Here is a 576,716-nt window from a genome sequence, read left to right as displayed (position 1 = left end):
AACCTGGGGACAGTCACAACTATAAGCAAGGTATTCACTATTGGTAGGACCCAAAGGAAAAGTAGCTGGAGGGAAGAGAGAGAAAATGTGACGACTGGAGGTGGTTCAAGGGAAGGACAGAGAGCTAGGGCAAGGTTGGATTGGAAGTATAGAAATGGGCTTGGTAATTGACAAAAGAAACATGACTCAAAAATACAGGTAAATAGGGAAGAGGGTTGCTTGATATGAAAAGAGAGGTGCATTGAAATAATGTCATTTCTCCTGCACCCCTCTTTCTTTTTTAAGTTTAAATGATAGCCTTGAACACAGATGTTTCAGGCACTAAAGTGAAATGAGGGTTAAGAGACCAGGGTGCTGTGCCTTGGAGTTTCAGCTTGCTTTATTTCCTGCTGTACATTTAGGTTTTTAGGTTTGTTACTTTTAACTGTTTCATATTGCTGATGTGTATTTTTAACTTTTGTTGCTTCTATCAATCCTTGTCATCTCTGAAGAGCTTCTCCATTTCCAGAGACTTTATTGTGTTTTTTTTTTAAAAAAGAGCAACTAACAAGCACCTAGTAGTACATTGGGCCCTGTGGGCACTCAATAAACACTTGTTTCCAAACTGCCTGCCTTAAGTGGTCTTCAGGAACACAGGCCATAATCTCAACAGCCTTAAAAATAACAGATAGTGGTATCTGGAAGGTATTCCCCCTGAAGATTTGTTAAATACATAACTGATATCAGGAGACATCAGCATCTTGTGACCTACTTAACACAAGTATACTTCAGTATTTGGTATGCGCATGTGTGGTAGAGTGAACTTAAGTCATATTGATGCCTCTGCACCAAACACCTGTATGAAGCTTAGAAAAAGGCAGCAGGAGGAGAAGTAGTTGATGGTTGCAATCTGGGTTGCAAAACAGATAGAAAGCCAGGGTTGAGATGCTGAGATAATAATGAATTTGAATAGAGTTTGAATTGACAATTTAATCACAGAAGTTGTTAGGAATGTATGAGAAGTAAGGGAAATTGGAAGAATGAGAACAGGTACATATAAAAAATAACAACCATTTTCCCATTAGTGTCCTTTCTTGAGCATAAGTTTGATCATGCTAATTCTTTGCTTAACATTCTACAATTAATAAGAAAAAAAAAACTCTAACATGAAATTTAACTTTGGGATGAATAAGGTTTTCTAAACAATAGAAGACATAAAGAAAGAACAATAGATTTAACTACACAAATCTTTAAATGTTTTACATAAAAAGTAAAGGTCAGCTAAAATTGAGAAATGTATTTTCACATACTCACTGTGAATTAGTTAATACATAAAGTATCTCCAGAAATAATAAGAAAACCACTCAACAAAAAGGTTCAAGAATATTTTAATCAAGGAATATAAACTAAAACATTTTACCTGCCAAATTATCAAAAACATTTTTTATAATATGAGCATGGGGTTTAGTCATACTTCATAACAGGAAAAAAAAGATGAGCTGGTTTGTCTATAATCAGAATAATAATGTCATAAAAACCCAGCTTCCTCTTTTGCCTCTTAGCATGTCACACAAACCCCTCCAGATTGGCTTCTGACCACAGCTCCTTTCCAAGCTATTGTCTCCCCAAGATGACATTTTCAGTTCTCCAAAGAGGCCATGATTTTCCCCAGGCCTGTGTTTTAGAGAACCCAAACTAGAATGTTGTGTTCCAGGTTTGTTCACCTGGCAAATTCTTAACGACTTACCCCCAATGTCTCAGTGTCCCTCCTCTTCTACATCTTCTGCAAGCGTCCCATTACCTACTTCCTCCCACCATCTCAGCAAGGAAACTCTCTCACTCTTTTACATCTTAACCATGTTTCATGATTTCCATATTTTATGCCACATTTCAATAATTCATTTATGTGTCTGTCTTCTGAATTAAATTATAGGTTGCTTGAGAACAGGGATAGTGTTTTAGTTACATCTGTATTCCAAGTTTCTACCGCAGAGCTTCATAAGAGAAATTGTTCACTGATGTGAGTTAAAACTATTAGGGCTCTGCTAATGGCTTCTGTGCAATATCCATGTATAGGAAGCAAAACCACAACCTTAAAATGAGATCATTACATGCATGCGCACACGTGCACACACACATAGCGTTTCCTCTATAGGTGTCTAGTGTACAATATTTGTTAAATGTTTCATATATAAGCAATTCCACCAAAATATTTGAAAATGTAAAAATTATAATGATTATTCACAAAAGTAAACCCTCAAACTCAAGAAACCTAAGGGCTCAATTTCTTTCACTCTGGAGCTAGCATTAGGGAAACATTATAAACAGACTCAATGGCTCACTGAATAGTGCTGCAACAAAACCAAATCCTTAATGCCCTCATTTGCTTCACTGGGCTTCATGACTTGCTCAAATACCAAACACTTAAATTTGGTTACTTTCACCCACACTTTCTTTTCACCAGAAAACATTATTTTTCTTCCATGAAAACAAATTTCTGATCAGATTTCATTTTATACCAAGGGATTTGCATCCTTGGTCCTCACACAGTTAGATTCTCAGATTGATTATCTCTTTATATTCTAGATGATATGCATCTTAAGATGTGCTTTAAAGATATGGTAAAAGAGTGTTTTGGGCTGGGGATGTGGCTTAAGCGGTAGCGTGCTCGCCTGGCATGTGTGCAGCCCAGGTTCCATCCTCAGCACCACATACAAACAAAGATGTTGTGTCCGCCGAGAACTGAAAAATAAATACTAAAAAATTCTCTCTCTCTCTTTCTCTCTCTCTCTCTCTCTCTCTCTCTCTCTCTCTCTCCCCCCTCCCTCTCCTCTCTCTTTAAAAAAAAAAGAGTGTCTTACATATCAATGATTCTTGGTGAATGTGTTCATATAAATTCGTATTCCACTAGAGAAACATCATCCTGCAACTATCATGGCTTTTAACATTTTAAGCAGTGTAGAAGAAAAACATACTGCACAAAATATAGTTGATGATTTTTGTACTCATACAGAGGAAGTCAATTAGTTGAAATATTCTGATTGATTCAGGGCCACCCATATGAACATATATTATTTTGTGCCCTAATTCTTTTAAGTCAGTTATTATGCATACAAACATATCCCCAAGTATTTTGAAATCTGCCTCTACACTAGGGAATACCAAATTATTGTTTTTACATTCTTTAACTTCCTTTGTTTCTAGCTGACATGCATTTTTACTGTTACTGGCTGAGTATTCCATATCTAAAATACTTGGGACTGAAGGGTTTTAGATTTGAGGATGTGTGCAATATTTTTATTTGTGGTGTTGTGTCAAAGTTTAAAAAGCTTAGGAGCACCTGAGATTTGGGAATTTCAGATTTAGGGATGCTCAGCCTGTACTAAATCAGCCTTTAGCTGCGACCATTACAAACGTAATTGTAAAGGTGTTTTTTCCATATTTCTAACTCAATCAACTTTGGAATGCCTGGAGATTGCTTAATTCACACCCCTCTGTACACATGTGTCCCTTTATTTAACCTGTGGGGGAGGGTTTCCCAGACTGGCAGGCCAGGTTGATATCTGATCAAATGAGTCCTTCAGGTTACCAACAGAAATGGAGTTAGGAGGGTAAAATGTTTATTGTACAATACCTCCTGGGGGTGTAAAGGTTGGACAAGGAGGGTCCAGACTGCCATACAGATCTGACAGGTTCTTGGCCCAGTCAACAAGGACCTCTGAATCTTATGCTGGTCAGAAATGGCTGGGCCTAGCGTCTGGCCAATTAGGCTATGGATTCTCTGGGAAGAATGTAGCCTTCACTAAGTGCTAAGATGGATATTGAAGACAGGGAAAGCTGGAGGTTATCTGACTGTATTCTTACAGTAGAAAGACAAGTTCTTTCTTAGAGAGATCCAAACAGATGTACCTTCAGCCGCACCAGCACATGCACCATCTGGAAATACAACTGACACTTATTTAGAACCTTCTGTTGTTTAAGACAATGCTCAATAAACAATCTTTTACATAAATCATTTTTGTGAATGCAGCTATATATTTTGGATAATTTCTCATAAATCAACAGAAGGTTTAATATTCTTGTGGTCTTCTTAGGTTAGGTATCAAATTGATCTCTACAAAGCTTGGTCCATTTTATAATTTTATCAGCACTGTGAGTTGCTATTTCCTTACAATCTTGCCAACAAGAGTGTTTAGAGAAAACATCTTTAGGATTTTACCAAATGAAAGAATCCAAGAAGTTTCAATTTTAGTTTGCTATCATTAATAATCTTGAGCAACTCTTTTATTCAGTAGCTTTTATCATCCTTTCTTTCTGATGGATAGCATATTCGTTTTCTTAGTGCATTTTTGGCGGGGAAATATTATTTTTTTCTTAAATTAACATATAAGGGATCTTTATGTACTGGAATTATTAGCTTCTCTTCTTTTGGAGTGAGAAATTTCCAATTTGTTATTTATCTTTAGTCATGGGCTTTTGGCCATATCGATTATTTCAATTTTCATGTAGTAAAACTTGCCAATCTATTCTTTTATGGCACCTGGACTTAAAATCTTAATTTAATTGACCTTCTCTATAACTATATTAGGTTACAATACAATTTTCTCAGGTTTTTCTTTTGCATTTTTATTATTTCTCTTTCTTTTTTTGCATTTAAATCTTTAATATTCATTTATACAAATATGCATTGTTTTTTCCTTGATTCTATTTATTCAATCATGGTTTAGCCCACTGATTTAAAATGTAGCCTTTGTAATATCTGAATTTTCATATGTATATGTCTATTTCCAGATTTCTGATTCTGTTCCATTGATGTGGCCTTCTCTTCAAGGTTTCCTTTATTTGTCTTGTTTTTTTTTTCCTTTGTGTATTTTAAATTTAGAACCATCTTGTCTATTCAGGAAAGTTGGTATTTTTATTGTGATTACACTAAATATGTTCACTTAGGAAGAACTAACAACTTTAATTTTGAATCTTAAACAGGAACATATGTATTTCTTTTGTTTAACATAACCCTATGTGCTTCAAGAATGTTTTAGGTACTTTTTCACATATAATTTTACATGTTTCTCATCAAGTTAATTACTAGGTTTTTTACATTTTCATTCGTATGTGATTTTCTGCTTGATTTTATCTTCTACTTAGTAGCTTTATATATGAAAGTTATTTATGTGTGAATATTAGTTTTAATATCTCCTACTTTATAGGATCCACTTATTTTAATTGATTTTTATTTATCTTATATTTCCAGTTTTACAGCAATTGATATATATATACTATACACTGTATATATTGCATATATTATATATTCCACAAATGATATTTTACATTGTGCTATATTATAGCTACAATTTTAACTCATTTCCAATTTTTATATTTCTAACAGTGTTTTTCTGATCTGGTTACCTTGGATTACAACTGGTATAGTATCAAATAATACCAGTGATAGTTAATAGCCTGTGTTTCCTAACTTTAACAGTAATTTATCTTTTAAATCTGATGCTGACTTTGGAACTGATTATACACAGAGTCACACACACCCACACACACACACACACACACACACACACACACAAACACAACTCCTAAAATTATCCTCCAACTCCTATTTAACAATAATTTCAATTTACCAAAAATGGATTACATTTTGTCAAATATCTTTATCTGCAATAAAATCATGTTCTTTTACATAACATATTAAATATAAGATTTCTTAATATTAAAACATCCTTGTTTCTCTAGAATAAAATCCTTTTATTCAACTTCTATTGCTCTTTTTATGTGCTGCTAGATTTTATTTTGAATTTTTAATTAATATGCATAAAAAAGTCTGCAGTTTTCATGATGGACTTTTCTCAGATTTTCTGCAAACTACTTGCACTTCTTTTTAAAAAGTTTTGGAAAGTTTTTCTACATTTTCCACAACTAAGAAAAGATTCAGTGACTTTGGAATTAATTACTCATCAAAAGTTGGTAAAATTCCCTAAAGCAACTGGACAAGAAATTTTGGAAGATTAACTCATTGACAACTGGATATATTTGTGGAAACATATTTATTCTTTCTTTTCTGAATAAGTTTGAAAATATTTCTTAGAAATTTTCCCTTTCATCCAAATTAATAAGATATGTTCAGAGATGTTTTAAAAAATTTCTTATAAGCTTTTATTTCTTTAATTTATGAGGTTTTATTTCCTGTTATGTCTGTTCTATATATTTGTCAACTGTCAGTTTGTAATTAGACTAGCTTGTTACTACTTGTTAGTGAATTAACTTATCTATGTTGTTATATCATTTAATTTTTTTTTCTAATTTATTCAAATTTGTTTCATATTCACTAATGTTTTCTGGGTTTTATTCTTTCTTTTATTTTCATTTTTCTAAATTTTAGAGTCAAGTAACTAAGTTATATTTCGACACTTTTATTGTTAAATGATAACAGAAAAGGCTGTAAGTTTCCTTTTGTACATGGCTTTCATCATATTCTATAATTTCTCTTCTTCTTTGTATTTCCCTTTGAATCAAAATTTGTTAAAATAGGCATTTTACATTTTCTGATTTATTACTAATTTCTTGTTTTATTCCATAATGTTCAAATAATTTTACTTATAACATTATATTGTTTGATTAATTGAACTTTCACTTTTTTGAAGTTGAAAATTACTATGGACCCATGAAAACAAACGTTCATCATCTTCATCTTTCTATTATTGCATTTAAGTTTTCTGAATTCTTTCTTTTTCTCAGTAGCCAGTCCCACTTTGTACAGCACATGACCATAAAAATGACTACATCTGTACAAATGAAATTATACAAAGAATTTTAAAGAGTCAACTGGAAAAACTGCATGGTTCACTGACTTTAAAAATACTTTATCAAAACATTAAAAACTCTCTTATTATGTTACACATGTATATGGAAGTGCAAAATTATAAAACAGTTTTAGTGTAGTATAATTAAAGCCTTCAAAACATTGAGAATTGTTGCCCACGTCCCGCACGGGGCGAGGGATTCAGGGTCACTCCGCATGAATTGGGCTGTCAACTAAAGGACCACACAAACACCTTTTTTCAGGGGTTGGGAGGGCTCTGTGGCCTCTGGGGTCAGCTCTCGCACTGGAAGGCAGGGGGAGCGAGGAAGGCAAGAGGCAAGAGAGCAAGCGCACCCCGAACCCCAGCTTTTATTAGAAGGAAGACATTCAATAGAAAATTTCATCCCAATAAGGCAAGGCATTGTGTCACAACAAACAGCGGGGTGACGCCCAATCCCAGAGCTGCACTTCCTTGCCCCGCAAAGGTGAGGCCCGCTTGCCTCCCACTGCCCTGATGCCAGTTCCCCACCAGCAATCACTCAAGGGGCACGCTCAGCTCCTGTTCAGGGCAGCCCCTGGCAGCAAATTAAGATGTTTTACTTAGTAAAAAACTTATCAAGAGAAATGTGAACAGTGCTTTACCTATTTTCACTGTGCAGATTAATTACAGCACAAGCATTTATTTCTGAGACTTGTCGTGGTCGAAGTTTGAATCAGCCTCCAATTTTCAATTCTTTCACTCCCAGTGCTGTAAAGATGCCTCTGAGATCTCTTTTAATGTGAAGATTTTCGTTGATATCACTTCCTCTGGGACTTCTTTATCCTCACCACAACCTTACTTCTATGCCGATGTCTGATTTCACAAAGTTCTTCTGGCTGCACATTCTAGAATCCCTCAAACTGCAAATATCAGCATTTCCGAGGTCAGCTCTTTTTCTTCCATAACTTCCATTTACATCAATTCACATTTCTCTTTAGAATCTTTATCACTTTTCATTTCTGCACTTTCATCTTTGTTGGTTCATTTCCCTCTTTTGATTATCTATTTTTGTAACCATCATGGAGGCTTTATCCCTGAGAGAAAAGAAGACAACTATAAAATTTGCTATCTGTAAATGAACGAAATCAGAGATGCTTAGTGACCAATGACCAACAAACCTTGAAAGAAGCAACATAATTAATCGATGATCAATATGTGTATTTGTAATGTCTTGTGGATCCATGAAAACACATTTCATGTATGCATGAAAGAAAGGGCTAGTAGCAAAATTTGTATCTATCTCATGCAAATGTTCACAGTTATTGTAACAGAAATTCCAAAGCATGTAGCTAGAGAACTGGTGCTCTGCATAATAGCTACTAAAATGTGTGAACATGAGAACCATCCAAAGCAATGGTCTTCCATTGATTTATCCACTTTCAATGTTTTGGACTAAGAGAAGTGGATTAAAATCTCATTATAATTTGTGTGTTTTCCATTGTTCTAATATATTCTGAAATTTTTGCCCTACAAAATGTTTTGCTAAGCTATCAAATGTGAAATGATCAATATCAACATTGTTATTTTAGCAGTTAGGTTGTTTGCCCTTAAGTCTATCATCATTGCTGTCTTTCTGTTTGCGTTTATTAGCTATACCTCTATCATTTCACTTAAAATTTATGAATCCTTTGTTTTCATTTTGTAAAGTATAGAAACCAATTTTGCTTTGGTTCTGAATCAAAATATTTTACAGGCAAATTAATTCCATTTATGTGCCTGCAAGTGATATGTCTAATTTGAGTTGGTTATTAACTGGAAGCAATATTTTCTTCTGTTGTACCATTTATGTACTTGCAGCTCCTCCTCTGATAAGGGTTTATATTTTATTATTGTGACAGTTTCTCAGGTCAAGAATAATAACAGTTCTTATCAAAATCAAATATCTTAATGCTATGATCAAAGCTATGTAAAACAGTGGATGTGTAACCGATGTGATGCTGCAATCTGTATACGGGGTGAAAATGGGAGTTCATAACCCACTTGAATCAAAGTGTGAAATATGATATGTCAAGAACTATGTAATGTTTTGAACAACCAACAATAAAAATTAAAAAAAAGAATAATAACAGTTCTTATCAAAATCAAATATCTTAATGCTATGATCAAAGCTATGATTTTGATTAATATGTAAATTAAGATATATAATTGAACATTTTAGTTACGAATCTTAAGGATATTCTGAAATTGATAATTCATAATTAAATCTTACCTTTGATTCCAGCAATATTGATAGGTTTTATATTTGTTTACTATTTCAAGAGAGATGAGTAATTGCCATTGTAAGAACCTCAGTTTTAGTGATATACAGACTTCAGATTCTCAGCTTACATTTTAGGTAGTTGCGATAAAAATGTGTATTATGTGTTACTATAGAAGCTATTTTGTAGTCAGAAAGTACATAAATTTTGGGAAAAATAAGTTGATTTTTTTCACTATCTTCTAATAACTTTTTTCTTTGTTCTTCTCTCCCCTTCTAGAAACACCTCTCTCTTCTTCTGACTGCACTCTTCTGAGTCTTCATGATGCTCTGAACGATCTACAGTTCCCTGCTACGATGATACATTTTGAACTTTCTCAAAATTACTGATCTATCAATTTAGTCCCTGGTCTTCCATTTTAGTAATTCTGGGTGTTTGGCAATCAACATCTTATTTCTAACAAATAATTCATTCCGTATTTATAATAAACTATATAGGAATAAATTTTAGCCTAAAGAGCTCACCACTTGGGAATGAATTTTTTAGTGGTAATTCACTTTTTAATATAATCTATGCACCTTGTACAACATTCAGAAAGTATTCAACACTGTAAAAGAAAAGCAGCTAAAATATAATAGAAATTCCAGGTAGGCATGTAGGGGAAAATGTATAAGTAAATAGGATTTTTTTTCATCCTAAAGTCACATTATTTTAATTAAATAGAATCTAGATTTAGTCAAAATTATATCAATATATTCACTTATCTGACCATCTAAAAATATTTATTGAGCCTCCACCTGATGCCAGATTATGATAAATACAGACAATACCATGGTATATGACCCAATCTCTGCCCAGGTATAAAGACAGCTGTTTGTTGTGTGGGTTGGCAAGTTTTAAGAAGGAAGGTGGTACAGGGTACTATTTAAAAACTGTATGGTAGGGTCACTACAACCAGCAAAAAGCAAATACAGAGTTTCAGAACTGCAAAGCAGAAACATACAAAAGGCACAGCCATAATGTGGAATGAAAATGGAATTTTTAAGAGAAATGAGGCTGAAAAGTGAAGAAGGTCTAAATTTTATGTCCTTCTAAGTAATTTAGTTTTTGTCCTTAAGGCACTGGAAGGCTGTGGATGGATTGTAAGCAGGTCAGTGACATGCTTTTCTATAAAGACAGCAAAGCAAAGAAGTGGTATTGAAGAATGACATTCACCTGCCTGGTTCAACTTCAAATTTGTTATTGCATAAACCTTAAGACTTCTTTTCACTAATGAATGGTTAAATTGTCTTCTGATGATTGGTTCAAAAAGTAGTAGCATTTTAAGTACATCAGACTTTTCACAGGTAGCTCCTTTAACCTTGTCCTTAGAAGAGCTTAAAACTCCAGCCCAGAGACTTTCTTTGTCAGAAATCTTTTACTTTCATTCTACCTGAAACTTTCCCCCACCTCCTGTCTTTCAAAACTTCTTTACAATTATCTTAAGAACTAGATTCCAGCAGAAGTCTTTTTTACTGCCTCTATAACACTTGTCTTTTATTGCCATGTATGGTACCTTGTAGTCTGTAAGAGTTGTCTGCAGCTATTAAAAGTATGTGTAATATCAAGAGTAACTCTTGATCCTTTAAACTCAGTTTTCATGCATTTTTTTTCAAAGACTAAAACTTAATAAATGCACCAGTGTCGTTTTCTTTCTAACTCTGTGGCTGTCAAATTCCTTCACCTCTCTCTATATTAGTTTCCTCCATAAACAAAACTGAGAAGTTGATATGAATCAGTTCAAACCCTGTGACTTGGAGCTTTAGGATTCTTCCCAGGGATGCTTCAGGAGTCTTTAAGAAGATGGCAGACCAGAGAAGCAGGTCTCCTTTTTCATCTTTTACTTCAAATAGCTTCAGCTATTTTCCTACCTGTCTTATTTGTTTGGATTTCATATAAGATTTTTTTTTTTTTGAAGAACACATTAATCGAGTAAAAAGAATTGGAAATAAGCCAGACTCAGAAAATCAAGAATCAGATGTTTTTTTCTTATATGTGGACTCTAAAGCAAAATAAGGGAAAGAAGGTGGTGGGGGAGGGGATCAGATATCAAAGATGTAGGGAAGATCAGTGGAGTAGAAGTAGGAAAAAGAGAAAGAGAAGGAGGGAAGAAGAAGGAAGGGAAAGGGAAAGAAATATGGAATGAATTTAATAGAATCATGCTATATACATATATAAATATACCCAAGGGAATATCTCCTTTATGTGTATATAGAAAGTACCAATCAAAAATAAATAGATGAAGGAGAGTTTAAAGGAAGATCAATAGGGTAGAGGAGAAAGAAGAGGGTGATAAGGGGAGAAGAGGGCAGAAAAGGGGAGGGGGAATGGGGATTGAAATCAAATTTCTGGTATGTATAAATATGTCAAAAGAAACCCATTTAGTAAAGCATTATATAAGCATAAATATAATGCTTTACTAAAAAAATTGAAAATGATTGAGCCACAGGACTCCCTAAGGTCCATTTCAGCTCCCACATGTTACCTTCTGTATTTCTTCTGGCTTTTTTCCCCCTGATATACTTACATTGCTTATGTGTTTGCCCTGTGTATCAGAATGTTGTGTCACAGATAGAGAAAAGGACTCAGTAAATGCCTTTAGAGGAAAGAGTGAAAGGATGAATTAATTGGCTTGCTGATTTCACCCCTATTATTTATCAACAACCACTAAGTTCTGGGAACTTTCTAAGACAGTGGAGACTATTGAAAACTCAGACACTTACCTTCCTGGAATGACCAGCCAGCTGCACCTGTGCATTAGGCAACAGCGGTTAATTAACTAATGTGTTGCAGGTATTTTAAGTCTTAGGACCTTTAGAACTCTATCCTTGTCCTCTAAGATTTTACAGTCTGCAAGAGAGTAACATGTCAATAATTATTGAAACAAAAATTGCTGTGACTGGCTTATCTAACTTAGCACAATGTCCTCAAGTTTCTGCCACATTGTCACATATTACAGAATTTCCTTTTTTAGGGCTATCATTCCACTGTGTGTATACCATATTTCTTCCTCCATCCACCTCTTAATCGACCTTTACTTTTGTTACACCTAGCTATTATGAATAGAGCCCAGTGAATATTTTGTTGCTAAAACCTCTTCAAGGCCCTGCTTTCAACTCTTACAGATAAATACCAGGTAGTGAGATTCATGGACCATATGGTAGTTATATTTTTTAAAAAAAAAAATTGAGGAGCCATCATGCTATATAAATGCTACATGATTCCACTTAATAGGGTATCTAAAATAGCCACATTTATAGAATCAAAGGGTAGAATAATAGTTACCAGATACTTGTGGGAAGGGAAGTGGGAATTACCAACAATAAGCATAAAGTTTCAGTCAAGCAAGATAAGGAGACTCTAGACTTGTGTGGTATAACATTGTTCCTATAGTCAACAATAATAAATCACACCTTTAAGATTACTTAGAGGATGCTAAGTGCACATTAGCTTTTCTTACCAAAGTAAAACGTAAGTAAGTACCATCATAGAATAATGAAGAAAGTGCTATGGTGTTCAGAAATGGAGTTAACCAAAAAATAAGTAACCAGAAAGGATTCATAAGCATATCTACCAAATGAATTTTTTTTTAGTTTTGAAGATTTTTAAAAATTTGTTCTTTTTAGATATACATGACAGTAGAGTGTATTTTGACATATTACCAATTGAGTTCTAAAAAATGAATTGGAGTGTGCTGTGTACAGTGAATCTTTAACAATGTGGACTGTAGGAAAATAGGTAGAAGGCACAGAGAAAAGAAAACACAGGGAGAGCCAAGAAAGAGTGAGGACTTTGTTGAGGTCCTGCCACTGGATACTGTGGTGATTCGAGTTAAGAATGACAGCTGCAAAGTTCAAAAGTTCATATTTGCTTCGAACTATAAAGATCCTTTTATGCTATTTTAAAGCTTTTGAGTTTAGGGAGTGGAGAATCAACAGATTTGTGAGGGAATATTAATGGCAGGATAGATTTGTTTCCAAAAATTAATCACGTGAGTGTTGAATATGAAAGACGGAGGGGAGAGCATGGAGGCTGGGGAAGAGGAGAGCAATGAGGAGGTGGTTTCAATAATGAGAAAAGTGGAAAGGGCCTATGGGAAGCGATAGATATCAGGTTAGGCTTTTTAAAATTGATTTAAAAGGATCTTTGGGGCTGGGAATATAGCCCAGTGTTAGAGTTCTTACCTAGCACTTGTGGAGGCCTGGGTTTAATCCCCAGCAAAGCAAAGGCGGGGGGTGGGTGGAGAAACTAAGTCCTGGTGACTGGAAATACTATGACACTCTAGCATAGGAAAACACAAAACACAAGAGATGATGTTCTATTTCATTAAAGAAAAAAAAAGCACTTTTTAAAAACTCTACTTCTCACAGAACATGAATGGCAACTGTTATCTCTCTCAGGTAAATAGTCCATTTGTGGAAGCTAATGGATGACTTAATTAAGGCCTGACGAGATTCTCTAGGCTGAAAGATAAAGGGTAATTCCCACTGAGCAGTCCCCCTAAGAAAGGCTGATACAGGCCTTATTAAAAATTTCTGCAGGCATTTCCCATCCTAATGAAGAATTGATGCAGGAGTTCACTTTAGTGCTCAGAACATCTTGCCAGATAGTACAATCTGGAGTCTCTGTTTTTGTTCGGTCAAAAGGCTCAAGAGCTAGCCCTGGCAGGTGACTAATCTTTATGTTGACTTCAAGTACAATTTCAGAGTTGCGACTTGGCTGGGAGGTTTGTCAGGATGGATTGTTTTCTGAAATAGCAGATGGTTTGGAAATCATCTGCCATGACAGACTGCACGGACTAGAATTTCAGGGCTCTGTTCCTGAAGTGGCGATGAGAAAGGCACACATGGGAAATTAAGTCTCTGGGCTTAACCGAAAATGACGATGCACTGCTGGTCAGAGCACAAACCAGGAACAAGGGTGAGCGCTAAATGAACGGCAAGTAGGAAGTTCCTAATTAACTCCAATCTCCTTCAAGTGAATTGCCCTAACTCAACATCATTGCACATAGGAGGAAAGTCGATTTATGTGTTTCAAGGCTTGATTCTATAATTTTGCTCTTGAAGAATGGGATAATCAAACAACAGAAGGAGTATATTAACTGGGGATTTGGATTATTATGGTTCAAAGCAAAGGTATCAGGTAATTGAATCTAGTCAGTTTATTCAGAGCAGGATGCAAATAAGTAATTTGGACGTTTTGAATAAGCTCAGCCAAGTTAAAAAGCCTCATGAAAATTTGGTAAATATTCCATGCGCTTTAATGCAATCTGAGAATAGAGGGTTGTTTACAGTGATTTCAGATTTCTATTCGGCCATTATTATTATTATAGTTTTAAAATGTTTCCCCTGACATCTTTCCTGTGTAAGTGAATATGTCCCAAGGACACTGCAGCAAATGAGATAGACTAATGTAAAATATTAAATAATGCATGTCCTTGAGAGCCACTGAGACTTTGCTCATGTTTTTAGAGAAAGCAAAGCCCATGTTGTGATGGAGAGAAATAAGACATTTGCATAGGAAAATATTTCAAGTATTTTTTTAAGTTAAATGGGTGTTCAAAAAGTAAAAGAGGGGGAAAAGGGGAGCATCTTAAAGAATATAGCAAGCACCATTTTAAAATAATAGGATGTTGTTTTGATTTGGGGTGTTGAGGGGAAAGGAAGCAGGAGTTCATTTTACTGCCTTTCCATCATTTGAAATAAACTGGAGTGAGAGTAACAGATGGGGTGGGGGATGTGGACAGGAGGCTAGGGCAGAGGAGGAGGCAGTATTGTGAAGTAGGAGGCAGTGAAAACTACATTAGGGCCTGGGATATTTGTGTTCTACCCACATCAAGGTCTGACTTGGGCTTTTCCTATAACCTCTCAGAGCCACCATTTTCCTGCCTATCGAATGCAATTGCAACATGAGCCTCACAGCGCTGTTATGAAAATTAAATGAGATCATATGTATAAACAGATGAAAGTGTCTGGTACAGAGAAGGCACATGGAATTTAGAACTTACCACTCTGTTCAGAAAAGGACCACATACTGCCAAGTTTGCTGGAAAGGGAATTTCCAGACACTCCTGCTCAGCCACCTGCAATAAGAGGAAGGCAGAATACTGCTGGGATTGTGAGTTAAGTTTGAAAACAAAGTTTTCAGTTTTAAACTCCAAGTCTGCCACTTACCAGTGATGTGACAGTTCTTCCTTAGACTTCAATGAGCCTCAGTTTCCTCATCTCTGGAATCAGGACAATGGTAATACTTATAGCATTAGAGAATTACAAGGATTAAATGGAGTAACCTACTTTAAGAATTTAGTATAATTCCAAGCGCATGGCAAAGACTCTAAATGTCACCTTTAATTATCTGATGATTGGTCCTACAGAACTGTTGAGTATTTCATCTGTGAAAATGCACAAACATAGGGAATGACTTCCCTCTGAGGCATAACATCAACTCTATAAAAGGTGACTAAACTATATAGAGTTTTCCATGCTTAAACATGATTTTGTTCAAAGGGAATTCTTCCCCTTTAAGCAAATAAGTCTAAACAAATTCAGTTACCATTTCAGAAACAATCTTAAAAGTTACTAATGGTTCTGCTTTCATTATATGAAGGCATTGGAAAGTGATCAAAAAATGATCAAGAAAGAGAAAAGTGATCAAGAGAGAGAAAATCAATTATTAAAATAAGGAGGTTGTATGAGGTACATTTGTGTTGGTATGGCTTTTCTCTGGTCTTCATGGGTTTGAGGACAGAATTTGGAACTGCCAACATAGCTAGAAAGTAAATGGAGAAATGAAGAAAAGTTTCTAATACTGTAAATTCTGCCCAGGTCCTTGGCTTTACCTTGAATTATATATGCATGAAGGAGAAATGGTGGAGCTTGGTTAAAGGCTATGGCTAGAGGGTAAAGAAATGAGCCAAAATTTCAACCTACCTATGGCAGGAATTGCAAAATTCAGAATTTGGTTGCAAAATTGATTGCTTGCTAATTAAAAAGTCTTCATTCTTTAGAAGCAGCTATCAGAATATAAAGTAACTATAAATATATTATACAATATTCAACATATAATAAAAAGTTGCTTGACATGCAATAAAACAGAAAATGTGGTCCATAATCAAGAAAAAAATACTCAATAAAACTTCCCTAACATATTGGAATAAGTAGACAAGGACTTTAAAGAGTTATTAAATGTCCAAGTACTGACTTAGGGAAAAATGATCACAATGAATAAACAGAAAATCATACTAAATGAATGAGAATGATTTTAAAATATATCAAATGGAAATTTGAGAAGTTAAAATTATATTGTTTAAAATGAAAATGTCAATAAATTTGAATCTTTATAAAAAAGAATCAATCTAATTAAATGAGATTATTAAGATCAAAAGATCAAAAATTAAGAATAAACCCAGATGAGGTGGTGCACACCTGTAATCCCAGCAGCTCAGGAGGCTGAGGCAAGAGGATTGCACGTTCAAAGCCAACCTCAGCAACTTGGCAAGGCCCTAAGCAACTCAGTGAACCCTGACTCTAATAAAATACAAAAGGGGGCTGGAGATGTAACTCAGTGGTTAAATGCCCCTGGATTCAATTCCTGCCCCCCCCTCCACACACAAAAAAGAATAAAGCCTCAGTGTCTAGAGACAAAAAGAAGCTTCTAATGATATATGTATAATGGTGAAAATAGAACAGAGGACAGTAGAGGACAATCAGGGGACCAAGGGGAAGATACAAAGGAGGGAAAAGGAAGACCTAGGGAACAAAATGGGCCAAATTGTGTTATGCATATATGAGTACACCACAATGAATTTCACTCTATATATACTTATGATGCACAAATGAAGAAATGTGTATATATGTAAATAAATAGAAGGAAGACCAGAAGAGTAGAAGAAGGGAAATAGGGAGGAAGGAAGAGAAAGGGTAATACTGGGGAATGAATTGGAGGGAATTATGTGAATCTATGAATATGTCACATTTGTGTGTAATTATAATGCACTAATAAAAACATTTACAATAAATAGAATGTAGGGCTTTGCATGGCAGTGTGTGTCTGCATAATTGAAGTTATATAAGGAAGAGAAGAGAGATAACAGAGCAGAAAAATATTTGAAGAATTCATCATCAAAATTATCCCAAATCGGATGATAAACAATTTCAGATCCAAAAATTTCAATAAATGCCAAGCAAGTTAAAAACAAAGAAAATAACAGTGACACATCACAAACTGCTGAAAGCTGAAGATAAGAATCATAGAATCATATTTAAGATATGTAATATTGAAAGCAGCCAGAAAAATGATTTATTCTATAAAAGAGGAAAAATATAAAAATGATGGCTGAGTTATCAGAAAGAATAAAGAACATTTTTAAAGTGTGATAGGAAAGGAAAAATAGCAGCCAAATCTGAATTCCATATTTGGCAAAAATACCCTTTGAACATAACACCAATATAAAGATTTTTTTTCTGAGATAATTTATTGCTAAGTAAATTACCTTGGGATGAAGAAAAATGACACAGTATAAAAGCATGGATCTACCGGAGGTACAGAAGAGCAACAGACAAAGGAAACCTGCAAGCAAATGTGCTTTTTTCATAATATCTTTTAAAATATATTTAAGAAAACATAAAATATTTTACTGCAGATTTTATAGCATATATAGATGTAATATATAAAAAAAGCACAAAAATGGGATCATAAGTGAAACTATATAGTGACATAATTCTTATAATTTATATTGTTCAATACTAGCTCTTAATACAATGCAGTGGTTAGGATTCATATTGTAATTCTTCCAGCAATAACTTAAAAATGCTAAGATGTGCAGATTGAAAGATAATAGAGAAACTGAAATGGAATATTTAGGAAAAAATTTTTGAATAACTAAAAAAAGGAATGAATATAAGCTATTTTTTCATGTTGAATAGCAATGTTTTTCAGAGTGGATGAGAACAAAATGTTATTATATATTACCTAGAAGAGATATAACTTAAACATAAAGATAAAGTTTTTCTTGGAAAGAAATGGATGAGAAGATACATACCATTTGAATTGTAAGCAGAAGAAATAAGGAGTGTCTGTAACAAAACAAAACAGATATCAAGGAGTATTACCAAAGATAATGTGGGACTTTTTTGTGGCTGTGTACTAGGAATTGAAATCAGGGGCACTTGACCACTGAGCCACATCCCCAGCGCTATTTTGTATGTTATTTAGAGACAGGTCTCACTGAGTTACTTAGCGCCTCGATTTTTTGCTGAGGCTGGCTTTGAACTCGCAATCCTCCTGCCTCAGCTTCCCCAGCTACTGGGATTACAGTCATGTGTCACTTCACCTGACAAAGTGGGACATTTTACAATGATAGAAGAATCAAAACACCATAGACATGTCTGAGCCTGAATTTTAAATTTAAATTTTAAATGAAATGAAATTTAAATTTAAATGAAACTGAGGGATCTAGTTAGAAATGCAAACAAATATTAATCATGGTTATAAACTTTAATACCCTTCTCTAGGTAACTGGTAGAACAGTGATCGATGAAATACTTATTGATAAAACAACTAAATGAAAAGTCAGTAAGGATATCTGAAGAAAATTGAAACACCGTTGACCCCTTCCACCCAATTAATATGTATAAAAACACGTACAACAAACGTATAAGTCACAGGATACAGTCATAATGATGATATGCATCATAAAGTCTCAATAAATCCTGACAATGGAAATATTACTGAACATTTGCTTTAGAGAAAATAAATTAGAAATCAATACCCATAATGCATCTAAAAGACCTCCAATGATGGGGGCGGGGCAGGGGGGCACTGTTCTATATAACTAATGGGCCAGAAGATACTACAAGAGAATTTAGAGTATTCTGAAATTTAGTGTATTATAAGACATGTGATGTAGCTTATGATGGTTCATTTTGTGTCACATTGACTGTGCTAAGGGATGCACTGTTAGCTGGAAAAATATTATTCTGGGCATCCTTGTAAGTTTACCATTTGAGCCAGTAACTGGGTAAATAAGTTTCACCCTCACCAATGCAGCAGGCATGCTCCAGTCTTCACAGGTCTGAATGGAACCAAAGAGGAGAGAAGTGAATTCACTCATCAATTTGAACTGTGACATTCTTCTTCCAGCCTCAGACAGAATGTGTTCCTCATTCTTAGATTCAAACTAGAACTTCCACTGTGGACCCTGCCATTTGCCACCACCAGGTTCTCAGGCCTTCATGCTTGGGCCAGGACTTACATCTTTGGCTCTGCTGATTCTTGGACTTTTTGACTTCAGACTTCTGGGCCTGCATAACTATGTAAACCAATTTCCGTAGTAATAATAAGAAACCAGTAGTTAGAGAAGGAAGGAGTGTTTAAGTAGCCTTTGTAGATAACTGTGAAAGTTCTCTGATGTTATAACAAAGCCTGCTGAGAAAATGAGGCACAATCTTATTACCCTGATGAGGGCCACAACAAGGGAAATGCATTGTTCTGTAAATGCACACAAACACAACCATGAATGGGGACTTGGAAATAAGAGAAGATTTCCTGCAAGAAATGGTGGCTAAGCTGAATGAAACCTGAGAGTTAAGAAGGGTTAAGGAAAGAGTGTTTTAGAAAGGGAAAATATTCAAGAAAAGACATAGTAAATTGCACATGTCAACTTCCTTGGTCTTAGAGATTTTTCACACTGCTGGACTCTAATGTTCTTTTAGGCATCCTTTATTTTTTTTTTTAACCATTTCTAAAATCAATGCTCAAGTCTTTTTAATTCAGTGCTCATTTGTCTGTTTATATCATAAAATACTTTTATAATTTTATCTCTTACTACAGTTATGGAGCCATCTATTTCTTGCTTTTAGTTCTATCAGGTTTATTTGTATATTATGAGGCTTTGTTATTTGGTGCTTATAAATTTCAAATTATTGTATCTTCATGGTAAATGGAAACTTTGACTCTTATGAAGTAAACTTCTTTATCAGTAGGAATGTTCTTTGGGTTTATGTTTAGCTTCACTGATTCTTTTCTAATGTTTTTGTGATTCATCTGTATTTTTAATTCAACCGTTTTGAATGTTTCTATTTTAGAATTGTCTCTTGTAGACCATACATTGTTGTTTTATTTTTTTTTAAATACTGTCTGACAATAATAGTCTTTTAATTGAGCATTCTGTTTATAACTAATGACATGTTCATTGGATTCATTCTGCCATTCTATTTTATATCTTCTATTTCATATCTTATTATTTCATCTATTCAGTATTTATTTAATTTTCCTTTGTTGACTTTTTCAGTTTAAATATATTTTATCATGCAATTTAAAAAAAAAGACATAGTAAATTCAAAGAGTCAAAATTGACTTAGTCACTGTCTCGGTTTAGTGGTTAAATTAAAGGTTGAGAGGAGATGGGAGCTTCTGAGGAGGAGAATGGCAAAAAACATGAAACTGAAGAAATAATAAAAAGCTTGAATATGAAGGCTGTCTCTAATTCAGGCTGGTGACTTTGAAATTTTCTCTAAAGGCAGTGAGATTTTATGGAAGGATTTAAGCCAAACAATGAAAGTTCACAAAAGTCAAGAGTTTCATTTGTGACCTATAAGACTCTATAAGTCTATTGTGTGAGGTATTGAGGAAATATCTAATAATATAAAATCTTAGATACTAATGTTGGTTTTGTCAGTAACAGTATTTGTGTCTTAAATGGGGCGGGGGGAATAGTAAATGTGACCATGCTGCAGTGACCTGAGGGGTGAAAGGGAAGTTGAGATGGTGAAGATGGACCTAACTTTCAAAATGCTGGTCTGGAGGCAAAGAGCTAGAAATAGAGCAATAAGTCCAGGCCTACAGCAAGTGGAAGGGGCAGGAGAAGAAGCTGGTAGCTCAAGGAACATCAAAGCTAGGGGTCTGGAACAAGACAGATGATGAGTCTGCCATATGGAGGTAGTCCAGATCATTTCTAATACAAGTAAATGCTGATTGCAATTCATGCATAATTATTTTTGAAATTTTTTCCTCACCATTGTTTAACAGTGCTCAAATAAGTTGTCATATTTTCCTCATAATGGTTAGTTAACTTCTGTCTCTTAGAACATGAGAAAGTATCTCATGGCTAAAATTTTAAATGAATATTTTAAAAAGTCCAAATCAATGATATTGGATTACTGAGTTTTATGTCAAAATTAGGGAGCATTGCTTGACTGTTCATTACTTTGAAAAATGAACAATGTAACTAAATTCACAGTCAAACCTACTAGGAAATCCATGCCAGTTCTCCTTCCCTTGGGCATGACATGTTTATCCTATTTGTTTACTTATTGTACTGGAGAGACTTGGGCTTTTGGATCTATGGATTTGTCTCAGTTGGTTACAAGTTCCAGAATCATGAGTTTTAATAAAATTTAAATGGATAAAATCACTTGGAAACAAGTTTATCAAATGGAATCAAAAGATCTTTAGTACCTGATGTGAAATTTTGTCCATAATCTGTCTCTCCACAGTTTAAGACTACAGTGAAGACATATAAATCCTTCTGCCGCAGCAGTTAGGTGAGGAATACAAGCAACCTAGGTGAATGGTGCTTGATAATGGTGTGTGACTAATGAGAGCCACTTAAGTTTATCAACTGGCAATCAGAGGCAGGAGGATAACTAGAATCAACAGCAGTCATTTTTCTCCTACAATTCTTTGCTATGAACCAATTAATGTTTTCAAAGAACTTGAGGCTGTCATTATAAAAGGCATTGCCATAGAAACAAAGCAAGGTCATTGGTAAATCAGCGGTAAGGAAAACACTCAAAAAAGTTACCCAGTTTTCATAAAATACTACATGTTTTGATCCACACATATGGCTATAAATGTGTGAATATATGTTGATATACTGGAAAACAACTGAATTATACTTGTGTTATAAAATAGAAGATTAACGAGATACATGCATGATTTTATTTGCAAATGTGAATGGCAGCACAAGCATGGTATCAATGTGTAGCAAACCAAGGCAGCATTGACTTAACCATGTGTCATACTGGAGTCATTCATTTTTAGCAAAAAATTGTGCAAACTGATATGGATACACCTCTGTAAATGAAGATGTGAATGCACACAAATAAGCAGAAACCACATGGCTTGAATGTATTTTCAAGATTTGATGAAATGTGTTTTGATGCACATGGATCAGTGGCTTTAACACATTGTATTTGTTAGGTATTTAATTGGGGTGCCATTTACATCTGTAACTATGTGTTTTAGACAATCTTTAAAAGCTCGATACCCATTTGAACTCATCATTGGATACCATGAGATCATTCCCCACTTACCCAAGACCAGAAAAGAAATAAAGATTATTATTACTATAATAACTACAGAGTTCTACACATCAGTTCTGTATCCAAAAAGTTCTCAAATTACAAGGATAGAAATACCTGCTTGTGTGCTTATTTCCTGAGTCTCCTCATTCTAGGACACTACTGCTATATTCTAACTGCTATTTTTTGCATAATGTGATTCTTGCTCAAAACTACAAAAGGCTTTCAGTCTTTTTAATTGATGTATATATTCTTTGTTCAATCCTGGAAAACTTGAATTCAGTAGATAATCGTTGCCTCCCCACTAACATGCATTCTGTTTCCAAGGAAACAATATGATTTTAATAATGACAATTAAGCAGTGTTATAACCCAAAGATGACCAAGCCCTAATGCATAATCTCATAGATATCATGGAGTATAATAGTATCGCTATGCAGTCTCCAAAAGGAAATATTTGCCAAAAACATTAGTAAGAAATAGAAATTTTACTTTCAGTTGAGAAAGGGAAATGGAGACTTTACCTCTGATATTAGATAGCAAAAACCTTCAAAATCAAAATTATTTGTCTTTCTCTTTTATTTGCTCACATTATGTACTATGATTTCCACTTTTTACTTTTCTTGCTTTTTGCCTTACCCTAACTTCTATCTCCCTCCATTGTTTAAAACTGCATTTTTCAATAATAACCACCAGCCAACCACGGTTACTTAAGTTAATTAAATACAATTAAAATTTCAGTTTATCAGGCACTCTGCCACATATCAAGTGCTTAATAGCCACAATGGACAGTGGATACCATATTGGACAGTACAAATAAAGAACATTTCCATTACTGCAGGAAATTTTGACAGACAGTTTGATTTAAAGCAATTAAACTTTGCCTCTAAGTATAATATCTCAGTTCTACACGCTCCACCTCCCTCCCCACCCCACCCCCCCAAAAAGTCAAAAACAGAAGGAAGGAAAGAAAGAGGAAGTGGATGAGGGAAGAGAAGCGAGAGATCTCATGTTGCTAGCTTCCCCGGCTCTTGATAGAAAGAAGTTCAAGGATTCCTAAGCTATTATTATGCAATAATAACTACTAACTACAGCCAAAGCTACTCTCTTCTCTTTTAAAAGAAAAAGGACAGGGAGAGGAGAGCCTATAAGTTCTATATTCAGTGAAAGTAGGAGACAGAAAATTTCAAAACTACAAATTGTACTTGTGGGCAAAAAGCAAGTAAAACCAGCAAAATCTGCATGGAAGGTGATAGCAGTGTAGTAGAGAAAAACATGGAGAACAAAGGTAATCCAGAGGGGTGGATCTCAGTAATAAGCAGCAAATATGAACCCCTTCAAGGCAAAGGTCCCTCCAGTAGGAATGACTGGTAAGGCTGAGTTCTAATGGGCATGATTGCTGTTGCCTGCCAGGATACTGGCAGTGGAAGATCTGAGAAAGCACCATCTTTCAAAAGCCAAAAGGAGGAGACTGAATTCTGGGTAGCAGTGTGAAGAAACTATGGGCTCACGTTAGGTCTGACAAGCAAAGGAGCCATGGCCACACAGAGGGTTGTATTGTAATGAAGAAGTTCATCTCCACAAACTCCCAGCAAACTCTCCTGGTTCCACATTTCCACCCTCCCCAAAGTCTCCTGCTGATGTCTTATTTGGTAAATTCAGTTCATTAAAATATGAGTAGCAAAAACACCCAATAACATCTTGTTAGGGGTTCGATTATCTCTCCCCAAAATGTATGGTGAAGTCTTAACCCTCAGTACCTCAAAAGGTAACCTTATTTGAGAATAGCAACATTGCAGATGCAAATAGTTACCATGAGGTCAGACTGGAGTAGCGTGCACTTTTAATCCAATATTACTGGTAATTGTAAAAGAGACGTGGAGACAGGAGAAGATGATGCCATGTGACAGTGGAGCAGAGACTGAAGCGATATCTGCAAGTGAATGCGTGCTCAGGATTGCTAGAAACTACCAGCAACTACAAACGGGCAAGGGAGCATACTCCTGATGGGTTTCAGAGCGAGCATTCTCTCCCTGACATTTTGACGTTTTATTCACATCCTCGAGAACCGGGAACCAATACATTTCTGCTGTTTTAAGTCATCCACTTTGTGTAATTTTTTTTTTAATGGCAACACTAGGAAACCAATATGATCCTTTTGATGATATTATAAAAACAGGGAGTCATAGCAAAAAAAAATATTTGCAAAGGAAATTCACCAGAAAAATATTACCACAAAAAGATAAAAATTGCAACACAACCTTTTAGCATGAATATAGACGCAATTACAATTCTGAAGTAAGTACAAGGACTCGGGATGTTATGATTGCACAAGAGAAGCTAAAATGTAGACATGAGGACGTAGAGTGGAAACCAGTAGAATTTGTAGGGGATGGGGACAGGTATGGAAGAAAAGAGGAATATTTCAGAAACAAAGACTTAACTACAGGATTAGAAGAGATACTAATATCATAGAAAACAAAATAAAAATACAGATACAAATTGTGAAACAAAACCAGAAAAAGTGAAAGACAGGAAAAGAATTAGAGGTGATATGATACTTAAAAGATAGGGAAAAATATCTAAATTGTATATAATAGGAAAGTCACATAAAACTGAACAGTGAAAATAATTAATATTTAAAAATACATTTCAAGGGTCTGGGGTTTGGGCTCAGCCAAATGCACTCACCTAGCATGTGCAAGGTGCTGGGTTCAATCCTCAGCACTATATAAAAATAAATAAATAACATAAGATTATCATGTCCAACTACAACTAAAAAAATTTAAAACAAAAATACATTTCAAGAGACATATAAAATAAGACATCTACCATGAAGAGGAAACCATAAATCAGGAAAGGGTTACACTGTCACATTAATGGTCAATATTGAGACAAAACCCATAAATATATTTAATTTTAAAGATAAAACATCTCTAGAGAGCAGGAAAAATTAGTTAAGATGGTTTGGGTGAAGGAAAATTAAGCTATTTTCAGACTTCCCACACCATCTTTTTCCAAAAGATACAGAAAAGGCACTTGTAAGAAAAGAAAGGGAGACACTTAAGAAAGGTCATTGTGAGCTGAACTTTCTATAGCTGGTCAGACTGCCCTGCACATGTAAAAACTATAGACAAATATTAAGTTTTTCTGGTTCATCCACAAGAATCAAGGATCATTATTCACATAAACTTCTCTTAGGGACATGATTAAGAGAGAAAACCCAACTAACTAAATTAAGGTAGAAAATGGCAGGAAAAGAACAGGTGACAAGACTTCAGTATAGATCTACAGTAATAGTAAACTGTCCTGGCTCTCCGCTCTCCTGGTGACAAAAGTCTCCTGCTAATACTCCATTGGGGAAATTCAATTCATTCAAATCTACGATAACAAAAATACCTTACAACATCTTGCTAGAGGTTCACTTAGGATAAAATGAAAGGAAAGCGTAATCTGGAAATGTATAAACACTATAAAAACTGGGGTTGGAAGTGAGAGAAAATGTGGTAAGTAGTGTAAGCTTTATTGAAAGAGCTAAAAATTAAATGACATCATTTTAAAATGGGAAATCACATAAATCTGAAGCATTGGACTCTGATAGTCTGTCCTATTGAAATCTACAATGAAACTCATTGATTTTGTGGAATGAAGGAATGATGTGCAGATTATTAGGCAAGAATACTTGTGGATGAGTAATGACCACAACAAAGCAAGCAAAAAAATGGGGACAATTGACATATCAGAAATAATATAGGATGTCATTTATTTTATCCAATTTCAACTTTGTTGATCCAGAAATAAGTGATTCCTAACACCTATTTTTTACCTATATTCATTCTTTCACTTGCTCTACATCTCTCTCTCTTACATACACACAAACACACACACACACAAACATACACACACACACACACATGCACACACATGCATAAACACATTCTCTTTTCTGTACCAAAATAACTAATGACAAGTAATACATTATTGAGCTCAGAATATTTTGAGTAAAATTGCACTTTCGGCTGCATAAATGGTAGTTGAAGAAAACAATTCTTTAAATGATCATAGCAGAAATTGGCAAACAGAAAGGAATTATATTGGAACAGCTCAAGTAAAGAACAGACTGTGAAGGATGAAGCAGCTGTAGAGAGTCTAGGTAGCAGAGACTGATGAACAAGCTTTTTCCATGTGCCACCATGGAGGGGGATGAGCTCTAACTTTTTAAAGTATTTTTGATACTTACAAAATCAAAAATAAAATCCCAGGAAACTGCATGGATCACAGGCTATACATCATCCAGCTATATTTAATAGATAAATTAGGATACGCTCAAAAGAAAGAATATTGACTGGGAAAAGATGGAGTCAATTCTGAGTTCCCAAACAGTAAATGGTAACTAAAAATATCTTGATCTTTGTGCCTACACCAGTGTATTTAAAGAAAGGAACCAGAACAATTTACTCCAGTCTCAGAGGTGAGAAGCTGGAGTAGAAAGAGTTGGAGAGGGTACAAGAATGAGAGGCAGTCTGCGGGGAGCTCTTCCTGCTTATCTCCACCTTCTGTTCATTGTCTTTCTGCTCGAACATCTTCACCCATGTAGTTACTGTGTTCACACTCACTCCTGCTTATTCACACTTTCAACCTCCTGGCATGTCAGGACTCATGCTCAGGGACATAAAATTTTTCCAGTTGTCTCCACCTTTCTAGAATTCTGAGACAGCCCCTTTAAGAGAATGCACCTGAACACGCCTATCTTTCTCCTGCATTAATCAGTAGTCCGTTAATTAGCAGTAGATAGCAAAATCACCTCTGTTATCCCTCTGTGGTACCTTGAGACTTCCAGCTCAATGCAGTATTCTAAGCTTATGAAAATATATTCAGTCTCCCTAAGTTAGGAGAACCGAAAGCTCCCCCAAACCACTGTTGATTAGGAAAGTACTTCAACCTGAAGCAACTTGTCAAAGGCCCATTAAGTTGACAATAGTATTCTCATAAGTTTCACAATACTGCAGTTTTGTTTTCTGATTCATAGTGGTAAAGTTTTCATATACTTCCACTTTGGGGAAGTTTGAAAAGTAGTAGAGAAAATTTAGGGGTAACCTAATCTTTCCTGGGTGAATTTTATTTTTGTGATGGTGCCATCTGGAATTTAAAAAACAAAAGCGAAAACAAGCAAAAAAAAAAAAAAAGCATGAATGTGGCTACATAAGCCATCTGCTACTGAAGGCCTTTGGCTATTCTTTTTCATACCTGCTGCCAAGGGAGGCCCACAAGACATTACATTTCCCAGATTAGCTTCACCAACAGCAAAACAGTAGCAGTGGAAACCCAACAACAAATATTTGTCATATTTGTATGCTTGAATATTTTTATATTTGTAATAAGTTAACTTTGAGATAAACAGATGAAGATGAAAGAGCAGAGTGGAATTTTAATCATTCTTAAGCAGGAAAGAGATAACTATTTTTTGGCATGGAAACTTTCCACTTTTAGTACAAGAAGATTGAGAGACGGCAGAGTACACTGTCAGTTCCACCAGGTTCAACAAATTGTTGCAGCCAAACAAAAATAGCCTTTCATGGTTCCCATTGTTCTGCAGCTGTTGGCTTCATAAAGCTTGTTGTCTCCTTCCTTGTGACTCATCATTATGGTCGCCCAGTTTCCTTTCTTGATTTCCTCCCCAAAGTGGTGATGTGTCATAGGAAGAGAGGACAGCCCTCCCAGTATCCCTTTCCAAGCCTTTTAAAGCACATCCATCCTGGAGCACTCATCTTTTTCTTCAAATAACTGAATTTCTTGTCCCATCTGGGCTCTGAGACTGCTTGAGAACATGGATGATTCAGTCATTTGATAAGGGAGTCCGAATAGCTTCCTGCTTTAGAGGTCAAACAGTTGTGAATCTCAAAGGGAACGTGTGTGTAAGTCTTAGGCCTCATGTATTTTTTTCTTTATGAAAATCTCATTTTGTTTCCAGTTACTTTGTCAAAGAAGAGTTCTAGATTGTTTAAGTATAATCTTCTTCCTGAGTTTAGCAATTATTGGAAAGGTTATGTCACATGTACATAAAACCCCATTCAGTTGAATATCAAAATTCTAACAATTTGACTCTTCAGTACTTAGAAGTGAACTCTTAAGTAAAAGGAAAAGATCACTAACATATGAAAAACTTCATGCACTCAGATGGAAGCACTTTCCATACAGAAATGTCTTAAAGCATACTGTCATTGCCTGGTATGTAATAAACATTGGATAAGTGTTTCTGATATTATTAGAACTTATTAGATCTTTTTAGACATAAATATAGCAAGCTGGGTTTTTATGTTTTTCAGGACAAAAGAAAAAGTGTACCAACAACATTTTGGAAATGGCAAAGGATAATAAAAGGAGGATGTTGTGATAATCTACAACAGACATCTAGCTATAAAAATGAAAAAAGAAGGAAACCACATACGCAGTAGTTGGCCCATTTAACCCACTCAAAGATCTAGAGCACATCAGTCCATCCTTTAGCAGCACTTCATAGTGATCATAGCGGCCACTATTATTTTAATTTTAAAAAGTCCAATGGAAAAAAAAAAGTTCAATGAAATTTCCTCTATGCTAAGATTGCAATGGAAGCAATACAAATAAGGTCACAATTCAAAAAGAATTTTCCAAGGCATAAAATAGAATTTTTGTCCACTATTTTGGAAAATCTTAGGGCAACACATTCAAAGATTTTTCGGTTCTCAATAAAGCCATGCAGAAGCCATGGGTGCCATCAGACTTAAAGATTCCCCCTCCTGCTCTCCTTGGGAACAGTTTAAAGAGGAGAATTACATCATCCACTCCTCCTCCCCTCCTCATGCTGACAGCGTGTGACTCCCTTAGGAAAACCCTGTCTGATTGCCTGAAGCTTCCATCTGCCTTCCAGGAATGTGGGCCTCTCTGCTCTGGAGGCCGAGTCATGCATTGGTCCCCCTTGGTCTGCTAAGGTGGCAGGGCTTGAAGTTATGACCCAGTCTCCCTTAGTTCTATCTCCTGCCCATTTGAGCTTGCTGTCATATCTCTCCAAGTCACCACACAGTTCCTCCTCTGTGATCCTCAGAACTACACACTGCCACACTGCACCTCACACTCCTGCCCCAGGTGTATTATACACAGCCAGTTCCTTTTCGTCCAAGCTTGAGTTCCAATGCTATGTCTCCCTGACAGGCTCTTTCCTTCTCCATACAGAATATGTGGTCCTCAGCGTCTCATATTTCATTCTCTCTTCTAGTGCCCCTCAACAATGATGGCATCTTTGATGATAATCTTTGGATGGTGATAACAGTGCAGTTAGGGTTAACAGAAAGGTCATCTTTAACTGCTAATAATCTGCTGAGTTGGAATTAATGCCTAGTAGAGTTCCTGAAGTCAGACTGCCTGGGTTCAAATATGGGATTTGCCACCTGTGTGACCTTGAGTGTGTTAAACTCCCTGTGCCTCAGTGTTCTGTCTGAGAAATGGGGATACACAGAATAAAAAAAAACTTACAGATTTTATGTTTGTAGAATGTAAAGGACAGTGATTGCACCTAGTAAGAGCTGTACAAGTGGTTGCTAAACAGGCATGGAAGGAAGGCCTAGGGTCAAACTCTTGCTTGTCACGAATGCATTACACCAGGTAAATTACATCTCATTATAAAATATTATCCTGCTTTATTGCATTCCTGAGGAGAAATGGATGGATCTATGTTTGTTTGTTTTTTTTTTTTTTAAAAGGAGTATTCAGGCCAAACAACTATGTATCTTGGTCAGACCAAAATAACTTTCCAAAATTCATCAGGTGTTTCTGCAAACAGTTGATAGAGTATCTTAAATCTTGATGTATGTGCACACACACACACATACACACACACCAAATACAAAAAAAAAAAAAAAACACTGATCATCACTGGTTGCCACTATTGCTACATTGTAATTTTTCTACTTCAAACAGTGGCATTTTAATCATTCTGCCCATAGCAACTAAAGTCCTTTATATTAACATTAAAAATTCATTCTTTTGGTTTATCCTTCCTGAATCAAGCTAATTAACCATCAGCCAAGAGCCCTTTAAATTATAACCTGAATATGTTACATTTTCTAATTTATAATGGCTCATCTAGGCAAATTGAAAACCCAAAAAGCAGTGAATTAATTAATGTTAATTAAAGAGTACAGCATGGAACAGATGCCAGGTCAATCTTTGGAGTGTGCCTGGAAAGCCATTGTTGGGATGAAGTCTCCCTTTTGCATAATATAGCTTTGGACAAAGGGCTTTGCTGTGGTGACCTTGTAAGGAATGAGAAAGAGAAACCAGAGATGAGACTAGAAGCAGCACTGAAGACTGACATTATGTAATTGCATATTACATATATTACCTATTTTATATTACATATTATCTGTAATAGGAAACAAATAACCAAATTAGTTCCTAATTTTTTTAATTTTAAAAGTTTCCCTTTTATGTTTTTAATCAGTGAATATTTTCTGGATGCCTCCTACATAGAAGGTTTTATGTAGATAGTGAGGGAGAAAAGGGGATCATCACCCAAAGAGCTTCTAATATGAAGTGGTGCTCTGCTACAGAACTTTTGGCCATGATAAATATGTTCTATAGCTATACCATTCAACACAGTTATCATATGTGGACATTTAACACTTGAAATGTGGCTCATTTGATTAAGAAACTGAATTTTTCAATTTACTTAATTTAAATGTAATTACCATGTGACTTTTGGTTATTGTATCAGATATCTCAGTCCTGAAATGTCAGAGAAACATGCTATTTATATTTATTACTTTAAAACTTTTCAGACTTTGTTGGTGTTTCTCTTGTGCCATACCATGTGTCTCTGTTTTGTCTCTCTATCTCTGCCATTGTATCTATTTCTGTCTCTCTCACATATATATGCACACCTTTTGTTTTCTATTCAGTGTAATATTTATCAACTTAAATTGATTTTCCGCAGAGCTGTGATGATTAACTTGGAGAAGTAGAGCATATTAGAGTTTATGGAATGAATAAGAGAAAAATGATGCATAATCAACATTATAATTTATTAGTGTAATTAGAAATATTTATATACAAATTATAGAAAAACAAATTGGAGGCATGATTCAGGGGACACACATAGTTCCCCAAAAAAACTATGCTTGTCCTACCAGGGAAAGTATTCACATTTAGAAAGGGGTAGAAGAGAGAGCCCACAAGATTTTGATGTTGAACCAATTGGGAATGGGTTTATAAACTCCATGAAGCCTTGATTTAGCTTAAAAAGAGTTAAAACACATTGCACTCGAGGGTTGATTCAACCTTTTATCTCATGAGCTATCATATATAATCATTATCTCAACAAACATCAAAAATATTTGAGTGGTCTCGTGACTGAACCTCAATAGATCCAGGAATGGGCCCTAAAGCCTCCAAAGTGTTGCTGACACAATTGCTAGTTATGCAGATTAGACAAAACAATTTGGATTTTACACTAATATTCTTCATTGCCAACAAAGGTGTAAAGTTAGTTTTATTCACATTTTTAAAAACCACTGCATACAAACAAAATACTTTCAAAATACAATAAAATTATAACTCATTTTTCAAGATGTATAATTAAGAGGTTTATTTTCTTTTTTCCAAACCCATCTGTAATTCGATGGGGGTATTTTGAAAGGAAGGCATAAATTACATAAAGTTTGTTAAGTTGTCCCTTTTCTCAAATGATTTTCTGGTCACCAAACACAGATTTCAAAGCCAATCATTTTCTTCACTGAGCCTTCAATTTACAAGGCTTTCATCACCCCATGTTCTTGTACTTGACTTGAACAATACCAATGTCGCCACCTATAGGTCAAAAGGATATTGGGGTTGTTTGGGGGACCAAAATAAAGAGTATTTAAAAACCATTGGCGAATTGATCATTCTGGAACATTGAGTTTGATAGCTTCTTAGAATCCATGCTTTTATGCACTTTGTTGTGCTGTTGTTGGGTTTTTTTTTAAATTTTTATTTTGGTAGAAAGATTTTTCAAAGATACTAACCCAGTTTCCTCACTTCTCAGCTCCTACAGTGAGAAATCATTAACACTTTTTGATGACTCAGAATGATCATCATCAATATGAATTACTATGCTAGTTCAGGGATATTTTTCAAGTGATAATTGAATCCTTAGCAGGATCACCTCACAAAGCTATTCCCCTTGAGTATTTCACTCAGTAGATGACTCAGTTACCACTCTGGATTCTTCAGTTCCACTGCTCATGGTACATATTCCCCCTTGGCAATTCTCATTCTCTAATATGGAGATCCTAGTCTTCTGGGGCTAGAAACGAGTAAGAGGAATTTGGATTTCTCTTGAAATAAGAGAGATTTGGAACTGAGTACATACCGAAATAATTTACAAATCTCATACTGGGAATTTTGTGACTCGGATTTTGTCTCCTTGCATGAAATTCTTGTAACTTGCAACAGATACACCATGCTTTCCATTTTTAAGTGCTCTATAGTTATGCATAATAATGGGCTTCATTTTGACATATTTAGAAGTTCCTGTAACACCATTTTCTCTCTTTCAATCCCCAGTATTCCCCCTTCCTCCTCCTCTTTCCTCTCCCAATCCCATTCCTCTACTCTACTGGTCTTCCTTCTATTTACTTATTTATTTTTTAATTGGTGCATTCAAATTGCACATAAAATTGGAATGGTGATATACAAGCACATAGCATAATTTAGTCGATTTTATTCCTCTGTTCTTCCCCATTGCCTCCGCTCCTTCTTCACCCTTGGCTCTGTGCTTCTGTGCCACTGCTCTCTCATCTATTTTCATGAGATCCCCCCCTTTTTTTTTAAACAAAATTCATTTTTCTGTCTAGTTTCCACAAATGAGAGAACACATTGAACTACTGACTTTCTGAGCCTAGATTATTCCCATTAGCTTGATGTTTTCCAGTTTCATCCATGTATTAACAAACAGCATACTTTCATTCTTCTTATTTTTTTTTAAGTTGGACACAATACCCCTATTTATTTATTTTTATGTGGTGCTAGGGATCGAACCCAGGGCCTCACATGTGCTAGGCGAGCACTCTACCACTGAGCCACAACCCCAGCCCTTCATTCTTCTTTATGGCTGAATAGAACTCTATTGTGTATATATACACTATCTTTATCATCTATAGATAGGCACTAAACCTAATTCCATAACTTGGTCATTATGGATTGATTATGCTGCTATAAACATTGGTATGCATTTATCACTCTAGTATGCTGATTTTAGTTCTTAAGAATTGGGATAGCTGGGTCATGTGGCAGTTCCATTCCTAATGTTTTTGAGGAATTGCCATACATTTTCCAAAGCATTTGTACTAATATGCAATCTCACCAATAATGTATAAGAAAACCTTTCTCCCCACATCCCTGTGGGCATAAGAATGCCATTTCTTATTTGGATGAGATGAAATCTCAGTGTAGTTTTGATTTGCATCTCCTTGACAAATCATATTTAAATTTTTTCGTATATTCGGCCATTTGTATTTCTTCTTTTGAAAACTGTCCCTTTAGGTCTTTTTGCCCATTTATGGAGTGAGTTATTAGTTTTTTGATATTAGGTTTTTTATTTTTTCATATATTCTGGTATTAATCTCCTGTTAAAAGAGTAGCTAGCAAAGATTTTCTCCCTTTCTGTAAGCTATCTTTTCATGCTCTGAATTGTTTCCTTTGCTATGAAGAAGCTTTTTAATTCGATGCTCTCCTGCTTATTAATTCTTGATTTTATTTTTTGGGCTTTAGAAATCTTGTTAAGGAAGTTGGTACTCACATAAATGTGTTGAAAGGTCGTCCCTATGTTTTCTTCTTGCACTTTCTCTGTTTCTGGTTTAATTCCTAGGTCTTGGATCCACTTTGAGTTTGATTACTGCTCAAAGTAAGAGTTAGGGATCTAGTTTCATTCTTCAAAATATGGCTATCCAGTTTTCCCTGTATCATTTGTTAAAGAGATTATCTTTTTGCCAACTCATGTTTGTGGCAGTTTTGTCAAGGATCAGATGACTGTATTCATGTGGACTTTTCTCTGTGCCTTCTTGTCTATCCCATTATCTGTTTTTATGTGAATACCATCATATTTGTGTTACTATACCTCTGTTGTATGAATTGAGATCAAGTATTATGATGCCCCCAACCTCTCTCTTGCTGCCCAGGATTGCTTTGGCTATTTTGGGTAATTTATTTTTTCATGTAAATTTTAGAACTATTTTTTCCCTAGTTCTGTGATAAATGGCAATGGTATTTTGAAGGAGATTGCAGTAAATCTGTACATTGCTTTTGTTTTGATGATTCTGACAATATTTAGTATACTTGTTCATGAACATGGTAGATCTTTCCATATTCTAAAGTCTTTTTTCAATTTCTTCAGTATTATATAATTTTCATCATAGACGTTTTCACCCTCTTAGTTAGATTTCTTCCCAACTACTTTTTAAGCAATAATGAATGAAATAGTTTTCTTGATATCTTACTTAGCAATCACACTATTAAAGTATAGGAGAACTAATGATTTTTGAGGGTTGATCCTGTATCCATCAACTTCACTGAATTTATTTATTAGTTCTGAAATTCTTCTAGAGTTTTTCTTGGGTCTTGTGAATATAGAATTATGTGATCAACATAGTTTAACTTCTTTTCCTATTTGTATTCTTTAATTTCCTTGTGTCTAATTGTTCTGGCTAAAGTTTCAAGAAATATATTGAGTAGGAGTGGTGAAAATGTACATCTTTGTCTTGAACCAGGTTTTAGAGGGAATAACTTCATTTTTTCTCCATTCAGTATGATGTTGACTGAGGGGTTGTAATGTACAGCCCTTATGGTATTCAGGTATGTTCCTTTTATACATAGAAGTTATTGTACTTCCTTTCTCACATTAAAAAGTAGGCCAGATTGGAAAGTACTGATGATGATAACTGATGTTCTGTCTGGACAGACTAGGCTGTTGCACTCCCACAGCAGGGCTGATAGTGAATTCAAAATGTGAAGTTCTGACCATTCTTTGGAATTTTGTTGGGTGGTATTTACTCCTGAGATATTAAATCCACTTCCTCTGTTACTGGGCAGATACTGATCTCAGCTGGAATTCTGGGTCTCAGAGACATCCTGAAAATTTCACTTGTAGGATGGGGAAACTAAGCCTCTGCTGATCTCACATCCTCTGTGAATGTAGACCACCCAGGATCAGAGCCCAAGTACAAATGCACCTGCTGACCAATTTCTGGCCACTCCCCAGGTGGTCACATGAGACACGAACACAGAGAAAGCAAGACTCTCTTCCCTTGGTATCCCCATCCTGGATACCTCTGGGCCCAATCCTCTCTCTGCCTGCTTCAGTCACACTCAGTCAGACATACTCTGGACCCCATGTTAGGCATTTGCTGAGACAGCCTGGCAGCACTTTTTATGAATCCCCAGGCTCCAGCCCTAAAACCTGCCCTGAAACTGCTTCAAAATGGCTCCTGCCTCAACCCAGTTGCCACACACATACATAGAGCACTTTCAATCATCATCTTGCTTCAGTGTCTCTGAGTCAGTGAAAATCATCTTCCCTCTTGGTTCCACAGGTTCTTCCATGCCAGACTTATTTGCAGTGCTTTTCTCTCTTTCTGCCTGTGGTATCAGTGTCCTCTGTAGTAAACTGGTAGCCCTGTCACCTTCAGCAAAACTGGCACGTTGCCAACATATTAAATTTATTTTTATAGTCAAACTTCCTGAATTTCTATGCGACTATGATTATTGGACTTTCCAGGGTTGAATTTCAGTGAATTTCTTCCATTACCCACCTCACTGAGAAGCAATATTTGGCTGCTTGTATCTCAAGACATGCCGAAACTGGAAAGTGCACCCTTCCTCTAATCCACCACCTTTCAAGTCACTGGTTTTGACTCACAGCTGAGTTCTTAACAGAGAAGAGTACTGAATGACAGTTCAGGATAAATGCTTCATTGATGACTTCTAGTTCTAATACTTTTAATTACAATGACTTTCCAAACATCACTTCTCATTATTTGCATTACTTCTTGTTATTTGAATGTCTTCTTATTTTTTTTTAAGAAAAACAACTTCTCTTATCCTTTAACCTTGTTTTGACTCTCACATGTGATGATTCTTCATGCTCTAAATAAAACATCCATTTTTAATAAAAACTTTTTACGATATTAAAAATATTTTAAAATCTGTTATTCATAAATCTTTCAACTTCATTTTCAATATGCCATACAACCATTACTAAAAACATTATCTTTTCTCCAAATCAGACAATTGAATTATTCTGTGTAAGAGAATCTCCTCCAAACCTTTAACTTAGAAACATATTCAAGTAGTTTGGGCAAAGCCTTGGACAGAAATTCAGAGCTTCAAAGAAATTTGTAAAAGACCAAACTGTGTACCATCTACTGTAGACATTAAAATTATCAATAAAATTAATAACTTTTCTAAGGAAAAAGAGCTCCATTTAGACATCCATGATCCTTATTTAGAAAAGTTGCTTTTTATTATCTCCCTATATCAAATATCTTATTATTTAAAAATGAATAACAGATAAGCAATTCATAATGACTAAAATATTAGATATATTGTGAAATGATTCAGAAAGTAAACCATCCAATCCATCTTGGAAACAGCACTGAGAAAGCAATGATTTTCCAGATGCTCTGTGGAGGCAAACAAAAAACAAAACAAAACAAAAAATTCCAGAATTGAAATAATTCATTTTACAGTATTAAATGCTAACAATTTCACAATGAGGAAATGAAAAACACTTTTTTTTAACCCAAACTTTCCAAATTTATTTGACCATAGAATCCATTTCCTCTTGCAGTGCCTTTTAATGTCCAACTGAAGCACCTATTGCATATTCTGTAGCCACTGGACTACTCACAGATATTTCCTCCTCATCTCTTTTCAAATCCACAAAACATTTGCACTTCTTTCCATCTTTCACACTAAGGCACCACTAAGTTCTGTATATTTGTTTAGATAATGAAGCAGTTGTAACCTGCATCACTTCTTTGCATAAATTTGAATTGTCACTGTGTGATTTGCCACCTTCTCCTTTTATGCCTTGGGGAAATAAAACTGTGTCAAGGTGGTACTTGGGACATCCTGGAGCAGTGACTGATTATTTTGAACACTGTCACAGGAAGTGAAGAGGAATCAAGAAATTAGTTTAGTGGGATTAAAACTCCAAGATCCAGGGATGATTTGTTAAAGCAACATAACTAATTCTGAATGATACACTGGACTATGCAGAAAACAAAAAAAAATTGAGAAAAGGCAAATCATCTACAAAGTTTTCAAACTAAATCACAGTATCAGAAGTGAATTCATGGAGATTTCTCAGGCTTTTTAATAAAGAAAATCTGTATATATTAAGAATGCTCACTCAATGAAATTACAATCAATCCACAGGGATTCTGCTCATGACTGGGCAGGCATACAGGCATACAATTACAATAGTGATTATACACACTGGCTCACTTCCACTGACATAATTTTTTCTACACACTATTCCTACCAGACCAAATCCATATTGCTCCTACTATTCTATTGTTATTAAAAGTTAATATTGTTATTAAAAGTTCAACTTGACATAGAGGTCAATTTAATTTTATTGTTTTTCTTGAATAAAACTAACTCTCCCCATTCAATTTCTGCACATTGATGAAAAGAATAGATTATTTATTTAATGTGCGTGTGTGTGTGTGTGTGTGTGTGTGTGTGTGTGTGTGTACATGAATGTGCATGGGTGCATGTTCCAGTGCCAAATGGGAATTTGTTTGACAGAGTTAGAAGAATTCAAAGACTATGAAGTAGAAGATGGCCAGGAAAACGCAGAAGGTTGTTCTAGGTACAGATGTGAATATGTGCTAAGGTTCAGGTACTTGACATCATGTGTGGTTAGGAACAGGGAGGAAAACATATGGCTAGTATTAAGCGTGGAAAGAAGGGATGGTATGAGATGAAGCTACAAACTTTATCAGGAACCTTAACTTGAAGGAGTTTGTGTGCCTTGTTAACATTTGTTAACACTATTCTCAAGGAAAGCCACAAATATATTTTAAGCAGAGGTGTAGCATAGTCATATACTTTTAAAAACTATAATTTAATGTCTGCTAATGAAAATTAGTAAACTGAAGCAAACTTCTGCTTCAATTCCATGGGAGGACTACATAAAATTAAATAAAATATATGAGTATAAAAATGATTTATATAATCTATAGATAAAAAATGAAAAAAGTAAAAAAAAAAATGGAGAACATGGTAGAAATCATTGGTCAATAGAGCTTTATACTGAAAGGGCACCAGATCAGATGAGGCCAGATTTACTGCTTGAAGCCAAGACTAGCAAGAAAAATCACACCATTTCTGAAACATGAATAGATATGAAATATGGTTAATATCATGCAGGAAATAAACAGCTAGATAAAATGGAGCAATATCTTTGAATTTCTGAAGAAAAATAAATATCAACCTTATAAACCCAGTTATAAAGTCATTTAAATCAAGGCAATTTAACTCTTAGTGGTTGATGACTTAGCTTTTGGGTCAATGGATTGGTTAAAATTAATGTGAATTACTGTACACACTGATTATTAACAATTTGAAAGTCTGTGGAGTCTTGAGTTTCTTGGAGTTATATGTGTTTTTAGAAAAAGCAATTAGAAACAACGTTATATTTGTAAAGAGAATTGCCCCCCACCAAATGTTTTTATTCCTATCAATTAAACTTTGACTTCGAACAAGAAAAAAAAATAGTTGAGGAAAATAAAGACAATTTTAGATATTAAAATAAATGAAAAGACTTTACCACCCATGGTCCCTGGTTAAAAATTAATTAAGCAAATAAATAAATAAATAAGTTAAATCCAAAGGGAATTCAGAAGATACAAAAGGCATACACAGAAATTTTAAAATAGGGTAGTAAGTATAATTCACTAATAACTATTAAAAATTATAAGAAAATATAAAAACTTTTTTTTAGTTATGAAAAGAATGTCCAACATTTTGTTTTAAAAATTGCATTAAAGACTTCAAGTTTTCAGTCTGGCAAATAAAAATTTCCAAACTCACTACTCTCTTCTCACCAGTAAAACCTGAACAAACTAAAAAATTAACACTTATTATGTCTGGCAGAAAAATTGAGGCCACAGTACAAATTTCTGCCTCCAAAACTGGTAGATTCACTGAGTTATAACTTACCCAAGCAGAAATCTACAAGCAGAAACTTCTGTGGAAAGCAGTGACAGGGTAAGGCAGCCAGTTGTGATGGAAAATTGCTGAAGACTCATTGTAGATAAGTCTGAGAGAGAAAAACTCCAGGGAGTTCCATTCCTTGGGGGCCCTCATATTTTGTGACTTTTAACTTGCAGGAGCTACACCAGGTTCTCATAGTGAAGATTGGGGTGAGGGTGAAATCACATGCTTCTGAATAAAGAGGGAAAGGGAACTCATTTTAAAATATGGCAAAACAACCTGTTATTCCTAACAGGATTTATCCTCTGGAGAAACTGTTTAACTACAGCCTCAACAATGCCATCAATAAACTGGTTTTACAGAACATTTATAGATTAACTCATCCAACACATTTATCTCACATTGCAACATTTACCAATATAGACTGTATTTTAGGCTGTATTTTAACACATTTTGCAAATTAAAAAAAAATAAAAATTATATAAACTTTGCTCTTAGATTATAATATAATAAACAAGAAATAAATAAGAAAGACCTGTAAAATCTCGAAATATTTGGATTAAATGATGCACAAATATATAGGAGAGAAAAGAAATCTCAAAGGAAATTAAGAAATATTTTAAACTATATAAAATTGAAATACAACTTCTCAAGAATTGTGGAATGCAGTAAAAGGAATGCTTAGAGGAAAATTTATAGCATTGAATGAATAATTAGAAAAGAAAAGATCTAAAATCAACCATACAAATATCCACCCTTGGAAACTAGAAAAAGAGATTAAATCAAATAAAATATAAGCAGAAGTTAACTAATCACAAAAATTGGAACAGAAATTAATAACATAGGAAACAAGAAATAAACAGAGAAAAAAGTCAATAAAACATAAATCTGATGCCTTAAAAACATAAGTAAAATGAATAAACTTTTATCCAGCTAAGAAACAAGAAAGACAACACACATTATTAATATCAGAAATGAAACACATCACTATAGATTTCAGGCACATTGAAAGGATAAAAAAGAAACACTGTAACCAACTCTATGCCCCCAAATTTGGTAACAGATGACATGAGACAATTCCTTGAAAAATTCAATCTGTTAAAACATACATGGGAGGGCTGGGGATGTGGCTCAAGCGGTAGCGCGCTCACCTGGCATGTGTGAGGCCCAGGTTCGATCCTCAGCACCACATACAAACAAAGATGTTGTGTCTGCCAATAACTAAAAAAAAATAAATAAATAAATCTCTCTCTCTCTCTCTAAATATATGGGAGAAAACAGACAATCACAATAGTCCAATCTAATAAATAATTTGAGTCAATAATTAACCTTTTAAAGCACAAAGAATAAGGCCTAGATGATGAGTTCATCAGTGAATTACATCATACATGAAAATAAATTATTCTAATATTCTGTCATCATAGAAGACAGAAACAAAATTAATACTTCTTAATTTATTCCAGGAGGTCAGCATTATTCTAACATGAAAACTAAACATATTATAATTAAGAAAACTACAAAATCTCATATGAGATATACAAACCATGTCTGTCATGTACATAGATGCAAAAATCCTCAAGAAAATATTAGAAAATCAAGTTAAATAAGGTACAAAAAATTATGCAACATAACAAAATGGGATTTATTAAAGGTAGTCAAGGATAGTTTAGCATCAAAATACAATGTCATCAGGCACAACAATGGGTTAAAGAAGCAAAATCACATGATCATATCAACAGATGCAGAAAAAAATGTTTAACAAAATAATACACTCTGTTCATAATAAAATCTCAGTACATTGGAATGGAGGGAAACTTCTTCAACTTGATAAAGACTATCTAGAAAACTAAAGATAGTATTGTATTCAATGGGGAGAGGAAACAACAACAAAAATATTTCCTACAAAGATCAGGAATAAAGCACAGAAAATCCCTCTTATTGCTGCTTTTCAACATTTTACTTGAAATCTGAGATAACACAATATGACAAGAAAACAGATGAAAAAGATGTAACCCATTTTTATCCATGAGGGATAAACCCCAAGACCCCCAGTGGATGCCTAAAACTGTGGTTAGTACCAAAGTCTCTATATACTATTTTTTCCTATGCATACATACCTACTATAAAGTTTAATTTGTAAATTAGCACAGTAAAAGATAAATAATAATAACTACTAACTAAATAGAAGAATTAAAAATTATTCTATAATAAAAATCATATCAATGTGAGTCCCTGTATTTTAAAACATCTTATTATATTTTTTCCTTTTCACTTAGGGGAAATACTTTCTAGCTTCTTTTGGCATCTCTGAATTTATACCATTACCTTTCTTATGCTTTAGGAATATTACTAAGTAAAATAAGAAATACTTGAAAACAAATTCTATGATACCATAATAGCCCATCTAATAACTGAGATGACTACCAAATAATGAACAGATAAGTAGAGTATACAACACTGATATGTCGAACAGGTATATGCACATCCTGGGTCGATAAAGCAAAATGGCATGAAATCTCATTATGTTATTGAGATTATTGAGATTCAAAATTTATGAATTGTTTACTTTTGGAACTTTCCATTTAATGTTTTCAGATCATGGTTGACAATTGGTAATTGAAACCACAGAAAGCAAAATTACAAACGGTGTGGAACTATTGTATTAAATTGGAAAAGAAAAAATAAAACTGTTTCATTTATTTATTATTATTTTTTTACAGGTGGCATTTCTATTTATACAAGTAAATCCAAAGAATCAACAATCACCAAAAACCTTCCTGGAACTAAAAAATAATTATAGTAAGTTTTTAAGATAGAGGTTTATTATACAAAAGTCAACCACTTTCCAGTGTACTAGCAATGAATACATAGAATATGGAATTAAAGACAGTAAATTTTACATTGGACAGTAAATTTTACATTTACCCTCCAAAACAAATCACTTATGTATAAATCAAACAACATATAGAAGACTTTCATGAGGAAAACTACAAAACTCTGATAAAAAAATCAAACCAGCTAAATTAATGGAGAGATATTCCTTGTCCATGTGTAAATAAATATTTTGTATTCATGAAAAACTAATTATTATCAAGATGTCAGTTCTTTTCAACTTCATCTATAGATTCAATGCAATCCCAACCAAAATTTCAGGAAATTCTAAGTTTTATTGGGAGGCAAAACAAACAGAACACACAACACAATAATATTAAAAAAGAATAATATTGAAAAAGGTGGAGGACTGACATTCAATATTCATTCTAAAGCTATAATATGGAAGTACTGGTTAAAGAACACACAATGAGATTAATGGAACAGAATGGAGAGTACAGAAATAGAACCATATAATTGTATTTGACTGATCTTTGACAACAGATTATAAGTAATACATGAGAAAAATTAGAGGGATTTCAAAAAATGGTGCTAGAACTGAACGTCTCCATACAAGAAAATAAATCTTGGCATAGATCTTACACCCTTCACAAAAATTAACTGCATCACAAGGCTAATGAAAAATTTCAAGCTATTAAATCCAGAATACAAAAAGGAAAAAAAATCTTGATAATTTGGGGTTTAGAGATGATTTTTTGGATACAAAACCAAAGGCACAGTCCCTGAAAAAAATTAATAAGCTGATTTTTTTTTCTCTTTGAAGGACTGTGAAAAGAATGAAAAGACAGTACACAGTCTGGGGAAAATATTTGCAAAAGATATAGAAGATACAGGATAGAACAGAATATAATAAGAAACAAATTATAAATCAATTGCATACATGAATATAGAGGCAAAAATAATAAAATATTGCCTTAGCAAATTAAAAAAAAACACACACAAAAAAGATATATTTCTGTTTTAGTCGGCTTTTATTGCCATGACTTAAGCACCCAGCCAGAACAACTGTAGAGGAGGAAAGGTTTATTTAGGGGCTCATGGATTCAGAAAGCTTAGTCCATAGAGGGCCTGCTCCATTCCTCAGGGCTCAAGGTGAGGCTGAACATCACGGTGGAAGAGTGTGGCAGAGGGAAGCAGGACACATGATGATAGGAAAAAGAGAGAGACTCTCCATTTGCCAGATACAACTATATCCCCCCAAGCCACACTCCAATTCCCACCTCCTGCAGCCACACTCTACCACTTCAATTAGGATCAGTCATTCCCTACCAAAGAATTAAATCACTGATTAAGACTCTTATAACTCAATGATTTATTCTCTGAACCTTCTTGCATTGTCTCACATGTGGGCTTTTGTGGGACACCTCACATCCAAACCGTAACAATTACTTTCAATTAATGTTCCTAGAATGTGTAGAAGACTCAATATCAGAAAAATCCATTCATGTATGAAAGCACATCAACAAATTAAATGTGATAAACCATATGAAGTTTTCAAGAATTCTGGACAAGCTTTCTGCCACATCCACTTATGTTTTAAACAATGCAATAATTATACAATACAATAATTACACCAAAAAGGAAAAGGGGTTTTCCTAACCTGATGATATCTGTTAAAAACCTATAGTAATTTTTTTCAGGATGTTTTAGGAATACTCTAAATGTAAAGAAATATAAGAATACTTTCATCAATTGGATTTTATATATCATATTGATCCTAATCTATGCAACAAGAAAAATGTCTTTAAAATGTAAAACTTCTTTTGAATGTAGAATATTTGACTATCTATGAAGAAATCACCAGTGAATCTACAAAAATAATGTTAGAACCCAGTGAGAATTCATAGAGTTTGCTAGGAAAATGAATAATGTACAAAAACCAGTTATGTTGCTATATGAAATTATAAAATTTTACAAAATGTAATAGAATGATATAAAAGGCCTAACTCACAATAAGAACTTATGTAAACACACATATAGACACATAAATAACAAGTAAATACATATATATATATATATATATATATATATATATATATATACATTACACAATTGTGTATGTGAGTCTAAAAAGAAATCTGTCACACAAATTCAGTTTATCTTATATTTTTATATCGTCAGACACTGTATACACTCACCATTAGTGACAATAGCACTGCATTAATAGTGGCATAGCCAGACATCAGTTGCCTTTCAATATCTCAGGTACACTTCCATGTGTTTCCATCCCACAGAAAGCGCTCAATTGTAAGAGAGGATGTTGAAGTGGGGGCAGACCACTTCAATTCAGAGATGCTCTCTCCACTGTTCCTTACATATTTCTACATTATGCTTTATCCTTAGCCTCTGGGTAAGCATGGAAAATTTTATTCCTCCCCACACATCTAAGAATTTCACCCTACTTTGACATTTTAGCTATATTTCTACCAACAGAATTTTGGATTAATACTTTCTCATCACATTTGGTTTCTGTTCTCATATCTATTTTGATAGATGCATTTCCAAAATTTCTAACAAACAAAGAGACAAATTAGTGTAGTAATAGATAAGACATGTAACATCTACTGCATGTTGGCTTGGACTCAATTAAACAGGTAAATTATTCCTTCACTTTCTGAAATATTCAGTATGTTTTTATATAATTTGTTAGCCAATTTTCACCCAATTGGTTGCAAATGTACATACTTATAACCCAGTACTGTTTGTAAGTACATATTCTTAAGAAACTCTTGCATATGTGTACAGGGAGTTATGAACACAATGCCTATTAGGAGATTCTCTATAATAGTGACTGTCTTTATTTAAAGGTGATTTAAATGCCCATGATTAGTATGATGGACAAATATATAGCAGTATATTCACAAAAAGTTATTGAAGGGAAGTCTGTATGCCCAATGTGCAGAGTAAATGTTAAGTCATAAAGAATAAGGAAAACTGTCTCTTGCCACCTGAAACTGAGATAGCAAATAATAAGTCTGTGAAAACTTCAAACTTGCTGATTATACCTGCACTTTTGATATTTGAAGAATGATCTTCCAAGGGCACTGTCCACCTATCACAAATTATAAGCAAATGTCAAGTCGGGGCTTCTGCATCTCTGCTATGAATGCTCTAGCTTAAGTCATGATTGTTTATTAAAGAGTTTAATTTTTTCACTACCTTCTTTAAACTTTTACTTCACTATTTTTTAGAGTTCCAATTCATTATGTCCCTTATGCCACCAAATGTCCTCTTTCTTAGGCCAACCAAACATTGACAATACATCTCCAGTTCACGGAAATATTGCCCTGTAAAATGTATGAAATATGATATGTCAAGAACTATGTAATGTTTTGAACAACTAATAATAAAAAAAGAAAAAAAGACTCTGTTGACCCCATCATTGAGGCTAATATTGGAAAAAGGAAATGCACTCATCAAGAAATAAAAAAAAAAGACTTTTTCTTCTACTTATAGCCATTTATTTGCCTGGGAAAGAACTTACATCATACAACTGACTTGCATTCATTTCTAAATTTAGACATAGATAACTCTTGATCCTCTGTGACTAAAAGAAAATGGCTTGTTTTCTTTCCATTGTGAATAAATCATCTTTACAATATACCAATAAAAGATAACTAGAAATTTCTATATGGCATTTCATGGTTTTCCTCTCCCTACCCTAGTACTCTTGGTCTTTCAGATGCAGGCAAAGTCTAGATGTGGCACCTGTAATATTATAAGAATCTCAGAAAATAACTTGCTTCATCCAGTTGGGTAGGGGTTTTCCATTTCTTCCTTAAAAATTCTGTGTTCATCTCAACTAATATATGAACTTCTGGCCTCATATTATTTACAAGGGTAATTCCATGTATACCAAATAAAAAGTCATTGCTGACCCTGGCTCCTGGCCTCAGACCCATGGTTTATCTCTCCATGTGTAATACATTACTACTTCACCATTTGTCCCTGAGAGTGTTATCACTGGACATAATACCTCAAGGTATAAAGTATTTGTCCATTAATATCCTTGCACTGTTATTCTGCCTTTGAGTATCCGGTGTCAACTGAGTCATCAAGCTGGATCTGTGAGAACAATGAGCCATAGAACCAAGATACAGAGAGGAAAGTGGGTTGAGAGACCCACATAAGATCATACTGTTGCTTTGAATGCACTGGGAGATGTTGGATCAGTTATTTTAAGCTTTGTCACTTTAATAATTCTGTCCACAGATAAGTCATTCAGAGAAGAAATAAGGCCCAATTCCTGGGAAACGGGTTAATGGGGGGTGGTAGTGAAGAAAGCAGTTTCTCTTGTTAATTCTTGGGTTTTAAACCTTTAAATAGCAATTGTATCCAAGACCCAAGCAGAAAGTGACCCAAACAGAAAGTGATTGATTTATCTGAGGAACTGCACAGTCCTGTTGCATCAATCAAGCACCTGATATGTTATCTGTATTCATTAGGGCAAATTAACATTGGCTGCTCTAATGAGTAACCTCAACCGCAGTGGCCTCACACATGAAAAAGAAAGGAAGGAAGGAAAGAAAGAAAAGCAGGAGGGAGGGAAATGTTTATTTCTTGTTCTTGACACAATTCCATATAAGTCAGGCCCTCTCCTGAGAAGCTCTCCTTGAGAGAATAACTGAAGAAGCCAGCTTCCTTGCACTGTGTCCTTTATTCATTTTAGATTTCTACTTTTTCAGTCATCTAAAAAGAGGAGAGGGGCGGGGCTTAAGCCGAGACAGGTGGAGTCATTTGAGAGACCAGGCCTGTGACCAGGCCGCCACCTCACCTCACTCTCCTCAGTAGCCCCAACATCACTGCAGTGCAGGCTGAGCTGTGCGGCTTCTCTGCTTGTCTAAGAGGACGCAGGATCTTTAGGTTCTAGCAGGCCTCACACTGTCTTCTGGGAGACTAATAAGAATTTTTCTAAGCCTCTAATCATGCCATAAAGCTTCTAGTGAACTGGCCAGCAGCTTTCTCATTGTTTCTAGTCAATAAAAAAACAGGTGGCTCGGATGAGACAAATCAAAGGCTAACAGGATCTAGCGGTTGCTTGAAGTCTCTGCACACAAGTTCTGAAGCCAACTCTGTTTCCTCTGAAGTTAATTTTGGAAATCTAGGTCATTAAGTAATTTATCAGCAAGAAGTCAAGCTTTCTTCTACTATTGCTGTGATCTGGTGCCCCAGTTAAAAATGGTGGGCCCCAGAGACAGGCTGCCTGGTTTGCACTCTGGATTGCTACCTATGTGACTTTGAACAAGTTCTCTCATTTTCCCTTTCTTGTAAAATTGGAAAAATGATCATACTTAAAACTCACTGGGACCATGTAAGGCATAAATTTGAAACAGTTAAAAGTACTTAGCACGGTGATTAAATTCTGATACATTATCGCCATCATTATCATTATCATCATCATGAGCAGCAGCAGTAACATCATTATCAGCATCAATATTTGCCACTGTTGGATTACACAATAATTGGGCACTTGTCCTATTTCCCCAGAGCCTGAATAGCTGTCAATATTGATCTTTGAGTATGTTTTGGAAAAGGCAAATTTCTAGTTTAGGTGAGTAATAGGTAGGGAAAGATGGTCTGGAGAATAAGGCCAGGAGAGACATTAGAATTGAATAGAGAGCCCTTTTTGAGCTGCTTAAGCCAAAACCAGTGAACAATAATGGGTCAAGTAAAAATAGTCCAGAGCAAAATCTGGAATTCTTGTTTAGACTCCAATATCCACAGAACCACTGCTGAGCCTAGGTGGGTCAGGATTGGACAGAATCCAGAGAAAGACAGCCTTTGACAAGTTTAAGTCAGACGTCTGAAGATGTATGGACTCCATGACCTGCTTTAGTACTGTGAACAGGTGGAACAAGAAAGAGAGATGGGGGAGGGGGGAAGAAAAGAAAAGGAAGGGAAGGAGAAAGGGAGGAAAGAGAAAGTTGAAAGGAAGGGGGAAGGGAGGAAAGGGAAGGAAAAGACAATTAACAGGAAAGACAAGAGACAGAAAGTCTCACACAGAGACAATTTTGCTGAGGTTGACTATTTATCTTCAATGTGCTATACTCTCACTTCTAAAAATCTCTACTTTAGTCTGTCATTCGATTTACCTACAAATTAGGTCCTGTCTTGCTCTCATCAGTAATCATGCCTCTCTACCCTCAGCCTCTGAGATGATTTCCTTCTAAATCTGCCACATGTCTCTGGGGCCCATTGTTACCCTCAAATGTGAGTTGTTGACGTTTTGAACCTGCCACCTCTTGGTTCCAAGCATCCACTGGTTTGCCTATTTATGTGCCATGATTTCTTTCCAACACCTGTGTTCGACCTTCAAAAATGCCATTGGTGGGCTGAGGTTGTGGCTCAGCAGTAGAGCACTCACTCGTCTTGCATGTTTGAGGACCCAGGTTTGATCCTTAGCACCACATAAAAATGAATAGATAAAATAAAGGTATTGTGTCCAACCACAACTAAAAAATAACTACTGTAAAAAAATGCCATTCGTTTGTCAGACCCTAGACGTTAAGAATCTGACTAGTCCTACTACCATTCAAGTGCTGTTTCTCTCTCTCTCTCTCTCTTTCTCTCTCTCTCTCTCTCTGCTCATGTTTAGCAAACCCTCTCTTTAAGGAAGACACATCCTACAAAATTAAAGAGAAATTGCAAATGCAATCAATAGGGCAACTTTTCCTTTATTGAAGCTTGCAAGATTATTTTTTAAAACTTGGATTGAAGCGTCTTTTAAATGCTCTGGCAGCTCTAGAAATAAATATTGGCATATATTTATTGAATAATTCCTCACACTAAACACTTGTTTTCACATTTTGTATGAATAGTTTCACACCAGTTCCGGGTTCACTGCGTTAAGTATATCTCATGCCTATAGCTTGTATCCAAAGCAGAAACTAGTTCTCTTCAGGCGTCCTGGTGATATGCCATTAAAAAGAAAACATTGCGTTACGAAGCATTAGGAGCAACTGCTTGGTTTCACACATTTCCCACATTACTCAGAGACAGAATAGTATATTTGCTTCTTATTTCCAGGCTGAAAACAAGGTTGATTTCCTCTTGGGAGGTGGGTACCAGGAAGGGATTATGCTCAACAGGTTTCTTCTCTGAGTAATTATTGTTTTTGTCTTTTTAAATAGTATTTTAATTTTTGAATTGACATACAAAAATTGTACCTACTTAGGGGTTGCCATGTGATGTTTTGATACATACATAAGTTGTGTGGTATTCAAATAAGTTGATCTATATCCTCAAACATTTGTCATTTCTTTTTGGTGAAATCAAAGTCCTTTCTTCCAACTTTTATGAAAAATACATTATATTGTCATTCTCTATACATACCTTACTCTGAAATAGAACACCAGGATTTATTTCTTCTATCTGCCTATAATGTAATACATATTGATCAACCTTTCCTAATCCATCCCTAGCCTCTGCTGGCTGTAGCCTCTGATAACCACTATTTTACTCTCAGCTTCTATGGGATCAACTTTTTAGATTCTACATGAGTGAAAGTTCACAGTATTTGTATTTCTGTTCCTGACTTCTTTCTATTAACATAAAGACCTTCAATTCCATTCATGGTGCAGCAACTGACTAGATTTCATTCTTTTTTATGGCTGAATAGTATTCTATTTTGTGTATGAACTACAATTTCTTTATGTGTTGATGGACACTTAGTCGTTTCCATTTCTTGGCTACTGTGAATAGTGCTGCAATAATCATGGCAGTGTAGATGTCTCTTTGATTTATTGATTTGATTTGTTTTGGATATATTTCCAGTAGTAAGATTGCTAGATCATATGCTAGTTCAATTTTTAATTTACCAGGAAACCTCCATGCTGATTTCCATGATAGCAGAACCAATTTACATTTCCTCCATCAGTGTGCAAGGGTCTCTTTTCTCCACATCCTCACCATCATTTATGATCTTTTAATTTTTTGACAAAAGTCATTTTAATTTCATTTTTTAAAATTTTCTCTGATAAAGTACTGAGTTATGTCTCTGTGTTTTTTGAAATTTGTAAAGTTTCCTTAGAAGAGCTGTTTTCACTTCTACACAATGGTGTACAGCCCCCGATTACTATACTGTCAATTTCTGGCATCTTATTTTGTCTGTTAGGCAATATCAATAGTTCCCTGAAAGTTCTTGATGTTTGTTGTAATGTAATAACCTCTATGTACTGAAGGACAAGGTGTTTATTCTAGTCTTTGAAATCTGGCATTATTAATGCCTACTTTTTCAACAAATTCCAAGCAGGCTGTTCATTTTCTCTAAGGCTCTGTTCACTTCTCTATTTCAGCACTAGATGATACCCTAAGTCCAAGTTTGCTCTGAGTTAGCTGGTGTGTTGTCACTGTTTCAGCACTAGAGGGTGCCCCAGGCACACATTTGTCTCAAATCTTCTGTTGATTATTGGTCAGAATGCAATGGGGGCTGTGCCTATAAAGGGTAGTCCATCCCTACAAGCCCTGGAGCAGACCCAGACATCTTGTCCATAGTCACCAACTTATGATCAGGTGCCACAGAACTCTGACTGCCAGTGAAGACTGAGACTTACTGTAGGGTGTTGTTCCTAGGCTCCTATGCAACAGTTTGGTACTTTCATCCCTCTTCTTCCTACAAGGGGACAATAACTTTCTCCATGTAGTGCTTCTCAACATTAAGGGAGAGATGGGGTGAGCACTCCTGTAGCTATTGATACCACAATACAATACTGCAGGCCCCCCAGTCCTTCAATCCTACCAACACTAGTGCAGCATAGTAGTTTTGTGCTGTTATGGTGTCTCATGGCCTAAGATTTCTAAAGCCAGCTGTGGGTGATGCTGGCTGGAATATAAGTCTATCTGAAATTGAATTCCAGTATTTGTTGTGTATCTATATGTTCCAGGCATTGTACTATGATGCACTAGAGAAGACTGAAATTCATAAATCAATTGAAAAAAAATTACTCTTTGGTAGTTAGCATTGCAGTGGAAGTCAAAGACAATAAATAATTGATGATGGGTAGTTCTGGTTTTCCTCTTTATTAAGGATAAATAGTAAGGACATTGTCTGGGTGCTATGGAATTGCTATATTTAAAATAAAAATAAATTTTTGATAATAAATGGAAAAAATATACATAACAGTCTGCAAAACATATACACACCACAAAGTCATTTGCTTACCTCAAATATCTGAAAGAAACCAAGAAAGTTGATAACATTGATAATTCTCCCTCTATGATAGTGGGTAAACAAAGACAGGAGAGAAATTTTCATTTTGTGCTTTCTGAATTGTGTACCATTTAAATATATATATTTTAAAGGAAAGAGTTGATACAAATATAGGCTTAAATTTTCTCTAATGACATTGACCTCCAATGCTCTAGTGTCAGAACATCGTCCAGGGATGGATGTGTGGGACCCACAGTTGGACTATGAGGCTCTGCTGGAGTGGGGGCCCTGCAGGCAGGAATGAAGAGGAATGGCAGGCAGGCTGGAGCATCTGATGCCCTCTTGCCTGGCTGTTGGGCCTGCTCAGGCAGCTGAGTGTCAGTGGGCAAGGGGCAGGTGTGAAGGGCAGGCTCGCCGGCACTCCTCTCTGGGAGGACAGGGCCATAGGAGAGATCCTCAAGGCATGGGCGAGGCATGACCCTGGGAGGCACAGGCTTCCCCTGGGACGTGCACCCTACCCCTGGCCTTTCTGATGCTGGATGGTTGGGGAGGTTGCCCCATCAAACTTTCACCCAGGTTTTGTATGGATCAAAGCCCATGTTGGACAGGATGATCATGATTGCAGGGTCTGGGTGTTTGTGTTTTGGGAGTGCCTCGCTACAGGGACAGGGCACTTACGGCTCACCCTGCCTCTGCGATGGGTGCTGTAAGATTTGCTGGTTCGTGGGTCGCTTCTTTGGGTTTACAGTCAGTATCTTTTTTAAAAAATTGTTGATAGATCTTTATTTTATTTATTTATTTATAGGTGGTGTTGAGAATCGAACCCAGTGCCTCACACATGCCAGGCAAGTGTGCTACCGCTGAGCCCCAACCCCAGCCCCCACAGTCAGCACAAAGCCTTTGTGCTTTGATGGGAACAGAGTAAGGGATGAAATACCTCGCAAGAATTATGCTTATTGGCACCCCGTCAGCGGTAGTCCCCATAAACAGGCAGCTCTCTGTCAACATAAAATACAGCATGACACCCAGGCTCCCGATGTCTGCTGGAGGACCCTCATACTCTTGCTGCAGGATGATTTCGGATGCAAAGTATGTGAGAGTCCCTCAGGAATTGTTGACCTTGTGCTCAGCTATGAACCTGGCGCTGAGGCCAAAGTCAGTGAGTTTAATGTGGCCTCTGGCATCCACCATGATATTGTCTGGCTTCAGTTCTTCGCGCATGATGCCCTTGTCATGGCAGTAGCCCATGGCACACACAATTTGCCTGAAAATTCTCTGGGTCTTGTCCTCCTGCATGCCACTGCCTGTGATGTGCTAAAGTAGCTGTTCCCCACGTGCGCCCTCCAACACCATGAAGATATTGTTGTGGGTCCTGATAACCTGAAAGAGCTGGATCACATTGGGGTGCCCCAGCATACTTAACATGTTTGGTTTGGAGAGGGCTGGGATGTTCTGCATGGCTTCAGGACTTTCACCACCAGGACTTTCACATGACCCACCATTGCCCCAATGAGGCAATGGTGGGTCGTCAGGTCAGGTGTACCTGGATAAATATGCCATGCCCAATGGCCCACACGACCTCATAGTGGTCTGTGAAGGCTGACTTATTGCAGGATTCAGGCCCCTGCAACTCGACACTACTCTTACTACTCTGGCTATCCATCCTAAGCAGCAATACCCTCTAAGGATGTTACCTTAAAAAAAAAAAAAAAAAAAGACCAAAACAACAAATCAAAATCAAAAAACAAAACAAGGAAAAAAAATCAACACCAATATCCACAGACCACAACTACCAAATGCTCTAACTATCTGGGAGTCCAACAGATCACCACCAAGAACTTCCTGTACTAGTATACAAAAACCCAGCCCCAGCCACCTACTTATTAGGTACCTTTTGCCCTTTGAAATGTGTTCACAATGGCTCCTTGTGAAGTCAAAGCAAGAAATGGCCCGGTCATGCGTGGACATAACACCCAGTGGTCATCTCCCTTTGGGGCCTCCTGAACTTTTTCCAGAGGAAAACTCGTGAAGGAAGGGAGGAAGTAGGTGAAGTAGGAGATGACATGCAAGGGTACGATTTCAGGCAGAGTCTCAACCTCACGCTATTTTTGCAGGGGAATTTTGGCATCTAAATTACACCTCAGGGTTTGTCCCATCTTGGAACAGAATTCTGGAATTTCATAACTCACCTAACTGTTGTTGCCAAGGGAAGTCCTTGAGGGCTTGTAGGCCCCCCCCCCCCCCCCCCGGACCCTGGCTGTCTGTACTTGCAGACACCAGGAAACCAGTTGCCCAAGGGCAGTTCTCCAAGAGTGACAGGTGCCAGTCAAGCACACTGAAGCCACAGGAGGGACACACAGAAGCGAGGAAACTGATGTAGTACTAGAAGTACCTACTGCGAATATTGTGGATTTCTGCCCTGAATAGAAGGGACAAAAATATGATCAGTTGCTAAATCTGTCATCAAAAGCCAGTTCAAGTCTCCATACCACCATTTCTTTTTTGGTAGAATGTTCACATATATTTCTAAAATACTCAAAAAGTCTACATATACATCCTAGAGGTAAATATGTTTATTTTAAAACTGTTTGTATTACTAAACTATCAGTTTCATTTACTGTTTCTGTCAGTTTTGCGTCACAGTGACCAGAATACCAGACAAACCTGGAAGAAGAAAAGTTTATTTGGGGATCATGGTTTCAGAGATCTCATGGTTGGCCACATCCATGGCTCTATACCCAAGTTGAGATAGAACACAAGGCCAAAGGGGAAGGGTGAAATCTATGAAAGCTGCTCACCTCCTGGCAGCCAGGAAGCAGACAAAGAAAGAGGGGAAGTGGTTTCAGGAAGAAAAACCCTTCCAGGTCACACCTCTAGTCACCCCCCTCCTTACCCATACCCCACCTGCCTATAGTTACCCTGGGTTAATTTATTCAAACTAGAAGGGACTCACTAGGTTATAGCTCTCACAATCCAATCATTTCACCTCTGAACATTCCTGCATTAACATAGGAGCTTTTGAGGGACATTTCATATCCAATCCGTGATATTTACTGTCATAATATTTCGTGCTTTCAAAATTTTCCCCTAGGCATTCATCTCTGTCTTTAAACCTCATTAACTCATTCAAGGTGCTGATGATTTTACTAGAACACAGTGTAACTCTGATTTTATATGTACAGAGAAGATTCCAGTTTTTCCTTATTTGGGCAAGGAGTAATCATGGCTTATTTGCATCCAGTTTTGGGCATAGAGTTAAACTGCCTAGTTTTCTCAAAAATAAAATAAATTTTAAAAATTGGGGGGGGGGACAGAATTAGATCAAGATTTTACACATTGGAAGATCAAAGAATTGGATTCATCCTCACTTCTTACTATATTCCCATATTTTTCTCTTTTAATTTTTCCCTACATTGTAATTCAAGGTTATCAATAATGAGAAGAGACTAAGTTTCAGAGGATCAGATCACTCATGGTACAGTTAGAGCACTGATTTCTGATTTAAGATTTCACACCTTTAGTATATATAAGTAAATATAAAAAGTAAAAGGTCATGTGAACATCGAACACTTACTTAGGTCATGGATATACAGATTAACTGAAAGGGCAAGTTTATTTTATCTAAAAATTGCATGAACCCAATATAACAATACTCTTCTGGGCTGATCAGAAGTTCTGTTGACAGTTTTATCTATTTGATTAATAGATAACAATATGGAAACAAGTAGTTGCTAATAAATTAAATTTCTTTTGTTAGACGAATTATCTCAAAATTTAAGACCTATGAATAAAACATAATAGAGAGGCCTCTTCTTTGGTGAAAAAGATAGAGAACACTTTCACCTGTCTCCCACGCACTTCTAGGGGGTTGAGAATATAGGGCTGATTATTAAGTGATCACTGATATTGGTCCCCATATGTTAGATGTAAGCAAGCCTCCTATCGATTTATTCTAGTGCTGCTAGGCTTTAATATCTTAATATTCAGATTTCCCAGATACCACTGCAATCTGTGCCTTACACAACAGTGCCAGGCTTTAGGAGGGAGAGGGGGCTAAAATTCACCCATGCCAGGAGTCTCACTGTGGCCTGCGGGGCCCTACCTATACAGATGGTGCCCTTCTCAATTAACAAGTGACACCACAGAGGGTAATGGCAGCTCTGTTCATCTTATTAAAATAACATATCTGACCAGACATTCTTTTCTTTGGATCTGCAAAGTTAGCTTGCAGTCTAGGAAGAAAATTCTCAATAACCTAGATATCCAATTATGAATCATTAATTATGTAATTTTCAAAATAGTTCAAACTTGGTTTCAAGATGCCAAGGGAAAATTGTATAGATTGACACACATATACACAGACACACATATTTATGTATAAGTGAAAATATACTTAGCTAGGGGATTTATTCTGATACAGGAAAATATATGTTCTTTTTATGTGGATCAGATAATTGATCTTAACAGCCATGCTCCAGAATGCTCAAAGGGTCAGAGAAAAAGATGGCCTTTTTAGATTCTATGATTTCCTTAAATGATTTCAATGAACCAATAGGATCCAATGCTTGGATTTTATGACCAAAACAAAATTATCCCTTCGGTTCCAAAATTAGCCCAACTCTTTCACCAGGTATTTACGACTAGTATTTTGTATTCATTAAATCCAAATGTCCTCATATATTTTTAATAAATTGATATAAATAAATCTAATCCTAAAAATATCCACACTATCCTTCTGTGTCTTCAGAGAACTTAAAGAACTTCTCTGGTTATAAAATGTGGGTAAGACGAGACTGTCAAGTAGATACCTTTTCATTTTCACTTTCACCTGTCTTTCCACTGTTCCATTTTATTAGATTTCACTACGAACCTTAAAAGTGCCATACTTGGGAAAAATACCATTTTGTAAGCTACAAAGAGTGTTTTTTCTTTTTTGATAGAAAATGATAATGGTAGATTCTCCCAATTTAACTCTTATTTCTGACCCATATACCTGCCTTTAATCCAAGTTACAATGACATAATCTTTAAATTTTCCTTTTCCCCCACTCCCTGCGCAAACACAAAGACAGACAGACACACTACACACACACACACACACACACACACACACAAGTAAGTACAGAAGAAATCTATTCTTCTATTGAATACAGTTATCCTTCCATTGCTCTTTAAAAGGCAGGACTCAAGTAAATAGAAGCTTCAATCATTATAGACAGATATAGCAGAAAATAAAATTATATTTTTTTACAAATGATTTTTAGCCATGTGGGAATTCTGAAAAAAAAAATGGAAGAAAATAATTAGTAAGTAAGTAGCCTGACTTACTGTGTGCCTTGTGCTGGGCTACTTCCCATAACAGTTATAAAAGTAATGTAGAACACATACCTAAGTAAAGTGTACCTAGCTACTGCTTAGGGAAATAATATAATTATTGTTACATGATATTAGAAGATATGTCTGTGCTACTAAGAGTTCCAACACAGTTCAGAGATTCAATGGATTTCAGTGGTCAGGAAAATTTTTATGAACATGAGGGGCCTTGAACTGAGTCTTCAAATGAGCGAAATTTAGATGAGTTCAGGACTGGAGGGAGCCAATCCTGGCAAAGGACACAGCAGAAGCGAGGTCCCTGGGAGAGGAGATGAAGAAAATATAGAGTAGGAGAAGGAGGTGAGGGAGGAGAATGGCCAACAGAGACAGAATTTATGAGTTTTCACCCTTCAGATAAGAGGAAGCAATGCACCACGACAGCCTGCTAATTCATCTTGACATTGGAGTCAGAGGATCCTCATTTATAACCACAGATTTAAATAGTTTTCCAATTGTTTTTTGATTGAATGTTTTACCTCCACAACAGTCTACTATTGACAATTGCTCACAAAGTAGAGAAAAACATCTAAATAATTCTGTCCCCATTTCAAAAATGAATTTTTTAAAAATGCAGAAATTATTTAAAAATACAAACAGCAGAGTCATTTTGCTGTCTTGTCACTTGAAGGACAATAAACATCCTATAAAAGAATAGGAGCAAGTGTGTCTAGCATCCCAACTGAGGAGGTCACAAAGACTACTGGTTCCCCAGAGATACAGAAGGCCCAACACTGAGCTCAATTATGACTGTAGAGCAGAAGTCAAATCTTGAGATTCATGTATAGTAAGCTGGATACCTTTCATCCCTGGGGGAAATCAGGTACACTTGATTGCATATTTCTAAAGGCCAATTTCAATGTGTCTATTCAAAGTGGAAACCTATCCTTTGCCCTCTGAGAGTACAAATTTAATATCTGTCTCTGCAGCTCAGTCCTTTCGTCCCTCCTAAAGCACACAGCAAAGAAGTCATTCCCTCTGTGTATACCTTTTTAGAGCTGATCCAGGGAAAAGGTGATATTTGTTCTGCATTAGTCTTTATGTTATTGACAAGGACTTCTCTATCTTCTGTGACTTGAATAAAGCTACTGCACATGAGAGATGGATGCTAATGATAACTATGGAGACACCTGGCATTTGCTCTCTAGTCCTCTGACATTTATGTTTCCACTTTGATTTTTCTGGCTCATGCTCAAAGCTAGATTTTGTGTGTGTGTGTGTGTGTGTGTGGCATCCTGCTTGGCAGGAAAGTCTCATCTGACCTGGTAATAGTGACACTGTGTTCTGGAGAAACCTTTGCAAGGAGTTGAATCAAAGGATGAGATAAATGCAATTCTCTGCAAAACCTGCCTCTGTGGGAGCCTGGACTTTGGCCTGCAGGGACCTTTGAGTAGAAGGAATCCCAGGCGGATGGGTGCTGTGCTGCATGGTGTTTATTCGTGCCACCTACTGGTGTGAACAAAATGCATGACCCAAGATTTGGAACTTAGTCACAGTTTCAGATCACACACAAAACTTGACAAAGTCACAATCTAATCAGAATAAATGGCACTCACCTTTGCTGTTTTTGCAACTAATTAAAGTTCAAAGTTGTCTTTCATTTCTCCTACCTAGAAGAGGCAAGTTTTTAAAGGTATCCGTTTATAGAGGCTGTTAGAAATGATGCCTTAATTATACACAATGTGGAATTAAAGAGGCATAAAAAAAATACTGTTTCGTGAACTAGACTATAAAGGGGAAAGGACTAAGAATTTTTCATCCATGAGTTAGGTAACAAAAGGGGATAAATGTAGTAATGGTAGAAAAGAAGAAATAAAAAGACATGCAGTTGAATTGTTGCATTATCATTTATTATTCCTATTGATGTGTGTTCTGAGTAATACAAGGTCAACAGCCAAAGAACATCAGAGAAAACATTTCTTAGGAATTAATTTGAATTGCAAGTGAGGGGAAAGAATTAAGAATACAAACTTGCTTTATATCAGAATTTGAGCAGATTAGTTTGTTCCCTCTTCTCTTCTCCACGACAGTTGTCTTTCTCCATATTTCTTCTCCTGAACTTGTCCTGGCTGGCTGAACTCTGGAGTCATTGTCACCCTATCTTCTTGCTTCTGGTTGGGTTTGGCGATGATTGGGTACTGAAAGGGTGCAGAAGAGAGAGGCCAGGATATTTCTTCCCTTACTCCTTCTTGTTTTGAAGCGGAACCTTGAGGCAATAGTTGAGTCCAATATCTTCCTCTTAAAAACAGAAGAACCCAGATTCTGAGAAGTAAAGCCACCCTGGATCTCACAATTAGCAGCTATGATGTAAACTGGACCTTACCTTCAGGTCTCTTGACACTTGGTTTTGCTCCCAGTTCCTTCTACAGCATCCTACCCATTGCAGTGTTATTGGCTTATAAAAGGGAGAGTAAATTAAAATAATTAAATCACATCATAATGCAAATTTTTTTTGTGTTTATGTGGTACTGGGGACTCTACCATGGAGCTTCATCTCCAGCCCTTTTTATTTCTATTTTTCATTTTTAGACAAGGCCTTGCTAAATTACCCAGGCAATGAATAGATGCTCCATAAGTGAATGATTGTTTGAAAGCCATTTATATCAAATTATTTGTTGAGATTTAGATTTTCACCATGACAATTTATAGATCTTCTATTGAAATTGTTGTTCACTACCTTAATTACATCTGTATAAAAACCTTATATTTAAAAATGCAATGGCTCTGTAGTACTACAAGTCAATTTTTTAAAATATTGAAGGCAATACCTTGCATTCATTGGTACAACAATTAAGAATAATTTAATAATTTGTTGTTCTGAAAATGCCCAGCCAAGACACACAGTGGTCATTTTCTTTCCTTCTTCTGTTCCCTAGAAATGTTCAGTATTTTGTACATGCATCAGTCAGGTTAGGCTGTGGTGCAATAACTTCAAAATCTCAGTCTCCTAAAGCAATTAAAGTTTATTTCTTGCTTATGATCTATATTCCTTACTAGTCTCTTAGGAGGTCTTCTTCTTGTAATTAATTGTGGGCCCAGACTGATAAAGCAGGTAGCATCTCATACATTTTTCATTGCTGGCCCAGAGAGACAGTTCTAGAGGGCCTCATATCATAACAGCAATTAGTTGTTCCTGCCCAGAAGTGTCATGCATCTCTTCAGCTCTCACCTGAGCTGGTCACATGGACAAACACAAGTGGCCCAGGAAGTGCAATCTTACTATCCCCAGCATGCAGAGGCAAAAACCCTGGGCAAGCCTCATTAAGACTGCAGTAGGAGAGACAGAAACTATGATTTCTTTAGACAATCTCTTCCTAACTCATTCAACACTGAGCAATCTTCCTCCCAACCAAGAAAAATTTTCCCTCTGTTTGTTTATTCAGAGGGAAAAAAGCAAGAGATTAGGGTGGAAGATGGAGAAATAGGAAGGAGAAGAGAGAAGATAGATAAAAACAAGAAAAGTCAGGAAGAAAGCAGGAAGGTAGAAGAGAGGCAAATCAAAGAAAATATAATTATTCCAGAATATTCATCATCAAATGAAAAAGTCCAGCTGCCTTCAGTATATTTAGAGACTCCAATTTCTCTTGGAAATTTCCAGAATCACTACAGCTCCCAGAAGAGTTTTTTCTGTTTACTTCTTCCTAATCAAACAACAGCAACAGAAATTAATATTTGAGCCTTTAACTTATTCAGAGTGAGTTCACTGACATCGTCCTACAGAATCATTATTATCAAACACCAAACATAAGGCCCGAGATGTTGAATGTGAATGTGCCATGGGTGGTGGGGCCTGATGTGGAGGAAAGCAGATGGTAGAAGCAGAGGAGATACACTGAAAAGAAATGCAGGGAAGAGATGATGTTCCTGGGGAAAAGGTCCCGAAATGAAAAGGTCCTGGCCCTGAGCTTGGTGTTACAAACTGCCAGAGGGGTTTGAGTTTGGGGTTTGCTCTGGCTGATTTGGTCATGGCCTCTTGCACTTTGGATGATATTCGAGATTATTTTAAAGGCATAATAATAAGCACAAATGCTCAGAAATGGTGAGGTAAGAATCAAGTTTTTCCAGGACTCATTTGGAATACAGGGTATAGAAAAGCAAGTTGTGGCCAAGCCACCTGTGCCAGTCCTGGGAGCCAAGGTGCTGCTGAGGGACTTCAGCTCATGGCCTTGGTCACTGCCAGGAGTAGCAGATGGCACGTGCTGGACAGAGCTTCCTGTTATCCCAGGGCTCCTCCTCATAAAGATCAGCCTGGAAGTGTTCACTGTGACTTCCTGGAGTCAGCTGCTATGGGAAGCCCCCAAAAGCTCCCAACTCAGGAAGACACTCTATTAGGTCCCAGAGTTCCCCCAGTATATAGAAGGTAGGCAGTTCCCAGCTCTATGCTTTCTGAATCTGTATTTTATTTTTATATCTCTATTTTTCCTAAAAAGGAGTAAACCATAATTTTGCAGGGTAACATGAACATCTTTAAGTCTTTGGGCAAACTATTACTTTGAAGGTAAGATTTTAGTTTTTTTCCAGGGAAGAAGAAAACTTTTCCTGGGAAGAAGTCATTGGCCCCTATTCCCTTGACAAACATCCAAAAAGTCAATTATTGCATGTAATTTTAAAAGTTGAAAAACTAATGATGATTTTATGGGGCCATTAACCTCAGAGCATTTTTGATGTGTTCTCAGAGAACTCTGGAAGGGGGCGGCAAGGGTGGAAAAAAGTATTCCCATGAGTCTCCCACAGGGAAAAATCGCTGTGAACAGTCCTCCTTAAATTGTGTTAATAATTCAGTTGTGGGCAGAGCCCTGCAATGTTGACACCACACAGGGAAGGGGGGTCCCTGCTCCAGCGTGCCTCCAGACCCCATCTCCACCCTGCAGCTCCTGCTGAGGCCTTGCCTCAAGTTGGCAAAGCCCGTGGGTGGCTGTCAGAGAATCACACTTTCCCCACCCACCTGGAGCACCACCCGCAGGGCTGCCATATGCTGCAGTCCACAAAGTGTTCTCTGCCTACAAGTGTGGGTTGCAAATTCTCTGAAGATTGCAGGGTCGAATTTTCATGGAGTGTCTCAACCTGGGGGTGAAGCTTTTGAAATTTCCTGTTCACCTCTTAGCAGAGTATGCTTGAAAAATAGCAGATGGGTGAGCATCCAAAAGGTCATTGTTTTATTCTGGATGGTTTCTTCATAATCACGAAACATTAACAAGCAGAAGAGAGTGTTCTCTCCGACACAATACTGTGCAATACATTTTTACAGGCCTGAAATTTAAAGTTCAAACATATATACATAAATCGATGCCATCTATCAACCTTTGAATCTATATGTGTGTGTGTGTTTGTGTGTGTGTGTATGCACTTGCATAATCTTTTTTTTTAAGACACTAGATGCACTTGGACATTGCTACTCAAAGGTGTCTTGGAACCAGGAGCGAGGGCATAGCTTGGGAGCTCCTTGAAATGCAGAAACTGTAGCCCTAGTTCAGATTTATTGAATGAGAATCTATAGAACAACATTCCCGTGTGGTGTATATACATGTAAAAGCTTGAGAAGCCACACCCTGAGACATATTGTACCCTTTGGGATATATAGATCAACTGAAAGGACACAGGATTTGAAATGAAAGGGTGGACTCAAGGTCATGTTGAGGGTGCCCCTATAAAATGCTGTCACAGATATGGGTTTGAGGGGCTGGGGTTTTAGCTCAGTGGTAGAGTGTTCGCGTAGCACGTGCAAGGCCCTGAGTTCGATCCTTGGCACCACATTAAAAAAATAAATAAAATAAAGGTATTGTGTCCAACTACAACTAAAAAGTATTTTTTATGCAACCAGAGATATGAAAAATTGTCCTCTGTATTTGTAATAAGAATTGTAATGCAATGTCATTCATATATATATATATATATATATATATATATATATATATATATATAAAATGTTATATTAAAAAAAGAACATGGGTTTGGTATGCTCACTGAAGATTGTTTTGGCTATTCTGGGCCTCTTGTTTTTCCAAATGAATTTCATAACTGCTTTCACAATACCAGACCTTAAATTATACTACAGAGCTATAATAACAAAAATGGCATAATATTGGCACCAAAACAGACATGAACACCAATGGTACAGAATAGAAGACACAGAGTCAAACCCATGTAAATATAGTTACCTCATAGGAGACAAATGTACCAAAAACATACATTGAAGAAAAGACAGCCTCTTTAACAAATGGTGCAGGGAAAACTGGAAATTCATATGTAGCAAAATGAAATTAAACCCCTATCTCTCACCATGCACAAAACTCAAAGTGGATCAAGAACCTATGTATTAGACCAGAGGCCCTGTCCCTATTAGAAGAAAAAGTAGGCCCACATTTCCATCATGTTGGCTTAGGAACCGATGTTCTCAAAAAGACTCTCTAAGAGCAAAAAGTAAAATCAAGAATCAATAAATGGGATGGTATCAAACTAAAAATTTCACAGCAAAGGAAACTATCAAGAACATAAAGAGCGAGCTTACAAAATGGGAGAAAATCTTTGCCACCTACACTTCAGATAGGGTATTAATTTCCAGGATATATAAAGAACTCAAAAAATCTTAACACCAAAAAAAAAAAAAAAAACCCAAATCAATAAATGGGCTAAGGAACTGAACAGACATTTCACAGAAGAAGAAATTTGGTCAACAAATGTATGAAAAAATGTCCAATATCTCTACCAATTAGAGAAATGCAAATCAAAATTACACTAAGATTCCATCTTACTCCAGTCAGAATGGCAATTATCAAGAATACAATTAACAATAAATATTGGCCAGGATTCGGGGAACTTTATACATTATATTAGGGGGACTTGATACAAGTTGCCAATTTGAAGCCTCAGTGAAAAATTTTGCGCCACTCATACATTTCTGGTGGGAGTGAAAATTGGTACAGCCACTCTGGAAAGCAGTATGGAGATTCCTCAGAAAACAAGGAATGGAACCACCATTCAATCTAGCTATCCCACTCCTCAGTTTATACCCAAAGGACTTAAAATCAGCATACTATAGTGATGTGGCCACATCAAAGTTCAATTCACAATAGCTTAACCATGGAACCAACCTGGATGCCCTTCAACAGATGAATGAATGAAGAAAATGTGGTATATATACATAATGGAATATTTCTCAGCCTTAAAGAAGGATGAAAGTAAGGCATTTTCAAATAAATGGATGGAACTGGAGAATAGCATTCTAAATGAAATAAGCCAATCCCCCAAAAAACAATGACCAAATGTTCTCTCTGATTTGCGGATGGTAACACACATGGGGCAGGGAGAGGGCAAAATAGAAGTACTTTGGATTAGACAAAGGGGAGTGAGGGTAAAGGAGGGGGGATGCATTAGGATAGACAATAATGAATCGCACATTACTTTCCTATCTTCATATATGAATACATGACCAGTGTAATCTCATATACAACCACAAGAATGGGAAGTTATACTCCATGTATATATGATATGTCAAAATACACTCTACTATAGTGTATAATTAAAAAGTACAAATATTTTTTTTTTAAAAAAGAGTATGGGGTCAAACAATGTGCTGGAGTGACTGATTTTCCCACCCACTTGCTGTGACTTCATAGGTTTGCTTGAAAATTAAACAAGAAATGTTTATATTACATTAAGCACGTTCCCTATCCCCTAATAGGGGCTCAGGAAGTGATTCTTTTATGGCTGTGTAACTTTGCCTAGATTTGCAATGTTGTACTCTACGCTTTCTAGCCACTTATGCACACAAGTCCTTAACAAAAGAATTATCAGTCATTGGTTTCACTGACAGGACAATTCAACAAGGAGAAGCCTCAGTGAACAATGTTGTGCCACATAATGTGGGTTTTGAATATCTACAGAGAGATCACAGTAAGCCAATTTGGCCGCTGCCTAGGAATGTTCAAGTATCGCTGGCTTTATTTATTGAGTCATGGTCAATATTTATTATGCAGCGCCGTGGTCATACCTGCTCGCTACTGTCTGATGGAGAAGGGAAGATTCCTGGCTCCTCTTATCTTAGACTTAACATCCTTGACAATATGAATTATTTTTTTCCCCAAACATCTGCAAATCAGAATTTATATGCCAATTACTAGAGGTGGATGTCTATGAATGTTTGAAACAAGGTGAGGTTTCATTCAAAAAGGCCAGTAGGAACAGCTTCAAAGGAGGCAGCAAATGTCTGTGCGGGGCTTCCCAACAAAGGAGTCCAGCGCTCTCAGCAGGTCTCCAGCCTGTGCTAGGTTTGTCTGCCACCTCCTGTGCTCCTCTGATCCTGCCCCTCTGTCCTGCTTCAGGTGCCACATGCCTCCCAGGTTTGCTCTCCCTCAGGATCTCTGTCCTGGCTGTCATTCTTCCTGGGATATTTTTGCCCCAAGTCGACATGGGCAGCTCCTTCTAGTCAGATCTCAGGCCGAGGGTCTGCTCATTTCTCTCTCCTTCTCTGCTAGTTGGCTTTCTCCGCTCCTTCCTAGTTTCCACTCATAATGATAATATCCAATTTGCAGCTGGACCTGATTTGAGATGGTTTTCACGTCTTGACACCTTCCTCTTCCAACTACAAATCGACAAACAGTCTCCATGTTTCTTGGCTAGAATTCTCAAAATAGTCCTGTCTGACATCAGACTAGGTGAACTTTCCTGGCTCAGGTGTTCATAGCTGAGAGATGGAGAATATGGTCAAATAAGTTCTAAAGAAGCCTAGGTGGAGAAGAGGGGATAAAATATTCTTGTCTACTGTAATATTTTTCTGACATCATTGCTAAATTATTTTATTAAGTCTAGCACTTCCAAAGTTTGCTCCTTTTGGGTTTCTAAATATTAAAATGCAACATCTGATAATAATAATATTTTGTTTTCTCTATGCCATTTTTCTTAAACAAAAGTGTGGAAGATAAGTTACAATTTTGTGATCCTAGAATTTATTGTGGGGCTTAAATGAGTTAATTCATGTAATGTACTTAAGACATCACTTAGAACAGAGCAAACAAATATTTGCTATTGTTTTTTTCGTTATTATTCATTTTACAACATATCATTTTGTAAGACCTTGAAAATTCAGAATAGAATTTGGGAGTTGGTGGAATAGATATATGAGGTAGGAAATAATCTGATGTAAAATTATAAGAAATGAGTAAATTTTTAATTGTTAAATTATAGGCAGGTTACTTTGTTAGATATGCTGAAAAAATTATTGAATTTAAAAGCTGGCTTCCTATGTTCCCACTGAGCAATATTTCTCAGTAAAATGTCAGCTTTCTTCCCTATGTTCTTTTTTTTTTTTTTCTGGTACCAGGGATTAAACTCAGGGGCACCGAGGATGAACCACATCCCCAGCCCTGTTTTTCTTGTGTTTTTATTTAGAGACAGGGTCTCACTCAGTTCCTTAGTACCTCACTTTTGCTGAGGCTGGCTTTGAACTCAAGATCCTCCTGCCTCAGCCTCCCAAGCTGCTGGGATTACAGGTGTGCACCACCACGCCCAGTGCCCTATGTTCTTTCGACCATTGCAGTCAACATTCTCTAAGCACCTACTATACCCAGGCCTTTATCTAAGTGATACCCATCTTAAATTGGTCTCTCCCAAGATGAGAAAATGAGTTCAAATAGTTTGAGTTTATTGTAGTAGTCCCAAGAAGCAACAGTAGGGAAGCAGGAAATTGAGGTAGGGGAAAAAAGAAGCTAATAATAAGGGGGACATCATACAGGCTATTGCTATGACCCTTGGAGTTCAGTCTCACTAAGGAGCCAGTGTAGATTTCTCAGAGTCACATCAACGGAGCACAAGGGTGCTACTCCTGAGAAGTGTTCCCTCCTTGGCGCTTGCAGCCTACCCAGCACCTCAATGGGCAGATTCCAGTCAGAAGGGAGAGCCATTGGACCAAGAATGAACTGTTCTGGCTGTTGGAAGTCCGCAAGGAGGTCCCACAGAGGACAGTTACAGCATCTGCAACAATAAGGATTTCAAGATGGTAGATAAGAAAAATTTCCACAAGATATCTCATTGCATGTGACATATAATTCTGCAGAGTACTTAATAAAGCGCCTAGACACTTCTACAGACTTTTAATACAAAAGTGAGCCATGACAAATAGCTACTTGAATACATATGTTCTGTGTGCCATGATTAGGTAAGGATGGTTAAAACTTATAATACTGTGGATTCTTAACTTTTGTAGTGTTAACTATCTATAAATATCACTTTAATGGTTAAGTTGAAAAAAAACAAAGAAGATATAAAATACATAAAACAGTTCCTAATACTTATAAGCATTTAGTATGTGATTGTAAAGTTTTTACTGTATTCATAGTCTAGGTGGAAAAAAAGTAAAAATTAAACAATGTGGGGCTGGGGATGTGGCTCAAGCGGTAGTGCGCTCACCTGGCATGCGTGTGGCCCAGGTCTGATCCTCAGCACCACATACAAACAAAGATGTTGTGTCTGCCGAAAAAAAAAAAAAATTAAAAAATTCTCTCTCTCTCTCTCTCTCTCTCTCTCTCTCTCTCTCTCTCTCTCTCTCTCTCTCAAAAATAAATAAATAAATAAATAAATAAAACAATGTATGTTATATATAGTAGATTGTATCATTATTCAAAAATATTTTCTGACTCTTTAATAAAAGGATTATACTTCAACTTTGGCTATGTTATTGGATTGGTCAATAAAATGTGAGTGAGAACTGAAAAAAATACTTTTAAAAAAGCTTGAAGGAGCATTTTTGATCAGCTATTGCTTTTTTCTCTCAACTTCAAGAAGAGCAAGTCCTAGATTGGTAATACTTTTCTATCCTAGGCCTCAGAATGAAGACAAAATGGGACAAAATGCTGGCCCATGATGGTCAGAATATAAGCAAGAAATAAACCTGTTATTGAAAGCACTGACTTAAGGGCCATTTGTTACTGCTGCATAATTCAACTGTGAATGACTGATAGACCATAATGAAAATACCACACTCATAACAATTAGTACTTGTTTTAAGTTTCTTGAATAGAAAGTGAAGTTAAGGATCTTCTAGCCAAATTATTAGGTGAAATGTCACTGAAAAGGAAACAAAAAGTATTTAAGTAGTTATAGGCATAAGCTTTAAGCAACGGTTCTCAAAACTATCACAATGCTCTATTTTTTAGAAATTTTAATTATTTCATACAGTGAAGTGAAATTCATACATGTTATGATCCAATGCTTAACTTTCTAAAAAAATTATGACTTGGATATGAGGTATTCCCTCAAAGCTCCTGTTGTTATCATGAGAATATTCAGAGGTAAAATGATTACACTATTAGAGCTATTCTCTAATTAGTCCGTTCTAGTTTAAATGGACTAACTGGGTGGTAAATATAGGCACAAGGGACATGGCTGGAGAAGGGTCACTGCACCCCTTTCCCTCTCTTCCTGGCTGCTGTGAACAGAGCAGCACTAAACCATCGCTCTGCTCTGCCATGATGTTCTGCTCCACCCTGGGCCCAAAGCAATGGAGTCGACTGTCCATGGACTGAACCCCTGAAACCATAAGCCAAAGTAAACTTTTCCTTCTCTAATTTGCTCTTGTCAGGTGTTTTGGTCACAGTGACAAAAAAAAAAAAAAGCTGACTAATAGAAAATTTAATTATTTAATATTTGAAATAAAATTCATACATGCTGTGCTCCAACAACATGCATAACATTCTAAAAATTCAAAACAATATTCTAACCATTACAAAAAGAAGAATTGAAAGGAAAACAAGTTATAAGGTGATATATAATTTGATATCATAATAGAATAAAATGTATTTCAATATGTAAATAAATATAGAGCCATGCCTATACTTGAAGACACCAGTATAATTCCAAAGTACAAGAAAATGAAAGTGCTGAGGTCCAAGATACTTCTTGAATCAAAATCAGTGGTAGGACACTTAATAACAGATCATACTTGTTAATATGATAAAGAGAAAAATACCCTTAATTGAAGTAGCAATAACAATATAATTATATATTTTGCCATAAAAGAAAATGCAAAAGTATATTTTTCACAAATGACTTATTACCTACAACTCTTATGCCAAAATAATTCACCTTTTTTATAATATATGAATATCAAAAATATATCACATAAAACATACTTCTTCTTTTAAATTTCTAACTTATGACAAATGTGTAAATAAATTTTATATACATGAAAAGACCTGGGGCATACCATGGGATATTACTCAGTGACAAAAAGAAACAAACTATTTTGATACTTTGCAACACTGTAACTGAATTTCAAAGGCATTATCCTGAGTAAAACTCGGTATCAAAAGATTATATACTAAATGATCCAATTTATATGACATACCTTAAAAATAAAAAATCTATTAAGCTTGACAGAGAACAGACACTCATTGCTGGTGGGATAAAGGAATGGTCAGAGTAAAAGGTATGACTCCTTTGAGGGAAAACTTGAGGAAGAATTTTGCAGCAGAACTATTCTGGATCCTGATTGTGGTGGTGGTCACTTGAAATTTACACACGTCCTCAATTCCTATAGCTACACGTGAAAGGGAGGGAGGAAGGAAGGAACAAACAAATGAACAAAGAAACAAAGAAAGAGAACTCTACTATAGCTTAATTAATGACATTGGAAGAGTCAGAGACATAACCAATAGGATTTATAAAGAAACTTATTATAAGGAGTTGGCTCTTGGGGTGATGGAACCTAGAAGATCCCACTTTGCTGTGTGAAGGCCAGCAGACTGGATCCCTGGGAGAGCTGATGAAGTTCTAATACAGCCTTCAACTGTTTGGAAGAGAGCAATCCATTTTACCCAGCATTCACAAATGTAAATGTTGACCTCATCTCTAAGCACCCCCCTAGATCACACACACACACACACACACACACACACACACACACACACACACACACAAAACTAGCCATCGTAACTGTGACCACATATCCTTCTGTAGGCAAATTAATGATGAACAGGGGGAAGTAGTAATAAGAAAAGTCAAGTCACATCAAGAAATACCCCAAACATAAATAAATATTGCACTATGACTTTCACAATTATATCAGTGTTAAATGTCAACATATTAAAAGCATGTGATGGGGAAAACAAATAATTTCTAACATGCTTTGTTAATGAATGACATTTCATGTAATGCCTTAATTTTTTTTCTGTCTGTTCTTTGAATGACACTTAGTTTTAAGTCAGTCTCTTAAAGGAATCTCAGATTTTCAAGACCTTTCATTATAGGAAGTCCTCAGTTGATGAGGTACCTTGTAACTGAAAGAGTGTACATTGGATATCCATAAAGCAAGGGCACAGCTTCTTTGCTGTACCCAGGTTTTGTGTCATAGTGTCATAAAAACAAGAACCACCTATGCATGTTACTCAGTTACAAATGCAAACTCAAACAGGTATATAGATGAGCAGCTCTAGTACCACAATAGCACTCTTGACAACAATGTGAGTTTCTACAATTCTAAACAAAAGTTCTAAATAAAAGAAAGAACAATCTCTTCTTAGTTCTCATGCAGTTTTTATCCCTGGAAAATTCAACATGTATTAAGGTATAGAAAAATTCTTTAAGATTATATGTATATACTTCAATTCCTATCTGCTAAATGTCAGTAGAATCCCCTATTATTGTGATACACAAAAATCCCCCCCACAAATTTGAAAAATGCTTCTACAGAAGGATGCCCTCCAGGGAAATCACTATTTTAGCTCTAAAAATTTATCATGAAGGCTATCACTGAAAGTTCTGTTGCAACTGAATTTCAGGAGACCTATTTTTCTTACCAAAATACACAAAGTAATTCTGTTCAACTTTAGGGAGACTTGGCATATAGATTTCAGGTTAAACTGTTATAAGATCTTGGTCCATTAGCAGTTCATGCAGGAAGAAGGTCTTCTTTCATTTCTTACATATAGAAGATGCTCAATAAATTTGAAATCTAGGGTAGGTTCAGATTTTAAAAGCAAATCATTATTGGCATTATTGTATTATAATTCCTAAACTGAGTTTAGTAAAAGGGAGAATCAATCAAAAACTATATTTTTCTTTAGTTCCTTTGTTACTTTCGGTTATCTCATTGCTACTTTACATCAAAACCAGCAACACTACAAACTGTATTTCCAAGGTAATAGAAGAAGTAGAATCTTCAAGAGAAGCTATTGCTTTTCATATAAACCAAAGCAAGGACTGATGGAAGGTGAAAATCTTGACCTTGGAACCATGCATTAGATGTAAATGCATTGTGTAATTCACCTCATGAGCAATAGATATGTTGTTCTTTTGTTTTGTTTACTTGTAAACTAAATCACCATAACATGTTACTAAGACAGTATGTATAGCTTTTATCTATATAAATATTTTGGTATCCTATTAAAATGACAATTTACTGCTTCAGTTATGCTTCTAGTAACATCATTTGTTTTGAATCATTGAACTAACTGAGACAGTAGGGGCCTTGATTATAACATGTACTGTCACTATTTCTGGAATAAAATACAATAAAATGAAGGGATGTGCTTCTCAATGATTGTTTATTACTTGATAATCACAGAGCCCTTGTAGCTATTCTCTATATTTCAAGAACTCCTATTTTTTTCTCTGGATCCAGCAGTTCTTTGTTTTAATTTATTTTCCTCTTAAATACCTCCTGCTATTTAGGCAATAATTCCTTCTAAATCAATTGTTAGCAGCAGTTAATGACTGGTTGGTTAATTAATAGCTCAAAGCAAAGCTGAGGGTGTTCTCTGTTCTAACAAACCACCAGACTCTAACTGGGGTATTATTGTTACTGTACCCTGTAATCAGTGACTTCTCACAGCCTCGCTGCCATGAAGTATTTTAACAGAAAGAATGAGTTGAACGGGAAATAGGAGACGGCATCATAAAATCAATCATAAGTAATATAGACATTTTAAAATTATTTGCTTGTCCAAATGATCCTTATTTCCATAGGATGTGCCAGCAGATGGGGTAAAATATCAGCTCGTGCTGGTAAGTAAGTTCATTTAACTGTAGCAGATTCCTCTCTTTAATCTCTAAGCCTCTAAGCCTAGAGTAGCTGCAGAAACCTCATGGCATTCTGAACGTTTTCTTTTTCAAAATTGTAGTCTTGAGGTCTGCACTCACTGACAGCAGAAAGGGAGAAAACACACTGCACATTTTTTGCCTGAAAAACATGGTATACTTTGTGACACCAGATATGCCTTCTGTATAGCTAATAGGGAGACTGTGTGCTTAATCATTAGTGTGAGCTGCTAAACACCAAGAATCTTCCGTTCTATTCCTAATACCTTCTGCTTTACTCTATGTGCTCAGAGCAAAGGAGTTTAGCAAAGGTGTGCTTTGTATGACAACAACCCTATCAACCAACCAAAACTAGAGAGGACAGATATTCTGTAAGTCCCCCAACAAAAACCTTAGAAGTGCTTAAATGACCTAAAGTTCTACCTCTTCTAGAAAAGTATTTTATGAACAGGTTAAACTGAAATGAATGTCAGGAAGATATTTTGTAGTTTACTAAAATGATGCTTTCATTTTTCTAGACCCTCTTTTCAACCATCAATCCCCTGAGATGGTATTGGCAAGACGGCTTTGGTGACATCATGACCCCCCCTTTATATTTACAAGATATTGATATATACCAGGGTTAAATGATACCATGGGGAGTTGAGATATAAATGTTAGCCACCATCTTCCTTCTACATTTCAGTGTAAGAAGTGATTTTGGGGTGAAACATGAGATTATTGTGAAGGAGTAAATCTTCAATCTCCATTTCTGACCTTTGCTGACAACAGAGCTTTCAGAACCGATAAAAGAGGAGAAACATTGATGGAGCTGAAACTAGGAGAGGAAATTATGGGTAGGGAAGACTGAAGGGGAAAAGAGATGGAATATATATAAACCCTGGAGTAAAAACAAAAACCACAAATAGACAATATTACCAAATGTACCGACAGTGAGGGTCGTGTTTGGATGGTACATTCTGGTGAAAAACCACAAATAATGCTTTTGAATGAGTCAGAAAGGAAATAAAATGCAGAGCTCATGTCCCCTGTTTTCTGACAGGATTTCAAGCTTGGATAGTAGGCTGTTGCTCAGATTTTTTTTTAGTAAAGTTTACTGCTTAGAGCTCCAGTACATGTATATTTTATTATTTTTGTGATTTCTAAAATCTCATAGTTCACTGAAACTGCCCTGGAATGACAGAATAAACATGCCCATTAAGATAATAAATTGCCAACAAGCTTCCTATCTGCAGAGATGATTAACAACTTAAAAGATTAAAACATCCACAGAAATGACTTTTTGACTAAACTTGGTTCTCAAGTGGATTACCATCCCATGAGACTACTGGTAATGGTATAAGCTTCAGAATATAATGTTTCCACCAGCGATATTACAGATATTCTTTACTTTATATCCATTTTAACAGTATTCTCAAAATAGGGAGAGTAGATTTATTTACATTTTGATAGGGGTTTATTTTCTTAATGTTAATATTAATGGAAAAATAATTATCTTTGCTTGCTGCATATCTAGTTTATTCCCAGGGCCAGATTTTATTTCATTTAATGTTAGCAATAAGTCTTTCTGGTTAGTGTTATAATGTATATTTTATGGTGCCGAGTGAAGACACCAAGGTGAGGATGTGTTTAGTGACTTGGCCAAGGGCAGCTAGCTGGCAGTTAGCAAAGCCAAAATTTAAGCACAGGTCTGCCTGATTCCAACAATTTAATCCAAGTAAGGAGCAGTGACCTTGGACTCACATCCATCTCTAAATCAAAGTGTGTATTTCTAATAGTGTCAGTTATTTTTTTCATCTCTCAAGTCCTATCCTTGTACCATGTTTGTTTTATGTTTTCCTAAGTTTTATGTGCAACCATCAAATTATCTGGAGAAATAGAAATAGGGAATGCAAAGCGCTTCTTGCCTTCTGAGGTCTCTAGGTTAAGAATTACATGGCTGATCCTGAAATAGAATTCCCTGTCTCAAAGCTCTTCCTCCTGGCTGAACCAAAGGTCATTCTTAGGACATGAATCCAAGTACCATGGGAATACTGAGGTTTATTTTACTATATTCAGTGACTTTACTGAGAATCAACAGTAGGTGAAAATGTCTCAATGCAGCTGCAGAAGTTATAGGTCTAATAATTCTGCTGAAGAAAGACTGGAATTGTTCACCTAAGCATTTACATATGAGAATAATGCAACATGAGAATCAACAGCCAACTTTGGTACTTCTAAATGATCCTCACAATAATTATATCTGTGAGTCTTGAATTAACAACATTACTTCTACATTTCTCAAAGCAAAGGGAGCAAAAATGTTTTGCATGTCTTATTTGTATCATGCAGGGCATCCTTATTAAATTAGCTTGTATTTCATGTCCATCACCTAGACTTCTCTGCTCTAAGGCAGGTTGGCATCTAAAACTGCCACAACTATTAATTAGTTACGAATTCTAAAGCTAAGCATATTCTATGATTCTATAGCCCAGGAGTACCTTGTGGCAGATCACTGACTAATATTTTTATCAATTGGGGCATGTTTATGTAAAAATGTAAGAAGAAATAAGCCATGCACAATAAATTTGGTTTTTCTGCATACAACTGAGTCAACATATTTGGCTTTTAAACCACACTAATTATTCACACAGTTGTAAATATTCAACATACTGCAGCAGTGGAAACTAATGCAATAAAAATAATTTTCACACATTTTCATATTCTGTGGAAATTGTTCTTCCAATTCCCTAAGTTCCCATATTCTGATTTATTAGAAAATGTTTATTCTCCACCAAATTGTATTCAAAGTAATATATTTTCTATGCCTTCATATTACATCATCAGTAAATCATAATCTAAAAAGCTGTTGAAAAGTATAGGAAGTAACTTGGGCTCAGCATCTGATTTTGCAAGTTTCCAATTTGCAAAGAGAAATTTCAGGCTATGATCCAATTTTAGGAAAAAGAACTGAGAAGTCAGTCTCCCCCTGGGGAAAAATCATGCTAAAAGGAGCTGCTAATTGGAGTGGGGGACTTTTAGTCTTGGGGACAGCTTAAAGAGCACATATAGATAAGACATCAATGGAGAGAAACATGTTCTTTATTAGAACCTTTGTTTACATTTGACTAGAGAAGAAAATGGAAGAGGAGAAGCTCTGGGTAAATCATGCCCCAAATGCCAGTAGAAGCATTTGGTTCCATCTCCTCAATTAGGTGAGAAAAATAAGAACCACCTCTTCATTTTTATACATAAGCAGAGAAAGGAACCAGTCACTCTACCCTATTTTTAATATGAAGAGCAAGAATAGAAATTCTAATGTGTCTTCAAATAAACAAGAACAACAACAACAAAAAACATGACAAAACTCAAGGAAATCTTCATAATTTACAATACTGTCTTAAATTGTTTCTTCTAAGATGTACCTTTCCCAAAGAGGGTGTTCCAAAGTTAGGCAGTTGTAGCCAACAGAATAGACTCTGCAGAATTGAAAGAATAGCATTCAGGAGTTCCACTGTAGTTTAACTATGTGCAGGGTAAAAAGGTTTGTGTTTGATTATTCCTCAGTCTTTTCCAGTCACTTTTGATTCATTCGATGGTGGGGAGAGGAAGGTGGTTTCTTGGAATGACATGGATGGATCACTACCCTCCTTTCTCTTTTCATCTTGAGGGTGCTCATAATAAGAACCTCAGTACAGACCTTCCTGCCTTTTGTGACTTAGGACAAGAACACAGAGGCCAAACTATCTGGAACACATACATCAAGTTGAAAAAAATCTTATGAAAAAATATATATTTTAGTGTTCTACCCAGGTAAATACCTTTCAAAACCACCTGAAGAATCAGATTGAAATTCTGAATTCACAGATGTTTCAGTTGCATCACAAGAAGGTGACAGGATGAGGATCTGTGTCCTGAGCTATGAAGCTTATGGATAGATATTTTCCAAGTCTGTGAGAATTTTCCAACATGACTCCAAGAATGTGCAAATCCAAACTGAACAGAATATGCTCTGCTTTGGAAAGAAAGGAGGTATATGCATACTTTGGAAAAATATCCATCCAAGATAGTTTTTACACTTAAAATAGTAACTTATATCTGTCTGAAAAAACATTTGTTAAGAGTCAGCTCAGGCCTGAAAGGAATCAGGTGAATGTGAGTTAACTGGGCTCAACAAGGGTTGGGCTAACAGTCAGCATAACAGATGAGTCCTTGGATCATATCATTGCCATATGCCAAGAATTAGTTAGATTTTATGATATGCATGGTCACAGTTTAAGGATTTTATTTTCTAAGTTATTTTCAGTATGGACATTCAAAACCCAACTTTTTGTTAGTTTGATTTTTTAAATATTTTCTATTGTTTTCATTCATTCATTTATTTTTTAACTCACTTGCATCATCTATTATTTACTGGCTACTTTTTCAGGTATGAGAGCTACACAGATGAACAAAAATAAGCTTTTTGCCCTCAAGGGACTTCTGATATGATTTGACCTACCCTGTGTTAAATAATCATTTGATAATATTATTGGAGTAATTTGAAAATTGCATGTGTTTTTCCCCCCCAGAAAAGCCTAAAATAGAATAGTTTTCAGAAACTCTGAAAGTTAGACACAATTTGAAGAATTCAACTAAATTTTTGTTTTTTTACTGGAAATCAAGCAGGCCAGCAGTTCCACTTGGGCATCTAGTGCCATTATGAATTATGAAGCCCATCATATTCCTTCCTGTGTAACTAACTCATACTGAGAGCTCACTATAAGTAATTCACATTGCCAAGTTCATTATTTTATTTCCTCATAAAATCTCAAGATCTACACAAGATTGGAAGTTTCCTGCCCTCCTCACAGGAGAGTATCATGTGAAACTAGCAGCTCTGCAGGAATCTCACAGCTCTTTAAATATTACTTCCTGGCTAGAAAAGAGTCTAATTCTATGTTCTTCATAGTAACTCCATGTTGGTGCACCATAAATGCTAAATACCTATAATAACTGTGGTGGTAATCAGAATTTCTTCTCATATAAACTAGTTTGTCTCAACCTTGTTTTTACCCTGTGTCTCCTAGTAATTGTCTGGCGTTTTTCCCTGCTGTTCTTGTCTTTTGTAATTACATCCTACTGACATGTCTCTTAAAGCATCTTAAAGTAAATGGAAGAAAGACTTAATTCCTTCTGCACAAAAGGAGCAGCAGGATGCAGGTGCCTAGCAGCCAGAATAATAATCTCAAAAGGAATAAGCAGGGTCTTTCTTTCCTTGCTCATAAATGCAAAAGAGGAAGAAGGGAAGGCAGGAAAGAGGAATTTGCTAGCATAAGTTGCTGAGGAGGGAAAACACAGCTTGTCTGTTTTCTTAGCTTCATTTCATTTCAGCTACGGCAAAAGTTTATTGCTTAGCATTGGGGAAGGTACAAAGACGTGCATATAAATGTCATTTATTGGCATATATTGAGTATATGTTTCACAGAAAACATACACTTGTGACCCGGTGGCAAGCACAAAGTTGACCTCTTTTCTGCCTTACAGTTCATCATGCTGATTGAAAATCAGGCATTTTCTAAAACTATGGCCTTCACAGCACCCTGAATTTCATAATCAGGTGGATCTAAGAATACTGAGGTGATGTTAACTGTCGAAGCACCACTAAGGTTGTCATAACCTAGTGGGCAGATACATTAGCTTAGGTCCAGGGTAGTCTATCTATTACCTTGGGTACAACATAGTTACTTAAGCATGAAAATAAGGAACAAACATTGACTGTATGCACATTGGCTTATGATGCTTCATCTGATTATGCTCCCAACTGTATAAGAAAGTATACCAATCTTTGTTTTCCAAATGCAATCATTTAAGAGAGGAGAAGTGTTAGGCCAAGCCAAGATTTTTTTTTTTTTTTTTTTTGGAGGTGGGGGCTACCGGAGATTGAACTCAGGGGCACTCCATGACTGAGTTACATCCTCAGCCCTATTTTGTATTTTATTTAGAGACAAGGTCTCACTGAGTTGCTTAGTGCCTCGCTTTTGCTGAGGCTGGCTTTGAACTCATGATCCTCCTACTGGGATTACAGGTGTGCATCACCACACCCGGCCCAGGTCAAGATTTCTGCTTGGGTCTGGCTCTGCTTTCAGTGTCCTCCTGTTGACAAGTGCTAATGATTGATTTGAGAAGAAACAAAGAAAAATGAAAGCTTGAGTCCATATTGTTCCAGGCTTCATTAAAATGAGACACACAAAGTGTGCTCCCATGTGATGGAGAAGGTGACAGCTCTTGCTAGGGAGGAGGAACTTATGTTCAGTGACTAGAGATGTCATCCTTTCCTTAGCCAACCATATTACGTTTTCTGTAGAGTATAATGAAGGGAGTGATGTCTGCAAGAATAGACAAAGTACAAACCTATCAACACTAATCAGTCTAATGATCTCAAACACAGGACTGATCATCAGTGGATGAAAAGCAGTCTCTATAGGACAGCACTTCCTTGGAGAGTGGGTGAGCTCCTTACCCTTAGCTGAATGGGGAATGCCTGCTTTTTCTTTGTTTTTGCCAATTGCTTAGCAGACAGAACCATCTCTATCCACTCAAAAATACAAATATTCTTTGTATTTTTATTGCCTGAAACACCTTTCTTTAACACTTCCAGGAGAAATTCTGATTGTCCTTCATGTTGAGCCTTGTGTGCTCTTCAGACTGTGAAGAGAAGTAGTCATTCCATCGTCAGTTCTCTAATTTACTCTCCATTAGAAACACATTGTTTATTACATAATCCTATACAGAAGTTATTAAAGTCATTTCCCCAAATCATCTTTGTATTCCCAGCTTTTGGCACCTTGTCTACCTAATACATAGTTGATATTTGATGTATAAATGAAAAAAGTGAATAAAATTCCAATTTTAGTTAACTCTGGGGTTAGTAGACATAAAGGCCCATTCATGGAAAAAGGTCATACGTTGGTCCATCTGAAATGAATAAGTCTTTCTTTTTCCTTTCTTTTCCTCCCCGTTTTTGGGTTGAATACTTGAGAATAGATGTTTATATTTAAAAATGATGTCACCCCAAAAGATCAAGCACTGGGCACAGATTCTTTAGAATATTCCATATCATGCAGAGAAACCCCTGAAAAACTTTTGCTTAATATCCACACATGCAAGAATGGGATCCTAATTAGAATAGAATAGGATACACTCCATGTATGTAATGTGTTGAAATACACTCTATTGTTATGTCTATCTAAAAAGAATAACAAAAAACACTTTGTATAATTTTCCAAAATCAGTATGTAATGTTAAACCCATTTATATATTTTTATACCAATATTTATGGAGCATCTGTGTTATAAGCAAGGAACTTATCAATGAAAATCATAGTCTTTACTTTCGAGATTATAGTCCAGTGAAAGGCATTTTAAAACATAAAAAAAATCATTTAATTACAATGATACATAAATACAATTGTGAAAATGATATACAGAAAAATATGGATAGTAAGGTAAGCATACAATAGGAGAAACTCATGTTTACTGAAGGGGTGACCTTAAAAAATAACATGAGGTAAAAGCAGGGTGTTAGGTAGTCCAGAAAGTAGATTGTGCTAGCTTGGGCTACAGTTCTGACTGAGCAGTAGATTCATTTGACACATATTTCAAATTTTTAATCAGTAAGACTTTGTGACTGGATAGAGAAGAGTGCTGGCAGAGAAGAATGATAGAGATGACTCTCTGTAAATATTGATGCCATTGACTAAGATAAGGAAAAATGATGAGGAACAATGGGTCCAGGAAGAGTGGGTAAATATGAGGAGTTCAATCCTGAACAAGTTTACACAGTGTTTGTATGAGTTATACAATGGAAACAAAACTAGATAAATAAGAATTTCATCAGCCTTCAAATTAACATTTAAAACAGTATTCTCCACTATTCCTGGGAAGGCCAAGTATAGTACTGGTTTCCCAAATCTTAAATCTCTCTATACATTTTTTTTTACTTGTGATTTTTTAAAAAAATTTTATTGATTTTTTTAAAAAAATAAATGACAGCAGAATGCATTACAATTCTTATTACACATATACAGCACAATTTTTCATATCTTTGGTTGTTTATAAAGTATGTTCATTTTGATAAGTCCATATATTTTGAATCGTAGCTCCTTAAATTAAAACTTTAGGAAAAAAAATACTAATTTCCAGTCTTCTTTATAGGTACAGTCATGTCCCCTAAATTCCATCAATCAGATGTACCTGCTGAGACGCTGATTTGGAAGTGATCCAACAAAAGCAGAAAGCTGGGCACCCATTTTCTGGTGTGCTGGCATTATTTTGAAGTTGACAATGAAAACAACAACCCTAATAGTCCAGTTCAGAAGTAAAGTTCTGTTATTGTTCCTGAATGCTTAGAGCCAGTTTCTCCAACTCCCCCAATGATTCTGAGTAGCGTAATATTCCCTAGTAATTTCCATTCTGCTTAAAGTGGAAAGAGTTATTGTCTTCAATTAAAACAATTCAGTCTGATTAATACATAGAGGGCTAATTAGTAAAGTAATACATATAATATTAATCATAATAATATATATAATATATTACTATATATACAACATATCATATATTATATAATTATTTTATACATTATAAAACATAGTGCATATTATAATATATAGCATATAAAATATCATATATTTGACATATAATATATATTATAAAATTTTTTACACCCAATATATTTTATATGTATAAATATACATTACATACAAAAAAAAATGTCATATATACCTCAAAGAATGGAAAATATCCCACAGAGATGCTTTGAAGAAAATAACCTAATAATTTTTAATTTAATAATTAACTTCATAAAATTAAAAAATGCCACATAAAAGGGAAATAAACTTTCAAAACTGCAGGAAATAAATATAGAAGCTAATCCTAATAAGTCTATTTATAAATGGTGTCTAGGAGACAGGAAAGAAAAATGGAATGGAAATCTATGTATATAATTCTAAGTTTAACAGATGGAAAATTATTGCATAACACTCACACTCACACTAGGCTTTCAAATTTTCAATTTACATTCATTCCAGGAAATAGCTGCCATACAAAGCCCATTAATGGAAATGTCTGAAAGGGAATTTGATAGGCTGCAGTTTATATGCATAAGTTCATACATTTTCCAATAGGTATACTTACCTAAAACCAGGAAATCAGTCTTGCTCAAACTATAATTAAAAATCAAGAAAATTCAAGAATTTTAAAACTTTAAATGTAGTCCTTCCATGTAATTTCTCCTAGCTGAACACAATGCTCAGTCAACCACCTGAAGTCTACTCAAAGATGATATGCCAGTTTAGCAAAATTTGAGGAATTCTTACCAAACCACCAAAATTAGGCTGTAAATAATATATTGCTGTCTTACATACAGGTGCAGATTGTCTTAAGGAGAACTAATTTTTATTTCATGCAAACTATATGCCCAGCCCCACGTTGAGTACCTTTTTTTTTTCTTTTACAATAACAGAGAGAAAGATGTTTATGGAGAAAATTAGTAGCACATAATTTGTAAGGCGACAAATCTGAGATTCAGAAAAACTAATTGTCCAGCTCCAAAGCCCCACTTTCCCCATCATAGCATATCATTTCCATCAAGATGTAGAAGCCTCAAGTGCCAGCTTCCTCCCCCTACCAGTTAACATTTGTCTTACCAGGTCTGGCCTACACAGGAATGCCCTCTTCCTCTAAAAATTAGATAGGCTAGAAAACCTTAGCTCCATGATTCATTTTTTCCTGGCTATAGTTTTCCCCTCAAGCTTTAATCTTGCAGAGGCTGAGCCTATTTTCAGTCTGTGAGGATTGTTTTCAAATGATCTATTGAATTAATCTGAGTTCTCCACTGAACACTCCACTTTCATCCTTCTGCATTTTCAGCCTGTTTCCTATCTAGTCCATTCAACCTAGATCCTACTTAAGCACAGTCATAGACCTGAAGTTAGATTTTTCACTCCTTTTTAAATCTATTTAAAATAATAAAGAGCAAGGGAGTGAATTCTCAACTTGACCTTGATTTTTTTAAAATTTATCTCCAACAATTTTAAAGTTCTATTAAGTTCAGTACTTTGACTAAGTACTTCCAGAATGCCCAAACAATGGTGTCATAACTCTCTTTAACTAGAAGCCATTATTTAAGAATTTTGTGTGTATGTGTGTGTGTGTGTGTGTGTGTGTGTATATATATATATATATATATATATATATATATATATATATGTAAGTATATACACATTAAACAAAAGATCCCCAACTAAACTTTAGCATTATCAATAAGTGACATTTATCTCACTTTACTATTACAAAACACTTTCACTTTCACATTTATTGTCTATTATTCATTGTAAGGTAGTGAATACATGGATGAGCCATAATTAAAGAAGAGTATGGGCTGGAGATCTGGCTCAAGCAGTAGCGTGCTTGCCTGGCATGCGTGCGGCCCAGGTTCGATCCTCAGCACCACATACAAACAAAGATGCTGTACCCGCCGATAACTAAATAATAAATATTAAAATTCTCTCTCTCTCTTTACCTCTCTCTCTCTTTAAAAAAAAATAAAATAAAGAAGAGTAAAGTTTCACTTAATGATACAGACTTAACTAATGGGCCTCAAACTTTAGCTTTTTGATCCCAAACTTCATTTCTCTGGAAAGTAATCAGCACTTATGACATATATAATAAACTATCCACCCAAATTCACTCAAATACATTAGTGAAACATTAAGTTTCTGATAATAAGTTTAAAACTTACATAAAAATATTTTACCATAAGTAAAAAAATATTAATTCTTCATTGAAGTTTAAATCAACAATATCAGTACTTTTGTAAAGCTCTAAATGTAACTAAACAGGTTTGGGATTGGTTTTTCCCAATTGGCAATTACATGTGATTGAAGCTGAATTACTGACAGACATGAGACTAGAAATATTTATATGAATGCATGTAGGTCTAACACATTCTATCTCGTTGACATGTAATAATTTACTCACTTTCTTCAATAATGGGCCTATACTACTAAATTAATCCCTGAAGAAATTCATAGTAAAAAATATAACATATAAGCTTGTAACAGAATTGAATGTGTGCTTATGAAAATAGCTGTTAGTGGAGTTCAGAGAAAGGAGGAGATTGCTGTGATAGGGAGCAGGAATCAGCAATCCATGGGTCAAGGCTGGCCATGTGGCCACCACATGCTTTTGTGGATGAATTTTATTTGAAACAGTCACAGCCATACAGAAGCAGTATTTTCTATGGTTGCTTTTGTGTGAGGACAGACCTGAGTCTGTCAGTCCAACAGAGACTTAAGTCCCCAAAGTCTAATATTTACAATCTGATCCTTTCCGGATTAAGTTTGCTTGCCACTAGTATAATTGCAGATTTTATGGCAGTAGAAGAGCCATATCTGGGTCATACTGGGAAGAAAGTAGAAAGGGTTGAAATCAGGTGATTCAGGTAACAAACACAGAAAAAACAGAGGTGTAAGTAGGCTGTGACTGGGAACCATCAAGGGATAGTGAAAGTCTGACATGACTCCAAGAGAGAGTGATATTTGATATTTAGGTCATATAAATTTGAAAAGGGAAATTGATACAATTTGATCACCTTTTATACCAGGGCCATTAATTGACTTTTTTCTGAATATCTTCATGGAAAAACCACTAAAGTTGTGATCCAATTAAATCCCAGTGTCCTTATAGCCCAGTTTTGGATATTTTAAAAGAAGATATTATAGAAAAAAAATTTTGAACCTAAAATTACAAGGAATTGTATTCTTCATTTTTTTCTATCAGTATTAAAAATGATCCCATTTGCAATAAAACCAAGATTTCTAAAAATCCTTCCACTCCTATTTTATTAATTCCTATCTTTCCCCCTGTCCCTAACCTTTCACCTTCTATTTTCCATCTCAACTTACTCAATATTTGGTACTATCCCTCCCTCCACACCTCTGCTTTCCTTCCTCCATCAATTTTCCTCCCTCCCATTTTCTGTTCTTCCTCTTCCAACTATCAATCAATTCTCCTTTATACAATCTCAGGACACTAGAAAAGAGTATTGCCCTTATGGCAGGGGCTTGGAGCTTTTTTTTTTGTCATTTAAGACTGGCATCTTGTGAGACCTATGAACTCTACTTCAGAACAATGTTTCCAAATGCCTAAAATAAACTTCAGAAGACCATAAAGGAAACAAGATATATTGAAACATAGCTATCAAAATATTGAGAGGAAAACTGTGTTATAGGAATAGATGTTTTATTAACACATTTAATAACAGGATCTGGTGATAGTAGTAACTGCTGCAATTACAAAGTCATACATAGTATAAATGATATTTTGAAATATCTGAAAAACCAAAATATTGTCTATAAATACATGATTTCTATCTGTGAAAAGTCCCAGAATTATTAATATGATTGTAATTCATTGCTACTTATGTTCAAAATGTTTAGTTTTAATTAGAGTTCCACAAAAAAGAATGATGGAGGTTTCTATCTTTGTGTTTTACTTATTTATTTATCTATCTATTTATTTATTTATTTTGCCAGCCCAGCCAGTTAGATCTAAGTTAAAAACTACTTTTTAGTTATTTAGGGAATAAAGAAGGAGAAAAGCTAAACAAAAAAAAAATAATAAAGGCAAAAATATTTTTCACAGGTAGAAACCTTGAGAGAAGGCTAAGAGTCTTGTTAAGAAATGAAAATTTTTAACCATCAAAATTTTTGAGTGAAAGTTAAATTAAATGTGGGATTTTTGTTAAGGATTCATCTGATAGCTGCATACAAAAATAATTTGGGGGAAAGGAGATATTATTAAATCAGTGGAAAGGCTTTTATAATAATCATACATGAAGTAAACTACATTGGTTGGTTGCATGCAATTTGGAAATAGAACAACAGGTATTACTTGACTTAGAAAGTATTTTATTTAACTAACTGAAATCTTTAAATGAGAAGTAGATAACAATTAAGCAAATGTTTTCAAAGAATATTGATTATTTTGTTCCACAAAAGAGTTGTATCCCCTAAATTCTGCAAGACACACATGCACAGTCAAAATCATATACAACTAGTGAAACTAGTAAAATGGTTAGAAATCTGTGTTGAAATTGTTCAACAAGGGAATTGCTTGAAAATTCTCTCAATACACAAGGATTTTGGAGAATGGTTTATCTGTATGTCATTGAATAAGTATTAGAATTGGAGTATAAATTCCCACTGTCATTGCTAACTCTTAGGCAAATTTCTTTAAGTTTCAGTGCTTTGTCATTCTTAAAATGAGAACAATACTAATGATAGCTACTCCACAGGGATATTGAGAGAATAATTACTCTGTATAAGCAAAGCACCAGTCATGGTATTGGATACACTGTAGGTACTTTATGTGTGTTGATTGTATTTCACAAATAAGAATGCACTAGATCCACAAATTAAGATGTTATCATTTAAAATCATCTTTAAATGAAAGGTCTCCTATGTTCCCTTTTCTTCTTGAATAAATCATGTGTTTGTTGTCCTAGAAAGAAAGCTATAATTTTCTTTCCCATAAAATCTCCTTGATCCTCAAACAATACTGAGGGTATAGTACTTAAGTATTCAGACTATTAGAAAGTTGAGTAGTTAAATTGGGTACTTTGAAAGAATTTTGATTGCATTGTATACTCCCATTTATTGCCTCGGTACAAAATAATTATACTCTTTTGAACTCATGGTTTCCTGCACTAAGCCAGCATTCCTGAAGCCATTCGGTCTCTGTGAAGGTAGAGCTTAATGCTATATAGTGTGGTTTTACCGTGTTCTCTGGATAATGAAAGCAACTGTTAAAATAAGAAATTTGAGTTCCTTGCAGTAGCTGGTAATGCAGCACAGGAGACTAGGGAGGGCTTAAATGCTGGCTTCAATGCTACAAAATTCATTTAAAGATGAGCTGAGTTTAATCTGGAAAAAAAGAAAAAGAAAAATAGCTTTTACACTTTTTTTTTTTTTTTTTTTGGAAAGGAAAATAAGTACTCAGGAGACACAGTCAGCAGTAAAGACTCTTTCCAAAGAAAATATATTTTAATGAATTAAACCTTTTCAAAACAACGGCTGCCTCTTGCCTCAGAGATAAAATGCCGGTCATGTTCCCATGACACATTTTTTGAGTTAAACTTATATTCATGTTGGATTTTTCTGTGCCTTCCTCAATCTGACTGTGACTTTTTACCTTCCAGATTCAAGAAGTCCACAGCAACTTCCTGTTGCCCATCACTTCAACTGAGCAAAACAGGATCATACAATTGGAAGTTTAAGCCAAGATGAAAAACAAGCATGATTTTTCCCGGCCCTTTCCTGGACAATAATTAGTCTGTTTTTATGATACTTTACTGAGTTTGCCTGAGATGTCAACAAGCCACCTCTAGTCACTAATATGACACTTTTCCTGATAAAATCACATTAAATTCTCTTCTCAGATTTTACCTCTTTGCATGCCTCTCTGTATACTGGAGTAGGTTTTCTTTGAAGACTGCTCTCGACTCAAAGCTCATAACCAACGATTTATCACTTTTCTGCTTGCATTTCGAGAGACTTCTCGTGTTCCTCTGTAGCCCACACACTGACATAGAAACAACACTATTTTTTTCTGCTCCCAAAAGTTTGCATAATTGCAAGAGCTGTGTGTGGGAGCTGTGTAACCATGCTGCCACAGGAAGAAAGGCAAAAGCAATTTTTGTAATTCTGCTACAATTTAGGAAAAAGTATTGTAGAATTGCAGAAACAGGACCTAGGAGAATATGGAAAACAGAGGTCACAAATTCAAATGCATTTTGAGTCCAGGTGGGTAAAATTATGTAATGTGGTTATATGTAAGACAGCAGAGGACTTCGACCTCAGGTGAATTGGATACAGTAATTGACATTAATTAAACACTGTGGTGTCCAAACAAAACCAGCAAATGAGCCAGTTCCACCCACAGTTTTTTCCAGTTCTGTGACCCGTAACCGGTCAAACTGCTCTCCTCCTACTCCTTTAACCCTCACTCAGGAATATATTCTCCCTCTTGCAGCTCAGATAAGAAAATCCTAATATTACACTAATGTTAAGAAATCTGATTTTCTCACCAATATCCAATCCAAGGAAAGGTCTTGCTGTTTGCTTCTGAAATATATCTCATTTCAGTGTTCAAGACAAGATTGCTATGAAGATTGTCATCACCTTGGGTTTTGGCCTACAACAACAACAACAACAACAAAAAAAAAACCTTCTAGCTGATATCTAAATGTTCAAAATTATGCTTCACACAACCACAGAAACCATTGTCCTTAAATATGTGATAAAATTGTGATAATACACTTTTCTCACCTAAAAACCTGCAGGGAACTTCAATCAAATCATTCCTTGTGCTCATTCTAAATTCTTAGTAAGGATAAGGCCCTTTATAAGCACATTCATTTTCAATGAAACTTCCTTATCTCTTACCCCCCTTTGAGCTCATCTCTTGTTTTAAGCAAGCTTGCTTATTACCCTGGACACCAACCCCAGTTTCTGAATTTCAGCTCATCTTTTCCTCACTTACTTTTGCCAGAATTATCTTTCCAATTTCCTTTTCATAGGTCTAGCCCCTGGCTTCTTTCAAACACTTCAAACTCAAGAGCTCACAGAAGAAATCACAGAGAAACCTCATAGATTTGGGGTGCATCAGTTATGTAATTACCATCTCAGCATTTCTGGACATACTGAGTTTTAAATCTCATATAGTTACCCAGCACATAATTACAAGAATTATGCAACTAGAAGTATGGAATAGTAGCTAAAGTACAAATGAGAGTTGGACTGGGTTCATATCTTCACTTCTACTAGCTGTAGGCCCTTAGCTTATCTAATCTTTTAATTTTATTATTTGTAAAGTAAGAGTGGTATAATGATATTCATGAGTAATTCATTCAACAAATATTTATCGAGCATCTATTCCATGGTCCAAAATGTTACCAGTGCCTAATGATACAATAGTGAAAATCAAAGATAAAAATATCTAACTATGTGGAGCTTGAGGTTTAGTGACTTGTAGGAAGAATAAATGAGATAATCAATAGATTAGCACTCTATTTCTCATAGGTTAAGTAGCATGTGAGTGTCAGCTATGAACAACATTCTTCAGCTAAAATGATATAGTAACTTGAGTGAATTAACAAATATTTCATGGAGAAAATGTACTATGGCTACAGGGCTATCTCTGCACAAATTTAGAGGGAATTGAAATAGATATTGCATTGAAAGATCAGCATATGTTTGGACAATGATTAACACTTAGTAAATGATTTTTGTTGGTATAGCTGCTGCTCTGGTTGTTATAAATAAACACCTTCAAAGTATTCCGGTCCCTAGCATGATACAAGCAAGAATTATTTTCCTCTTCCCTAATTTTGTTCTTGCAAGAATCTAATGCTCTCTTGGGAAAAAAGAATTTGTATGCCACCAGAAATACCAAATCACAGTCTCCTCTCTGCAATCATCTTTTTTGCAGTTTCTATCTATCCCTGTAGCTACCTTTTTAATTTTCTCATTTAATGAGGAAATTATGAGCATTTTCTTTAAAATTTCAGTAGTTATGCATATTTGTCAAAATGTAGTTTTCCTATCCCAAATGTGGCAGAATCTGTTGAGCCAGGTGCTATATCCCTAGAAACAGCAGGAGTAGGATCAAGAAAATGTGTTCTAGAGATTCTAGAAACACTATTGGCAAGTCTGTCTAGGTCTGAGTGATTTAAATATTATTAAAAAAGAGAACCTTGAGATCCAGTAATTACTTCCTTTTAGATCAAGGTCACTAAGAGAAAAAAAAATGTTAACCATATTGAGACTTAAAAGTAAAGGTAGAGAAGAACAAATCACTGATGATAAAAGAGAGCTTGTGACAGGCCTTCTGTAAGGCCTTTGTGCCAAATGTTCCTGGGCATTATCAGGCAGGAGAGGAGCTCTACTTCTTGGGAAGCAAACTGCTTAAATATACCCCTGAAGTTAAACACCAAGGTTGTCAAAAAGCCTCTTTTGAACTATTTTAAAAAGACCTTGGGTACCTCTCAACTCATTCCCTCTTATTTGATTCAGCTGTCACTGATATCATTTAGAAAGACCTTAATATATCCTCTCATTTATTCCTCACAAAAGGCCCATTTTCCCAACAAAGAAAATGAGGGTATTCTTGTAACTATGTGGCTGGCAAATTGGCAAAACCATGGCACAAACCCTTGTCTGTTGAGCTCCAGAACCAAGGTTTCATTTTTGTTGGTCCTCACAAATACATGAAGTACTGCAGTTTGGAAATTGGTTCATAAGCATAAGTGTTGGGGAATTCACATCACCTCGCTGGGTTTTCATTGTGCTTCTTTGCTTGGGTTTCAGAGTATCATAGGAAGTTGCCCTTAAGGGTATCTGTATGGCTGAGTCATATGGGTATGGAGCAAAGACTCGGGATTCTAAGCACCCTGACCTCTGTGCAGCCTCTAGGATAGGACAATGGATGGTATTTGCTCAGATAACATCTGAACAGTCTTCAGAGGATAATTCAGCTCATACACAACTCCAAGGTGATTGTTCCTGCCCATGTGACCTCTTCAAACCCTGTGACTCTTTGCCATTGCTGTTCTAAGTTGGCAGCTTTGTCACCACCTAGAAGCCAGATAAAAATGCAGAATCTTGGGCTCCATCCCAGACCTCCTGGATCAGCATTTGCATTTAATGAGATCCACAAGTGAACAATAAGTTAAGAGTTTAAGAAGTTCCCAGATGTATTATTTCTACAACAAGCCTGAGACAGAGGAAATCTTTGTAAGACTTTCTACAATCTGCCTAGGCTTTTGGACAAGCTTTCAATCCAGATGCCTCTCTAGGAATCTACCTAGTAACAGATCCCAGAGTCTTCTTGTTAAGAATTATCAAGCCTCCTATTCTCATGACCTATCTCCCATCCCATCTTCTCTTTACAACCCACAGGATTGTTGTTGGGTTTTTCTTTTTCTTTTTTTTTTTTTTTTTTTTGCTTTCCTAGTCTGGGTGGACTTTAGGTCCTGTGTACTCTTGGTCCTGTACATTTCATCTGTCCTTATTTAGGTCCACTAAGAACCTACTAAGAGCTTAATCCAAAGAGATTAGGAAACTACCTCCAATTTCTACTTTGCCTCAACCTTTAACTGAAGAAATTAAATAGAAGGACTTCTATATTTGAATTAGGAAAAAAGAAAGAAGCAAATGGCAGGTGGGGTGGGAAGGAGAAAACATTGATGAATTACCAAAAAAAAAAAAAAAATTCCACAGCTCTTCTGTATAATGCAAATGTTTGAAGAGCATTTTCAGTAGCATGTTTCTGTTCATGTCACGTAGTGTGTAGATTACAAGAAACGAGGGCCTCAATTTGCTTTATCTTGTTCCCACATAGATGTTAGAAATACTTGTGGATAATTGTAATGGACTTAAAGCATCTCTGGCTTTGAGAGTCATCAACAAGAAAATAAGCTCATTCTTGTCCTCTAAGTAGAGGGGGCGGCAGTCCAGCCTAGCAGAGAGGGCTGACATGAAACTCTAGCACTTATCGACTGGGTGGCTCTGGAAAAGATCCTTAATTTCTCAACTCTTCTTCTTGTGAGTGAACATAATATCGATTAAATGAGAAGATGAATGTAAATGTGAATTCAGTATAGGACATAGGATATACTGAATAAAGATGAGCTTCTGTTATTATTTCTGCATTACACTCACCTAGGCAACTGAAAAACTATGAGAGATTTTGATCTAGACATCTAGGATAGTAAATTTTATAAAAACTTAATTGGAACCATGAGTAATATTAATAATTTTTTCAGTAATTTTTGAGCATGAATTATGTGCTACTTTCTCATACATTATCATCCATATTCCTCATCACTTTTGTGGCTGTTTTTGTCTGTCTCTTTTACCTAATCACCAAGCCTGTTTTCTCTTTTCCCAAGAACACAGAGAGAGACCAGATGGGTAGCCACCCTTGCACATGGGTGGGACCACAGAACAGAGTGGAGTGGAATGTGTGAGTAACATGGCCTCCTCCATGGGCACCTGAGGACAGTATCTTAGAGATGCAGGAGCTCAAAGATGGAAAGAGCTGAGGATCTTCATCTCCTCCCCCAGGAAAGTCTCAAAGCAGACTAGGAATGACAATTTTCAGTCTGATATTGGTAGGAAATAAAACTCTCTTATGTTCAGTTTCTGGCTTGTATTTGCTACAGTCACTAATCTGATCATGATTAATTTACGTAAGAGGTTAAACAGTTTACCTAAGGACACACAGTCTATGACTGGGGACCAGGTATTCTAGGTTCCCACAGCCTGTGTTCTCATTCATTAAACACTACTGGAATCAAGATTCACTATAAGAAAACCAGAGAATGTCTTGGTGTTAGCCACCTAAAAAAAATTTATGCAGAACAATAAAAGGTAGCAGGGGATGAGTCTCAAACCTAGAAATACCTAAACTGGATTGTATTAGGAAGCAAGTGCATGATCAGACCAGTCACCAGCCCTGGGTGTTCCCCACAGCTGTCGTCAGCTGCTCTTGGGAAGTGGTAATTTATTAGCAAAACAATTTTGCCTCCAGAACTTGTCATTGATTTTTTTTTTTTTTTTGAAATCTGTTGTCAGTTTTACTTCTCTCTTCATGGGGTATTGAACCAGTGAATTGTGTGTTTGGAGCCTCTAATGAGGTTGGAAATGGTCCTGTGAAGTCACCATGGAGCTCTCACACCTCTAATTTGAGAATCAAGTTTGAGACGGGCAGAGATCAGGAAACGTTCTCAAAGTGCATGCTCACACTGGCAGCTGTTTGCTCAAAAGGCTCACAGGGCCTTTTCCTGACCAGAACCTTCAAGAATTAGGGCACATCTGTCTCCACTTGATTGAACAGATACTCTATACTCAAGTAAAATACAATACCTATGGTAACAATGAACACTTGCATGCTACATTTCAGATAACAAAGTACTTTCCAATGTATACTTTTAGTGTCCCTGGAATGAAGGCATTTTATTAGTGTGATTCCTAAGAATCAGTGAAGTGATTTGGCAAGAGCAGAATAAAACAATGTATGAGCATTGGCCTGTGCACTCCAAAGCCATCAAACTATTGCAGCTCTCTGGGCCCAAATTCTCAAAGATCCTTGTCATCTCACAGCAATACAAATCAATGGGGCTGACTGTCACATTTTCAAATGATGGAAGCTGACCTATAAACAGAAAAATTACAGCCTCTGAGTGAAGGGGCTTTTTTTCACCATCATCTCTGCTCTCCTTCCAGTCCACTCAGGAGCAGTGTGCCAGGCTTGGCCCCTTCAAACCTGCCAGGTGCCACTGCTTTGTCTTCATAATTCTTTGGTTTAGGTAGTGGTGGACATGGCTTGTGTAATAGATTTTTTTTTTTTTTCAGCTTCCAAGTCAAGAAGCAGAGTTCTGCAGGCTCTGAGCTTCTCCTTCTGCTCAAATCTCAGCCTGGCAAAAGCCAAGTGAAATAACCCGAGCAGAGGGCAAGATGGTTTGCTCTGCTTTGCAACCCTCTCCCAGGCACTTCTCAAGAATATTTACACATGCAAAGGGGAGCATTCAGTTTATTATTTTCAAAAGACTCATTACTGCCAGTTCCATCTCCTCAGAGCTGAACTGTGAATGTGTCTTCCCACCTTACCACAGTATATGGTTAAAAAAAAAAGATCCAAAAATGGGCTAAAAATATCTGAGCCAACTTTAGTGCTTCTGTGAGCACACCGGTGACATCCATGGTGAAGGCAGTGCCAACATTAAACCCCAACATCATGCCTTGATGAGTTAATTGCCCTAATTGAACATTAAGTGCAATGGAGGAAAAGGGTATGTTAATGCACGAGGCTTTATTTGTTCACACATAAAATAAAATGGCAAATGGAGATTTAACATCTCATGAAAATTTGTGCAAAGATAACGTTTAAAGAGAAATAAGAAGTGCTCAGATTTGCAGATGGGGATGTCTCAAAAATATTCATGTTTCATCAGTTTTAAAAGAAAAAAAAAAGAGGTAGGAAATAGAACTCTTAGCACAGTTCCATGTCTTTCCCACTCAGCCTGAGTTAGTGGAAAGAGTAGGAGCCCTAGAATCAGGAAGACCTGAATTTTAAATTCCTCTGCCCCTCTTATTGGTTATATGGTGATGGCCAAGACTTAATTTCTGTTTCAATTTCCATATAATGTAGTGTTGAGAATAATGCCTGTTTCTCTTGGGATGTTTCAAAAATTAAATAAAAATCACACACATACACACACACACATAGGGCCTGGAGTCATTCTTAGTAAACAACAGGTATTTAATAAATGTCACTTTCTCCCTTCACAGTGCACTGCATTGGAATACAATATTCCAATATTCTGCTTATTAGTAGAATCAAAAGTGGATAGAATTAAGAGGAAAGAAAATAGACAGTAGGTGGACTGGGGATATAGCTCAGTTGGTAGAGTTTGCATTGTATGCACAAGGCCCTAGGTTCAATCCCCAAAACCATAAATAAAAGAAAATAGACACTAGAATTTGATGGAAAGGTATTGTAAAAACTGGCCAAAGGTCAGTGTGCAGGTTAACCTAAAAGTAACAGGACAGAAATAGTGGGTTTCAGAGCCAGCCCCCAAGCACAGGAAAATCCCCTGACACCTGCATTGTCCCCACCACAAATGGATGCTAATGAAATGAGAGGCTATAGAGATTAGACCTTTGTTATTGCTGGGGAAAGATAATAAAACAGTGGCAACCTACCCAACTCAAGTTGGGCACAGCTGCTGCTTCTATAAATTTCAGTTTAGGTCTCAGAGAAGTTGACTACCAGACTTTCCACTACTCAGCAGCATAACACCAAGGGCATCCAGAAAGCACCCATATACCACTCACCTAGACACCTACAACTCCACCTCCTCCTGGGAACAGAGGGAGGATTGCCCTTGTTCAAGATTCATATGAGGCTGACCTCATTCTTTACATAAAAAGCATAGAATATTAACACAGCCCTGGACATATACTGGCAGAGGCGAGCAAAGTGTGCTGGCTCTACGGCCACCTCTATAAAGAAGGAGCCCGAATGAGGGACCTTGTGTCATTCCTTATTTCTACACACTTCACCCAAATTTCTTTAACTAAAATGAAACTTTTACAGAAACTATTTTACTGTCAAAATTCGATGTAAGATCTTCAACAGTGGATGCAACAGAGCAATGTAAGTTTCCAGAACACGAAGGGGAACTTTTCATTACGACAGTCATTGCGACTGCTCTTCACTTACCCTGTGACCTCAGCAACTCTCAGCCCTCACTTCCACTTCCCATAATGCCTTTTGCCTCCAGTGATTTACAGTGTTTGTATACAAAGGAGTATTTTTGGTTTATAGAGAGAGTTTTTAAACCAATACCTCATGCTGTTTTATTTATCTAGCCTTTCAGTGACATTTCAGTATTTCTTTTCATGAGCTCCTAAAATATGCAGAATGCTAGATCTCTCCCCACTCCAATATTTCCACCCACTGGTGGACACACCTTGTCTAATAATCCCCTTGCCTTGATGTGGGAAAAACCTATGATGTGATGGAATAGTCACTCCTTGGTTCTGTTACATTGTACCCATACTCACTTATAGCAGGGGAGAAAAATTCTCCTATGGGTTTTGAAGAAAAATAAAAATATTTAGGTTAAGCAATGCAAGCCCCTGTATTTAATTTTTAATGCATTTACTTTACAGTTTGGATGCAATAGATCCTCGAAAGTTTCATGTGTTGGCAGCTTGCTGCCCAGAATGGTGATGTGGTAGCTGATGGAAACTTTTAAGATGTGGGCCCCAGTGGGACATCATTGGGTGCTACCTTCACTAGGGAATGCTGGTTTCCTGGACTGAGTTCTCTCAAGAGCAACTTGTTACAATAGCCTGAACTAAACCCCTGAGTCACTCTCTGCTCTCTTCCTGGTGATATGAGCTCATCTGCCCACAAACACTCCCATTGTTCTGATCCGCCACCAGGCCTTCATGACAGCCCAGCTGATACCAGCACCATGCCCTGGGTCTCCAGAACTATGAGCTAAATCAAGCTTTTTCCTAAAGTTAGCTTGCCTTGGTGCCTCATTATCATGATGAAAAGTTGACAACTACATTTTCCTAGAATATTTCACAACAGAGAACCTAGAGTTTGTTTTCCCATTTACAGAGGCAAGCAGACATGCTGTGTTGGATGTTTAGTACAGCAAATGTCAAAGTATGTGTCTCAAGTGGGTCATCAGTGTTGGAAGCAAGTTTTGTAGAACATTTCAACAATTTATTGAATATCTCTGAGTTTCCATTTCACACTTTAAAAACTGAGATAATAATAATGATGGTGACAATGATGTTGATGCCTAGATGACATATTTGTTTTCAGAATTAAATGCAGTAATGCCTATTGATTGCCACATAGCCCTGTACCTCGAGGACAGGTAGTCCAGTAAGCCAGCTAAACTTGTTCCAGATGTTTTTCTTTTTCATGGGAGAGAAGACCCATGCCAGACAAACTGGTGCAATGCAATGCAATTCTGGAAATTGTAGTTCAAAGTTATGGAAGGACTCTTTGACATGGAGTGGTAGAGAAGGATGCTTTATTAAGACCTGCTACATGGCAGGGACAATACTTGATTTTTCTTGTATAGGTTGGGAAATTTGAATATTATTATTCCTATTCTACAGATGAGGAAACCAAACCTGAAAGACATTAATGTCTTATAGCTAATGAATGGAAGTTCTAGTGTTTATATCCACATCTATCTTATTTTATGTAGAATTCTGTTTACACAAAGAGGGCTTACATACAACTTGTAATTCGCTATAAATTGGGCTATAACCTAATTAATCATCCTATTACTTACTAATAAATACCTATGCCAACCATATTTATAAGTGCATATGATATTTAAAATTGAGTTAATTCTATTTTTTGCTAGATTCCCCCAGCCATAGCAACTTCCTTTTCTATTATGAGTTGAATTGTATTCTGTCAAAAAGATAAGTTGAAATCCTAACCCACAGTACTTTAGAACATATCCTTACTTGGAGAGAGGGTTTTTACATAGGAAATCAAGTTAAAATTAGGTCATTAGGGTGGACCCCAATCCAACATGACTGATAACCTTATAAGAGAGGGAAATTTGGACACAGACGCATATAAAGAGAAGATAATGTGAAAAGACACAGAAAGATGACCATCTACCAGCCAAGGAAAAAGAACAGGAACAGATTTTTTTCCCTCACGGCTCTCAGAAGAAACCAAAATCACCTAGATATCAGACATCTACTCTCTAAAACTGAGGGAGAATAAACGCCTATTGTGTAAGTCATTTAGTTCGTGGGACTCTGTTAAGGCAGCTCAAACAAACCAAGCATCCTCTGTTAGCCAGCTTTCCATCACTATAAAGAAATATCTGAGATAATTGACTAGTAGAGAGAAAAGGGTGTTTTTGTGGTTCATTGGAGGTTTCCAGTCCATGGTCAGCTGGCCTTGTTCCTGTGGGCCTGTGGTGAGGCAGCACATCATGGTGGGAGCATGTGGTCAAGAAAAGTGGCTCACATCTCATCACTAGGAAGCAAAAGTGAGGAATGGGCTGAGGTCTCACAACCTCCTCCAAGATCATGGTTCGAATGACCTCAAAACCTTTTATGATATCCCCTCTTTTAATGATTTTATCACCTCCCAGTAAGCACCAACCTGGGAACCAAGATTTTAACAAATGGCCTTTGGGGAAAATTTAATACCCAAATTATACCAACCCCCAACTTTTTTTTTTTAATTTTTTTATTGATTATTTAAAGCATTACATAGCTCATGATATATCATCTTTCATACATTAGACTCAAATTGTGTTTTGAACTTCCATTTTCACCCCAAATATAGATTGCAGAATCACATCTGTTACATATTCACATTTTTACATAATGCCATATTAGTGGAAAAGACTACAGTAAACAAAGACGAATGGGGGGAGAGAAACGGAGAGAGAAGGGAAAGCATATGGAAATGGTAGGAGACCTTCAAGGATACATAAAATTATAAGAGGCTATGAGGGGCAAGGGGGAGGGAAAAAAAAGGGAGAGAATTGAACAACAGCAGGGGAGGTAGAGAGGGAAGATGGGAGGGGACGGGAGGGGAGGGGGGATAGTAGGGGATAGGAAAGGTAGCAGAATACAACAGACACCAACCCCCAACTTTTGCTCTGCATATTCTTTTTACAAGTCATTGGATTCATTCATCGGGCTCTGTATCCACATTTTTCCTAAGTGATTATAGCTTTAGCCTTCTCTGTATGGGAAATTTTATTCTTTCTCTCTTTATGCATTTTCAAGCTTATTTATCCTCTGTGTTATCATTCAATGGCTCTATCACTAAAACACTTGCAGAAACAAGACTTGAACATCATCTTGAAATATATTTTATGAAGACAAGAAAAAACAATAAGTAAAGATGCATGTTTTCATGTGTTAGACAAATTGAGTATTGGTGAGAAACCTAGTCTGAATTGATTAGAGTTCATCCCCCAAAGAAATAAGCTACAAAAAAAATCTATGTGAACATATTTTAAGAGAACTTTAGGAAAATCTGAATTTTATCCTGCAGTCATGAGAAGTAATCAAAAAGATTTCCAAGTTGTTGTTCTCTTTTGTTTAACAGGAGTATTATAATGGATGCAGTCTTTCGGAAAAATGCACTTGGTCATAGTATAAAAAGATCGATTAGAAAAAAGTACCACCATCATGGAGATCAGATGGGAGGTTATAAATAATCACGGGCTGAAATATTAAGGCCTGGGATGATAATGATGCAATAGAAATGGGAAGAAAAAACATGTATATGAAAATCTTATTTACAAATAATCAATAACTCTTACTAGAATATAAGATGACCTTGAGTTCTCTGGGTAGAAGATGCAAACTTAATTTGCCTGCTAGTGAAAAGGAAAAAACAACAAATAACAATTAGCTTTGTCTGCATAACATATGCTATTTTCACAGGCCTGCTTGGCGAATAAAAAATATATTAATAATTATTAATAAAACATTTCTGTTTTCTAGATATAGGTTAGAAATCTTTTCTCAAATATAGCATGAGTCCAACACCATGTGGAGTGTTTAAGTGTTGAATTGCACTTGCTTTTTAAAAGTCACATGCAAAGTATTTAACCTCTATTTTGAGGCAAGAGATTTAGTCTTTTCTTCAGAAAGTGAAGGGAAATGTCATTTTTATTTATTAAGAGAAAAACCTGATTATGTTTACCTTGTGTTCACTGAACAAGTGTTCCTCTAGGCAAGTCAACATGTGAGTGTGTTCTGGTGCATACACACACACACCCACCCACACACACACACACACACACACACCCATTTACACCCAATCATACAAGATATACTAGAACTATATTATAAAAAGACTCACTTCTTCAGCACTTTTCAGGTACCATGAAGCTTAGCACGTGCCAAATGATCATGTAAAGAAGAGCCAATCTCTTCTGTTATTTCTAAAGAATCTATTTTAATATTAGTTGGAGTACCTTACTCTGGATCTGCATGAGCAACGGGGACAGGATAACAGTGGGAAGACTAAAAACATCTTATGTTTAAATCAATAATCTTAATTAAGTATATGTAATTCCTCAATCACTTTCTCCCTATCACTTTCTTCCCTTGAATTCAAAGAAGAGAAGTTGACAACTAAAGAAAGCAAGAAAATGCTGCAGAAATGCCAAGGGCAATTCGGGATTTTGAAAAGGGGGAGCAGATTTTATGGATGGCAAATATTTGCTCATGGGAATGTCAATTTTAAGACTCTGGACATATTTAAAGTGCTGTCACTATCTGAAAAGTGACAAAACAATGTAAAACCCCCAAAGCCTTAAAGTCATCATTTGTTATTATATAACATCCCTAAATCTCAGATCATTGGATGTTACCTTTCCTGGACAAAAGTTCCAAGGTTTTGGCAAACTTTTTTGCGAACTATTTGCTTAACTTCCTGTTTCAGCCTAGGCCAGGCAAGTACAGAACTTCCTCTAGTCTAGAAATGAAATTCTTTTCATTTCAGGGAAAAAGTATGAAAAGAAACAACCTTTGAAAAATGCTGATGAAATGTAACTTTTTCCCATAATAATCTTCTGGCATTTATGACAAAGATCTTCCGTTACTTACAACTTGCAGTGAATTTCATTCTTGGCGTAGTTGCAACCAAAGAATTGACAGCGGAGGGATATTAATATATCTCTGAGCAGTGAGGGAGCTGTTTTTCAAGTGAGACAGAAGCAATGAGTGTTTGGAACACCTCATACTTCAGTGAAATCCAATTTTCTCTTACAGGTTTCACTCAGTAGCAAGAAGGCCTGAATATTGCAATGCTTAGATTCTAACAGTGCATGAAACAGAAAAGACACTCTTCAGGGATGTTTTGTTTTTGTGTTACTTGTGAATGTAGTTTTATCTTGTCCAGTTCCAGTGAATTCTAGCCACCAAGGTGAGACCTCGGATTTCTAATGATTTGTAGAGAATTATGTTTCCAGTAGTTTTACATATCCATCTTGTCTCAACCATCTTGGTTTTGTAGACGCACACTTTCATGGATTTTCCGGTAGACTGGGTAATACTTTAAAGAAAATTCTTAGATGTTAGAAAAGGGGGGGGGGGGGTTCAAAAAGATGATATGGCATATAAGAAAGGGACTATGTACATTTTCTGGTAGAAAGACATTAAAAGGTTCAAAAAGCTTCAAGGATGGAATAAACACTTAATGGAATTAACACTTGTGTGTTAGCCCTGCAAATAGGTCCCTGCCTAGTCATGGGATCACCATAGGCTCACTGGGGCAATGTAACTTGGAAAGCCTGTATCCTCTATGTTAAATTTTTGATACTAGGGGGAAAAATCAAACATAAAGAAGGTTGTTATGGCCAGTGAGGTATCTCAGTGGTCCTTTGTAAAATCTGCCATTATCAGCTAGACTCATAATCAAGGATTCAAATCTGAGAGGTAGCTCACAAAAGCATTTTTTGTCTCTTATGTGTGAGTCGTTGTTGTTTTAGCAATTGATAGAAAGTCACATTGTAAGTATGGCAAGAATTTGGGAGAACTTGAATCTCCCAAATGAATCTCTGTTCAGAAAGAATAATGTCTGTTAGTTGTAAGGAGATTAGGGGACCCTATTTTAAACTCCAGGTTTAAGATATATGTGAAGATAAGTCTTAGAAGGAAATGATCCACTTTCACGAGTATCCACAAATATGTGCTATATTTATTATGGTTCTAATGGCTGAAAATTAAAATCTGAACCAGCCCAAATTGGGTTCTCAAATATTTTCTGTATTGCATCAAGAGCCCCCTAACTTTGAGGGGTGAACATCATCAGTAAATTCTTCAATTACTAGATGGGGTTCATATTAGTGATAGTATTATTTTATTGATAAAGAAATTAAAGCACCCATGTCAATTATTATAGCAGCTCAATTCACAATAGCTAATTATGGAACCAACCTAGGTGTCCTTCAATGAATGAAATGATAAAGAAAATGTGGTATATATATATATATATATATTCAATGGAATTTTACTCAGCTTTAAAGAAGAATGAAATTATGGCATTTGCCAGTAAATGGATAGAGTTGGTGAATACCATGTTAAGTAAAATAAGCCAATTCCTAAAAACCAAAGGCCAAATGTTTTCTCTAATATGCAGATGCTAATTCACAATAAGGGGGGTGGGCACTAGAGAAGAATAGAGTTACCTTAGATTAGTTAGAGGGAAGTGAAGAGAGGGGAGGGGATAGGAAGGATAATAGAATGAAACAGATATTATTACTTTATGTATATATGTGACTGCATGACCGATATGATTCTACATCATATAAACTCAGAAAAATGGGAAATTATATCCCATCTATGTATGATATACCAAATGCATTCTACTGTCATGTATAACTAATTAATTTGAATTTAAAAAAATAAAAATAAAAAAAGCCTTGGCCAGATAGCTAGTTCATGATAAGGTGGGATTTGAACCTGGCAATGATGTATTAATAGCTGATTTTCCTCCTCTTGATATCAGATACCTTGCTACTCTATAACTAGTTGATTTGTTATTGGACACATCATCTTTGTTTAAAAAGGAAATTCTATAAAGATAGTGACATAAGATTTTCAGTGGCACCCTGTACTGGAAAATAAAATCCATTCAATCAAGGTGAGTCTAAAAATTTTCCTAAAATTTGTGAATAATATCATAGCAGTAGTCCAATCAACAGTTCACTAGGGCTAGGGATATAGCACAGTATTAAAGCACTTGCCTAGCATGTGCAAGAACCCTGGATTTGATCCCCAACATCACAAGAACAAAAGAGAAAAAATAAGAGTCAAACAAAATACACCATCTTTCAATACATGGACCTTGTTGCATGTACAGGATGGAAGAACCATTTTTCATCCTGAGTACATCAGAAACAATAATGAGTAGCAGCAGAAATATTTTGGGGTATAATTATGCTCCGAGAAATATTAATTGTTAATTTTGCAAAAAGACAGATATTGTTTGAGATAATGAACCATTTGCTATTCTGTTCGTTGTGTTGGCTGTTGAGTCTTGATTTGATCAAGAGAAGACATGTTGATGATGGCACTTAAAATGAGCAGAAGTCTGAAGTTTAATTAATGGTAGGATGTGTGTATTTTTTTGTTTTAATTTTGCTATTCTGACCTATCAGCATTTCTGTGAGGAGAAATTAAACAGGCTTTTCCTCTCCCAGTAATATATTCTAGTCTCTTCCCCTTCCTCCTTCTTCTACCTCATCCCACCGCATCACTGAAGAGGATATCTGGTCCACTGGATCTAAATATACTGAGCTCCAACCACATTGCTTCCAAAATTTCTAGTAAAACTGATCTGTAGCCATTAGAAACATCCAGAAATTTTGCTCTCAAGGAAATCATGTTTTCTTTGTTAAATCCCAAGATGCCTGTAGGAGAACAAAAGTAAACCTGGTGATACAGAAACCTAAATGACCTACCTAGCAGATATGATAATATATGCTTTTTCTTTATTTTTTCTTTTTCCTCCAGAGTATGAACAATCCTTGTGAGTTTTCCTCCTACAGAATAGAATGATGTAGGTTTCAGGCTGCTTACCATCCGTTCCTTGAGTTGTTTGGGAATGTTCTATCTCCACTAAAGTGTGCATTATATAAAACAGAATTGATTGGCCTGACTGTGGTGGTGAGAGGAGTCTGTATCTTTGATTAATCAGTATGCATGTTGAGTTGAAGATTAGCCACTTTTCTATATTCTTTCTAGGGAATGTAGAAAAATCAATGCTCACAAAGATGCTCTGATCCTAAACCCCACTTCCATTTCCTCCTCTACCTTCACTCATTCACAACACCCTTTAAAGATATCAGACAACTGTGGAATTGGTGCTCTGAAGTCAAGCCCTCTCTGTATCTTTCTGTCTTCTACATACACCACACACACACACACACACACACACACACACACACAAATAGACATGTTTTCTGCAGAAGTAACCTAATCTGGACACCAATAAGAGCTTTCATAGTCAACCACTGAAAAGAATCTCCAGAGAATAAGAGGTAGTGGGAAAGTATAAATTGTCCTGAAGTTTCTGATCCCTCTCTAAGAGAGGAGTTATGCTCAGCCAATGGACAGCTCCATGTTCTTCATCCCAGGATTCACTTTCCAAACCCTATGTTCTTTCTTCTTGACCACAGTAATATCAGTTATCATTACACACTCAGTCTGGGTGATATGGGAGACTTCCTTTGGCCAAACACTGCAGCCGTAAGTTTTCACCAAAACCAGCCTGCTCATTTGTCCTTCCCTTTCACAGATACACAGAAAACTAGAGTCTATCCAAGGAACTTGGAATGAGAAAAGAGATCAATTAATGTTGCAGAGACTTTGATGAGAATCTTGTAGTTTTTATGGCTTTGCATGATCTCATAGATGCCTGGAAACCCTGATGAGAACTTCAAACGCAGAGATTTCTCCATCAAAGATCAAGTTTTGGCAACCATCCATTTTCCAACTCCGCTGTACTTAGGTGGACCTCTTGTATTTTAATTATACCAACTTTTACTTATTTAATAGTTTTTCAAGCTCATTTGTTATAAACAAATATTTGCATTTCAAATACATAAAAGTAATACAGAGATTCTTAGATCATTCTAAATGAAATTTCTAGGTTTTTGTGATGCAAATTTATATGGTGGTCAAGCTTGCTATTTTGGAAATGTCAATGTTTAATATGATCCTAACTTTTTTTTTTTTTTGTAGAGAAAAGCTCATCTTTTTCTACCCTCTCTGGACTTGCTGCTAGCCTTCCTTTCCCAAGGTTGAATTACAATCAGTTAAACATGAGGAAATTTTAAGTTGGGAATAGCCTGCCAATGAAACTCATATGGAATTTCAAATTCTGGTTTTAATCATTAGTTTTGACTTTTTCACTAAGTAAATCTTTATACCAGAATGCTCATGAGACAATCCTGAAGTATCATTAGCATAACTGTTGAGCCCTAGGGATTAGGAATAGCACAGGTCTGGGCTGACGTCCATCTGTGCCACTAACTAGCTGTGTGACCTCGAGCCAGTTTTTGTATTTACATGAAGCTCAGGTTGGAGCTCTCTATTTAGCTTTTGTGAGGATTAAATATACTAAGGCATGAAGAATGCATTATTTAATGCCTGGAACATGACCAGTACCCAATAAATATTACCTAATATTATTATATTATTAGTTATTCTTCTTCCCTCAAACTTTAAAGAAACTGAACATACATCACTGAACGAAAAATAGACTGGCACCAGAATTTTCATCAGAAAGATGAGGCTTGCAGAAAGCAGGGCAATACTTTTCAAGTTTGAAGACAGTGAGATATTTTTAATCTAGAATTCTATATCCAGCCAGATTACAAATATGCCAGTGTCCACCAAAGACCACCAGGAACATACTTGTAGTTGAACAAGATTGGGTTAATAGATCCTTACTGTAGTAAGGAAGACTTCAACTCATGGAGATCCCTGGGAAAATCTATATGAGAGTCTTAGGAGAGTTCTTGTTATAGGATTTAGGCTTGTTTTCAGAGATTTTGCACTGAGTTCAAGGAAACAGGAGCTTTGGTGCTGCCATCATGTAAGAATGATTGTACGATTAGTTACCTTAACAATTTTTATCTCAGCATCAGATGAAATGAAACAGAGAGGTCTAAAACTTAATTGGTATGGAAGTAACAATCATCCATGTTAACTAAGAGAAGGAACATTGGATGTTTTTATGATTTTCTCGATGTTCTTCTGTTATCTGTTCTTAGACATGCTTTTACAGTGATTCTACATTAATTTGCTTTATTATGATCAGACAGTGGATTGACTTTTGTAAGAAACTACATTCCCTGGGCACTCATCAGACCTCATTAACCTGTAGATCAACAAATTCAGAGATTTTGCACTGGACACTATAATGCCGGAATGAGGCTTCATGTACAGTCCAAGGCTTATTGAGGGAAAGCACTGTCCATCCTATCCCTGCCCTCCCAGGGTCTAAGGAGGTCTATGCTCAGAATGGACACTAGCCACTGTGCCTTTCTTTTCCCCTGAAGTTCTTTAGCAACCTACTCAACAATGGTGTTCAGGTTCTTCAAACCTGTCACTAATAAGGACATACAACGCAAAAAGGAAACAAAGGAGATGACATCACCTACTTTAGGGGAATCTGAAAATGAGGGTGAGAGATAACATTTTCCAAATAATTAATGTTTTAAAATTATTGATTTAAACTTTTATATCATAAAAGGATCAGAAAAAAAGTGAAACAAAATAGAAGGCAAAAACTTTGAGAGGAAGGAGGGTGTGGAAAAAAAGAGAACACTTCTACACTGTCAGGGGGAATGTAGATTGGTGCAGTCACTAGGAAAAACAGTATAGTAGTTTTTCCAAAAATAATCACCATATTACCCAGCAATCTCTTCGCTTGGTATGTAAACAAAGCAAGTGAAATCAGTATGTGGAAGACGCATCTGCACTGCCATCCATATTCATTGCAGTGTGAGTTACAAGAGTTAATTAACGGAAGCCACCTAAGTATTGCTCGAGGAATATACAAAGAGAATGTGAGGATATTACATCGAGTACAAATATATGTACATATATATATATATATATATATATGTATATGTATATGTATATCTATATATATATATATATATAAACATGTGTATAGGCAGGATATTCATATACACAGACACACACACATACGTATACATATGTGCCTTAAAAGGAGGTTATAATACCATTGTGACAACACGGATGTATACAGAGGATATTATACTAAGTGAAATAAGCCAGGAACTGAAATAAAAATACTATGTGATCTCAGTTAAATGTATAATATTGAAAAGAAAAAAGTCAAACACAAAGAAACAGAGGATTGAATGGTGGTTTTAAAGGCAGGGGAGGGAGGAAAAGGGGAGAGTCAGAAATAAGTTACAAACCAGAAGTTATGTAACATGAATAGGTTTACAGATCTAATGCACAACATAAAGACTAAAGTTACCAATATCATATTTCATACTGAAAATTTGCTAATAGAAGGTTTTAGGTGCTCTGTCCCATCATGAACACAAAACGTGGTGAACTACGGAAGGTGATGAATAGGTTGATTGACTTAACTGTATGAATCATTTCATTATGTATATGCATATCAAAACAGCATGTTGTGTCTCTCATACATATATAATAATAATTTTAAGAACCATAAATCAGAATAATTATGTTATAATATATCAAAAATATTTAATATTCTATTTTGAAATAATATAGCCAACTAAAATCAACTGTCATCTCAAATAAAACACAGACCTAATATAGAGTACAAAAATAAAGCCAGGCATGATGGTACACACCTATACTCTCAGTGACTCAGGAGGTGGGGGCAGGAGGATTGCAAATTTGAGGCCAAGTTCAAACCAGCCTCAGAAACTTAGGGAAGCCCTGTCTCAAAAAATTGATGGCTAGGGTTTTAGTTCAGGGTTCTAGCTCTAGTACTGAGAAAAAATTTGAGTACAAAGATAAACATACTATCACTTTTATCATATTCTAAATATGAGAAATAGCTTCAGGATTTATGAATAAAGATTTGTGTCAACTTATTTAATTGCTGTGTTTGGGGAAAAGAAACCCACAAGATGAATTCTGAATCTGGGGAATAGGAGACGTCCCAAAAAATAACATTTGAAGACTGCATTTAACTGATTTGGATTGGCTTGAGACTTGGCTGTCAAGCTACAAAATGAATAGCAACAAACAGTGATGTGATGTTTTGAGCGCCTGATGAGATGTCCCAGAAGAATTCATTCAATCTCGCTGAATGCACAGTTGAACAGCACCCTTTCTGAGGTCGAAACAATACAAATCTTCATAGAAACATTTTCAAAGTCCCTAGAGGATTTGGATTTTGAATTGAATGGGCTTTGGCACAACTTTCCTCTGTTTAGGGATTTTTTTTTTACTTAAAAAAAAAAACAGGGGTGTAGGCAGCCCTCCGGTAAAATTAGTCAAATTTAACAAATGAAATTTCGTTCCTTTGCTTGTCTATTTCTATTTACAGATGAAATATAGGTATAAGAGAGAGAGAAAGCAAAGAAACTCTTCTATCAACTATGAAAGACATCCCAGAAGAGAGACATATGGGAGGCTCTGCCCAGGTGGCAGAGAGGCGAGTGAGGTGGACGCTCAAACGTGAGTCCTGCCAGCTTCCCATTCTCTGCTGCAAGTCTTTAGGGAACTGAAAATTCACTTCTTCTGGCGAATTCTGTAGCCAATTAAATGTGAAAATTCTTCACACCTGTTCCTGTTCCTAAGGCAAAGGGATTCAACATAGGAGAGGACTACAACCATGTGAATTGCAAGTTGCATTCAGAAATTGATTTTATTCTGGTAAAATCATGCCATTAATCATGCAGTGCTTCAACTGCCCCATCTGTAAACATCAAAAATATTTGCCTACACATTCCTCACAGGATGGTATTAAGTCCAGAAAGTATTTTTCCATGGAGAAAGGAATTGCATGAACCCAGGATTTTTCCCAACCTAATGAAATACTGACTTTCCTTCAAATCTACGTGGGGATATTATGATCTTCCAACATACCACCTACATTCCAAATATCACCATCAATATTGAAGTTCCTTGTATGACAGGGGTCTGAAAATTCTTCTTGATAATTCAGTCCCATATAATTATGTACCTGATCTAATATTCATTATTAAAAATTAAAGGGTAGAAATCAGTAGGCAATTGAAGCATAATATGCACTCAACTAATTGTCTAGAGGTATAATTAACTAGTTTATATTACTGAGGTGAGGGGCATAAATATAAAAGAATGAATAAAATAATCTCATTCCCAAATGAACAGTGTTACCCTAAAGACCATATTTGCTTTGTTTTTATGATGTGTACTCAGTTTTTATTTGAACATAATGGTATTTTTCTGTGTGAACAAAAGATCTTTCTACTCGAGCCAGTCTCTCTCTTCCTGATTTGTGTACAACAAGGATTTACCCTCCATGGTCCTGAACACTACGGTGACCATGCACATGCCTTCCCTGTCCCCACCACCCCTATTCAGCACACACCAGAACCAGCATTTTTGCTGCTTTAAGTAAAGGACCCAACCAGAACAACGTTAGGAAGAAAAGTTTATTTGGGGACTCACGGTTTCAGCGGTCTCAACTGGTAGACAGCAGCCTCCATTCTCAGGGCTCAAGTTGAGGCTGAACATTATGGCAAAAGAGTGTGGCAGAGGGAACCAGCTCACATGATGATCAGAAAGCAGAGAGACACTGTACTTCAGATATAAAATACATACCCCATAGCCACGCCTTCAATGAACCACTTCCTCCACCTGCGTCAAGTTACCACTCAGTTAATCCCAGGTGGGATTAATTCACTGATTAAGGTTAAGGCTATGACCAATCATTTCTCCTCCAAACCTTCTTGCATTGTCTCACATGTGAGCTTTTGGGGGACATCTCCCATCCAAACCATAACAACTTGCAAGAGCAACCCAGGAAGCTAATGAGACCTTATGGTCAAGGTCAGAAGACCAGTTTCTGCTTAAACTCCCCTCCTGTTCTCTGGCTTTTATTCATTTCAGTGTGCACTAAAACTTCCTAATCTTTTGAAGTCCTTCTTACATCAGCCCACTAATGTCACTAGTAATTGTTTACTAAAAGAAGACTCTAGTGCCTGATCTAACTTCCTGCCTCATCCTCATCTAGGCTGCCCTGCTCCCTACCTTGGGTGTATACATCAGTGTGAAACCCTTTCCTAGATTGCATGGCCAACCAATGCCTCCGCCAGACATCTAAGACCCCACCTAAAAGGCCCTAGGTAGATTGTTCCTATTACTTTACATTGATCCCCTGGATTCTTAGTTTTTAATAAAGTCAATTTCTTTTCATCCCTCAGAATTAACAAAGTAGATCTTTTGTTTCTCCTAATGAGAGTCCTCTCCTTCAATAGAACTACTTTAAAAATCCTACCAATCTTTAAAATCTGGTCCAAATTTACTCATTTTGTTTTCTTGTTTGTTTGTTGTTGTGTTTTTCATAGAAAACGTTGTGATATCTACTAGTAGAAATACCCTGCATTTCCTTTTGAGTATCTCCCTATCATGGTTGTCATTGTCACCATCATCTCCATCTTTGGACTACCTTAAAAGTTCTAAATTCAGGCTGGTACCACAAGTAGTATGTTTATTTCCAACGCCCAACATCTATTAGATATCTATTAGATGCTAACTCCTTGGAGGCCAGAGCACAACTAGGAGTTGTGCATCATCAATATTGAGCCAGTCAATGACTGACACTCTCCTTCACTATTTTCTCATTCAGTCTGTAAATGACAAAATGAGAAGGAATGATGAGGGAGTACAGATGAAAAAAATCAGGGCATGCCAAAAATCAAAGCTCTACTGTCCTATTTTTCCCCTCATTTGCAAACTGATTCTATGCCATTATAGCATGTTGTTTCATAGGAAAGAAAAGAATAAACTTGGGCAGGGCACTTTATGAAGAAAAATGAGGTGAACTGTGTAAGATTGCAAGAAAAGGGAAAGCTACTATTTTTTCTTGTTTTCTAGTTTCATGATTCATTTTCATCTCCATTTTCTACAGAAGACACTAGAAGAAGACAAAAGTATCTAAGTTTTAACAGATTAAGGGGGCGTCAAGTGTGGCTCAGAATTCTTACCTAGCACACACACAGCCGGGGCTGGGCTCAGTCCCCATTACTGCATATACATATATGGCAGATTTAATCCTGTCCTCTATCCCCGATGAGTTAGTAGGAGATCAGTCAACCAGGAAGCAGGAATGGAGGGAAGTCCTGCTCCATCCTGCTAATATTTGTCTCTTTCCCTGAACTCACAACTGGTCAGGTGGGACCATGGTCCTTCTGGGATCTACTGGAACATACAATACCTTGCCATCAGGAAGACCCTCATGGATTCAAAAGAGAATCAAACAGATGACCACTGTTTTCCCAGAACTTTCACTCTTTAACATACACACAGTCTTCACATTAAATAATTAAATAGCTGGAAATGTACAAAATGTTATTTGCATATCACCCACAGGTGTCACAATCAATCTTTTCCATTTACGGGGGAAGAATCAACAGCATTGAGCACATATGTATTAAGCACTTACTAGTGGCATTACATGAAAGACCTTAGTATAATGCTTGGCACATATTAAATGTTGAATAAATGACAAAGAATGTATAAAATAGCCCCTTGTTAGGAAATTGGGTATTTCTCCTTCAAAGTCTACTTCTCATTTCACTCCAAATAGATTAAGGAACGTTGCAAAAGTCATTCCATCTTTACTGTGTTGATATACCATTCTTTTTTTTTTTAGAGAGAGAGAAGAGAGAGAGAGAATTTTTTAATATTTATTTTTCAGATTTCGGTGGACACAACATCTTTATTTTATTTTATGTGGTGCTGAGGATTGAACCCAGCGCCCCATGCATGCCAGGCGAGCGCGTTGCTGCTTGAGCCACATCCCCAGTCCCTGTTGATATACCATTCTTAAAAGCTTGATGTACAGACTGGGCCTGGTGATTTATGCCTACAATCCAAGTGACTCAGGAGTCAGAGGTAGGAGGATTTCAAGTTTGAGTCCAGCCTCAGATAGTTAGTGAGGCTGTAAGCAACTTAGCAGGATCCTGTTTCTAAATAAGAAATAAAAAGGGTTGAGAATGTAGCTCAGTGGTAACACATCTCTGGGTTCAATTCCTTGTATGCAAATACGCACACACAAATAAAATAACCTTGATGTTGTACAAAGTGTCAAGGGTCCTAAGTGATGATGGGAATCTCTTAAAGTTCCCTAGATTTGCAATTAAACTATACCAGTGATTGCACCACCTATATCTAAATCATCTGTGAAACAGAAATCATGGTACTAAGTGTATATAACTTCTGTGAGCCTGAGGTGGGAGTGCAGACAGAGATATAGTCAGTTACTGGCAGGGAGAACTAAGGTATGTAAGTTGCTGCCTAGAAAAATACAAGACTCAATCCTTTATTTAGAGGCCTTAGATGCCCAAAAAAGTCATGAACTGATAGCACCTTCTTAAGCACTGATTCAAACCAGTGATTAACATTCTTCCAGGAAGCGGGTCATAGAAGAGGACAGGAGCTGCCTGCTTTCCACCTCTTAAATGCCCCAGTGGAGCTGCCCTTCCCACTTAGAGCTCAACTCAGATACAAAGGCACTCCAAGAGTGGACCTACTGTCACTGTTTCAACGACAGCCAAATGGCAGACCGCTGCTGCCTTTCTTTCAGTCTCATTCCAAACCCTCAACTTTATTACACCCTGCAGTCTCTAAATTGCTATGCAGGATTTTCTGAGGACTCGTCTGTGAGAACATCGTGGGCTGTTGGATGTGTGCACGCACTTACACAAATAAGTAATGGAGAGCTGGTTCAGGCAGGAGGACTTATATTTTTTTTCTCAAATGACATATTTGAACATTAAAAGCAATGTATTCTGTTCTCCTGCTAGCAAGAATAATGAAACCTGAGCATTGCCTTCCCAGCAGCTCTTGCCTTTGAATCGTGCAAACCAGAAATGATCCTCTGTTTGTAGGCAGTAACAGCCCCCAGAAGCTGCAGGAACATTGCCAAGATCCCTTAAAAAACCTCCACAGCTAATTGGGAACTGGCTTATTAGTGACACTTTTGAGAGTCGGGTTGTCATTGAAGAGAAACGAAGGGGAACACGGTGGGCGCTGTAGCCTGGAATTAGGCAGTGGGAGGAGGGCTGGTTCCTGCTCTTCACAGGAACATTGCTCTGTAATTTTCTCAAATGCTGTGCTCAGCTGCCTTGCAAAAGCATTAGATCTAGGGAGGCTGCAGGCAACACCTTAGCCTCCACTCTCCCTTGAACGGTGCATCCCAGGATCTGCAGTAGGAAAGCTATGTGGCCATTTCAAAGGGTGCCCTGAGTTACTTACCACAACTGACAAAACTAATCTAACCCTCTCAGTTGCCTTTGGACCATGTGCCTACATTCTTCGTGCAGTTAAGTGAAAGTATTTTATTTCATAATCATTAGACAATTTCGGTAGCAAATAATCCTTAAGGCTTTATGTACATAATAAAATCACAGTAAAAGGAGGAATGAGTTGAAGAACTTTAAAAAAAAGTTTTAATTAAGTCAAAATACCTGTCAGGTGAATAAATTAGGAAGCATTACAAGAAATGCATATGACTAGTGGTTTTAATTAAAACCCTTGGTTTATTTAATAAATAAATAAATAAAGGACACAGTGTCGGTTTCAGTCAAGCAGGTGCTGAACATATCTAAGTGTTGCCTCAAAGCTACTAGTGAGATGTTGCTCTGTTAACAAAGTGGGTCTTCACTCTTGCCCATTTACATCATGGTGCCTCATCTGGAAAACACTTCCTGATTTCTGTGCTAATAGGCTATCCCTCACCCAAAAACATTTTTAAAGAATTGAACATAACTCTATGACCTTCAGCATTAGCAAAAGAGCTTGTGTGGTAAGAACACACACCGCTTCTGTTTGTTGTACTCCCTACTGGGTGAAATGATGGGATATTGCTTCTGCCCTGTGAGAAAGAACAAAGCCTAGATGCTGGAATTAACTCCTGGAGATCCACACTGGGGTGGTGAACAACCCTGAGGAACTTTTTCTGATAGTACTCAAAGTCTACCTGAGCACAGAAAAATTAGAACATGAAAAGCATAGTTTGTAGCTACCTATTTTTTGTCTTACTCCATTAATCATCTATCTGATCACTTTCTGCAAATTCATTCTTTTCATAACCCACTCTAGCTTGTGCACATTCCATAATTCAGCTCAACTTGTGTGTTACATAATAGATTCTCTCAATCTTAAGGTACTTTATTTCTCTCTCCAGCTCTTGCTCTGACCACCACATACACACACGTGCATGCAGGTACACACATACGTGCACACAATGCATTTTAGTAGAAGACCATATGGGGTTTGTTGACCATTTTCTTCTCTTTCTTCTCTGCTAGCAAAGCTTGCCTCCCACAAGAGAAGCTAAAATATCAGTTATCAACATTCATAGCTTTCAGAAATAATGATGTGTCACAGATTTAGGGTGGCCGTGTGACAGTCATGACAGTTTGATACCGTTGTTGGATGAGGTGTGTCAGAATCCTGAAGCAGCAATGTGAAGATGTGACACAATTCTAGAGCGACCATGTGATAAAGTTTATAGGTGACAAGTGACACAATTTGGGTTGGCTGTGTGAGACTGTTTGGGGTTAGCCATATAGCAAAGTACTTGGGTGGCAGTATGACACAGATCTCTGGTGGCCATGGAACACAGACCTGGGATGGCAAAATGATGCAGTTGTGGGGTGGGTAGGTGCAAAATTCTTGGGATGGCCATGTGATACAATTCTGGAATTTGTGTGACATGAGATTGTGTGAAATGTCTCCAGTCACTGAAGTCTAAAGAATACTTGCTGGAGAACTTCTAGGAAAGACTCTAAAGCATGAGATGGAAAAAGACTTCACTGGGGCTGGCCCTCCCACTTCTCACCTTTGAACAGACTGACAGAAGCACAGGATGATGGACAGCTGCAGAAGTCTTCAAGCTGCAACCATGGCTGACCTTCATTCACTGGGGATGTAGACAATTGAAAGCTTCTGGAACCTGGATGGCATCCTGTGCAAGTGCAGCATCCACTGGCCTGCATGTCCTTAGATTTCCTCTTGAGATAATAAACTCCTGGTATTCCTGTTATTACACATGTGTGCACTGTTTAGTTATATCGCTTATATACCATTTCACTAAAATAGGAAATTATAAGCATTTGCCTACAGAAATTAAATGTATTTTTTTCTGGCAAAGACACATGCTACTTTTTGATGAAAGTTCAGGACAAAATACCACTTTGAAACTTCATAGAGGATAATGTGAGTAATCTCCTTTAGTTATAAATAGGATGTAGGCAGAATCCCAGACCTAGAGTAAAGACACCAAGACTTTTTGCTTGAACAAGTAATGTGCTGAAGACTCTGTGGTAAGTAGGGCTACTCAGTGAGCAACCAACTGGCACAGGAGGCCCAACGGCTTCTGGGAGATTAGAAGTCTCCCAATTCTTGCTCTCCACAGTTCAAAAACAGTGAAAACAATCAATTTTCCCCAGGGTATCTATACCTACAACAAAATTACCAACCAAAGAGGGGGTAGTCTCCCTAGGATTCAGTATAGATTAAGCTGAAAGCACTTTCCAATATCTATAATTTGTTAGTTTGCACAATAGTTGAGCATAAAGTCTAAATGCCTTAGTACTAACAGAAAAGGTTGTGAACAAGCAAGTGTATGAAAGAGCCAGTGGCCAAATTGTATCATCTGTGCAGGACATGGACATGAATAATGTCAACATTGGGATTACCAGATCGTTACTCCCTAGTTGGTTTTTGTAAATGTAAGTAGGCTGAATCCCTTATCCCAACTCACTTGGTACTATGAGCAAGTGGATGGTCTCCTGGACAAATTGGGACTGAGGAAATCTGAAGACAGAGTTAATGAAACTCTCACTAAAAGACTGGTAGAGGTCAAATCATTAACTATATAAATGAAAAAAAAATGAAAGAATATCTCGGTTTTCTCACAGTATTGAATATAATAAATATATAAATATTTGCCTTGTCACATATGTGTCTACTTAAATATCCATACAGAGAACTAAATGACAACTTTAAATTGCTCCAAAATAAAATAATCAATTGAGCACTTATTCTTTTCTAATATAAACTTTCTGATCTCTGCCAACTTGTCTTATTTCAGAGAGGATTCTTTAACATTTAAATAACTATTCTTCAAGAAACTTTCTAAGGTCAAATACATGTACAAAATATTCCTTACATTTATACTGGTTGTTTGAAGCAAGCCTTCTGTAGCCTTAAAAATTCAGTATGAATATTCAAGATGATAAATAAATAGATATGACTCCTCTAATGTTATGTAAATACTGAGGCTTTCTTCAAAAACTAGTTTGTTACAGAACATGATTTGAGAAACACAGATTTAGTCTTAAATACAATGCAAATATAATAAATGTTTAATTTTTGTGTATATTTTTAAATTAAGGATTTAATTATTCTAAAGTTATTCTAATTATTTGGAATTTAACCTGTATCAACTGGATTATTACTCCTCAGAAGTCCCTTTTTGACATCACCACTTTGGAATTTTTAATCTCAATGCATGATCTTGATGATTGGGGTAGTTTCTTCATATAACTTTTCAAAATTTGTTCATGGATAATACATTTCCTAATTCTACCCAAATATATGGCAATATTTTGCCTTTTATTTTATTGCATTATATTCATCTTCGCTGCATACAAAATCATTGGGTCCTCAGTCTTACTCTCATAATGCAACTTAAAATCTCTTATGTACTACTGTGTACAAGTTAGGAAAAAGTCTGGTTTTGTTCTTCTGTACATAACTATTGTTCAGGGAAAAGAGTGGGATTACACCTATATTATATCCACAGCCTGTTTGTTTTGGTTTATATAATTTAGTTTTTTGCTAGGATGTGTTCAATGTGGGTATCCAAAATAATTTCAAATTAAATTCGCAACATATTTTAAATCCATATGGTTCATTTACTGGAAGTCTTAGTTTGTTAAGGTATAGACATGAAAAGCATCTTTTTAATCCAATAATTGATACCTTCCCTTCACAGCAGTACTGGCCTTCCCTACTGTGTTTAGTTTCCTAATTGGCATCTAGGTTTGACTCAATAAAATATTATATGTTCTAGAAAATCTCATTTTGGTTATTAAAAGATAAAATGCTTATTTTAATTTTGAATTTAGAAAATTCAAAGTTTACCCCCACTCACCCTATTTCTTCAGCTAGATTTGTGATTTTAGAGTTTGAGATGCAAGGGGTTGGAGAAAGTAGCCCTGTGAGCAACTCTTCTTCAGTAGAGATTTCCTTTAAAATTGAGGCAATGGAAAAAAGGTAAGAGGGAAAAAATTCTTACTATTGCTAACACTTGATTGGTAACTGTTTCCTTGCATGCTTCCAAAACTTGTCCATATTATATCATATATATATATACACACAAAAAATATTGTATTTGTGAAGAACACAGGGGGAAATCATGGGGAGGCAAAATTGGGGCCTCCATACAGCTCAGAAATAATAACTTTTTTTTCAGTACTAGGAGTTGAACCCAGATGTGTTTAGCCACTGAGTCACGTTCTCAATCCTTTTTATTTTTTTATTTTGAGACAGGGTCTCACTAAGTTGCTTAAGGCTTTGCTTAGTTGCTGAGGCCGGCTTTGAACTTGTGATCATCCTGCCTCAGCCTCCTGAAGTCAATGGAGTTACAGGCTTGTGCCACCACTCCTGGCTTAGAAAAATACTTTTATTGTAAGACAACAAAATATTAGTACCATTGTTTCAAGGTATCCATGAGGGACTGATGCTAGCATTTCCTGTTGATGCCAAAACCTTTAGACAGTCTAGTTCCATATCCAAAATGGAGGAATATTTGCATATACATTATGTATATCCTCTCCTATGCTTTAAATCAACTCTAGATTATTTGTAAAATCTAATATTCTATAAATTCTATATAAATAGTTGTTATACTATAATGTTCAGAGAATAATGCCCCTCTCAAAAATCCCATCCATGTTTAGTAAAGACATAATTTTTTCTGAATATTTTCTTTCTGTGGTTGAGTGAATTCATAGATACAGAACTCCCCCCATGGAGATGACTTTATTGGATATATGTTAAATATTGAGTCTATTTATCCTTCCTCAATAAAACATTAATCATATTTTTAATCAACTACTTGATTTTATCTAAAGAAAATGTTAGTACACCTTTAAAATTCTTCCCTCTCATACTTTTCCCCTTCCATTTCTATGCAAATACCTATGTATTTTCTGTCACTTTGCTTTGCTAGCCTTTTCTGAAATTTTATTAAAGTGTAGTCATATAATGTATGTTCTTTTTTGTCCAACCTCTTTCATCTACTCAGCTTTATCATTTTGAGATTTAGCCATGCTGTTGCATGTATCAATATTTAATTTTATTTACAAGAGTTATTATGTATAAATTAGCTTTACATTGATGTGACCAAAGTTCCTGTTATGAACAACTTAGAGGAGTAAATATTTCTTTTGACTCACAGTTTCATAAGTTCTGTCCATGGTTGGCCAACTCCATGGCTTTGTCCATTGCTCTAATCCTAAAATGAGGCAGAATATCATGGCAGAGGGGCATAGCAGAGAAAAACAGCTCAGCTCATAATAAACAGGAAAGAGAGAGAGAGAGAGAGAGAGAGAGAGAGAGAGAAGAAGAAGAAGAAGGAGGAGGAGGAGGAGGAGGAGGAGGAGGAGGAGGAGGAGGAAGAGGAGGAGGAGGAGGGACAAGATATAGTTCAAGGACCTGCCCAGTGATCTACTTCCTCCAGCCATGCCCAGTAATTGATTAAAATCATGAATCCCTAAAATGAATTAATCCACTAACGAGGTTACTGCTCTCACAATGTAATCATTTCACCTCTGAACATTCCTGTATTGCTTAACACATGAACTTTTGGGAGGACATTAAAGTTCCAAAATACAACATATTCTATTGTAGATTCACTGCTATTTGTTTGTGGATTCATCTATTAATGGTAAATTGGGGGTTTTCACTTTGGAGTTCCGTCTCTCTTTCTTCCCACCCACTGTTTTTCTCTTTGTTATGGTTTAGATATGAGGTATCTCCCAAAAGTAACACAATGTAGGAAAGTTTAGACGTGAAAAGATTGGGTTAGGAGAGCTTTAACAGAATCTGAAAATTAATCCAGTGAATGGATTAACAGGGTAGTAACTGTAAGCAGGTGGGGAGTGACTGGGAGAGATGGGTCAGAAGGGACATACCTTTGGGATTTACATTCTATTGCAGATGAATGGAGTACTTTCTGCTTCCAAATTGCCATCTTCTGAGCTGCTTTCCTCCTTCACAGTTTTCCACCATGATGGGCTGCCTTACTTTGGATCCAGAGCAATGGAGTCAGCTGTCTATAGATTAAGATCTCTGAAACCATGATTGTCAAATAAACTTTTCCTCCTCTAAAGTTTTCTTATCAGATGCTTTGGTCACAAAGGTGAAAAGACTGACTAAAACACTCTTCTTTTAGCTCTTCTTTTTCCCTTTTCTCTTCATGTTTTATAGATTTTAAAATTAATTCTATAAATTTTATTGGCTAATTTTTCATCCTATATTACTATTACTCTTTCTTCTCTTCATTTGGTCGAGTCATGGTGATCATGCTTAATGCTTCTATCACATGCTCCTATATGGTTTGTTTTCAAGTTGTCATTGTTACTGGTGGTTATTCTTTCTGATTAAACAGTGCCAGGAATTGAAAATAGCACTTTAAACATGTTGATTGGGTACTTTGATGCCAAGATATACCCCCAGTTGGGACACATAATAAAGTAGAAATAATTCTTTGAAAATATCCTCACAAGACTGTTTAAGAGATATCCATCCCAACAGATATATAAATTCCAATGTATAAGTACTGAAAAACTGAGAAAATAAGGTGATAAGACACCCCCAAAATTCTTAACCCCCCAGTAATTGAATACATATTTCTGAACTTGAAGACAAGCTATACAAAGAACTCAAAAAGTTTATTTAAAACATGAATAATGAGAAATGAGCTAAGGAAGACGAAACAGATTATTTTTAAAAATGTCAATAAAGACACATAAATTCTAAAAAAGAACTAAAGAGAAATCTTGGAAATGAAAATGCAGGTAGTCAAATAAAAATTTAATGTACAGTTTTTACTAGTAGATTAGATTAAATGGAAGAATGCATATCAGGGTTTGAGATAAAGCAAATGAACCAGAACTTTCAGATAGTAATTTAAAAAATAAGAAACTATGAAGAGACTATGCAAGAGCTCTGAGGCAAGAAAGACAAAAAATTAAACACTTACATCATGAGAAAGGAGGGGAGATACAAGATAATAAAATAGAAAAATTATTCAGTGAAAGAATAGCAGAAATTTTGCCTAATCTTGTAAGTGAGATGGATATGTAGGTACTGGAGGCATTTAAAACTCTAAATTGACATGACAAGAAAAGAGCTTCTCCATAACACATTTTCATTAGAAGGTCAAAAATTTAGGACAAAAAAAGAATCTAAAAAAAAACTGTAAGAGAAGGCTGGAAACGTGGTTCAGTGGTCAAGCACTTGCCTAGCACATGCAAGGCTCAGGGTTTGATCCTCAGCCCTAAAATACAAGAAAAAAACTGCAAGAGAAAAATTCAAGTCATTTATACAGGCAAACATATCAGGGGGAAAAAAAGCATATTTCTCTTAAAAAACTCCACAGGTCAGGAGTGCATGGAATGAATTTCAGGTCCTGAAAGAAAATAATTGCCAACCTATATTATTATATATGGCAAAGTTATCCTTCAGAATAAAAGAAGAACAAAAAAACCTTTCAAAGGTTTTGCAATAAAAGCAAAGACTAGTGGAATTCATGATCACTAAGCCAGCACTGCAGAGGATACTTAAAGGAATCCTACACACAGAAGAAGATGAAAATAACCAAAAGATCAAGAAAAAGAATAAGTCTCATTAAAGGGGTAGATAAGCAATGAAATTAGGAGTGACTCAAACATGAATAAAACAAAATGTCCAAAAGTAATACATACCTCTCTATAAAACACTGAATGGTTTTAATTCTCTAATTAAAAGACAAGAAGATTGAATTAAAATTAGACCCAAGTGCATGTTTTCTGCAAAAAACAACCACCTTACCAGTGAATATATTCAAATGAAAATTATATTCCATGCAAATGAAATTCAAAATCAAGCAGGAGTAACTATTCTTGGATCTGACAAAGCAGACTTCAAGATAAAACTAGAAGACACAAAGGTCACAACACATTGGTAAAGACAGCAATCCATAAAGAAATTATAACAATTGTAAATATTTTCACCCCAAATGTTGATTCATCCAATTTTATAAGATAAACATCACCCAATATACAGGAATAAATAAGTACCAATACCATATTGGCAGTGAACTCAATACACCACTCTCACTAACAGATGGGTCATCCAAATTGAAAAAAATCAACAAAGATAATGTAGAGTTAAACTGTAACTTAGATCAAATGGACTTAAAATACATCAACAGTATATTTCATCCAATGAAGAGAAAGTGAATACACTTTCTTTTCAGCTTCTCATAAAACTTTATCCAAAATATATCATAGATAAGTTCACAAGGCAAGTCTTAGTAAATTTTTTAAAAAATTGAAATAATTCCCTACATTTTATTAGATAATGGAATGAAATTAGAAAATAATTGTGTAAAAAAAAGATATGAAGATTGAACAACACACTTTTGAATGATGAGTGATTCATCAAAAGAATTGAGAGAATTTTTAAAATTCTTAGAATTAAGTGAAAATACTTAATTGAAATTAAGTGAAAGTACAGCATACTACAATCTGTTAGATATAACAAAGGAATTATAAGAGCAATGTTTGAGAGTGCTTACATTAAAAGCATTAAAAAAAATCTCAAGTAAATAACCTAATAATTTATCTCAAGGTCTGAGAGAAACCTGTAGATAGAAATAATGAATATCAGAACTGAAATTAACGAAAGAGGACAGAAGAACAATACAAAGAATCAAGGAATTTGTTCTTTGAAAAGAAAAACAAGATTGATAAACCGTTGACCAAACTAGCCAAAAGAGAGAAAGAGCTCAAATTTACAAAATTAATTTGAGAAGAAGCCAGGCACAGTGGCACATGCCTGTAATCTCAGTGGCTTGGGAGACTGAGGCAGGAAGATCATGAGTTCAAAGCCAGCCTCAGCAATTTAGCGAGGCCCTAAGCAACTGAGAGACACCTGCTTCTAAATAAAATATTTTTTAAAAAGGGCTGGGGATGTGGCTCAGTGGTTAAGTTTCCCTAGGTTCAATCCCTGTTACAAAAAACTCAAAAAAAATTATGGAAGAAAAGAAACCATTACAACAGACACCACTGAAATCCAGAAAATCTTTAGGCACTATTTTGAAAACTTACATTTCAATAAATTGGAATTTGAGAAGAAATGGATAAATTTCTAGAAATAAGATTGAACCAAGAGAATACAAAAACCCAAATAGCCAATAACAAGCAATGAGATTGTCAATAAAGTGGAAGATGGACTGAACAGACATTTCTCAAAAAGACGTAGAAATAGCCAAAAATTATATGAAAAAAGTTCAACATGTTTAGCTATAAGGGAAACACACAAAACTACATTGAGATTCCATCTCATAACATTTAAAATAGCAATCTTCAAGTGCAAATAGCAATGAATACTGTTGAGAATGCAGAGAAAAAGAAGTCTTACACACTGCTGGTGGGACTGTAAGTTGGTAGAGCATGGAAGTTCCTCACAACACTAGAAATAGAATTTCTATATGATCCTTAGTATTTATCTATACCTCTCCTTGGTGTTTATCCAAGAGAAATAAAGTCAACATACTTTAGAAATACATGCACACCTATGTTTATCACAGCACAATTCACAATAGCCATGTTGTGGAACTAGCCTAGGCATTCTTCAATAGATGAATGGATAAAGAAAATGTGGTGTATATATTGAAGGGCATCTAGGTTGGTTCCACAGTTTAGCTATTATGAATTGTGCTACTGTAAACATGGATGTGGCTGTGTCCCTGTAGTATGCTGTTTTTAAGTCCTTTGGGTATAGACCGAGGAGAGGGATAGCTGGGTCATTTTCCAAGAAATTTCCATACTTCTTTCCATATTGGCTGCAACAATTTGCAGTCCCACCAGCAGTATATGAGTATACCTTTTTCCCCACATCCTGGCCATCACTTATTGTTGTTTGTCTTCATAATATCTGCCATTCTGACTGGAGTGAGATGAAATCTTAGAGTGGTTTTGATTTGCATTATAGTTGTACATAATAGTGGGGTTCATTTTGACATATTCATAAATGCGAATACCATAGTTTTCTCCATTTCAATCACCTCTACACCACCTTCCTCCTCTCCCAGTTCTCCTTCTTCTACTCTATTGGTGTTCCATGTATTTATTCTTTAATTGATGCATTATAGTTATATATAAAATTTCAATACATTGTGATATATTCACACATGCACCCAGTATAATTTTTTCAACTGAATTTCTCACTTCTTTCCCTTTCCCTCCCCTCCTTTCCTGACCCACTTGGTCCTATGCTTCTATTCTACTGCTCTCCCTTCTGCTTTCAGGAGATCATTTTTTTTTAATTCTTTTTTTCTCTTCATCTTTTGTGCATGACAGAAAACATCAGACTCTTTCTGATCTGGTTTATTTCATTTAGCATGATATTTTTCAGTTCCATCCATTCATTTACCAGCAAATGACAATCCATTTCTTATTGTATAGGTATTTAAAATTTTATCATGTTGTGTATTAAAATTTAAATATATGCAATATTACTTTTATTTTTTCTGATGATGATAATTTGTGTGTTCTCTGTTTTTATCTTGGTTCGAGGGCTATCTATTTACATATAGACATGTAAATATATTATATATATTCATATATAAATATGCACAAATGAAATAGATCTAGATCTAGATATAGGTATAGATGATATAGATATAAACACAGATATAGATATAGATATGTAGGCAGTCCTAGGGAATTGAGTCCAGGGTTCAACATATGCTAGGCAAGTGCTCTACCACTGAGCTACATTTCAAGTTCTAACAATTTTGTTAATTTTCTTATAGAAATGCTTTTGAGGAGTTGGGCATGGTGACTCACACCTGTAATCCCAGCTACTTCAGAGGCTGAGACTGGAGGACGGCAAGTTTGAGCCCAAGTGGGCATGACAGTGAGACTCCATCTCAAAGAAAAAATTAATGCTTTTGGCTGTTTTGGTTTTCTTTATGTTTTTCTACTTTCTATTTAGTTGTTTTCTGATATGATGCTATTTTCTTTCTTTTATCTAATTTGAGTTTCACTTGCCCCCCCCCCTTTTTTTTGTAGTTTGAGTGGAAATCAAAGTCATTTATTTAAAATCTTTTTTTTTCTTTCCAGTAAGCATTTTGAAGAATATACTTTTCCTTCTCAATACTTTAATCACATCCTACAAATTTTAATGTTGTATAATCATGTTAATTTATTTCTAAATATTTTAATTTCTATTGTGACTTCTTCTATAACTTGTAGGATTTTAAATTTATATTATTAAGTTTTCATGAGGTTGGGATTACAGCTCAGCAGTAGAGTGCTCGCCTAGTATGTGTGAGGCCCCAGGTTTGATCCTCAGCACCACATAAAAATAAATAAATTAAATAAATATATTGTTAAAAAAAAGTTTTCAGACATTTGGATATTCCCTAGGTATCTTTCTAGTATTGATTATAAATTTAATTCCAATGTGGTCAGCAAACATAATTATTAATTATTAATAAAATTATTAATACAATCTATGTTGATAAGTATAACACAATCATGTACACTCGAAAAGATTTTTTATTTGATGGGTTTTGACAGAATCCTCTATAAATGTTATTTAGTTCAGTTATTTGTTGAAGTCATTTATATCATTACTGTTTTTCTGCCTACTGACTTCTATAAATTTATAAAACTATTAAATTGTCTAACTACAATTATGGATAGGTCTATTTTTTCCTTGCAATCAATCCTATCAGTACTTTTCCACATGTATTTTGAAGCTCTACTATTGGAAGCATGTATGTTTAGAATTGTTATTTTCTTTTGATGAATTGATTCCTTTGTTATAAGAAATAATCTTTTAAAAATCTTTGATAATATTCTATACTCTGAAATCTGTTTCATGAGACATTAGTATAAATATGCCAGTTTTCTTTTAATATTATCATAGTATACATTTCCTATCCTTTTACTTCTCCTTTATTTGTAGCTTTATACTTTGAGTGATTTTCTAAAGGTATGAGATAGAATTAAATTGCATTGAGATATAACTTTATACAATGTGTATGCTTCAAATGGCTATGTGCAGTCTTGACTGAAACATGTCTTTTTGATCTTGTTAACACTCTCTTGCCTGCTCCTCCCTCCCCATGGCATCCACTCTCTTCCTGGTTCTGAATTGTCCCTCTTCTACTTCCAGGTCATCTTTTCTTTGTCTAAGATCCACATGAGACACTTGTCCTTGTGTGTATGATTGATTTTGCTCAACTTCATGTCTTCCAATCCCATCCATTTTTCTGCATACAGGCTTTCTGGTACATGGTATAGCACATAATGTCAGGGTTTATTTTGATGTAATTATACAGGCACGGAATATAATTTTCTCTAAATTAGCTCCTAGAAATTTCCTCCTTCTATCCCCTGTTTCCTTTCTTCTGCTTTACTGGTCTTCCTTCTATTTATTTATAGTTTTTTAATTAGTACTTTATGGATATACATAAAGGTAAAATTCACTGTGGTATGTTCACTTATGCACATATAGTTTGGTCAGTTTTATTCCACCATTCCTCCCATTTCCTCTTTCTCTTCCTTCTCCCTCAATATTTTTTTCTCCACTAATCTGTCTTCTATTTTCATGGGATTCCCCCAACTTTTCCCCCACTTATTTTGGTCCAGCTTTCACATATGAGAGAAAACATTGACTTTCTGAGTTTGGTGAGTCTGAATTAATTTCATTTATCATTATGTGTTCCATTTCCATCCATTTATCATCAAGTGCCATAATTTCAATCTTCTTAATGGCTGAACAAAACTTTATTGTCTGTGGGTGTGTGTGTTTTCTTCATTCGTCTGTTGGGTTTTGTGAACTGGGCTGCCATAAACATTGATTTGACTGTAGCATTGTAGCATGCTGATTTTAGATTTTTTTGACACATACCAAGGAGTGGGATAGCGGGGTCATATAGTGGTTTTATTCCTAATTTTTGTGAGGACTCTGTACATTGATTTCCAGAGTGTTTGTATTAGTTTGCAGACCAACAAATAATGTATCAGTGTATATTTTCTCCCATCCTTGCCAGAATTTATTATTATTTGTGTTCTTGATAATTGTCATTCTGATTGCAGTAAGATGAAATTTTGCACAGTTCTGATTTGCATTTCCCTGATTTCTAGAAATATTAACATTTTTCCTATATCTGTTGGCCATTCATGTTTATTCTTTTGAGAAATGTCTGTTTAGTTCTTGTTCTTTTGCCCATTTACTAGTTTTTTTGGTGTTAAGTCATTTGAGTCGTTTATATATCCTGGTTGTTAATCCCTTATCTAAGAAGAGGTGGCAAAGATTTTCTTCCATTCTACAGGATCTCTCTTCACATTATTAATCATTTCTTTTGCTTTGCAGAAGCTTTTTAGTTTGATGCCATCCCCTATTGATTCTTGGTTTAATTTCTTGCACTTTGAGACTCTTATTAATAAAGTTGATGCCTGTACCAAAATGTTGGAGTGTTTTCCCAGCAGTTACACAGTTTCTGATCTAATTCCTAAGTCTTTGATCACTTTCAGTTGACTCTGATGCAGCATGAGAGTTAAAGATCTAGTTTTATTCTTCTATATACAGATATATATTTTTCCCAAAGTTACTTGATGAAGGCTATCTTTTCTCCAACATGTTTTTGGCACCTTTTTCAAGTATCAGATGACTGTTCCTATGTGGATTTGTTTCTGTTTATTCTACTCTATTCCATTGATCTTCATGTCTGTTTGGGTTCCAATACCATGATGTTTGTGTTACTACAGCTCTGTAGTATAGTTTGAGGTTTAGTATTGTAATGTGTCTAGAATCACGTTTTTTTTTTTTTGTTTTTTTTTTTTTTTTTTTTTTGCTCAGGATTGTTTTTTCCATTCTGGGACTCATATTATTCTAAATAAATTCTTTAAAGAATATCGTTAATATTTTGATGAGGGTTTCATGGAATTTGTATAACAATTTTGGTAGTGTGGTCATTTTGATAATATTAATTCTGCCCATCCAAGAATATGTGAGGTCTTTCCATCTTCTAAGCTCTTCTTAAATGTCTTTCTTCAGTGTTCTACTTAATTGTAGAAATCTTTAACCTCCTTGATTAGATTTAATCCCACATATATTTGGAGGATTATTTTGAATGCAATAGTTTACCTGATTTCTTTCTCAGTAGATTCATTATTGGAGTATAGGAAAGTCATTAATCTTAGGTTTGTTGATATTCTATCTTGCTACTTTGCTAAATCTGTTTATCAGCTCTAAAAGTCTTCTGGTAAAGTTTTTCAGGTCTTCTAAACACAGAGATGAATGTCCTTAGCAAATAGATAATTTGACTTCTTTTCTATTTATATCCCTTTAATTTACTTCTCTTGCCTGATTGCTTTTGCTAGAATTTCAGGATTTTATTGAATAGGAGAGGTGAGAATGGAAATCTTTGGCTTCTTCCTGATTTTAGGGGAAATGCTTTGAGGGTGTTTTTTGTTTGTTTATTTGTTTTTGTTTTTGTTGTTCTTGTTGTTATTTTTCTGTTTAGTATGATATTGGCCTTGGTTTTGTCATATATAGCCTTTACAATATTGATGTACATTATTTCTATTTCTAGTTTCTTTAGTGTTTTAAATATGAATGGGTTATGGACTTTGCCTAATGCTTTTTCTGCATCCATTGAGGTAATCATGGTATTCTTGTCTTTAATTTTATTTATGCAGTGTATTACCTTTATTTGTTTGCATATGTTGAACCAACCTTGCATTCCTAGGATGAAACCCACTTGATCATGAGGTACTATTGTCTTAATGTGTTTTTGAATGTGGTTTGCCTTTAGTAAGGATTTTTACATCTGTGTTCGTTAGGGATATTGATCTGTACTTTTCCTTCTTTCCTCTGTCTTTGGTATCAGGATGGTACTCATTTTGTAGATTGAATTTAGCAATGTTCTCTTCTTTTCCATTTCATGGAATAGTTTGAGGAGGATTAATATTAGTTCTTCTTTAAAGGTCTGATAGAACTAAGCTGAAAATCCATCAAGTCCTGGGCTTTTCTTTTTTGAAATGTTTTTAATTACTTTTTCAATTTCATTAATGGTTTGTTTACATTTTTTATATATTTATGATTCAATTTAGGTAGGTTATGTATGTCTAGAAAGTTGCTAATATCATCTAGATTGTCTAGTTTATTGAAGTATAAATTTTCATAATAGTTTTAACAATCCTCTGGATTTCAGAAGTGTCTGTGGTGATAGCTTCTTTTTTCTCTAATTTTGTTGATGGGTCTTATTTTTCTTTAGTTTGGGTCAGAATTTATCTATCTTGCTTTGCTTTTCAAAGAACAAATTCTTTATTTTTTGATTGATATTTAATAAAAATCTTTTTTCAGATTTTATCAACAAATTTATCTTTCACCACTAGACAATAAAAGATTGATATCATTCTATTTTTAAAAGTTTAAATACTATTTATAGAGCTTAACAGTCTTTATTGTCAAATGCAACATGGAATTTTCTTGTGATTGATGAATGGTTTTGTTTGTTTATTTATTTAGGTACAGTGGATATCACCAGGGAAAACATCTCCAGACTTTTTTATTCTTCATTTTGAGACAGGATTTCACTAAGTTGTTAGGGCCTAAGTAGCTGAGGCTGGCCTTGAATTTGTAATCCTTCAGCTTCAACCTCCTGAGTTGCTGAGATTACAGACATGTGCCACCATGCCCAGCTGATGAATTGTTTTTTAAAAACTTTTCTATATTAATCATCTCAAACTTGTATAAGAGCTTAAACTGTTCTGAGTAGATAGCTTATACCTAGTTTGAATACAACTGAAAGGCACATCTGTCTCAAATGAAAAAAAATCCAATATGTATGAAAGCAAAAATTCAGGGTGCTACCATTCTTGGGTTATACATCATCTTACTAGTATGTCTGAAACATTTACATATCTAGGAATTCCACTGTCTTCTTGGCCATAGTAGGTGGGGCCATTCCTTACACCTGGTTACTGAAGAAAATGTCCAGGTCTCCCTGGTAAAACCCAACACACAGTAGGTTGAGCATCAGTTGCTGGCATCAAGTTATCTTGCTTGCTGATCTGAGCCCTAAGACCCTATTACACTTAAACCATCTTCCCAAAATTTCTTTAACTAAAAACACATATGGCTATAAGTGACTATACCATGTGCAATAATTACTCCAGGTTTTCTATTGTCCCACTTTTTACTAATACCCATGTATTAAATATCCCTATACCTAGTTTCAAGGTGAAGAAAATACAGTTCAGCTTGACCTCTTAGGATGTACTCTTATAATGACACAATGTGTCACTTCACCCATTCTTATTGCTAAATTTTCCTTACCTGGAAGTGAGATACTTTTTCCTGAGAATTTCTAGATTATTGTCTATCTGCTTTTCAGATTGCTCTACCAAAGTGTGGAAATGCAGACTACCCTACTCCCCTGAACTGATTCTTCAACTTTGCCATTTTTTACTAACCTCTTTATCAAAGTTTCAGCAATATAGCACAATTTTGTAACTTGGCTCTTACAGACAAGTGGCAGGGCAGGGAAAAATTTAGGCACTTTCAAATTTTTATTGAGTAGACATTGAACATATAAAATGAACCCCTCATTAAGCCTTGTTGGTTAGTGACTAGCCTCTGAAGCTGATATTGTTCTTGATGGCTCTTGTTCTTAGCTGAAGTTTTCAAAAAACCATTTCAGACAACAAGAAAAATGCCATTCAACATTTCATATTATCTTGTTATACCAGCATGCACTGATTTTCTCCTTTATCACAGGAAATTTTGTCTTTGTCTATTGATTCTATTTTAATTTTTTTTCTCTCTTAAGGAATATAACCAACTTCCATAAGCCAGAGGTTTAACCTTTCTAGTTCATTCATTCAAATGTCCACTCCATAATGATTTATAAGTAGTTCCATGAATCATTCCAGGCATAAAAAAATAAAAACAAACAAAAATAGACACTGAGCTAAGAAAAATATTCATGATCACTTTTCTCACCATTTTAAGAAGCAAAAATGATAGGTAATTAAAGACAATTCCGATTAAGTGTGATACAATAAAATATTTAGAGAGAGGATACACATAGGTTGCATCTATACCCTTTCCTAGTACAGGGCTTGTGATCACCCCAGTGTTTCACTGCATATTCCACTGAAATTCAGTTTCCAAAGTTTTTAACCAGGTTTTCATAATATGAGCATGATTAATTAAAGAACTGTCCATATGGTCTAACTCAGCTCTCCATTCTCTCCATCAAGTTGGGCAATCAGCTGATACAAGTAAATCAAAGCTCTAACCCTCTAATCCTGTTGTTGGTCTTTCTGGCATAGTCTATACCTGTCCTGAGTCACCTCATTAGCATAAACTATCAGGACTCACTATAAATATCACAGAGTTCTATCACTTAGGACATTCCAAGGATTTAGAGTATCCTCTCAAGAACCAAAGATAAAGATCAGATCAATTCTGTCATACCACTTTTCTCCAGGTGGAGATAGTTAAATATCTTATCTCTATCTAGGGATACAGACAATGTGTTCCACTATTAATATATGGTTTTAGACAGCATTCATTTAATGTATTTTTTATATTAAGCATCTTTTTGTCCCCACTCCCTAATCCTATGATGAAAAATTCAATTACATTGAAATCAAATCCTCAGCATACACTCCAAGATTTTCTTCCAAGACTCTTTAAAGATAACAAAGCCTATATGAATAAAATGACAAGATGGAGGAATAGAACTCTTTCATGAAAAGGCAGACATCTTGAATTTACACATCTGATATTCTTGTTTCTAGGCAGACATATATCCTTAGGCACTGAAATCAAGGTGAGCAATTAATATTCTACCCTTAACTGAGTAGAATAATTTATTTAAGGGTTTTCTCCATCCTGATGAATTGGCTTTATTTTTCTTTTTTTAATATTTATTTTTTTAGTTGTAGTTGGACACAATACCTTTATTTCCTTTATTTATTTTTATGTGGTGCTGAGGATCAAACCCAGGCCCCTGCACGTACGAGGCGAGCACTCTGCCGCTGAGCTACAACCCCAGCCCCAAATTGGCTCTATTTTTCATAGAAGATTTCCCTGAGGTTTTTGACAGTTGTCTTAATTGACAGAAACACTGCAGATTTTTTAATTTGAGTAAGAAGTAGGGGAAAACTGAGCAAGATGTGAACTAAACATCATTTCAAACTATGAACCCAAGAATATTTGTTTAAATTGCTTCTTTAAAAAGTATTATAACACCTACTCATATCTCATTTTACTTTTTCAATCTATTAATTAAAAGTAGGGTCTGAGTTGTTATTCACTAGTAAAGTATACAGGGCAAAGTGGACTGATACAACTTTTTCACAAGAACATTCTTCTGCACCACATTGCTCTTGAATTCAGAAAAATCAAATCTGTACACAAGTACAGGCTCCCACTTTGTAAAACATTGTGGCTGATAATCTTAGACAAAAGACCTCTCATGCAATATATTTTAAAATTTACCTTCTGTTTTTGTTTGTTTTATTAGAAATCTCAATTCAATGCTTATTTATAAATCTAGATCTGATCTCATGTAAAAAATATAGTCACATACCAACCCTGCATCAACCTAATACTCTCCTTCCAGAATCTTATTAGCCATGTAACTTTCCCTGAAATTAGCCAACAACTGGCATCATATTCTTTTCAGATTAACTCTCTGTAAGGTCACCAATTTTATGTCCCAGGAGGATGAATTTGTAGCTGTGCACTAAACAATTCATCAGGGTATGTGAAGCATGAACTGTCGAGTTTAAAGGTGAAAGATAATTTCGGTTATCACCATGAACTATCTGTATCTTATTTTTAGGAAACCAACAGGGGGAAATATAATGCATAAAAATAATTTAAGCAACATCTGTTTTTGTCACTGTTAAAATTCTCTCTGAATCAACTGAAAGGACGATCATTTCTGTCATGTGTGTATACAGTGTTCTGTTCTAAATGGATTAAGTACCTGCTGTAGAAGAACACACAGGAAAGGCAGAATGGAAAAATAAGAATAGAAGATGGTTCAACTGTGAGTCTTACAGTCTAATTTAACACACACACACACACACACACACACACACACACACACACAAATTAATCCACAGAGAAACTTTCTCTGACAGGTTTTGATTAGGTCAACTAAGCATGCTAAGCATGAGTCTTTCAGTCGGTTCCCTAGGTAGCCAGTCACTGAAGTCTTTCTGCTTTACTTTTCTCAATTCATAATAATACTCATTCCAAGAATGTGGACTCTATAAAGGTAGGTACTTTATGTTCTTATTTCACACCAATTTAAGCACAATAACTGCACAAACTTGACCCCTAATTAATAATCATTAAATCATTCATTCATCCATTTAATAAACATATAAACTGTTACAGGCAGCATGGTGAGAGAAGTGTGACCTATGCACCATCAGGGATATCACCTCTTTAATGAGAATGAGCACTAAAAAGAAGGAAACATGAGGTAAATATGTAGTACAACCTCTTCTAATGGACATACATCCCAAAGGCCACAGGAGAAAGGAAAGAACCATTAAGTTGCCTAAAATATTTTCAAAATATACCCAAAGAAGACCACATGAACTTGATCCTAGTGGACATCTGAAATATAACAAGTAGAGAAGAATGATAAAGATATAACAAATGGAGGAAATAACATGCTCAATAATCTTAAGTGAGAAAAGAGTTTCTCATGCTCCTGGGTCACTCAAAGTTTATTTGACAGCACAGAGAAATGCGGGGAGAATAACAGGAGAACACTCAGGTTTGGGAACTGAAAGCCGAATTGTAAAGGGATTTATATCTCACACCAAAGAAGTCTGGATGTCTCTTAGTTAAGAGCCATAGAAAGCTTTTAACAAGATCAAAATTATGGTATTGAACAAGGTTTAGTTTTGAATGTAGCTAAAGAAGAGGACTAAACAGAAAATTCTCACATCAATTCAGTCAAGAAATGATGGGAATATGTACCTAAGGCAAAAGTAGAAATGGAAAATAAATACAATTTAAGATATATAAAGGGAAAAAGATTTAGTATTTGATGATTGAAAGATTATTTTTCAACTGTGTCCTGGACATGATTCTAAGCTCTGAGGATAAAACAAAGAACAAAGTTAACCAAGGAAGGCCCTCATTCCTGTGGAGCTCCCAATCCAATGGAAGAGAGATAAGGGGGGGGGGTTCTGTGGTGATATGTTAGAGACATGGGTAGAAGGCCCATTAAACTGATCTCTGGCACTTGAGAGGTATCAGAGACATTCCCTGTAAGGACATGAACTGAGGTGATTGTGGCCAAACACCACTGGTGCATTGCAGAGAGCTAAAGACAGGAAAACCATGACTAATCATTGGTTCAAGACAACACGTAAAAGTCAAGTGCCTTTTTCGTTACATTTAATATTCCTAACTTTCTGAAACTGGAGGACAAACAGAGCCAAATCCAGACCAGGTGCTGGATTCAAAGTATAGTTGAGCTTCAGTGAAGGGAATATTCTCGATTCTGGACGTTCTGTTATCCCAAGGCAAAGAGTATGACAGTAAACATGGAACAGGAATATCTATGGGAATACAGTGGGGAATCTTGAACAGCCGTCCTCTGCTGAACCTACTGGACCTGAAGCAGGAGCATGTCACTCTTCTCGGTTAAAAAGTGGCCCTTCTTTACTTGAAGATCATGCAGAGGCAACTTACAAAACAATGCTTCTTTCCCCCAGGATCTATTGCCCTGGCTCACAACTAGACAATAAGATGGGCCAAATCCTGGTACCAGGGAGCTAAGTGTACTGAGGAGGAAAAAAAGCTGCAAAATTTTGGCTAATTTGCATTGCCAAGAGCTGCATGCTGTACAAGGACCTGGACCCTGGGATGCTAGATGCAGAACATGAAACTGGATTGACAGTAAGGAGAGAGAGAGGAACTCAAATAACAGACCAGGTGGAAGCACTCAATAGTCAGAAGCCTGGTGAGTACTGTTATCTCAACTAACAACAAGGTCAGAGAGTTAGCCAGGGTTCCTGACACGATGGTTTATACAGCATCATTACCAGAGGCAAAAAGCACAGGAAGCCAATTATATATTGTGTAATTCATGTAATCAAAAGAAATCCAAGTTTGACTTATATAATCAAAAGAAATCCAAGTTTGATGGTTATAAGTCCAAAGATAATGACTCCAATAAGGAGTCATGATCCTCTGTCCAGTTTTTGGATAGAGCCAGTATTCTGTCCCAGAACCCACTGACTAACAAAGAGGCTAACTCCCTATAATAAAAAAAATATTATAGAAACACCACATTAAGCATATGAAGTATTGATTCTCCTATTTTTTTAAACACCAAAGGGATTTATTCAGGAAATCATGAACTAGGAAAAGAGAAAAACTTGGACTTTTCAGGGATTGTTGAGCACAGGGTCTAAAGTAACTCTGATTCCTAAAGATGCAAAATACTGCTATGGTCCCCTATTAGAGTAGGGGACAAGAGGGGGTCATTAGTAAATGGAGTTCTGGTCAATAGTAAATGAGTGAGGCTTACAGTGGGACTATAGGATTCAAGTACAACACCCACAGTCTTATTCCTAGTCCCTGAATATATAATTGAGATGCTTTTTTCCCTCATCATCAACTCTCACACTGGCCTGTGCTACAAAACTTATTTTAATAGGAAAAGCTAAGTCAACACCTCTGCATACCTCCCCTAGGCAAGAGAAAATATTTTAAAATTATTACTACATTTATGGGGGATGGCAGAAATTAGTTGCAACCTCAAAACCTTGAGTGTAGGAGTGCTGGTCAATATCAAGGCTATTAGGAGAAATTTCAAAGGAATCATGGGCGTAAAAGCCTGACTTCAGTGGATGCAAGAGAAAATGAGGATAAGCAACTTCTTTTAGGATGTTTGCTGCAAAAAAACAAACAGGGGGAAAAAACGGCTTTAAATGTAGATTGTAAGAGAAACGAAAAAGATCAAAATCTCTAGCTTTTTTGATTATGTATGTGTTTGCGTCATTAATTAAAACTAAAAATAGGCATAGGATTAGGATTAGGGATTTGAAAAGGGAAAATAATCCGTTTACTTTGAAGTCTATTTGGTTTGAATATTAAATTGCTCAATCTGGGTTAGCCACAATCAGGGACCATGGCTTTTAGAACAGGGCTGCCATCTCAAGGGCTAAGATGTGTAGAGAGAGGTGGGGGGTTTGCATAGCAGAGTGTGGGATCCAGGAGATGTGAAATCTGATTTCCAATGAGAATAGGGCTGGCCTGTAGACAAGGGGATCTAGGTCTGAGAAAAGTGATGTCAATATCTTGGAATAAGCATATTGGTTGTATCTTACGGCAGAGAGTTTCCAATAAGCCCAGCGCAAGAGGAGATTGTGTTAAAAATAAAGCAAACAGCTAAGTCAATTTGAGAGCAACAACTGTGGTCATCACTTACAGAGTGTTCCTCAGGAATGCCAATGGCTGGGCCACTGGAAAGATGGAATACTTTTAAAGGCACAGACATTATTTCATGTTGCACAAATAGACTATTACTATCTCCACACACCTCCCACATCAGCCTTTCACTCTATTCTTACTAATTTTGATCTGTTAGAAGTCCAATTCAAATAGCCCTTCTGTTTCTTTCATCAATATGATAAATACTGAGCTTTCACATAGGGAGAGAGATGAGATTGGTACAAATGATGACACGGAAAAAAAAACAGATGCCTGAGGATCCAGAGATGCAGCTGGAGAGTCATCACCTCTATTTTCTCAGAGAATTTAGAATTTGAGCAATTCTTTGGAAATATGATACAGTCTGTACAAGACACAATGAGTTTAAGTACCTGGCTAAATGGATACGTAGGCTCAAAACCCAAGAGATACATTCAAAAGAACCAAAAGTACTAGTACCAGAATCTGTCCAATTTGGCTCCTCTTTTCTTCAAATGGGGAAGAAGTCTTTCAGGTTTGTCCAGATTCTCCTTCAAGTCACGAAGCTGGTAACAATAAAGCCCAGAGAAGGCAACCAAGGAGATGGGGGTTAATCTACATCATAAGGAGCAACATCCGCGGGGGCTGAAGATTGAGGAGGAAAGGTCTTGAGAGCTCAGATTCAAGAACAGGAAATGGAAGCCTCAGAGAGCAATTGCTATCTGCTGCTGGATCCTCAAAGTTGCCAAAGTAGTGGCACCATTTTAACATCTGTTGTGCATGGAGAATGCTCCTAGTATATACATTTCACTGAGAGGACCATTTAAAGTCTGAAGAATTTTATTACCTCAAGCCTAGTAATTATTTTTTTTTACTGCAATCTTTGCTAAACAGGTCTACAGAGTCTTTATTCTAATGAATATATATTAAATGTTTGCTTAAGCATACTGGATTGTTTGTAGCACCATCTCATGCCATATGTCATTCATGTGATTTTAATGTCCAATTTACTCTCATGTTATCACCAGGGAGTGTAACTTTAATTGTTATGGGGAAATTGTAAAGGAGGAAAAAATAAAGTAAAACTAAACCTGATGTATAATGTTAGATTTGTGCCAGGTAAGTACAAATGAAATAACAATGCTCCAATCAAATATAAGTTCTCCAGTAGTTTGAAAACAACAACAACAAAAAATTGAAAAAATGAGTTGCTGCATCATCCACAGTAATAAAGCAATATATCATGTAAAGGGCTCCTGTCTTAACAGTCCTCAATACATTTATCTTTCAGGTAGTGATACAACACTTTCATTCTAATCATACAGTCTACCCCATTAAATTGATTATGCTAATTTTAAATATATTATTTTAAGTTTGTCTAGGATTTACAAATTTATGGTGCTTTTAACATATGATTCATGTGTGAGCATGTTTCAGTAGCATTTTCATTAAAATAATTTAGGTTCATATGGGAAGAAAGACCTTTGCCTCTAAAAAGGAGCTCTTTATTACTAACTCTGAGAAGTAACTGAATCACACCAAGCCACAATGTAAGACTAGATGAAAAAGTGTACTTAGACAGACACAGGCAATAGGAGGTAAATAGCAAAGATGTAGAAAGGAAGACAGAGAAGTATTAGAGAAAAGTAAAATGTTTTATAACTTTCTAACAAACCCACAGGAATTGTTATGCCCTTTGAATTCCAGATAATAGTATCTCAGAGTTTGAATTCAATAACATTCATTTATGTTTATGATTTTTTTCACCATTTCACACATTTATATAGCAGACCCAAATCGTAATTTTGTGTTTTGTCTAAGTGAGCACTACATAATCTAAATGTGAGAAGCATTTTGGTTCTCTTGGTAACCATAGTTTAAAATAATGTAGTTATATTATGAACAATGGGGCTAAAAAGTGACATAATAAGGTATTATAATGTTGTTATGGCAACTGGAACATTGCTGTTTAAACACCCATGAATTCATAATTTTAAATCACACCTAAGCAACAAAAACTGTATTGATAAGTAATCAATCTTTATTCAGTAATTTCTATTCATTTATAAGTTCTACTTGCTCCCTTTAACTCTTAATTTATCGCTTATGCAATGTGAATTTTTGAGTAATTACAGCATTCAGGTAATCACAGCATTCACATCTTCGGTCTGGGTGAAATTACAATAAGATTTTGTCCCTCTTCTTCTTGACTTATTCCTTGTCACTGTCCCTCCCCCTGTTCCAACTAATCTGCAACCAAACTGAAATTCTTCTCTTCTCTGAACAGGCCTTGAGCTCCCTACTCTTAAAAATGCCTCTCAAATGTTCACTCCATGAGTTCATGTCACTCCAAAGATTTCCCCCTAGATATCTTTCTGCTAAGATAGAAAAACCAGATTCAGCAAATAAAAATTTAAGAAACCAAATTAAATTTGAATTTCAGACAATAAATTTTTCACCTATGCTCATATATTGCATAGGACATATTTACACTATATTTTTTATTTATCTGAAATTCAAATTTCACTAGTATCTATTATACTTAACAGCCCTGAAGCTAAAAGAACTCTCAGTGCTGTAGCTTTTAATTTGTTTTAAAGCACACCCTCTCCCTTTGGTAGGGCTAATAAAAGTAGAATCACTTATATAGAAAATTAAGACAATGGCCTAACACCGGATCCAGGCAGCCTTCAGCATAGCATCAAGCTCTTCCTTCCTGTGGATATCCTGAGTGTCTTTCCAAATTAATTGCCCAGTCTATGGTGCCATGTTGATTGGTTTTATTGTCTCTTTTTCTAAATTCTTCTTAGCTTTCTCACCTAGTCCTAGGCTCTGACTGATCACAACAAAACTTAAGCAACTATAGCCCTGTACTACCTCATCTGGATGGTACAGGAACATGTTCCAGAAATTAGATTAAAATTATCCTAGGTTGTGTAGTTTTGATTTACTGAGACTTGCTTTATAGCTCAGTATATAATAAGATTGGGTAAATATTATATGTACACTTGAAAGGAAACTGTATTCTACAGTTGTTGGATAGAGTCTTATATATGTTAATTAAATCAACATCATTTTAAAGTATTCTATATACTTCTCAATTTCTGTCTCTTGTTCTGTCAGTAGCCAGATGGAACAAATGTTGAAGATAGTATTAAAATCTTTCAAGAGTGGAAACTAATTTTGTGAGCTGAGTATATTTTCCTATTTCTTAGCACAAAAGCCATATATATATATATGATGTTTGTCTCTTTTTTCCTGTTTATATTTATATTATTATGTTTAATTATATCTGGTTACCATTTTATACTTAAACCTTTATATTTCTTTTTTTTCTTTTTTTTATTGGTTGTTCACAACATTACAAAGCTCTTGACATATCATATTTCATACATTAGATTGAAGTGTGATATGAACTCCCAATTTTTACCCCAAATGCAGATTGCAGAATCACATCTGTTACACATCCACAATTTTACATAATGCCCTATTAGTAACTGTTGTATTCTGCTACCTTTCCTATCCCCTACTATCCCCCCTCCCCTCCCCTCCCAACTTCTCTCTCTACCCCATCTACTGTAATTCATTTCTCTCCTTGTTTATTTTCCCATTCCCCTCACAACCTCTTATATATAATTTTGTATAGCAATGAGGGTCTCCCTTCATTTCCATGCAATTTCCCTTTTCTCTCCCTTTCCCTCCCATCTCATGTCTCTGTTTAATGTTAATCTTTTCTTCCTGCTCTTCCTCCCTGTTCTGTTCATAGTTGCTCTCATTATATCAAAGAAGACATTTGGTATTTGTTTTTTAGGGATTGGCTAGCTTCACTAAGCATAATCTGCTCTAGTGCCATCCATTTCCCTGCAAATTCCATGATTTTGTCATTTTTTAATGCTGCGTAATACTCCATGATGTATAAACACTCCATTCACAATATCCTCAAAAAAATAAAATAAAATACTTGGGAATCAACCTAACAAAAGAGGTGAAAGATTTATACAATGAAAACTACAGAACCCTAAAGAGAGAAGTAGAAGAAGATCTTAGAAGATGGAAAAATATACCCTGTTCATGGATGGGCAGAACTAACATTATCAAAATGGCGATATTACCAAAAGTTCTCTATAGGTTTAATGCAATGCCAATCAAAATCCCAATGGCATTTCTTGTAGAAATAGATAAAGCAATCATGAAATTCATATGGAAAAATAAAAGACCCAGAATAGCAAAAGCAATTCTAAGCAGGAAGTGTGAATCAGGCGGTATAGCGATACCAGATTTCAAACTATATTACAGAGCAATAGTGACAAAAACAGCATGGTACTGGTACCAAAACAGGCAGGTGGACCAATGGTATAGAATAGAGGACACAGAGACTAATCCACAAAGTTACAACTATCTTATATTTGATAAAGGGGCTAAAAGCATGCAATGGAGGAAGGATAGCATCTTCAACAAATGGTTCTGGGAAAACTGGAAATCCATATGCAACAAAATGAAACTGAATCCCCTCCTCTCACCATGCACAAAAGTTAACTCAAAATGGATCAAGGACCTTGATATCAAATCAGAGACTCTGCGTCTGATAGAAGATAAAGTTGGCTCCGATCTACATATTGTGGGGTCGGGCTCCAAATTCCTTAATAGGACATCCATAGCACAAGAGTTAATAACAAGAATCAACAAATGGGACTTACTTAAACTAAAAAGTTTTTTTCTCAGCAAGAGAAACAATAAGAGAGGTAAATAGGGAGCCTACATCCTGGGAACAAATTTTTACTCCTCACACTTCAGATAGAGCCCTAATATCCAGAGTATACAAAGAACTCAAAAAAATTAGACAATAAGATAACAAATAACCTAATCAACAAATGGGCCAAGGACCTGAACAGACACTTCTCAGAGAAGGATATACAATCAATCAATAAGTACATTAAAAAATTCTCACCATCTCTAGCAGTCAGAGAAATGCAAATCAAAACCACCCTAAGACACCATCTCACTCCAGTAAGATTGGCAGCCACTATGAAGTCAAACAACAACAAGTGCTGGCGAGGATGTGGAGAAAAGGGTACACTTGTACATTGCTGGTGGGACTGCAAATTGGTGTGGCCAATTTGGAAAGCAGTTTGGAGATTCCTGGGAAAGCTGGGAATGGAACCACCATTTGACCCTGCTATTGCCCTTCTCGGACTATTCCCTGAAGACCTTAAAAGAGCATGCTACAGGGATACTGCCACATCGATGTTCATAGCACCACAATTCACAATAGCTAGACTGTGGAACCAACCAAGATGCCCTTCAATAGATGAATGGATAAAAAAAATGTGGCATCTATACACAATGGAGTACTATGCAGCAATAAAAAATGACAAAATCATAGAATTTGCAGGGAAATGGATGGCACTAGAGCAGATTATGCTTAGTGAAGCTAGCCAATCCCTAAAAAACAAATACCAAATGTCTTCTCTGATATAATGAGAGCAACTATGAACAGAGTAGGGAGGAAGAGCAGGAAGAAAAGATTAACTTTAAACAGAGACATGAGATGGGAGGGAAAGAGAGAGAAAAGGGAAATTGCATGGAAATGAAGGGAGACCCTCATTGCTATACAAAATTACATATAAGAGGTTGTGAGGGGAATGGGAAAATAAACAAGGAGAGAAATGAATTACAGTAGATGGGGTAGAGAGAGAAGATGGGAGGGGAGGGGAGGGGGGATAGTAGGGGATAGGAAAGGTAGCAGAATACAACAGTTACTAATAGGGCATTATGTAAAATTGTGGATGTGTAACCAACGTGATTCTGCAATCTGCATTTGGGGTAAAATTGGGAGTTCATAACCCACTTCAATCTAATGTATGAAATATGTTAAGAGCTTTGTAATGTTGTGAACAACCAATAAAAAAAAGAAAAGAAAAAAAAATTTTAATCTAAGAAAGGTCTAGTGATATAGCTGAGTGGTACAGTGCCCCTGGGTTCAATCCCCAGTACTACAAAACAAAAACAAAAGGAATGAAGTTCTAATGCATGCTATAATATGGATGGACCTTGAAAACATACTAAGTGAAGGAAGTTACTCACAAAAGACTGCCTATCATGATTCTATTTATATGAAATGTCCAAAATATGAAAATCCATAGAAACAGTATTTGCTAAAGGGTAGTAGGGAGTTGGGGTGGAAGAATGACTTATACCAGGTACAGAGTTTTTTGGTAGTGATGAAAATGCTCTGAAATTACATAGTAGTGATGTTTGTACAACTCTGAATATATGAAGTACCACTGAATTGTTTTTTAAGAAAGGGCAAATTTTATGGTATATGAATTATGTCTCAATTAAACTTATTTTAAAAATAAAAAAGTCAAAAAGAAGCTAAATATTGTATAATTTCATGAAATTTTTGATCATCAAAGCTAACCACTTCCAACAATTTAATATTTCTATAGATGCAGAGATAATAGAACACATTATACCTCTTCCCAATTTCTTTGGTTATCATTTTACTCTTATTAGACCCTTAATAAATCAATTTTAATATTATCAGAGAGAAAGTAGTTTGACATTTTAAAGCACTTCTTTTTTATTTATTTGTATATAGCTATTCTTTTAATTAAGCATCTTTTTGGCACAGATAATCTCTAAAAGGCTCAGCAGTTGTTGTTGTTGTTGTTTTAACTTTCCTTTAATTTTCTAAATATGAAATGCAGGACTCAGCAGATTTTTCACTTTCCTTTAATTTTCTAAAAATGAAATGTTTTAACTCAATTCTCTCAGAGGCAAATGAATGAAGTTAAGTGAAAATCATGTAGCTTCAAGAATTATAACTATAATTCCATTATCTTCAATGAATGCACAAATTGCCTTTTATTATCTCAACATTTTTCCTAATTGTCAGAATGCAAGCTTTCTCTGTACTTTTACCACTTAAGGGCATCTATTCATTTCCCAAGTCAGAAATCTTGACTTTTACTCTTATTTTGCTTAGATAATTAAAGATAGCACTGTAAAAGTACTCTCAAAGTGTAATGTACAGCCGGGCATGGTGACACACGCCTGTAGTCCTAGCAGTTTAGGAGGCTGAGACAGGAGGATTGTGAGTTCAAAGCCAGCCTCAGCAGAAGTGAGGTGCTAAGAAACTCAGTGAGACCCTGTCTCTAAATAAAAATACAAAATAGGGCTGGGATATAACTCAATGGTTGAAAGCCCCTAAGTTCAAGCTCCAGTACTACCCCCACAAAAAGTGGTATGTACATAATTAATGTGAAGCATTAAATGCTGTTGAAAATTTAAAAAAAAAAGAAAAGAAAGAAAGAAAATAGTAATACTTTCATTTATACCTAGTTGTATTTAAGAAAAATACATAATGCATTTATTATGAGTGACACAGGCCCCTCACTCAGTTCAGAGGACAGAGTGAGAAGGAGTAGTACCTGGGATGGAGGATTGAGAATAGGGCCCTCACATATTCAATAGCAAGTGCTCAGTCAGGTACATTAACAGATCATGCCCAGTTCAAACTAAGTTAATGCTTGCTCAATAGGTAGTGCTTTAAAAAGATTCTTGCAAAGAAACTGTTGATTGAAAAAAATGCTAATACTGCATTTTTTTTTTTCAGCACCAGGGACTGAACCCAGGGGCACTTAACCATGGAGTAACATCTCCAGCCCCTTTTTTGTATTTTTATTTAGAGAAAGGATCTAGCTAAGTTTCTGAGGGCCTCACTAAGTTGCTGAGGCTGGCTTTGAAATGTTGATCCACCTGCCTCAACTTCCTGAGCTGCTGAGATTACAAGCATGTGCCACTGCACCTGGCTAATACTGCATTTTTAATGTGAACAAACTTCCTAATGTGAAACACATCACAACAATTTTAGCAATATTTAAAATCATGCAGCATCTTAATCCAGCAGTTTATTAATATCTACTAGCAATAATAGTATATTTAAAATATACTATTTGAAATTGCTCATTTTCAAAGCATATACCATTTCAAACCTATATATTGTTGGGAAATATCTTTCTGTTGTGCAAAAACTGACCAAGGCAATACAAACAAATCAATAATGTGACAATGCAATATTTGTTTCTCTGTTAGCAAATACTATTTGAAGACACAAATAATTGCTAAAGATTAAAAGAAAAATGTATTAGATCCATTCAAGCTATGTGAGAAGTTATAGTGTCTAATCATATTGCAAATATTTCTTCAATGCTCCAGCTTATAGTACTTGCTATATCCTCTTTCAATAAAAAAATATAAAATTACAATCTGTGATACATTAAATGATATATGTACTCCAAAATATATGTTCTCAAAAATAGTGCATAACCCCACTGATATAGTAGCCACTCAAGAATTCTAAAAAGGATCTTGGGAGAGGATCACAATAAGACCAAACATGCAATTCAACATTGCATTTTGTTTGATAAGCCATTGTAACAGCCAACTGAAGAAACACACACAAAGTGCTAAGCTTGTCATTCAACAAATTAAATGTATATTTTAAAATTAGACCTTTGAATAGAAAGGTATCTTTACAACCGATGTAATAAAACATAGAATGACCATGGAAATTTTGTTCCATAGAAAGATTTCCTTGTAATCATGTAGTTCACACATAAGCATTACAGAACTTCAAGCCAACTTTATATATATATATATATATATATATATATATATATATATATATAGAGAGAGAGAGAGAGAGAGAGAGAGAGAGAGAGAGAGAGAGAGAGAGAGAGAGAAAGTATTCTAGGTTTAGGTTTGCTTTCCTTCTGCTATTCAGAAAGGCACTATTGATATAATGTAGACATTAAAAAAATGTTTAATCCATCCATTATAAGTAAAGGTCACATTTTTACAGTGAATGAGAAAAATAAATGTTTTATTTTAAAAAGTGGAGCTACAGAGAGAACGTTTGAAAATGGACGTGTGAAATTATTTTCCTCATTATTTCTTTTTCTGAAAATGATAAACATCACATTAAAAGCACCATCCATATTTTTAAGAACTTGTTAACAGAATATTCCATGTGAAGTTTTGAAAAGTTTCAAATTAATTTGTAAAAAAAAAACATAAGAATGCCACAACTCAGGCAATTAATTAACGGCAAAATGGCTAACATACACTGAGATAGAAATTTACCAGAAGTTTAAAAAATTTGCATAATCAATAATTAGAATTTATTGCTTTCTTAAGCATAGTGAGTATATACCACTTGTATTTTAATTTTTATTCTTTCCTGCAGTAACGTTTTGAGGTATAAAGACCATATGAATTCTTATTGAAAATAACTTTAATTAAACTTAATCAAATCATTACTCTATCACTCTCTCTCTTTTTTTTTTAAAGAGAGAGTGAGAGAGAATTTTTAATATTTATTTATTTTTTTTTAGTTCTCGGCGGACACAACATCTTTGTTGGTATGTGGTGCTGAGGATCGAACCCCGGCCGCACGCATGCCAGGCCAGCGCGCTACTGCTTGAGCCACATCCCCAGCCCTATCACTCTCTCTCTTAAGCCAGACATTTATATTTTGTTTTCAGTAGTGAAGAATATTATATCAGTCACATCATGCTCAAATTATTGTTTTTCATGCAGTTAACAAAATATTAATTTTAAATTAATGTTTATTCCCTATTTTATATTTAGAATGAATTTTATGTTTTATAATATATCATTAGAATTTGTACATAATATATAAGTATATAAATATGCATATTTTGTGGGTGGGACCTTAAAAAATTTTCTAATGAAGGTCTGAAATCCAAAAAGATTGGTGATGACTTCTTCCTGTTCTTTACACATTGGGTGGGAGGGTGGGGTGGTACCGGGTGGTGTCCACCTCATGTTCTTTGGTGCATTCATGCTCTTAACCAACCAGTATCAATATCACAGAGACGGGCTGCATTTTCCTTTGGGCAGAGAGGGACTGTTACCAAGCATAACAGTGAAAACCTGCCACTCCACTCTACGAATGGAAAAAATGGCAATGACTTGGTGAAAACACTCAAGGCTTTTGCAGGAGGTCACATTTCACTGGCAAAGATGACAGTGCGATTTTGCATTCCTATGTAATTAAATGGGTTAGAAGAATGAACATCTTATATTGGATTGTGGGAGGGGCCGAGGGAAAGGAGACATGGAAACACATTATTTTAAAGCCATCTGTTTTAGGCAGCTTTTCACTGCCATGACCGATAGTCCTGACAAGGACAATTGTAGAGGAGGAAAAGCTTATTTAGGGGCTCACAGTTTCAGAGGTCTCAGTCCACAGACAGCCAGCTCCATTCCTTGAGGCTGGAGCAACTCACATGATGATCAGTAAGCAGAAAGAGACTCCACTCGTCAGATATAAAATATATACCACAAAGGCACGCCCCAATGACCCACCTCCTCCAGCCACACTACCTGCCTTCAGTTACCACTCAGTCAATTCCTATCAGGCTATCATAATCCAATCACTTCACCTCCAAATGTTCTTGCACTGTCTTACACACAAGGTTTTGAAGGACATCTTATATCCAGTCCACAATAATCTGATTACTGAGGTTTGCTTAGAAAAGTGGAGTAAGCATGTGCTATGGAGCAGGATACATGGTTCCCAATTGCATTTGTAGTGACTTCATGCAACTAAAATAATAGCTTAATATCTATAAATTAATTTACCAGGTATATGTAAAGATGCCCAAATCACAAGATCATTGTCAGGATTACAGAAAGTAGTACAACATATCCAACATTCTGAAGCCTTTAACACATTGAATTTGCAAAACTTCAATTTAAAAAAATCTTGAGTATCCGTATTACTTGCTTTTTCCTGCCTTGACTCAAGGGCATTTCAGGACTGTGGGTTAAAGTCTGCAATAAGATGCATTCTAACACTCAGGGATCCCCCCTCCCTCTCTCCCTTTCTCCCTCTCCTCCTCTCTCATCTCTCTATTTATTTATTTATTTATTTATTTATTTATTTATTTATTTTACTGTATTTTTTTAAATTATTTTTATTGGTTGTTCACAACATTACAAAGCTCTTGACATATCATATTTCATACATTAGATTGAAGTAGGTTATCAACTCCCAATTTTACCCCAAATGCAGATTGCAGAATCACGTTGGTTACACATCCACAATTTTACATAATGCCCTATTAGTAATTCTTGTATTCTGCTACCTTTCCTATCCCCTACTATCCCCCCTCCCCTCCCCTCCCAACTTCTCTCTCTACCCCATCTACTGTAATTCATTTCCTCTCCTTGTTTATTTTCCCATTCCCCTCACAACCTCTTATATGTAATTTTGTATAGCAATGAGGGTCTCCCTTCATTTCCATGCAATTTCCCTTTTCTCTCTCTTTCCCTCCCATCTCATGTCTCTGTTTAATGTTAATCTTTTCTTCCTACTCTTCCTCCCTGCTCTGTTCATAGTTGCTCTCATTATATCAAAGAAGACATTTGGTATTTGTTTTTTAGGGATTGGCTAGCTTCACTAAGCATAATCTGCTCTAGTGCCATCCATTTCCCTGCAAATTCTATGATTTTGTCATTTTTTATTGCTGCATAGTACTCCATTGTGTATAGATGCCACATTTTTTTTTATCCATTCATCTATTGAAGGGCATCTGGGTTGGTTCCACAGTCTAGCTATTGTGAATTGTGGTGCTATGAACATCGATGTGGCAGTATCCCTGTAGCATGCTCTTTTAAGGTCTTCAGGGAATAGTCCGAGAAGGGCAATAGCAGGGTCAAATGGTGGTTCCATTCCCAGCTTTCCCAGGAATCTCCAAACTGCTTTCCAAATTGGCCACACCAATTTGCAGTCCCACCAGCAATGTACAAGTGTACCCTTTTCTCCACATCCTCGCCAGCACTTGTTGTTGTTTGACTTCATAGTGGCTGCCAATCTTACTGGAGTGAGATGGTGTCTTAGGGTGGTTTTGATTTGCATTTCTCTGACTGCTAGAGATGGAGAGCATTTTTTCATGTACTTGTTGATTGATTGTATATCCTCCTCTGAGAAGTGTCTGTTCAGGTCCTTGGCCCATTTGTTGATTGGGTTATTTGTTATCTTATTGTCTAATTTTTTTAGTTCTTTGTATACTCTGGATATTAGGGCTCTATATGAAGTGTGAGGAGTAAAAATTTGTTCCCAGGATGTAGGCTCCCTATTTACCTCTCTTATTGTTTCTTTTGCTGAGAAAAAACTTTTAAGTTTAATTAAGTCCCATTTGTTGATTCTAGTTGTTAACTCTTGTGCTATGGGTGTCCTATTAAGGAATTTGGAGCCCGACCCCACAATCTGTAGATCGGAGCCAACTTTTTCTTCTATCAGACGCAGAGTTTCTGATTTGATATCAAGCTCCTTGATCCATTTTGAGTTAACTTTTGTGCATGGCAAGAGAAAGGGATTCAGTTTCATTTTGTTGCATATGGATTTCCAGTTTTCCCAACACCATTTGTTGAAGATGCTATCCTTCCTCCATTGCATGCTTTTAGCCCCTTTATCACAACAGATGCTACAGAAATACAGAAGACAATTAGAAATTATTTTGAAAACCTATATTCCAATAAAATAGAGGATAGTGAAGACATCGATAAATTTCTTAAGTAATATGATTTGCCCAGACTGAGTCAGGAGGATACACACAATCTGAACAGACCAATATCAATGGATGAAATTGAAGAAGCCATCAAAAGACTACCAACCAAGAAAAGCCCAGGACCGGATGGGTATACAGCGGAGTTTTACAAAACCTTTAAAGAAGAATTAATACCAATACTTTTCAAGTTATTTCAGGAAATAGAAAAAGAGGGAGCTCTTCCAAATTCATTCTATGAGGCCAACATCACCCTGATTCCGAAACCAGACAAAGACACCTCAAAGAAAGAAAACTACAGACCAATATCTCTAATGAACCTAGATGCAAAAATCCTCAATAAAATTCTGGCGAATCGAATACAAAAACACATCAAAAAAATTGTGCTCCATGATCAAGTAGGATTCATCCCTGGGATGCAAGGATGGTTCAACATACGGAAATCAATAAATGTTATTCACCACATCAATAGACTTAAAGATAAGAACCATATGATCATCTCGATAGATGCAGAGAAAGCATTCGACAAAGTACGGCATCCCTTTATGTTCAAAACATTAGAAAAACTAGGGATAACAGGAACTTACCTTGACATTGTAAAAGCTATCTATGCTAAGCCTCAGGCTAGCATCATTCTGAATGGACAAAAGTTGAAGGCATTCCCTCTAAAATCTGGAACAAGACAGGGATGCCCTCTATCTCCACTTCTATTCAATATAGTTCTCGAAACACTGGCCAGAGCAATTAGAAATTAAAGGCATAAAAATTGGAAAAGAAGAACTTAAATTATCACTATTTGCAGATGACATGATTCTATACCTAGAAGACCCAAAAGGGTCTACAAAGAAACTACTAGAACTAATAAATGAATTCAGGAAAGTGGCAGGATATAAAATCAACACGCATAAATCAAAGGCATTTCTGTATATCAGCGACAAAACTTCTGAAATGGAAATGAGGAAAAACACTCCATTCACAATATCCTCAAAAAAAATAAAATACTTGGGAATCAACCTAACAAAAGAGGTGAAAGATTTATACAATGAAAACTACAGAACCCTAAAGAGAGAAGTAGAAGAAGATCTTAGAAGATGGAAAAACATACCCTGTTCATGGATAGGCAGAACTAACATCATCAAAATGGCGATATTACCAAAAGTTCTCTATAGATTTAATGCAATGCCAATCAAAATCCCAACGGCATTTCTTGTAGAAATAGATAAAGCAATCATGAAATTCATATGGAAAAATAAAAGACCCAGAATAGCAAAAGCAATTCTAAGCAGAAAGTGTGAATCAGGCGGTATAGCGATACCAGATTTCAAACTATATTACAGAGCAATAGTGACAAAAACAGCATGGTACTGGTACCAAAACAGTCGGGTGGACCAATGGTATAAAATAGAGGACACAGAGACTAATCCACAAAGTTACAACTATCTTATATTTCATCTCTCTATTTATACATACAGCTTCTCTGTGGTATAACTGACATGTAAAAATGGCACATAATTAAAGGGTGCAATCTTACGCCCTTTGGCCTACATATATGCTCATAAAACCTTCACCACAATATTTAATGATGGTTTAGATATGAGATGTACCCCATAAGGTCATATGTGAGACAGCAAAAGAATGTTCAGAGGTGAAATGATTAGAGTCTGAGAACTTTAACTATCAGTGGACTAATCCACTGATAAGGATTAACTGGATGGTAACTAGGCAGGTAGGTGTGAATGGAGGAAGTAGGTTACTGGAATCATGCATTTGGGATTTATATTGTCCCTGGTGAACAGAGCTATTGCTTCCTGGTTGCCATACCTTGGCTTCTTCCTTCCACCATATCCTTCAGCCATGATGTTTTGCTACAGAGTTGGCTGACCATAGACTGAACTTCTGTAACCATAAGCTAAAATAAACTTTTCCAGCTCTAAGTTATTCTTGTCGGGTCCTTTGATCACAGTGATGCAAATCTGACTAAAACAGAAATTCACATAAAGGGTGGGGTCATTGCAGGGACTACACTGAACATGAGTTTCAGAAGACTTTGGCACTGGTCTGTGAGAGAAATTTTGAAAAGTTTAGAGAAGCAAGCTGAAAGAGTTTCATCATGTTGTAAGTGGAACTTACTGGACAATTCTAGTGGGAACTCAGAAAACCATACTGCCAATCATGTAGACAGTAAAGACTAGGCTCATGAGGTTTTAGGAGAAGCAGGACTATTTTGGAAACTGTACTAGAGGTCATTCATGTTAATTTGGGCAAAAAATTTGTTTATATTTGCCCATGTCCTGAGAATTTCTGGGAGGCTTAATTTAAAAGTGATGGATGAGCTGGGCACGGTGGCACATGCCTGTAATTCCAGTGGCTTAGGAGTCAGCCTCAACCACTCAAGAAGACTTTAAGCAAGTTAGTGAGACCCTGTCTTTAAATAAAATATAGAAAGGGCTGGGGATATTGCTCAGTGGTTATGTGCCCCTGAGTTCAATCCTTGGTATGTATGTGTTGTGTGTGTGTGTGTGTGTGTGTGTGTGTATGTGTGTACATACTAATAAATTTGGTGGAGAAAATTCAAGACAGCACAGTATTCAGGTAGTGGCATGGAGATTGCTGGCAACTTTTAGCCAGTTTTACTGTGATAAGCAAAAGCAGGAAGCAAAGCAGAAAATTTGAAAAACTTGCAGTTGGAAACAAAACAGAGGCTAGGGAAGTTGTGGTTGTTGAAGGTTAATATAGCCACCAAAGTGATGCTAAGTATTTTACCCAGAAACAATATGAAAGATAGCTCAAAGACATCTCAGGAATTAGCAAGACCACACCCATCTCAGGCTGAAGGGTCTAAAAGTAAAAATTCATCTCAGAAGAGACCATATGGGCACCCTGCTTGCACAATGGAGCTCAGAAAGCTGTTTCACTGTGCTCAGCCCAGGCACTCAGAAGTTGATGTAGACTTGGCTACTGCTTAAAACAGTGACAGACCTTGGTATCTAACAGGTGATGCTGGTGCTATATGAATGCAGGATGCTAGAGTTAGAGAGTCATGGAGGCTTCCATCAAGATTTTAAAGGAAGGTCTGAGAGGCCAGGTAAAGTATAGCAGTCCCTGTGGGCTGCTGCGGAGAGAGGGATGCATGGAGACATGAGAAGGAATTGGAAGCTGCAGTGGTGACCCTAAGATTAAGAAATGCCACTAATGTGAAATGTATGCCAAGAAAAGCTTCAGGAGTTGAGCAGAGACAAACCAAGAGAGGCCATGTGGACTGCAACCATCAAGGCCATAGGGGTAGAACTACACAAGCCCTTTGGAAAGAACATCAGAATACCATGTTCCCCAGATGATGGACATGCAGCTATAGACCTGTTTGCTTTCCTTTGATCCTATCCCCTCTTTCTATGCCCTTATTTCTCCCTTGTGAGATAGAAATGTTTCCTGTTCCAATATATATTGGATATGCGTAACTTGCTTTTGATCGTGGCTCATAGAGAAGTTTGCCTTGGATATCAGATGCAAATTTGGACTAGGACTTTAGGGAATTCTGTAATTGTAAAGACCATGGGGATTCTTAGAAATGGACTAAATATATTTTGAAATTTGAGATGGGCATAGACTTTTGAGGACCAGAAGCAGAACATTATGATTCAGATATATGGTGTCTCCCAAAAGCTAATGTATGATACAATTCAAGAATGTTCAGAGGTAAAAAGATTAGATTGTGAGAACTTTAACCTAACCAGTGGATTGATTCAGTGGTATGAATTAACTCGATGGTAACTCCATCCAGGTAGGGTGTGATTAGGTGAAGAAAGTCACTGGGGACATGTGTTTGGGGTTTATATATTTTCCCTATCTCTCTGCTTCCTGGCTTTTATGTCCTGAGCTGCTTTCTTTCATCACATCCGTCTGCATGATGTTCTGCCTCACATTGGACCCAGTGTATTTGGTCAGCCATAAACTGAACTTATGAAACCATGAGCCAAAATAAACTTTTTCTTCTCTAATTTATTTTTGACAGGTCCTTTGGTCACAGCAATACAAAGCTGACTAAAATACCATTCCTCCAAAAAGTTTCCTTATGCTCAATTGCAATACATCCTTTCTGCCCCTTTTCAACCCTCTCCATCACCAGGCAAAAACTTGTTTGCTTTCTATACCTATAGACTATCTTATATTTTCTTAGAATTTTGTTTAAGTAGAATATATATCACTACTTTTTAAAAATCTGGCTTATTTTATCCAGTGTATTTTGAGATTCACACATCCTTTCTTCACTCATTTTCATTACTGAGTAGTATTCCACTATGTGGATATGTTACAATTTTCCCTTGACTCATTACTGGTCATTGGAGTTAGCTATTACCAATAAAGATATTATGAATGTTCTTATAAAAATCTTTGTGTGGATTTCTGTTTCAATTTGATTGGGAAAAAATGGTAGAAATAATATGTTTTATATTTTAAGAAATTGAAAACTATTTCCCAATGTGATTGTACAACTTTAGATTCCCAGAAGCAGTAGAAAATTTCTTCAACAACATTTGAAATGATTAGAATTTTCTGTTATACTCATGTTTAAACTTTTTAATTTTAGACTTTACAATCTTACATTGCATTTCTCTCAGAACTATTGTTATTGAGCACCTTTCTCTGTGTTTATTAGCCATGCATGAGTCTTCTTAGGTAATATTTCTATTCAACTACTTCACTAGTTCTTTACAGAACTGCTTATTACAAATTTTAAGTGTTCTGAAAGTCCTTCATCACATTTGCAATTTGTAAATCTTCTCTCACTGTGTTTAACTTGTTTGTCCATTTTCTTAATGGTATCTTTTAAAGAGGAACTGTTCTTTATTTTATGAAGTCCCACTTATCACATTTTTCTTTTAAGAATCATACTTTTGGGGCTGGGATTGTGGCTCAGCGGTAGAGTGCTCGCCTAGCATGTGTGAGACCGGGGTTCGATTCTCAGCACCACATAAAAATAAAGGCATTGTGTTGTGTCCATCTACCAAAAAAAAAAAAAAAAAGATTCATGATTCATTCTCTCTCTCTCTCTTTCTGAAAAAAAAAAAAAGAATTATACTTTTTACGTTGCCTCTAAGAAATCTTTGCCAAACCTAAGGTCACAAAGACCTGTTTTTTTTCTCCTGTTTTCCACTAGCTGTTTGTTAATTTTAGGATTTACATTTCATTCTGGGTCACACATATTGTGTTAATTATTATATAATTTGTGAGAAATAAGATAAAAGAAATTTTGCTACAGGGGAGGGGCATATTTATATTCAACTTTTCCACATCATTTTTTTAAAAATTACCAACCTTACCCCATGGAAGTACTTTTGTATCTTTCTATGAAATTAATTGGTCATATACGTGTAGGTCTATTCCTGGACCCTGTTCTGTTCCAATGATATTTATTTGTCCATCTTCACATAAATGGAATATTGTCTTGATTATTTCAGCATTAAAGTAAATCTTGGAGCCGATATTATTAAGTGTTGCAACTTTGTACTTCTTAAATTTATTTGGCTATTCTGGTACTTTTGCATTTCCATGTGAATTTTAGAATCAGCTTATATAAGGACATTATACAATGATTATTCTGGGACATGAATTATAATTGCAATCAATCTATAGATTGCTTGGGGAAAATTAGCATCTTAACAATTACTGAGTCTTAGGATCCAGAGCTATAGGGTATCTCTTCATTTATTCAAGACTGCATTCATTTCTCTTAAAATATGTTATAGATTTTGCTGAGATCTTGTACCTGTTTTGTCACATTCATGTCTGTTTTATATTTTTATATTATAAATGATGTGTTTTAAAATTTGAATGTTCAATTGTTCATTGCTAGTGTACAGAAGCACAATTGACTTTTGAATATTCATCTTGTGCACTGCAATGTTCTAAACTCATTTGTCAATCCTTGTTGTTTTTTTATAATCCCATAGACTATCTTTATTGATCATAGTGTCAATATATAAAGATCATATAGTTTCTTCATGTCTAATATTAATAGTTTTTAATTTCTTCTACTTGCTTTTTTGGCTAGAACCTCAAGTGAAATATGAAACATATTGATTAGAGCAGAATACTTCAGATAGAAACACTCAACTGTCTTAACTTTTTAACATTGGATATAGATTTTTCTTAACTTACCTTATCAGATCAAGAAATTCCTAATCTAAATTTTAGTATTGCTTTTCTTACATCTATTGAAATTATCTCATGTGTGTTTGTGAGTTTGGTATGTGTGAGTGTGTGTGTGTCTCTGTTATGGTGAATAACACTGATTTTCAAATATTAAATTACCCTAGCATTTCTGGGATAAAATCTACTTGATTATAATGTGTTATACCTTTTATATATTGTTGGGTTTGTTTGGATAATATTTTGTTGGGAAGTTTCTCTCCTTGTGAAATATTGTTTTTCACTATTCTTTTTTTATGATTTAACTTTTATTCACATAAAAATTGACCTATTAGAAACATACAGAACATTGTGCTCAACAGCAGTCTACATTCTTCTCAAGCACATGTGTTTTTCAGTATTCTTAACATGCGTTTTCTGTATTTAGTATCATGGTAACATTGGATTCATAGAATCCATTAGTAAATATTGCTTCCTCTTCAGTTATCTGAAGATGTGTGTAAGTAGTCATTTTACACTTAATGTTCAACAGAATTCATATTGAACACATCATGGTATAGAGTTTCCTTTCTATGTAGGATTTAAGGTAAACTTCAAATTATTAAGTGGACATTGAACATTTATATTATATGTGCATTCTTCAATAAGCCTTGGTATTTTGCAGCTTCCAAAGAATTTATCCATTTTATCCATGTTGTAGAATATATTGACATAAAGATGTTCATTTAATTCTCTGTCAGCCATCAAATATCACCAGTAAGTTAGTAGTGATTTCATTTTCTCATTCATGATGTTGGTGATTTATATATTCTGTCTTTTTGCCTGAGTAGTCTGTCTAGGAGTTTATACATTTTTTCATTCTTCTCAAAGAGCCAGATTTTTATTTCATTGATTTTCTCTGCTATTATTCTGTTTTCTATTTTGTTGGTTTCTATTCCAATTTTTATGATCTGTTTTCTTTTTCCTGTTTTGGTTCCATTTGATCTTCTCTTACTACATTTTTAAGATGAAACCAAGGTTATTTATTTAAAAACATTTTCTTTCCTAAGTATAAGGATACAGTGCTACGAATTTCCCACTAAGTAATACAATACTGTGAATATATTCATGTGATATGTTTTTAATTTTCACTCCTTTCAAAATGCTTCAATTTTCATTTTGATTTCTTCTTTGAGCCACAGTTTGCTTACATAGTCCATTCAGCCATCAGTTGATTAATCCACTGAAGAGGTCAGAGCCCTCATAATTTAAGCACTTCCCCAAAGCCCCACCTCTGGAAATTGTTGCATTGGGAAGCAAGTCCTCAAATACATACATGAGCTTTTGTGAAGAGGCATGGTGGTGCCTGACTGTAAACCCAGTCTAATGCAGGAGAATGACCAGTTTGAGGTCAGCCTTAGCAACTTAGTGAGAACCTGAGTAACTTAGTGAGACAGTATAAATAAATAAATAAAATAGGCATGGGGATGTGGCTCAGTAGTAAAGCACCTCAATCCCTAGTACCAAAAATAAATAAATAAAAATAAATATGTGAGCTTTTGGGTGACAGTAGAGATCCAGACCATATAATACATGGATACATATTATGATACTTGAGGTAATTTTTTTCTTAGTGATTTATTTTGGATAATGCTATTTATGTTTCTTCAAGTTCACTCATCTTTTCCTTAGTATTGTCTAATTTTCCATTCATTCCATCAGGGCACGTTTAATCCTCATTGTTTTCAGATACCTATTTATCTATGGTTAAAATTCATTTGTAACCCCCAAATCATTACATCAGTACCTAGTATGTTTTCATAGTCATTTTCAATCAACAGCAGAAAAAAAAAAACAGAAACAAACAAAGGTAAAAAAGAAAAACCAAGAACGAATGTATTCCAAGTTGAGTTCAAGCAATATGAAGTTACAAAGCTCTGTCTTGCTGTTTAGACACCCATACTATAAATGGATATCCTTTCTGAGATTTATTTATTGTCACTTTTTATTTTTTTTTATTTTTATTTTTTTGCAGTGCTGGCCATTGAACCCAGGGCCTTGTGCACACGAGGCAAGCACTCTACCAACTGAGCTATATCCCTAGCCCCTGTTGTCACAATTTTTACATTTTTTATTTTTGTTGATAATCTTACTCTTCAAAATAGTCTGCAGGCATAGTGCCAAAGTGCTGCTTAGTGTTCCTAAGCTGTTTTGTGCCTTACAGAGAAGATATGAGTACCAGAGAATCTTCATTCAATCATTTAATGCTGTTTAGCCATTAAATTAATATTAATGAATCAACAATGTATATAAAATAGCATGTCTTTAAACAGAAACACAAAATATATTGATTGGTTGATGAAAATTTTTGAGACCAGAAGCGTGTAAAAACCTCAATCTATTCTCTATTTTGAATTTTTGCCCCTCCAACCTCAATTCGCATGTTGGAACTTATGACCCAATGCGACAGTAGGATGAGGTGGAGTCTTCAGGATGTGATAGGCCATGAGGGCCTCACACTTATGGATGGGATTAGTTTCCTTATAAAAAGGACTGGAATAAGTTCATCCCCTTTGGTATTTCCTATGTCTTCCACCATGTGAAAACACAGTGCTGAGCTACAACTCGGTAGCAGAATGGGGCTCTTATCATACACAAAAACTGCTGGTCCCTTGAGTTTGAGCTTCTCAACCCATAGGACCATGAGGAAATAGATTTATGGACTTTATAAATTATGTAGGCTCAGGCATTTTGTTATAGAAGCCACAAGTTATTATTAAAGGGTAAGGAAAGAGTCCTAGTATTGATGTACAATGCCTATTTTCTTTCTATAAACATTCCTTTCACTTAATTGTGAATGTCTCTGTTCTATACTAGTGGGCTGAACATCTTCCTAAGTGATGCCAAGTGAACCTGTTAGGGTCCCAACAGGAGGTAGACAGAGTGAAAAAATTTAGAGAAAAAAGAGGCAAAGACATTCAAAGAAACCAGCCTCCTGGAACACACAGGGAAGAGGCTAACTAGACCATGTGCCTGGTGGAGCAAGAAGAAATAGTATACCTGACATCCTTTTATATAAGCATATAAAAAGAATTTGTGGCCACAGAAATGTCAAGCATATTGAAATCATCAATTAATCATTTGGGGATAGTTAAAAAAAAGTTTTAAAAACCATCTCTACTTTTTTTTTATAAACCCAATTATTTTTTAGGCTGAAAAAGAAATTATAATCATAATTTCCATTAAGAAAATATAGCTAATGAAGGAAAATGACAAGATTCAAAATACATTTCTATTCCTGAGAGACCTAACATTTTTTCACATTCACTAGAAGGACCTTTTAACATATTACAAAGTGTCTTTCTTGATGGATTAAAAATCAATTCTGAGTGTCATGATTGAGCACTCAGCGCAATTTACCTAAATTTTATCATTCAGTCCTAAAAATGCCACTGTCATATTTGTTTGAAATATCACATTGAGAAAATATAACATGTACAAATGACACAGTAGAACTCTATGTAGTCTTTTGGATACTTCATTTGACATAAACCAAAGGTTGTTTTCACACTTTGACTTGGTTTACTATTTGTGGCACCAAGGTGATCAAGTGGAATCATTTACCTTTTCGTCTACCTAATCTCAGGTAGGAGGAGAGGTAACTTAACACTTGTTATGTATCCTTTACAATGCTCATCACAGAGTAGTACACTCAGGTTTTTCACCGTAAAATTGTTGCAGAAGAAACACACACACACACACACACACACACACACACACACACACACACAATCTCCTCTCTGTTAATTACTTATCTCATGGAGTCTTTTAAAATGGTTATATCACAATGAATTATGTTGGCAATAAAAAGATGGCTCATTTATAAAGTTCATATAAATGATGCATTGGGAAAGAGGTTTTGTTCTGGTTGATAAAAGTTAATCAAATGCAAGATAGCATAAAGCAATTCAGCATAAATCTTCCACAGAGCACTGCTTACGCCTCCCATCTCCCAGGTAGGGAGAACATTCATCTGACTATTTCTAAACTGTCCCAATAAATCTTTGATTAAGAGAACCATATCAAAGTAGCTGAATAATGACTTGTTTTTTAGAACTGTTCTAGTAAATATATTATAAATGGCATCTCAGTTTTTCAATAGCCTGAAAGCAGAGACTTAAATTTGTGAGAACCACAAATGAATGAAATAGGGAAAGCCTTTGTCCTAAATGCTGAGCTTATCCTTAATATGAGAGAACTTGCCACAAGGCAAAGAGGAACATGGCAAGATCGGGTTCTCTGACGCTTCCAAACCATTAGATTTTGTCTCCTTTCATTCCCAGAGTGAATATCAGATTCATGGGTAGTGGTGTTTGTAAGCCCAATGGCAAAAATTCTATTACTCTTCATTTCAGATACTGTCCAAAGACTGAGACAATAATTTCAAAAGATAACTTCTGCCTTTACTTAGGATGCTGAAAAGGAAAATAGAGCTCACTGAGTAGACATAGCTTAATGAATGGGAGAAAATGGCTATAGTTTGAAGACACATGAATCTAACCCATAAAATTGTTTGTTACCAAGTTTGTCTGATGTATCCTTTTGTGCATGGAAACATTATGCCATATTATTCAGGTTTTAAAATTGCTTAAATGAGTATTTCACATGGGACTAATTGGTTTGAAGTATGATATTGAGAGAAAATATTTTATATATATCTTAATATTTTATTTTCAGATTAGAAACATATATGACTTCTGGTTATCACAAGCCTGACAACCATTTTCCTTCTATTCTCACTAATCAGATACTAGGTCTTCATACTCTCTTTGCTGATTATAATAACTAGAAGTTACAAAGGAGTTTTCTATGCACCAAACTATGCTTAGGACTTTCCATCTATTATTGCATTTAAGCCACAAGAGTCTTTGGGTTATGCAACCCCAGATCACAGAATGACATTCTTCTCCTGTGTACAGTGCCACTCCATAATTGCAATTGTTTATTTGTTTGTTGAATATGAGAGATAAAAGATAACAAAACATGAAATCCTCTTAGCTGTACTTCATTTTTAAAGCCAACTTTCTTTGAATATAATATACAAAATAAACAAAAGAAGTGCTTACTTTTGGAAGACTAACTACAAAAGAAAGGGGATAAAAATTCACAATAATAAAAACTTGCTCATGTTGCATGGCATTTATAGTGGCTCCATGTTATCTTTGAAAAGCAAGAAACATGTCTCCTCTTTTCTCTCTCCTGTTGCATTTAATTAAAATGTGATCTTTTCTAAATTGCCTGAGTCACTTGGCTCTGCTGTGTATATTGCAGGCTCCACATATAAATTCTTTACCAGATTTTCCATTTGGGGAGGATTAACCATTTTGCAATCTAATTTCCTTCCAGCAGCATGTCTCTTGTCCTTTGTCAATATTCAGGAGAAAAAAAAAAATTGAGATCTCCAAGGACCTAACTCTTTCTGTACAAATGAACTCTCAGGTTAATCTTGGTGATTACTTTCTCTTTCTGCACCCTCAGGAGAGTTTGCATATGGACAATTTCTTCTCAAATGGATATGGATTGAATCCTATCATCCCCCATGTGTTCTGCCTTCACCACACATGGCTTGTGGCAGATTTCATCAAACAAATTCAAGCCTCTGGGCCAGAACTGTAGTCCCAGAGATTTTTCTCTTGGATAAGAATCTGGACTTTGATTTGGAACTTCCATCTTCTTGCTCTAGAGTTCCTTGACTATTAGTGTCGAAGAGCCTCTGAAAATCACCAGGGTCACTTTCCTCATTCTTCAATTAAAGAATAAGAAATCCAGATGGTGAAATAAAACTGATGCATAGGATTTAATGGAAAAACCTGAACCATAACCTTTGTAATACATGTCCACTGCTTTTTCTGCAAAACAGTTCTGCCTCATACACATGACTTTTTTATCATTTTTAAAAATTGTTGATATTAACTTTTAATCTATTGAAATATATCTAAGCAAATACTTCTATATTTCATTATCACTAGAAACAGTTTTCCACTTTTAACTTCTGTATAATAAGGATGAATCTAAGAAATAATGCTATCCTATTATTGTTTTAAGCAAGGCACAGTGAAGATATAAATGCAATTACCTATTCATGCACAATCTTTTTTGGTATTCTGTGAGCATAATTGAACTACAACCCCTTGACATTTGGCTGTAAAATCTCTTTAAGAACTTTTGAAGAATTAATATGTCTTAGCTGCTGAGTTTAATTAACTTTCTATCATATGATCGAAAAAAGATCCAGTATCAAAACTTGCAAAATGGGCATCATCCGTGTCCTGAAAGAATATATCAAAACAACAATGAAGAACAGCTACATTGTCATCACTCTTTCACTCTTGATAATACAGAGAATGAAATTGTTGGAAAATGCAGGCACCAAACACTAAGTCAAAAATTATTCAAAACAGAATCTCTGAAGAAGTTTAAGGAATATCTTAACAAATGTATTTAGCTTATATATTCCATTTGTATGTGTACAGGAGTACTATATAATTAAAATATCAATAAATTTAATTCTAAATTATATTCAAGTTTCAGGATTATTGATACATCCAGCAATGTATCTTGCCATCAAATGATGGAAATTTGGATTTATCAAAATAATATACATGCTTAGTTTTGAGTATATTATTGACTGGAGAAAAGGTCTAAGTCATATTCTCAGCCTGTAAGAAATCTAATTAAAAAAGAAAAACACAAACCAAGAAATTCTCAGCAATTAAGACACAACGTAATCAAGAATTAAATTTTATGATGGCAATCGTGTACTTGCTATTCATCAAAGAAAACCTATCCACAAACCTTGTTTTGGAAGAGAATAAATAAGATATCCTCACCAGCCAAGTCAATAACATTGTCTCTGGGATAACAGGTTGAATAGGGCTGCTATATACCATGAGTGCTCTACAGAGGCACCTGGCTGAGGGAAGGAATGGATGAGGGCTAGAATCTCACTCTTAGTAGGCCATCAAACCAAGGATCCTAGCAGGGACATAATATGGTTTGGGGAAAGCTATATTTTTACATGATTGACCCATACAATGGCAACATGCTTTGCAATTCCCACTAAGGTGCCAGATGGGCTGGTAGAAGCCAAAGATGACAATACAGTCAATCTCCTTCTCATCCATTTGGAGATTAAAAGAGAGTTGCAAGGGAGGGTAGAAAGAGGATGACCAAAGGCTGATAGTGGAAAAGATGCATTGCAAATTCAGAAGAAAGTAAAGATATTCTTGTTGAGGAATAGAGGGGACTAAGATTGAATAGAAGAATAGAGATTAGAGAGGGTCTTCAAGGACAAATCTCTGAGAAAACTAGACTGAAATGTGAAATCAGAGGATCTTATTTTTCCCAGGAATAGTTAATTGAACTGTAAATAAAGAACATATATTGGATTTTGTCTGCTAAATCTGAAAAGTTTCATCTGAGAAAAGACTGAGCAACTCTTATCCATTTGAACTTAATTCTAGTTAAAAGTAAGGAAAAATTTTCAGCTGTGAATATGGGGATAATGTAACAAAACAATGTTCATGGGAGAAGAAGATCATAGCATGGAGCCAGGACGGTGGTGAAGAAAGAGGCAAACTTGAGTCTGGAAGATCATCAAGGATGCACTTAGGAGTACTTGACCAGGTAACAACAATAAAGGACAATGACACCCATGTCCCGTGTTGGGTGCCAAAGAAATCAGTGCAAATAATTGTAAATTTAGGAAAGCAAGATCAATAAGGGATGCTGAGAAGTGACAAGAGACTGTTTACTAAACTAGAAAAGCCTCATTAGTGTTTCAAAGGTCTATCGAATATAATCCTTTCATCTCTAGATAAACTCTTTTTTTTTTCTTAAAACAAGAAGTAATAAGCCTAATAAAAGAAACCATCAGGCTCAGAATGTACATAGAAAATGTTGCTGATTAGCCTAAATGAAGCCAATATTCCATAAATGTTAAAGAAATGAGAAGTAAATATGTTAAACATTGATTTGCTTTACCTGCTCTACATTATTCTAAAGCCTTGATTGTACTATTCATTTTTCTCTCAGTGGGATGTACTGAAACCTCATTTTATGTTGAGGACAAATCTAATGTTCTTTTAAAGTAATGACAAATTACACTGCACTTCAAGGAAGGCAGGGGATTGGGGTGGTGTAAGCATGCTGCAAGGGACCTGGAAAAGGATTCCACCTGTAAAATAGCACAGATAGAGAGGCAAGGGGGAGGAGTGAGGAAAGGAGATTGAACTGTCAGTGATGGGAGAAAGGCTAGCACAATTAATACAACACAGTAAACAAGAGAAAGACAATAAAAACGCAGGTTCCATAAGTCAAATGTCAATTCTGAAAACTATGACATCAGCACATTCAGCAGCATGTAAAATTCCAGACACAGACAGCCAGCATCAGAACGCCTGTTAGCAGGTGGAAAATGCTTGAGTTCCTTCAGGTAAATAAGGCAATGCAAAACCCAAGCATGAGCCAAAGTATAGGGATCATGTAGGCTACTGAATCTCAGACACACAGACAAAACAGGGCTTTGAGAATGGGAGCACCTGAGAAGCCTGACCTTCTAAAATAAGGCGGCTATAAAACTAGAATGGAAAGCACCAGAATTGAATATACAACAGAGAGATTTCCACTGTCTTCAAGGAACCTATCCCACAGTGAAAACTGCTACCCAACACTGCAAAGTTCTTTAATTTCCCCAAGCCTCCATTCCCTCCTTCCTCGTGCTAATGCTAAGCTATGTTGTGAAGTGAAAAAGAAAAACATATATGAGGCATACAGTCACACAGAGGATCTGAAAGGTAAAACATTCCACCATCATTAGAAGAGGAGGGGACACTTCCAGTTTTAGCACAATTTTTTTTCTTTAAATATTTTATAAAGTGTATGCATTAACATATTACTTTTCAGAGAAAATACATTTTAAATTATCTAACTCAGAGGATTGCCATGAGATCTCAACAAAAGTAATGCTTATCTCGAAAGTGTGCAGTATAGAAAGGATCACACAGTTACACTCCACAGAAGACAGCGCTGTTGTGATTTTATCACTATTGCTACTGCTAACAGAGAAGGAAAGGCAAGCACCCACCTGGTTCATATGAGCACAGCGAAAGGAAAATAAAGGCAAAGACACAGGAGCATAAACAGCTATATTTAGATACAAGTGCTGAGAAGACTGACATGATTTAAGTTGAGTGGAATCCACCTAGGAAGGTCCCAGGGTGGTGACATAGATTGAACAGAACTGAGCATGGGAAGGTATGGCTTATAGACAAAAGCTTGAGAATTACAAAAGTAGTTTAAGAGCTAGAGATTTAGTGATGACAACACATGTAAGTCCATTTTCTGTTTAGAACAAGTCAAAGCATTTGTCCTCTGTGACCAGAAGATCCAGCAAGCCGTGGGAGAGAGCCTCCAAGATCCTCCAGGAGAAAGGCATGAGGAAGGAAGCAAAATGTGGATTATTTATAGAGATGGACCCACTAATAGGAGGGGAGTGCTTCCCCTGCTACAATGCCGTATACAAAACACCCCACTCACAGAGCTTGAGGCAGTGGTCAGAATGGTTCATCCAGCTACTCCTCACTCCCATCTGCCTCATGGAGGTGGCAGCAACGTCAGGCCAGGCTGCTCCAAGCATGTGCAGAGTTCACTGGTATGGACAAGGAAGACCACTACTTTCTCAGTGTGGTTTCCCTGAAAGGCCTAATATGGTGAGTACGAACTTTAGCTCTGGACACAAAGTGCTTTGTGTTTACACCATTTTCAGGACCATAGACAGGGCTTTTATACCCCTTATTTTATTTTTTAAATTTTATTATTATTATTACTATTATTATTTTGGTACTGGGTACTTAACCACTGAGCTAGATCCCCAGCCCTTTTGATATTTTATTTAGAGACAGGGTCACGCTTAGTTGCTTAGGGCCTCACTAAGTTGCTGAGGCTGGATTTGAACTGGCAATCCTCTTGCCTCAGCTTCCTGAGCCACTGGGATTACAGTGCAAGTGCTGGGCCTACCACTTATGACATCTGGCTGGACCTACCACTTATGACACCAGCAGAGCCATTAACATGTGGATGACAAAAATTTCCAGATTTTCTTAAGTGCTCCAATATGTGGTTCCCTTTCTTGGTCATCAGAGTGCTCTACTAAGTGATGAATTCATGTGACTCCCTGTTCACACTTTCTCCCATGGAGCACAGTCTAGGCCTTAGCTTTCTCTTCTCACACTCCTCTATCTTACCCTCTTGACTCCCTAACTCACAGTGTTCAGGTCCCCAGCAGCTTTTTTTTCTCTGTCAGCACATCAAGATACTCATCTGCATCTTAGGGGCAACCATCAGTCAAGAGATCCCTACAGGTTTTACCCAGTGCCTGATACTGGGTGTGTTCCTCAAGACACTGAGCCTTCTCTTGGTCAGTACGAACCTAGACCCTGGGAGTTCATCCCAGCAGATTTCTCAACATGCTTTGAAGTCATCCTTTAACTTTGTGTATTTCAAAATAGAAACTCACATCAAGCCCCCATTTATGGTTTGGGATGGAATGCCTATAAAACAACAGGTTCTACAATCCCATCTCAGGTTATGCAAACCCAAACTTTCAGCACAATTTTGTTTTTTTGTTTTTGTTTTTGTTTTTGTTTTGAGAGAGAGAGGAGAGAGAATTTTTTTTTTTTTTAAAGAGAGAGTGAGAGAGGAGAGAGAGAGAATTTTTAATATTTATTTTTTAGTTCTCGGCGGACACAACATCTTTGTTGGTATGTGGTGCTGAGGATCGAACCCGGGCCGCACGCATGCCAGGCGAGCGCCGCTACCACTTGAGCCACATCCCCAGCCCAAGAGAGAGAGAATTTTTTAATATTTATTTTTTAGTTTTCAGCGGACACAACATCTTTGTTGGTATGTGGTGCTGAGGATCGAACCCAGACCGCACGTATGCCAGGTGAGCGCGCCACTGCTTGAGCCACATCCCCAGCCCTCAGCACAATTTTGTGAAGTAGGAAAACATCAGTATCAGAATACTCCGTTGAGGTTTGATGCAGACATGCTACAGAATAACAACATGGGAAGGACGTGTGGATGAACTAAGTATTGACATACAGATAAACTTGGGGACATGAAAGTGAGTCCAAACTATCTGGACTTGAGTGAGAATACAGGTGAATGAGGTATAGTAGTCCTACAACATTATATCCTAGTTATCAGAAATTAGTTTAGTATTTTTCCCATTGGCCATCTCAAGCCTCAAGCTGAGGAATAAATGATCATCCCTGTGGCAGGAGGCTCACGCTGTCATAATCAAATACCATGAACTAGAAAATTTAAATAACACAAACATACTTCCTCACAGTTCTGGAGACTGGAAGTCTAAGATCAAGGCACAGCCAAATTAAGTTCTATCCTGAGGCATCTTCTCTTGGCTTACAGACAGTTTTCATCTCACTGGGCACTCACCTGGCCTTTCTTTAGTCTGTGTACCAATAGAACAAGAGAAAGAAGTCTGATATCTCTCTTTAAAAGGACGATACTCCTTTTAGATACAGGCCTCACTTTAATGACTTCATTCAACCTTAGGTAGTTCCTTAGGGGCTCCATCTACACAGACAGCTTCCCTGGGAGTTAGAGTTTCAATACATGAATTTCAAGGGAGTATCAACATTCAGAACCTAAGAACCTATAAATAGAATGAGGATCTATAAGTAATATTTAAGAAGGCCTGTGGGAAATTTAGAAATATAACTTGACTATTAGCATAACATGAAATATTTGTTTCATAATTAGATGAGATGCTTTCCAAAGGAATACCAGGGAGGAGAAGGAAGATCATCTGGTTGGGCCATTTTTCCTAAAAAAAAAAAAAAAAAAGGTGTTGGTACGATAGGGACTAGATACTACATATTATGCAAGAAAGGGAAGCAAAAGGATTGCTGTGGTTAGGATCTAGAACGTTCCTTAAAGAACCATGTGTTCCAGGGTGGGGTGCCAATGTCTTGACTGGGCACAAGATCACGAGCCACCACAGCTTAGTAGATTCAAACAGCAATTCTTTATTCCCGAACTCACACTGGCCTCTACACACACGTTCTGGGGAAATCCCAGTTCTGCTGCCGCCCCATTCAACTACTCCACGAGGCTTTTTTCCCAAAATCCCATTTTAATCTCACAAGAACTCAACAGGAACAAGCAGCAGGAACACCCTAATCCCAGCAGCAATAATCTTCAACCTCCAACTTCCCTAAAACCCCTATTGTCTTAAACCGGGAACGCCCTAAACCCAAGGACCGGGATATTTCCTCAAACCTGATCAGCTCTAAACCCGGATCCGCCTTGGTCCTTGAGCAAGGTCACCTTACATGCAATGTCAACAGCGAAATCCATTTAACATGGGGTACGCTAGCAAGGAAATTTTGATGCGTCATTCCTACTTGGCAATGGCCCTCAGCAGTGGGGTAGTCGGGAATTGATTGAATCATGTGGACACCATCCTCACCAATGGATTAATAATGGATGGCTGAATGGACTAAGAGGAGAAGGAACCTAGTTAGAGGAAATAGGTCACTGGGGGTGTGCCCCCCGGATTGTTTCTCTTTTCTCTGTCTCTTCACTTCCTGGCTGCCATGAGCTGAGCGGCTTTCCTCAGCTATGCCCTTCCACCATGTTGTCCTGCCCCATCTCGGGACCATAGCTACACAGTTGGAAAACCATGGACTTGAAACTCTGAAACCATGAGCCAAAATAAATAATTCCTCCTTTAAGTTGTTCATATCAGGTGTTTTTGTCATGGTAACACACACACACTCACACAAGAAAAAACTGACTAACATAAGGAATAAGTGTTAGAAATAAGAACTTTGGGGAAAATATACAGAAGTGGAGCTGGCAAGTTGAAAGAAAGCCATGTAATAACCAATATCATTTCACCCTATACCCTTAATTCACAAGATCATAAGTCTCTTCAGACCTCATTTAACACAGTGATGAGACTAAGCTGACAATTATTTAAAACTAGGGTAATGTCACCCTAATAGGAGGTAGGGAGCATTTGGAAATGTGTGACAATGTTTTAGATTGTCATGATAACTTCAGAGCACAATTTGCATGCTTGATATCTGCAATGCAAGGGACAGTCCTCTAGACTGAAGAGTAGTTTCATCTACATGTCAGTAGACACAGTCTAGATTTCTCTAAGTCTTAAGAAATACCTAAGACCTAGGGTTACATTATTTTTCTATTCATTCATACATACATTTGACATTAATTACGTTTCTGTGAAATATAAAGCAACTTGAATGGCCCAACATTAAGTAAAACATGGAGCTTACTTCAAAGAATCCATAATGTATAGAAGCAGACTTCATGATACTTTCTGTAGTAATTGAACAGATAAATGAGGAAGTGATTAATTAAAACTAAGTGAGAAGAATGGAGCACATCAGAGTAAACATATTTGAGCTGAGATGGAATGAATTAGAATACCAGCAAGTTACCATTGTGGTAAAAAGAGAGAAAGCCAGTCAGGCAGAAGGAACAAGAGCAAAGATATGAGAGTGTGTGTCATATGGCATAGGATATAAAAGATAGTTTGGGTAGGTGAGATTGGCAAGGCAAGTTGAGACCAGATTGTGAAAATATTTATAGGTCATTCTAGGAAACTCATATTTCAATTTGTAGAAAATTGAGACCTATTAAAGGATTTGATGCAAGGAAGTAACATAATTAGTTATGAATTTAAGAGAAGGGAAGGACTACTTCAGGATACTGTTATTATTACAGAGAAGATGAGAACATTAGCAAAGGAGAAAGAAGAGACTCAAGAATTTCAGATCTAAAATCAGCATATACTCTGTACATTGAGAAAGTTTATTTTTAAAAAATAATAGGGTTGAATTTTCCAGAATATAGTAAAACCAGTTGAAGGTTAAAAAAAATGGTGATACAAATATCTCCAACATTGAGGTTACTCAAGAACATGTAAAAGTCCCAGTGAAGGAAAAGTGACATATAGCAATTTATTATGACAAAACTGCATGGTTTATGGCTTTTTTTTAGGTTAAATCAAGCTTTACTACAGAATTTTTATCTTTTGTATAAAAAGCTTTAACTTTATTTTTTATTTTCTTTTTAGGTATACATGACAGTAGAGTATATTTTGATGTAGTATACATATATGGAGTACAACTTATTCTAATTAGGATCTCATTCTTGTGGTTGTAGATGATGTGGAGTTTCACTGGTGGATTTATGTTAATTAGGAGTAAGACTATGTTTATTTTAACAGTTTCAAGTTCACTCATCTACGTTTCCTTCAAGGATTGATTGGGTTAAATCAGTTGTTATATTTCTAAAATACCAATGGATTCTAGAGAAAAAGTCTCTCAAAGTAATGATTTTTTTTTTTTTTTAACATGGGTTGTTTCTCTACCAACTTGGCTGTCAACTGAGTTGTTATTTTTTTCTCAGACCTTCAGGACATAGTCCATCTGTTCAGTAATTCCTTAGCCTAAACAATATGAATAGGATGAATAACAAAGAAAAAAGCCAGCAATATGGAGTGGTGGCTATCTTTAATCTTTACAATGCTTAAAATATGTGCATTTTGTGTTTCTACCAGTCATAACACACAAAACAATATATCAGTCTTTTCCCAGAGAGAAAACATTGTTGTTTTCCATTCTTCGTAAGCACCAGTGTTAATTTCAAGATTTGGTAAAAGTAATTAGAGTTCTGGATTGGCTCTGTTTTCATTAATTTCCAACAATGCTGACCAGATTCTTAAAATATATTCAGCTATTAGAAATACTATGATGGGGAGGGGGGCGGGGGGTACCTGGTAATTCTGCTTGAGGAATCTAGGCAAGAGATTTCCACACTGGTTGAATTATAGACTCTGGCAACCAGTGGAACCATTTGTTCCCCTATTTCTTTTTTGATTTCCAATTATTTCTAAAGTCTCAGAAAGGAAGTTTTAAGTGTCAAAGATGTTTGGTATTGATCATACTATTTTCATATAATCTTACTGTTTAATTATTTAAATATAGTGCTTATATATTAAAAAGGAAAATAAACATGTAAGACACAAATCAACTGTAGTCACACAGTCATATTTAGGATGTGAGCTGATAACACAGAAGAGGTTCAAACTCAACAAACAAAAAGTATGATCATTATATACTATGTATTGTCATTCTAGAATTTCACCCCAGGATTGTGTCTCCTTCGGACTTAAAGTATCGCTTGCCTATTCAAGTAACTCACATGCATTAAACACCCAATGTCCTTGAATACTTAGCTAGTCTAGGGCTATAAGACAATAAGAAATTTTTACAATGACACACACAGAAAAATCATAAAAAAATTATACTAAAAATGTTTTAACTGGTGGGATTCACATGGTTTCAACTATATTTTCTTACTTTCTATTTTGAAATAATCTTAAATTTAAAAGAAAAAACTTCATAGAGTTCTCATATACTCTTGATCATGTTTACTTTAATGCTGTTATCTTATATAATTCAAGTATAATTTTTTTAAGAGAGAGGAAAGGGAGAGAGAGAAAGAGAGAGAGAGAGAGAATTTATTTATTTATTTATTTATTTATTTATTTATTTATTTATTTATTTATTTATTTATTTTAGTTCTCGGCGGACACAACATCTTTGTTGGTATGTGGTGCTGAGGATCGAACCCGGGCCGCACGCATGCCAGGCGAGCGCGCTACCGCTTGAGCCACATCCCCAGCCCTCAAGTATAATTTGAAACTAATATTAGTTAAGTTATGGATCTTATTCAAGTTTCACCAATTTGTTCACTAATTTCCTTATCTGATCTAGCATACGCACAAATATCCCACTTTACGCTAATTGCTGTATCTCCTTGGTTTCCTCTAATCTGACAGTTCCCCAATCTTTCCATGTCTCCAATGACTGTAGCACCATTGAGAATTACTGGTTGATTTAGAATATTTGTAATTTGGGCTTAACTATTGTTTTCTCAACTTTAGTCTGAGGTTATACATTTTTTGGTAAGAATACCATAGACATGATATCTTCTCTATGAAATTACAGTTTCCCTGATGTCGATATATTTTAATTACAATGATGTTGATATTGAAAATTTTAAGTTGGTGTTTCTTAACTTTCTGTATTGTAAAGTATATTGAGTAAAATTCATTAGGACTTATACAAACTTATACAAATCTCCTTATTTCCTGGAATAAAAAGATGTTATACATGGTTCTTGCATTTTCCCTAATCCAGCTTCATAATCAACATATCTTCAGAGACATGGATAATCCAAAATCAAGGGGGCATTAGGTCTGCTCATTCCTACTGTACTCTCCTCTCCTCTAAGCCCTCTCAGTGGATGAGAAGAAAAATATAAAATACAAGTATATATAGTAGCTCACATATGCATATACATTTCTGTTTATCTCTGAATCTATCTACATGACTGTATTGAACATAAATTCACACTGGTGCCTGTAATATCAATCCAACATCACAGGGATTATTCTGGGCTTTTCCTATTCCTTATTTGGAAAATTTTCTTCAACTATAAGAAATATTGATCTCATTATCTAAAATACATTTTACTTATGTATATAATCATAGTATATATAAAAATCAGTTTCAGAATTAACACATATCACTATGAGAAAAAATGTACTGACTAGAATATACTATCTTGTATAGTATAATTTTTTTGGTCTGACCTCATAGATACTGCTTTCTAAAATTTTTGTTATTTTCTTTCCTATCTCTACTTTTCTTTTTTATTAATTATATATTTTGATATCTGATAATACACATACATCATTGTATGTGAAAGCATTCCTTATCAAAGACCACATTCTCAGAGGTCTCACATTGGCAGTAGGATAGGAATTACATGAGTGAAATAAAGTACAGTCAGCTCTTTGTATTCATCATCTTTCCATCTACAGATTCCATCAATGGAGAATGGAAAATATTTGAAAAAATGCATTATATTGAAGATGTATGGAAATTTTTGCTTGTCATTATTTCATATATAATAACTAGTCAGTATTATATACACTAAATCAGGTATCATAAGTGATGTAGAGATGATTTAAGGTGTATCGTGTGGGTAATGTACAAAAAGAATGACATTTTATATAAAGGCCTTGAACATTTGCAGATTTCGATATTGGAAAGGGATCTAGAACCAATCTCCTATGCAAAATAAGGCAGGACTATGTTAAGGTGATGTGCAATATAGGGTTCTTATGTTATTTTTTAAAATCTTATCATATCAATAACGTTTTTGTTGTGCTTAGCTTGCGTTTTCTGGTATCTCTAGATGAAGTCTCAAGGCTGTTTTTCAGTTTTAGCCAAATCCCTTTCCTGTTTCTTCCCAGCTTACTCATCTTTGCCAGCACAGAAAATGGTCACATAATTTCATATCTGGGAAAAGTATGCTGGACATTTCATAATCACGGAAGGTAGTGTAATCAAGGATGTATGCTTTTCAATAGAAATTAAAAGTCAACAACATCTTCGTGTCCTTTGTAAAAAGTATATTCCAGGAAGATTTGTGACACATCATGACCTGCAAAGGTTTGTGTTGATAAATTTGCTCCCTCGCAAACAAAATGACACATACTTGTTTTTTCTTATGCAAGTGTGACTTTGTGACGGCCAAGAAGATGGGAAACATCCAATTAACTAACCCTTCCTTTTACCACAAAGAAAAGTAACACTTGGTCATTCATTATATACAACAACCCAGTAACGTATGCTGTTAGAAATTGAAGAAACTGACTTTTTAACAGAGGTATTAAACAGAAAGGGACAGAACAGTGACCCAGGAGAAATTTTCAAACCTATTTCAACATGAAACAATGAGCTAAATCTCATCCACTTATCACATAGAGAAGGTACAAGGAATGTAACACTAAGTAGGTGGATCAGTGCCACAGAACTGGATGAAGAGAGGTGTTAAAACACCAGGCATATGCTCATTCCCTATAGCTGGCTGATCCATCAATCCTAATACTGCAATTCAAAGACATAAAACAATCAACAAGCATTCTTTTGGGTATCAGTTTTTACTGAAACCAGAAAAACAGATGTTTCAGAAAAACAGATGCTAACATTTCCAGGGGTCCTTTCTTTTGCTCTCCCACAAACTAATGCTTAAATTCAGCCATTCTAAACCTAGTCTTATGTTAATTCAGTTCTACTGAATGGCTTTTCCATAATCCAGAGGCAGGGACCTTGTCAAAAATCTTTGCTCAGTACAATCCCTGACATTCAGTTGAGAATGTATCCTAAAATTAAAAACATTAAAACACAAGGAAAATATATACCTCTTGCAATTTGCAAAAATACAGAGCTTCAGCCATGATACACGCTTGATTCAGAAACAATGACAAGAACAATTGGATTCAACAAATTCACAAACTCCACTAAACTGCAGGAAAACGATACTTATTAGTCCAGTTCTCCTATTGAAATAAAATAAGCTAAGTAGGATAATGAACTGTTCTTAATGTTTATCTTGTATAGTGAAGGTTGATGTCTTAGTAGCTACCTAAAAGCAAACCTTTTTTGAAGGTGAAAGAGATTAAAAGCGTGTGTGTGCAGGGTGCACTGTGTGTATGTCTTGGTATGTGTTTGAGAATGTTAAAAAGCATTGATAAGTAGGCTAATTGAGGAAGAAACAGTAATAAAGTACTTTGTACTGAAAAGATTATTTGTATAATTAATGAAATGAGTTCCACCTTTAGCTCTTTATTCCCACTACAAGAGGAACTACTCATATAATGAGAATTAATAAACATTCCCAAAAGGTACAAAGTTGTTAATCTCTTTTTTTCCCCCTTTGGAAAGCAGCCAACATCTAGTCTCCAATCCTCGAGTCAGGAGGACACATCATACTTTTTCAGAAAAACAAAAAGCTCTGACCCATATTTCACAGAAACACCTGTCAAAAAGCTCCAGGACAAGAGGGATTTTCCTCAAATTCAGTGTTCTTCTAAATACCTCCTTTTTACAATGTCTGGGTAAGATGCTGCAGTATGCACCCAGCATCAGCATCACCTGAGAAGTTAAAAACTCAAATTATTCCTCTCTGCCTGGGCCCCAGCTCTGGGGAGAGAATCAGGTAATCTGGGTTTTAACAAGCCCACTTACTGACTACGAGGTGTGTTCAAGTCTGCGTTGTTTCAAATCAGTTCCACATTCTTCACCATCCATCTGCAAAAAGCAACTCTTTGCAAGTTGCTGCAAGTTCTCTTCCTACTCCTTTATTTTTTTTAAGATAATTATTCTTCAAGGTAGAATCATTTGTCCCACTTTCCACCGTTGATGATATTATTTAAGCAGAATATACTCTCCCACTAGCAATCATTAAAATATAAGAAAAATTTGTCTATCACAAAATGTCATCAGCATCTGTTAAATCACATCAGGCCTATTGAAAACACAATAGATATCTACAACCCAATCCTAAGCATGTTTCCAAATGTTCCATAGGACCAACATCTCACCTCCAACACACAGTGCTCCCACAGAGATGGAAAATTAGCATGTAAGACTTCCCTGGGAGACACTCTGGCCATCTTACTGATTTCTACATAATAACACGGAGGAACTAGTTAGTGTGTTACATACCTGGATTGAGACCTTTAAAAAACAAACAGGTGTAACTCTTTTCCGTCTACCCTCTGGGGACAAATGATGTGAGTGATGTAAACCTGGAGCAGTGCTTCTGAAATTTTACCATGCCTCACAATCGCATGAGGGCCCTTAAAATTGCTACCCCAGTTTCTAGTTCTGTTGACCTAGGGTGGCTTGAGAATTTGCATTCTATTAAGGTCCTAGGTGATGTTGCTACCCCTGAGTCTGGTATTGTACTAGGAGAACCACTGGCCAAAGCCATTAGCTTAGAGTGTGGTAAAGCTCAAAGAAGGAAACTGCTTCCCCAAGAGACCATGGAGAGGGAATGGCAGTTAACCAGGAACACTTGAACAATAAATAAAAAACTCCTACTGCTTTTGAACCAACGTGCTTTTGAGGGGCTATTGGGTTTTTAAATGTTTTTTTTTTTTATCACAGTTTACTCTTAGCAATGAAATTCCCTAGAAAATTTTGACATCTTTTATAAAGGCTTTAATTTGTGCATCATAATTACACGTAATAGTGTGATTCCTTATGCCAATATTCCTACATGCATAAAACAGACTTTGCTCTAATTCCTTCCACAGTATCTTCCCTTTCCTTCCCCTCCTGGCTCCCCCAATCCACTTTCTCTACTGTACTGTCTCCCTTCTATCATTACATTCATCATCATCATCATCATCATCATCATCATTATTATCATCATTTTAATTAGTGCATTATCATTATATATTATTATATTTACATATATGTCATTAAATATTATTATATTTACATATATACATATATGATTCTTTGTGGATATTTGGACATGAACGTAGCATAATTTGGTATATTTTGTTCCCCCGTATGTTCCCATGTGCTCCACTCCTCCCTCCTTTTTGATCCCCTTCTGCTACTGTATTAGCATTCCTTCTATTTTTGTAAGATCTTTCCTTTTTTTAAATTCATTTTAAAAAATTCTTTTTCTCTAGCTTCCACATATGAGAGAAAATATTTGATCCTTGACTTTCTGGGTCTCACTTATTTCACTTAGCATGATGTTTCATCCATTTAGCAGCAAATGATACAATTTCATTCTTTATTACAGCTGAGAAAAACTCATTTTCTTTATCCATTTGTCTGTTGACAGCTACCTAGGCTGGTTTCATAACTTGGCTATTGTGAATTGAGCTGCTTTAAACATTGGTATGAATATACCACTGGTGGGTATGAATTTATCACTGATTTTAGTATGCTGATCTTTTGTTTGTTTGTTTTTTACAAATACCAAAGAGTGAGATAGGTAGGTCATATGGTGGTTCCACTCCTCGTATTTGGAGGAGTCTTTGTTCTTCTTTTAGAAGTGGATATACTAATTTTCAAACCCACCAGCAATGTACAAGTGGACCACTTTCTACACATCATCACCAGCATTTACTGTTATTTGTATTCTTGATGACTGCCTTTCTAACTGGAGTATGATCAAATCTCAGTGCAGTTTTGATTTGTATTTCTCTAATTGCTTAGAACATTGAACATTTTTCAAAGACCTAGAAATTAGATCAGAAAAACTGCAACTGCTACAAGAAAATTCAGGGTTAATGTTGCAGCATACTAAAGCAGTCACTGACTTCCTTAATAAAACATGTAACACAAGAAATAAAACCAAAAATCAATAAGTGGCACACCATAAAATTAAAAAGCTTCTGCATAGCAAAGGAAACAATTATGAACATGAAGACCAAAGCCTACAGAAAGGGAGAAAATCTTTGCCAGCTCCTCTTCCAATTTAAGCATCTTTGAGAACTTACATAAGCAATATATTTAAAATATTCACTGATATGAAACAGTAAAGACACTACAAAACATAAAAACTACACAATGACATTTTGTACTTCATAATGAGAAATCATTGATTTCTAATTTTTTAATCTTTTTGGTATAGATTTTTTTTGGTGCCTATCTTCCCTACAATTTCAACAAGATACTTATGAGTGAATTTTCCTTTTTGCAATAAAGTATTGTGTTTTGGCTAGGTTTTTTTTCCCATCAACTAATATTTTTCATTGATAATAGCAGGACAATTTCTTTACTTTCTTGATGGTTAGCACAGTGCTTTGGCACATGTTTAAATAAAAAAAAATAATTCATGAGATGAATGACAACAAATAAGAAGATGTGGAAAAATGAATAGATGAAGTTTGTAAGACTCGGCTTTTTGACTACCAGAGTTTAGGTTCCATTAAGTCCAATAAATGCATTCAACTTATACTTCCTCTGTGTGTTCCAGGCACTGTTGCAATGGTGGGTGACAAAATAGTGAGTACAATATTAAGGTCTCTTCTCTCACATAGTTCAATCCCAGTGGAAATAGAACAAGGAAACTTTTATTAAATGCAATAGAGTCAAAAGGAAATAAATCAGAATAAGCAGAGTAAGTTGGTCGATTCACTCAGAAAATTTAAATAGGAGGGTGTTATCTAAGATACTTGACATAGACAAAAGTGCCAAGCAAACTTTATTTGACATAGAAAATGGAAAAATCTCTATCATGTTGGAAATACTTAATAGGTCCCTATACTAATATCTTTCACTTCACTAGTGTTGAAGGAAGAAAGTTTTAAATCCATTTGACTTTGACAGAGCGTTTATTGACTCTCACAATTCCACACAGCAAAAATTTTGCTTCTGTTTTGCAATTTGCTATACCTTTGTCATTTCATCGTCAGCTTCTTTTTTAAATACTCTGACCAGCAATTGCTTGATTGAGAATAATGCCTGGGCTAAGAGGTTCAGCACGGGGGTAAAGGAAGACCTGGTTCAAGTCACTTAACTTTTGGCATCAAATAAGTCTGTTCTCGAAAAATATTTCATTTTTCATTAAATAAAGAAATAACAATAGTAATGACTATTTCATACAATTTAGGGGAAAAATTCAATGAGATTATCACATAGACAAAATTTACATTTAAACTGTCATTAAAGTTGTGTGATTATAATGAGGACCTAAAAAAAAATGTGTTCAATAGGAGTGAAAAAGTAAGGCAGTCATATGAAGAGTACCACAATTTGTGACCACAGTGGTAAAACCATTCTGGATTTTGGAGTTTTAAGATGAGGTTATTATGGTGAGTGATTGAAATGAAGTGAGATAGAATAGAGTGTATAAGTCTAGAAAGGATTACAGTGGTAGGTGTTGGCAGAACACCATGAGGAGGATGATGGTATGAGCCAAGTGCCAAAGTTCTTAAGAATGTGGAAATAAGAAATCAGAAGTTGACTTTCAAAGAATAAGTGCTCTTCAATTACATTCCTCTATTACATGATCTAATGTTTTTCCCTTATGACAGTCAACTAAACTGCAATTGATTAATTTATTAATGCCTATCTTCCTTCAAAATGCTAAGTTTCTTGAATGTCGGAACCAAGTATATCTTGTTCCAAAGCGCCCAAATTTGTTTGTAAAATAAAGAGATGGATGGATATGGTCTATAAATGAATATGACATAGTACTAAAAATAAACAGCATCAAGATCAAGAGAGAGGAGAACTTTCAGGATAAAGTAAATAAGATGATTATGTGCAAAACAAAATTATCCTAAGAATACAGGATTTCTTAGTGATAGGTTACTCATTTCTTCCCTGTTTAATTTCTATGTCTTCTTTTCCAGATTCATAAACCACAACTTTATAAATCTGATCATTCATAACTAATTATCCTTTAAACAACACTAAGGATGCCCTCAGAATCTCTCAGCATCATTTAGCACTGTGACAATACATATTATAATTTTAAATGATTGTGGCTTTGAACCAACAATACTATATCTAGAAATTTAATCCTACATATATATTCATTCACATATGTATGATATGCATATACAGATTCCTTTGCAAGGCTCTTTATAGTACCAAAAGACAAGAATGACTCTAATGGCAAAAATAGGGACTTTGTTAAATAAATAAAATAGCATATTCTTAAAATTGAATTTTACGCACCATTTGAAATATCCTGACTCGTAACTATATCCATGATGCGCTGTTAAATAAAAATATGTATAGAATAATCAGTATAGAATGAACCCATTTTTAAACTGTGTTTGCACAAGAGAAAAATGCAGAAATAGAAAAACAAACAGTGAAAGAGTGAGAAGGTTCTGGATCATACCATATTCTTCTCTCTTTCTTCCCTCCAACCCCACACCCCCATCCTGTCAGTTCTATTGATGAGTAGTCATCTTTGGTGAGATTGACAATTTCATAGCATAACACATAAACGTTTGCTAAGATATTAGCCCCCCCACCAAAAAAAAGAATGGTTTGGCTTGTGGATATTTCCCTCTAAAGTCTGTGAGGCTTTGCAGTGACCCCAGCTCTGTACCACTCAGAAATGAAGGAGCTGATCCTGTCCTTCACCAGGTGGTTCACAGGTGCTTCAGCATTGATATTTTTGGTGAAAGGTAGATAACAGAGATGAGCAAGCACTTTCGAAGGAAGAGAAAGAGGATCCCAGAGTGAGAACAGACAGGATCACTGGGATTAACTCCACCGTGGGATCCATATGATGAGTGACATGAAGTAAATGCAAAGAAATGTTTTGCATCTCCCTCTGGACTTCAGAGACAAGCATGAATACTGGTCCACTCTTTCAGGTGCCCTTGGTGTAACAGAGTGTAAGATGCATGTGTTTACATACATGATCACACATGCAGTAAAAACATGTATAAAAATACACACTCTTATCAGTAATTATTTTTCTGGAAAGGTTAGTTGAGCTGCAGTGAAGATGGAGAAGCATTTGTGGGTTGCAGATCATAAAGGAATGAAGACACAAAGGGGGGGATTTTATTAACTTCTGTATTATTTGCATGATTTATAATGATCATAATCGCTCCATAATTTTTTAAAGGGGACTTTTAAAGCAAGCAAGCAAACTTCAACTCACCTGCTCAATTAGTGGGCCTGAGCAGGAGAAATGAGCTGTCTGTTTCACTTTCTTAACGATGGTCCACTCTGCCATTAGAGTTGTCCCCATGTTTGGAATGAAATGGTTCTGAACCTTTACCAAAAAAACAAATATTTGCTCTTTGTGAAAATGTTCATTCATCTATGCAAATAAATGAAAGATTAGATTATGCCATATGTTCTCAGACATCTCATAGATCTCACACTATACTGATTAGCTATATTTTTTCATTGACAGAGCACCAGAATTTGTATTTTCTATTACCATCTAATTTAACTATCTTGAATTCTTTTAAGGTAAGAAATTTAGTGATTACCTATGGTATTCAAAGGCTCAACGCTATAGTGAGCAAACTAAACAAATTAAACTTTTCACATAAATGGACTACCAGGATTTTAGAAGTTAAAGTCACAATTAGCACTTAATAACTCATTGATTCTAGCTACAAACTGTACATTTCTATTTCTACATTAGATTGTGAGTGCTTAGAAGGCCAATGTAATCTTTTTTCTTTTCCTTACAACAGCTCCAAATGCAGTGTTGCGTCAAAAGTATACACCTCCTTGAATCAGCAGACTGAATTCATCACACACAAGAGATACACAACTGCTCTTCCTAACTTTTTCTGACCATAATTACTTGGTTTATCTACTAATAAAGTATAATGTTTTAATTCTTCTGTTCATCATTCTTTTTGTAAGTTTAATTCATTTGGCTGTTTACTATAATTTGGAAAAGCGAAGAAGAGGTAAAAATTTAACTAATAGATTTGGCACTGAAAATAACTTGAAAGAAAGATTGGTTGGGGGTAGATTTTTAAATCAAGGCCAAGCAATCACAGTGCCCTAGACTATTGTTAACCACGACTTGGCCACAGTCAGGATCTAATTAGACCTCTTTAGACCTCTTTCTTATTTCACCTGGAAATGCCCCTGCTGTTGATCCAACAAATGAGCAAATGCTTAACCACAAAGTCATGGAAAATGTACCTCATGAGTATCATTTGCTCTTATAAATATTGGAAAAACTCTTATCGGATAATGGGTTTTTTAAAATATACTTTAAAAAGATTGGAATGAACATTCCTGTTCATTTCGACATGTGTTTGCATACCGTTTTTCATGTAAAACAGCTTCCCCATACTTCAGCTGCAGAGCCTGACTCCAAAATGCAAAACTCGTGACTGGGTGTGGGAGGGAAAAGACTAAAATTAGAGAAACCAACAAGCTCTAATATTAGGTATTTATTTTGAAAATGTCACTTCTAATGAAAACTAACAAGGAAATTCTTTAAAAATGAATTTGCTCGTTTTTTTGTTTGTTTGTTTTTTATGTTGAAGTTTTACCCTACCCTAAATAAAAGAAATGGCTTCCTGTATACATTATTTTTAGAGATACACAGTTAAATTTTAGGGAAAAAAAATACATTGTCAACTTAGTCATGGAGAGGAAGAAAATATTTGGTCTAAATGGAGAAGAATCTGACCAGGACGTAGGTGAGGCAAAAGTAAAAAAAAAAAAAAAAAAAAAAAAAAAAAAAAAAAAAAAAACCTAGAGTGATATTCTTCAATTTGTCTGAACCTTATAAGCTGCTCCCCATTTTCAGCCAAATAGTTAACACAAAAATTAGACATCACATACTGCATTTAGAAGGGGTACTGCATCTCCATGGTAACTGGTTTTGCTTAAACGTAGCTCTGTATGTACGTACAGTCCAAATTAGCTACAGAAAAGAGACACACACTCCATATTCCTGGAACTTAAAAAATATCAGCCTGTTGTGTTTTTCTTAAGTGAGGTATTTGAGATCATGCTTGTAAATGCTTTTTCTGAAAACTTTTCCTTTCTAGGTGTTTGTCTCTGATCACTTCAACTGTTATAATCCTGGAAATGATATTACAGATTAAATTTCAAATGATCACATGTGAAAGGGGTAATTTCTTTTTGCTTCTGGCTTTTGTCAGTAAGTTCCTAGTGCATGGAATCTGAATTGTATAACCTACCACTCTAACTTCCTACCTTTCAAATGCTATTTTCTTTGGCTTATCTTTGTGGAGTATTTTGGATCATTTTTCTTGAAAGATTAGCCCCAAATAGCATTTCCACCCCCACGGACTCCTCCTTATGATAAAATTGCTAAGAAAACAACTTAATGCAAATTAACAGAACTTTGAGAAAGAAAGGAAATTGCCACATTATGGTATCCAAACCAAGAAATGTCTCCAGCATTCTTCTAATAATTTTTGGTTGAGGAGTTATCTGAAAGAAAAGAAAAAAAGAACTTACAGTTTGAACTCCATTACATGACTCTGGAGAAAATGTGATTCTTTGTGCTTTTCTACCCTCTTGTTTTTTCTGACCTTTTTTCTTTTGTTTTCTGAGAAGAGAATTTAAATGTGATACAGTTGGGGGAGATTACATCATTTGCTATTTTATAATTTTCAGGACCACCCTGGTTTTTTGGCACTAAAACGGCATAATTTCCGTAGTGTTAGTTAATATTTAACTTTTTTAAAAAAGGAAAATTAATCATATTTTTTCTGCTGAACACTAGTGAAATTATCCTTCTGCCTTTGGCTACAGGATGGATTCACAAAGTTTGCCCAATGTCCATATCTATCTCCTTTCAATTTACAGGAAAATTGCTACCATTTAATTGAGCCCTAATTATGTGCCAGGCACTTTGTGGAAAATTAATATGCTGTGCTTATGAATTTTCACAAAATGTTGTAAATTAGTCACTGCAGAAAAGGAAACCCATGCTCAGAAAGGTTGTCTTCCCTGTTTATAAATCGCAGAATTTAGATGCAAATGTAATTCAAGAACATAATTTCTCAGCCCATTTCTAATGGTTCAACTAACTATGTACCAAGTATCAGCATATAAGGGCTTATCTATAGAGCACATTGTATTCTGGGTGTGCTATTGCTGATGCTGTTTAAGCATTAAAACTCACGCTTCTGTTGGAGGATCATAGTGGTGATCCACCAGGGGGTCTGAATCAAAAGTGAATACATCATCCATGTTTTTTTCCTCTGACAACCAAGACTCCATCGTGGAGAAATATTTCTTGAAAATTGTTTAAGGAATGTCTTGGCCTCTGCATGGACTGAGAAGAATAAAGACAGGTATGTGATTAATGGCAGTGTCGGAAGAAACGAAGCAGTGGCCATGGAGAGACCCATGCTCTGAACTTCCTTAGAAAAGTTATTCGAGATAGTGGCAGCATCATCTGATTGGGTGAGATGGGATGAAGAGCTACAGTCTGTCCCAGGTAAAGAGACAAGGACACCCTGCTGTGACACCAAGTGACTGGCATATGGAAGGGAGGGAAATCCTTGGGCATTTGAATGCCAGAGCTAGAGATGACCTTCAAGAATACCCAGTCCACTGGTTGCCACACAACATCCTGGAGAGGGTCTTATGCCCAAAGTCAACAAAGAGAGTTTCCCTTGGAGACTTTGGTGAAGGCAGTGCATCCCAACTGTGTTTTTCAGGCCATGTTTCCATTTTTATCTATTTTGGAGTTTCTGTACAGATTATTAGACAAAAACAATCTTGAGTTTTAAAACATTGGAAAAGTCCTTCTCATATAAATGAAGACATTGAATTGTAGACATAATTCACCATTATATTTCTTGTTTCATTAATGAGCAAATTTTTGGACATATTCCTTTTGATAGTAAATACATGAATGACCAAGATATTGTACAGTGTCATGATTTATCTTTAGTAACCTGCTAAGAACAATGAACATCTGAGAAAAGAACAATGAACATCTGAGCTGAAGGTCAAGGCCTCAACTCTTCTCAAATGTTTCACCATTATGTGCTTTGAAACTAATCAGTGACAGACACCTGCCTTTATTTTCTCTCAAGATAAAAAGTGCAATATTAGCCTTCTTTACTAGAAATAGACTCAAAAGGCTGAGCTGGAAGGTTGTTGTATCAAGAAGGGAGCAAGGTTAAAAGAAACAAAATTATATGTCAAGCAGAGCAATTTTTTGTATTATTAACTCAAAGCAGGAAGCTCTAATTCAGCCAGGGGATTGAAAAAAAAAAATACTGGACTCAAGTGTGAACTAACCCCAGGATTCTTTATTTGAAGAAACAAAAACAAAACAAAAGTAATTAATTAATTAAGTTATTCCTGAGAAAAGTCTCCATTTAGAGCAAGAGAATGATTTGGAAAAACAGTTTTAGACCCAGACTTACCTAGGTGTGAATCTAGCATGGCTGGGTCCCAGTTGTGTGCCCTGGACAAAGTTGTTCAGCCTCTTGAGGACCTCAAGTTGCTCTTTATAAATGCCTGCAGGACTATGGAAGGATTACAGAGAACATGTAAAGGGTCCAGCACAGTGCCTGTCATTATTATTACTGTGCATTGTTGTTGTTTTTCTTGTGATTGGATTTAAAAACAAAAGTTCAGACTTAGAGGGAAGCAGCTATTATAACTTTCTCACAGTAAACATTTTTCTGACTTCACCCATTTTATTCAGCAGGGAAATTCTAATTATTTGGTAATGGATGTTTTGAGCACTATGGGGAAAATTCTGAAGCTTCTTAGCAAGAAAAATGATAATACATGAGAGAATGGAGATGCTGCAAGAGTGGTAGCACAAAAGTTAGACATATGTGTGTGTCTCTGTGCTAAGAAAAGGAAACACGTGTTGAGCCCCAACTTTGTGTCCGATGTATTACTGATTATTCATGGAGGAGATTGGAGAAAACCATCAAAAACTGCAATGTTTTTGGCTGGTATGGAAATGGATGTTTGTAGAGCTTCAATGCAAATCCCAGTTTGCTATGGTAGACCTTCAGGAGATATGGAGGAAAAGCCATCAACTTAATGAGCAGGACTTGAGATCAGTGAGAAATTGAGAAGGAAGAATCTAGGTTAGAAAGGTAGAGTATATCTTGACAGATGTCACCTGGTATGCTCAGCATTTGTTCAATCAGGAAAACGCCATTTCACCTCTTGAAGGTTTATGAGGTTTCTCAGTACCACTGTAAACTCATGGAAAAAAAAAAAGAACTTTGCATTAGGATAAAAGCAGGTTGAAGGTTAAACTAACAAGAAAAATATTATCTGGACAACTCTTCTCAAGGAACCCCAGAGGTCTAGAGTCAGTGCTTTTAACTAGTGCTTGTGGTTTGAGGCTTAGAATAATGTCTGAGTCAAGAGACGCTCTGTTAGGGAAAAGAGTGGCATTGAGCATGATTGGGGAGGGTTTCCCCCAAAGTGACCTTGGTCACAGAGCATGGACTTAGAAACTTATGCATTTTGAGGGATTTCTAGAATAATGGACAAAATAATACAGAAAAATAGTACCTCATGCAGGTATAAGTTTTTTTCTTTACAAATTGTTATATTTTTTGGAAAAATAACATCATTGTTTCTCACGTCAAGAGTCGATCAGGCTGACTAGCCCCCTTTTAGTGGGTAGAATTAGAGTTTTAAAAATCTAAGCTGTATGGTTTATGCTGTGTGTGTAGGCCGGCAAGGTTGACCACATGGACTGAACAATGTAGGTTTTCTGTCATCTTGCACACAATGTGTCAGCTAGACTCTCCAGTTCTCCCAGGACAAGTTACTAATGTAATCTTTGTGGCTTCTGTTCTAACGCTGTGCTACTTACTTTGGCCTTTTTTGGATGTAATTACATGCTAAAGGGAAACATTTTTCTTTTGCAAGCAAATAGCTTAGGCTGAGTATATGAAACCACTCCATTTGAATAAAGGATTCATTTAATATCTTGAATTAAACAGGGTTAATGACTTGGTTCCTTCTGTGTGGTCCCTGAATGTACCCAGGAGGGATGCATGCTGCTGATGCATTCCACAAGGATGGTACCTGGGGCAAGAGCATCCTGCAGCTTGGATGTGAAATCTTGGAGAAGCAACGTGCTGAGCATTCCAAACCACACTGGAAACTCAAGGTTGCTTTGATCTCTGTGGATGATATTCTCCAGCATGCTGAATTGGCCATGTCCTTTACAGAGTTAGAGTTCACCTCTGTTTCCTGTGTTCCCCTGTCTCTCCAGGCTGCATCATCAACTGGAGTTTTTCAATGTACACTCTGTATTTTCTCTTACCTTAGCCCTTGGATGGATTATGGAATCTCTCTTTTCTTTTCAGACTTCCAGTCTTGGGAATCTCACTCAGTATCTAATCAATGTGTCATGTACACTTTCAGCTATTTGGTTCTGCCTTTGGTCCATTCGTTGGCTCTATATTTTTATCCCTATCTATATTTGTGCTGCCAAGGCCATTCAATTCATCAAGACCTCATAAAGACAACTCATGACTACTGCCACTGGCCTGGATACTGTAAGCAGCCGTTGTCCAGCAAAGCCATGCAACACCAAAACCACCAGGAGTTTGAAGCCCTTACCCTTTAATCCTCTAATACTAGGATTGTCATATTTAGCAACTGAACATATAAATGAACAATGCTGTATTTTTGATATGGAGTATCCCCCAAAAGCCCATCTGTAAGATGATACAAGAAAGTTTTGAGGTGAAATGATTGTGTTGAGAGCCTTAACCCAATCAATGCATTAATCCCCTGATAGGGATTAACCAAGTGATTACTGAAGAAAGGAAGGGTGTGGCTGGAAGAGGAGGGTGCCTAGAGGTACGTATGCCTTTGGCACCTGTATTTTATCCTTGTTGAACAGAGCTCTCTCTGTGTATGGTGCTGGGGATCAAGGACCTTGTGCATGCTAGGCATGCCCTCTACCACTGACTATACTCCCATCCCTGGATATAGCTTTTTTGAATGAACCATAGGGAACTCTACTCCACACTAAATACAATATTTAAAAACCCTTACTATCTTAAAATCATTCACATAGACAGAGTGATGTGTATGTTTCTCCATGAACAGAAACTCACTTTCCTTTCATCTGGTTGCCTTATGAAACATACATATGAAGCATATGTTGGAACCAAGGATGGAACTTCCTCTAAGTAGAATCTAAAAAGGATAGAGCAGAGAAGTCTCCTAACTGTGTCTCTACTGTATTTGACATGCATATTTTATGCTGTCCTTTTTTTTTATTCAGTCTGTTCCTGAAAACCAAAGTGACTTGACTTATTTTTTACAAAAGTATTTACTAACTTCAAGCTAAAGGAAACTTTTGGTATCTTGTGTGTTAAGAAATGTAATCTGAACACTCTGGCTAGGACCTTTCAACTTTCAGTTATATATAGAAGGAAGCTTAGGTTCAGAAAAGAATCTTTCTACTGTAAGGATTCCTCATTTGTTGACTGTATCTACCTTAAGCAGGTCATCTGCATTAAAAGATGATCTGGGAGTTAACTCTCCTTTCCAATAAGGAGACTTGGGTTGCCAGATGGCATATTTTGATTCAAAATACATTAGAACATGGGTTGCAAATGAGTTTCTAGTTACTTCCTGGAGCACCATGTTAGGGAGACTTCTCAGGCTCCATTCTGGCTCTGGAAACAGTTTCCTGATTGATCAGCCATATTTTCCATGGTTTCATGTTTGGAGAGAAGTGAACACGGGTCTTGTATTTAATGTGTCTATATTAGAAGCATAAGGTAACCACATGAGACTGGAAATTAACTTCATATTGCTGGGATAAGAGAGCATTATCTGTAACTGGCAAAAGCAGCTGCATCTCTTCCTCAAATTAATGAGCTAGGACATTTGCTTAGCAGAGAAGCACAGCTGCCTTTCCTTTATACTTTGCCATGTTCGTTTGCAAGAACTTGTGCTATGACTGAATGCTGTGTCCCTCCTCTCAAATTCATATGTTGAAATTCTAGTTCCCTAGTCCCCACCTTTTTGAGGTGAGTAAGTCGTAACGGTGAAGCTTTCATGAACTGGATAAGTAAAAGAAAACACTAGAGAGATCCTTTCTCCTTTCACCATGTGAGGACATAGTGAGAAGGCACTATTCATGAACCAGAAGTGAGCCCTCAGAAACTGAATCTACTGGTGCATTGATCTTGGAATTCCCACCTCCGAAATAGTGAGAAACAAATTTCTGTTGTTTATAAGCTACACAGTGCATGGCACTCTGCTGCCATAGCCTGAACATACTAAGACAACGTACAAAGCACACAGTTGCACATATGCTTGCACATCATCTGCATATAATCTCAGCTCAGGGAAACGTGAATATATGTCATTAACACAGGTGGTGAACTCAATGTCTTTTTCCTCTCCATGTTCTATTCTATCAAAAGAGCCATGTCTATGTTGCTTGAACTATTGTCCTAAATTTATAAAGTTTTTAGGGAAATACTCTTTAAATTCTATTTCTGCCTAGCATCAGACATTGTTTTATCCAAGATCAATTCAGTTAATGGCAAATCAAACTCAGATCACCACTGTCACGTATGTAACAACAACTTTCTTTATTAAAGAACCCAAGTCCTGGGGTGTGCATTTTTCCCTATGTATTAGTTTTCCTGGGAAACCCTCTGCCCTCATGCAAGCAGACTTGTGTGAGTTATTAAGAAATGGACGGATTGATGCTAATTACACCACATCCGTCTTGGGATTCCTGGGCAGAATTTCCATAATAAACTGGGTGAGGTTCAAAATGGGCAATTGGTTGGTCATCTGAGAAACCCTTTGGCATGCAGGAATTACTTAGCTAGGAAATTTTCAAGCAATTTTTTTTCATCCATTAAGATTCCCAGAAGTAAACCTGGGTAATTTCCAGTCCATATGATTCCATAGATAAGATAACTCTGCACTTTCACAGTACCATATATGATGAAGAGGATGTAAAGACTATTCATGAGTGACCCTCTGGACCTAGAAGCATCAAGGGATTACTGAACTTGAAAAAAAGTGCACCTTTCTCCCCTTTACTTTTACAGTAGCCTAACAGGCTAAGATGATTTACGGACTAAGAACTTCACTGTTACATCAAGACTCACACAGCACTTGCAATTAGTTGAGGGTGCCCTGTATAATAGCACTGGGAAGTGGGTAAATGGAGGTTGAGAGACATCCTGGATCTCACTTACCAAGCCTTGTGCCCAGCTCAAGTCTTGATCAACCCAAGGAAGAGAAGTTTTCCATTAGCTAGTTGCAGCTCAGTTAAGTCACAAGTTCTCTGAATCTTCTGGATAAATACATATCCTTTGAGCAGATCCCAAACCGGATGGACAACCTTAGCTTTTGAACAGTATTGATCCATCACTTTGGAAACCAAAGGGAGGTAAGATGGAAAATTAGGCCCATATGTTTGAAACACACTATTTTTCCTACATTTGTATTTCCCCTTGCTAATAATAGAGATGTTTGGAGTAAAGAAGGGGTCAGGATTAAAAGCACTATTTGGAAGGTCTCACTTTGCTGAGAGCTGCTGTGGTGTACTACAAAAGCACTCAGCACAAAAGACCCAAACCAAGGTTCCACTCTGCCACCCACGGCCTCCCTGAGTTTCATGGGAGAATAAAACAGAGGCTCTCTCTATATTTAAGAAACACTTAAAATTAACTTTTGCCTGTCAGTGTTTTAAATTTTAAGCTTTGTTAGAACATGCAGTATGATGAATACACTCTAAAAGTAAATTAAAAATCTGTACGTTCACATTTCTATGTTCCGGTTTTTAAATTCTGTGATCCTGATTTTCATTTTTTAAATATTTTAACTGGTACAAAAAAACAGAAACATATGAATGGAGGTACCATGTATTTGATATATGTAGACATCATGTAAAGTTTAAATAAGATTAAACATATTTATCTCCTCCAGCATTTATCATTTCTTTGTGATGAAAACTTTCAAAATGCTTTATGGTTCTAATCAGTTTAGCATTTTTTATCATGAAGGGACATTGAATTTTAATAAATGCCTTTTATTGATCCATTGATATGACCATATGATTTTTCTCTTTCAATCTGTTAATATGGCGCACTAGGTTTATTAATTTGTGTATATTGAGCCAACCTTGTATCTCTGGGATGCATCCCACTAGATCATGGTGAGTAACTTTTTAATGGGCTGTTATATTCTGTTTGCTAGGATTTTAGTGAGGATTGTGGTTGAGGATATTCATGGGTAGTGTTCTTTTATGTTGTGTTCTTATCTGGGTTTGGCATCAAGGTGATGCTTTCTTCATAGAATGTATTTGGAAGAATGACTTCTTCCTCTATGTTTTGGAGTAACTTAAGGAAAATTGTGAAGTTCTTCTTTAAATCTTTGGTAGGATTGAGCAGTGAAGCCATCTGGTGTTGAGCTTTTCATCCGTGAGAGGCTTTTTATTAATGATTTAATCTTGTTACTTGTTATTAGTTTTCTATTGCTTTATGATTCCATTTTGGAAAGATGAACATGCCCAGGGATTTACCCCTTTCTTCTAGATTATCCAATTTGTTTGTGCATGGTTCATAATAAATTATCTTTTGTGCTTCTTCTGTGTCATTTATAATATTTCCCTTTTCTCCCTTAATTTCTTTTTTGATTCTTCTTTTTCCTTTTCTTAGTGTACTTAAGAGTTTGGCTTAAAAATATTTATTATTATTATTTATTTATTTTTTAACATTATTTTGATGTTAACATGGATTGCTATAAACTCCCATCAGTACTTCATAGGTTTTGGTGTGTTGTATCTCCATTTTAATTTGTTTCATAAATTTTTAAAATCTTCTTGATATATTCCTTATTCCATCAAGTCTCCAAATGTAAGTTGCAACTTAACAACAACAACAACAAAAAAATGAGACAATAAGTAAATTGGAAAAAAAAAAAAACTTCTGAAGAGAAGAAAAACAAATGGCCAAAAAAAAAAAGAAAAGAAAAGAAAAAAGAAAAAAAATGTTCAACAACCCCAGCAATCAGGAAAATGCAAATCAAAAGTACATTATTTCATCTCCAGTTAGAATGACAATAATCAAGAATACAAATAACAATAAATTCTGGCAAGGAAGAAAAGGTACACTCATGCATTGTTGGTAGACTACACATTAGTACTACCACTTTGGAAAGCAATATGGAGATTACTGAAAAGACTAGGAGTGGAGCCACCATCAGATCCAGCTATCCTATTTCCTGTTGTTGGTTTAATTTATTTATTTATTTTTAAATCAGCATACTATATTGATACAGGTACTTCAATGTTTATGGCAGTGCAATTCACAACAGCCAAGTTATGGAACCACTTCGGGTGCCTGCCAACAGATGCAATTAAGAAAAGATGGATTTGGGGCTGGGGATGTGGCTCAAGCGGTAGCGCGCTCGCCTGGCATGTGTGCGGCCCGGGTTCGATCCTCAGCACCACATACAAACAAAGATGTTGTGTCTGCCAAATACTAATAAAAATAAACATTAAAAAAGAATTCTCCCTTTCTCTCACTCTCTCTCACTCTTTAAAAAAAAGAAAAGATGGATTAATAAAACATGGTATATATACACAATGGAGTTTTACTCAGCCATAAGGAAGAATAAAATTATGGCATATTCTGGTAAATGAATGGAACTGGAGAATATTACATTAAGTGAAATAAGCCTGATTCAGAAAATCAAGGGTCCAGTGCTTTCTCTCAGATGCAGAAGTTAGAGCACCATAAGGGATCTCTCCCCCAAGAGATGTCACAAAAATAGGACATTGGTGGAGTAGAGGAAGGAAACTGAGGAGGAGGGAAGAAGGATGAGAAAAGGGAAGAAATGTGGAATGAAAATGACCAAATTACGCTATGTACATATATAAATATATATGGGAATCTCACCTTTTTGTGCATCTATAAAGCACCAATTTAAAGAAACAATAAGTACATAGAAGGACAACCGGTAGAGTAGAGGAAGGGGAGAAGTGGGAGGGAGAAAAAGAGAAAAAGGAAGCACTGGGGAATAAAATGAAGCAAATCATATTCCATGCTTGTATGATTTTGTTAAAATGGACCACACTACTATGCATAACTATAAAGCACTAACAAAATTATTAAAAAGATATGAGAAAAAAAGGAAAACTGTACCTTGGGAAGTTAAAAAAAAAAGAAACAACAAATTGCCTATTTTCCATTATTTTTATTGTTTCCAAAGCTTATCTTTTATTGATTTCCTGCTTTAATGCATTTGTATTATGATCAGAAAGATACGTGGTATGATTGCAATGTTGTAAAATTGGTTGAGACTTGTTTTGTGGCCTATCATATGATATATCCAGGAGAATGCTCTATATGTTCATAAGAAAAACATGTACTCATCAGTTATCGGATATTTAAACAGCTGTAGATGTCTTTTATGTTCATTTGTCTAGGTGCAACTTAACTCTATTGTTTCCTTTGTTGGTTTATTGTCTGCATGATCTGTCCATTGCTAAAAGTGACACATTCAAGTCCCTAACTATTACTGTATTGCCCTTTGGGTCTATTAATACCTGCTGAATATATTTGAGTGCTCCAATATTGAGCACATGTATATTTAGAATTGTTATTTTTCTCTTCCTAAATTCACTGCTTTATCATTGCATAAAGACCTTCTGTGTCTCTTTACTGGTTTTGATGTAAAGTCTATTTTATCTGATAGTAGCATGATTATTTCTGCTTTCTTTCTACTTCCATTTGCATAAAATATTTTATTCCATCCTTGCACTTTCCATATGCACGTGTCCTTGGAGATGAAATGAGATCCTTGTAAGAAATACATAGTTGGGTCTTGTTTATTCATCCATTCAGTTCCTCTATGTCATTTAATTGGATAATTTAATTCATTATATTTAACATGATTATCAATACATAAGGTCTTATTACAGATATTATGTAGTTTATTTACTAATTTTTTGTAGCTCCTAGGTTCTAGAAGCTCAGTCCACAGGTGGGACTATAAGAAAGTTCTTTTTCTCTTATGTTCTTCCTTGGTGATTAAGTGAATTACTCTAGTCATTTGTTTTGTTTACTTGCACATCATTTTTTGTTTTTCTATTACAGATTTTTGGTTCATGTTTACCATAATGCTTATAAAATATAATTTGATTATAAGGAGAATTTTTGGAGTGATAGCAACTTAACACGATCATAGTATAAGAAAATAAACAAGAGAAAATATCATCATAAGATGACTCCTCAGAGGTATTTCGTTCTTTTCCAATTTTTGATTTTTTATATTCCATTTTATACCTTTGTATATTGCTTAACACTCAACATATTAGTGTAGTTACTGTTTTGGTTTTTAGCCTTTATGCTAAAGCTATGAAGGGTTTATGTCCCATGCTGACAACATTGGAGTGGTTTGAGTTTTCTGTATTACTTATCAGTGAGATTTTTACATCCTATGTCGTTTTTTCCCCCGCATTCACATCTCTTTCTTCAGTTTTGAAGAGCTTCCTTTAGCACTTCTTGGTCTGGTTGAGATATATTCTTTCAGAGATGTTGTTTTAATCCACTTTTCTCACTGCTGTGACCCAAAGAACAATTTTTTGAAGAGGAAAAGTGTATTTGGAGCTCACAGTTTCAGAGCTCTCAGTCCATAGATGGCCGACTCCATTCCTCATGGCCTGGAATGAGGAAGAACATCATGGCAAAAGAGTGATGGAGAAAAGCCACTGAGACATGACACCAGGAAGGAAAGAGAGAGAGAGCACTGCTCAACAAGGACAAAATATAAACCCCAAAGGCACACCTCCAGGGACCCATCTCCTCCAGCCACACCCCACCTGCCTATGGTTACCATCCAGGTAATCCTTATTCAAGGATTAACTCACGGATTAGGTTAACCCCCCCCCCCTTTTAACCCAATCATTTCTCCACTAAACCTTCTTGTATTCTTTCACACATGAAATTTTGGGAAGCACCTAATATTTAAACCATAACAAATATGTTTTCTCTCACTTTTGATTGTCTCAGAAAATCTTTATTCACCCTCATTTCTAAGGTAAACTTTGCTGGATACAGTATCACAGTTGACAACCCCACCACCACCACCTGGCTTCAATATACTGAATATCTCATCTCACTCTCTCTTTTACTGAGAAGCTGATGTTAGGCAAATTGGGACACCCCAAGGGTCATTTGTTACTTTTCTCTTGCAGTCTTGAGAATTTTTTCTTCATCTTTCACATGTGAAAGCTTGATTGTAAGATGTCTTAGGGTATACTTGGTTAACTGGTGGTCTTTAACCTTTAACTTTCCTGTACTTCGATCTGTGTATCTCTCTCTAGGTTTGGAGAGTTTTCTCTTATTTTTTCACCTCAAATTTTTTCTGTGATTTTTAAAAATTGTTTCCATTTCTTTATTAGGTTTACTTGTTAGAGTATTGAGCCACTTCTGAGTATTTTTCTCAAGCTCATTGAGTTTCCTTAAAACAGCTGTTTTCAATTCTTTGAGAGTTTTTTTTCCATACTGATTACTGTCTGGTCAGTTTCCAGAACTTCATTTTGAGTACCAGGTGAGGTCATATTTTCCTGAAAGTTTTTAATGCTTGTTGGTATGAGACATTATCATACCAACAAGCATTAACAGCAATCAGGTATTTATTCTAGTCTGCTTAATATGGCTTGCTTTATGTCTGACTTTCTAGAAATTATAAGCAGTCTGCTTTTTTTTCCCCTCTGAACCTATAATCAGTTCCATTCTTTCAGCACTAGATGGTGCCCAGGTCCCAATTTGCCACAAGTCTGCTGTTGGTGACTCGTCACTGTCTCAATACTATAAGGCAGTCCAAGCCCAGGTTTGTCCACATTATTTTGTTGGTATATTGTTAAGCAAGAAATAGAAGAGTAACTAGAGAGGGGAGTCTCTCCCTGGGGCCAGGATAGGCTGCATTAGTTCTCTCCCTGGGGCCAGGATAGGCTGCATTCCTTGTCCATAATTACTGGCCCGTGGTCAGGCACTGCAAAATTCTTCCCTGGGCAGAAGTTACTATGGTTGGACTAGCCCCTGGCTCCTATGTCACATCTGTGGCCACTGAGGGCACCAAGCTGTGTCACACCCTGAGTCCAGCCACCCAAGACTAATATAACACTGGGAAAAGACCAAGGCCTGTACTCCAATGGGCTGCCTGGGGCTGAGCAACATATTTAGACCCAGGGCCAAAACTGCTGTGGTAAGCCATAGGGCTGCTAGCTGAAATAGAAGTCCAACCGACTGGAGATGCAGGTCTTCCCCCAGCACTGGAGCTACTCCGAGGCTTTGTCCACAGGTGGGCCTGGGCGTGGGCCATCATGATTTGCCCAGTGTTAGGTTTGCCAGTTCAGCCTTACATTTCATGGCAAAATCTTTTGCTTTCTACTCTTTTCTACTCCTAGCAAATGGGGTCTTTCACCATGCTATGCTGCCCCTGGTCAGGGTCGTATTGATGAAGGCTGACCCCTGATCACCAGGGCTGCTGCTAAGCTGGGTCATATGTGAGTCTCCCAGCTGCAAGCACAGTCTCAATACACAAGGCCCATGCCACACATCACTGGTAGTGATGCAAGCTGAAACACAAGTGAGTCTGTGCCTCTTGGCACATTTACTCCTGAATCAAATATTTTGAGTTCTTGAACACAAAGGATACCATAATGTTGTGCAGAAAACTAGTGGGAGTGATGGCCCAAAATCATGGATACAAGTAATATATAGTAACAGATATAGATGAGTCCTAAGAATGTAGGGGAAATTTTTTTTGAAGGTGTAAATAAAGCATGCTGCAAGAATGGGAATAAAGGCCAAATGTCCTTAGTGAAATGACATCTGTGCTAAAGTGAAAACAGTAAAAGGAGTTGACCAGGTAAAAGGGCAAAGGGTGGGTACTGAAGAGGAAGTTTAAAAAACATGTCAGGTAAACATCATGTGTAAAGGCCCTGAGGCAAGAGCAAATAATTAAAATAAGAAATGATGTGATCAGTTTTAGAGAGCAAGACAGAGGCCAGAAAACAGATGCATACTTACTTGACATATTTTTATATGCATTTTCTAAGTATTTAAATGAAAAAAATAAAGAATAATAAGAGGAACTCAGAGATATGAGGCAATGAGGTAACATTTGCCCAAAAACCTAAATGAAGTGAGGGAAGGAAGCATGTGGATGGTGAGGAGAGGGCTTTCCAATAGAGAAATCAAGAAGTTATCTAAAGTGAGAGCTGCTTGGTATGATTTAGGAAAAGAAAAGATACCACTCAGGCCACTATGGGGCAAGCACGTATTAATCTTCACAGAAAGTCCACCAGGGTTTTTTCGTTACCCTTGAATTTCAGTCATGTGACTAAATATAAAATTCTGTTGTCAGTTCTGTATTCATTTTGCTCAGAGATCTGCAGATTTCAGTTTTTCTTCTTTTCAGGAAATAATTTCATTATTCATATCATTAGACATTTCTTTTGCTATCATTCCTCATATGCTGACCTCTTTTTCTCTATATATATTTTTATCCTTCTTTGTCGTTCACATTTTTTTTTCTGACATTGCTTCTATCTCTGTGGGTTTTCTTTTTTATTTTTGCAATTTCCAGAAGCCTACCCACAGAGTTCTCCTCTTTCCACTTGTGTTTAATTCAAATTGTTTCAATGTATTTTTAATGTTTGGGAAAGGGCTTTCCCTCTCCCTCTCAATTCTTTCTCCCTGAGCTCCAGACTTTAGATCATTTCCAGCTCAGTCTTGTGGCTTCTTATTTTCTCTCCCTAATTACTCTGTATGTCAGTTGCACAGATTTAAACAACATCTATTTTCCCATTACAACTAAACTTAAATTTCCAGTCCAGCCCTATCCCTAAAGACCAATATTCAACTTTCTAACAAATTCATCTCAAAGTACACTGGCCTCTCAAACACTAGATTTTCTCTCTCTCACTAGCTTTTTCCCCCATCTCTTTTCATTCCATAAATGGTACCACTATCCCCCCTGCTGCTCCCACTAAAACCAGTATTTATCACAGGTGTCTATCTTCAAACACTTGCCATCATTCGGAGAACTTTGCATTCTGAGATATAAAGAAAAGTCACCTCTGAGGTGCTAGGGACCACATTTCTAGTGGAATAAATGATCTGTCCCTTAAAAGGGTAACAGCAATTTGCTTGGGATGAATAACATTGGTTTAGAGAAGGAAAAGTTATTTAGTTAGTGGCGAAAGTGGCTTTAATCCTGGATAAATTGAGAAGTCAGGTTAGAAATTATAAAGTGAGGGGAATGGGAAAAAAAAAAACAAGGAGAGAAATGAATTACAGTAGATGGGGTAGAGAGAGAAGATGGGAGGGGAGAGGAGTGGGGATAGTAGAGGATAGGAAAGGTAGCAGAATACAACAGTTACTAATATGGCATTATGTAAAAATGTGGATGTGTAACCGATGTGATTCTGCAATCTGTATTTGGGGAAAAAATGGGAGTTCATAACCCACTTGAATCTAATGTATGAAATATGATATGTCAAGAGCTTTGTAATGTTTTGAACAACCAATAAAAAGAGTAAAAAAATTATAAAGTGATCCATATTTTTAATACTTTTGCATTAGAGTAAGAAATACGGCTGGGAATATAGCTCAGTGGTAGAGTGCCTGCTTAGCATATATGGTGGCCTTGGGTTTTAACCCCGCTACCCCCCCAAACAAATTATAAGAAATTATCTTTATATCTTTTTTAATTTAATATGTTCATAATGTTTAAGCAGTTTGGGTGTGTTTGAGTTATAACAGCAATTTAAAATATGTAATTAATCATTTATGTATGTGATTTTTAAGTTGAAAGTATAATAATATTTTAGGACATATTTAAGATATACCATATTTATAAATCTACATTATTAGAATCATAATAAAGAATTTCTTAAGTATTTTGTAAGTTTTTGGTTTTTGTTAGATAAATCATTGAAATGTTTAAAAGAAATATGTTAGAGGTCTAAATGAAATTTGAAATATTGGAGTCCTTAAAAGTGGTTATTTTCACTTTATCAAATCTATAAATAGAAAAATGGGACTTTGGGGGGGGGGACAGTGTTTTTAATCTGACTAAGTGGAAGTGCAGAAGGGCCACAAAAGCCCCAATTCAGTGCTACTTTTAACTGCCTGCTGCAAGGTAATTTTTTGACAAATATTTATTGAATGAGATTGACTTTGTCTTAAAGAAATTTATAATCCATTGTAGATCTAAGCATACAATATGACGATTTATTTAACAAAGATATAAACAAAGTTTTGGGGAAGTGAGAATTAAGAAACTGATTTATTTCATTAACCTTCACAACAACCATGTACTTAACTATCTTTTACATTATTTTTAACTTGTTCTTTATAGATACACATGACAGTAGAGCATATTTTGACACAGTATACATTCATGGAGTATAACATTCTTGTGGTTGTACATGATGTGGAATTACACTGGTCATGTATTCATATATAAACACAGAAAAGTTACGTCTGATTCATTTTACTGTCTTTTCTGTTCCCATCCCTCCTCTCTTCTTTTCATTATCCTTTGTCTAATTTAATGAATTTCTATTCTTCCACCATGTCTTTATTGTGCTTTAGCATCTGCATATCAGAAAAAAAATTGGCCTTTGGTTTTGGGGTATTCACTTATTTCACTTAACATGACAGTCTCTAATTCCATCCATGCCATCAAATGCCAAAATTTCATTCTTCCTTATGGCTGATTAATATTCCATTCTGTATATATACCACATTTTCTTTATCCATTCATCTGTTGAGAGGAACCTAGGTTGGTTTCATAGCTTAGCTATTGTAAATTGAGCTGCTATAAACATTGATGTGGCAGCATCACTATAGTATGCTGATTTTAAATTCTTTGGATATATAAACCAGAAGTGGGATACTGTGTCAAGTGGTGGTTCCATTCCAAGTTTTCTAAAAACTGGAATAAGACAAGGACGCAGTCTTTCACCACTTTTATTCAACATAGTTTTTGATAGGCTAGCCAGAGCAGTTAATCAAAAGAAAGAAATTAAGGGACACAAATAACAAAAGAAGATCTCAAATCATCACTACCTGCCAATGACATGATCCATTTAGAAGACCCCAAAATATCCACCAGAAAACTTCTAGAACTCATAAATAAATTCAGCAAAGTAGCACAAATAAAATTAACACCCATAGATCAATTGTGTTCCTTTATATTAGTGATTAATCAACTGAAAAAGAAATTAGGAAAGCTATTCCATTCTCAGTGGCCTCAAAAAATTATTTGGGAATCAATCTAACAAAACAGGTGAAAGATCTCAATGATGAAAACTACAGAACACTAAAGAAATTGAAGAAGACCTTATAATATGGAAAGATCTCCTATGTTCTTGGATAGGCAGAATTAATATTGTCAAAATAGCCATATTACCAAAAGCCCTATACATATTTAATGCAATTCTATTAAAATTCCAGTAACATTCTTCACAGAAATAGAAAAACAGTCATAAAATATATTTTTGAAAAATAATAGGCCCAGAATAGTCAAAGCAATCCTTTGTGAGGAAAAAATGAAGCAGGAGGCATCACAATACCAGACCTTAAATTATACTACCGAGCTATAGTAACAAAAATGGCATGGTATTGGCACAAAAAACAGACATGAAGACCAATGATACAGAATAGAAGACACAGAGACAAACCCACATAAATACAGTTACCTCATACTAGACAAAGGCATCATAAGCATACTTTAATAACCTTTCCAACAAATGGTGCTGGGAAAACCGGAAATCCATGTGTAGTAGAATTAAATTGAACCCCTATCTCTCACCTTGCACAAAATTCAAAATGATGAAGGATCCAGGTTAATACCAGGAGCCCTGTCCATACTAGAAAAAAACACAGGTCCACTCTCCATCATGTCAGCTTAGAAACCAACTTCCTCAACAAGACTCCTAAAGCACAAGAAGTAAAATCAAGAATCCATATTCTTGATTCTAAAAATCTTCACAGTAAAGAAAAGAATCAAGAAAATGAAAAGAGATCCTACAGAATGGGAGAAAATCTGGGCCACCTGCACCTCAGATAGAGCATTAATCTCCAGGGTATATAAAGAACTCAAAAAACTTAACACCAAAAAAAATATATCACAATCAATAAATGGGCAAGCAATTGAACAGGCACTTCACAGAAGTAAAAAATAGTCAACAATTATATGAAAAAAAAAAAACTTCAACATCTAGCCATTAGAGAAATGCAAATTAAAACTACACTAAGATTCCATCTCACTCCAGTCAGAATGGCAATTATCAAGAATACAAGCAACAATAAGTGTTGGTGAGGATGTGGGGAGAAAGGCACACTCATACATTGCTGGTGGGACTGCAAATTGGTGTGACCACTTTGGAAAGCAGTATGGAGATTCCTCAGAAAACTTGAAATGGAACTTAACTACTTCTTGATGCTGCTGAGATGAAGCATCTGCATGGCCCCTCCTCCCAGGCTTGTTTCCCGGACTTTGTTCAGACAAAGGAATAGGAATTTTATGGCAGTGTTTCCTGCTCTGAGGAAGCTGGACACCTCATGGCATGGACCAAAACTCTTGGATTTTATTTCTGAAACTGCTAGAGGGAAGCTGTTTCAAATTTGATGTGCATGTTTGATCTGGGACTACAGAAACCTTTCTCAAAAGCCCATTTCCATGTTAGCAGCCTTTTCAGAAGAGTAGATTGTTAATTTGATCAAATGTGTGAAAAATTCAACGTTTAAGCTTGGTGAAATTTCAGACTAGACCATGTTACCTCTATCCAGAAGAACCTTGCAGAAAAACAGCTTTGGCTTGTCTCCATTTCTATTTAAAAATAAACACATCTATTCCTCAAGTTGTAGACCAAGAGCTGAAATGGTCCATCATCAGATGCTCATCTAAGGGCACTATAGGAATTTTTGCAGAGCCCAACCATTGCATCCAGTCCCCAACACCAATTTTACACATTGAAACCATTTGTAGAGTAAAAATACCAAATCTTCTCCATGCCAGACCTGACTCTCTTCCTTTGGTAATCTGTGTTTCTATGTGTAAACTTTGTGGATGCATCTGTTTTAAGTTACATAAATATACCAAAAAAAGTATTTTTTAGCAGGAAAATTTATGCATTTCATATTCTCACAGCTTGAAAATGGCCAAGTTTATTCTCTTGAATAGATGCTCTGTGGAAAAAAACCAAAAGAACAACTCCAAAGCAATATTTTGAGAATTTTTGCCAGTCTTGGAGAATAAGGCGGCACATAAAAATAGACACATGTATATAACATATATGTTCATATTCTGGTAGTTCTGCTGAGATAGGGGAGACACTACAGATAATTCCAAGTTTTCTGATGATTCAAAATGTTCTATTTTGGCTTGAAATATGTTTCTATTCTAATATTTATGTTTTGGATATAAGTGTGTTTAATATTCTTGTATATAAAAAAAATTCAAAGAAAATAAGGGAGACAGTGAGGTGCCCATTGTGGCCATACAGAAGAAAGGGTTTTGTGCAGCACAGGTATGACTACTAGAAGGATCTCACCATCAAGATAGCATCATTGAGATTGCCATCTCCCGAAGCTGTGGGGGATAAGAAGAGTTGGATATCTATGCCAGTGTCTTTCTTACCTCATTCCATAGGAAAATGTGAGTCTGTGCTGGAACCCCAAAAACCACACTCTTCCCTTGGCCTCAGATAGCTGAAACAGAAGATGGTTCTAGTCAAGACTAAGGACAAGCAGGTAGTGAGTCTCGGAGATGCATTTCCTGGAAGGGACAACAGAGATGATTGAGGAGTCCTTGATAGAGAGCTACTGTGTGCTTTAGGAAGTCCCTTACAATTTCCCAGCACAAACCCATAATCTCAGACAGTAATTGGTTTCCACTCACACTTCATAATGCCTGGTATTTTCTGTTAGTTCCTGCCCTGGGACTATACAGAAGCTTTCATGTAGCTTTAGGGCAACTCTGTCCACCTGTTCCTGTGAATATGCCCCACTCATCATGAGTTAAAATTACACTGGGAAGACCAGCTAGCAAAAAGTCAGAAAGCTGTTCAATTTCCTGATTTTGTCTTTTTTACAGCTTATCCTATTTCGACCTGTCTGTGCATGCTTTCTTTCACTGACCCTTCACAAATCTCTCCCTGAACCACACGATTACTTTTTATGCTGGCTATATTTTAAAATCCACTTTTCTTCTCTTTTTCTCTCATTTCCCATTAGTTAGCCAAATATAAATCCAGCCCTAACAGATAAGAGAAAAGAGAAAAGAGATGAACCTCTATCAAGAAAACAAAAACAAAAACTTTTTTTTTTATACAATTGGGCATAATAAAGAATTGGCAATCTGAAAATATAAATTCCTTTAACAGCTTAAGCACTTCCTTAACAAATTCCCACAATACTTTACATTTCTGTTACTGCTTTTAATTTTTCTCAAGAATCTATATTTAATAATAAAAAATAAGTCAAAATTTCTTATTCATTTTAAATCATGGCAAACCATGTTTTCTATACTATTTTTATTGCAAATGTATAAAATTGTCAGATTGTGAATTTAATTAGTTTTGGAATGCTGATCTTGCCAAGCAGTAGTAGTTTGTAATGTTATATCAAAGACAATAATATCCTAATATAAAATATCCTAATATCAAAATATCAAAAAATTTCAAGTACAATCATTTTACCCTGAAGTGTGCCCAATTACAAGTTTTAAAAATATATAATTTACGTGTCTAAGTTTCCCAATAATGTAAGTTTTTAAATTTTTCCCTTTCATTTTATCAGCTATGGGGTAAACAAAATATAGTGTGAATTCTGCATTTGCCTTCATACTTAATGAGAGCTACTGCGTGCTTTAGGCCCCAGAAGTCCCTTACAATTTTCTAGTCAGGGAAGGCCACCTGAATATGTTTCAGCTTTCTTGCACTGTGATTGACGGGGATATACAACAGCTAACTGTTCTGATTTCAGCCCCTAAGAATTCACTTCACATTAGTAGAAAAGCAGTCATTTTCATGTGCCTGGGTTTGAGAACTTGTCATGGCACATTTTGGTAAAATATAATTTAACCTAAGACTCTGTCATGAAAATCTACAACTATATACCTCTGAAACTAAAATTTTGATGTGCATAAAAAATATGTCCCAGAAGTTTTGCCAATAATTTTTCATTGACTGAGCAGAACTTGCTTCTTCAAATCCCTGGGGATTAAGTGTCCATATATAGCTACATGGCAATTGAGCCCTGCTTGCACAGTGTAAAGCTTCCACGGAGTTTGGAAGTAGTATAAAAGTAGACATGGTTTTCTTTAATTATTAAAATATCTGAAGAATACCATTTTCATGGCTCACCAGATAACTAGTTGAAATAAATTTTGCATTTAGGCATTTGGCAGTTTTATTAGGCCTTATAGCTAACTAATTTTTCTCAAATGATCTATGCCCTGATGATTTCATCCTTAATTAATCTTGGTTTTGTGAAGAACTAAGTTTAATTTCCAGAAAGATTATTCCAAAATTACTTTCACCAACTTTCTATTTTCACCAAACTTCTCAACTTTCTTCAGTCTAAACACCAGATTATTCTTTGAAAGTTCATTTTATTTAAAATAAATAAAATAAAACTGCACCTTCAGAAAAAAGTAAAATTTTACCCAAATCCTAATACAATTCACTAACTCAACAAATATCTGACTGCCTACTCTTTTCTAGATACCTAATCCAGATAAAGGAATAAATTGGTTATTGAGCCATCCAATTTGATAATATTTTCATTTAGCTAATATTTATTAAACTTGTCCTATGTTCTAAGTGTTGGTAATAGATGTACAAAAAAAGATGGTTTTGTTTTGTTTTAAGCCTCAGCCCTTGAAAGTAGAAAAAATATAAACACAAAGAAATAAATGTCAGCCAGGCGCGGTAGCGCGTGCCTGTAATCTCAGCAACTCTGGAAGCTGAGACAGGAGGATCACGAGGTCAAAGCCTGCCTCAGCAAAAGGAAGGCGTTAAGCAACTCAGTGAGACCCTGTCTTTAAATAAAAATACAAAAATAAGGCTGGGGATGTGGCTCTGTGGTCAAGTTCCCCTGAGTTTAATCCCTGGTATCCCCTCCCACAAAATAAGAAATGCCCAATAGAAGTGCTGTATAAGTCTAGGAAAAAAAAAAAAAAACGAAGAGGTGGGAGTCTAATTCATATGTGAGGCAATGACATCAGGGAATCTTCTCACAAGAGGCAGCACTCAAGCTGACTCAGGCTTGAATGATCACTGGGAATTTTCCAAAGAGTAGAGATGGGTGCTCCAGACGGATACATAGTATGTATGAATGTACAAAAATGAGAGAGTGAAGTATTTCAGTGAATGAAACAGAATGAAGAGTGTATATTGATTGGGAGTCATAAGATGTAAAGAAAGTCCTGAAATTCGAACCTGCTCAGGGATTCTAGCCCTGGAAAATTGTCATATGATTTACCTGGTCTCCTAGTAAATACTGAGAATGGCTGGGTGGTATTTTTTTGCCTCTGTTATTTGCTAATAAAGAGAAAGTCCCAGGGCTAAGGTACCTAGAAGAGTAAGGGGTTAAAAGTGGGTCTACACATGATTTGGAGGAAACAAAATTTTTCAAAAAGACAAAGAAGAGTTCTCACCCCCACTTGACTCTTGACTCATCAACAGAATGAGACTCAGCTATACATTTCAAGAGGGTATCTGGAAGCCTGCCTGGGACCGCTTTGTGCAACTACCTCATGTTTTTTAAAAAAATTATTTTTAATCAAAGGCATGACTTTTAATTGAGTATCAGTTAGTTTCTTTCTGCAGTAATAACCATGCATTCCATGCCCCCATCCAAAACTTTGATTTTTATTTATGGGAGTTATAGCTCATCAGTTTTAATGATGGGAGTTAAAGTTCATCCCACAAGTGCATTTAAGGTAAGTGCAAAAAAGACTGAAACAGAGAGAGTTTTTAGCTGATTGTAGTGTTAATTAGATAGTAGAAGAGTAAGGGGTGGTACGGGGAATGGAAAGAAAACATTTGGAGATACGTTGTCTAGACAGAATTTAGTAATTTAACAGATGGATGTAAGAGGTGGGAGAAAGCAATTAAAATCTCTGGGGATTTCTAACTTACAAGTACGGAGATTAGCCAGTCTCGAACAAAATCCACACTGATCACTGATGTAATTAAATATTACCAAACTAAAAGGAGAAATATAAATCTCTACACATCTCCCATAACTGTGAAAATAAGACCAAAAAAAGGAAAAAAAAGGAAAAAGAAGAGAAGGGCATATAAAAGATGTGAACAATATATTTTAAAAATTAATCTAATTGTCATATATAGAATGCTGCACTCACAATGTCAGGATAGACTTTTCAAGTGCATTTGAAACATTTATCAAAATTGATAATAAGCAGGGAAACTGTCAGTTCTCTAAACATTCCAAAGATTGTAAAAGAGGCAAAATATCTTTTTTATTTTATTTTTATTTTTATTTATTTTTTTACTTTTTTGCTGGGCTTGAATACAAGGTCTTGCCCCACTAAGCAACACCTACAGGTTCCAGAATCTCTTCTTAAACCATAGTGGAATTAAACTAGAAAATAATAATATATTTTCTTCAAATAGATTTTTAACAACCCATCAATCAGAATAGCAGTTACAATGGAAATTACAAAGTATCTTAAGCATCATCCAGGTAAGAATATAACATAATGCTTGCTCTGGTCTGCAGAAAAAGGGATATGCTAAGAAATAGAAATAGAAATGCTAAGGCCTTACCAGATATTTTTAAAAATAAGAAGATGAGAAGATCACTGATCTAAGTACTTTTTTAAAAAACATTTTAAAAACCAAAATCATCCAAAGAAGTTAATCTAAAGAAAATAATCAAGATAAAAGAATTACTTAAAGAGACACAAATATAAAACAGAGAAGATCAATTAATAGAAATATTGGTCTATTGGAAATATTGATAAAACTGATAAGACTTCAGGAAAATTGATCAATATAAAAGTCATAAATTAATACCAAGAATTCTAAAAGTCAATGTGAAGTTATTAAGCTTTTACAAATAACATGATGCCAAACATTTTCGAATAGACATTTAAATTGATTAAGTTCCAGAAAAACAGTCTATACCACATTGACACCAGACAAAATTAACAAAACAAAAAACTGTTATTCCAAGTCAGGCTAATTCTGCATTGTATATCCAGAATATACTCACAAACTTTACAATTTTTTTTTTAAACACAGAAAACCAATGGAAAGAGAAGCAAGTAACTTAAATAGAAACTTCATGGGGGCTGGGGTTGTGGCTCAGTGGTAGAGCACCCCCCAGCATGGGTGAGGCTCTGGGTTCGATCCCCCAGCACCACATATAAATAAAGAAAGAAAAAAAAACTATCTGTTGGCCTGGGATTGTTGCTCAGCGGTAGAGCACTTGCCTAGCATGTGTGAGGCCTTAGGTTCGATCCTCAGCACCACATAAACAAATAAACTAATAAAATAAATTTTTTTTAAAAAAAAACTTCTTAAGAGTGGACATTCAAATGCCAATAAATATATGTAAAAAAGTGATCAAATATTATTTTTTCTTTTAAAAAATTTTATTCTTTTTAGTTATACACAACACCAGTATACACCTTGACATTATTACAAAAGCATGGAACACAACCCATTCCAATTCTGTCCCCACCACTCCCCTGTTCTCCCTCCCTTCCCCTAGCCTCCACTCCACAGATTCCTCTTCAATCCATTTACAGTTTACTTTCTTGTTGTTTATAATTAGTGTCCTGTGGATGTGCCTGATGCTGAGACCCACCATGGCACATCCATGGATACATTTATGGGAAGTTTGGTCAGATTCATTTCATTTTTCTTTTGTTTTCCTCTCCCATCTTCCTCCCCCTCAATTCTCTTTGTCTACTCTACTGCTTTTTCCTCTATTTTGATGAAATTCCCTCTCCCTTTTTTCCCCTTTCTTTCTCTCTCTCTTTTAAATCTCCCTCCTCCCATTTTGAATCAGCTTTCACATAGCAGAGAAACCATTCAACCTTTGACTTTTGGAGACTGGCTTATTGCACTTGGAATGAGAGACTCCAGTTTGCCAATTAAAATCTTAACGAGATAGCAATAAAAATATTTGAACATAGCTAAAATTAAATAGACTGGAAGAATATAGACAATATGTATATATTATTTAATATTAGCAAGGGGCTGGCATGATGGTGCATGCCTTTAATCCCAGTGGCTCTGGAGGCTGAGATAAGAGGATCATGAGTTCAAAGCCAGCTTCAGCAACTTAGTGAGGCTGTAAGCAACCTAGTGAGACACTGTCTCAAAATAAAAATGGCTGGGGATGTGGTTCAATCACTGGTGTAATATACACACACACACACACACACACACACACACACACACACACACATATATATATATATATCATTTTATTCATTCAAAATTTACAAGCAAGCTAAACCAACCTGTGACAGTAGAAGTAAGGAGAGAGAGTGTGTCTTCAAGAAGGGAGTTAGTGACTGAGAGAAGATTTCAGGAAGTCTTTTAAGATTCTGGAAATATTCTAGTCTCCTGAGGCTCTGGAAATATTCTATTTCTTTTCTTGGTGATGCACACAGGAATCTTCAGTTGGTGATAATTTACCAAATTATAGTACACTTTTACAGATGCACTGATTAAATTTTTGCTACTGGCCAAAGAAAAGCAACATAATATCCTGCGCTGTTCTATGGTTTCATAATTCATTTGGTTTTCTTTTTGAGTTTTTCCAAACTAATCTACCTTTTGAGATGCAAGGGTTAAAATTTGGGTAATAAAATAGTCACTGGTTCCAGATAAAATATTAGACATGTTCATGAATTATTTAGTTTTATAATTTCAGGTTACTTTGCCAGAACAAATATGTGTGCCAGAACAAATACCCATATAGGTTAATGCCAGCTAGATTTCTTTTTTAAATTCTCACTTCAGAGTGCCGAACACTGCAACAGGACTGAATCAGTTAATTTTAGTAAATTCAAGTGGCCCTGCTGACTAGTTCTTTAGTCTTGTTTGGATAAAGATTAAAATACAGGAGAGCAGAGACAGCTGATGGATCTTCTGTAGCTCTGACCCAGGGACCTTCCACTGTTCTCTGTCCTTCCAACCTGCTGCTGATGACATAGGAGGCAATAATGAATCCTCCCTTTTACAATAGAGATTAACAGGTGCTACAGAGTTTATCATTACCTTAACTGGAAGTAAACAGAGTGGTATCATCAGAATATGAAGAAGGAATACATTTGAGTCATTCTGGGATAGTTAGATATATTATTTATTATTTTCTGAAATAAGGAGTACTTCTAAATATATCTATTCAAAATTTATCCTTGACACTGTAAAGGCTGTTATATTTATATGTTCCAAATGACTCTATTTTCATTGTTATAATAAAATAACTAATCCTGGGTCATGTATAAACAAAAGAGGTTTTGGGCAACCCACTGATTCAGTTCCTGGTAAGGGATTAATAGTGGATGGCATCATGGCAGGATATCCAGTGAGATGATGAGGGAATAAGCCAGAGTGGGAAGGGGCTGGTGTTGCTTTCCTTTTTCAGTAACAACTCTCTTTGAGAAATAACTAGGGTCTCATGAGAGCTACATTAATTCCTTCTGAGACCAGTGCTCCCAATGACCCAATTACTTCCCACCGGGATCCATCTCTTATGGATTCTGTCATCTCCCACATTGCTACATTGGGGACCAAGCTTCCAACACATGTATCTACCTTGGGAAAACCACATCCAAACCACAGCAAAACATACATATTGATTCTTTATTTTTTTTTCTTACCCCTAGGAAATACAATTACTTAGGGAAATTTTATTGCTAGAGAAAAACTTAGAAGTGACACCTTGGGCCTCTTAATTGTGAAGGAGATGGGTGAAGAGGGAGTACAGACTACACACATCTAGACTCCTGGCATTGAGGGTGGGGTTCTTTTTTCACACTTTCAAGGGTCCTCCATTATCTTGGTCTCTGTCATTCAGAGACACCAAATAAAGGAAGTCTTTATTTTCCCTTTGGAGAGAACAATATTTATTATTTTTTAAACTGTGTTTCTTGCATGATACACCTAGTTTTTCTCTTCACTATGTACCCATCCCATTTTAAAGAAAATGCCTAGGTCCAGCAAAGGTGAATAAGGAGGTTCTGTTTTTATCCATGTCCATACTAGCCACTTCAGATCCTGGCAGAGCTAAAAAGGTAAAGAGGAGACACTGAATTTTCTGAAAAATGGAACCTCCTTCTCCTGTTTAAACCCCTTGGAATCAGTGTGCCTCTTTGACAGCAGCTGACTACACCCTGGTGATAAGTGGTGTGAGGTACATAAGGCATCCCCTAATGGTCGACCACACAGACAGTTACTCTGTCTGGTGACAATTCTAAAATCCTCTTTCCAAATTGTAAAGTGTCTTTAAAATCTGGAACCGTTCTAACTCCTTGATAGGTCCAACTGACACCTGGGATTAAGGTCAGATACATCACGGGGCCCCTTTGTCTAAAGCTGTGATGACTTTTTGAACTGAAATAATGGACTGAAGGCACTGAGGCAGAACACAGCTCTCTGCAAACCCCCAGTGACATATTTACAGAACCAGGTCTGGCTGGAAACAAGGTGAAGGAAACAGTAACTTTAATTGCAGCCAGCAAAATGCAAAGGCCGGTTGGCTGAAAACCGGCCAAACTCCTACCATTAAAAAATACTGCAGTATTTTGCTGCCAGAAGGGGTGTTGGGACAAATTGCCAGAGGTAACTGTTACATAAGCCAGAACTCGCCCTGCCAATTAGCCAGAAACCATTGCTACATCTCTTCAGTCCAGAGTTACTCTGATAGGTCGTTTGCAAGCTGTTTAGCGGTTTAAGGACTATACCAGAAGAAATCGATACTTCAGTGGGACAAGAGAAATATACCTCCAGGACAAGCAGTTCTGTGGGTTTAGTTCCCCAGGGAGTGGTGATTCCTTCCCACTGGTTGGTGGTTTCAGTAAGAAAGCAAGATAAGCTCAGAGAACTCAGGCAAATGACTTTTTAAAAATTGCTGTAGGTTTCAGTGGAGCAAAGGTAGTAAAGCAAAGAAATGTGCCTTGGCTTGTAAAAAGGACGGAAGGAAAGGAAAAAGCCCATTGAATTACCTCCTTTTCTTCATTAAAGGATGCTTGCACTCTGATTAGCTCTGAGCTCTGCAGCAGTTCCTTTAGGACTTTTCTCCACAAGCAAATTAAAGGAAAGCACAGGGGATGATTGTCGAGGTAATACAGATGAAGCCTTCCCTTCATGTTGCATCACTGGAAGAGGCGGGCGTGAGGGTGATACCTCCCGAGCTCATCTGGAGGCACTAGCTACGGAGCCCTGCCACCACCTTCAGCTTTCTGATTCCAGCATAGGGTCCCTCTAAGAAATCTATTTCATTTTTCCAGCATCCTGCCCATTCCCACCCCACCCACACATATACTGACAATGGCACATCCACAGTCTGTCCATTCACTGGCCACCTATCAAAGCCTCTTTTTAATATATAAATTTTGCCTTGGCATCCACCTACACAAATCCCTCAGGAATATTCTACTGCCTTTGATATTAAGCCTGAGCATGACACAGAAAACTCCACCTACTTTACAACCATTATCTCTACCTGTTCCCCCTAAACTCTGTATTTTAAGTAGAGGACAGTTTACAAGGCTCCCAACCTGTGTGGCACATTCTAATGACCAAGGGAGTGTCTGTAAATCCCAAGGTCCAACTCAAACCCTATACCAATTATGTCCAAATTCCTGGGGATGCAACTCAGCCATCAGTATCATTGAATATTTTCCTACGTTCCCAAGTTTGAGAACCAGTGCTTTAGGCCAGCTCTTACTCTTGCATTTTCCTAGATGAGAAGTGTGTTAGTTTACATTGTTGTCAAAATGTCTCCTGATCTTCTTGTGGGACATAAGTGTCTGCTCCTTCAACCCATCAGTTAGTGAACTCCCTTAGATTTCCTACAGCAACCGAGGCACACTTGCATCCCAGTTCATAAGGTTTTTTATCTTTTCCTCTCTAACTGGCTGAGGAAATCCTTCTGAGCAGGAATTGTTTCCTTTGTCTCTGTCTCCACAGTGCCTATTGAGGGAGGACAACAGTGCAATACATATGCACTCCAAGACTCACTGACTTCATCCTCCAGACTTTCCTTCCAACTTCTGGAAAGCGAAAATCTTTTGTTAAAAAAAAAGCAACTTCACAGGCTTCCTAATTTTAGGACATAATAGAGAAGAAAGACATGTGGAGGTGAAGAGCATCACAATAACTTCAAGACTACCATTGTGCACCTGAGGTTTCGTTACTCACTGCCACTCTTGTTTGGGTGGGGGGCCATCTCCTTCTAACTTGCAGATCAAAATATTTAAGAGTGGAATTCTCTAGTACTCAGTCAAGAATGTGAAGTCTCATAAACTGTTTGATTTCATGGCCTTTGCCCAAATGGATTTCATTCTTTTTTTGGCAAGACATGGTCCAAGATACATGAAAGCAGGAAGAAATTTAGATGAATGTAGATTGGGGTATTGGGTTTCCATTAAGAGGAAATTCAGATCACTTCCAAACCAGAAAAGGCTCCTGGACAAGATGCAAGAAGAACATTGTGAGAAAAGATCCAGTTTTAACAAAAAGAATACAAACATGGAAGCAATTCCTTGCTGGAAAGACATTTTAAAATTCTGAAGTCTGCAGACCAGGGCCTGCCATTGGAACTGGCAAAGAAAGAAGAAACAACTGACTTTCATTTTGGCTTTTGCCACAGATGCGATTCCTTTGTGATTCCTGCCCAAAGTCTCTGAATGAGATGCCTCGTGTGTATTCCAAAGACTCTGTGTTTTGAGGCAAGCACGAAAGAAGACACCGCACGCTCTTCTCCTGTTCCTTCCAATGGAAAGAGTTTTAGAAATTGAGCTGCTTTGAATGATATGTTGATCATGTCGTTTGTTTTGCAACATAGGCAACAACCTGATTATCCCTGCTAGGAAAATCACAGGGATACGTAAAGGCAAAGCGTAAAGGCAAAGTATAAAGTACAAAAACACAAATAAAGAGCAGTGTGTTTTCTTTGCTTTTCCTTTGTCCTTTTTGGAATTGTAAGAATGCTCATGGGCAAAAAATTCACACTTTTAGCAATATTGAGCTGTTTATGTTAAGGAGTTTCTGTTTTTAGGAGTAAATATAGAAAGGCACAGAAACTGTTTCCCAAAGAAACTAATATTTGAATGCAAACATAGCTTTCAGTAATATCCTAAGCCTTACGACAGGTGTGTGGGCAATTAAAGATATGGGATAGAATACATATGAAGTGTTTTATACAGCATGGATATATGGTCAAATTTTTAATCATCAGTTTAATACTTTATTTCTACTTATTTTTTGGACACAGTAAAATTAGCTTAAACTATATAAAACTACTTTTTGTATAAATCAAAAACTGTTGATATCAGCAATTACTTTAATTTACTGTCATAACAAACTGAGTTTGATGTAACACAGACATTAGGTCCCAGAGATAAATGCAATCCTTTTGAATTTTGTCTTTGCATTTCAATATTTATCAACTTTTAAAATATATGGTTATTGCCATTTTACAGATGAAAGAACTAAGGGTTATAAAAGCTAAGTGAGTTGTCTAACAGCTTGTTAGAGGCAGAGATCCGGAAGTCAAAACAGTTATGATTGAAACACCCAGGCCCTGCTTTATACCTATGGCTTGCTTTGCACTTCATATAGGAGCCAGTCAGGCTATTTCCAAGGACCTATTTGTAAGAGGTGCTAAAACATAAGAAATAATAGGAAACGAACTAAGCCTATCAGAATTCTTCTCAGGATGAGTACTGTGGTTGGGAAACATACTTTGTTAGGCTGCATTGCTGGAGGGATTGGTGGTAAAGGGCTACAGTCCACAGAATGTGTGTGCCCTCAATTGCCAGCTGTCAATCACTCACTCACTTGCCCAGTGTGACTATACCAGAATAATGCCTACTTGCCACCCCATGCAGCTCACATGGTGTGAAGTGAGTGTGGCATCCAGTTGATTGTCTCCCTTTTATTTACACTTTCAGAAGTTCTTCCAAATGAATCCCTCAATTCCCTGGTCTTCCAAAGACTTTTGAATCAATATCAAATCTTAGGGTATGAAAAATGGCCCCATAAATGCCTTGCCCAGTGTAGATAGTTTGCTGTGTTTTGCTTTTTTGTATCCTGCAAATTCCAAATAGTTGGTCTAGTCAAACAGATACTTTATGCAAATTCGTCAATGGAACCAAACAGATACTTTATGCAAATTCGTCAATGGAAAAAAAAAAGCACATTTTGGTGATCAAATAACTAAAAGCATATTGAGGCAAAAGATTCAAAAACATAAAAATGTCCCTAAAGCCTTTCCCAGCTAGTCTTATTTTTCCACTGTTTTTAAGCCACTAACTCTTCTTCTAAGTAGCATGAGAGTGTAAGCAACTTTCCAACTCAAAAACTACAATTGCTTCCCAGAGCACAAACATGCAAACTTTTAGCAGGAAATAGCATGCAAAAGGCAGCCTTGTCTCCAAAATCATCCATTAAGGCCAATCCTCAGAACTTTTGATCTTAATTAGCTAGACATGTTCCTAGGGCTTATTGGCAGGGCCATTTCAATTAATTTGACTTAATCACATTTCTTTTTTCTGGGATCTAGTTTTAGTCATAGTAACTTAAGAAGATGACTACAATCTTTAAAAAATACTTTATCACATGAAAAATATTACTATAAGCTATAAACATAATTTCCTGTGATCTGTGACTAAAAGTACCCAGTATGCTATACATGGTAAGCTTCAATTTCAGCATCTCATTTGATTCCTATGATCCTACATTTAAAAAACACAGTAATCAAAACACACTGACAACAACCAATCAGAATAGACTTTTGCCTTTAATAACTGGTCTCTGCGTATGTCTTTGTAATCCTTGATATTTAAGGTTGACAAGATTGAATAAGAAAGGCATAAACACTGCAAGCAAACTTCAGAACTTTCTTTTAAATTTAATAGTTAATTTCAAAACAAAATGGGTTGAATGCTTAGGCATTTGCATATAGCTTTTCCTTCTGTTCAAGCTTAGATTTGCAAAGAAATTACTGTGTAGAAGAATATGTATAGAACCACATAATTCTATGGGATAAGTAACTTTTTTGCTTGTATTTATTTTCACATTCTGCATTGATTTTAGAGGTTAATTCTCATAATTCTTCTGAAGATATGAGTTAATGGGCCCTCAAAGGAATGGAAAATCATTCAGATTGAACCACAACTAGTTAGGCTATAGTAACTTTTCTTCATAATTAGTCTTTGTTAGAATGTGATTTTCTATCCTCAGACATTTATGTGACAGCCATTAAGAATACAAATTCCTCTTGAAAACAGTTGAAAAATCTTTTATTCTATGGTAATTCTTGCCTTCTTTTTGTCACGTCTTTACCTGGTAAATAGCATCAGGGGCCAAGACATTTTGTCCCCTGAAATTTTAGAACTTACCTCCAGTGTATTTGAGAGAGTCCTGGGTGAGGAGGGCAGAGTACTTCTCACTTTGTCTTTTCCCTAACTTCGGATTGGAATGAGACCAAATTATCTCTGGGGTCAGAATAAACCAGTAGCTTCCTCATTTTCATTTTCGTTCTCACCCTCTTTCACATACCTGGCCCAACTCAGGGAGGATGTGAAAATGCTAAGTACCAGACTGATGAGAATGATTTCCACAAATTCCAAGAAGGCAGCACAGTGATGGGCAAGTCTGCTCAGCCTTCTCCATGAAACATGCTTGGGCAGAGGATAAGGCTCTGGCACCCTAGAGGTGCAGGGATGTCATACACTAGAAGGTATACAGGGAAAGGCTTTCAATGTGCCATATTTTATCATTAAAAATTTATATGGTTTTTTTTTAACATTCTACTTTAAAATCTCTGCCTGTTTAAATACAAAAATATTGTAGATTATTTCCTAAAGAATCAAGTTGACTTACTCTGGAATTGAATTACTAACCATGAAATCATGTTCCAAGGATACACTCTAACTATTTCTATAAAATCCTGTGTCCTCTGGCATACCAGTTTGAGAATCTCAGATATAGATAAAGGGGAATTGGTAGAGAATAAGACCTACATTTTAACTCTGGTTCTGTCAGTAATATGCAATCTTGGTTATTTCATTTACTATCTATTCTCTATCCCTCTTTTTGATGAATGGAAATATTTTAACATATGTCAACTCTAAAATTCTATAAAAATTTTATTTTACAATTTTGTACATACTATCTTTAAAATAAATTAAATCACATTAAAAATCCCTCTAAAATTTAATGTTTCTAGGAATAAATTAATGGAGTAGTTGTGAAAACCCAAAGATTTCTTAGCAGTGCTAAGAGTTTGTTAAAGTCAGGGAGTCTGATATAAAGCACAGAAATTGGTACCAGTGACTGATGATTCTGAGCTTCAAGATTTCTACTATTCTCTACTTTTTGCATTTCAGGTGATCAAGAAAAAATTATTTAGTAAAATTAAACATACATTTATTTTTTCCTATGGCAAAGACACTTCAAAGTATCTATCCTTAAAATATGCTGGCAAAAACACAAGGATGGCACTATTTGCAATATCAAAAGACTAGAAATAATCCACAAATTCATCACTGAATTACAGGTTGGTTAAATAACGCCTTGTTCACATGATGGGGTACCATACAGCTACAGTCACAACAGGGAAAGGATGTCCACATAGGTTGACTTCCACAGTATATCAAATGAAGGAACGATATGGGGGAAATCATGCATAGTATAGTTCACATAAGAAAGGAATGAATAGAAACACACACATATGTACATAATCTTTAAATGGAAGGAAAAACCAAAATCTTTATTAGAAATAGTATCTGTGGAGGAAGGAGGAAGTTTGGTGGAGAGAACAAGCATAGACAAACTTCTTTGAATATATTTTTACTTTGCAAATATGACTGAAAATTTTACATAATTTTAGCATAAAAAATTTTCAAAAACAGTGCTAAAAAGCAAATGCAACATTGGTTTAAAAAAGAAACAGAAAAAAAAAAAACCTTAAGTGTTTACCAAGTGGGTAGCTTAACTTCAAGGGAGAGATTATTTCAAGGAACTTTATAGCACAGTAAATTGATTACATATTCCTGGTGGTATATATAATCAGACGAAAAGGACTACATCAAAACAACAACACAAAAACTTAAGATATTTTCAGTAACCACATTGTTGGAGACAGTGTTGGTATTCTTATTCTCAAATTACTGCACATGGATTGTGGCATAAATCAAATGGGTGATTATGTTGATTCATTAGGAGCTCAGATTTTCTCTGTGGAAGAAAAGAGGAATGGATGAAAGATAAAGTCAAGTAAAAGCATTGCAGTCCTGGACTTAAATCAGAAATCTTAGTATACACTCATATGTACATTATCTTTGAAAAGAAACTCTAGATCTATCCCTGGATTGGTCTTGAGGCAAAAGTACTGAAGTGCTTCCATGATGCTTACGTTCTCTATATTCCATTAACAGAAAACAGAGTGGCTCAGAGAAATGGCTGAATCCAGACCGGAAACAGGAAATGTACAAAACAAGCCAGGGATCTCTTGTAATATCAGGCAGCACTCAGAGACATGAATGTTATACCAACAAATTTCAGGAGCAGTCACGTGCTGGAGCCAGGACACAGACTCATCTGAGTTCCTTGATGTTATGCTACCCAATGGGTAAAAATTAATTTTTTTCTGTTTCTTTTTAAACCAATATTCAGACTATTCTGATTCTGTTGTTAAAATCTTATGGCTTCTTCTTTTTTTTTTTTTCTTTTTTGAGAGAGAGAGAAAGGAGAGAGAGGTGGGGAGTCTGTTTGCTAGTAAGAACAGCTAGATAGGACCTAAATTGAGAATGTGGCCATGAACAAACATTTGATCATCAATAAGGAGATTATAGTGGAGTGAAACTCATCAAGTATAATTAAGTCTATGTGTTCGCAATGCTAGTCCCTCACACTAAAAAAACAAACCAAACCAAACAAGAGCAGCTCACTTGAAAATTAGTAAAGAAAAAGGTTCACATTTATTTTTCTTTCCTGGAAAAAAAATTATATAGGGTAAATAAAGGCCTGATAAAGAAATATGGTCCTTATAAATATTCGCCAGCTAATAAATGATAAAGAAATGATGAAATGTCACCATTAAACAACTCTAATTATTTAATGAGTTGGAGCAATAATCAATAATAGCATCTAACATGACAAAGAGAATCAGATATTTACTTACCTAATAAATTCCATTTATGTAATAGTTTTGCTTCCTACACTCCCAAGTCTCTGCCCTATTCCTTGAAATTTAACCTCTGTAGTATGGCAGTGTGTGGTGGGAGCAGGTCCCCACCAATCAGGTATCCTACAATCCAGTGATGACATTAGCTCTCTGGAGTTCACATAGACTCTGCAGCAGTGTCCCCTCTTTCAGGCACAGGTAAGTAGTAGGTACCCAAGTCATCCACATTTCTAACTTGGCTACAAATCAGGGTCCCCATGACTTCTTTCTCAAGTTTGGTAGTTTTCTGTAATGACACAAAACTCAAGGAAACATCTTTACTTGTTTGTTATAAAGGATGATAATGGATACAGATGAATAGCCAGATGAAGAGGTGCATAAAGCAAAGACCAAATGTGTCCTGGGTACAAGAGTTCTGTCCCCATCAAGTTGGGGTATGCCACCCTCCCGACACATGAGTTGGTTCGACTCATGTGTTCTTTGTTCTTCATCTTTAACAAAATTTTCTTGAAGTCTATTATCAAAGTGGGCATGTTGATTATTACCTCCAGCTCCAACCCCTTTCCTCTCTCTGAAGGGTGGAGGTTGGGGCTGAAAGTGCCCCTCTTCTGATTGTGGCTTAATTTTGTTTTGGTAACTATCTCCCATGCTGAGACTCTCCAGAGGTCCACCAAGATTTGCCTCATGAGAAGGAAAGACACCAATAACCAAGGAAATTCCAAGGGATTTGTGACCTAAGTGTCAGGACTGGAGTGAAAGACACTAGAACAAAAGATATTTTAGCATTCTGATCCCAGGACATTTCAAGATTCTTTTTTTTTTATTGATTATTTAAAGCATTACTTAGCTCATGATATATCATCTTTCATACATTTGACTCAAATTGTGTTTTGAACTCCCATTTTCACCCCAAATACAGATTGCAGAATCACATCTGCTACATATTCACATTTTTACATAATGCCATATTAGTGACTGTTGTATTCTGCTACCTTTCCTATCCCCTACTATCCCCCCTCCCCTCCCCTCCCATCTTCCCTCTCTACCTCCCCTGCTGTTGTTCAATTCTCTCCCTTTTTTTCCCTCCCCCTTGCCCCTCATAACCTCTTATAATTTTATGTATCATTGAAGGTCTCCTACTATTTCCATGTGCTTTCCCTTCTCTCTCCGTTTCTCTCCCCCCATTCGTCTTTGTTTACTGTAGTCTTTTCCTCATGCTCTTCCTTCCTGTTCTGTTCTTAGTTGTTCTCTTTATATCAAAGCAGACATTTGGCATTTGTTTTTTAGGGCTTGGCTAGCTTCGCTTAGCATAATCTGCTCTAATGACATCCATTTCCTTGCAAATTCTATGATTTTGTCATTTCTTAGTGCTGCATAATACTCCATTGTGTATAGATGCCACTTTTTTTATCCATTCATCTATTGAGGGGCATCTAGATTGGTTCCACAGTCTAGCTATTGTGAATTGTGCCGCTATAATCATTGATGCAGCCGTATCCCTATAGAGCGCTTTTTTAAGGTCCTCAGGGAATAGTCTGAGAAGTGCAATAGCTGGGTCAAATGGTGGATCCATTCCCAGCTTTCCCAGGAATCTCCATACTGCTTTCCAAATTGGCCTCACCATTTTGCAGCCCCACCAGCAGTGTACAAGTGTACACTTTTCCCCACATCCCCGCCAACACTTATTGTTGTTTGACTTCATAATGGCTGCCAATCTTACTGGAGTGAGATGGTATCTTAGGGTGGATTTGATTTGCATTTCTCTGATTGCTAGAGATAGTGAGCATTTTTTCATGTACTTGTTGATTGATTGTATGTCCTCCTCTGAGAAGTGTCTGTTCAGTTCTTGGCCCATTTGTTAATTGGGTTATTTGTTATCTTATTGTTTAATTTTTTGAGTTCTTTGTACATTCTGGATATTAGGGCTCTATTGGAGGTGTGGGGGGTAAAAATTTGTTCCCAGGATGTAGGCTCTCTATTTACCTCTTTTATTGTTTCTCTTGCTGAGAAAAAACTTTTTAGTTTAAGTAAGTCCCATTTGTTTATTCTTGTTGTTAACTCTTGGGCTATGGGTGTCCTATTAAGGAATTTGGAGCCCGACCCCACAATATGTAGATCGTAGCCAACTTTTTCTTCTATCAGACGCAGTGTCTCTGATTTGATTTCTAGCTCCCTGATCCATTTGGAGTTAATTTTTGTGGATGGCGAGAGAAAGAGATTCAATTTCATTTTGTTGCATATGGATTTCCAATTTTCCCAGCACCATTTGTTGAAGATGCTATCCTTCCTCCTTTGCATGCTTTTAGCCCCTTTATCAAATATAAGATAGTTGTAACTTTGTGGATTAGTCTCTGTGTCTTCTATTCTGTACCATTGGTCCACCATGCTGTTTTTGTTACTATTGCTTTGTAGTACAGTTTGACCTCTGGTATCGCTATACCTCCAGATTCACACTTCCTGCTTAGAATTGCTTTTGCTATTCTGGGTCATTTGTTTTTCCATATGAATTTCATGATTGCTTTGTCTATTTCTACAAGAAATGCCGTTGGGATTTTGCATCGCATTAAACCTGTAGAGAACTTTGGGTAATATCGCCATTTTGATGATGTTAGTTCTGCCTATCCATGAACAGGGTACATTTTTCCATCTTCTGAGATCTTCTTCTCTCTCTCTCTTTAGGGTTCTGTAGTTTTCATTGTATAAATCTTTCACCTCTTTTGTTAGGTTGATTCCCAAGTATCTTATTTTCTTTGAGGATATTGTGAATGGAGTGGTTTTCCTTATTTCCATTTCAGAGGTATTGCTGCTGATATACAGGAATGCCTTTGATTTATGCGTGTTGATTTTATAACCTGCCACTTTGCTGAATTCATTTATTAACTCTAGCAGCTTCTTTGTAGACTCTTTTGGGTCTGTTAAGTATATTATCATGTCATCTGCAAATAGTGATAGTTTAATTTCTTCTTTTCCTATTTTTATGCCTTTAATTTCTTTTGTCTGTCTAATTGCTCTGGCTAGTACTTCGAGAACTAAATTGAATAGAAGTGGTGATAGAGGGCATCCCTGTCTTGTTCCAGATTTTAGAGGGAATGCCTTCAGTTTTTCTCCGTTTAGGATGATGCTAGCCTGAGGTTTAGCATATAAAGCTTTTACAATGTTGAGGTATGTTCCTGTTATCCCTAGTTTTTCTAGTGTTTTGAACATAAAGGGATGCTGTACTTTGTCAAATGCTTTTTCTGCATCCATCGAGATGATCATGTGGTTCTTGTCTTTAAGTCTATTGATGTGGTGAATAGCATTTATTGATTTCCATATATTGAACCATCCTTGCATCCCAGGAATGAATCCTACTTGATCATGGTGCACAAGTTTTCTGATATGTTTTTGTATTCGATTCGCCAGAATTTTATTGAGAATTTTTGCATCCAAGTTCATTAGAGATATTGGTCTGTAGTTTTCTTTCTTTGAAGTATCTTTGTCTGGTTTTGGGATCAAAGTGATGTTGGCCTCATAGAATGAATTTGGAAGAGCTCCTTCTTTTTCTATTTCTTGAAATAGCTTGAAAAGTATTGGTATTAATTCTTCTTTGAAGGTTTTGTAGAACTCGGCTGTATACCCATCTGGTCCAGGGCTTTTCTTGGTTGGTAGTCTTTTGATGGCTTCTTCTATTTCTTCTTTTGTTATTGGTCTGTTTAAATTGTGTGTGTCTTCCTGTCTCAATCTGGGCAAATCATATGCCTTAAGAAATTTATCGATATCTTCATTATCTTCTATTTTATTGGAATATAGGTTTTCAAAATACTTTCTAATTATCTTCTGTATTTCTGTAGTGTCTGTTGTGATATTGCCTTTTTCATCCCGTATGTTAGTAATTTGAGTTCTCTCTCTTCTTCTTTTCGTTAGCATGGCTAAGGGCTTGTCTATCTTATTTATTTTTTCAAAGAAACAACTTTTAGTTTTATCAATTTTTTCAATGGTTTCTTTTGTTTCAATTTCGTTGATTTCTGCTCTGATTTTAATTATTTCTTGTCTTCTACTACATTTGCTGTTGTTTTGCTCTTCCTTTTCTAGGTTTTTGAGGTGTTGCGTGAGTTCATTTATTTGTTGGGTTTTTCTTTTTTTGAGGTAAGAACTCCAAGAAATGAATTTCCCTCTTAAAACTGCTTTCATTGTGTCCCATAGATTCCGGTATGTTGTATCTGTGTTATCATTTGATTCTAAGAATTTTTTCATCTCCTCCTTTATGTCTTCTATAACCCATTGATCATTCAATAACATATTGTTCATTTTCCAAGTGATGCAGAATTTTTCCTTCCTTCTTTTATCATTGATTTCCAATTTCATTCCATTATGATTAGATATGGTGCATGGTATTATCTCCATGCCTTTATATTTACTAAGAGTTGCCTTATGGCATAATATATGGTCTATCTTTGAGTAGGATCCATGTGCTGCTGAGAAGAACGTGTATCCACTTGATGATGGTTGATATATTCTATATATGTCGGTTAAGTCTAGGTTATTGATTGTGCTGTTGAGTTCTATAGTTTCTTTATTCAGCTTTTGTCTAGAGGATCTGTCTAATGGCGAGAGCGGTGTGTTGAAGTCACCCATAATTATTGTGTTGTGGTCTATTTGACTCTTGAACTTGAGGAGAGTTTGTTTTATGAACGTTGCAGCTCCATTGTTTGGTGCATACAAATTGATGATTGTTATGTCTTGTTGGTGGATGGTTCCTTTTAACAGTATATAGTGACCTTCTTTATCCTTCTTGATTAACTTAGGTTTGAAGTTGATTTTATTCTATATGAGTATGGCCACTCCTGCTTGCTTCTGAGGGCCATGTGAGTGGTATGATTTTTCCCAACCTTTTACCTTCAGCCTGTGTATGTCTTTTCCTATCATATGAGTCTCCTGAAGGCAGCATATTGTTGGATTTGTTTTTTTGATCCAGGTTACTAGCCTATGTCTCTTGATTGGTGAGTTTAGGCCATTAACATTTAAGGTTACAATTGAGATATGATTTGTACTTCCAGTCATGCTTCTTTATTTATTTATTTTAGTTTGGCTAGTTTTGCTTTTTGGTTATTTTCCTCCCCCTTTACTGAGATACCTCCTGCTGTTAGTTTTGGGCACTATTTTTCAATTCCTCTTCTTGTAGTGTTTTGTTCAAAATGCTTTGCAGAGCTGGTTTTCTTGCTGCAAATTCTTTTAGCTTTTGTTTATCGTGAAAGATTTTAATTTCATTGTCAAATTTGAAGCTCAATTTTGCTGGATATAGTATTCTTGGTTGGAATCCATTATTTTTCAGCATTTGAAATACATTATTCCAGGATCTTCTCGCTTTCAAAGTTTGTGATAAGAAATCGGTCGTTAACCTAATTGGTTTACCCCTGAATGTAATCTGCCTCTTTTCTCTCGTAGCTTTTAGTATTCTCTCCTTGTTCTGTACGTTGGCTATCTTCATAATTATATGTCTTGGAGTTGGTCTATTATGGTTTTGAATGTTTGGGGTCCTGTAGGCTTCCAGGATTTGGCAATCCATTCCATCTTTCATCTCTGGGAAGTTTTCTAGAATTATTTCATTTAATATGCTGTCTATTCCTTTGGTTTGAATCTCTGTGCCTTCTTCTATCCCTATGACTCTCAGATTTGGTTTTTTTATGACATCCCATATCTCTTGAATAGATTGCTCGTGGGAGTTAAGCATCTTCTCTGTGTTGACTATATTCTTTTCAAGTTGATAAACCTTGTCTTCATTATCTGATGTTCTGACTTCTACTTGATCAAGTCTATTTGTAATATTCTCGTTTGAGTTTTTAATTTGGTTTATAGTTTCCTGCAATTCTAGGATTATTGTTTGATTTTTTTTAAGATCTCTATCTCCTGGTAGAGCTCGTTCTTTGCCATTTGAATTTGTTTGTTTAATTCATTTTCAAAATATACTTTTATTGCTTGGACTTGCTGTCTCATGTCTTCTCTAATATTCCTTTCCATTCGAGTTAGGTATGCCTTGAGTTCTTTCCCTATCCCTGTTTCTGACGTTTCTATGTCCTCCTGTAGAATTGAGTTGTCTTGCATTGTTTGTAATCCTTTTTTCCCTTGTTTTCTCATGTTGTCCACGTTACTTTCCAGCTCTTTTTGATTGTCGTATTTCTGCTCTCTTCTATAGATTTGTTTTGTTTCTGTATTACTCTGATGTCTCTCCTTTGTGTTGTTAAACTATGCCTGCTAACGTGGATTCCGCTGGGAAGGAATTCCGACATCCGAGCTCCAGTGACGACACTACTCTGTTATGACGGGCCCCAGTCTCCTTGCCGGGGTGCCCTAATGGGGGGGGTGTGACTGGACTGTCTCTGTTTGGTTTCAGCTCCCGGTCGCGGCAGGCGGGCAGTCTCCAGCCACCCAGTATCACAGGCCGCGGGCAGGTGATCAGTCGCCAGCGGGTGGGCGTTCTCCTACCGCCCAGTTACGCGGGCAGTGGGTGAACTGTCGCCGGCGGGCCTGCAGTTTACAGCTGCCCAGTCGCGAGGGCCTTGCCTCTAGTCTCCTGGTTTCTCCTGCTAGTCTTGGTTTCTCCTGTTTTGTTGTTCCAATCTGTAGGAGAGTGACAGTGGATACTTCAGCTCTCCAAGATGGTGGCCACTGTTTGCCTTAGTGGAGTGTCCCTTGTGGGGGATGGGGCTGTACTGCTTCCTTCCCCGTCTGCAATCCCGAACTCAGCCCGGGGGTCAGTGCGGGCTTGGCTGGTGGGATACCACCATTTCTCAGCCACTTATCTCCCTGCTTACCAGTTAATCCCTTCTCTGCGGCGCCAAGCCTTCTGTAGCCGCGGGGCAGGCCGCGCGAATCAGACAGCCTGGATCTCCAGGGTCACACTGTTGTCTTTTGGGATCCCCGGCACTCTATGGTTTTGATTTCTTCTGCTTGCCCCTCCCCCACCGCTGGCTAGACAGGTTTTGTTTTGGCTGCTGATGGAAGGGGGGGTTGAAGGTCAGGTGCCTCTAGTTCTCCTTTAGTCTTTATGCAGGTTCACTGTGATACTCCCTTCCCCTGAAAGTCTAGGAGAGATTTTATGCGAAATCCCCCTATGTATGGGGGCTGAACTGAATGACACACACCTGTTTTGTTGTTGCAATCTGTCTGAGAGTGGTGGTGGATACTTCAGCTCTCCAAGATGGTGGCCGCTGGTTGCCTTAGTCCATTTCAAGATTCTTAGCAGCTCTGTGCCAGGAATGGTATATATCAAAAAAGCTCCATGTTTACAGGAATTACAAAGAACCAAGGGTCATACCAACTAAAACCAAATAATCAGGAAATTTTATACTATTGTAAAAGTAGTCTACAGGACAAATTTTTCAATATATTCAAAAAATGATTTTAAAACAAGTATAAAGAAAAGAGTGAAACAGACAGTGTGCCTGAGAGACAGATGCTACAGAATAAATAAATTTTAAAAAAGCAGCAACTGGGTCACACCAATTGGAGTAGGGGCAGAGCAGAGCCGCCTCCCGCGCCTAGAACAGGCCTAGTGACCCGCTGGCGTGGTATCACTTCACCCCAACTGCAGTAGGGGCCGAGCAGAGCCGCCGCCGGCACCCACAAGGTAGGCAGACCTGCGACCGACCGGCGGATCAGGCCCAGCGGCCTGCGGGCGTGGTAGACATGTCACCCCAATTGGAGTAGGGGCACAGCAGAGCCTTCGCCCGTGCCCAGAACAGACCCAGCGGCCCGAAGGCGTGGTAGTCACGTCACCCAAGTTGGAGTAGGGGCAGAGCAGAGCAGCCACCCACGCCCGCAAGGTAGGCAGGCCTGTGACCGACCGGCGGAACAGGCCCAGCGGCCTGCCGGCGCGGCAGACACGTCACCCCATTTGGACTAGGGGCAGAGCAGAGCCGCCGCCCATGCCCACAAGGTAGGCAGACCTGCGACCGACCGGCAGAACAGGCCCAGCGGTCCGCAGGCGTGGTAGACACGTCACCCCAATTGGAGTAGGGGCAGAGCAAAGCCGCCTCCTGTGCCCACAAGGTAGGCAGACCTGCGACCGACCAGAGGAACAGGCCCAGCGGCCTGCTGGCATGGTAGACACGTCACCCCAATTGGAGTAGGGGCAGAGCAGAGCCACCTCCCGCGCCTGGAACAGGCCCAGCGACCTGCCGGCGTGGTAGACACGTCACCCCAATTGGAGTGAGGGCAGAGCAGAGCCAACGCCCACGCCTGCAAGGTAGGCAGACCTGTGACCAACCAGCAGAACAGGCCCAGGGGTCCGCGGGCGTGGTAACATGTCTCACCAACTGGAGGAGGTGCAGAGCAGAGCTGCCACCTGCGCCTACAAGGTAGGCAGACCTGCGACCGACCAGCAGAACAGACCCAGCGGCCCGCCAGCGTGGTAGACAGATCACCCCAATTGGAGGAGGAGCACAGCCGCTGCCCGCCCTGCAAGGGTGACTTTTCAACTATACAAGAGCAATATAAATATATAGGGGGAGAATTTCAAAAACACAACAGTTTCACCAAGAAGAAAGAAACGCGAGCAGTATGAAATGACAAGGAAAGAAAGGACCGCAAGCAATGCAGGTCAACTCAACGTTAGAAGAGGTAATAGCTGCAGCAGATGGAATGTCAGATAAAGAATTCAGGATATACATGCTTCAGATGATCTGGAGTCTCAAGGAAGACATTAGACAGCAAAATCAGACAATGAAAGGTCACTTTGACAATGAATTACATAAACAAATCCAAGAAGCAAAAGATCAACTATACAGGGAGATAGAGGTAATAAAAAACAAACAAACAGAAATCCTAGAAATGCAGGAAGCAATAAACCAACTTAAAAACTCAATTGAGAATACTACCAGCAGAGTAGAACACTTAGAAGATAGAACATCAGACAATGAAGACAAAGTATTTCAACTTGAAAAGAACATAGACAGCTCATCAAGACTGTTAAGGAACCATGAGCAGAATATCCAAGAAATATGGGACACCATAAAGAGACCAAACTTAAGAGTCATTGGGATACAGGAAGGTATAGAGCTCCAAACCAAAGGAATGAGCAATCTATTCAATGAAATAATACGAGAAAACTTCCCAGACTTGAAGAATGAGACAGAATCCCAAATCCTAGAAGCCTACAGGACGCCGAATGTGCAAAATCATAAGAGATCCACACCTAGACACATTATAATGAAGATGCCCAGCATACAGAATAAGCAGAGAATTTTAAAAGCTACAAGAGAAAGGAAGCAGATCACATTTAGGGGTAAACCAATCAGGATAACAGCTGATCTTTCAACACAGACTCTAAAAGCTAGAAGATCCTGGGAATAACATATTTCAAACACTGAAAGAAAATGGGTTCCAACCAAGAATCGTGTATCCAGTGAAATTAAACTTCAGGATGGAAGATGAAATTAAAACCTTCCACGATAAACAAAAGTTAAAAGAATTTGCAGCTAGAAAACCATCTCTTCAAAACATCCTTGGCAAAACATTACAGGAAGAGGAAATGGAAAATAACAATGAAAACCAACAGTGGGAGGTAGGACAGTAAAGGGGAGAAATAATCAAAGAGGAAAACAAACCATGTTTAGTAACATAAATAAACAAATATGGCTGGAAGAACAAACTATACCTCAATAATAACCCTAAATGTTAATGGCTTAAACTCACCAATTAAGAGACACAGGCTAGTAGAATGGATCACAAAACAAGACCCAACAATATGCTGCCTACAGAAGATGCATTTGATAGGAAAAGATATACATAGACTGAAGGTGAAAGGTTGGGAAAAATCATATCACTCATATGGACTTCAGAAACAAGCAGGAGTGTCCATACTCATATCAAATAAAATAGATTTCAAGCCAAAGTTAATCAAAAGGGATAAAGAGGGACACTACATACTGCTCAAGGGAACCATACACCAACAAGACATAACAATCATAAATATATATGCCCCAAACAATGGTGCAGCTATGTTCATCAAGCAAACTCTTCTCAAGTTCAAGAGTCTAATAGACCACCATACAATAATCATGGGAGACTTCAACACACCTCTCTCACCACTGGACAGATCTTCCAAACAAAAGTTGAATAAGGAAACTATAGAACTCAATAACACAATTAATAACCTAGACTTAATTGACATATATAGAATATACCACCCAACATCAAGCAGTTACACTTTTTTCTCAGCAGCACATGGATCCTTCTCAAAGATAGATCATATATTATGTCACAGGGCAACTCTTAGACAATATAAAGGAGTAGAGATAATACCATGCATCTTATCTGATCATAATGGAATGAAATTGAAAATCAACAATAAAAGAAGGAAGGAAAAATCATGCATCACTTGGAGAATGAACAATAGGTTACTGAATGATCAATGGGTTATAGAAGACATCAAGGAGGAAATTAAAAAATTCTTAGAGATAAATGAAAACACAGACACAACATATCGGAATCTATGGGACACATTGAAAGCAGTTCTAAGAGGAAAATTCATTGCTTGGAGTTCATTCCTTAAAAAAAGAAAAAAACAACAAATAAATGATCTCATACTTCATCTCAAAATCTTAGAAAAAGAAGAGCAAAACAACAGCAAAAGAAGTAGAAGGCAAGAAATAATTAAAATCCGAGCTGAAATTAATGAAATATAAAAAAAAAGAAACAATTGAAAAAATTGACAAAACTAAAAGTTGGTTCTTTGAAAAAATAAATAAAATCGACAGACCCTTAGCCATGCTAACAAAGAGAAGAAGAGAGAGAACTCAAATTACTAGCATACGGATGAAAAAGGCAATATCACAACAGACACTTCAGAAATACAGAAGATAATCAGAAATTATTTTGAATCCTTATACTCCAATAAAATAGAAGATAGTAAAGGCATCGATAAATTCCTTAAGTCATATGATCTTCCCAGATTGAATCAGGAGGATATAGACAACCTAAACAGACCAATATCAATTGAGGAAATAGAAGAAACCATCAAAAGACTACCAACTAAGAAAAGCCCAGGACCGGATGAGTATACATCAGAGTTTTACAAAACCTTTAAAGAGGAACTAATACCAATACTCTTCAAGCTATTTCAGGAAATAGAAAGAGAGGGAGAACTTCCAAATTCATTCTACGAGGCCAGTATCACCCTGATTCCTAAACCAGACAAAGACACTTCAAAGAAAGAAAACTACAGACCAATATCTCTAATGAACCTAGATGCAAAAATCCTCAATAAAATTCTGGCGAATCGGATTCAAAAACATATCAAAAAAATTGTGCACCATGATCAAGTAGGATTCATCCCTGGGATGCAAGGCTGGTTCAATATACGGAAATCAATAAATGTTATTCACCACATCAATAGACTTAAAAATAAGAACCATATGATCATCTCGATAGATGCAGAAAAAGCATTCGACAAAGTACAGCATCCCTTTATGTTCAAAACTCTAGAAAAACTAGGGATAACAGGAACATACCTCAACATTGTAAAAGCAATCTATGCTAAGCCTCAGGCTAGCATCATTCTGAATGGAGGAAAATTGAAGGCATTCCCTCTAAAATCTGGAACAAGACAGGGATGCCCTCTCTTCACCACTTCTGTTCAACATAGTTCTCGAAACACTGGCCAGAGCAATTAGACAGACGAAAGAAATTAAAGGCATAAAGATAGGAAAAGAAAAACTTAAATTATCACTATTTGCAGATGACATGATTCTATACCTAGCAGACCCAAAAGTGTCTACAAAGAAACTATTAGAGCTAATAAATGAATTTAGCAAAGTGGCAGGATATAAAATCAACACGCATAAATCAAAGGCATTTCTGTATATCAGCGACAAAACTTCTGAAACAGAAATGAGGAAAAACACTCCATTCACAATATCCTCAAAAAAACAAAATACTTGGGAATCAACCTAACAAAAGAGGTGAAAGACTTATACAATGAAAACTACAGAACCCTAAAGAGAGAAATTGAAGAAGATCTTAGAAGATGGAAAAATATACCCTGTTCATGGATAGGCAGAACTAACATCATCAAAATGGCGATATTACCAAAAGTTCACTATAGGTTTAATGCAATGCCAATCAAAATCCCAACTGCATTTCTTGTAGAAATAGAGAAAGCAATCATGAAATTCATATGGAAAAATAAAAGACCCAGAATAGCAAAAACAATGTTAAGCAGGAAGTGTGAATCAGGCGGTATACCGATACCAAACTTCAAACTATACTACAGAGCAATAGTAACAAAAACAGCATGGTACTGGTACCAAAACAGGCAGGTGGACCAATGGTACAGAATAGAGGACACAGAAACCAATCCACAAAACTACAACTATCTTATATTTGATAAAGGGGCTAAAAGCATGCAATGGAGGAAGGATAGCATCTTCAACAAATGGTGCTGGGAAAACTGGAAATCCATATGCATCAAAATGAAACTGAATCCCTTTCTCTCGCCATGCACAAAAGTTAACTCAAAATGGATCAAGGAGCTTGATATCAAATCAGAGACACGGCATCTGATAGAAGAAAAAGTTGGCTACGATCTGCATACTGTGGGGTCGGGCTCCAAATTCCTAAATAGGACGCCCATAGCCCAAGAGTTAATAACTAGAATCAACAAATGGGACTTACTCAAACTAAAAAGTTTTTTCTCAGCAAAAGAAACAATAAGAGAGGTAAATAGGGATACTACATCCTGGGAACAAATCTTTACTCCTCACACTTCAGATAGAGCCCTAATATCCAGAGTATACAAAGAACTCAAAAAATTAGACAATAAGATAACAAATAACCCAATCAACAAATGGGCCAAGGACCTGAACAGACACTTCTCAGAGGAGGACATACAATCAATCAACAAGTACATGAAAAAATGCTCAACATCGCTAGCAGTCAGAGAAATGCAAATCAAAACCACCCTAAGGTATCATCTCACTCCAGTAAGATTGGCAGCCATTAGGAAGTCAAACAACAACAAGGGCTGGCAAGGATGTTGGGAAAAGGGTACACTTGTTCATTGTTGGTGGGACTGCAAATTGGTGCAGCCAATTTGGAAAGCAGTATGGGGATTTCTTGGAAAGCTGGAAATGGAACCACCATTGACCCAGCTATTCCCCTTCTTGGTCTATTCCCTAAAGACCTAAAAAGAGCGTGCTACAGGGACACTGCTACATCGATGTTCATAGCAGCACAATTCACAATAGCAAGACTGTGGAACCAACCTAGATGCCCTTCAATAGATGAATGGATAAAAAAAAATGTGGCATTTATACACAATGGAGTATTACTCTGCATTAAACGATGACAAAAACATAGAATTTGGAGGGAAATGGATGGCATTAGAGCAGATTATGCTAAGTGAAGCCAGCCAATCCCTAAAAAACAAATTCCAAATGTCTTCTTTCATATAAGTAGAGTAACTAAGAACAGAGTAGGGACGAAGAGCATGAGAAGAAGATTAACATTAAACAGGGAAGAGAGGTGGGAGGGAAAGCGAGAGAGAAGGGAAATTGCATGGAAATGGAAGGAGACCCTCAGGGTTATACAAAATTCCATATAAGAGGAAGTGAGGGGAAAGGGAAAAATAATACAAGGGGGAGAAATGAATTACAGTAGAGGGGGTAGAGAGAGAAGAGGGGAGGGGAGGGGATGGGAAGGGGATAGTAGAGGATAGGAAAGGCAGCAGAATACAACAGACACTAGTATGGCAATATGTAAATCAATGGAAGTGTAACTGATGTGATTCTGCAATCTGTATATGGGGGGAAAAATGGGAGTTCATAACCCACTTGAATCAAAGTGTGAAATATGATATGTCAAGAACTATGTAATGTTTTGAACAACCAACAATAAAAAAATAAAAAATAAAAAAAGCAGCAACTGATTGCAATAAACAATTGTAACATTAACTAATTGCAATGGATGGACTTTATTTCACCTAATTCAAACGAGTAGGGGAAGAGACTAAACAATTGTGAGACAATGAGGGAAATGGAAATATGGCTATATATTGAATGTGTTGAGAAATTATTAATTTCCAAAGTAAAAGAATAGAATTGTGGCTATGTTTTTTAAATTAATTCATATTTTAGTGATATGTGTTGAAATATTTAAAATGAAATGATATGTTATACGATGTTCACTTCAAAATAAAGAGTGAGCCAGGGTAGAAGTAGGTAGGGATATATAGCTTTGCTACTACGAAAGTGATCCACCAGCTAGTAGGAGTCAATCATCTAGAATATAAGTAATGGAGAGTCTCACATCAATCATAGAAAATGCATTTTAACATTCAGAGTTGCTTCATATGTTTTTTTTTTGAAGTTTACAAAGTTCTAGTACAACAAACATAATAGACCATTTTAAGCTGAGTGCCAGATATATTAGGATATTATATTTTCTATATTTGTATGTATCTGAAATGTTCCATTATTAGAAAAAAAAACTTTTAGAAAGAAAGCCAAATTAGAAAGAAAAGAAGGTAGTTAGAGCGTGAATATTCCCAAAGTATTTTATTTCCCTCTTTACTGTCTTAATTTCCCTTAGCCCCTAGGTCTTCTACTTAACCAAAAGCACATTCCCTAATTCACCAAGATACCATCCCAGGGCACACTCCAAATCCCTTGAATTCTAAGGTCATTCTTCTGTGTTATCAAGGCTAAAAATCCAAGATCTGAAAGTAGTTTTTAATGTCTCTGATTCTAGAGCCATCTGCAACTTCCCACATTATAGTCTTTTCCAGGGGAGTTAACAGTGGGTGATGCCTTCTGCCAGGCATGATTTATGAAGCTTACAAGGGGACAGTGTTTTCCAGCTGTTTCCATGTGATGGCCCAAGTGCACTTGTCACAACGGTCATTGTTCTTTCTTTAGTGATTTTTAAAAATATTTTAGCACCATCATAAAAACAATTAAAGGGAGGGGGAAATTCATCATTTTATTCCATGGTGTCCAAATACAAAAGAAAATGGGGTTCAGAGGATCCGCCAGAGTAGAGAATAAGGAAAGGGAGCATCGTTTATTTACATTTTCCACCGTCTGTTTTAAGCAAGTTTATTTTAATAAATAAATGCATTTTCAAAGAGATTCAAAACAAAAAACAATTCACTTCATGTATACATTGTCCCAGATGATTAGTTTTCTCTCTTTCCCACCAATTTTATAAATAATTGCCAAATAATATATAAATCCAAGGTTTTTAGGGAATTGCCCTGTCCCTGTCCAGAAATTTTATAAGCAAACCCCTCAGTGAGTGTTAATCAAATGTCATGCTTGTGTGTGTATGTGTGTGTGTGTGTGTGTGAGAGAGAGTGTTGTTTTGTTTTGTTTTTTAGAATTCCTAAGGTTTATTGGAGATCAAGCCTCTCTGAACCTGCGACTTTGCTCTTCACAGAATCAGGCCCCAAATATGTCTGGGACCCTGGCCTTTTCAGGTCTAGGCAAGTTCCTGCACTTGACTGTAGAAGAGACTGGTCAATCAGTTTGCAGAAAGCCCACTGCCGCAGGAGGGAGAGCCTATTCCTAGGGGATAGGCTGGTGGAAAGGGAGCTGGTATCCAAGGGAGAGCCCTGCCTTGCTGTGTGCAGCTGGCACTTATGCAGGGCCTGGTAGCAGGCCCAACTGCCTGCCGCCAGGGCCCAGCTACAGACATCCTCCTTCGGCAGTAGCAGCAGCAGCCTCTCCTCCCTGAGACGGCTCAGAAGGCCTGCTACACCTAGCATCCGCACCCTCTCGCCCCCACATCCTGTAAATGTTGGCTCTGAAAATAGCTACAATTAGGATGGTCACAGAGCAGCCTTCAGGGCCAAGGTGGTCGCCAGCCACTGCCAGCACCATGACCCCGCCCAGGAGTAGGTTAGCAGAGGAGCATTCCCGTGTCCCCAGTGGAAGTCGAAGGCCAATGACTGTGGTCACCCAGGCTCCAGTGAGACAGTCTAAACATGTGCCCGGCCCTGGGACCAGCATGGAGACAGCAGCCAAAGCCTGGAGCAGGAAACCAGCAGCAGCCCCTCAACTTGACTGCGCAGAACTCACCACGCCATGGAGAAACCATTCCCAGCACCAGGGGGGACAGGACGGTGCTCCACTCACCCCGGGGCTTGGGGGCCATAGGAGACGGGAGAGAGTTTCAACTTGGCGTGGAAGAACAGAAGCAGAGGTCTTGGAACCCTAAGGGCAGCTCTGCAGGAATCCCAGGTTCCAGGGTCCCATGACTAGATCATGGGATAGGTACAGTCCTGAACTTTCCAGAGTCCAGAGGCCACTGGGAACACCTGTGCAGAAGGACTAATTCGATTGGAAAAGGCGGGAACAAAGCTTGGGAGAGGGGCAGGGCGGGTGTGAGCTCAAGTGGGCTCTGGACCAGAGAGACCGAAGGCGGGAACAAGCAGGCCTTTGGGGAGGCCTGGACCTGTCCCAGCGCTCAAGGAAGCGCTATCCTGACCTGGAAGGATCCGGCCATTCACAGTTCCTAGAGGCAGTAAGCCAGAGGCCTGGGGAAGGCCCACAGTGGTCAGCCCTGCAGCCTCTGGTGGCCTCTGGTGGCCCAGGCGAAGGGGGCCCAGCCTCCATCCTGTATTCATAACAGCAGCAGCAACACTCTTTTAACCACTTGGAAGAAGTAGATTTTACTAGTTTAGCGTCTTGCACATTGAATTTGTAATTTTAATCAAATTTAGATTGATGCAACCACTGTTTCTTTACTTTTTTATTTCTTTTTTATTTTTTACTGTTCACCACTACTCTGTACTTTCTTTTTGAACTTTTAATTATATATATATATATATGTGTGTGTGTGTGTGTGTGTGTGTGTGTGTGTGTGTGTATTTTTGAGCCTCTTGCATCATCTACCACTCACAGATATTCCTTTTATTTTTCTTTTTTGAATTGTTTCATTTTGGGTAGATTCTGTTATTATGAATTCAATATAACTAATATTTTTCTTCTACACTATAATGTAATCTTCCCCTAATCCCGTTCAGTATACTTTTTCATCTCAATATTATAGTCTCTATTTCTAAAACGTTCATTCATCTTTTCTTTTTTAAAAATATATATATCTTCCATGTCTCTATTTAACTTTTGAACTTTTTGAACATTTTGGCACTCTAGGTGTGTTTCTGCCTGCCTGGCTTCCATAAATATTCTTTAGCAATTGTTTGGAGATGTGGTTGATTTAGTTGGGTACCATACAATGTTTTTTTTTTTTTTAGGATATGCTACATACATTAGAGCAGGGCTCAGTCTTAAGCCAGTGGTTTGACATTCCTGAATCAATATCCTTCTGTGCATACTACCCAGTGCATACGAATCCTGAGATTTTTTTCTATACTGCACCCTGTTCTTCCCTGGCCTCAGATAGTTTCCTCACATGCATGCAAGAGCAGATACTCAATCAAATACTTGCCAGGGACCCTTTGAAGATTTCTGGAGTTCTCTGTCTGAGCAGCTCTGTCCTCTTTAGCACTGCCTTATGAAATTGAAGCACTTTGCTCTCCTGGATGAGAGAACTCTAACTTCACAACTCCAGGTGTCTGTCAGACTCCATGCTGGTCTCCTATCCCTGTGCCATGACCTGGACAGTCTCTTGAGGAAGTAAGCAAGGGCAGCTGTAGGACCCAACTATATTTTCTTCCCTTTCTAAAGGATCATGGTCCCCTTTTGCTTCATGTCCAATGTCTTATGAATGGCTATTTTATATATTTTATTCTTTTTATTATTCTAGGCAGGAGGATAAATTCAGTTTCTGTTACTCCATTTGATTGAAAATAAAATCTCAATAACCTCTATTTAAACTATAATTGAAAGTGTATCACTTTTCTTTGAGCTATTCCACTTCTATTAGGTTATCGCACCAAGATTTGTCCACAAATGGGCCTGGATGTATGTAACAAGATGTTCCTTACAGTAAAAATTATAATGGGGAAAATTAGAAACCACCAAATGTCCAAAATTAAGGGATTTAAATTATTTATAACAATGTTATTTAAAAATATAAGATATTAATCAGAAAGCAATCTATTAACATATTTGTTAGAAAAAAAAGGAAGATCATAAAAATTTTGAGAGGAAAAAGTACCTTATGTAAAGATTAGCACATATAATGTATAACAGGTTTTTTTTTAAGGTTACATAACATACTTGTTTTCTATTGGAAAAGTCTAAGAGGTTATATAGCAAAACCTGTTTATTTGCATGGTGAAATTTCTTTATTTTTTTATCTAACTTATACTTTCAGCCCATTTTCATCAATCATATATTTTTATATACTTATATGTCATGCTACATTTTCTGAAGTTTAATTTTGAGACACAGAACTTACAGAAAATGTAGAACAATGGATTCTACCAAATAGCTTTTACCTTAAGTCTCAGTTAACATTTTTGCACAAAAATTTAAGTTGCAAACATTATCGCGAAATATTTTCATCATATAGGCACATATAAAAAAGACTTTCAAATGCCTATGAATTTGGTTTCGGGGCACTGACTGTCACCTTCATTTAGATCACTTCAAGAGAAATCCTTCTACCTGTCAAAACATACCTAGCCAGGTATGAAATGATACAAGCACACCCAACACTGTTACTCAGAGAAAAACAGCATTATCCTATACTAGTGGATGGGTAAGAACACACTATTCAAATACAAATAAAAGCATAACTAGAGATAATTTCATCCTTCCTTACTCCTGTGGCAAAAACCTATGCTATCTACCTGATTGTCTCTGTCTGTAGCTTCTTACCTATTTCATTCCTCATGGTATCAATTCATCTTTAAACAGCATTGAGCCATGGGACCATGGGGTTAAGCACAGAGAAAAGAAATTCAAGAATACCAAAATATTTGATACTTGATTTGGATGACTCTGGGATATTTCCCAATTTGGCAAAAATAAGTATGGGGATATATGATTAGCTAGTTGTTATCCCCAAACCCATTTTATAAGATCAGTTGAGCAGATAGATTTGCATTATACTATTTTTTTTTCCTCGCTTAGATTTGAATCCTGTTTTGGCTCTGCATCAGGAAAAGCAGTCCTAAAATGCCATCTGCAGTTAATGCCTTGGTTCTGTCATGTCCCCTCTACCCCTGTCTTTCTGTTTCAATGCAGGTGCAGGGAACAATTCCTTTGTTTGCACATTCTTCTTAGTGTCTAGCCCCAAAGGGAAGATCTTTATGCAATCTTCCCTTATCCTAGAACCAGCAGAAGCTCTTGTGGCCCACATGCAAAGCACAGGGCAGGATCTGGGAGAGTTTACATGCAGATTTCAACCAATGGGAATAGCTGGATAAATATTCCTATCTCCTGGCTTTTGAAGATGCAGTTATGGGCATTTTTCACTTTTAAATTACATTAGCAGCTCTTTCCCAGGCTCTGCTTTTGAGAAACCCAAGCTGGAATTCCTTTCCCTCCTTTTATATATTTAATGCCTGGTTTACTAAAGGTAACTAGGTTTAAAGTTACTTTCTTTATCAAATGCCCACAAGAACAAGAACTATGCCTGTTTTTGTTTTATCCACCACCACTCTTTTTTTATCTTCCAGCATATGAACTTGAGCAAAGAAATCCTAGTTTTCACACAACCAAACCAGCTGAATGCAGTAACACAAACTTGTAATCTCAGCTACTCAGGGGCAGGAGGATTGCAAGTTCCAGGGCAGCCTGGGCAACTTATCGAGATCCCATCTCAAAATAAAAAATAAAGAGGGACGGGGATATAGCTCAGTGGTGGAATGCCCCTGGGTTTAGTCCTCCATATGAGAAGAAGGAAAAAAGCCTCAAAGCAACAAATTTAAGTGAAACAAAAGGAAACTGATTCATGATTTAAAAACATAATATGCACTTTTCTCAGAATTTCATAAACTTTACTCAGGAATCTTTTATTCACCTTGTTAATTTCATAATAACTATGCTATAGGCTCAAAAATCCAATAGCCAGGAGAAATTTGACCAGTTATCAGTATCTAATAAAATCCTTTGAAATTCAAAGCTTCCCTCATATTCAGACCATGTTTCTATATTTTAACGTAGAAATGGTACAGAGCCATCCTTGGATTGGGAGAAGTTCTCTTACTTTGAGATTACTCGTGTCTTGTTCTATCAGAACACCCACCACCACATGCATTTCACATTTTGTTATTACTCTCTGATTGTCTCTGTTCTCTGCTAAATTGCATGTACTATGCTTGTTGTATCCACCACCCAGATATACACTTGGTTGGAACCAAGTGTATTATCTATAGCCAGGATAGCCTAACTCAGTTCCTAGAGCTCAGTGGATCTTGACAGCTGTTTACCAAATCAATAAAAGTGTCTTTTTCTTCCATTGAATCATTTGCTGTGCTCAGAATTAAGGATAACACAAGATAGGAAAGAGGAGGATGTAAGAAGAGAAAAGAAGGGAAGGGATGTTAGGAAAAGGAAGGAGAGAAAAAAGAATGGGAGAGGAAAGGAAGGGAGAAAACAGGAATCAAGTGGAGAGGAGTTCCTCATTAAGTAGCTTCACCAATTGCTGTTGAGTCTGAGAGACAATAGAAAGAAGAAAAAGTAAGGGCATTGCTATCCCAACCAAACAAAATAGTATGTAGAAGATAGCTAGACCGTATTTAGAATGAAGTCTTAATACAAACTTAACCAACGCCTTTTTGTTCCTACTTCCTGAACATTTAGCAAGTACAGTTAGTATGTTTCCATGAACTTCTCACTTGTATTTATGAATATATATAGAAAGAGACATTACTTGTTCTTTTTCCATTTCACACTTTAAGAATGTAAAAAAGCACATTTTCACTTTGGTTCTGAAGAGATAATTTTGATAAACCAATTGTTGACTGTTTTGTTAAGCAATTTTCAAATCTACCATGGGAATAACTACTAGTTAGTCCATACCTAGACCATGTCATCTTCCATGTCTAACATGGTTTCTTCCCAACCATTGATTAAATGCACCACTTCCCCATCCTTCCAGTTTCCTTTCACCTAAAGTGTATTTGGCATTCTTATTGCTTCAATTCAGTGTGAGAATCAGAGAAATCCTACAGATTCTACTCTTTTCTCAAGTATCAAAAGACTGGAGATTCAAGTCTGCCTATTTTTAATTGAACTCGGAAGATAACTTCTGTGTAACTTTCCTTGTAAAATAATGAACACCTTCTAAAGTGGGTCAAATTTCAACAAGTGATTTAAATTTGGCCTCTGAGAATCAAATATTCTTTCTCAGTTTGTTATCTTCCATTCCTTAATGGATGACTTGGAGCGTGATTATTACTTTCTTTCCCAATAAAATATAAGGATTATAGACAGCTTTCCTCATGGATACCAACACTGTACCCCCTTTTCCTTCTTGGATGACTGTTGTAGTATGTGTCTGGGTGGGGGAATGTGAGGTGAAAGTAGTGAAGCACAAGTTAAGGAGAGTTTTCAGAGTCTAGCACCCCATCATGTGTCCGTTCCCCAGCTGTAGATGCTGATGGCCCCCCGATGACTTTTGCAAGCTGAGAATTCATCTATAAATTATACCCTCATGTCACAGTAAGGCTACTGGTGATCTGGATTTGTCAGCTGCTCATGTGTTATTGGTTACCATTCTGCGCGCCAGATAAGCTCTCCTTGGTTTCAGTTTATTATCTATTTTGGAGTCTTCTTTTTAAATCAGATTCCATATTTCCTCTCATAATTCCTGACCTGTTGTTAATCTTATCCAGTATTTGTTTTTTTCTTCATTTTTAAAAATGTGTAGTAAGAAGGCTAGCATTGGCTTCCTGGACAGAGGCCTCTCATCTGCTAAAAGAGTCTCCTTCATGTATTACCTGGTAAGCTGTATACATACTTAGGATTCTAGGAAGTAAACTATATATTCATTATGGTACATCATATATCTCCCATAAGACACTAAAGACTATTTGTGATTTATTCATTCATTCCTTAGATATGTCTTGAGCACCTTGTTTGAGAACTGCTAAGATATTCTTTAAATAGCTTAGATGTTCATGTGCATATTGAAATCTGTTGAGAACACAGGGGCAAATGTGAGAACTCTTAGTGGCTAAATAAAAAAGGCACATTTATATCTATTGGAATAGAAGAGTGTCTGTAAAGAAAATTGTTCAATGGTTCAGTGGGAAAGGTACAAGTTACACAACTCTTTTTGAAACGCAATGGGTCAATTGGAGAAGTTCTCTGTCATGGAAGGACCTTGAGATACCCTGAGAAGGCAGGAAGAAGGTCTGTGATGCAGGTTACAGGTGAGAGTGAGAGAAGATGGTGGAGCACATTGACCACGACAGACATCAGGTTCTTTTTGAATAGAATGAAACTTTGAAATAATTTATAAATGTTGAAGAGGCAGGAAGACAGATGTACCAAACTAACTGTGTTTAGAAACTATAGTGACTTATTCCTCCAAAGTCCAGAATTAGCAACACTATTTAAGAGAAAGAACTGTTAGTTTTGACTGTAGATTTTTCCTAGAATTTTTGCTAAGAACTCACCAGTCTTTCAAGTTCAATTTCTAAAGAAGAATTCTAGTTCACTGCCAAGATGTGCTTGTTTCAGCCTCTCCTTCAAAGCAATGACACATGAAGACAAAGTCTTAGACCTGGAGTCCCATTTTCATTATTTTTTTGTGTGTGCATTCGCAAAAGTGATCTACCAAACTTTTCTCATAATTAAAACATGACCAAGATATAATGGGCCATATGAGCAATTCTGCCTTCTAAATTATTTGAGTTATTTGTGTTTTAATAGTACACAAATTTGTGAGAGCCAAAAATTTGTGCTGTTAATAGCAATATACATATTTAAACAAATATAAATATATTTATATAAAATATATAAATATATTTGCTCTTAAAATTTATATATATATATATATATATATATATATATATATATTTAAATCAACAAACACATGAAAAAATGTTCATCATCACTAGCAATTAGAGAAATGCAAATCAAAACCACTTTAAGATTTCATCTCACTCCAGTCAGAATGGCAGCTATTATGAAGACAAACGATAAGTGTTGGTGAGGATATGGGGAAAAGGCACACTCATACACTGCTGGTGGGACTGCAAATTGGTCCAGCTAATATGGAAAGCAGTATGGAGATTCCTTGGAAAATTGGAAATGGAACTGCCATTTGACCCAGCTGTCCCTCTCCTCAAACTATACCCAAAGGATTTAAAAACAGCATACTACAGGGACACAGCCACATCAATGTTTATAGCAGCAAAATTCACAATAGCTAAATTGTAGAACCAACCTAGATGCCCTTCAATAGATGAATAGATAAAAAATGTGGCATATATACGCAATGGAATATTACTCAGCAATAAAAGAGAATAAAATCATGGCCTTTGTAGGTAAGTAGATAGAGTTAGAGAAGATAATGCTAAGTGAAGTTAGTCAATCCCAAAAAACCAAATGCTGAATGTTTTCTTTGATATAAGGAGGCTGATTCATACTGGGATAGGGAGTGGGAGCATGGGAGGAATAGACGAACTCTAGATAGGGCAGGGGTGGGAGGGAAAGGGAGAGAGCAGAGGGTAATTAATGATGGTTGAATGTGATGATCATTATTATCCAAAGTACATGTATGAGGACATAAATTGGTGTTAGTATACTATGTATAGAACCAGAGTTATGAAAAGTTGAGCTTTATATATGTAATAAGAATTGTAATGCATTCTGCTATTATATATAAATAAAAATAAATATTTTTTTAAAAAACGAACTAAAAATTGGATGTCAAAAGAAAACAATATTATGCCCAAAACTTAAGGCTCTAAACAGATGAAATACAGAGAGTGAGAATCTGGTGTGTACATCATTTGTAAGGATTGAATGTGGCAGAATTATGATTGCAAGCAACTCCAACAAACTGACTTCAACAGAAAACCAAGAGAAAAATAGAAATGTTGGAAGACTTGAGAAGCATCTGGAAGCAAGAACAATTAACCCAGTGTTTTCAGGTGACTTCCTTATGTAGAAAAATTAATTTTCTCTGTTCTTTTTTTTAAGAACCAAATGCTTAAGGAAATTACTTTAATCGGTATGGTTGCAAAATAAGTTACAGATGAGATGTTAGAGTTATGTGCTAAATTAAACACAGCTATGTTCCATCTTTTTTTTCACATCCTATATTTATTGATTGAAGTGGCTTAATTTACATATATTTCCTACAAAAATGCCTTGGAAATAGGAAGTCAACAACATTTGTGATGAAATTAATTAACCAGATTCTAAGCCAGTTCCAGAAAGCATCAGCTCTGCCTTAGGATATAGTCTGAGAAAGTGCCAATGTTCCTCACAAGAGAAAAAGAATATTAGGAAAAGAAATTAAAACTCAGGGTAGATGGCCTGGTTTTTGATGGGAAAAGAGGTCAGGTGTAACATAGCATTCCATTTCATTTCTAAAGTGAAAAATGCCTACATATTGGTAGGAAAATCTGGTCTTCTGATTCAGCCAAGGAGGTCAGGTCAAAACTTTATTTTTTAAAAGAAATAGATCATGTAATCGGTTGCTTGAAAGTAATTGAAGGTTGGCACAATGGGCAAACCATTCCCCTTGAAGACTCACTCCTCTCAAATTGAGCAAATGTCAGAACCAGACATTAAAACCTAAGGTTTGTCTTCTAATTCTCAAAGACTTTATTGTGTGTGTTTCACATGGACTTGTGTACGTGAACTTTCCTGGGCTTGTGTAAATGGTTCAGACCAGGCTGCCTCTGATCACTGAGCACTTAAATGGAAGCAGAAATTGTAGGAGAACTAGACTAGAAGGAATGCTTAGAACAGCAATTTGTAAACCTTTAAAATCTAATGTTTCATAATAAACCTTCTTTGGTGGTATTTGATTTTTGTTAGGTCTTTTCCTCCCTCCCTCCCTCCTTCCCTCCCTCCTCCCTCTTCTTCCCTCCCTCTTTTTTCTCCTCCTTTCCTTCCTTCCTTTCCTCCTTCCTTCCTTCCCTCTTTCTTTCTTCCTTTCTTCTTTCTTTTACTGTAACTCAGGAGGGATTTACCATTGAGCCCCAGTCCTTTTTTATTATTTATTTTGAGACAGGGTCTCACTAAGTTGCTGAGAATCTTGCTAAGTTGCTGAGGCTGGCCTCGAATTTGTCATCCTTTTTCCTCAACTTCCCAATTTGCTGGGATTATAGGCATGTGCCACAGTGCCAGGCTGATTTTTGTGTTTTTTAATATTCTAATTTACTTTCAATAATTAATATTAGCTTTCATTTGATGTACAGTTCTGTGTTTTAATACTTATATAAATGCACATAACCAGAGAAAATTGTTCACAGAATAGTTCTATAACACCCCAAATTTCCCTTATCCTGACTGACTCTTTGACCCTTGTCCCTGCCCTAACCCCAGAGGACCATTGATCTATGTAGCCTGTCACAATAGCTTTGCCTTTGCCAACATGACATATAAGTGCAATCACTTGCATGAAATCTTTTGAGACTGGCATCTGTTGTGGGGCAAATCTCCATTGTTTCTCTGCATATCTTGTGACAGCTTTTGTTGCGGGGCTAGAGGAACCCATTAAAATATGCAGCTCACTGCTGTTGGTGCTGCACTTTGCTGTACCTTTGTCTCTGACATGGGAGTGCTCTGTCTTCAGTCAGCATCTATTATACTATAATATTGTTACTTTTTAGGCAGGCAAAACCTCATACTTTCCACAATTCTTGATACTTTATCCCCCATTTCAATTCTTATGTTGGTGTACATCCCAATAATGTATTAGTTTCTGCTGGCTGCTGTAACAAAGCACCAAGTCTGAAGAAAAAGGTGGCACACTTCCTCTAAAACCCTAAGGGAATCCTTTCTTGCTTCTTCCTAGCTTTTGGTGGCTTTAAAAACTCATTTGTGGGCATGGGCCTGCAGCTGCATAACCCCAGTCTCCATTTTTATAGTTACATGATGTTCTTCTTATGGTGTCAGTTTTTATATAGCTATCCTTTCTTTTATAAGGACATTAGGCAAATTGAATTAGGGGTCCACCCACTCCAACTAATCACATCTACAATTGCCCTATTTACAAATAAGAGTAACATTCTGAGATACTAGGGGTGGGGACCCTGATCTATCTTTTTTTGGGGGGGACGGGTACCAGGGAATGATCTCAGGGCACTTGACCACTAAGCCACATCCCCAGCCCTATTTTGTACTTTTATTTAGAGACAGGGTCTCACTGAGTTACTTAGTGCCTCCCTTTTGCTGGGGCTGGATTTGGACTCATGATCCGCCTGCTTTAGTCTCCCGAATCACTGGGATTACAAGCATGCACCACTGTGCCTGGCTTTGTGACCTATATTTTTTAGTGGAACACAATTCAACCCTTAACATGTAGTCTGTTTCTTTTTGTTGCTAAATACTATTTCATGAAATGGTTTGTACACTTTTTGTTTATATACAATTTGTCCATCAAAGGGCATTAGCATTATTTCCAGGTTGTGGTAATTAAGGATAAAGTAGCTATAAACATTCATATACAAGGTTCTGTGTAAATACAAGTATTCTATAGTAAATACCTAAGAGTAGAATTACTTGGTTATAAGGCAATTTTTTCTGAAACTGCTTAACCTTCTAAGAAACTGGTTTCTAGGTTGGTCGGTTATATTATTTTTGGATTTCCAACAGGATTGCATCCAAGTTCCAGTTGCTCTGCGTCTTTATAAGCATTTGATGTTGTCAGATTTTTTTTTTTTTTTGTCCTGTGTGAGGGTCCCCTCCTCCACATTGAAATAGGCGTGTAGAGTTATGTCATTGTGGCTTTCATTTGTATTTCCTTAGTGAGTAACGATGTTGAGCATCTTTTTATATTCTTATCAGTCATCTAAATGTCATGTTTAAGGTGGTTTTTTTTTGCAATGTTTAGCTCATTTTAAAATTCATTTGCTTGTTTGTTGCTGAATTTAGACAGATTTGCACGTATTCTTTTTTTTTCTTTTTTTTATTGATTATTTAAAACAATACATAGCTCATGATATATCATCTTTCATACATTTGACTCAAATTGGGTTTTGAACTCCCATTTTCACCCCAAATACAGATTGCAGAATCACATCTGTTACATATTCACATTTTTACATAATGGCATATTAGTGACTGTTGTATTCTGCTACCTTTCCTATCCCCTACTATCCCCCCTCCCCTTCCCTCCCCTCCCATCTTCCCTCTCTACCTCCTCTGCTGTTTTTCAATTCTCTCCCTTTTTTTCCCTCCCCCTTGCCCCTCATAACCTCTTATAATTTTATGTATCATTGAAGGTCTCCTACCATTTCCATATGCTTTCCCTTCTCTCTCCCTTTCTCTCCCCCCATTCGTCTTTGTTTACTGTTAGTCTTTCCCTCATGCTCTTCCTTCCTGTTCTGTTCTTAGTTGCTCTCTTTATATCAAAGTAGACATTTGGCATTTGTTTTTTAGGGCTTGGCTAGCTTCACTTAGCATAATCTGCTCTAATGCCATCCATTTCCCTGCAAGTCCTTTGATATAGCTGGGATCTGAACACATTTCCTCCCAGACTATTGTGTTTTATCATTTTCTTAACAATGCCCTTTATAAAGCAAAACATGGGAATTGTGATGGAATCCAATTTGTCACCAACTTTCTTTTATAGCTTATGCTTTGGGTGTCATAAATGTCAATTGTTTGCCTAGTCAAGGTCACAAATATATTGTTCTATGCTTTAATTTTTGGGTGAGGTAAAAGGTAGGGATTTCTGACAATGGATCTCTAATTGTTCCAGCATAATATGTTGATAAATTATCTGCATTGAAATGTTTTTGCATATTTCTCCACTGACCACTTGTATGAGTCTACTTTTGGACTGTACTCTGTTTTATAAATTTATGTCTCTATCCTTTCAATAATACTATACTCTTTGGAGTCATATAGATTTAGAGTAAATGTAAACATTGAGTAATGTGAGTCTTTCAACATTGTTCAACTTTGTCAAAAACTGTTTTGGCTATTTCACCTCTATATTTTCAATATAGATTTTAGAATCAGTTCTTCTATAAGAAAATCATGCTAGGATTTTGGATGGAATTGCACTAAATCTATTGATTCACTTGAGATGAATTGACATCTAACTATATTAAATTTTCAACTCCATGAACTCAGTATGTCTCTACTTCTAGGTCTTTTTTATTTCATTCAACAACAAAATTTCGTAAGTTTTTGCTTCAGTTGTCATAAATATCTTAAAAGAATTTGAGAGAGAAACAAAGTCTATTATTCTTAACTAGATATTTACTGTCATCTCTTCAAAATATGCTTAGTAGTCATCCCTGTGCTATTTCTTCTGATTTTAAACTGTACATTCATAAACTTTCTCCAGCCCTTATTAGATGCCTGCTCAGTAGAACCAATCAGAACCAAACAAAATGCTATAAATATTTTGCTTTTGCCTTCCACTCTCTAGATTTACTATACCTCTGCCAAGGTAGTGGTTACATTACTGCAGTAAGCAATAAATTCACCTTTGCTTTATTTATAGGTTATTTTGGTGTTATTTTCCAGTAATCAAACTGTGTTGTGTGAATAAGTGATTCCAGGAGCTGTGAGAGGTTTTCTGTTTTCTTTCTTTTCTTTTTCTTTCTTTCATTCTTTTTTCTTTTCTTTTTTGCAATAGAAACCAACAGAAGAATATTGTGAGGATGGAAAGAGGCTAGGTCCTTCATCATACTACTGATATACCAAATTAATCCTGTGACCTAGTCTGTAGTCCCAGATGTCCTTGTCACCTAACTGTAAATATCCTTGTGGTTGGAGCATAGTCAGATATTTGATTGCTTGTGGCTGGCTTTCTGATACATGTAACTGAGTGGATGGCACCCTAGCTTATCATTCTCATCTCTTACTCCCCTCATTGCCATGCTTTAGCCAAGATGAATGACATATCTCCTCCTTTGCTCTTACCTTTTGTCTCAGGCTGAAAGTAGCCTCCATACTAGCCCCATCCCTAGCTTGCCCAACTTCTTTTTCATTACCAAGTCATCTTCCTAGGAAGGGTCAATCCAAATGCCATTTCTTTTAGTAAGTTTTCCTGACTACACATATACTCTCAGCCCCTGCCATACACACAATCTTCAACTACAGAATATTTATATTAGGCATTCATGTATCTCAGCATACTGTTGAACACCACAATAATAACTAAAGGTTATTGAATGTTTATTTTGTGCCAGGCACGATGCCAAGTACTTCATTTACATTGTCTCCTTTAATTGCCATGAAAAATTTATGAAATGACTACTCTTCAAAACAATTCCTAAGTTTCTCAAGGCCACATAGTAGCAGAGCTAGAAAAATTCCAACTCTGGTCTAATTCTGGATCAGAATCAGTATGGAGTACATCACACAAAAGTGAGCATGTGTGGCAAAAACATTGATTTATTTTCACTGCTATTGCATATTGCAAGATTTAAGATTGTTTCTCAAATTTCATTGTATTGTGTTCTGTACTGGGCACTGGCAGGTGCCCAGTACAGAATTAATGAACCCAGTTGGTCCTTCCTCTGAGCTCTAGTACTCCCATCCCTCCTCCCCAAGCTCCAGTAGGGACATCTTTAATAGCATTTGACCAGCCCTGTCAGAATGGTGATAAATTATTTCTTACTAAGATTTTAGTAGCTGACAATGACTTATAGTTTCCTTCTATAATATTAATAGATATTAACTTTTTTGAAGGTAAGTTATGTTCAATATACATTCAAAAAGCAAGAGTCAGATGGCAAATTGCCTCACATCCTGAAGAAGTTGACATATTATAGATCAATTAGAACTATTGTGAGGAAACCCAGACGTCCCCAGAATTTGATAAAAAATTTTTGAAAGTAGAGGTTGAGCATCCATAATCTTAAAAATACAAAATCTGAAACTTTTTGAGTGTTTATAAGACTTTAGATGTTTGGATTTTGGAGAATTTCATATTTTCAGATAGGGGATGCTCACTGGTAAATTTTATGTAACTGTTTCCAAATCTGAGACACTTCTGGCCCTAAGCATTTGGATAAGAGATACTCAACCTGTGTAACTTGACAAGAATGTCTTAAGACTGGAGTTTAAGTCAACTTCGTGATATAATTCATTATATATAATTGTCAATTTAAAGCTTTGCTGTTCTAATGGAAACTTCTCAATTGATATCTTATATGGATGCTTAGTATGGAAAATCCATAAAAGGGCTACTGTAGCTGATGCACAGAGCTCAGGCCCCTGTTAGTATTCCCGTGAACACAGGCAGTCAGGGCACAGGTTGCTTATCAAAATTCTGTTCTTCCAAAAAATGAGTAGTTGAATGGATATTTAGAATCTTATTGGTGAAGAGTAATTTAAATATGATCTAATTCAATCTCTTTGAAGACAGCCCTTTCTACCATGTCTAGTACGTGGCTCCTTCCATGCAGCATCTGTCAGGAGGTATTTGTGGCGCTGACTTAAATTGGCCTGGGTTTTAACTCTTCCTAAACAGGCAAAGCACTCACACTGTTTATTCTTTGAGTAAGCAACCTTTCTTTGCTACTGCTACTTCATAAGTAGACATTTTTCTGACTTAGTACTATGTCTTTTGGAATAAGCACTCAATATCAGAGCTGTCAGAACTCCTGTTGTTCACCTTTATAAGTTTCTTCAGTTTTTTCGTTGAAACACACTCTTTCTCCTGCTGGGTGTCTAAGTCTCCCACAGCCATTTGAATTTGTTGATGCTGCCTCTTGAAAATGCAGGCACAAGAAGCAGTTACATTGCCTCATTACTATGCATGGATTTTTTTGGTTGAAAAACTGAATATAACATTAAGCAGGCTTTTCTGGTTAAACATTACCGTATAATATATCCAAAAGGAATATTCATGAAATAGAGGGAACAGCAGCTCAGTGTTAAGCCAGAAACTGACTCACTGCTGGATGCATTGTTGACATTTAACATTATCATGAAAACTGATATGTTGTTACAGTTGCCAGATGTTGTGTGTAAGTGTGTGTGTGTAAAATAAGACTTTAGAACAGTGAGAGGAACACTGAGAATCTCAATGTTCATGGAATGCATATAGAGTGCATAGTCACAGAACAAAGAAAATGTTTAGGAGATCTCTCAATTGTTCAATTCAAGGGCTTCCAGTCTTAAGGAAATGCTGATACCCATGTAGGGCGAACTGAAAGGTCTATGCTAGAAGGATCCAATGAGAGAAGGAAGCAGTCAAATGAAAGTATGAGACACTAAGTAAGATCACATGCACTGTCCCAATTGTGGTGCTGAGTTCATGTTGGGGGCCCTGGTTTCTGCCCAGGGGGTGGGTAAAGGGCAGCGGACTGGAGGGTGATTTTGTGTGTGTGTGTGTGTGTGTGTGTCCAAAGGTTCACTGGCATAAAGAATTCCAGAATTCAATAGTTTTTTTTTTTTTTTTTCAAAAGTTAAGTGAGATAAATCTAATCACTGAGACCTGGTGTGGAAGTATTGTACTTTTTGAAGAAGTAACTTCAGCTCTGTAATGATTTCTTTGATAGACCAAAAGCTTAAGCAACAATATAGAATATTACTTTCCTAACCACTGACCAGAAAGACCAAGCAATACTCACATCAACTGCTTATTTTAATGTCAAATGTTTATTTCTATGCCATAGTTGCCTTAGCACAATTTGTAAAAGAAAGGAATCAAAAAAAAAAAAAAAAGATTTTTTTTCTTTTTGTCAGGATATTTTCTCCGCAACTGAAAGAAAGAAAATAAACACCTTGGTACCAGAATTACCATTTCTTTCACATCATTCTAGTAAGTAAGTTGCATCTAAATATTTTTCTTGGATATCATTTTTCTTTTTTAGAAGGGGAAAATATCCACAGGAAAAAATGTTTGGATTCAGTAGAATAAAGATGGATTGTCTTTGTCAGAGAATATATCTGGAACATCTTTGTTTTGGTACACTGTATTACTAATCACCATATTCTTATTATTTCATATAACAGGCATACTTTATTACATAAAACAAAGTGCACTGAACATGAACAATGTTAGAAACAAACTGAAATCTGGTGTGTCTTAAATCTTTCGATGATTTGATATTAGTTGAAGCACAGGAAGGAATACAAATTTCATATCCATACAAATGCAACTCTCCCTTGATGAAAATGCACTTAGTAGCCTAGTTCCTTCTGCTTTAGGAGACAGGGCAGCCGATACAACTGAAACAACCTGATAACAAATGGATGTATTTTTTTTTCAATAAAAAGGAATACTCTGGCTTCTTGACTGGTTCCCACATTCGAGAGAGCCAGAAGGTGGCATTTGCTTGTTAAACAGACTTCTCTCATCTGATTTGAGACACAAATCCACCAAGATTCTTACAGCAGAAGTAGGCACCACACCTCAAGGTCACGAGGCCCTTAGAAAGCAGCCTATCCAGGTAACTCTGCGCCCAGTTGGTTGTGGCCCAGCACCTGAAGACGCCCTGGTGGCTGTGCACATAAATCCCTTCAGCAGACTCAGTCAAAGGGTGAGAGTTCTTTAAGTTCATGCACATTTTATTGAGTAGTAATATAAAATGCTTTTTCTTTTTCATTGTTACAAGTGCATGCTTTGATTGCCAACATTTCAGAAGTCAAATTACAAAGGCCAGGCTTTAGGCTGTAGTGAATTACTTGGGCACTTATACAATTGTTAAAAAATATGAATGGACTTTTGTTGTTGTTATTGTTGTTGTTTTCAGAATGAACCAGTTGTAACCCGTAACTGATATACAAAGGGGAAAAAAAGTGAAAAAAGTACATATTTTTGTGGCACATGACAGAACGGAACGAAATAACTAAACCGTTATGACGTTAACAGTTACCATGCATTAGAGTTTCACATGTAACTACAAACTTATTTAAATTTCACAAGGTTTGCTAAACATGCTAACCATCTATATGTGCACTGACAAGCTTATGTTAAAAACTTTTAAGAATACTCTCCCCTTTAGATTTTTTCAAAGCTTTTTGATTACAAAATTTCAAAGGCATTAAGCATTTTAGAGAATATAAAGTACGCCAGTATACATACATTTCCAGTATATATCAGACCACTAAGCGCATTACAGTCCCATACAGGCCGATACAGCCATTTTTTTTTCTTAAAAAACATGCATAGGCAGATTTTTTTTTTTTTACAGAATATAGATGCTTTATCACTGTACTTAATATGGTGTCTTGTTCACTATTACTTAAAAATGCACCACTCATAAATATTTAATTCAGCAAGCCACAACCAAGACTTGATTTATCAACAAAACCCCTAAATATAAACAGCAAAAAAGATAGGTGTAATTATTCCAGTTTTTTTTAAACTTAAAGAAAAGATATTCATTGCCAAATTAATAAGATAAGTGTTATATGGAAAGAAGGGCATTCAAGCACACTAAAGAAACCTGAGGTAAGCATAATCTGTACAAAATTAAACTGTCCTTTTTGGCATTTTAACAAATTTGCAACATTCTTTTTTTTTTCTTTTTCTGTTTTTTTTTCTAAGACTGCCTAATTCAGTTGATAGCCATTGTGACAAGAGTAGCAAAACATTATCAATAAATAGTCCTTATTTAGTTTGTACATCATTTTTGTTAAAAATGTTTGATGTCATCCATTTTTAGTGCTGCGACTGTAAACGTACAATAGAGTAAGAAATTAGACAAAATTTTCATGTCCAGTAACAGAATAAAAGGCCGTTCATTTACCTATCTATAAGTCCCCAATGCAGTAGGAAAACATGTTCATTCCCCTAACATTGCAGTATATACTAGCATTAGCTTCCTTTGAAAATTTTTTCCCTATAAGCATTTTTAAAAGGCATACCCAAAAGAGGTGTTTAATCACCACCCTCACCAAAATATAGTTTCTCTCTCTCCCTCTTTTTAATGATAGTGTAAACTGAATCCAATTCCTGGCCCCCAGAGCAAACAAGCTACCATCAGAGGCAAGAACATCCAACTGCTGATATGCAGCAATCTCCCTCATGCCCTGCAGCTCAAAAAAAAAAAAAAAAAAATTGTGAACAGGAAGTGGTCACTGAATATTGCTGCTATTACTGCCATTGCTGTCCGTGCCGTTAGTCTCTGAGGCGAGAGCTTTGTTGATGGAGTTAAGGTTGGCATCAGAGGGCATGGCATCTCTGCGAGGCGGCATCCTCTCGTTAATTCGGTCTAAGCCCTTGGCCTCCTCGAAGCTAGTGATCTTATGTTGTGGCGAAAATCCTTTGATAGCTAAACAGAAAATCATTAAAAAAAGAGAAACAGGGTTAGCCAGAGACCGAAGAAGGGCACAGGAGGCGCATCAGGTGATGTTAGAGACTTCGCGGTGAGTGGGAATCCTTTAGTGGAGAACAACGTGACGGGACCTGAACACAACACAACAGACTCCTTACCATACTTGGAGATAACCAAAGGTTTGAAAACAGCCAATGTCTCTTGCCAACCAAAATGTCCTCTTGAAGTTATTAAGATATATGCATTTCTCTTGTCTTCATGAAAGTTTAGATCAGAGAAACCCAAAGTGGATATGTAAAGAGCAAAGTGGCTTCCAGGGACAGGCCTCTGGAACCAGCATCAACTGGCCACATCCTTAGCATGGTTACCCACAGGGCCCGGACCTAGACAGACAGCATGTCCCCCCTGTGACTCTCCCATGTGCTCTCGATGGCAAATTCAACAGAATCACTGTGTCTTCTATGCCTCAAAGTCCAACAATGGACTTATAGCAGACTGTAAAAGGAGCCAGAAAAAAAATCGACTTGGGTATGTCCATGCCATCTCAGAATCCCACAAAGCAAACAACTCAATGGTGTCGTGAAAAAAACGAAGAAATTATAAACTCTTATTTTTGCACTCAACTTTGGAAGCATATAGAGTGGGTGACAAGTTAAGATAAACTCAGAAAAATCCATATCAGGTCACTATGTAGAGAGGCTTTGTCTGCCCTTCAGCAGTGAACAGGCCAAACTGATGTTCATCTGGTGTCCAAAGCAAAGCTCTTTCTTAGTAGATCAATGTAGACATAAGTGGTGATTAAAGAAGAAAAGGGGGGGAAACCCTCTTTTTTACACTTTTTAGCAAAAATGAATTGGACTGGTTTAGATCCTATTAGCAATTAAAACACATAATTCTCAAAGTGGGCACAGTGATATTTGAGTTGTTTTCTAGTAACCCTCAGTACACTACAGATATAGGTAGGAATTTGTATAAGAAACTTAATGATTTTCTTCCAAGGATGCATCAACCAGTGAGCTGCAAATAAAATACACAAATGTGGAACCAATGACATCAGTTTGCTTTACTCCCTGTGAAGTGCAAGACAGGTACTTAAGGGCCAATCACCAGTGCTGAATGAGGCTGCATCTCCATGGTGGATTAAGGACAATTTCAGAGTACCTTTATCCTCCCCACCTTATTTAGGAAAAAACGGAAAGCAGTTTCCAGCTCAAACTCTGCCAGCCACTCCTACATGAGTGCCTTTCATCAGTATGGATGGGATTCTTAAAAGAAAGATATACAAAGCTCATTACAATAACGATGAGAAATAGATTATTCCTTCTCTGTATTTTAAAGGTTAGCATAATGGTGATTAGTCAACCGTGAGAGGAAGTAGATGGGGAAATGGGGAGAGACCAAGGCCCAAAGCAAAGCTTCTTAATTTTTCTGTAATTCGGTAATAAATCGTGAAATAATAGAGCTGTTTAATGAGCACCCACCCTGAAAACTAACTCAATTATTTTGAAGAACAATATAACAGCATAAAGTGGTACCCTACTCTTTTTCTAAACTACTTTAAATATCATTTCATCATCGCGAATGAGTATAAAACATTTGTCGCTATAATTTATGAAGCGATTTTATTAATTGACATGGCAAAAGTGGAATCTCTAGGTTGTAAAAGCCAATAAAGTGGGAGCGTAGAAGTAAAAATCTAGCTAGAACAATGGATGTTTCTGGGATGGGGCTCCATTCTAATCATTTTTGTCTATGCTGGATGGAGGAATGTGCTCTGCTGTAGTTGCTGGTCAGACAATGGGTATTAGCAATTTACATTGGTAGTATACTTAACACAACACAGAGTCACAGAAACCACAGAAAACAGCCAAACTATCAACAAGAATGCACACTGCAGATTAGAATTTGCCAAGAGGAATAGAGAATTCCCACATAAATAGCAGTTTGTTCACTGCTATTTAGGAAGCAGTTGTATTTTCTCTTACAGTGCTGTCATTTCCCCTACCATATCCAAATCACGTACAAATTGTAAGTCTAAAGTGGCACGCTTTTACATCATACCAAAAGGACCATATGCAGACAATTTTGGGAAAAATAAGAAGTTATCTTGCAAGAACAAAATACAACTGAAGAATTTTGTTTTAAAGGGGAACTTCAAATTATACTTTATCAAATTGTCAGAAGATATGGCATAGATAATTTTAAAATCTATTTTGATATGCAGTTCTCTCATAACCATAGACTTAAAAAAATTTGCTCAAAACAGTTACACAGGGGTCAACTCTACTGTCCTTGAGCAGAGTTAGGACACAGTTAGAAATGGTACATTCTGGATTTCCCCTCCAGCTCCTAGCACGGTGCCTGGCACAAAGCAGACACTCAGTGAAAGTTAATTAACGGAGCGATCGCTTGATACTATTCTTATAATCGGCCACTTCCACAGGTGTCTAAGTGCATTTAGACACCTTATAATATTTTGCTACTGTTAACTGTCCTGTAAGTTGCAGTAGGTTAAAGTTGATAAGGCTAACCAAACCTTTTATCTCATACACATCTGTCTCGTCTTGGAATAATTTTAGAGACATGGAGTAATGCTGAACTATTACAAAGCACTATTCAAATGAACTGTTTTGGGCTACAAACTTCTGAAAGACTGGAAATTAATAAACTATCTTTACTCTTCCTTTTCAGTGCTGCCTGAAAGTGATTTGAGGGAGGGACTTGGTTCAGCTCCAAGAATACTGTTTATGTGTCATTTGTCAAAACAGCTGCCATAACCCCCACCCCACATCATTCAAGATATATAAATTCCTTTTGTTTTCTGTGATTATGCTAGGTTCATTGTATACAGAAGTCAAACATAGCTTTAAGGGAAAAAACAAACAAACAAACCATAGAAGGACATTTTCCCCTTTAAAGCAAGAACATTTTGGTTAATACTGAGCCACAACTGTTAGCCCAACACCCACACACTCTGTACAAGCTACAGCAAAAAAAAAAAAAAAAAAAAAAAATGAATACACCCAGCAGAGCCCTTATCTGTTGCAGGTACAACAGAAAGGGGACTGGCCAATTTACCTTCATCAGCCTCAATAGCCTCAACAGTAGCTGAAGAGAAGAAAGGGGGTGCAAAATGAATGAGAAAAATGAGCAGAGGATTTTTTTTTTTTTTTAACTCTAAGAACAAATCAGTGACGTTAAAAGGAGCTAAGAGAACTAATGATCCTGTAAGTGCTGGATTCTGGCACAGACAACAAAACAGAAATGCTAAAAAGAAAGGAAAAAAAAACACCACCAAAAAATGATAAGTTTAAGATTTGGCTACTTCTGAGTGAACTGCTTGGTTTTTGCTCAGTAATTAAATGACAAAATAATTTAACCCTTTATGAAAAGACTCAGAAAAGTTTTCTTTAACTTGGATTAAATTGATAAGGGATTATGTCATCTAAAATGTGCTTCTGTCTCACAGAACACTTTAAAACCTTTGCTGGATTTGGTGATTGATTTACTACTTAAAAAGACCAGACAAAATGGTAGAACTTGAAGCAGAGCCTTGATATCAGTGAGATCAATCATACTATTTAATATTAAATGGTACTATTTCCTACTGCCATGCAAAGACAGGGATGCAAATTTAAAGAAAGATAAAATCAATGTGTTCATGTTCAAGTACATGTGATTCTTTAAATATAAACATTTGGGGGTAGGGGTTGGCAAGAGGGTGAGGGAGAATGGAGAAAGGAAGGAATGATTGTCTGGACTTCTTTTGCCAGGAAGAACAATTTAAAATCAGTTTTCTTTTCCATATGGGAATATTAGTTTGGTAAATGAAACTCTTGAAGTGTTAAAAACCCAAGTGGTAACATGGCAGCAGCAGCAAGAATTCTTTCTATCTGCATTTGAAAGAAGAGGCAGCCTACATATTGAAACCTCATCTAGGAGGCGTCTTAAAAATACACTGAAACAGCATATTTCAGAGTCAGAACTTTTATAGTCCGTTGCTTTATGAGCAATTTTTATGATAAGGTCTGGGTCTATACTTTCACAGGTATATGGGTCCTTCTGAGTTATTAAGGCTAGTTGGTATTTCCCTAATTAAATGCTAAAATGCAAAATGTCTCCGTAACCCTTAAATGTTTAATATTAAAATTTTACCCCTTAACTTTAATTTGCATTTTTCTTATATTTTAAGATTTTACAAGTGGAGCAACTGCCAAATCTGCACTCTAACTTCCTTCTGGTACATTCTAGATTCCTTATGGCAAAAATAGAGGATGATTGCCACCAAGGAGAAGAGCTGAAGACCAAAGCACTGAGAAAGACCCCTTTGAGACAAGCAGAAGGGTGTCAGACAATGGGTTTTCAAGTTTTATTAATGTATGTGGTTTACAGTACATATTAAGTTTTTCAAATCTGGGGACAAACAAGTTTCCAATCCACATGTCTTTTGCCTGTCTGGAGTGTGTGTGTGTGTGTGTGTGTGTGTGTGTGTGTGTGTGTGTGTGTGTGTTTAACACAGGATAACACAAACCAATGGTTTTAAAATAAAGGAAAAGAAAATGCAATGACTGAAGTTAAAAATGCAGGTGGAAATCTAGAAAAGAAACAAAGAATTATAACAACTTAAGTAACTTAAGTTTCAAAAGTAAAGCAAAAATCTGGAACCACACCAGCACTGACATATTAGAAATATGTACTGCCCGCTATTAAATGCATCCTTCTAAGCAAATGAGGCCCCGAGTTTCTGATAATACACTTGCTGTGTCTTAAAATGTGCTTACCAGAAACTGTAGATTTCAATCAATTAGGTAGAAGTGCATTTTGTGCACATCTGATTTATCTATGCTAACGTTTTAGTGAGCTTTGGTGGAAAAATTTTTGTGTTTGTATAAATCTATTAAAATAAATAATTTCCAGCTATAAATTTAAGAGAGAATTTACTTTAGTACTTTGTATTGTCTTATCCTAATTTAAAATTCTTTGAATTTCTGTGGAAATTCGGAGTGATTTTGGAATAAATTCATCTGATAATAAAGAGAATTACTGTGATGCTGCTAGGATGTGATCATTTAGCAATACCGTATTCATGAAGTTGATCATTAGCCTTCATGTAGCATTGTCTAAATAATGTAACTGTAAAAATACCTGAATCTTCTAAGATGAAGGACAGGGATGGAAAAGAAAATATGAGAAAGATTCAGGGAAAGGCACAGGAAAATATGAGGCTGAAATTATTTAAAAATGTTATAGTGTATTTTTCTTTTAATTTTTTTCTGTGGAAGTCAAATCTAATACCAAAATTTCCACATTTTAAAATTTTATTCTAAGTAATGATAATAATTAAAATTGATAACCAGACATTAAAAAGAGTGTGTAGCACCATGCTGTCTAACATGGTTGCCACTAGCCATATGTAGATATTTAAATTAAATTTAATGAAAATTAGATAAAATTTAAAAATAAGTTTTTCAGTTATATTAGCTGTATGTCAAGTGCTTGACAGTTATAAGCTACCAGTGACTTTTGCACAGATGAAGAAATTTCGATCATCACAAAATTTCTATGGTACAACACTGGTCTAAAGAACTGTGGTTTTCATATAGACTCTCTTAAAGGAAATATTGTAATTTCTTTCAAAAATAAAATTAGTGTCTTCTTTTTATTTTGGAAAGATAAACCAAAGGACACATAAGACTTCTAATATCTATTTAAGTGGATAGTGAAATCAACCTTTATGTATTCTTAGATTGTTCAATAAAATCTAGTTATGGATGTATATTTGGGTGTGCATATGTTTATTTCATCAATCAAAAAGATAACCAGATATCTATTTAAAATATGTAATTAAAAACTTATTTCAGCAATTGATTGGCTCTTAGTAGTCAAACCTGTTGTGCTGTGCATGTCTGCAAGCTGAATGAGTCTGCATATAGCTCAGCCTGCAAATGTAGATTCCTATGTTGATGAGGGAATGGGTGTAAGGGTTGTACTGCAGTAAGTGGGGGTGCTATTATCATGGACATGACTGACCAAACTGATGTGGGGGTTTCAGCCCTTCTTCCAGCCAAGAAGAACTGAAGACCAAGACAGAGCTTGAATGAATGGGTAAATCAGGGCTCTGGTGGCTCAGCTGGCTGTGATGCTCCAGGGTCAAGGTCATACCACTGGCCTGCTTACCGCTTTGCAGAGTTTGCTTCCCTCCAGAAAGCACTCCGCTGGGGAGCATGCCGGTGGGGGTTAAGCCTTTCAGTGTCAGCACACTCTCACTCTCTTCTCTGGAAGGCACAAACAAAGAGCAGGTGTTAGTTTGGAAGGAAAACATTGCATGTAAGAACCCACATTGGCCTTTGTGTTGGCTCTCTGGGATTTTTGTTCATTTGTTTTACTTAAAATACACCATATTTTTTATACATTTACATAGAGGAGATGCTACACAAATGATGACGTTACATTGTGCAATTGTGGAAATATAACCTCTTCTGAGTACTGAAGATACAGAAAATAATTCCGATTTTGTCATCAGATATCATATTACAAAGTGTTTGTTGTGTATCCCCCAGGATAACAGTAAACATGTTCAGAGAGAATTGTGCAGAATGCAGATGCAAATTTTTCAGCCAAGGCTCAGCAACAGTAAGTAGAACTGATTGGAAGGGAAAACCAGAATATATGGTAAATTGAGAAAAAAAAATTGAACTATAGATTAGAGAGCCAGGGTTTACTTCCAGGGATCACTAAAGAATTTTGACAATACTTGGGGAAAACAAAAGACTAGCAACTAGTCAATAAAGCAAATGGCAGAATGTCTTATTAGTTTTTCTTTTTCAGCCACTTTCCCCACTGATTTGCTTATATAAAATTATTTTATAATCCACTAGGACAATTATTTTACAATAATTTTAGGTACTTCAGTACTTTAATTATATTTATTCATCTTTAACACTATTAATCACTTTGACTTACTCATAGATTTCAATGATTACATTAGCATAAAATAAGAATAACCTTACATCTTTTCACTGCAATCCTCCATAAGCAGAAAATACTCCATAAGTTTTTTTTAAATTTATTTTTTAGTTTTTTAGGTGGATACAATATCTTTATTTTAAAATTTTTATGTGGTGCTGAAGATTGAACCCAGTGCCTCCTGCATGCTAGGTGAGCACTCTACCACTGAGCCATAACCCCAGCCCCTCCATAAGGTTTTATACATATACATATACATTTGTGATGTTTAATATATATATATAACTACTCAAAATTTTTACAGAGATTTCTAAATCTCAAAACTCCTCCCCAAATCTGCTACTTTCATATCAGTAGCCAACTCAGAAATTGAAAATTTCATCTTTTAGCTATTTGAACTTAAAGTATCACCCTGCAACTTCTTTCATCCTAATACCTCAGCTACTCTACCAATAAATCCTGATGGCTGTACCCTCAACATATTTCCAGTGCTGTACCACTTCTCAGAAGCTTACTCTCTCATTCCTTTGGTAAATAGCTTCATTGAGATACAATTAATGTAGCACACAGTGTATGATTCATTCAGTAGTGTTTTGCTTATTCAGAGAGCAGTACAACTACCACCATTATCAATTTTAGAACATTTCATCACTTACAAAAGAAGCCCTATACCCACATTAGCTGTCACTCCCCATTTCCTCCAGTGCTGTGTAACTCCTCGTCTACTTTCTACAGGTTAATTTACTCTGGACATTCAGACAAATGGCATCATACACATGTGATCTTCTGTGACAGTGTCTCTTGCTCACATCTAGCGTCTCTTGCCTGCTGGGAGCAGCCTCCCAATGGTCTTTTTGCTTTACCCTTGTCACATGCCTGCCCCTCCTCCCATAGCTATTCCAGCAAAACAACCCCAAGGAGTCTTTTAATACCAAAGCCAGATCCTGTCACTCCTCTACTCAAAACCTCTAATGGCTTCTCTGAGAAAGGGTGAAAGGTAAAACATTAGCAAGTTCCACATGGGCCTTTAAAACACTAGACATCTAGTATTTTAAGCCCATGCTCTCCCTTCTCATTCATCTCTCAGACTACATTTCCTACCTTGTCCATTTAGGGTCCCTCAAACACACCCAGTACACTCACCACAGGGCACTGCACTTGCTTGGAATCTGACCCCGGGTGTCTGTGTGGCTCACACCCTCTGTCTCTTTTAAAAGTATTAGGGTTGAGCCAGTCAATCAATCATTGTGTACTTTCATGCAGGTATTTCACCCTTTGCAGGACTCTGCAATCAAATCACTAGAGGTCACACAAAGAAGAAATATCCTGAATGCTAAGTGGATTTGGAAAAATTAAAGAGTACTGCACAGAAATGTACTCATATTTATTTTCTTTTATATTCAGATTCAAAATAAGGCCTTAGCCTCATGACTGGTTATTATTCATACTTAAATAACTTTGGTATCAAATCCTATATTAAAAAAAAATAGGACAGCTCCAACAATAAAAACCTACATTGCTCAGAAGATAAACTGAATTACTAGCTTCATACCTATAAAAGGTTTCTGTTAGTCTGGAGTGATTTTTTCTCAATGTTCAAAATTTTGACTTTTGTGGCCAAAAGTAGAAAGGCTTCTTCTTCTTCTTCTTTTTTTTTTTTAATCATATCTTTGGGCTTAGACACCCTCAGGTTAAAAATCCTGTCCTATGAGGTCAGGATTTTGTTTAACTATTTTGGGTTTCAGTTTCCTTATCTACCAAACCATATCCATAATTATAGGATTTCTTTGAGGATTAAGTGTTATACTTTATGTGAAAGCCCTGGTACAGAAGGTGGTCATTTTCCTTCCTTCCTTCCTCCCTCACCAGCTTTGCCTTTGACATTCAACTACATTCCTTACCTCCCTCACTTGTGACTCCCATTCCTGCCTCACAGGGAAGCCGCACCTCAGGTTTCTGGAGGCTTCATCATTTCTGAATTCCAATAATCTTTGCTGCATTCTTATTCTTACTGCTTTCTTTGCAGCATTTCCCACTGATGCCCGTGCCCTCTGTCTGGAAAGGCTTCTCATACCCAGGTTTTATAACACTTTATTTCTTCTTCTTCTTCTCTATTATCCTTCTCAGTCCCTTGGCTGATTTTTGCCATCTCCAGCCCATGCCACACAAGGCTCTTAACCCTTAGAAACAAGGCTAGTGTGAGCTGAGATGTGCTGTAAGTGTAAACCACAGGTAGATTCCAAAGACTCAGTGAAAAAAACAGGCATGGAAAAATAGCTCCTTAATAGGTGTAACACTGATTCTATGTTAAAATGACTAAATTCTGAATCTCTGTGTTAAATATTTTGTACTCCTTTCACTGTGATTTCTAGAACATTTAAGATGACAGATGTGGCTCAGCTTACATTTCTATTGGAAAGTACTGGTCTGAGGATTAGTTTCTGCTCCTGCCTTTCACTATTCGCTTTAGCAAGACCATCCTGTATACTGCTGTAGTGTTTTCTCCTCTCATTCAATCCTCTGTCTGCATTTCTAACCCCCCACAGTATCTCTGAAGCTCCAAGGCAAAATTTCTAACTGCCTCTGCATGAATGTTCTGCCAAATCTAACTCATCTTTTAGATATTCAAATACTTGTTCTTTCTTCTATAGCAGCATCCTATAGATGCTGCTATAACCACATAGGCTATAACCTCTATAGAAAACCGTCAAAATATTTTCTCTCTCTTATCACCCCTTAAATAGGTAAAGGGTTTTATACAAACAACAGAATCTGCTCTATTTTTTTTTTTTTTTTTTTTTTTGGTACTAGGGATTGAACTCAGGGGCACTCGAACACTGAGCCACATCCCTAGCCCTACTTTGTATTTTATTTAGAGACAGGGTCTCTCTGCTTAGTACCTCACTTTTTGCTGAGGCTGGTTTTGAACTTGTGATCCTCCTGTCTCAGCCTCCCAAGCTGCTGGGATTACAAGCATGTGCCACCATGCTGGGCAGAATATGCTCTAATTTTAACAGTAAAGAGATGGCTAAAAGGCTATTAGAAAACTCTCAGATCCAGAGAAGTGGACTTGTATGTTCTGTACCAGTGCAAATACTAGGACCCATCTACATTATGGGGTCAGCTCCATAAAATGCTCCCACGGATGCTGACAGCCAACACCTAGGCTCTCACTAATGCTGTGCAGTTATTCCCCAAAATACTGAGACAGAGCTTTTACATGGCTGGCTTTTCAGATTCCACACCTCACAGAGCAGTTACCTTCTCCACTGGCTGCTTCCTTATGGTGTTCAATGAGAAACAGAAACGTTATGTGTGTTCATCTAATTGGCAGATCCTAGACAACTTGCCTATACCTTATCTGCAAAGGCTGCTGAAAGACAGTTTTCTGGTTCCCCTATAATGTTGCAAATTTCTGAAACATGAGGTATGTGTTTAGTAGCTATATCGAACCATTCTGGACTACTGCCCGTGTTCATTCATCATGTTCTAGGCTTATAAAATCTAACTTTTCAAATTCCTTTATAGATATATCCCTTCCTTTGCATTCCTTCTCCCACAGCTGATCTAACCTTTTGCTTGGATTACTTCAGTAGCTTCCTCAAAGTGTTTCCTGCTACCAATAAATCACCTTGCTAGCCAATCTTCACACTTCCATTAACACACACACACACACACACACACACACACACACACATATCTAATCATGACTTACAGCATGCCTCTCACCCTGGGAAAACCATTCCAGGACTCCTCATTGCCTACACACAGGGAAATCAACACACTTTATCATGGTTTCCAAGGCCTGTGAAGATCTGGGCTTTCATGCATTTTCAGCCTCATTTTTTACAAGATTCCTCCCTATCTTCACATCTTGTAAACTGGCCCTTCTATGTGCTTAGAATTCATCACCACGCTGCTGGTAGCACTTGGAATCACACTAGACCACCCAGTTCACTTTGGAGTAAGATTCCGCTCCACTCATGTGGAGTGCTGCCGGGGACAGGTGGTCAAGCCTTTCCCAATTTCCTCCCTAAAGGCAGGTCACCGCAACCTTGTAAGCTTGCTGTGTGGGTTGCGGTTCAACGTTCATAACATGGGGCACAGCACCTGGCATTTAGCAAGCGCCTCACAAGAGGATGCCACTGACACTGCTCTGAGGACATGCTTTCGCCTCTTTCAGGAGCGCCTTTACCACAGGAACCCCACGTCCTGGAATCCAGCCTCTCCTTCACAGCACTCCTCCAATGTCAACCTCTTCATGAACATTCCCATTCAGGAAACACAAAGGCTCCCTCCTGTCCAATACCACAGCAGAGCATCTGTTCACATATTTAGCAAACATTTCATAGTCTCATATTAACCTACATGTCTGCCATTCCAATTTCGACTGCTAACTCAAAATGATTCCTTTTTACTGATCAACCATTACTTACTAAGCTCAGTTTACTTTTTTCTAGATGTGATCCCTCTGCATACCACTACAGATGCTTTTATTACAGGAAAGCAGTACCATGCACCTTATTCTACTTCCAATTGACATTTGTAATCTTTTGAGTCTTTGATCATCACTGGGTTCAAACAGTCCATTCCTTAATTAGGAATAATCATATCTTGTACACTGATATTCAAGGGACTGAGGGATCTTCCAATAGTAAGACCTATAGGATTCTATAGCATTGCTTCTACTACCATCATGGATATAAAAAACTCACAAAATTTTTTTTAATATTAAGCAAGAATTCTCCCATTTTCCTAACTGCAGTTTCATATGGAAATGATGAAGCCATTCTCATAGAGACTTCAGATAGAAAAAGAAGGAAGAGCATTTATTGGTAGACCTAAGGCACAATAGGTGAGCAAGTATTGATGATGAGGTGTAATTTGACCTTCTGCTCTTCATAAAGCTGTTGAAGCCCATGTCTTCTTGCTGGTCCTCAAAACTGCTAGAGTTGTTCCACTTAAGGGTCTCTGCACTTGCTGTTCCCTTTACCCTGAACTGCTTTAACCTGTTCCTTCATGAAGGTCAGCCATACGGGCTCCAAGCCTCTCCTCAAGAGAATTCCGTGTTGGCCATACACTAAAGTCAGTGCCTTCTCTCCCACTTGCTATACCCCTATATCACTTTATTTTTTCTCTATGATATATAATCAGTGTTTTAAATTTCATTATATTTATTTATTGCCTGAATGAATGAGTCTGTTTAGTTAGAAATGAAGAGATGAGAGCAACGGTGGTCTCTATCTTTAAGGTGTAGGGAGCAAGGACACTCTTGATCTCAGCTCAACAGGCCTTTTGTGATTCCACTGGCTGTTGAGTTATTGCTGACTCATTTTGGGTGTGTTTGAGAAAGGATGGTAATGATTTCATCCTTCGTGTGGCTTCCTGCTTTCTGCATCAAGCCACATAGTTAAGATAGAAATGGCAAGAGGAGAAACAAAAAGACCCTGCATAGCTTTTTTTTTATGAGAATTTTTGGAAAATCTTGACAAAAATTATAACTTGAAATTATACAATATGAAGGTGCAGTATTTCCCAAAGCATTTCTGTTTTTCCTAGTGTATGTGAAGAAATGTGAACTGACTATACTCCAAATAAACACACAATATTTTACAATAATCTTCTAAAAAGAAATATAGTTACCACATATGATCTAGAAATAGTTGAATTTAAATAAAGTGAATTCCATTTAAGAAAATATTTGTTTTCAAAACTCATGCTTAATAATAACAGCATGATTCATGATCCACTTTAAACAAACAAACTAGTATATGGGAACTAAAACATTAAATAATTTTTTTTCCCTTTTAGTGATTAATGAGAATAATATGGGCTCACATGAACAGCTCATGGGTTGATGCTCATTTCCTAGAAATCTAGTGATATGCTCTGGATAAATTCATCTTTTACCGCAAAGCCAGAGTGAAAAATAAAAAGGATTATAATAGCTTTCCCTGTTTCACAAGATGCCCAACCTATTGTGAAATAAATGTTTTAAAATCCTGCAGCAAATAGAGGGATAAAATGTGATGCAATTGATTAACAGACAATTTCTTCAGAGAAATAATTTAGCAGATTGCAATGTAACTAAAGCAGTGAAGAACTCACATTATCATTTAAAAGGGGGAAAATAAAGAAGAGCACACATATATTAGTAAAATGTTTAAATTACCAGATTAAAGTATTAAAATAGTTATTCAGTGACACATGGTAAAATTCAAAACAGAAATAGAGGAAAAATGATCCCACCTGAGAACCGAGAACACTCTGGCCATCTTGCCTATTGCTCGGATCTTGTTCCTAATCACCTCCTTCCGGGCTGCAGCTGTTGCTCCTGTATTTTAAAAGAGAGTTTAGTAGTCAATGACGTTTATCTAAATGCAATTATTTTGTAAATTTATATAAGTAACAGAGTATAGTAAGCAAAATAAGCTTTGCTTTGTTTTTCCTTAAGAGGATTCATCTTTATGTCAAATTTGAAAATCTTTGCTTTGGGCCATGTGATTCTTGAGAAGTTCCCCAAATACAAAGGAGTAACTTTTGAGAATTCCAAAGGATCTGGAGTGAGGAAAGAGAGAGTATCTCAATTCACAATAGCCAAGCTATGGAGCCAAACTTAACTGTCCTTCAACAGATGAGTGGATAAAGAAAATGTGGTATATATACACAATGGAATATTACTCAGCCTTAAAGAAGAATGAAATTGTGGCATTTGTTGCTCAGTGGATGGAACTGGAGAACATCAGGTTAAGTGAAATAAGCCAGTCCCAGAAAACCAAAATCCAAATGTTTTCTCTGATATGTGGATACTAACACACAACAAGGAAGGGTAGGGAGGTAAAGTATAGAAGTTCAGTGAATTAGACAAAGGGGAATGAAGGGAAAGGGGGGGATGGGAATAGGAAAGACAGTAGAATCAGACATAACTTCCCTATGCTCATATATGAATATATTATGCCAGTGTAAATACACATCATGTACAACCACAAGAATGGGATCCTAATTGGAATGGGTTGTATTCCATGTATGTATAATATGTCAAAATACACTCTTTTGTCATGTATATCTAAAACCCCCAAAAAACAGAACAAAAAGATAGCTGAAAAATATCATGAGAAGATAAGGGTAGGCTCTCATCCTTCTCTTTTGTTCCCCTCTTCTACCTGCAGTGGCAGGAAGAGTTGAGTCCCCAACACCTGTCACTCATTCCAGACTCCTGCTGGGAAAGCTACTTAGTAAATTGTTTTTTTAAAGAAAATCTCCCTTGAGGTGATCAAACTGGGATGGCTCTGAACTCCCCATGTTCCTTGGTAGATTGTTTATAGTATTTACTGGTCATAAAACATTTGTTTTAGCACTTGATACTCCTTCATCTTCTGGCTGGTTCAAGAGCTCTTAGAGTAAGAAGCAGAAAGCTGAACTGGATTTAGCTGAGAGACAGAGGCACTATCTATGTTAAAAAGTTATGCATGAGTCTGTCCAGGTTAAGTTTTCCAACTTATTCCATTTTCTAAATTAAAAAGAAAATAAATCTATGTAGGCTATTGTTGTTTAAAGCATTTTCTTTTTTTAACCATGTTTTCTTAATCTATGTTCTTTAATTCAACCATTTTGTATTTTTCTTAAGTTCTCAAAATATGTTTGGATTAAGAAACAGAAAAATACTTCTCTTAAGACTTTATAATACAAAGTAGAAAAGGATAAAAAGTCCTTTGAATACCTTATATAGGACTTTATAGGAAGTGTTAATACAAGGAGATAGCCTTTCTTTCTACTGCCTCTAACAGATACAGAATAAAACATTCTTTTCAAATAATATCATGATGTTCCTAATCTGGAAGAACAGTTGAATCACATAATTTGCTGAGACTGGAGTTTATAGATGAACACTGGTGTTATCTTTTGGTCTTTCAATCCATGAGAAGAAAAAATTTTCTGACATTTCTTGAAGAAAAGATTTCTGCTATTTCTTTTGGCAGTTTTTATGAATGCAATTTGGAAACATTTTTCATTCTTTAATAAGAGCCAAACAATTAATCCCCATGCTAACATTTATACAAGAAAGAAAACTTGCAACAACACGTACAATTTTTAAATAGTTAGAGAAAAGGCCTCTGATATTCTCTCCACTCCAAGAAAATGGAAAAATAATGCCCCACTTTCTTTGCCTGGGTGGGTGAATTTCTGAAGGTGAAGCTGACATCTATCCATTCCACAGGTATGGAGGGGTATTCCCCAGAAGGTACATAACAGCTAGGGAGTCGGCATTTCTCCAGCTTCCTTCCCTTAGACTTCAAAGAAACTCATATTTTTGTCCATTTCGTTTTCTCCTGTTGAAATAGTAGCATGACACCTATGCTTTACCTCCCAACATACCCAATAAATGGCACTTACTCTTGCCAGCTATTCTGCTGGCAACTGGGTGGAGAAAATTTAAATCCATGTGGGAGAAAACAATTCTCCTACTCAGTCCCTGTGGCAATCGAGAACCATGGCTTTACTGGGTGCGTGGTGCACGCCTGTAATCCCAGTAGCTCTAGAGGCTGAGGATTGTGAGTTCAAAACAAGCCTCAGCAATAGTGAGGCACTAAGCAATTACTCAGTGAGACCCTGACTCTAATAAAATACAAAATTGGGCTGGGGATATGGGTCAGTGGTTAGTGCCCCTGAGTTCAATCCCAGGCACCCTCCCAAAAAGAACCATGGCTTCTCATTCACTATGAGTTCACAGACTCATATCTACTAGTGGTGTGTGTAAGTGGTGTGTGTAATATTTAACAATATTTATTATCTATGGTTTGACATTAAGATTCTTTGAACAATACATTTTGCCCTAGAGGTCATCTAAGAGGCTGTGTTCATTGTACCTGGATTTAATATAATGATCAATGATGAAGAAACTTGTAATGGATAACTTTAAGAAAAAAAAAAAGTGAGAAGGAAGTAATTTCCTTATGGTGGTCTCCATATATATTGTTATTCAGGTTGATGTTGTTTTCAGTCTAACATTGTGGTGTCACTATTTTTTTTTAGCTTAATATTTCCCACCCCTGCTAACCCAATCAACTTAGAGATTGTGATGCGCCAAGCAAGGGAAGAAGAGATCTTGGCTATTTCAAAAACACTCTGTGGCCAGATTGTGAAATCAATCCAACAGACATAAGAAATGGAAAATGTGGGGGAAACTCCAAAAAGGGTGACTATATTTAGAAGTACAACCAGAAAAGCAGCAAGGAATGGTTAAAGTGTCTGGAAATAAGATTGCATATATTTAAGAGAAATGAGAAGGGAAAAACATAAATTTAAACAAATGAAAAATATATGAGAAGAAGAATCTCACCGAGAATTTTCCAATGAGGGACTTACAGAAACCATAGAGCAATGGAAAGTAAGAATCTAAGTTGAAAAGAAGGTAAATGGAGAGAACTCTGCTTCCCAGCTCAGAGAGAGTTGATGCTCAGAAAAATGATCAAATAAATACTATATTTCAAGTGCAAAATGAGCATTCTGACAGAGTCATTATACTATTGCTTATATTGTGAGCTCAAATGGAGAGTATATAATAATATTAATATTTTATTATCTATCCATAGTTATATTTTCCCCCAAAACGGTGAATAATAGATTATAGAACTTTTCTTAATGAAAAAAGCACTTTAAAATTTACCAATAACTCAGGTAAAATATTTTATTATCCATTTTATAAAATTAGACTATATTTACTCAAAAGGTCAAAAAGTGTTAACATGGTCTGTAAGAAGAGACATTAAGACAAGTCTCTTAATGTTTTATCCTGGGATCACCTTTAATATTTTCCAAATAATCCAAATCTAAATTAAACTCCTACTAAACACTTGCAACTTCACAAAAATATAAAATATGCAAATAAAATGTGTAGATTGATACATACTTGAATTTCAAGGAATAAATGTAATGGGATAGAATGGAGTTCAGATATAAATGTCCTGGTATACTTAGTATTGCTATTCCTAGTTTTGGTATTTTCCAGAGATCATGGCAAGTCCTCACAGCCCAAAATTAAATGGAAAGACCAAAAAGAAGAGCATGTTTTTGGGATTTTATAATCAACATGTAACTATAATGTCATATTATCATGTAAACATTCTTGGTACTGTTCTGATAAAGTTGTGGCAAGGTGCCACTGTAGCACAAATTAAAATTCAGTATATTAAGTACTGACAACACATAAAATATCTTTGAAAGAAAAACTGGGGTGACTTATTTTTTTCAGTGAAAAAAATATAATCTCTTATTTTAACTTGGAAGTTCAAATCAAAGGCAGTATTTCATATGTTGAGAAAAGAATAATTGTAAGTAAAATTTCATTTTGTGTTTTCATTCATATAATTATCACTCCTTTTTTTTTTTAAGCTTCTCCTTTCAACTTTTAAGTTCTGATCCTTTTATGCCTGGGGCATGATACTACTCTTTTCAGAATCTAAGCAATCCTGCATAGTCAATTTTCCTCAACGTGGGGGAGGCTAATATACAGACCAAGGGAATCTTTAAAGATTTTCTTTAAAGTGTGTCCCTCCTGGCCTTAACGCTGCACCTTGCTGGCTTCTCCTGAAGGTTTAAAGGTTTCTGTGCCAAGTGGCCTCCTGAGTGAGTACTGTATCCCCACAGGGTGGGTTTCAGTCTCTGAAGGGAACAGAAAAGAAGACTGCAGAGAGGAGGGACCAAGTGCTGTGGTGAGAGAGACTCACAACACGGGTATCTGCCACACATTACAGATGCTGGCTCTGTCACCCTGCTCACATTTACCACTGTGAGCTACTACTATGAATTCCTTAGTTTAAACTGAACTAAGAGTCTGAAGAAAATGCTATGTTGAATACAACTTCTTATCCAAATCAATCATTCATTCATTCATCAAGTATTCATGTGAATCCGATAGCATAGAGCGGGCATGGCTAGCAACAGAAATGTGAATAGGGCATGGACTCAGCTTTAGGAGATCATGGGAAAGACAATAATAGACATTGACAAATGTTCCAGAGGAAGTGGCAGCAATGCGTTGGAACTGACAAGAAGTCAGCAGAAGATACTGAGTGCAGCTCTTCTAAACTCCACATTCCCTAACTTCATGTGGGGAGTTTGATAGCAGCCTGGGGGAGAATTTATATCATGGAAATCTGCGAATGCTATAAACCAGGCCATTTTCCCCTGGGAAGATGGGTTGTTAGACATTGAACAGTATGCCACAGGACGCAGGTGCACAAAAGAACTCTCACAGAAACAGTGACCGTCAAGAGATCTTGAAGGATCTTATTGAAGGATAAATAAACATCAAAAATAGGGAGAATGAACATTCTCTAGAGAGAATTTTTAAACACATGGAGGCAGAAAAAAACCGTGTATGTTCAAACAATGGTTGAGAAGTCTGGTGTAAGCAAAGTTTAGGTACACAGGGTTAGTGTTTGATGAGAGGGAAATAGGAAATGGCCTGGGACTAACTTGTAAAGGCTTCAGCTGAGAACTACGGGCAAATAAAGAAATTGAGACACTGGCATATGCACAATGTGTGTACAATAAAATTTTGTCAGGCACCAAAACAGAAACAGTTGGATTGATGGATGGGTAGAGAGATAGATATACAACCAAGCAAATAGAGTCAAGTGTTAGTTGTAGAGAATAAATGGCGTACCTTGGCACTGACTGTAAAGTTCTTTCAACCTATCCATACTTATGCAACATTTTGCAATAAATGTGGAAATATTAAACTATAATTGGAAGAGACTTGGTTTTGAGGCAAGACACACACATACAGAGAGAGAGAGAGAGAGAGAGAGAGAGAGAGAGAGAGAGGGGAGGGGGGATAAGGGAGGAGAGGAGAAAAGAGAGGTCTCAATGTCTAGCCCTTCTTTCAGGTGATTGGGATAATGCACAAGCTTGCTGATAGAGGCAATGACAAAGTTTCTGCAGTCACCCTCTCACCACCCTCTTCTCCTGCTGAGAACCAAACTGAGAAGGTTTTGTTTTATAAATACAATACAATGGATTCTAACTAGTTTCAATACATCTTTACAACTATAAGAAATGAAGCTGACCAGGTATATGAAAATTTATATTCAAATATCTTATGAAATAGAAATATCTTTTCTTATTACTAAAATATAAAATGTTGCTTTTAAAATTATCATTGCCATTTAATTATTTTCTTTTTCATGAAAAGACTACAAAAACTTTTGCATTTCATTATTATATTGGCCTCAAATCTTTGGTTATTATGTAGGCTTCTTCTTAAAGTGTTTTTGTTGTTGGTATTGAGGATTGAGCCCAGGGGTGCTGAATCACATCCTCAGCCCCTCTCCTCTTTATTTTTATTTTGAGAGAGGGTCTCACTAAGTTGCTTAGGGCCTCGATAAATTGCCTCAAATTTGTGATCTTTCTGCCTCAAACCTTTTGAGCTGCTGGGTTTACAGGTTTACAGGTAGGCATTACCATGCTTGACTCTAATAATTTAAAATATTTTTAACTAATTCAATTCTATCCATAGCATGTATATTTAAATAAAATGTTATATAAAATATGTGCTATGGTAATATTTCATACTTTTTCAGAGGAGAGAGAGATTTTGAAGTCTGCATTTGCTGGTAGACTTCAAATTTCTTTAAATTTTTAATTCAAATTCTAAGAAAAAAATATATTTTTACCATTTACTGCTTTTCCAAATTCATTAAAAGTTAAAATTCATTTCAGTGGGAAACTATTATACTGGAAAGTAAAATTTTATCATGGATCATTATGAGTAAACCAAGTTTAGAACTATCTTCAGATTTTATTCTTCAACAAATACAGCAAATACTGAATGTGAATAAAGAGTACTGATGGAATGAAGCACAAAGTGTTGAGATAAGAAATATCTTTTGTTATGTTACATTAAAGACAATTATGGGTTTGGTTTCTATCCAAAATTAATACCTCTAAAATACAGAATATAAAGCAAAGGACACAATGTGACTTAAGATACATCTAAGAAACTTAAATAATAATTTCACTCCGCATCTTTCTATAGAAGATGATGAAAATTATAAATGCACAGACTGTCCTTTTTGGGAAACTGTTTGTCCCACATTTGAGGTAAACCATGTGCTATATAATCCCTAAGTCTTAGCTCTCATGTCCTCTCATTCTTGACCTGGTTCAACAATAACACACGTTGGGCTTCTATATTCAACAAAGGAATACTTTCCAGAAGTTATCTGGACATCCAGTTGTTTTTTTCCTTGGCTATGAGTTGTGACGTGTGCTTCACAACATTTTCCTACATCACCAGGCTCCTGAGTCATGAGTTTAGGGAGAGCACCATAAGCTCTGGGTAACTGAGTTTGCTCTCATAGAACAGCTTAAAAACTGTAGCCATTAGAATTTTTACTCAGGTAGTGCCAAAAGAATATTCTTTTACAAACATTCTACTCAGCCCCAATTTTAAATAGGCATAAAAATATAATATTATAAACACTGTAACTTGAAAATGAAATAACTACACTGTTAATAATGATATATTTTAATTTTAGCAATGCATAGTCATCCATTTAAAGAAAAATTCATGAATGAGAACTTCAATGTTATTTACAAATCTCATATTATCCCTTTCTTCTTTGAAATTGTACTTCTACTTGTATTTCTCCAATTTAGTATACTACATATTTAAACTTTAAAATGTTTTTAGCACTATATGATTATTTTCTGTGAAAAATATGTTTAGAAATTTAAAGATGGTTTAAAAAATTTCCTGAGACAATAAAAGGATCTAAATGTTCAAAATTTTCTATGGAATAAATAGCTGAGTTATTATTAGTTCCCAGTTGAACTAGATGGCACAAATCTATAAAACATGTTTACAAACTTTCAACAGGCATAGCAATAATGTTTCATTGGAATGTATCTCTTAATGATAGGGATGAGGGGAAATTACAATGACTTAATTGAGGAGGCTTCCTAGATACTAAGTTTCTCTAACATTTCTGTTTAGTACTTTTAAGGTAGTTGCACCTCAAGGTAATGTTCATAGTGATTCTGTCCAGGGATACCTATGCCTTCCTCCTAAAATGGGAGAAGAAACAATGAGAAAAAGGTGATGGGAAAGGAAGCTGTGCTGAGGCCTCCAGCCTCTACCTCAGGCACATTTAAGAAGGACAATAGGAGGTTGAATATGCCAAGACCGAGCCCTTAAAGCTCTTCTTGAAATGTCCTGGGGTTATCCCAGAAGTACAAGTGTTCCAGCCCCCCCAAACTGAAATTCTATTAAGAATTACATCAAAGCAGACATTTGGCATTTGTTTTTTAGGGCTTGGCTAGCTTCACTTAGCATAATCTGCTCTAATGCCATCCATTTCCCTGCAAATTCTATGATTTTGTCATTTCTTAGTGCTGCATAATATTCCATTGTGTATAGATGCCACATTTTCTTTATCCATTCATCTATTGAAGGGCATCTAGGTTGGTTCCACAGTCTAGCTATTGTGAATTGTGCCGCTATAATCATTGATGCAGCCGTATCCCTATAGTGCGCTCTTACAGATAACAAAGACGAATGGGGGGAGAGAAACGGAGAGAGAAGGGAAAGCATATGGAAATGGTAGGAGAACTTCAAGGATACATAAAATTACAAGAGGCTATGAGGGGCAAGGGGGAGGGGAAAAAAAAGGGAGAGAATTGAACAACAGCAGGGGAGATAGAGAGGGAAGATGGGAGGGGAGGGGAGGGGAGGGGTGATAGTAGGGGTTAGGAAAGGTAGCAGAATACAACAGACACTAATATGGCATTATGTAAAAATGTGAATATGTAACAGATGTGATTCTGCAATCTATATTTGGGGTGAAAATGGGAGTTCAAAACACAATTTGAGTCTAATGTATGAAAGATGATATATCATGAGCTATGTAATGCTTTAAATAATCAATAAAAAATTAAAAAAAATAAATAAAAAAAAATTTAAAATAAAAAAAAAAAAAAAAAAAAAAGAATTACATTACTCAGTTGCTAGAGGTGAAAGATGTCAAAAAATCTCTGACTAAACTTGGAAATCCTGAGCTACCATCTACGAAGAGTCAGTGCTGGTTAAATCTCACCCAAAGAGATTGTTCAGTACTGTCACAAGCAGCTGCCTAGGCACATGTGTAGGTTACCCTTTTAGGTACAGGAAAAACACCTTTAGGACAATAAAAATTTTTTAAAAATTCATCATTTTTGAGGATCACTTCCTAAAATATTTAGAAGACCTTCTTGATTTGGATTCTAACTCTACTATTTATTCACCCATAGGTAATAAAATTGCAATAATGGCTACTCACTTCAAGCCACTCCAAACCACATATATTGAATGTCTTCCATGTGTTTTTGCAATCAACTAAAATCTCAGGATGTCATAGAGCTCACAAGGGTGTGATATTTGGCATAAGGCTATTCTGTCTTATATTCCATTTTGAAAGCAGCAGAAGATTCTGTAGAATATATATTTTAAAAATAAGAATTATCTTCTGTGGAATGGAATTCTCTTCTGTGTAATGAATTCTCTTCTGTGTAATCTGACCGAGATAGGTCAGATTGTTTTCTCCCCACCTTTCTGGTCATGAGCTATAATGAAATTCTTTAGACGGAAAGTCTTAAAAAATGAACAGACTACTCATGTGTCCAATCCTGTCATTATTTGAATAATTTCACTTGGTTAAAAGCTACTTTCATTTACAAACTCTAGTTTGACATGCCTGCACTATTGTTCTCTGAGATGTTGTCCCTATTTGACTCTTTAGTAGAGTTGCAGATATTGACAATATATATATATATATATATATATAATTCTGACTTGGTTGAAAATTAGACTCTACAATAGACTAGGAATCTTCTGTTGACTTTTCAAGAAATAGTCACATTCAGCCTGTGCCTTACAAAGGACATTTCAGATTCTTTATATTTACAAAGGGAGAAGCTAATAGCAGAAAGTCACTGATTTTATAAAATGACAAAATAAAAACAGAATAGTAATTATCAAGTTAAAACTGTAGATTTATTTTCTAAGAGAGAAACAATCATAATGCCTGTCTAATCTATCAAGGACAGTTGTGGATATAGATGAGGCTGTAATAGGTTAAAAAGGTATTTATTGTAGACCTAATTGTCCTGGACGACTGTATGCAGACTAGAACTTAATTCTGAACTTGTGTAGATTTATAATTTACCCAATACAATGATATTTAAATGCCATCTATGAAATTATACAAAAAGGGATGAATATACAGACATAGTAAAATAGTGTGCTTGTCTCAGGCTCTTTTCCCTTGATATTAAGCTGATCAGGCACCACAGGACTGTGCACTGATCCTATGCAGGGGTGAAGGAAAAAATGCAATTACTTCATCTGGAAGCAAAGAATGGCCCAGGCACTGACCAGTACTCAGCCTACCCTAAACAAAGTCATCTTCTGATGCTGTTTACAACCCAGGCAGGTTGTTTTACTGACACACATAAATTGCAATGAAGCTGTGTAGAAAGAGGAGAACTAGGGAAATGAGGAAGAGGTTCTGTTCAAAGATCAGTGCACAGGCATGCAGAGGCAACTTAAAGAGGCAGAAGAGACTTCAACATCACTTAAATATACAACTCTCTTTGAAGAAAGGGATGTGCCAATCAAAAACCTGTCAGTTAGTCACTGAGGCAAACATTTGAAATGTGCAGGGACATTTGTCTAGGGAGGTACTGTCTAGAATCAATGGCCTTCAAGTCTTCTGGCCCTTCTATAAAGCTTCACACTGTACATAATTGAACTCATCACTTTTTTTTTTTTTATTTTCAGTACCAGGGATTGAACTCGGGGGTACTTGACCACTGAGCTGCATCCCCAGCCCAATTTTGTGTTTTATTTAGAGACAGAGTGTCACTGAGTTGCTAAGCGCCTCGCCTTTGCTGAGGCTAGCTTTGAACTTGGGATCCTCCTGTCTGAGCCTCCCAAGCCACAGGGATTATAGGTGTGCGCCACCGTGCCCAACCTTCATCCACTTCTTTTAACATACCTAAGTACACTGGTATGTGAGATCCAGAAGAGCATATTGAAGAAAATCTGCCCTGCAGCTAAAAAAACCTAGGTTTGAACCCCATCTCTCTCATTACTAGCTGAGCTATTTGTGGCAAATTACTAAGCTTCATTACGGCTCACTCCCTTATCTGTAAAGTGAAGAATGTTTTACATATTTTATTTGAATTATATCATATAATCCTCAGAACAGAATCTATGAAGATGGTACTGACTCTTCATTTTACAAAGGGTAATTGTAAGGGACAGAAATGGCAAGTTATTCCCCCAGGGTCATCAGCTAGAAAAATGTGACCAGAGCTAGAATTCAGTGAGGCAGCAGACCAAATGGTCTATTTCATGGGTGGCTGGAAGAATTAAATAAGTGGTGTGTTCTTATTCTCATCCTCCAGCAGACACCTGTGCCAGGTACTGTGCTACTTACTAAGGCACTTAAGCATTAGGCTTTAGTATATGGTAAGTACTCAAAAGGCTTGCTATTATTAAGAAGAAAAAAAATGCTTGTGAAGATATGAAAATTTCAGTTCTTCTAATAATTATGTTTCTCTCTGCAAATTAAATGACTGAGTATATGATCTCGGTGAATATCAAGCTGCCGTGAGATACAGCCTGATTTGTGTTTTGTGCCAAGCATGGAGTCCAGATAATGGCAAATTACTAAGGGAGAATGTCAGCAGCCAGGATGCTGCTGGCTGTGCCTTCAGAACCAAATGGACTACCCCAAAGAGATGCACTGGTGAAAAAGAATCAAGATTTCTATTTTTATAGAGTTCTGAGAAAAAAAAATGGGAAAACAGTTTTATAACTTCTCATGAGCTAAGAATAAAGATGCAGAAATAAGATAGCTTTTTTTTGAAGAGTGGAAATAGAATATCTCATAGAAAAATACTTTTAAAATTGAAGTTTCCTGAACATTTATTAAGCTTTTCAGTGTAGCATTTAAATATGCCATCAAATCAAGCAATTACTCTGAAGAGAATGTTTTATAAGCCTAGAATCACAACTCTTTTGCAGTTGTCCAATTGGTATTGATTGGACAAAAAAAATGATATTTTTCATAAAAGTACAACTTTCAGGTTAAAACCTGGACGTTTAGTATGTTTACTATGATGATAATGATGAACGTGCTGCCAGAAAAATGGGAAGTATGGATCTTTTTTGGGAACGGTACCAGTTTTCAGAAACTGACATTACCCACTAAAATTTCTCCTGGGAAGAATTCTATGTGCTCAATTATCTCACCTCTGCTTTTGAGAAGTGAAGTTGTCCTAAACCATAGAGAAATACATACAAACAAAGCCTTTACCTTCACTGAGAATAATACCTCTAGGTTTTGATGTCTTTCAAATAAATAATGCATTAAGGTTTATAAAACACATGCTTATTTTCCTTATTATATAATCTGTTCTGTTATCTCAAATAAATATTATAAATAAACTTATGCTTAGATAATCAATAGCTCATATTTAGTGTGTTGGCTAATGCCATCATTAGTTGAAGAAAGGTTCTAATGCTAAGAAAGTCAATTGATTTTAAAAGTGTAAGATTATCATACATTACATTGTATATGTATATCATACCATGTATAGAAATACAGCATAAAATACAGAGAACTTTCAAAGCATTTTTTAAATGTGGGAATAATATTCTTACCCAGTGAATATAATATAATCAACTAATTGCAACAGGGGTATGGCTGTTTTCTAATACTGAGCTTATTCTGCAAAGTCTGAGCTTCCATGCAATGTGAAAATTATGCCAGGTAATTAAGAAACACATTTGTGCAAAGTCATGGTAGTATAATACGTAGAGAAAGCAGTGCTTTGGATACCTACATTACTGAAACAAAATGACAGGCCAGATTTGGAACTGATTAAAATATGATGGCAGGTACATTGTTTGATAGTCAAGGCTGAAAACATCAGTAATTGTAAATGTGATGGGAATCATACATCTCTGCCATTCAAAGCCCATGCATTTTTTTTGGTGTAAGTGTAATTAAAAAAAGTAGTCATCTATCCTATTTACTTCCTACATGAAGCAATGAAATACCAGGCAACTGAAAAAAATCAGCAATAAACTGGGAAGATAATTAACAAAAGACTTAAAAAAATGCTACCTTTTACAAAATATTAAATCTTTCTTTTTATATTTTCTTTTAACCCTTCCCCAGTTGTATAATGAAAACTCAGTTTTTACAAAAAGGTGAGAAAATTTATATACATCCTTGTGTATAATTTTTTTGGAAAAATCATGATCTAAATTTCTCACATATTCATATATTTTAAAATGGAAAAATACATAAAAATATTTTTTCTTGAACTTATCAAGTAGACAAATACTAGAAAGATGTCCTCCATCTTCTTCTTTTAGGTATCAAATACTTTATTCTGATTTTACCATAATCACTCCCTAAATCTTCTAGATCTTCTGTATGTCTAGCATGTTTAAAATTGGTCTAATTCTTGTTCCACTAAACTCTTCACCAGATGAAGGCAGGGATACATGTGTTTTTATTCACTACTGAATACACAGAAAAAAAGATATTCTGTGAATATTTTTAAATAAATAAATGGAAAGAAAAATATAATATGTAAAATAAAAAATGTGATGTTAAAATTGAGGCATTCTGAATTTTATTTATTCATTTTATTGTTTCTGATTATTTCAATTATTTTGGGGCTTTCATAATAATAAGATAAATTTTACTATTTGCCTGTTTTCCATAATCTGATGTCTGATAACCTCAGTCACTGTCTTTATATTTCCTTTTTTGGTCAGACTTATAGATCAGATTCATTTTTCTGTATTGGGTACACATTTTTAAGTAGCTTCCACCTTAGTTTTTGCATTTTCCTGATTCTTGTGCCTTCTCTCTGATCAATCCTATTTTCTCCTTCACTCGCTTATCTTTTTTCCCCTCAATTTTTGGATATTTCCTACCACATTCACAATTTTGGAGGCCTATTCACCTTTAATAGATTCAGTTATGATTTAATTCCAAGGCTCTGTCACCCACCCAGATTTTTCCCCATTTCCAAGACTCCATTTCCAAATGCAGTCTAGCACTTCCAGAGTTACATGTACGTCTGTTCTACCCAAACTCATGTCCCTAAGAACTCATCTTTCTCCTGAAACTGATGAGTTTTTCCATAAATGCTATCCTAGGCACCTAGACTTGAACCATCAAAATCAGCTCTAATTTCCATTAACCTTTGTCTAAGTCCTGTGGATTTCATGCTGTGAAGTGATTAGAAAGTGCTTTTGAAAAGCTCCTTTTTAATTTCTTTTGCACCTCCATCTTTGTTCAGTTCTAGGCACCTCCACTTGAAGATATTTTATTGAGTTCCTAAATTATACTTCTATTCATCCTTTGTTCAATGGAAATTGAACAAATCATTTGAAGAAAGCATTTTTCTAGGCAGCATTTTCTCAAATACTGATTTTATTATGCTACTTGTCTCCTGAACAACCTTAGGTTAGACATCAATATGAACCGAATAAGGACCAGATCACCATTGTGCTGCTCAGGGGAGTTTTTTTTTTTTTTTTTTTTTTAATTGTTATTTTGTGTTTATATCTCTATTTTAATTTCTACACTAAAATTTATCACATTCTTGGCTGGGGGTGTAGGTCAGTGGTAAAGTGCTTATCTACCAGGTACGCAGTTCTGGGATTGATCCCCAATTGTCAATTACCATTGGGATAATACCTTTTTTTTTCCAGACCAGGAACCTGAAATACAGGATGCTAAAATGAGTTTCTCTAAGAAATCAATAATTACTGCTACAAGAAGAGCTCTAAACTAATAGCTCTTTGTACTTCCAGATGCACAAAGCAGAGGGAAATTTCCAGAATGAAATTTTCACCTTTAATTCATTTACTCCACTTAGATTTTTAAACTAACCAGTCACATTTAGATGTTGTCGATATTTGCCAAAGATAATCATTTGATTTTGGCAAGAATTCCTTTACTTTTAGGGTCCCAATGTATTTCTGCATGAGAGTTATTGATGCTAAGTGCCTTTTTAGTAGGTCAAACATTTGTCATGGCAAATAAATATAGTTTTTGTAGAAAATAATATGACCGAATCCCTACAGAGGCACTTATCATGGACCAATAAGATGCCATGTTAGTCCCACCAATTCTCAATACTGCACTTTAAAAAGTTCTATACGACTTTTTAAAGCTAGACAGAACCAAATGATGAGACACTCTGGAATCTGTGATTTAGATATGAAGAATTACCTAATAACCTAAAGCAAGATAATTTTCTTGTATACAATTTAGATGGCTTTGCAAAAGGCTTACAAAAATCGGCTCCCATCCCATATTCAATAACTTCCCTGTGGTTAACATGAGGAAAAGACAAAAATGTGGACAAATGATAAGAGCTCTACCATGTGGTTTTGCTCTTTAGTTGAAAGCAGAGACATAAATTCTAATTCAATATTGTCTTTCCAGTGCAGCCTGAATTATATTTGGCTTGCAATATATTGCTTTTATTTTTTTTTATTTTTTATTTTTTTTTTTTAAAGAGAGAGTGAGAGAGGGGAGAGAGTGAGAGAGAGAGAGAATTTTTAATATTTATTTTTTAGTTCTCGGCGGACACAACATCTTTGTTGGTATGTGGTGCTGAGGATCGAACCCGGGCCGCACGCATGCCAGGCGAGCGCGCTACCACTTGAGCCACATCCCCAGCCCTATATTGCTTTTATTATTTTTTTCTTTCCTTTCTTATTCTGCAGGATTTCAGTTTCACCTCTACAACTTTTCCTAGTTAGTGAGACTTATCATATATCAAAGTCTCAAACATAATTTATGTTTTAAAAATATGGTCTCAGAGTCTAAAAGAAAGTCTCAGATAAATACATATTCCTATCTCACCAAATCATCTCTAGGATTCTAAGGCTTACTACTAATTCAGGTTTCTTAACTATAATAATAAACAAGAAAAGAAAGCTTTTTGATGAAGATGGCTTTAATCCTGTCTTCTTTCCCCCTACTTTGGGATCTCTTCCTATTTCTTGGTTTAAAATGAATCTTCTTCGTTAATGAGGATTAACTACCAAATGAGATTCATCTACTTGGGTTTCTTTCTTCTCTAAAATGTTCTGGTGAACAACAACCCTAAATTGAAACCAGACTGTCATTTTATCATCCAAAATCAGAAGTGGAAACAGGAAACAAAGACCCCAATACATATAAATTTGATCAGCAGAAGACATTCATTGGCATTAAACTGCTTCCAAACTTTACAAGATAACAGAAGTTTTGTGTTTTATTTTCAACATAAAAAATATAAAACCAACCACAGGCCAATTTGAAACAGCAACTCTTCTCAAGATTGGCTATCAAATTCCTTCATTTGTAAGGCAGAAACTAATGAGAGAATCATGATGTGGTTTCAATACAGCAGAAAACTGTGTGAGCCAGAGGACTTTCTGTCTGCTCAGACATACCTAAATTTTTAACACGATGAAACACTTCACTTTGTAGACTAGGCTGAGGTTGAACAAGTAGAATAAACCTATTTCATTTGCACAGAGTTTCATATGCAGGAATAGTGTGAAATCCATTTCTTTAAAAATGTTACATGATATTTTACAAAACTTTTAACAAAACAGACTAAAAAGTATATTATGTTTAATTACTAGTTTATTTATTTTTTCCCATCCTGTTGGTTTTTTGTAGTCTCAGGCATTGGAAAGATCAAGAGTCTGAGAACCAGGCAGATGTTAGTTTGAATTCCATCTGTTACTTTACCAGCTGTATGAACTTAGGCTTTAAATTTGCTGAGTCTCAATCACTTCAGATGTAAAATAGGGACAATAATAGTACTTATATAAAAAAGCTGCTTTGAAGATTATAGTTAATATGTTACCTAATAAATTATCTAAGACTTAAACAACTTATAATGATGCCCAACACGTAAGTGTTAAATTCTGTCATCTTTACATATCATCCCCATGAAATGCTAAAGGGAAGTTGACAGATGCTGAAGGGAATGAGGAGAATCCCTATTTGCTATAGCTCTACAGACAGTAAGAAGTCAACCTCATCAAATAAAAAATGATGGACTGTAAACGCATTATTACCTTGGACTTTTTAGTTGACATCAGATATGGGACAAATTTTGAGAAGGGCCTGATAGATGACTCACCAGGAGGTGGCCCCACTTAAAATAAATAGGAACTTAAGGAAGAGCATTAATTAAGTCCTTTGATGTCTGCTGACTCCTGGTTGCATCTATGCAGGCAACAGGAGGAGCCTGGCAGGCAGACGCAGAGGGCCAGCTCCCAGGGACAGGCTGGAGACTGCTCGTAAGGAAGGGCAGGGTGGAAGAACTGGAACTTTATCCCAAGGTTGGAAATAATGCCACAAAAAGACAACTTCAAAACATGTGCGCAACAAATTGTATTTCCAAAGGGAGTCAGATTTGTGGGGGGCTCAAGGTGTTCTTGGAGCACTCTGGAAGTAACTGATGGTTTTTATGTCATGTTGAATAAAGTGTTAGGTCTCTTCCTCATTGCTCACATCAAAATGTGTAATGTACTAAGCTGAATATACTTCTAACTAAAAAAATAGTTATTAGTTCCCCCTTTAATGGGCAAATTTGTAAGACTTAAGCTAAAATATCAATGTCATTTAGAGGTCAAATCTTTGAAATAGGAGGGCAGCATCTGCTGGCCTTGACTTCAGCCCATTTCAGATTCTGGATCTGGAAATCCTTAACAGTTTAACTGGACATGATCTTAAACTGCCATCTATTTAAGTGCTGGCAGACAAGACTGTACTAATGCTAGGAAATTCTGGATGTTCTTTATATGTTTTACGTATAATAGTTTCCAAATTTCATAGAGAGCCATCTTGGGTTTTATTATCACCTTATTTAGAGAGGAGAAAACTATTCACAAAAGGCTAAAATAGAGCCTAAGATTTTTTCCCCATAGAACCAGCTTCTTCTTAATCAAAACCTATTTTTAGATGCATATAGAGCCTGTCCTTGTTAAACGTAGTTTTTCTTCTTTACTTCCTTGAGGTTCTTTTTCTGGGAAACTTGAATCCAGTGTTTCTAATGGAAACCAGGATCTATAGTGCTAGCAGGTGCTGGAGTGTCCCATCAGCCAGAGGGACCTTCTCTTTTCAACTGCCTATCTCTTTCCTCCTGCCCACCATAACTTCTACACTAAAGACATAAAACAAGAGATCAAGTAAATGTGTCTCTTTAGCCTGTTTACAGGAGACAAACCAACAAATTTTGAACAAGAGAATAAAAGACGGGGGAAAAAATTTCCATACTACTTATGAAGCAAAATATGTTATGTCCAAGAGACAGGATACCAAGGAAATGCCATCTACCTTCCCTAAAAAGTCTGTCTCCTTCTTCTCATCCGCAAACTGATAACAATTATATATAGAAAGGTAGAACTTTTAATGTATCTTAAACACTTCTAAGTATTCTGTTTTAATAATGCTTCAAAATTTTAAACATTAGTTGTATTCTATATGCCGACAAGGAAGATGACCTGTATTAAAGCAGAAGAAACTGTTCAGAAAAAGGAAGAACTGACTGATATTTAAGTTGACAGAAATGGACCACTGAAGAAAGCCGAAAAAAGTAAAGAACACAGTTCTCATGTGTGCCAGCTGGCAAGACAGGGTTAGATCATTGGGACCATTTACCACCCTGCACTTGGATGGGGAAGAGTCATATTTCTCTGCAGGACTGACCTCAGACTTCAGGGTAGTGGAGTGTGCTCCGAAAGAAACAATTCTTTCAAGGGTCTTGAAAAAGGAAATGCACTCCCATAAGTGGAATTAACAGGCTTCAAGCCAGTTGCTGATGAGCACGGCACATTGATTGGAGGTAATTATTTGAAAGCAGAGGAAGTCAAAATATATCCTTTCATGTAAGTGATTGAAGGGGTGTGTAAGGAGAGATGACTGGAAGTGAAGTAGACACAGAGTTAGTCTTGGTAATGTTTATCTGCAGGAATAACCTGTGCCATTAAAATGTGCAGGCACTTTTGGCCGCAGTACCCGACACATAATAGACACTCAGTACATATTTGCTGAGTGAATGGGTTCATAAATAATTACAAACATATGTATGCCTCCATAGTTCTATTCTACATTATTATTCTTATATTCTTATTTTTCACACTCATACATATTTTGTATACATAAATATTATATATTATATTCTTATATATTATATTATTATATAGTCTTATGTTCTTATTCTGCCTATATATGTATTCTTATTCTACATTATTATTGCATATATTTATACATATTGGCTAATGGACTTGACTAAAATAGAAATTTGTTAACAGGGAAGTATTCCTGTATTAATGGTTAATAATTTTGAGGATTTCAATGTTCATACCACACCCTGAAGTGTAACAACTTGGCATGCTAAACACTTTGAACTGAGAGACACTCAGTTCAAAGCCTCAGAATCAAGGTCTTTCTGACCTTCTCCCATCCTGCTCTCTCTCATCCCTTTCTTCTCCCCTGAAGTATATAAAACAGAATTGCCCTTCCCCCAAGCAAGCCATAAAACCTAGCAAAGTTACTGTCTCCTTTATACTCTGAAGACCCTCATTCCACAGGGGTCTTGCCCTGTATGCAGGAGAAAGGAATCTAAAGGAAGTCAGGAACAATCTGAACAGGCCGACTTTGTTGGGCTTTTCCCCTCAGTCATTACCATTTGATCAAATCCTTTTGTCCAGTCACACTTTTATATGCTGCCCATGCCTCACTGGACCCCAGAATAAAAACAGGCATTTTTTCCTTGTCTTTCTGGGTCTTTATTTCTGTTGTCTCCCATGTAACACAAAACTTTGCTTAAATAAATATGTTATGCTTTTCTTTCATGGACCTGACTTTTGTCATAGGATTGTCCATTGTGACCCTCATGATGGGTGAGCAGGGCTATCACACCTGTCCGCCTTTACAAGGGTAAAAGGAATAGTGAGAAGCAGCTACTAGAAAATGTTGATGTTAGTGTTCTTCCCTTAGGAAAGAAGTTTCTGCCATTGTGAATATATTATCTTTTAAGTGATAACACTATCCAAGAAAAAGTTAAAAAAAGAACAATCTGTATTTGGGGTAAAAATGGGAGTTCATAACCCACTTGAATCTAATGTATGAAATATGATATGTCAAGAGCTTTGTAATGTTTTGTTTGAACAACCAATAAAAAAAGAAAAGAACAAATAAAAAAAATTTACAAATATAACTATAGCAAACTTGGCTATAACATGAAGCATCTAGAATCTTGATGAAATGCAAAGTGTCCATTGATTTTCTGCAAATTTCAAAACATATCAACAGATTTGCTTAAGTTCTCATGACTAAAACTTTATTTATTATCTCCATTTTCTCTTTCCTTCCCTATATTGCACATCCCCATACCCTTGAAATGTGGTATATGCTTCAAAAATAATATACAGGAACACATAATGAAGACAAGAGAAGTTACAGAAAGGAGGGTAAGTATAAGATGTTGGGAAAAATTGAGAAATTTATATTTATTTATGTATATAAACTGTATATAACTGCATGACTTTTATTTATTTATTTATGCTCTATTTATATAACTGCATGGGTTTTATTTTATTTTTGCCTGAAGCTTAGGTATTTTGTATTTAAAGCTTTGACTGGCATCAAGATCAAGTAAATATTAAGTCAGGCCACTCAGATACTAAATTTTAGAAAGGGCCTCATTCTCTTTTCATTTTACCCAAGTGCAGTTGTTAATGACATGTTAACTACTTAAATTCACCATAACATCTAGTTTCCCTCCACCACCTTCACTTTATTTGTCTTAGTTTATAGACATTATCTGTTTACACATCCCTAACCATCTCTTTAACAAATGGGTCTCAAAGGCTTCTTGGAACCTGGAGTGACCTATGCAGAGGAGGAACTTATTATATGTTTGTGAAAATGAAATTCACTCTTGCACATTCCAACTCTACATTGTTGTTTATTTCCATTCATTTAGGTGTACTTTTGTAAGACCCAGAGAAATTTTTTTCCCTTCATTTTAACCTCACGGATCTTTGTCTTTTGTAGAAAAAGTACTCTTTCAGGATAACTGAATACCAAATTTAAAAAAAAAAATCACAACAACAGAAAACCTCTCATAGCTTATTCATACTTATTACTACAGATATAAAAAACTATTGGGGCTGACATAAGTACTAATAGATAAATGCCTTCTTTTATCTTAAACATCAAAATATTAATAACTGACAGGAACAACCCCACTAACAGACACATACAAAAACCACTCAATTGATGGTAATATGTGCCAGAGATAAAGGATGATATCTTTTTTAAGGATGTCAAAAAAACTCATTAGCAATATGAGCTACAGAGACATGGTTCTTATCAGTACTGGGGATTAAACCCAGGGTTTACCAATAAGCTCCATCCCAGGTCCTTTTTCTTTTTTAATGTTTCACTTTGAGACAGAGTCTCATGACATTGTGAGAGGCTGACCTCAAACTCATGAGCCTCCTGTCTCCTGAGAAGCTAGGATTACAGATGTGCCAGCTGAAAGATGGTTTTTAAGAGAGTTTACTATTTAAACAATATCTTCAAAGCAATGGAACAATTCTTTCATGGTTTTTGTTTCTTATATTTTTTTAAGAAAATAGAAAATAAAATTATGTTTTTCAATCTCAATAGTATGTTGAGATTTAAATATAACCCAAATCTCAGAAACGTATGCTTAGGGTGAGCATTGAATTGCCAAGTAATTTACCTGGGAAATAGCATTAGTACAAAGACCCAGGACTCTTACCATCAAATCCATCTTCTTCCGACCCCAGTTCATCATCTGAGCAGATGTTGAGGACATTTACCAGCATCTCAGTCACTGGACAGGAAAGAAAATAAAATCCAGATTTTGTTATAACCTTAATTACTACTCTGATATTGTAAATCAACAAGTTTAGTACAGGAGATTCTCAGTGCACAGAATCACTTGCAAAGCAGTCTATATAAAATCCACATCATAAAACACACAGACTTTCTGATTTTATGTAGATTCTATGTTTATCAAATTATTATCTCATCCCTATGAAATGTACTGCTAATATCTATCAGCTGAAGGTCAATAGAAAATGGATAAGTCAAGTATATGAATATGAATATCATATAAATCTGTGAAGATGCAAGTAGTTATTTTTTTAATTTTTTATTTATTTGCAAAATGATTCTGCATGATCTAGATTAGATTACAAACTTCTGTTCAGTAGGGAGTAAGTAAATTCAGATTTCATTTTTAATTTTTTTTTTACTCCTCCAGAGAGCCCAGCACAATGACAGGTATGTGGCCTTGTACTTAATAAAAATTTTAGATTGATGAATTAATACATTTGAAGTTGTTTTGAAAACATAAATCTTCAAGAAGAATGTTAGAAATTTTCCAAAAATGGCTTTAAAATAACTTAGTTATAGTTTAATCAGAAATTTAGTTAAGTATATTACAATAGGCTTACAAAAATAAAAGTATTATACACATACTCAGGAAATTAGTGCTGTATTATTCTTACACTAATGTAAATGGTATTACATTTAATATTTTTTGAAATTAGGTTGAGTTACTTTCTTTCTTTTCTATTTATTTATTTTATTGGGGATGAGCCCAGGGTGCTTTATCATTGAGCTACATCCTCAGACTATCCCCCCCAACCCTGCTTTTTGAGACAGTGTCTCCCTAAATTGTCCAGCCTGATCTCCAATTTGTAATCTTCCTGCCTCAGTCTCTCTAGTCACTGGGATTACATGTGTGTGTGCCACCAGTAGGGCACAGTTGAGTTTTATCATACATATGAAGAGAAAGTTGCACACTAATTCTTTAAAAGGTACTTTTAAAAGTAATATGAGGGCTGGGGCTTTGGCTCAGTAGTAGAGCTCTCATCTTGCAAATGTGAGGCCCTGGGTTCGATCCTCAGCATCACATGTATAAAAAAAATAAAATAAAATAAAATATGATATTTTAAAAAATGTTCTTGAAGATAAAGTAAAACCTCAGTGGAGCCAAAATTAATGCAGAGGTTCAGTTTCATAATAAAAAAATGAATTATCTTTACTAATATATTAGTGTGTTGTTTTATAATACATGGTCAAAATTTGAATAATTAATGGAAGCCATTCAACTCAAGTGTGTTCAAGAGCATCCAATAGTTATCAGGATTCAAGCTGCTTTGATTTCCGAGGATCCAAGAGACAATTTTACCAGGTGCTGCAATTTGAGCAATGCAAGAAAGCATCATTGCAAGAAAGCTACATTGGTAGCATTGGCAGGACATTATGAAAATGTACTTGTGACTTATTTTGGTTTCCAAAGGGAAGAATTTTTTACTGACCACTCACAATTTGGTTTGTGATATTTATATATATATATATATATATATATATATATATATATATATATATAAACTCAAATATTATGGGGCTTCAGAAAGATGTGTAGCTCTTCTCTAAAGCTCCCCACAGCACACCCTGTTTTTCTGAAACACGTGGAAACTCTTATCTTTATTACAAACCCACTTGTGTCCTTGTGAGGTACATGAGAAGATGCATTAGGAATGATCTGTCTGTCACTGAAAGGCCTCAAGACTAAAGGTTCATGGGTTTTTTCTGAGGTTTAGGAATACATAAAAGTAAAACAAAAAAGAAAAGAAGGAAGGAATGAAGAAAGGAAGAAAGGGAGATAGGAAGGACAGAAGCCAGAGAGGAGAATAAAGGAAAGAGAAAAAGGGAGGAAAAAAAAGGAGGAAAAGCCAATTTCTGAAAAATTGGGTCAAGTTAATACACAAGGTTTCAAATGTAAATTTGTCTCCCTGTTCCTACCTTGTAACACACTAATGCTCAATATATTTTTAATGAATTACTCTTTTAATTGTTTTATGAGCTATTTTTCAAAATATGGTGGCCCTTAAGGGCTACCAGTACCATGACCATTACTCACATTAGAAATGTAACAAAAGTATGCTGAAACCAGCTAAAGCTATATTTCTGTTATTTTTAAATTAGATTATTCTAATAAGACTTTATGAGTTCTCCTAATATTCTAATGAATTCTCCTGATGAATTCTTATAAATTCTCCTAATATATTCCTCATTTCCTGTTAACCCATTCATTGTATATTGTTAATATATACACAGTGACACACTTTTGAATCTCTTCTCTCATGGCCCAGCTTGTCATTTTACTGGTTAGACCAAAGGATTTCTGTTTCTGAACACTTCCTATTAAAACAGAACAAATCTCCTCTCCTCCCATTATATGCCATCTGGTTAAGGACCTCTCAAGATTGTACAACACACCTTTTTCCCCAACAAATGGCAGGGACCAAGTGAAAACATCCATGAAATTTGGAAGCCAGTATGGATGGGGAGAGCAGTTGAATTGCCTGATATTCATAACGTTGTTCTCATACTTCAATACTGCAGCTAAAAACAACAGAAAACAAACAGAAAGAAGCATGTTAGATTCACAGCACGTTTCTGCTTCTACACATTGTTTAGTTGATTACGAAAACTCAATTATTTGACTTAAGTTCCAAAACATCAAACCAAATTGCTTTATCAGTCCTGAGTGCTTAAACTACTTATGGACTTAAGCTGTACCCACTGTAATGTGTTTCTGCACCATATGTGAATAGTAAATATGAAGCAGCATCATAATTGGGCAAATATTTATATAAAACAGTTAATCAAATGTCTGTTGAGAATTTTATCAGGCTGCTCTTGCAGCCAAGAACATTCCACTCTTATTTAATACATGATGACAAGAATAAAGGTGGCATGGGTAAGTTAGTTAGAAATAATTTAATAATCTCCTCAAATATTTGAATTGAATTTCTGTTAAAAAAAAAGCAAACCTTTTGTTCTGTAGAACTCAAAATAGTTGTACAAAATAGTTTAGATTAGATTGCTTTTCTGACTTAATCAAATATTTGGATTGCATCCTACATAAAATGATATGCCGCTGACCCTATCCTTGACTTCTGAAAAAAGGCACAGAATGGATGACTTACAAAATCAAACCTGCATGTTTCACTCTGCTTCCAGAAACACTTGATTTATACCCCTATATTGCATTTATCACTTGGCTTTAATCACAGGTATCCTGTGAACACATGTTCTTTCTCCCACTGTCTTTAAAGACAAGTACCACCCAACAAGCTTTATAGCCTTTGTTTCCCACATATCACCTCACTCAATGCCAGTGCTCAGAGGGTAGAGACAAATCTTGATATGTCCCTTACGTTTTTTTTCAAGCAAACTATTCTAAATTTCCCTGAACTTCAACAAGAAATGTGAGATCATTTCTTGGTACTTTTCATCACCCTGTTCATCTCTGATCTAGAGGCAGGCCAGATTGGCAATGCCTCTGTGTAATTGTGGCTTAGTGTGCACACAATCTTTCAGGTGGTCTGGATCTACATGGAGTATAGAAAAGATATATAGTTTTCTGTGAGTTGGTTACTACGTGTATCATACTGCAGCCTGATGACAATGTTGATGTTTTCAGCAGCTTCCAATTGACTAAGCTCCTACTTATGCACAATAAGGGCTTTGCTTTGAATTACATTCCTGGTGCATGACAGTGGTTCCAGGGAACAAAGAATCACAAACTTTGGGAATAAGACATTCAGCTACTACAGTCAACATCAATATAGAGGGAGTTATCCTCTTTTTCTTGTGGAACCTTGAATCCTGCATATATTTCTGGAATGAATTCTCTTTTACCTTATTCTATAATTTATATGCTATACATCATTTGGCCTAGGAATACATTGATATATGGTATTAAAAACAAGCAAAATAAAAAAATCATGGCAATGATTTTATTATACTGAAATCATCATATCAATACTTCTGATTTTGGGGATGGGAAAGGCAAAGTATTTGTAATGTCTGCCAAGTTCTACCTTCCCATGTAAAAGTTCTTTACCATTTTTGAATATTACACATTTACAGCAGGTATATATATCCTCTTATATTCAAAATAATCTTTCAAGGCTCTAAGTTGTATTTTCAAAGAGTAATTTCACATTTAGGTTTCCCCTGTTTTTATTAACATTAGGGTGGTGATGTAACAGGAAGAAAAGAAAAGAAGTATAGTCATTCCTCTGTATCCAGAGTTCTCCATCCATGGATTTAACCAGACTTGTATGAAAAATATTTGAAAAAAGGAAAAATGTGTCTACATCGCATATGTATGGACTTATTTTTCTTGTCATTAGTCCCTAAAAAATTCAGTATAAGAAATCTTTACACAGCACTTACATTATATTAAATATTATCAATGATATAGATGATTTAAAGTACAAAGGAGGATATATGCAAATATATGCCATTTTATATAAGGCACTTAAACATCTGTGGATTTGGGTATCCACAGAGGGTCCTAGAACCAGTCCCTAGTGGGTAATGAGGCATGACTATATTATTATGAACACTGCCCTGCAGAACAGAGAAAGGCTTTATAGTGAACTGTCATTTAATCCTCGAGGTAAATCTGAAAAGCAGTGATGCCTGATTCTCATGTTACGGATAAAGGAAGTGGTGTGGACAAATGGAACTTGCTCAAGATCATGCAACCAATACCTGGCAGATCTCACCCACACTCCAACTCCGCTTTTCCTGACACCACATCCAGTCCCCTTCCACCATTTCCTGCTGTTTTCCATAAATTATAAATGCATGAATTCTAGTTGGACCAGTTATTCTAATTTCATTTTGAATGTGGAATTTATAATTAAAGAGGTTTTAGCTTTGCCAGATTCCATGTTTGAGTGAAATGGGGTGCAAATTCAGAAATGAAGGTGGGGCTTGTCTTAAGAGATTAAACAGAAGTACTGTTTGGTAGCTGGTGAGATAAAAGTGATTATTCATTCTACATTGGCTCTACACAATTGAGTATCTACTGATAAAGTAAATACTATTATTACATTTTATTTTTGCTCATCAATAACAGAAAAAACATTTTTTAGCAGTAGCTACATTTACTGAGCATCTACTATATACAAAGTGCTGTGTTTGGCCCTTTACAAACCTGATCACAAATCTTCACAATATTTCTCAAAACTGGTTATCATTTGCATTTTGAAAATAAGCAAAAACAGAGATTACATTATTTTCCCAAATTCACTGGAATTAGCAAAACTCAGTTTTGGCCTGAATCTAAAATTGCTGCTTTTTCTAGTCTATATGTACCCACTCTAACAACATAAATCATTTAATGTCTATCAAGTTTTGAACACAGATTATTTCTCCTTTCATGTTTAGTCTCTTTATAAAAGAGCACTGAACTGGAAGACCAGGAGTCCAGGTTACTAGATGGATTCTAATTACTTACCCAGTCACTTTTAAGGTCCCTAAGTTAGGTCTTAGTTCTCTCATATGAATATAAGGGATAATATTTTATTTTTATAATATTTTGGAATTTATATAATCTCTTTCCCATTTGAATGATGCTAAAAAACTTCCAGAAGAAAAACCTCATCGTTAACACAATGACAGATTAATATTCTCAGTAATTTTACATGTTATTAGTAGAACTTTTTCTTACTTTCCCTAAGTTTAAAAAAAGAATAACTTTTTCTTAAAAATTCAAATACACCAAAATATATATTTTTTCTTGGCAATATAATCTATTTATGCAAAAATACTCTTTGAATAACCTTACATTAATGAGTTATTCACTAATTTTTATATTTTTGTATAAATCACCAAAATACATGAAAAAAATTAAACCAAATTAGTTCCAGATATCTGCAGTCACGAAATTCACAGTTAACATTTCATGTTCCACCTCCTACATCCTCCGCCCCTGCCACCTGCCTCCGACTGTCATTGGGATTACAAAACCCAACTGGAGCCCTAATAGTGTGCTTTTCTCTGAAGTACTTGAAAGATGTCCATCCCCAGTGCAATACAAATAATATAATTGGTTGTACTTTGAGAAACACTTGAGACCACCTCCTGAAACCTTCTTGGAGAAATAAAGAGAGAAAAAAAAAGAACAAAAGTCTACTAACAAGGAGCTCTTGTATGTTGCTGGCAACTTCACATGACCTCATGCTATTAGCACTTGTATCAGAGGTCTGGAGAGAGACTGTGACATACATATGGGCCTTATGCTATTAACTGTAATTTAAAGCAGACCAGACAGCAGCACAGAAACAAATACTTTTCTGTTGCACCTGCAGGTGTGAAGAACAGCTGGAAGAAAAATTGTTGTAATGGAACAAATACTAATTCCATGAATCTGGAGGCCTGACTGGTAGTTCTTTTCCTCATGTCTGAATTAACATCTGAAAATTATGCAATTACTTGACCCATTCAGGTACCTGTAGAACTCTGTCTTCAAAGCCATGCTTCTTTAGATTTAAAATCAGTAAACAGCCCATTCCTACTTGGGTGAATGGGGAAGGAACACTGCATCTGCCCTGTTTTGAATAACAACACTGGGGTTCTGCATTCAGTGAAGTTCAAGGAACAGAATGCACACCTTATTCCATTGCTCTATCTAATAAGCCATGCACTAAATTGCTAGACCACAACTAAATCTGGAAAAAAAGGGAGGGGGGCTCTTATTTGACAATATGAAAATTTCATGAGGCATAAAATCTTTTATTTCATAAGCACTTGGTAACATGTATCAAATCTTTCCATAATCGTTACCACCCAGGGAAGCTGATGACAAAGCAATAAATGTCAAGAAAAGAAAGATCAAACCAAAGCATCAAAGTTAAAAGAAGTCATTAGAATATTGCTACTAAGAAGCACTGACTAGTTCACCAAAACACGGGCTCAGCACTTCTGAAGTGGGTTTCAAGAGGAACACATGAAAAACCTCAAGGTTTTCACATTTCAATTAAACTCTGGTGAAGAATGAATGCTCCCACCACACAGAGACCTTCCCAACATTGCTAATCTTGTTTTAAGATAGGGGACCGTAGAGGTCAAAAGACAGAGAAGACTTCAATGTCAGTCCTTCTTTCACATTTTGCTAACCTGTAATTGGCCATCCACTCTCATCTTCAAGAGATGGGAAAGTGGGACAGAAAAGAAACAAATCTGGGGCCAAAAAGTGATCCTGGGATTTAGCTCAAATCAAGTCAAACAGTGTGAATCACTACTACCACCAAAATCACACAGAAAATTGAATTTCTTTCAGTACATGTATTTTGTTAACAAGAAAGAATTACTGATGAGTTCTTTACCACTTTCAGCTTAAATACTGTTTTATGTTCTAATAATTATTATAATGCTCAAAGGAGGCCAATGTAAGTCCAAACTAACAAATTAGAGCTTTGGCAGAAACTTTAAGATTCAAGAAGGAGATGTAAGGTCACAGTAAGCACTGTGCCCCTGGCCTGCTGTCATTCAGTGCAGGTGATACTTACATATCCAAATGTAAAGTAAGGGTAAGTGTGTCCTGATGGGAGGCACCTGGACACCACAGATCCATAACAGAACCACCTTTCAATCTTGTAGTTGGTATTAAGCCTTGAGCTATAGCTTACATTGGTTTTAGATTGGTATCTCTTAAGATATTCCTGGTACTGAGTTGGGGTTAGTCCATATACTTGCTATCAACATTGTTTCCCATGGAAATAATGGACTTTGGTAGGTCTAGAATTTCTGTATAATGAATATAAAGTGACAGTCTATTAATTCAAGTCTTTACTTATATTGTACTGTCCCTCTTCCCAAAAAATGCTTTGTAGTGAATTAGATTTCTAGAATAGTAGTTTGAATCCATTGTAAGAATCGTTTGACCATCAGAGCTATCAGAAAAAAAGGATTTCAATGCCTCAAGATTCATTTCTTGGTTGTTCCTGATCACGGGACAAAAGGACATCTGACAGTGAATCTTTGTGAAAATGTATGGAAGCTTCATTCAGCTTGAAGGTAGGGCCTTTGTTCTGTTAAGGTCCCACATAATTGTGAGATCTGAATCTATAGATCTATAGACAAACCCCTGTGAAAAATAAATATTTTACTCACATTATCACTTTGTTGAAGGTCCACAGTTACTTTACCAAGAAGGTTATTTATTATTATTATTTATTAGAGCAAAGGTACATAGATTACTTGTAGATTAATGAAGTAGAAATATACACTGAGAATAATTCTTAAACATTAAATCTTAATGGCTAGTTTTCTATTTTACCATTATTTCCATTAATTCAATGTTTAAATGAAAGCAAGAGCATACTGGCCTAAAACCAACCTACATAAAAAGTGGCCTGCGGCAGTGACAGTTACACATTGGAACTGAATAAATAAAGGCACAAGTGTAAGTGCTTGAGGGGCTACAGTTTAAAGGGAGAGATGAATTATTTATCTTAAAAAATGCAAAGAGTATTCTTACTACATTTTTTAAAAAATAATGGAAATATTTGGATACCTAGCACTCACATCATTTTGAAGTGATAATCAATGACTTTTCATTTCAAAAGCTTTTCTTTTCACATTGAAGAACAGTTAGAGTCATCTAAACACAACAGAGCCATGATTTGAAGAGCTTTTCCCTGTGAAAATTGCCCTGAGATCTTTCATACAACAAAGCTAAGGACAGAGGTTAATAGGTTGACTCTGGAGGCAGCAGGCTGAATTTCCATCTCAGTGCTCTCTGTGACCAGCTTCTGTGAACCCTGGGGAAAATGTGCAACCCCTCTGTGCCCTAGCTCTTCAACTATCTAATCAAGATTATAAGGTATTTCATAGGGCTGTCGAGAGAGTAAATACATTTAGACACTTTCAGCAGTGTCTGCACATGGTGAGTACTAAAACAATGCTGTTACTGGTACTATTGGCTATTCGTAGGAATAAAGTAAATAGCATATGCATAGTATGCTATCAAAATCAAGGGAAATACTAACATTTACAAGACACATTACCAACTTCTGATTCTAAAGAAATATATTCAGCTGTATCATTCACAGTGACAACTAAAATGACAATGGAAAAGAAAAGGTAACAATCACAAACGGACAAATTCCACATGTTGAGGGGCCCTGGATTTGAAGTCAGTGAACGGAAGCTTTCTGCCAAAACCTCTCCAATGAATGTTATCTGTTCTTCTCAGATAAAACTGATCAAAACTTCCTAATCTCAAATGCCGTTCAGCCTTAAATGTCTACATCAATTTCTTTTCTTTTCTACGAACTTCTATTCATAATAAAATAATTAACATTGAGTTTTTGCCCATAGTTTCTGCTTGGCCCCTCATAAATTCTTATATTCTACACTTTTTCTTGGTAGATCCTCTTAGTTTTAATAGTTATTAAGAAAGGATTACCTGTATAGTGAGTATAATTGTAAGATACTCCTAGGGCTAAAGAATAACAATGTTTATTGAATAAATCCAAAAAAATGAATTTTTTGAGGAAAAGTATCTTATATATTGTTTTGCTTAAGATTAAAAAAAACCCACAAAAGCAAAACAAAACAGAAAGTGAAGAACTAAGCCTACAATTTGTCAGCAAACATCAAATAACAAAATACTGCCATGAATATACGTTTACAATTTTTAAATATTAAAGAGTCATGCAAAACCAATTAAGAAGAGTTTTAGAGATGGTGGGAAAAAAAATCAAGAGCTGGCAAAACTGCAGCCATGGGGGAAAAAAAAAAAACACTGGATCAATTTTATCCAAAGTGTAAACAACTAGCAATCCTATTTACACCTGTAGTTTTAAGGACACAAAAAATTCTTGAAAAATGTTTGTGTCAATGATAAATATTACGACCAAACTTGACAGGCTTCGGACTCTGTAAAAATGGAACTTTGTTGTAAAACATGGTTCAACTTTGTAGGAAAGTGATTTTTGTGACATGTGTAAAGTAAGAGGTGCAACTCAGGGTGATATGTGACCCAGGGGGTACCTGGGCCCAGTTGCACTCTCCTTTCAGAAATCCCTCATCTCATTCTGGCACCCAGGATAAGGATGTGATCTAGTTGGTTATGAATTTGGCTCCTACACCAGAATGACACCAGATATAAAGAATCTAGTGTAAAAACACATGGTGCAGTATGGAATGAGCTTCTCAGGTCCGCCATTCGACACCATATAGATTCCCTGCTAGAAGTCGGGGACCAAGGCAAGCTGGCTTCTAATGTGGTGCATCTGTTCCTAGATGTTCACATCAGGATCATCAATAAGATTCTTATCTTGGTTCATGATATCAGCACTTATTATAATGGATTTTTCTGCCAAATAAGAATCTCTTTTTATTTATCAATGTTATCTTCTTGGAAAATATTTGAGGTTATTGACAATGTCATATTTTGGTAACACACACAAAAATGCTTTTTATTAATCAGCAATTCTATTAAGTTGTATAATTGAAAAAGTCTAAATATCCCAACAGATTTTTCCCAGGCCTGGTGATGCATGTCTATAGTTTTAGCAACTCAGAAGGCTAAGGCAGGAGGATCTTGAGTTCAAAGTCAGCCTCAGCAAAAGCAAGGCACCTAGCACCTCAGTGAGACCCTGTCTCTAAGTAAAATACAAAAAATAGGGTTGGGGATGTGGCTCAGTGGTTCAGTGCTCCTGAGTTCAAACTCCAGTACCCCTCTAAAAAAATGGTAGACTTAGCTGTGCGCAATGGTGAATTCTTGTAATTCCAGTGACTCAGCAGGCTATGGCAGGAGGATCACAGGAGGAGGATTCAAAGTTAGCCTCAGCAACTTAGAGAGACTCTGAGCAACTTAGTGAGACCTTGTCTCAAAATTGAAAAAATAAAAAGAGCTGTGGCTGTGGCTCAGTGGTTAAGTGCCCCTGGGTTCAATCACTGATACCAAAGGGGGGGGGGGAGACTTTTGCATCTTAAAATTATAGTAAATGATATTCTTCTTTTCCATCTTCTAAATCCAATTTTCCATCTCTCTCTTCCCAAGTACTTTAATATTAAATTCATTTATTCCCTTGGCTGTCATTTTAATCTCTGGTCTTGATTGCTATATTAGTTTGGTTGCTATTTATATTTTCCTCTCAACCCAAAATATGTTTCATTTAATAAATTTCCTTAATTTTACTGTCAGTACCTGAAATAGTTTTAAACCTCTGGTATATATGATTACATTTATCTAAATATATTCTATATATCTATTAGCTCACCCACTCACCCACCCACCCAAGAACTCATATGAATTACAGAAAACTTGACCCACATGGTAAACCTATGCAATCTAACTTAGATTCCTTTGAAGCACAGGTGTTTCTATAGAGAGAAAAAGGACCTGCTCCTTTTTTAAATCAGGTGTAAAACACATTTTTCCAGAGGTTCATTAGAGTATTTGTACAAACTAAAAATTTTAAAGCAGTGTTTACATCTGCCACAGTATTTCTGAATTCTAAGTGACTGTACTCTTAAATTTCACTTTCTCAGTTAAGCTCTTCTGTTCCCATAGACTAATTTCCAAATACTACTCTTTTCTTTGTAGCATTTTCCAAATATTCTTTAATATTGATTGGTTGAATTATTTACTTAATATCTATCACATTGCAAGAGTATAAAGCCCACTGGGGCAAAGACCATGTCTGCCTTGTTTAAATTATATCCCCAACACCTAGCATGGTGCTTGATGTATACCAAGTTTTTGGTAAAAAGTTTGTTGTATTGGTGTATGGATATGGTGGAAGCCATTTTTCCAGGAGGCAAATTATGAAGAAAAAAATGAAAACTATGTTTCATTACTTCATTTTTCATCTGGTATATTTAAAGAATCAGGAAATAACTTTTCCTTCAGGGATCAGATTCACAGAAGAAAAACAATTCAAATGCACAAAGTGCTCTGCAAATGTTTAACTCCAATTTGGATAGGGCATTGGCACTGATTACGGCAATAATTTCAAGTGAGATAAAAAAAAAATCTCTGGGTCAATATTGATAGGGCACTTATTGGGCACTGTCCTCTATTAATTCCTAGAAGAAAAATGCTCCAATTGATTCATGTATCGACTGCCTACCAGGTACAATGTATGCAGTCTGGCTTCACAATATCAATGTACCATGTACAATGTTAATTCAAAAGCTTCATATTTCAAATAAAAAAATAAATAAATGATTGGCATGTAACTGAAATTTATGGGAAAGCTATCTAAAAATATATGATATGTATAAGAAAAAAAATGACTGGCATTGAAAACATTCAAAGGGGGTCCTTCATGGAAACAGAGATGGAAAGGGTCTAATCTACCTTGATGGGCAGGGTGCAAGTCAAGCATTTTAGATGGAGAGAAGTATGTGGGCCAAGGTGTGGAGAGATGGAAAGTCAAAAGTTGTTGAGGGAAATGAGCAGAACAAGTTGGCTACTGAAAAGGGTTCACTCAGAAGTGAAGAGGGAGGTCATAAGGTAGGTAAAATAATATATAGTGAAATGATAAGTAAAAGCTGAAGAGAAGCAGTCTTTTCCTGCCAGCTTTTGTGAAGCCCTGAACTAACATGTGGCATAATAATAACCTAACATATTCAATGATGATAATATCTTAATATTGCACAGCACTTTGTTTCAAAGCAATTCCATGTATTAGTCACAAAAGAACATTTTTCCCTCATTTTACAGAGATAGCAGTGCACATCCAATAAATCTAAATGAGTTATTTGTTTAATGTGATTCAAACCTACATCTTTTGCCCTGGCATCTTGCAGTTGTCAGAGTGAGGAAACAGAAGCAGGGAGACCAGTGAGAAAACAATTATGTTATGGCAGACTGCAAAGGATAAGAGCTGACAGAATTAATGTGGGCTTCACCAAGAGATGGAACACTCAGTCCTCACTTTCCAAGCATTTCTTATTAGCTATAAGCCATTAAGGACCACTAATCAGAACTATTGGATATATAAATACACATCTGATCACAACTATTACTCTTTTTAATTAAGATGGCAGAACAAACATACTTTTATTTTTTCAGAGACAGAGTCACTTGTGTCTTAATCTGCAGGAGCTTTACAAATCAAACCATAACATAACTATTGGGTTATAATTCCAGAATCCTTTATGGTCATCCATCTCTAAGAATCACATGTTTAACTCAGAGATTCTTCAGTGTTATTTTTCTATTAATTGTATTTTGGAGGATCTCACAACCCAATTTCATTGCACTGCTTTTTAATATTCTAGTTAACACTGATTTTATTCAAAAAGAATAATCTTCACTTTAGCTGTGAATAATTGACTCCCACTCCCGATACTGTACACACTGTTAGCATAATAGCTTTAAAGTGCTTCAGAAAATTTACACAAAAGTCTTTTGAAACTATGTTCTAACTGAAGAATATGTCTTTCTTTTTCCTATCAGTTTATCCTTTTCTCTTGAGAGAATTTCTTGTTTTATGAAAAGGTTCCCAAAATGAAACACTTCTATCTCGTTCCTAAAAGACTGCTCTACCCTAAGGCAAGAGGAAAGAATAAAAGAACAACACAGTCTCAAAGATAGCTGTGCCCTGATACCTGTGTGTGTGTGTGTGTGTGTGTGTGTGTGTGTGTGTGTGTGTGTTTAAAAACACATGTGTTTTTAAGTTCCTACCTTGTTATCTCAGAACCATATACAAAGAAGCAACATACACCATATGTGACAAGTGGTTTTGGTCTTAACAAAAATCATATTACCTACAATTAGAAATAACAAAAAGAGGCAAGACCATTCTTATGGAATAAAATCCCATTTTAATTTTTATTATTCTATTTTTGTTTAATTGCTAGAAACCTTGTTTGTACGTGCAACTTAGCAATCAGTCTCTGAAAAGAACATAACTTTTTGGGTGTTCCTTTCCCTAGGTTTAATAGAACACAGTTTAAATGACATAGAATAATAAAAACTTGTGTTCATATTTTACACACCTAAGATAAATTATAGGATCCTGATGGGATGTGTAATACGACCTACTGAGTTCTTAAACTGCTTGGTGCTACTTCAGGTGCCCTCTATAGAGCAAGACTGAAAATCCTGGGAATTGATTTTATACACAAAGTATTTGCTGCTTTAAAAAAAAAATCACTTGTTTTGACTTTGTGTTTTCCTCTTTCTCACCAAACACTGGCCAATATTTATGATTCAGGTCATATTTTATCTCAAACAAGGACTTCTCTGACCATTCCAGAAAATTACCCCTTATCAAATGTATTTCATATTGAGTCCCTTGATTTCAGCTAAATCACGTTATGTCTTATATTTTACTAAAAATATAAGCCACTAAAATCTTGCTTTATCAATTGCCTTACAAGCACATGGCATGCAGAGGACACATGTTATTTGACTTTGCAAACTTCTTGCCACAAGAGGCAGCACCTCATTTCTAGAATTGTCTTGTGCTCCCTGCCACCTCAAGTGTGACAGAAACTGCACTGTGTCTACTGATAATTATGCTCCTGAGTACAGAAAAGGGGGCCATAACTGTCAATATAGTCATGAAAAAGATTGTAGAGTGATGGAAAACTCCATTCAGCAGATGTCTCTCTCTGGGTTCTTGGGAAGGGAGTGGGAGGGTTGTAGGCTCCATCTGTAGGAAAGGGCAAGTGTGTGGAGGGAGAAGTAAGGAACAGAAGGAGAGGTGGGGCAGCACTGTGATTACACCAGATTTGCCTTTTGTGGGAAGATCCCTGAGAGCTCCCGAATATATGAAGGTCAAGGTCTATCACTGAGAAAGAGGAAGTGGGAAGTACTAGACAGGGAAAGTGGAACACCAGAAACCGAGGCAACAACCTATTAAAGACAGAACACTCAGCAGGCACTTAGGAATACTGGAGGTGAAAGCCCCTATTAGGCATCCTGGACACAAGACAGGAAGACATCCATCATACCTGACTTATGCATGGGAATGGTTCCTAATTATAGGAGTTTTCAGACTGACTCAGAAACCAGACTACCTTTTTCTGCTTTTCCTGGACTATGGGTTGATTGAGTTTTCCCTTCTGGTCTCCAATTCTCTTAATCTCTGAAAGTTCTACTCAGACTTGATACCCGTGTAATGTGCAAACCAATATCAACTAGAGGTCATGTCACTTCTGCATTTGATCACCTATCCTGACATACCTACAATACCATGATTTCCAAATTAAGAAACTACCTTTATGAAAGAGGGTAATAATGGATCCCTTGCTTTTTATTTTTTTTATCTACAGTGAGTAAATAATGTCCTCTTGTTTCCCAGTTCTCCCTCACCACTTCCAGGCATACTGAATATGGAATTTCAGAAAGCAAGTACAGGTCACTGAACTTTATGGTTAGGTTTCATCCCAGTTCATTACTTTCTAAATGAGTGACCTCAGGCAAGGCAATTAACCACAGGGATTGATTCTGCATATCAAAAAGGGGAAGATTTGGCTATAATATTTACCTTGGAGCTTACTTTTACTTATTTTTAATTTTTGTTTTTAAGAAATGAACCCAAACTTGCCTAGAAAGAAGACTCTTGGTAGGTGCTCAATAAATACAATTTGAACTTGAATTTCAAGCTATAGTTTCTTTAAGCTGCACACTTTTTTTGCTGATCATTTATACACAGGATCTCACTACTCTCATTCAAATACATACCCTGTTTAGGGACCATGATATTAGATTACCTCTCATTGTTTTTTAAGGCAGCTGATATTCTTTACAGACTTTAGAAATGTCTTGAAAAATATTTTAAAGGTACCAGTGCCTGGACCCCACCACTAGTCAAATGTGTCTCCATGTGTAATCACAAAATTGGCATCAAACAAAAATTGAAAAAGTAAGAAAAAAATAAATGGTTAAAAATCCTTAAAGCCAAACCAAAATAAGGCAAGTTAAAGATTAATTGCACATATTATACAAGACCACAAGAAGAGTTTAAAAAGGTCTTACCTTTGTTATTGTATACATCTAAATAATTTGGTGCTGAAAAAATTGTAATTAGAGAAGGGAAGCCTGTTGTTTGGCTTTTCCTGTACATGCGATACCTAAAAAACAGCAAATATGAGTTAAAAAAAGGGTTAGTGTGCAAAAAGGGTGATAATAAATTACAGATTTGGAAATAGAAATTTAAATGAATTTAAGTTCTATCTTTCAAAAAGGATTCAATTACATAATACTAAATAAAATTTTCTCTCTGAAGTCTCTTATAATCCACTTCAGGATTGACAATGAAAACATACAATCGTGTATAATTTCCAAACAGATATGTTCTAAATTCAGCAAACCTCAGGGGAAGACAGGATTTTGTGGAAAACCACAGTTTATTTGCTTACTTAAAAATGTGTTGTGTGAATCAATTAATATCAACAGGACTTTTTATCGAAAATGAGCAATTGATGAATCTCTCCTTGGGGAAATTGTGAATAAGTCATCCAGTTTTTGTTTCTTATTGTTGTCAAGTACACATAGCCAGCTTCAGTATAGAAAGTCAAGGTGCTAGGATTAAGAGTGTTACTACTGTCTTTCACACTGATCTTTTTCCCCTTGACAAAGCTCAGTTCCATAAAATGCTTCTAGAATATTTCAAGAAGATTTTACTAGTTGTTTTCTTCAGAGAAAAATAGTATATCTGAACAGTTTCAAAAAAAAAAAAAAATCCAAATCTTTTTAAATTTATAAATTTTAAAATGGCTACCTATCTATCAAAAGGTACTATCTGAACTACTTTAAGAACCAAGCTATATAAGGCACAGTTCATCTACCAGAAATAACAAATGTAAGACAGCAATAAAATGATACAATTTTGTTTTCTAGCCATGCTTCTAAGTGGGTATTCCTTAAATCTATTTCATAGAATTCATGAGATTCTTTTTTGCCCTGATGGAAAAGATGCCCTGATTTTTTGAGAAGTAGAGTGCTATTTTATAAATTAGTTTTGTTTTAGTAGAAAAATGTGACTGGATTGCTGGTTTATTTCCAAAGTTCTTGTAGCTGGTCTGTTTTAGTACTGATTGATTAAATATTACCCTGCTGAGACAATAATCTTTAACTTGCAGACACCAGCAAAGCTTGGTAATAAATAAAATTCTAAAATGGAAACAGTCTACAGATGTCCAAAAATTTAATCAGATATAAATTTCCAAAAATTTAATCAGATATTCTTTGAAAAGAAATCACTCAGTCCAAGCAAAATGCTTATATATAACCTTCATATAATACTGAAGACTTATAGAAAAAATGGCCTGGTTATAAGTGGCAAGTCTTTGTATATTGCTCTATTTATTGGACTACTTTATGTCAAAAATATTGGCAACTTTCTGAAAGTATAATGGTTATCAAGATAATTGATTGTTCTTCTCTCTCTTGATGAAACGCTTCAAAAAAAGCTAACTTTGAAAGGAACTTAAAGTTTCTGCCTTGTTCCTGGAGCATACTTGATGGGGGCCTTCTTAGAAACAATGTAGGTATCCTATGTTGTCAATTTTAGAAAAGTTGTAAAATCCAATATCGAAAATATGAATGAATGCATTTAATAATTTAAAGGCAAACAATGCCTTTCTGTGGAGCATAATGGAAAAGGGTATTCAAAGTCAAATCCTAAATTTGTTATGCTAATTTCTTCCTCCTGTAGATTTAATGAACTGCTGAAGTGAACATATTTGACATTTCTTAGTTTTCTAAACTCTGAAAATTGATCTATGGTTTAAAAATTTACCAATCAATACAAAATCAATTTTATGTAATTATTTGCTTAGAACATATGAGTTTTTCCTTTGTTTAAATGTCGCTATATGGTTTTTTTTTTCCTTTAGAGCTCTACAGTGATCAGGAATAGCATTCTTTAAAACAAAAATATAACATGCAATATATTTTAAATATATACATGAGATTCTCATTCGTCTTGCCAACCAAGACTGAAACGTAGCTGGTAATTTACTCAATTAGAAGACAGTGGTCAAAGTAGGAACTGGGAGAAATAAGGGAGGAGGTTGCCTTACAGTACTTTAGAAAAGCTGAAAATTGACTTGTTTAAGCTAAAGACTGAAGAACTTTAAAAGGGGCTTTACCACCAGGGACTCTGCCCTACCTGCCTTGTCAGTGACCATTTTAAGACCTAATTCTGTCTGGGAGTGAGTCTGGCAAAAGGGAATCCACAGGGCCTGAGCACAGGAGGAAGTTTTCAGAAAGGGGCAATGTACAGTTTTCCCAAATCCTCAAGTCTGCTTACCCTGCATCTTGGGCTTCATGGGCTCGGAGTATAGATAACAAGTTATTGTGCTGCAAGAATTCACAAACAGCTGGGTAACTGTCAGAGACAAAAAGAAAAGAGAAGTATCTGTTATCAAGTCATCAGGAGTCCCATATTCACCTCTGATATCCAGACCAGTTTGATAGAGCATAATCAAACATACACCATTCCTGAAACAAGCTTCTTGGCTCTAAGGACAGTTTGTCTCTATGGCAGAAAAGGCACCTACAGCAGTAATCATGATCAAACAGGGATGTATGTGAATTGCAAACGAAACCAACCAGGCCATTATATAATAACAGTGGAGGGGCTGGGGATGTGGCTCAAGCGGTAGCGCGCTCGCCTGGCACGCGTGCGGCCCGGGTTCGATCCTCACCACCACATACCAACAAAGATGTTGTGTCCGCCGATAACTAAAAAATAAATACTAAAATTCTCTCTCTCTCTCTCTCTCTCTCTCCCTCACTCTCTCTTTAAATAAAAAAAAATAACAGTGGAGTGTTCACTCTCAGTCATGATCAATTTTTATAAATTTCCATTTAAATACAAAGTAAACAGAAACATAAATATATCACGAGAATGAAACCTCAATATTCCCAAACACGACACCGTTTGTACATGTGCTTGCATGCACGAGTGTGCAACAGAAAAGTGAGCTAGGAAATGCAGGAGAGTAAGTGTACTAGGAAATCAAATTCGGCTGATCTAATATTGTGGGTACATTAAGCTGACTGTATTGTGGCAACATCTAAATAAAATTATAGACATTCACAAGATTTTTAAATTGTACATTATATATTATCAAGAGCAGTTCATCTCAAAACTTATTTATCTTGACTTAGTAAATATATCCAATATACAATTATTATGTTTGCCTTAAAAGTTTCAAACTCGAAGGACTCCATTATAAGTGAAATTGAAACTACAAATTAAAATTTTAGAAACCTTTTTTACAATCACAATATCTCTGCTGTACGAGTTTTTAATGAGATAAATGTGCGTTATAAAAATGAATTTTGACAATTCAAGACCAATACTCATAAACAAACTGCAGATATTTACTAAAACCTACTTTATACATACGATAGACAGCATTCATCAATTATAAAATAGCACTTTGTGGTAATATTTTAGCTGTTTATACTACTAAAATAATTTATCATAAAAATGATGAATGTAGTTTCTATGCTACATTTGTATAAATTCTCTCATCAATAGGAAAAAAAATACCACTAAGATGGCACAGAGTTATACATCAATTGATTGTAAGAAAGTTTCAGTTCTTTAACAAAAATGGGATCAAATGCTGAAAATGATTTCTGTGCACATCTGTGTGTGTGTTGCAAGACAGAGAAAAAAAGGAGATATGCATGAGCCCCCCACTTCCTAGCTGTTCCAGGTCCACCTGGTCAATAAGCCATCCACCTAATTAGTCAGGAGTATGTCTGAGAGACTGGTGAAGATGGCCTATGCCTCTATGTGGGAATGTGCTCATCTGGTATCTAAGACCAGGAACTGATTAACCCATGTCTTCAAAGTCTGTTCTACTTAATGAAAAGGTGAGTCTCTACCCTTTTCATATAAGTTGGGAAAATAAATCTTTATTTCAGAGACAATGGCTGGCCTTTCAAAAACAGCATGTTTGTTTGGTACATATTTAGCTATAAATGCCCAGCTAAGGAGTGTCATTGAGTATGTTCTAAATGAATGTTCCTCCCCGTCTCTTGAGCGCTTTATAGTCCTGCTGCCTTTGAGGCTTTATAAAACAGTGTATTGTCTTGTTACATTGTTGGATGGGGACTGCTTGCCTGGTTTGTCACTTGCCTTTGTGTAAAATGGCTTGGTTTGCTCTCCCCCACTCCTGCCTTTTGAAACAATTTACACTCCTCTGATGAAAATATAATTTCAATATATTTTATTCATGTTAATTTTGATACCATAATATGTTTAGACTGTGTTTTTCCTCATGAAAAAAATATGACTTTGAATGGAAACCTGACAAAAAATAAAATTAACTAAGCAGCAATTTGTTGATTAATAGTATTATATAAGGTACACTTCTATTATTTACATGGAAAAAACTCATTTTGAAGAAAAAAATTATAAATTTAAAAACATGCATAATTAAATGCTCAAGCTTTTAAAGAATTATCCTAAATAATTTTTAGAAAATAATCAAGTATCCCCTAGATTCCCATTACTGATGAAATACTTGCCAAGGGTGCATTAAAATCTTAAATAGTATTTGAAAAACAACCAAAACATTCTACAACATTTCTATGCTTTTTTAAAGGAAATGATCACAAAACAAAAGATTCAAGCTGAAAATCCATGTATTTATATGTAATAAAATATATGGCTTTTCATAAATGTATATGTATATATATATATGTGTGTGTGTGTGAATGTGTGTAAGATAAAGATAAAATAGCACAAGTTTTATAAAACCATTATGAAGCAAGAAAGCATTTGATTCTTCAGTTAATCAGGGAACTGTTCATGAAAAATCTCCTTTATGTGAGATCTTCAAGGAAATGATCCTTGTGAATGAGTAGATGGGAAAGGGGTAGAATCTTATCCAGAAGGGGTAGACAGAATGTGGACTGAGTAAGAACAAAGGTGAAGAAGGCAGAAAAGAGAAAAATGTGATAAAAATAGTAGGAAAACCGAGTTGGTACTAAGCAAATAGCTCCATTATATTAGCTTTGTTCTGTTTGTTCTCCTCTTTTTTTTTCTACAGCATATTAAACTGTAGTTTTGATGTTGAATTAATCCTCTCAGATTGAAGACTTTATGATTTTACCCAGCAGGCATTATTAGGATGTGGTTTTATGGTTATATCTTTGTAGACACTCCATGTGCATTTTTTTCTCCTTGAAAGGTGAATTCTTTGGTGAAATGATGCTTTTCACTGGAGAAGCCTTCACCAAAAGCCCCCACACCCCAATCCCAATCAGTGCAGAACTGCTGCATCTTCTGCTTTTATAATGCACAGATCTAAGGTATCACTTATGTTGTGATGCAAAATATATTCACATATCTGCCCTCAGCAATAGTGAGTGTCTTAAGAGAGGGATGAACTGTTTTTCCCACTCTTCCCACCTAAACAGTTGGCAACAATCTGTCAGCTTACTAGAGCTCAAGTAGAGTTGGGGAGGTAACCTCAAGAGAGGCACTTAAGCAGGTGAGAGGTGCAAAGGGTTTCTCTCCTGCCTGATGCTTCAGCAAAGCAGAGGCAGGAAGGCTGCAATCACTTTCCAAGGTACCTCGTTGGCAGCCTCCACCTCCTAGGTGCCCTCAACCTGTCCCAGCCCTACTGCATTCTCACCTGCTTCTTGATATCTATTGTAGGTGGGCACTCAGCCCTGGATGATCTGAGTCTTCCAAGACACTGTCAGGCCTATCTTTTTCTAGTGCTTGCTGTATTTCTTCTTTGCCCCAGGGTTCTCCAACTAATTTGATTTTACCCACTAGGGCTCCAACTTTTCCTTCCAGGCTTCTGCAGAGCTTAAGTCCTTGCTTATACTTGGCTGCAGGCGGCCTCAGGAGTGGCAAGCAATCTTTATTGAAGGTAAACTTTTTATTTTATTTTATGATGTTAGGGATTCAATCTAGGGTTCGTGTTTGCTGGGTAAGCACTCTACCACTTAGCTACATCTGCAGCCCTACAGCAAACTTTTTATTAAAGTAAAAAACCAATACAGAAAAGGGCACAAATCAAAAGATTACAACTTGATAACCTTCCACAGAGTGGAAACCCTGGTAACTAATATTCAGATGAAGACAGGGAACATAACCCGAACCCAAGAAACTCACCGCTCCTTCATAATTATTTCCTTACTAAGTATCTGGCTTTTAACATTATAGATTAGCTTTCTCAGATGCTGAGCTCATTTGGATGGAATCATATAACATGTACATTAGTAAATAGTACCTGGTCTCTTTTGCTCATAATTATACTTGTGCCACTCATCCATGTTGCTATGTGCAGTCTAATATAAATATTAAAGTTTATTATTCATGCTGTAACTTGGTACACATATGTACATATGTTTACTATGTGTAAAAATAGAACAGCTTAGTCATATGAATGCTCAGCTTCAGTGAACAACAAAGCAGCTAAATGTAATTTGGGAATAGAAGTGAAGTAAAACAACTCAAGTGGCCATTTTTTTTAATTTTAATTTATTTTTTAGGTGTAGATGGACACAACACAATGCCTTTATTTTTATGTGGTTCTGAGGATTGAACCCGGGTCCCACACATGCTAGGCAAGCGTTCTACCGCTGAGCCACAATCCCAGCCCCTCAAGTGGCCATTTTTGCAGAACTCCCCCACATTCCTTGCCTGTAAGAGCCTCCCCTCCATGACTGGATGGATATGTTCTCTTCATCCTTTCAAACTCTGGTAACACCTGGGCCTAAAGCCCTAGTCCACCTTGTCTTTGGGTTAAGACTCCTAACTCCGTATTTGCATGCATGTGTGTAATGGCCTGCACACCTGTGATGGCACTATGTATCTTGCACTTGGTATGTTTTTGCTTTTTGCTCTCTGCTATTAGACTATCATTCCCTTAAAGGCAGAGACTCTGAACATCTATACAACTTATCAGAGGGCATACACAATAGGTGCTCAGCCAATGTTTGTTAAATAACCGAATAAGTGAGTGGATTCTCATAAAGGATGCCCATGAGTGGAAGTGTAGAAATAAGGAAGGGAAGGGGAAGAGAGGATACTGATAAAATTGGGAGCAGAGAGCTCTGGTGTGATTTCAACAGATTATAACTGCCCAAATTTACAACTTAGAATGGGAGGGAAAGAAGGCAGGATGGTTTAGTTATTGGTGATATTATAAACAAAGTTTTAATAAGACATGATGACTGACTGGTGCTAATTTCAATATAAGAAGAAAAGGCAAATGTACCTGCTAGTCTGTGTAACAGGGAGAATGAAATGCTATTAAAACTAAACAATCAAAACCTCCAAAAAACCAGGAGGCATTTCCATGGGGATTAAGTAAGTGGGAAGTATATACCCCCTTCAAGCAAGTTAAGTGCAGGTTAAGGACAATGGAACACCTAGACAGAAAATTGCATCAGACAAATAGACATAGGGGATTGGAGCACAGAAAGATAAAGAGATGAAGGGCAAGACACAGATTAAATAAGCAAACCAAGGAGTTTAGAGTTTACAGTGGACCTGGGCAAGTGAGCCAGGTTCCTAGAAGAGAATGTGAATTAAAAAAAAAAAAAAAAAGTATAAAGAAGACAAAGAAAGAGGCAGCACGTGCTGCTAAATTAGAGGAAAATAAGTTGGGAGTAGGAAAGAGGAATCCAAGGATTTCAAAAGGGAAGGGAATGAAATTAAGCAGCAGAGAAATTAAGCAGCATGTAAAGAGATGGAAATTTGTGATCAAGAGATCAGAAGTGATTAGAGTGAGATGTAACTGCAGCCTTCAATACTAACAGTGTCTGTTAATATGTCCTTCAAGACTCACTGCTTAGAGGAACTGAACTCACTCATTTTGAAGCAGGAAAACTCAAAACAAGAAGCTAACATGATTCATTCAAGGCAGAGCTACAAATTGACAACCTAAGCACCAAATCCTGCCAACAGTATTCCTTTGTTTATAAGAAAGTGAATACTTTACCTCCTATGTCATCTTCAGTCTAACACTTGGCCTGCTCAAGTAGCTCAATTACCTGCTTGAACATTATAGGCATTTGAGTATGCAAACTCTGTTCTAAGATTATAAAAATAAATGTAGCACGGGGGCAAAGACAGAATTCCCATGGATTTTTTCCTCTCCATCACTTTGCTGTCTAATAAGTCTCATGGACAGCATTAAAAAATTCCTTCTGATGTATTTTTCTGTATAACATTTGTTTGAACGTCAATCATAACCAAGACAATATGTTAGATAGCGATAAGGTTGCATGTTAAGTTATATATGCAAACTATACATGAACATGAAAAATAAATCTGGACATGGTGTATGTAAATTACTCCAATTAATTGAACAGGTAATTATCACTAAGTTTCTCTACTAATTTCATGGCTTGCTTGTGTCCATCTAGATGAACTGTAGAAACCATCACCTTAGAAAAGGCCTCAATATCTTCAAGATGTTGCTAAAAGCAAAAGGACCAAAAAGCTCCAGGAGAACAGGAAAGACATTTTTATCTTTCTAAGACAAAACATAATCTAGACTTTTCTGCAAATAGTTGGAATCTGTGAGCTGCAGATTTAAATACTCAACCTCACAATAATTTTTTATGGCTAAAATATTAATATCTCAAAGAACCTCCTATGAAATGATTTAATCATTTTGTGGAGAATAAAATCTGAAGACATGCTTAATTATCAACTTATCCAGTTGATAGATTTTATTCCTCATCTACACACATTTTTGAGTATATGTTCACAAAGTAAAAATACTACACTTTATGTAAGTTCAGTATGGGTCTTGGTTCAGAATGATTTATATGGATAGCTAATGCAGAAAACTCATGGCAGTATGCCATACTATGAATTAATGAATAGAATTCTATTAAATTCAAGAGTTTGTATTTTGTTTGATACTATGATAATAAAGAACAACTCAGTGGTATCACACAGGTAATTTAAACATCTAGTATGATTGGGGATTTAATACCAGGTTTGGAAAATTGAACATTTGGCTTTTATACTTCAATCATACTTAACTTTTCTCTAGAAATAACATAAGGATCATTCCTAAATTAACTACTGCAAAGAATCTTCAGGATTTTTTCATAAATATTATACATGTTTCTTCACTTTGTCCAAAATAGCTCCTTAGACTTGGTGCCCAAATTTTCAAAACATAGAGGTGGATTATAACTTTTGGATAAAAAAGTTTAGAATAAACCTCTCTATTACTATGTATAAAAAAGATTTTTTTTAATCCTTCACAGTGTATGATTTTCTACCTACAACCTATAATTTCTCAATCACATCAACAGAAGAATAACAACACTTTTCCCTCATAGTAAAATTATATATATTTATATATAAATATAAATAATGTAAAACAAAATGTTCTACCATGGAAAAGACTGATCAAAGTTATACAAAGGATATCTGCTTAATTCACAGATAGAAGGTATGCAACTGGATGTGTTTTATAGACTTCTTCCAGCTCTGCAATTACCTTAACTGCCTGCCTGGAATTGAGCCCTAACTTTGGGGAAATGCCAGATTTGGTTTTAGGAAAGAAAGAAAGAAAGAAAGTAAAGTGGTGGGGGAGGGAGAGGAGAAGGGGAAAAGGGAAGGGAAAGGGAAGGGGAAGGGGAAGGGGAAGGGAGGGAAGGAGGAAGGAAGGAAGGAAGAAGAGAGGGAGGGAGTAGAGAAGGAAGAAAGGGAAAGAAAGAGAGAGGAGGAAGAAGGAGAGAGGCAAGGAGGGAGGAAGAGAGAGGGAGTGAGAGAGAGAGGGGAAGGAAGGAAGGAAGGAAGGAAGGGAGGGAGGGAGGGAGGGAGGGAGGGAGGGAGAGGGAGAGAAAGCAGATGGAAAGAAAGTGTAAGTTAGTTAGTGGGTAGGTAGATAGATATACTCTAGAATTTAAATTCTCAACTTTTCATAACCTGTTTCCTTCTTTAAACTTTCATGTAAGCCACAAATCTAAGACAGGAGATCCTAGTGAAACTGAAGATCAGACAGATACACTAAGCTAAAATTGGGGTGACATGTCAAGAAAACAGTGAGCACATGCAGAAACCCAATTATTTGGTAGATTTCTTTGTAAAGTGTTCTGAAATGTTATGGAATGAATAAATCTCCAGAGATCTGCAAATGTAAAAATATTTTAACTTGGTTATCAAGGTGCTAAAAATAAATTCCCTATGTACCTATCCAGCTACTAATTTTAATTTATACAGGAAGCTTGACAAACTTAAAAAATATATATCTCTGTGTGTGTATATATATATATATATATATATGAATGGCTTACATGTAATTTAATTAACCAACAGAAAGTTATTTTTCTGATTGAAGTCATGAGAACTGGTAAAAATTTTTAAATGTGATTGCATATTTAATGAAACTCAAGGTCGGTCATGGATTTTTTTCCCCTGGAGTTCTTGAAGTAGAACAGTTTTTCTACTTAATCCTACCATCTTCTTCAGCAGCCTCTCCATTCTCACATCACATGATCTTTTCTGCCTTTTCTGTTCTTCACAGAAATTGTGTATTTATGTATGTATGTATATATATATATATTTCACATCAATTTATTCACTCATTTATTTATATTTTCATTGTGAGAATGCTAAGAACCCATTTGAGCCAAACTATCAAAGTGAACCTTTTGCTTATCCTGGTTACCTAAAGGAGTTACACAAATGTCATTAATGAATCCAATGGCTGCTACATTCCAGCATTTTTGAGGCAAACCTGTCCCAACCGGCAAGCCCTGGGTCCTCACCTGTAGAAGTATGAACATCCCCTGACTGTGTTGTGAGTGAAATGTTCCTGAGTCTTCTCATTTCCAAAATCCTCCAGGGGGTCTGACCACAGGATATCACACATGGGTCCATAAGCAGGTGGTTCTTTGAATCGGTCTAACTAAGAAAAATAGAAGACAGAGCAAAATACTAATCTTTGGAAACTTGGAATTCAAAAACCAGAGGAAACCACATCCACCTGCCTCTCCCCAATAGGTGAACTCCACTGCTCACTTCTCCTCTGCTTTCCTTCTTTCCTTCCCATCTTGCTACTCTTCATCGCCAAGTCCGACTCCTTCCTTCTTTCTCCAGATGAGCTTTCTTTTTGGTCTTTATCACTATCTTTATCTTTCTCCTGCTTCAGTAGTCCCCAAAGTTTCTTTTTCCCTTTCTCCTCTCCTCTTTTAATCTTTAACTCTCTTTACTTATTTTATTTATCCGAGTGTTTTAGCCACTGCCAATTAATGGGACTCCATCTGTATTTCATTTGTGAAAGGAGAAGCGTTAATTATCTTTGGGAGATTCCTCCTATTTCCTCCTTTAGATTTTTATATCAACAACAGGATTTTGGGAACAGAAGGCTTATGCTTGAAGAGGAGCTACTTGCTATATAACATTATGGATATTAATTCATTAGGGCCCAGCTAGGTGTCTAATAAAAGCACAGTCTTCCATACAACTATGGAAGGGGGAAATAAAAGAAATGATAAGGAATCAAATCATTCTACAATTTTGGGGTCATTCTTTAGCTTACATTCTAAATATTACAGTTTTACCTGAATCCTTTATATAAAATCCACTTTTCGGTGATAAATGTTTATCAAAGTCATATTTCAATTTAAAAAGGTGCACTTAGGAAGTATGAACAACATAACTGGAAATTACAGCCCACCAACAATCTGATAAGACTATTACTTGAGTTTATCATAATTTAATTGCAATGAAAAAATGCATAAAATTATTATGAAAATCCATTAATAATGGATGTACTTCAGAGTCAATACTTGACTATTTGGAAAAATCCAGTAGAGACAGCTGAAATATTAGGCTGACAAGCAGTGGAATTCTCTATTTCACCTGGGACATACAAGATGATGAAGTAATGGTTTTTCTATATTCTGGTGTTTAATATTATCTAAAGAAAATAAGGAAATATTTAACATTTTCAACAACCAATGAAAATATTCAATAAGACACTTCTATATTTCAACCATTATATGAGCCATATTCATTATAAATGTAGACTTGTTTGAGAAATTTAAATAACTTATGTCTTTGAAACAATTCATCCAAGAAAAATATTGCTTTGTCCATGCAAATACATAATTTCTTACAGAGAAATAAGAATTTATTACTAGAGGTAGAACAGTGGAGGAGGGAAGATTTTTAGACCAATATAAATTTCCAATCATAGGTTGGGAAAGCAACCCTAATATAGAATTTACTCTGGAAAAATTATAAAGTCAGCCTAGAGGTTCACATCATCTACACTAAAATATGTAAATACAAAATGAAATAAAGTTAAGTGTAGTAAAAACTCTGACATATAGTGAAATGCAAACCTCAAAATCATTTTATGGCAAAGCTTAGAATCTGATGATATATATAAAATTGTATAGAATATCTGAAATACGCCAAAAAGTAAATTCTGGGGATTGCAGGTATTTTTTTTTTTAACTATTCAATGTACCATGAAACCTTTAGTGACTGATTTCAAGAATCCATCAGGTTGTAGAAGAATTTGGCTAACTTCATATATAAAGGAACTTTCTATACACGAACTCCATGATTACCTTTCAACAACATATCTGGATAGCACTTTAAATAGAAAGCAAAGACAGATTGCTCAGAGGACCAGAAGCAAATGTGTAATGGTGTCTTAAAAATTAACCCAAGTAAAGTACAAAACAGAGGTTTATTTAATGTACCTGTGTTTGATTTTAAAAATAACAATCATGTAATTCCTTTCTAGGAGGAAAGTAAATCCGGTATAATTTACAATTTATCTACAACACTATTTTAACACCTGCTCACTTGAACCTTAAGGATGCAAATCTCCTGATAGAAAAAAAAATTGTATGCTTTGCTACCCTAAATATAATTTTTCTATAAAAATCAATAAGCTTTTTAAAGAATACTGAGTTCCTGGCAGTAGAGATTTATGATATCTAAATATGTTCATGATTTAATAAGTTATTTCCTCAACATCATGAGTTTCATGAAGAAAAATTACTCAAGAAACACAACAAATGAGAATCACGTAGAAATGATTTTTTGTGTGGGTTGTAGAGGTTTGTAGGTTATATTTTTACCCATGATTGTATCTTTAACAAAATAGCCCAATAGCCATATCTTTTTAATTTATTCTTTGTGGTGCAGAACTTTAGACATCTATACATCAGCTGTGTTCAGATAATGAAAGGGCTATAAATTGAGTGAATTTTTCATTCATCCTCCCTGTTAGGGTACTTGGCAAGTTTTTCATCCAAGTAAGTCCATAAAACTGGATAAAGTCAACTAAAACATAAATGCACATCCCTGAAGCCCATTACAGAACAACTACAGCTATTTATACTCTGACCTATTCCATTTTTCATTCTGTACTTATTGTAGTAACTGATTATAAGGTTACTAACATGCGAAAAGCGACTCTTTGATTTCCTTCTCTACTAAACACTATGGGAAAATACTATTTACTAATTTAATATTAAGGCAATTGATGGAATTAACTGATAAATATTATTCAATATATAGATTTCTGAGATTAAGCACTGAAATTTTCAAACACAGGGAAATGTAAAAAACAATTAAGTGGCAATGATTCCAACAAGTGACACCAAGGGATCTTTGTACAAATACCACTTAAGTAATAATAAGCAAGGGTCCACTATCAATCTTAAGTAAATCTATATTCAAGCAAAAAATGCTGTACTCATTGAAATTAGGCCCTCACTTGTTTGAGCTACAGTCTACTTATAACACATAAGGCTTAATCAAGTAAATATTAATTTACACATATATTTATAACAAAACTCAGCGAATCCCTGATTCAGTTAGAGTAATTTAAAAAAAATGTGACCAAATTATTCTGGCAAAAATTACTGGGAAGAGTAATAAAAAAAAAATTAGAATTATTTTCACCTTTCTTTTCTTCTTTGATATAAGTACAAGGAAAGTTTCTTAGGTCTCTAAAAGTAGAGGGTGGAAGTTTTGACAATAGATATGGTTGTCAAATATTCAGAATTCTTGAAGAGAAATCTTAGTTTAGACTTCCTAAATGGAAGCTTGGTAGTGAACAAAGTCTTCTTATCACATATAAAATGTCATATATATTAGAGTAAACAAAAACCTTAAAATAATTCCAGGTAATATTATTTTAAGATAATATAAGAAGATATGTATTGCTTTCTGTCTTTGGGGATTTGGGAATCAAGAAACATGTGTGGAGTTTTTTGATTATTTTTTTCTCACACTGTTGTAATAAATAATGTTCAAAAGCTAAGTAAAGAAATAAAAGAGAGATTCTTATGCTATGTAAAACTATGTTATATTACTACATTTTCTCATGAAATAAACATAGCATGCTTCCACATTCAATATAAATAATCTTCCTTTCTGGCTAAAACAATAGTAATAGACAATGCTAAATTAAGTTTTTTTTTTTAAAAAAACTTCTTAAAAGTCCATTTTTTTTTCTCATAGCTAGCTCTCAACACAATTAACGGAAAATTATCTTTGCCTTTGTTAGTCTGTTACAATATAGTAACAAAGAGTAGAGATGGATATATTTTAAAGGGATACATTTTAAAGGCCAACTTTGTGATATTTTCCCAAAGACAAAGCACCATTTCTAGCCTAATATATCATGAATATCCAATGATTGTTTGAAAAAATCTAAAGGACAATGTTTTATATTTCTAATGATACATGCCACATGGACAGAGAAACCCTGAGGATTTAGAGATGAAAAATCTTCTAGGTAAAAATATAACTTCCTTCTAAGAACAAAACTTTAATACAAAGAGGAGACTGATGACTACCTTCAATCATTTTAATTCAAAAAGATAAAATTAGTGATGAATGTAGGGAAAGTGATACCTTTATTTATTACAGAAGCACACAAAAGTATCATATTTGGAAAATAAAAGAACTTACTTTTCTGATGTCGTCTAGAGTGTTGATCTCTGGAGACAAACCGCCATGTACACACAGGAACTGCTGGTTCATCAGGGCAGCCAGGGGAAGGCAGTCGAAGGCATCCATGCAGGCGTCATACACACGCTCCGAGTACTTTATTTTACCTTTCAAACATGGTAAAAAGCAAATGTTTACTCTCATGGTTTCATCATTAGTATCAATGCATTGAAATAGTTTTGTTTCCTTTTAACATTTTCTTACCAATATGACATGATAAGCATAAAATTACACTTTGCAAAATTGTGAAACAGAATCAAACACAACTTTTAAAGATTTATATGTTAATCTTAATATGGTATTTTATATTTTTATCACTCAAGCATATTTTATAATTTTTAAGACTTTTTTATAGCAAAGAAGAGACTTTTTACATATATTCTGGCTAATTATCTGTAGACCTATCACCACAAAAATACACACTTAACTGGAGACCAAAAGAATGATGGCCATAAAACTGGCTGATATTCCTGAATGATTTTATAGAAAAGCCGATGGCAAGAAGTTTTCTAAAGTTGTTCATATCTCACTCACTGCATATTGCCTTTCCTCTATTGATTTGTATCTAATGTTTTGAGAGAAGTCTTCATGCTCCATTGAATACATGAATACATGACAGAAATTGAGGCTTCAGTGGAAAATGGGGAAAATTGAGAGGAAGAAAATGAAATTACATGGTGTACTACATGCTCCTAGTCTTGATATCTAAAGAAGAAAGCCATCTCATTTTGTAAAGTAGAACAGAGGTTAGTATACATCAGATTCAAAAATAGAGGAACGAGGTTCTGTCTGACCTCCATTTGCTTTTCTTGAGTGATGTGAGATTTAAGGGTAGAATTACTGTCTCAAACAGTAGTACACTTAACTGGTTTAAAAAGGAAACTTACTTGCCTCTTAAGATCAACTATACCAAATATCAATTTGAATTCTCAAATATACTCAAATATTAATCTGAATATTAATTGAATAATTTTTAACTTGAAAATAAATTTTGAATTCCTATAACTGTTCAAGCTTAGAAAGAAATGGAAAATAACATGAAACAGTGTCACTTGAAATTTTTGACTGTTAGGCAATGGATCATATTATAATGTGATCTTAGTGATTGATTAAAATGACAATTTACTACATATAGTAATAAAGGAAGAAGCTTAAAGTATACTTACATTCTTGTTTAAATGTGAAATATTCTGTTAGATGTCTACATTCATGATTTCCACGAAGTAAAAACAGTGTTTTGGGGTAAAGAATTTTCAAGGCCCACAAATACAGCACACACTGAGAAAAATAAAAAATAACATGAACATCAACATTTTTCATTATACTTATTCATTCCATTGCTTACATATCAGGAAGACATGAATCAAATGTATTCTCATGATCAAAGATCCGCAGCCTAGATTTTATTAGGAAGGATACTGACAATCATAACAAACACCCAGCTGGTACAAAGCCAAGGTTCACCTGTGCTTGAAATACATATGCACCGAGGATCACAGGCCACAGGAAACAACAGGGTGAGCAGGTCAACAGAAAGAAACTCATGTGGCCTGTGGGAAGTGAGGGAGGGGTATGTAGAAACACAGGGAAAGAGGAAGAGGCCTAAATCAAAGTACACTAGAAAGAAAATATACTGCCTAACAGTACGAGAAGGATTATGATGACCCAGAAGGTTCCTGTGTGCCTCTTTCCAGTCAGTATCTTCTGAACATGTAATCTAAAATTTGACCTTTAGATTAGTTTTGCCTGTAACAAGTTATCTTAAAGCAAATCTTTAATCTCTTCATTTTAAATCTTAACTACATTTTTTTAAAAAACTCTAATACTCTAGAGAAATCACATTTTAGAACCCACATTTTCTTTTGGGCCATCTGTTAAAGATCTTGTTTTGACATTAGCATGTGGCTTTATAACTTTATCACCTCTAGTCTTAATTACTTCTTACTGAAGCACTTTCCTAATTGAGCAAAGAGAGGTACAAAATTGCTCTGCTAAATATTCTTAATCATGTCTGTTTACGGCTTTCCAGTGATGCAATACACATTTAATTTCCCTTATTATTTAATGAATGCACAGTACCTATGGTAGGAAATCAAGAAATGCTGACTCTATTTCTGCAAATGAAAAGGAAGGAAGGAAGAAGAATAAAGAGAGGGAGGAAAGAAGAATGGAAAGAGAAAGTAAGAAAGCAAGAAAAAAAAGGATAATAACTCAATTTCCAAATGGTTGCCTTTAAATATTCCAAAAATGAAAGTTCTCTTTTCACATTTCATTTCCTCATTCTCTGTGGCAAGAATAAAGTGTCTTCCTAAATACTGACTTAAACCACAAATGCAGCAATATGGAAGAAAAAGCATGGCAAATGAAAGGGCAAGGGTGGACTGGGGAGTGGAGCCCTGCCAGCCCTCGCCCTCCACATCTGGTGGACAGAGCTGCCAAGCACAACACGGTCTGGCTAGCAACTGTTTTGCCATTTAAAGTTCCAATATTCTGCACATTAGTTTTTGAAAGAAAAAAATAAGAAAGAACTACAGTCTCTTGTAAAAGGAAATTATCATAATCAATGAAGATAAATAAAAATTAGTTAAATCATGGTTATTTTTGCCCATGTGGTATCAGATGGTAAACTGAACACAATTTTCACTGAATTAATTGCTCAGGTAGAAACAGCACAATGTTAGCTAGCTTTTCTACACAGTGAGATGTAAATGAGTTGTACCAGTCATATCAACTGAACTGAGTCTTTTCATTCTTACCCTTAATTAAACAAATATTTACAATTTAAAGTAGACTGAGTCACTCAATATGAAAGATAAAGCATCCTTTATCTTTGGGTTATTTTTCTGTCACAGACATCGCTTTCTCCTAATTCTGTATTTTCTCCAACAAAGCAATCCTAAGGATATCATTTTCTTCATTAAGTTGTTGCTTTGACAAATAACATTGCAATGGTTTGCTTCGTAATTTATGCTTTTTAACATTATTCTTAAAAAAAAACTGCATAGGACAGAAAAGGAAAATGTGAAGGAGGAAACAAGAAGATAAAAAAGAAAACACACAGCTTTAGCTATATATTAGTCAGCTCCCTCAACTCATTTATTATCTGAGCTGTGAAATGTTCCAATCAAAAGTGCTTCCCCTCATCACTGGACAATAATGAATCCAAAGATGTGCATTGTTTGGGACAAGATCCAAACTCATGAAATGTTAAGTGAGCTTCTCTAAGACATCGGTTGCCTGGTCTGACATGCATAGAGAGAAGTACCAGGGGTACCAGGGGAACAGCAATGCCTCATAAGATGAGACAGCCAGAACATTTCTTCCTCATGTCTGTGGCAACACTTTGTCACCTAACATCCTCTGTTGTGCTGCTTGCTCATTATTCTCAGGCAGAAACACGGAGCATTGCCTGGCTTGCTGAGGATCACTCTAGTTTATGAGTTCACAGTTAATAAATAGGATAACTTTTCACCCTTAAATATGCTTGAGACCTGGGTTAGGATCTGAATGTTAAGTGGAACAGGCAGGGCCAGCTTTGCTGCAAAGCCCAAAGCACTGTATCCCATAAGGCATAGAAAGAGAGCCTAATGAATGACAGGGAAGGAAACAGCTGTGTGTGCCTCTGTTTGCAATTCTGAATTTTTCCCTGTGTTCTCAGAGAAACACACTCAGCCAGTGGACCTATATATACACATATGCTTGATCAAAGAGATTAGGTGGTGTAATGAAATCATCAAAAAGAGGAATATTTGATGTAAGACAAATTATTACTCAAAACAAAATTACCTCTTTCATCACTACTCAAAAGCTTGCTTGTTTGGGGGCTAACTTTGTGGGAAATGATTTCTAATCTTGGCAAAGAGAGAAAATTGGGGAGGCAGGGGGAGAGCGCATAAAATGAGCTATATGTACTCCTCAGAGTATAGTATCTCCATCCAGTCTGTAAATACACCAAACAGAAACTACTAGAAATTCGAACCTACCCTTCAAAGCTGATTTGGTAAAAATTAAATTAAGTGGTCCTTTTTACTCAAAAGACAGCCAAACAATGTCTGCAGTGTAGCCCTAAATTATTGAGATGAATCAAGAACCTTTTGAAACCTGTTAGGATAACACACACTGTAAAACTAAGCTCTTATTTTAGGATTTTTCTTAAACCAACAATACCATTCTCGTAGAGAATATTTTCTATTTAATGCTTTGCCCTTCAGATTATATATGTGTGAATGTTAGTATATTCATGGCTAAGTGCAACAATGTGTATCCCTTTCTGCATTACTGATGTGTGCATTTTTTGTGTTACACTGTGGTACATCCGGTGAATATGTTATGACCAGTAGAAAGAGGACAAGTTTTGAATCCTAGCATTGGCATTTACCGTATGTATGGCCCTTTCTAAACCTCAGTTGAGACACTTCTGAAAGGAGTTTAGGCATTTACATGTAATTTTCAAAAGGCATTTACATGTAACTTTCAAAACTTGAGGAATAAATGAGATAATTTACACCATGAAAACAGCAGCATTTATAGCCTGTGAACAGTGTTAGCTTCCTTAATCCACAATAAATATCCCTGAAGTATTTTTGGCAAGTATACTTTATATAAATGTCTGTTCTATTTTAATATGATGTTGATATCATTGCACCATTCTTAAATGCCCTCAAAAGTCACATCTAATCAACAAGGATCATTTTACTTTGATACAGTTTGTCATTTTGTGTGTGTATGTAGCAAGTCCCTTGGGCTGTACTCTCAGACCCTTGGAGTTTAATTAAAGAAGTGTTTGATGATGGAGGCTCTGGTGTATGCATCTCAGAACTTTTAAATGTCCTGATTTCTCCATTTTATATGTCACTAACTTTTGTTTGATCTCTTGATCTTTTGTTTGAATATTAAAAGAAACGCACAATACAAAATATTGCAAATACTTTTGTGATTCAAATATCTATATTAACTGTAGACTAATCTACTGAGCAAACAAGTTAATGATTATTGCTTTTCAAATTAAAAAACAAACACAAAACAGAGCTAAAAAAAGCTTTAATTAAGAAAAGCCTAGGACATTTCAAGTGGTTTGAGGCCAGAGATTCAGAACCCTACATTTTTCAATTAAAAAAAAAAAAAAAGTCAAAGGTAAATAGAGATCCATGAAAGTTAAGAAATATTAAAATCCAAAGACAGTTGATGAGATAAGAAAGTCCAGATGTGCTGTTATTCAAGCAACACAAGATTTAGTGCTTTTTCTTTATTACCAATTTAGTAAGAAACCTTATTGTAATTTTTATATTTAAAAAAGATACAAACTAAGGTGTTAAAATCCACAAATATTATGATAATAAAATTTTTTTCAGCCAGGCACCATGGCACACACCTGTGGACACTTGGGAGGCTAAGGCAGGAGAATTCAATGTTCCAGGCCAGCCTGTGCAACTTAGCAAGACCCTGTCTCAAAATAAAAAATAAAACAGGCTGGGGCTATAGTTCAGTGCTAGAGCACCCCTAGGTTTAATCCGTAATAAAGAAAAAAAAAAGTTCCAGCATAGTATTCTATCATTTGACTGATAAAAATAGTCACTCTTAAGAGAAGAGTGTCAGTATTTCCTCACTTAGAAGGTGAGCTTTGAAATATGTGGGCCACCTATTTCATTTATCTTTGGAATCTTTCTTAGAAGCAATATAAATATTAAATTAGTAAGATTACTTTAAGAACTACTAAAATCTTTTTATTATTTTACTATTTACTTATATTCTATGAAGCCCTATTTGAAGGGGAATGGCAGAAACCTTAATCTCTCCTTGCTCTTTTGTGTGTCTCACTGTTTCCCTCAAACCTGGAATCACCAGTGGTCATATCAGCAAATTCCCATCCATCAGAAACAAGTTGAGGTATATGTGCCACTTTAGGGACATCCTTAAACAAGACTGAAAACCCTTCTCGTATTTTCTTTTTATTCTTGCTGAATTTACTGTAGAGACAGAAGAATTGAAGCTACTATAGCTGTCTTCGGTCATAGAGGTTTACTTTGAAATGAGGTCATGAACATCAGGGAAACAAGGCAGAAAGAGGCTAGGTCCAGGGAAATATGGGAGATAGCACAAGTCCTGGTGTGTCCATATGGGCTTCTCCTAGAGAAATAGACTTCTATATTGTTCAAATTACCATTATGTGGGGGCTTTGTTTTGTTTTTGTTGTTGTCTCTCCTTGAAGATATTTACCTTAACATGAGATAAAAGTTTTACAAAATTTGTACTTAATTGCCCTTCCCTAATGGTTATATTGATCAAGTAGCCCAAGAACATGACCAAGACTTATGAGGTTAACCTAGGTTTTCTCTGAATTTTGCTCACCTCAATCTCCCTGCTAGCTAAAATCTTACTTGTTCTCTGATTCAGTTCCTCAGTGAGCTGCATCCCATTATTCTCTCATTTTTCTATATCCTAACAACACTTATTTTCTGTTCCTCCTTTATCATAAAATTTTTAATAACCCATTCAAATAACTGAACCATGAATGATGACCGATTCTAGGCTTTGGATTCTATATAGATTTTTGTACATACATATTCCTGTATAGATTTATGTTTGTAGAAATCAAGGATATATGACACATTCCTCTATATTCTTCCTACTTCCAATACAATGTATGTATTTGTTACATATGTACATATATGTGTGTCTATACATATATATTTCTACACCTAATGGTGATGGACATAAAGAGAATTCATGAGAATTAATTATTAGGTTAATCAAATAATCGAGAAACAATTGCTATGATTTTAAAGTAGAAGCTGTTTGAGGGTGATGTTTTTCAACATTAAATACTTGTTCAGTAAATCAATGTGATAATAAAATTTTAAAAACAGAATCATTTTTATATGATTGTGAATATATGATGTTTGTGAGGCCTCCACACAGTTTATTTATTTCTTGGAATAGATGTTTTCTTTTTTACTATTTTTTTAAGGACACATAATGTCATTTAGTATACTCTGATCTTTACAGCTATATTTATATATCAAACCATTTCTTTCAATAACCATTTGTTGAGGTTTTACTGTGTATGAGACACCATCTTAGGGTACTAGGAAGAATAAACATTAAAGAAACAAGGTACTCTTTGCCTTTATTTTTAATGTCATTTATATTCATGTAAAGCAGATGCAGATGGGAGGCTGAAGAAGAACTTCTACTCAAAGGTTATCTGTTTTGTTTTATTTAATTAGTTTGACAAATTACTATAGTCAGATGACAGGTGCCAAGAAAGACAAAATAGAGCATTCTCACATATGCACACAAATACACATTCCAAGCACAGACCAGTATGCACTTTGTTACCGATTTACAAAGGTAACACTGTCTCTCAGTTATAAGCCATAAACATGCTAATACATCTCTTGTTTACCAACTTTGATTAGTCCTTTTAATGGGAAATAGAATTATCTACTGTAAAGTAAGGTAATTTTTTTTCAAATTTCCAAGTATAAAAATGTACAAAAGGCAAAACCTTACTCCTAATCATTTTTTTCACATTAAAAAGCACATGGAGGGGGGCTGGGGTTATGGCTCAGTGGTAGAGTGCTCGCCTTGCATGTGCAAGGCCCTGGGTTCAATCCTCAGCACCACATTAAAAAAAAAAAAAAAAAAAAAAAAAAAAAAGCACATGGGGGCGTTAACTGAAAGTAGGATTTGTAACGTTCTATCCACTAAGTGTACTAAAATTCCTTTGCTATAGACTAGAAATTTCTATAAGGCAACTATAATTATTGCTCTTATTTCATAAAGATATTCTTGGACCATAACTGAGTGGCTAAAAAGAAATGACATTTCTTTATTTTTTTGTGGTGCTAGGGATTGAATTCAGGGCCTTGTGCATACCAACTGAGCTATATCCCTAGCCCTTGTGGCATATATACACGGTGGAATATTGCCCAGCAGTAAAAGAGAATAAAATCATGGTATTTGCAGGTAAATGAATGGAGTTAGAGAAGATAATGCTAAGTGAAGTTAGCCAAACCCCAAAATGAAATTCTGAATGTTTTCTCTGATATAAGGAGGCTGATTCATAGTGGGGTAGGAAGGGGGAGCAGAAGATGAATAGACGAACTCTAGATAGGGTAGAGAGGTGGGAGGAGAAGGGAGGGGGGAGAAGGGAGGGGGCATGGAGTTAGAAATGATGGTGGAATGTGATGGACATTATTATCCAAAGTGCATGTATGAAGACATGAATTGGTGTGAATATACTTTGTATACAACCAGAGATATAAAAAATTTGTGCTCTATATGTGGAATAAGAATTGTAATGCATTCCGCTGATATATATAAATTTAAAATATTAATAATAAAAATAAAAAAGAAATGCCATGGACTTACTTCAATACTGAAGTACCCTCTGTCAACATAGTCCCCCAAAAAGAGGTAGCGAGTGTTGGCAGGAGATCCTCCCACTTCAAAGAGCTTCATCAAATCAAAGAATTGTCCATGGATGTCCCCACAAACTGAAAGACAGAAGTAATATTTAGTTTATGGTCATATTAGGTTATGAATCAGAATTAGATCATAAAATTGTAGATCCATAATTAACTTACAGCTAATTCTTAAGCCAAAACATTATTTTGCAGAACAGGAGAATGAGACAGAAAGCTAAGTACATTGTTCAAGATTCACAAGTTAGTTAGTGGCAATCCTGGCTCTACCATCTAAGTCTACTATTTTATAAATTAACTGGAAAAATATGTATAATAATAATAATAACTATTACTGTTATGCATTTAAAAATTTTATAGAAACACTGTCAAGAACTTCATTAACATTTTCTAGTTCAATTTAACAATGTCATGGGATATGTTTTCATATGCAATTAAGAGATGGAGAAAAATGTTTGAGAATTTGGCATAATCTGAAAATGAGGTCTGACTGCATAGCCAGTACACACTGCCTCTTAAAGAAAAGAAGATCTTGAAATGTATCATAAAATCAATATTTTTTGAATATAAAATGTAATCAATTACAACATACATTATTTTATGCATAACTAAGAAAAAAGCATTAAACCCCAGTTATAAAATAGTATTTTTATAAAACATATTATACTATCAGATGTTTATATAAAGGCAAATTGTGTATTAGAAAATATTAAAAACAGTACAAAAATTAGTGGGAATTGATACCTAATTTCTTACCTCTTTCTTAAATATATATATATATATATATATATATATATATATATATATATATAATATATTTATTTATTTATTTTAGTTTTCGGTGGACACAACATCTTTGTTTGTATGTGATGCTGAGGATTGAACCCGGGCCGCACGCATGCCAGGGGAACGCGCTACCACTTGAGCCACATCCCCAGCCCCATAATTTCTTACCTCTTTTAAACACAAATTCTTGAAAGAACATTTAGTCTCTCCTTTTTAAAATCATTTACTTAGGACTTATTATTTCATTTGCTACTTTCAGAGCCTTCAAAAATCAATATTATAATAATATTACAACTGAGAAAACAGTGTACCTTAGAAAGATTATGTAGCTTGGCAATATGAGCATTAAAAATGAACGATCCAAGTGAAAGGAGGGGAAGGCAGGGGATGTGGGGATAAGAAAGATAGTAGAATCAAACAGACATTATTACTTTATGTACGTATGTGTCTGTATGACCAATGTGATTCTACAATATGTATACTCAGAAAAATGAGAAATTATATCCCATCTATATATGATATATCAAAGTATATAAGTGCATTCTACTGTTATGTATAGCTAATTAAAACAAATAAAAAATTAAAAAATAATGTATGATCCAGTGCCTAAATTTAGATTTATTTCATTCAAAGCTTTTCTTTTCAACCATCACAGTGTAACTTCTTCAATATGTGTATTTTATATATATATATATATATATATATATATATATATATATATATGTTATACACATAATATTTTATGTATGAATGATGAACATGATGTGGTGGTTTATGCAACACCAAGAGGCTCATGGAATGAACGTATTAGCAAATAAGAAATCAGAAAGCCAAAGGATGATATCTCAGATACTACGATCACAAGAAAGTCACTAAAATGTTTTAACCTCATTTTTTTTTTTGCCTGATAGAAGTGGACAGTAATAAGAATGAGCCCAAAGAGTCCATGGTTGAAACAACTGTAAAACAGTAAATGAAATAAAATGTGAAAATTCCTGTTTTTACCACTTAGGAACAGCTAATAAGGACCACAACTCTCTAAGCCTGCAACAGGTACAGATGGGCTCTATTTTTGAGTGTGTTTCTTCAAAATCTTAGTCCACTAAAACATAAGCTGTAACTACTAATGAACCCCTTTTGTGGATAACAATCACATTGCTTCTTCCCTTCCTTGAGCATGAGGTACACTGTAGAAATATCAGAAACATATTCTTCCCTTTTAAAAATAATATCGCAAGGCTGGGGCTGGGGCTCAGTGGTAGAACACACGCCTCGCACATGAGAGGCACTGGGTTCAGATCCTCAGCACCACATTAAAAAGAAATAAAATAAAGGTATTGTGTCCAACTACAACTAAAAAAATAATATCACAGGTTAGAAGATTATATTTATAAATGTATACATTTGTTTTATTCTTAGAGTTGAGCATTTTGCAAATGGATCCTTATCCTGAAGGATAGTGAGGAATACGATTTCTGAGATACAATACATCAAGTCTTTTCTTGTCATATCCTAAGTAAGGGGACAGTATAAAGGGCATTATGATTCAAAATTTGCCAGGCACAAATGCCAGTGCCCCCTCTGGAGGAGACTTTCATCACTACATTTGGAGTTACAAAAACAAAAAGAAAAAAAAAATCTTAAAACTTAAAGTAAAAACAAGAAATATCTATTTTTAAAAACTGCATTAGGTTACCTTTTTCTATGATTTTTAAAGAGATAAAACTAAACCTTATTAGCTAACAAATAATAAAATAGCTCATCTGGTTTATTCTTTAAAAGGATAAATTGGTACAGTTTACTTAACACAAGCACCGATTTCTCTCAAGCTGTGGGAATTTTGATACCAGTTGTGTATGTTTCAAACTAAAAATTACAAAAGAAAGAAGGTGTTTGGCTGGAAACCTTTTTTTTTTTCCCCCCCATGTCCTCCAGTAAGTTAAGAGTGAGAAGGAAGGACCTTCCAGGAAGAAAAGCATGAAGTAGTCACTTTCTCAGACTGCTCTGGCCTGTCTTGCCACTGAACCTCTTCCTACAGTGGATCCCTATAATAGGGATGAGGGCCAATTTAGGGGGCAAGGCTCAAAGAAACTATGAAGCCAGGTGACAAAGTGAGACACAGGCTTCAAACATTATTTGTAATATTTATGATGGCTTTTGGATGAATAATCACATTTTATGCTACTATTAAAATATTCACAAGTGAAAATGGTTCTATCAAAATCTTTGAGGCAGTGTGATGTAGTATTTAGACCTGGACTCTGAAACCAGATCATTCAGCTTCTAATCCCTGTGCACCACTTACTACGTGATGATCTTTTCTCTAAGCTGCAACATATTTATTTTATAAAATGGGGTGATATTGGGGTCTTACCTTACTAGGCTATCTGTGAGTATTTAATGAGCTAATATAGTAACCAGCTTAGAAGGGTTCCTGGAATTTGATAAGAAACTGATAAAGGTTACATCCACTGGCATTTCAAGAGAGACACATAAAATGTCCAGATCTCAGAAAGAATAGTATTCTACTGCTTGTGGTTGGAGGGAATATGAGATGGAAGGTATTCTCAAGACATTTTAAAGCATCCCTTCCTATACACCCCCCTTGGTGTGTGCTGTGTGTGTGTGCATCTGTCTGTCTGTCTCTCTCTCTCTCTTTTTATTTTGAATCAGGGATTTAGCCCGTGGTCCCACTGAGTCACATCCACAGTCCTTTTAATTTTTTTGATACAGGGTCTCACTGAGTTGCTTAGGGCCTCACTAAGTTGCTGAGAATGAACTTGAACTTGTGATCCCTCCAGTGTTAGCCTCCTGAGTCCCTGGAGTTATAGGCTCTTTCATTTCAATTGCTGTTCATAGCTGAAAACTCATGATAATTACTTTTTATTTCTCCAGGTCAGTGACATAAATACCAGGACATCCATTCAGGTTATAGAATGCAGTTTAGGAATTAAAAGATTTTAGCAATTGACAACATAGCATAATTGGGTAGCCAGAAAAAATAAACAAATAGGTTCTAGACCATGAAAATATTATAATATTAATTTTAGTTGGAACACAGAAGTACGTTATCATTAATATAGTTTTGTAAAATCAGAAAATTGAGCTCTTTTTCTATCTTATAATAACTTTGTGATAAGAGATCTCAATGATTTACAAGATGACTGCAATTATTGGATCTTGGCTTGATGACATAAAACAGTAAAGAACAATTAATGCTAACCAGGCATGGAAAACAAATAGCCTACAATCCAGTTACTTGTATAATTGTCATGTTATCACAGACTTAACCACAGAACAGCCACAGAGTTCTACAATCATGCTTTTATAGTAAGAACCACTTTTAATAATGTTCAGCAAAGGAAAATAATTTGCACATATAATTATTTTTAAAAATTGAAGACCAACTCAAGGAAACAAAAACTCAAAACTTGCCTGAAAAATAAGGATTTTCAAGATCAACTTATGATCATTTTTAAGACAAATCACATTGTTTTGTCTTACACCTTTTTCACACGACTTACCATTATCAGAAATTACTTAGATGATTTATTTTCATGCCTATTTCTCCCCTGTGTCTTCCCATTGGAGAATAGCCTCCACTAGGGTGGGTAACTTGCAGTGTTGTTCACTTTACCCCAGCACTACAATGTCCAAGGATTCCTTCACTCAGCCCAATGCCAAGCTTACTTTGAAAACTCATTTAGTAGGAAGTTAGAGATTTTGAGGGGCTCTTTGAGATTGCTAGAGATGAGGACAAGTTTGTGGAATTTGCTTTGGTGGAAGCCAGAGGCCTTCAACTTAGAATCTGAGATAGGAGCTAGTTTAAGTCTTTCAATTGCAGGAATCAACAATGTACATACAGTAAGACTGGGGACTAGTGCAGGACACCCATGCATTTTATGGCAGTTTCCTCACTTGGTTCTACATCAGAATACCCTTGGGCAAGCTTTGAAACTAAAAATTCCTGGGCCCTGAATCAGTATCTCTAAGGATTCATATTTATTACCAGGCTCTTAGATGATTAGTTCCAATGACTAAACACACCTGGACTTTTGAGCATCTGTTGAAGCACACATAGTTTTGCATGGTTCTGCTCATAGGTTAGATGTGGAAGAGATATACATCAGAAAGGCAAACTCTTTCCATGTTCATTCCTGGTTAGTGTGAGATCAGGATTTTTACTATTATGTGAAATGATCATAATGAAGTGATTATTTGATAGAGTCTATGGGGGAAGAATTTAACATAAAAAAGGATTACATTTTTTTTGCAGCATTTGATTGTAGTTATTGCTTGGACCTTGTGTATTTTAATTATAAATTAAGAGACTTATTATAACATTCTGAAATTTAGGTCACTCTTTGGATATTAAACTTCAGAAAGAAAATGACCACTATACATAGATACTCAAGAGGATGAAAAGTGAGATCCAGAGGAAAGGCTGCCTGACTATGTTTTCTACTTACCATGGCCCCACCCTCCATCCTGTAGGGGTACTGAACACAGTGATATCCAAAGAACTACAGCATGCCCAGTACCTGCTGATGAGGCAAGCTGTCTGCTCCCAGTTGCCCACAAAGCTAAGTTCTACAATCTTCTATTTCATTTAGTTTTGACAGCATCTCTAGGTCAAACAAGTTATGATAAGTTCTGTTATGCCTTCAAAGCAAGCTCACACTTCATCAACATATTCTGTTTTACCACATTCCCATGATTCCCATCATTTGCTTCTCATTCCCAATAAAACACTGCTAGCAGGCAAGGTTCAACAGATATTGTGCATATTTTTTGCAGAAAAGTAAAGAGTCATGACATTTAAAAAATTAACACGGTAAAGACATTGAAATAAAAAGTTTTTTTTTTCCTTAGCCATTGCTAATTATGTACATTATCAACCTAGGATACCACAAGATAATGGTTATTTTCCCTGAGAGAACTTTTCCCTTTGCCTTTGATAGAAGAAGTTAAGAACTAACAAACACACTGAAGAGATGAATCTATTTGAAGAGGAGGTGGCAAAGTGGTCAGTAATATCTTGGTGCATCCCCTGGGTGACTCAGTGGTTCTGAGTATGGCTAATCTAACATACTATATATACTGAATGGGGCGTGGGTAGCCAGCATCCTACAATGCTTTTACACTCTCTCTTCCAATCAGGAAATACACACATACTGCCTAAATACTCAACTGCTAAATATGACTTAAGCAATCATTACTTTGGCATAATTGTCTTTTAATATGATTTCCCTTATTCCATAATTCCTGGACCAGTTTAAATAAAACTTTACTGGAAACAATTTCACACAGGAATGAGGTGAACAACTTTTGACTTAAGTGAATTTATCTTTTGAATTTTAAAGCATGAAACAGAAAAATAACATTCAGAAAATATGGGTTTTTATTTCTTACAGAAGGCAAAAGTCTCCTGCCCCCCATATCATTGGTAGAAAGCTAGTTTTAAAGCTTTGAAATCATTCGCTTAGGGGGTTCACGTATAAACAGAAACATAGACATAAACGTGTCTGTGTATGTGTTTGTAATATAGCTACTCACCACAAATGAGGATTTAGAAATTAGGGGGCAGTGTACTTATCAGGGAGTCATTAATCAGAATTTCAGAACTTTTACAGACTACAGCAAAGTAGTGCTAAAGAAAAACAGGAAACAGCGAGGGAGTAACAAGGGGGATCTCGTAGTCAGCTAAGTAAGCTCTTGTGATGTACAATGAATCACAGGGCAAGTCTGAGTCTCTAAAACCAGCCACTATGAAGTAAAGAAAATAATGACCTAGCTTGTTGAAGACAAAGAGACCCTTAAGAAGAGGATCTCAGGCAAAGGAGGAATGAGAAGTTGGAATGCTAACCATACCTAGGACAAAATGTTTGCCTTGCATATCCTGACCAGAGAATTATGTATGGTCATTGAGAAGAAATGGTCAATACCAGAATATGAATTATATTATATGTGTCCTAGGTATACTAACTTAGTAAATATGCAAATAAGAATATCTATAGTATAACAATATTTTTCAAAGAATTCTACTGCTTCTATGTTCCTATTAGCAATTAAATTATTCGAATAGAAAATATAAGCCAAAATACAGAGGGTTAAGGACCCTATGATGAGGTCCCAGTAAAATTGCTACATACTTGATAACTTGAAAAGGTCTCCGATAACACTGTCATCCTGAATAGAAGGGAATAAAAACTAAAATGTGAAATATATGCTTTCATATGAAAGCATTCACAATAACTTGTACTCAGTGTACAGACTTACATATTTGGTCCTGTTTACTTGCCTATATGAAAGGAAATCTACCAAAGAACAGCATTAATTTAACTTGTTTTTGACAATAAGCAAAAATTTTATGTCATATAATTCCAGAAAATTATTAAAAAGAAAAAAGAAATTGAAAAAAAGAAAGCCCCCAAACTATCAAACAATAAAAAATAAATTATACATAAAAATAGATTTTTAATGGACCAGCATTAAAAATTGCTTGGCAAGATGGTATCAGAACCATGACTTAGAATTCAACTGCTTTTAATTTTTGACTCATTATTTATTTTTCTGTAAAGACCTTTTAGTTCCTCCAAAATACTGGTTTTATCATCTTGGAAGTCTTGCATGAAGTAGAATAACTTCCTGTACAAGTTATTCCAGTTCATACTAAACTAAGAGATTACAGAATTTCCTTTAGAAAAGACGTTCCTGAGTTGCTAAGGAATTTTTACTATTGAGTTTCACTCCACATTTAGCTTCATTGACTTTAACCCCATATTTTTTCCCTAATAGTCACATATTCCCTGGACAATAAAATCCTTAATGTCGAGGAACTAACATTATGTCTATTTCTCAGCATAAGGGGATCAGCCTATTGAATCTATTGGTTTGATTTTTGAATACTCTATCTACCATAACTTTTTCTTTACTCAAATCTGCAATTTTTCAGGAAGAGATTCTGTGTGCAGATATTGTGTTGGAGGTTAACCACAGAGGGTACTAAAATACCCTTCCATTTCTTCCTGCTGGCAATCCCCCTCAAGCAACCTTCAGGGTATGATAAATTCAAGTACAAACCACGGAATCAGTATGTGCAGTTCATTAACAGAATGTGTGACTTCTAAAGTCAAGTAATTACTGAGATAAAGGTTACACGGGAATCATATTATAGTTTGTTATAACTAGAAGTCTCCATCAACTGTATACTAAAACAGAACAAAAGAATAAGGTTTTAATTCACTAAAGAAGTGTACTTCAAAATGATTACTATTTTCCCATAATAAATGTTATTTTTCAGTTGTTAAAACATGTACTAGATAAATTCTTAAATAGGTCACTCAGGTTTGATGATGTAGGAAAATATTGAAAAGTATTCAAATTAAATTAAAATGTACTAAAAATAATTTTAAGAATAAGGCTATGAAATCAAATATATAATATTAGCATCAGTTCAGATCAGTAGTAATTTTAAATCTCATCATTTTTGTATTTATAAATCTATTTAACAAAAATAAATAAATTATCTATTAGCCAGTGTTAATAAGAAATAATACAGGGTAATCGAAAAATGACTAGAATATACTATAGATTACAATAGATAATAACAGTTTACAACAATCTGGTACTAAATACTTCATTATTACCTTAAATATCAGTATGTAACCATAATTATAAAGAAAGAAATTAGGATAGTCTGTATTTTTTAAGTATTTAATAAAAGGAGCAAGAATTTACAATACCATGGTTACTACCACAGTGTAGTCTAATCAATGGAAAGCAAATTATTGAAACTTACGTTTATGTTATTTTTTTGTTGTTGTTAGAGAAAAGTATTCTTGCTATTGAGATTGTTTTTGTAGTTAACTTTTCCTTCATAGACTGGATGAATTAGAAGATTTTATTCACTAGAGGAACTTGATTTATTGAACAATAATGTATTTGTTTCAACTGTTATCACTATTTTTCCACTTAAGCAAAATCACATTATAATAAAGATGCATAATTATTACAGGTTCAAATGCCATTGAGGAATTAGATAAGTCACATTATGGTTGTGATAAATAATAATAAATAAATATAGACAATGCTAATACATTATTTATAATTAAATTTGTTCATCATTCTCCATTTATCTAAATTCGACCATTCCTAAAAACTACTGGTTCTTTCATAAGTAGATTTATTTATATTATGCTGATCACTAAACTTGTGATTGTCATCTTTAATAAAGAGCATTCGATGAACATTATGAGTTGATACAATTTTAACCAAACATACATCAATTTGTTAATATGTAGAAGCTACTTAAGTTATTATCAATAAATTGATTATATTCTTCATTCTGTAAAATACTAACCTTAAGTTTCAGATCCCCAAGAACACCCACCAGGACCCTAAAGAAGATCTCATTCCTGCTATGAGATATGATGTGTTCATCTGTATTTTAGTGTTCTGAATTTGGGCCTTTCAAGGCTATATTTCTAAGGCCTTGTTTGTTTGGCAATGGTATTCTCTCAGTTCTAGCTTTTGCTTTGTCCTAGGTGTGTTATGTCATCTGGGGGAGAGTCAATATGGATGTAATAGTTAAGAACAGGGACTCAGATGCTGGATAGTCTGGTCTTCCAAACTAAGCTCCAGCACCCAACCAGCCCAGTGACCTTGGAGAAGTTAGCCAACTTCTCTGAATTTGTTTTCTCTTTTGCAAACATAAATAGGAAAACAGTACCTTCCTCCAAGAATTAAAGCTAAACCAATTAATATCAGTTAAGTACTTAAAATACACCCTACTCATAGGAAATGTTATAACAAAGTTTTGCTATCATCCATCTACCTCTTAGCTCAGAAATTTTTGCAACATTTGCATAAATCAGTTTTTTTTTGTTTTGCATGTATATTCCTCTTGTTTTGCCTTAAAAAATAAGCTGTAGTTTCTCTCTTAATTAATTTCCTATTCATTCTTGCTGAAGCAGCTGTCACTATCTAAGGAATGCTTGGGCTCTTCCAATTTGCTTTTCCCAACCCTCTCCTTCGCATATTCACGCTTTATTCTTTTTTAGTACATTTTTTTAGGCTTGGACCATCTTGCTGTGTAAATTAGCATTTGTGTAACTGGGACAATATATTTATTCTTCGTAGGAGGCCCTCAACTGCTTATAAGGGGCCTCATAACAAAACTTATGTTATAGAATTTTTTGTAAAAAAATAAAATAAGGGAGAAAAAGTTTTAGTGCATGCAATGTAGTGGTACAATATGAACTGTTAGATGTAGCAGTCATCTCACAGATTATCTGCCTAAGAAAGATTTTGAATATTCTGCAAGTTTTAGATACAGGAGCTATAAATCCATACTCAATGTAGCCATAAGGAAAACACATAAAATTTGTTATGTTTTGGATTGTTTGCTTTACTTTTTATCCTAACATATGCTATTATATGTATTAAAAACTGTTAAGGCTAAAATCAAATGGACTAGGTCTTATGCTCTATAATTTCCATTTTCTAGGAGTAAATATTTCCAAATGGCTTTAGCGATATTACCCATCTTTTAGTGGGTGGCCCATGATGAGATTCCAGTTAGTCTCATTTTCTTTTCTAGCAAAGCTCATCAACAAGACCACTCTGGTTCATGACTGTGTAATGGTAGAAATGTTCTAAAAGCTGGAAGTAACATAGTAAGTAGAAGAAATGTAAGACATTTCACCAAAAAATAAATAAATGAATGAATAAATAAATAAAATACATTTCTTAAATTTCTGGAAAACTCCATTAAGAAAAATCTTCTGAGTAAGATAAAAATAATCTCTTTTTCTTTTCATTTCATTCCTCAATTTTGACAATTTAAATAACTACATTGTTTTTAATATTTTAAAAACTCAAGGCAAGTAAGTTAATGATATTAAATTCTAAAGATCACATATACATTATTAATTTGGCAATTATAGGCAGTGGGAATATTAGTCAAAGGTGACTTTAGCTAAAGGTGACTTTCAAGTAGTCAGTTCTTTATGCCTACTTGTATATAAGCAAAGCTAGTAAGTGCTATGCTAAAACTTGTAAGTCCTAATAGGATGCAAGATTAAAGTGATTATAGCTACCACTTCTTCAGTAAAAATGTATAGGCTTCCTTGTCATATGTAGCATTTAGAAATTGAATTCTTAATTCTGAATTGACAAGTTATTTAATGTATATGACATTATATCCCGTAAATATGTAAAATTATTAGGGATCAATTTAAAATTAATAATAAATAAATTCAATAGGCAATAAAAAACATGAACAACTCGGACGTGTTAATCTGAAAAGTAGTTAGAGAAAAGTATTACCTTAAAAACTGAATCTGACAAAAATAATACCTTGTTTCTTAATTCTAATTTTCTTTAATCTTTCCTTTCCTTTTCTAAATCCTAATAGATATTCCAGAAATATTTAGCTTGTTAAATATCTGAAAATAAAAAGAATAAATCATTGAAACATGAAACTTCTGGGCACTGGCTCACAGTTAGAAATTATGGATTCAAGCCTTGGGTCTTTTGTTAGTCTTTTGTGGGCAAGTCATTTCTTTGAGTGTTTGCCATCCATCCAATTTCTTAATAGAGGCATCTCACACACACACACACACACACACACACACACACACACACACACACTTTTTAAATAATTGTTAAATTATAAATTTGGTTAATTTTTGTAATTTTTTAAAATTAAAATTTGGGAACCTGTATTAGATTATCTCAAATATCCATGTCTGGACTAATATTCACTCAATTGAAGAAGGCACATTATTTTTGGAGCTTAGTATATGTTACAGTGATATGAATCATTTTTGTTTATGTCTATGAAACAAAGCTGGGTCACAATTTTCTAACTTGATATTAATACTTATATCTATAAATTTATACATTTTTTACATTTAGATATTTGCTTGTCTCAAATTTAAGCATATATCAGGTTTTATGCAACTTGTTTCTTTACATACAGCAAACATCTAATTAAATTATTCAAAAACCATGTTTGTCTAACATGTCATACAGAGCATTACACTGAGTAATCATGGCAAATTAATGTAGGTGTTTAGAAAATATAAAATAGCTGCTGATAACTCATCATAACTTGTGATTCATTAGCAATCATAATTTCAAATTTAGTTTAAGTTTTATAAATTAAAAATGATGAATGTTTGTTATACATTTGAATTGCTGAAAAGGCAAATCAAAATTGTCAATCAAATCTTATCCCATCCCTTAACAAAATAAATATTAAAAAACATGTTCATAATGCATGTTTGATAACTGATTAAATTGCTCTTTATAAGGAAAAAGTTTGTTTCATAACACCCTATAATTTCAAGTCACCCTTCCTCATAGATTCACTTTACTGAAGTTGCAAAATTTTTGCATCTTGCATATTCACTGTTTAATATATGACAAATAAAATTTCTGAATGTTCTTAATACATATAAGACTATCTTTTAAAACAATATTTCTTTGTTACTAGTCATGTATATGAAATATATTTTTTTAAAAAATACTTGATTTATTTTAGGCCATGATATTTTATATATTTCATGACAGAGTAAAAAACATTTCTATAATCTTAAGTAATAACTACGAATTAGAATATTTTATTCAGTTTTAAGGGTAGGTAGTTGTTATATTATCTCCTATATGATTGGTGTTATAAATATTTAAAGTCATTATGTTTGCAAATTCATAAAAAGACAAATCTATATGAATATAAAATAATTTTAAAATGTGTAATTTTATAACAATGGGATACAAATGCAACAAATTCCCTTCAGAAATACAGAGCATGCTTAGTATATACCATCTTAAACACATGGATAGGGACCAAATGGGGCTTCCAACTAATGCTGTTAATCTGATCTTTCATTAAGGAGACACTGACATTGACCGCATAGTTTTTCCCTGAGGCCCATCCACAGACATGTGAAATGTGGATGACTAGGGAAGTGTAAGAGGTGTCTAGTCTAGAGGCTTCTTAGCACTTAAAGTGTCTCAACTAGAGGAAGAGAGAAAATCAGACTCTACTCCTCAGGGCCCCCCAAATGATTCCTAGCAAGTGACACAAGTGAAAAACATGTGGCTTTTCTGGGCATGGTGGTGCAGGGCAGTAATCTCAGCAGCTTAGGAGGCTGGGGCCTTAAGCAACTTAATGAGACCCTGTCTCAAAATAAAAAGGGATGGGGATGTGGCTCAGTGGTGGAGCGCCTCTGGGTTCAATCCTGGGTATAAAAAGACAGAAACAAATAAACAAACAAACAAAAACCTGGAGCTTAACTGTTTGCTGGAGTAGCCATGGCAAGTGTGATGCTTTTCCTGTTTCTGAGTAAGCAATTTTCCTCTCTGTGCAGTCATCTTGATTGTTTGTAACCTACCCCTTGCTTATTAACAGCAAGACCAAGCAAAGGCCAATGTGGCTACAGTTCCACAATGGCTGCAAATGTCTTCTGCAGGCCTGGAGGTACATGAGAAGTGTTAGGGGTCACTACTATAGGAAGCTCTACTTCTTTCTTTTTCTTTTTTTTTTTTTTTTGTACTTTAGTTTCATGCAAGATTTCTTTCTGTGTACATGTGAATGTACATGTGTGTGTGAGGGGTGTGGTGGGAGTAGATTGTGCTGCTTAGAACTCGTTTTGGAATACTGCTCATATAGAGAAAATACTACACAAAATCAGAAATTAAGGAAATGAAGGTTGGCCATCATCATCAAGGTCACTTAATGAAAGATAACTGACTTGCTGTGCTGATAAACTTATAATAAACTGAGAGTGAAAGGAAGAGACCTCTAGGTAGAAAAGTGAAAATGAACCAACATAACTGGACTGCAAAATTTTTTTTAAAAAAATGATTGATTATAAGGTCTATGTGAAACAGCAGGACATAAATTAGAACAGAAAGGTGACATTAGATTACAAGGGGTCTTAGATTCTAGCGCAAGGTGTTTCAAGAAGAACCATCTCAACAGTGTTCAAGAAGATAAATCTTGGAGCTCTATGGAGCATCCAGTGATGCTTTTGATTGGAGGTTCACTGAATTAATACAGTCCTAAGGCAATAAATTATAAGGTGTCAGTGTGAAAAAGTAACAGAGGCCAAACAGAATGTTCTTAGACATCTATATGATAATTATAAATTAACAATGTCATTCATTTGTACCTTAACTTTATAAATATTAGGTACCTTTGACATTCTTACAATATCCCATTTTATATTAGGTCCCAGAAATGGAACAGAACAATTTAGACACAATCTAAATTGATAAAATAATATCTGAATATAAAGAGTAATAATACTGTTTAAACTATATAAAAGCAGAGATTTTCTTCTGTCTTTTTACTGCTAGATCTCTAGTGCCTAGGATTATGCCTGACACACATGAAATCCTCAATAAGTATTTGCTGAATATCTGAATGCATAAACAATACAATGGGCAGGGTGGACTTAGAGAAGTTTCCTAAAGGGTGTGGTACTAGAGCTGAAACCCACAGAGTGCAAAGGAGTTAGTCACAGAATGGCAGGGACAAGAATACTGTTCACAGCAGAAGACAAGAGTGGCATGTTAGGAAGTAAAAGTAAGATCTGTAAATTTGGAGTCTAGGTGAGGAATGAAAAGAGATGTGGCTGTAAAGATTAACAAGGGACAGATAATAAGGATCTTGTCATTCAACCTGGGAAGTATGAACTCTATCCAAAGAGGAACCATGGAAGGAATCTGGGCAAGAGAAACATTCTATCTTGCCTCTGGCAAGTCACTCTTGCTTCTCTAAGCCTCAAATTCCTAACATGGGGAATAAGGACAATAACACCTACCAGGCGAAGTGGTTGTGAAGATTAAATCTGATAAAGTTGTCCTAATTGGCACAGGTTAGGAAATCAACACAAGCACACCTCAGCTCCACTTGACTGGAACTGCCCCCTTACAAATGATTACCAACATATTTCAATGTTTAAAATCTCACTAGTATCAATCTATGCTTTTAATAAATTTTGCATATCATATTTTACATTTTTTCCTTCTTTTCTTTAATGTTAGGTGATAAAATGCCAATGGTCCAATTCTACAACTGTATGTGCAAAGTGCAAGACATTCTTATTCATCTCTTTTCACACAGTATATTTATATCAGAAAAAAAACTGTAGAAACAGTTAAAGTAGAAACTACACATGAATAAATTATGCAGAAATTACTAGTCTGGTGTCGGGTAACACATTTTTTATTACCATGTTTTCAAACTGCAGAGTTCCTTAATTGATATTTATTATTAAAGGACAAATAGCTAAACATCTACAGTTTTCTGAATTATTAATTGATGTACACAACTCTTTTCACTGTTTGCAGATACAAGCAAAGAGTTTCAAAGTGTATTAAAATACAGTGATTGAATTCATCAAAGCCTCGGCATGAAACAGAGAATTATAAATTTTTATTAGTGCGTAGGTGGAGGGATATAAGGTATCTCAACCTGAAGCCACAGGCAGTATCTGCTCCCAAGATCTTTGCAAATCTTGCAATTCAGAAATATTAATAAGCATTTTTTCTTCCATAAAATGCAGAACAACATGTGCACTAGCTTCAGGCACAAATGGATCTGAGATTAAAGAAGCCTCCCTAACTTTCCACTCTCTTATCAGCTTCTTTCTGCACATTGGTCTTATTTTCAGAGCATGCAGAGTGAAAGTATTTCAGAGTTAACTACAAGTATCCTTCATATCACATCCTGTCACTTTACTGACTTAAGAAGTGCCCCCCTTCGCCCAATTCCAATTGCAGGAAATCTTAGCCATGAAACAGCTGTGATTGGTCCCTTAACAGTCCCCTGCTCAACCATACATCAATCCCTGGGTTAGGGAATGGTCTATTCTGCCAATCTGGAAATGCACACCCACTCCCACTTCTTGTTGGGAGGGAGACAAAGTCTTTTAACAAAAATATAAGGAATAGGGGGAAATAAATATTATAGGCAACAATTTCAGAGATTTGTGCAATGAAGAAAATAGTGCAATTCTTGAACTTCTTTTTATCATAAATATAATTTTAGTAGCCATTTCAGGGCTTTGGCTAGAGGGTAAGTGCCCAAATCTGGAAACTCATTGGAATGGTTATAATAAGCACTTTATCTAGATTCTGTATGGCGTTTATGCTGGCTTCTTTTATATTACAGACCCAAATCCCTGAAGAATGTGATCGTCTACTCTTCAGCTTTTCTGAAGCCATTCTTTCTAGCTATAAGTCGTGTGTTTATCATTTTCTTCTGATTATCATTTACTCACTTCCAATGGAGTTGAATTTCTTTTTATAGACATCTTTTTTTTTTTTCCTCCCAGAGGAAATACATACACATACCACACAGTGGTGGGAGGAGAGGGAGACAGATGTACAGGTAAATATATACACAATGCTTTTTAGAAAACTGATAATGAAATTCAGATGCTGAGGGGTCCACTATCCTAATGTGTGAGTTAAATTAATACATGTAATGAACCACTGTGAAAGGTCAGAGCTTAGAATGTAAAAACTGTGGATGCCAAGAGACTACTCTTCTACCATATCCTGTGATGTCTAAAATATGGTGAAAACATTTTAAGTACCATGACTCATGTCTCTGAATATGGCAACAGTTTTCATACAAAGATCAAGTGTTAGAAAGGCATGGAAAACTGGAAAAGAAACAACTATATAAAAACCCACTTAGGGAATGATCTAATCTTTGTTGACTCAAATTCCTGTAAGGATTAGAAAAATTCTACGTTAAGTACACTTTCCATATTTCTCTTTCCACAGTTGTCATTAATACAGTATTTACATAAGACTTTCTGACTAAGACACAAAAGAGATGAGTTTATTAATATTTTAGCTATTTATTGCTTATTATCTGTAGCCATAGTCCTCTATTTGGGGAATCATGACCGGTTAATCTGGAAATATTGAGATGCAGACACATAGATTATTGTAGTAAACCTCTATTTTGTGATGTGCCTTTTATTCATGGTATTTATACATTTATTTACTTATCTATCTATTTTTGGTATCAGAGATTAAACCCAGAGGTGCTTAACCTCTGAGGCATATCCCCAGCCCTTTTTATATTTTATTTTGAAACAGAGTCTGGCTAAATTGCTTAGGGCCTAAGTAAATTGCTGAGGTTGGTTTTGAACTTTCAGTAATCCTGATTCAGCCTCCCAAGCCACGGGGATTACAGGTCTGCACCACCTCACCCAGATCATAGTATTTTTAAACATGTTAAAAACTAAAAATCTCATATCCACCAATAACACTCTCAAGAACAGACAATACCTAATGGCTACCCACAGCAAATCAGTTAAGTTCTTCAACCTGAAGAAAAACATATTGTCATCCTTAGGAGACTTTAAAATCTCCTTACACAAGAGATATCTATCTGTGTTGGAAATTGGTCAGACAACTTAAACCTAAATGCTGTTTTTATGAAGGTTTTTAAAAACTATCTTAATACTCCAAAGCTGTCAAGATCTTATTTATTCCATGTGGAGGAAAGGTACTTCCCAAAGTGAACAGGCTCCTTGGTGCCAGTAGTAGGTCTATAGCTTATTTCTCATAAAACTATTTAGTATGGCAGTTATTCTAGGCTTTAGATTCAAGCCCCAAATGACCCCCTACCCCCATGGGACTAAAATATTGCTTTCCTTTATTAGAGGTTTAGTTGGGGCTATATTACTCATTCTAATAAATGTCTAGGGCTACTTAGCAGATAAGTCTCAAAATATCACCTTTTCTTAGATCTCAATCTTCCAAGCCCATTAGAGAAAACATCAGTTTGTCTATTTTGAATGTCCATGTTCTCAGAACTATATGGGTTGAGCTGCAGTTCAAAAGACATCTTGATATTCTATCCTCTTATAGCAATGAATGTGACTTTATTTGGTAATAGGGTCTTTGAAGATGCAACCAGGTCACACTTCATTAGGATACATCCTAATGCAATACATCTGATGTCCTTGTACAAAGAGAAAAAAAAAATTGAATACAAAGACACAGAGGTCATGTAAAGATGGGAGGCAGAGATTGGGTTTTGCTGTCATAAGCCAAGGAATGTCTGCCATTCTAAGGAGCTAGAAGTTGCGAAGGAAAGATACACTCCCTCCAGAGTTTCTGGAGGCAAGATGGCCCCACCAACATTCTGCTTTCAGACTTCTAGCTTCAGAACTGTGAGACAATAAATTTCTGTTGTTTTAAGCAATCTGGTTTGCAATTCTTTGTTATGAAAGCCCTAGGAACCAGATATACCAGATTTATTCTTCAAGTATTTGAGTTTTAGTGACATATACATAACAAAAATTGAGTTCTTACAAAATATCAAGTAGTGTTTCTAAGCATTTTAGATGCACTAGTTCAATTAACTTTTTAATAACCACAGAAAATAAGTACTTATTATTTATCATTACTTTCTAGACAAGAGAATATAATTGTCTAAGCTGGATAAGTAGCAGAACTGGAATTCAAACTCAGATAGTCTTATCCCTATGCCTACACTCCACACACAGGACCTTTAGCCATCACAAGTATCTGGGTCTTTATGGTAAAACATCCTCTATATTCATACATCTAGGCCATAAAGTCTTCCAGTGTACCCTATATTCTAGTAAGAGTTTGGCTATTAGTTGGCCCAAGAGCTGACATGAAAATCCTTCTCGAAAGAAAGAAAGAAAGAAAGAGAGAGAGAGAGAGAGAGAGAGAGAGAGAGAGAGAGAGAGAGAGAGGAAGAGGAGAGGAGAGGAGAGGAGAGGAGAGGAGAGGAGAGGAGAGGAGAGGAGAGGAGAGGAGAGGAGAGGAGAGGAGAGGAGAGGAGAGGAGAGGAGAGGAGAGGAGAGGAGAGGAGAGGAGAAAAGAGAAAGAGAAAAGAAAAGAAAAGAAAAGAAAAGAAAAGAAAAGAAAAGAAAAGAAAAGAAAAGAAAAGAAAAGAAAAGAAAAGAAAAACCAGGACAAGGGGATGGGGGAACCTGAGTTCAAAAGTAGTACTTTGTAAAGGCCATGGAAATTTCAATTGAGGGCAAATTGTGTCATATTCATGCTGAAACCCCTAATGCAACAGTTTATTCTGTACTCTGCATTTTTAAAAACATACCAACAAAACAGAATATACTCAGGAAGTAGGATTAACATTATTTGAGTCTTGAAAGCCTTTTTTTATAAATAAAAACTATTTGGTCTGGAAAACAAAATAGATGGAAGCAACATTGTACTCAAGTACAGAGAAGCTTTCATGGATGAGGCTTCAGGAGTATTTTGTTTATTTGGTTTTTTTAGAGGGCAAAATAAAGGCAAATGAAGTTAAAAGAAAGCCCTCCTTAGTCCATTTTTTTTTTAAAAAAAGACTCATTTTTAACAAGAAAATCATTCAGAGGAATAGGTGGCACTGTGGTATAATGAGCTCACCCACAAGTACAAATATTTAAGCTCAGTGTGAAACATCAAGTTGTTATTTCATCATACCCCTGTGTCTTCCTTCCATCTTTTTTCTTTTTCTTTTTCATTTTTTTTATTAATGATTCTCTTCCAATTGCCACAAAACAGCTTGAACTCTGGTTCAAATGGCAGCACAACCACTATAAGTAATTGAGTTAGTCACTTAAATGTCCCCATTTGAAAAACTGAAATAATAATGTCACACCTTTTGGGACTGTAGGAGGAATACTGCATTATGATTGTCACTATTATATTATTCCTCCTCCTCCTCCTCCTCCTCCTCCTCCTCCTCCTCCTCCTTCTTTTTTATACCAGGGGTTTCAATAAGTTGCTTAGGGCTTCACAAAGATGCTGAGGCTGACCTTGAACTTGTGATCTTCCTGCTTCAGCCTACTGAGCTGTTGGGTAGGATTACAGTTGTACACCACCATGCCTGGCTCACTATCACATTTCAATGACCTGAAGATACCACTAGATTGTGAGATACATGATCAGTTAATCTACAAGGAAACATTAAACAATAAAAAGTTTTCTTATCACTTAAACTGTTTATTACACATTATGAACAAAACATGGATTAATATATTTCTAAAACTCCTTACCATTGAATTTGATTCATCAGAATCATTTTTCACATCGGTATCATTGCTGCTGCTTTTTTCACCAAAATATCATCTGTGCTCCTGATCATCAAAAGTGCTCCTGATCCCATGTTTCTTAAAGTCGTACTCCGGTACTATAACAAGGTTTCACTGATGTATTTTGTGATTTGACATTTGATAGGCAACTCTCTGCTTGTGTGTTAGTAAGAAAACATAATGTGTTTCATCAACTTAACTGTAATCTTTATATCTGAGGTTCTTCCTGTAAAGCACTTGGTTTTTGCTTTGTGTGAAAACTGGAAATTGCATGAAGCCCATCAATAAGGAATATTTTCTTTACTAATATTAAATTATACCTCACTGTCCTATTTCTGTGCCTTTCTGTTTCACAACATTTAGTTTCTTGAAGACACTGTAAACAGCAATTAAAGTCAACACTTGTGGTTCCAACAATGCACGTAACTCAGACTCAAAAATATAAATAGCTTTGTCCAAGTCTGTACATGAGAGCTGGCAATGGTAACCACATCATGATTGTTGCAATGTGAACCACAGGCGATTTTTAGAGGAATTAACACAAGAAAAAAATGCATCTGAGAAGTGGTGAAATATGGTTATTATTTGATTTTTATAATTTTCCTCAACTATAAAAGAAGCATCATTCTAAATATGTACCCCCTTATTTATATAAAAGGGTAAATATTTGTTTACATAAATAAATAAACATTTGTTTCATAAATATTTGTTTAATGGAGTGAATTCTGGAAGGTATACCAGAGAGTGTAGTTTCTGCTATTAATTGGAGTAGAAGATTATTCCATTACTTTCTGATACTGTGATTCTTTCATCCCAAAGCAATTTAAAAGGCAAGAGAGGTGGAAGTACTAGAGCTCTGATCAAGATCATGCCTTGAAATGCAACTAATTAGGAATCACAGAGTTGTCTGTGTATCTGAGGAATGGTTTGCAGTTCCCCAGCATCATGCCCAGTTGGTGTGAGAAGTCACATAAACATGACCGAGCTTTCCTGGGTGTGCTAGTGGGAGACATGCCATTTCTACAGCTCCTCTGTGGACTGCCTAGATACCACCCTCCCTTCCCTACCCACTCAAAGAAAAGTCTAGGTCATGCGGGAGAAGGGGCAGACTTGTGTCTCCTAGAGAAGCAGGATTCCCACCGGCTTTGGTCTAGATGCCTGTCCATATGCTATTTTTTCTTTATATCGTTGCTGATCTCATTCTTTTCAGAGTCTCATCATCCAACATGAGTTTTAATTGGTCAGTGCAGTGCTGCCCTCCTCCTCCAACATTTCCTCCTAATCTAAATGTGTCATTGAAATGAGAGCAATTTACTACTCTCCATAAGCTGAGAGTAAGCATGTATAAATTTGGTAAGCTCATTATAACTTGTAGCTGTCAGTCCTCAAAGGAAAAAAAAATAACATAATACCCTTCCACAAAACAAGCAAGGACTGTGTCTTTATTTTTTGTATGTGATAAAAAAAAAATGTTCATTAATGTTGAGTGATTGTAGTTATATGCCTGTAAAGTTGACATCTTGCTCATCTTCTTTTTAAAATTTAATTAATTAATTTTTTATGATGGAAGAATGCAATTGATTTCATTTTACACACATACAGCACAATCTTTTAAGTCACTGGTTGTATACAAAGTATTTTCACACCATTCATGTCTTCATACATGTACTTAGGGTAATGATGTCTAAGGCATTCTACCATCCTTCCTACCCCAAAGACTCCCCCATTGTCTTCCCTCCCCTTTGCCCTACCTAAAGTTCCTCCATTCCTCCCATGCTCCCCCCCTCCTCCATTGCCATTATGAGTCAGCATCCTCATATCACGAAAACATTTGGCTTTTGGTTTTTTGGGATAGACTTATTTCAATTAGCATTATATTCTCCAACTCCATCCATTTACCTGTACATGCCATGATTTTATTCTCTTTTAATGCTGAGTAATATTCCATTGTGTATATATATCAAAGTTTCCCTATGCATTCATGTACTGAAGGGCATCTGGGCTGGCTCCACAACTTAGCTATTGTAAATTGTGCTGCTATAAACATTGATGTGGCTGTCTTCCTGTGGTATGCTGTTTTTAAGTTCTTTGGATAAAAACTTAGGAGTGGGATAGCTGGGTCAAATGGTGGTTCCATTCCAAGTTTTCCAAGGAATTTCCATACTGCTTTCCAGATTGGCTGCACCAATTTGCAGTCCCAGCAGCAATGTATGAGTGTGACTTTCACCCCACATCCTTGCCAACACTTATTGTTGTTTGTATTATTAACAGCTACCATTCTGACTGGAGTGAGATGAAATCTTACAGGAGTTTTGATTTGCATTTCTCTAATTGCTAGAGATGTTGAACATTTTTTCATATATTTGTTGATTGATTGTATATCCTCTTCTGAGAAGTGTCTGTTCAGTTCCTTGGCCCATTCTAAAACCAGATGAAGACACATCAAAGAAAGAAAACTTCAAACCAATATCTCTAATGAACAAAGATTAAAAATTCTCAATAAAATTCTGGCAAATCAAATACAAAAACGCATCAAAAAGATTGTGCACCATGATCAAGTAGAGTTCATCCCAGGGATGCAAGGTTGGTTCAACAATATGGAAATCAATAAATGTAATTCATCACATCAACAGATTTGAAGATAAAAATCATATGATCATCTCAATAGATGCAGAAAAAGCATCTGACAAAACATCCTTTCATGTTCAAAACACTAGAAAAACTAGGGATACCAGGAACAAATATCAACATTGTAAAAGCTATCTATGCTAAGCCCCAGGTCAACATCATTCTCAATGTAGAAAAATTGAAAGAATTCCCTCTACAAACTGGTACCAGACAGGGATGCCCTCTATACCACTTCTATTTAACATAGTTGTTGAAACTCTAGCCATAGTAATTAGACAGACGAAGGAAATTAAAGGGATTTGGATAGGAAAAGAAGAACTCAAATTATCACTATTTGCTGATGATAAGATTCTATACCTAGAAGATCCCCAAAATTCCACCAGAAATCTTCTAGAACTAATAAATGAATTCAGCAAAGTAGCAGGATATAAGATCAACACCCATTAATCAAAGGCATTTCTGTACATCAGTGACAAATCTTCAAAGAGAGAAACTAGAAAAACTACCCCATTTACAATAGTCTCAAAAAATATAAAATACTTGGTAATCAACTTAATGAAAGAGGTGAAAGACCTCTACAATGAAAACTACGGAAACACTAAAGACAGAAATTAAAGAAGGCCTTAGAAGATGGAAAGATCTACCTTGTTCTTGGATAGGCAGAATTAATATTGTCAAAATGACCATACTACCAAAAGCACTATACAGATTCAATGCAATCCCAATCAAAATCCCAATGACATTCCTCATAGAAATAGAAAAAGCAATCATGAAATTCATCTGGAAAAATAAGAGACCCAGAATAGCCAAAGGAATCCTTAACAAGAAGAGTGAAGCAACTGGCATCACTATATCAGACCTTAAACTATACTACAGAGCAACAGTAACAAAAACAGCATGGTATTGGCACCAAAACAGACCTGTAGATCAATGGTACAGAATAGAGGACACAGAGACATACCCACATAATTACAGTTACTCATATTAGAGAAAGGTGCCAAAAACACATACTGGAGAAAAGATAGCCTCTTCAACAAATGGTGCTGGGAAAACTGGAACTCCACATGTAAGAAAATAAAATTAAACCTCTCTCTCTCACCATGCACAAAACTCAACTCAAAGTGTATCAAGGATCTAGGAATTAAGCCAAAGTAACAAAGTAGCAGGATATTTTCTCCTAGTGGAAGAAAAAGTTAGCGCAAATCTCCGTCATGTCAGATTAGGCCCCAGCTTTCTTAATAAGACTCCTATAGTGCAAGAATTAAAACCAAGAATCAATAAATGTGATGGATTCAAACTAAAAAGCTTCTTCTCATCAAAAGAAATAATCAGTGAGGTGAATAGAGAGCCTACATAATGGGAGAAAATCTTTACCAAAAGCACATCAGATAGAGCACTAATCTCTAGGATATATAACGCACTCAAAAATTTACTCATCTTCTTAAAGTATTGATTTTACCATAACACTTCTCTGAGCATAAATAGTGGCTATTTTTTTTGTTTAAATGACAAAATCCAAATTTTCCATCAAGGCACTGCATATTTTTCCTCTCATTCAATCCAGTCCTGTCGCACCTCTCCAGCCTTATCCCCAGTGAGCCTTTTTGGAGAAGGAGTTGATACTGTGAATAAGTGCATGAGCTTTATTGTTCACTTAGCTGATTCAAATCTGGGCTTTACTTCCATTAAGTGCACAATTTTTGGACAAATAAATAAACCCAGATGAGCTTCAAAGTACTCATGTCTAAAATGGGACTAATACATCTAATAATTGGCTTATTATATGATATCATATTTAATCACCAAACTCATTATCTGACCCATGGAAAGTTAATATAAATGGTAGGTATAGAATAACAGAAGCATTCCACTCTGCACTCTTGTCTGAAATATTAATAAGCTGGTGTCACTACTCATTCTATACTTACAATAAATTCACATCTATTTATATATGGTTACATTTAAGGTTATGCATGTGACCTTATGGTTCTATGATACACATACATAAGGTTACATCTAGACCTTTATGTAACTTTAATTATAGTTAATACTTTCATATTATAATAGTATATGAAATGAAAATGACATGAATGATATAAATGTTATAAAATGATGTATATAAAGAAAACTTTCATAAATAATCTTCAAAATAATAGCAAGGAAACGAAGTATTTTAGTTTGCTAAATAAAAATGTGGAAACTAAATCTCAGATTCGGGATCACCTATTAAAGTGATTGGGCAGATTAGTGACAGGCTCAGGCTGAGGATTCTTTTAAGCCTGGTGCAGTGATGTTCACCATCCCAAATTTATGTATGTTAACTAGAGGGCCAAGAAAACCTTTTTCATGTTCTCTATAGTGACTAATACTATACCTAGCATTTGCACATTGTTGAAGCGCAAAAATATTTTATTTAATCCCTAAAATAATAGGGCATATGTATAAAAATGCTTTAGATACACACCAGGAAAGAGTAAAATCTAAATAAGAGTCATGTTATATTGACAAAATGAAATGGATCTTTTACCCAAAGTGAGTTTTGCTTTGTTTGCTTATTTGCTTGGTTATTTTTGTCCTATAGCTGTGGGACAAATAACAAAGGGCTTTGAGTATTCATTCTATTTTCTATTGGCTTTAAGTGTACATATCTTCCAATACTACTATTATTTGAAAAAACACACTGAAATAAATAGGGTGAGGTAATTCGGTCCCCTAAAGTCTATAACAATAATTTCTCTTATGGAATTTTTAAGCCACCAGGCAATAGAGTGTTACCATGTCATTATAGATTTGGGTCACTAGCTGCCTTCTGCATTGCTTTTCCAATGAATTTTGCATAGTACTTACTTTCCTATTTTACTAAGCTTGTTTGCTTTCTAGAAGTGAACAATTAAGAATAAGAATTCCCCATTCCAAGCTATTAATTAATTAATATGAGTTTTGTAAAGGTTAATGATCATTTCCAAACATCATTCTATCTCAGTTTACTGAAGGAGATTATCTGCATAAAATGTGTATCTGTCCTCAGGAAAGTGGAACTTATACTGTATTTCTCTTTACAATTTACTTTTTTGAATTAAGTTAGATTTTAGCATGTATCTATGCTGAGTTATGAATGCAAAATTCAGCATTAAAGCCTTAATAATATTCTCATTTCCATAACACTGCCCTTTTAACACATAAATCTCAACAGACAAACACATGTGCCCTATGCAATACTTCATCATGCTAATGTCAGGGAAGCCCTAGGAAACTTGAACAACTCTCTTCAGTGGCACTTGGAAGGTGAATCAAGCATTACTGGTCCCCGAGGACACTCTCCTTTTCTATCTTCTCTCCTTCTTCAGTGTTATCCTCTCTGGATAAGATGTATTAACTATGTGCTTCATAATAACATGAAAAAAAATGTATTCTGCCAGGCGTAGTGGTACGCACCTGAAATCACAGTAACTCAGGAGGCTGAGGCAGGAGGATCACCAAGTTCAATACTAATCTCAGGTACCTTAGTAAGACCCTCAGGTCCTCAGCCAGATCCTCTCTCAAAATACTACTACTACTAATAATAATAATAATTTTTAAAAAGGGCTGGAGATATAACTCAGTGGTAAAGTGCCCCTATGTTTAAATCCCTGGTGACAAAAAAGAAAAAATAAATAAAAGAAGTGGTGTTCTAACTCATATTTTTATTTAGGAAGAAATAGTTTGCCCTTTTCTTTTGAAACCATTTTTGGTAAAAATCAAATACATCTATGACCAGGTCATAAATATTACATTATGGACAACGAGAAATGACATCAGGATTATCATACAATGTTCCAAAAGCATTCCAATTAAGTGTACAACACTGGGATTATGGGCCTGGCTATCTCTGTGTCCACAGACACATAAATTTCTTTTTAAGTACATGATTAAATTAAACAGAAATAATATTATCTGTTTCTAGTATTCTATCCACACAAAACAAATAAAAGTGGGTAGAGAATTTAAGCTGAAATTATCCATAACATTCACCAGTAGAATATTTTCATAGAATACTAATTTGGGTTAGTTGTTCATAATTCAATAAACAGCCTAAACCATAGTGGAAACAAAAATAATATAATTTTAAAATGTCAAAAGACCAATATTTCACTTCCCTGCTCAAAACCCTTTAATGGCCTCCTATTTGAATTGAGTAAGTCAACTCCCCTATACTGTAAGCTCAATTTCCCTCTCTCCTAGACACTAACTTCTCTTCAGCTACAGTGGCCTTGATTTCCCAGGGTTACCAAACCAGCACCCGCCTCAGGGCCTTTGCACTCCTCTGCCTACAGAATTCTTGCCCTAAACATGTACTCTGATCTTACCTGGCTCTACTCAGGACAGTGCTCAAGTGTTATCTTCTCAGAGAGGCCTTACTTCCCTTCTTCTCTACCCTACACTCTCTACCCTGCATCTTCCATCCCTTATCCTTCTTCAGTCTTCTTAAAAGCACTTGTTATAACCCTAGATTAAGTATTTTTGAAATTTATCTGCCTCTATAGAACACAACATCAAGAGAACAAAGCTGTGGTTTCGTTCATTTCAGAATCCCAACACAATATCAGTGACAGTCTCAAAGAGCTTGCTGAATGAGTGGCTGAATGTGAGGTTGGGTGATGTAAAGGCTGAATTTGTACAGTGAATGTCACCTTGCAGACCCCACCTAGTGTGGTGCAAGAATCCTGACCTTAGCATGCCGGTGGAGGAGGACTGAGAAATGTGCTGATTATCAGGAGAAAACCAGGACTAACAAAAGAAAAACAGAAGCTGTGGTTGATTACATGTTATCTGGTCAGATTAAGAAAATGGATAATATAATTAAGACACTAATAAAAAAACTGGTATGTAAGTAAAACTATGTTAGAAAGGGGAGATTTCATGATTCTGGATATGTTCATAAATATCTATGGAGAAGCAGAGCATCTGATAAATACTAAATTGGGCGTGCTGTAAATTTCTCCCCAAAAAGAAACAGTGAGGATTACTACTTGTCTATATCTGACTTCTATGCACAGAAAAGACCTGGTGTATGTATTGGAGGTGACCCCAAGTTAGTGGAATCAACTAGCACTGGAGATGGAGAGGAAGGAGAAATAACAAACTCCAGACCCACATTATAGACTTTCAGAATGAAAAATAGTGGTAAGGACCGTGATGTCCATCACTGACCATCCATCACAGGGTCTGTGCTGTACAAAGTGCTGTGCACTCAACTTTCTTCCACCCTCAGGCCTCTCCCATGGAACTTTTCAAAGACTAATAAATATACAAGAAAAACATCCATCAGACATTCAGGTAAGGGAACTGACAATGGGAAGAACTCAGAGGTCATCCATTTTCCCAAAGAAAAGCAGCAAGGGATCCCAGGAGTCTGAGCATCATGTTGATACTTGATGATCAGGGGTGTCACATCACATAGGGCAAGGAGGAGGATGCTGCTTTCCCTGAATACACCTGGCCACGTGTCTGGATCCCAGTCCTGATCTTGCTAAGCTTTTTACCATGTCTGGGTCACCTCTCTTTCCTGTCACCTTTTCAGGTTTCTATGTCAACTCTAGGTTTTGTGTTAAGACTTCACACTCAGTAATCTTTACCACACCAGTAAAAGGAGAAAGGCTGGGATCTGCATTCTCTGTGACCTGGTTCCCCACTCCCTACCTCACCCTTTCGTCTTCACTCACCCTTTCGTCTTCCCCTCTGATCTCAGCTGGTCTTTACTCCTACCTGAGGCTAACGAATCTGCCCGCCATCTTGCTCTTATTTCCTCAGGGATCATGCTCCATCATCTGATATTTATTCCCTCTTTTACATTTCTAACTTCTTTTTCTAATTATTTGTTTCAAAATATATTACTTCAAAATACTTACGGTATCTTCCATAGTCAAAATCTTCCTGGTCCCTCTAGTCCTCTGTAGCTACTAACATACATTTCTCAGTCAAGCTACCTGAAGGAGAGGGCTACTCTCAATGCCTCCCTTTCTTCAGTTCCCAGTTACTCTCCTTATTTGAAATGCTTTGGAACCAGAAGTATTTTGGATTTTGGAATATCTGCACATCTATAATATGGTATCTTGGGGATGGACGCAAGTCAGACATGATATCCATTTGTTTCTTATATACCTCATACACATGGCCTGCACGAAATGTTGCATTTTGACTGCAACCTATCACATAAAGTCAGATACAAAATTTTCCACTTGTGGCATCATATTAACACTCAGAGCATTTCAGATTTGGGGGCATGTCAGATTTCATATTTTTGAATTAGGGATACTCAACTTGTATTTACTAAGTCTGTGCTTGTGAATCCTAAATATATAAATGCTCAATAAGTATTTCTGAGTTAAATAGAAGAATGAACACTCTATTTAGTCCACTCTACTCTTCTCAATATTCTCTGAGGTTGACAATTCACGCTTCAGGAACTCTCTTTCATGGTTTTTACTATGCCTTTATCTCTGAAGAAGGGTAATTTTATGCAAGGTTCTGTGCCATAGGCAGTGTTTTTCAAAATTATCTGCTCACAGACTAAGGTTAGAAATATGTTTAAATCATAAGCTATATAAAAATACATCTATACAAACACAAAAATATGGCTACTTCCCTTATTTTGTATGATGAAATATTTTCTTTAACATTCTAGTTTTTTCATTAAATAAAAAAATATTAGATTGATACAAAAAAAATGTTTTCATGATTCATAGATTGTGATGCTACATTTTTAAAAACACTGCTACATGGCTCTGTGTGGTGGCACATGCCTATAATTCCAGCAGCTTGGAAGGCTAAGGCAGGAGGACAGTGAGTTCAAAGCCAGCCTTAGCAACTTAGAGAGACCCTATCTCTAAATAAAAGATAAAATGGGCTGGGATGTGACTCAGTGTTTAAGCACCCCTGGATTCAATTCCCAGTACCAAAAGAGAAATGAAAATAAAGATTAATATTAAAAAATAAATAAATAAAAATAAAAACACCACTGTATAATGTTTGCAGAAAATAGCTTAAGGAACTTAACATTTTGGATTAGTTATACCTTTTTCTTACCAAATATTTAACCATATTTGTTATTGGAAAGCAGTTAAAGTTGGTCCAAACTGTGGGAAAATCCATGTAAATGAGTGGAAAAAAATTACAGGACATTTTAAAAGAAAGAATATGTTATTTCTTTGAAGTTCAAACTTTACTGTAAACTATAAAGAACTGAAGGTCTTGGCTTTAATGAATATATAAAAAACGGTTTTGTATAAAAGCTGAGCTTAAAGTCATTAGCAACAATGTTAAATGCTAATCATCCCCTTTGAGCTATATTTCACATTCAATTTAGTTAAAAAACATAAAATCTATTCACAAACATTTTCATTGCAAACTTCAGCCTTGTCCAGAGCTAAGTAAGAGGGACCTAAATTTAGAAGTGCTTAAGTTAATGAAATTTTCTCCATTCCTACAACTAGAATAGTCTCATCTGTATTTATCTTTTCTGTGATTCAGTCTCTGCTAGTCTACAAAGTTCCCAATGGATATTCCTTATTCTCTGTTTCATCCAAATGCACTCAAAGAACAGCAGAGATTAGGTAGGGGCTTTGCAGTAAAGCTACCATTCCCCAAGCACTAATGTAAATAAGGCAACACTTGGTGAGGAATATTGCTGGGCTCTTCTGATGTCATTCATAATTCTTACAAGAATCCTGAATGTCAACATTGTCTTCTGTTTACAAAGGGTATAGTAAGTAAAGTGACTCAGGATATACAGTTAGGACACACACAGTATCAAAACTTGAGAAAGAACCAGAAGGTGCTGTATATTTACCATCTACCAGACATTGTGCTTTACATGCAGTATTTAATGTGTAAAACATCCCTCTGAGATAAGTACTATTTTTATCCCCACTTTTACAGATTAACAACCTGAAACAGAGAAAGATTAAGGGTATAGAACACACAGATAGAAAGTAGTTGAGGTAAGGTTTAAACTCAGATTTGCCTCAAAGTCTATTGACTCTTTCCATTGGATTTTCCTTTGCCAGATGTATTAAACTAAATTATCAAGGACTTAGAATTCAGAGTTTTTCTTTTTTGGTGAATCATTTCCCATTCTTAAAAATTCTTCTCTAGAACATACAATTAAATCCAGGCTTAATTTTCCTTTAAGTTTTGTAAAAAGCCATTGCATTGTTAAACAATTTAAAACGAATTTGGAGACTATTTTTCAGACACTCCATGAGTGAGAGTTTGATAGCTAGCTGTAGTATATGATGAAAGAATTCAGAAGGATGCCTTTTATCTGAGCATATCAAAGGCCACTAACTAAAAAAAGACACAGAGTTCCTATTACAGTGAAGGGAAAAAAATAAGCTGAGTCCATTGAAATATAATACAAGAATGTTGGCATACAGGTAATTTACAGATATTATTACCTTTGCTGTTTGAAATGGGACCAATCTGGATTCTCTCCAAAAGCTATTCTTTTAAAAGCATAATATACTCGATTAATTTGCAACAATTTCCACTTTTTTTCCTTACCACTCTCCCATACTTCATCCCCATCTTTACACCCATATAGATGCGCATGCGCGCGCGCGCGCACACACACACACACACACACACACACACACACACACATCACAAATCATGCAGCTCTCTCCATGACTCACAATAGCCTATACTGAAAAATATCTAGCATCTATCATTTTATAAACTAAATTTTTAAATAACTGGGTTATCAAATCGCCTAGGACAATTATTATTTCCAAAATCTAATTAAAAAACTTGGCTGCTTCTTTAAACTAAGATCCATTTTTTCTGCCTGAAATAGATGCAATCAGGTAGTTTCACTGGTTCTGGGCATACAGCACACACAAGAAAACCCATCTCAAAATGTTTGTTTCAATTCTTTCCTAAAATGTAAATAAGAACCTTCTTCTCTCAGATACACCAAAAGTAGCATTATTACTGAAATACGCTTAAAATTAAATTTCATCATGGTATCAAACATGTCAGGTCTTATAGAATTTTTAAAATGTTGTTGAAAAAATATTCCCATTGAGCTATATATGAAATAAAAATAAGTTAGGAAAGGTGAGTGTGACTTATGAATCACAAGACTCCTTAAATTACATATATAGTTTTTATTAATTACATCAAGGTAAGTACTCCCATTAAAATCTGTGACATTTTATTGCTCCTCAATATGACTTTTTCATGTAGAATTATTTCTAAACATTTAGTGCTCCAGTTAGCCTGTTTATTAATATATTAAAAGTCTTGATCATGAAGGCTAATTTATCTTTCTAAATTCAGAAATTACAGATGCCATGGAAAGAAACATTACCATAATTTATGTTTTATACTTATAAACAGTGGATTCCTGAATGATATTAATGACTTGCTATCCTGTTCAGAATGCAGAATTAATAATTTAGAGTTGTTGACTGAATTCCCAATTGAATCAGCACACATATTTTAAAAGTAACAAGCAGATGAACTGTCACCTGTTTGGAATCCAATAGCATTTTATCTATCTATCTATCTATCTATCTATCTATCTATCCATCCATCCATCCATCCATCTATTCATCCATCCATCTATTCATCCATCCATCCATCCTCCATCTATCTATCCATCCATCCCAGGGACTGAACCCAGGGGCACCTTGTCACTGATCCACATCCCCAGACTTTTTTCTCTTTCATTTTGAGACAGGGTCTCACTGAGTAGCTTAGGTTTCACTAAGGAGCTGAGGCTGGCTTTGAATTTGCATTCATCCTGACTCAGCCTCCTGAGCTTCAACAGCACTTTACAAGATCGTGAGTTCTTGGGGGCCTGAGCCTGTCTTGTATCTCAGATGGTAAGTGCATCATCAGACCCATGAAAGGACAGGGGAACAGAGACTCTGAAGCAAGGTTAAGAATGGACAGTTCTCTCAAGGGCATCATCATATCTGTCAGAATTTATATATTTAATGGTTAAAAGGTGTAAAGCAGGCAAGTCTCTCAGGGTATCCTATTACCAGATTCAAAATTAGAAAAAAAAATTTAAAAGCACAATATATTCATATATTTTAAAAAGCAACATATCACAACAATAGTTCATATTTCACTAGTATATCACATTCATGAATAAAGCTCAATTTAAATATTTTTGCATTGTGTTGAGGTTTCTTGTTACATTCTCAAAAGCAACAGAAATTGGTACTTTCTAAAATGTTACTGTTGAAAATGCCATGATTTCGTTATCTTTGAAAGCAGGAACTCATGTCAAATAAATTGTTAAATTCTTTAAAAGGTATTTAAGGCAGAAATAGATAAAATTAAATTAGGAATAATTATAAAACTATTGAGCACTTACAGGTATGAGGCACTATCTTTCCTTATATGAACTTCATCATGTAACCTTCACAGCAACACCAGTAGCTAAAGAAAAAGTTGATGTGATACCAGCAAGACATGGCTTGGGTCTCACACGCTTTCTTATGTAATTCGTGTGTTAGGAAAGATTGTTTTCAGAGATATAACCCATGATAAAAATCAATGAATGCATTAATCAGAAGGTAAGGAAAGAAATTGCTTTCTAGTTCACAAAACTGAAAAATCACCTTTGAGAGTCTGCATTAATTCAACCCCAGGGAAAGAAGAAAATCAAACATGAGTAGAAATGGAAGAATTCTGGTGAAGGTTACACATTTGGTATCAGGACAAAAAAAAAATGAAAATGTTTGCTTGTTTTGTCTTCATTGATGCTTCTCACACTGCTTAAGTATTAGGTGTTGAAAATTCAGACAATAATGTGTTCTATATCACAAAGGACATGATTTTCCCTGACCAATAGTGGTGAGCTAAGCAGGGCAACCCCAAACCTAACATTTGCATTCCTCAAATATTTATCAAACACTGATAAAATTGTCAAGTACAATCATTCAATTATAATTGAGATCTTAAGTGAGAGGTGATGGTAGTATCAGCAGTACTCCCAGGGTTCAACCATCTCATTTGGTCATTACACCAGCAATGACTAGGTTACTGAGAGAGAACAATGAGTAAAACCAGGTGGTAAGGTCCTTAAAAACTCTCTTCCCTATATACCACCCATTCCAGTTTAATGGTGAGCAATCTAAGGGTAAGAGAGTTAGTATGGTTGTTCCAGAGTAACATGAATTCACATTCATGATAAATGAAGCCAGGATTTGAAGCCAGGCCATCTAATTCTGTCTGTTCTTGATACCCAGACTATACTGCCCTATAGTAGACCTTCTACTCTCTGTACAAAGACTGAAAAAAGGAATATATAATTAGAATTTTAAAGGAAATTAAAAGATTCATAATATGCTCATCACTATGAAAATACACTCTATTAGCATGTGCATATTTTAAAAAATACAAAAAAATCAAAAGGCCAAAATACTTTATGCTCATCCCTCAGCATACATGAGGGATTGCTTCTAGGACTTATTCTGGATACCAAACTCCATAGATGCTTAAGCACTTATATATAAAACTTGCATATAATATGGACATCCTCCAATGTCTTTTAAATCATCTCTAAATTGCAAAAAAAAAAAAAAAAAAAAAAAAAAAAAAAAAACTAATACATTGTCAAACTGCTACAGTTTGCTATTTAGGAAATAATGACAAGACCAAAAAAAAAAAGCCTTACTTTTTTATAACAGATTTAATTTTGAAAAAATATTTTTTGATCTAGCATTCTTTGAATCTGTGAATGCTGAACTAGCAGATACAATAGAGTGACTATACTCTGCAGCTCATTCTAGAGTTCTTGTATTTTGAGGTCAGATCAGTGATTCTTCCACATTCTGTGCTTGTACTACTGCTGACTCTTGAGTTTTCTCAGTGCTTTGAAACTATGATAGTTCCTAGGCTGCATTGAGCAGCATGAAGAGAACTCACCATGGAGACAGAAGACTTCAGCATAGCAGGTTTAGCACTTTATAACCTAATTCTTAAAAGTTTTATGTTACTCATCCATTAAACAAATTAACGTTTGCCTTTCTTGCCTCAGTTATTGAGAGAACATGTATTAAATTGCTTTGAGCATAAAGCCCTTTATGGAACTACTGTTATCACTGTTAGAATATTAAAAAACAGAGTGATAGCATAGTTATGATCCATCATTATTTCCATTAACTCACTGGAACCAAAGTATTTTTTGACTTATGTCAAAATATTGCTATAATAAAGCATTATATATGACATTTTGTGCAGAATAAATAAAGTACTAAAGAAGCAAAATAAAGACTAAATGCTTTAGAGTATTTTCTGAGTCTATAAATTCATACAAATGGCTTCGTCCTTGGCATTCACACACTAGATTGTTTTTCATTTAACTTTTGGATTTTGTCAAGGCATACAACATATTATTTGGGGAAACAAACACAGAATCCCAGTCCTAAGGGAGACCCACATGACCTTTTCCCTGTGTGTATCTTCTAGGCTTACTTATTCTTCTATGCTATAAACTCTACACAGTCAACAAGTTAGTTTAAAATGAAATAAAGATTGTGTGACCAAATTGTACAATGATTTTAACTATTTATAATACCTCAAAATTAAATTAAAACATTATCCATAAGACATTCCCTTTAACATTACTAGTTCATGCTGGAGAGCTATTTTATTGCATGCTCAGGGAACACAGCCATGGACCTTTGGTCAGGATTTAAATATAATAGTTGAACAATCATTGTTCTGAACAAATAGTCATCTGTTTACATTTTATCTTGATGAGTTTCAATAGATTTACATTTTTCTTTTTTTTTTTTCTCTTTTTGGTACTGAGGATTGAACCCAAGGGTGCTTAAGCATCAAGCCACATTCTCATCCTTTTTATATTTTATTTAGAGACAAGGTCTTACTGAGTTGCTATGTGCCTTGCTAGATTGCTGAGGCTGGCTTTGAACTCACAATCCTCCTACCTCAGCCTCCCAAGCTTCTGGGATTACTCTGATTTTTCTTTCTTTTCTTTTCTTTTTTTAACCTAGGAAGGGATACAGATTATACCCAAATTTAAGCCAAAATTTTCAATTGCTTTATATGTATTCAAATACTCTTGTATTCTGGAAATAAAATATAGACAAACCTCATTATTTCAGCATAATTGGAAGGATAATGTATATGTGAACTGCTGAAATTCAGAACTTAAGAATATTTTTCAAATATTTCAAGACAGCAAAGATAGTATTTTAAGTTTTTTCTAAATATTCACAATTTACTATTAAAGAACTTTTAAATTAATTATTTTTTTCAGTAAAAATGTACTGACTAGATACATCAGTGATTAAATATATAGAAAAATCCACTTTTAATGCCTGGAAATACCTTGAGACTTTGTCCTTGAATGTAACAATCAAGGCTTTTATGAAACCTGATAAGAAATAGATAATAACTGAGTATAATGAAAACTAAGTAAAATAATGCCTTTTGGATATTTGAAGATTTTTCTTTTCATGAGTTATCTTGAAAACTTGTCAATTCAAACTGTCTAATCACATTCTGATATGAGTGTTCAATGAAGATGTTTGATTTTATAAGATTATAGAATATTATCCCTTTATCCATTAAAGTAAGAAATAGGCCATTGTTAAAAATTGTTAAAAATAAAATGCAATAATGTAACTCAAGAGTTAATTTTGCTAGAAACAGATTTCTCCATCATGAGGTTAGGCTCTTGCACAACTTTTTCGTCTTATCAATCAGTCAATCAGCAAATATTTAAGATAACCTACCATGAAGCAAGCAAAATATTACACAATGGAGAAAGAAGAAGAGAGAAAGACATGGTCCTTGTAAGAAATAAACAGCCTAGAAAGAAATACAGATAATGTAGATCACAGAGAGTTTGATTAAAAGCAAATTTGAGTGCACTGGTCTTACTAAAAGGAAGAGTGTGTAGGCAGCAGATTGCAAACATTTATGGATAAGATTTCTTGCAGGAGTGACATTTAAGTTGAGACTCAAAGGGTAAATAAGATTTATCTGGGTTAAAGGGGAACTTAACAAATTCCATGAAAGGTTAGTATCCAGTAAGACCAGAGTCTGTAGTGTCAGGGGAAAGGACATAGAAAAGCCTGGAAAAGAAAGCCACCCTTAGCCTTCTAGCTGTGGTAGAGCCTGGATTCTGTCCAAAGGGCAAAGAGGAGTTATTAAGGGGTTTTATGCAGGGGCAGTGGCCTGACTTGTACATGCAGAAAGGACTCTGTGTGTGGGTCTGAATGAGGCAGGCAGTATGTGGAAAAAAGAATTCAGGCTTTTCTCAGCATGGAACCTAAACAAAGCATGATATTATACCAAGGAAAGGAGCATCCCTTGTTAAGTTCAACTATTAGCAAAAAACACATTATCATGTTTATTTCATCTTCTTTTTTTTATAATATTCATTTCAACAGCACATATTGCAGTTCAAGATTTCTGGAGATATACTGATGACAAAAGAGAACTGTATCTTGGGCACATGGAATATAAAATTCTAGTCATCACTACACATGTGTTTGTTTAGCCACTAAGAGATCTTTGAACAAAGAATCAGGTCAACAGAGAGGGTGTCAAAATATCAACAGAACAAGATTCTGTCAGAGCTTAATTAGGGCTGCCAATTAGAATAAGAAACTGAGTATCCTATTAGCACTCAGCTGGGCTTCCTCCTCAGTGAGGGGGCCCCCATATGTTATCTACTGAGAAGAAAAGGAGTTTTATGAAGACTTCTTCCTGGTGGGCTTAAGTTAACAATGACAAGGAGCACGAAAATCCCACTCTCAGAAATGCGCTAAAGAGTCACACTCCAGTAATGTCACCACATCTGTCACAGCACACTTTTATTACAAGAACAGACCCCAAACTACTCAAGGTCTTGTCTGCTGTTCTTTGATAAAAGTTATTAGAGAAAGCCCATGGCCACATTTGAGACCAAAAAAAAAAAAAAAAAGAAAATTCTGTAATTCAGAAAGAGCGAATATTCTATCAATGAACCAAATTGTTTTTTTCAGGAAGTACCACGTTCATTTTCATATCATCCATAGGATAAATACTTCTTGTTTGCCTCCCTATTTTCCTCATCCATAAATTAGTTGTTTTGTTTTTTTTTTTGTAGTTGCAGATGGACAGAATGTCTTTATTTTGTTTATTTATTTGTTTTTGTGTGGTGCTGAGGATTGAACCTAGTGGCTCACGTATGCTAGGCAAGTGCTATACCACTGAGCCCCAGCCCCATAAGTTATTTCTTATTCAGAATGTTTTAAGAACCATGAAGGGTCCTATTAGTTAATGAAAAAGTTTGTAGTGCAGATGTTCTGTACAGACTTCAGAGACTACCAGCGAGTAAACAAGAGAAAATATTCCAATCCAAAGTAGCATACCCAGTAACAATTTTGACTAGCAAACCTACAAACAGTATCAAAATTTAAATTAGTTCCAACTACTGAGCAGCACATAGCTTATTCTACACAGAATTTGGAAATGGTTCTTTCCCTAGGCAGGTGGGATGAGTGGTAAAAAATATTCTGTGCTTTGGGGCAATAAAAATTTTTTCAATACGTCTAAAAATCATAAAACCTTCTACTTGTAACATAAATTCCAACATCTTATCACAAAGGTAATACAAAGTGACTGGATTTTGGAAATTGCTGGTTACAGCCTACCCTAGAGTTGCCTAATCATTGCGACTCCAACTATGACTGGGTTTCTTCACCTCAATAAGAAAATCTCCAGCTACTCAAGTGCTTCCATTTTATGAATTTTAAATTGCACTGAATTCCATTTCTTCCACTTGGCATGGAGCTTAGCAAATGTAAATCTGTTGCAGAACATATTCATTCCCAGAAGAAATATTTTAAGATTTAATTCAACTCACTATGCTAAAACACACAAACAAAAACCTCCCTAACCTCAAAGCAGAGGAATCAATCTCATTCTTTCCTTTTGTTGTATCCAGTACCTAGTATAGTGCTTGTCACCTGTTGTACACTTAATAAATGGTTGATGAATTGAACAAAGAATTAAAGAGTGGGTAAATGCATAAATGAATGAAAGTAGATTCATACATGTGGAATGGTTTCATTGAGCCCCCTTTCCATTGAAGAACTAAAGCGGGCATTTCTTTCTGCACCTGAGGCCTCAGATTGGCTCCCAGAAGGAGAAAATTTCCTCCCTGCTTTTATGCCTTAACCATACCTACTCAGGAGAAAGAAGCAGGACCTCCAAGATCAGGAAGGTGGCAATGCTTAGAGGATGGCTGGCCTTTATACTCCAACCTTTGTTAGGCCAGGAGAGATAGTTTCTTTCTCCTGGGAATGAATCCATTTGGCCCCCGGCTTCTAAGAGAAGGGATAATTACATGACTAATATAAGGAATTGTTAAGCATAAATGATTCCTTTGTTGTAAGTTCCCACTTTGGGAAGCATATAACTACCTCAGTGAGCTAAATGCCTCATTACTGCTTAAAGGTAGATGAATTTTTCTTCTAACTTGAAATAGACTTCATTTTCAAAGCAGGAAATAACTTTGAACTCAACATCAAATGTGGTAGAGTACATGTTGAGAGACAAAATACCAAATTCATCAAAAAAATCTATAATGCCAATACTACTACTAATAATAATGGTAGCAGATTATAATTATGGAGCTGACTACCATTCTTATCCTCACAACTACCCTACAGGTAGGGAGGCAGGCATCATTCTTATACCCATTTAGAAATATGAAAGTACATTCAGGAGGAGGCAGAGGGAGGTTTCACATCCAATCTGATTCTTGTATCTGTTCTATGATTCAATTATGGCTTTTCACATTAAACTGGGAAACCAGCTTTGCTAAAGCAATAAGGTAGCAAAGATAAACAATTCTGAACTGACTTGAATGCTTCTTTTTAGTATGTGGTCAACTTCTCAGTCCTAATTCAATTACCTTTTCGTGTCAATAAGCATTAATAATGGAAGCAATGACATTTGCTTATGTCTTTGGAATCCTCTTCAAGGAACATGGAGTGCTTTGCATTTCAACTGCTAGGCCCTTTACAACCACTCAGGTCCTCAGGCTAAGCCCAGAGGACCTGAACACAGACAGGAAAACATTAAAGAAAGAGTGCCAGATTTGAATGCTATTCTAAAGAAATTAGGAAAAAAGCACAGAGATAGGAAAATTATACTCCAGGGACAAAGAACAAACCGATTTAGCCAGGTCTGCAATGTTTATGAAGGAAAGCAGGGGATAGATGGGTGTGAGGCAGACTGTGGGAGGCCTGAAAACCAGCTTCATTGTGGCCTTTGAACTGATTTCTAGAACTAATGGTGAATCACCGCGGATTTTTAAACAAGGCATGAGGAATGCAAAATGGTATTTTAGCAAAAATTAATCTAGCAGATTAAAAAAAATGAATTAGAAGAGAAAGAGACTAACTACAGGCAAAACAGGCAGGAAATACCACAGCCCCTTAGCAATCAGACTTAACATTCACAATTTCAACTTTTCCCAAGTGATCTCCAAATGTTCTCATTTCTCATTTTTCTAGGGCACAGAGTTATAAGGTCAGTTTGTGAAAGAAGGCAAGCTGTTAGCCAGCACCACGCTTCTGCTTCTCCGTGAGGTTGTTTTCCCCTCCCAGGTCCTGTACTCAATCTGGCTTACTAAATGATGAAAAATGTTTCTTTATACAAAGTGCCCCCAAGTAAACTCCAACTGCAGGTGCACAAATAAACAATGAGTTTGGAAAGTAATAGGATTGGTGATTTAAATGTTAAAGCTCTACAGATGAGTTCCTTGGGAATGTCAAGACCTTTTGTACTTTCCACACTCAATGCCTTTATGTTAGCAAGAAGGAAGTGGAAATAGTTCAGGAGGAAACAGAAACAAGAAGGCATCAAAAGTAAATAGGGGCAGGCGTGGTAGCTCAGTGGTAGGGCACTGGCCTGGTATGCAGGAGGCACTGGGTTTGATCCCCAGCACCATAGGAAAAATAAACAAATAAAAAGATAAAGGTATTGTGTCCATCTACAACTAAAAAAAATGTTTTGGTTTGCTTTGTTTTGTTTTAAAGTAACATAGGAGTCAGTAGGTGATGAGAGAAGTGGATGAGGGGAAAATAAAACACGAAGGTCTCAAAAATTTCAAGCCTGAGAGACAAGACCCATGCCAGGGTCTTGAGTAAAATAAATCTTAGAGGGGACCCTGCACAAGAAAAAGGAGCTGTTGTCTGTGAGCACAAAGGTTGACTTAAGTGAACCCTTGTCAGGACAAAGAGAACTGATCTGTGTAATTTTGGCCAACACTCTTTTAATGTTGAGGACTTTGGAGCACTCTAATTGCTTAGTTTACAAATCAAAATTGTATAACTCTGCCTCTTATTTCAGAAAATGGTCATGAATCCCGAAAGGTTCCCTGACAGGCACACACACACACAAAAAACTCCCAGTTTTCAGGATCTAATTCCAATTAGTATCCAAAGTGGTATAATGCTTCAACTTTCCTGTATTCAAATACATCCTATTGACATGCATCATAACTGAGAGAGAAAGGCCACTGTGGAAGTAATTTTACTATGTTAATTTTTTGTCTTTGTTTTGAAGGAAAAGCTTCACAGTGACAAATGTTCTGTGAAACAATTAAAGCTAGAAAATCACCAACAAGGTGAGAAAGAAAGAATAACCCACCAGAAACCTGAGACTTCAGACCCAGAAAATTACTCACAATGACAAAAAGTCATTTTCTTGAGTTCCCTGCCTGTTCCTGGTAGCAAGGCAGCTTCATCTGTGTTCCCCAGGGAGGCAGAAGCTCCAGGGGAGATGCGCAGTGAACAGAGAATGTGTTATGTGGAAATAGTTTTCAGATATATCACAAATGGGAGCCTGGTGAGGAGAGAAAAGCTGAAGCAATGTACAACAAGAAAAAACAGTACTTACACCGAGAGGGATTTTGATTCATATAAAAAGATGTTTTTGCAATTCAAATGAAAAATAGAGACATTTAGGGGTCTCTTTTTTCAGTTTTCATGTTTAAGACTTTGGACCTTTGCACCCTATCTTATTGAAATGTTTGAGGAGAAACAATGGGACCAGTTAAAACTTGGTACCATATCCTGGGTCAAGGTTTTCTGGGCCTCAGTGACATCAATTGTGGTCTGTGCTATGACAGACAGCTGGCACTCAATAATCAGTATCTGTAAGAAATCAGCCAATTGCAATATTCAATAATGAGATAGAAATCTTATATGCACCATGAATAGAATGCAATTTACTAAACACAGTCAAAGCTTTGTGTTCACATTTGATGCAATGGCTAATAAAGTTACCTAGAGTATTTTAATCATCTTAAAGTTAATGTGTATCTCAATGGCATTTACCAAATACTTTTAATCAATATAATTCATCTTATTTAATCTTCACACTGCTCATGTTACTCCATTTTGTGAATGAGAAAAACCAAGCCTCAAAATGTTTAAACAACTTAAACCATGAAAACAGTGGCAGGCTTAGCAGACTCCAGGTTTTGGCTCAGAGGTCAGGTCTCCAGAGTTCCCTAAGGTTGGTAGCATTATTGTCTATCTTCTGCAAATGAGAAACTGAGTCTCAGAGAGTTTTAGGTAAATAGCCCAAATTCTGAAGATAGCAAGTCACACATTCTGCCAAAATGTGAATCACTCCTGGCAGTATGGCCCAAGGCCCACAGGGAGCTCATCAGGAGGGGAAAGTTGGATCTATAAAAGGGGCAGATTCTAAAAGCCAGTGCTTGGCAGCCACTGTTCCTCCACATCAGGTGGTGCTGATCTAAGCAGGTCCTCAGCAGTTACCTCCCTTGCTCTCCTCACTCCACTTGCCCACTGACCCAACCCCTCTACTCCTGCCTCATGGCAGGAACAGTGGCCAGCCCCAGATTTCATCTTAATTTCTGTTATCTCAGGAAGACAGCAGGGATTTGACAGTAACCCAACCTTTCCACTCAAAAGCAGGTTTAGACTTGCAATCAGTTCTTACCTTAGGTTTTTTCAATTAGGTAAACTGGATTGGCCTTTCTGGTGTCCATAGGAAGAAAGCTTTGTTTATTACTGGTTAATATTGGTCTAATTGGTCATAAGTTTGCTAAATAAAACCGATTCAGAAGCCCTCATAATGTTCCTAGTCTTGAATTTATACTTATACAATGTGCTGTATTCTCATTACTTTAAAAATTCACAAAGAATAATCTTATTGAAGCACTGAATAATTCCAGAAATAAATCTTTCAACAATATACATTTATGGATGTAGGGCTAATTCTAAAATAGATATCAACCAGGACTACGTCTTTCTGCTTGCTCCAGATACCTGAAATACATACATCAAAACCATCTGTACACAGAAATGGGGCCACTGCTAGGGGCAGTATTATTCTTAGAGTTACAAAAATTGAAGCTATGGATATTATATTCTGTGTGATTCTTATTGAAAATTGCCTAATCAAAAATATTAACGTGCACATCATTATAATAATCATGAAGGGAGAAGGCAGCAACTACCTTGGGAAATTAAAGAAGGAAAATGTAATATAAAATAGAAAGAATAGAAAAGTGTGGCTGCTACATTCCAGACTATTTTGAACTGTGATGTGTCATATAATTTAATTGTGTTATAGGTAAAAACTTTCCTAGTAACTGCAGTGATGAAGTAGCAATACTGATTTTTTTTTTTTTTTTATCATGGCAAATCCAATGACAAGGACTGTTGATCATAAATAATTCTAATCCTTACCAACAAGATTTGGGTGGCTTTGGGCAAGCAATTGATCCCTTCTGCCCCAATCCTTTCATTTAAAGAAGCAGGGAAGGGGCTAATGTAATTTCTTTAGTTTCTTCCAACTTTAATGTCCATCAACTCCCTGAAAAAATAATAACCTCAAATTTATGTCTAAATCAAATATGAAGCAGTCCAATCATGATAAATGCACAAAAATATCTCAGTACAGGATAACTATGGTGCATTCTTAGGAGGCAAAGTACACTCTGTGAGATTATTAATAGTACACTCATTGGTTTCTGTGAAGTAAAATTTTCATTTGAATTACTTAAAACAGGTCCAACCAGCTCTCTCACTCAAGCAGCAAACACCTTTCAATGATTGTGCTTCAGAAAAAGATGTTGGTGTGCTTTCGATTTTTACAAGCCAGAAAGTCATTTGTGTGTTTTAGATACCAGAATGTATTTATTCTTTTAAATAATATTTTTTTAAGTCAGATGAATGAAGATCTTGTTTAGAATATGTGTGAGAGCAAAAGTATCCAAATAGATAATAAGGGGTTAGATTTTAGAAACAGAAAAAAATGAGCCCAAGAACTTAGATCTGCTAATGTCAAAGAAAATCTGAATGATTGTTGAGGTTCAAAGTGACAGCTCAGGATTTAAGGGTTTCTGTGTCTCTACAAAAATAAAAAGATAATAAATCAATAAATGCTTATTGATTATTTTTAAAAGCTTCTCCCTTCATCACAATGAATTCAATCACCCATAAATCATTTCACTAGGTGCTATAATATGGCATGGCACATTATACATTTTCTCAGATTATAAATTTTGTATTTAGTGAAACTAAACAGATTGCCTTAGTGTTGCTATGGGAACATTTATCAGATGGCAAGAGGTTCGCAGTAAGCTATCTGCTGCCAAATGGGAGAGGATTCATAGCTCTAAAAGACTGGCAGTCCCAAGAATCATTTAAATTCAGACATTAAGAAAAAAAAAACATTTAGTTGACAATTATGATTTTACACAATCCAAAAATGTCTTTCAACACATACAGGTGAGTACAGTGTAGATCTTACAAAACCTGGTGAGGGATTCTGAACAAATTCAAGTACAGGTGCAAATTTCTGAAAGATACAGGAAAAGGAACAGATGCAATTGATATGTAAGAGAAAACTCATTTGTTCCCAAAGAATAGGAAAGGCCACTGTCTTCGCCAGCATCCCATAATAGGCATTGTCCTAAATCAGGCATATCATATTTTTTTCATCAGCAACAATCTGTACATAACTTGGGTATACATACATTCATATATTTATAGGGAAGCTGATAGTGCACATTTCTTTTTTTAAGATAAAATATATAAATATATTAATTACATATCAAATTGCCTTCTGTTTCTTTGATGCCTTGTGGAAAATGTGACTTTTGCCCAACCCTTGAAAATGAATTTCTTAGCCAAAGGAGTGGAGTTCACAGACACATGTAAACATACACAAATCATATGTAGTTTACAATATCTTGTCCCCAGGTTTAAATTTCTTACTAGCAAATTTGATTCTCATTCTCTCCATTTAAGAACCTTGGGTTTCACTTCACTTAGAAAATAGGCAAGGCTTTGACAAATCTTCATTGTTAGTTAGCATTCATTACCACACTCTTACATACTCTCCCTGTATAACAGGGGCTGGGAGTCTAAGAACTACATTTCCCCGATTTCCTTGCTTCACGTTTCAAGATATGGCTTAGGTTCTTCCAGGGAGATTTACGCATGTGACGCTTGAAGGTCAAGCGAGGTGGAAGTTAATCCTTTCTTTAGCACTCGACCTGGCTGTGGTCGGTGGGCTTTGGTAAATACTTTTCAATGATTGGCAATTCCATGTTCCAATATGAGTCCCCAGTTTAGGGGCTATAGAGTAGATAAGTCTGAGCATGGGTTTCCTGCACCGTGGATGGCCTCAGTAGTCTCTTAGACTCCAGTTTATACCACCACAGTGAACCAAAACAACAACAAAAAACCTTGACTGATAGATACTCCTCCATGTGTTCCAACAATCTGAATTAAATATGAATTAAATATGATTCATTACTTTAAACTTCTTTTCAGTTTTAAATGTCTAGTTTTTCTATTTCTTGTCCTGAGCTCTTTATTCAAGAGAAACCTGTGTCTTAATCTGCCACATTTCCAGAGGTGCCAGTGCATAAGTCAAGGTTACAGTCTGGAAGTCCACACAAAAACACAGAGCATAAGCAAATATGGTCTCTGCCACTGTCTGGTGGAGGCTTTGAAGAAGAGGGAGCTAGCATCCTCTCATCTGTTCCTTCTCACGCCCTCAGGAAAAGGCGCATGCTCCCTCTTCTCTCTACTCCTTGCACTTGGCAAAAGCCTGAGGTGGATTCTGGAGAAAATAGCACTTGACAACGAGGGTAGCCATTGTGTTCAACACTCTCTTCTTTTTTCTGGCTTGTCTATGGGATGGTAGGTTATAGTTTAAATATTTTGGCTAAATTTAGATGTAGAAAAAGGTAGAGCAGACCTTGTACAGTTTTTGAGTCTAGTGCAGAGAAAAAGAATAGAGTATTCCATTCATTTCTTTCCGCTTAGCTTCTCAGGTTCTATGTTGAGGTTTAGTGCCAGAGGCTGAGCTTGTAGTCATTTATCATAAATAAATGCATTTCTATCATGACCTTAGGTGAAAGATGGTAGATGAAAGGATTTTAGTATTTGTAATTCTACATCTAGGCCTTCATTATTTGTACTTATAAATAACCACTGGAACCCACTGGCCATGAGTTTAAGAAAATATTCGTTAAAAACTGTTGTGCATTTATGTGCAGCATATTATATAATTTAACCTAATTCAGGATTAATAAATATTTAAGTTTCATTTTACCAAAACAAATAAATTAATTAAAAGCAATGCAAACATATAGGAATTTATACATACAAAGTATTTTCTTTATTTATTCCCATTTAATATGATCTAGTGATTAGCATTGACTTTGTGGGAGTCAAAGTCCTCCTTGAAGTATGAAGGATTGGAAGATTTTGTCCAGTAATCTATTGGGTAGAGTAATACCTGAAGAGTGATCCCTGCATCTGTTCTGCAGAACAAAACAATAATAACAAAGTCAACAAAAGAAAAACTAGCTTATTTCAGGCCAGATGACGCTCCGTATAGAAAACACTTTTTTGCACTCCTTTTGAGGGTTAAGGTATGATGTATATGATTTAAAAACAAGAGTAATCAAAGAAACACAGACACTGCACATTTATCATTGCATAAGGAGAGTCTTTCAAACATGTGAGTAAAATAATGCCCATTTAATTAATGGAATACACATTAGCTCTTTAAAGTGCTGCATACAGCTCCTTTTCTATTTAATCAGGTATGTTCTTAACATTTAAATTTTGAGATTAAACCCTTTTCCTTGTTGCTTTACCAAAGAAGAAGAAAAGTTTACTAGCATCTAAACTTTTTCTCTTCATTAATGTCCAAGCTGTCCAAATATTATACAACTTAGGAGTACACATCAACAAAACTTATCTCAAAAGAACTAGACAAACACAAGTACAGATCAATCTTTTATGAGTCATGGAGAAAAAAAAAGAAATTTCTCAAATAATATTATTGAAGCCTATGCAATATACTGTCTTGTTATAGTTTGGATCCCAAAGGCTCATGTGTTGAAGGATTGGTCCCCAATGCAGCAATATTCAGAGGTGGGGCTCTTGGGAAATGACTGGATCATAAAGGATACAACCTCATCTAATGATTGATCTATAGACAATTCATAGCTGAATGGACCTTTAACAGGTAGTAAGAGATGGGACTCAACTAGAAAAAGCAGGAAACGGGGTATGCTCTGGAAAGGCACATCCTGTCCTTAGACCCTTCTCTCTCTCTCTCTCTCCCTCTCTCTCTCTCTCCCCCCTCTCCTACCCTCCCACTCTCCTTCCCTCCCTCCACCTCCAGCAGCCTTGAAATGAGAACTTTTTTCTGCCACATGTTCTGCCATGATGTCTCTGTCTTGCAACTAGGCTGAAAGTAGCAAAGCCAGCTTACCAATAACTGAAATGTCTGAGGCCATGTAGCAAAATATTTCTTTCCTCTTCTAACTTTTATTTTTCTCAGGTGTTTTGTCAAAGTGACAAAAACGCTGACTAACACACTGGCATTAGCTTTATTGGTAAGGAGATGAAGGCCAGAGATACATAAAAATTTCAAAATAACAGCAAAAATGATTTTTATGTTAGAGGGACACATTTCGCCTCATTAATTTTATAAAGGCAGGATGACAGAGTGAGGGAATGAGCAAAGTTTGAAGATTGCAGGCTTGCTAAATTAGTGAAGTAAAATTTCAAATTATAGTGAGGTAATAAAAATACAGTCAGTAGAAGCTGCAATACAAATTTCCTTAGCAAATTTCAAAAAGATAAACTTGAATTTGCACTTACATTATGACCCCAAATCATTTTAGGAGGAGACATATACAACAACTATTTGCATCACTTAACAAAGTATTTCTAAGCAGAGAAATTTTCCTTGTTATAGGCAATTAACACTAAAGTTAATGTCTTCCAGATGCTGTGAGGTTCAAATGATAAGATTTTCCTTTCTCTTCAACCAATTGTTGCTGCAAGTTTTCTCAGGTACACAATTCTGTGATGTTTGATGACTCATTTCTCCTGCAAAAGTATTACAGGACTGCCCATCTAGGGCAGTGCAATGAACAGTTCCTTCACATCCAACCAAGGGGATTTTTAATTTGCAATAATCAATTTTGGGTCTGGGATTGTAGCTCATTGATAGAGCGCTTGCCTCAAACATATGAGGCACTGGGTTTGATCCTCAGCACCACATAAAAACAAATAAAATAAAAGTATACAAATATCATTTTCAATACAGACATCTCATATTTATTCATTTTAACCAATTCCTTTTCAATCTTTAGAATATTTTTTCCTGAACACTTTCTTGACCCCAAAGAAATTTTGTTTTTTAAAGGTGTGGGAAAAGAAGATGACCACATTTCCTGAATTTAATTTCTCATTGCCTAGGTCACCTCTGCCAGCAGTGGCATGCCCTGACACACAGACTTCACCTAGTATAATTAATTTCTGAGGAAACTAAACTGTTGTTATTTTGGATTTTAATCAACATTATTAACTTCTATAAAAATAATCATTCAAAAAGCAGCTAGTTCATTATTTAAAACATGAATAATAGAGTTTCTGCCTCCAGGGATTCCAGTACTCCTGGTAGTCACATGCAAGCAGAATCATCTGCAGCAGCCAATACTGCAGCCCAAAGTACAGACCTTCAGAAATCTCAGCCTCTTGTGTCTGCATCACCCATCCCTGGGCTTCTCTGTGTTTTACTGTAGCTATGGCAGCTACAGCACCCTAAGGATTCCAAGTGTGTCCCACCTGGCTCTCAGCACTCTTTGTCTTTGAGGGGAGCTAAGGTTGGTTTCTACCTCTCAGATTTCAAAACCAAGGATTTCAATAACGTGAACACACTTATTGGTTGCTACTTATACTATTCATTTTATAACATTAATATGTATGAAAGCTGCCTATACTGAGTTCAAGCCAAAATACTAATTTCTTCACCTTGTACTTTTGGTGTTACCAAGAACTAGATTATTAGAAAACAATGACACAATAAGAACAACAACAACAAACCCTGATATAATAGCACATGGCCAGTCTCTCTTTCTTGCTTCCTCTTTTTAATTCTACTTGCAAGTGAACATTATGACCTGAATTCAGGAGAAAAGTAGGTGAGCAATGATTTGCCTTAAGTCAAAATTCAAACTTTCATGCTTCCAAATGAATGCATTTGTGTCATTAATTGTAAGAAACGGGGACAAATAAAAACAATTTTTTTAGGTAATAGATTCTGTAAATGTCTGTTATTGTGTCAGACTGAGAAGCCACAGCCATTAAAGAGTAATAATGGTGATGATTCCTAGCATTTCTGCAGAGGCTCTTGGTTAAGATCCCTTAAAAACAAATTGTTTCGAGATGCATACAAAACAGCATGTCTTTCTGGTTGAATCCAAGCCACAGGGTTATCAGAAAATCTTCAGCTAGAGGGCTTCAATATGAAGCTCCAAAGAAGGGATCAGTCAATATTTAAAACATTATTAACTGAATGAACATGTGTTTACCAAGTGCTTAAGTTATATCAACTATTATTCTAAACAATAAGAAGAGAGCAATAGGAAAAAAGAAAAAGAAATAGGAAAAATTAAACATCCCTTTCCTCCTTGCATTTACATTCTAATGAGGAGGACAGATAATAAGTAGATTAAAAGCTGAGCTATAAATTGCATCATTGGATGAAAAGTGCAATCAAAGAATATAAACGAAGTATGCCTGAGAGAAAAACCCAAGAAATGGTCAGTATTAGGGGAAGAGGAGCTAAAAATTCATATAGAGCAGTCCGTGAGGCAAATTGGGTAACTTACTTTTGAGCAAAGAAATGAAGGAGGTCAAACCATGTGGGCGAAAAGTGATCTGGGTAGAAAGAATAATGAGTACAGAACATGTATGAGGAACAGAAAGGAGGCCAGAGTGACTGAGATGAATAAATAAGGGTGACAGAAGAAACAGATGAAATTAGAGAAAACTGGAAACAGAAAGAGAGAAGTGTTAGGGACAGGTCTTAGATGAATCCAAGGACTTGCTGTCTTGACCTCTCTACCAGGAAGGGAAGCCATTGGCGTACAAAAGTTGTATGATTCTACTTAGGATGATTCTACATGTTTCTACATGTAGCCATCTCTACCCATCAGTCAATGTGATCCTAAGTAGAATCCCACAATTCTACTGATTCCAAATGAATCATGCAATTCTACCTAAGTAAGGGAGGGGCTGGAATACACTTTAAGTAGAGGCCACTGCAATCATCTAGGTGAGGTGGCATGGGTCAGGACAGAAGTGGCAGAGATGACAAATGTTCAAATTTGTTTGATTTGTTCTAAACACAGTCCTAAGAATTTTCAGAAAGGATGTGAAAGAAAAAGCAATGTCAGGAACTCAGTTGTAATATTCCAAGATGGGAGAAGAGTGGGAGGATCAGATTTATGAAGGAATTTCAGGAGTGGGGCTGTGCACATCTTTGAATCTATGATGTCTCCTAGCCAAGGCAAATGAAGTGAGCAGTTAGAAATAAGACTGGATTTAAAGGGAAGGACTGGGCTGGAGACACAGGTGTTTACGAAGCATCCAATAAAAGATAGTTTTGAAAGTAGGAGAACAGGCGAGATGTCCAAAGGGAGCTCGTATAGACAGAGGAGGGAAGGTGTCTAAGCACTACACCTCTGGAGATTCTTGGAGGAGGAAGAGCTTCCAAGGGCACTAAGTAAAAATGGCCATGAGCTAAGGGAAAGGCAGGAAAGCATCATTTGAAAACCAGGTAGACAAAGTATTTTAAGGAGGAGGGAAAGTCAACTTGTCAAGAGGCCCCAAAAGAAAAGGACTCAAAAGCTGATGGAGAAAAAAAAGGCTGGCACAGTAAAAAGTGAACTTCATCTATAAGACCATGAACTAGTCCTTAAAAATTAGTATTTAGAAGCATTCATCATATCCACATGTCTAGTAAGTTGGACCTCATTATTACATTAGATAGTCTAAGTCTGCTGCATTGGATACATCTGCTTATACACAGGTGTTGCTGCTACATGTCCTGAAAAAGCAATGGTAAACCCTTGGAACTACTTTTCGATAATGCTATCTTCACTTTATTCAGAGGATGATCAATATGTACTAAATTAAACAATGATAAAGCTTCTCCATGGATTTTAATAACAAATGCAAACAGGAAATTGAGATGCTCTCTTTTCCACAAGGGCAATTAATCACAATAAAGAACTACAGATAAGCAGTTCAGCAATTATTTATTTGCAAGGGTCAACAAGTAGGCCTGCCTGTTCACTGAATCTCAAATGAGTGTCTAGATGGGAATCATGTGTAGGTAAGTTATGAAACTAAATATTGCCTAATCCTAATGAAAGCACCTAGATGAAATTCACCTGCATGAATTTAACTGGATTTAACTGGGCACCTAGAGAAGATGATGAGTAAGAGTGAAATGGAGAAGGAGCGGCGAGCATGCACAGAGCTGCTTCAAGGACCAAACATGCTGTGCCCTTTGCCACTCCAGAGGGCACTGTTCATTAGGCCCCAGGACATGGGACCAGGAGCCAGACCTCTCTCACCACATGGACAGCTCCAGGGAACATTAGTCAACCTCTAATCCTAAAATGAAAAGCAATCATAATAATGTCACATGCTAAATATCCTTTGAGATCAAAAGAAAATAGGCAAAAAGGAAAAGGTGGTTACTAAATGCCTATGTTATAGTTTAAGATCTGAGGTGTCCCCCAAAAGTTCATGTGTGAGACAATGCAAAAAAAGATTTAAAATGAAATGATTGGATTGGAAGAGTATTAACCTAATCAGTGCATCAATCTCCTGTTAGGGATTAACTGAGTGCTAACTGCAGGCAGATAGGGTGTGGCTGGAGGAGGTGGGTCATTGGGAGTGTGCCTTTGGGGTTTATATTTTGTTCTCTCTCTCCTTTCCTGATCATCATGTCCTGAGCCGCTTTCTCCTACCACACACTCCTGCCATGATGTTCTGACTCATCTCAGGCCCCAAAGAATGGAGTCGGCTGTCTATAAACTAAGACTTCAGAAATCATGAGTCCCCAAATAAACTTTTCCCCCCTCTAATATTTCTTGTCAGGTCTTTTGGTCACAGCAGCAAAAAAGCTGACTAAAACAGTCTACATGTGGGTTTGATGATTTTTTTCTTTGCTATACCTATGTTCTTAGTATTTTATTATAAACTGCTAAAAATGCAGGAATTGATCACACAAATGCTATGTATAAGAAGCTGTAAATACCTTTCTTAATGCTATCTTTCATATATACAATACTTAGAAACCTTATAGCAATCTGTAAAAAGAGGCTTCAAGAAATGCTGACTCAAAAGTCATTTATTTTTATTTTATTTTATTTTTTTTTAGAGTGGAAAGTTGAAGCTTTATTAAAGGACAGTAGAAAAGACTTCTCCCTGGAGGAAGAAGGGGACCCAAGAGGTGTAATCCCCAGAAGTCATTTATAATCCAGGTTTTTAAGACAGGCTGGTGATTTTTATCCTCTTTAACTTTGGGAGTCCATGAAGATTCCAAAGAGAAAATATTTCATTTTACAATGAGTATCATGTGGTATAGTTTAAATTTGGGAAGTGAATTATCAGGCAGGACCATGTTCTTTGGCTTTGCCATCAATTATAGAAATTTTCCTATTTCTATGATTCCCCATGTAGAATTCAGTATTTACTGAATTTGCTAGTATTTTCTGATCTGCATCACCCTCAGTGGAGTTACAAATCATAACACAGGATACAAAAGTGACTTTTAGTAACCCTCATGTAATAATTTAAAATTTCTGGATTGCTTATTGAAATTATAAAATGATAGTGACCTTAAAACAAATCATGAAAAATCTACCATTTGAACTATCAAGAAATTATTTTTTCCAGAAGTATATTAAAACATACAGAAAAAAATCCTGCTTCTTTTGAAAATCACCAACAGAGACTGGGCATGGTGGTACACACCTTCAATCCCAGCAATTTGGAAGGCTGAGGCAGGAAGATCATAAATTTGAGAATATTCTTCAGCAACTTAGACTTTGTCTTAGAAAAAAAATTAAATGAAAAGAAATGGACAAGGATAGTGGAATGGGATGGTCATCATTATACAAAGTACATATATGAAGACTTGAATTGGGTGTCAACATACCTTATATACAAACAGAAATATGAAAAATTGTGGTTAAAAAAGAAAGAAAGAAAAAGAATGGAGATATAGTTGAGTGGTAAAGTGCCCCTGAGTTCAATTTCCTGTACCCCCCCCAAAAAAGTAAATAAATAAAAGAAAGAAAAGAAAAAAGAAGGAAAAGACAAATAAAAAAAAGAAAACTGTCAAAGGAGAGCAAATAGCAGAATATACTGCAAAGTACCTGAGATGTTTGGCTTTATCTCCTGGATCCTCAAGGCTACAATAGAGTCTGCAGGAATCCCTAAATATTTATTTGTTTTGCTTACTGATCACATATTTCCAACCAGCTATCAATACTCACTCAAAGGCAGGCAGGCATACAGAGCAAAGTTCACTGGGCAGTTTGTCAGTACTCACACTCTTGCCCTGCTGTGTGTGTAAACTCCTTCCTGGGTCACTGAAGCTCCTCACTCTTACCCTTGAGGTTTGCATCAGAGTGATCCATGAAGATTTTGAAAGGTAGAGCTCAATTCTAACTGAATAAGAATCTTCTACAAGGGGACTTTAGAGATGTGTATTATTTAAAACTCTCCAGTTGGTTCTGACGCACACTCCATCCAGCTTAAGAACAGTTCTTTGAATAAACTTTTCTAATAATTCTAATAGGTGAATACTACAGGTTACAGAAAATTCCTTGAGAATTTCTACTACATGGTAGTTGTACTAAAAATAATAATGACTAAGTCTTACTGCACACCATGTATTGCCCTGTTCTAAACTGTTTCTCAGTGTTCTTCCCTTAGCCCTTATAAAACCAATATTTTCCCTAATCTGCAGGAAAATGGAACACAGAGAGGCTTAGTGAGTTGTGTAAAGTACCGAAGCCAATAAACACAGGGCTGGGTTCTGATCCCTGGTACGAGGATGCTCAGCTGCTTTTGCTCAGTCACTATTTTGCAAAGGAATTTATACTAACTATCCATTAATTCACGAATTAGTTTGGTAAACAGGAACAGGTATAAAAGACACAAATGATTCTCCATTTATCCTTTGGTACTCATCACAAATATAAAAAGTTGTGTAATGAGTTTAATATCTATTTCTGTTAGGATAAAAAAACGCATGATAAAATGAGCATGTATCTTGTTTACATGAGCACACTGTATTTAACACAGTACCTAACAGCACTCAATAAATATTTGTTATGTTTGGCTGACTGAATGTATGACAGTATGGAGACCACAGATGTGTATTTTCTACTGGAAAAGTCATACTTGTGAACAGAATTAATTTAGAGTGTTTATACTCTATCAAAATACCTATAGAGACCAGTGAGAAACAAGAAGAAACTAAAAACCATCACAGTTGATTCTGTACTACTTGATTTTCACAACAAACCCAAATAGGCAGGACAGATATTTTTGCCATATTTTGTAGGCAAAAACCCCCAACGTAAGTGTGCTGTATTCTCCAAAGTGGAGCTATAGAAGTGAAGAGATCTGTGTTCAAATCCCATTTCCAACACTCCTCTCCCACACCCTTATGCAAGTTCTAACCTCCTTGAGTTGTGGCTATTTCATTTATGAAAAGAGATACACCACTATCTTGCTGATTATTCATTGATATATTCCAACCACTTAGAAGGGTGGCTGGCATATAGTTGGTGCTAACATAATTACTGAATTGTGGGGCTCTTAAGGGCTTTAAATACGAAAACATGCATAAATTAGTGAGGACTGTGACTAACTATATGTTAGTCATTTAGTCCCCTTGTGACTAAATATGCCTAAAATGTTATCTCCACTTCCCTCTCCCTTTAAAATCTTAAAAGGAACTATTTGTAAACCTTCCCCATTTCAGATTCCTTCCCCATTTCAGATTCCTTCTGAGCACACGTGGCCCCTTCCACAGTGAGTCTTAGGAGGGTTAGACCTATTTCCATGAAATTACCTAGTTCACTAAGGTGGAGGTGGGGACAGAATCTAATCTTTAAATCAGGACAGGCTGTAACTTACACTCGGAGTTCATTTGCTTTCTCATTCCCAAAAGACATATTAAACATAAGTACCTAAGCTCTCATTTCTAAAAACCGTAGCATCTCTTTAATACATTTTATAATGATCCTATTAAAATAAACAGTTTACAAAATTGTAACACCACTTTATTTTCTTTCCATGATAAAAATCATTGCCTGGATATTTAAATTTCATATTCCTGGATTTATGATAGTCCATATAGATGCCGAGCTCCATAAGCCCACCTCCCTGCTCATTCTCCTCTCTCACCATTGCCTCTTAGTGGAGGGCTAGAGACATCTGCCCAGTGTAACAGTGAGGCCATGATTTTGAAGATAGATTCTGGGCACTGAAAATGGCTTTTAGGGACTAATGGACCATTAATGGGTGGTGGCCTAGGCTATAAGTGAAAATGTCCTGCAGGCTCAGCTAGATCCCTATGAGCAGGGGATTGTCTGTGGAGGCCAGGACATTTAGCCTTGTGCCAGGAGGGAAAAAATAGCACTTGAATGTTTAAGAGTATTCCAACCTGGTGGTTTCCAACTTGAGTGTAAATGAAAAAAAATCCTAACTTAAGAGGGCCTATGGTTTTAGTACTAAAATGAAACCTTAGGTGACTTCTACAGTTATAGACAGCTGTAGCCACAGTCATTTTTATTGACAGGTAAAGAAGAACACTATTGTATTTACATCACACCTATATTCTTCTGCAGTAGGAAAGGCTGTGGTGTCAGGATTTACACAGACAGAGATAAAAGTGCAGATTCAGGTACAGACTCAGAAATGGTTAAGTTTCAATAACAGTTCTGTGAAGATATTTCTTTTTTTTTTAGAGAGAGAGAGAGAGAGAGAGAGAGAGAGAATTTTTTAATCTTTATTTTTTAGTTTTCAGCGGGCACAACATCTTTGTTTGTATGTGGTGCTGAGAATCGAACCCGGGCCGCACGCATGCCAGGCGAGCGCGCTACCACTTGAGCCACATCCCCAGCCCAGATATTTTCTTTTTTAAAAAATTTTTAGATGTCAATGGACCTTTATTTTATTCATTTATTTGTATATGGTGCTTAGAATCGAACCCAGTTCCTCTCACATGCCAGGCAAGTGCTCTACCACTGAGCTACAGCCCCAACCTCTGTGAAGATATTTTCTATCCAAATGATTTTAATTTTTTCAATCAAAATGATATGTTTGATAATAGCTAAATTAATGTTATGATATTAGTAATGATCGTGTCAATACTAATGATAGATAACATTGAAATGATAGCATGACTTAAAAAAAAACTCAGGTACACGCTTCCAGTGTCATTCCTATTTTACAGATAGACAATCTTATGGGCTAACTAAAGTGCAGAGATGTTAAGTTGCTTAGGTAACAAAACAGGCAGATTCAGAATTTGAACCTAGATCAACCCATAACAAAGCACCAGCTCTTTCATACACACGTAATCTTCCAAATAATCCTCAATAACTATAACAATAATTTCATGGCACAAAAGTGGAATTAAGTATAGAAATCATGCTTACATAGAATTAAAGCAACTGATTTCTACTCCAACTTCAGCTTTTCACTAGTCAAACAGCCTTGTAATGAAAGAGAACTCTCTGAGCCTCAGTGTTTTCAGATTAGAATGAGAAATGAAGCAGAGCACCTGTTTCCCAAATCTGTTTCTTATGTGATTTTTTCTTTATTCTGCTGGTGAGTAGGGCCTCCCATTTCATGTTTAAAGTCTTGCACAATACTTAATTTGAAGAAAAACCTGAGTTGTTAATAAGTAATTTGGAAGTCACTACAGTCAATAACTTTAACCTTATCAAACTTCTAGACAGTCTATAATTTATTCAATATTTATGCTTTTATCAGTTTGCCTTTTTCAATAGTAGTTAGTTCTCTCTCTCTCTCTCTCTCTCTCTCTCTCTCTCTCTCTCTCTCTCTCATATATAGTAGATGGACACAATATCTTTATTTTATTTATTTTTATGTCATGCTGAGGATCGAACCCAGTGCCTTATGCGTGCAAGGCAAGTACTCTACCACTGAGCTACAACCCCATCCCATAATTAGCTCTTTTTAAAGTATAAACCTGAAAGGTTTATTTACAAAGAAGTGAAAAAAATGAAAGTATTCAGTGGATTGATCTTCACCTCTACGATTTCACAAAATTTCAGGAGGCTAAGCCCAGAGGATGCAAGTTCGAAACCTAAGAAGGCCCTAAGTAACTTGGTGAGAACCTGTATCAAAAAAAAAAAAAAAAAAAAAAAAGCTGGGAATGTGGTTCGGTGGTTAAGTACCTTGGGGTCAATCCCTGATACAAAAAAAAAAAAAAAAAAGAAAGAAAGAAAGAAAAAAAAAATCACAAAATTCGGGATTGGGGGATAATTCACCAAAATCCAGATTTCAAATAGGTTTTTTATTCCCCCAAAGGGAACTTAAGTCATCTTGTATTTATGAATTCTTATAATCTGGCTTAAAGATTTTCTAAAAAATCTTGAATTGAGTGAAACATTTCCTCTACTAATGTATGGGAGCTTTATGAACTCTGAGAATGACTTTTAGGACAACAGGAATCTAGAGTAGATGTGTGTGAACCTAAATTTGAGATTGTGTAAAATTTGAAGTACCTAAGTAGGCACCATCATATGTGTAGTCCTTGATCTAAAAGAACATAAAAGGTCATGAATTCTGAGTCTGAGTCAGATGAAACCCTCAGTTGCCTACACAAACTAGCAAGGTGGAGAAAGGAACAGAGCCTGCAGTAGTGACAGTAAAGCTAGGGCTCACACAGTGTGTGCTGTGTGCCACATGCCACTCCAAGAGCTTCATAGATATTAACCCACTTATTCCCTACAACGACTTTCAGGGACACACCGACAGTGCAAGTAACTTGAATAGTCACAGAACTTGGAAATGACAGGCTGGGATTTCAGTCTACACACTGTGACTCCAGGCCCTGTAGTCACAAAGGGGTACGCTTTGTGCAGCGGGAGCTCCGGGGACAGCCGGAGGACTAGGGCAAGACTTAACATCCTGGAAAATATCTGGAGACATGACAAAGATCGAAGATAATTCTTCTGGTTGAAGAAAAGGAGATGTGAATGCCCTGAAAGCCAATGTTAAAACAAAGACTAAAGAAAGGAAACAAAAGAATTTCCAGGACAAGCTGGAATAAAACTAGGCTTATTTTTGAAGCCACAGAAATCAAAAGGAACCTGTAAAAGAGAAAGGTCTTACTTTTGAGAAATTAAAGAGACCATGAAAGGTGAAAGCTTCAGTGGGGACATAGGGACCCACTGTGGGAGGTTCGAGGAGTGAATGAAACCAAAGACAAGGCATGGGTGGGTGATTCCTGCACCACTGGGCTGCCTCCTTTTATTGATGAGAAAACAGGAGGAGTGAGTTGAACTGATGTGCACCAAGCCTCCTCCAGCTGGTCAGTGGCAGCTTCCCATTCCTTCCCTCTGCTACTTGAGTTGGTTTTTGTGGGGTTTCTTCCAGATATGAGGCTTTTTTTTATGATTTTATCTTAATGTTCACTAAAGAAGGAGCATTGAATGAAACAAAAGGAGTTAAAGCTCTATGATATATACACTTTGATTTTTTTTTAAATTGTACAGCCCTGCGTAATATTAAGAACATGCATATTTGAATCTGTTCTCCATGCTTGATGAGAAAGCAGCAGCTCAGAAATGATGATCTTTGGTGTATGAAATGCTTTCTATTTTCAAATTGAGAGGGGAGGACCAGAAAGAAAACTCAGCAAAGAGTGGGGCAGAATGTTGTTTGCTTTTTAGGGATAAATGAACGAATAAAAGTTGGTTCTATCACGTGGAGGAGTGAGTTTGAAAAACTTAAACCACTCTATTTTCCACAGGAAATAGAGAATGGAGACCTGTGGTACACTCCCATTAGCATTATGTGGTCTCTACCAACCTTACTTTCTCAAGGCTGAAGACCTTTAAAGGTAATTATGGGGAAAATGAGGGAAACTTTCCCAGCACTTAAATAGGAATGGCCATGGAATGGACACACATCAGGCTCCACAGGTCATTACCTCTGTCCTGCTGCCAAATGTGATGTAAGAAGCAGAAGTGGTGTTAGGTCAAGGACAAAATGAGAAGTACCTTAAGGGATTACTTTATTTAAAGGTTAGTGGGGAAGACTGAGTTAGTGTGTGTTTTCAGGCTTTAATTGAACATAAATAAATTATATTCTAATAAAGCCAAGATAAATTGAGAAAGTTACATGAACATGCTAAAGAAGTGAAATCACTGATGTTCTCCATTTTTTTGTTCACAGAGCAAAGAAGGGCAGTGGAACATAATGTGGAGCCTTCAGGGCATAGAAGAGACTCAAGTTCTTAGCCCTAGCTCAGCATCAACCAACTGCACATCACAGGGCCAGACCACTCAACTCCCATTTCATCAGACCTTCCGATCTGTAGCTACCGTGACCAGCAAGTCTCTTCCAAAAGCAAAATTAGGTGACAATACAAAGCAGGAAAATAATCACAGTAAATAATTCAATGCAGAGGGACAAATGATTAACTCTTAAGAACAATCAAAAGATAGAGGAAAAATGGCACTGTTCATCAAATTAATTACCATTACTTACTTACTACCTCTATAAAATACTTCTCCTTTAAAAAAATTTTAAAAATCAGTGAAACATGGCCAACATCCAATAAAACCTCAGAAATTATGCGATACATTAGAATATTTTACTTAAAATTCATAAATCTACTTTCTTATCATTATGCTTTTCCTCTTTAGCCATACAGAAAAATAATTCAAATTAAAATACGACTGATTCACTTATTATGTGAGAAGAATATGAAAGAACATGGACTTAAAGAAGAAAAGCATTTTGGTGAAAAAGAACTCTTCTAAAAAAAACCCATAGGGATGGAAAGACTCTGCTATAATAATACAGATTGTGTTAATGACCTAAGTCATTATGGATATGGAAGAACTCAAAAAAATATAGAAATGGTTCTGAAATGCTCAGGAAACCATGATGTGGTGGGAAGCAACCAAAGTTGAGGGTATCCTTTACTTTGACATAGAAGTGTTTTAAGGAATGACAAAAGGAAATCCTGATTAGGCTAATCAAATTTCTAATGAAGATTAGTCACTTTGAAGCTATGTAATACATACTCTGAGTAAGAAATACATTTAGAGACTCAAATTTGTCTCTTACAGAAGGCTTGGGTGTATACATATATACCTGTATGTATATGTGTACATATATATATATTAATTTTACTAGTAATAAATAATAACTTTTATTCATTGGGTTCCTACTACAATAATTATTGAGTGAGAAACTTTTCAAACCTTCTTTCAAGTCTTAACATACTGTAGGGTAGAAATTATAATCATGTGCCACATGATGACACATCAATGACAGACTGCATCTACAATGGTGGTTCCAATAAGATTCTATTGCATAATGAGGACACAGCTGTCAGAGACAGTTGTAAGTACAATTGATGGTGTTCGCCTAAGGACAGAACCACCTAATGACCAGCGCTGGGAATTTGTCCCACTGCTAAGCAATGCTTGACTGCATCAGACACAAGCACAGAGGTGTAAGTGCACAGGAGCATGTCAGGCAACTTGTTAGACTGAATTAAAACCTATTTTTGCTTAATTCTTAAGCCAATGATCTTTCCACTTGGTGACAGGGTTACTCTTATGACATTCCAATTACATATACAATAGAAAGCAGATGTGACAAAATGAAAGAAATCACACAGGATTGAACACATCCATGCTCCAGTTTTACTTTCTATACAAGTGTTCATATTTTTCTACTTAGCAATCACATGATGAATACTGAACAAACCAGTAGACTTTGATTAAATAAACAGAAAATCAAATTCTGCTCAAAAACACTTGCTTTTATATTTTAATAATTTATTTGAACAGACCAATAACAAAAGAAGAAATAGAAGAAGCCATCAAAAGACTACCAACTAAGAAAAGCCCTGGACCAGATGGCTATACAGCGGAGTTCTACAAAACCTTCAAAGAAGAATTAATACCAATACTTTTCAAGCTATTTCAAGAAATAGAAAAAGAAGGAGCTCTTCCAAATTCATTCTATGAGGCCAACATCACTTTGATCCCAAAACCAGACAAAGATACTTCAAAGAAAGAAAACTACAGACCAATATCTCTAATGAACTTGGATGCAAAAATTCTCAATAAAATTCTGGCGAATCGAATACAAAAACATATCAGAAAACTTGTGCACCATGATCAAGTAGGATTCATTCCTGGGATGCAAGGATGGTTTAATATACGGAAATCAATAAATGCTATTCACCACATCAATAGACTTAAAGACAAGAACCACATGATCATCTCGATGGATGCAGAAAAAGCATTTGACAAAGTACAGCATCCCTTTATGTTCAAAACACTAGAAAAACTAGGGATAACAGGAACTTACCTCAACATTGTAAAAGCTGTATATGCTAAACCTCAGGCTAGCATCATCCTAAACGGAGAAAAACTGAAGGCATTTCCTCTAAAATCTGGAACAAGACAGGGATGCCCTCTATCACCACTTCTATTCAATTTAGTTCTCGAAGTACTAGCCAGAGCAATTAGACAGACAAAAGAAATTAAAGGCATAAAAATAGGAAAAGAAGAAATTAAACTATCGCTATTTGCGGATGATATGATAATATACTTAACAGACCCAAAAGAGTCTACAAAGAAGCTGCTAGAGTTAATAAATGAATTCAGCAAAGTGGCAGGTTATAAAATCAACACGCATAAATCAAAGGCATTCCTGTATATCAGCAACAAAACCTCGGAAATGGAAATAAGGAAAACCACTCCATTCACAATATCCTCAAAGAAAATAAGATACTTGGGAATCAACCTAACAAAAGCGGTGAAAGATTTATACAATGAAAACTACAGAACCATAAATAGAGAGATAGAAGAAGATCTCAGAAGATGGAAAAATGTACCCTGTTCATGGATAGGCAGAACTAACATCGTCAAAATGGCGATATTACCCAAACTTCTCTACAGGTTTAATGCGATGCCAATCAAAATCCCAATGGCATTTCTTGTAGAAATAGACAAAGCAATCATGAAATTCATATGGAAAAACAAAAGACCCAGAATAGCAAAAGCAATTCTAAGCAGGAAGTGTGAATCTGGAGGCATAGCGATACCAGAGGTCAAACTGTACTACAAAGCAATAGTAACAAAAACAGCATGGTACTGGTACCAAAACAGGTGGGTAGACCAATGGTACAGAATAGAAGACACAGAGACTAATCCACAAAGTTACAACTATCTTATATTTGATAAAGGGGCTAAAAGCATGCAATGGAGGAAGGATAGCATTTTCAACAAATGGTGCTGGGAAAATTGGAAATCCATATGCAACAAAATGAAATTGAATCCCTTTCTCTCGCCATCCACAAAAATTAACTCAAAATGGATCAGGGAGCTAGGTATCAAATCAGAGACACTGCGTCTGATAGAAGAAAAAGTTGGCTACGATCTACAAATTGTGGGGTCAGGCTCCAAATTCCTCAATAGGACACCCATAGCCCAAGAGTTAACAACAAGAATAAACAAATGGGACTTAATTAAACTAAAAAGTTTTTTCTCAGCAAGAGAAACAATAAAAGAGGTAAATAGAGAGCCTACATCCTGGGAACAAATCTTTACCCCCCACACCTCCGATAGAGCCCTAATATCCAGAATGTACAAAGAACTCAAAAAATTAAACAATAAGATAACAAATAACCCAATTAACAAATGGGCCAAGGACCTCAACAGACACTTCTCAGAGGAGGACATACAATCAATCAACAAGTACATGAAAAAATGCTCACCATCTCTAGCAATCAGAGAAATGCAAATCAAAACCACCCTAAGATACCATCTCACTCCAGTAAGATTGGCAGCCACTATGAAGTCAAACAACAACAAATGTTGGCGGGGATGTGGGGAAAAGGGTACACTTGTACACTGCTGGTGGGACTGCAAAATGGTGAGGCCAATTTGGAAAGCAGTATGGAGATTCCTGGGAAAGCTGGGAATGGAACCACCATTTGACCCAGCTATCGCACTTCTCGGACTATTCCCTGAGGACCTTAAAAGAGCGCACTATAGGGATACGGCCACATCAATGATTATAGCGGCACAATTCACAATAGCTAGACTGTGGAACCAACCTAGATGCCCTTCAATTGATGAATGGATAAAAAAATGTGGCATCTATACACAATGGAGTATTATGCAGCACTAAGAAATGACAAAATCATAGAATTTGCAGGGAAATGGATGGCATTAGAGCAGATTATGCTAAGCGAAGCTAGCCAAGCCCTAAAAAACAAATGCCAAATGTCTGCTTTGATATAAAGAGAAAAACTAAGAACAGAACATGAAGAAAGAGCATGAGGAAAAGACTACAGTAAACAAAGACGAATCGGGGGAGAGAAACGGAGAGAGAAGGGAAAGCATATGGAAATGGTAGGAGACCTTCAAGGATACATAAAATTATAAGAGGTTATGAGGGGCAAGGGGGAGGGAAAAAAAAAAGGGAGAGAATTGAACAACAGCAGGGGAGGTAGAGAGGGAAGATGGGAGGGCAGGGGAGGGGAGGGGGGATAGTAGGGGATAGGAAAGGTAGCAGAATACAACAGTCACTAATATGGCATTATGTAAAAATGCGAATATGTAACAGATGTGATTCTGCAATCTGTATTTGGGGTGAAAATGGGAGTTCAAAGCACAATTTGAGTCTAATGTATGAAAGATGATATATCATGAACTATGTAATGCGATAAATAATCAATAAAAAAAAAAATTTATTTGAAATCATGTTCATTACTGATCCTTAAAATAATCTACTCTATCCAGAAAAGACAGGCACAATGTCCCCTTTTACCTCCACTACTCAGACTATGTCTTCTTTTCCAAGTCTGGCATTTCTCAGAGTCCTTTGATTAAATGAAATGCTTAATTAACTACAGCCCTTCCTATCTCCCTTTCTACCCTTCCAAACTGGACAATTACGTACAGTGAGTCAACCCCCAAACCTATCGCAGTCTATCCTCAAAAAAGATCATGTCTATATCCGTGCTAATGTTACCATCAGTGCCTTTCTAGGAATGAGCATTTGTCCATACATTTACCTAGTGGTGTCTAAATCCAACATAAAACCTTCATGCTGGTAAGGGAGCCCAGACATTCCTCATAAGAACAGAAGTGTCCCTATTTTCCCTCCTAACTATTTACTCAGATATGACCCAATCACACTTGAGTTGTGTCTGATGAATCCTCTCCTCATCCTCAAAATGGGCATTCTTTGGTCACTGTCAGCCACTGGATAATTATTTCTTTCACCCATGGCTAGTTTCCAGTGATTGTTTCTTTCTTTATGGATCCTGAGCCTTTTTGGCCAACTGGACCAGATCCTAAACAATCTTATGAATGCTTTCATCATGTTTGATCCAACCTTCCCTCAATTTTCTTCCCTTTCTTGCACTCTCTAAAACTGTGTGCCAGTCTATATTGTTCATTTCTCCTATCCATTTCTGCATGCATTGAGGAACATTATAAAGCATTCTTGTTTTAATTTTTGACATCTGACTGACCTACTCTACCATCACTATCGTAAATTTCTAATGCTTCATTTCCTCTGATTCATCTCATGCCAGAGGTATCCAGAAAAATCACAGGTCCCCTTATAAGTTATTTAACTTTTGTAAAGTATATTTAGAATTAAAACAAACAAAAAAAATACATATCTAGGCCTAAATTCCATCTATGATCCATCTATGATCTCACTCCATTTGGGGATAAGATTCCTAGTTTTGGATATTGTCTCAAGAAATCCTCCATCTGGCTCAAGTAGTTCTGTCAACAAGGGAACTCATTCATTGCTATAACCACTCACCTTGTCCCTAAGCAAATCACCACCAGCCTCAATTAGGTGAATTGCCAATGACAAGGAACCAAGAGCACTGTCCTATGTAACCATTCCACCCTGCGTAAGATTCTGCCTACAGAACGGGGCATGCACACCTTGGGCAGAAGTGACTGCTGCTACTTTTTCATCATAATCTACCTGTTTCTGCGAAACCCTGCAATGTCAGAGGTAAAGAAAGCTTTCTCAGGGATGCCATTCTGCTGACACTGACAAGTTGCTAAGAGCCGCTGAACACCACTATAGGTATGTACTCAGCACAGCACCTATTTCAGGGTAAATGCTCAAAAAATGAAAACCATAAAAATATTTGGATCAGCTCAGTGTTCATTTATTCATATTGTTCATATTGTTCATTTATCCTATGCATTTCCTCATGTGTACAAGAACATTATAAAACCAGCACTTTTGCTTTGTTAAATTTTTGACATTTGATTGGCTTACCCAACCATCACCATCTTGAATTTCTAATGTCTCATGTTATCATTTCCTGGAAAATCACTTGCATCTACATTTAAATATAAACACATGCGATTCATACAAATTATTGATATGAAGATCACCCACACCTTGTTAGTGCAGATCATCCTAATATGTGCCTGTGGTATACTGTTCTGTGGTCAGCCACAAATGATAAGACTATGATTAATGTACCCAAAGTTATACGTTCAGCTTGCCCATTATTGAGACCACATGATCATATCTGGTGGACTTGACAGGATAGAATAGGTGCCTTGAATTGTGCTCAGTTCCAGGAACAATTTAAGCTGTTTTGTCTGGGGATGGTCCTAAACTAAGTGTGTTGTGCTGCTGTAATTACTAACACCATACCTTTTGGGATCCTAAATAGAACAAGTTATACTCTATTTATGTATAATCTGCCAAAATGCATTCTACTGTCACGTATAACTGAAAAGAACAAATAAAAAAAGTGCAATGGTTTGAAACCTAAATTATTCTCTACATTGGCCATTTTGAAAAGCCTGCTTGCTTATGTATTATGTAAAAAACTTATCTATGTCTTCACTAATTCCAGAAGTTGGCCTTCTCTGGGACTACTCCAAATATTTATTTGAAAGAAATAATTAGCATCCTATCTTACAATAATAATCTCCAACATCAATAATAATAATATGTCATAATGAACTCAACTACAATGTTCTTATACTGGGAGTTTAAAAGCACAACCAAATCAAGTGGTAAATAAAATTTGTGGAGCAACTTCATGTTGGAATAAATATTGCTCCAATAGCTCTGGTTTAATATTTCAGAATGTGGACTGAAAATAATGCAATTTTTCCTTTACTCGCTATGGATGAGAATCTTTTCAAACTGATGCAATATCACTAATTTACAGTCACATATTAAAAGTAGAAAAGAATAACACAGGAGGTATATCTGCTTTTAACACTTCTACTAGGTATATTATGGGCCCTTATACATATGTTGATGATCACTAAATAGAAGCAATTAAACATCAGAAGAAATAATAAATACTCCAAAACCCTGAGAATACTTTGTAAAACAAGTCCACAAAACTACCATACAAAGCTCAAAAAAAATAATGTAACCCAAAATAAATAAAATTTTTATACCTTAGAATCAAAAAGTAAGAAAAAAACTCTATAAAATTATTTCAGTAACAATAAAGGGGATAATCTTCTGTTATGCAAATTATTTTTCTGATTTTCAATATTCCTCAAGTAACTATAATCTGGTACCTAAAAGAATCTGATGAAAACACACAGAGGAAAGCTCATCACATTTTCAGGCAGACTGCTCAAAAATCACATTTGACATATAAAATAGAAAAATGCTAAGAAGTTGCTTTTTGATATATAAGAAAAGAAATACATTACCATGAAAGGATTAGATTAGATAGAGTCTCTTACAATTCAATGATTCTATCAAAGTTTGGCAATTATGAGTTTACCCATGAGAGGCACAAACATAAGTTGTCAAATCTTTACATAAGAAATTATGAGAAGATATATATAAGGTGACAAGCTAAAGAGCACAACACAGATGTTATGAAATGCAATTGTGACAATCAGTAAGCCTGTCAAGTCAAAATAAAATAAGTGTTGACAATAGTTTATGTCTCATGTAAAAAAAAAAAAAAAAAAAAAAAGAGTATTTATTCCAGGTGTGGTGGTGCACACTTGTAATTCCAATGGCTTGGGAAGCTGAAGCAGGAGGATCGCAGGTTCAAAGCCAGCCTCAGCCATTTAGTGATTCCTTAAGCAACTCAGAGAGATCATCTCAAAATAAAAAATAAAAAGGGATGGGGATGTGACTCAGGGTTACGTGCCCCTGGTTTAATTCCTGGTACAAAAAGTAAAACAAAAGGTCTGATTTCGCCTGACCAATGTCACATGTAAGTCATCACAAGGAGCTATGCTGTGATCTACTCTATTTCCAAGACAATGTAACTGGAAGAAGAATGAAAAGTAGCCCTAGTTTTTTCAGACAAAAATAATGTATATAAGTATCTCTAAAGCCTCTAAATTTTCATGATGATAAAGTAACATTTTATTAATATTAAACAAAAATCAAATAATTATTAAGTACATAATACAGGCAGGCATTGGGATAAATAGTAAGGTTGCTTTTGAGAAATTTTAGCTACCATAATTTCCCCCAGGGAACTTGCAATGTAATTGAGAGACAAGATAAACGTTCAACAACAAGCATAAGTCATAAAATGCTATGTGAACAGGGGAGGAAAAAGCACTTCCTATCTTATGGGTCAAGGAAATCTTTTCAGAGGACACAAGACTTGGTCTGCTCTTGAAAAAAAAAATACATATATATATTTTCACATCAATGGGAAAAGAAAAATAATTCCAGAGAAGCTATACCTCAGATAAATGGAGTTTCCCAAATGTACCTCAAAATAGAGAAACAAAAATAATCAAGGTTCATTAAAAGAACAATATATTAGCTTCTCTTTGGAAAATAATAGTGTTTATGGCAGGGCTTCATATTAGCTATGTAATAATGTAATAATAGAGAGTTAAACAATCTGTAGGGGAGACATGAATGGATATAGACTCAGAATTAGAATACAAATTATAATAAAGATGCACATGTAATAATGTCTTAAATATGAGAAAACAATGGCTTAAGTATGAGAAAATACTTCTTTGAATGTGAATAATTTAAGCTAATGTGGCTAGTACACAGAATTGGGAGCCAAGGACCCTTCTAAATTGGTACTTTGCCCTATTCAACATATGATTTCCCTCTCATGGAAGAGAGCATTTTCAGCTTCTGCCATGCTAAGTATATTGGCAAGAAGGTCAAAGCAAAATGAGGAGGGCATTACATTTCTTCTTGGCTGCATGATCTAGAAGTGACCTACCACTTTTGCTCAGACCCCCTGGATCAGAACTTAGTCAGCTATATATAGCTACAAGAGAGGCTAGGAAATTCAGTCTTCAGATGAGCAGGCATGTGAACCACTTACGAAAGGTAAGAACTGGAAGAATATAACAGGGACACAGCAGATCTAATTGACTCAGTTCTATAGAACATGCTTTACAATGTCCCCTATGGAACACTATCAAAATCTTCTACCTTTTATTCTACCTGATATCCTAAAATCTATGAATGTCATCATTAAACATAATCAAAACATGCATGAGGCCCTGGGTTTCATCCTCAGCACCACATTAAAAATAAATAAATGAAAAGAAAGATATTGTGTCCATCTACAACTAAAAGAATATTTTAAAATGTATATCATGGACACATATGAAAGAAATTATAAAAAAATTTAATCATATACATTGCACATTATAAAAATTTGCATGGTGTTAAAGAGTATGAAGATGTGAAAAAAAGGAAATAGTATATACACCCATTTAATTAATATTTACAGCCCTTCTAAACTATTTAAAATTATGTAAGTATGATTTTGTGTTCTCTCTTACTTAGGATGCTTTTATTTTATGATTGTTATCCTAAGAGTAAGTTTTTCTATTTGACAAATTGCCAAGTTGGTCACTTTCTGTATCAAGTCTATTGAATTCTCCATTTTTCTACATCCTTGCTTCAGTATGCCATTATATTACCCCACCTGGTTCCTTAAATATTGCAATACACTTACCTGTGAACACTGCTCCATGCTGATTTGGAATTATTACTGTGAGGAATGGGTAATCAGAGATGCTTTCTACGCAATGGAGTGGTAATCGAAACTCTACTGAAATTAATATGGTGGCTTTTTGCAAGATCACTTGGGAGTATAAAACAAAGTGTATTGGAGTGGACAGACCAGAAGAATTAGAAACAAAATATAGCTTTTACCAAATGGAAATAGCAAACAGTGCACAGTGTAGAGTTAGGAGCTAACAACTATGGGAAGACAGAAATAGCTAAATTAGAATAAAATAGACAAGTGACTTCCATAGACTTCCACTGGTGTGTGATTTGACATCCATTACCCCCCCCCAAAAAAAGTGATCAAAGACTACAGAACACAATATCTCAGGTTCAACTGAAACAGAAAGAAATAGGTAGAGAACAGAAACTGACCATTCCAGTTAGAGGAGATGCAGGCAATTAAAGCCACTGAACAGTCTGGCAAGGATAGCACTGTAAATTGAAAGAAGAAACCAGCTATCTAGCTCTTGAGATAGAATAGAGCACTTTCTGAGAGCTTCTAGCTCAGTCTCAGTTACCTGAATGTGAGTCTAGGCTGATGCGTTAGATTACCAAGACTACATATCATAAGCATGTTATTTGTGTAAGCTTTATCTAAAGCTATTCTGTCCAATATTGTTCCCACTATTGGCTATTGAGCACTTGGAAATACAGTTCATCAGAATAAAATGTGCCATGGGTATCAAATAAATGTAATAATTCAGAGTTTTTAAGAGGAGAATATGAAATAATTTATTAATAATTTTATATTGACTATGGATTAAAATAGTATTTTAGATTAAAAAAGCTAAACAAAATTTTTTTTGGTAGGGGGTACCTGGGATTAAACTCAAGGGAACTCGAACATTGAGCTACATCCCCAGCCCTATTTTTTACTTTGTTTAGAGACAGGGTCTCAATGAGTTGCTTAGCACCTCACTTTTGCTGAAGCTGGCTTTGAACTCACCATCTGCCTGCCTCAGCCTCCCGAGCCACTGGGATTACAGGCATACACCCCTATGCTAGATAAACCAAATGTTTTTAAAATTAATTTCACCTGTCTCAAAAATTTTAAGTTGTGATTAGAAAATTTAAAACCACAAATGTGGCTTATATGATAGATTTCCAGGAAAGAGTCCCTGTCTAAAATAGGATATAACAATAGTACCTACCTCACCGAGTGGCATAACACAGGCCATACAGCCTGGTATGCATTGTTAGGTGTGTAGTAAGAGTTCAAAGAATGTTAATTACCATTCTTTACCTCTTGGAGTTGGAAAAGACCTAAGGGAGGAGCTTCTTTCCAGGGGGAGTCAAGGGCATGTGGCCTGGACACCCCAGCGCCAGGCAAGGATCAGAGTCAAGGGGAAACTGCAGCAGGTCTATAAAAATGGAAGAAGCAGCTGGAAGCAGAAGGGTAGAAGCTGTTAAGGCCCCAAAATATATTTTGAAATAGAAACCAAACTGTTGAGAGCCATAGCCAAAGCAGCCCAAGCAAACTTCCAGCTGACTGGCTCACAGCAGCCCCAGCAAACTTCCAGCTGTTTGGCTCACAGGCCCCAGCAAACTTCCAGGGAGCCTCTCAAGCCCTACTCCTCCCGCTCTTGAGGCGATTGGCTGGGTCGTGTGGGCGGAGCCAAAAGCATCCCCCAATGAGCAGCTCAGTGGTCTGAAGGGCGGCAGAAACAGCCCAGCCCAATTAGCATCACCGCAGAGGAGCCAATCAGCTGGCAGCTGGAAGTTTGCTGGTGCCACAGTGAGCCAATCAGCTAGAAGTTTGCTGGTGCTCCTGTGAGCCAATCATCTGGAAGTTTGCTATGGCCGCTTTGGCTGTGGCTCTCAACACCAAACATCATCATTAAATTTCCTTTGGTCCTAGTACTTGCATGTCATTTTTCCTGAAAAAAAGGTTCAATTTTAGAGAAAAAGTGACAAGATAAATAATAAAATTATTAAATGATAAGATTTTGTTATTTTTATCAAGGTTTTGCAACAAATACTATTTAATGGAAACTTCAGAGGAGGGGGCAAACAACAAAATTTATTTTGGAGTTCATCCTTCACTAAAGAGACAATAGGAACTGAGGGCTTATATAAACTGAATTTCATTGAGTGGTATTAAAAGGACTTCAGGTCTTCCAGCATATTTTAATTCTTACTTCACCTCACTAACTGTACTTTCTTTCTCTATAATTTGCATAACATTGAGGGCATAATTTGGATGATTATAAACATAAGTATCATTAGTTACTTGTTTCAAAGCATTAGTTAAGAATATCAGAGAATTTCTTGTTCAAGAATATTTTAATGAACTGCCTATGGGGCAACCACCCTGCCTCATTGGGCTCTGAAGCGGATTTTTATGGCTTTGTATAATATTATGATGGAAAGATCAGAGCCCTCTAGATTATGGATTTTCCATGTCTGTGACCCTGGGAAAGCTCTGTAAATCTCTCCATGTCTCAATTTTCTCATATATAAAAATAGGCATTTAAGAGTATCTATCTCCCAGAGTTCTTGTAGAATCATTCACTGCTTGAAATGGAACCTGAAACATTTGGCTAACTATCCCAAAAATGGCTTACATTCCTCTATTGTACATGAGAAAATAAAGGTATGTTTGAAACCAATCAATATATATCCAATGTATATTATTTTGACACATGACCTCTTAACCTACAATTTCTTCTTTTCTCTATCTAAACTTCATATTTGCCTAGTGTTATCTTACTCAAAGAATTATTGACATATCTTGAAACATAGTAAGAAATCATTAAAAGGGTAGCCTAAGCTTAGAAACTGTTGCAAGACTTTGACAAAATGGTATACAACAAAATACTCCCAAATGGATTCGTCACCAGTGGGAGGGGGAAAAAATCACTGGAAATCCCCGCACCAATTTTCTGCTTAAATTTGAGAAAGCAAACTATGATTGCATATTACTTGGGAAACTCAAAATCCAGATAATGTACACTTTGTTGGTAGTTCCATGAACTGTTATTTAAAAAATCAATCACAAACATTAGAAATGAAAGGGTATTGGTGCAGAGGAATTGTCATCAATGAAAAGAATCATTATTTTCAACAGCAATTTGTGAGAAAGGCCCACTCTCCCTCAGTTTATTACTTCTAATTAAAAAAAAAATCTTTAAGTTCATATTTCACTGTACTCTTATTTCTTATTTTCTTCTTTATCATTGATGTACTGAATTATGAAAAAAACTTCATGAAAACAAAATTATTTTCTTTAACTAAAATTAATGTGCATCTGGGTTGGGGTTGTAGCTCAGTGGTAGAGCACTTGCTTTGTATACATAAGGCACTGGGTTCAATCCTCAGCACAACATAAAAATAAAGATATTAAAATAATTAATGCTCATTTCCCACTAGTGAAACTCCGTATCACACACATCACACACAACCACAAGAATGGGCTCCTAATTAGAATAAGTTATACTTCATGTATGTATAATATATCAAAATACACTCTACTGCCAGGTGTGGTGGCACATGACTATAATCCCAGCAGCTAGGAGGCTGAGGCAGGAAGATCATGAGTTCAAAGCCAGCCTCAGCAAAAGTGAGGGGCTAAGCAACTTTGTGAGACCCTGTCTCTAAATAAAATATAAAATAGGGCTCAGGGATGTGGCTCAGTGGCTGAGTGCCCCTGAGTTCAATCCCTGGTACCTGCTGCCCTTCCCACCAAATACACTCTATTGTCATGTATATCTAAAAAGAAAAAATTAAAGGAAAGGGTAGCAGAATACAACAATTACTAATAGGGCATTATGTAAAATTGTGGATGTGTAACCGACGTGATTCTGCAATCTGCATTTGGGGTAAAATTGGGGGTTCATAACCCACTTCAATCTAATGTATGAAATATGATATGTCAAGAGCTTTGTAATGTTGTGAACAACCAATAAAAAAAAATAAAAAATAAATAAAAAAAAATTTAGCAGATTCAAAAAGAAAAACAATGAAAAAAAATTAAAAAATAAATTAATGCTCATTTGGAATTAAGAAAGGATGGCTAGAGGATAGCTACGGGCCTGGGGAACTGTCAGCTCCTTTTTCCACTCCAGAGCCCTGAGAGTTTTACCCCTGCATAGTTCTGCTATTTTGTTCAAACTGATAGAGATACAAGGTCTCTGTTCTAAATACCAAGCAAAGGAACAGAACCAAAGCGGCATTAAGACTAATAGCCACAGCAAACACTTACTAGAATAATATACCAACACAGTTACTACTTGGGACACTTACTTTACCAGATTTATAGTTGCAGCATTGAACTACATCTGAGCCACAGGTGTGGGAACAACACTAGTGAACAGATGAGGAAGCTGAGGGTCAAACAATGATATACAACTAGGAGGTAGCTGACCCAGAATGCTAATCGATGATTTTTACCCAGACACCATAAATTAAGTCCCTACTGTTATTACATGATATACCTCAAGTGACTTGTACAGCAGGCATTATATCACACTTTCTATTCTCATCCCTTTTTATTCTAATCACTTTATTTATTTATTTTTTTGGAGAAACTGGCTGGACCAGAAGTCTGAGTAAAAGCTGAGATGCTAAACAGGTTATAGCAGGAAAAGAATCTATACATTGGCTCAATGTCACATGCCCTTAATAAACTAAACTAACCAGCCATGATTTATTAAGTGGACTGGACACTTTATATAACAATGCAAACAACTTACTAACTTTTGCCTAGCTTTGATATATATTTAATAATTATTACCAACTTTCTCTTAAGAAGACAAAGAAAGAAGTACCTAAGATTAAGCTAAAGTTCACATTAAAAGGAGGTGGATTTTAATGTTTAAAACATGACAAAAAGCATTTCAAATGAGCAATTTCTTTTCACATTTGTGGTTATCTGATAATCTCTTATTTACCACATGATAGCTAAATACCCAAATTTTATCTTCCAAAAACTAAATGAAAGACATATGCAATTAAGTTTTGACAGGTGATTCTAAATATCTATGAATTTTTAGGAGCAAAATTGAGTCCCTAAAATTGGAGCCTGATTATAATGTTTTTCCCTAAAGAATCAAATTACTATGTTAATAAGGCAAAGCAAATATGCTTACTATTTTGAGAAAACACAAAGGAAGATATAAAGTATCTGTTGTTTGACATGTAAACACATGTCCTCACCTGTCATTTAAAAAACATTCTTCATTAGTAATAAAGGACATACAACTCTGATGGCAGTTAAAAAGTACAGCTAGATGTATCAAATGCATACCACCAGATGGCATCTTAAATCAGGCAACACATTTGGAAATCCTGAGCATTAACAACTGTTTCTGAATCAGGTTCAAGAATTCCAAATAGATTTTTTTAATATCAAAATGTCTGACACTAATCATGAAATCCAAAGGACTCAATCATAATACTTTCCTTTTAAAAATACTCTTTTGAATATAACAAAACATGAATCTGAAAATGAGCACAGTATAAATAAAATGGTAAATTTGACATTAATTTTGTGAAGGAAAAAAAGAATTCATTAAAATGGAGCCAGAAGAGAAAAAGGATGCTCAGTTAATCATTTTAGATAATTTTTTTTTCGTTTTTGTCTTTGTTTTGTGGTGCTGGGGATTGAACCCAAGGCCTTGTACATGCGTGGCAAGCATTCTAAGACCTGAGATATATCCCAGCCTAAAAATGGTATTTTTATGTACAATTTTCCTTCCCACTAATCTTTATTTTATTCTTGCACAGAGGTTTGTTTATTGTAAATAAATTAATTAACTTTTTTAAAAAGTATAGAAGCACAGAGAATTAAGAAAGAAACTAAAGAGATAAGTTTACAGAAACAGGCCAGGTTTATTTTTTTTTTTTTAAAGAGAGAGTGAGAGAGGAGAGAGAGAGAGAGAGAATTTTTAATATTTATTTTTTAGTTCTCGGCAGACACAACATCTTTGTTGGTATGTGGTGCTGAGGATCGAACCCGGGCCGCACGCATGCCAGGCGAGCGCGCTACCGCTTGAGCCACATCCCCAGCCCAACAGGCCAGGTTTATTTCACCGACATATTTAACTAGCGACTATGAAATTCAAAAGCCATGCTGTCCAGACCTTGAGATCTACAGGAACACAACGAAATAAAGCCACTTACTCAGATAAGTGGACACACCAACTGTCAAACCAAATAAGAATAGAAATTAATTGCAGAAAAACATTATATGATACCATAAATTAGAATCAGAAAATAACCACGTGAGCAGACATGGAAATGTTCAGAATTTTAAAATAGGATGTGGTTTCATCAAGATTTCTGAAAAACAACAACAAAATACCTGAATAAAGACCCCTGAAAATGGGATTTGCTGTAGTTTCTCCACCATCATTTAATCAGTACAATCCTATTTTAACAAAGTACATTTTGCTATAAATGCTATTTTCCCTATGATAAAAACAACTTAAAGAGAGAATTATTACCACTTTGTTATTTCTCCCTACATATTAATGTACACACACACACACGTAGTAGATATACACAATGCACTAACATAAACCTTTTAGGATTTCATATGAGAAAAACAACACTGGATTTGAAAGCTATTTCTCCTCCTCTTCAACAGATTGACCTAGTTCTTAAACCATTCCATGGACTTCCATGTTACTTGATGAGAAAAGGGTCACTCAATGATGCTGCTGGCAATCTGTACAAGATTCAGGAGAAGGATGAGCTTTTGCCCTCCAAGACAGAAGCAAAGACAGGAATAAACTGCCTACAAGCCTCCTCTCAGGTAATAAATCTTTCCATTAGCAAGATGTTTATAAAAGCAATTAATGTTCTTAAATAATACATTTTACATACCAAGAAATTAATTTCAAGTACTATACTAGTAAAGCATTTACCTCAAAATTTAACACATTCTTTCTCTTATTCTTCAACTAATTAAACCACAAATTCTTCTAGGAGAAAAGACTTCTGACAAATTTGAGTATTTTATTTATCCAGTATCTCAGGGTCAAACACTGCACTAAGATCAAAATCAATACATTCTGGAAAAATCAACAATTTCAGAAAAAGAGAACAATAAAAAGATAATTGCTATTTAAATGATTCTCTCTCTCTCTCTCTCTCTCACACACACACACACACACACAAACACACACATAAACTCAGAGGTTTCCATTATATTATTATTATGATGCACTCTGTGCAAATCAGCAGTGCATTTACATTAAAACTATTCTGAAATATAAGAACATCCCAAAATGAAAATAAAAGACATGTGTCCTATATATTTAACATTTAGTGGAACAATAAAAAGAAACAACAATAATAACAACAAAAAATAGTTCAGGAAAATAGAGCTAAATGGCCACTCCAGACTTAATGATTTCATGGACTTGCAAAATTAACCTCTATCACCAAATAAAATGCAAAATCACACAGCCAAACTGCCTGAGTTCTCACCCCAGTGCTGTCACTTGCTACCTGGTTAACTGTCCTAAGGATACTCAATTTCACTGTGCTTTAATTTCGTCACTCCTAAAATGGGGGTGAGAACAATAATTTTTTCATAGAGCTGTGTGAACTCTAAGGGTTGAAAAGAACAGTGTTTGTAACAGTGACTGATGATAAAGAGTTTAACAAATATAAGTGAGCCCTACAACAATAACAGGTCATTAATTTTTCCACCAAAAGCCATAAAAGAGAATTACCATCCACTGCCACCATAGTTTTTTATACAAAAAGAAAGTAGTCTCACTAAAATAGGAAAGATAATTCCATTCTGGCTCAGTAAAAACTTCATCATGGATCAGTACCAGTCCACAACCCATGTTTAGGACTTTCCGTTATAGCCCATAAGTGTTACTGGGTCAAGAAGGAGCCAATGGGAATCTAGAACATGAATCAGATTGAAAACACGGACACAATCTGGATAGATAAAAGCAAACACCTACATTTTTCCTTTAAAGTACCTAAGAGACTTTCTTTACCTGTAGGTATTTCAGCATTATTTGAAACACCATTATTTGAAATACTTTTTCTCTGAAAAGCCACAGTAGTACTAATTTTCATATATCTAACCTTCTTCAAAAGAGCCAGAGTAGTTATTACTCCAAGTGATCCTTTTCAGATTTAAAAGAATTTGGGGAAATGTTCATGTTTCTATGAAAACAATTACAGGAGTTGCATTACTAAAGCACTCAAACACTTCTCTATTTGTGAAAAGTAACAACTGACCAAAAACTGAGAAAAGCATGGAATACTGAGTTTTAAAGTAAAAAATATCTGTGTTTGTAACTACAGTATAATTGTAATGATCATCAGATATGTTCTGTGAATGGTGGTCCATGTTTATTGAGGTCAGTAGATTATTACTGACTTATGTACACAAACACTGAATTTCCGTGGCTGAGCCACAAAAGTGGTGCTCGTCACCCCCAGTTCACTTAAACATGCTTTTGATTCTTTCTTTCCTTTACAAATTATACTGGCTTCCTATACTCAACTGTGGGACAGGATGTAAAGATAAGTCCTGTGAATGTTTTTTACTGGAAAAACTAAATAGATAATACTCTATGCCCCCCAAATGCTAAGCAATATTGTTTTGCCTTGCTTGTAGTATAGTAACACATTTTAATGTAGAATGCAATAAATATAATCAGCAGGCAAAATAATTTATTCCTTACGTTTCTTGAGAACCTTTAGCTTCAGCATTCTTCATATTTTCTTTAGTTAATGAATAAGAAAGAAATTCTCATCAAATGAACTGAAAGCATGTGACTCCAATTCTTTAATATCCAGGTTGAACAGTGTATATACAACATAGTATAACTAAGAATGAGTTAAGTAGATGATGTCTGACCAAAGCAAGGTCTTTACCTTACTAGCTATGAAAGGGCAGTCCAAGTACTTAAATCAGTGGTTTCCATAGTTTGGTGCCTGATCAAGAGCATCATTATGACTGGGGAATTTGTTAGATATTCAAATTGTCAGGTCCTACTCCAGACCTAAGGAATCAGAAACTCTGAAGGCCATGTAGGAGATGTAGAAGGGCTTAGGCAGCCAGGACAAGATGGTGAGTGAGGAAGTTAGTGGCAGGGCCAGAAAAAAGGGGCATAGAGAGAGTCTTCTGATGAGGTCAACTTCCTGCTTGACAAAAGCACTCATGGACATAGTGGTGAACCCAATTAGACAGACACTTCCTTACTTGTGCTCCTCAGTGGAGGATCCAAAGAAAAAACTAAAATAGATTACATGGATAGAGGGGCACCAATCAATAATAGTGAGGAGAGCGTGGACAGGGGAGGAGAAAAGGAAAAACAGAAATTCCAGAGATCATAAAAAGATTAGGCCAAAACTCCCACACCAGATTCCCAGCTCTGGGGCCCCTTCCTTCCACAGAAGTTTCTCTCTGTACCTCTGTTGCTTTTGCAATAAACCTGCTACTTGCATGCTCTCTCTGTGTCCTGTCCTTCAATTCTTTGCTAAACAGAGATGACAAACCCAGAAACCCTAGATGGTAACAGACAGACCAAGCAACCTATGTTTTACAAAGCCCTCCAGGTAATTCTAATCCATGCTCAAGGTTGGAGATATCATTGTGGTGGAGTTGCCCTTTTCTCATTTGTAAAATGGGCTTCCTAAAAACATCCAAGACCAGAGAGGTGAATGGATGAGTGAAAAGGACTTTGGCTCACATGCAGTGACCTATTATCATCATTATCTCAAAAAAAAAAAAAAAAGCCTAAAATTAAAGAGAATAAGGACAACAAGATGATGTGCTGCTGCCACAGGCTAGGACAGAAAAATGCTGACTTGCCAGCAGTGTGCCAGATACCAAAATAGGCCTCTGGCTGCAGAGCAGGCCCCAAAGATTCGGCCACTGAAAGTTCCAAGTGGGCAACATGCCCCCAAAGCTATATTTTATCCCATATAAACTAAGATCACACCGCCTCATAATGACAAGTGATAGTACGAGAAGAATAAACACTGATCTTTTAGGTCACAATCGGATTCCAATCCCCACTGAACTCTCCCCAGAGCACAGGCAAGGGGAATTCTCCTAATTGACGTCAGCTGCTGTAAGGGAAGGAATGCCATGACCTTAAACTTGGCCACCAGTCCACTCTCACATCCAGGAACAAAGCCAAAGGGTTCTCCTGGCAACTGCCTGACATGCTAAATGGCAGGCCCGGCCACCGAGGGAATCCTTTTCTGCCCTAGAGACAAATCCCCCAATGCAGGAAACAGACGAACCGGAGAGATTAGCAGTTTGCCCAGCGGATGCTGGCCTATCCCCTCAGCCCAGAGAGCAGAAAATGAGTTCTAAATCACTATTCAGCTCCTGGTCTGCCTTTGCTTTACAAATAAGCAGAATGTTCCCTGCTAAGCCAAAGGGAAAACAGGAAAATATGAGAAATTCAAGAAGAAATGTAGCAAATTGGATCTCTACCTAAACCCTTTTACCATAGTCAAAAGTCTCTAATAGATGTTGATATTTAAAATACAAACTAAACAGATGTTTTAAAATCAACTTTGACAGTCATTTATTTAAAAGGCCATGTAATAAAAGTTGAATCCAATCCCTTGACCCTGCCAAAGTCATCCTGGCTCCCCTAATGGAGTATAAAAGGTTCCTAATCAACCTCTCTCCCAAGAGTTCCTCTGCCCCACCCAACTTTATCTCATCCAGGATGCTCTCCTAGGCACACACTTCATTATGTAACTGCCCTGCTCAAAGACCCATGAAAGCATGGACTCCCCACTACTTACAGAGCTTTAGAATGTGACCCTGGCCTTCCAACCAGGTCCACTCACTGGCCCCTCTACCTCTCACACCCTCTGAAACCCTTTCTTTCCACAACAATCCTCCAAGAACAAGCCTTGCCACTTCACAAAACAACACCAGAGTAATCAATGTATCAATATGCTCTTGTCTTAATCTAGAATACCCTTCCCCCAGCATTTCATTTTTCTTTTTTGGGAGGATACTGGGGATAGAAGCCATGAGTGCTATACCATTGAACGACATCCCCAGGCTTTTTATTTTTTTGTTTTGAAACAGGGTCCCACTAAGTTGACCAAGTTGGCCCTGAACTTGGGATCCTCCTGCTTGAGCCTTCAGAGTTGCAGGGATTACAGGTGTGAACCACCATACCCGGCCCCTAGCATTTTTACAAAATAAAATTTTACTCATAAACGTGGTTCAATTTAAATATCATGTAATATGTCAACATTTTTATGGCTCTCTACATTCCTTTCTCTGACTGCCACACCAGTTCTTAGATACCTTCAATACAGATCTTTAAAAATTATATAGTGGCCGGGTGCAGTGGCACATGCCTGTAATCCCAAGTGACTCAGGAGGCTGAGGCAAGAGGATCACAAATTCAAACCCAGCCTCAGCAACTTAGCGAGGCCCTAAGCAGCTCAGCGAGACGCTATCTCTAATAAAATACAAAAAAGAGCTGGGGATGTGGCTCAGTGGTTAATCGCCCCTGGGTTTAATCCCTGGTAAATATATATATATATATATATATATATATATATATATATATATATATATATATATTAGTTATATAGCAATTATCTGTTTATGTGTCTGACTCTGCAATTGGACCTTGAATATTCTAGTCAAGGACTACATCTCATACATCATGCATGGTACTAACCTTCTAAAACAGATCTCAATCATCTTCAGGTCAGTTAGAATCTCAGCTATTTAGCAGTTTCTTAAACTCAAAAACAGAATATAATCATCATTGAGTACTGTTAGAGAAACCTCAGACACTTAAACGACAGAAAACCTTTTTGTCTATTAATTAGCTATATTTATTTGGATGCTTCTTAATTTGAGAAGAATCTAGGCCTTTAATCTAATCAATACTTTGATAGACTTATCTTTGGACAAGTAACAGTTTAGGGTTTTCCTGTTACATTCTGAGCCTTGGAGGACAGGAACCTGGTCTTATTCCCATGTGTATAATCCATACCTCCTGTACCAGGCAGATGCCCAGTAAATGCTTGCAAAATTGAATTTCTAAAATGAGTGGCCACACTGATATGTGAAGCTTTTTTGAATCTTTCATATGTACACTTGCAAGGGAATTGAGATAAATTCAACTCAATTTTTCAAAGACAGTCAAAGAATGATGCTTATTTTCTTCACAAGATGCCTCCAACTCAGAAATACACACTTCAAATTCAATCTCGGAAACAGCTGCCACTTGAACCAGGAAAGTCAGCTTAGAGGAAAGAAGAGAACTTGTGGTATACCCCTCTTGTTTTGACAGGGAACTCAGAGAAGATGGCTAGTTGGCTTCCACGTCCACACTCACACTGCTTCATCACTCTCTTCCAAGGGACAGGTGCAGGAAACACCCTGGTCCGTCTGTCTTCTCCAAAGTAAAACATACAGAATTTGAGGGGGGAAATTCTAAATAAATAGAAAATTTGCATTCCTTTATGTACACATGAAGGAGGAGGCCTTGTGCCCTTAAACATTAAACAAATGCTAATGCCAAGAAGTGCAATCCAGAGTTCCAATATCTAGGACATGTATTCCCAGGCTTCTTTTGAATGTGAGTAAACCATGGCAGATGTTAGCATGATTCCTCCCTAAACAATTAAAAATAAAATATTTTTATCAACAAAATAGGAGGGGAGGATAAAGAGAAAGCTGAGAAGCAACTTCATGTATAATTAGAACATATTTGATACATCCTTTTGAGAGTTTATATTCTACTCAAAAAGTTACTGGGTTTTTATTTTCTACCTTAACCCACCACCTTAGCAATTTTAGGAACTTGACATATCCCGGGTGAGATATTATATCGCATATCATTAAAAACCACTAGAAGGTCAGGGTTCAGGCTTTTACCCTCCCTAATAAGAAGTCCTTGCTTCTTTCTCTTCATCTTTCTTCACAGGTTCTCATTTGTAACTATACTATTTTCCTTCTCCCCACTCACCTCTCCCTTCTTCTTCTTCTTATTCCTTCTTTTCTAAATTTTTAGATTCTCTATCTTCTAAAGTATGGAGTTCTGAATTGCATAAAGAGTACTTTATCTTGAAGATTTTTAAGTGCAGACTATGCCTTTTACTGCACAGCCTAATATTGAAGACTTTACTGATTCAACTGCCCAAAGAATAAATTCTAAATCTAAAAATAAATACTATCCTGTTTGTTGAGCTGTCCAGAAAAAATGAAACCTTGGAATACAATCATGTATCGTAAAATTTCACTGATAAATTATAAGAAGTACAAGTTGAATATCTGTCATCCAAAATGCTTGGGATCAGAAGTGTTTCAAATTTTGGAGTTTGTACATTTAGGAATATTTGCAGAGACTTCATTCTTCATCTAAAAATCTGAAATGCTATGAAACTTGGAAATTTTGAGAAGACACCTGATGCTCAAAAAATTCCAAATTTCAGAGCATTCCAGATTTCAGATTAGCTTAAATTTTATCTCAAAATATACAGAGATTGTCATTTTATCTGATGAATGTACCCTCTTTTTCTTGGAATGCACCCCATGTTTCAGCTTTTGCTTAGAAAAATCATAAACTGGAATATATATCCTAACTCAGTTGCTATGGTCTGGATGTTTCCCTGGAATGCCTACGTTAAAATCTAATCAACAAGGGGCAGGTATCTGGAGGTAGGGAGTTGAAGAGGTGATTAAGATTGGGGGGGGAGGGGCAGAACCCTACTGATTGAGATCAGTGTCCTTATAAAAGAGACTTCCAAAATCTTCCCTGTGTGATCTTTCAGGACAGAGCCTAATCAAACAATAGATAACTAAGCCATTCCAGAAAACATTTCACCTTGAATATCTATTTTACACATTTCCTTTTAGCTATAATTATCACTTCCATTAACACCTACAAGGCTCATTAGTGAATTCAACATGAACTCTTCATTGGAAGTGAAGAAAAAGTAAACTAAATAAAATATCATGCCATTTTTCTAATAAAAATTAATGATAAAGATATTATATAATGCTTATATTAATAACATATTAGGTGTGAATTCATTGCAATGGATTTTTTTTTATTCTTTTCACCAGTACTAGGGTTGAACCCAGGGCCTGGCACATGCTAGACAAGTGTTCTATCACTGAGCTACATCCCCAGACCCCAATGTGGATTCTTAAGTAATAGACACTTTAAAATTTTAGAATTTTGGTATGCAAGGGAGTAAAACATGTGTTATCCTTGTATTTTTACAGTCCTGAGAGCTGGAGATAACACGTAACTCAACTGTATAATATGTTCACAGTGCCGGGCACAGGGTTAGCTCTTGATTTTGTTGCCCATGGCCCACAGGACCACACAACTAGAGGACATGATAGAACACAGGTTGTTGGGCCTCCCCCCAGTGAATCAGATTTGCCTGATTTAGTAGTCAGAGAGTAGGCCCAGAGAGTTTACATTGTACAGGTTTCCAGGTGATGGCAATGATGATGTCAGTCTGGGAATCACACTTTGGGAACCACTGTTTAACTTGGTGACTTTGTCAACACTGTAGAAGGCTTACAATACTCAGCCTAATCTTTCCCAGTGAATAAATCTGTATGCTTTATGGCAATTCATGTTTCCACTGGCAGAGAGCATCAATTCTTAATTATATCAGAATATTTTCACTACATCTACATTGCACACCACTTTTAGAACATGACAATTTTATAGATACTTAGTACAAGAAAATAAAAAATATTTTTGTAGACATTCTATCCTTAGTCCTTCAGTGGAGATTCAACAGTAAAGAGTAAGATGGTAAAGTATTTGAAGACTCAGTGTAGGCACAAGTGGGCAGAATCCATTCTCAGGACTTACCTGTGACTGGTGCATCGATATCCAGCAAGTTTTTTTCCTGTCGAAGAATGGAAGCACCCTCTGTTATTATTCTCAACGCAACACTCTCTTCCAGCCTGCCCTCCTTCATGAGATGTGCTTTTAAGATATCCACACGAGGTTTTCCATCATTATCAAACACTTCTTTTGCTGTGAGCCGGTGACTTGGAGGAAATGGAACAGCTGAAAGAGAAAAAGTCAAATTATTACATTAACTGAAATTCAACAACAAAAGATTCAGTTATAACCACCAAATATCCATCCCTGTCTCTAACCACCTAGAGACATATTTTTAAAAGTTCTCACATTAAAATATGATCATGCATTATCAAGAATTGAAGACATCTTTCTCCCTTTGATTCTAGATGTAATGTTATTGCTGAAAGGAAATTTGCAGTTTGTTATTCATTCAGTACTCTCTCCGACACATAAAAGATCCTGTTTGAGTTTTGTTTTGTTTTCTTAAGGAATGAAAAGTGTCCTGTTAGGCAATAACTCATTCCACAAAACACAATAATTCCTAAACATCCAACCATAACTGACCAAGGCAAAGATAATTCTCCACTGTGAATCAGGCTCTTCTGCTGGGATTAAGGAAACAGAAAACAGCTGCCCCACCAGATTCACTGCTCCAACTGGAGCCCAGCACTGAGCTACTGATTCTCTGTTTAAGGAGAGAAGGGACTCAGCAGAAAGGTGCAAATGCACCAAAAACTAAACAGGAAAAATCAAGATTTGCATGTGAAAGTGTGTGCCCTTGAACTGAAAGGGTATCTTGAAGATCAAGGGAAATGATATAATAGAAAGGAGATATAGATAATTAGGAAAATGATACAAACACTACTTATTCCTTGGATTCAGAACCAAACAGCCTCTCTTCTACCCACCCCACCCCTTCTTTACTGTGAGAAGTTCCCTTATAACTACAGTCATCCTAATGTCTGTGAGCCACTCAGTCATTCATTCAGCCACAGCCTGTTCACCAAACTCCAGTACAGTGCCAGGACATCCGACATATGTCAGAGATGGTATCACAAAGGTTAAATAACTGATAAAAGGTCAATGAGCCACACAAAAACTCACCATTTCTCTATTTTACACACTGGGTGACAACTCGGATCTATGAGCACTATCTGGCAATGAGCACAAACGTGGATTCAGGTTACTTTCAAGTGCCATATGCAATGCCCCACATGCAATGGGAGCCTATCCATGAAGGTTCTTTTCTCAGGAAGAAACATTAAATTAAGGAATACACCTGACCCTCCCACTTTCTAAAAGGGTCTCTCAAAAGAGCAAGACTGAAGCTGGGGGGCTGGGGATGTGGCTCAAGCGGTAGTGCGCTCGCCTGGCATGCGTGCGGCCCGGGTTCGACCCTCATACCAACAAAGATGTGTCCACCGAGAACTAAAAAAAATATATATATATATATATTTAAAAAAAATATCTCTCTCTCTCTCTCTCTCTCTCTCTCTCTCTCTCTCTCTCTCACTATCCTCTCTCACTCCCTCTAAAAAAAAAAGACTGAAGCTGGATGTGTGCCAAGAAATTCTGTGCAATCTAATAGCACAAATTTGTTATCCGAGTGAACTTGTAACTACTTTATAAAAATATCAGGAAATAAACCTTTATGGATGGATGCAAGCATGATTTTCCTAACAATCCAACCACATCTATGGAACTGCGGCACCACAATAAAGTGGCAGTGACAGACTCATTGGGTAAGCAGGAGGCTTTCATGGTTAAAGGAACCTGGGTGCAAACCTTGGCAGTGCACACTCCCCAGCTCAGTGACCTTGGGCAAATTCAATAACCTCCTTTGGCTTTAGTTACCTCATCATAAAGTGAGGATTATGTCTACCAGATGACTGTTTTAATAAATAAAGTAAATAGTAATGGCAGTAGCTAATAGTTATAGAGCATTTATTTTCTGCCAGGTGTTGTTTGGTTAATAAAATTGGACACAGCAATAATGCTGAAAGATGAGTAAGGTATATGTACATGTGTTTATGTATAAACTCATTTAGTTCCCATAACATTGCTGTGGGGGAGAAACTTGAGGCTCAAAAATATAAACACCTTCCCAAGATAATCACCTGGTGATTTGTGTAGACACATTGAGTTGAAACTCAGGCAGTTGGATGCCAGAATACCTGTGTTAGCAACTAAACTGCTTTCCAGAAAGTATTTAATAATTAAAAAGTGATTACTAACTCACTATTTTGGAATTGAAATTCTAATAAATACTGAGAGATGTTTCTTATAAATAGAAAAAAGTTTCAATTAAAAATCTTTAGTTTCAAGATTTGGGGCTGCTTTATAAAATAAAAGCAAAATGTATAATGTTAAAGCATCGTGCTCAACAGAAGAAAATTCAAGCTTTAAGTAAGGAGGTAAGAATAGAAGGAAATTAGGTCATTAAACATGAGAGTTATTTTGTCCACTTTATTTTGTTGCCACCCCCACAGTTTCTTGCAGTGATGACTAATGTGGATAATAAGAAAACATGGGGGGAAAAAAGAAAAGAAAATATGAAGACATTTCAGCGACCACATTATTACTGTTTTTTAACTGAGCTCTTTATGTATGTTTAGAGGTTAACAAATATCTTACCTAGCATTGCTTCAAAAGTATTCAGGCTATAGGATATAAACCAAGATGGAGGATAGAGAGGGGGTAACTTCAAAAACATACTTGGGGCCAGGGCAAGAGCTGATTTAAAAATTAAAAAAAAAAAAAAAAAAGATTGCCAAGATGTAAGTTAGACAACTGCAAAGGTTTAAATGGCTCTGTAAGATTTTCAGACAAGAATCACAGGAGCACAGACAGTAAGGGGGATGATTTACTGTCAGGCAGATAAAAGTAGTGGGCTTCTGCCACATTGCTCTTGATGGTCTTATTCAACTTCACACAGATCAAAGGATTAAACCTGAAAGTGCTGCAACATTTAAGATGACAGGCAAAGAAAGAGCACCGTAGGGAGAGCCTCACCTTTGAGAATTAGACTTTCTCCAAGTCCCTAGACTCTCCAAGCCAAGATCACTGCAATAACAGATGCTCCACCCTTCAATGCAGATTTTATTCCTTCCAGTAATTGCTAATCCTAAAGCAACTGCCTAAGGTAAAGCCACCTGAATCGAGATGCTGGAGTTGGTTGCAAATAAACAGGGTGAGAACGAAGAGGAAAATGGCCAATCAGAGGGCAGTGTTTCCAACTGGATGATAGGGATTCTGATGAGATCGGGCCCTTTACCAGTTAGACAGATGGCAAGGCCTCAGGGAACCAAGATGAGCAGCAGTGAAGCCAAGGATCGAACCCAGAGAAACTGACAACCAAAGAGAAGTTTTCTGGGACAAAAATAAGAGTGGGCTAATATTTGTGTGTTTGTGCACCTTTTGGCTTCATAAAGAAAATACCAGCTTTATAAAGGTCACATTTATTTGCTTTCTCTGTTCATCTAGTGTCCCACATGTAGGTCTGTGCCAAACATTGAACAAGAACTATTTGGACCAAAGAATCCAATGTGCTTGGAAAGCAGTTTTTTAAAATTTTATTTCATTAACTCATTGTGAAAGTGTCTATGCTTCATATAATAAAATTAGATTTCTCCTCCACTCCTTTGCTTTAAGTATTATAACAAGTTGCTTTCCTTGATATAGACCAGAACTAGAGAAATTAAGTTTGTGCGTGCTGCTTCAAAGTCTCAAATAGCTGTTGATATTTGGGTTGGCTCTTTCCAAAACAATTTTCTTAAAATTGCCTGTTAAGTACAGAATATAGTGTTGTGAGACTTCTTAGAAGCATCCTATAAATAGATAAAAATTCTCTCAGATTTCTCTACAATTCCCAATTGATGCCACTTTTTTTCCCTCAAATTAATAAAACAGTAAATTAGCTATAATTTGGGACATGTAAGTCCTTGACTGACTCCTAACAGGAAACATCACAGATGGCTTTAAAAAGCAAACAACACAGTGGACTAGGATTGTGTTCTTCTGTCACGAACAGAATATCTGGCAGATCTTCATTTCCAATGGTCAAGAATGTGGCTTTGCTGCTTTTCTATTTCCTGGTACACCAGATTTCATCTATCTGACATGGAGAAAAGTTACCAGATTATGTACCCAAATCACATATATCCAATATTGGCATCTATACAACTAATATTGAAGCTGTTATCAGTTATACATGCACCAGAAAGAGAAGCATTCCAATTTAGAAACACCTGTAGTCAGAGGATGTGTCTGATGATGGCAAACACACCTCCAAAAGAACAGGGGTCTCTTCCTGAGTTTTGGGTTAAATAAGTTTTAAACAACTACTATGAGGCAAAGTAACTATAAGTGTTCTCTTACCATCCTGGGGTAGATTCAGGTATGGAATATTTGTTTTTCAAATCTGAGCTGCTTCAACCACTATTGAAGAGATTCCCAATATTTTATAGGAAACATCTGAGTCATTGTCATGGTAACACCTTCCTCACAAGGAAGAACAGGATTCCTGCTGCCTGACCTCTGCCTGGAATAGTAGCATAAATGCTGACAAGAAGGAATAATGGACTTAAAAGAATATTTAACAAAGTGTTATTTTTGAAACCTTTGCTTTTATTCCTCTAACAATATCATACCTGGAAACTCAAGCATATCCAGAGTAGAAAGGAGCCTAAAACAATTGGCTCACCTTGCTTTTCTCTGCTGATGGCTTCCAAGGAGTGCTAACCAAATCCTAGGGCTTTTATTGTTTTGTTTTTGTGTTTCATTTATTTATTTTGTCAGAACTGAAGATGAATCCTGGGCCTTGTGCATGCTAACCCATACTCTATCACTGAACTTGCCCTATTACCTACTCCTGCATTGTTCAATATGGTACTGACTAGCTAACATGGCTCTTTAGCACTTGAAAATAACTATTCCAAGCCAAGATATGCCACCAATCTACAATAAGCCCTGGATTTAGAAGAGTTGATATAATTTGTTCCTGAAGTTAAATTCTAGCCTTTGTCCTGGTCAGCCTGGCAACCAGGGAGCCAGTTGGTTGACTAATCCCCAGAAGAAGTGTTGACAGAGGTGGAATGGGCAGACTGGAGCGTGGGCTGGGAGCATGGGCTGCGAGCATGGGCAGCAACAGCACAGAGCCTGCCATCATCCCCTCACAAGTCTGAGGCATGGTGAGCTAGGGTATAGTGACCAGCAGCCCAGCAGTGGCCTGGCCCAGGCAAATGAGCAGCAAGGAAAAGGAGGTTGGGACAGGCCCAAATGGTGATTGCAGGAACTTTCAGACTCAAGGGCTAACTAATAGTGTTCAAACTTTTCTAAGACTTGATTAGCATAAATGTGGACCAATGATGGCATTAGCCCAAGAGCTATTATCAACCACTAGACTAGCAGCAACCTGCAATCAGGTACCCTCTAGCCCTGGGAGAGTTCTCTTTCTTTCTCACTTGAATAAATTTTACTCCTTTCACTCTTTCACTCTTGCCTTCCATTATTGCCCATGGATTTCATTCTTTGAATTTGCAAGACAAGAACCCAGAAAAAATTGGCGGTGAGCTGCTGGAAGGCATAGCCCACCATTAAGAGCTGCAACACGCCACTCAATAATAGTAGAGAAGAATCCAAGTTTTCCAGCTGTGACCCTCAGAGTTGATGCCAGCAGGCATCACCTGCTGTGATTAGCTGCTAACACTAAAATGGGCTTTCTCAGCTGCAGAGTCCCACAATTTACACAAACCCCACCTGCAGACAGAAGCAGAGAATTGAGTTTCATCTCAAACCCTGGATTCTGAGTTAATTCCACCTATTTTGTTACTTTTTAAAAATATGACTACGTGAGCATTTAAAATGACATGTAATCCTTTTACCAGAATACTATGTGACATATACTTCCTATTACTGGACAATGGTGTTCTAGATTCTGCATTCCTTCTCAGTAAATGAGAAAAAGGTGAATGGAAATTATATTCCTTAGCCTTTCTTTTAACTTTCATTTGATTCCTACAAAACTTCAAACTACTTCAAAACTGACTGTACATTTTGCCCATTCCCTATCTTTAGAGATTTCTGATTTAATTAGTTTAGGGTAAAACCAAGTCATTGGTATTATTTTAAAGGGGTACCAGACAATATTAAAGCATGGGCATATTTTGAAAGAATCCCAGATAATACCAATGTGAAGTCCAATTTGAGATCCACAAGCCTATACTGCAAGCAAAAGCATACAAATGCCAAGCCATTTAATCTTCCCCCAAACAGGCTTCAGGCCAGTCAATCAACCACAGCAGATGCAATGTCTTTGCAAGTCCAGACACGTTTATTTATCCCTTTCCGTAATCAGGACATGCACAGGAAGAGCTCTTGTCCCATATTTTATGTGGCTATTCTGCACAAGGGCTGTCAAAGATACTTGTGTCAGCACATGTTAAGAAAACAGCTTAAGGATATCACATGTCAGACACAAAACACATTCTGGCCTGACCTCAGATTGGCACTCCATCCATTCCCTTCTGGAAACATGTATATGTTACCAACCTCTATTCTAATCAAACCATATCAATTAACCAATCCATCATGAAGCACCTCTGAAGTATTTATGAACCACATTACATACTAGGCAATGAGAAGGGCTGGGGAAATTGGGTAATAGAAAATAATCATAAGCAGACACAGATACTTGAAGAGTTCCCTGTGTCCTACAATTATTAGTTACTTTAGAAAGTTTGGCAAAATGATAGACTATAAAATTGAAGAATTAATTTAAAGATAATAAAACAAAATGTAAGCAGTAAGGGGGAGGAAAAAGTATCTTTACCCACAAAAAAATCTTTATACATCCAATGGTTAAATCTAGGTTCCTAGAAATACTTTGATCCAGATGAATAGTTCTCTTCAAGTGTTTAATAAATACATAAACTTTAGATGACTCCAGAAGACAAGATTCTATTGTAAAGGGACATAATGAATTGTTTAGTTCAGCTATTGTAAAATACAATATACCAATTAAAATATACAAAAGTAACTCCACCATCAGTCATCAACATATGTGAAATCTGACTCTACTTCTGAAGAAAATGAAGAAATATGTAAAAGGAAGTAAAAGACTTTTTGCCAATTTTTAAAAAACTTTTACTTTTACACATACACACACACACACACACACACACACACACACACACATATACATATCTGCATTCTTATTTTTATGTGGTGCTGAGAATCGAACCCAGTGTGTCATGCATGCTAGGCAAGCCACATCCCCAGCCCCCTAAATTTTTATTTGTGCTTTAATATTGAGCAATTTGATTTAATTTATACAGAGTTCAGAAATTTTTTAAAATTCTATCAGTACGGAGATAAAAATTGATCCACACACAGCGTATCTGTATACAAAGTATGCAAAACATGCCTGGGAAATACAGCTAAACTGCAGCTATTCTCTAAGAAGATCCAACCATAAGAACACATTTATACTCCTGCAGATAGTCATCACTTGCTTATTTGGAAGTCTAGTTTTTATTGTAGATATTAATGCCTGTCAAATTAAAATATGCATGCCTACCTCAAGTGTGGTTGACTAGCTTGTAAACAGAAACATCCAGTCCCACTTAAGATTAAAAAAATGATTATTCATAGATCTATAAGTAAAATTCTGATTTACTAATTTGCCGGTGTTTTTCCTACTGCTGTGATGACGACTTCCATCCTTAGCACAGATTGCCTTACCCAGCTCCTTTAAATGCTACTGTAGAAGTCCTAAGCCTTAAAATATATTCAATTAACAAACACAGTATGTGTCCTGATAATTTCACTAGCAAATTAAATACCCCCTTTGGTTTTCCTGAATGTTCACATGCAAATACAGGATAAATCATATTTTATGTAACATCCCAAAAGTGATAATTTTAAAAGGGTACATTACGAATGGACTCCAGGCTTTCATTGAAATAGCAATTTTGTTTTGCTCTCTGGCTTATGGACTATATATCATTCATAGTATGTATCAAACTTAACTGTGTTAGATGCTATAAGCAATTATTCAATAAATATCAGACAACAACTTACTACAGGGATTAATGATTAATTAGAGAAAATGAGTACCTGAATAGTATAGTCACAGCTTCTTTTATTAACTGAATTTTAAAATAGTTTTCATTTAAATATGCTTATTTGTATACAGTACTTCTTTTTGTTCCCACATATAGCTTTTATTATTCTCCTGCCACCATGCATTCTTATCTATAAGGACCTAAGAACAAAGGAACGGGTAATAGTTCACAACCCGCTCCACACATAGTCTTGGGAAATTCTATCACAAAACTATTTTAATTTTTGATATTTTGGGTAATTCGTTCCATTACAATGTAAAATAGCTTATATAATGAATTATGTAATAGTGACTCAACATGAAAGGTTATTTGACAAAAGTTTTATTTTAAGAGTTTCAAAATATTTCAGCATTGCTCAAAAAATATTTTTTAATTTGTAAAATGCAAATGTTATATCCAAAAGTCTAGTAATTTACATGGTGGTCACTGTTTCATATATGGACAGGAGCAAAACAAAAGTATATCATCTGATTTTGAAATACTATTGAATGTTTAGATTAAATTAATAATATTAATTAAACATTAAATGTTTTAATTCAAATATTTAAGTAAAAATAAATACTTTAAAATTTTTAAATATATAATTGAGGAGCTTTTGTTTTATAGATCTGCATTTTTTTTTACTTTAACTTAAAACCTATATATTTGGTTACATTAGGAAGTACTTCAGCTACATTGAAAAATCTCAATACTGTGTGAAATGACTATGGCAATATTTTCAGCAAAGAGTATTTACAGTAATCTCCAGAACAAAACTTACAGTAATGCATAAAATTCTCTCATTGGGATGACTTTCAACAGATGAGTTTCTATTTATTTATTTATATGCTCTATTTTATTTATTTAATTTTTAAAATTACTTTTGTTTTTTGGTTTGGACATTTTCTCTAGAGAAATACATCATAGGAGATTAAAATCAAGAAACAAATAATGATAGATACTTCACACAATTATAATTTATATCCCAAGTGAGCAAGCCCTTTAAACATGATAATTGCCCTGCAGAAATGAAGACTTCCCAGGGATTCTAAAACTTTAGTTAAACCAAGGCACACTGGACCCCTCAGAAGTCCTCTACTCAAATGTAAAACATAAAGTAAACAAAAGCTTTACCTATATTGAAGCTGAACTACTTTATTAGACATTCTGTGATAAATAAGAATTTTAGAAACCTCTGTATTAAAAAATAACAACCCTGCAAAATGGAATACTGACTTCTTTGTCCTCAGTGAGCAACTTGTAAATGGATATGCAAAAAATCCATCTATGCCCACATACAACTCTTTCCTTTCACATTCACAATTCAACTTTAGATGGTCACCTATTTTCCATGCCCACCTGTGCCCAACGCAGTCCCTATCATCTGTGATTAAAACACATATAGATACATGAATCATTTTTTTTAATGAATAAACTTTCTCCTTTGAAAGGGTCTCCATAAAAGGGCAAATCTCTGTCCCAAATAACATCAAATAATGTAAGCCTAAGTGGCAATGTGGGGATGTTACCATGCTGCCACTTTTGCCTATGAAGGGTGATCATTTAACAGAAAAAGAAAAAACTATTATACAGCATTTTGTATCTTTGCACCACAGTGAAGCAAAGATCGAAATATTTGGCCTCAGAGGAGTCACCCCCCTGAGAAAGGGGCAGGAGTGAAATCTCCAGGTTTGCTTTAATTCCTTGGGGCCCTGCCTCTGTCTTCCCTTCTCCCAGTAGGCACCAGAGCAGTTTGCAGTAACATGAGGCCCAGTGGGCCTCTCCAGACTTCAGTAATGCTTAAGCTGTTTGCCTCATTCTGATGACCAGACTTGTTAACTGCTTTGAATGGTCCTTGATAAAGAAACACTTGCTCATGTGAATAATACAGCATACAAGAGACCCCAATCCCTACTTCCCCCAATGTGTAGGACCCAAATCACAATATTTCACTTCTCTGTATTTAAAAAGTGAAATGTTTTGATGAGTATCACCTACAATCAGGTCCTCTCAAACTTTATTTTCATTTTTTGTATTTAGCCTTAAAATGAAATTGCCAATTCTCATTTAAAATCAAACACTAATTTTCTTAATCAAAAAAATAGAAAATGGGCAATTTCACAGTAAATCATCAAGAGACTACAATTCATTCCCTTTAAAAGAGTCATTATTAAACAATAGTTTACACTCCTATGTAGAGCATATCTTGAACATCATTAAAAATTTTTCAAATGATGAAGGAAACATTGTTGGAATTATAATTCCAATTGAAAATTTACAGGTAATACTAAACCTCACATTAAACAATGACTCAATCAATAATCAATAATCAAAAAAACAAAAATAATTACATACAACAATTAATAATCAAGTTCCATTGAGCTCAGTGACCTGGTATTGGGTAGATATTTGACCAATGTGTTTTTCAATGAATAAAAACTTCCTACTTGCTCACAATTTGGGAAAAGTTTCTGTGGTAGAAGAAAGAAAGAAGAAGAAAAGGGAATAGAAAACTTTCTTCAGATCTAAAAGTATATAATTATAAAAATGAGACCTATTGTCATAATAACTCAGAAACTAAAGCCTTCTTTTTTAAATGTCATTTAAAGTACCTGTTCAGGAAAGAGACCACAGATACCACATGGTGGGATGGGAACTGGGGCCACTCCCAAGATGACTCACAGACAGACACAGTAAAAAAATGAGCAACTTCTAGACAGAACACTGCAAAAAGAGAAGAAGTCACTTCAAAAGTTTTCATGTGCTACGTGATTCTGGTCCCATATATGAATGTAGGGTCACAGATGAAATCTACTGTTACTTTTGACAAAAACTAATGCAATAATAATAAAAATAATGATACATCAAGACCACAGGGCTTCAGTGATTTTAAGCTCCTAAAGTACTATCCCATTAATTTTCAAAGAACAGTTCAAATATTTCCTTTAGACAAAATGTTCTCCAAGTTTATAGGAATTCTATTAATAAACATTTTATGAAGTGTCCATCAATATAAAATAACTTTTACTGTTAAACTTAAAACAAACATCTGAGATTTTATGAAACTCACTTTCTCAGCACCTTTATATTATAAGAAATCCAGGAGGAGAAAAGCCTCCTGTCCCCTCTTTTAAGTACCTGCAGGACAAGTTATCTGCAACCAATCAGACTAAGTCCAAATCTTACTAGTAGACACAAATGGAAATTTTTTTGTGAAATGCATCTGTCAAGAATAGCTAAAACCGAGATTTATCTTGCTCATTCTAAGCACATATTAAATGATAAACAGGACAAAAAAATTCTCATGATATATGACTTTGGGTTATGGTTCCTCAGAGCACTCAAAAAAGGATCAGTCCCATAAATTGTTAATTATTCAAGTTTAAAACACTCCAGACGTGATGGTGGGCCATTTAGGAATCACTGTCAGTGGTATTTTTAAATTAATAAAATTAAATTTTAGTCTTTATTACATGTGCAGAACTCAGAGCTGGTAGAATGGACATTTACTATTTTTTTTTAAATTACCTTGTTATTTAAAATCATTCACTGCCTTAAAATCCCCACTTAAGAAGTCAGTAATTACTAAATGTAGAGATATTGAAAGGCTAATACAAATGTAAGATATGTTCACTGAAAAGTAATCACACACAAATATAAAATCAGATGGAGTAACAACATGCACTACTCCAAAAACTGGGTTGTGTTTCACGTTGCAATCCCTTGACACATAATGCTGCTCCACTCATTCAGAGCTGTGCCTGCCATCATCCTCACCAACCACAGGGCCATTCCACACTCAGAATAGGGCCTTGCCACAAAATCTATGCCCATTATTCCACAGGAAGCAAATAGAGTCATTCTCACCACCCTAAATAGAAAGAGGTGAGCTCCTGGCACGATTGACATCTGCATAGAATTCTAAATTTCCTAATTCCCTGAAGGATGTCAGGGCATATCCACAGTGTCCATGATGATATATATTTCACACTTCATAATTATCTCTTATAACAGATCACTCACTAAACAATGCACTCTGCTTCAAAGTAAGAGAAAGGTATACACTATCATTATGCAGAATTTTAAATGACTTACTGTTTTTAAGAGCTGTCCTAGTTATGTGATAATTTCATCTTCAGCAAAATACCTCCTTTCCTGATTCCGGTGGCACTTAAACAAATGTTTAAATACCTTGCCAATCCTTTTATTTTGGTATATGACTCAAATCAGGAAAAGGTCTTTATTCCCAAAAAATGTGGGAATTCATTATGAAGTTCAAAATATTCTTCAATTTGTTAATAATCAATGTATCAGGTGTATTTTTTAAAATGACAAGTAGAGTACACTCATTCATTAAGTATTAGAGAAAAAAATCTACCCATTATCTAAGTATAAAAAAAAACTAACTTAAATCAATTTTCCTTATAAGCCTAAAATCTAAGAAAATATCAAAACCTACAAAACTGCTTTTCTGATATGCTTCTTTTCCCAAAATAACTGTCAATAACATTATTGTTGGGGGAATATTTACCATTATGAGATAATTTATACGTTCATAAAGGGGACTGTGGAGTGTAGTAAACACTCAGGGCTAAATTTTTTTAAATAATAAGAAAAAATTGATTACTTTTACGTCCTGAGGAAGAAAAATTCACGTTCAGCTCACTAAATTGCCAAGTTACTTTGTATTTAAGGATAAAAAAAGAAAGGAAAAGAAAAGAAAGAGAAAGAAAGAAAGAAAGAAACAAACAAACAGACGGATGGACAATAAATAGCATGTAAGTTTTACTAGACAATTTCTCATAGCCATTTGCAATAGTGACTCCCCACATAGTCAAGTGGGACTCAATTATTAAGCTCACACCAAATGATAAACACTACAAACAATAATCACTGGCCCAAACTCTTCTGAACTCCCATGCCACTAGACTCTAATTACCCTGAGGGTTTCCATGCTCAGGAGACAGAAAAAGTATGTCCAGAAAGCAAAGGCAGAATCTCAAGTTCTGATTCTCTACAAGAGGACTTTTAAGGTGCATTTGGAAACAGGACTGATGTCTTCCTTTTAATGCAAATATTTTTTTTCCATCCCAGATATAGCTATTCAAATAATGAGCATCTGTGAATAAACATTGAATGCTGTGGCTCACAGTGGAGACTATCCGTTGACCACAAGGTCTGCCACCACTTTTGTACTCATGCAACAAAGAAATGGAAATATGGATAATTTCCCTACAAGCATTTCTATATATACATTTATACATTTGGATACAAAGATGAGTAAGTCATCAAGAACCTCCCGAGTCTCCAGCAGCTCAGGAGGCTAAGAAAGTAGGTTCACGAGTTCAAAGCCAGTCTCAGCAATGGTGAGGCACTAAGCAACTAAGTGAGACCCTGTCTCTAAATAAAATACAAAATAGGACTGGGGATGTAGCTCCATGGCTGAGTGTTCCTGATTTCAATCCACAATACCAGGAAAAAAAAAAATCCTGCCAAGCTTATATCTTGAAAGTTACTGATCAAAGAATGGGTACCTAAAAAAAAAAAAAAAGTGAAATTTTAAAAAAATATATTTTTAGTTGTAGTTGAACACAATATCTTTATTTTTATTTAATTTTTTTTATGTGGTGCTGAGGATTGAACCCGTGGCTCATGAGTGGGAGACAAGCACTCTACCACTGCGCCACAACCCAAGCCCAAAAGTGAAATATTTTAAAACACAATTACTATAAGAAAACACATTAGAACACAAAACAAATACCAAGTAAAGGAAAATTGTAGACTTTTCTGAAAACACACAATTAATACAAAAGAGGAAAAAGGCAAGCTAGATAAAGCATCAAATAAGTAATGGGTTTATGATATTTTTGCAATTTTGTTTATCACACAATATCTGGGAAGAAACTCCATAGTTTAACTGAGTATCAAGAGTGCATGACCCAATGAAGCTTAAAGTCCATTTCACCATGCTTTCTTCACCATTACCATGGTAACCGTCTAGTCTAGTTCCACAGTAGATTGTTGTCTGGGTTATTCCAATAATGGCCAAACTATTTTTCCACATTCCCAGGTACCTATTCTTAATTCACCTTATCCTCATACCCTATAGTCTACCTATTCCCAAGAACTCACTCCTCCAATTTAAATGTCATACATTTCTTCAAACTTTTCAGAGATGATAAGTGAAGGAGGTAAAAGCACAAATCCAGAAGCAAGAACGCTTACATAAACTACATCATCTTAATTAAGTTATTTAACTGCTTCTATGCTACAATTTTCTATTGGTAAGTTAAACACTAGACAAATATTTGTAAAATGCCTACAACATTATTAAAAATAAGTATGTCATATGCATTCCTCATTATTAACAAATATTTTGCTTACCTCCTTCATCATATGATCTCCTAATCATCCCTATTCAAATGTATTCAAATATTACAACCTCTGAAAAAGGCAGAAGCCTGCTTTCTACCTAAATCCTCCACACATGTGGATACAGAATGCCTATAAAATGTCCCTTGGTCACCAAACGGTTTTCTTTACTTCATGTTTATCTCTGTCTTTAAAACACAAAATACTCACTGCCTATAATAATTTTCATACTCTCACATACAAGATGCTCCACAAGCCACTAGATGGCTTCCATGATGAATTTTAAAAAATGTATTCAAATCTGAAGTCATGTTATTTCAGATTATTCAATTTAACCCCCAAATTTTCTACTAGGAAAAAAAAACTTAGTTTCAGAGTAAGAGGAATAGTAATAGCAATAATAGCAATAATAAAAATACTAATCATTAGCACTTGCACAGAACTGAACACATGTCTGATACTCTTCTAAATACTTTATATGTGCTAATTTACTGAACCTTCCAAAGACTATGATATGGGTATATTATTCTATTTTTCTATATGCTAGACATCAGGCACAAAAAACTGAAATGACTATATCAAGTTCACAAAGCAAATAATTAGAGAAAGCCAGGGCTAACAGCAGGGCTCCTGGTTGCTGCTTTGTGCTTTTACCCCTTGCTATACTACCTCTGTGGATAAGAGCTGATTCATCCAAGGATACAAAGATAATGAAGGGCAAAGCCAAAAGTACTTAGTTCTCCAGATTCCCTTTCCTTGTGAATTCACCATTTTTTACCTAGTATGATAAACATAGCAGCCTTCCAAACTCATTTTTCTAATTAGTTATGATGTATGATTCACATCTCAACACAATTTTCTAAATGTGATATTATTTATCCTGCATGCACACTTTGCTCCTTGAACATCTTATTTGGTTCCTTTATTTTATCATTTAATCTCTTTCATTATTGAAAGAAACCAAAATATTTCAACGACCAAATAGTTCGGTATTCAGCTTGCAAATGGTAGAAGTTTTTTTTGTTTTAATTTGGCTTCGGATGGGTAAATCTAGAGGCAAAAGAATCCTGCAAAGTATTTCCACTGAGCTTGGGTCACACCCAAAATCCAAAATTTTTCCATCAATGCTAGCTGCTACCTCTCAGACAGGCTTGGAATTTTGTTTAAAGTGCTCCTCCCCTACCTTTACTCCTTAAAAAGCTTTCTGGACAACCTACTGTTGACAATTTCCAGCAACATGGAGCAGGATCTGAAATCTAAATGTAGTGAAGTGTAGTGGTTATTCATTCTAAATTAGCAAATTGCCTATCATCACATTCTCTTTAACAGCTCTGGGTCCTTGAGAAAATCCTTATGAAACTAGTTCACTTACCTGTAAAATGAACACAATAAAATATTTACCTCAAAAAAACTGTTGAAAGAATTACATAAGATCACACTTGAATAAGTACTTAGCACAGTACTTAGTGTGAGGTAAGTACTCACATTTGTTAAGTGCACACACACACACACACACACACAAACACACATTTATTGCTATTGTACTCCAGTGAATTCCCACAAGATTTCCTTTGTTCAGAATGCCTATATTTTGTAATATCCTTGAAAACCCTCACTATACTTGGCATATTTATTACTCAAAACCCTGCATATTATGTAAATGATTATACCATCTTACTGGCTTAACAGGAAAGAACTTATCTGCCAGTTGGCATTAGGGATGGCCCCATGATGGCTATCTAATCAAAAATTTATGTGTCCTCATTGGCAAATATGAAAATTCTGACTATCAGTATAATATGACCTTAGTGGAAGGCTCAAAGGGGCAACTCACAAAGAAGCCCGATGATGAGAAGGCCTTCGAAGAACATCAGATTTTATGCATACAGAAGCTTCTCCCAACTATAGTGCTAGGATAAATAGATGCTTTATTACTTAAAAAAAAAGAAAGAAAGAAAAAAGAAAAAAACAGTTTTCAAGGGGAAATGAGCTTCAGAATATCTATGTTAAATGAGGTTCAATGGTTTTATTTGGGGCAAGTTTTCTTAGGGATTTGAATGGGTTATGTGTCTTGTGCCGTCTGGGAGGATGATCAGAAACTTAAAATAATGCCAAATAAGGACCAAGAGTTCAATCAATGTTTACTGTTATATGATGAGTGAAATGAGAGCAAAAGTAGAAAAAATTGACAGCTTCCTGTGTTGGGACTTACCAGGAAAAATATCAAGAATTATTATAGGCCAGCATTGAGAGGTGACCACCTCTTGTACAGTAAGATATGTTGGTCTTTAGTTATTAATAAAGTGTCTCCAGGGAAGAAGATCTGCTCCTACATATTCCGTAAGCAAAATTAAAATCTCAAAACTGTAGAGTGTAACTCTTCCCATAGCAGGGTACTGTGACAGTTTCCTTTCTCAGGTTGATGCATTTTGAAGTCACTCATATAGGTTTATTGATATGACTAGCTACCAAAATCACCTGGGAAATCTCATTGAAATAAGCAGTGATCAAAAGCAAAGATCCAAATTTTGTTATGAAAAAGTCTCATTTCGATAATCTCTGACTGAAGAGAAATCCAAAAATCACTGACACGCTAATCAGTCATGTGCCTACAATCTACCATATCAACTTTCTTCACAGTCGTTTCTCTCATTTTCATTTACATTAACATAGTTCTTTAGCCAGCATGCAAGAGACAAATGTTAAAAGCACACAATCTATTCCCCCTAGTAGAATAATTGAGAATTTTCATTCTCATGGTCCAACAGTATAATTGTGGACACTTTCCTAATACAACTCTTCTGTCCTTTCTTAGTATTTTGTCCTGTATATATTCACTGGATGGAGTGTGCACTAGGGAAAGTCATTTTACCAAACGTGATTATTTATAATAATGATATTTATAATTCATAACATAATAGTATGCAATGTATTATTACATTTATCAAATGTAATGTTATTTCAAGCCAAGAAGAGAAATTTATGTCAAATTTATTTAAATACATACAAATCACCATATAATTGAAAGAAAATTATTCAGTTAACCAAAAGTGTTTAAGCAAAATAATAGAGAATATAAATAAACCTCTCTTGCTAAGAAATACTTATATGTAACAGAACAAGGCTGTCAAAAAGTACACAGAATATTTTAATCAATATGCATTATGTTGATTTCTTCCAAATTCATCATTTATAATACTAGAAAAGGAATAAAAAAGTTGTCTTTTCTTTTCTACCTATTAACCAACCAGTTAATTATTAAGCAAAGTATAATGTTTCAACTTGTTACAGTGCAAGCATTTTCTTTCCTTTGTTGGAGAAAGGTAAACTATAAGAGGAGAAAAAATTAAATTATGTATGCCAGAGGACAAGAACTTGATTACAGTTCTAATCCTTATTCCCCTTCGAAGGATTAGAATCCTTATTCCCCTTCTAAGGATTAGAATGGTAAATAAGTAATAGCTAAGTAAAACCAACTTGTTGATTTCATTTAATTATTTTAAATGAAAAATTCAATAATTCAACAAAGCTAATGCAATTTATTCTATAAGAGACCTCATATTCTTGATATACTGTTGATTCTAAAACAACAGAAGAAGGTATAATGTATTTTACTATATAAAATCAAAATAAGTGCCATCTAGCAAAGATTTTAAAATGTTCACTTTAAGGTTAATGCTTTAAGTATCACCAGAGTTCAATAAAAGGAATATAAAGAGGTGGAAAAATAGAAGATGCATTCAGTAGATGAAAGACTGTATGAAAACCAATTTAGAACATCTTTCATTAAACAACTATTTGACTAAACTAAAGCGAAAAAAAAAATCCTTAGTCTTCAAACTTTGTGCCAAGAATGATTAATAGAAGAATCTAATGATTATGCTGCTTATTGGGGTGATTTTTTTGTCTGACCTACATATTAATGCAGAGGAAAGATACTTCACTATCAATAAACTGCATAGCAATACACCAGACTTCTCATCTGAAAATATTTTTTAGCCGTGTAAGGAAAAATGTAATATGGTACCCCCAAAACTGTAACTAGATGAACTATTTTCTTCTCATTTTAATGATGAATTAAGGAACTAGTGGTGATAACAAATGAGCAGAATTACACTTTTTGAATCCTGAATTTTCTTTAGTGTTTTCAATCACAGTACAATGAATTATACTTCACCAAGGCATCACCAGATTGGGGTCTTGCATGACAAAACCACATAAGTCCTTCAAAACCATTTCTTAGAAGTGATACATTCCATTAAAAGTGTCCCATGGATTATAATAATCTATCTATAATAATCTACTTCTTAAAATATAAAATACATCTATGGTAAGTCATATGAGAAACCATTTTGAAAGACAGGCTACTAAAAAAATCCCTTTGCTAAAGTCATATACAAATATTAATAATGTACCTTCAATGATGAGGGAAAATAAAAATGTTCCAAAAATTATATAAGAATGCTATCTGAGTTTACAAATGAATTGCATGGGGCTATCTTTTAGTAACTTTTCTAAAATTCATTTAAGAAATCAGCTACAGTAATGGGTAATCTAAGGCCAGACATTCTCTGTGGGTTTCATTTATCCCTGAGCACTTTACTATGGTATCTAGAGTTTTAAATACTTCGATTTCAGACCTGGCTCTACTACGATCATATAAAGTGTTTATTTTTCCAATTTGACAGATTAAGGAAAAGAGGTTAAATACCTTGCATAGGTTCACTAATATTAAGTGGCAGGGTTTGGATGTACACCCAGGGACATCTGGTTTTAATTCTATATACTATGCACACTAAACCACCTAATCTATGAAATAAAACTGGTATTCTAAATAACTTTCAGAAATGTATTTGATTTTTAGACTAACAAAAACAATTTTATTTACGGGCTGAGTGAGTGATACAATGTGGTGTAATATTTACTGGTCCTCAATTTAGCAGAAAGAAAGATTGTGGTAAGGATCTGCCATTCACTGGCTACATAAACTTGCCCTTTCATTTCATTTCTCAATCACTCAGTTCTTTTGTTGAATGAGGAGCGAAGAGTTCCAACAATCTCCAGATCCATTCCATTTTCAAAATGAGAACCACACAAGGGTGTGGTATGCATGTATGCACCTCTGATAGCCATCTCAATATTTAACAAAACCTAGGGGGTTATTCCCCAAACTACAATTTTAGGGGAACATTTTTAAAAACAAAATTCAGGAAAAAAGTGCAGTCAGTTGTATAAAATGGATGTTGTACAAAGGGATAAGGTAGAAACTACAGAACCAAAATCCTAGCATCACTGGAGGAATCAAACCCTGGGCCTTTTTTACTTCCTGCAGTAGGTAAACCCATGCCCGACACAGGCCAATCCCAAGCCCAGACTGATGCTAAAGGGATCTACATCTTAATAAAAGATTGGTTTGTCTGTTTGGGGGAAAAAAACAAACAATGGTTCCATTACTCCTCTCTGCTTTCTGAAGCTTGAGAGTGAACCTCACTTGGAATAGCACACCAATAAGTGAATTCTTCATTAAACTTGATGCAAAGAAAATGGCAGGAAAGAGAAAAAAAAAAAACAAAGAGAAAGAGGAAAAAGCAGAGAAGTTGGAAGAGAAAGAAAAAGAAAGAGGAAAAGTTATTAAGTGGACTTATAAAGAACATACCCAAGTTTTCCTTCTCAATATGAGTAGAAAAGAGACTTAGTACACTCTTCCCAAAGAATAGGATTATATACTCATCCAATTCCAAGTTAAACAAAAAAGCAATTTGTTTTTACTCTCATATATTTCATAGCTAACATTTACTACGGTAAGGGAGGAAATGCATTATATTATATTATCAAATAATTTTTTCCCCTTTGGAGTTGGAATGTGGAAAAACAAGCACATTCTGCCATCCATGTGGAAGAATTTTCCCCCTGATTTAAAATTTTTTGTTACACCCAAATTTTCCCATAGCACTCAATACTAAGGTCAACTTCTATTTTCACAAACACTAGGAAGGCTGAATAATAACCACTAAAAGTTTAAATTCCTTTCTAGAAACAATTCATTTAAACAAAACAAAGGGAAAAAATCATAGAAACAATGGAAAGTACAGTACATTCAACATCCTGATAAGGTAGGAACACAAATAATAGAATATTTCAGTGATGAAGATAACTGAAAAACAAACTACTCTCTGAGAAAAAGGAATAAGACTTAATGAAGTAAAGGATATGAAGGGAAAACTGACACACTGACACATTTTGATGACTGAAATGAGCAGACACAAATTTTAAAAATAGTCTTGTATCAGACATAAGCAATCAGCAACCAATAGAAGAATCTCTCTGCTCTATGTGTCCTCTATATTTTAACTGGATATCTAAAAGCTCTCTCATAACAAATAAACACTTAAGTCCTCTTGAGAACATCTATTGAAAATTTGAGTGTGTCCATTAATTTACACAGCCTGTTCAAAGTGCCCACTGTGTCAGACACTGAGCTAGGTGTCGTGGGAATAGTCAATGTTCACATGACATCTCTTTGCCCTAAGAGCATGAGAATGGTCTTGTAAAGACATGGCTGAGGTCCTCAGCTTCACTGCAGAAGTCTGATGTGTTGCATTTTATGGTATTGTACTCAAAAGTTTCCTATTTCCTCATTACATCTAGGAAGTATAATATTCAAACAACTGTTTAAAATATGGGCTCACAGAATAAGGAGAAAATAAATGAGAAAAAATTCCACAGTAAGAATAAAATTACAAATGCACCAACTTCAGGACAAATACAATAGTCACAACTTAGTGCTTGATAGAAATACTTGAGATACCAAAAGACTATTTAAAGAAAATCTAAATGTAGTAATGAAATTACATACAGTAGAGTATTACTGGCATTTCCATTAATATACTAGTACAATTTACTCAGTAAGATCATTAAACATATGGGGGACATTTCCAACACATACTTACTTCCTTAATGACATCACTAAATTTATAGCCTGATTCTTCCTCTACTTTTCATTGAAGAGACTAGCCTACCATGAGTGACACACGTACAAAATTTTAATAAAATATTCTCTCCTCTCCCAAAGTATTTTCCAGAACTGTGAATATTGCATATATATATTAAGCTAAAAGTAAAGATCCAGAATATTATTTTCCCAAGTAATCTTCTGAATCAGATTTTGAAAATTAAATTAATAACTAGCATGAAAACAAAGACAAAAGGGAATTAATTTCTTCTTTAAAAATAATTAGATTGTGATAATAAAATCTCACCATTAAGCTCAGTACACATGCTCTGTTTCATCTACCTTTCAGTAGACCAGCCCATAAGCAAAGGTCACTTACAAGTTATTTCCAAAGAGAAATTAAATCATTTTATTCTGAACCTTCAGTGGTGAAAAATAAAAACTTTATTCCCAGAAGCTCCATTTTCCTTCAATTAAAGCAACCTTAAAAGTAGTCAACGCCTACAACGAAATGAAAATTCAAAACATGTTACAGCCTTCAGTACTGTCACTTAGGAGAGGCTGCTTAACAAATTATATTCCATGTAACAATACAGACTGATCTTCTAAATGTATTCTTTAAACTGCAAAACGAATAAGTCAAACTCAAAATCAACAGTCCCACATTTCCTTCATTAACAAGATATACAAATGCATGACTTCATAGCATTAAGAATGAAACTAACTTCACATGTAATGTAGCCAAATGAATGTTATTGAACATCCATAATGATCATTTTCCATGAAGTTAAATACTTAATCACAAGGTTTGATTAACATGCTCTGGTTTCTTGCATGCCATGTCATCATTATAATCAGAAAACTGGAAGAAATTTTCTTCAATTAAGTATAAAACAGATGATCACACTCAGGAAAAAAAGTATGTCTCGCTTCCAGTTACAAAGTTATGCTACAAATACATATGAATATTCACACCTAAAGGAAAGCAGATGATTCAATGGCCTAATGTTTACAACAGACTTGAATATTTTCAAATCCTCTTGGAAAGGTTTAGAGAATAGATTTATAAAATAATTTTATGAGTATCCAATGCTTTGTTTTGCCTGATTATTCAGTACTAGGGATTGAATCCAGGGGCACTTAAACACTGAGCCACATCCCCACTCCTTTTTGATTTGTTTGTTTTGTTTGAGACAGGGTCTTACTAACTTGCTTCAGGCCCCGCTGATTTGCTGAGGCTGCCCTTGATCTTGCAATCCTCCTACTTCAGCCTCCCAAACTGCTGGGATTACAGGCTTGCACCGCCATGCCCAGCCTGATGTTTTGTTTTTTACAATTTCATAACAGCATGTTTGGGGATTTTGGTACTTTAGTTAGTTTGTTTGTTTGTTTCTTTTTGCCTTGTTTCCTTTAATTAACAGTGAAAACTATAGTCAAGTGAGAGATGTGAAATTAACATATTCCTTTCTCACAGAAACATTTCAACTTCTATTTTAATCTTTCTTTATAAACAAACTAAAATATAATCTAACAAATATATGTTATTGACACTTGTTTTATTTAACATAATTACTGAAGCTTTCAGCTGGAGATCAACAGGTTTGAATTTAAAAGAACTAGTTTTTATGATGTTCAAAGTAGAATATACTTATCTGGATACAGTCAGAATTACGGAAACCCCTTTTTTCTAGTTTAATTATTCTTTTTACCTATTACGTGACAATGAAATATTTCTGTTATTTTTCCAAATTCCCATTTTGCCTAAGGATAGCATCTGTTGACCAATGGTTCTCTTACACAATCTCTGTCAATAATTCACTTACACAGTCACACACATACATAATAATTCATATTAAATTATGGCAGGTATGAAACAGATTGTCCTCCTTGAACTAAACCATGAGAAGTCCAAGTATTCTGTTTTAAATCACTCTACATCAGTCTTGTAACAGAAATTCCATTGACCACAAAATTTCTGATGATCAAAAATAACATCAAGGAAAGACAGTAGAATGAATTGGACATAACTTTCCTATGTTCATATATGAATATAGTACCAGTGAACTTCACATCATGTAAAGCTGTAAGAATAGGATCCTAATGAGAATAAGTTATACTCCATATATGCACAATATGTCAAAATACACTGTACTGCCATGTACATCTAGAAGAACAAATAAAAATCTTGAAAAAAATAATAACATCAAGAATTGAGCAATTCCAAGTAAAATTCATTCATGGTACAATTTGTTAAGAGACAGGTTTCCAAATTCCTCTTATATGATGACTTGCTTCTACAGATTCCAAGTTTCACATACATTTTCCATTAGTTGTGAGAGTTAGCAAACATTGATCACAATTTTACATTCTATGAAATCTGAAGTGTTGCGATATAAAATTATCTGAAGACCATAAAAAAACTGGATATCGCAGTGCGACTTTCAAGGGATTCACATAAAATGACATGAAATACACAGCAGCCTCTGTAGCTCTTATATGTTACAGAACTAAATCAGTCTGTTCATATAACTTGGTTTAGTAAAATGATATCTTATATAATTATTGAAGATTGGCAATTCTATCAGATCTGATGTATTCTAGGTCACATTACTTGAAAGTTTATTTCAAAGAAAAAACACATTTTGAGAATTAAAAGGCATTCTTGTTTGCTTCCCTTCACAGATGAAAAAAAATATATACATTTTCAAATTGGAATTTAAGTCTCATGATCATTTTACTAAAAAACAATAATATAAAAATTATGTCAAGCATCTTGCTTTAATGAAAACCACATTAAAAAATCAAACCCAACCATCAGCAATAAGTACATGGATAGAAATGTAAGGAATTTTCTAGTTCCCAAATGTCAAGTGTTAAGGATGACTGCCTGTCACCAGAGTGGACACATCATAGTACATAATAACATATGCAACTCCAGAACATATGGATTGTACAAAAATAATACAGAATAGCATCAGCCCCAGTTACTTTTAAACAACTGCTTTATGAACAAAACACACTTCCCTTGGACAAAAATACATGTCCTAGTCACTATTGATGACTGAAAGCTCACATATGCTTTCTCTCCTAGACTGTGCTCTTAACACTGTCAAAATACATTTTAAAATAGAAGCTATCTAACCAACAGGAGACATCCAAATAATCCTTAATTTGTTTTTATTTTCTTATGAGATGTGTCTTATTGGATTTTTCTCCTTTTTTCTTACAAATATAAAATATCCTATATTTAAATTTAGGGGTCTAGATTATGAGTGAATTCTGAAAATACTTTAAGTCATCATAATTACTTTACATATTTTTAAAACCATTTGGGAAGTCGTTTCTGTGCTGATGTATGTTACTTGAAGAATTACATGAAGCAGCAGTGGGACCTCTATAACAAGCACATTGCCACATACCATAGGATGTTTCACTCGCACCACCAGTCAAACAAGAAAGGAGGAGTTGGCACTTGCAGGTTCAGGAGTTAGACACACAGCTGGGTTCTCCAGTCATGACAACTGGAGAATATTTTATCATTAAAATATTACTCAAAAAGGGGAATAAAATCATGGCATTTGCAGGTAAATAGATGGAGTTAGAGAAGATAATGCTAAGTGAAGTTAGCCAATCCCAAAAAACCAAATGCCAAACGTTTTCTCTGATATAAGGTGACTGATTCATAGTGGGCTAGGGAGAGGGAGCATGAGGGGAATAGACAAACTCTAGATAGGGCAGAGGGCTGGGGAGACAAGAGATGGTGTGAATATATTTTGTATACTATCAGAGATATGAAAAATTTGTGCTCTACATGTGAATATGAATTGTAATGCATTCTGCTGTCATATATAAATAAAAAATTAATAAAAAATAAATTAAATAAATAGTATGTGGGAAAAAATCTCTTTCTAAATAATAGAATAGGACAGATACTTGAAACTGACAATCTACACCCAAACTAAGAGAGATCTAGTCTTAGAGGAGTGTTTTCTGGACAGCGCAGGGCAAAAGTACTCCCATCTTTGAATTGTCTTCTTTGATATTGAACATCAGTTGAGAAAATAATAAAGTAAAGCAAATTCTGAAATTTTCTGTATTTTAAAATATACAAAATGCTTAATATTTTAAATATGTTTTGGTTTTAATTTTCTCAATTCAATACATTTTTCAGACAATGCTCTTTTACAATTAAGGATAAATGACTTCTTCTCTTTTTGGTTCAATGATACATAAATGGAAGAAACAAAACCTTTACCTATTGACGTGTTCACTGTTAAAAATCTCTATTTCCTCATTCTTATATATCATATTTAAAGGTAAATCCATTCTTTTTCAAGACAACTGCCAGCAGTACCCCAGAACTAAGAAGGGCGAGAACTAATACATCAAACAAGAAACCATGAATCCAAGAACCAGGGCTGGTCAGGAACTTCTGTTCATTTCCTTTGTTTTTTCTTTCCTCCTTCTCCTCTTCCTCCTCCTCCTTTTTCCCTTTCATTTTTATCTTTTTCTTTAGCATTGGAGATATATATTTCTCATTATAATAAATGGATAGAATTCATTTTCATTCGGAAATGGTATCCCAATTTATAAAACTTGGCTACTGTTTCAGAATAGTATCCCATTCCTGATCTTGTCTCAAACACACATTAAAAACACATTCAGTAACAGTGTTAAAACCATGATTGTTCTGTTTGTCCATTGCTTTTCTAGTCCTCAAAAAAAAAAATATCACACAATAGGTTAACTTTATTTTTCTTTCATTCCTGTGTGCTTAAGTAAGTGTGCAAGAGAGGAAGGGCACACCTCATACCATTCGCATTGCCCAACATCACATATGGAAATGTGATTATTTTTCCCAATGTTTCTCTACTTCAAGGTCATGACTATCTGTTGGCAGGTATCCAGGAATGGACAATTTGTTACACTGATAAAAATGTAGTTCATAAAACTATCCTTTGTATCAAAGATAGGCCGATTGTACAAGGATAGAATATGGATCTACTCTTAATCCATAATAAAAATATGAATGAACTTTCATTTAAAAAGAATATTTTTAAACTATTTAAACACAATTATTTTTATTCCAAAATCTCTAAGGATAAAGCTAAGCAATATCCTATACGACACAGAGTTGCCAAGCTAGATTAGCTGTAAAGACACAGTTAAAATTTAATTATGCATGCCAATTGTGCAGGAAACTGGGTATCATAAACAAAAGGATACATATATGAAAGATAGACATTTGGGTATCTCTGACAGTCTATTAATGCAGATTATTTTCAATGAAAAAATGAAGTCATTCTGAAAGGTCTATTTAGATCTATTTACCAAGGCTTCCCAACCTGTCAAACTATTCACATTTAACTCCTGCATTCCCCCATGCAAGGGATGGACTAAGTAGTCTCCCAGACTAATGAAAAGATTGGCTTAAATTTGACCTTGGCTCTCTCTTTATAATTAGCTGATCTACTCCCTAGGGGAAAGAGGTAATTAACTTACTGGTTCAGAACTTCCTTAGGAAAGAAATGTAACTGTCTCTCTTAAAAGGGCTTTCCTTATTGCAAATTTGATGCAATCTCAGATTTAAATAGAAATTATTATTTATAAAAGTTTTATAAACATATTAGCTTCGAAGCTTCACACACTAGCCTAATAACTTAGTTTGGGCCAGAAGCCCTAAGGGACATATGGGTCTAAACCATCATGGAACTTAGAAAACAAAACTAGAATCCAGGTTTCCTGACTCTCAACTTAGTTCTCGTCATCTGATTCCACAATTACATGTCCATAGATTGTTACAGAAATATTTACAATATAGGGATGTTTCAAAAAGCAAAACTATACATACTTTTGAAAGCATTCATTCCAGAAAATTACCTTTAAAATAAAATTTTCATCTTTCTCTCCTTCTACAAACCAAAACTCTAATGCTTTTATACAATACACAAATAACACCACAATTTTATGTGCAATTATATAATACAATAACAACAGCATCACTCTAGAAACCAAATGTAACTTTTAATCTAAAATAGTTTCTTACTCAACAGGCAGAAATGTTAGAGAAAATAAAAATCAATATTCAGTAGCCCTTAAAATTAAAAAAAAAAGGTATATTCTTCAGAACTGCCTAGAAAGTGAATAATCTCTCATCTCTAAAGAGAAGTCTGTGAAACTATTACCATAGAGGAAAAAAATAAAGAGAAAACAAAGTTATGGAATTAATATTACCTCAACTCAAACAAAAATCATGAAGACACCCAAATTTGAAATGACTAAAAAGTATGAAAGGTGTGAAGCACAATTATGGAACCATATGTTAAGTAACCACAAATTTATCATCTAAACCAGGACACTTTGGAGAATGAAAAGGATACTATTAATAATTACTGGGACAACAAGCATAAATTGGGATTGTCCTGGAGGAAAAAGGAAAGCAGGACGTATGGACACTAATTCTATGTCTTCACCAAGTGAATTTTTTTCAAGGATTCCCAAGCATTTCAGTTTTGGGGTTTCCTGATAGCTTGTCTGTTTTTAAGGTCAGAATTTTTTCTTCTTTAATTCCTTTGACCCTTATTTCTCTTTCCCACTCTAGGAAAATATTGGTCAAGTCCCTTAACTTTTCTTCTGTGCATCTTCTCTTTTGTGTATTAAACTGAAGCAAGAAATGTTTATTAGTCTAAAAACTTCCTTTAAAAGCTATTACTTTGACAATTTCACTCTATTACCCCAATGTTTCCATTTCAAAATGTCACTGAAAAGCCCTAAGGAGAAAAACAGCAGTCTGGTTTCTTCCTACATTAATACACTGTTCTAGACTTGAAATCACCTGAAACAGGACTATGAAGGAACTTCTGTAGCCAACTTAAGCAATGACTGTTACAAATATAAAGTCTTCCAAAATTCAATATTCTGAATAAATAAGAAAATTTTTGTGGAAGCTAGTCAGTACATATTACAAATATGTTTCAAAGAAACTCTACAGTTACAGTTTCTAAAGAACTTTTCAATTACATTTCTTGCTTAAGGCTTTCCAGTAGCTTCTCAGAGTAAAGCCAATGCCCTCATAGGGCTACATGACATCGTGGATTCCAACATGGGACACCTCTTTTGACTTCTTCCTCTCCTCAGCCCCCACCTCATTCACTCTGTACCAGCTAATCCAAGTTCCTTGGAGTCCCCTCAGAGAGGCAGGATTTGCTGTGGCTTGAGCCTTACTCCACAAGAGGAAGCTAATCCCTCATCTCCTCTAGGTCTTCCTACATGTGTCACCTCCTGCCACCTTCTCTAATCACCCTCTTTTTAAACTGAACACTTCCTGCACTCTCGATCTTTCTTTCCAGCTTCATAAAATCACTATTTGATATATCAAATTTTAAACTTTTTCTGTTATGGCCCCATTAGAATGCAACTTTTTAAATATATTTTTTTTTAGTTGTAGATGGACACAACACCCTTATTTATTTATTTATTTTATATGGTGCTGAAACTCGAACCCAGTGCCCCATACATGCCAGGCAAGCACTCTGCAACTGAGTGGCAGCCCCAGATCAAGAATGCAAATTTTATGAGGACAAAAATACGTGTGTTAAATGTGCTTACTACTGTATCATCAGTAGCTAGGAAAACAACTATCATTTTAAAAAGAGATCCATAAATATTTGTTGAATACATACACTAATAGTCTAAGAAATATAACCCTTAACTGAACCAATATCACATAGAAAGCATAGTTAGCTAATGATAACCTAAAATTCACAGATAAAATGGCCATTTTGCATATAACCCTTTGGGAACCTTTGAACTACAGAACTTTTTTTTAATTTTAAAGAATTTATTCATTCCAGAATTCTTTTATCATTAACAGGAAGAGCAAATTAGAGTTTCCTTATGTGTTTAGCAATGTTTGTAAAAGTAATGTTAAATGTAGACTTTTTTTTTTTTTTTTTTTTTTTTTTTTTGGTACCAGGGATTGAACTCAGGGGCATTGGACCACTGAGCCACATCCCCAGCCCTATATTGTATTTTATTTAAAGTCAAGGTCTAAACACGTTGCTTAGGGCCTTGCTTTTGCTGAGGCTGGCTTTGAACTTGCAATCCTCCTGCCTCAGCCTCATAAGCTGCTGGGATTACAGGCATGCACCACTGCGCTGGGCAATATACACATATTTGACAATTAAAAGGCATTTAAAATAGAAACAATAAAGACAATTTTATATATTATGAGCAAAATACTTATATGAAAACAATGACTCCTTTTAGTTTTCTTAAACATCTGTGAAACATGTAGACTTAACAGGACCTTCTCTGTGCCAACTACATAAAAATGAAAATATCAACACTTGAAACAATGTCAATCAAGCTTCCACTCCTGTCCTCAAGATGAACATTTGTGTTTGAGTATAGGCAATAAAAAATGTGGGTGAGCATTAAAAAAAAAAAAGACCTATATTTGCTTCAAATAGAAAATATTTATGGAAAATAAATTGTATTACATCCTACAGTCATGATATTGAGGTTAAAATAGCTGAAATGTTGAAATTCTAATATTAAAATAATATTACTCTTTTGTTTTATATGATAAAACCTTACAGATCTAGGACCTACCTACGCTTTGAAGGACTTGAATATAAATGGTTAAGGGAACTGTGTTGAGCAAGTTTTGCCATGTCTGCAGTATATCTGTGAACTTTTTGAGGTTCCAAGCTTCTTTCAGTGTTCTCTAGTTCCAAGTTACTCTCTCTCTCTCTCTCTCTCTCTCACACACACACACACACACACACACCACACACATCTGTCTCCATTCTTTTCTCTGCCCTTATTGTTACCAAACCCAACACCTAGGCAAAATTTCCCAACTTAGGATCACGAGATACTGTCTTGGGAAAGTCTGTACTTGGGAAAGGCATGTATTTCAATGACTCAGGCTTCCTTGTGATTAATGGGGCACATTTATAATATGAATGACCAAACTCAGAGAATGAGGACAACTGATACATTGAAGAGTTTTGCTAGGTAATTGAGTCAAGGACTTTCAAAAACAAAACAAGTTCTAACTCAGTGAAAGCACCAGTTCAAAGTATCACTAAATTAAAATACCAAACGTGCAGCCTGGACTGTGATGTGGCTTCTTAAAACTCAGCATGGCTTGCCTAGGCTCAATTTTTTTTCAGAGATTTTACAGAAAAAGATCACTATTTGTATTAAACAAACAAACAAACAAGCATATATTTGGAGGAGAACAATGCTGTTATGGTTCAGATACAAGGTGTCCCCCAAAAGCTCCTGTGTTGAGGCAGGAATGTTCAGAGGTGAAATGACTGGACTGTGAAAGCTATAACCTAACCTGTCCATCCTAACTTGAAGGAACTGACTGGGTGTTAACTACAGGCAGGTAGGGCATAATTAGAGGAGGTGGGTCACTAGGTGTGTACCTTAGTAGGGTGCATCTTCCCCATGTATCCTCCCCCTTCTCTCTGCTTTCTGGTCACCAAGAGTGGAACAGCTTCCCTCCCTCAGGCCCTTCCACCATGATGTTCTGCCTCTTCTTGGGCCCAGAGCAATGGAGTCAGTCGACCACAGACTGAACCTCTGAAACTGTGAACCAAAAGGAATTTTTCCTCCCTTAAGTTGTTCTTGTGAGGTATTTTGGTCACAGTGATGAAAAGCTGAATAACACAGATGCTTAAAAGATTTTTTTTTTCATGTACAGACTGAGCTTTCAAAATATGTTCCCAATTAGGAAGGTCTCTCAGAGCTATTTTTCCCATGTAAGAAGATGATCATACATCCAAGCAATCATGTTATCTTCTGGTACAAATGTTTGGGAAATATTGAAATCATGAAATATCATCACTTCAAAGTGAAGTAAAGTGAAACATTATCACTTTAAGCAGAAAAAAGAAAATATACTTACTACCATAAGCCTGTCCATGGTTCAAGCAGATTATTCTTTACATGAAACACAACACATAAACTGCAGATACTGTACAAATGTCTCTTATAGTAAGACAGGGTCTATTTAAAATAAGCATTCTAAAACATAAAATAAATGCAGTCCTGTTAATAAATTCAATGTTGAAAATACAGATGTCCATAGGGTCGTGATATATTGATTTGTACATTCATACATACACACAGGAACGTAAATGATATCATTTAATAGAGACGACACATGATAAAAAAGGAAACAGGCCCTAATTAAATTCCTCTTAGGAAAATGAATGCTCATCAATTTCTTAACAGATACATTGTGTGATACATAATTTAAAATTAACACCATCTTTCTTCTTTGACACCTGCTTTTTCTCATATCTCTTCTCTCTTCTTATTTTACATGTAGGATTAGGTAGGACTATCATATATTATAGTACAACAGTTCAAGCAGTCTCTTGTTCTATAAGGTAAGAAACACAAGAAACACATTTTTGCATGTGTCACTAAATCTTCATCCTAATACTTTGGCAAATGCAGGTCACTCATTAAGTTGGATGCACTAAGGGAATAAAGAAAAAGATAAACAAGTGCATAAATTTTAACTTCCCTGCCTCATGTTTCAGTTACACTGTGGCTTCTTCACGCAGAGAAAATATATTTACTACCATAAACCTGTCCATGGTTTAAGGAGAGCGAGCAGACATTCATTCTGCAGCGCATCATTAGGAGGGGCTTCTCTCAGCAGTTTTTCAAGGTAAACTTGATTTGATAAAATTAAGTTGTGTAGTGCATAAAATGTAATGTGAAAATCATTTTAAATAAACACAAACTCCTTTTCCTAGTTAGAGAACAAAGGAGTGCTTCAAAGGAGTCAGAACACAGTGTCTCTTTTTCATGATATGAATCTGTTAGCCACCTAAATAGGGAGTGCTCTTAGAAACCATCATGAGACAATCTCTCAGGGCCTCCAGAGACTGAGCAGAATTATAAGACTCTCCAGTCTCAGAGAAAATTACTGAAATGTTAATATGGGAAGAATCTTATGAGAGTTAAATCACAATTCAAAATATGAGAAGAACATCCATAGCATTTGCCAAAAGCCTTACAAAGTAATAAAATTTAATTTATATATAAACCATTTCATTCTGAGATATGGAAACTAAAAACCACACAAATAACATTAAAAAGACTTGATTAAAGGCAATATGCAAAAAAGGATTTTACATTTTTATCTTCTCAAATTGTTCTAATTTGGGACTCTTTCATTTAGTTCCTCAGAAATAAAAACAAAATCTCTCCACAAACATCTTGAAAAAAAACCTTTCATGGCAAAGGAGCTTTTTTGATTTTTTTAAGATGCTTTTGTGATTGCAAAGCACTTACTGAAATGCACAAAAAGTCAACTATCAAAGACTTAAACTCTCGCAAAAGAATAGGGCCAGCCAACCCTAACAGAGGATCTATCCCTACTGAAACACACTTCTTTATTAGTTACAAGTACTTTGGCAATGACATACTACTGAGAAGGGAATCATTCAATTAGAAAAAAAGATCTGGAAATACAAAAACTCTAAAAATTTAGACAACTTCTTTAGAGTGTAGTCAGTGCTGTGCCATTAGATAATCAGTTTTGATTTTCCAATTAACAAAATGCAAGGGTCTGTTTGGAGAATTTATTTTTGATTGGACAATCAGCATTTACATTCTTGCCACTCCACTTAACAATAAGCCATTTCTGCTGGGCTAATATGAGTTTGCAAAAAAAAAAAAAAAGTAATATAAAAAGAGAATGATTAAATGAGTCTAATAAATAACTCTTTGCCTTCAAAGCACTGTAGAGTGGTACAAAACATACAAAAAAAAAATTTTAGGAACCAAACAAGAAATAATTCAGCCTGAAGCATAACTTCTAAGGAAAAGCAACCTCTTAAAGTACTAAAAGGGTAACAATTTTTCATAATAAAGATTTTTATTAATTACTTTACACATAAACATACATAAAAGCAATAAATTTTGGAGAAAATATTTTGCAGTTTTGAATGAAACTGCAAATGCTCAACTGCAAAGCTAAGAAAGCTGGAGCTTCTAGGCTAGATCTAGGAAGTCAGTTATGTATTCAGTTATGTATTTCTACTGCTGATTCCTCTGTGCAAAGAAACTGACTGTTCTTCAGGATTCAGACACCAAGAATATAAGAAATAGATAAGAATTTTGCAAAAAAAAAAAAGTGTCATTTTGTGATAACCTCTTCTTTGGCACCTTTCAAAAACTGTACTTGGTTCCTACTTGATCTATTCATTTGTTGACAAAGCAAAGCTTAAATACACAGCTAGGGAGGTTGGCAGTATGCTATGAGGTGAAGAAAGTGAATCTGAAGGCAACATTAATATAAATTGAGCCCTAAGGAGTTAGTCACAAGTTACTCAGTCTCCACGCTAATCCCTTGGCCAAATGCTGAGCTAATTGCTCCCTTCTGTATTGTATATTATTCCCAGTGTTGTCCACAGGGCAGAGAGTTAAAAAGGACAGAAGGCGAAGGGAAAAGCAGAAAAAAAGGGGATAAATAGAGGTACACTAGATTAGGCAGAGGGAGGTGAAGGGAGGGGAGGGGATATAGGGGTAGGAAGGATAGGGTAATAATGTCCGATTAATTCCACTATGTACCTATATGACTACGCGGCCAGTGTGATTCTAAATCATACACAACCATAAGAATGAAAAGTTATACTCCATTTATGTATGGTGTGACAAAATGCATTCTATTACCATATATAACTACTTAGAACAAATAAAAAAAATTTAAAAATGGCACATAGTGCTCTCTGGTAGCTGTTGTAAGACAAAAACTGAGAATTAGGAAAAAACAGGAGACAAATCTCAGGCAATGAGATAAAAGAAGAAAAGGCTGCATTTGAAACTATTAAGGTCTTGAGATATATACAGATAGGTAGATTGAATTCTTTCTTCATTATAATAAATTCTTATTAAAAATTATTATTAAAATTTTCATCACTCAAATCACTATGATTTAATGAAGGTGAATTTCATTATACATCCTAACAAATATTAAACATTGTTATAAAAATCTTCAGAAGCCTTTAATTATAAGTCAGGTGCACACACTCACACACAATCAGCATGTCAGCCAGATTTTTCTTCTCTTAGATTCTTTCTATCGCCACTTGCAGGTCCTACTTTAAGACCAATATCGCAGCTGTCTGAATTATGATTTTTTTGTAGACTTAAAAGTATATTATTTTATTTATCTATACAAAAGAAATAAACTGTCAATTATTTTATAACTTGCCACCAATCATAAGATACATCTCATTTCAGAAATGAATAGAAAGAATGTTCATCCCTTAATGTATGAAGTCTCCCACCTGTCTGCCTCCTGTCTTACCTACCAGTTACACCCCACTACAGTTCTTACTCATAGGTAAAGATACTCAACAGCTAAAAGGCCAGGGTCTCCCTTCTGCCCACATCAATGAAATCTAAATCAGATACTGAGAGCATGCAAATTGTTTCACACAAAAGACCCCCATGAGTTCTTTTGTCTTGCCTCCACTTACACAAAATAACTCTACTCTGAAGTCAGAGGGAGAATTTTTCCTTTCCATGAATCTATTCTCCACTCTTTTCAAGGCTTCTGTGTATTCTATAAACTATTTCTTTGATCTCCCTTCCTGACCTTCCTCATCTAGAAAAACCTTATACTCCATACCCTGTGCTTCATGTAGTTTTTTCAAAACACAAAGTCACCCCAGGAGCATATGTACATAGATAACTTTTTAAAAAAACAATTTCTACATATTCATTTTCCAAATCTCCTCTTCTATAAAATTATTTCGTACAGAATACTTCTGGTTGTCCATAAATTCTTTTCCATTCCAGTCTTCTTTTTTTAGGAATGTTGTTCTCCATTTTTTCAAATCTTACAACGTTGTGTTGCCCAGAGTTTAAAAACCTCCCAAGCTCCAAGCAACTAAGATGACACAGACCTCTAGTCTAAAGGGAGAATCCTATAAGAGCAAAACAATAAATGTCAAAGTCAGCAGAGTTTTAATTTATCACGCCACTACATTCCATACCTTGATCGATCTGTAAGTTGGAAAGTTATCAGGCCATTCAATTTAGCATTAGAGATCAAGAATGAGATGCTTAGGATAAGTTTACTTATATTTAAAAAAATGAATTTATACTTTTCCTTACCAAATATGTTAAGTCTGATTTGGCTTTTTAGATTGATGTATGAAGACTAGCTTTAGTAATGAGATAAGGTGGTAGACATTTTCCAGATCTAACTGTTCTAACTAAATCCAGGGTTGGTGGCTTTGACCAAATGAATATAGATGTTAAACACACAAATGTAACATAAACAAGGAACTACATCCCATTTAGTATGACAGTTATCATATCTTATTACTAATACTTGTTATATGTCTGTCTCCTTCCATTGAAATGTGATTTACTTTAAAAAAAAAAAGTAAGCTGCATGTTAAGACAGCTCTTATTCTCTTAAACATGAAACATATTGTAGATGTTCTATAAATTTTTGTTCAGCTATTGCATCAAAACCATAATTAAATCTTCTACTTAAAAATTCCTACTAGAGTCAAGAACAGTGGCACATGACTGTAATCCCAGTGGCTTGGGAGGCTGAGGCAGGAGGATCATGAGTTCAAAACCAGCATCAGTAACTTAGAGAGACCCTGAGCAACTTAGCGAAACCCTGTCTCAGATTAAAAAAATAAAAAGGGCTGGGGAAGAGGCTCAGTGGTTAAGTGACCCTGGGTTCAATCCCTGGTGGGAAAAAAAAAAATCTTACTGGAGCATAGTGTTAATTAAATATATATTTTTAAATTTTTTAATTGATTTTTTAAAAAATAAATGACAGTGGAATGCAATACAATTCTTATTACACATATACAGCACAACTTTTTCACATCTCTGGTTGTACACAAAGTATGTTCACACCAATTCGTGTCTTCATACATGCACTTTGGATAATGATGTCCATCACATTCCACCATCCTTGCTAACTCCCTGCCCTCTCCCTTCTCCTCCCACCCCTTTGCCCTATCTAGAGTTCATCTATTCCTCCCATGCTCCCCCTTCCTACCCGACTATGAATCATCCTCCTTATATCAGAGAAAACATTCGGCATTTGTTTTGGGGGGACTGGCTAATTTCACTTAGCATTATCTTCTCTAACTGCAACCATTTACCTACAAATGTCATGATTTTTTTCTCTTTTATTGTTTGTGTGTGTACACACACACACACACACACACACACATATATATGCACATATTTTTTATCCATTCATCTACTGAAGGGCATCTAGGTTGGTTCCACAGTTTAGCTATTGTGAATTGTGCTGCTATAAACATTGATGTGGCTGTGTCCCTGTAATATGCTATTTTTAAGTCCTTTGAATATAGACCCAGGAGAGGGATATGCCTCCATCTTGGATAACCTTTCTCACCATATTTGGTGGGAGCAGCTCCTGGATAGGATCTCCATCTAGCCAGGTAATAGGTTTCCAACTCAGCGCCGCCCCCCCCTCCAGCAGCAATAACACAGTAACCACCCAACACAAAAACAGCTCTCAGTTGGGCAGGTGTGCAGTGGGGCTAGAGCGTCACCCACCTGCTGTGAGCCTTGGTGTGAGAGGTCCCACAGATGGGAACTGCTAAGGGAGAGGGAGACAGGGCTAAAGTCTGGAGCCTAACAGAGAGACTAGGAAATGGGAAATCTCCAGGCAAGATAGGGAGATAGTACCCAGTACTCAAGTCATAGGAGCCATCCTAAAAAGAGACTCATGAGGTGCAGTCTCCCTGCAGGACTGGTGGGTGGCACTCCCCACTTCCAGGAGCCCTGCACCAGGATCAGTCTTCCCACCCTTGCCACCATCTGGAGGGCAGAGACACCAGCTAACAACAGTCAATCCCACCTATTGGATGAGAAGAGAAGCAGGAAAGAAAGAGATCTCTAATACTACCAACAAACCTGGTTTCTTCCTTCGAGTATTTTTTTTTTCTCTTTCTCTTCTACACTTCTATCCTCCGGCCCTCACATCCCCAACATATGTGAAACCAAGAACTTTGCATGAAATAATTGATCAAAGAAGAGAAGCCCTCCTTGTAAGTACTTGAGTGTTTACTCCCACCTCTGAACTCTCACTGCATATTACCTGTAACTCAGATCTCAGTACTGAAGAAGTGACTTCATTATATTTCCTATTCTCTATAAAATCAAAAGCTCCCCAAAATGAAGACCTTCATCAAATTGACCTCTGCCATCACCTCCTCACCTAAAAGGTGGTAAGCCCTAACCTGACATTTTGGGATGACTTATTTTAAATAAACTTATCAGCCTTTGCTCTCTGGAATGATGATACTTAATATAGTCTCACTGCTATGAATTTTGGCTCAGGATGGAGAGGGTAATTCCTAAAAAGAAAAAAGTGCTGTCAGTATATGAACATGATTCCACTGACTCACCACAAGCAGGGCAGGCGCGCTGAGTTATTTTTTTCCAGTAGAGTAATGATGAATTGTGCTAACTGAGCCATTTGGTTCCTCCTGGGACTAATGGCACACATTTTTTATATACTCTGCCAGAATTTAAGAAACAATTTTGGGGCACTGAACAAACATGAAAAGGTTGTTTCTAAAAAATAATTAATAAAGTATCTATTTCACTCAAAGTGATAGTACTACGACCAAAAAATAAAATACACAAGAACATGTACTGCTTTATGTCTATTTGGGAGTACTTCAAGTGGATCATCTCTGATTCCATCACTCATGAGTCAGTTGCTGGTCTCAATATCTTAAGACGGATCACATGTAAACCCCAAATTTATGAGTTCAATTTCACATGTTTGCCTTTCAATTTGCTCAGTGTTCATAACACAGGTCACCTTCACAAAGAAAGGAATATTATATTATATTCCAAATTCTATAGAAAACCTGCTTGCTAAAACACTTGAATTCTACATTAGCTGCATGCCTTAAATTTAAAAATACTATTTTTTGTTAATTTATTCTAAAAAGTCAATTTTTAAATATATTTAATAATATATATTCTGATATTTCAACAATAGAAAAAGATATAATCAATAATAAATGAAGGGGCTGAGTATGTGACTCAGTGGTAGAGCGTTTGCCTCTCATGTTCAAGGTCATGGATTCCATCCCCAGTACCACAAAATGATAGTAGAAGTAGTAACAAGAGAGGACCATCATGCACATTGACTATATTTATTAAAATACTATTCAATTATAAAGCTTACCTGAAATAAAACCTATTTTATAAATACAGGCTGTTTCTTTCACCTTCAGTTAAAGGATTTCTGGGTAGGCTCATATTTAACTCCCGTGCAATGTAATCGATATGACATTTGCTGATATTCCTCCAACAAATTATTCAATTTCACATGAACTACAAAAATGAGAGTTGGGTTTTGCTGGGGTTTTTTTCATTTTTAATTATTTTAAAAGAAAAGTCTACCTAACTAATAGGATTACATTAAGTATAAAATAATTTCTAAAAACTTCATATTAGAAAGTATTTTTAGATGTACAGCTACAAGAATAACTATGTAGAACCCTGAATGGAACAGTGCTGTTTAGACATACTTTGTCTATCAAAGTGGTGAACATCCTGGTTTACCAAAGATGGAGGAAGAATTTTTTTGCTCAATTTAGGAATTTCAGTGCAAAACCCAGAAAAGTTGGTTCTAGGCAAACTGAGAACCATTGCTAGCCCTACTTGACACAGCAAACTGAAACTTGATCTTCAGTTACTGTTTATATAACAGTAAACTAAAAGTAAGTCATAAACATTTTTAAAGAAATGAATTGATTTCTTATATAACTCAGGATAATTTCTACTTCATTTCCATATCTTAAGTAAAATTCAAATAAACCCTAAAAGGTTTTTGAGAATCCACTATGTTAGAAAATTAAGCCTGTAATGTTTATTTTTCACTTTTATTATAAAGTTAAATGGCCTTGTGAATTTAAAAGTCAAGAAAAATAAATAAAATGAGCAAACATTATATATTTTACACAAATGAAAACTTTAGTAAGTCCAAATCTAGGACTTTTCGGGCATTTTTAAATAAATGCTTTCATTAAGTAGCCACCTTTTTTTGTTGTTGTTTGCTTCTTTGTTCTCAGTAAGTGAAAATAAATTACTTAAAAATGAATAAAAGTTACAGAAAGCCCATCCTTTTAACATGAAGTAAGGTTAAAGCAGTGAGAAATTTACATGTTCAAAGTGAAAGATATACAGAAATAAATGTTATCAGGACATGACTTCCTTTTACTTAGTCATTAACTTTTTGCCTAAAAACCAAGATCTTTACTCTTTTATTTTCTTAACATAAACTAACAAGAGTTCGGATAGTATTTTAAAGTTATTGTGAAAGGGAAGAACTTATATGCCTAGAAGAGATATGAAAAATGAATAAATATTGGGAATAGGTTGTATTTAGAAGTTTTTTTAATACATATATTACCATATATATATACGCACATATATATACATATATATATTACTGAATGTAACAAAAAGAGTGGGTGTTTTATGATGTAAATTATTAATGCATGGAAAATAATGTTTGAGACATTACTTCAAAATTATAAAATTTTTCAAAAAGATATATCTGATTTTAAACTTTCCAAATTATACATAGTTTAGACAATTTAAGGAACTATATACTTTGTATAACAAGTTATATCCCTCATTTGGGTTGAGGTTAAATTACCTTAGGAATAAATGTAACTGAAAATGGTTTTTTAAGGTATCCCATTTGGACCTCAAAGAATAGTACTGAGGTTGACCATTTTTCCAGACAAGCAATCTTCAATGCATGTCACTACAAACTTTTGAATGGTTCACTAGACAAATGTGTACATAATTAACACATCAGAATAGATACATACAGATACACACGCATACATACACACACCCCAATATGAATATATAATATATGTACTGGCTTCAGTGTTAGTACTGGCATCAATGAAAAATGATGTGCAATGGAAAATGATTGCTAATACAATTCTTCCCTTATGACAGAATAAGTTTCAAGAGGGCAAAAACTAATTTGTCTATATCCACAATCTATACATATGCTTGGGTATAAAATAGATGCACAGTAAACATGTTTAATTAATAAAACATGTTAAGGCCATTGACATCTGAATTTTAGAATAATAATGTATAATAAATACTTTAGTGCTTTTTCCAACAATTAGTTGAAAGAATCTGAATTTAAGTACCATTTTCTCACATAACTAACATTTACCCCAAACAACACCATATAATCATTTGATGGTCAACCCTCAGATTATTTCACCTCACATTTAGCTTCCTTCACTGATGTCAGAGAAGGTAATGTGCAAATTTCTTACAAAATGATTATAAGTTCTTTTAACAGTAATAAGCCTTTGTACTGTGTAGCGCCCACTTTTCAATAAAACTGACAAATTTTTCTATATTTAAATTTAAATTTGATTCTATATTTACAGGGCCTAAAAAGGAAAGCAAGGAAAATTGTCAGATTTACCATGGCTTGACTGAAAGAACCATTATATTACCACAGCTGATGATTCACTCAGATGATACAGAACATGAGTTCTGACAGGCTTTGGGCCAAACTTTGAGAAAAAAGGCAATAAGATAAACACCAGCCCTGTTCTCACAGAGTTTGTAGTATACTACAGGGCCTAGGTAACAACAACCAAATGAATAAACAAAGGAATCACAAATTATAGTGAGCACTGTGAAGAAATGGTTATGAACTAGAGAGGAAAAGGGGAAACCAACTTCAACAAGATAGTCAGAACAGACTCTGCTGAGGAAGGGATATTTGAGTCAAGATCTGAAGGATGATTAAAAACTCAGTCATGTGAAAAGCAGAAGGAAGCACATTCTAGGCATAGACAACAGCCAGTGTGAAAGTCTGCGTAGGAAAAAGCTTATTAGCATTTAGAAGAACTGAAAGGAAGCATGTTGACTTGAGCAAATTTGAAGGGTGGGGTGGGACCCAATCTGCAGTTGGAGAAGTAGGCACCAGAGAAAAGAAGGTATATTCAAGTGCAATGAGAAGCTATGAAAAGGTTCAGATGAAGGAGCAACAGGAACCAGCAGAAGTTCTCTCTCTTTGCCATGTGGAGAAGGAGAGGGGGAAAGCAAGAATCTGAGCTGATGACAGTCAGCACTTTGCCTCAATCATTGATGAAATTTTAGCATCTATAGGAAGCAAGAGGGTACATTTTAAAGTGATTTCTTTCCCCTGAATTGCTGATCACTTATGTTTTACATCACCTGATTTTTGCACTAGCAACACATTCTTTCAAATACACATTATAATATGTCCCTAGGAAAATCTCTGCACTCAGAATATCAACTTTTAACCTTGGCTCCTCTGTGTACTAGTTTTGAGAAGATTCTACTTTCAGTGTCCTCACCCCTATAAAAGGGGATAATAACAGAACTTATTTTATAGAGATAGTATAAAAATTATATGATATAATCTGTATCAAATTCTTAGAATAGCAGGCTAATCACGATTAAAGTAATCTATATAAAAATCTTTGCAACTAAATCCTTATAATCAGAAGTAGTAGCTATCATTATTTTATTTTGAAAGTCTCCCTTTATTGGCTACACTTTTTACAGTATTTTGAAAACACGATTTCTCCTGGAACCTCAAGTCCAGCAAAACATATCATAGCTGGATGTGTGACTCCCCAATTAACAAGATCTAATGTATATATACTAATACTTTTCTAAGCCAGTGAGTGAATATAACATTATCATTTTGCCAACTGAATCATATGAATTACATTTATTCAGCATTCTGGGGAGTAAAGAGTTGTATATGCTGATTCAGGTGCTGAATAGCTAAATAATGTGCATACAAAATAATGTAAAAAATATATAATGCATGATAAGCTTATAGTAGAGAAAACAAATCAGCAATGAACTTGCATAAGAGTTAATTTGATTAGCAAATATATATTATTTTATATATAGATAACATTTAATGTTAAGTTTGAAACAAAAATAAGTTTTACCTGAAAAGATTTATTACCTTGGCCTTCACTGGATCATGAACCAGTTGAAAGGCAATGACATTAGTTCCATAATATTCTCAAGAAAATTACTTTCATTTTTATGGAGAAAATAATGTATGGTATAAAACAAAAATAAATATTTGGGATTTGTTCATTCCTTTTAAACTTGTATGTTTAACTACTGTTTCTGTAAGAATGAACTTAATATATACTTAAAGGCAAAAATGTTTTAATTCAAGAAAAAAAACCCTTTAAGACAAATTAATACATTTTTTATTTAAAAAGCAGTTCATAAACCCTTTGGTGTAACATTAATTATTGAATGTATAAGATACGATTTTTTTTCCTTAAAGATGAAAAACTAAGGAAAAATTCTAAAAATGGATGTGCAGGAAAGACATTCAAACTTACTTTCCTCCAAATAAAGTACTGAACTCCCCTAGGGCTGGTTAGAGTCCAAAAGTGCATAATTTAAAGAGCTGGGATTCAAAAATCATATTTTCTCTACTTTAAAAATCAATATTTATCTCAGACCACAACTAGATCTTAATTGTTTGTGGGAAGCTCTTCAACTTTAATGGATATATAAAGAGAATCTCCTCTGCTCACCAGAGACTAGAATCATGTTCTCAATATACTCTATCACCTATCCCTCCACCAGCCTTCTCAAGAGACTTAATTCTCTCTCTGACCTAAGATGTTTTGAATGTCTTACACAATTATTGCTTTACTGGCACTTTGATGACTCATAATTATTTTTAGGATCAAAAATCTAACATAACCATCCTCCTGTTTGCCAGTACTCCCAAGTATAACTGAAACACGCACACCTATCACCAACAATTAAATCAACCTCCACCTTCCACAAACACTATTATTCAAAGAAAGTTTATTGAAGGTCAGGAAACAGATTGTGGGGAGTTGTGAACCCCTTGAGCAGAACTTCAAACAAAAGCATTTCTGCCAATAATAGCAAAGAGACTGCTTAAGGTCCTTAGAGTATGCTGTCTGACATCTTATTATATGCACATTTAAACATCTCACTCTGTCAGAAGCAAACAAATAAATTGTTTTTAAAAAAAAATGTTATGATCTCACTGACGTACTTTTCAACAAAATTTTAACATTTTGTTTAATTTTATTCACCAAAGCACTAAGGTGCTTTGATGCCACTCAATTACACCCTTCTTCTTCTCAATAATCTTTAAAAAAAAAAAAAAAACAACACCACAATTCCTCTTCAAATGTAGGGGAAGAGCAAAGAAGAAATTAGAATATTTTATAATTACAGTTGAAAAGCAAAAAGAATTTATGGGAGGGGTTGGGGGAGAACAGAGAGTAAACCTGAAGTAATAGTTAATACAAACTCACAAGTAATTAGTAACAATGCTAAAATGATGATCCTCTTAACGACTTTCTCTGCTTTTTGCAACTCGCATCTGAGAAAATATGAAGACATATTAACGCTGCCCTGGGCCATCTACACTGAACAAGTAGTAAAATAATAAAAGGTTACAGCCCAACACTAACTAAAACTGACTCCTCAAAGTCATTATCCCTTTAGGGAATCAATTGCATCAAGGATTACACAAGCATGCCAAGGCAGTCAAAAAATCTCACTCCTCAGACATAATAATAATTAAAATGCAACTTCCCTATGGTGGTGGGCTCAAACACATTTTACTGTACACCAACATCAGGCAGATCTTAATTAAATACAATCTAGACTGGGTGGCTTAAGAAGGTTTAGGGTAAAAGTAGACTACAATGACTGCTTTTTAGAGTAGCTACTGGAACACAGAACAACCAGTTTGTTCTACATTTTGCTCTACAGTTCTGCACAATCTTATGTTCAGAAATACGGTAGACAAAATAATTTTTAAGAAGGAGGGTATACACAGGATTAATGCAACAGTTAAGATTGTGAATGCTGTGAAAATCTTGGGCCTTTAAAGTTTATATACACAATAGAGTTCTCCTCTTCAGAGGACATCACTACACAATACCAAGAGGGACCACATGCTTCAGCAGCAGCTACTGGGAATTACCAAATTACATAAAATTAATGGGATGTGGCTCTTTGCAATGAATACATTTATAACTAAATGATGAGTGCATTACACTTTTTATTCCACTGGGTGAGCTGCTAAAGTAATCAATTCAATCAGGTCTATTAGAAAGACCCACTACATGTTTTATGGACAGCTTTCCTTTCTTTTCCCCACCCTTCCTTATTCAGATTTCTGTTTGTGTGTAAGGAAAAATAAACAGATTAGTCTTTGAATTTAAAATCTGGGATGCAGGGAAGTCAGATAAGCAGATGGCAAAAAATAAGGGAAAGTAGGATTTGCATTATACAAAGATAAAAGAGAATAAAAAGAAACATCAGAAATAAGTAAAACACTTTGTGGACAAATCAAATCATTTTCATTTTTAAAATGTAAAATATGGTAAAATATTCATAAAAAAGTTTTTAATAAAAGTTTTTAAAAGCAAAAACCTTAGGATGGAATTAGTGATCCAACCTTACAAGAATCCAAAGCAAACTGAAGCCTTAACCTAAGTCCAAGTGATCCACAAATAAATCTGCAGAGGCAACAATCCCATGAGACTCCTTCCAAAGCGGAGATGTGTGGTAAAGGGATAAAAGGCCTAGTTTTTAATTCTTACAATGAGGTACACCTGCACATCCCTAAGAACAGTTGCTCCAAGTACAATAAGAGACAATATAAAGGATAGTGTTTCTAATATTATTAAGTGCACAACAAATTTTTGCTGAGTAAACCAATGGAAGTTTTAAAATGTTTTAAAAATCTGAGAACAAATTATTCCAACTATTTTATGTTATACTAATTATGTTAACAATAATATAATCTGAACTATTCTAGTTCTCTATAATAATAGCTGTTATTAATCTAGTTTGTACCATTTGCCAGGCCCTGTTGTAAAAAAAAAAAATGAAAAAGAAAAGAAAATATTAATCTGACAGCAACTTGATGAAGTAAAATCTACTATTACAATCTTCTTCATCTATAAATCCTTATTTATAAATGGAAATCACTTAAATATAGAGCTCAAAAATACACCAAAAATCATACTGTAACTAGATTACTTAAAATTCAAACATAAAACCTCTGCCTCCAACAACAGGGCTTTTAAACAAAATAAATTCACCAACACATGTACTCAATAACAAACTGGCAAATACAGATATAGATAGATAGGTAGATTGATAACACATAATGAAAGTGGGATTTTCATATAAAATTGATAAATTCATTCAGAATCATTATACATTGCATAAACTGTGCTTTGCAGTCACTACTCTTTAAGACTCTAGAGCTATCAGATATCAATTATACAGCATCCTACCAATATAAAACCTGTATCACTATTCTGTCTTCCAAATACATCCTTCCCCTATCTTCAAATACACTCATAGAGCTGGGGTGTAGTTCAGTGGTGGAGCACTTGCCTGGTGTACATGAGGCCCTAGCTTCCATCCTCAGCACCAAAATACAAACACACATACACACACACACACACACACTCACACTCACACTCACACTCACACTCATAAATGTACTTCATGGTTTTTTTTTTAATAGATGTGATAAGGCTTAACATTAAGCAAAGAATCATGGTAGAAACACCTACATTATATAAATGTTTATAGACAGTTGCCAGTTCATCAACAACTTATTTACTACTGATGGCAATAGCATTATATTAGGAACTGAATGGGAACAGACAAGCAATTAAAGTTGTTAACCACTTAGTCTTTTCCTAAAACAGTTATTTTTAAAATCTAATTAAGATATAAACATGTGAGATGGCCTGGAAACTATTTTTTTAATCCACTCATCTCCAATAGAAAACTCATAAGCTACTAGTTGAAAATACAAGTACTGAAGAGAAATAGGAAGAATCAACTGTGGGGATGCACAGTGCCACAACACAGAAGTCAAGTTTAATAACTGCATGTACTTCAGATTGTTCAGTGAGAAAAACATAATTTTAATAAAAAAATAGTAAGATTGGATTTTTCCACCCATTTCATGCCTCATAGAATCACAAGACTTGCAGGCTGTCCTGTATGTGTCACTTTCAAAAATCTGTTTACATTATGAAATCTGTTTCATAAGTGAACCGGTTGCTTCATGACTTGTCCTTGAACGAAGGCTCAAGGTGCCACTGACTCTGTGTTTTATTACCCACTAGCATGGCAGCGGCTCTACAGTGGAATATTACTATGTTCAAGTGAGCAGAGGGGTTAAGGGTGACCATAATAGTGGCTCCAAGCCAAGAGTGCTTCCATATCCTGAGGACATGTTTGGGACAAAACTATTTCCCTTATACCCACTCCTCATAACCTACAAACTTGCTGAAACCTCTGCTTATTTTCTATTCAACTTCTTCAAACTGCCTGACCCCCACCTTTCTCAATCAGTTTTTTCGGAAGTTCCCCGACTTCTATATGCAGTACATGTGAGCACACATAAGCAGAAACACACATGCACATGTGCACACCCACCAGCAACACACAATCTCCCTGATGCTCTCATCTGTGTCCCTAAGGATACAAAAAAACATCGCCCATTGTGCACCATCTGTATAAGAAATACCATACCAACTGACAGAAGTGGCTATGAAAATGAGTACCGGGTTAAGGCTTCTTGGCCGGGAGTTGCATGTCCTAAGTTCAAGTACCAGCTCTTCTTACCTGCCTGCATGGTCTTGAGTGGTTATTTCATCTTTCTGATCCTCGCTTGGAAAATACATGAACTCCTAAACAAAGATGTTCCTAATATACACCCTACTTTGAAACTATTAATTCTTAAAAGAATAAAAGTTAATTTTAAAAGAATAGTTTTAACTTATATGATAAGGTTTAGTATATTTTTTATGAGACCAAAATGTTCTATCTCATGATGACTGGGACCATAGTCTCTTACTGAGTTGGATGTTGGTTTCCCAGGACCGAAGGCGAGGTTGCAATATTTTCCAAATATTACTAATACTTGAGACATGAGAGGAATATATCAGTCACTCTGTCTCTAAATCAACTCAATTTTAGTTTCAAAGTATCATTTTAAAACATGCTTCCTTATACAGATTTGTTCCTTAAAATATCTTCTACAAAAAAAAAAATCACTCTAGGACCAACTTCCAATAATATGGATATCTTTATTCTGTACCACTGTCTATTCTTTACCATACAAACATAAGTTAGTGCACACATATGATTTCCTATTGTTGTTGTTTAAACATTTCTGTAATATTAATAAGAGTGAATCAGAGTGTCTAGATAATTGACCTCTTTAATCTGCAAGCTGAACAACCCAAAAACAACATACAAAAAAGTCAGCAATGAAATATGCTATTGAGGAGCTGAGGTTGAGGCTCAGTGGTAGCGCGCTTGCCTAGCATGTGTGACTCACTGGGTTCGATTCTCAGCACCATATACAAATAAATAAAATAAAGGTCCATCAAAAACTAAAAAATATTTTTTAAAAAAAGAAAAGAAATATGTTATTGAGAGCACACGACATGCTGATTTCAATTAAGTCCATGGAATAAAAGGAAGTGAGAAATAATTTCCTCAGAACATCCCAAATGACAGCTGAATAACAGCACCATTAAGGGGATGCTGTCCCTTTGCAGACAAAAGAAAAGCCAACAGATCACATACATGGACTCCCACTAAAGCTGCACAGGAAAACAAAAGACTCAGAACAGAACTGGTTAGTTGATGAGACAAACACTTTCTAGATTTTAGAAAATTTCAAACTGCTTTGACACCTTTTCCTTGATTATGTTACACATGATGCAGTGAAGTATGGAACTAGTTAATAGGGAATTTATACCTAAGCCCTCGGCTCTGTGGCACCCAATACCTGACTCTGAAATGTTTAAAGGTGCCAAATGTGGCTCTGTGAGAAACTGCTTTAAAGGAGACTATTTAAAGTCATTTCCAAGCTATGTCATAATTTTATATGCATCACTGACAAAAAAAGAAAGGAGAAAAATGGACTCCGCCTATGAAATTGAGCCATCAGCTCTATCATCACCATCAGCCCACATATTAAAAAAAAAATCTACAGAAATTAAATGAAATTGGTGAGTAGCTTCTCCATACTCACTTCAATGGATTTTTTTTTTAAAAAATTGCTTCCCACCACGGCTTTTAAAAGATAAAGAGAAGCAATCTGATTATACAAAAGAGAAGGCTCACAGACTGCACAGGAAGATTTCCAACCTTGAACCTTCCGCCGTTCCCTCCTCCCACCACCCAACTGCACTTGCTTATCACATGTTTAACTCACCATGTTCTCTCATATACACCAGCTCTTCCCTGCTACCTCAGTCTTATTACTGATGCCACCAAATTTGCAATCTTCTAGAACAGAGCTATCTAGGTCTTATTTCTGTTTTTTTTCCACCCTTTTATCCTTATTAGTACAAATAAAAAATGCATTCAGCCACTAAACCAAGCACTTTACCATCATTTTATTTAATGCACCATGTCAACACATTCTGTAGGGTTTTCATTTGATTAACTAACTTCTTGAAAGTATCTCTTATCCTTCAACGTCGCTGCTGCCACCCTTGACCAAGCTGTAGCCTTCCTCTGAAGTATTTCAAGAGCTTCTATTCTTTCTCTATTTATCCAGTTTATCTTAAGAAGATTTATCTTCCTAAAACACTATGGCATTGTGATCCTCTAAAATCTACATTGATGCCATCAATCTCCTTCGAAATATTTTCCAAAATGTATTTTGTTGTCAAAAGCAGATAAAACAAACCACACAGAGACACACACACACACACACAAACAACAACAACAACACTTACAGCCAACTAGTTTTAACATATTCTGTTTGCCATGGTTCCTTCTTAAAATTTCACCATGGACATTGACATATTAAAATCTCTGAAGTCTTGAGGTATAGAAATCTGTAACCTTCCTTTGGCCTACCATATTCTACACTTATATGAAGAAGAGACCCCCAAAGCATGCATTAATGAAGCGATTTGGGAAACACTATTATCATGTTTTATTCTAAACACTTTTCTATCTCTTGATTCCCTCTTTAGTCCTGTGGACAAGTGGGCACCCAGCCGTCCTTATTTCCTATCACTTTCCCTTATCTCTAATCTCTCCAAATGCACTCATCTCTTTCTCAGCTCAGTTGGGTATATTTTGACTCTACCCATCTCTGCCTCCCCTTTTCCACACAGTTTTACATTGTGCTAGTTTCCAGAAACTGGTGCAAGTCACAGTTCATCTACAAAATCTACCCAACCACCTCGTCCTACTTAGGCCTCTATCTTTCCCAATTAAAGAAGAAACTCTGTAAAGGAAGCATCTATGTCTTATGTCAGTGTTTTCACTTCCAGAAAAATGTGCATATCTTGGGGTCTAAATGAGTCTGCTTTGACGATCATATTACTGATGACCTGAGACAAAGAAATGCCCAATTGAAGTAAGATAGCAACTGTGACATATACACTAGAACACTGTTTTTGAGAAGAGGACAATGAGATGCTTTTTATTTATTGTGATCATCTTTAACCAATGAAGTCATATAAAGAAATAAGATAGCCCAAAGCGACTTGAAAACAAAGCTTTGGCCACTTTTGTGGCCTTAAAACAAAAAGAACAGCCAAGAGCACTACAAAAAGATTTGGGAAGAGAAGCAGCAAGACATCTATTTTTAACGCGTACCTAATAAAACCTTAATTAGTAATAAATTACATGTAATTTGGGTTATTTGGAGTTAAAATTTTCCTTTTACTGACTTTATAAATACAAGAAAATAATCTAATATATAAGTGTTACAGAAGAGACCATGTCTTAACTGCAAGCTAAATTAGTTTACACACAAAATACACAGGTAAGTAGATGGTCATTTTGAGGACTACTTTATATGTAGACTTAAAGAGCTCTGTCACTGTGATTTATAATCAGTTTAGTTAAATTATAATGCTAATGAATCAAAGGTGAAAAGGGTTAGTCTTTCTGAGCCAGATGGGTAAACTTTGAGTTTGTAGCCTTATCCTGTAACCTCCACCTTGATCTTTCAGCTGTCCCATAAAATGAAAGCATGAGAAAAATTTACCAGTCTTATGAGAAGAGCAAAGTATGCACAATAAGTAGAGCATAAGCAATTCCTTCAAAACAGAGAATTCATTTGCAATCAAATGCAAATAACACAGAAACTTGCTAACTAGAACAGAACATTCCTTTACCATAAAACAAACTTTGTGGAATTCTGGATATTAAATATTTTTAAAGTTGCATCGAATAGAGATACAGTAATGTCTTCCTTCTATTCTGGAAAAGATGTTCTGCCATTTTAATAAATGTCTGCCTCCATGCTATCACTGAAGATCTTTCCCTACCAGCCCTTTATATGCCATGTCACATTATTCTGCCCTTTGTACTAAACACAACATGTGCATCATTTCTATAATTATTTTAAGCAAAGAATTCACAAAACTTAAGTGATCTAACTTAATGTGTTTTCCCCACATATATTTAATATTTTTCACTCTGCTTGTGATTTTTTTGTATTAGAATATACTCAGGAAATTCAAAACCACAGTAGATATTTCAACAGGAGAAATTTAATATTGGAAATCAGTTAACAGTTGTTGGAGGACTGAAAGACTGAAACAGCAACTCTGAAGTAACATAGAAACAAAACAGAAGAAATAACCTTAATATTTAGTGAATGCTACTAGGCATGTGTCACTTGACTGGGCACTACTCAAAGGAAAGAAACCCTTCTCTGTCTCATAGAAACTTAACATTAAAGAGAGATGAAGAATTGAGTGATATAAAAGTATGTTTCAGTTGCTCTTGAATGGTACTGGTAAGGAGGTCAGATATGGCAAATTCAGGGATTAAAAGACTAAAGTTCAATCTGGACACTATATATTTCTTATTTGCAAGTCCATAAACTTCTGGCTCTCCCAAAAACAGAGTACTAAAGATTTTCACTAGATGACCAATAAGATTCCCTCTATCCCTAATATTCTAGGGTCCTTTACAATGAAAATTGCAGGAAAAAAGTCTTAAAAGGTAGTATGAGGTAAAAAGAACTTGAGCTATAGAGCCAGATGGACCTAAGTACATTCGATTTATAGATTAGAATTCCTTCCTGTGTTATTCTTGTTACAAGTAGAGATGCTACATTAAAGGCATACAGAATAAAGTTGGTGCAGAATAAATGGCAATTGTTGAATTAAAAGGAAGCCACTATTCTAAGAAAGTCAGCTGTATCATCTCTCAAACGTTTAAATGTATACATGTATCATCACTTTTACCAAACAGTAAACTTCAACTTCCACGGTACATGCAATCGCTCTGGGGAAGGGGTTTTACCTTTCCCACTGACACCAGCTGATGGACACATAATCAACTCAATGCTGGTTGGGTTATCTTTTTGCACTTCAAATCCTCTTTCCCCAAAGATATGAATGATGCAGATCAAGATGCCCAAAAGCTATACACTGACAAAATTGTCTGATTTGTAATTAGTGGAGTTCTATTAATTTTCTCTGTCTGCTCCTTATTAGCACTCATCTTTATATTTCAAACCTTTAAAAGGTTTTTAAGACATCTATCAAAGATTCTTAAATGTTAAATAACAGTTAAAAAGAAAAAAATTCTAAATTATTGCTTTGGGGGATTTTTAAATTTGTTAAAAGAATGCAGCTATTACTACAAAGATTATTTAAATTTCCTCTTTTGCATTTCATCTACATTGAACATCACTTTAATACACAATTAGCAAAGGTAACACAAATAAGTTTCGCTTTAGCTTTACATTTTTTGGCATATAATATTAAGTGTTTCTTAATGTCTTTACTTATCATTTGTCCTTATACTAATACATTAAAAGTACAACATGTTTTCTTGGAAGAAGTTGCTAGAAACTTTTCATTGCCTGCAAGAGGAAAGATGAGTGTGTATGTGTGTGTCTGTGTGTGTAAATGTATTCATTCCTCATGAAATAGTAAAGTTCAGCACAAAAAGAAAAAAAAACAAGTACACAAGAAGCTATTATTCTGTGAGAAGGCAAAATATTTCTTGATATTCTCACATCAGTTATCAGAACTAATTGGGTTTTAAGAACATGACAGAGAACCTAAAGTAAACATTAGCTTTCAACTTCATTTTACACATTTTTAAAATATTTACATGTATTTTTTTTTATTTTCAAAGTAGGACAAATGACAACATCATATTGTCAAGATTCTGTGTGTAGTCCCCCATGTCATGTTTTGTATGACAAGGCTAATTGCCAAAAATATAAGTTTACTATTTTTATATTGTATCACATTTTAAAGAGAGTCTCATCAATGCATCTGGAACATAATAAAAATATGGACAAATTTGTTTTCCAATTAATTTTTTATAAATTATATGCAACTAACCTTTTGTTAATTTTCCCAGAGCTAAAGCACAACTGAATATCCATCAAACATTAGCTTTTGGATGACTACACACTTTGATGCTGAAATGCTATACAAGATATCAAGGTAATAATTTATTGGAAGTGTTATTTAATATGTAACCTCTGTATTATTTTATGATATCCATTTCAAACCAGGAGAAAAAAATGAGTTCTTAGAACTTGAGAACCAATGAAATTTCTGATATAGATCAATCTAAACCTTCCGACAGATTAGGAGACTGTTCCCTAGATAAGTTAAGCCCCTTAGCTAAGGTCACACAGTTTATGGCGCATAGTGAAAAAGCCAAGGATTAATAATCAGACAGACTTTGATTCCAGGGCAAGCTCTGCCTCTTACTCTATCATATTTTACATATGACTACATCCTTCAAAGTCTTAGTTTTTGCATCTGTGAAAAGGAAATAATGAAAAGTATTTCATACGTTGCAATGAGAAACAAATTTAACAGAATATTATGGTACATAGATGGATGTTAAACTTTTGTGAGCTGCCATCATTATAAAAAATAAATAAATAACTATAATTAATACAGTTTTCTGGCCTTCTTATCTACACCTGACAGAGAAGATATGGTGCTAGCTTAACTTGCTAGTAGTTTTTAATTCAAAATACACATTTTTCCCATATACTTTTGAAACTAATTCCAATTACCTGAATCTCATAAATTCAAAACTGTTCCTTCTGCCACCTATATACTAAATTAGCATAACTGGCTAATCTTAAGTGACTTTTAAAAAAAGCTTTCCATTCTACTAATTAGCCTCAGCTTTTTTCCCTTAAGTGAGATTAATTTTTTTCCAACTGCAAAATCTTAATAGGGTTAATGAGTGAGTGTATTTCCCTTTGTAAATACAAAAGATTTCTAATATTTATGTTAATGAAAAATAAAAATTTTAAAGGCAAATAAAATGTCTCAACTGTGGTTGCCAATTGGCCTTTCTCCTGAAAAATTAGTTTGGTATGATGATTAAAAAAGTAAAAAAGAAAGCATTGCTCCTTTTTTTGAAATAAGATATCTTTATAGCCTATAAGGAAAGAGTGCTTTCAATTTTATTAGAAAAACTGCACTTCTATTTAACCCAAAGAAAATTCTCACATCTCTTATTTAACTTCTCCATTATGAATTAATATTAACATATGAAGAACTGGCAATAATTCCCTTTGCTCTCAAAGAGTCAGAAAATTTTGTCTATATTGATATAAATATGGAATGGTGAGAACAATATGACAGGGGAAATCTAAAGAAAGTCCTTTGAGGTTTCGTTTATCAAAAATACAGTTTTATTTATCAGAAAAAGAAATGCAACATATATACCTATTACACAGGTATATATAAATATATATGTATATATATTTTTCTCAGTGTTCTTGCAATGATGAATAAATTTCCTTTAGTATAATATGAGAGCTATAAATGACAGTTACCTATAAACATCTCTGCTTATAGTTTGCTAATTATAAAGTTTAACACCAGCAGGGGCACACACCTGTAATTCTAGATACTCTGGAGACTCAGATAGGAGAATCCCAACTTTGAGGCTAGCCAGTACAACAACGGAAGACTCTGTCTCAAAACACATTTTTAAAAAGGCACAGGGATGTAGTTTGGTGGTAAATTACTTGCCTACCATTTGTGAGGCCTGGGTCATTCTGCAGTACCCCCCCCACACACACACACACAAAGTTTCAACCCCAGAGGTTTTGCTACTGTGTAAAAATATGAATAACACACAGTATTCCTAGCTGCTAAAAGTAAATGGAAACATCTACATAAATTTCATAGGGAAAAAAAATTAAGCTGTATCTTATCTAACAATGAATGACTAGCTCTTCGGAATACAGAACTATGAAATTTCACTTTTTAGAATCAAGGACTATTTGTTAAATGTTCTATAATTGTTAACCACAGGGATTTTCTAGAGTGCTTCTGAATAATAGAAAAAAAAGTGTGGAAATTAAATGTAACATTCAAGCATAAAGGTGTACAATAACAAATTGCTGCTTCATTAAAGTATATTCTAATGTCCTCTTTCTTTCCTTTCCCAAGAGTTAAAAGATGAAGGGCCCACTGATTTTCACCAGCAGGAAGAGATTTTTGCCATTTCCAAAAGAAAAGAGTAAAACAGGGTCTCCAGCTCCACCTTTAAGCAAGCACACATAAATGCCAAAATCTGTCAGGGTAATGAGACTCACAGGACAGTCACAAGCCAGAATCCTAAACCAACTTCTGGACCAAAGGCTTCAACAGAAATTTCTACAGAAACTCAGAAACATCCACTCAACAAAAATAACATTATTTCTTACATTTTTTTCTGATTTCTATGTCATTTCTCCCAAGTTGGTATTAACTCAACAACATAAACTAAGACACACTACAGTGGAACAGATAAAGAAGGGTCTGGTGGGAAATCTCTGTACCTAAATTTGTAATTCCATGGTAACAGCTTTCAACTATATAAAAAAAGAAAGAAAAAAGACAAAGACAGACTTCATGGAATTTTGAAGTTCCCAGAACTTCTGAAGACCATATATTGAACCCACATAGGTCCAAGTATAATTCTGCTGCATGGATACCTGATAATAATAACAATAACTTTCTCTGTGCTAACATTAATCTTTATACCTTTGCAGCCTGACTCAAAAGCTCAATACCTACTATCTCTTTTCCCTCAAATAAAGCAGTCCTGATCTATCTCCCTTTTCTGACAGACTACTGCTCTCCTACTAGTTCACTCTACCATGAAGCCTATGCAAAACACCTGAGGGAGGTGAACAGAGTGAATTCTATGGCTATTATGATTTGGATATGAACTATCCCCCAAAGACTCTTATGATGAAGGCTTGGTCACCAATGCAACAATGATTTAGAAATGGGGCTTTTAGAAGTGACTGGATCATGAGGACTCAGACCTCATCAGTGGATTAATCCACTGAGAGCTAAATGGACTACTGGGAGGAAGTGGATGCCATAGGTACATGGGACTTATTTGGAGGAAGGAGGTCACTGGGTGGATGCCCTGGAAGGGTATTCATGTTCCCTGGCCTCTCCTCTCCACACCTCTCTCTGCTTTCCAGCTGTCATGAGCTGACAGGCTTTTGTTTGTGAGGACCTTCTAAATGATGCCCCTCAAGGCAGCTGACCATGGACTGAAACTTCAGCGGCATGAGCTAAAATAAATCTTTCCTCCTTTGGTTGTTTATGTCAGGTATTTTGGTCACAACAATGAAAACATGACCAACACCAATGGCCATCCACCTGCTGCTGATCCAGGGGTTTGCCACTTGTTAAAGACACATGCTTCCCACACAGGGAGCAAAGGATTGACAAGCCTAATACCAGGGGCAGCTATGAGGGAGCACAAAACCAACTCCAATGTATATTCACAAGGCACTGTAATAAACAGCAAAAAGATAAGTGGAGTAAAGAGAAGGGAGGAGGGAAAGAGGAAGTACTGGGGACTGAATTAGAACGAATTATATTCCATGCTTTTATAATTATGTCAAAATGAATCCTAATATTCTCTATAACTAAAATGAACTAATAAAAAACTAAACTTAAAAAAAAAAACCTGAGTAAGCTACTGGGGTCTATTTTTCCAATAATAGGGTGGCAGATTTGTTTGTGATCAATTCTGACATAAATTTCACTCAGAAACCTCTAATGCTGTATTGCATATAATCTATAAAAATCAAGTGTTTTTAACGAAACTCTCTCCTTCCATTAAGCATTGAGGGGAAAGTGCACACTTGCTACTATTTCAGAGTGAAGAGACTTTTAATATGTCAAGGTATTTGGTAAACTCAATCAGTCATTAATATACTTTTAAAGATTCCTGGACATTGATCAAGACTTGACCAAAACCAATGATGACAATGTGGATACATGCAAATAACAGACAAAGCAACACACTGAGACAGCTTATGAAGCATTTCTGCTTATGTTTCTTTGATGAAGTTATTCATATCAAAATACAGTCATCCCAAATGGCACAGCTTCCCTGACCAATAACCACAAAATGGAAGATCCCTGCTATATTATTTTTTAGACACATTCTTACAAGTTATATATGTGAGAAGCAGATGGTGAACATCAACTTGAACCATTCCACCATCTGTTCTTTATACAGATGGTCAAATTCATAACATTAGTCAAAGATTAAAGAAAGGCAATGATATTGTTGAAACCCAAAGTCCCTGTCTTTCTTGAACTCTCAACAATTGTAATACATATGCAAAGCACCTTTCAAGCACAACAAGTTATTGATAAATGTTTTTGAATTCCACTTTATTTAATAACACATAAATATAAACATATACAATATCCCACAGATACTTTCTGGACAAAAAAAAAAAAAGAAAGGAATTAAGAAAATGTATGCTAAAATGGGGGGGGGGACACAGAAAATAAATTGCATTTACAATAGGATACACAATGAGAAACACAGCAATCATAAATACTCTGGCACAGTTTGTGTTCATTTGCATTAGAGAAGTGGTAAGGTTTGGTGTGAAAAGTCTCCAGAAGGTCATGTGCTAAAAGCTTGGTTACCATTCTGTGGTGCTATTAGGAGGGTGGGGCAACCTTCAGGACCTGTGAAGAAGAGGTAAGTCATTGGGGGCAGGACTTTGAAGGGTATATTTTGTTCCTGACCCCTCTTGTGTGCAGGTACACTCTCTATCCCTTTTTCTATATCCCTCTCTCCCTCCTTTCTGGCCACCATGAGGTGAGCAGCTTTCTCCACCACAGTGTGCTCCCTGCCATGATGTGCTTCCTCACCAAAGGCCTAAGCAATGGGTCCAAGTAACCATAAACCAAAACTCTGAAACTGTGAGCCAAAATAAATATTTACTCCTTTAAGTGGACTTTCTCAAGTATTTTATCATAGTGATGAAAAGTTAAATAATACATAGAGCATAAAGTATGTTAATGGGGGAAATCTTCTGTGATATGCTGGTTTCATATTGGATTTTAACAAAAAGTGGGCTTAGAATAACATTTTCCACCACCATATAACTTTTATTTTTAAAATAGTTTTTTTTATAATTAATGAAGTGGAAAATTCAAAAGTAAAATAACTTTAAAATAGTTACTAGATCTCATGAATTTATGAAAAATTAGAGGCTGTCCCTCATTTTAAAATGACCTATATCCAACCAAACACAATATTATTCATGACAACATGTACAAAGAAATTATGCTAATAAATCACCTCTTTTTTATAAAATCACTTTTTATTAAAAATATAATATTATATTTTTATAATATTATATTGTTTTTCATAAAAATATAAAAATTTAAAAAATATTTTTAAACTATAATATATAATTATATTTTATAATACTTTTAATTATAAAAGTATTATATTATACTACTTACTAGTTATTTGTAAGTATTATAATACAATTATTATAATAATTATATATATATAATACAATTATAATACTTACAAATAACTAGTACTTGGGACTTAACTAGATGATAGGCTAGACATGTACATTTGCCAGATAGTTATAATGGCACACATTTCTACAACACTTGCTGTATATCAGCATAGCTCTAGTTGTTTGCATCTCTTAGCTCTGCAATCCAGAAAGCACCTTATCCAGGCTTGGCTACATAATCCGCAGTACCCAATGCTAAGTGGAATATGAGGTCCCTTATTAAAACTGCAGGAAGAAAAGCAACCTATTTCCTCCATGATATCATTACACATAATCAGGGCAAAGGCAAAACCTCACAGTACAAACCCCCTCCTGTCCCTAGAACTCAGCACAGGCACCAATGGCTGAGCTGACTCCCTGACCCCATGTCCAGGCTCCAGGTAGAGGTAGAGGGAATGGAGTAACCAGGAGAAGCTGCTCCTGAACACCCTCCTGGGAAGTGAGGAGGCAGTACCTAGTGGGACCACATGGAGCTGAGGCTCCATGCTTCATTATCCTACATGACTTCACTAAAAAACAAAGCTTCACAGGTAAAGCTGTTAAGAAGGCAGTCAGCTTGTCACTGCCGGGACCAGATACCTGCCATAATCAACTTCGATGGGGAAATGTTTTATTTTGAGGTTTCAGTTCATGGTCGTCGGCTCCACTGCTCTGAGTCTGAGGAGAGTCAGAACATCATGGCAGAAAGGCATACCAGAGAAAAACTGCTCAGACAGCTTACGGAAGGTGGAAAGCTGAGGGAGAGGGAAGAAGGGGCCAAGACAAAATATAGTCCCCAAGAGCACACCCTCAGTAACCCACTTCCTCCAACCATGCCCTACCTGCCCACAGTTTGTACTTCCATGAGTACTCCATTCACCTATCAAATGGATAAGACTACTCATGAGCTTAAAGCCCCAGAATCCAATCACTTCCCCCAAAGCCCCAGCTCTGGACATTGCTGCACCGGGGAAATGTCTTCAATACCTGAGCTTTTGAAGGGCATTCTGGATTCAAACTACAACAAATGACAAGCTAAACACCGAAATACCGAACACAGGGCTACACTTGAGCACCAGACCATGTGCAATGTCACTGGCTACATGATCGTGAAGTTGGCCCTGAGTGCAAATACAAACACTACTATTATATCCAATTCACAGAAAATAATACTTTCCCCAAAGTCACCCAGTATTTATGTATCACAGCCAGCATTCAAATTCAGCATTCGAATGTAATCCTAACTCTAGCATCTACCTTCTTTACACTACACTCAAAGGAAATTGAAAGAAATACTTCTGTAATTTCTAATTATCTGGTCTATAATTTCTAAATGACAGTCTCTAGGCTCTGCATGTTTAGAGGTCATAGATAAAATTGTTACAGACAAAGACAAAAGTACCAGAAAATATTCCAGACCTTCCTCATATGTAAAAAGGACCCAGATGTAGAAAGGCAATAATTTGCTGATTTTAATTTCCAGAAAAGAAAGAAGGGAAGGACTATGTTACACACATTAACAGTGTATATATGCCTTTGATAGAAAGATCTGCACATGGGGCTGGGGATGTGGCTCAAGCAGTAGCGCGCTCGCCTGCATGCGTGCGGCCTGGGTTCGATCCTCAGCACCACATACAAACAAAGATGTTGTGTCCGCCGAAAACTGAAAAATGAATATTAAAATTCTCTCTCTCTCTTTTTAAAAAGAAAAAAAAGAAAGATCTGCACATTAAAAGATCTGATTCCCCAAGTATCATTTACATGAGTACCTGAGTCTTAGAAACCTAAAGTAGCATTCCAAATGTGACTTTATGGGTTTCAAAAACAACAATGATTGTCAGTACTTGAGCCCAAGATGTGACATCTGTCTGGCATTTTCACATCTCTTTTCTGAACACCTTTCCTCTTTCTTGGCCATTTTTGTCCTCTGACCTCTCACACCTGCAATCCATCACCTTATCTAATCATGCAAAAAGAGTTTACTTAATTTTCCCATTACTTATACAAGTACAGAATTCCAAGGTCCCTAACAGTGTGATCTTTTTTTCCAAGTAAATATTTATTAAGCAAATCTGATTTTCTCTTTAGACTTTAAATTTCATATTTGCAGGTTATCTGATTAACACATTACAATAGGTTAAAATAATGTATGGCATAAATAAGAGCTTACCATTTTCCACTCCACTCAAGACTATTCTTGGTCTTCCACTGAATGAGATAGTCTCAGAAATGTGTTCATATATGAAAGGAAGAGGGGAAAGTAGCACCTCTTTCTTAGACCCACTCTTAGAAAAAGAAAAATCAATCCCAGTTTCCTCTGTGGAGATGTGGTAAAGAACATATCCTAGAAAACTGATTCAATCCCCACCAACTCCTAGTAGTTTGTTCTTCCAGGTATAATTGCTAGATATATTAGTTTACATATCTGCTTGAAGTTCTAAACCTATGAGATCAAGGGTGAGGCCCATTAATCATGTTTGCATTCAGCAGGAAAACCTTGTATATATTAACCTCTTAATGAATAATGAAAGAATTATCAGATATAATTCACAGGTTCATTTCCATTTATATACTGATTCTACACACATGATCAGCAAATAAACTATATAATTCTGTAAGTAGAGGAAGTTTCCATATTAAAATACTTGTCTTGCATTTTGAATTTTTAAAGCTGCAAGATATCACTAATTACTGATTCCTCTATCACTTTCTTCTAACTCCAAAATGCTGATTATTACAACAACTAAATGATAGTTTTTTGGCAATGTCAATAAATAAAAATAATATATTTTGTATTTAAGAAGAAAGTTATAACTCCATATTATTACAAAAATGGAATTGTATTCCCTGACATCATTCATACAGAAATGATCAATGAGAGGACATTGTCTAAATGAACTTGGTAGACCAACTTCATTTGAAAAATTTAATGTAAGTATCATTTGGCTGTTCCCTCAATTATTCTAAATATTAAACTTTTGAGTCTTTGCAAGCTTTTTACTTATAGCCACTATGATTGCTATAAATTGTTTCAGTGACTCAATCAGCGAATGGCTTGATTCTCCCTGTAAACTACAAAGTTCTTGAAAGCAAACCATGTATTCAATTAATCTTTGCCTCTTCCATTTTACATAATCCCGAGCCTTCTGTCATTGACAGGAAATGAGTAGTATGTGAATGAGTGAATCTTCTACTGTCCCACAATACTGAATGTGAAATAAGATGTAAAGTAATTAGTAAAATGTTTATTTCACTTCTCTTTTTAACAAACCAGGAATCTTCAAATTTTACAACTGAAATCACTGAACTGGGAAAGCCTATCACTTCTGACTTCCAATTTTGTTCTTCTGCCTGGGGAATTACAGCCCTAACTCATAGCAAAGCCAAAGCCAGAGGCCTATCCTTTAATCTCTCTTACAACAAACCTCTTTGGACTTCCTTCTCTTTATCTCAGTTCATAACATCCATTTCTCCATGTGGTTATATCACATCTAAAAAGTAAGAGCCACTTCATATCACACTACAATTTTTAAATAACCAGTAACCCCAAGGACCTCTAAAGGTTTATTAACCCTGATGAATTTTTGAGGCAGAATATCGCAGAGGGAGGCGGGGGGAGGAAGGGAGGCAGGGGAGGGGGAGGAGGAGGAGGAAGGAAATGGAGGAAAGAAAGGGACTAAGGGGAAGAAGGAGAGGAAGAGGAAGAGGAAGAGGAAGAAAGAAGGAGAGAAAAGCAGGAGAGAGAGGGAGGAAAACCAGAAGGGAGCAAGGAAGGGTCAACACATTGTGATAGAAAAACTCAGCGCTCCACATTTACACCTAAATCCCACCTTCACACGGACTTTTCCTCTCTCTTCCTTTCCTCCTCCCCAACTCAGTTATTATTTTTTGTATTTCACCAGAAAGGAGTTCTCTAATTTCATTTTATTTTAAAAGAAATAATGGTAAAGACATAATGTCTTCAAGTTATATTGGTTACTTACAAGTGCAAGTTACATATTTAATTTTTTTTTTACTTATTACATTATCCTGTTTACATGGATAGTTCAGCTAGCACTTAATAAATACAAAGTTCTGCAGGAGAAGAACAGAAAGGCTAAAAAAATAAAGATACAGACTCTCCTCTCCAATGTTTCACCAGATTTATCACATTAACCATGATCAATTGTTTTCTTCAAATCAGAAATAAAACAATTGTGATATCTTCCTATCACCCAAAAGAAAATGAACTCTACAAATGTAAAAGCAGTCTATTATTTGTTAGTCATCTGAAGATAAGAGTGAAATTTCTCAAACTTAAATAAAGATTTATTGAATGGTTTTTACATCTACTTCTGTATGGTGCTACATGTACTTAATTACTTTGTTCAAAGTGTTCTGAAAACATTCTCAGCCTCTTTATCTTGCCCTTCTGTTTCATGACTTACTTGCTGCTGGCATTGCGTTGATGCTAGTTTTTCATAAGGAAGCCATTAACTAATCTTCAAATCTACTGTTTACCTTACCCCTACCTCCTATTTTTTAAGTAGGATAATGAATAATGTTAAATCATTTTTCTCTCTTTATCTACACTCTAGTCATTAGATGGCCAAAGTAACTGGTGAATTACCAATATGGTTAACAATTTGTATTATTTTCTGCCCTTGGACATGGTACTGATCTTCTATTTTCCACTGTTGCATATCAAAATTTTTACTGTAAACATATATTTCAAAATGGAATAAAAGTATGCTATAGAGATCATTAAAAGGAATCTGTCACTAGCACAATATCAACACTGTATTATCATCTGCTGTCAAACTAGAGTCCACAGTGCAGTTGGAAACTGTTCTAAAATCATTTAATGCCAGAATAGACTCCTAGGAGAAAGTGTTATCTTTCAGGTTACAGTATTAAAGCTAGGGATGCATAATCTCAGCTATTGTTCATTCTGGCAAATCACCGCTTGAATGATTTACAACAGGTTGCTAATTATATGATGGGGTGCAAGCGCGTGCGCGCGCACACACACACACACACACACACACGCACACACACACACACACTGCTAGAAATTGCAAATGCCCACCTGCTAGAAGTGTAATACATGTGCTTTCAAAGTACAGCAATCATGATCACCGGCCAACACTGAAGGCAAATATTTGTCTAGCAAGGCTGCCTGCTCACTAGTGTTAGTACTCAGTGATATCAAATAAACCATATCTACAACAGAAATTTCCATTTAAATGATCATTAAGAAGTCTGATGCAGTTAAACTGAGTTATGATGATTGCAGAATTTTAATGATGAAAGGAGTCAATAGGCCTGTTATGAAACAGCTGTGTGTTTTGGGAATGTTTGCCAGTAGGATTGCCTGGTCCCATGAGTAGCATCAAAATCTCACGGTTGTTTTTCTAGGGTAGCAGATTAAGTCACAGGGACTAAGAAAAACAATGAGGACAAAGAAAAACTGGCATTTATTATGGCAACTATGATACAAAATTCTGAACTAGACACCATCAAGTATATTACTTTATTTAGTATTCTCATTAAAGTAAGAAAGTAAAGTAAGTGTTGTTGCTGCCTTGTTTTTTGTACTTTGAAAGATTAACTTTGCTAGGGTTACTCAAGCAGGAAGGGGTGGGATTTGAACCTAGATATTTGTGATCACAGAACCCATCCCAGCCATGCTATGTGCGCTTGAACCTGTCGCTTGATCTATCTGAGATTCACAGCTTCCATATCTTACCATGAGCTCTAAAGACACTTTCATGTTACTATTTACTCCTGGTTCTTTAATTCTGTTGTCTTCCTGCTTATTCCTGTATGAATGCATAGTGAAAGGTAGCTGAATTCAGGTAAGATATACCAACACTCCCAAGGGAAAAAGCACCGGGCAATGGGTTGACTGGTTGCCTCCACCTGGTTAGAGAGATAACGGTTTCCAACTGCACTGACAATTCCATATTCAAGTGACAGAATCCAATGGGCACATCCTGAGACATTTTATTTGACATTTACGAACTGCTATGCATTTGCTGTGAGGTCCACAGATATCTATTGTTTGTGGGTTCTGTTAAACTTATCTAGTGTGTGAAAATCAGCGACAAATAGTTTAATATATTAGCAGTATTTAACAAACAGAAGTGTTCTGATGATTAAAAGAATGAGTATATACAAAATACATAGAATAGTGTCTGGCAGGCAAACCTGCTCTATATAATCCTACCTATTTTTAACTTATATTATGATGGATGATGGAGATCTTCATTCATGAAACCTTCAGAATATGACATAATACTACTGTCCAATACATTATAGAAAATATCAATAGCTGTGTAAAAGCATTCATTCTTACCATAACCATACTATTTACTTTACTCAAGAAAATGAGATTCTGATTATGCATTATTTGTGTTTAGAATGTACCCAAGAAATTTTCAATTAGTTTCTCTATCGTCTGTCTAGAAAATTCAGAATGTCTTTTCAGTTTCCAAAAAGTAGCCAAAAATAATTTATCTTAAAACCTTGTTAACAAAAAAACTATCTGAAACAAATTTACTAAAATTGTGTCCTACTGCTCCAAAGGCAGAAAAACATAAATTTTCATCCAAGCTGTATGTATTCAATAAATATTTGCTAAAAAAACAAGTTAATGTATAAATAAATAATAAAACTTTAAAAGGAAGGCATGTTTCCAGTTGTGATATTAGCATTCAAAGCAATACAAAGCCAGGTAGGGGAAATAATTCCAACTTTAACCAAGAAGACAGTATCTGAAACATAAATACAAAGCTCTCATAGATAATTTATGGAAAAATACCTATAAAGTAATGGGGTTAAGACTTTATGAAGAAAATGAACCTCGTAGAGGAACCTCAAGGAACTATCCACATGGATTTTCTCTCTGAAGTGAAGGAACTATGGCCCATAGTCAGTTTCCCCAATTTTCTGCTGAATCAATGACCCAAGAAGCAAGCAAAAGATACAAAATGAAAAAGATATAAGAGAAGAGGGTTCCTGTGTTGTTCCACCTCTGTCTTCCTCTTGGATGAGAAGGTAATCTAATATTCCTTCAGATATCTCAGTATTCCAAAGACTGAAATCCCAGTAAATACCATCTAAATCACAGTTAGCTGATTAATTAATCAGATCTGCTCTGGTGGGAAGGTGTAACTTGAACACAAAACCATAAATACTTCTCTACCTAGGGAATTTTTTGGTCTCTGAACTTCTTTCTTTCTTGTTCACCTTCTGTTGAGTTAAACCACTTCTCTACCACCACCTATTTCCTGGTTTCGTTGTCCTCATTTCTCCCCAAAGAGTCAGGGTGAGTCTTCCTGAGATGCAACTCAGAAAGAAGAAATGGTGAGAAATGGTAAGCTTAGCTTTTCTCTCAAGTTTGGCAATGAAATCTGCCATTTACCCTCTTGGGGGAAAGAAATCATTGGGATATTATATTTCAAAATCATTGGAAAACTATCTCTTTGAGAAGTAATCAGACGAGTACATGGTTGATTCCAGAAACCCCAAAACCACTCTAATGAAGATTTGCACCCAAGTCTTCCTAGTGCTAAAAGGAGCATGTAGCATATTCCCAGAGTCAGAAGAGCTTGTTTCTATTTTTAAATCTTCAACTGACTCCATCTAGACAGCAGATTACACCGCTTCATCTCTGTGCTGGGTTCCCCCATTTACCAAAAACGAGAACCAAAGATTTTCTTCAGTTTATATTTAAATACTTTTATTACTACAGACACTTCCTTCTCTCCACTCAGAGGAAAACAACACTGCAAGTATGTTCCTCTCTTCTGTCACTGTACTCTACCACCTCACATGCTAACTGCTTCCTCTCATGTGTCCTTAAGATAAAAGCAACTTTGGAAACTGGTCAAAAGGCAGGTTGTGAACCCAGCTGATGTGAATCTGATGGCTGGGCCATTTTCTTTTTGCTTTAACCAATTCCTTCTTCCTGTTCAGTTGACAAGTAGACAGTTATTCAGTCAACAAATATCCGCAAGGAGCAGGGATGCCATACTGACCAAGATCATCAGGGAGATCAATAAATCTCAGTAACTTGAAACACCCCACCCCATGCCCACAGGCCAGTTCCCACAGTGGGGCCCTATCCCTTTGCACAAGGGGTTGCTTGTTATACTAAGTAAGAATTGTCTTCCATGAGAGCTAAAACAAGGCATCCTTAGTAGTACCTTTACCAATGCACTCGTGCTAGAGTATATCTGGCAAAATGTAAAAGTAACCTGGTTAAAAAAGTATAAAGCACAGCATTATAATGCCAGAGTTATTTCACACTGCTACACACAATCTTTATATTCAGAAAAATTTACAAATTCTGAAAAGTATTTTAGGGTCCTTGTATAGAAAACCACAATGTCGTCCTAAAAGATGCTAACCTTCAGAGCAGTAGATCTGCAAGTTAAAATAAGTATGCAAATCTTCTTTCATATGCCCCCTTCTCTCAGACTGGTGTATTCTGTATATACTTTTGTGAGCCCCATGCCCCTGAGCCTCTATGTAATCCACGCAACCTGTTTCAAAAGTGTGTACTAACAAAATGCTCAAGGCCGAGAACATAAGAAACTTCCTGACCAATTTTAATACTAATTACTCCATCCTTTCAAGGCAGAAACTGCTGTTTTCAGCCTCAGCCAATTTTAGCTAGCTGACCAGTTTAGAAAGCATTATTATAAAATGCAGTTTTTCTTAATGACTCATCTTCAGCTGCACAGGCATCTGAAGACAGGGCAAATCATACCAAGAAGAAAGGTGAAAACTGCTAGTGCAGTAAAGATCTTTGGTTTTGCTGGATTTCATACTGTCTCTTCATTTCATTTTCCTTAGATAATTCTCAGCCAACAAAATACTCTGTGTGTCTATGTATGTGTGTGATGATAAATGTAAAAACTTTTTCTTAACATCCCAGCTTACTTTCCAGTCTCACAGAACACTTCATAATCCCCCAAAAAAGAGAATTCAAAGTCTACCACATGATTTAAATGTCCTGATAAAATCATTCCTCAAAATAGCATATCTGATTTCTCAAGAAAACTTTTACTTTCCTAGTATGTATGGTAATGCCTAAGATCTTTCTAGAGTGATACTATGCCATCCAAATAAGCCTTCATATTAGAAGGTCTTTCATTAATAAAACAACCCTGACAAGTCAAAATGGTTAACTCAAGACAGGATGCCAATGACACACTATCATTTTCCACTTTCCCTAATATTTAAATCCACACAGTCTTCCCCTTCTGCTAAAGCAACAACTTCTATTCATCTAAAGTAATTCATTCCATCAACTTCCCCCTGACAATTTCGGAGTCACTTCTCAATTATTATCATCAGGTAAGTTATCCTACAAAAGATGCTAGTTTCTGTTTCTAGTCAGTATCAGCACCTACTTTCTCATTACCTCTATCTGGAATGAGCTAGAAGGGAAGATCCATTAAAGTTAAGAAAACCCCTTAACTGCTTTCACTGTCCCAGGGAATGCTTGTGATCTAGGGAAGGAGAAGGACTGGAAACAGACACAGCACACACCAATGGCAAAAGAAAAAATTATAGCACATAAGCAAAATAACATTATCATTAACTTTTACTGAATATTTAAGTATACAGCAGTCCCTAGATAGACATCATATATGTATATAGTTTTGGCTAATTTTCATAAAACTATGAGACAGGTACCATCAATATCTCCATTTTGAGATCATGAAGCTGAGGTCTGGCAACATAAATCACTTAACCGAGATTAAAACAGGTGGTAGGTCAAGGCTCTGATGGTGTTTCAGTGGTAGACTTGATTTAACTCCCTCAAGACTTCAGTCAGTTTTGAATCCAAGGGAAGGGATACTGCAAAAAATTCTACAAAACAATGCAACAAATACCTCTAGCCTTGAGCATTTCAGAATCAAATGCTTGAATCTGAAGCCACAGAAAGAATTACTTTACTCTTTAGTATTTATAGCAAGACATTCTATCTTATTTAATATTATTTTCCACATTGTTTACACCTGTTTCAGATTGTTAAAAGGCATGTCCCCAAACAGCTACATTTTTCCAAAAGCATTTACAAACACTACATTGCAATTTTTAATATATCTAGCTGAAAAATATAAAAACATGCACTATGATTTATAAATTACTGATGTAGTATAACTCACTTAAAATAATCAGAATTTTATTTTGTGCAAAACATCAGTGATCCCATTACAAAGCATGTGTTGTGTCAAGAGATTTACATTGCACATTAGTTTACAAAAATCAACATTACACATCATCCTACCTAATCATTAGCTCTGCAAATTCCCAAATTAATATTTAGAAAACCATCATGAATTTTCATATAAATTCTAATCATCATCAATTTTCTTACAAACATCTCCTTTTAAAAATACTGATATTCTATGTATATGTCATTAGCTTCCCCCTCCAAAAGCTATCAATAGAAAGAATAAAGCATTAATGCTTATTCTCTCCACAACTCTTCAAATTAATCAATTCTACTTGTATCTATCAATAGGATTTAAGTATGAAATATTCAGAAGGTAATTAACCTTCCTACATAACAACAAAAAATTACTTTCAAAGATTTTTATGAAATCATTATAGTTATACATGGCAGCTGAGTTCATTTTGACAAAATCGTATATGCATGGAATTTGATTTACTCCATTTCAGTCCTTGTTTTCCCCCAGGCCTCCCTCATTCTCCTTCCTTTACTCTACTGATCTTCTTTTCACTCATTTATTTATTTATTTTTGATTGGTGCTTTCTATGCATCCATAAAACTGGAATCCCTATAGTACCTTTATATATGCACACAGCATGATTTAGTTAAATTAATTCCCCATTTTCTCCCCATTTCCTGTCCCTTCTCCCTCCCTCTAGATCTCTTTCTACTCCACTGGTCTTCTCCTATCTCAAAGATTTTTAAGAATTGTTCACTGAGTTAAATATTAACCAGGAACTAAGATAGAATGCAAAGACTTATTTTTAACATATTCTGTATTGCTTATTTTTTTAAGAAAAAAAAAGGAATCTGCCAATCTCCTCCATATTTTACTAATAATCACTCTGCAAATAGGCAAAGATAGTTTTTCTGTACTCTATAGAAGCATTTTAAGCGAAATCATAAGAGTATATCCAAATATCCAGTCTTCCCCTAACCTAAGATTATAGAAATATTTCTAGACTAGTGTGATCTGAATTCATAATATAAAATACTCCCAAAACTCCAAAACTAAGTGTATGTATGAAACTATCTAAAAATTTTTAATTTTTATTCACTTGTTAGATGGATTTTTTTTTTAATTTGGGAAATAGTATTTGGCAACAAGAAGATATTAAGCCCTCTTAAACTAAAATAATAAAGTAGCATTTCAAATTGTAAGGACTAGAAGGAAACAGTAATTACTTAGCTCAAGCTTCTCATTTTACAAAGAGGTGAATAAAGACAAGTGAATAAGTGTCTCAGGAAATTAGGAAACCTCCATACATGAGACTGCAATGTAGGGCTCACAATGTTCAGTTTGATTTTCCTGGGCCTATACGTGTTCTGTAACTTTCAACTGGACACAATGCCTTCTAAGAATAATTAGGAAAACACAAATCATGCTAATGTTGACTCTGATAGCTTTCTATCTGACCCCTTACTTTTTTAGTTAGTGGACTTAGCTGAGAAGAAAGTCTGCATTAAAATCTTTACCCATGGTTGACTGAGGGGGCCCTAGTATCTCCTCTTGGGCAGTGGGGGCTCAGAGGAACCCAAATAAGAGGGGTGCAGAAGAATAAGCAACTGCAGAGAATCAAAGCTGAGACTGCACCACCATAATTGACAGCAGACACCAACGTATTTAGCTTATGGTGCACAACACACTGTAACTGTGTGTTCTCTATACGCAGTTTGAAAATACAAGTAAACAGAAGAGGAACCTAATATTCTTCAGGATATTTTCATTGTTTTCAGCTCTCATTCTTATCAAGGTGGCACCCAAGCCCAACACATACAACTAGTAGTTATTGCTTAGTATATGGGAATGTGTACTCTTTCTTCCATCTCAAAAACCTTAGATATACAATGATTTAAATAGTGCAGTGGTCCTTAACCCTGATTGAATATTTAAATTCCCTGAAGAGCTTATACTAAACACTAATTCCTTTACCACATCTCAGATTAACTAAGTCAGAATTTGTAAGAGTAAGGTCAAGACAACAGTGCCATTCTTGTGCCTCCCACTGAAAAATGTGAGTTATATCTCAATCAATGGGAAAAAAAGTCTTAGAATATCTCTTTAATAAAGTGCAATATGAGAGGGGCCTCAAAGAAGAAAAAAGATGGGTTCCTTAATTTCAAGAAAGGGTGCTTTCTAAAATTTTGGTTTTTTTCCATGGACAACTTCACATCTTTATTTTCATATTATCCAGTGAGTTCTTTTTTTTTCTTATTTTTGCCATGATTGATGGCAAAATATCAATACCCACCCCCATACACACACAAAGGTCAGAAATGCTTCATCACCACTAGAAGCATCTCTTTAGACTGATAGGAACCATTAGTTAAATTGTTCATTTCTTTGTTCAAACAGGTAATAATCTATTTAACCACATTATCATCTACCCCACATAAAACTTATATTATGTCTATTAAAGTACCATCCCAAAGTTTTATGTAAGTAGAAGAGAAACCTAGAAATGCTGTGCAAATTATCTTCCTGGGATCATTCTTCACACTTTACCAAGTTCAGTTTGGTGGTCAGGAGAATATTTTAATTGGTATAACACAAAAATAATTGGAATTATATCCATCCAGAGCTATGTTTAGAAGATTATCTCGATTTACAGATACTTATAGTAATTAGCAATTTTGCCTTTACACAGACTTCAAAAAGAGGAAAGAATAAATATTCATATGAAGTATTTTTCACATCCTAAATCAAATAAAGCATGAATCCTTTCCATATTTTTTTTGTCTATACAACAAAGTTCTACAAAGGAGGTAGTGTTTGTTTCTGTCTCTCCCTCTTTCTCTCTCTCAGTGATTCAGCACTTAATTAGTAAATGAGAAGGTACTATCATTTATTGCTGCCTTTGAACTGTGAGAGTTTGAATTTGAACAGAAATTAAGTCTTTCTGAAAGTCTTTGAAACAAAAACTGAAATGACTTCTAAGTCCTATGTAGAAAAAAAAATTAATTTCTCTTGAATGTTCTTCACATTCCAGATTATATCAACTAGTAAATAACTGCTATGCAACATAGAAAAATGTGCAATGAACAAATGCACATGAATTCAGTTTATTATGCTGATCTCTGTCACTCAGTCTCTATGTTCATCAAGATGCTATATGCCCAGGTGCACAATCCCACAGGCCAGTGACCCTCCATTTCTCACAGTGGTTTGTTCATTTCAAATAATCATTAAACCCATATCTTATTTAATCGCTCAAGAAAGTATAATAGACCCATATGCCTATAGAAGCCATGGAGGCAAAGGAACTGTGGAGGAAAGAGGAGGCAGAGGAGGCAAGATGGGTTCTACCAACATATGCCCTTATAAAACGATGTAGCCAGTGAGTCAGGTTCCAATGTGAAATCTGAATCCTCCATGATGGAAACTAAGGCAAACCATTTAAGTCTCTTTGCAGATCAAACAATTCTCTCTGAACTGGAGGTAGCCAATCACCTTCAATCTAGATGATTTTTAAAAAGACAATTCAGAAGAGGAACAAAAAATTGTACTGGTTTTCCTAGTCTCTGACTGGATTTAGTTTTATTGTAGGCCACTGTATGTCAGCCATATGCAATAATGCATTACAGTAGACCTTGTTCAAGACATTCCAAGATAGTTAGTCTTGAGTTTTTCTTATTAGTTTGGCCTGAATGCCAAGGAACAGTAAGATTCCTCACACATAAGAGGATGGGGCATAAAGAAAATGTAGTTGTGTGTGATAAATAGTGATTCAGGGAATATACCTAAACAGGAATCACCTGGAGACATGAATAAATAATAACAGTGACTTTTTTTTCTCCCTCTCCACTCCCTCTGTTTTTGTCAACATTTTGAGAGAGAAGTTGAATGAAAGGCAAGGAGTGGCTAAATTCCAAAGTTGAGTGATAAACCAAATAAAAACCACACATGACCATTTGACAAATGCCATTGGTCATTTGCTCACCAACTAAAGAAAGACCTAATTGTGCAGTATGTAATTCAGGTGAACAAAACAGGAAGAGCAACATTGATGAATGTTTCTAAGGTAAGGTAGAGTTCACGTGTTCTACTAAGAAAAACACAAGACTGTACTTTCTACACTGCATCTGGGATATCACAGGAGAGGAAATCTGGAATTTCACGTTACCTGTACATGAAATGACTTGAGGTATATTTTATAAATTCAAGTAACCAGTAAAATAACTCTATTCCTCAGCTGGTTTACCTTCTTATCAAGTGCCTTGGATATAATAACGATAATTCCAGCTTGTTTTTAAAAATGCCACCATTTATTATACTTTTCACCAAAATTCTGGAGTATCATCATCAGTCTCCATGCTCTTGTTCTTTAAACTGTCAAAAGATGTAAAGCCACTAATGATGAAAAGGAAGAGTGGAAAAACTTGTGTCCTATACTTTTGTGATTTATATATGGCATCAGAACTATAAAAAAGTATGCAGCATTATAAAACAGATACTTTTTTTTTTGTACTAGGGATTAAACCCAGGGCCACTTAACCACTAAAACACATTCCTTGCCATTTTCTTATTTTTTTGTTTTAATTTTGTCAGGGGGTCTTGCTAAATTGCTTAAATCCTTGATAAGTTGCTGAGGCTGGCTTAGAACTTGAGATCCTCTGTCTCAGTCTCCAGAGCCACTGGGATTACAGGCCTGTTCCACTATGCCCTTTAAACAAATGCATTTTGAATGAAATTACTGAATTCAAATGTAGTCCTGGTTTTGTGATAGTTACTGTTACTAGTGCATTATAAAAATTAGTTCTATAATGTACACTGAGTGACTATCTAATCTTGCTCATTTAAGGTCAGAGTGTTATTATTAACTCAGTCTCTACCAACTCCAACTTAAGAATAAAACTAAAAACCTATGACTAAGAATGGCCTAATAAAAATCTCAAGGAAAAGTCAAGGTTGGGACTAACACGAAGTTGCTATACCCAGCTTCCCAGAAGTGTCTTTAAGTATAAAAGGAGAGAATAAATATAATGGTCAATAAGTATTGATTACTAATGTTGCCCACTCTCATATACAGAATCTGACTGATCAACTCTTGTCTTCAACAAACCAAACGTGATGATGCTGCAACTACCATCCCTAGGTATTCCTATTTGGACCACGTGATAGGGCTATGACATGAAATCCAAAAAGACATTTTACCAATCTTCTTCAGCGGTGGGGCTTCTTTGGTTACCTAGGATTGAAATAATATGGAATGTGCAGATTTACACACCCTCATACACAGTGGGAGGACAATATAAATGGAAGTGGGCTGCTTTTCTGTTAGAAAAACAAATAGTAGTAGACAATTCCTGTATTGCACAGAATATGCATTAGAAATAGGATGAGTTAAAGGTTTCCACAAGTCAATGTAGTCTATAACATATATAAATTACCTTTAAATATGAATAAAGACTTCTTTGACCATATTTATTCAGGGTTTATGGTATGCTAGGAAGAACGTCTTATACTTGGGATTATACTGCCCCTATGCTCCAGGTACTCATAATCTCTTGTGAAAGACACTCAACAGTCAAATAATCACAGGACAGTACTGGTGCTTTGACTTCTGCTTTGAGGAACTTAAGAATGAAGTTTACTAATACAAATGCATGAAGCCAATACTAGACTGAGACCAGAAGAGGAAGGATGTGACAGAATTTGGCAATGGTTTCTAAAGGAGGTGACACCTAATTTGACAAAGAAGTAGAGGAAAGTGTTTTCCAACCTCTGAAACAACAGGGAGCCTGGTGGAGAAGCAAATAGGAACCCAGGGATGAAGGCAGCTCAGACTTCAACCTTTAAGTAAAGCAAAATCAAAGAGATTTTGATAAAAGGAATAACATGCAAGCCTACTTCTACATGGCAGGCTTTGCCCACAAAACTGCCCCAAAGTATGTCTTTTAACACTAAATACCAGCCAAACAGTTGGATTCACCTAACATCTAAAATTCTTCTCCAATTAATCTTTTCAAATCTTACTCTCATTTCTTATTAGGCAATAAATTGACTCAACAAATATTTTCTGAAGATGATGTGCTTTGAATAAAAAAATAAGGACTTAGAGAACTGGGGTGGGAGGAGACATTCAAGATGAACAAAAGTACAGAAACAGAGATATGGGAAGGGAGAGCAACCCATTGCAACACTGTCTAAGTATGGCAGGAATTCAGTGTCAGAAAATAAGGCAAAGAATAAAAAGATGCAAAGGGGAGTTAAATGCCTTTTATTTAATTTAGAAGTTAAAAAAAAATTCCCCATGTCTGCAGATAGAATCCAGGGTAAACTGGGGTAGGGAGAGCCTGAACTGGGAATATCAGAGAAAGGTACTGTGAATAGTCAAGAGACAATTTGGGCTTGAATGAGAAAAATTCTTGAAATGAAAAGAAGGCAAGTGAATCTTTAGAAGCAAAGGATTCCAATGAAATCATCATGATTAAAGAAGGAAAGCGGGTAAAGAAAACTTAACAAGACAGGTAAAGGGTAGAAGTGAAGTCCAGAATTCATTCCAAGACTACAGGGAGTAAGTTCAATGTCATCTTCTGGAGGTGTCCACTAATAACTCTTTCTGAATTCCTTCTTATTTTTTTCATTTGCATCTTTATAATGGAATTTTCTTCAGGGTAAGAATTCTGTATTATTTTTATCCCAACCCTTAGCTCTGTGTCCAGAAGACATTAAAAACACTAACTCTATGGTATCTTAATTAAGTTAATAAATACAAAAGCACTTGAGGTAATACCTGAGTACAGTAAGCAATCAATAAGCATTAGCTAATAGTATTATCAACTCTCTGGGTACTAAAATACTATGATTCTGAGATAATACCCATTACTCTTCATATCTAACAGCAGCAATAAAGTATACTTCATTGCACACAAATAATTCACATGTCTAATCATTTAACACACAATATTGTTCTTGTGTTTACCTTTAAAAATTTTCAAACTCTTCTAAAAATAGCCAATTAAAACATAATCTGATACAGTGAATAATAAGTTTTACATTATGTTTACAGAAATAAATCTTTACTCCTTAATAAAACTTTTTGAGGGTTCATTTTTAGTACTACTACTAATAATTTACCAGAATATAATAGTTTATGTGTCAATACATGATTCTAAAAGAAAAATTAACATATGTAAAAACGTAATTATGTCTCCTGAATCTTCATTTTAATGATAATATACACTATTGTAAAAAGGAAAATTTAGTTACTATACTGCTAGCAAAAGTGAATTTCAAATTGACAAAAATTATTTAAAATGTTCAATAACTTGAATCCAAGATGTGATTTTTATCATATAGGAATATATAATCATAGTTTATACACTGCTGTTTACTCCACTATTAATATACTATTTACGTTACTGTTAACTTATACCAGAGGATTTTTAAAATTTTTATTTTATTTATTCTAATCTGTTATGACAGAATGCAATTCAATTTATATTATACAAATAGAGCATAATTTTTCATATCTCTGTTTGAACACAAAGTAGAGGCACACCATTCGTATTTTCATACATGTACTTAGGGTAATGATGTACTTCCATTTGCATCTCATTTCACCATCTTACCTACCCTCAAGTACCCTCTCTTCCCCTTTGTTCTATCTAAAGTACATTTATTCCTCCCATGCTACCACCCCATTCCCATTTTGAATCAGCATCCTTATATCAAAGATATTTGATATTTGGTTTTGGGCTTGGCTTGTTTCGCTTAGCATTATATTCTCCAACTCCATCCATTTACCTGCAAATGCCATGATTTTACTCTCATTTATTGCTGAGTAATATTCCATTGTGTATATATACCACATTTTCTTTATCCATCCATCTACTGAAGGGCATCTAAGTTGCTTCCACAGTTTAGCCATTGTGAATTATGCTGCTATAAACACTGATGTGGCTGTGTCCCTGTAGTAAGCTATTTTTAAGTCCTTTGGGTATAAACTAAGGAGTGGGATAGCTGGGTCAAATGATGGTTCCATTCCCAGAATTCCAAGGATTCTCCATACTGCTTTCCAAATTGGTTGCACCAATTTGCAGTCCAACCAGTAATGTAAGAGTGTGCCCTTTTTCCCACATCCTTGCCAACACTTATTGTTGTTTGTATTCTCAATTGTGCCATTCTGACTGAAGTGAGATGAAATCTTAGAGTAGTTTTGATTTGCATTTCTCTAATTGCTAGAGATGCTGACCATTTTTTCATATATTTGTTGACTGATTGTATATCATCATCTGGGAAGTGTCTGTTTAGTTCCTTGGCCCACTTATTGGTTGGATTATTTGTTTTTGTTTTTGTTTTTTGGTGTTAAGATTTTTGAGTTTGTGTATATCCTAGAGATTAGTGCTCTATCTAATTATACCAGAAGATTTTTAATTGTTTTTAAAGTTTTTTTTTAAATTAAAACAAGTAATTTGTTCATTTTTCAGAAATGCACTCACTGGCCTGAATTAAAATCATTACACAGAAAAACAAAATGTCTATAAATTCTCATTAGTCTCTTTTCAACTAAATTAAAGGTAAAGAGACAGTACTCCTTTTCTACAAAAGTACCTGCCCACAGTTAATCATCAGTGGGGGAAATTTAAAAACAGAAAACAAACCTGTCCCATCTCAGTGATGAGGTGCACAGTGATTAATGGGCCTTCAGCAACTAGGAGGAGAATTCTTATCTTTCAAGTTATCAGCTTGAACTCCATGGTGTTATGGGATCACAAGCTAAAACAAACTCAAACACACAAACCATCTTCAACTATAACAGTACCCTAGATTTGTCAACATCACCATAAAAAAGCTGCCAAATGAACAGAAAGCAACGCAAAGAGTAACACTATATTTAACTATTCATGAACTAAAGATAAAATTTCACCTTTATCTTACCTATATACCTAGAGGAACCTAAAGACTCAGATCCCATAATAATTCTGACAATGAATCATTAACATTTGCTGAACCATATTAGGCTTCAAATATTAGCCAGACATTTAAGGAACAAGTCTATGAACCAAATGTCCGAGACTTATGTGCATTTGAGATATCTTCCTTAACCAGCTATGGGAAAAAAGCCAAGGACAACAGCATGATTTGATTTTGATGTTATGTTCATGAACGCAGTCTTGGCATTTGATTCTTTTAACTGAACTGGCCCTTGGGACTTCCTGATAGATATTAGCTGCTCAAAATTCATAAACTTTTGTTCAGCCCGGGAGAAAACTTCTGAGGATTGCAAAAGAACAGTCACCAACTTCACTGATGATGCCACCAACTTGGTCAATGTTGTTCATTTTTATTGTTACTTTTGAGCCATGGTAAACCTACCTTCAAAGCCTTCCCAAGAAGATGGAGGCCCTGGACTACAAGATTCCATGGTTCTCACCTCCTCTTTCCTTCAGAGGTTCATTCTGAGTTCTAAGTATTCCCGCTCTTTGTCAAGGCAAATCTTCCCCTTTTTCCTTTGAAACTGCCTCAATGTCCACTCAAGTCCATTGTCTTATCAATTATGTACACTATTTCTCTTCTATTTGCAGATTCTCCTGTGGACTGTCTCCTTTCTCCCTTCCTACAAAAACTCTCAGTCTTCTCTGTGTTTTTTATATTAAGTAAGGAAAAAAAAAGAAAAATCTTTTCCCTGGTCTATTCCACCTCAACACAGTATCTTTTGTGACATGCAGAGGGAAGGAAAGCAAAAGTGAAGACAGCCTAAGTTGACTCTAACTAGGCACTTCCCACCCATCACCTCATCTCCTGGTTTCCCTGTTGAGCCATCTCTGCTCTGATTATATTGATCTCCCAACTCGCAAAACTCTTATTTTTGTCCTCAAGCTCACTATTCTTTCCACTCAAGCTAGAAATGCTGGGACACCCCAGAACTTGTCCTGTTCTCTCGCCCCATGAACATAGTTTCTAAGTCATAATTAGTAAATATTTCCAATTTTTTATATCAGTTATATCTCCCAGTGCCAGTATATGAGTTTGGGTACTTATTACTTCTGCTTAGAATACGGTGATACTTATTTGGTCTATCAGTCAATCCACTGCCTAGAAAAGGCTATTATAAATCATACTCTAAATAAATTATAGTCTAAGTGGGAAGTATACAGTGGTCAAAATAACTTTCTTTATGCCCTGATAAGAATAATATTTCAGAAGCTTGGCAACAGTCGTGCCACTATCACCACAATCTTCACTGGCTTCATATGCATGTCATGTAAAAGCAGTGTGGTGATAATCCACTTTGTTTCACAGCTACGAAATATAGAAAGTGGAGGTAGGGATGTTGCTCAGTGGTTGAGAGCTTTCCTAGTGTGCATCAAGCCATATGTTCAATCCCCAGTACTATAAGAACACAGACACAACACACACACACACACACACAGAGAGAGAGAGAGAGAGAGAGAGAGAGAGAGAGAGAGAGAGAGAGAGAGACAGAGAGACAGAGAGACTGAGAGAGACAGAGAGAGACAGAGAAAGTAAGTATACTACTGGCATAATTAAGCAGCAAAACACGAACAACATGAGGAAGATAACATACAAGTTTTTATATGGTAAGAGTCCAAATATGGCAGCACTCCAGAAATGTAACATCAGAAAGATGTTAGAAGAAAAGCTTTTACTTAGGCAGCCTCTATGAGCTTGTCCTAGTTTTCTGTGAACATGTGAACATTTCATAAACTTTCCTTGTTTCCATGGTAATGTCTATGACTGAGTTTTTTTCCAGAGGATTCCATTCAATGTTAGGAGGAATTCCTACAAATGGAGTTAAGAGCACATAGCATGTGATATGGTAATGAAGAAACACTTCACATGCTTCTGGGTATGATACATTGCAATCAAGCTCTTTGGAAATATTGCACAAAGACAGCAATTTGCAAGAGGCCACAATGAAAAAGAAGGTGTTCAGTTTGTAGGATTTTTATTTCATATCTGTTACTAAAAGTGTCTAAATTATTGCTACCAAAATATCCATGAGAGACATGAATAAATTCAAGCATGTGCATGGCACCTACAAAACCCAAAGTACCCTTTGAAAGTAAAATCTTCAACAATTGTTATAAATATGCATCTCAATCTATTGTTCTATCACAAGGCACAATATATCAGGTAAACAGATAAGCACATTCAAACTAAGTTCCCGTCCAACACTGAGAGCAAAAGAATATCCAGCCCACTGCATAATGTCATAAGTTCCTAAAAATATGTTTAGAAACACAAAGCAACTGCCTACCAATTATCTGGCATATACTAAACTATAAAACTTAGATACAAAAAGTTGTTTCTTGGTGTACCTCCTAGAAATGGCACTGTTTCATATTGGTAAAAGGACCTGTTCAATTTCTTTTACACTTTGTTTAAGTTGAAATGGTTTTATTTCTCAATTTACAAGCTGGTTGGACCAGTCACTGATTCTCTGCATATGCCTTAATAATTTACTAAGATCTATTTTTAATTATACTATCATTATCATTGGCATTCTAATAAGTCATGGGATAAAAATTCTTTTGGTAAGTTTATATGCCAAAATATGTTAAATATAGTGTGACTATATGGACTTTTTAAGGAATAGTCCCACAAGCTATATGTAAAAATCAATTCTAATAATTTTTAGTTGGATCTCTGTATTATATAAGCTGCCAAGTTCTTGCTTTTTCCAAAACAGGAAAGATCTATTATCCTATTAAATTTACTGTAAAAGTTACTCATTTTACATATATCAAGCTTCATTCTCCCCAAAAAATTATTCTGTGAGTAAATGTATATAATAAATGCAATATAATATACATTATATAATCTGAAAAATGGAAGGAGTTCTTTATTTGAAGAGGGTACAAATAGGGTGATTCCACCAGAATTAGGGATAGCAGTTCATTTAGGTCACTGGCAACCCTTCTTGTCACCTCATGCAGGTCCTCCTCAAGGTCTCACTATGTCACACAGAGACACCAGGTTCCAAATATCAGCACTTACACCATCTTCTGACATCTGGGTCTCCCTTTATAGGATTATGTGCTTTCGAAACTTCAATAAGTAAAACGCAACATTTAATATTCAAATAAACTCAGGACAAATAATACTAAGAATTCATGCACTTAGCTAGAAAGTTATATCTAGTATAACTGAAATATGTTTACAGTTCTTTCATTCAATCCCATGAATATTTTGGTGACTAACATGATCGGTAAGTTAAATTATTCACTTTTCCACATACATATCACCTACCAGAAGTTCAGCATAATGCTGCTTGTGTATACTTGATAGTCTTCTTGCACCCTCTAAGTAAAGAAAGGAAATGCAATTTTAAAAGGCAGAAAGAATTAGAAATTTCTTTCCCCTGTGTAAGGCAGTGGGGCAAAAATATAAATAAAAATTCAATAAATAAAGACAAAAACTTCTAACCCACAGTTTCTTATCCATCTCATAAATTCTTTATAATTTTGCCCTTAATTTTTCCCTGGGTGGGAAGAGAAGGATCTTACCCTTCCCCTCCCATCTTCAGGAATCATTTGTCTTCCTGTTGCTAGTGAGTCAGCACCACCGGAAGTGGACAGCTTCCTGCTGTTCATTAAGAGGAAAGTCTTCTCCCCCAGGACTGACACAGTGTAGCTAAACCATAAACAAAAGTAAAACATAGATCCAAAAGTGTGGTGGAAAGAATTGACACACCCACACATACAGAAACACAAAACACAAACAACAAAAATACTAAGCAAATGTTTATGTTGTTCATGGACACAATTACCTTTTAAAATAAAATTTTAAATACGATGCTATTGTCTCAGTCATTGCTAACAGTGATAACAAGATTATGATTATTAACTCAATTTGAGGAAAAAGTGTAATTTTGTTTATTATTAGTTAGGCTTCCCTGATCCGACTCCCTATACCTCAAGGCAGGTGAGTATCTTGCCACTTTCCCGTGGATCTCTTAGTAAGTAACATAAGACTGTCCTTAGTAGGTAACATAAGACTGAAAACTCTGTTTTTCAGTCACAGCTTTTCCACCACAGGACTTCCAGCTCAATCATTTAATTATAACACTTAATAATACTACATGCCACTTACTGCATAGTTTCAATATACTTGTCCTGTTACCCACATTTAATCCCATAACTATCTTGTGAAGTCTGTTAGCTCCATTTTATATTTAAAGACATGACCTAGAATTATAAGTAATTATAACTCAATGGCAGTCAGAATTTAAACCCATATCTGTTAAGCACCAAAGCCTGGGTAACTACCAGAGATATTATGCCTCATCCTATAATGTACAGAATATGCAGTATACAGTATAGAATAAGACCATCAAGTAAACTGATCTATTTCAATAAAACGTATCCAAGAAAAGGATGCTTTCAACATTACTAACCATTACATGTTTTCCTTTAGCACTGATCCTTCTGTTAGGCTTGGAGAAGTGGCACTACCAGACTAAGGATTATATTATCAGATAATCTGGGCTCTGATCCCAGTTCTCCCACTTTCCTGCTCTGTGCCTCAGTTTCCTCATTTGTAAAATGTGTGTAATAAGGCTATCCTATAAAACTAGATGACTCAGTATTTGTACAGACTAAAATAAATTAAAATAAGAAATCATCCTGGGTCAACAATTAAGAGCAACTGTCTATTAAAATTAATGCTTTAAGTAAATAAATTAAATACCTGGAATAGAACTGAGCCTAACTTTCCTATGCTCATATATGAATATTTCTAGTATAATCCACAACACATTCAACCACAAGAAATGTAATAGACTGCACCCCATGGATGTATAATATGTCAAAATATACCCTACTGTCATGTATATCTAAAAACAACAAACAAATTTTTTAAAAGTATATAAACCATTTAATAAAAAAAAGGATACCTGGAAAAAAGAAAACCATTCAATAAAGAAACTTCAGAATAAATCTCTAAATAGCATGGAGTAGATTAAAAGAAAACATGATAGATGGGCAATTTGTTTAGGTCTCAATTCTATTTTGCAGTCTTTACTCAAAACTGAAGGACATCCCAGCTATTATTTTGCTACTATTTCCAAAATTAACTAATCTTTAATTATTTCAGTCCAACTAATTAGATCAAAGATTTACTGAATCATTTAGTAATTTAGGGCAAAGTAGTCTTCAAAAAGAATACTAACCAACTCTATATCTAATTTCCCAATTTCTTCTTTTAAAATGAGATTCTTACAGAGTTTACAAATATTCCCCACTTCTTTTCCTTTTAATCCTTTCCTTAGTATTCTGTACTACATTACAGCATAAGAGTCATGAATTCTATAAAAAAGAATACTTGATACATTTTACCCACATTAGTAGAATTGTGGAGAGTTTTTCTGCTTTTAAAATCTCCCACAGGACTAGGGTGTTGCTCAATGGTAGAGCGCCAGCCTAGCATATACAAAGCCCCGGGTTCAATGCCCAGCACAACGAACAAGCAAACTTCCACAAATCTATCCCCAGAAACACAGTCTATATAATTCATTTAATATTTCACTTCATAAGATACCAATAATCAAGCTAAAGTGAAATTTTGTTTATATTATTACAAATCTAACAGTGCTTGATTATAATCCAAGTCATTTTAAGCAATAGAACAATTTATGCGAGATAAGGTGTGTAAACAATACCACTTCAAGCCTGCAGCAATTAATAATTAATATCTAATTTTTATTTCTTAATCACAAGATGTTCAAAAGTTCAAAAATAAAACAATCATTTTCAGTGATTGGGCTCCAAAGGTTAATGACTTAACATGACTTAGAAGCCTTTCATCTGATCCTGTTTGCTGAGTAGCCTCATTATTTCCTCATGATCCTCACATTTAATGGTATATACTCCAGTCACAAAGAACATCTTTATGTTCTTCCATCTCGGCAGCCTTAACCACAGCTTCTTCCCGGGCTACTCCTGTACTTTCTTGACAGGCTCCTCTCTTACCTGCTCCTCATTTGGCTAACTGCCACCAACCCCTCAGGTCTTGCTTGGTTAAGTTGCCACTTCTCATCAGACACCTTCCCAACGCCTCAGGACTACAGATAAGCATCTTCCCTATCCTCACAGTGTCTTGTTCTTTTTAAAAATAACCTATGGAACATTACATCTTCTTTACTATCCAATTCTGAAGAATCACAGTTGGTGTATTAGCTTTCTGTTGCCATGACAAACAGCTAAAATAAATCAACTTACAAAGAGAGAATTTATGTTAAATCATATTTTGGAAGATTCAGTCCATGACCAATTAGCCCCATTGCTCTGGGCCTATGGCAAGACAGCACATCATAGCAGGAGAGTGTGTGGGAGCCAAACTGCTCACCTCATGGAAGGGAAGCAAAAGAGAAAGGGTCTGGGATCCACTATCCCCTTCAAAGGTACAGTCTGCAATGATCTGAAGACCTCTAAGGAGGCCCCACCTTTTAAAGGTTCCATCTCCTTCCAATAGTGCCAAGCTGGAGAATCAAGCCTTCAACATGGGGGCCTCTCAGGGACATTCCAGATCCAAACTATGATAGTTGGCAACATGTTATAACCTTTGACCTCCTATGTTCCTGTAGACTACCACAAAGAAGATACAAATCTGAGAAAAATACACTTCTATCAAAGATAACTCATTAGAAAATTATTTCCTTAATTATTTCCAAATACAAGAGGCCTATTTGAGAAAAAACAGCAATTCATCTTCAACATATTTGCATTTAATACTGCTGAAAGTGAAACTAAAGAACTAAGATCATTCCAAAATTTACCCAGGATTTAACAAACTAAGTTACGTTAAAGTCTCCAAACTGCAAAGTACTATGTAAATGTTAGTCCACCTAGCCCTCTATGCCTTTCAGCCTTATTTGCTGAAATCTTGTTATGAAGAGAAGTCACATTTACATCTCATCAGGGTTTTGTATCAAGGTTGTGGAAACCTGACCATCCTAAGCAATGAAGAAAACAACACCTCCAGAGAAGGGCCCCTTCTGAGAGTCAGTATAACCTGAAACCTGGAGAACGCACAAGTTAAAAGAAGCAGTAATTTGAGTCAAGAGGGCATCCCTAATTCACACAGTCTATCTAGAAAGCACATGTATCAATTTTCATTGAAAGGAGAATATCACAGTTATTTCTAAACTTTTTAAAATAGTTTCCGTCTTTAATTCAAATTCTTCTTATGCTTTCTCAAATGTTTTCACTGAATTTGTTTCAAGATCACAATATTTGCCATTTTTCTTTATTAGCATGTTTCTCCACATTTGTGAGTTCATGATTTACATGGCATTATCACATACACTGTCACCAGGCTCATGTCTTCAACCATCCCATCATGTACTCATTTTCCATGTTCTTCTCTCATGTCCATTGTATGCCAGGAAATGGGGTTTTCTCTTGAGGGTTTATATAGTAATATTTAATTACATATATTCAAATTAAAATTATATATACCCACTACATATATATGAGAAAGAATGTATGTGTGTGTGTATGTGTGCATGCACATTACAACAATTTTAGGTTCACAAAAAATTTGAACAATGTAGCATTCCCTTATACCCCCTATATCCACACAGAATTTCCTGTAATATTAACATATTGCATGAGTGGTACATTTGTTATACCTCATGAGCCAATATCAATATATTACTATTGATTGAAGTCCTTGGTTTACATCGCAATTCAGTCTTAGTTTTGTACATTCCATGGATTTTGACCAATATATAAAGTATCTACCCAACATTACATTTATCATACAGAATAGTTTCAGTGCCCTAAAACTCTCTCATATTCCATCCATTATTCTTCGTGCTCTGCAGATGCCACCCATCCCCTCCCCATCATCCTTCCCACCCCTGATCCCCGGGAACCACTGTTCTTTTTATTGTTACCACAGGTCATCCTTTTCCAGAACATGATGTTATTGAAATCACACACTGTGTAGCCATTCAGATTTGCCTCTTCCACTTAGCAATAGGCATCCATCCACTTCCTTACACGGCTTAATAGCTCATTTCTTTTCATCTCTGAATAATATCTCATCATATGGATAGAACATCCTTTTGTTCATCCATTCACTTATTAAAGGACATCTTGGTAATGTCCACATTTTGGCATTTATAAATAAAGCAGCTATAAATATTCATATGGAGGTTTCTGTGTGGACCTAAGTGTCCAACTCATTTGAGTAAATATTTGAGAGTATATTTTTTAATGACAAAGCTAAAGCTCCGTTTGTTAAAAATATTCTACCTGAGAAGACTCTGTCGATGGCATTTAGTTGTCAATATTTAGTTAACTTGATATACAAGAGTTTCTAAGGGTATTTATTTCTTCAGGGGCCCATCCATTATCTAGGATAAAGTGGAGCACACACTCAGTTCACCTGTGCATGCAATTCCTGTTAGAGAGTGAGAAAGAAAAGAAAAAGGAGTCACCCATCTTTTCTGTGAGGGAGCGGTACGCAACTTTGCTAAAATCCTCACCAATATATGTCCATTGTGACCTAAGGGGTCTTTTTTTTTTAAAGCATAATACTATTTTATTACATTTGTTGATAGTTGTAGCTATAATTCATACAATTACTAAATTTCTTATACAATTTAGACAATTTACTTTTTTTCTCTTTTAATTGCTTCTATTTTCTTTTTTTTTAATTTTATTTTTTTATTGGTTGTTCACAACATTACAAAGCTCTTGACATATCATATTTCATACATTAGATTGAAGTGGGTTATGAACCCCCAATTTTACCCCAAATGCAGATTGCAGAATCACGTCGGTTACACATCCACAATTTTACATAATGCCCTATTAGTAATTATTGTATTCTGCTACCTTTCCTATCCCCTACTATCCCCCTCCTCTCCCCTCCCATCTTCTCTCTCTACCCCATCTACTGTAATTCATTTCTCTCCTTGTTTATTTTCCCATTCCCCTCACAACCTCTTATATGTAATTTTGTATAGCAATGAGGGTCTCCCTTCATTTCCATGCAATTTCCCTTTTCTCTCCCTTTCCCTCCCATCTCATGTCTCTGTTTAATGTTAATCTTTTCTTCCTGCTCTTCCTCCCTGCTCTGTTCATAGTTGCTCTCATTATATCAAAGAAGACATTTGGTATTTGTTTTTTAGGGATTGGCTAGCTTCACTAAGCATAATCTGCTCTAGTGCCATCCATTTCCCTGCAAATTCTATGATTTTGTCATTTTTTTATTGGTGCATAGTACTCCATTGTGTATACATGCCACATTTTTTTTTATCCATTCATCTATTGAAGGGCATCTGGGTTGGTTCCACAGTCTAGCTATTGTGAATTGTGCTGCTATGAACATCGATGTGGCAGTATCCCTGTAGCATGCTCTTTTAAGGTCTTCAGGGAATAGTCCAAGAAGGGCAATAGCAGGGTCAAATGGTGGTTCCATTCCCAGCTTTCCCAGGAATCTCCAAAATGCTTTCCAAATTGGCCGCACCAATTTGCAGTCCCACCAGCAATGTACAAGTGTACCCTTTTCTCCACATCCTCGCCAGCACTTGTTGTTGTTTGACTTCATAGTGGCTGCCAATCTTACTGGAGTGAGATGGTATCTTAGGGTGGTTTTGATTTGCATTTCTCTGACTGCTAGAGATGGTGAGCCTTTTTTCATGTACTTGTTGATTGATTGTATATCCTCCTCTGAGAAGTGTCTGTTCAGGTCCTTGGCCCATTTGTTGATTGGGTTTTTTGTTATCTTATTGTCTAATTTTTTGAGTTCTTTGTATACTCTGGATATTAGGGCTCTATCTGAAGTGTGAGGAGTAAAAATTTGTTCCCAGGATGTAGGCTCCCTATTTACCTCTCTTATGGTTTCTCTTGCAGAGAAAAACCTTTTTAGTTTAAGTAAGTCCCATTTGTTGATTCTTGTTATTAACTCTTGTGCTATGGGTGTCCTATTAAGGAATTTGGAGCCCGACCCCACAATATGTAGATCGGAGCCAACTTTTTCTTCTATCCGATGCAGAGTCTCTGATTTGATATCAAGCTCCTTGATCCATTTTGAGTTAACTTTTAAAAGCATGCAATGGAGGAAGGATAGCATCTTCAACAAATAGTGTTGGGAAAACTAGAAATCCATATGCAACAAAATGAAACTGAATCCCTTTCTCTCGCCATGCTCAAAAGTTGACCTAAGGGGTCTTGAACTGTGATTCCTGAGTCTCTCACTCTGGAATCACTATATGAGACTTAGGAGCATAACATTCCTAAAAAATGAATGACAAACCAATCACCTTCTCACCAAAAAATTAAACAGACCAGTAAATGTGCAACTGCCTTCATCATATTCTAGTAACAACACTTAGCTAAAGCAAGTTGACAGTATTTAGAAAGTACCTACTATGGGCAAATCACTACAAACAAGTTCTCTATTTTCTATGTTCCAGTGATTTGAGTGCTCTGAATTGTATGTATCAGTGATTCATAATGGTCTTAAAAAGAAATTTCCATGAAAACCAAAGCAATGAATCATTACATTAAGACAGTGACTATATTATAGTCTTGTAAGTCTTTTTCTTAATCTTCCTAGGATTGTCTTGATTTTTCTTAAATCCTACGTAAATCCAGATATTTTCTCCCAGTCACAATGTTGAACCGGCTAATACATAAAAACCCATTTTTTATATGAAGAGAGATCTAATTCTTTATTTTAGCAGCAAACATAAAAAATGAATAAGAAATAAAAACCATTGCTAAAAAAAATTAAGGACAGTTTTTTAACTATAGCTTTAAAATTCAATGTTTTAGATTACATTTAAGACTGTATTTAATCTTATATAATTTTGAAATTATAAGTTTAGATGGAGGGAAGCATGTTTTAATATATTTTAAGATTATTTTGTAATTACCAACTTGATTATTACATATTGAGTACATACACTGAATTATCACACTGTACCTCATAAGTACCTACAACTAAAATAAATAAATAAATTAGAAGATTATTCTATTAATTCTCTCCCTAGCATTTGTCAGTCCCACACTATTATCACATTATTCCAAATTTTGCCTGAGAACTAGGTCCATTAACTGCCAAAAAGACACGGATGTCCTCTATGCCCTAACAGCCTGCCATGTTTTAGAAACAGTGCCTGCTCAGAAACAGAGTTGTCCATTGTGACCTAAGGGGTCTTGAACTGTGATTCCTGAGTCTCTCACTCTGGAATCACCACATGAGACTTAGGTGCATAACATTCCTAAAAAATGAATGACAAGCCAATCACCTTCTCACCAAGAAAAGTTTGTTCTATGTTCTAAAGTCAACATAACAATTGTGGCAGGAGATCCAGATTAAGAGTAAAGATGACCACGTAGAATTCAAGTCGATCTAAAAAACTGAAGAACATTTAACCACAAGAACACACAATGCTATTTCAGTTTACAGAGAGCAAGGCCAAAAAAAGAAAAAAAAAAAAATGGATCCAGGAGCAAAAAATGGATGAGTAAGTGTAAGGCAGAGTTTCAAGGTGGGAAATGGATTGTGGGTAGCTTATTTAAAAATCTGGGGGATGACATTTAGAAAGCAATGAAGTAACAAAAATGCATGAGGCAGTACTAAAGGGATAAGAGCCTATAAGCAGATGACCAGCAGCACCAGACACCTGACTCTGCTGTGCTTGTATGAGCAGACAGCAACCATTTCAAACTTCCATTAGTGAAGAGCTAAAAAATCATTCCTGGGACTTGCATGTAATTCCTGTCATATAGTTGACATGCTGTATAAATTGTGTCCTTTGGTGTCAAAATAAGTCTGGCCAGTCTGGCCAGGCAAAAGAACTCGCAGAGTCATTCACCAGCCTCAACCAAGCAGCCTGATTGAAACCAGCTGAGCCAGTGACATCACCACAGGCTTTTTACTATAAAAAGGGCAAGCTCTGTGAGGTCAGGAAGCAGAACTAAGCTCTGTGAACAGAAGCCAAGCGGGGAGACAGACAGAAGAGCCAAGTGAAGTTCAGAGGAGGAGAAAACTCATTCCAAGAAGCAGCTAGACTGAGCAATTTGTTCAGAGACAGCTGCAAAAGTAAAAGGCACACAACGGAAATTTCCCTTAGGAGTTAGGGACTGCTGTTTTCTCCCAAAGAAATAAGGAATCTAAAGTGAAGCCTCAAAGGAGAACCGAAATGAAGCTCCTTCAAATGTTCGATTGATGAAACTGAATTAAAGTGCTGCATCACCACAGAAATTCTGTAGTCTTCCGCTCAATGTATATTAACTGAGCTCCTACTACATATCAGGCTGTTATAGGAAGGAAGACTACCTTAGCAAACAAAATGAACAAAACCATTACTGTTTTAGAGCATATATTCTTGGAATGCAAGATAGCCAATGTACAAATAGAACACATGTCCGAATAAGCATTATAGAAAAAGTGAAGAAGAAAATGTGGGTGGCCTGAGAGTGCTATCTGAGTAAAGGCTTAAGGAGGTGGGGAGTCAAGCCACGTGGGTATCTGGGAGAAGAGCGTGGCAGGCATGCGAAGGCATGAGCTGGAGCATGTGAACTGTGTTGGAGGAGCTTCGAGAACACTAGTGCTGCTTCTCAGAACATGGGGAAGCAGGAGTCTGAGTACAAATGAGTTAATGTAGATGGGCAAGTGAAACTGCCAACAGGCATTTGGAAATAAGAGAGCAGTGGCTCTGGGGAAAGATTCAAACTAAAGATAAAACATTCGGCACCTTGGCATATCCATGATAGCAAAACGGAAGAGATTGCTCCACGAGTGTGTTGCACAGAAAAGAGAAGAACAGCGTCCCGATGGTTAGAGGCTGGAGAGATGAAGACTATCCAGGGAAAATGGCCCACGAGGCAGAGGAAAACAGTGATTCCCTGGTACCCCAGCGCCCACAGAAAGAGAAGCTGGCCAAGGTGATAAATACTGCTCCTAACGCAAGTCTCGTGGGCCCACCACTGGACTTAAGGGCCTAGGGGTTACTTAGTTAAAACTCTTTAACGAAACTATCTATGATTGAAAAGACTGTGAAAGAACTTGCCAAAACTTTCTGAAATTCTTAGTTTAGACTACAGTACAGCTTGTTTTTAAACTAACCAAATGTTAATAAGAATGTGGTGAAGCACACCTGATCCAAGTCAGGTAGGAAAACAAACTACGGTTTAAGTTTATTTTCCTTTTCCCTTCCTTTCATAATTTCATTTTCACTTTACTTAGTGCAAAAATAATCTTCCCTAAATTCATAAAAGTTCTTGTCTTTACAGAGCAAAGGCAGGCTTGCTAGTTCTTCAAGGTGCTGTTTGCCTTCTGTATTAGGTTTCCAGAATGCAAAACCTAGGGAGGCAAGGCAGAAGAATCTGCACTCAGCATACATTCAATCAGACCCTAGGGAGTCTGTGAGTTCACATTCATAGGGCTTTCCAGTATCTATAACTGAAAATTAACTTTGCTAGTTCCTGCTCTATCTTCTCAGGAAAACAGCTAGTCCTTATATCTTCTTCCCACCCATGACATGTTTAAAAGGATCTTGCAGTTATTCTAAATTTACAAAGATAATCCACTTGCAAAATCATTTCAATCTAGCTTAACTGCTAAAACTGACTTTGAGTAGGAGGGTTTTTGACAGCCTGAGCCCTGATAACCACTTCATGCCTACCTGGTAACAGCTATAACCAGAGCTTCCTGGACACAGAAAAAGCTTCAGTCTCTCCAATCTGTGAAATCCAAAAGGATGCTGAGGGGTTCTAATGGGAGAAACAATGGACACACCTCACCAGAATTGAAGGGAGGACTTAATTCTGTAAAATATGGGTCTTACAGGTCCTCCTGGATGATCAGTTCAATTTCATAGAAGACACAGAAAATCAGGCCTGAATTCCCCACATTAATAACAAAACAAATTCCTTTGGTGGGTCGGTACTAGAGATTGAACCCAGGGGTGTTCAACCAATGAGCCACATCCCCAGCTTTTTATTTTTTAATTTGAGACAGGGTCTTGCTAAGTTGCTTAGGGCCTTGCTAACTCGTTGAGGCTAGCCTTGAACTCCTGCCTCAATCCTCCTGCCTCAGCCTCCCAAGCCACTGGGATTACAGATGTGCCCCTCCATACCCGACACAAAACAAACTATTAAGAATCGAAGCCTACACTACTAAGTTTAATCACAAATTTTTAGCATTATCATTGTGCAAAATAAAACAACAACAATAAGAATAATTTACAGGAAAAGACCCAAATTTCAAAAGGATGTCTTTTCTTTTTTTAAAATTTAACTTGGTTCTTTTTCACTTTATATGACAGTAGAATCCATTTTGTTATAATTATACAAGCATAGAATATATCTTATTCTATTTGTCTTTTCAAACAGTTTTAACATTTAGCTGGTCAACAACATAGTTCTAGATGAAAGCATGCCTCTGTCCCTAATCTAACAATTGATTTTCTGTGTGAAGGTGGAACAATCTCTAGGCCATGGTTTCCTCATGCCTAATAGGAGAACTGCTTGTTCAAATGACTCCTATTATTCATTATAGCTGTCCTGTTCTGACTTATTTCTATGCAATGTTAGGATGTTAATCTCCCAGATTAATGAACTTTTACTAAACAAAGAGTAGAATTATTTTACATTTGCAATAAAAAGCTAAGTCATGCAAAGTACAAGTATATTAGCAAATAAAAGTATTTTAAACTTAGAAAATCACTGCTTGCAGGGAACAAAGATTCCCTTTAAGTAATGTGATAGATAACTCTGGAAATTGCTCCTGGGCTCAAATTTCCTTCTGCCCTGGGAACTGTCATGGAGTGTTTCTACATAGATACAGCCAATCTGCAACCCAATAGTTGTTTGATTTGAGCACAGACACCAGATTCATGCAGATACAAATTTTTTTTTCTCCCTGTAATTACTGTTTTCAGCTGGTAAACACTGATTGGGTATCACTAATAAGTAAGTTATGGGAACAGCAGCTCTGAAGAGCCCACCACTCCGGCTTCTGTAGTCCTAGGTCCCTGTGCCCACCCTGCCTCCTTCCTATCCTCAGGACTGAGATTCCTACAGTTTCATTAAATACTAAAAACTATATAAATTTAGGCTAATTAAAACTAAAAAAAAAAAAATAGAACCCAGTTCTTCAGCTGGGCCAGCCACATTTCAAGCACTCAGTCACTAATGCCTACTAGTTATCAGGCTGGAAGCCAGACATGCCGGGTATTTCCACCACTGAGAAATTTCTAGTGGACAATGCTGCCCAGACCCCTCTGATAAACCTTCTATGTCCTTAAACTGCTGGGCTCAGGATTTGTTTGGTTTTGCGTGTGTATATTTTTCTTTGACTTGTTTTTGATTTGCATCTACAAGCATCTCAATCAGAAGGAATAATGACATCTCCTTGGAAATCTTGTAAAAGATGCCTAGACACCCCCCAAGAGTTTTAAGTCATGGAGTTAATTCATTTTAAAACTTAAAAATGATTCCCATTACTCCTGGACTCCTTCTGGGTCACAGAAACATAGAATGTTAAAGCTTAAGAAAACCTGAGCAAATACCTAATTCAATTCCCTGTTGTTGTTTTTTTTTTCCACAAGAAGATATTAAGAACCAGAAAGTTCATAACTAGCTTTTGTTTCTGCACTTAACTTTGGTTTAATAGGTTATTTAACACAAGATAAATAGGATACCAACTAAAATGTAATATACCACATAACTCTACAAATCCCATGATTACACAAGTAACAAGGCATGAAGTTTAAATATTTATTTATTCATTGAGCTGTTTCTACACTGAATCCTTCCCACTCCCCACCCCAACACTCTTTTTTCCATTTGTTTTGTAAGATGCATTTGCTGTGGTTACCATTGAGTTCAGTGTCATAATTCCTCATATCTAAAAGGCACAGAAAACATTCTGTACTTTCAAATCAGGGAGCATACAAATGCATTTGTTATTGTAATTTTTATTTTTTACTAGAACCTTTATGTTCAAACCTTCCACATGATTACTCATCAGTGCCGATTAGAATCTGGGTAGCTGGAGATTTTTTATTCAGTTGCTTTTGAACAAATAGGAACCAAACTTCATTTAAAAACATGTGGATTAAAATGTCATACCTATTCATCAATAGACTTAAACTAGCTATAGCAAGTTCCTTCAGCATCTTTACAAAGCAATATGTGATTCCTAATGAAAGGAAGGAAGGAAGGAAACCACATGTGCCCACAAACCCCAAAAACTGACAGGAAGAAGGATCTCACACCTAACTATGGTGAAATCTGTAATCATCCCCTCAGCACAGAGAACTTAAAGGTTTCCTTCAGGTAAATATAGAATTCAAAATTTATGCAATACCAATTTTGACATAAAGATTTCCTCTTAAACTACTCTTATATTTCTTGCTTTCCTAAAGTCAAATGTTGTCAAGTGCTTGGAATTTATAACATCCCAAACACCCCTTCCATTACAGATAAATTACTTACACTTTTCCCCCCATATAGATTTGCATCTGATATGGCTAATCTATGAATAAATGGAGTATAAGAGTTGTGGCCCCTGCACAGAACAAACCACTGAAGACCCATCTCTTTGTACGGGTATTCTTTCGTAAGGGTAAGCAAGCAAAGACTGCCCCTGGCTTTATTACATCACGCAAACCAATGTTCCATATCTTCTGAAACAAGGATGCACACGTCAAAGAATTAACTAAGACTACTTTCTTTTTCCTTCCCTTTCAATCACCGGAGTGTTTCTATTTATACATTTATTTGTTTCACAGAATTTCTACTCATGTAGGTGCTGGGCCTTTCCTATCTCCGGGAAACACCTCTCCCAAGACGGTCAAGCATGACCCACAAAGTCAGCAAGAGGAGGTTCTGAACTTATCAGTGTTGTCACTCTGAGCCATGGCATTAATCAATGCCAGAATAAACCTTCACAAATCAGGCTCATGGAGTGCAGCCCAAGAACCTGCTGTAGTCTTTCCACAGAAAGTTTTGGCCAAAAGCTTACACAACAAAAACAAAGAAGCAAAACAGCAGAATTGCCAGTACCTAAATTGCATTGCAAAAGCCTGTGTTCTTTAGAGAAAATGTGTAAAAGCCAATAAATATATCTGGAGGCAAACGAATACAAATGCCAACCACAATCTTGGAATGGCTTCTGCTCAGACACCTGACTCTTTTAAAATACTTGCACACACCGTGGAGGGGGTCACAGATTATTTAGATCATAATATTTTGCACCTGGAAATATTTACTATAGTGAAAAGTTACCTAGAAGGTAGAAAAATCATGCCATCTTAGAATGAAATTTATGGAGTTCATTATTTTGGTAAAATTCAAACCACTGATTTAAAAACAAATCTTTCTTACATAGTTGAAGGAACTCACGACTGAACTTGGCATCTGTTGGACCTATCTGCATTTCAACATAGAACTCTAAATACTACTACAGGCTACTGTATGTGTCAGAAATTTACCCAAGGTTCATTTTAACCATTATTCCAAAACTGATTAGTTACGGTAAAGCTACAAAAAATTAAGTGTTAGGGATTTGGCTCCAGCAGACACAGCTGGTCATGACAAGCCATCATGGAGGAATATAAAGACCTACAAAAGGAGCCTGGTCCTTTAACAAGGTCTGAGAAAGTGGGTCAGCTGTCACCTGTGATGGGGTTCAGACTCTCACAAGAGAGTGGTGAGCTGCAGCAGCCCAGGATCAGTTTTCGACAGCTGGGACTTGAACCTTCAGGCTTTGAAAAGTCCTCGTGAACTTTTTTCCTAGTGGAAAATATATATTTTTCCCCAACAGGTTTTAGGTTGTACAACAGGGGAAAAAATATATGTGCATATGTGTATAATAATATTTTTCTCTTAAGAAAAAAAAATGAGCACTTTAAAGCTATCTACTCAGCATTTAATGTTTAAACATTAAATAAAAAGTTCATTCTCAAATCCATATTTCATTTTCAAACCCAGTAACTGACAAAGTAGCTACTAGCAGAAATACCTTAGCTAATTTATCTTGTTTGAGCAGAGTCTAAAATATTCTAAATAGTCACTAGTTTTACATTTTTGTTTATTTTAAGCATATTTTAAGCATGAGAGTCACAACTGAAAAAAATCTCGTTCATATTTACATATACTTTTAACTTTTTAATATGTACATTTAATACTGTACCACCATAAGAGCCAGAGTTAAGAAGAGCTGTTGGAAAGAGTGATGTTTACCTTTCTTCTTAACAGAGTTCTTGTTTTGAAAATACTCAGCATGGAAATAACAATCTCTGATCAAACAGTAGCAAAGCACTTTAATTTATATATATGAGGGTGGGGCAACTCTCAGCATGGGATACAGAGTTCAGGTACCCTAAGGAGCCGGTCTTCTCTTATTCAAGGGTACTGAGTACCTAGGCTTTAAGGATCCACCATCTTCCCACATCCAGAGAAAGGGAGATGCTTGCTATTTCAATCAGCACACACGGAATTATTTTTCTGCCTTCCAAAATGGCTGGCTTGCATGGCATGAAAGAAAGAAAGAGAAAGAAAGAGAAAGAAAGAGAGAGAGAGAGAGAGAGAGAGAGAGAGGGAGGGAGGAAGGGAGGAAGGGAGGGAGGAAGGAAGGAAGGAAGGAAGGAAGGAAGGAAGGAAGGAAGGAAGGAAGGAAGGAAGGAAGGAAGGAAGGAAATGGTAACTAGTTTTCTAAGAATTTTAGCTCTTTTCTATTTCTGCCCCTCCTTTGCCCCAATTGTGGAAGTCGGGACAGGTTGAAGATACTGTCACCTTCAAGAAAGCCCTTCGTCCTGCCAGATTAAAGTCATGCCAGCAACCAAAGTAGAATCTGCTATAAAAATAGGAGTCTAAGGAATCCAGGAAGGCAAAGCTCATTGGGAGGCCAAGGGTTTACACCGCCTGCAGCTCTTAGTGATAGAAATGAAAGGCTCCCTCCCCATCTCAAGGAGCTATAGCACTAATCTTCTCTGCCAAATTAATCAGTTAAATTAATAAATCACTAAAATGGCCAGGTGTCTGGCTGAAAAACCAAAATCAGTGATTGTTTATAATATACATATGTGTGTGTGCTGTAGAGTCCCAGGTGAAGAACATTAATCTTCTGCCCTTTTACAATTCTTAGCTTATACATAAGGTTCATTTACTTTACTGAAGTAAAATAATAGTCATCCATGCAAAAAGAGAAAAAGTGCACAGCAATCACCTACAAACCTAATGGAAAACTATATACAAAATAAATTAATTCCTCCCAGGTCATCAGAAAGCTCAGGTACCCTAGGTTCAGAGAATTCATGGATAACAATGATTTTAAAAGGTAAGAAAGGAACTGGCAGCAAAATAGTGCTACCAAACGCAGGAATAAGTATGCTAGTTACAGAGGCATGACTATGTCTGTGAGGTGGTAAAAATATTATCTGTATATTTTTTAAAAAATAAAGGAAGCAGCTGTCTAAATATTTTAGCTTTTTTTCCAAAAAAAAAAAAAAATGTTTACACACTGTTCTGAGGATATAAATAACCCAAGTTAAGGCAATGCTTTAACCCATTAGAATACAAAACCACACACACACACAAACATACACACACACATACACACAAATACACACACACACACACACACACACACACACACACACACACGGCAAGGCCTTGTTTCCCTTCATCTTTCTCCTTTCTGATTTGAGGCACTTCCTCCCGACTTGGTTGCAAGATGGAAATCCTGAAAGTGAGGGCCATCAACAATATCTACCACTCTCCAACGGTGCAAGAGAAAAAAAAAATTCAGTTTTTACTTTCTTTTTTTTAATAAAAAAAGCACTTTTATAAACCCATTATAAATATAATGCAAATCCTCTTATTTAAAGATATATCTACACTAAACACATTACTGAAATTAAATTTACAACATAAAGGGCTTCAAACCTAAAATATGCTTTTTATTTTGCAGATTTCCTTTATCTCTGTCTATCAGAATAATATTAGTTGCATGGTTGAAGTCATGTTTGCTTAAAGTTCTTTACTCCACATTTTCATTTGATACATCACCATAAACATTTCTATATGCACATTTTTGTGGTTAGAGTCACCGAGAATTCCATAATATTCCACAAATTTAATAAGCTGTATATTCATTTGCTTGTTTCTAACCTGCCTTCTGAGAATATGGGTAGAAGGTAGAGTCACTCTTATTTGAAGGGGACTATCATGCTTTCCATTGTTCTATTGTTGAATATCTAGGATGATTGCAAGCTTTTCCCTACTTTTGTAACTAAACCTGCAATGATCAACTTCATGCACTATAACTCCTTTACGCGGTTGAATTACATCTTTGTGATTAATTCTCAGATGGATCAATGAGTCAATGGTTGTAAACATTTTTACCAGCTAGCATGTGGCATGGCTTTATAAAATGTTCATACCGGCTTATAAAACTAGGATAGCAAAGTAAAACAAAAAGCCCAGTATTTACTTCAGTATCAAAACAACTATTTGGTCAATTTTTTAATTCTCTTAATATTTTTTCACTTCTTGGAATAAAAAAAAAGTGAATGCTTCCAGATAAACTTCAAAGATATATCTCCCAGAGTACAGAATAAAATCAATATTCTTCTGATTGCAAAAATCCATTCTCTTATATGACCACTTTAACAATTTGGTATATATCTTTTATATACACAAGCTTATGTGTATGTATGCAATTTCTGACACTTTCATTTTACAAAAGTAAATCTCTCCTTGTTATCAACTGTGAGTTCATTATACAATTTCTAGAAATCTGTCTCAAATATCACTTGATTCCAATTACACATTCAATTTAGCAACATCACTAGGTATTCTGACAATTTTAGATTAACCGCCTCTCACAGATACACTAAAACATAAAGTTAAAAGTCAACAGAAATTCCTGAGACGTGCCAGAAATGGTGCTTTTTCTAAAGGACATATCTGTGTTTCTAATTTGATTAAGCCATAAGCTCCCTCTATGAGGAAGATGTTTTCTGTCTTCTCTCCATTTGATCTTTGTGGGGCAGTCCCAGGAATCTTTTTCCATAACCCATACCCCTCCTGTTAACAGCTGTAGAAGTGTAGCAGAATTGCCACCCCAACTGAATCAGCCCCGTATTTGCTTTCCTCCTCACCTTGTTATATTTTCAACATATATCTATACCTGGCATTTGCTCACTTACTTAATATATGTACTCCTATGTGTTAATATAAGCATAAGGAAGGAATTACCTCTTTATTCTTACTTCACGACAACAGATATTGAACACCTACGTATTCTGGACAAAGGGAAGGGAAGAGTAAACAAAACAGACTAAACTGTGCTCTCATTCCAACAGAGACAGGCACACTATCCACTACACAAGCAAAACGTAGTATGTTAGAAGGTAGTGAGTGTTGTAGAGAAGAATTAAACAAAGAAGAGTGCCAGGTGAAGTGAAGGTGAAGGTGTGTGGCTGCAATTTATACACCCTCTCCAATACCTGGAAGAGGGCCTGGGGCAGTCAACAAACAGTAGCTCATGGCATGGGCTAAAGCCAAACAGCACATCCAATTCCTTGAGCACAGTGATTGATTTTGAGATATACAAATAAAATCAGAACCATTAAAATATAAGAGACATGGGAACAGGCAAGCTCCACCAAATGTAGTGTTGGGAACACAAAACAAGGCTTGGAGCTGCCATAGCCATTTTGCTACCATGAGCACAAAGCCACGGAAGCTCAGAATGAAGTCGGGCTGAGCCCAGGAGAACTAAGTGACCAGCACTGGGTACATCATTTGATCGTGTGGTTCACCAATACCTGAATTTTTTGCACCTTGACGATGCATGTAGCTACTTAAGGCAATGAGATTCTCCAACTAAGTCAGTTCTCCAGAGGTTGAGACAACTTCCTCCTTTGCTTCCACTAACAGTTCTCGTAGGGGCCATTTCTTTTTTGGAAAAGTTAAGAGTTGCTGTGTGACATTGTTTAATCCACTCTAAGCTAGGTTTCCTGTTACTTGCAATCTAATGAGTCTACACTGACATGCATTCTAATGTATTATATTAAGTTAATGCAGATTATGTTCCCAGCTTGTCATGCTTTGGAATATTCCCTCTTCTCTCCACCCCCAGTCTCAGCCAAGGGAAGGCCTGCCCTCCTGACTACCAGTCCACATCCATAGCACCATCTCGTTCTCAAAGCTATTAATCCATGCATTATTTATTCAGTCATTAATTCTAACCAGTGTTTATCAGGCATTGTCCAGGTACTGAGAATAAGATTAATCGGGCACAGTCTTTGTTCTCCAGGACATTTCAAAAGAGAAAAGAAACAATGGAATAAATATCTGAAATAGTAAATGCAGTATAATGGTTGCTTGAACAAAGGTAACAGTAGTGTGAAAGGAAGAGAGGACCAAATATTCCTTTGGAATGGTCTAGGACTTTCCTTGCCTTCTCTCTCCACACTGATGGCATCAACTTAATGCACATAGCTCTCAAAGTGCAAGGCATTTCTGCCCTAACGTGTTGTCAAATCTTTGAGGGCAGAACTGTCCAATCCTTTTATAGCTTCCAAAAATTCTAGCATGTAAAGTCTCCAATAAATGTTTATTAGATTCAGATATGAGTGTTTCATACACAAACTTTTGAAAAGATTACAAATGCCCTTTATTTGTCACCCTAGTTAAGTTTCATTGTGTTTCTACAAAATACCAATTTTATCTCTTTGAATAGCTTAAAGCTTATCAGAAGAGCTAATCCTAAAGTATCAGCACTTGCATCACCCAGGTCATTTCCTCCTGGCCTTGAAGTCAGCCCAGTTTTTGTAGGTCCAAATAACTTCCTGCTTTGTTCTCACTCATAGGAGTTCTAGTAGGAGCCAAGAGGATAATTCCCTTACAAAGTTGCCCTTTCAAGCACCATATACAGAAGACATTAACGCTGTGGCAATGAACTAGATACTATTTATTGCCACAATACTCCTTAAGCAAGATGTTATCTCAGTTTAAGGGAAAAAAAAAAAAACTAAAAGACAGACGGACTAAGTAGAACTAAGTACAGCTTTTAGTCCTCAGGTTATTGCAAACAAGAAACAAACAACAACAACAAAAAAAAAACATAAAACAGGATATAGGGGGTCGTCACAATATGTTCCTGAAGGAAATTTTACAAATTCTCAAGAGTTGATATGATTTAAAGAGGAAAAAGAAAATGTGTTTCAAATACAGTGACTACTGAATCTATTTTGCATTGAAATGCTTTGCTGTTAGTATAATCTAATATACAATACCATGTTATGTAAATATTTAAAATATCTTTCTAAATCTATGTGGATATTTACAGGGCTATGACAATTTTGAAAAAAAAAAAATGAACTTGCTAGCCATCTTGTCCAAATCTCATCTACTCTTTCAACACGTTATGTTGAAATTTTGGTACTATCATAATGCTGACGCTACAGTCAAAATGCACGAGAAGCAGGCCTAGACGTGCTCCTCACTTACAATGTAGTCCATGGGCCAGTACACTCCAAGGCGCAGGGCAGAAAGGGCGAGAAGCTCAGAAACAGGTCCCCTTCCTTTTCTCTCTGTTAATCCTACCATCCTTTCAATTCCTCCTCCCTCACCTCCTACCTCCATTCCATACAATATCATAAGCCCCTTAAGTCCTTTCTCCACACTTTCCCATAACAGCAGTTACTGACTGCTCAGAGCCCAGGACAGGGGAGGAGGCAAGCTCAGGAAAACGATAACCTTCAGGCCTCCAAGGAACACCTCTCTTTTGCTCCATGAGGGCAGGAACATTGGCTGTACCTCTTCTGACACTAGCACTGGGCCAGGCAGACAGCAGCCCAGCCAGGGCTTCTGTTTCCTTAAGGAAGGAAGGAATGCTGGTCACATTCTCTTAGCTGTTCCCGACTCTAAAGCATTCCCTCCTTTTCACCACCTAGATGATGCTGCCGTCCCCACCTACATGTCTGATGGCATGGAGTGGGACACCAGAAAGAACTGCATTCAGAGGTCTAAGCCCTGCCTTCCTTTCTATCAGGGTCATGCATTGAGGTGACCTTGGGAAAGTTACTTCTTCAGTCTCAGCTGAACCAAGGGATTCTTCAGTGATTCTATCCCCATGTTCTAAGCATTCCTACAGCTTTGCTTTTACTGTGTTTGTTGATGTGTTTTCTTCTCTAGCTCTCTGCGGCTCTGTGAGGGCAGGGACACGTCTGTATCCTCAGACACCAACACTGGGCCTGGCAGACACCTCGGGGGCATTAGTGAGGAGAATCAAAGTACAAACATTACTTCAACACTTTAAAAGCTAGCCTATCAAAGCAATAGGGACACAAGCTGCTTTTTTAGTGGAGCAAGTCAGTTGTCAATTAACCATGTTACCTTGGAAACATCATCATCCTTACACTTATGGAAAATGAGTGAGACAATAAAAAGAACTCCCTAGGTCCTGTCTTCGTGTTCCAAGACTGGTGTAAGACTCCAAGCATTCCTTTTTGAGAAAGGTATCTCCTCAAATAACTCTAGTGCACTGATGTCTACCAGCACATCACCCCAATTATGAGCCACCAAATTAGAGGGTCCTTGTAGCTCTAGCAATAACTGTAGGACACACACTAAATTTCATCATATCTATTCTTTTACCCATGTATATCTCAGCATTATAATTTGATATCCACATGTCAAGTAAACTCTATAATATTTGTCCTTTATGTAGATAATTGGGTAATTTGTCTCACTGAAGGATACATTTATGTCTCCAATACTGCTGTATTCTAAGAGTATGCTTTGTGAATTTTAAAGATTAAAAACTAATAGACTGCATACTGCAGTGGGGAGCTAGAGACAGTCCCATCCACCCAGGGCAAGGTTTCGTAACCTTGGCCTTACTACATTTTGTGCCAAATAGTTATTTTGGGGGAAAGGGACTAATCTATGCATTGTAGGTACCAGCATCTCTGGTCTCCACTCACTCAATACCAGCACCTTAGTTGTAGCAACTAAAACTATCTAGGGAAATTGCCAAAACCAACTCAACTCCTGCCTTAGAAACCACTAAGGGAATAACATTAAAATAATTAATTATCCAGAGTCTCAAAATATAAAATATGGATTAAGGTGATCATCATACAAAGATAGGCTATGGAATCAATACGAAGTTACAATTCTTTCTTGTCTGAAAGAATATTCACTTATACAATAGTGGCCTAAACACCTTATGAACAATCAGGAAAACAGTTGTATCAAAATAAGCATCTATTTTCCAATTTGTACATAAAGCTTACATAGGAGGAAAATCTCCATCATTGAGCACATACATGTCCTAAGACTATTAAGAGATTCTATCTGGGTGTGGTAGCATATGCCTAAATCCCAGCAATGCAGGAGGCTGAGGCAGGAGGACAGCAAGTTTGAGGCCAGCCTCAGCAACTTAGTGAGATCCTATCTCAAAACAAAAAATGAAAGGCATGGGGATGTGGCTCAGTAGTAAAGGGGCCCTGGGTTCAATCCTAGTACTGGAGGGAAAGAGTTTGTAAATAAAATTTCCTGAGCTTTCCTTTTGGAAAACTGGACACCTTCATTCAAAACCTCATTTTAGATCTCATGAGTTAAAGCTGTGTCTAGACAGAATAAAACACAATTGTGACCTGGCTGGTTTCTTGATATGACTCCTTTGCTTTAAACTTCTCTTTGGAGTCTAAAGATATTTCTATGCCTAGATGTGAGGGCTCTTGTGACTTATTCTGAATCCAAGCAGAACATATGAAAAGAAAAGTTAGTGATTCACACCAGAAAGTGAGACCTTTTGTTTCAGGGAAACAAAGAAAACAACTTTTGAACTTCAAACTTCTTTACTACTGTAAGGCCTCAAAAATGTCTCCTTCTCAGTGAGTTTTCCTACTTAATGGATTTGGAAGCAGGCAAGAGTTTTGTTTTTATTCCTGAAGGAATATTACGTATCTTTGAAGCAAACATGTCAAGAAAACACACTAACATTAAAAATATACATTTATACATTTAAACATTACAGAATAAAAGGGATTGCCTAAGATCATTAAGAATTAGCAATCTTGTAAAAGCAAGTAGTTTTATCAAACAAAATGCAGTTGATCTCAAATCACAGAAACCATTAAGTCATTCTAAATTCCTGTCTGCATCTAATTTACAGTGTTGATAAGAAATTAACCATTACCCATGGAATATTTTTTGCATCTACAATTAAACATAGGAGTTTAACATACGCACAGTTTTTAAGTTTACTACTATCTCGAGTCTAACACGGTCTACACCTCTCCCAGAGGCTAGCAGTGGTTCACTTTCCTCCACCTTCATATGAGCAGTCTGGGCGAATAACACACACAACAAAGATGAGTGAATGACTTTTTCTACGTTCCAGGTGGTGATAACCCAGTTTATCTTTTTTGCTTTGGGTTATCCTCTTCAAAAATAACCAGAAGGTAATTAGAAGCATATGTACATTAGAGAATGTACATTTGAAGATGAAATTTTATATGTCCTATACATTTTGGTGACCATGTCATTTTACTTAAGGGTTTTTATCACACGCTAATTTTCTTGAGTATTTCCATCAGGTTACTCTTTGTTACCCAATTTTTATTTTTAATATACCAAGGAAAATGTTTCTGGCTTGTTATGACAGATGTGTAAAAATGTACATTAGTATATACGTGAATACAACTGATAAGGTAAAAAGTCCCAGGCCTACACATCAAGAGACTTACAAACAGAGCTGGAGTATCAATGGTCACAGAAGACACTGCTAACCCCCTCCATACACAGGTCCACAGTCAGGCTACCACAGAAATGTTTTGAAGTTAAATAAGAATATGCTGAAATTACATACATTGAAATGAGAGCTTGTGAAATGTTTCCATATGAGTAAAAATGGATACAATATCATTCTAGGAACTTACAGTCTTCAAATCAAAATACCATTGGCTCAGAGGTAGCAACAAATAATAATATTTTTTTCTTGTTGTCTTTTCAATGAAGTTTAGTTACTTCTGTCAATGATACTGGCAAGTAATATATTCTCTGAGCCTCCCTAATCATCTCTATTTATCCTTTAGAGTTAACAATGGGATTCATCCCAGATTAATAAATATTATCTCCATTAATTCTAGTCCTAGCACAAGAGGAAGCCTCCATTTTAAATACAGAAACTAAGGCATGGGGCAAAACTAATTAGGACCCTAACCATTTACCACATTCCAAGAGATTACAAAATGAGCATGATGAACTGACTGTCATAGTAGAGGTCACTACTTGAGCAGGACAGTGCCAGCAGATCCATGTAAGTAAGGCGAAGAGAAGGTGGCCTGCAGTTTCTTCACAACCACAGGTTACCATGCAGCGGGCAGACTGGACAATTACTCTGTTTCCAGAAAAAGGAACCCACTGGGTAACCAGCCCTGGGAAAGGGTCAGCCAAGCCAACCACCACACACAGAGACAGCTGCTGACACAGACACCCTTCTGTCATGATAGAAGCCTCTGAAGACTTGTCCCCGACTATCCTGTGCAGGAACAGAGGTCTAGGTAATAAGAATCCCCTGCATTAAGTCACAGATGCTGAAGATCTGCTGCATATTGTTTATATCATTTTTTTTTCTTTTGAAAGTGAGAAAGAGAGGGGGAGAGAGAGAGAGAGAGAGAGAGAATTTTTAATATTTATTTTTTAGTTCTCGGTGGACACAACATCTTTGTTGGTATGTGGTGCTGAGGATCGAACCCGGGCCGCCCGCATGCCAGGCGAGCGCGCTACCGCTTAAGCCACATCCCCAGCCCTGCTTATATCATTTTTAAATGAAACCATGGGGTTGGCTTTGTGTCTTCCATGCCTTTTCCTAATGTTACTGCCCCTTTTGCAGCTCAGATGTTTGTACGTTTCTCTCAACTGTTTCAGGAGTGAGAACACATGATACAAAGCAACAGGCCCAGGAATCAGGGAACCGGCTCTTAAACTAACTGGCTCTATCCGTATTTCATCAAATCCCGCTAGGCTTTCTCCAAAGGTTCCTCTCAGTTTCAAAGATCAAGAATTCTAGTACTTCCCCCCAAAACACCCCACCATCAGCACAAGTCAGTGAGTCTAACAGCTCCTTCGATGATAGAACTACAGAAAGGTCCACCCTAAGACAAAAGTCCCTAAGGCGCAGCCCAATGTCATTCAGAACCAAAGACTCAGACAACCTTTTAAAGTAAACTAAAGTGAGTAATTTTTTTTTTTATTTGAGGTCATAAGGTCACCTCTAATAACTGGTTGTCAGTACCACACCTAGCAAGAATCTTCTGATAGATACAGATATAAATATACTTATGAATAAATTTTATATATCAGAATGTTTATCCTCTCTAAAATGTGAAAAAACAAATGCTTGATTTTTTTTAATCTTAATAATCCACTAAAGCAAACATGTAACTGGTGCTGACTCAATGTATTTATAATTTCCATTACAAAACATTAAGCTTTTTTTCATCAGGTCCTAATCCTTAGTAGGTAAACATATATTTACACTGTCCTCCTTATCATGAAGGATTCAAATCTTACAAAGTCCTAGAGTTACTCTAAAAGGAATTCTTTCAACACACTTTTAGTGAATACTTCTGTGTGCCCAACTCTGTTTGGCATAGAGTTTGCAAAGCTGATTAAGATAATGGTCTCAGCCCTCGAGAAACACAGTCTCCTAGGGAGGAAGGGGGAAAAAAAAGTAAATAGACTAATAACAGACTAACACACAGTCTATTTCAGAGAGATAAATAATTTGGGTCATAAGGACAAATAAGCTAACATATAATCAACTTTATTTAACAGACACAAACTAATAAGATTAGTACACATACATACTAAACATTTCAAGCTGTTAAGTCCAACTACCTGTAAACACTTTGTATCCAGGAAATGTGAATCACAGTAGCATTATAAAACACCATGAGAAACATTATAAAACATTAGTCAGAAAACTTATTTGGATCATATTGTCAAAGTCAAAGTCACACATATTGGCTTGGGCTTTAGTGATACATAAAAGACAAAGATCAAGTCAGAAACATAAACTGTGATGATAATCTACTAGTGAAATGGCATTAGTGTTGTTACCATGGTGACGAAGCAACATTTGCCATGACTTTTTTTTTTATTAATTGCTCAAGACAATACAATGATCTTGATATATCATACATTTGATTCAAATGGGGTATGAATTCTTATTTTTCCACGTGTACAGATTGCTAGTATTGCTGTATGTATAAATATGGCTGCCATGACTTTTTAAATTAACTTTTCAAATCACTTTATGTCACATAACACTTTATATGGTGGTCATAAATGTTATTCCAGATTGTATGGTATCTCCACTCCCCAAAAGTAATTTAACAGAATAATTCTGACTCCTCTCAATACTCAGATTCTATCATGGATTTTTTTTAATCACTATTTATGTAATTTGTTGAAGAAAATATAAAAAATAGAAAAAGTACTAAACTAAAACTTTATCAATCTTTTAGGAAACAATTCAAGATATAAAATTTTACTTTTAAGGCATTTCAAAGATCCTTAACAGAAATCATAATTCAATGTATTTACACATTGAACAACCTTTTTAAAAAGTACATACATACATTTATATATAAAATGTCTCATTTATATAAATACATGTACCAACATGCTCTATTGACATATAAGGCAGCATTGAAGTCTTTAAATTTCCAAGTGTTATCAAAATGATATTTATTATCAAAAAAGAACATGATCCTCACTACTTGCTAAACGAGGCCCTTTCTATGCAAATGTTTCCAAAGGAGTTAGTGTTACCAATCACCCAGTTTACTAGATCATTCTTGACCTAAATAGTGCAACTATGCTCACTCCTGAGAAAAGTAATCCTACTTGAGGAATTTAAAGAATGGTTTACATATTTCAGGTGAGCTTTTTTGTACTTCTGTATATACTTAACATAAACTTTACTCCAATTGTTTCTCTTTTAAAAGCAATTGTATATATACACATATATTTTTAAATCATATGTGATCAACAGAAACCACCAAATTATGATGTAATTAAAATAAAGCATGCAAACAAGTGAATGTTTGTATTTGTTTTCTACAAAAATCGGTCCATCTAATTCACTTTATGGAATATCATAAAGAAATTTCAGTTGAAAGAAAAAAGTAAAAATGAAAAAAAAAGCTACCCAGCTTCTTAAAAGGGTACTCTCTTTCTTTTAGACTACCTGGATTTATGAAAATGTGTTATTCATATGATAATAGGGAATAGTAAAATATATAAATGCTACAGAAAGAGTCCTAGATTTAGAGTAAGGAAATGAATTTGTTCATTTATTTGTGCCAGAAACACTCCCTGGTATGTTGTTCAAATGAAGTCCCATCTCTGTCATTAAACATCTATGCAACTATGGACAACTAAGTCTCTCTGTTTTCCTCATGTTTCAGGGCCCTTCTAGCTATAACACCATAAGAAGATCAAGCTGCAATGATACACTATTATAAACCTCTTTGTGTTACATATTGGAAAAGTGAGATTAAACTTTCCTAAATTGGTATGCTATCAAGAGAGTATTTAAAAATTCTTGATCTGTAATAGTTTGTTATAGTATCCTCTAATAAGACTAACATATCTAAGACTGTCATTGCAATGAACTGATATACGGGATACTCAATAATCTACAACAGTAACTAGCTAATTCTCAATATTATCATTCCCATTTCAGAAAAGGAGAAACCGAGTTTCCGTGCCCTGAGAGTAACTGGCTCTGTCAGCAAGACGAAGCTCAACATGACAAGATGAGAGTTGCTGGCACTCGGCCACCGCTTTTGGAGGCCTCCCTAGTCACTCTAAGGCAGAATTGCAAAGCACAGGAATCAAGTTGAAAACTTGAGAGCCAAATGTAGATCTCACTCATAAATTGGGAGTGAACACTAAATATACTTTCAGTGGTATTCAAAGCTAAACCACAATTCAAATTCACATCTTCATCCCAAAACCCCAGATGGACTTTCATCAAGATAGACTTTGATCTCCACAGTGAGCATGTCAAAATGGATGCAAATACAATGGCAGAATTTATATTTCACATACATGATAAATTCAGCAATAATGTCTTCATAAAATGTATAACTCTGCCTTATTTTTAAATAATATGTTTCCTTAAGGTAAAAGGGTAAAATTTCTACTTGAAATGTTATCTGTACTTTCAAAATCATAAATTTAATACTCATACTTATTTTACCTCCACCACTCCAATTATTCTCCTAATCTAAAAAAGAAAAATATCCATTTTGTCCACATATGCACAAAAATACATGAATATACACATTATATTAGATAACTGGTTTTTGTTAAAATGTGATATGAAATACACGACTATGTTTATATGTATATGCATATATATGCATGCCTGTAACCTTCTTTGTTTACTTGCATTCTACTATTTTAAAAATACCTGCATGATATTCTATAGTTTGTATGTACCAAAATCTATTCCAATTTTTCCCATTAGTTTTTAGTCAAGAAAAATACACTTTTTAAACAATTAGTTTATATTAACAACACACAATGTGTTATCAATAAACATCCTTTTATATTAGTATTTTATGTAGGCTAGATTTCTAGAATTGAGAGAGGATTACCACAACAAAGTGTAAGGATATTTTACCTATAAAATATTCACCTAAACGGTATATAAAAATATCAACTATTTAAATAACCTTACTACCATCAGCTATCATAAGTCCTTTTAAGTTTTCCAATCTGAAAGAATAGAAATAAGACTTTTTAAAACTTTTCCTGACCACTCATAATATTGAAAATATTTATAAATCTTCACTGGCCATATTTGTAGTTTGTCTACTGGTCATGCCTTTCAAAACAGTTTTTATTTCCTTTTTGTTGATGTCCCGAGACTCTTTACTAGTTGCCTACTATACTTGATGCCAATATTTTCTGCTAGGTTTTTCTTTATTTCTATTTATTTATTGATTTATTTAGATGTTTCTGGTAAACATGAATGTTTACTTTTTATATAACTAAATCTGTTAATCTTTGTTCTACAAAGATTATCTTTCTTCTTTGTTTTATTACAGATTAAGGTTTCTCAGCACGTTTACAAAGACACCTCATGAATATATTTTACTAATGGTCAACTGGTTTCTGCCAATATTTTTTACTTAGATTGTCTTTTGAGTTATATTTATCCTGTTAATGCATTTAAAGTAATTTTTAATTATGGCTAGAAGCTATGCCATATTATATGCTGAAAATTCCACATTTTTTTTCTATTTAACCGAAATGTTGTTTTATCATTTCAGTAAATTGCTCTATGTCCTGGAACCTGCTTCTGGATTGTGCCTGACAATGCTGGTTTCTATACCAATACCTACCAATACCGCCCTTTTGTTTATAAATTTTGATTTCTGATATAAGGACAACATTCCCCTGTAGTCTCATTTCTATAGATAAATTTTTTTCTTTATGGCTTTAAAAATGAATGCAATAAAAATATGAACACAGATCACTGTGCAAAGTGTTCACATCTGGTCATGTAGATAAAGAAGCCACGAAACAACTTCTTCAATCCCTTCATGTTAAGATTTTAAACAGAATTATATTCAAAGAGGATTAAAAACATACATGTTCACATAGCTAACAGGTTTTAACTACTAAGTTAGCTTACAGATTCTATACTCTTTATTCAATTAGTTAATTTTACCAACCCAAATAACTAAAAACTATGGACGAAAAATTTCTCACATGACCATTCCTTTTTTTTTTTTATAGCAAAGCAAATTCAAAAATCTCTAAAAAAAAATGTTCTTTATTTTATATGCAACAATTTATGAGACTGCCTAACTTTAAACAGGCCAGTCAGTCTGGCCCAATTTAAGGAAAAACATTGAGGCCATTGAAAATTAACTGAAATGTCAACCCACTTTAGAAGAAAGCTATTAGTAAAACAAGGGTGAAGTTACAAGCACTTGTGAAAAGCATAATAAATAAACAATGAGGCCCATTCAAGGATGCTAAGGAGACATTTGGCTTTGCAAGCCTAAAACAAGAGACAGAAGAACCAGTTCCCTTGTGGGCACCAGTTTGTTTATTTTATTTTGCTTATCTGAAATCAGAGCAAATGATCCCAGTGGGTTGGAATGGTTTGAAAATGTTTCTGGGCATGTGGGGAAGGAAAAAGTGCCTTGTTTTCAACCAGGGTAACTGTTTCGCTTATGACAATGAACTTTAAAGCTCATGACTGAAAACTAAAATATCAAAGGCCATAAAAGGCATTATTCTTTCTTATTCTCATCCTCTAACCTTTTTCAGAAAAGATATAGTAAATATTTTCTACATAGCTCTGGGAGGACTGCACAGTGTGACCCATGAGTTACTGTTTATGGAAAGGTACTTGCAGAATTACTATGTTTCAGGCCTCTGTACAAAATACTAAATTAATTTAGATGGCTACTTTTAATCATAATTGAAGTTTTCTAGAAAACCAACAAATATTTAAGACGTGGTATAAATGTATGTCTTAATGATTTCCTTTGGGGCAAGGTTAGTTGATGAATAAGCCTACAACATATTTCTATGAGAACACAAATATGGGGAAATTATAACAATCACCCTTTTCCCACATAAAATGTAAGAGCTAAGGGGTTGGAGCTGTGGCTCAGTAGCAGAGCATTTGCCTAGTATGTGTGGGGCACTGGGTTCTATCCTCAGCACTGCATATAAAAATAAGCAAATAAAATAAAGGCATGGAGTCCATCTACAACTATAAAATATATATACATAAAAGCAAGAGCTAATTGTAACTGTAACCTCTGAATAGAACAAAGTGAGATTTGGATTATCAAAACTCTCTATTCAAGAGTAATTTCAAAATAAAATCATTTGTCATAATATACCTACTTGAAAGACAGAAAACAGGTCATCAAAGGTTGGGGGAAGGTTAGAATCAACCATAAATTTTGTAAAAAGCCCCTAAGTTCTTCTAGCATCTAACAGTGTAAAAATGTTTTAACAACATCAAGATACATGTAGCCTAGTAAATAGTTTTTTAAGTCATTTATTCAAATGGTCACTTGTTTAGTGAATCTGAAATGATGGAAATATAATGCTCTTCAGTACTTGAGAATGTTACCAGCCATTAAACTAATTAATTTCAAAGCTTTAAACAATGCTTTACAAGGATAGGATTTGCTGGAAAGGTAGACTTGAGTAACAGATTATTTATTTATTTTTGCAGGAGGAAAAAGTTTGAATTTTTACCTGCTGAAAAGGAGAGCACACTTGACTCTCATAAGACAAAAGGCAGCCCATCACAAACACAACAGGCAAGGCTACAAACTCCTCCGTGCAAGAAAACTAGCTTTTTGTCATATCCATGGAACACCTATTGTTTGGTTAGCTGACTGTGGAAGGGATTTCTAAATTGGTTGGCTGTCATTAATTTAATTGTATATTGGAGCAGCTAATTAGGGAAGGCACTTTTCTGCATGCGAAATACTGCCTCCAGTGAGGGTTGAGTTAGTAGCCAACTTTCACCCCACACCCCTACTTGCTTCTGAATCAGTGCTCTGTCTTGAACACCTACCAGTACACTTCTGGAATGTGCCCTGCCTCCTCCACCTGACCACCAAGGTGTCCCCTCCAGAAAGATACAAATGACAGTGCTCATTAGCAGCCAACAGAAGGCAGCACTTGGAGGCAGAGCCAAGGGGAGAGTGAAAGAAACATTCCCACCAAGAAACTACTAATACACATAGGAGCTACAGAAAAAAGTAAATAAATATGTTTTTTTTAAAGTAAGTAAATATGTGCTGTCCATCCATCACCATCCTCACTATTTAATCTTCCTAATAGAGCACAAAAACTCATTCTGACCTAAAAGGAAAAACATTCAGCAGAAGCAACCAAAAAATAAACAAGCTGAGCTACACATTCTATTTGCTTTGCTTTTACTGTAATTCTGAAATTGATACATCAAGTATTATAGAATGACTGACGAAAAGAACCTAATTCTACTCCATGGAGCTTGGTAGACTCTGTGAAGGTATACTCTGATTTTTTTTTCCTTTCTTTACTTACTGGCATCTCTATTAGTTAAGATGTGAGAATTAGCACAGATAAGCCAGACAGCCACAGAGAACCCCAGTTTTGGGAAGTAGACCAGGACAGAGATGAGTACATGCTCTTTCCCCTCCTGCTACAGGGCTGCTCAGAGAGCATCCTTGAGGGTGTTGGTGAATGCACATCATCACTGCTTCTCTCAAGCACTGAAGCGAATGGTGGTAATGCAGGTATCAGCACTCTGCAAACACTCAGTGATGTTTCCCAGCAAAATGCATTAAACTTACATCACCGTGTGCACATGAAGAACCTAAAATGGAATTAAAAGAACCTGATGCCCTAATTTCATTTTAAATCAAACCAGCAAATGCCACTGACATACTGTACTGTATTTATACAAATGACCCCAGTTTTGTTGAAAGTCTGAAGTCTGATGGTAGAACTCTACCAAATAAAACTTTCGTCTCCAGCCATATGCTGTGATCACAGCTTCAGTTTTCCTGATCCACAAGAACTTAAAACAGGATATGTTGAAACGAGAATGAATAATTGACTTATGTCCAGTGTTTGGGGGCTTTTACCTCTGTGAAAGAAATCTGAAAATGCGGTTTTGGCAACACAAACCCAGGAAACCAGACAGATGATCATGGTTGGCTGATAAATCACCTTGAAAAAGATCTCACCTGTCAAAGTTTAATACATACAAGGCAGAGAAGCTAACTCTCTAAAACAGTTTTCTGCTAACAATTTACTCTTCTTGATTATGTAACAAATGGTATACATCTTTGCTTTAAAATGCAGCTATAACTGGTCATATACCCAACATTTTAAAAGTCCATACATTGTCAATTACAAAATATTCCCCTTAACGGAAATGTTCTTCCACTTCCAAACCTACTAGATGAACTTGGATGCTTGCTGGCTCCCAGGTGAAGCCTTCTCCAGAGCAAATACTATGTTCAGTGACTTTTTCACCAGCCAAAGTAACCCAAAAGGTTAAAATCCGACTATTCACTGCTTTTTGAAAGATAAACTTCTTTTTTAAAAAATTATTTTTGTATTTCAGTTCTATGGTAAACAGCCACTTTAGGATAGAAATCCTTCCTTATTATGAAACTACTGAATCTATTATCCAAACATAATGAATGATAAAGAATGCACAATGGTAACTGAGTAATCATGGGAGAATTTCCTAATTATATCTCACATGTTTTTTAGCTTTTTCATCCATTGGGCGTGTCCCCAAACAATTTAACAATACATCTTGTAATGACTCATGTCTACCTATTGAAGGGACTGTAGTTTGTGCTCTTAAAGATTCATACACCAAAAAATCTGGCCTGGAATGTGAAATCAAAAGCAATTTATGGAGATTTTTTGGTGGTTTTCACACGCAAATATCTTCATGCTGTGAAACTGAACTTTTTAAGTTATTTTCTTCCAAGAAAAATATTCCTGAGCCAAAATAATGCTACATTTTAAAACTGGAAAGGAAAAACTTCCCTATGACAGCTTAATATTTTTGTTATTACCACTCTATAAAATGTACCCCAGCCCCACCTTCCTCTGTTATTCCCTTTCTGTGCTCTGAGAACAAGGCCTTTGTCATCTATGATTTATAAAGCTGCAGGAACAGAAAGGGAGAAAAGATCCTACACATCAGGTGTTAGCCTCATACTTCCTGTGGCTTCCAGTTGTAAAGGGCTTTATTCCCGGGGATATTATAGAATGACAAAGCTCCCTACTTGACAATGACCCATAAATAATAGAATATAAGAAATATAATCCTTCTGAAACAGGGGCAATCAGGCTTCTGAAGCAGTTATGTTGTGATGTAGGTGTCTTACAAACATTTGAACCCTAAAAGGTGAAGCAGGAGGGGGACATCACGGTCCCATAAAATCATTTGTCAGGGAAGACATTATTTTATTTTATTTATATATATATATATATATATATATATATATATATATATTTATTTATTTATTTATTTATTTTGGCACTGGGGATTGAACCCAAGGGTGCTTAACCATTGAGCCACACATTCCTATCCCTTTTTTAAATATATATTTTACTAGAGACAGTGTCTCCCTGAGTCGCTGAGACTGGCTTTGAACTCTCAGTCCAACATGACCAACAGGAGCAGTAATTACCAAGAAACAAATATGGCCCTGCCTGAAAATAGACCAGTTAAAATAAAAAGAGGAAATGGAGGGAGGATGAGGGTTGTGGATGGATGGGTGAAAGGGAGAAAATTGAAGAAGAAAGGGGGGAAACACATGCACACGCACTGCTAGGTAAGGACCAAGGAAAATTCTAACTGTACTTTTTTTTTTAAATCCAGATATACCTGCACAAGAACAGCCTTGATTCTGCTGATTTTTTTTTTGTAATCTACGATCAACAGTCAGAATTTACCTGGAAAGACTCTGTCTTCTAAGGTGTAATGCATTGAAGCATTTCTATAGAATATTTCTACGCTGTCTAAATGAGATTATATATATATTTTTAAATATGCTACATATGACCCTATTTTTAAAAGAAAGCATGTATTTATTGATTTGTTCTAATGAGTCAAACTCTAATTCTTTGTTCCATGTCCTAACAAACTTGATATAATATTTCACATGAAAATATCAGTACACAAATCAACCAATTATCTAACAACTACTTTTTTAACTTTTTAAAGTTGTAAATGGACACAATAGCTTTATTTTATTTATTTACTTTTAGGTGGTGCTGAGGATCAGAACTACAGCCTCACACATGCTAGGTGAGTGCTCTACCATGGAGCTGTAGCCCCAGCTGCTAACAACTACTTCTGTTGAAATAAAATGTGCCAATTGTACTAGTTAACTCTAGTTTTTTGTTTTGTTTTTGGTGTACTAGAGATTAAATCCAGAAGCACTTTACCACTCTGCTACATCTCAGCCCTTTTATTTTTTATTTTGAGGTACTTTGCCCAAGCTAGCCTTGAACTTTTGATCCTCTTGACTCAGCTTCCCAAGTAGCTAGAATTAGAGGCATAAGACAACACACCAACTCTACTAATTCTTAAAAAAAAAAAAAAAAAAAAAAAAAAAAAAAAGATTTTTTTTTTTTTTAGTTGTTGATAGACCTTATTTTATTTATTTTTATGGGGTGCTGAGAATCAAACCCAGTGCCTCACACATGCCAAGCAAGTGCACTACTGCTGAGTCACAGCCTCAACCCCTCTAATAATTCTTACTATATTTAAATCAGTGAAAAGAAAAGCTTCCCATGATTAATTTCCTGTTGTTCTACATAGAAGTTTATTTTCACAGCCGGCAATGTTTAAAATATATCATTATTAGTACAATGCTACAAAAATGTAAATATGACCTAAATTAAAAAAAAAAAAAAAAAAAAAACTTGATTTGGGCTGGGATTGTGGCTCAGGGGTAGAACATTCGCCTAGCACATGCAAAGCCTTGGGTTCGATCCTCAACATCATATAATAAATAAATAAATAAAGGTATTAAAGAAATAATTTCTCAGTAGCCAATACTAATGATCATTATGTTGTTTTTTTTTTTTTTTGGGGGGGGGGGTACCAGGGATTGAACTCAGGGCACTTGACCACTGAGCCGCATCCCTAGTCCTATTTTGTATTTTTTTAGAGACGGGGTCTCACTGAGTTGCTCAGTGCCTCCCTGCGTTGCTAACTCTAGCTTTGAATTACCTCGGTCTCCAAAGCAGCTGGGATTACAAGCATGCTCGACCAGCCCATTATGCTTTATTTTAATATTGATTTGCCAGGTTCATTGGAATTACTAATACAGTTACAACCCTCAAACTTTTTCAAAAAGAGTTATACCTATTCCTGCAAAGAACAGAGAAGGAAATTATATAAACTGCATTTTAAAAGAAAGCATTCATTTCAGTTGAAAAACTAATAATATGTTGTACTTCCACAAGAAAAACTTCTTGGGAATAATGTATGAAATTAAAGACAAAATTTAGTAGAGTGAAAGTATAAACATTTTTGATTTAAGGACTTATTCAACTTTTTAAAAAACAATTATAGATTTATATTGTTAAGATAAAGTTAAATTAATGTATCTAAAATGGAAGTAGCAAGTTATTTGAAATTCTTCATCCTAAAGAAATGAGTAGAAAGTTTAAGTAACACTAAGTGAATAATGAAAAATATTAAAATCTGTTTTTAAAAAAAGATTAAAATTACAAAAAAAATGCTTTATGAGGAAGACTAATTTTAAAATCAATAAGTAGTCAATTCTCACTTGTTAATAAGTCACAGCAAGGAAACAGATAATTCATTAATTCTTATTTGCTTGTGAACCCAAATAGAACTTACATTTCAAGATCAGTTTATGTTTTTTTACAAGTTATAAAAACATAATGCCAGATGTTTAATTATTTTTTGCACTATATTCCTACTATTTCTTTGTCCCTAGAGAAAAACAATTAACATTAGTTGAGTACTTAGTATGTGACAAGGCACTATGCCTAGTTCATTTTATTATCTAATTTAATTTTTACGGCTATGCACTTGAAAGTCTAAAAATCATAAGGTATCTAAAAATCATAAAAATGGAATAAGTTACTAAAGTCCATGGAACTCTCCACTGGGTGTTCTGCCCCAATTCACGCTCCATGTATGAGTCACAGGTCAGCCTATGACCTGCAACAGATACCATGTCTCCACACAGGACTCCTACCTCTCTGTTGGGGAAGCCCAGGTTCTGAATACATAAATGCAGGCACACCTTGCCCAAGCCAGCCACTGAAGTATTTCTCTATTTATCTTTTTCCACTTCAGGTAGGCATGATGACATGCAGAAAAGCCACTTACAAGTTATGCAGACTCTGTTGTCTGCCATTTTCCTTTGTATCCTTCAACACACTGTGCAATTATTAAGACAAAAATGATATGACATTTAATGAATGTCTACTCTTTCCTAAGTACTTTTCTAGGTGAAATAGAGAAGTATTCCTTTCACTATTAAGTAGTTGAGAAAGACAGTAAGGAATATTAAAAAGCATTTTATAAAGTGTAAAAAGATTACTTCTGATTTGAACTGAGCATGAGATATTAGCATACTTACTGTGCAATGCTTTCATTGAACTGCAATTATATAAAATGGATCATTACAATACCTTTAAGTTCATTTTCATTGTAAGTATGTAATTTACAACTTGGATTTTTTGGTATAAGACATACATAGAAGGCTAGAACATTATTTTTGTAATTCAATAGTTACTAGAAGAATTCAAATGGAAGAAGAGATTTTATATAAGAATCAAAAAGCCAGTTTTAAGCAGTAAATAAAAATATTTAGAATCCTACTTATGGAACTAACATTCATGAATTACTTTCTTTCTTAAGTTGGTTGAAAAGACATTTGTTATGTTAAGGTACAGGTTAGGTGGACAATGAAAAGGTGAATCAAAATATCTCCTCTAGTAAAAGTCACTTGGAAAAGCTAAGCTGTACAATAACTAGCGGAAGAAATTTCAAATAATGATTATTAATTTTTTAAAAAAGAAAACATACAGATTAGTGCTCTAAGGGACAAATATCCAGCAAAGGACAGAATGTACAGAAGACAATCAGAATGTAAAAGGAAAGTGTGCAGCGCTTTCCACCAGCCACCCAACCAGACAAGCCACAGGTTGCAGGTGAAACCAGAGTCCCTTGACATCCTAAACTGCAGTCTATACAAAAGGAACATATAAAAAGTGCATGAAAATGTATACCATAATATAAGACTTTTAAGTTATTCAGAAAAGCATTCTGACAAATTTCCAAAAGCTTATTTCTTTTTCCCTTTCTTCTTCCAATCTAAGCAAATCCTTCACCTAGATCTTTTAAAGGATTCCATTTTCTTTAATCTCCATCTTTCATCATTACTAAAGAGCCCACCAGTGGGAACGCATTTTTCTATGACAAATATCTCTATTTCATTTTATTTTATTCTATTTCTTTTTGAGGTACTGGGGTTTGCACCACTAAGCATTTTCATTTTGAGACAGGGTCTCCCTAATTACTGAGGATGGCCTCAAACTTGCAATCCTCCTGCCTCAGTGTCCCGGAGTCGCCATAAATACAGGCATGTGCCACTGCACTTGGCTGTTTCTTATTTGTTAGTAGCAAGAAATTCTGAGTTCTTGAAAGATATACTATATATAATTAACCTCTGGGACAATCCACTGACATTTTCACTTAGAGCAAATGAAGAGTCATCCTCACATCAAGATATGATTTTTCACAAGCTTCAATTTTATTGAAAGTTAACATTAACATTCCATTTGTATAGATGACATTCAAAACAACACAGACATGGGGATTTAATATAACTTTCTCTTCATTTCAGTTTATGATCCATGTTGAATTAGGAGGAAAAAAAAAAAAAAAAAACCCTGTCCCGAGTTTCCCCAACAGTCTCCTGATCAGCACTTCATGTTGGTAATACTTGGAATATAAAACGTTTTCAGAAACAATTCAGACGGCACAGCTGTCTGTGCAGAAGTCCCATTAAACTGACTCAAAATTCCTAGAGGAAGGCATGATTTATTATAAGCAAATGGACACTCTGGATTTTTTAGTAGCAGGATTTTAAATGAAAATAAGATGATATAAGATACATGTTGTTTGGATGCTTTAAAACTCTATTAAACCTAATTTTATAATGGTAGTGAAAGTGAGGTTGAAATAATTAAATGTCAACTCCAGCTGATGAATGAACACATGAAAAAAAAAAATGAGAGAACTGATCCCAAAAACTATTCTGTGAGGAGTACTGCAATCAAGAGACAAACACTAGAAAAACATAGTCATCCCCACACAGCAGGAAACACTAGTCTGTCAATCAATAGGAGAGAAAATTGAGCACATTTGCAATGTTTAAATGCATTTAATGCCCAGCAATTTCATCACCTATCCTACATTTCAGACTGGGAGGCAATCCAGAAACTAAAGGGAATTAGAAATTTGTAAAAAATATGTTTGCACTATGCTATCTGACACTTACTTGTATTGGCAACATTACCATAGATATTTCAACATATGTTAATTTTAAAGACTAAGTTCTGGAGTTAGGCTTCTAATTTATCATATTTTAATTAAAGAGATGTTACCAGTCAAGTTGCCAAAAGATTTCATTTTCAAAACAGTAACTCTTACATTTCTGGCTGCTCTGTGAAAACTGCAAATAACAGCAATATAATACTTCTCACCATAAGCCATCTGAAATAATGTAATGGAAAAAAAAAACTAACTCCATATATTTTAAAAGAATAAAAGTCATCTCTATCAGAGAGTTTTTAGGTATTTTCATTTGAACCCACAGAGGGAAATTGAAACAAAGTCCAAAAATCCCTCCAATCTGTTTCTCCCAGATATCTGAATGCCCACCTTCCTTCAGTATAAGCATCATTGCATATTCCCTTCCCTTATGAGAAATGCTGTGTGGACCAACAATAGATTTCACTGTGTTTTTCTCAAAGCACACTTACAAACTACATGCTCCTGCGTTAGTGGATTTCTTTCATGTAAGTACAATAATCCCACATAATGAGAGAAATCTTAATTACATCATTACTGTAAGTTTCTCCATAAATAAGACCCTGAAACATAAATACCAGGCCCTGAAAACTCCATTTTCATTTCAGGTTGCACTGAATTCCTTCAATTACCTTTTTATCTTCTGTGACCTCCTGTAACAGTTCTCTGGTGAAAGGCCTCTTACCTTGCATAAGTTTTCCTCTATTTTTTCTGCCAGTACCCTTAACGTGTTCCATTTTCTAGCGTCTTTATTCTCTCTATGCCATTAAAGGAAAATGAAATTTGATAGGATCTCAGATACTTTAACATAAGGAAAAAACAGGAAGTAACAAATATAAATATTGAGCATCCTCCTGACTATCTGTTGGGTCAAGTATTTACAGTTGTCCCTTGTCATCCATGATCCATTGAGTATACCAAAATCTGCAGATGCTCAAGTTACATAAATGATGTAGTATTGCACATAGCCCATGCACATCCTCTTGTTAACTCTAAATCATCTCTAGGTGACATACTAACATAATGTAAATACTAAGTAAATAACTGTTGTACTGTTTAGGAGATAAGGCATAAAAAAATGTCAGAACAAATTCAACACAGATCGAATTTTTTTCATATATTTTCAATCTGCAGTTAGCAAATCAAGAGGTAAAACCCATGGATACAGAGGGCCAACTCTATAGTTTGTTCAATAATAATTAGAAAACACAAAGCTATGGTCTGAATGTATGTGTCCCCAGAATTCACAATATCCTTGGTATAAGAAGTGATACCTTTGGGAGAGAATCAGGCCATGAAAGTGGAGCACTCATATGGGATCAATGCCTTATAAAAGGTCTTAATGGAGCTTATATGGCCCTTCCAACACATGACATTATGATAAGTCATGGCCATCTCTGAAGAGGACCTTCACCAGAACTCAACCATACTGGCAACATGACCAAGATTTTCTTGCCTCCAGAACTGTAAGAAATAAGCTTCTGTGGTGTACAGGCCACCCAGCCTGAGCAAACTAAAACACACTAACACTCTGGTTTTACAGAAAACTGAGACTTAGGTTAAATCCATTCCCAAGACTGTATAACCAGTGGAATTCAAAATCAAATTCATGTTCTTTCCCCTCTGAGTATTTTTCCATGTCCCTTTATTTACTGACATTTACATGTGAGAGTTTGACTCACCACTCATTAGGATACAGAAATATGACCATGAGCATAAATCACACAAGAACGATCCTATTCATTGGCCTTTATGGATGGGAAGGGAATTGTATCTGTTAGAATAACAATGGCTTAAATAAGAAGTTTAGCTTCCACAGAAAATAAGTCAAAGTGGGTAATCCAGCCTTGGTATAGCAATTTCACAAAGATCCTGAGTCCTTTTACCAGGCTCCTTTATATAGAGAGTGTCTTTCTTACTCTCATAGTCCAAAATCGCTGCCAGAGGTCCAGTCATCATATCTGTGTTGCAGGAAGTAGAATGAGGGAATCGGGAGCAGTGTGTTATTCCTTCTTTTTAAGGATATGTCCCAGAAGTAACACTCACCATTTCAGTTTCCCCCCTAGATGGAACCTATCACAAGCATTCATTTGGTTATGAAGTAGGTCAGGAAATATAGGCTTACTGGCTGGGAGGAAATGTGCTAAGCTAAAAATCAAGAGTTTTACTATCACTAAAACAGAAGTTGGAATGGACATTTAGAGGCAACTAGATGAACCTGTCATAGGAATTTGTATATATTCCTAATTTATTCACAATATTATCAATTTATCCAACAAATCGGAGGTAACTGAGACGGACAGATTCAGTGGTATTTCTTAGGAAGAATACCTTACCCCAAGGGATTTATCTCATTACAGGCAACCCAAAGAATAAATGTTACTTTTGAGGAAGTTATTTTCAACATTCATGTTATTAAAAAAAAAAAATGCCTATCAGACAAAATCAGGTGGGACTGGTTTTACCAATGGCAATCTTTTTTTTTTTTAATAGTTGTAGATGGACAGCATGCCTTTATTTACTTATTTGGTTTTTTATGCGGTGCTAAGGATTGAACCTAGTGCCTCACACATGCTAGACAAGGGCTCTGCCGCTGAGCGACAGCCCCAGCACACCAATGGCCATCTTATTGCAGAGTTAGACTGCATGGCTTTCAATCAGGTAGTCATAAAGAGTCCTACCAATGGGTGTGCCACTGGGCTTCGGGGACTATTAGCCATCTGAAAATCTCTGACCTAACATGAAAAGGTATAACCCAAGAATGAAATAGAGAACACAAGAGAAAATGCAAACGTTGATAAGGATTAAATATGAAAGAAGCCTCAGTAATTAATCTTTACCCCAGTATTTAGGTACAGTTACAACTGTCCTTAACCGTCCTCAGCAAAGGGAACCAAGTCATGCTTTGTCCCTTAAACACAGCCTCAGAGCCCCTCAACTCAGTTTTCTCCTAATATGGGTAGGTACATGCTTGTTGGTGTACACACACACACACACACACACACACACACCCTTAAATGTCTCCAGAGGTAAAGTGATGCCCTTTCCACTAATTCAATCTATAATCAAGATAGTAAAATTCATATATTTGTTAAAAGTTATCAGGTAAGTGAATTTCCTTATCTCCTCACAATCCTAAGTGCTAGACTAAACATTCCAAGTCTTTTCAAACTCTTTTTTCATGTGTTTCTATTTCATATGTTTTAGTATATTTCATCACTCTTTAGATTTAGACAGATTTCCAAGGATCATGATTAAAATAAAAGCCTCAAAATTAAACACAGAAACAATGAGGGTTTTATTCCCCAGGGCCATTTTGGGGGAGGTGGTGGAACCTTTCAGAAATGGAGTCTGGCGGGAGGTCCCTAGGTCACTGGGGGCATGCTCTCAGAAGGTACTTCTCATTTGACCCCTTAAGTTCTCCTGGAGGGATGTTATAGAAAGAGTCAGTTCCACCCAGTTCTCTCTGCTCCTGATTCCAGATATAATCTTGGTCCTGTGGGCATGGACATTCCTGTCTTTACTATTCACCGTGAGGTGACACAGCCATAGAGGCTGCACTATGCCATTTGGACTTTGAAATTCCAGAACTGTGAACCTCTTTTCTTCATAAGTAGCTTGTGTCAGGTATTTCATTACAGTAATAAAAAGCTGATGAACTCTAGATAAGGGAAAGGAGTGGGAGGGGGAGGGAGGGGCCATGGGGCTAGGAAAGATGGTGGAATAAGATGGACATTGTTACCCTAAGTATATGTATGAAGACATGCATGGTGTGAATATACTTTGTATACAACCAGAGAGATAAAAAATTGTGCTCTATATGTGTAATATGAATTATAATGCATTCTGCTGTCATATATAACAAATTAGAATAAAAAATTTTTAAAAGCTGAGTAATATACTTATAATAATGTTTGTACACTTTTTCCAGTATTAAGAACATTGTTTAATAAGCTGGATGTTTTGTGGACTTGGGTCTACTTGATGATCCACTGATGACAGCCCCAGCAATCTTTCACTCTCTTCAGAGACATGTTGTCTAATGGCATTTAATATTAGGCTCTAAAACTCATCACTGGCTGGGAATCCCATCATCACTACTTACAAACCATGTGACCTTGGTCAAGTTATTTACCCTGTGATTTAGTCTCTTCATCTATAACATGTGGCCAATAATACTTCTTAAGAGTTATTATAGGCAGTAAATATTAATTGGAAAACAGGTGAAAAATATGCTGGAATACTACCTGATACACATAACACAACTGAACCAGTATTGCCTATTATTTTTTTTTTTATTTTTGAGAAAAAAAGAAGTTGAAATGTAGTAAATAACATATCAAAGCAATCTGGGAATGTAAACAGCTTACTAAAAAATGATAGCACACATGCTTTTGAATATTGGATTTGTGTGTGTGTGTGTGTGTGTGTGTGTGTGTAATGTTGGGAACTGAACCCAGCCCTTCTGCCTGCCAAGCACACCACTCATTACCACTAAGCTTCATCCCAAGCTCATAAATTCATATTTTAAAAAACAGATTCAGAAAAACTAAAACTATCAAATAGCATTAAAAAAATCACTACTAAAATAACCAACTAACATTTGTTCATAAAAGGCCTGGACTCCGAAAAGTCCTATACCAATTAAACTGTTCCTCCTAAATATGCACTTCACCACTGACTCTACCCTAACCCTAACTTCCCTGTAAACTAAATTTACAGTATACTTCATAAAAGGAACTACAATGATTAAATTTCCTTCTAATTTTTTTTTTTAAATTGACTTTCCCAAGAGTACAAACACAGAGAAATATTCACTTTTCCTTGAATAATGAAATATTTTAGAAAGAAACCACGGAAGTGATAACAGGCTTCATTGTGATATGAACAGCAAGATGAGAGAACTTCAGAAGCAGACAGGCTTCATTAACGATATGCTGAGACTCCAGATAAACTGCTAAGAGGTTGGCTTGATACTCACGTGGCCAATTAAACCATTAATCTAGGTGCCATGGTATTTTACTAAAATTACATTTGAGGATTCTGTACATACATAGAACTATAATAATTGTTCTGCAATATATCCAGTAAGCCTGGAAGTATGTAATAGCTACTAAGAACAGAAATATAATGGACATGTTCCAGCAACAGGTATTAAAATATCCAATTGTAGCTAACGATGAAAGAGGTTCAGATACCACAGGTTCCTAAAGTTGGGGTCAAAAACCTTGTGTTGGATTCTAACTCGGCAGCCAGCATTCTTTTTCCAGTACAAACATCAAACCCACTACAAATTCAAGAGAAGACTGCTAGTCCATTATGACTCACAAGTCCCTGAGCATAAAAGGATCTGGAATCTAGGAAATGTGCAGAGATGACTGGTTTAACGATTCTCACTTTTTCTAAACCTTTAGGTTCATAAATCATTTTACACAGGTCCCACCCTCTCAAAGCAGACTAGTCGGCTTTTGCTGAACAAGCAACCCTTTAAGTAAAAATTCTAAAACTTTTAAATTGGCAGCAAATGAGAACCTAATGAAGAGGAAAAAATGACTTTAAAAGCAGACACCCATTGAAAGATTTTCTTAAAATCTACTGAGCATTTAAAGGAATTCTCTTCCAGAATGATATCAGGCTCACAAATGCCTGTTTAAAAAAGGAAGAACAGAAAAGAAAGAAATGATTTTAAAAAGGAAGAACAGAAAAGAAAGTTCTCTCATCTTCCTTCAATAATGTGCACCTCCAAAAATGAGAAACAAATTACATTATCACTTTTCAAAAATTAGGAGTACACTATTTGAAAAGTGACGACGTTTATATTTTTATTTCTGGCTGTCTGGCATGTCACTACGGAAAAGACTACGTTATCAATGGAGGGTCTTGATTTAAGGTTCACTTCATTCATAACCCAAAGATCAGTGCTAATTAATTTCAATAAATTTCTAAGACTCTAAGTTCTATGAGTGAGTCCTACTCAAGAACACCCAAAACTTTCAAATTACAATTCATGTTACTTCACTGATGAAAATGAAACTCTCCTTTATGAAAGAATCATCCATTTTAAATGATAGTATGTTAGGTGATGACATGAAATTGACAGCTGCACCATAAAAGTTCATCTCTTTCATCAAGGAGCAAGTCAAAGGAAGAAAAAAGCTTCTCAAATTAGTTGAATAACTTGAGTTTAGAATCCATTCAGGAATATTTAGAGGAGGTTTTGGTACAGAAGTGTAATAATATCAATTACTAAAAGTTGTTGGACATTGACAGAATAAGCTTACACCAATAAACTTATTTGAAATAAAAATGAATAGTCTACTAAGGTCAGACAACAGACCCAGCAAAAACTGTCAGTACACTTGTCTTTGTGAGATCATATGTATTGAACAACTGGGTTCATATAGCTCCTGCACTTCTGTTTCTTCACTTTAAATGAAAAAAAAAAATAATAATACCTGCTTCCTGGAATAATTTTGAACAATACATAAGACACTGAGTATCCGAATCTCCTCCACCCAATCCTCAGTTTCCATGGGAGTCGGTGAACTCAGGGACAACAAGCCCAAAAAATTAAGAAAAATCATTAAATCTAAGAAAAAGATGACGAAATACCCTTCCACCATACACCCTTCTACTCTACTACTAAGACTTCATGCACACACACACAATTTCTTGTAATTTTTTCTAATAAATAAATAAATACTAGAAATAGCCTTTCCCAAATTGTAATGTTAAAAGTTTACATTAGAGATCATGCATTAGCATTAGGGAGGCATTCCATATAAGCTACCCCACATGGCTACCCTAAAATGTGATCAAACTACATTGCTCACCTAAGTATTACAATATTTTAAAAACAACACACATGCAAAAGGAAGATAGTATTTTTTAAGCCTATCGGCAGTCATGGGATAGCTTGAGTGGCATATTCTGACAGTCCCTGACTAAAAGCTATTTGACTTGGAAGTCTTCAACTTTACTAAAACATGAAAGCCACACACATTCAGTAAAGACGTCAATGCTTCAACTTTTAAGTTATCTTTGCCCAGGAAAGCGATGTACAGCAGGATACTCTCTCAAGTGATGCTGAGCAGTGGCAGCAAGATCCAGCTCCCAGCCAGCCAGGCAATCCTGGGGGAGCGATAGACTCTGCTGTCACAGTTAGCCAAGCATGATGCTTTCAAGTATATGACGGTTTTGACTTTATGATGCGTTTATGGTCGGGGGAGCACGATCTTACTATAAATTGGGGAATATCTATTCTGTGTGTATGTACAGACTTATTATTTCAGGGTGTTTCCTACAGTGCAGAGGGCTTGGATTCCAGATGATGAACTATGGTGCTTAGGAAGAAATAATCAACTAGAAAAGGACAAATCCTAAAGCCACCAGTGTCTGACCAATGCTTAAAATAACCATAGGAGCTCCTTCACTGCACTTCAGCTCAACAATATTCTGATTTGTAATTAGGCTGTCATGAGTTTGTAAATAGGTGGGTCTAACAGACCTGGATTTATTCATCCAAGATGGGCCTGTGATCCACTTGGGATCCTCAGGGCAGAGCATATGGATTTTCATGAATATATCAGGCTTATTCTGAGATCTCTATGAAAAGCCCACGGCAGCCTGGCTCTCCTATTGAGCATCACTGCTCCAATATGGAAAACCTTGCAGGGCTGTGATGCCAACAGCAGGAAGTGTTCACAGAGGGGAAAAGGGGAAGAGAAGAGTGTCATGCCAGAGTGCTTAAACCATGTCGCTCCCATGCTGTTCCAGTTGTAAGCACGGAATTTTTGCTGAGATTTGTATTATTTTCTATCAAAATACTGTTACCTAATACAATAGACACATTTGTGCTTTTATATTCACCAGTGCTCTGTGTGATCCAAAACTGTAATTCAGTTCTCACTTATATTTCACAGATGATAATACTTATAAACAAACTCCAGGAGAGCAAACTTAGATAAACTTGTCCATTCGTGTTTATTTTTTATGCATCTTTAACTCCAATCCAAAAAGTAGGGCTGGTACAACTGACTTACAAAGTTACATTACTAAAGGAAAAGACATGGTTGAGAAACCACACACATTTATTTAAAGAAATACAAGAGCATTCAGGGCTAGATGCTACGTTAGCATGCAGTATCACATCAATAAAACAAGAAAAAGCAATCCTTGCCCCAAAGGCTTAAAAGTATTAGCAGAGACCAAAAGTCTATCCAATGAGGACATGTGTTACTCCACCTTCAGTGCTGACAATAAGGTCTTTGTCTTTCGTTTTCTGCCTTTATATTTTCTTCCAAAGGAAGCTGTGTGTGAAAGGACTAAGGAGCAGAATTCATTTGCTTTCTTCTGGCATGAAACAAGGAATCCTTCCAAGCATATGAAGTACCAGTGAACCAGCCTCCAAGATGGGGATAATGAAACGAAAACAAAGCTTCATACCAAGGCAGCACCAAGCCTCCAATGTGAGAGAAGGGAATTTGACTTGTGTAGAGAAGCAAGAGAGAGAATCAAGAGTCAGATGATAGCGCAGCAATACTGGAAGAATAAGGAAGAGAGCCATCACAAGGTGGTTGTGGCAGCAGAGAAGGTGGCTACCAAGAAGACCATTCACAGTGTTTTCCTCAGCAAAAGCCTGACCCTTCCCTTCCACCCCAGTTAAGAGAGGGGAAAAGAAAAAAAGAAAAAGAAAAAAACCTCATCTCATATCCTCTAAGACTTCTCCCCCAGGATCCTTGGTAAATGAGCTCTTTTGAACATATTTAGGCTTTCTGGTTAAATGTTAAGTAAATAATAGTCACTCTCTTCACAAAGCATTTTTTTTCTGTGCCAATGAAAACATGCCCAATCTTGCCCATGAAGAAAAAAAAAATGGATTCCACAGTCTATTCCAAAATGCATGCAAAGCTCTAGTGCTGTGGTCTGCAAAACTTGTGTCTCCCTGAAATTCATACATTGAATTCCTAATCTTCAAGGTTATAACATTAGAAGGGGAGATCAGTGAATGCCCAAAAAGAGATTCAAAGACACCCCTCACTCCTTCCACCTGCGAGGACACAGGGAAAAAATGGATCCTCACCAGACACTCAACTGACACCCTGATCTTAAACTTCTCAGACTCCAAAACCATGAGAAACAAATTTCTGTTGTTTATAAGCCATCCAGTTTATGGTATTTTGTTAGAGCAGCTGAACAAACTAAGACATCTACCGATAAAGAGATGAACTATTTAGTTGAGGGAAAAACATCAAAATGATATGACTTATTAAAAAGTATGTTCAATGTTGCTATCACAATACTTTTTATATATTAAGCTTATGTATATGCATATATGTGCATAAATGTATTTATTTAAAGCATCAAAAAGTAAAAATAGCATTAAAGCATTAAAATATTGACATTTTAGCCACAATTTTGCCTTCTGGGAAGTAAAGGCAATGAACCAAATGTTTGAACTCATATTTAATGATTTAAATAGTCCCTTGTTCACCACCACAGCTGTCTGCCCCATTTTTCCTCCATGCCTAAACTGAAACACCTGTAACTATTCCTGAAACCAAACCAAACTATACAATAGTACTCATCAGATGAAGGACCTTAAGAAAACTCAACCATGTTATGGGGAAGGCAATGATTTTAAAAGACTAAAATTTGGATTACTTCATTGCCTCTTGGGTGAGGAATATAAAGCACTTCAAGAAACCATGTCTAATTATGTTTGTGTTATAAGCATGTTAGCCCCCTCTTCACTCATGGCTTGGAAGAATTCCTGGCACAAAGTGAATGTTACAAAATACTCAATATAATTTTATAATATAATGATATTTTTCCAATTAAATATGCCATACATCAAAAGAAAACATGGTCGATATATGAAAGCACAGACTTTTAGCCTAAAAGTTGAGTGATTTTTCAGTGGGTTTAAAACAGGATTTTTGTTAGGAAAGTGAGATCTGTAGAGCCTCACGTATTCAGTTGGGGATTCTGGCTCCACTTATTTCTTACTGCATCTACTTTGTGCCACGCAATCGTCTGATTGCTTTTCACATGTAGTGCTTCATTTTTTTTTTCCTTATTCCAACTCTACAGATAGACACTGTTATTATTTCTGTTTTAAGGTAAGGAAACTGAGGCACATAATTTTTTTTTTTACCATTATCACACAGTAAGGACTCAATGCTGCTAATTTGGTTCTAAACATTCCACTATAAACAGCTCAGGGCAAGCAGCACATGAATACTCCATTTGCCTCCACTACTCCACTCCCTCCTGCACCTTCTTTCAATTACGTCACTGAGCACTCACAGTAACTGCAGCTGAATGCACAAAGTACAGACTTGAAACTGACTTAAAGAAAATCAAATAGCTATGTGTACATTAAAAAAAAAAGAAAAAAAGGGACAAAAATTAAAAATATTTAGAATCCTATGAAGTGTAATGATGTGAATTTACTTAAAACTCTTGGCCTGGTGTTTGTCTATTCGGTATTTCATAATACTCTTCCTCCCTCAGCATAACTTTTAATCTGAAGGAACACATGACATAAAAAAACAAACAATAAATTCTGGTCACACTTTCACTCCATAACGTCAAGGGAGGATAAGAACAGTGAAGCTCAATCCTGCATAAAAAGGCAATCAATTTCTGTACTACCACCAGTCAGTGACCTACAAAAAGACTTAAGTGCAAGTCTGGAATTTCTTTCATCTTCAACTACTATGCAGCATCATTTGCAGTGTATGATTTACAAAATGAAGTGCTTTGTTCAGAGTTAAGTAAATGGAATAGAATAGAAAGACTGTAGTCCTATTAAACCCATGCACTTTAAAGTCTGGCCACATTTAAGAATTACCTGTGAGATTCTTTCTTAAAAATGTCATTGTTGGGGTATTATAGAAATGATCATTTGAGGGGGCAAAAAGAAGATGCTGGTAAGTCCACTTCAATTGGCTAGGGACAAGGATAGGCACTGGTGAAAGTTTTCCAAATGATTATAATGTGCAGCTGCGGTGAGGCACTGTTTAATTACTACCTGCACTTCTCAAACTTTAATATACATAAAAATCAACTAGGAATCTCATTTAAAATGCAAATTCTGATTCTAAACATGTGATATGGCCTGAGAGTCTGTATTTCTAATGTACTCCCAGATAATGCCCACCCTACAGGTTATATAAACCACATTCTTGAGCAGCAACATTCTGTCTCCCCATCAATAAATTATTCTAATCAATATTAAAAGTGAAAAAGACATTGAAATTCGAGGCCATATGGAATATTCCTATTTTTATGTTAAAAATATGACCAATTTTTGAGAAGCAACTTAAAATACACAAATTATTATACAATATGGGGTTATTGTGAACTAAATGAATACACATTAAGCATGAGGGACTGTTCTGATCCTAGACTTAACACTCTGTGACTTATTTCATTACTATTTTTTTTAAAATTTTGAGGTCCTAGGAATTGAACCCAGGACTCTTGGCAAGTGCTCTACCACTGAGCTACATCCTCTGCCCTCATTACTACTTTATTAATCACTGGATGGCAGATAATGAGTAAGTTATCAAGAAAATTGTATCCAGATATATAACTTGATTTACTGAAAAATAAGTTTTTTCTATATGGCATGCTCTCCTATACTCTGACCATTTCATTTAAAGACAAAACATCAACCCCATAGAGAAAGTTTATGCATTTGATAACATGATGCCTGGGATTTGTTTTAAAATACTTTAATAAAGAAGGGAGAAGGAGGAGGAAGGAGGGAGAGAGAGAGATGAAGGAGAAGAAAAGAAAAAAAGAACAAAGGAAATGTAGTAAACTCTCCATAATTACTCTGTGGAATAGGCTAAATGTCCTCTTCTCCTATCTACTAAGTATACTTGAAATTTTTCAAAATAAATTCAGTTCTGTTTTTGAATCTCAACTTCACCACTGAACAGCTCTGTGATCATGAGCAAATCATTGAACTAACTCACTCTCAGACTTCAGAATGGGTTCCCATCTTAACAACCTCAGGGGATTGTCTTGAGGATAAAAAGAAAAATGTGGAAAAGCCTGACACCAAACAGATCACATTATAGAGATAAACTTAGTTTGAATCCAAATCAGTCCAATGTAAGAGAAGAACAAGGAGTGCTTCCAAAATAGGAGTAGATGAGTCCTGAACGAAGACAATGCGAAATGATAAGGCCTTTACAGTTCTTCCTGTTACCTCTTTCATAATGTTCTGGACCAGATTCCATCAGAAATAGCAATAAGTAACACTCAAAGAACACCCAGAATGCCATGTCTTGACAGCATGCATGAGAAGGCTAGTGGCCTGACACCATAATCAATGTGGGTGCCCTGCAATCAAGCATCTCTGCTAACTTCTGTATATGACAATGTCATCTGAGAGTAACATAGATTCTCCTCCCGTTCACTCTCTTCCATTTGCCAAAATCCCTGAGCAGTAGCTGGGGATGACATTTGGGGGGGGAAAGTAACACCTTGAATGCAGGCCAAATCATCAAAAGCAAAATATCACTTTTGGAGGAATCTCTTCATAGGCCAGAATCCAAATAAGAACAGATGGTACTCTTTATTATCTGCAGCATAATTACATAATCATTTAAAAATATACACTATTGGTGAAAATTTCATCATTCTGGAAATAAATCATTCACAAAACCTCACCGCTGAAAACCTTGATAAGAAAGGACACAATTCTAACAATACATAATACCAATACATAGCTAAGCATAAGAGTCACAATGCATAGCTTAGCACAAGAGTGAAAAGAAAAGCATCATTAAAAATAGTGAATAAACACAACACAATTTATGTACATTTTCTCTTTTTAATTTGTACAAGGATACGCATAAGAACTTCACTTCTGTTCATGTCAATTGAATTCTTATGAAACACAGTGACTGAATGGGATTCTAGCATGCCTTTCCCATAAGAAAATCTCAGAAGCCTGGAATGTACAAATATTCAGCCTCCCTCATGAGGTCAAGAAAGAGCAAAAACAGTAAAGTATTGACCTGTGGAATTCTCAAAAAAAAAAAAAAGTGCTCTTTAAGTTAATCTCCAAATTCAATTTTCACTCACAAGACACAGATTTAATCCACATTTTAAAAAACAGTATTCACATTTGTGTCTTACATATTTTCATACTTTCTTCATATATGCATCCACTGGTATGTTTAAGCCTTGGTTATTTTACTTAGATATTCCTATTTGGATATAGTCTTAGCTGATATTTGCTATACTTATACCATTCGAATTATCTATGTATGCAATAATAAACACTGGGCATAATCATATGTCAAAAATCAATGCCCTTATAAGGTAAAGCTTATTTCAGGCAAAGTCTGGCTTCAGTATTAAAATAAACACACATAGCAGGAAAGGTGTAATGTATATTTTGGTTTTTCAGGCCATGAAAAACCTTACATTTCAATAAATATTAGTTCACAAAACAAGAACCTTCAATAAAACATCCTAACTGTACTCCTATTTAAAAACAAAGTTATTTGAATTTTTTCATGTACATGTTAACAAACACATTTATAAACAACAACCAAAAAAAAGGAAAGAAAGATAAGAAGTCATATTGAAGTCCCAGGTTCACAAAAATGTCACAGGGAGAAAAAGGGAAGAAAAAGAAAATAGGAATCCATGCTGATTCCTGCAGGGAATAAATCTTCCCACATGCAGAGGCATTCATCAGGAAGCAAGGGAAAGTAAGATGCCCCAGTATGAAATTTCAGCTCCCTGAATTGAAAGACCCAGAGAATCAAGCAGGGTACTAAATCTCCCCTTACACCTACAGGTAGGACCTGCAACTACTCAAACACAGGATTTCTCAAAAGTCAGTCAAACCAGGTTCATCTGATTCAGAAGTGTTTATCAATCATGCACAAAATACAAATTTCTCTAATCACCTGCCATGGAAGACCTGCCAAGGAAGGAGCATTAAAATTCTGAATCACCACCCTTTTCTTGTAAAGCATTTCTTTTACTCAGTTTAAAATTCCAACTGGGCTAGCTTTAAACGTTCATCATGTTACAGAATAGTTAAAAGCGGTATATAAAAAATTCTGATCTCAAAACAATTCACATTTGCATCTAAGATGTTACAATGAAACCACATAACTCTTTTCTCAAAATGTTTCATGTGACGACTCCTTGAAGTGGCTTTCACTTTAGCTATGTGTGGCTTCCTTTATTTGCTTTAGTGACAAAAATATGAAAATGAATATAAAAAACCAGTCTCTACAGAGAAGGCCAGAGGCATGCGATAACTAGCACTAGATTTATTTTTCATAGTTTTAACCTAGAGGCAAAATTTAAGGTCCAGTAAAAATGACTCCTTCATGTAATTCATAGCACTTCTTCTTATGTTTCGGATTAGTTTGTGTTGTGACTCCAAGGTAAGATCAGTTGATGTCAAGTAAAGCCTTGTTTATAGTCTAGTCTCACTGTGTATAAGCCTCAGCTACATATTTTAAAAGAGACAAAAATACTTGTCCACTACATTACTAGATTTTTTTCCCAATGATGTTCCACAAAATGATTTCCAGCAGCTGGTGTTTTATACAAAAACAAATTCCTAATACAGTCTCTTTTTCTTTCAATTCACAGGAATGAATCTTCCCACACTGTTTAATGAATCTGTCTCAACTTCCCCTCAAATTAATATTATTGCAGTCAAAGCCAGGGTTTGAGGTCAAAACTACTAGAATCCAAATGCCCATTTCACCACTTACTCATGAGGTGACCTTAACAAGGCACTTAAAGTGAGGAAATGCTCATGCTAGGCACATATATTAGTATTATTATTACTGTTAGAATAGAAAGTTCAAAAGATGTAAAAGCTCTTTATTGTTCATGTATTTACTTTAAGCAAGATCCTACAAAAAAGTAAAGTAGCCTACAAATTAATAGTTTTCTTCACAAGTGAGTGTGAAGCTGGGTGCAGTGGTACACACCTGTAATCCCAGCAATTTGAGAGGCTGAGGTAGGAAGATTGCAAGTTCAAAGCCAATCTTAGTACCTAAGCAAGGCCCTAAGCAACTTAGGGAGAACCTATCTCAAAATAAAAAAAAATTAAAAAGGGCTGGAGATATGTCTTAGAGGATAAGAATCCATGGGTTCAATTCCTGGTACCAAAAGGAAAAAAAAGCATATGTGAAATAAAATACATTACAAATCATATGCCAATAAAAACTACACAAACTCTCTAATCATTGTCCCTGAAATATACATTTCTTCCAACTCTGTGAAGTCATAAAAAATCAAAATAAAGCACAAGGTAGGCAAAGAAATTGGACCTTTTTAAAAATTTTATAATTCCAAACTATAGCCATAGAGAAATATTAAAGATATACCAAGGGCAACAATTGCTCAAGTGCCTCTTTGAATTTTTATTTTTATAGAAGCCATAAACTTTTAACTAAAACATGGTAATTTGTCCTGTGTTACATATGCAGAACCTAAAATAAAAATTTGTGAATGCACTAATCCAAATTTTCTCCAAAAATTAATTTGGTAGGCAGGTTTAGGTAAATGCCTAGACAAATCTATTGACATATATGAGAGCAAATAACTAAAATAAACAGATAGAAGAATCTAAATTTTTTTTAAAAAATCAAAAAAAGACAAGAATCGGAGGATAAAGATAGCATTGAGGGGCTGGGGATGTGGCTCAAGCAGTAGCGCGCTCACCTGGCATGCGTGCGGCCGGGGTTTGATCCTCAGCACCACATACAAACAAAGACGTTGTGTCCACCGAGAACTAAAAAATAAATATTAAAAAAAAAATTCTCTCTCTCTCTCTCTCTCTCTCTCTCTCTCTCTCTCTCTCTCTCTCTCTCTCTCTCTCTTTAAAAAAAAAAAGAAAAGAAAAGAAAAAAAAGAAAGAAAAAAAAAGATAGCATTGAATGAAACGGAGGTATTAAGGTTTTGCATTTAGAATTATAAAATACTTAACAAACTTCACCATAAAGAAGACCTGGCTTATGAATTCTTCACATGAAAATGACCTGGCAAGGGGAATGAGAAGGGAAGGTATTTTTTTTTTAAATCAAGGGTATTTAATAAAGTGATTCAACTTGGGCTATATTAATTTGAAAGTATCATATTGAAAGAAAATGGTACCAATATTATTATATTTTTGTGAGATACAGGAGTATCTTCTCTAATTTATCATTAAAAAAAAAAAAACAGAATTATGTGCCAAGCATCAGGCTAAGCACTAGGAAAATCAAGTGGATAAGACCTTGCCCTCAATATTTCAGTTAAGGAAGAAAAACATGTGTTGCAAACATTGGTGATGCACTGTGTACAAAATACAGGAGGTAGCACAGAGAGCTGTGCATAATGGATTCATAAAAGTTTCACACTGGAGATAAAAAAAAAAAAAAGTTGCGTGGAAGGTCTGATTTGGATTTTTAAGTTTAGTTCATTTCAATCAACTTCTATTGTAGATTAAACACAGATAAACATTCAGAACACATATATGAATAAAAATCTCCTTTAGACTCTCATTGACTTATAATCTAATATACTGGAGACTTAAATGCAGTACAAAGTGACACATGCTTTATAATAAATGTTTTCAGAATTCGTACCTAGGGTCATATATATGAAGAATTCCTATCCCTACAAGTCAGTAAGAAAAACATGGGACAACTGAAAGCAAATTTAAAAAGCATTGTTGTAACAATGCACGAAAATGAGTGCCTGCAAACAGATAAGGTCGAAAGAGAATGAAGTTGGGAAGCTGCTGTATAAGTAAAGTATTTCAAAGGCCTGAACTGAGTGGCATGTTTAACTGATAGGACGGACGGTGGTAACATCACCCACGGTAGAAAAGAGGGAACCCCACTTCATTTTCATCATATTCATCTACCGCAACTGTGGTGGGGTTTGAGAGACAGTTCCAGAGAAAAAAACTAGATTGCAACTATAGATGTGCTATAGTTGCAATCTAGTCTACAAGTAGTAATCAACCCCATAAGACAAATAATGCCTGGAAGAACTCATAAAGGAATAGAAGAATATCAGCCCTTAGGATCTGGCAAACAAGCCAAAGAAAGATAAAAACTCATCAAAGCTAGTAAAGACAATGTTTCAAAAAGGAGGAAGTGGCCAATCATATCAAAGATCACAGAACCAGAAACTGGACAGCCACTGCTTACATTTGCCAACTGTCACAGTGAAATGGCAAAGGGCCCCAAAATACAGCGGATTTGACAGTGGACAGGAAATGAGGAAGTGTATACTTTAAGGCAAATTACCTCTAGAAGTAATTTTGAAAGCTTGACTTTCAAAGGAGCTGTCCAACAATAAAATAACATCAAACATATTCTGGGCTCTTAACACCAGACTAGGCATTTTACCTACAATTCCTCTCATTGCTACAAAGTTGCAATATGAGCATTATCCTTTCTAATTTTCAGTAAGACAAATGGTTCAAGGAAGTTACATGATTTGTCCATGGACACACAAGTTGGCATATAGAGAATGCAGGATTTAAATGTGAGTTTTATCCAGCAGTAAACTAATGCTCTTTCCACATTCTGATGCTGCCTTCCTACCACTGGAAATATTTTTTTTTTTTTTTGAGGAGGAGGAGGATGGGTGGGGATAAGTGGCTTCCAACCATCTAATAGGAACATAATTTTTAAAAGATAATTTAACTAGTTGACATTTATAGTCACTTCCACCCTCGACAGCCTGATTCTATTTCACTTTATGCTACTCAAAGATCCCTTACAATAGCTTCAGAATTCCAGATACAAAAACACCCATCAGTTCTTTGCAATACCCTTCATGCTACCTCTATTATAAAATAAGCTCCATGTCGTAACATCTATCTATATACAGTACACCAGAGAATATTAATATTGGTTAAATATATTTTTGTCAAAAATGAAAGGAAAGTCTATGAAAAGTTAATGTCTCATTACAGCCCTTGCACAGCATGTTGTACCTTCTGCTAGTGAAGTAATTACAACTTATATTGCCATGTTAAAGTCACTTTTGCCTCCCACACTGGGCAGTCATGTTCAGAGATTGCCTACTTTTTATTGGGTCCAAGAACATAGTACAAATCCTAGGCAAACAGCAGGCACTAAAACTTTGATGCACACATGAACAGATGGATGGATGGATGGATGGATGAGAAGATGGATGTTTTGATAAGGGAAAATGTTTTAAGTCATTTTATACTTAATAAGTGAATCTATTCACCAAATGAGATAATTTTATTATACTGGAGATGGAGGGAAGGCAGTTTGGAAGACTGAGTGATAATTATAAAAAATATGTCATGAGATTTTAAAAATGAAGCATGACAGTTCATACTCTTAAAAATCTCCAGAAATACAAGATTGTTCCTGGTTTCAACAATACCAAAGGGAAGAAAATTTAAACTAATCAACACACTACACTATGTTTTTAAAAAAACGAGTTACTTTTGAAACTTTTATCCAAAAGAGCCAATTTTCTCTCAAAGAACCGATAATAGAATTTCAGACATGGTAGTCCCCAGGAGACGTTTAAGGAGGGAAGCTTCAGAGAACATTCTGAAGTCACCCAAGGCGCCTAGCTGAATGTGTCAATAATCTACTCAATTTACAGACCTGACTAGCAACAGTACATTCTCCCATTGCAGGCCACAGACTTCTTCCCAGGGAGGCACGTGACATGAAATTCACCTGCACATAACATTAGCATGGGTGAATCCATGTTCTAATAAATTGTCATCAAAAAAGGTTCAGGAACATACAAGAAAGTATGAAATCCACAAAGATTTAAGGTGTCTTCTTAAAAGCAAGGAGACTGCAGCTTATACATGATGCCCACCCTGACAAATACAGCTCCATCCTCTTCATGACAGAATGAAAGTGAAATTAATATTTTGAGGTTGAACTCAAATCCACTCTAGCTTATATGGATGTATTTTTAAATTAGGTTAGGCATTTGCAAACTTTGTATGTTGTTATCAGCAGTTAACACCTCAGAGTTGAGTTTAACACAGAAATGCTATGATACCACAGCAGGTTGCCACTGGCCTCCTTCAAGTCGCAGTGAAACTTAAACTTATTATGAAATTACAAAGGAATCCATAGGTTAATGAAATTCAATGACTGTAGAAGCTCTGTATCAACAACCATCAAAGACCAGGCACAAGTGAGAACAAGCAGAAGAGGCAGGTTTTGCTCTGGTCAAGGCTGACTTGCCTTCGTGGTGTGATGTGATCTGAAAAGTAAACAGGCAAGAGTGTCCTCTCAATTATCCCTACTGACACCATCTTGGCGCCATGCTAGCATCCTGTCTTTTATTACTTGCCTATTATAAATAAAATGTGAAAACTCTACCTTAGAAAGTGATGTTAAAATGCAAGAGCTACCCATGTTTTCTTGGATCCTCCTACTAATAGGGATTAGGTATTTGACACCTTGAAGCCACAGGGTCTGGGAGAAAATAAAAGGAATTTCAGTAGAAAAGGCATGAGGTTGAAGAATATCGTGGCAGTGGCAATCCTTGTGCAGCCAAGGGACATCACGGGACGCAGGGCTGGGCCCACCTTTTGAGATTTCTGAATCCTAGACAGCTTTAAAGTTAGCATGAAGACACAGATGGGCAAGGTATGAGAAACTGGCCAAGATGAACCTCCGTCTATTTTTCCATTTTCAAGGGATCCAAACAACCTGACTTGGATTTAAAGGAAGGCCTCTACAATACAAGATGACCAAGAAATTACCCTGTAGGGGGAAACACTTAGAAGACTTAAGAATAAGAACAGTTTTTAATTATTAAATGAGCTCTCAGAGGAAAATTGATGAGCCTCATTCTCTGGAACCCTATAAGGCAATTCTAAGAACAACAAGTGTGTATCCAGAGAGTCCAATTGTAGTCAAACATAAGGAAACATTTCTTGTAAGCAGAGATGTCTATGATAAGCAAAAGGTCTTAAGGAGACCTCTCCCTCTCACTAGAAATGTAACATGTAGTGGCTAGATTGCCCTGTCCAGGAGGCTAGACAGAGGGGCCCACATGGGGAGTGGCCTGTGCTAAAATTCTGGTGCACCTTTCAATTCTATGAGTTGTATTTTTCATACACAGGCTCAGACATAAGCAGGTATAACAAATAAAAGGTTTCCCTTATCCCTTCCAGTACTCCTCACGCACACAAAGGACTGGTTGTGGGCCACATGGTCAAATTAGGTTTCCAAAGTTCCTTGCAGTTTTGAAAATCTCATAATGTTAGAATTAGACTATGCCTTAGCAAACAGGTTCCCAGTTAGAACTAAAATAAATGAGAATCATCCATTCTCTCCATTCACAAGATTCCCATAATCCATTCCACTGTTAAATGTGGCTACCCGGTTAAAATTTTTTAAATATGCCACCCAATTTTCTGATGCTTCCAAATTCTGCTTTCTCTTCTTCAGTGACAGGAATGGTGAACAACATCTGAATGTGAACTACTACAAAAAGAGGGCCTCTAACTTTCAGAACCTTAGTTAAATCACCACTCACCCTTTTCAGATTCAGCCTGTATAATCTTTCAGTTCCTATTACAATTTAAAGTTCTTTAATCATCAAAGAGACATTTTTTAAAAAAAAAAATATACTCCAAAACTTTACCCTTGCACTTCTAGAAGGGCATGTGAGATGAAACAGAATATTCAGGAATAATTCTAACCAGAGGTGAAAGCCACGGAGGTTCATTCCCAGTTGGTGAATGCAGATAGAAGTTTAAAAAGATTTTGTTTGAAACTGTACTTTGCTCAGTCTTCCACACCTTGAAGAGAAAATAATCCTGTGCTAGGGAGATAAAGTCAGTCCCAGACCATCTGAGACTATAAGTATTGTTTCAGAATGAAAATCAAAAGGAGCTCAGAAACTCCGACCTGCCCGGCTAATTTAAACAGAAGCCAGTGGACAAATCTGGGATAGTAAAGGTTCAGAACTGAGAGTAGGTGCCTCGTATGCTGCCTCCTCATGGGTGTGAATTCTGGAGCTGAGCTTTTCTAGACATCAGTCACTGGGTAGATGGGGGAGAGCTATGAGTAGTCTGTACTCATGCCCGGGCTGAAGGTTTATTGTTGGCATATACACACTCAGTCACCTCCTATCTGGGTGTGCAATGTGTTTTACATCTCTAATTCCCAAACTTATTAACTTTTATTCATTTGCATTTACACATTGTAAAGTATAATCTAGACTTCCTAATTGCTTGTCACCTAGCCCTCCCCCAAATTAGTATAATCACTAGTCTTCCTGAGAAATAAGCCATCATCTATCTTGGAGAAAATTAACCTATACACCTTTTGACCTACACAAATCCACTAAAAACTGCTCAATCCTCTGGGAAAGGCACTCCTACCAATTATGCTTGTACATTCTGGCTATTGGGCAAAAACTATAAAAGCCCAGTTAATAAAACAGAGCATTTTAAAAACACATGAAAACACACTTTTACAGGATTGAGGCTTACAAATCAAGAGATTCATTGGATGTCTGTGAGCTGACCATGACTTAAGATCCATAAATTTTCAAACTAGAACTCTATATAATTTAAAAACTTTGCCAGGCACAGTGGTGCATGCCTGTAATCCCAGTGGTTCCAGAAGCTGAGGCAGAAGGATCAACAAGCACAAAGCCTGCCTCAGCAATTTAGACCCTGTCTCAAAACAAAACAAAACAAAAAAAAATATATATATATATATGGGTTGGGGATATGGCTCAGTGGTTAAAACTGCCCTGGGTTTAAAAAAAAAAAGAAAAGAAAACTTTTATGTCTATCTTATCCTTTGCCTGTTACTTCATTCATTTAACAACCAGGTATCAAAAGCTTGTTCTATAGCAGGCTCTGTGCTGGACCTTAAGGTATGAAGATAAGTTGGCTGCTCTCTCCAAGGCCTTTCACTTCCTAGGGAAGAGAGGCAGACAAGTAAACAAATCATCAGAGCAACTTGCTCTTATCAAAGTGAATTGAAGAGGCTGACTCCCTTTTCTCCAACTAAAGATGTCAGGAGGGGCAAATTCCAGAGTAGATGAGAAATGAACAGAACTGAATGAAAAGGACAACTACTGTTATCACAATAATTAAGCCCACACAGAAAAGGTATGTGTGTACTTTAATAGCATTAATGATACATAAATAACCAACAATACAAGACTGTATCATTTTTTAAAAATTTAATTTCCTTGTTAATAAGCAGACAAAAAAAATAACACATACTTGAAATCCTGACTCAGGACCTATCCTTTTAAGAGAATGTATTATGCTTTTAACTTAATTTCATAAAACAGCATAGCTTACAAGATGTTTAAAAACAAATATCACTAGATGGCTCAAAGCCCACTAAGGAGAAAATAAAAAGTCAGCAGAGTTGGTGACACTTTAAAAAAAAAAACTTCTCATAGCCCATAAATCTTTCCCTTGGGTAGGATCCAATGACATTTTGGGGGCCAGAGGAAGGCAGGAGATTATATGGGAAAAGGCAACATTTCTATATTACAAAGAAATGGTTTTTTCTTCTTCTTCTTCTTCTTTTTTTTTTTTTTTTAATTTGGGGTTTTCTGGATTTTGTTTTGGGTGAGTTGTTGTTGTTTTCCATGAAATATGCCAGGTCATTTTCTCTTCAAGTCCAGGTTTGGGAAATAATTAAAATATATAACTCACCCAATAAATCCAACACTGAGCGATTAACATATCTTTTCTCACTTGTCAAAAATTGATTAGCCTAAGGGGAAATACAACAAAAACTGAAAGAAAGCTTTCAAGTTCAAGCTAATAAGCTAAGGTGAAAAGAATTCAGCCTTTTAAATTTAGCAAGAATAAAGTCAGTTCAAATGACCAATAAAATTGCCCTCAACCTAACTGTGTCACCTTATTAATGCCTTCTCCTCACGCTCCCTTCCATGATTGGCTGGAGATGGAAGCACTCCATTCACCAGTCACCAAGCAGAACCATTTACAAGGAATCAGAACGTGACATAATGACTCAAAATAAATATATAATTTATCTCCATTTATTGTTTCAGAAGGTAACTCTGCAATGTCCAAATTATTCAACAAAAATTTATTCAGTGCATAAAAAGCAAGGCATTGAGCTAGACACCACCATTCCAATGACCACATTTCCAATCTATAACTTTAAATATGCTTAGTAACAAATCATTTTAAGCATTTCCAAGAATACACAGCAACCTGAGAGACATAGTTTAAAAACAGACATAGAATTTACAAAATATTCTAATGTTACATAAAAAATATCCAAACATTTAAAATAAGAACTAGCAACTCCTTCTGTCCCATACACACAACTAACCCCCTCCCCCACCACCAAAAAAGAAGAAAAACACTGGGGCAATACAGATAGAGACTCTCTTTAAGTCTTAAACTTTTAGAGTTGATGTTATTTTCTTAATTTAGTTTCATATAAATAAAACTCTCTGAAGGCCAAACATCCTTCTTCTGGTTTCATAACTGCAGAAAGTATCTGAAATTAACAAACATTGTAAGGTGGTATATCATAAATTAGAGGCAATTTTTATAAATCCCTGATGTCTCCCTGTTTGTTGTACTCTTTTTTACAGACACATGCAACATTCCCAGTTGTAACACAGAGTTTGACAGAAAACCCAACCGACCATCTTTAAAAGCAGATTATTTTGCTGTGAATCAAAATCATGGCTTAGGGAAATAAAAAGAAGAAATGTGTAAAGTTCCATCCCTCTCTATGATAGTTTCAATAAACCCTCCTTAACTCCAAAAATGCATCATTTTAATAATTTGTTGCCATTTCCTCAGTCAGCATTTTCGTTTTTTTAATATCTAAGGTTTCTGCTACTGAAGTGCACATCTGCAAAAATGAATTTGAGATCTTAGCAGTGGATCTAGGTCTTCAAGCTGACAGTACATCTGATTTAAGCCATTATTCAGAAAATTCAACCACGGAAGAATGTGGAATTTTAAAATTTTATTTCTTATATGAAATATAATTGATAGCTTCATATAGGAGGCAAAAATATTAGAAAATAAATTAAAATTGCTGAAAATATCAAAAGTATAGAGACTAAATTTATAAACTGAAATCCTATCTTGGTGCCTATATCATTCCCACCTAAAGACTGGATTTTAAAAAGGAGTGAAATACCTAAGAAGCACTGGTTGATATTTTTGCCCAACTGATCTCCACAAATTAACAAAATCCTCAGACCAGAGCAACAGTGTTGGTCATTATCTGAGGTACAGGCTAAGAGGCTTACAACAGCACTCTTCAAAATAAAAGTAAGTAAATATGCTGTTTCTACTTCTGTGTCTATTTTTTTGGAAAAAAAAAAACAATGTTTAACAGTATTTCTTCAATGACTCTCATGCCAAAATCAAACCAAATTATAATATTCATCACAGGAATGTTATAATTCTGCTGGTATAGAAATGTATCAAACTATTTTACATGGTTAGTAATTTAGTAAAACAAAATAGAAAACAAAGTGTGATGACAACTTAAAATACATCCAAAAAGGAGGTATCAATTTTCAAAAATATTTTCAAGAAGAGCCTCTTTGTTCAAGGAAAAATTTGCTTCCACTTACCTGTAGTCTAGTCCTACCTGTCCCATTCTATCTATTCTGTCTCCATTTCTTTAAACATACAAATAAGCGTCATCATAAGCTACTGTTGTAGACCCAAGGCATTCATGGTTTTCAATATTACTGGTTCTTACTATTCTCGAGTGACCTGAAAATACATAACATGTTGTCATTTGTAATTCTGTCTTAGCAGTCACTGAATCACCATTCCCAAAAGGAAAGACCAACTATAACCATTCAAACTCCCATATCTCATTCAATGATTCTCTAGTCCTCAGAGTGGTGGGTATAATCATTGTCCTTTACACATGGGAAAAGGAGCCTGATGAGTTATAATACATAACCTAAAAAGACATTAAAGTGGGACTCAAAACCTCACCATATCCTTAAATAGCACAAGAATACAATACCAGAAAGTTGCTGAAAAAGTTGACAAAGTAATTTTTTAGTAATTATCCCAATTCCATATCATGAATCATCACCTTTCTTCATATTTCTGGAGGTGTCCAATACAATTTCACAAAACGTTCAAAATGGTAATTTAACTGGATTTGCTAAAAGGAGAATATCTCTAGAACAATGCTATTTTCCAATGAGGTCACTCTAAATGGATTCTTTATTTGGTTTTATAATTAGTTTCAACTTTACACATGGCTGACACAAAAAAGATAAGGAAAAGCATATGAGGCCAATTATAAAAGTTGTGTATGCACAGTATATCCAAGTCATACTTCATGTCTCTAAAATTATAAATCAAAACAGGTCATAAACAAATAGATTTTTTAAAGGCATATTTTTCAACTAACATAAACAATGACAGAGTAAACCTCATTAGCTAGATTCTAAGGTGCTAATTTTTCACATTTTAACTGAGTGTCTTAAAATATATTGTCCATTAAAGTAAGGGTTCTTCCCCACACTTCAATAAAAACTGTTCTTCTTATGTTTTATTGATAACACTTAGAACCACTGGAATTTTCTTAAACTCTCAGGTGTTGCCTTAAGCCTTAAGATTACAAGATGTTTTAAAAGCTATGAATTTGTGGTATATTTACCTTACACAAGTCCAGAAAGGAAATATTAATGAATCAACCTGATCTGTAACTAACAACATGAATTTGCATGCTGTTCACTAAGTCCTGAAAAGGATTTGTTCTCTAAAGTATATTATCCCTGACAGCACTATGAGTTAATTAGATTAGCAGAACCTTTTCTTCACATCCAGTACTGATGCAAAACTTACCTACCAAACACTGATGCTTAATCATAATAAATTTAAATTAATGATACTGAATTAATAAGGTTTCATTATACTCAAATGGGAAACCAGACACATGAAACTCAATTGGTTGTAACAAAATTCAGTAAAATAAAGTCACAATGAGCTTTTCTTGCTGTATCACTAAGAAAAGTATTATTGGCTACTTACTCCCCCATTTCCAGAACCACACATGACAGTTATAACTGATGGACCATATTCTTGTTTTCATTTTAAGTAGTTTTACTAGTCTCTCAGCTAGAAATACTGGCTAGCCTGAATCCTCATGTAATATTAATTTACTTTACTTACAACTTCTTGCTTGAATGGTCTTTGATACCTTTCCAGAATTGTCCTATGAGTGTCTGTTTACACCAAGAGTATATAAGTTGGCAGTACACAAGGAAAAAAGCTCGCTCCCCATGGCCAATAGTAACCTTACATAAAGCACAACAGTGCACTGCCTAGAGTTTCTGAGATTCTCAGGAACTCTACCCAGAAGTTATCCTTCAGCTGCATCCCAGGGTATCTGAGATTTCTACCATTAAAATCAATTAGGGTAAAGGGCCCATAACAAAATACCTGAAGACGTGAAGAGATACATAAAAAAAGTCACACACTTATCATCACATAGAACTTAATTTTCTCTATGTATTTTTAACTGTCACACAGCAAAGGTCTATGGCCACAAGATAATGTTAGGGCTACACAAATCATTCCAGACAGGGATAAGTACAAAGCAATGAAGAGAAGCCAAAGTTTAGAACAAGGCCTGTGGAGTACCACTGCAGAGAAAGCCAGATTATAGAGTATATTGAAGGTAAGGAAAAGGAGATGGTTTACTCTTCTATTTATAACCCTCAATCTTTTGCCTTATAGCTATGAAATAGTCCCTTAAAAATATAATGTAAAACGGTAAATAATCAAATTGTTCTGCTTTCCAATAAATATCTTTCCAAGATGTTTTCTCTGAATTCTTATACTTTTTTATTGTTTCTAAGAACAATAGTCAAAATAAAATAACATCTGTTTTACTAATTGAAATAATTTTTCTGTTTTGAGGTAATCTAAATAAATACTTCTCACTCCCACTTCTATCTTCCCTTTCATAAGGTTTAGAAAATGGATCAGGGACTTTGAACACACTTTGGCAGACTCTACAAACCTCAAAAATGACACAGTTGACACTCAGACTCAACCTACCTTTCTAAAGTTGCATTCTGGAAGTGCAAATCAAAAGAGGTATCAACAAATCACCACAGAAAAATCCACAAGCACAGCTTTATTTGTACACAGCAATTTGCTACACAACAAAAGTCAGATCATAGCAATAAAGATAACTGTAAGCAAATATCAGGATATGCCAAGGTAATAATGAGCTGAATGTTTCTCATTTCTGTATGTATACATAGCAAATACTACAATATATTCTTTGGAAAAGGAGAGAATACCTAAGTAGCACAAATATTTCCTCAAGGATAATCCTGTGTTGAAGACTTGACAACTGAAATGAAATTCTAGCAATATTTTGGTGTAAATACTGGTTTAATAAACTATATATTACCTACTTTTTGTAAAAAAAATCACTTAATAATTTGTTTTCCACTCAGTAAATATATACTTTGCCCTTACTGAGCATGTGCATTCACATTCAAGAGGATCAAAATAGATTTTCTCAAATAACTAATCACAAAAAATTCACGTATGACAAAATGTAGATTACAATCTTGAAGAATGCCTTTTAAGCCAACAATATAATCAACAAGAAAGTATAACAGAAATAGCATCAGTGTGCCCACCTTAAAATCAGATTCATCAATAAAAGTTTTTTCTATAAACAAAATCCTTTATTTAAGATTTACATCAGAATCCCTATCAAAACAAATGCAAGATTAACTTTTCATCTTTTGAGTCTATTGAGCACATTTCCATTTCACTTGTGTAAAAATATGTAGATCAAATTTCTGGAATTATTGAGAACTGTGTACTTCTAATGAAAAATTATAACAACATAGCATGGGGGAAAAGGTAAAATAGCTATGAAATGGTTAAATGGTTACCATATTAACTGGCAAAGACACCAAGACAGAATTATGAACAATTATTTTCACATTGCTCACTTGATAACAACTTTATGTTTACATTAGGAATCCATATTTCATGATTTAAGAAAAAAGAAATGTGACCATAAGTGTGCATGATTGTTTTTTAATTGCCCACACATTGACTGCAATTAACGGAACTGTAAATTTACCTTAATTGTTTTGAGAATAAATAATCTTAACCTACAGAATGAAGCTACACCTAAACTTTATACATTAGGGAGATCTTGGTCATTTTCTGATATTTCAGTAAAAGGTCTTCATTTTTGAAAATGTCAACAGAAATCTTTAATACAAAACAGTTCTTTGGAATGAATTTGATTTGACTGTTTACATAAGGATCCATGCCTGCAGAAAAAAAAAATCATAGTTGTGCATCTAACTGTAGTCGTATTTTGAATCATTTTTGCAAAACTATTTCCTCCTTATTTTGATGGGTCTGTGAATCTTGCACAGAAGCAGGAATTATTCCAATATAATCAAAACAAAAGAAGACATTTTATTTCTCTTTCTCAAAAAAAAAAAAAGAACACAAGTTCCCCCTTGAGTCCCCGGCCACCCATTCACCACACACACACACACACACACACACACACACACACACACTTCACACACACAATTACTTTAAAACTGAAAGGCACAGGATCTTTTCTGAAACCCCAGGGAGACTTATGTAGTCTTTAGGCTGCTGTGTTACTTAGCCTAAGTGCTCCTGGTGCAAATGACTTTATTGCCTTGCACTCTAGTTGCATGCTCTGGCCCCATCAGATAACATCTCTACACATAACACAACACCACACACACACACCCCACACCACCGGCCAAGTTTCCAATTTCAGAGGCCCGTTCCGCACACAGTCCATGTTCATCTCGGTTATGTTCCGTGTCCTGACCCCACAATTAAGGGACACTACTTAATCCTGGTGGATCTGCTCTGTTGCCTCATTCTTGCAAGAGTCCTAAGAAGGTTCCTCCCCCACACCACCTTGGAACGTGATGAAGACGGTGGGATCTCTCTCTCTCCAGTGCAATAGAGAGGGCGACCACAGTTTGTCCCCTTCCTCACCCCTGGCATCCCGCTTTCTCTTCACCAGCAATCAGAGAACCATCCCTGCACCGAGTGTATACATAAAATCCAAGGGTGGAGAATTAAATAGCCCGTTACAAAGGGTGCCAGGGGCATGAAGAAAATAAGCGGGATGAGGTTCCCAAGGGGAGGTGTGCAAGCGAGGGGAACCCTTCAAGAGCAATGACAGGGCGACAGAAGGATGTCAGCGGTGGTGAGAGAGGTTGGAGAATGGTTTTTCACGTTGTTCTCAGGCGTTTGGGGGAATCCCGGGGCGGCGGCGGCATTGATAGGGGCTCTCCGGTCGTTCCCAGCCTCATGATCCCCCACGATCCCCCTCGGCCACCTTCCCGCGGACGGCCACCCCAGCCCCACGCGGAAGGAAACGCCAGGCTCCCCCCACGCTCTCCCGCTCTCTCGCGAGTCCTGTGCAGGCCCTTCCAGTGGGAGGGGGAAGGGGCGCGGAGGGAATTGCTGCAATGGAGCACCGAGAGAACCCTGCCCCAGCGAGGTAGTCCGTGGAAAGCCACGGCCACATAAAAATACCATATTAATTTTTTAAAAGCCATAAATCACCCCCTCCCTCTGCAAAAGAAAACCATAAACCCGATCCCATGCAAGCCTGCGAGCAGCCACCCACTTCCTATTTCTGTCATAGCAGCTACACCCTGCCAGCAACCACCCCCGGGGCGCCCCCTCCCGCCACCGCCACCGCCACCGCCACCCCCGCCGCCGCCTCCCCGCGGCTCAGCCATTTGCCAACTGACGCCCCCGTCAATAAAAATGCCCCAAGTGGAGCTGAGAGGGAGGCGTGGGGGAAGGGCTCCGCGGGGGAGGGGGTTCGCGGGTTGCACAATATCCTAGAAGGTCCGTGGCTGGAGCTGGGTGAGGAGAACCCTGGGCGGGGGGGAGGGGAGGCGGGCGAGCCGCCCGGGCGCCTGCGGCACACCGTGCACCCGCGCGACCGTGGCGCTCCGCTTACCTTTCACCACCCTGTCGGTCGTCGACAACTTGGGATCAATTGCCTTGGGCTCGGACATCTCCAGCCGCCGGGGGACAGCGACGCGCTGCTTGTCCGTCCGACTGCACACCCCCACCGGACCGGCGGGCCAGACACTCAACGCCGCCGCCGCCGCGCTGCAAACCGCTCGGCTGGAGGTCTGGGCTCTGAGCTGGCTTTAAAGTTACTGCCTTCTCCGCGCGTCCCTCCTCCGCTGCCGCCGCCTTCACTCCTCCTCCACTGCCGCCGCCAGCCCCGCCGACTCGCTCCGGGCTGCGCGTGTGTGGTGGTTATTTATTTATTTTCTGAGCACGCCTCCCGGTTCTTCTTTTATTCTTGGGGGAAGGGGGATGGGGAGGAGAAGCGCACACACGAGTACCCACCCCGGCACGGAGACCGGGCACCGCGGAATGGAGACCCACGCGCGCACACGGCCGGGATTAAGACCGATCACATGGGGAGGGCCGGGGGCGAGGGAGAAGAGGCAGGGCCGCAGATGTCAGTGCCACCAGCAGCGCCTCGGCGTCCCCGGTGGCGTTGAGACGACTGCTGCTGTTGCTGCTGCTGCTGCTGCTGCTGCTGCCGCCGCCGCCGCCGCCGCTGCTTCCCCACACCGAGCGCCGCCGATGCAGCCGCCGGTGCCGCGGCCGCGGTAGACGTCCCGCTGCCGCGCTCGCCCGCGCTCGCCTCTGCCTCCCGGCACCGCTCCTTCACTCACACAGGCACAGCCGCGGAGCTCGGCACATACAGTCCCGGGCACAACCTACCCTCCGCCACCGCCTCCGCCGGCCACCGCCACCGCGCCCGCCTCCGCCTCCTCCCCTTCCTCCTCCCGGCCCCCGCTTCTAGCGCCGGGGTAGCCTCCGCCTCCCCGCGGGGCCCGCCCCCGGCCTCCCGCCCCGACGTCGCAGCCCCGTGCACTCATTGGCTAGGACGTGTGTCCCTCACTGCCAGGTGGCGGCCTCCGGATTCGTCCCGCCCCCCGTTCCTCCTGGCTGTCCCCGCCCCTCGCTCTGTTTTCCACCAGCTGCCAGTCCAGCGGGCCTGCCGCCTCCACCGCCCAGTCCTTGCTCAGGTGTCACTGTTGCTGGCAGGCCAGGATTAGGAAAGGAGAATGGGCAGGGGGTGGTGGCTGGGAGGAGAGGGGCTCTACCATGCCACCCCCACCCCCACTTGGCTTCCTACCCTGGAATCCGCATACAACCCCGCGCCTCCTTGGCACCCGCGCCTTGGCGACTGGGTTAAGCTGCAGTGTGAGTAGCCAAGAATGGACGGTGTCTCCGGGTGTGTGCGTGGCCTGCGAGAGGGCACGGAGAAGGCGGGGAGAGGAGCGAAGCGGGTGGGGGCAACCGAGAGAGGGCGGAGGAAGGAAGAGCGCGAGGAGCTTGGGGCCCACGGCGCAGCTGCTGTCGCTGCCGCAGCTGTCCAGGGAGAATCGCCAAAACTACAACAAATAAACAACTTACCTTGCGGAGATGGGCTCCGCCTGTGATGGGGTGTACGGTTGTATTTTCTAGTGGGCTTTTGTGTTGGCGGTATGGTGGCTGTTACTGTTTCCCACCCATGCATGCACACCTTAAGAGGAGGGGTCCCCTGTCAAAAGTCGCGGACCAGGTACCTGGCTGAGTGTGTCTGGCGCTGCGGGACACAGGACCGGGCTTTCCTGGGAGGGTGGGGACAGGAGTCCACGCGACCCCGGGCGATTCAGCCATCCTAGGCTGCCCTGTTGCACTCTATGGAGAAATGTGGGAGCGGGAGAAACGTGGAAGTCGCCTTTTGACTGTTCACACAAGGACACTCAGCCACTGTTTGGGACAGGCGACACCAAATCTGCCTCTCATCCACTTGGTACTCTGGATGTCCGCAGGGCCTTGGAGCTGTAGGCAGTTGCCCGCCCTGGTATCTCAGGTTGGAAGGAAAGTTAAGGCGAGAATGCTAGACGCTGGGGGGCAGAGTGTTAGTAGCAGAAATGCTCCTTTCAGACCAGAGGAATATTAGAAGTGGTTCTCCCTCTGCCAGGTGTCATCTCAGCCTCTCCTGGATCAACCTCAGCTCCAAGGACCCTCAAGAAAGTTGGAATTCTGGAGGGAATTATGAAGAAAGTTAAACAAATTTTTCACCCCCAGTCCTTCCTGTTTTATTTGCAAATTCCAAATGGGTTTTTCCTATTTCCTGAATTGAACTACAGACCCAATAAATGGCCTAGAAAAAGGTTTAGTAAGGCAGGAGATGGAGCCAGCAGAACTGTTTTGACGACAGGGATTAGATCAAGCTCAAACTTGAAAACTAAGTTTTAATAACTTATTTTTCGGGCTGGTGGTGCTGGAACACAAGGGGTAGTGTGAACTGCAAGAAGTAGGAACACACACTAGAAAGTAGTCAGCCTCTGGGGACGCCTCCAAGTTAAGGGACAGGATATGAGGTGTGTCCCACCAGCAAAGAGAGGATGCCATGGGCCCAAAGGGTGAGATTCTGCTGGCCAGTTTACAACCCCAGAATAGTATGTGGTAATTAGGCAGACAATTTATTCAATAAGTATGTATTGTGCTCCTTTTATTCATATGTCAGACACTGTGGTAGGTAATTTATAAGTCTGCATGTAGGGATATGGTGCTTTAAAAATGGTCCTCTCTGTCAGCAAAGCCTAGACTCCAGCATAGCTTTCAGAAAACATAAAATCATGTGCTCCTAGAGGTCACCATAATCTCCTCAGAAAGGGTTTGTTGCAAACAGCCTCCTGGACACAAGCAGAGCTAGTTGCTGAGGCAGATTTGGGAAGTTGGTCCCAGGCCAGATGGCACACAGAGAGGGAAGGATGCCAAGACCTGTGGGTGAAGAGGGCCTGCTTCAGGAAAGACCAGGAAACCATGTCCAGGGATGCTCACTTCCAAGGGCAAAACATTCTCACACACATGTGGCAAACAGATATAGTTCCCACTGTTATTTGGACTTAACTTTCTCCAAATATAGGAAAATGCCATTGAACCAACATCAGAAGGCTTAGAATGTCAGCAGCATAGAGAAGTTTTATGATAGAGATAGGAAATAAAGGCACACCTTTCAGTCACACCCTTCAGTCCGCTACAGGTCTAGGACACCTCCTAGCTGAGGTATGTGTGGGAAAAAAAAAAAGTTATGAATCATAATCACTCCACAACATATCTTATTATCATCAGGCATTTTTAAAGCATGTGTATAGTTCCACAACTGTTGCAACATAGACACTTCTTAAACAAATTGGACCCTGCTCCAAAGAAAACTAACAGCAGCTTAATAACTGGGGAATAGTTAATATCCATAAACTTGGCTTACTGAACCTGATAGCCAAATTATCTTTTTTACTCAGATATTCATTTAGACGTCCAACTGTCTGCAACTGCCATTCTTTTTTTTTAATCCTGTTAGACTGTCCGAGCTATTCTTGATTATATTACCGCTTCATAGAATTACCTTACCTTTGGCATTTACATTTTCAAAAAGTTATTTCAATTTCCATGAGCTGACTTTGGAAGTGTCCTCTGCTTGTGAAGAAAAAATTAAGAAAATAAAAAGTTAACCACCCCCCCCCAAAAAAAATGCACTTTCCTTTCCATAATCTATCTCTCTAGCATCTGCCCAGCTAGGGAGACCATTTCCCAGCCTGACCCTGGAACCAGGCTAAAGTGTTCTGTCACTTGCTGGCCAAGGTAGTTAAGGAACAGATACACATTCTCCAGTCTATCAGCTCCCATCCTTTAGTTGCATACAGAGGCTTCTAAGACTCAGGGGCCCACAGAACATCATGTGGTTAGAGCTGAGTCTTTAACTAAAGGAATGCTGTCACCTATGCAGAAAATCTGCATTATACTTTACCTTATAAAGAAATAATCTTCTGTTGAGATATTCCACTATTTGAAGATATGTTTGTTAGGGTAGGTAGTAGTACTATATCAACATACAAAACTCATTTATTTTATTAATTGAAAGAATAAAATCCTTAGTTAAATCCCAAAGGCTTGTGTAACTGTTATATAATAGAACAACCCGAAGACTAAAAATATTCCCTCTTTTAATACATGAACATCAAATCTTAATTTTCTGTGAATGAATTATTCATTTACCAGTTGTGTTTTGAACACCTGTTCTGTACAAGGTACGATGTTAGATGATGCATAAAAGTATAGAATGAAGAATGATTCAACGATTTTGTTTCTCAAGGATCTCAAAGTCTTACTTTATAACTGTTACATACATATTATCTTTACAAACAATTAAGCATAAGAAGCTGCTTTCTCTTACTATTGGAGAAAACAAACTAGTTTGCTATTAGTTTCATCAAAAATAATAATAAAGATAAATATGAGAGAAAGTAATGTGTACTTGGAATCATGTGCATTTAAATGCTTTATACAGTTTGGATGCAAATTATAGGAAATGAAAAATATTTTGGTTTGCTTACTAAGTGATCTGCTATATCCAGAGGAAAAAAGAAAGAAGAAAAGAGGAAAGAAAGGCATTGTTTTTTATATCTTATTTTGAGAATAACTTTTAAAATATTGGACTTTGATTCTGGGGTGGATTTACTATCATTTGGATATTAGACTTGAATAATAACTTCTGGACATAGCTCTTCTGAGTTAGATATCAGTATGTTCTATCTACATTCTCACTTAAGATGGTGGGATACAAAGTTGAAGGATCTGTAAATAGACAGTTAGGCCTGGAACAGCCATGAATGTGTGTGAATTTGATGTATGTTCTTAAATCAAGTTCCCACACCATTCCCTTCTATTTGTATGGAGTTCTTTCTTGTTTACTTTAGAGGCTCTATGAAATACACTAGTCTACATGGATTTTATTTGAGGTTCAAACTAAAAGGGCTTTATATTGTTGATCTTTTGGATTTGTCTTGAAATTTTCTTGAGCCTTGGTTTTGTCAGTAGGTAGTTTAATTCATTTAGACAATTCTGAACATTAAGCATTTTTATAGCAAGTATATATAGGAATACATATAATTTTTCCACTACGGATTAAATGAAAATCTTTGAAATTGTATACCAAGTTCAATATGGAGAAATACTTTACATAAAATTTGGCAAGAATATTTGATCAATGTTCATTTGGATTTAATAACCAAATATTCATTTTATTTATATTTGTATCCTCATTTCATATCCAAGTTCTTGGCACAATGTAGGTGCTCAACAAATTTTGTTGAATGAGTTTTAAAATAATGTATTGGTATTCACAGTATGAGATAGATGTTAGGCTAAGTACCAGGGTCTCTATTCTCAAGGAGATATCAGTATGACCAAAACTCACAAACACACATATGAGAGAGAAATGTCATTAACTCTTTCTCCTAGACAGTTTTAACTTTAATTTAATTCCAGACTTTGAAATTATGAATAGATTGTGCCAAGTCATAAATGTTTCCATTAATAAGAACTATACATTTGCCATTCTATTTTAAAAATCCAAGAAACAAATATTCTGTAAAATTTTATGTATTTTCGCTTTTCTAAACTCAAAAATTCAGAATATTTGACCTAAAATGAGCTGAAATTTACATTTGAAGTGCTTTGAGAACACTTCAATAATAATAGCAAAGAACTCACTAATCAAACTACAACAACATTTTAGGAGACTTGATAGATCAATTTAGAAGAACTTTTTCTGGTCCTTTAAAGGCAGATTTACATATGCAAAACCAGTAAATAATTAGAAATGAGTTTTATCCTTTAAAGAAGGCAGAGATTTACCCTTACTAGAACAAGAGTTTGCCCATTACTGATTAAAAGTTCATGAATTTGCAAGTAAATATTCTGTTCTTAATTTGAATTTGGCACTCAGACCAGCCACCTTTTCCTTTACTTCTAAGTAGTAAAGTTTTATTTTGCTAATATTCAGGGCTAGTGGAAGGCATATATTCAATAGATAGTTATTGAATATCTATACCTATCAATCACTGTGAATGTAATATGGAAAAACCAAAGTCTCTACCCTCATAAAACTTACATTCTAGTCAAGAGAGACAGATGATAGCACTTGCACATACACACAGGCCATGGCAGTGGACTGAGGGATGACCATGATCATAACACACAGTGGCTAGGGCACTGAAGGAAGTGACACAAACTGCTGTGGTAGCCATGGCATACCGAGAAGGGGTCTCTGAAAAGCTGATATTTGAACAGAGATTCATTCTCAAGATGATGGAGATGGCTCTGCAGCCACACAGAAGAAGTGAGTTCCAGACAAAAAAGAACTATAGATGCAAAGGCCCTGAGGGCAGAGTCTGGTTGGCATCTTTACCAACTGTCAAAGGAGGCCAGTGTTGCTGGAGTGAACTGCAAAGAGTGGTATAAGGTAAAGTCAAAGAGATCGTGTAATCTCGGCTTATATAAAGCCTTTATATAACAGGAAAGACTCTGAATTTTATTTTGGATGAAATGAGAGGGATTTTATCATATAGGCTTAGAGAAAACAAGCAAAGTGATGGGAAATGAGAAAGGGTGGAAGTGGAAAGACCAGTTGAGAGACTCTTACTAGAAATAAGTTGGTTAGTATTATATAGTTTAGAAGGGAGTGGTAAAAAACATCCATTTCCAAGTATATGTAAGAAGTTGACCTAAGAGGATTTGCTGATGGATTGAATACAGGAGATGGGAAAATTAAAAAGAGGTCAAGGAAAACTTCAAGCTTTTGGGTGTGAGCAAATGGAAGGTAGAAGTTACCATTTACTGAGAAAGGAAAGATTAGAAAGGAGGAGTCTGTTTCATGAAGAAGAACTAAACTTAGATATGTCAATGTTGAGTTGTATGTTAAACGTAGAAGTGGAGATGGCATGCAGACATGTAGGTCCTGGACTTGAAAGGAGAGGCCTTCACATCTCTGGCATTTGAAGTAGGAAGTCATGGCAGAGTCATGCTTTATTTCAGTTCAAGGGTAAGGAGAAAAAGGGGACCAGCAAAGCCCATGGAAAGGGATAGCTTACAGAAGGATTATATCTCTAAAACCAGGCAAATGAAGTAAATTGTGTCAAGGATGCTGACAGATTGAGTAAGATGACAACTGAGAGTTGTCTATTGGTCTTGACAGAAGGGGAGATTATTGTTGAGCTGCACAAAGAAGTCTTGTGTACCTACTTCAAATAGTACCACATTACTCTCTGCCTCTCTATATCGATTCAGTTCCTTTTAGTATTTTAGACTAGTAAACATTATGAGTGGGATGTATTTGTTTGGCTACTCATAACTAGATAAATAAGAACCTTGAGAACAGGACTGGTCTGTTTTGTTCCTGAATCCACAGTGTCTGCAGTACACTTGGCACACACTAGGTCACTAATAAATGTTGTTGAAAAAGTGAATATTCTATTATAATGCAAGTCTGAGTTAGTTTTTCTGATTTTTTCCATAGTTTAAATAAACAGTTCAAAGTATTTGTAAGAAAAAAAATAAATTTCATGTTTAGTGGGGTTTTTTTAAGTCATAAAACTAACCTTCGTAGAATAAAGACAGTTGACTTGGGCCCTCAGGAAGAGAAATGAAATGGGAATTTAGGCATTCAGTTGTTAGCATGAGGTGTGTCTCTCACTGTAAGAGTAGTTACTTGTGTAGATCCAGTGAGAGCACAGTATTACTCATATTTCCTCTTTCTCCAGATACACAAAGAGTTCTATTGTTTGCAACATCTAAGCTATTCCCTGGTGATAAGTTAGGCCAGACATCAGCAATTTTCAGGGAGGAAGTAAGTAGAATTGGGGTTGTGTTTTTTAAAAGCAGTCCCTCAAAAGAGTTTCCTTCTCTCTTTTGGGGTGTCCCTGATTGCCCAGGCCAAAGAAATACTGTTGGTTGGGGAAAGTGTGCTAGATATGTGTCAGGGTATCTGTCCTGTTAAAAGTACCCCATGAATTGAATATGCTTTCAATTCTTACACTTATGACAGACCATGTTTTGATTAAATCACAATTTACCAGCACCAGCACACTTACTTTTAAGAAAAAGGCCCAATGACCTCACCTGCTGAGTGATCATTTGGGTCATAAGTTCAACCACTGGCCTGGGAGTTGGGGGAATTGGACCTCGGTGTGTAAACATCTTACTTGAGGTCACCTAAAGGTTGGTGACCTTTAAATTCCTTGAACTATTTTACAAAAGAAACTTTAGCCTATTCAGATGCCCTCTGTGAAGAGTTTGACCTTAAAATTCACAGGAAAGTTTGAATGAACTAAGGTGGCCATGGGGACAGGACTCATGTGCAAGGAGTATAAACAGATGATGTCATTCTTGACAGAGAAGCCATGGGTCAGAGTCAGCAGAGGCAGAGAGAGCAGACCGAAGAGAAGCTCTATGTTCCTTTCTGTCCTTTTTTTCCTTCAAGCTGCCTGGTTGTTTAACTTTTTCTGGATATATTAGGCCTTTCAGTATCCTTACCATAAGGGTTGTTTTCCAGAGCTGGTTTGAGTGTTTTATGTTCCTTACTAACTCCCCTACTATATGTTTGGCAAGAGCCCACCATAAATCAAATGTAAGATAAAAAGAACAGCTAAGATGTTTATAGCATGCCCTCTGTTCACTTTCAAGGGTTGACACCTTTCAATTCTAGTGGTTAAGAAAATCCATTTCTTCATTAAGAAAATGACTACCTTCTGATCCCATCCTTGCCCATCCCAGTTGTCTCTATAGCATACCCAGTGCCAAAAATAAAATGAATTAATCAGTATGCATGGATAAAGGAAGAAAGACAGAGAGTCTAGGCAACAGATAGTCTCTAACTGGGGAATCTTGGTAAGCTCTGGAGCTGTTAATTAGATAGCTAGTTTCCATGTCACCACCGGGAAGATTTAGACAATGCTGCAGTAAAAATTGAAGATCTCAGGAGCTTAACAGAAGTTTGAAGTCCTCTGCAGGTCTGGGCAGCCTGCCAGGGCAGCTGTCCTCCCTGTGCTGACTCAGCATCCCAGTGCCACAATCAGCGCAGACATCAACAGGTGCTTCCACTGTCACCCTGCAGGAGGAGAAGAGAGGGCTGGAGAGGTGAGGCCCAACAATCAAAAGCCTCTGCCTGCATGGCACTCATGAATGACTACACTCACACTTCATTGTCCTGATCTCATTACTTCACCGCACCTAATTTCAAGGAGGGCAAAGGTACATAATCTTCCCACCTTTCCAAAATTAGAGGGAAACCAAATATTTATAAAAGGAAATCAAAGCCAAGTAGATTTTTAAATAATCTATCCTGTGGGACCTCCAGGCTACTGTTTGACATCCAATGACTAGGGATGTGTCTTATCTGTTTTACATGCCAAGATAGTCTTGGAATGACCATGACTCCTGTCCTGCTTCCTGAATCAAACCTTCTATCCCTCTTGCATGGCCTCTACTGGTGTAAATCAGATACACTCCGTTGGGACTGGTTTGGTATTAAGACATCTGCCCTGGGGCCCCATGAGCCTATACCAGATTCCTGGTAATACTACTATTTGTTGTCTTCTTCCCAGCTCCGTCTCCCTCACTCTTCTCATTCCAGTGCCTTTGCAGGTAGGCAGTGTTGGAAAAATAGTTGACAATCTGGATTGGGAAAAATGCCCACTTAATGTGTCTTCACTATAAGTAAAAACACAAAATTCCTTTCTATTTTTTGAAAGTCATGAGCCGATTATCTAAAAATATGAATATACATATTTACGTATGTGTGTGCATATATGATTGTTTATTTTTGTGAGTCACAGCCTTTTGTAAGAAGTTAATATGACTAATTTAATAATATGCAGATTTATTATTATGCAGCATCAATGCCAAGCAGTTTCTGTGAAGGTCATGTTGGTGCTATTTTGACATGGCAAAACATATTGTGTCTCTTCTAACTTCATTAGTCCTACAATGTTATGGCTTTTCTTCCAAGTCAATTTGGATAGGCTATAATTCAGTTATTTAATCAATCACTAATCAAGATCTTACTATGAAGATAGTTCATACATGTGGCTAATACCTATAATCAATTGACTTTAAGTAGACTACCCTCAATAATGTGGGAGGGCCTCATCCAATCATTTTAAGGACTTAACAAAATAGAGGTTTCCAGAAAGAGAAGGAATTCTTCTTCAACAGCACAGCATCAATGCCTGCCTGGGTTTCCTGCCTGTTGGCCTGCCTTGAACAAGTCTCTCCCCTTCCCCCCGACCCCGTCCCCCTCACCCCCCACACACACATGACATATCACACAGTCATGAAAAGATTAAGCTCCTTACTTTGCTTTCTTTTCTTGTGGTCTGAGCTAAGAATTTCTGTTCACCTAAATACCCACTTCCAAGGTAATTATAATACATAGATACCTAAGGGTTGGGGTCACTAAATGTTCACCCTGAGAGGAAGATTCATATAAAAGTGATGTAGACAAGATTTTCCAAGGAAAACATAGTAAGAAAATTATGAATGTGTCAGGGAAGCAAAGAAAGTCTGGCAAGGATTAGATATCAAGCAAAGACCCACAGATGAGGAAACTTTGGTGCAATCCTGCAAGAAGGTTTATAAGTCACCTTAGAGCAGACTCATCAGAGCCAAAGTGCTAAGTAAATGTACCCAACAGTCAATGCAGAAAATTGCCTGGGGCTAATGCCAGGCAAGTCTAAGCACAATGCCCCCAACAAAGACACAGGTAGAAGCACATAGGGAGCTGTTTGCATAGAGACAGGAAACTTAGAGGGCTACAGACAGGACACTGAAGCCATCAACTAGTCAGGATTGAAAACCATTTGGATAGAGGGAGGATGAAGGAAAGTAACCACACCACTTCATTTAAGAAAGGGAGTTAAAAAAATCATATCTCTTCTCATACAATATCAAATTTTCCTCCTTTGCAGTTTCACTTGCAGATGGCTTCACTCCTTCCCCAATTCCAATCCTCAACTAATGTCCCTTTTTCAATGCCTGAAATTCTCAAGTCACAGAATATAGCATTTAACCCATTTATGGTTAAAACGAAAATATTCTTAAGACAGGAAATGCATTGAGTCAACTCAGAGCCTAGGCCTCTCCCAGGTGTTTGTGGCCAGGGCCCCTTCCCAGCCTGGGAGGGCCTTGGGTGCGTGCTGAGTGTTTTATCTGTTCAGAAGCCTCATTTCAAACATGACTCATCATATGATTGTTCATGACAGCATCTCAACACTATAGGTTGGTTCTCCTTGCTTTATTTTTGCCATGATATAGTGGCATATCATTGTACATATGCCAAAATTATGTTTTCACCTAGTATTTTCTTGATTTGCAATGATATTATAGAACTTTTTATATGTTTAATGACCATTTTGATATCTGTTTTTTGTGAAAGATTATTTTAAGTCCATTTCCATATTTCTATTGGATTGTCTTTTTCTAACTGATTTTTAGCACTTCTTTATAAATTCTCTTCTAGAATTTACCATTTTATTCTAATAGTGTTATCTTTTATATATATAAAGATATATCTTTATATATACACACACATATATTGTAGTTAGACACAATATCTTTATTTTATTTATTTATTTTATTTTTATATGGTGCTGAGGATCAAACCCAGTACCTCACAGTGCCAGGCAAGCACTCTACCGCTGAGCCACAGCCCCAGCGCCTAGTGTTATCTTTTGATAAGGAAATATTTTGAGAATTTTAATGTGATCCAGTTTGTCAATCTTTTCTCTCATAGTCAGAACTTTTTATATTTTAAGATATATTTGTAAACTCCACATTTATAAAGACATTCTGTTATCTTTTTAAGGTTTTATTATTTTTCATATTTGATTCTGCAATCTACCTGGCTTTATCTTTATTTATTATTAAGGTTATTAATTATTAAGGTCAGTTTTTCCATATGGCTATTCAATTAATCTAACACTTAACTGACTGCAGAGACTGTCCTTTTGCCACTGTTCTGCAGTGCCACATGGGAAATTAACCACATATTCATGAACACTCAGGTCCTTTTCACAATGGTGTGATTGTGTGCTTGTCCCACTAACTGAGTGGAGAGGAAATATTTATTTCTGTATTCCTAGCACCGCCTGTAAAGTAGGTATGCACTGCTTTCACATGAATGAAGAAATTAGAGAATAAGTGGACTGTGAGAATTCACTTTTTTAGTTATAGTAAAATGTATGATGAGTTTTGTTGCTGAGTGAATCTGTCAGGAGAGACTCTTTCTTTTCAGCTACCTGTGTTTTTCTCTTGAGCCTCACTTTAATGTGGGGTCCATGTATTTCTAGTGGATAATACAGGTGTATTCAAGAAAGAATACTAAATCATTGTTTTGGGGGACTGGGTTAAAACTATAGAAATCCTCTCCTCTAAATTCTCAACTTGCAAATGAGCAAAGTGAAGTGTGGAGACCTAAATTCAAGTCACAAAGGAGGCAATTTCCAAGACACTCTGGCCCCTAAGGTGCTTCTGTTGACTAGGTTGCCTACTGAAGACAGGCAGCAATGGCCTGAGCTTAAGCAGCAATTGCATCTGTGATTTGTATGTGGTGCTGAGGATCGAACCCAGGTCCTTGCACATGCGGGGCAAGGGCACTACTGCTGAGCCACAACCCCAGCCCCCATTTTTTAAAATTTAATTATTTTCTTAGTTGTAGATGGACATAAATACATTTATCTATTTATTTGTTTGTTTATCTATTTATTTGTTTATGTGGTGCTGAGGATCAAACCTAGTGCCTCACACATGCTAGGCAAGCTCTCTACCACTGAGCTACAAACCCAGCCCCACAATAGCCATTTTTAGCCTACATAATTTAAGAAAAATAATTGTACCTCACAAGTGTTGATTATTACTATGTTAGGCATTACACGGGAAGTTCTGCACTTCTGATCCCATTCATTCATTCAAACTCTCCCAAGAGGAGAGCATTGTAATATTCTCACAGAGATTAAAGGAGTAACCCAGGTTTACAAACACCAACAGTGGTTTGAAATCATAAAACCTTGACTCTAGACCCTTCCACCCTAACACTAATACTGAGGTGGCTTGTTCCAACTGTTACCATCAATGAAACTTCTGATAGAAGGTTAAAATTTCTGTTGCTTAGCAAATAACTCATTACAAACAAGAAGTTTTGGGTCCAACTTTCTTTTCCCACCACAAAGGGCATAATATAATTCAAGACATATGTATACCAGCAAGGAATTTAAAAAGAACAAATATCATGCACAAAACATAATCAATAAAATTTTTCTATTTAATAACAAGAAAACCATACTTTCATATTGTTCAGTTCATATTATTTTAAATCAAAGCAATGTTATTCTGTAACTCTACCATATTTATTTTCTAAAATAAAACTTTTAAATTTTAAATAAAAAAGAATTATTTTTAATGACTAGTTCACCAGAAGAATATAAGAAGGCAATGAATGTGTTTAAATGAAAATTATCAACAACATACATGCTTAATGTTGAAATATTTTAAATCCAAAGAGTAAACAATGTTTAATTTTTTTTTGAGAGAGAGAGAATTTTAATATTTATTTTTTAGTTTTCGGCGGTAACAACATCTTTATTTGTATGTGGTGCTGAGGATCGAACCCGGGCCGCACGCATGCCAGGTGAGCTTGAGCCACATCCCCAGCCCAAACAATGTTTAATTTTAAAAATCTGCAAAAGTATCAGATACTTTTCCTACAGATTATTGCCCTGATTGGGAGTTACTTAAGTATTGATGTCTACATTTGCTAAAAGGAAGAGAAAAAATACATATCAACTTCCCAAAAGTTATCAATCCATTTTCTCTATATATCTAACTGTAAAAATGAAACTGATATGTAAATTTGACTTTAATCCACCTTTCTAAGAAAATGCTACCATTTTTCTTCCATTAAGTCATAAGCAGTATATACACACACTTTATATGTCATTTGAATTTTGTTGCTCTGAATCAACTTTCCTGGCAGCAAACACTGCATTTCAGTTTCACTTACAAACAGTATTGAAAGGAATGGGAAAAGGTCAGCCTGTTTAAAATATGTTTTAATGTGGTAGAGCTGTCAACAGTGGTGTCTCATATCCTTTGGAAATTTGAATGAATGTGGTCTGGTTTCCACTTCTAGGGCTAGTGGCTGTTCACAGAGTTCTCTGTAAAATCAGTCTTTCCTTACCATGTTTCCTCCTGTTTCCTCATGTGACTGACTTTGAGCTCCTAATCTACATGGGCTATTTTAGTTCTTGGCCATATTACACTCTCATGTGTATATCCCCCACCATCACTGTTTCCTTAAAATTTCACTCTTTATCGGCATTTCATGAATTAATGAATATATTGAATATTTTTGAAGGATTTTGAGGAAGGACCATTTCACACAATCTACAACATGTGCCTTCTTGTTAACTCCCTTGTTCCTCCTTTTCATTCTGGTATATCCCAAAGATGGGACTCCCTCCATTTGTTCTTCCCTTCCATATTATATCCCGTTCTCCAATGGACTTTCTCAAGTGTACCAGCCCTGCCAAGTAGAAATGCCTTTCTAACCTCCAACCTCTACCTAGAATTCTAGTAAATGTTATCAGTTTCTTAAATATAGTTGTCCTTCCTATCCTTGGATTCAACTAATATAGATAACAAATAATCAGAAAGCAATTATGACTGTACTGAATATGTACAAGCTTTTTTTCTTATCATCATTCTCTGAACAAGACAGTATAAACTCCTTACTTAGTATTTATATAGAATCAGCCATCATAAGAAATCTAGACAATCTGTACACTCAGAAAAATGAGAAATTATACCCCATCTGATTCAAATGTATGATATGTCAAGATCATTGTACTGTCATGTGTTACTAATTAAAACAAATTTTAAAAAATCATAACATGCCAAAAATAAACAAAATATATATTAAAAAAGAAATCTAGAGATTATTTAAAGAATTACAAGAGGACATGCATGGGTTATATGCAAATACTACACAATTATATATAAGGGACTTGAGCCTCCTCATATTTTTGTGTAGGAGGAAGCCCTCAAATTGATCCCCCAGGGATACTAAGGGACTAATTTTTTTTTAATTTGTTCTTTTTAGTTATACACAACAGTAGAATATATAACCATCATTCTTGTGGTTGTACATGATGCATTTATACTGGTCATGTATTCATATATGAACATAGGAAAGTTATGTCCAGTTCATTCTACTGTACCAAGGGACTACTGTATAACGAATAAATCCTTTATCTTTTCAATAAATGACCCTTACTTTTTACTCAAAGTATTTCCAAAATAAGATAAAACCCAAGTAAACAAAAATATATTACATGGGTTCAAAGATGTGTGATAATACAAAAGTTACTGAGATAGTATTTTCTAATTTTAAGCAAGAGTTCAGTCTTAACCATAAAATATCCAAAAACTAGTTAATATTACATAAAAAGAAAGAAAAATATTTGAATCAAGAGGGGAGAGATTGGGGCTGGGGATGTGGCTCAAGCGATACCGCTCTTGCCTGGAATGCGTGCAGCCCGGGTTTGATCCTCAGCACCACATACAAACAAAGGTGTTGTGTCCGCCGAAAACTAATAAATAAGTATTAAAAAAAATTTAAAAAAAAAAGAGGGGAGAGATTTAAAGTTTGGATGATGCAATGATATGTGGAATAGGTGAAGATAAGGAACTATTTTTGTGGACAGATGGAATTAAATATACTTTGCAAGATCAGATTTCTGTTTTCAGCAATTAAGAAATAAACTTGGAACTTTAAACTTTCCTACTAAAGAGTTTGTCAGTTTCAGTTCAGGTTTCTGTATCCTGGTGTTGTTTCCAATGGAGAAAACAGAAACTGAAATGAGACCTATATCTCACATATATTTTGCCTCCACGATTTGCCAGGTTAGAAGCCTCTCTCCATATTCCGAGAAGATGAATGTAACAGAAGCAGAGTGGAAGGGGAGCAAGATGGAAAGTGACTAAGAGGTCATGAAAGTAAGCAAAGCTTTAGACAGTCTGTGGACCTTGGGATGAGGAAGTAGAAAAATTAAAGCATGGAGTGTTCCACATAGAAGGTATCTCAGTAAAAACTCTGGCTTTTATTGAATGACTGGAGGAGTGATGGCTAACTAAAATGTATTGGGATAACAGAACAAGCACCCGTGCATCTGTACCAAACATAGGAAATAAAACTATTGCAAATATTATCAGAGCCTCTTGTGAACTCTCCCTCATTGCATTCCCCTGAAGTTGGCATCACTCTTCTGGATATTTTATATTTCTAATACATAGGTATGAATTCCATAAATATATGTGGTGTTATTTTGCATATTTTAAAAATTATAGAAATGCTATTATGCTCTCTATATTTTTTAGCAACTTGCTTTTTCAACATTGTCTTTAAGATTTATTAATATTTATATATTTAGCTCTTATTATTTCATTTTAACCATTGCATAAGTTTTATTTTATGAATCAGTAGATGTTTATCCAGAGCCCTATTAGCAGACATTTAATTTTCTTTTGAAGGTTTATTTATTTATTTAGCTATTAAAACCAATGCTGCTATAAATATTTTGGTAAACTTCTCTTTGTGTACATGTGTGAACCAAGCATATCTAACAGAAGAATCTTTGCCTTGAATGCTGTGTATATTTTCAATGTTATTTAATATTTCAAATTGCTTTTTAACCCAACTGAACCAATTTACACTCTGCCAGGAATATTTGATCCTCATTAACAGTTTTTATTTTATCCAATCAGATGCATGCGAAATCATATCTTATGTTTTCAAATAACATTTTTTTTCAGAATAAATGTGCACTTTGGCATCTTTTATTATGTTTACTGGCCATTTAGTTTCCTTCTGAGTAAACCACTTGTCATATCTCTGGTGGTTCGGTACTATTTCAACATGGCCAGGCTAGAACTATGCTTACCAGAATCCCCTTCCCCACATGATTTCCATTAGTCATCCAAAACAGAAAATCATATGAGACTAGGAAGGGAGAAGTAAAGCAACTGCCATTTTTCTTTGGAGCGTATCATGACTAGAAAAGGTAAGAGACAGACACTGATATATTGGTAGCTTCCAGCATGTGCTTTCTTTACCCTCCTATGTGTAGCTCTTCTTCCTGGTCACAGGACTTGCCCCATGAGATCCAGAAGCAGCAGCATTCCACAGAGCCTGTCTACCTATGCACTGCAGTTCCAGCAGCTGGAAGAACCTGTCTTCAGGAGGACTGGGCAATGATTTTTCTGTATTATATAATTTTTCCCTTTGGAACCCAAGTTCCCTAGTTACTCCTACAATTATGTAAGTTTTTATTTTGGTATAAGTTCCTCAGAAAACAAAATAAAACAACATAAAACTAGAAAACCTGGAAACTTGTGAACAGCAAATACAGAAGCAGGAACCCCACAGGCTAAGATCTGGGAGAGAAGACAGGAACTGAAATAAACCCAGTATCTGATATAATTTTTGTTTCCAAGCATTTGCCAGATGATAAGCCTCTCTCCATATTCTAAGAAGATGAGTGTAATGGAAGCAAAGTGGAGGAGAAGCCAGGTGGAAAATGACTAAGAGGTCATGAAACTGAGCAAAGCTTTTGGCAGTCTGTGGACCTTGGGATGAAGAGGGAGAAACATTAAAGCAAGGCTTGCTCCACGGTGAAGAGACCCTGGTAAAATCTCTGGCTTTTATTGAACGACTGAAGGAGTACACTAGGGGATTGATTGCTCACCAGAAATGGAATAGAACTTACAAAATTGGAACCCAGTATTGTTTAAATAAAAATAAAAATTATCATCAATGGAAATATATAATGTTGCAATAATATAAATGCAAGGGGTAAAGAATGTTTAATTTGAGGCTGTGGTTGGAGCACTTGCCTAGCACATATGAGGCAGGGTTCTAGCCTCAGCACCACATAAAAATAAAAAAAAAGAAAGAAATAAAAAGTTTAGTTTTTTTAAAAAAGAATATTTAATTTGAAAATCTGCAAAAGTATTGCATTCTTTATCTATAGATAAATTTATAGATTGTTGCCTTGATTAGGAGATATGTAAGTATCGATGTGTACATTTCCTAAAGGAAAAAGGAAATATATATGTCTGTTTGCCAAAAGTCATCTCACCATCCTCTGTTCATATCTAGCTGCAAAACTACGTATCAAAAAATTCAAACATACTGCATCAAGCCAATTTATTTATAACTTTTTTAAAAGGATAGATTTCTAGTTCTTAGTTGTGCATGTATAAGAAGATTAAAAGTCTTCACTCTATCCTAACAAGTGAAAAGCTCAACAAACTGAAAATTCAATACATCTTTCTGGATTCATAAGAGAAATGAAAACACTGGACAAACTGGTGCCCCAAATTTTGAGAGATAATCGGGAATAGAGAAAATTACAAAATATTGAAGCTGTGAAGCCTCCATGGGAAGCAGCATCAGAACAGGGAAACCTGAACTGTAATTGACAAATGTCTTGAATACGAGAGTTTAAAATCCCAGACAGACCCCTAGCAGGCTCAGATGGGTTCACTGGTGAAATGTTCCAACCATTTAAGGAAGTAATTAAATCAATTATCTAAAATGTCTTTCAGAAGATACAAGTAGAAGGAATATTTCCTAACTTATCCTGTGAGGACCATATGACCCTAATGCCAAAACTAGACAAAGACATTATAAGAAAACTACAAAACAATGTCTGTCTTTAATATGGATATAAAAATCTAATGTAATTTGCAAATCAAATTCAATAATGTATAAAAAGAATTATATACCACAGCCAAGTGGGATTTATCTCATTTATGCAAAACTATTTTGACATCCAAAAATCATTTAATGTAATCTATCACACCAAAGGGCTAAATAGGAACAATCATATGATCATGTCAATAGATGAAGAAGAAGCATTTACATACTCTAATACTCTTCATGATAAAAAGAGAATAGAAACTCTTAGGGAACTATGAACAGTATAAATCTTCCTTATCTTAATCAGGAATATCTACAAAAGACCTGCAGCTGACATCATTTATTTGTGAGGGACCTCAAGACTTTTTCACCAATATCAGGAATAAAGCAGGACTATCTCCTTTTCAACATTGTCCTGGGAGCTTTACACAACACACTAAGATAAGAACAGAAAATAAAGGTATACAAACAACAATGGGAGAAATACAACAATCTTTGTTCATAGGTAACATTTCTTATGTAGAAAATATAAAAGAATGAAAAAAAAACCCTCATGGTATTAAAATCAATTATAGCAAGGCTTCAGGATATCAGATTAGTATATAGAAGTCCATAACTTTCCTACACATTAGCAATGAATAAGTGAAATTTGATATTTAAAAACATAACACCAGGGGTTAGGAATATAGCTCAGGGGAACAGTATTTGTCTAGCATGCATAAGGCCCTAGATTTAGTCCATATAATTGCAAAAACAAACACACAACACCACAATGTCACATTTGTTAGCACTCACAAAAATCAAATACTTTTGTATAAATGGAAGAAAATTTATAAAACATTTGAATGAGAAAACCCACAAAACTGTGATGAAAGAATTCAGAGAACTAAATAAATTGAGAGCTATACCTTGTTCATGGATAGGAAGAGTCAATATGTCAAGATACTAATTCTTAAAAAGTTGATCTTTGAGTCAATGAAATCTCAATGAAAATACAAGTT

The 576,716-nt window shown here is 35.9% G+C and overlaps 2 protein-coding genes across 4 annotated transcripts; both read right to left on the bottom strand.

Annotated features, from left to right (window-relative positions):
• Positions 1-230,128: 230,128 nt before the first annotated feature.
• TMEM276 (transmembrane protein 276) lies at positions 230,129-230,892 on the bottom strand (the record flags this gene model as incomplete). Its single annotated transcript, XM_081304375.1, is given in 4 exon segments — positions 230,129-230,506; positions 230,508-230,792; positions 230,796-230,829; positions 230,831-230,892. Coding segments are annotated over 4 exon segments (759 nt in total).
• Positions 230,893-247,295: 16,403 nt separating this feature from the next.
• Positions 247,296-558,379, bottom strand: PPP3CA (protein phosphatase 3 catalytic subunit alpha). Of its 3 annotated transcripts, none has more exons than XM_081303604.1 (14): positions 558,265-558,379; positions 407,321-407,521; positions 323,265-323,389; positions 316,058-316,169; positions 314,853-314,998; positions 310,679-310,818; positions 302,214-302,291; positions 299,936-300,030; positions 286,405-286,530; positions 283,871-283,945; positions 262,244-262,328; positions 255,206-255,303; positions 252,107-252,136; positions 247,296-249,025 (listed from the first exon to the last, which is right to left on the bottom strand). In XM_081303604.1, the coding sequence occupies exons 2-14, from the start codon at positions 407,427-407,429 to the stop codon at positions 248,829-248,831; spliced, it is 1,416 nt and encodes a 471-aa protein (XP_081159730.1). In that variant the 5' UTR covers positions 407,430-407,521; positions 558,265-558,379; the 3' UTR covers positions 247,296-248,828. The 3 variants fall into 3 exon arrangements, with proteins under 3 accessions (XP_081159730.1, XP_081159728.1, XP_081159729.1); XM_081303602.1 differs by lacking the exon at positions 558,265-558,379 and adding an exon at positions 557,062-557,928; XM_081303603.1 differs by lacking the exons at positions 252,107-252,136; positions 558,265-558,379 and adding an exon at positions 557,062-557,928.
• Positions 558,380-576,716: the final 18,337 nt, after the last annotated feature.

This window comes from Spermophilus citellus, assembly GCF_964194105.1.
Source record: "Spermophilus citellus genome assembly, chromosome: 8".
Taxonomy (NCBI): Eukaryota; Metazoa; Chordata; class Mammalia; order Rodentia; family Sciuridae; genus Spermophilus; species Spermophilus citellus.
This window is presented reverse-complemented; position numbering and strand designations above follow the sequence as displayed.

Bases quoted from the DNA above. Each gene is read 5' to 3' on its own strand.
- PPP3CA (XM_081303602.1), bottom strand. From the start codon at position 557,119: ATGTCCGAGCCCAAGGCAATTGATCCCAAGTTGTCGACGACCGACAGG. The intron at 302,292-310,678 runs GTGAGGACCCAG...TGTCTCTGACAG, and splicing joins GGATGTTCATACTTCTACAG to TTACCCAGCTGTTTGTGAAT. The intron at 249,026-252,106 runs GTAAATTGGCCA...TTTTCTGTTTAG, and splicing joins GGCTATTGAGGCTGATGAAG to CTATCAAAGGATTTTCGCCA.